Here is a 566,671-nt window from a genome sequence, read left to right as displayed (position 1 = left end):
CAAACCCTAGCCCCAGCGCCCTGCAGTTTCTCGCCAGGCCAGAAGGCCGGTGGGGCGGGGCCTGGGGCGAGGGGCGGGGCCCCAGTTCTGCCCGCCCCTTCGCCCGCCGCTGCGCCCCGCCCGCCGCGGCCCTAGCCGGCCGGCCCGCCCCTTCCCCCGGCCCGGGCACGCTACAGTAATCCAGAATGTGTATTTCTGCAGATGATTAAATCAATACAATCCTGACAGGACTTGTTGGAACATGCTTCTTTATTTTGCGCAATTCCTTCCCCGCGTCGCCGGCATTTATCACCTGCTCGGCTGTCAGCGCCGAGATTGTGCGGGGCGAGGGCGGGGCGGGGTGGGGTGGGGGAGGGAAGCTCCGGGGGGTGGGGGCTGGGACCCGAGGCGGGCGGAGCGGACCCGCCGCCACCCTGCACCCACGCCAACGAATAAACTTAGGGGTCGGGCTGTGCCCCCAACCCACGCACTGCCCGCGCCAGTCTCCCTCTGTCCGGGTGGGTGAGGGCGGAGGACAGGGAGACGGGATGGGGCCGGGAGGCAGGGGAGGCCGCAGAGGCAGGAAGCCAAGGGCCGCTCCCGTACACCCCTTTACACGCCGAGCCCCCACTCGAGGTCACAGCCCCGGCGAACGAGACTCCCGCGAATCCTCTCACCCTCCTCTGACCTTGGTCCCTGCAGCTGGGGACCCTTGGAGGTGGGATGGGGGAGAGGAGAATGGGGCTCCACTGCCCTGGGGATCGGTGGACCTCGGCCCGCTGGCCAGGGAGAGAAGGATGGAGGTTTGAGGCAGGAAGAGGAGGAGAAGGGTAAAGAAGAGCAGGGGGAAGCGGAGGACAACTTGGAGGAAGCAGGGGAGGAGGGAGGAGAGCAGAAAAGGGAAGAGGAAGGCTGGAGGGCGAGGAAGAGGAGGAGGGGAGGCAGGCAAGGAGGAGGACGAGGAGGAAGGCTCGGAAGCGGTGGCGGCCGGTGACAGGTGCCTCGCGGTGGCGGCCCTCGGCAGACGTGATTGCCGCGGTGGCTGCGCGCCGGAGCGTGACTTTACAACTAATCCTGTTTGTAAGTTATTATTTATCTTCAGGAAAGTTTGTCAAACTTGGGCTTTGATTTTTCGCCCTGATTTCCCTCTTGTGGCGCGCTCTCGCACGCGCTCCCATATAATTTATGACTGCCTCTGGTCCTGATGACAGATTATTAAAAGTAGAATTAGTTTTTCGCGCAGAATTTTTCCACTGGGAATTGGGAAGGCAGCGCTCTCCGCGGAAGGTCTCCGGCGAGGTCTCCATTACTAATAGAAGTTTTTTGATGGGGTGAGGAGACTAATGATTTGAATTTACTGTGGCAGCAGTCACGTGGGCGGGAAGGCATCAGCCGAAGAGACAAGAGGTTAACTTTCTCCCTGTGGAGAGGTTTATTGGATTGTTTAGCAGCAGAAGGATAATGTTTTTGTCATAGACTGCTGGTGCCGCGCTGCAGTGCGGTGGCCGCCAGCGCCGGGAGAGGGGAGAGGGGAGAGAGGGGGAGGGGGGAGCCGAGGAGACCGCGAGAGGCAGACAGACCGACGGACGCAGGCCGGGCGAGCCAGGGAGCTGCAGGGGCACCCGCACGGAGACACAGCGAGGCGGGGGAGGGCGACAGAGGCAGAAGGACTCCAGAGAGACCGAGACGCAGAGTGACAGACAGAAAGACAACAGCCCCAAGAAACACTGCAGAGAGAAAGAGGGGAGGGCTAGGGGAGCGACAACCAGAGGGCAGAACCACAGCGCGACAGGAAGGAGTGCAGGGGCGGGAGGGCCGCTCCCAGCTGCCAGGGACTAGAGAGAAGGCCCAGGAGGAAGACGGGGGCCCGGGGACGTCCAGGGCCGCCGTCGAACCCCGGGGTGAGGGGCGATGGTGACCCCAGGGCCGGGCCGCTTCCACCCGGGCTATCTGCCTGGGTTTCCGGGAGGCGCAGGCCGCGCCGGCGTCACCAGTCCCGCCGGGGTGGGCCAGTCGGGACCCGCGGGAGGGGGCTAGGGGGGGTGGGGAGTCGCGCGGCGACGGCGGCGGCGGCGCGTTCACCTGGCCGTGCGCTCGGAACTTGTACTCCCAGCATGCCTCGACAACATGGGAACCGGAGGGGAGTCGCTGCGCAGCTGAGAGCCTCGGCTTAATCTTATGCACCATTAAGCACTCAGCAGCAAGCCCGTCCTGTTCATATACATCATCCACGCTTAATAAACATAATGATGACATAAGATGTAATTCTAGATGAATTTTCATTTTATAGGGAAATGGAGAATTCCTGTAGAAGGGAAAAAAAGTAAATTATCTGGGAAGTGCAAAATAAATGATGTTGCTCCCAGAGATGAATAGAGGTGTTAGAGGGAGAGAGGGAGAGGAGGAAGGAGGGAGGGCGGGAGCGAGGGGAGAGAGAGAAGGAGAGACACAGAGACAAGGAGAGATAGAGTCACACAGAGAGACAGAGACGGGGCAGAGAACGCCACGCGGGTGTGGGGGTGGGGCGGGCTGCGGCGACGTGGGGGAGGAACCCGGAGGGCTGGAGGCGGCAGGCGTCTGGGTGGGAGCCGCGGGGGGCCGGGGCCAGCGTTTGGCGGAGGGGCCGAGGGCTGGGGGCGGCAGCGGCCCGGGCCGAGGCGAGGGTGACGGTGACGGACGGGGCCGGGCCGGGCGGCTCATTCATCAAGGGAAGGATCAGGGGCCCGCGGAGTCACTTACGGGCGGAAATTGAATTCTGATGAAAGCGCGGAGAGGCGAGGGCGGGGGAGCGAGGACCAGGCTGGGGCAGAGTTCCCAGACTTGCTAAGGGGGAGGGAGAAGGGCCCGCAGAGACTTTCCAGATTGAAGTCCACGCCTCCTTCCTGTCTGGAACCCACCCGACCCCCACCCGCATGCCCAGTCACCTCGCAGGGCTGTCCTGCCCGGCTTGGGAAAGTGGTGAGGCCTGAGGATGAGGCCAAATCTAGTGGAAGCCCTCTCCCTGTGGATTTTGACTGCCAGGTGCCCTGGTCTGACCAGGGAATGGCTGTGGGAACGGGGGATGAGGTCAGAGAAATAAAGGGGGCCCTTCAGTGAGAGAATTAGAGGGAAAGGGGGTAAGAATAGTTAATGGAGATTTGGTGGTGGAACTTCAATGAGTCAGGGAGGGGAAGGGCAGCTACATGGAGGGGGTGCAAAAGGGTCAGGGTAGTTAATGGAGGAAGCCAGGGAGAGGGTCTTGGGGGCTAAAGGGATATGGTGGAGGGTCGGGTGAAGGGCTTGGGGAATCCCTGGTGGGAGGGACAGTGTAGCTAATATGGAAGGCTGGCCGGGGAGAGGAGAAGTGGGGCTGTCAGCATATTAACTGCAGAGACTTCCCCTATTAAGAGGGAAGCACCTGGTGAATGAAAACAGCAGCCTGGATAACACTGACAGGGGTCCCGGGATGGATATGGGGAACCCCCCAGGACAGCATGGGGCACAGTCAGTTCCATCCAGCGTCTCCCCCTGTGAATGGGGACCTCTCAGCTGGCAGGAAGACCCCAAGCTTCTCCTGCTAAGGGAATGAGGTGGACAGTTTCTGCTGCCCCAGGCAGAGAAAGAAGATAAAGACAGGAGCCATGGAGAACTGGGGCTGGGGTTTAATTCTGCTGGGTTGGGCGAGGGAGAGGGGCTCCAAACAGGAGCCTCCCCCAACCCCCGCCCCCCGGGCACATGTGTCCAAATCCACCCTAACTCTCCACATGCTCTGCAGTCCGCCACTAGCTGGTCCACAAAGCCTTTGCGAACTGCTCCTTCCCCTCACTCAGGGGTACTCAAAGCCTGGTGCCCAAAGAGAATGGAGCCCAGCAGGTCTGGTCTGCAGCAGGTAAAGAGAAGGGACAAGAAATTCCTGTTGCAGAGGCAGAGAAATCATGCTCCAGGAGTCACTGTGCTGCCGGTAGTCATGGTGAGGTCCAGCATGAAAGCCTTAGAGAAAATGGCATTAAATCTGGCTTGATGGGCTTTAAGACCCCAACCCGCAGAAAATGGGATGGGGTAAGGCTAATGGTGGCATCTGAGGTAGAAGAAAGAGCATGGACAAAAGAGGGAGAGAACCAGCTCATGTTCCTATTTGCTTGGGTGGGGCTCAGGAGGGATATGGAGGGGCTGGGGGAGGCATCATTGAGAACCAAGGACAGAAAAGCAGGTTGAGGGGGAAGGGAACTTCCTATTGTGAAGGGCTTGTTCTGTCTGATAGCAGAAGGAATACAGGCTTTATTGTTTGAGGAGTGGGGAACCATAGATGGTTTCTGAACTATGGGAGAAGAAGTTACAGTTGTGGTTTGGGCTGATTACACTGATAGAAGAATGCAGGAGGAAAAAGGATAAGTGGGGGGTCACGACAAGGATGACACTTTGCCGGTGTGCCTGGATGTCCCACCTCCTGGAGGACATCAAAGAGGTGTGACAGAAGAAGCCCTCTCCAAGGAGGCCTCCCACTCTTCATCACTTCGACTCCTGGGTTCCTTTACCTCAGGATTTCAGCTCTGAATGATTCTCTCCTCCAGACCTTCAGCAAACAACTGGAACCTCTGCTAGCCACCCCATGTTTCCTGCAGTGACGTGTTAAGAGGGTAGTGGGCTTCAGACCTGTGGATATGTGGGTGAGGGCATTATTGTAGCGATGTGACTTATTGGTTCTGTCCTTTCCAGCTGAGTGGTCAACTGGAAGAAGGTGGGGAGTAGAAGGTGGTGAGACTGGTGAAGGTGGTGGGAGTGGCAGAGGTGGCGGGATTGGTGGAGGTGGCGGGAGTGGCAGAGGTGGTGGAGGTGGCGGGGGTGGTTGGAGTGGGGAAGGTGGTGGGAATAGTGGAGGTGGTGGGGGTGGTGGGAGTGGGGAAGGTGGTGGGAATCGTGGAGGTGGTGGGGGTGGTGGGAGTGGGGAAGGTGGTGGGAATCGTGGAGGTGGTGGGGGTGGTGGGAGTGGGGAAGGTGGTGGGAATCGTGGAGGTGGTGGGGGTGGTGGGAGTGGGGAAGGTGGTGGGAATCGTGGAGGTGGTGGGGGTGGTGGGAGTGGGGAAGGTGGTGGGAATCGTGGAGGTGGTGGGGGTGGTGGGAGTGGGGAAGGTGGTGGGAATCGTGGAGGTGGTGGGGGTGGTGGGAGTGGGGAAGGTGGTGGGAATCGTGGAGGTGGTGGTGGGGGTGGTGGAGGTGGTGGGACTAGCGGAGGTGGTGGGAGTGGTGGAGGTTGCGGGATTGGTCAAGGTGGTGGGAGTGGTGGAGGTGGTGGGAATGGTGGAGGTGGTGGGAGTGGGGAAGGTGGTGGGAGTGGTGGAGGTGGTGGGAGTGGTGGAGGTGGTGGGAGTGGGGAAGGTGGTGGGAATAGTGGAGGTGGTGGGAGTGGTGGAGGTGGTGGGAATAGTGGAGGTGGTGGGAGTGGGGAAGGTGGTGGGAATAGTGGAGGTGGTGGGAGTGGGGAAGGTGGTGGGAATAGTGGAGGTGGCGGGAGTGGGGAAGATGGTGGGAGTGGGGGTGGTGGTGGGGGTGGTGGAGGTGGTGGGACTAGTGGAGGTGGTGGGAGTGGTGCAGGTTGCGGGATTGGTCGAGGTGGTGGGAATGGTGGAGGTGGTGGGACTGGTGGAGGTGGTGGGAGTGGGGAAGGTGGTGGGAGTGGTGAAGGTGGTGGGAGTGGTGGAGGTGGTGGGAGTGGTGGAGGTGGTGGGAATGGTGGAGGTGGTGGGAATGGTGGAGGTGGTGGGACTGGTGGAGGTGGTGGGAGTGGGGAAGGTGGTGGGAGTGGTGGAGGTGGTGGGAGTGGTGGAGGTGGTGGGAGTGGTGAAGGTGGTGGGAATAGTGGAGGTGGTGGGAGTGGTGGAGGTTGCGGGATTGGTCGAGGTGGTGGGAGTGGTGAAGGTTATGGGCGTGGTCAGTGTGGTGGGATTGGTCAAGGTAGTAGGAGTGGTGAAGGTGGTGAGCACCGAATGCTCATTACTTTTCCAATTAATCCAAATAAGAGCAGTCTGCAGTTATGTTCTGGGCTCCTTGCCAAAGCGACCCTCACATCGTGGCCATTTGGCACTAGGAGAGGGTGCAACTTTGAGGGTGTGGAGCCTTGAAGGGGTCTCCTGCCTGCCCATTTGGGAGTACGTTTGTTCAAACTCATACAGGGCGTTGGAGTGTCAGCTGGCTGGTCAGCCACCTGGCTGGTCCTCACAGGGTCAGAGGGCACACTCAGGGAAGGAGTAGAAGGAAATGATTCCTCCAACCCTGCAGTGCCAGTGCCATCAGCTGTAGGTATATTAAGAGGGGTGCCATGCGCCCCTCAGGAAGGAATGGGTCTTTGCAATAGAGCTAAGTACTCTACGCCAGGCAACCTGAGAAGGTACACAAACACCCGCAATCTCCCCTTCTCCTCTCTGTCTTTACCCATATCGTCTATGTGACTATCCACCTTAGACATGTACAACACGCCCAACACATACAGCCAGACATGTAGACAATTCCACATGTATGCATAGGCAGGGCCTCCTAAGCAAATCCACAATAGCCATTTGTGTTTGCCATTACAATGTGTCTGTATGAATCATTGCTTGAATGATCACAGAGTACGATTATATATCACAATATCACGAGTACACAACTTCACAAGTACACGCAGGAACATGAATATAAATGTATATAGGGATTCATTTACACATACATGAACATATACCTCATGCCCTGTTCATGTACCCCAGGGGTTCTTTTTAAAAAGAGAGGAACATAATGGGGCAAGTGGGGGTGGGGAATATGGTGGGGGGAGCATTTGAAATTGCAAGAACGACAGAAAAGTAATGAGCTGAAAAACCCAGGCCCAGCTCCTGCCTGCCCCCCACCCCTCAGTAGGCCCTCCGTGAAGGGCCCAGTGCCACGGTCCCCTCACCTCCCTTAGAGCCCGAGTTTTAATTTGGGCGGCGTAATTTTTGTGCGAACGGTTGGGCGCCTTTCGTTGGGAAATTGGGAGGAATGCAAACAAGATTTCACTTCATTAAACAGGGGCAAACAGTAGAGAAATTGCACTTACTTATGGAAATGACTTTTAAACATGCACAGCATTTACTGGCACTGCCCGCGCTGAAATTCTTCGAGGATTATACATGTGAATAATTCACCGCGGGCCAATTAGAACCCACTCTGTCCCTAACCCCCCCCAGCCCCCATCCCACCCCATCTTGATGATGGCCCAGCCTCCTGCCTCTTCCAGCTCCCCGTCTTTCCCTCTCATTCCTAGTCCTGCATGATGGGAAGTAGGCTGTCACACACACGTTTAAGAGACACCTCAAACATGGTGACACACAGGTATGATAACACCTCAAACATGTTCAAATACACACAGACACACAACGTGCAAACTCACAGGGTGAAACACTGTGATGCCTCGACATGGCCACACGCAGATACATTTTGATGACTCAAACATGTCAATACACACAACAAACATGTCAATACAACTCAACAATGGTTAGAAATAGGCTTTGGAACACCTCGAACATGGCAATACACATTGTGACAACTTAAACATGAGGCACCTGATAAACACTGTCATATAAATACATCTGTGTTTATGTGTACTCATACAGGGTCATGATCAAAACACAATGATTCACAGACACACATTGTAACAACATAAACATCTGATAACTCAAACACAATGCATATACATTGTGCCAACTCAAACAGAGAGAGACACACTAGGTTGTTAAAACACAAATGTATTGACATGCGAAGATAACTCATGACAACTCAAACTTTGAGTCATATACAGACATGTTGTGATCATTCAAACCCGGTAATACCATCATAATTTGGGGGCAATTCGGAAAAGAGAACACAATTACACACATTGCGTCAACTCAAAACTGATTACACACCTTGATATCCCTGAGAACTAAAACCTGGCAACATATATAAGCAAGGGGAATACAAGGATATGCTCACGGTGACCGTTTAAACATAATGACCAACTCACATTCTGCCTCCTGAAACATGCTGGCTCATGAGAATACACGGCAACTCAAACACGGCAACACATATCAGGGCTATTCAAACATGGTAAGATAGATTTAGGCATGCATTTCCTCAACTCAGACATCAGGATAATTCCAGTGTCACCCACGTTTTGAAAAATATGGTACACACAGAGCACATTATGAAAATCCCAACATGGGCTGGGTGTGGTGGCTCATGCCTGTAATCTCAGCATTTTGGGAGGCCAAGGTGGGCCAATCACCTGAGGTCAGGAGTTCAAGACCAGCCTGGCCAACATGGCGAAACCCTGTCTCTACTAAAAATACAAAAATTAGCCAGGCGTGGTGGTGCATGCCTGTAATCCCAGCTACTTTGGGAGGCTGAGTCAGGAGAATTGCTTGAACCTGGAAGGCGGAGGTTGCAGTGAGCCAAGATTGTGCCATGGCACTCTAGCCTGGGCAACAAGAGTGAAACTCCGTCTCAAAAAAAAAAAAAAGTCCCAACAGGATGATATTCACTTGTGACATATTAAATATTCACGTATTTGCATGCTATATGAAGGCAAACATAGGGATACAATTTCTGTGACAACTCAGACATGTTGACACACAGGTGAGGGTGAGACACATTCACAGGTTATGACACATGAAGACAATCTAGAAACAAAAGACTCAGCATTGACACAAAAATAAACTGAAACAGCAAATGCAAACATACTCTAACCCTTGGACTTGCAAATGATCCAACAATACACAAATGACAAGCAGAAACTCTGAGACATAATGACGCTCATAACTGATACATAGTAACACTTATACACAAGTGCACTGGCCACTGCCACCACCCTCACTGACAGACACACCTTGACCCCTAAACTCCCCAACACCAGCCAAACCCCTAGTCACTTAATCTAATTAAGAGTACAGAAGATGTCGTAGTAAAAACAAGGCACTAGACACCAAGCATGAGAGTAGGGCTGAAAAAGGAGTAGAGAGAAATAGGGTGTCATCTGTAAACCCAAGATAGAACTCACATGGAGAAGGAATGTTTTAAGAATAATGATGGCGGCAAGGTGCGGTGGCTCACGCCTGTAATCCCAGCACTTTGGGAGGCCAAGGCGGGTGGATCACCTGAGGTCAGGAGTTCGAGACCAGCCTGGCCAACATGGGGAAACCCCATCTCTACTAAAAATACAAAACTTAGCTGGGCATGATAGTGCGTGCCTGTAATCCCAGCTACTCCGGAAGCTGAGGCAGAATTGCTTGAACCTGGGAGGTGGAGGTTGCAGTGAGCCGGGATCATGCCATTGCACTCTAGCTTGGGCAACAGAGTGAGACTCTGTCTCAAAAAAAAAAAAAAAAAAAAATGATGGCAGTTGGTGATACCTAGAGTGCTTGCCTTGTAGTCTTACACTCCTTGAGGATTCATGGCGACAGCTCAGGGAAGGGACAGACTTCTCTACACCCACAACACAGGGAAGAGGAAGCCACCAGGACTCTGCTCCATCAACTCACACAGGGCCCTGGGCCAGTCTGTGACAGCCTTAGGGGCAGGTGGGCACTGTGGAGGAGGTGAGAGTTTGGGCAGTAGGTCCACACCTGGAACTTTGATGTAACTTCCTGAGAGGTCCCTTAGTGACTCTGACCACATCCAGGGTTTGGGGAACAGTGTCATGTCCTGGGTGGTCTCTCCCTATCAATTGGTCCCAAAAATTTCATTACCTGGTGGTCTTCACACTACGGAAATCCTTTCAAGGTGTCATGATATTTGCCCTACCCCAGAATAGATTGGGGGCAGCGCCCAATATACCTCACACAGATGTTGACCAGTAAACGGGCTCCTGTTCCAGCTAGAATCCTCTTGGACCCACTGAGTTTGCTTCAGGAGTCAGTGAGGGTGTCAGCGTCAGGGAATGCACCTTGTGTATCCACATGTCAGTGTTAGTGTATGTTTAGCCATGAACATCAGCATGCATTGGCATAAGTATACCGCTTAGAATCAATGTCCCTTGGGCCCAAGTGTGTCCAGGTGACATTTTGAATATTCATGTGTTGGAGTGGGCACCTCAATGTTTGTATCTGTGGGTCTTATATGAGTCTCTGGAAGTAATTGGGCACAAGTTTGATGGTCTCACTGTGTATGTTTCTGCTGTTTTAATGGTGTGTGTGTGGCTGTCATCTCAGATGTAAATGCATGTGTCCCCATGTGTGTTTTATTGCTATGTTAGAATATTACAATATATGCCTGGGAGTGAGTCGGCAGGTTGTTGTTGTCATGTGGTGGGTGGTGCAATTCCCTCTGCCGGGACTTCAAGACCATTAAGAACAGCAAGAACGAAACAATCAGATTACTGCCCAGTGCCACAACAGGTCACCCACCATGGGGGCTGGGGATTGCTGACCTCTCAGAGGACCAAGTTCTATTAGGAGTCTTGCTTCCAGGAGCAGTCAGCTCTTTTTGGCCACTCCCATTTCACAGAAGGAGGCATTGAGGACAAATGGCCAGCAAGGTCATGCTGAGTCCGGGGAGGGGAAAGGGGGTAAAAGCCTCTGGAGGCAGACAGAGGAACAGAGAGAAGGTGAAGGCACCAGACCTTGTCCGCCCCTTCCCACCCATGACAGAGAGCACCTGGGGCCACAGCTGCTCTGCTGCCTTCCCCCACCCTGCCTGCCTCTCCCTCCACCAACTCCCAGCCCACCCCCAGCCTCCTCCCCTCCCTCAGTCCCAGTCCTAGCCTCCCTCCTCCATTCCCTCCCCACTTTCTCCCTCGCTCTCTCTCTCTCTCTCCAACGGGCACATGTCAGAGAACATTATGTGCACCGCGAATTTGCATAATTCAAGAAGCATCAAATTAAATTTGCATAATTCCTTTGATTACACTTGTTATTAAATGTAAGTGACATTGATTTACAAAATGGCCCAATATAAGGTTAATAGCAAATGTCACCTTCCAACAGGGTGAGTGTGTGTGTGAGTGTGTGCGGCAGGGGCAGGGGATTGCGGGAGGATGGACCTGAGTTCTCGCATTTCTTTTCCGCCAGGCTCAGCGCCTCCCTGCCTACCCTTCTTGTCCTTCTCAGTGGCTCCAGGCCCTCGGTCTCTCCTCCCCAGGTTCTGAGTCCTAACATAAGGGGAACAACTGAGGGTACAGTCCCTTCTTTCTTCCCCTTTCTTCCAGGGCTGGATCCAGTGAGCTCAGGTTGCAGAGTCAAAGTGAAAGGTTCTGAGTTGTGGGGTTACAGCGATTAGGGATCATAAGCTATGAAGTATGCGGGTGCTTCGGAATTTGCCCGGAAGAAAAATATCTTTGGGTAAGTCACTGAATGGATATGGTGTTCTCACTCAGCTTCTGATGTGAGTGAGAACAGGAGACTCGGCAGGGGCTGGGCAGCAGAACATGTGTGGACTGAGTTCACCAGGCTCCAGGCACAGGCAGTGAGGACCTACTGAGGGTAGTGTGAACACACCCACTGAGCAACAAAGAGACCCAAGTGCAAGGCCACGAGGACTCAGGAGCCCAGCAGGGAGGCTCCTAGTGAGCTAAGACTGGGAGTAGGGGTCAGGGGATCCACAGCTTGGTGTCTGAGTCACCATGCCTTTGAAGCCCAGAGAAGGAGAGGGATGGAAATGACATCCACCTGCCCCACAGAGAGACAACAGGCTCCGCAAGATGTCAGCAAGGGCGCTCAGGACCCAGAGGAGGAAATAGAGCTACCGTGACAACTGTGAAGTGCAAGGACACAGAAGTACACATAGCAGGACAAAGACCCACTCCCACTGCCAACACACAACACCTGCACATGCACACTCACCCCTGCAGACACACATACCCCAGCATGGGTCCATGTATGTGTGTACACATGGTTGTGGGCGTTACGGCCACGTGAACACGGAGGGACATAAGGACCCAAGTATACTTGTGGACCATATTACACATTCAGACACATGGATGGCTGGTCACTAAAGCATGTGAAAGTGGAAACTCACAGACACAGAAACACACATAGACCACCTTTGAGTCCACGACAGAGAACTTGGACCAGAATGCTCTCTGCCTTAAGAAGGGACTCCCCTCCCCAGGGGGTCTTCCCATTGCCTCCCAGACCCTGGAGGAGTTGGAGTAGAGAGGATTGTGGGAGAAGTGTTTGGAGGGGGCTGATTCTGTCTCTGGGCCACCACCTTTGTGGGAGCAACTGAAGAATCTCAGTGTCCCTGCAGAGCCTCCTCTGGAGCTTCCCTCCCCCTACACCCCTTGCTGAAGGATCCCTTCCCTCATCCTTAATCTGCCACTGTGTGTGTGTGTGTGTGTGTGTGTGTGTGTGTGTGTGTGTGTGTGTGTGTGTGTGTTGGGGCGGGGGCAGTGCCTCGCCATTCATCCTATCCCTGGCTGAGAATATCGACAAGGCGGTAACTAATCATTAAACCCACTGGCCCCTTTAAACAAGGAAGGAGAATTATGAGCAGGACTGTGGGGCACAGGGACCCCCTCATAGGCCCTCTGAGTGGGAGGTGGGATCAGGACTGAGCTCTGAACACACTTGAGCGCCAAACTCAACAATCATTGCCTCAAGCAGAGGAGAACTGGGGAGCTCAAACCTGGGAGTAGGATGTGGAACAGCATCTGTACTCAAACCCACAGATACACGCTGAATCCAGGTGCAACATTCACACACGGACACACATATACAAGGACCTACAGATGCATATACCTTGTGGACACCCACAAATAAATGCATAATGCACAGGACAGACACAGGTTACATTCTCCTCCCATGAAGCCTCCACCTTCCACTAGCACACACACAGATTCACAGATTCTTTTTTTTTTTTTTTTTTTTGAGACAGGGTTTTGAGACAGGGTCTTGCTATGTTGCCCAGGCTGGAAAGCAGTGGTACAGTCTTGGCTCACTGCAACCTTCACCTGCTAGGCTCAAGCGATCCTCCTACCTCAGCCTCCCGAGTAGCTGGGACTACAGGCACCCGCCACCACGCCCAGCTAATGTTTATATTTTTTGTAGAGATGGAATTTCGCCATGTTGCCCAGGCTGGTCTTGAACTTCTGGCCTCAAGTGATCCAGTCTCGGCCTCCCAAAGTGCTGGGATTACAGGCGTGAGCCAGTGCGCCCAGCCAGATTCATATATTCTTGCAGTGTAATAATCATAATGGTCAAGATTGACAGTCCTAGGGTGACACGAATCTGCGTTCAAATCCTAATTCTACCATTTCCCAGCTGAGAGGCCTTTAGATACTTACTAAATCATTCAGAACTCCTATTTCCTTATCTGTTAAGTGGGGATAATAATAGTGCCTACCCTGGGGAGCTGTTGGGAGTATTAAATGAGATAATAAATGCAAAGTGCCTGGCATATAGTAAGTGGCAGGTGCTTAACATTTATCATCTCGGTCAGGCGCAGTAGCTCACGCCTGTAATCCCAGCACTTTGGGAGGCCAAGGCAGATCACTTGAGTTCAGGGGTTCGAGACCAGCCTGGCCAACATGGCAAAACCCTGTCTCTACTAAAAATACAGAAATTAGCCGGGCATAGGTGGCGCATGCCTGTAATCCCAGCTACCCGGGAGGCTGAGGCAGGAGAATCACTTGAACCCAGGAGGTGGAGGTTGCAGTGAGCTGAGATTGCACCACTGCACTCCAGCCTGGGCAACAGAGTGAGACTCCATCTCAAAACAACAACAATAACAACAACATTTATCATCTCATAAGTGATCTTAGCTGCTCCTGGTGATGTTGCTATTTCCAATCCTGAGTATTTACTGAGTACCTTCTACGTCCCAGGCACTAGTGCAGGCCCTGGGGACACAGTGATAACCCAGACTGACAGTCACGGGGGCTCCAGGGGACTAAAGGACTGAGGAGAAGGCCTCATGCCCCTCACCCACCCCCACTGCAGGGCAGGTGCAACAGACCTGGGAGGTCTGCGGAGGGCTGGGCTGGGCTGGGCATTGTTTTGTCATCTGCCTGGGCCATTGCTGCTTTCCACTCTCCACCCTCAAAGAAGATTCGCCTGGCACTAAAAACTACTCCCCCTTTCTCTGAGCTGTCTCTTCCACCCCCATGTTATTCATTTCCTGACTTGCAAACTCTGAGTTCTGACATGCATACCACCCCCATCCCACCACCGTGTTTTTGTTTTGGTTTTTACTCTTGATTGTCACAGATTTCCCAGGTCCACGAAGGAGGACAGAGTGGAGAGCGCGTGCACACACAGAAAGCACATATTCCTGTCCTTGGGTTCTTTGCCCAGAGTAGCCTCCCCTCACATCCCCCTGCCCTAACCAGGTGGGGCCACTGCTGCCGGTCTCCTAATTAGCAAATCCACAGGCTCCTCTTGGTATTTCTTCTCTTCGACCTCTGCGGCATTTGGCAGCAGCTCCACCCCTCCTCCTTGAAACTGTCTCCTTTCTTGATTTCCATGACATTGCACCTCCCTGCTTCCCCTCCTCCATCTCTGAAGTTCCTGATCTGGCCTTCCACAGCCCTCTGCTTTCTCCCAACCCCTAAATTTAACTCTGCCTAACCATTCTTCCCTCAAACCTCTTCCCTCCCCTCTCTGCCCTTTCACAAGCACTGTCAAACCCAACTTGACCCATCATCTCTCTGGAAATAAATACCCAGTTGAGATTTCTAACCCCCAACTCTATCTCCCAAATGACAAGCCTAAATTTCCACCTGCCTGTTTCAGCTGGTACATCAATTTCCCCATGTGCAAGACTGAACACGTTCATTTCTTTGGCAAACATTTCTCCAGCACATATTATGTCCAGACACTGTGCCAGGCACTGAGGATACCAAGTGAAGGATGCAGTCCCTGCCCTCAGAGAGCTTAGAGTCTATGAGGCTCCCCTCCCCTCACCTTCCTCCTCATTCCTTCCTCCTTTCATCTTTCCAATTATAGAGCCTCTGAATCATCTACTTGTTTTGCCCCCAAAGCCCATGTCCTTGACACGTGTTATGGTTTCCTCACTTCCTCCTCATCCAATCAACTGTCAGGTCCTGGAATATCTTTGTCCTCATTGCCACTGGCCCAAATCAGGTCCTCTCATTTCTTACCTACTGAGTGGTTTCCTCGACACCTATCTCTAGGGTGTGGCTTGCTCCATGACCCCTACTAAATCTACCTGTCCAAACACAGCTCTGATGATGGGTTGAATTGTGTACTCCCGCTCCCAATTTGTTGAAGACCTAACCTCTGGTACCTGTGAACATCACTTTTCTGGAAACAGGGGCTTTGAAGATGTAATTCTGATGCAGGCTAAGATGAGGTCCTACTGACATAGGGTGGGCTCTTAATCCAATATGACTGGTGTCCTTATAAGGACACTGGTGTCATGCAAAGGCACAGACACACAGACACAGAGAGAAGACAGCCATGTGAGGACAGAGGCAGAGATGGGAGTGATGCTGCCACAAGTGTAGGAATGTCTGGGGCTACTAGAAGCCGGAAGAGACAAGGAAGGGTCCTCCCCTAAAGACTGAGGGAGCATGGTCCTCTGATAATTTGATTTTTTTCTTTTCCTTTAAGATGGAGCCTCACTCTGTCACCCAGGCTGGAGTGCAATGGCATGAACTCAGCTCACTGCAGCCTCCATTTCCCAGGTTCAAGCGATTCTCCTGTCTCAGCCTCCTGAGTAGCTGGGATTACAGGCATGTGCCACCATGTCTGGCTAATTTTTTGTATTTTTAGTAGAGATGGGTTTCACCATATTTCCCAGCCTGGTCTCAAATTCCTGGCCTCACCTGATCCACCCGCCTCAGACTTGCAAAGTGCTGGGATTACAGGTGTGGGCCACTGCACCTGGCCCATACCTTGATTTTTGACGTTGAACCTCCAGAACTGTAAGAGGATAATTTTCTGTTGTTTTAAGGCACTTGGTTTGTGGCTGTTTGTTACGGTGGCCCCAGGAAACTAATACAATGACACAGCCAAACTTGGAAATCTTCAGTGGCTCCCAGTGTGTATTAATATTGGGATAACAGTTATCTCTTCAAAGCATTATTCTCATATATGATTTAATTCCATTTTTACCATAATCCTAAGAAGTAGCCATTTTTATTATTTCATCCTATCTTTTTTTTTTTTTTTTTTTTTTTTGAGATGGAGTCTTGCTCCGTCTCCCAGGCTGGAGTGCAGTGGTATGATTTTGGCTCACTGCAACCTCCGCTTCCTGGGTGCAAGCTATTCTCCTGCCTCAGCCACCCGAGTAGCTGAGACTACAGGAGCCTGCCACCCCACCCAGCTAATTTTTGTATTTTTAGTAGCGACGGCTTTTCGCCATGTTGGCCAGGCTGGTCTCGATCTCTTCACCTCGTGATCCTCCTGCCTCGGCCTCCCAAAGCGCTGGGATTGCAGGCGTGAGCCACCTCGCCCAGCCAGCTATTTCATCCTATCTTACAAATGAGGAAACTAGATACAGAGAGCCTAAATAAGTTGCCAGGATCATACACTTTGGGCTGAGGTCCCAAACTCTGTACCTTTAACCTGTAGGCAATTTTGTCTCCAGTCAAGGCTGGCCACAAACTTATCATTCTGGCTCTGTTGCCAGTTCCTTTTCTGCCCATAGTCTAAGCTTTGGCCAAACTGGTCTATTTGCTGTTTTTTCAAGGAGCAGGCCAAATGTCACCTCCCTAATGATCATCTAATGAGAAGGGACCCTCTTCTGTGATCCCTTTCCCACTACATGTCACCCTTGCCAGACCCATCTCTAACTGCCCCACACAGCTTAGTGTAGCACCAGGCATGCGTCTTCTAGAAAGGTGTTTCACACTGACTCACTGCTCTTTTGCTTGAGGAAGCTGATGTTCCATGTGTCAAGGGCGTGGGCTTTGGACAGACCCACTTTGGATCCAGGCTCTAGGGCTAACTAGTTGGTGGCCAGAGTCTCAGTTTACTGGCCTGTAATATGGGGATGATAACAATTCCTACCTCACAGACTTGTGAAGAAAAGAACTGACATGTTGTAGTAGATGTCCAGTATTGTTGGCCAAACTCCCCTGGGAATGGTGATCTCTCCTTTTGGAAGCCATTATGTGGTCTCAGAGAGTCTCCTAATCCTACCCCACCCCTAGCTACCTGAACACCTGACCTGTGGGGACCAATCTGGGTCCTTCTCTGGGATCCCTCATAAAGGAACTGAGGGGAGAGTTGAACCTTCTCTGGTGATGGCAGCTGCAGGTAAAACCCCAGAGAGAGCATCCTGGTGTCCATCTGGGTCCTGCTCTGAATGTTCCAGAAGCTCAATGCCTTCTCCGCTCTTCCCACTCCTTGATTATTTGTACGTACACTTGATTACCTGAGATGTTCCCATTTCTTCCAGTAGAAACCCCTCTTTGCCTAAACTAATTCAAATTGGGTTGCCATGGCTTGCAACCAAATGAGTCCTGACAGATACAATGTATAAGGAAGGGGCTAGCACATAGTAGGGGCCCAATAATTGTTCGTTCCCTCCCCTAGGGAAGAAACAATGGGATCTCTAGTCCCAGAGAGAGTGTCCTTTGGGGCTGTCCCAGAGAGGAGCAGGACCTCTGCTCAGTTCTCACCTCCAGAAGATGAGTGGACAGCCTGGTGAGAGCCTGAGGCTCAAAAGGCTGAAGGCCTTCAATCACCGTGAAATTACAAACTTTTCATCTGGCGGGGTGCGGTGACTCATGCCTGTAATCTCAGCACTTTGGGAGGCTGAAGTGGGCAGATCACTTGAGGTCAGGAGTTCGAGCCTGGCCAACATGGCAAAACAACATCTCTACTAAAAATACAAAAATTAGGTGGGCATGGCGGCACATGCCTGTAGTCCCAGCTGCTGGGGAGGCTGAGGCACAAGAATGGCTTGAGCCCTTGAGACGGAGGTTGCAGTGAGCTGAAATCACACCACTGCACTCCAGCCTGGTGACAGAGCAAGACTCCATCTCAAATAAGGTTAATAATAATAAAATAAAATAAACATTTTATCCGTAGCTTTTGATCACTAGCAAAAATAATTTATGAGCAATAGCAAACAAGCTGACCTAAATTTTAAAGACAGAGAAAAACGTATAAAACTAAAAATGGGGTTTGGCATGAATAGGTAAAGACAGAAGATTTTAAAAATTGTCAGGAGGTGATCACCTTGGGTAGAAATGGAATCATGATAGATGATTTAAAACCTGGGATCACTAGGCAGATGTCTCCCAGTTGGGTCACAGGCAGGGAGGCTGTGTGAACCTCTGCGTCATCCTAGCCGCCCCTCCGCAGTGCTCTGCTCCAAGGAAAGCCTGGCACTGACTGGAGAGTGAAGCCGCCTTTGTGTGGTGACAGATCCACCATGGTCTTACGTTAGAAAGCAGCCTTTGCTTGAAGGCAGGTATTAAAAGTAATTGCCTCTGAAAAAGGGAGTTGGTGAGGTTGCGACGATGGGGTAATTTTCACATTTTACGCTGCATACTTCTCTGTATTGTTGTAATCTTTTACTTTGAGCATATATTACGGTGTAATTTTAAAAGATTTAGAAAAAGCAGAAAGTGATCTTACTGTGGGTGCACGCATGAGTGCTGTTGGGGTGCACGCGTGGCTCCGTGTCGTCCTGCCAAAGTCCTTCGTGGGGACCTTGGTGAGCTGAGCTCACCCTCCTTCTGCTCCTTTCCCAGCCGCAGCTCAGCGGGCCCATCTTCCTGGATACAAACGACCCGGTGTTTAGCTGCGAGGACTGCCTGCTGCAGCAGAGGCCCCCGGACCAAGGGGGGCGGGGAGGCTCCGTCTGCTTCCCATATGGGGACATTGTCTGTCCCTGCCTGAGGGCCACCTCCCTCCTGCCTCACATTGTCCCCTTGCTGTCTCCTGCTGGCCCAAGCCTTGGCCTGCATCTTCCCTTTTCATTAGCCTCCTAGTGGTAGCCCCGGGCAGGACACAGGGGGGTGGCTGCTCACTCTTCTCCAGCCCTGAGCCCCTGGCCAGCTCACCCTGGACTCTTCCCAGCCTGGAGTCTCAGCCTCACGTGTACACACAGGATGCACATGGAGGAAGCCCCACTCTGGGCAGGGCCTCTGGTCACACGGGTGCCTCTGCTGGGCCTGGCTCAGGCCCCAGGGGAAAAGTGGGGAGAAGGCCACAGTCGTCTCCCATTCTCCTTGCAAAACCCCCCTACTTTATTAATCTGGGCCTGGTGGGAATGAGGCTGGGGTTCCCCACAGTCATTCAGGGCTGGAGGCTGCCACTCTGGAGGCGAATCCAGAGAGCATGGGGATAGGAGGAGGCCACCCCCAGTTCTGGCAATGCTCTGACCCTGCAGGGGAGGGTCTTTGGGGTTTGTCTTGAGAGATAAATTTCTACAAAGCCTCTTTTCAGATATTCAAGGACAGACCACCTAATAGGGTACAGTGTCTAGGAGAAATCAAAAGACACTCAAATGACTCAGCTCAGCTCTCGTCTCCCCCACTTCCCCCACCTAGAACATCACTTCAGCAGCCAGAGCTTCTCTTATCAGACGGTGCACTTCCCACTTCCTCAGGGCTCTCTCCTCTACCCGATGCTCAAGGCCCAGGCCAAGCCTCCCCTATTCCAGAAGCTTCCCTCTAGTCCACCCTGTCCTCCTGAACTGCTCCAGCACTTCTTGCTGAAACAGGGCCCAAGAATCTGCATTTCTAACAGGTTCCCACATGATGCTGATGCGACAGGTCCAGGACCATGCTTTGAGAACTACGGGTTTGGACCATTTCCTGGGGGTGGGGAATCTTCTGGGGGCAGGGGCAGGTGGAAGAGGTGAAGGAGGGCTGGGGAGCCCTGATAACAAAGGCAGAGAAAACCTAATCCACATACCCAGCTACACATACACTCAGCATATCTGATGCTTAGTGAAAAGAACATGGTAGTTAAAGTCAAGAGGCCTGGCTTATCTACCACTCACTGGCTCCCCAGCTGCCGGGTTTTATACAGATCATTGATCTCTTTTAGCCTCAGCTTCCTCATCTATAAGTGGGGATAATATTAATCCTGACCCAAAGGCTACTGAAAAGATCTAACAGGATAATACTTTAAGAGTGTTATGTAAACTCCAGGAGCTTGACAGGTATTTGTTTACAAGGTGTGGGATTTATTTGTATTTCTCAAACATACAGTGTTTAGAATCTGTCACACAGTGTTTTTAAGTGTTTTGTAAATATTTAATGAATTTAACCCTCACAAGAATCCTACGAAGGAGGAGCTATTTTTATTCTTCCCATTTGATAGACGGGAACACTGCGGTTAAGTAACTTGCTGGAAATCGCACAGCTGGCAAATGGCACAGCTTGGTGTTGACCTCAGTTGCCACAGACTGTGCACCTAGCCACCACTCTGTGCTGCCCAGCTACATGTCGGCTTATATGTTCATCAGTATGTGCGTGTTTGCAAATGTGTGCACGTTATCTAAGTTTCTAAGAGGTTCCTGTGTGTATAAGTGCTTACAAAAATGTGTGCAAAGTATGTATAATCTAATGGCAATAGCAATAGAAATCAGTTATTGAACACTTACTCTATGCCAGGTGCTGTGCTAACCATGACTACCATTGACTCCTCACAGCCCTACATGGTAGATTATATTATTATTTTCATTTTCCTGTTGAAAGATGCTGAGCAAGGTTAACTAAATATCCAAGGCCACACCTCCAGAGATGAGTGGAGCAGCGAGGTTTAACTGGATGCTAGCAGAGCCTTATGCTTAACTCCTAGGCTGCACTGAATGTGTCTGTCTGTTCAGCGGGGGATATTGTATGTAGGGGTACGTTTGCATGTATCTCTCTGTCTCTCTGTCCATTTGTCCATCCATCCATTCATCCAACCATCCATTTACCCAACCTTACATATCTGTCATTGGCAGCTGGGGCCGTTGCCCTAGGTCAAGTTCTTACTGAAGAAGAAGTAAGAGAGGGAGCTGCAGCCCCTTTCAGCTGGCTCAAACTTCTGGGATGTGTTCCCTTGAGTCCAGAGTGCCTGTAAGGGACACAGCCTTGCCCAGGTGTGCAGGGGGAGACATCTCACACAAAAGAGTGGATGCATTCTTTTTCTCACTCTTACCACACTAGACCAGTGGGCAGGGACAAGGTGGGCACAGAGGGACCTTGCCACTCCTCAGAAGGCAAATTGGGGCTGACCCTACATCTATCCGTGTTGGGCACTTACCCAGTAGGCCAGAATCTGTACACTGGAATCCAGTGATTTCCTAAGACCAGGCGGGGTGGCTCACGCCTGTAATCCCAGCACTTTGGGAGGCCAAGGTGGGCGGATCACGAGGTCAGGAGATGGAGACCATCCTGGCTAACACGGTGAAACCCTGTCTCTACTCAAAATACAAAATAATTAGCCGGGCGTAGTGGTGGGCACCTGTAGTCCCAGCTACTCAAGAGGCTGAGGCAGGAGGATGGCTTGAACCCGGGAGGTGGAGCTTGCAGTGAGCTGGATCACGCCACTGCACTCCAGCCTGGGTGACAGAGCGAGACTCCGTCTCATTAAAAAAATAAAAAGGTGATTTCCTTTATGTTTCTCCTTAGATTTTTTTTTTTATTACTCTGTCACCTAGACTGGAGTGCAATGGTGCGATCTTGGCTCTCTGCAACCTCCACCTCCTGGGTTCAAGCAATTCTCTTGCCTCAGCCTCCTGAGTAGCCGGGATTACAGGTGCACACCACCACCCCCAGCTAATTTTTGTATTTTTAGTAGAGACGGGATTTCACCATGTTGGCCAGGCTGGCCTCGAACACCTGACCTCAAGTGATTCACCCACCTCAGCCTCCCAAAGTGCTGGGATTATAGGTATGAGCCACTGCACCCGGCTTCTTAGCATTTATTAACTGTGGGTTTTTTTGGTCGGGGGTTGCTAAATCTGGTTTCAAACAGAGAGAAAGCTGAATAACTGAGCTGAGTTAATGTTTCAAGGGAGGTAAGACTAGTAGGCAAAAGAATGAAAAGATTTGGGAGATAAGAGGGCACAGACCAGTGTGACTAATAAGTTTCTTTTTGGAGTGGGGGCCAAGTTACCTGGATATGATGGGGTAAATATTATTTTCTATCTCGAAGAAAAATGTGTGATGTTTATACTGTCTCAGAACAAATAGGCCTGTGACTGATGGATAGTTTACCATTTATGTAGCTGGTTTCATGTACTTTTGACAGCTCAATCAGGATTCCAACAGTTATAAAAAATGATTTTCTTCTAGGAAGTTACAGGAGGGGAGCACGTGCCCTCGCCCCCGCCCCGTGCCCACCGGGCACTGTGCATCTGAGTGAGGAAAATACATGGATGTACAGAGCAGTACGGGGAGAGGGAAGAGGTCGCCCGGTGTCCCCAGAGTTTCCCAGGTTGGACATAGGGTGCCTCATTTCCCCAGGGCTGCCTGGGGACTATTTGGCTGGACTGAGGCCTGGAGGCCATTTGGGAAGGTCATTGAGTCCTTACTGTTCCTGGGACTGGCCATGAGGAAGAAACTCCCATCAGGAACCCAGGAGCCCAAGAGAGTCGGACCCGGATGGAGACTGGCCTTGAGACCACATGGCTGCTTTGGGCCTGAGTGCGCTCCTCCATCTGGGATCCAGCCTGTGTCTAAGCCACTATCCCCGCTAAGGACAAGGTGAAGGGCTGTGGCCATCCTGGCCCTCAGGTGGAGGCAGGAAAAATGACAGCAGCCAGAGCAGGAGGGTGGAAGGTAGGAGGTAGTATTTTGCCACTGTGCCCGTGCCCAGGGGCATTTTGGGTGTGGGTTTGCCTGCTTTAAAGATGTTTCAGTGCAGAAAAACTCAGATTTGTACCAAAGATCAGTTAGCAGCTGATGGGGTGGTAAAGTGGAAAGACAGAAAGTTCTCAGCTGGGTTTGGAGATTTTGCCCATTCTGGGGCAGGTGACTGGCCTGAGAGGCACCCAGAGCTGCCACAGACCTGCTATCAGAGATGTCTTCAAGCCTCTGGCTTATGACTTTGAGAGGATCAGTGAGACCTTCAAGGTCACTTTCAAGAAAGACACCTCAAGGTGTAACTGGCTTTGTCGCATGGACATAGGAGCCCTCCTTAAGGGCAAGGCTGTAAGGCTGTTCACATACTTTTTTTTTTTTTTTTTTTTTAGCATTACTCACAACCTAAGCAAGTTCTGGAGTCAGGCTACCTGGGTTCAAATCCACTCTCCTCCACTTACTGGCTCTGCGATCTTAAGAAAGTCATTTAACCTCTCTGGGCCCCAATTTCTTCATTTGCAAAATGGGTATATATTGAAACAATTTCATAGTATTGCTGTCAAGATTGAATAAAATAACATACTATATTTAGCACAGTGTTTGGCACATTGCAAACACTCACTAAATGATAATTATTTCTCCTCCTCCCTCTTTTTCATAATTATCATTCTGTTACTCAGCCTACATGATAGGCATAACAACATGTATTTATTTTAAAATGTATACCAAAGTAGTTATGTATATTAAATGTATACTAAAGTAGTTATTGAGTATACAGCATTAGATGATAAGTACAATATTAACTAGCATTTATTAGGCACCTACTCTATGCTAAAACTACATTAAAATATTCAAATACATTATATCATTCATGAAGGTCCTTGCCTTCATGAAGCTAACAGTTTAGTGTTTTTTTTTTTTAGAGATGGGGTCTCACTCTGTTGCCCAGGCTGGAGTGCAGTGGTGTGATCATAGCTCACTACAGCCTCAAACTCCTGGGCTCGAGCAATCCTCCCGCCTCAGCCTCAGCTTCCCAAGTATCTTTGACTGCAGATGTGCACTGTCTCACCTGGCTAATTTATTTCAATTTTAATTTTTAGAGATGAGGTCTTGAACTCCTGGGTTCAAGTGATCCTCCTGCCTTAACCTCCCAAATAGCTGGGATTATAATCGTGAGCCACTGTGGCCAGCCATAAATTTAACAGTTTAAAAGGAGCTTTCTGGGCGGGTGCAGTGGCTCACACCTGTAATCCCAGCACTTTGGGAAGCCAAGGTAGGAGGATCACCTGAGGTCAGGAGTTTGAGACAAGCCTGGTCAACATGGTGAAACCCTGCCTCTATTGAAAATTTAAAAAAAAATTAGCTGGGTGTGGTGGTGAGTGCCTGTAATCCCAACTACTCAGGAGGCTGAGGCAGGAGGATCACTTGAACCCTGGAGGTGGAGGTTGCAGTGAGCCAAGATTGCGCCACTGCACTCCAGCCTGGGTGACAGAGCGAGACTCCATCTCAAAAAAAAAAAAAAAAAAGAGCTTTACATATATTATCCAATGTTGTCCTCACAGGAATCCCATGAGGAAGATATTGTTGTCCCCATTCTACAGAGAGAGAAATTGAGACAGGGAGGTCAGATAAGACATGTGGGACTTAGATTCAAACACCCAGCTCTATGGCTCGAAGCCCATGCTCCTTCTGCTGTGCCATGCTGCTGCCTCACCTCCACATTGCTAAATATGCACAAATTAATTGTCATGTCTATAGAAGTTGGGTCTGTAGAAGGGTGTGTGGTCCTGTGTGTCTGGACACATTTCTATGACTGAATGTCTTATGTTAGTAGGTGTGGGTGATTTGTGTAATTATATTTCTGAATCTTATGCCCGAGGGAGACTGTTTATGTGACTTTGTAGAATTGTGTGGGTAAGTGCAAATGTGATTTGATTATGGGTTGGTGTAGCTGTGTGTGTGGGTGTGCTGTGTGTCTGTTCAGATGGCTGTGTGGCTATGGATGGCTCAGGTTAGTGGAGGGTGGCACTGGCCCATGGGACTCTTTTGACTTCCCTTTTAAAGGAGGGGAGAGAGGTGCTGGGAGGTGGGAGGGTGTGGTCTGCTACAGGGGCCCTTGCTGGAGGGGGCATTGGCCGGGCCTGGGCCTGGCCCTTGGCGACTGGCTACACTACCTAGCGCTGGGTTTCAGGCAGAGAGATGTAGAAGCTCATTTCCCCTTAAACACGGTAGATTAAGGGCCCGCAGCGGGCACGGGCGGGAGGGCGCCGTGTCGCTCATGTTACAAATCAATTCATTACCGGCACTCGCAGTTGCCTCCGATCTTCAAGGATCGGGGGGTTTGATGAAGAGGATTCATTTCAAGAAATAAACCTTTTAAATTAACCACGAGATGAGGGAAATTTCTTTATTTAAAAAATGCTCAGGCCCTGCCGGCTTTGTTTTCTCTCTTATTAGCATTGTTATTAATAACCCCACCCTCTCTCTCTAAGGGATAGTCCACCCTGCCCTGGGAGACAGAGTGAGCCGCTAGGGTGGGGGACAGGCTTCCTGCCTGGTCACCTTGGCAGGGTTCTGTCTACTTCACCAAGGTCTCTGAGGTCCAACAGTGGGACCCCAACCAGGCTCTGTGCCCCAGATAGACTCTCAGGCAGGTGGCCAGGAACCTGCCATGTGACCTTTGGTAAGTCACTTGACCCCTCTTTCCTCAACAGCTAAGTGACCATAGAATCATCACTTTCTACAGCTGGACCTTAAAGTTAGGAGTTTAGCTCTTGTTTGTTATCAGTGAGCAAACAGGTTCAGAGAAGGGTGGTGGCTGACCCAAGGTCACACAGACGCTTCTTAGCAGAGATGCATTCGATACCAGCCTAATTCCTGGTATAGTTTCTACCTGGAAACAAGCATCTGGACTCCTGATGTGTAAATTACAAAGCACCTTGAAATAATTTGTCTCACTGGAAGTGTACCAATAACTTGTCAGGCGTATATTACCATCCCTGTTTTACAGATGAGGAAATTGAGGTGCCTTTATGTCAGGAAGCATGTTCTATCCTATTGGGTCATCTGACGAGAGTTTAATAAAACAACTATTTACAAAGGTATGGGCAAGGATTAGGAAAAGTATAAGTGATGATACAGTATCTCGGGGCTAGTAATGGTGGGAAGCCATGGCCAAACCAGGGCTAAAATGGACAAACATGAATGGAGAAGTTACCAGAACCAGCAGAGAGCTCTGTATGGAGAGTTCTAGAGAGCTGTGGCCTTCATTGGGGAAATCCAGCTAATCTGCAACCACCTGGAAGGGAAGGAGCTAAAGAAGCTCCCTTCCTGTGAACTCCTTTTGGTCAATCCCAAGGGAGCTAGCTGATGCGGACCATGCAGGCCAGCATCCCAGGGCCACAGGAGGGTGGAAAAGGGTGGGGACAGATCTGGAAAGGCAGACCACCAGCCAGGGGCAATGTGTCCTGCCAGTCAATGGCAGAGAAAGGATGTGCCCTCAGGACCCCTGATTCTAAGGGTCTCCTAAATCCAACCCATAGTCTTTTATGCCACCCTGCTCTGCCCAGTGATATCTGGTCAAATGAAATGCTAGGTCTGGAGGTGTAACTTAGGGTGGGCAGTGGCTGTCCCTCTCTGTGGCAAACAACCATCTAGTTCCAGGAGGAACTAGAACCAAATACTGGCATCCAGCGATGACAGGTGACAACATCTCCTTCTCAGGGGGTATGTCTACATCAGAGCAGAGACTTTGGGAAACCCAAGGCTTTCACCCAGTGGACCATAGGATCCCTTCTACGGACACACTCTGCAGACAAAATCTGCCCTAAAAGAGTCTGTAGCTCACAGAGCAAGTATAGGGATCAGGTAGCGCGGATGCCACCCCTCCACCCGCCGCCAGACACACACACACACAGGGAGGCTGCCTTAGTCCATCCAAGCTGCTATCACAAAATCGCTGAGACTGGGTTATTTACTTATTTATTTATTTATTTAATTTATTATTATTGCTCTTTTTTGAGACAGAGTGTCTCTCTGTCACCCAGGCTGGAGTGCAGTAGTGCAATCTCAGCTCACTGCAACCTCCGCGATTCTCCTGCCTCAGCCTCCTGAGTAGCTGAGATTACAGGCGCCCGCCGCCAAGCCCAGCTAATTTTTTTATTTTTAGTAGAGACGGGGTTTCACCATGTTGGCCAGGCTGGTCTCGAACTCCTGGCCTCCAGTGACCCACCCACCTTGGCCTCCCAAAGTGCTGGGATTACAGGCATGAGCCATCACGCCTGGACCCAAGACTGGGTAATTTATAAACAACAGAGATATATTGCTCTTCGTTCTGGAGGCTGGGGAGTTCAAGATCAAGGCGCCGGCAGAGTGAAAGTCTGGTAAAGGCCTGCTCTCTCCCGCTCTCTCCCGCTCTCTCTCTCCCGCTCTCTCCCGCTCTCTCTCGCTCTTTCCTTCCTGTGCTTCTTGCTGCGTCCTCACTTGGCGGAAGAGGAAAAGAGACAAACAGCTCCCTCATGTCCTTTCATAAGTGCATGAGTTCATGAGGGGAGAGCCTTAGTGATCTAATCACTTCCCAAATGCCTCGCTTCTTTTTTTATTTTTATTACTATTATTTTTTGAGATGGAGTCTCGCTCTGTCACCAGGCTGGAGTATAGTGGTGGGATCTCAGCTCACTGCAACCTCCAACTCCCAGGTTCAAGCGATTCTCCTGCCTCAGCCTCTTGAGTAGCTAGGACTACAGGCACGCGCCACCACGCCCTGCTAATTTTTGTATTTTTAGTAGAGATGGGGTTTCACCATGTTGGCCAGGGTGGTCTCGATCTCTTGGCCTCGTGATCCACCTGCCTCAGCCTCCCAAAGTGCTGGGATTACAGGCGTGAGCCACCGTGCCCGGCCAGGCCCCACTTCTTAATACCAGCACGTTGGGTATTAGGTTCTAACGTAGGAATTCAGGGGGACACCAACATTCAGGCCATAACAGAGGGAGAAGAGTGGGGCCCAGGGAGAAGAGTGGGGCCCAGAGAGAACACTGCCTACCACCTTCTGTGGGGTCACTGCTTGATGTGGGATGGGTTGGGGACCCCAAGGAAACCCAGATTAGGGTCTCCTTTACTTGCCACCCCCCAAAAAGGAAAGCTAGACTGAGAGATTCAGGTCATGGGAAAATGGAGAGACAATGGGGCCTGGAAAGGTGGAGAGCTCAGAGCCCTGGAGTGCCCAGAGTCTGCAACTCCAGGGAACTGGGGGGTCTGCAACCTGGGAGGACAGGATGGGAGCTGCCAGGGGGCAGCATATAACCAGGCGATTTAAACTCTGCCTTCCAGCTTCCATCCCAACTGGTATTGGCAGAATCATTTCTAGGGTAGGGATCTGTATTCCTCCTTAGAACAGGGCTCCCCCAGGCCAAGGCCACATTTGTCATCCTCAGACTAGGGGTCTCTGGGAGTGGGGCCTTAGCTCATCCTCTTTGTGGCCTTCTAAACTCAGCCCAGAGTTCTGGTCTCAAGTCCGGGTTTCAGTTCAGATGTGGCCTCCCCACCTCCCCACCTAAGAAGATACAAACCCCAAAGTCTCCCTCTGCCTTCCTAGTCCCCTCCTAGCCCCTCTCCCCTGCAGGCTGGGGCAAGGAAGGAGGGGAGAAGAAAAAGTCCTTCCCAGCCTAGGCACTGACCTGCCCAGGTGTGTGGGGGGGACCAGCTCACCACCTCATTAATGTGGAATTGTTTTTAGGTTAATAATCTTGCGTTAATTTTCCCTTAAAATATTGTCTTTGACCGTTAAATGCTCACACTGTTATAAAAAGAATGTAATAAATGATCTTGAAGCAAATTCTCCTGCCAAATGTCATAATTTATTTGCATAATTAGCTCTTAATTTTAATTCAATATGCAAATCCACGCTTCCTTTCCATTGCAGCCGCCTGTTTCCCAGCCGGGCAGCCATGAATTTACTGTGACGCTCCCTCCACGGCTGTCAGAGGCGGGGGTCGGGAGGCAGGCACCTTCTGGGGCTGGTGCCTGGGGGAGGGTCTCAGACACATAGATTCAGATGCACAGGTCTGTGGGCCCCACTACATGGGCCCGGCAGATGGGCCTGTGTGGACACCAGCATACTACATACTGGTGCAGAGACCCAGAGATGAAGGTAGGTGAACCCAAACTGACAGGCCAACACATCAAGCAATTCATGGGCACTCACTGAGACACATATAGGCAGAAACACTGCCACACATGAACACAGATCCCCATGAAGTCACATGACTTCATGGACACAGACATACAGATATACCTACAAACAAATGCAGACAGAGGCCCAGCCAATGAGCAGAGAGGCATGGGCAGCCCAGACATGCATTCCGGCAGACACAAACACTCACAGCAGAGAGATGCCTGGGCCCAGTTACAGGTGTGTGGGGCCACAGAGCTGCCGAAGCCACACATCTATATGGACACACACACAAAAAGACACGCTATCTCAGGTAGAAACTTGACAACACTACAGAAAAGCCTCGGCATGCCACGTGGACACCCACACGCATTTTAGGGCTTGGCCTTCAAGCTTCCATAGCAACATGTCTGTGGCATCGCAGGGCTCATGGAAAGAACACAGAACATAGAGTCAGGGTATCCGGTTCTGGAACTAGCTCCACCTTTCACTTGCTGTGGACTTTGAGCAAGCCACTTCATTTTTTGTTCAATAATAGCTTTATTTATTTATTTATTTATTTATTTTTGAGACAGAGTCTCACTCTGTCGCCCAGGCTGGAGTGCAGTGGTGTGATCTCAGCTCATTGCAAGCTCTGCCTCCCGGGTTCACACCATTCTCCTGCCTCAGCCTCCCAAGCAGCTGGGACCACAGGTGCCCGCCACCATGCCTGGCTAATTTTTTGTATTTTTAGTAGACACGGGGTTTCACCGTGCTAGCCAGGATGGTCTCAGTCTCCTGACCTCATGATCTGCCCACCTTGGCCTCCCAAAGTGCTGGGATTACAGGCGAATAGCTTTATTAAGATCTAACCCACATACCATACAATTCACCTATTTAACATGTACAAGTCGGTGGTTTTTAGTATATTCACAGGGTCATGCAACCATCACCACAATAAATTTTAGAACATTTTAATCACTCCCAGAAACCCCATTGCCATCACCAGTCACTCCCCTTTTCCCCCAACACCCTCTGCCCCAGCCCTAAGCAACCACTAAATGATTTTCTGTCCCTATTTATTTGCATTACATATAAAGGGAATCATACAATATGTGTTTTTTTGGTGACTGGCTTCTCTCACTTAACATGTTTTCAATAGTGATCTGTGTTGTAGCATGAATCAGTATTTCATTCCTTTTTATGGCAATGGACTAATATTCCATTATATGGATATACAACATTTTATGTATGCATTTGTCAGCTGATGGACATTTCAGTGGTTTTCACTTTTTGGCAATCATGAATAACACTGCTATGAACATCCCTCTACAAGTTTTGGTGTGGACCTATGTTTTTATTTCTCTTGAGTCTATTCATGAGAGTAGAAGTTCATCTTCTTAGAGTTTGGTTTTCCCATCAAAAAAATAAAAGGACTCATTCTAATCAAACCCTCACAGGCTTCTCCACGGCCTTTGTTTACGATTAACATGGCATTCTCAAGTTGAGATCATGGCCCTTCTCACTCAGCCACACACAGACACGGGTGTACTTGCACACACACACACACACACGCACACGCAGAAGGACACACCACATAGTCACACACTCAGTTGCCAACACAGCCACCTGACCCATAGCCCCATTGCCCCAAAGGCACAGATGTACCCAAGGTGACCTAAACACTCACAGACACCCGATGCAGGGGTGCCTAGAGAAAAAGAAGGAAATGGAGTTGGAGAGATTGTGATAGCTACATGGAAGGCAGGGGCGGAGTCTGGAGTTTGGGAGGAAGGGGTCAGCCAACAAAATGGGGAGAAAAAGCTGAGTGAGAGGGCGAGGTGTTAGGAGACAGGGCCGCTCTGGGACGGGGGCTGTGCAGTTGGATCAAGGTCTGGTTCAAACACTAGGACACTTGGGTCCTGCTTCCCCATCTGCTTCTACCCTACCCTCGCCCTGACCAGGGTACCCTTTGTCTCCCTGCTCCCTCTCCCTGAAGGAAACGTGACCCCGCCCCACCTTCACCTCCCTCCCCCACAAGCTAAGGAGACAAAAGGGATCCTTTTCCAGGATAATTAAGCCTCAAAGACGCAGCTCCTCCCAGGAAACTGATCGGGTTTGCCCTGGGAGAGCCCTTGAGTGTGGGAGGGGAGGGAAAGGGAGGTGGGGGCACACAGAGGGTTGACCAGAACACAGGAAAGTGAGCTCCGAGACCACCAGGCGGACAGTATTCCTGTGGCCATATATTGTCTGTCACAAAAGTTGGAACTTTATTTCCCTTTCTTAGGAGAGGGTTCATGTGATTAGTGACAGATTCGAATCCACTGTCTCCCACAATCACAGAAGTCCTGGGGTGGACAAGCGGAAGATGCATGTGTGCCTTTGTGGATATGTGTTGATCTTGTTGCTACGTCGCTGTGTAAGTGTGAATGTGTGTCTGTCCCCCACCCTCTCGGGCCCCCACCCCCACCCACGCCCCCCTGCAGAAGACTCACAGTGCGGCCTCAGCGGAGTTTCTAACCTGGAGTGATCGCTTTCCTGATTTGCCACTTTAGTACTCTTGTTAATGAATTTTTAATCTTCTTAATGACATTAAACACGGAAAGTAATTAAGGAAAACAAGTTTGAAACTGCTGACTTCAACCCTTTATTCACAACTATTTAATGTAGAATTAATTTGATTTTGCCCATTATTCAAATGAACACGCTACCTTCTCCCCGGCCCCAGGCCTGTCCCCTTGCCCCCGTCCCCCAAATGCCCAAAGACCCCCTGTTGTGATCACCCAGTTGTTATTGACCCAAGTGGTTGCTGGTTTCTGTGCACCGTGTCTGTGCTGAGGGCTGGAGGTGATGACTAAGCCAAACTCCTGGATGGTGAGGAAGGCAGAGTGGCCTCTGTAAGAGGTCAGGAGGATTGAAGGGACTCAGGAGGGAGCCAGGAAAACAGAGCTCCTTCCCCACCCTGAGTCCGTCTCAGATTTCCACCTCTGGATACTCCATCAATAGCTCCTGCGTGCTCCGTGTCCAGTGCACTCAAGTGCTTGGATGTTGGAAGCCTTGGGTATTAAGATGTTTGGACATTTGATGTTAGAATATATAAATCTATAGAATTCAAAATAATCAGGTGTTTGGAGGCTCAGTGCTGGGGTGGGTACCCAAATGGTCAGGTTCCATGATGTCCATTTTGCAGAATTTTAGACCAAAAGAAAGAAACTTCCACCTCTAAACCCTGGGCCTCAGGCCACTGTCGGGATGAAGCTAAAACGGGAGGTCATAGCTGCTTGAAGCTGAGTTTGAAATCGATCCAGGTCCTGGAAGCAGAAACCAGGTCCCAGGACAGAGCCAGTACCTCCCTGAGCCAGAGGGTTTGGCTGCCACCTTCCAGAAGGGGTCCTGAAGCTGCCTCGGGACCCTGGACAAAAGTGAAGTCAGGGTCCAAAGGGGCCCCGGGGCTGTTGATGCCTGGGCCTTCTTCACGCCTGAAGGCAGTGAGCAGGCAGCTCTTCTCCAGGGCAAAGTACTCACAGCTGGGTGGCGGAGCTAGAAGAACAGGTGCAGGAGGTACCCTCAGCCTCTGGATTCGTGCCCCAAGAGGCCTCTCCACTTTAGCCTTGGGTCCTGGACCCCGTTTTGTGTGGGAGTACGCATGTACCTGTGTGGTGGCCAGGACAGCAGGCAGCAGAGGGAAATGGGAACAGCTCCGCACTCAGCCTCAGGTGGATCTGACTTAAATCCTGACTTTGAGCAAGTCCCTGACCTCTCCTTTCTTCCTCACTGAAGTCGGGTGGCCGATTCTCACTCCAAGGAGTTGTTGCAATGAGTAAATTAGATGCCACAGGTGCAATCCTAGCACAGCACCTGGCATGCTGCAGGCCTGCCCATCAATCCCTGCTCCATCACTCCCAAGCCCCACCCGCGGGGAGAAAAGGAGACCCCAGGAATGTGCCAGAGAAGGAAAACAGAGGGCTTCTGGGGCTGGGGACCAAAAGAGGGTCTCGGAAAGATGGTGGACTTGCCCAGAGTGGGGAAGGGAGAGCTGATTGGAGCATTGGAGAGCTGCCTCCCCCATCCTTGAATGGCCTCAGAAATGTTCCTTTCAGTCATTCCCCTGAATTATATCCCCAGGAGGGGTTTTCTCCCTCCCTCCCTCCCCCTTACCCCTTCCTCCTGCCTCTTCTCTCTAAACAAGCCTCCCCCAAGTCACTTCACTCATCTCAGCTCCTGGAAGAAAAGCAGCCCCAGCCCTTGGCCCCCCCGCCCTCATACTGCGCTGAGCCATGACCCGCCTGAGCTGATGCGAGAGTCTCCCTCGCCCCTTCCTCCCATTCCAGGGACTTTATGGGCTGAGACGCTGCTGGCTCGCTCACTTCTCCCTCTCTCCCGCTCCTCTTTCCATCATTCTCTGTGTCTCTTCCTCCCTCTTTCTTTCTTTCCCTGCCATGGCTGGCCTTGCTCCTTCCTGCCTGTCTTTCTCCATCTCTGTGTCTGTCTTCGCCTCTTGGTCTTTCTCACTTTCTTGAAAGACCATGGACTCTAGAACATTTCTAGCTGCAACTACCCAGGACACACTCTCAGGAAAGGAAAAACAGCTGCATCCAGCAGGGGACAATGGGAGGAACCCATCCTTGTGGGAGCGGCACACCTTGAGATGGCCCTGGGGTAGGGGGAGCCCTTAAACTGGCCTGCAGTTCAGTCCAAGGGAGGCCAGAACTGGTGTGACAGGGATCTCATGTCTCCCAAATACTTTGCCACCTCCCCTCCTTGTTGACATCCTGGAAGGGCCAGGAGGATTCTGAAGAAGAGGACTTGACCAGGTTAGCACACTCCCATCACACTTACCTTCACACACCTGCCCCCACTCTCCCAACAAAGACCCATGTTTCTCACACACAACACTCACAAACAGACTACGTGGTGCCTTGTTTACACACAGACACAAATATGCACCGGCACAGACACACATGGATGCAGATGCACACTCACAGATACACACAGCTACCCCCAACACATAGATCGTACACACACACACGCACAGATGCGCACGCACACACATATATACACGCAGAGATCCCACAGGCGCCCAAAAGCACAGGGCAATGATTAATGTCCCCTCAGAAAAAGAAATTATATCGAATAAATTAAACTACTGTGGCAGCAAATTGAAAAATAAGGATGTAAATGAGGTTTGAATACTTAATATCGAAGACAAGGGGGGAATGAGAAGGGATCGCTGGGCCCCCTGAGAGGGGAAAGGATGGTCTCTCCTGCCCCCTAATTCAACTCTGGCTCCTGTCCAGAGACCTTAGAGCTGGGGCAGGGCTAGTGCTGGGGCTCAGTCAGCACCAGGACCCTCCCTGCAGGGCCATTGCAGACAAAATTCCAGAACCTCTGGAAAGACTCAAGGAGGGAGGATGAGGAAGAGGAGGTGAGACCACCTGGCATCACCTCAAAACCTAACCCTGACACTCCCAGCACACAAAGGGACACTTGCTTTCAGGCCCAACACATAGTCCTTCCAAGGCCCATCTTGAGAGAAGACCCTCTTGACTCATCTCTCCCCAGGCCCCTACCCACCCCACGACACTCAAAGGCACCTGAACACCTATGCCTCGCTCAGCCCTCCACGATCAATCTCAAAGCTGCACACACTCCCAGAACTCACCTGCCTCCTCACACCTCCAATGTATCCTAACCCAGACCCACCCTGCACACACCACAGACATTCGGCCCACTTGCCCACCAACACCCCAATGCCACCCTGGCACAGTCCCACCCACACCAAGTATCCCCAAACCCCAGGGACACACACACACACACACACACACACACACACACAGAGTGGGGTGGGTAGCCCATCCCTGAGTCCCAATCCCCTCAGAACTGTGAGACGGATGGGTGGGAGGGTTGGGGAGGCTTCTCTTTAAGCTTTAATAAGCAGGACTCCCTGCACACACAAACAAGCACGAACACACACACACGCACACACACACACAGACGGACTGGCTGTCTGTGGAGCACTTCCGCTCAGCCTCCATCTCTGTTTCTCTCTGCCTCCACCTCTGTTGCCGGCTCAGTTTCCCTCACTCTGCCTGTCAACTGCTTTCTCACTGTCGCCTTTGTCTCGGACACCCCAATATATCCCCGCCTCCCCCAGCTCCCCATCGGTCGCCGGCCCCCGGCTGCTACCCACACCCTCGCGCCCCCCCACCCGCAGCCCCCCACCCCCTTCCCCTCCTCCGCGTTGCTCGCTGTCGTCTCTGTTCATATATATTTAGTATTTATTTACAAGGCTGGGTTTTTTTCCCTGGGCGGGAAGCCAGCCGTGCACAGAAATCCTTAAGATGCTATAAAGCTGGTGAGGTATAAAATGGAAAGTGGTTAGTGCGCTGTTTGGAGATATCTCACCGGCGGCCGCCCCGCCGCCCCGCCGCCCGCTGTAAATCTCCCGGAGTTTAGCGTGCTTGTTGGTATCTGGCCGCCAGGGAGGGGCTGGGCGGGGGCGGGGGCGGGGGCCCCCCCAGAGCCGAGGGCGCCCCCAGCGCAGGGACCCCTCAGCAGAGGCCCGGGGAGCGCCGCCCCCTCCTCAAAGGGACAGGGGCTAAAGGGGCTGGGAAGTCCCTTTCTGGGGAAACAAAGGCTCCTGCCCGGCCTCTTCTGAACTTTGCCAAGGAGACCGAAAAAAGAGGAGTAAAGACCTTGAGCCTGGAGGTACCTCATCAGCACACGGGCTGGGCAAGAGGTCACTGAAGGACAGGACAGAGCTTAGGCAAGACCCTGCCGAGATTTTGCCTAGGTTAGGAACCAAGGTTCTGCCACTGATAAGCGGGGTGAGCTCACACAAGTTACTTCACCTCCCCGAGCCTCGGTTTCCTCTTCCTCAATGGGATCATGATCGTTCCTACTCATAAGAGTGAAGGGAAGAGTAAATGAGTGCATCCGGTAAAGGATTTAGCACAGTGCCTGGTATGTAGTAGGTGCTCAATAAATGCTAACTAGTGTTCTTTGTGCCCATGCACTCAGTTAGCACTTGGTTCCTCCAGATGTTTGCTCAGCTGCTTCAGTCAGCTAGCCACGGCTTCCATCCACCCATCCATTCAGTGACTTTCAGCTGTGTGGTTCTGGGCTGTGTAACAGAGAATTCTGCAGGAGGCAACAGGGTACCCCAAGTCTGGACGGGGTAGTCAATCTAGACCAAAAGGGTGAAAAAGCCACTTCTGGATTAAGTAGCATTGCAGGGCAGCTGGGAGGAAAGGGCCAGCCCAGTCCATCCACCTGCCCATCAGTGACCATGACAGTCCTTTGAGTTCCCCTGGTCTGAGAGTCACAGGAGAAGCAGGCCCAATCTGCAAGGATCAGCAAGACGGGGAACCCCCAGAGGGCAGCTCTCATCTCCCGCTCATCCCTCCCTAGCAGCAGAGCCCAGAGCTGGCTCTCAGGAGCTGTCAGTAAGTGCCCTTTGATTGATGAGTTGGGAAGGCTGAACTCTGCCACACTCCCCTCTCACTCTGGAGGGATGACACACCTGTCATACAGCCTGCACACTTACGTCCCAGCTCACCTGGACACATGTCAGGAGAGCCGGGAGTAATGACAGGGAACTCTTAGGTGGTCACCGTCCAGAACAGGAAGCTCAGAAGAGCCAAGTCTGTGTCACATAGCCATGTCCTAGTGAGTTTAGCTGTATTCGTTCATTCACTCACTCCTTTATTCACTTGTTCAACAGGTGTTTACTGAGGTTCCTGGGCTAGGGGCTGAGGGGGACACAAATGAATATTATTGGTCCTGGCTCTCAAGAAGTTTATAGTCCAGGACAGATGTAGGTCAGGTATACAAGCAATATCAGTATTAGGAAAGCCATGTCAGCAGCCAGGAAAGCTGTGGAGAGGGCCTATAAGGTTCCCAGAAAAGAGAAACCACTGCTGAGGGGGGAGAATAATCATAGCAATAATAATTATAGTAGCCAGCAGACACCTTGCACACATTTATAGGTAATGTTCAGAAGATGGCTTTGCTTGAATCAGGACTTGCAGAGGATTAAAATATTGATGGGCAGAGAGGAGTTGGGGTGTTGGAAGGTGATGCCATTCCAGAAGGAGATTGTCACAGGCAGAGGAAGGACATGAGTGAATGCTCGTAAGTGGGAAGTCGCTGTGTGGGGAATGTTCAGGGGAACCACTCTGAGTCCAATTTGGCTGGCAAATGTAAGCATGGAGGAGAGTAATGGGAAGGTTTGGAGAGAGGGGTGGGCAGGAGCCAGATAACAAAGGGCCCTGAATATCAGAGTAAGGAGTCTGCACTTTCTATAGCAGGCAACGGGGAGCCTTTGAGGGTGTTTGAGCAAGGGAGTGACATGATCAGAGCTGTGCTTTAGGAGAGTTATTCTGGCAGCAGTGTGTAGAACAATTAGAGACAGTAAAACTGAAAGGCAGAGGAGGATGCCTGACCTGGTACCTGATGCGGTACGCACTCAAAAGCAGTTTGTTGGTTGAAATGAAGTGACCTAGAAGAGCCATAATAAGGACCTTCATGGGGGTGGTGGTGACGGTGAGGCAAAGGTGGGTGCAAAAGGCATCAGGAAGTATCTCTGAAATTTGTTAATTGATGGAAGGTAGGGATGAGGACCAGGAAGGAGACAGAGGCTCCAAGAGTTCTGTGAGGGTCAATAGTGAGTGATAGGGCTATTAACAAAATAGGGGAGTCACAAGTTGTTGCTGGTTTTAGGAGAGACTTATGAGCTCGCTTTCCCACAGTTAGCCTTGTACTGCCTGAATTGTGGGCTTAGAGCTCAAGAAAAGCTTGGAAGTAGAGGTAGATGTTTCCATCACCTGCTGAAGGGGCTGGAGTATGAGATCTCCTGAGAGTCTGCAGGGAGGGGACAGCAGAGAGCTGAAGCTGAAGCTGAAGCTTTGCACTCTATCCATACCTGGGGGTGTGTGTGGGAAGCAAAAGAGACAGAGAAGGAGTGTTAGAGCTGAGAGAGGGGTGGGCGGGAGCGAAGGGCGAGGCAGCCAAGGGAGGAGTGAGCTTTAGGGGGTGACGGTATTCCCAAGGGTTCCCACAGGATGGGGCCTGAGAATCAGATGTAGGGTCTGTTGGTCAGGAGGCTGGACAGGAGGCCAGGGCAACCTTGTGCAGGGAACTATGGGTGGAGTTCCTGAGAGCAGGAGACACCCCAGGGCATAACATTCATAGACACTCCATTGCCTGCCCACTGCTCAGACCAGGCCCCAGACTTGCCGTTTCCCCAGAGGCCCTTCTGTCCCTCTCTTAGATGGAGTGGCTGCCAAGCTGGCCTGGACAGGAAAGTGGAGATCAATGAGATGAACTGCTCTCTGTCTTGGGATCACCAAGACCCTGAGATCTCAGCACATCTGGGGGCTTGTCGAGTTCATCCTATTTATTTGGCTGCAGACCATGCAACCACACCCTTCTCTGATGCAGTCTACACCCGTGTCCAGTCGTCCCCTGGACATGCTTGGCCATCCTTTTCCCTAGTGTCCTTGGTCATACTCCAAGCACTTGGGCTGGTGGTGCCGAGGCCCACAGGATCCCAGGACCCTGGGATAGAGGATGTGGCTGGGAAGCAGGGGAGCAGAGGAGACAGGTCCCAGAACCTTGCTTCCCATTTAGGAGGAGCTAGGCACGGGAGGTGGTGTGGGCCCCCACCCTCCCGGAGGGGACCCGCAGTCCTAAATGCCCCCGCGCCTTCTCCATATTGTGGGAAAAGCTGCCGCATCCATCACTGTCAGGCACCGAGTTTGAATAAATTTGAATGCACTGAGCCGTGGGCTGCAGTTTCTATAATATCACTTTCCAGTTTGAATATTTCACTTACTTTTTTTTTTTTAATTTCTTTTTATCCAACAGTTTCTCCTCCTTTTCATCTACCCCTGCTGCAGCCAAGTTCAGGATATAGAGAGAGGACAGTGCCTTGAGGGTGTCTGAGATGGGAAGAGGCCAGGACTTCACCAGCTTTGGCATCTCTGTCCTCCCACCCACTGGGACCCCTACCCAGCACATGTGCTCCCTGGACCCAGAGCCTGATCTCCCCCAGCTTGTGTAGATGGGGAAACAGCAGCCAGAGAATGAGCCGCCCTCACACTCCACCCCTTCTTCCCTACAGGGGCCTGAGCCCCTCACCTACTGACCCTCCATCACATGGGCGCATACACACATCATCTGATATATTGATTTTTCCCTAGATGTTAACAGTAGATTGCAATTTCCCACTACGAAGTTTGCTCCTAAGTCTCTCCAGCCACTGTCCTGCCTTCCCTTGTAAATAATGACCCCAATTCTAGACCCTTTCCACCACCTCCCTGCAGCTCTCAATCCATCGATGTGGTACCACCAATATAGCCATGTCTTCTGGATGAGGGCTGCTGGGAGGGAGGAAGGACTAGGGTCCTGGTGGCGCACCCTAGAGAACCACCCCCAGGTCCTGACCATGAACCCCATGATTTGTTAGACCTTGCTGGTGCCATCTCCACTCCCTTCCCAGAGCTCAGGGACTAGGGAGAGCCAAGGAGCAAGTCAGGAATGAGACTAACCAGGAACAAACAAGTCGGGATTTCATTTGAAGAGGAGTCCAGGTGGGGATGGGGAGGTAAGGAAGTTCCAAAGGGTCTTCTGGGAACCCTTTGAGTCTGTGAATATCTTTCCTTAGGGAGGTCTGGCCACACTGACCCTTGGACTATCCATAAGGCATGCCTACTACACTGACAATCTCTAGAGGGCAGTGACCCTTCATGAGGCTCCTGGTGACACTGACCATCAGTGAGGACACTCTGCTACATGGGGTACACTGACCAGCCAGCTGACATTGAATACTCCAACTATCTAAAAAGGACCCATGACATTGACCCTATGGGGATCCTTGACCTCTTTGATCTCCTCCAAGGAGACACCAACCGTCTAGGCTATCTCCTATGGAGACACTGTTCATAGAACATGTCCCCTTCCTCCTGCCAGAAACAGCACTCGCTTCGAATACTGACAGTCTCCCACAATGCCTGTATCTACCACATGGAAAAGATGTATGGTAGAAGGTGGGAGGTGGGGGATGAGAGGAAGCGGAGAGCCTTAGTGATCAGGGACCTTCTGGAGGTGATGATGCAGGTCCCTGCTCTGTGCCTGATCCTCTGTGCTCACAGTTAGGCTATGGAAGGGCAAGAGACAATTAGGCTATGGAAGGGCAAGAGACAGGGAGGAAATGGCCAGCCTTTGAGAAACTCATAGTTCAGCTAGAGAGTTGAAATTATCATTAAGAGTAATATTTATGCCAGGCGCAGTGGCTCATGCCTGTAATTCCAGCACTTTGGGAAGCTGAGGCGGGTGGATCACCTGAGATCAAGAGTTCAAGACAAGACTGGTCAACATGGCGAAACCCTGTCTCTACTAAAAATACAAAAATTAGCCTGGCATGGTGGCAGGTGCCTGTAATCCCAGCTACTCAGGAGGCTGAGGCAGGAGAATCACTTGAATCTGGATAGTGGAGGTTGCAGTGAGCTGAGATCACACCACTGCGCTACAGCCTGGGCAACACAGTGAGACTCCATTAAAAAACAGTAATATTTATTTCCACTTTACATTTTGCCATATTCAAAGGAGCTTGAGGGGATTAGGAAATGCACACACGCATGTACACACATATACACACATCACTCAAACAGTGAAAGAAGAAGAGAGAGGACATTTGGAAACCATTTAAAGGCAGGAGGGAGATAAATGGACTAGAGATCTGGTGGGAGAGAGTGTGTCCAGTTAGTGTGGCCCCTGCAGGCTGCGCCCGTGCTGTTACTGGCCCACCTCTCAGAGAGCTCATGCACCGTGGGTTCAGGTAGCTAGGGAAGGCTTTCTGGAGGAGGTGGAACCAGTCTGGGGACTTAACAGATGGCAGAAGTCCTAAACAGGAAAAAACCAACAGGAGCAGCATTCCAGCGGCAGGACCAGAGTGAGCCAAGTCAGAGAAATGAATGGAAGCTGAACGCATAGCCAGTGCCAGGTCAGGGAGGGGCTGGCAATGGGATTGGTGAGTTTGGGGTAGGGTAAGCAGGTGGGAGAGATACAATATATTCAGGGGACAGTGAAGAGATGAGAGAGAAACTGAAGGCCACTGATGGACAGGCTAGGGGTGGTTGATGTGCTGAGAGCACTTAGGAGGTACCTCAGACTAGCTTGGCCCCACCCCAATATTTCCTAATTCTAATTCAGGCCCTTCAGCACCCCTTTCTTGCAGCACCCCCACCCTCTATGAGCTCTAATTCAGCATCCCAGTAAAGACAGAACTCACCAGGGGAGAGAAGCCATACAAAACAGGGGCCCCTGGAAGAGGGGCACCCCTATGAGGGTGGGGGCTGAGCTCTCCTCCCCCCAGGGTGCCCCAGCGGGGCCTGCAGCGGGAGGGAATGTGGTGTGAAGGCAGAGGCTCTCCTGCCGCACCATGACAGATGATTGACTCGAAACAATATCTAAGGCGATCAGGATAAAGTGCTGGCCATTTCAAGGCTCAGCAGAATTCAGATTCTAATTAGACTTCTCACCACATTCCAAATAAAAATGGTTCCCCTGGTATCCTCTTTGCCTATCAGGTGTCTCTCCCTGATCGCTGGAACAAAACGCATAAAGAAAGTGATTAAAGCCATAACAAAGGCATAAAATTGGAATTATCGCTGCCACCACATCTGGGAGCACAGAGTGTCACCACACCGCCCCCTCCTCCCCAAACCCACACACACGCAGAAGTGCTGCCCCATCACAGCTCCTGGCTGGGCACCCTGTAATGGGAGCCATCATATGGGTTTGGAGATGGAGGCCCAGGGGCTCCAGGGTGGGTGGTTGGGATGGAACTGGGGGATCTAAGGAGTCAGGGGTTGAGATCAGGAGGTGAGTGATGTGGGTAAAAACAAGGGGCTCCAGGCCTGAGGAACAAGGGGGTGAGTGGTCCAAGGAGTGAGGGGTAGGACAGGATAATGGTCACCATCTCTAGTGTCTAGAGATTTACTAGTGGGGAGGGGCCTTGGGGCTTTTGCCTTGATGACCTCGCCACTCTCAGGACATGCGCATGTAAACACACATACACACGCACACACACGCGCGCGCGCACACACACACACACACACACACAAAGGCCCATGGCATGCTATAAACATTCCCAAGCATTCCACATGGGTGCCTATCTCTGTTGCCAATGCCGACAGACCAAAAGTCCCCCAACTGACCTACTGCCCTTCTGAGTAGGCTGGAAAAGGGAATTGAAAACCAGCCCTGACCACTGGACCCAGGGTTGGTTTTCAGTCCCCTTTTCCAGCCTACTTCCAATAGGGGGCACCTACTTCCAGAGTCTACTAAGTCCCCAACATGTGCGTGCACAGCCAGCAGGCAATCCAGAGACCTCAGTCCCCTACAACACACATTCACACGCACACACACACACAGACACACCAGACACCCACCATGCCTATAACAATACCCTCACACAGTGCACACACTCTGAAAACATATCACAAAGGCCCCCCATCTCAGTGGGGTGCCCTGGCCAGAGGGGTGTCTCTGGCTTCTTCAGCTCTCCCTCCTCCCTACTGCAGCCCCGTCTGCCCCCTCACAGCCAGCCTGGTACCTGGTACTGGGCAGTCTTGTTCCCTGCGTGGGGTGGGTAGATGGGCGGGAGGTCCAGAGGAGGGTGAAGGAGTGGGAGCGGGGCTCTGAGCAGGGACGATATAAAATTAAAAGGTAAAAAGCAGGAACGCAAATGGAGGGTGCTTTCAGCTTTCACATTATTAATGACTCTTCAAAAAATCGGCGAGTTTTCCAATCTTCTCTGAGAAGCGCTTGAAGGAGCTCACAGATGAAACTGACCTTCAAAATGTTCTTTGGTCTTTAGTTAAGAAATTCGCTCGCCATTATGGCATCATTAGGGAAACAAGGATAAAATTACTCCATGGTTAATGACCTATAGTATCTCCCCACCAAAATTTGTTTCAGATCTAATAAAACTGTGCTTAACACACTCGGATGAGTTATGAGGACTGTTCTGCAGGGTATTAAAATGTGGAAAATAGATTTTCCGAAGCTGGGGGGACTGGACTTTTTGAATCAGATAGCAGAATGGAATTTTCTGGGCAATAAATTCTTCCATGTCTCAATTTCATCTCGAGCTCTCTCTCTCCTGCCTGCCTCTGCCCCTCTCTCTCCCTCATACTCTCCCCCCACTCTCTCTGTCTCTCTCTCTCTCTCTCTCTCTGTCTCTCATCTTTTCCTAAAATACTGAAGCAACACAGAAACCTTTTGAATTTGAAGTCTACATAAACTTTGAGAAAATCATAGTGGCAAAGGCCATCTGTATGTGACAGTGGGAGGCTGCGTGTGTGCACACATTTTCATGGGTCCTGCCTGTCGCATAAGAGTGGAGGCAAGGAGGCAGCTTTCCTCACCACCTCACCCAAGTGCTTCTATTCACACTCAAGAATGGAGTGCCACCTTCCAGCTCTCTACTGCTGGCCAGGCTGGCCGATCTCACCCTCTACCCCCAAATCACAGGGCATACCCTTGTTAATGAACCTTCCTAATACAGCCCTTCCCCCACCCAGGCCTCGGCACACACCAACACCAGGAGTCAGCCTGTATGAAGGTACACCTGTCCTTGTCCACCTGAAACTTCATGGTAATGAGAGGGGGTTGGCTGCACTGGCCTCGTGAAGGGTCAGAGCTGCCCTGTTTTGCACATATGCATGCCCCTGAGCACATGTTAGCACTATTGATGGGGCACACCCAGGTGCCCTGGCCAGCGAGGCTGGAGGCTAAGACCTGATCCCCGGGCCCAAGCAGTGGCTGAAGGTTTTCAGGGGCTGGATACTGCCGCGGAGAGAGGTGGCTGGCGAGGTAATGGCATTTTGCTCTCTTTAAACTTTAATCTTTCCTATTAATTCCCTGCAACTGGAGAATGTGTGAGAGTTAATGTTCCGTGAACGTGTTTCGCACTCGGCAGTCTCTTCGAGCTAATTACCTTCAGGTGCTAAATGGAGGGAAATTGCAATCCATTTGGATGTGAAAAAATTTCGCCTTCCCGTCCCCTGTGAGACATCCTTTTTCCTGAGTGCTGCAGAAAGAATGCTCTCTGGGTGGGAGTTTTTTTCCTAATGTTTTTTTTCTTCGGCCCTCTCCCCCGCCCCCTTTCTCCAAGAGTCTAGGTTTTGCAGGACAGTGGTGGTCGGAGACTGGAGGAGGCTGGGCCTAAGCTCAAGGTCCTCATCTAGGGTGGAGGCCAGGTGGGAAGGGACTTCATGCAGGGGAGACACCCCGGCTGAGAATCTTGCCCCCACCCCTTGGAGGCCCTGGAGTGGAAGTGTATTTACACGCTTAATAACACGCTTATTACCAATGTTTCTCAGCTGCTAGGTTTTGAATACAGATATAATAGAATTTTACAAGCCATATAAAAGCTGTCCTTCTCTTGGACACTTAACTGAGGTGGCTGGTAGGGCAGAGGACAGGGAATGGAGAGTGGAAAAGAGGGGGGCACTTGAGGAGGGAAGGAATGAAAATGGGCCAGAGAACCAGAGAAGAAAAAGAAAGGGATGGGAAGAAGGGCCTATGAATGGTGCTGTATGAAAATGAGAGTGGGAAGGGATGGGTCAGAACTTCTGTCTCTATACCACAGGATACCTGGAGCACCAAGGAGGAAGGCACTAAGGTCAGGGAGTCTGCTCTTAAAGCCATTAGGTCTCAAGAGAGCATGCCTACCTTAGTGAAGCACCTATCCCTCCAGCCCCATCCTTGACCTCTGATCTCAGACCTCAAGCTGAACAAAGCCTTACAAAAAGAGACATCTAATTTTACCACCTTCCTCTCTCCTGGGTCCAACCCACTAGCCCTTGCAAAACCCTGTTCCTTAACCTTTGTTGAGTTAGGGAGCTGCCCAAACAACATTTTGCTTCTCGTGAACTGGGGAGGCGGAACTTGCAGTGAGCCGAGATCGTGCCACTGCACTCCAGCCTGGACGACAGAGTGAGACTCTGTCTCAAAAAAAAAAAAAAAAAAATATATATATATATATATACATACACACACACACACACACACACATATATAAAACAAAAAAAATTCCATAGACTTATTATCACCTAGCTTCAACAATGATCAACACATAGCTGATCTTAATTTATCAATATCCCCCTGCACTGTCCCCCAAGATTATTTGGAAGCAAATCACAACAAACCACAGATTTCAAATCAGTTCATCCATAAATATTTCAATATATATTTCCACAAGTTAAGGACTCTTAACATAACCACAAAACTATCATCTCACCTCATAAAAATTAGCTATAATTTGTTGTTCTCATCAAATATTCATTTGGTGTTCAAATTTCCCTGAATCAGGTTCTGATCAAGATCCACAAATTTTATGTGGTTGATGTGGCTCTTAGTTTCCTTTTATTCCATAGTTTACACTTTCTTTTTTTTTCTTCTTGCAATTTACTAAAGAAACTGTAGGCCATTTGTCCTATGGAATTTTGTTCATTTTGTGTTTTGCCAGTTGCATCCCTGTGGTATCTTTTAACATGTTTCTCTCTCCCTTTGAATTGGTAGCTTCTAGAGTTATTTGGCTTCAGGGTTGATTTTTGTTTGTTTGTTTGTTTTTGTTTTTTGAGACGGAGTCTCGCTCTGTTGCCCAGGCTGGAGTGCAGTGGCGCTATCTCAGCTCACTGCAACCTCTGCCTCCTGGGTTCACGCCATTCTCCTGCCTCAGCCTCCCGAGTAGCTGGGACTATAGGCACCCGCCCCCATGCCTGGCTAATTTTTTGTATTTTTAGTAAAGACGGGGTTTCACCATGTTAGCCAGGATAGTCTCAATCTCCCGACCTTGTGATCCACCCGCCTCGGCCTCCCAAAGTGCTGGAATTACAGACATGAGCCACCGCACCCGGCGATTTTTTTTTTTTTTTTTGGCAAGAATATTTTATAGGTAGTGTGAACTTCCTATTGCATCATGTCAGAACCACATAATTTCTTGCTATCTTTTTTTTCATAACATAAGACTAATCAGTGGGTTCAGTTGCTGTCAACCTGATCTATCCATTATAAAATTCCTTTCAGCTTTTTTTCCCTCCACTAGCTTTCCATTTCATGGTTTTGCAGCCATTTACTATCATTGACTAAATCTATTATTTCATTAGAGGTTGTTGGATTCGTTTTTAAGTTGTTTATGTTCCCCAAATTTTTATTTAGGAAAATTTTAAACCTACAGAATTATTCATTGTTTCAATGAACACCTATATACTCTGCCACAGGTGTGCTACTTTGTAACTATTTCCCACGTTTGCTCTATTTCTCCCTTTCTCTTTCTGAAACATTTGTGTTAGTTGCTGACGTGAGGAGGTTTCACCCCTAAATTCTTCAGCATTTGTCTTTTAAGAACAAAGACATTCTTCTATACTGCACAGTGCAATGATCACTTTCAGGAAATGTAACAGTTATCTGATACAGAGACCATATTCAAAACCCTTCAATTATCGCAATAATGTCCTTTATAGCAACCCTCCACCCCATTCCAAGACCTTGCATTGCATTGATTTATTTTGTCTCTTGAATCTCCTTTGTTCTGAAATAGTTCTTCAGCTTTTTTTTTTTTTTTTTTTTGTCTTTCATGAACTTGGTAGTTTTGGAAAATCCAGGCAGAATGTCCTGCAGGTTAGCTTTGTCTGATGTTTCCTCATGATTAAGTTCAGGCTAAATATTCTGGGCTGGGATACACATCAGTGACATGTCCTTCTCAGCACATCACATCAGGACACATGACATCAGTTTCTCCCATTATTGGCGGTGATAAGTTTGATCATTTTTAAGGTGGTATCCAGATGTATCCATTTTAAAGGCACTTTTTCCCCTTTATAATTAATACACAATCTGTGGGGGAAACTTTGACACTGTGAATATCCTGTTCTCTGAGCAGCCTTCATCCAGTGACTTTAGCATCCACTGATAACATTGCCTGGATCAATTACGACTACGGTGGTTACAAAATGGTGTATTTTCTAACTCTGTAATTACTTCTACCATTATTAGTTGGCAGTTTTCTGTAGCGGTCTTTATTTTTAGCAAGAGAGACTATTCCTATATAGAATGTCTTGATAAGAATGGGGAGGCCATGCTGGTTAGGACTAGGCAGGGCTGTGGTCCCTGGGGATACCATGCCCATCCAAGCAGTGCCACCAAACAGCAGCCTAAGTATACCTGTGACCCCAGGGACACCTCCTCACAGGGCCAGGTAGCCCTATGGTCTATAAGGGACTCCACCCCATATAAACAGATACAGAAATGGTTTCCTGGAAAACTACCTGCAGGATCAGATATATCCATGGTCTCTGAGGAATACCACCCACAGGAACAGGTAAACCCATGGCACATGGAGAATACAGAAAGAATGCAGGATCAGATGCACTGAAAGTCCACAAGGAACACCACCCTACAGGATCAAGTACGGCCAGTGTCTTCCCAGAGCCCTGTCCTCTGGATGCAGCTCCAGAATACAAAATACTTATTCTGAATTCTTGCCCTGATTCCCTAGATGGTTCTCGCAACACAATTTTGATCCTAGAGTAGTTTACCAGTTGCCTGGTCCAACATTGTTAATGGGACCATTTGGTGTAGCTCCTTCCTCTCGTCTAGTAGAAGTCCCAGATACCTACTAGGCAAGGAAAGCCAAGGTCAGAGCTTTCCAGCTACTCATCTGGGATCAGATAAGACAGTCCTACCCAATGAATGACAGGCAGGTTCAGTATCTGCTCTACCTGTTCTATCAGCTGAGCTACCACCATTATTAGAGCCCTTGGGCCACCAGGAACCAGAGCTTCTGAATTTGCAGGTGTATGAACTGCTAGGAGAAGACCCTTTCTACTGAAGGTATTTCTTCCTTAACTAAGCCGTGTTAATAAAGCAATAAATGACAGAAAGTAACCAGAGCTAGCTTAAGCATAAAGGGTTATATGCTGAGAATATCCAAGCGTATCTCACACATTTGGGCTTGAAAAAGACAGAAGCCATGGCAGCTCTCCATCTCTAGAAGCCAAAGCCCATTGGCCGTCTCCTTCATGATGCTTTTATTTTATTTATTTTATTTTACTTTTTTGAGACAGAGTCTCGCTCTGTCACGTAGGCTGGATGCAGTGGTGCAATCTCGGCTCATTGCAACCTCTGCCTCCTGCCTCCTGGGTTGAAAGGATTCTCCTGCCTCAGCCTCCCAAGTAGCTGGGATTACAGGCATGTGCCACCACACCCGGCTAATTTTTGTATTTTTAGTAGAGACGGGGTTTCACCATGTTGGCCAGATTGGTCTTGAACTCCTGACCGCAAGTGATCCCACCGCCTTGGCCTCCCAAAGTGCTGGGATTACAGGTGTGAGCCACTGCAACCAGCCCATGATGCTATTAATGTGACTCTGTTGCAAGCATCCCAGTCTCCTGTTCCATCAGTTCAAATTCCCAACTCCCAAGAGCAGAAACCTGATTAGCTCACTTTGTGTGAGGCCTTGCTTCAGTCAGCTGTGACCAAATGTAGCTCCAGGAAATCCACCCCTGTGGGTAGAGAGAGTAGCTCCCAAAGATGCCGGACAGATACCCCAAGAGGTGCATGTCACAGAAATAAACTCACAAACTTTCCAAAGGATGGGAAGATAAAAACTCTTGAGAAGAACAACTCCATCATAAAGGGCAAGACCTTGGCCCCAGAGCATGTCGGCTGGAGTTGAAGGATGGGACCAAGAAGGCCATATGCCAAGTCCCATGGATCAATCACAGTGTAATAGGTCTGGAGGTACAATAATATCCAAGGGGAGGTGTGTCCAGAAGGTACAATTCTGAGTATCTGTAGATGTCTGGTTAGGTTGAGGCTGGAACACCACATTCTGATCCAACTTCAGAAGTGAAGACTTTTATGGATGGTAAGCCTCACCCAGGTTCCTACCACCTTGTTTTCCGGCCACTTGATCTACTTAAAGGAAATATACCAAACTCTCCATTTTGATTCCAAATCCCAGAGTCCCTTAGGTCCCTCCCTCTCACTGAAGTGAGTTTGAGAGAAACACCCAGGACACATCCATGCTGTTGGATATTTTTGAGGCCCATGGAGGATTCAGTTCTTTCCCAACCCAGTTTGTCACCCTTGCCCACTACTGGGGAACTCTAGTTAGTGTTTTTTTTCTTCTGATCCCTACACTTTGCTAAGTTCAAATACTAAAAGTTTACAATAAACACGTGCCTAAATTGTACAACAATTATAAGCTGTACATGATAAGTATAGCATGTTTATTTCCAGCAATGCCTTGTCTTGGTGTTCACAACATGGGCTGAGCACACCTTATCTAGGCAGGCACAAGTCAATCCAGATGCAGCAGAGCAGGAAGCTGTCCCTCAGCTCCCCAGCCATAGCAGAACAGCCTGCACTGGCTGGATTCAAGCTCTGGCAGGATCTCTCCAGTATGCTGATCTGTAAATCTCCTTGTTAGATTACTCCTTTTATCAATAAGTAATGTCCTGCTTTATCCCTGTTAATGCCTTTGCTCTTAAATTCTTGTCTGACATCAACATTGCTAGCCTAGCTTCCCTTTGGTTAATATTTGCCTAGCATATCTTGTTCTATATCTTCATTTTCAACCTTTCTGTAGCTTTAGGTTTTATGCAAGTCCTTTGCGAATCGCCTTGACCTGGATTTTTTTTTTTTTAAATCTGATTTGAAAGTCTCTTTAAATGGGCAAGTTTTATATGTCTATATTTATTGTGATTCATGCATTTGGACTTACTTCTGTCATCTTATTGTATGTTTTATATTTACTATGCTTTTTCTTTTGCTTTTCTTCTTTTCCCTCTTTGTTTTTCCCTCTTCCATGCTTTATACAGTGTTGATCAAGTTTTCTTTATTCTCTCTGTTCTTAATTTTCTTGTCTACTAGTATGGAAGTTAAATACTCTATTTCTTGAGAAATAAGAGTTACCTTTAACTTTTTTTTTAGATGGAGTCTTGCTCTGCCGCCAGGCTGGAGTGCAGTGGCGTGATCTCGGCTTACTGCAACCTCTGCCTCCTGGGTTCAAGCAATTCTCCTGCCTCAGCCTCCCAAGTAGCTGGGACTACAGGCGTGTGCCACCACACCCAGCTAATTGTTTTGTATTTTTAGCAGAGACAGGGTTTCACCATGTTGCTCAGGACAGTCTCGATCTCTTGACCTCATGATCCACCTGCCTTGGCCTCCCAAAGTGCTGGGATTACAGGCATGAGCCACTGCGCCTGGCCACCTTTAACTTTTAAAAAATATGTAAATTTAACTTAATAAAGACTAAGTAATTAGTAAAAAAGACTAGTTTTTACTTAATAAAGTCAATCTATATTTCTGTTCTTTTAAATAGTAGAAGGATCTTAGAATGTAAGCCAACTCTTTTCATCTTTCATGTTATTTATTAGTATTTTAGTCCCATTGTATTTTTATACTTTCAAAATAGTCATTATTATTAGATTTACATACATATCTACCAATTGCTTTGCATACCACTGCTTCTAATAACCCAAATATTCCTTTTGTGTTGATTTCCTTCTTGCTGAAGTACATCTTTTAGAAATTCTCTTAGCAAGAATCTGTGAATAACAAACTCATTTGTATCTGAAATAGTCTTTTTTTTCAACTTTTCTATTGAATAATAATTATATGGGTATAGAACTGTAAGCTGATAGTTATTTTTCTTCAGCATTTTGAGACTATAATTGTATATCTTCTGGTTTCTATTGTTCCTAATGAGAAGCCTGCTGTCTGTTTAGTTGTCATTATCCTGATAGCTTTTAAGTCTTTTGTTTTTGATGTTCTGCAGTCTCACTACAATGTGTCTAGGTATTAACCTATTTTTACTTATTCTGCTCAGATATCCAGTTATGTTCCTTCTTACTGATAATTCATTTCTGCATTCAATGCTGGAAAATTCTTCACCATTATATCTTCATATGCTTCTTTCTCTGTTCTCTTTGTCTGGATTTTCTAATATCTCCATTGGACTTCCTTATTTTAGGTCTTTTAATTTCATGTTTTTTAACTTCTCCTTCATATTTGCCATGACTTTAACTCTCTGCATTTTATTTTGGGCACTTTCCAATATGTCTTCCAATTCATTAATTCTCTCTCCAGCAGTGTTGTCAACTTTTTAACCCTTTCGTTGAGTTGTTTTGATTTAATTATTGCTTTATTTCTAGAAATTATATTTGGCTCTTTTCAACTCTGCTTCCCCCTCTCCCCATTATATTTTATTCTTGCCTTTTGGATTTTATTTTTTCCCTCATTTTTGGAGCATTTTAAACATATTTATTTTAAGGTCTTTTTTATGTTTTTTAAAATCTATACAATTATTTGAATTTTCCAATGTATTGTTTTTGCTGACTCTCTTTTCTTTTCTTCCTTCCTTCCTTTCTCTCTTTCTCTCTCTTTGTCCTTCCTTCCTTCCATCTGTCCTTCCTTCCTTCCATCCGTCCATCCTTCCTTCCTTCCTTTCTTCTGTCCTTCCTTCCTTTCTTGCTTTTTTTTTTGTTTGTTTGTTTCCTTGAAACAGGGTCTCACTCTGTTGCCCAGGCTGGAGTGCAGTGGGGCAATCATGGTTCACTATAGCCTTAACCTCCCCTGGCTCAAGTGATCCTGCCACCTCAGCCTCCCGAGTAGCTAGGACCACAGGCATGTGCCACTACGCCTGGCTAATTTTTAAATGATTTGTAGAGAGAGGGACTCACCATGTTGCCCAGGCTGGTCTTGAACTCCTGGGCTCAAGCAATCCTCCCACCTCAGCCTCACAAAGCACTGGGATTACAGGTGTGAGCCACTGTGCCTAGCCAACTCTCTTTCTTATAGTGGCTTATTTCTTCTTGTTTGTAGTGTTTATGAACTCATCTCCAGCAGGACTTGATTTCTGTGGGACACTTGCATGCCCTTAGCTATGGAGGAGCCATTATAATGAGCAGTTTGCCTCTGCTGAGACCTCAAGGGTTCACAACTAAATAAACTGGTGATCAATAAATAAACTGGTCACCATTTCTGGACCAGTTTATTTATTATTTTCTTGAATTAAGGTTCCCACAGCTTGTATGTAGTGCATACTTGCACTCTATACCCATGTTTGTCACAGGCTTGGGGTTGTAATTTCTCAAAGAAGACTCTTTTTTCACCCTTAGACCCAGAAAGATGACAAGCTACTCTACTGAATCCACATTTGTGGGTTAAGTTTGCTGATTCCTGTTACACGGATAGGCAATACCCATGGCTCCTAAGTTAATGAAGGGAGCTCAGTTCCAGCTCCCTAACATACAGAGGCCTGGGGACTGCTCTTCTGTCTTCATCACTGTTCAAGTCTAGCTCTTATGACATGTTATTGACTCTAAGACCTTTCTGAGCTCCCCTCGAGAACATTGGCTTTGAGTCTTCTTTTTTTTTTTTTTTTTTTTGAGACAGGGTCTCACTCTGTCACCAGGCTAGAGTGCAGTGGCGAGATCTTGGCTCACTGCAACCTCCACCTCCCAGATTCAAGCGATTCTCCTGCCTCAGCCTCTCGAGTAGCTGAGACTACAGGTGCACGCCACCCTGCCCAGCTAATTTTTGTATTGTTATTAGAGACAGGGTTTCACCATGTTGGCCAGGATGGTCTCTATCTCTTGACCTCGTGATCTGCTCACCTCAGCCTCCCAAAGTGCTGGGATTACAGACGTGAGCCACTGCGCCCTGCCAGCTTTGAGTCTTCTTTTCATTTGTGGCACTTAGGGACTTTCATTTATTGCTTTAAATGTGGTTGTATACTGTTCAATTGTTATTTTTATATATTTTTACTGTATCATATATAATTGCTGTAAAGTTTATATTTCTAGAGGGTGATGTCATATCACATCAATTCAGCCTGCCACATCGCCTGAAATCTCATATTTTTGTGTATCGATCCAGTCCATCTCTCCCACTACATTATAATTCTTTTAAGGTTTTAAGGACGAAGTATTTTCTATTCTTTTTTTTTTTTTTTTTTGAGATGGAGTCTCGCTCTGTTGCCCAGGCTGGAGTGCAGTGGCACGATATCGGCTCACTGCAAGCTCCGCCTACTGGGTTCACGCCATTCTCCTGCCTCAGCCTCCCGAGTAGCTGGGACTACAGGCGCCTGCCACCATGCCCGGCTGATTTTTTGTATTTTTAGTAGAGATGGGGTTTCACCGTGTTAGCCAGGATGGTCTCGATCTCCTGACCTCGTGATCCGCCTGCCTTGGCCTCCCAGAGTGCTGGGATTACAGGCGTGAGCCACCGCACCCGGCCTCTATTCGTTTTTGAGACAGAGTCTTGCTCTATTGCCCAGGCTGGAGTACAGTGGAGTGATCTCAACTCACTGCAACCTCTGCCTTCTGAGTTCAAGTAATTCTCATACTTCAGCCTCCTAAGTAGCTGGGAGTACAGGCACACGCCACCATGCCCTGCTAACTTTTTTTTGTATTTTTAGTAGAGACAGGGTTTCACCATGTTGGCCAGGCTGGTCTCGAACTCCTGGCCTCAAGTGATCCACCTGCCTCAGCCTCCCAATGTGCTGGGATTACAGACATGAGTCACTGTGTCCAGCCTTCTATTCACATTTTTATTCCACTCAAGTACCTAGCACAGTTGTCTGAACTGAGTAGGTCCTCAGTAAATGTTGCTATTCTTCATATTGCTGTTATTTTTTACTATTTCCAATCTCAATGTTTAGGAATGACAGAAAACCAGATTCTGTATCTGCTATGAGCATTTAAAGTACACAGTCAGGTTGCTCAGCTTTTGGCACTGCTCATCTGAATTTCATTATTCATGGACAACATCTTCCTCAATCACCTTCAAGGACAAGTTGTCATCTATTAGACCAATGTTTCTCAAAATACATGTTGCAATCCATTAGCATATCATGAAATCAACTTAATGAAATAGAATAAAATAGAAAATAAAAGACCAGAATGCATCACATATGTTAAGTATAGGTACTGCCTAATAAAACTTTTGTTTCAGGTGTGTGTGTGTATGTGTATATATGCTAGGTCACCATGCAGAATGTATTTTGGGCTGTGGGTCAGAGTAAAAATATTTGACAGTCATTAATTAGACCATAGTCCACTTTCCCCTGAGACCCCATTGAACCTACCATCCATTTCTAGCTGGCCCATCTTCAAGCAAAGATTACTTGCAAAGCCAGGAAAACTTAAGATATGTCTTTACCTTAAGTTTGCAAAATTCTTAGAGTACATCAAGCCCCAAAGCAGATGGAGGATCCCACAAAGGTCCACACTGCCCTGGATTGGAAGCCCTACAAGTAGTCAAGGATATTCACTGAGTTCTGTGATTCACAAATACTCCTTGTGCTCCAGGCTCCCATTCTTCGCCTTCTTCAGCTCCCTGGACAGGCCTTTCAGCTGATGTTCAGCAGGTCTTTGAGACCCTTAAATGCCGCTTCCTCAGGGTCTTGACCCCTAGACAGCCCTTCGACTGTGGCTCTCAAGGCTGCCATATAATAATCCACCTGGGAGGACACTGGGCAATTGCTCCCAGGAATGTAGCTCCCAGAGAAGTCACCACCTGCAGAAGTCCCCTGTACGGTCTGGAAGGTGGAAGTGTCAGCTGTAAAAGTGTCATTCGGAGCATCAGCATTGTTATCAAGAAGGACCCCAGCACTTGTTCCCCCTCTGTACCATCTTCAATGTCTGCAAATCACACAGGGACTCAACGCCTTTCATATACAATAAACTCTGTTATTAAGGATTTGAGCCTCATTTAACTCCCATATTCGGTATATCCCAAGGTTATCCCAAAATAAAAGGAAGCCTATTATCTCCCTTTTAAAAAAAAATCAATTATACAGATATTTGTTGAGCAACTACTATGTGTCAGATACTTTCACATACATGAACTAATTCAATCATAAGAGCAACTCTATGAAGTTAGTATGATTAGCCCATTTTACAAATAAGGAGTGAGAGGGTCAAAGGGGTTAGTCGAGTAACATGCTAGAAGCCACCTAGCTGGTTAGTGGTGGCCAGGATGGGATTTGAACTTGTTTGGTAGACTCTTGGCTTGAGCACTTAACTATGATCCCATACAGCCCTTCAATAAAGAGGCCTCCTTTCAATAAAGAGGCCTCCCTGCCAGTAAGGACATAGACCTCAGGGCCACCTCATGCAGAGCCAGTGCTATCTCTGCATGACTGGCCTAAAAAGTGAAATAAAGGCCAGACACCGTGGCTCACACCTGTAATCCCAGCACTTTGGGAGGCCGAGGTAGGCGGATCACTTGAGGTCAGGAGTTCAAGACCAGCCTGGCCAACATGGTTGGCCTGTCTCTACTAAAAATACAAAAATTAGCCAGGTGTGGTGGCAGGCACCTGTAATCCCAGCTACTCAGGAGGCTGAGTCAGGAGAATCGCTTGAACCCAGGAGGTGGAGGTTGCAGTGAGCAGAGATCACACCATTGCACCCCAGCCTCAGTGACAGAGCTAAACTCCATCTCAAAAAAAAAGAAAAGAAATTTGATTCCCAATGAAGTAGTCTTGCAGGGTGGGACCTAATGGGAGATGTTTGGGTCATGGGTACCACCGTCATGAATGAATTTAATGCTGTTATAGCAGGACTGGGTTTGTCATAAAAAGCTGAGTTCAGCCCCCTGTTCTCTCTCAACCTCTCTTTGCCCTTCTCCCATGAGGTGAGTAGCAAGAAGGTCCTTGCAAGATGCTAACCCCTCAGTCTTGGACTTCCTAGACTCCAGAATTGCAAGCCAATAAATTTCTGTTTATTATGGATTACCCAGTCTGTGGTATTCTGCTATAGCAGCAGAAAATGAACTAAGACAAAGCTTGGTCCATATAATGTGCTATGGTCTAAACGTGTGTGTCCCCAGTGCAATGGTATTAAGAATGGGGCCTTTAGAAGATGATTACCTCATGAATAGGATTGGTTTCCTTACAAAAGAGGTTGAGGGGAGCTGCCCTGTCCCTTCTGCCATGTGAGAATACCTCAAGAAGTCACCATCTTTGAAGCAAAAAGCAAGTTCTCACCAAACACCAAATCTGCTGGCACCTTGATCTTGGACTCCTCAGCCTCCAGAACTGCGAGTAATGAATTCCCATTGTTTTTAAATTACCCAGGCTAAGGTATTTTGTTGTAGCAGTCCAGAAGAACTAAGATGGGATGTAAATAGGTATGAGAAAAGCGTTCTGTGGTCACATAATCTGGGAAACAGAAGCCTAAACAGATGTAAACAGGATTTTAACTTTTATAAACCGCAGGACTTCTTAGAGCAATGCCTGGGTCCCTGGTTGGTGACAATGCAAAGCAGCCTAGCCAGGATGCACACAGTGGAAGAAAAAAACCTTCCTTACCTTAAACTGCTGAGAATGGGGGTTGTGACAGCCACATAACTCAGTCTACTCCGACGTATGTATCATTTATATGGAGTATTTTCGCTGTTGGAAAATCTATAGAAATAGGAAGCCATAAGGTTTCTAGGACCCCGTGAAGAACACATCCATTAGGAGAACTGAAGAGGTGGGTGGCTGGGTGAGCTGCACTTGTTCATTCATGACAGTCAGGGGATATGAGTCATTCTGCTCTACACATGACCAGGGAGACAGAACTATATATAGCAGACAAAATATGATGGGTAGTAACTTAGACTTTCAAATGAGAAGAGGTTTAATCATTGATTAATTAATACATTAAATAAACATTTATTGAGCACCTACTACATGATAAACCCTATTAGGTACTGGGAACACACTGGTGAACAAGGGTTCATACATAGGTTTTCAGGGCTCACAGTCCAGAGTGGGGAGGCATACAAGTAATGAGTTAATTTCAGTCTAGAGTTTTAAGAGCTAAAAGGCACCCAACACAGAGAAAAGGCACTCAACACAAGTGAGGGATTGGGGGAGCTTCCTAGAAGAGGTGACATCTGAGCTGTGATCCAGAGGATAGTTAAAAGTAGCCCGGGGCCATGCGCGGTGGTTCACGCCTGTAATCTCGGCACTTTGGGAGGCCAAGGCGGGTGGATCACCTGAGGTCAGGAGTTTGAGACCAGCCTGGTCAACATGGCGAAACCCCGTCTCTACTAAAAATACAAAAATTAGCCGGGTGTGGTGGTGCATGCCTGTAGTCCCAGCTACTCGGGAGGCTGAGGCAGGAGAATCGCTTCAACCCGGGAGGCGGAGGTTGCAGTGAGCCAAGACCATGCCGCTGCACTCCAGCGTGGGCGACAGAGCAAGACTTTGTCTCAAAAAAAAAAAAAAAAAAAAGTAGCCTGGTTAAGAAAAGGTAAGAAGGAAGGGTATTTTGAGCAAAAGGAACAACTTTCTGTAGCTGAAGAATCTGTTCCAGACCACAGAAGGGATCCAGCAGGAGACTGAGAGCTCCAGGGAGCGCAGGGTTATCTGCAGGGCACAAGGCAGAGGCCAGAGCAGACACAAATATCAGCTGGGGCCTGAAGTCAAGCTCTCCCAGAAAACTCACTTGGAACTCTGGACAGGAGGTGTGCTTCGGGTGACAGGATATAACAGGGCAGCGAGAAATGGCTTCAGGGTGAGAGCAGGGCCTCTTCTTCTAAGGATAAAGAGTGAACCAGGAGGCTAAGCCTGCTGATACCTTGTCTCTGCTTCCTCACCAGGAGACACAGGCTCGGGGGCTTGGCAGCTCTGAGGTGGAGGGGTGCGCAGCTGCCCGGAGGACAGATACACGGAGGTGGGGGTGGCATACAGCTAAGAAGGAGGTCTGGGGAAAAAGAACAGGAGCTCCCCAAGCCCAGCCATGGTGCCAGCCCGAATCTGCCATGCTTGATTCGCTCAGGGTTGAGGTGAGAGATTGAAATGGAAGGCTGGCCCATAAGCCTTGGCAATCAAGCTGGTTGGTGATTCAGCTGTTAGTATGTTGGGGTTATGAGTCCAGGCACTGAAAGTGTAGCTTTGTCGTTCTCCTTTAATTTTGTAATTAAGATTAAAAAATTCCAACCAGATTCAGTTGAAATAAAAGAAGCTAGGACTGAACTAAAGGGAGGCCACTGGTGATTGTAACCAGATGTCTGGAATCGATATAGAAGACAAGGACCGACATGTCCCAGCAGAGTGTAAGCTTCCCCAAACACCCCAAACCCCTCTAGGAATATCCTCTCACCTCAGGAAACTGCTAAGAATGAGCCAGTTGGTTTTCGAGGAACACTTTTCTGACGGTAGGAAAATGTTTTCCAACATCCAAGCCCTTACCTATCCTCTGCATACTTGCTTGTGTTGGTTGTTCATTGACAAAATAAATATTGTAAACAATATAGTGTAGCACACAAAAGCATAGATTTTGGAATCAGCCAGAAGAAACTTGCCTCTACCATCTAGTAGCTATGAGACCTTGGGAAAGTTATGGAACTTCATTAAGCTTCAGTTTCCTTATCTATAAAATAGGATGATCCTACTCTCTTCAGGTAATGATTAATTTAGATATATATAGAAGCCAGCCTGGGCAACATGGCAAAACCTAGTCTCTACAAAAAAATACAAAAAAAAAAAAATTAGCCAGGCTGGTAGTATGTACCTGTATTCCCAGCTACCCAGGAGGCTAAGGTGGGAGGATCACTTGAGTCTGGGAGGTCAAAGGTACAGTGAGCTGTGATAACAACACTGCATTCCAGCCTGGGCAACAGAATGAGACCTAGTCTCAAAAAAAAAAAAAAAAGCCAGATTTGTGGCTCACATCACATCTGTAATCTCAGCACTTTGGGAGGGCAAGGCAGGTGGATTGCTTGAGCCCAGGACTTCAAAACCAGCCTGGGCAACAGAGTGAGACTCCATCTCAAAAGCAAACAAACAAACAAACAAACAAAAACAAAACAAAAACAGCCTGGGCAATATGGTGAGACCCCATCTCTACAAAAAATACAAAAATTAGCTGAGCATGGTGGTGCATGCCTATAGTCCTAGCTACTCAGGAGGCTGAGGTAGGAGGATTGTTTGAGCCCAGGAGGTCAAGGCTGCAGTGAGCCAAGATTGCACCACCGCACTCCAGCCTAGGTGAGAAAGTGAGACCCCATCTCTCTTTTTTTTTTATTTAAAGATACATATAGAAGCATTTAGTATGGTGCCTGGCACAGACAAAGCACTCAATAAGTTTTAGTTATTATTATTGATATTATTAAAATAGAACTTTTAAAACAACCTGCACATACCTGGCTCACTGGCTTAAGTGACACCATCAGTCCTCTGTTACACATACTGACTTAACACTTGTGGCTTATCAAACGTTCATGGGCTGGGCCGCCGTGCGCTTGTGCTCCCCCATTTGGTTGAATTGCATGGGTACTGAGAGTCATTTTTTTTTTTTGAGACGGAGTCTCGCTCTGTCGCCCAGGCTGGAGTGCAGTGGCACGATCTCCGCTCACTGCAAGCTCCGCCTCCCAGGTTCATGCCATTCTCCTGCCTCAGCCTCCCGAGTAGCTGGGGCTACAGGCGCCCGCCACCGCGACCGGCTGATTTTTTGTATTTTTAGTAGAGACCGGGTTTCACCGTGGTAGCCAGGATGGTCTCGATTTCCTGATCTCGTGATCCGCCCGCCTCGGCCTCCCAAAGTGCTGGGATTACAGGCTTGAGCCACCGTGCCCGACCAGAGTGATTTGTTTTTAACGCAGCCTGTTTATGCCAGCTGCACATACTATTCTTATCTAATTTAACTAAATGTTACATAAACCAATAAAATACAAGTGCAAAACTAATGTTGCTGTTTGGAAAAATTCCATAACACCAACTTGCTTAAAGTTTTTGTTATCAAATTATGTATTGGTGAGACAACTGGAAAAGATGAGGAACAATCATAAAAAAAAACCTAGGAATTTCACTCATATTGGTTCTCAAATACTTTCCAATTCCCAATCAATGTTAAAGAAATCAAAGCTGAAAATGGCAGTCAGCACATTCTGGGTGTAGCTCATTAAAGAAAGATGAGGCTGGGTGTGATGACTCATGCCGGTAATCCCAGCACTTTGGGAGGCCGAGGCAGGTGGATCACCTGAGGTCAGGAGTTCGAGACCAGCCTGGCCAACATGGTGAAACCTCGTCTCTACTAAAAATACAAAAGTTAGCCAGCTATGGTGGCGGGCACCTGTCATCCCAGCTACTTGGGAGGCTGAGGCAGGAGAATCCATTGAACCCGGGAGGCGGAGGTTACAGTGAGCCCAGATCGCGCCACTGCACTCCAGCCTGGGCGACAAAGTCAGACTCTGTCAAAAAAAAAAAAAAGAGAGAGAGAGACGAAAGAAAGAAAGAAAGGGAGGAAGGAAGGAAGGGAGGAAGGGAGGGAGGGAGAAAGAGAGGGAAGGAGAGAGGGAGAAAGAGACAGAGAGAGAGAGAGAAAGAAAGAGAGAAAAGAAAGATGATGGTGAAATGTCAATCAGTGCATCCATACACAAAGAAAGGTCTTGGTCCTACATGAACAAAGTGGACAGCAAATATTCCTTTATTTGTTTTAAGTTAAAATTAAAAAAAAATTATGGTATGTAAAGGCAAACTGTGAAGTGGCCCCAGCCCTCCAGAAACGTAGGGTTTAGAGAGGGAAACTGATAAGAAAGTTATTGATCTTACTGGATTATAATGGAGGTTAATGGGACAGAGGGGAGGGGATGCCTAACTAGAGCAATGGCTGTAGAGGATTCCTGGATGGGCTGGTCTCTAAACCGGCTCTGCTCTCCCTCACATCTATCCCACAGCTCCTTTCAAATCTTCCTGCAGCATAAAAACTGAAGACTTGCCTTCTAGCTTTGTCCAATGGCCCCCTTAATTTCAGAACCCCCCACCCGCCTCTTTTTTTTAAAGACAGCGTCTCTTTCTTTCACCCAGGCTGGGGTGCAATGGCACAAACACGGCTCACTGCAGCCTCTACCTCCTGGGCTCAAGTGATCCTTTTGCCTCGGCCTCCCTTATAGCTGGGACCACAGGCATACACCACCACGCCTGGCTAATTTTGTTATATTTATTTATTTGTCTGTTTGTTTATTTATTTATTTTTGTAGAGATGTGGGTCTCACTTTTTTGCCCAGGCTGGTCTTGAACTCCTGGTCTCAAGCAATCCTCCTGCCTTGGCCTCCCAGAATGCTGAGATTACAGGTGTAATCTCATGCCTGTAATCTTACGCCCACATCCCAGTATTGACATAATCTCCAAGAGTGTTAGAGGGGAAATAGCTGTTTTCCCTGGCATTAAAGGGGAGCCTCAAGGATCACAGAATGCTTTTGGGAATTTCCATACGTGCATTTACTTCAACCTTTTTTGATTCTTTTTTTGTTTGTTTTGTTTTTTTGAGATAGAATCTTGCTCTGTCTCCCAAGCTGGAGTGCAGTGGTGCGATCTCGGCTCACTGCAACCTCTGCCTCCTGGATTCAAGCCATTCTCCTACCTCAGCCTCCCAAGTAGCTGGGATTACAGGCATGCATCACCATGCCCAGCTCATTTCTGTATTTTGGTAGAGACAGAGTTTCACCATGTTGGCCAGACTGGTCTCGAACTCCTTGCCTCAAGTGATCCACATGCTTCAGCCTCCCAAAGTGTTTGGATTACAGGTGTGAGCCACCATGCCCGGCCTTTTTGATTCTTGATATACTATTTCAGCTGTGCTCCATCTCTCAGGGTGAGGTCTATGAAGAACTTGTGCAAAACAAGTTGTACTAATTTTCTTTTATTGTTTCTTAAAATTAATCTTTCTATTTTGAGGCAATTTTAGATTCATGTGCAGTTGCAGGAAATAAAACAATACCCTTTGCACAGTTTCACCTGCCTAATGGTAACATCTTACAAAACTGGAGCACAGTATCACAAGCAGGACATTGACATCAATAACAGCCAAAGTACAGAACATTTCGATCACCACTGGGATCATTTCTGTTGCCATTTTGTAGCCACACCTTCTTCTGCCTAGCCCTCACTCCCTTCGTAGCCACTGGCAACCACTAATCTGTTCTCCATTTTTATAATTTTGTCATTTCAAGAATATCACATAAATGAAGCCATACAATACGTAACCTTTTTTATTTTTTATTTTTTGATAAAAAAATAAAATCTCACTCTGTCACCCAGGCTGGAGTGCAGCGACGCCATCTCGGCTCACTGCAACCTTAACCTGGGTTCAAGCAATTCTGGTGCCTCAGTCTCCCAAGCAGCTGGGACTACAGGTGCACACCACTACACCCGGATAGTTTTTTGTATTTTTAGTAGAGATGGGGTTTTGTCATGTTGCCCAGACTGGTCTCAAACTCCTGACCTCAAGTGATCCGCCTGCCTCGGCCTCCCAAAGTGCTGAGATAAAAGGTGTGAGCCACCGCGCCCGGCCAGTGTGTAACCTTCTGAGACTGGATTTTTCACTCAGCATAATTTTCTGGAGAATCTAGGTCTAGGTCACTGCATGTACTATTACTTCATTCTTCTTTATTACTAGGTAGTATTCCTTGGCATGGATGTACCACCATGCACCATTCACCCACTGAGGGATATCAGGATTATTTCCGGTTTGGGGTTATGATTAATAAAGCTGCTATGAACAGTTGTGTACAGGTTTTGTGAGGACATCATTATAAACACCTAGGAGTACACTTGCTGGATCCTATGATAAGTGTATGTTTAATTTTTTTAAGAAACTGCCAAACTATTTTCCAAAGTGACTATACCATTTGACATCCCCACCAGCAATGTGTCAGTGACCATCCCTGCATTCTTGCCAGCATTTGGGATTGTCACCTACATTTTTTTTTCTGTTTTTAAGAGATGGGGTCTTGCTATATTGTCCAGGCTGGAGTGCAGTGGCTATTCATAGGTACAATCCCACTACCAACAGGCGTGTATGATATCTCACTGGGTTTTTTAAAAAAATTATCCTAATGAGCTAATTTTTCTGAACATCTTTTCGTGTGATTATTTGCCATATGTATATATCCTCTTCAGAGAAATGTCTCTTCATGTCTTTTGCCCATCTTCTAATTGGTTTATTGGTTTTTGTTTTGTTTTTACTGTTGAGTTTTAAATGGTCTTTTTAAATTTATTTATTTATTTATTTTTTTCGAGAGAGAGTCTCACTCTGTTGCCCAGGCTGGAGTGCAGTGGGCGTGATCATGGCTCACTTCAACCTCCACCTCCCGGGCTCAAGCAATCCTCCCACCTCAGCCTCCCAAGTAGCTGGAACTACAGGTACGCACCACTAGGCTTGGCTAATTTTTAAAATTTTTTGTAGAAATGAGGTCTCACTATATTGCCCAGGCTGGTCTCAGGCAATTCACCCACCTCAGCCTCCCAATGTGTTGGGATTACAGGTGTGAGCCACTGTGCCTGGTCTAAATATTCTTTATATATTCTAGATATTAGTTCTTTGTTGGACATGTGGTTTGCTAATATTTCATCTCAATCTCTAGTTTGTCTTTTCATCCTCTTAACAGAGTCTTTCATAGAGCTAAAATATTAAAATTGATAAAGTCCAATATATCAATTTTTCCTTATATGGATCATGCTTTTATTTTTAAAAATTTTATTTTAAAAATTTTATTTTAAAAAATTTAATATCTTCATGACTTTTTTTTTTTTTTTTTTTTTAGAGACAGGGTCTCACAGTGTTGACAAGGCTGGTCTCAAACTCCTGACCTCAAGCAATCCTCCCACCTCGGTTTCCCTAAGCACTAGGATTACACGTATGAACCACCATGCCCAGTTTCTGGCTCATACTTGTGGTATCAAGTCTAAGAATTCTTTGCCTAGTCCTAGATTCTGATGATTTTTGCCTATGTTCTTTACTAAATGTTTTATAATTTTATATTTTACATTTGTGCACTTGAGTCTGTGATTCAATTTTTTTGTTGTTGTTTGGTTTTTGTTTGTTTGTTTGTTTGTTTTGAGACAGAGTTTTGCTCTGTCACCAGGCTGGAGTACAGTGGTGCGGTCTCGGCTCACTGCAACCTCCGACTCCCTGGTTCAAGCAATTCTCCTGCCTCAGCCTCCTGAGTAGCTGGGGTTACAGGCATGTGCCACCATGCTCAGCTAATTTTTGTATTTTTAGTAGAGACGTGGTTTCACCATGTTGGCCAGGATGGTCTTGATCTCCTGACCTCATGATCTGCCCACCTTGCCCTCACACAGTGTCGGGATTACAGGCGTGAGCCACCATGTCCAGCCTGTGATTCATTTCAAGTTAAACTGTGAATAAGGTGTGAGACCTTAGGTTGAGGTTTTTTTCCTTTTTTTGGTGGGGGTGGGGGCAGGGGGTAGCTACAGATATCCACTTGCTCCAGAGCCATTTGTTGAAAAGACCATCTTTCTTCCATTGAGTTATTTTTGTACTTTTGCCAAAAATCAGCTGGGCATATTTGTGTGGCTGTATTTCTGGATTCTCTATTCTGTTTCATTAATCTATGTGTATATACCTCTACCAATCTCTTGGTTACTATAGCTTTATCCTTCTTTTTCAAAATTGTTTTTAGCTATTTTAGCTCCTTTGCCTTTAACAGATAAATTTTAGGATAATCTTATCTATATTTGCAAAACATCTTGCTGTGATTTTCACAGGAATTTTGTTAGACCTGTATATCAACTTGGGAAGAATCAACATCTTTATTGTATTGAGTCTTCCAATTTTTTTTTTTTTTTTTTTTTTTTTTTTGAGACAGCGTCTCACTCTGTCACCCAGGCTGGAGTGCAGTGGCATGATCATGGCTCACTGCAGCCTGGAACTCTTGGGCTGTGGAGAGATGATCTTTCCACTTCAGCCTCCTGAGTAGCTATGACTGCAGGTGTGCATCACCATGCCTGACTAATTTTTTTGTATTTTTTGTAGAGATGGAGTTTCGCCATGTTGCCCAAGCTGGTCTCCAACTCCAGGACTAAAGCGATCTGCCTGCCTCAGATTCCCAAAGTGCTGAGATTACAGGGGTGAGCCACCACACTTGGCTAAGTCCTCCAATCTGTAAATATGGTATGTCTCTTCATTTATTTATTGGATCTTCTTTTATTTATTTCATCAGCATTTTGCAGTTTTCAGTACACAAGTTCTGCATGTTTTGTTGTATTTACATCTGAGTATTTTATTTTACTTTTGAGTGACTGTAAATAGTGTTTCATTTTTAATTTCAGTGTCCATCTGTTCATTGCTAGTATGTAGAAATACAATCGATGTTTTTGCATATTTATCTTGTATTCTTCAACCTTGCTGAACTCACTTTTTAGTTCTAGAACTTTTTTTGTAGATTCCTTTGGATTTTCTCAGCAGAAAAGAATGTCTTCTTTTCTGATCTGTATGCTTTTTTTTTTTTAACAGAATCTTGCCAGGCTGGAGTCCAGTGACATGTTCTCAGCCCACTGCAACATCCACCTCCCAAGTTCAAGCGATTCTCGTGCCTGTCTCCCGAGTAGCTAGGACTAGAGACATTTGCCATCACGCCTGGCTAATTTTTGTATTTTTGGTAGAGACAGTGTTTTGCCATGTTGGCCAGGTTGGTCTTGAATTCCTGGCCTCAAGTAATCTACTCGCCTCGGCCTCCCCAAGTACTGAAATTACAGGTGTGAGCCACTGTGCCTGGCCTGATCTGTATGCTTTTTATTTCCTTTTCTTGTATTATGGCACCGGTTTAGATATTCCAATTTGATTTTGTCAAATGCTTTTTCTGCATCAACTGATATGATTATGTGATTCTTCTTCTTTAGTCTGTTAATAGGGTAAAGTACATTAGTTGATTTTTGAATATTGGATCAGCCTTTCATCCTTGGAATAAACTCCAACTACTCATGGTATCTAATTTTTATTATATATTGCTGGGTTCTATTTGCTAGTATTTTCTTGAGTGTTTCTACATTTATTTTCATGAAGAATATTGGTCTGTAATTTTCTTTTTTTTCTTTTTTTCATACCATCTTTGATGATGGGTAATATTAGTTTCATAAAATTAATTGGAAAGTGTTCCCTCTTCTTCTATTTTCTGGAAGAGATTACATAATGTTGTTCCTTCTTCTTTAAACATTTGTTAGAACTCTCCAGTAAAACCATATAGGCCTGAAGATTTCCTTTTTGGGGAGTTTTTAAATTATGAATTCAATTTCCTTAATAGAGGGCTATTCAAATTATCTATTTCCTGTTGGGGGAGTTGGGGTAGTTTGTATTTTTAAAGAAATTTGTCCAGTTCATCTAAATTGTCAATATTTATATGTGTAGTTTTTCATAGTATTCCATTATCCATTTGATGTCTGCAGGGTCTGTAGTGATATCTCTTGTTTTATTCTCGATATGGGTAATTTGTGTCTTCATTCTTTATTTTTTGTCAGTCTTGCTAGAGGATTATTAGTTTTATTGATCTTCCAAAGAACTAGCTCTTTGTTTCACTGATTTTCTCTATCATTTTCACATTTCTAGTTTTGTTGGCTTTTGCTCTTTTCTTTATTGTTTCCTTCCTCCACTTGCTTTGGATTTCCTTTGCTCTTCTTTTTCTAGATTCATGAAGTAGAAGCTTAGATGGTTGATTTGAAATTTTCTTCTTTTCTAATGCATAAATTTGGTGCTATAAATTTTCCTGTCACCACTGCTTTAGCTATGACTCACAAATTTTAAGATGTTGTATTATCATTTTTGTTCAGTTTGGTGTATCTTTGTGACTACCTCTTTGACCCATGGATTATTTACAAGTGTGTTGTTTTGTTTCCAAGTGTTTGAAGATTTTCTTGCAATCTTTCTATTATCAATTCAATTTTTTAAAAATTCCATTTGTGGTCAAAGAACACACTCTATATGATTTCAATTCTTTTAAATTTGCTGAGTTTGTTTAATGGCTCAGCATATGCTCTATCTTGGCATATGTCCTATGGGCACTTGGAAAAAATGTGTATTTTGCTGTTGTTGAATGGAGTGCTTTATAAATGTCAATGAGACCCTAATAGTTGATGGTATTGTTGAGTTATTTTGGTTTTCTATCTATTTAGTTCTATCAATTGTTGAGGGTGTGTTGAAGTCCTCAACTATGTATTTGTCTGTTTCTTCCTTCAGTTCTATCAGGTTTTGCTTCACATATTTTGCAACTCTGTTGCTTGGTGCATAGACATTTAGGATTGTTATGTCTTCTTGATGGATTGACACTGTTATAATTACATCACGTCCCTCTCCATCTGAGATAATTTTCTTTGCTCTAAGGTAGACCTTATCTGATATTAATGTAGCCATTCCTATTTTGATTCACATTTGTATGATATATCTTTTTCCACCCTTTTTCTTTCAGTCTGCTTATATAGTTATACTTGAAGTGAGTTTCTTATAGGCAGCATATAGTTGGATCATAAATACCAATCAATTCTGCCAAGCTATGTTTTTTAGTTTATGTACATAGGCCATTTATATTTAATGTAATTATCAATGTTAGGGCCTAAGTCTGCCACTTTATTTTTTGTTTGCTGTTATTTCTGTTTTTTATTTGTTTTCTTTTTCCTGCCTTTCTGGGGTAACTTGAACATATTTTAGAATTCTACTTTTATTTTTCTGTATTGTTTTTGAGTGTATCACTTCATATAGCTTTTGTAACATATATATATATATATATGTAGCTTATCACAGTCTATTGGTCATTATAATTTTACCAGTTCAAGTGAACTGTAGAAACTTTATCTCCCTTTACATCCCTTTATCCTCATCTATTTATAATTGACTTACATATTGCCCCTACATACATCAGATAGTGTTATAATTTTTGCTTCAATAGTCAAACACAATTTAGAAAATTTAAGAGGAGAAGGAAAGTTTATTGTATTTATCCAGTTTTAGCTTGCTGTGTTCTTTCTTCCTTCCTGACGTTCCAATATTTTTTCTAATCATTTCCTTTCTATTTAGAAAACTTCCTTTAGCCATTATTTAGGGTGAATCTGCTGGTAATGCATTCTCTTAGTTTTCCTTCATCTGAGAATGTCTTCATTTTCCCCTTATTTCCCTTTTTTTCTTTCTAATAAATGAACCTACATGGATTCGTCATTATCACCCAAAGTCCATCATTTACATTAGGGTTCAGTCTTAGTATTGTGCATTCTATGGGCTTGAAGAAATATATAATGACATGTATCTACCATTATAGTATCATATAGAGTATTTTCACTGCCCTCAAAATCCTCTGTGGTCTGCCTATTTATCCCTCCCTCCCCCAAACCCTTGGCAACCAGTGATCTTTTTACTCTCTCCACAGACTTTCCTTTTCCAGAATGTCATATAGTTGAAATTTCATAGTATGTAGCCTTTTCAAACTGACTTCTTTCACTTAGTAATATGCATTTAAGTTTTCTTCATATCTTTTCATAGCTTGATCAATTATTTCTTTTTAGTGCTGAATAATATTTCATTGTCTAGATGTACCACAGGTTATCCATTCACCTACTGAAGTACATCTTGTTTACTTCCAAGTTTTGTCAACTATGAATAAAACTGCCATAAACATTTGATATAGGTTTTTGTGTATTTCAACTCCTTTGGGTACACAGCAAGGAATGTGATTGCTGGATTGTATGGTATTGGTGTGTTCAATTTTGTAAGAAACTGCCAAACTATCTTTCAAAGTGGCTCTATCCCCTTCATTTCTGAAAGATATTTTTGCTGAATATTTTAGGCTGACAGTTCTTTTATTTCAGAAAAATGTGTCACCACTGTGTTCTTCTGGCCTCTATGGTTTCTGATGAGAAATCCACTATCGTTAAAATTGTCTTTTTCCTGTAGGTAAGGTGTCATTTCATTTTAGCTGCTTTCAAGATATTTTTCTGCACCTTCATTGTCAGAAGTTGGACAAGATGGTCTTAGGACAGATTTGCATTTGTCTTGTTTGGGGTTCACAAAACTTCTTGAATCTATTGATTCATACCTTTTGCCAAATTTGGGGAAATTTTGCCATTCTTTCTTTGAGTCCTTTTTCAGCCCTGCTCTCTTTCTCATTTCTTCTGAAACTCCAATGACACAACTGTTAGATCTTTTATCATAGTCCTGCAGTCTATTTTCAGTGTATTTTCTCTCTGTTGTCCAGATATGGTAATTTATATTGTTCCATTTTCCTGTTTTCTGGTTCTTTCTTCTTTCCTTTTCATTCTGCTTTTGAGTCCATCCATCAAAGTTTTTACTTCTGTTATTATATTTTTCAATTTAATTTTTCTAGTTTATCCTTTATATATTCTGTTTATTTGATGAGACTCTTTTTTCATTTGTTTGAAAGGTGTTCATAATTGTTTTATAAGCATTTTTGTGGTGATTGTTTTAAAATGTTTGTCAGATAATTCTAACATCTTTGGCATCTATTGATTGTCTTTTTCCATTCATTTTGAGATCTTCCTGGTTCTTGGTATGATGAGTGATTTTTAATTGAAACTTGGATGTTTTGGGTATGTTATGAGACTCTTGATCTTATTTAAACTTTCTTTTTTAGCTGAGTTCCTCTGACATCGCTCTAGCAGGTGAGGGGGCTGATCACAGTAGGGTAGAAGTTCAGATTTCCCATTTGGCCTCTCTTCTTGTTGCTGCTGGTCAGAGGTAGGAGTTCCAGCTCCCAACCAATGTCTCCACTGATACCTCCCTAGCTGCGAGGGATAGCAGTGCCTTGTTACTGCTACCCATATGGCCTCCATCGACACCAAGGGTGTGTGTGTAAATTCCTGACTCTACTAGGCCTCCTCGGTGATGTAGAGGAAGGGGTGCCTCATCACTGCTGGGTGGGGTAGAGTATAGGCTTCTCACATGGTCTCCACTGACTTTTGTTCCCACAAGCAGAGATGAACATCCAGGCTCTCTACTTGGCCTTCCCTGAATACCCTGCAGGGAGCTGGCATGCCTTACTACAGCCTGGTGAGGGCAGAAGTTAAGGCTCACCACTTAATCACTCAGCCTTTGCTGGCCTGAATGGGGATGGGGCTACAGGTTTTTCTGTGGTGTTTGACTGGAGTAGAGTGGTTATTGTCTAAAAATACTCTCTCTGGGCTACCCACTTTCTAGCCCTTTGACTACAGAGAGAAGGCTTTTTGTTGAGGCTTTTATTTTGCAGGGGTGGGGTGGGGTCTGTACTCAGCATTTCCAGGTTGCTGGCTTATTTTGCTCCAAGTCTGGGATACATGAGGTGAGGCAAAAACAAAATCCAGGAAACTCACCACCATGTTGTTCCTTAGATTCCAGGGTCTCTGGCTGGTCTGCCTTCTTCTCTACATGTTTCAGAGTCTTCTTGTGTTTGCTTTATACATATTGTCCAGGGTTTTTAGTGGTACTTAGTGGAAAGACTAGAGAAAGTATGTCTACTCCATCTTCCCAGGATGGAAACCTCTTTTTGATCATTTTCATGCCAATCATTCTGCTGATCCTTCAGGACATAGCAGGCACTGTGTAGGCTCTGCAGGGTGAGCAGAAATAAACAGGTCATGGCTCCTGTAAGCCAGGACCTCACTACTCAGTGGGACAGACAGCTGTGTCTCATATAGCTTTACACTCGATCACAATTAAGAGCATGGCTTCAATCAGACAGGACTGAGTCCCAATTCCAGCTCTGACACTTTCAAGCTCTGTGACCCTGAATAAGTTAGTTAATCCCTCTGAACTTCAGTCTCCTAACTTACAAAATATGGGAGAGATTAGTCCAATTTCTTTATGTTTTTCTTTTTCTTTTTTTTTTTTTTAGACGGATTCTCACTCTGTCGCCAGGCTAGAGTGCAGAAGCACGATCTCGGCTCTCTGAAACCTCCGCCTCCCGGGTTCAAGTGATTCTCCTGCCTCAGCCTCCTGAGTAGCTGGGACTACAGGCATGCACCACCACACCTGGCTAATTTGTGTATTTTTAGTAGAGATGGGGTTTCACCATGTTGGCCAGGATGGTCTCGATCTCTTGACCTCGTGATCTGCCTGCCTCAGCTGCCCAAAGTGCTGGGATTACAGGCATGAGCCACCGTGCATGGCCCGATTAGTCCAATTTCATAGATTGTTGGTGGATTAAATTAAATGAAATAGTGCATTTAAATCACTTTGCATGGTGTCAGCACATGGCAAGTGCTTAGTAAATATTAGTTGTTGCTCTTAAAAGGCAGGCTGGGCCAACTGTAATAATTTTTTTTCAGCCTTGTCCATTGCAGACAGAGGTGTCCCCGTGACTTACTTTGTGCTTACTGCTTCTCTTTTCTCTTTAATCAATTGTGGGAACCTTTTCCACCTGTCTCTTTAGAGGGGTTAAGATGAATGGGTACACAGGATGAGGGGCAAAAGAATGTTCACTTTCTGTTTTTATTCATTCATTCCTTTATTTATTCATGCATTACTGCATCAAATCGTTATAGAACACTAACCCTGTGCTTGGCACCATAAGGAGAACTGAAAATCTAGCTGAATAGGCAGCAAAGTAATGATAATTCTGACAGACTCTAAGTGCCAAGAAGGATACAATCAAAATACTCTGAGCTCAGAAAGAGGAGAAATCACATTTGAGTAGAAGAATCAAGGAAGGATTCTTGGAGAAAGGGGCATCTGAGTTGCACTTCAATAGATAGACATGGAGAATGGGCATGAGATGAGCAAAAACTTAGAGACAGAAAAGCAAAAGTTGTCTCCTTAGAAAACAAATAGTGACGTTTGGCTACATGTGTATTTGTAAGGGATAGAATGAGAAGAGGCTGGAAAGTATGCTGGGGCTACTATTTAGAGCTTTGGATATAAGGTGTATAAGTCAGGATTAGAGTTGACTACAAGCAGTCAAATTACAATAGCTTAGACACATAAGGGTTTATGTTTCTCTGGTATAATAAGTTCAGACTTTGACAATCTGGGATTCGTGTGGCAGTTCTACTGTCACCAGGAACCCAGACTCTGTAGATCCTCAGCAAGTGCTTCCATCTTTAAGGCTGGCCCATAGTCCAAGATGGAGCTGGAGCTCCAGCGCACCAGGCAGGCAGGAAAAAGAAAGGAAAGACAGGCAATCTATCCAACTATCTACCTTCTTTATGGAACTTTTAAAGAATCCTCCAGGAAGTGGTACCTAACAACTTATATTTATATTTTATTGGCTGGAACTTAACCACATGGGCACTTATCTGCAAGGGATGCTGAGAAATAAAGTTCTTAAAAATCTGGGCATATTGCTTTAGATAAGATATGAGTTCTATTACCAAAGATGAAAAGGAGAATGGATACTGAATTGGCAACTGGAAAGTTCTGCAAAATCAGAGTAAAGAGTTTAGACTTAATTCAGTAGGAAGTGGGAGCCCTGTGGTGGATTGTTTAGCAGAAGACAGGTACAATGCAAATTGTTGACTTGAAAGATTAGTCTTGGAGTGTGGAAAACAGATTGCAGTAGAAAGATCAGAGGCAGAGAGATCAGTTAGAAGGCAATGTTACTGGTCAAGGGGGGAAGTGATGAAGATATGCAATAGAAAGTGAAAGGGACAGAGGGGAGACATATTTCAGGAGTGTATTATTAGATTGGCAGCTGATTGGATGTGAGTGTTAAAGTAAACCGTAGATTGATTTTTCAATGGAAAACTTCAGACAGTTGACCGATGGACATGGAATTGAATGGTAGGGCCATTTCTGGAAAGAGGGAAATCAGTAGAAGAGCTTATTTGAGGCAAGGCGATGAGCTTGGTTTGGAACAAAAGGCTTAGGCAAAACATTTATGTCAATGGTTCTCAAAATGTGGTCCCCAGACAAACAGCATCAACATCACCTGGGGATTTGTTAAAAATGAAAATTCATAGATTAGATGCGAGTCCTACTGAATCAGAAACTGTGGGGTTAGGGACCAGCAATCAGTGTGTTTTAACAAATACAGATTGTATATCCATACATTAAAGCAATAAACAATAGGATATTAAATAGAGATGTTTAAAACATTTCATTTACAACAGCATCAAAAATATTGAATATTGGCCAGGCACAGTGGCTCAGGCCTGTAATCCCAGCACTTTGGGAGGCCGAGGCGGGTGGGTCACTTGAGCCCAGGAGTTCGAGACCAGCCTGGCCAACATGGTGAAACCCTGTTTCTACTGAAAATACAAAAATTAGCTGGGTGTGGTGGCAGGCACCTGTAATCCCAACTACTCAGGAGGCTGAGACAAGAGAATCGCTTGAGCCTAGGAGGCAGAGGTTGCAGTGAGCCAAGAATGGGCCACTGCACTCCAGCCTGGGTGACAGTACAAGACTCTGTCTCAAAAAAAGAAAAAATTAAATATTTAGGGATTAATTTAATCAATAATGTACAAGCCCTGTATCCTGAAAACCATAAAACATTGCTGAGAGAAAGTAAAAGAAGACCCAAATAAATGGAGAAATATGTTCATGCATTGGAAGACTCAATATTGTTAAGGTGCTGATAATCGCTAAATTGATCTACAGATTCAATGCAATCTCAAAATCCCAGCAGGCTTTTTTTTTTATTTGTAGAACTTGACAAATGGATTCTAAAGTGTATATGGAAATGCAAAAACAACTTTGAAAAATAAAGTTGGAAGGCTTACATTACCTAATTTTAAGATTATAGAGATACTGCAGTGCAGTATGATATTGGTATAGAGACAGAAAAACAGATCAGTGGAACAGAATAGAGTCCAGAAATAAAATCACACATAGATGATCAATTGATTCTTGAAAAAGTACCAAGGCAATTCAATGAAGAAAGGATAGTCTTTTCAACAAATGATGCTGGAACAACTGAATACACATGTGCAAACACAAACACACAAAAATAAACCTCAACCCTTACCTCACACTGTATACTAAAATTAACTAGAAAAGTATCATAGACCTAATATAAGAGCTAAAACCATTAAACTTCTATAAGAAAACATAGGAGAAAATCTTAGTGATGGGTTTGGCAAAGATTTCTTAAATGTGACCCCAGGCTGGGTGCAGTGGCTCACATCTGTAATCCCAGCACTTTGGGAAGCTGAGGCAGGTCGATCACTTGAGGCCAGGAGTTTGAGACCAGCCTGGCCAACATGGGGAAACCCTGCCTCTACTAAAAATACCAAAAAAAAAAAAAAAAAAAAAAAAAAAGCCAGATGTGGTGGCGCACACCTGTAGTTCCAGCTGCCTAGGAGGCTGAGGCAGGAGAATCGCTTGAACCTGGGAGGCAGTGACTGCAGTGAGCCAAGATCACACCAATGCACTCCAGCCTGGGTGACAGAGTGAGACTGTGTCTCAAAAAAAAAAAAAAAAGAAAGAAAAGTGACCCCAAAAAGCACACACTTAAAAAAAAAACAATAAATTGGATTTAAATTTTAAAATGTTTGCTCTTCAAAAGATATTGTTTTAAAAAATGAAAAGGTGGCTGAGCACAGTGGCTCACACTTATAATCCCAGCACTTTGGGAGGCCGAAGTGGGTGGATCACTTGAGGTCAGGGGTTCGAAACCAGCCTGGCCAAGAAGGTGAAAACTCATCTCTACTAAAAATATAAAAATTAGCTGGGGGTGGTGGCACATGCCTATAGTCCCAACTACTCAGGAGGCTGAAGCAAGAGAATCACTTGAACCCAGGAGGCGGAGGTTGCTGTGAGCTGAGATTATGCCACTGCACTCCAGCCTGGGCAACAGAGGGAACTCAGTCAAAAAAAAAAAAAAAAAAGAAAGAAAGAAAGAAAAGGTAAGCCACATACAGGGAGAAATTATTTGCAAAACATATATCCAATGAAGCACTTGTGTTCTAGAATACATAAGGAACACATTAAAAAAGTACAAAGACAACAATCCAACTTTTTAAATAAGCGAAAGATATGAATAGATACTTAACCTAAGAAGACAATGAATGGCAAATAAGCACCTGAAAAGCTACTCAATATTATTGCTCATTAGGAAAATGCAAAGTAAAAGATATACCACTACATCCCCACTGGATTGGCTAAAGTTTAAGACTGACCATACTAGATGTTGACAAGAATGTGGAGCAATTGAAATTTCATACATTGCTGGTGAGTGTGTAAATGGTACAACCAGTTTGGAAAACAGTCTGGCAGATCCTCATAGAGTTAAACATATACTGACTATATGACCTAGCCATTCCCCTCCCAAGAGAAATAAAACCACAAAGATTTTGACATGAATATTCTTAGCAGCTTTATTTGTAATAGCCCCAAACTGGAAACAACTCAAGTGTCCATCAACAGGTGAACAGGAATACAAATTGCTGTATATTCATACAATAGATAACTACTTAGTAATAAAAAGGAATGAACTATTGATACATGCAACAATGTGGATTAATCTCAAAATAACTATACTGAATAGAATAAGCCAGAAACAATAAATAGTATACATAGGATTCCATTTACATAAAATCCTAGAAAATATAAATTAACGTATAGTGACAGAAACAGGTTAATGGTTGCCTGGAGATGGGTTTGGATGTTGAGGGGAGGAAAGAAGGGATTACAAATGAGAACAAGGAGATTCCGAGGGGATGGTGGTAGTGTTCACTATTTGGATTGTGGTGTTGTTTTCATGGATGAATTCATATGTCAAAACTTATCAAATTGCTTATTTTAAAGATATGCAGTTCATTATATATCAATGATATGTTAATAATGCTGTAAAAAATACTCCCTGACCCTGCCCCAGGTCTACTGAATCACTCTGTGATTAGGGCCTAGCAATCTGTGTTTTGACAAACACTCCAGGTGATTCTGATACACAGTAAAGTCTGAGAACCGCTAACTCCCAGCAGGTGGTTGAAATAAGGCTCTGGACTAGAGTACAAACTTGAGAGTTACCTGGTTGGAGGTCAAAGGTTGAAGTTGTAGGAAGAGGGGATTTAGAGAGTAAAGAACAGAAAGCAAGAGGTGGAGACTTAGAGAAAACCCACCCTCAGGAGATTGGAGGAGAAGGAGGAACAGGTGACAGAAACAAGGAAGTAGCAGGCTGGGGTTAGGGGAAGGAATGTAACAGATGCCAAAGAAGGGACTTCAGGATACAGAGTGATCAATAGTGATGACACCAATGGGATACCTTCTATTTGCATAACTGCTTTCTAGTTTCCAAATAGTTTTCATGTTCATCAGTGCATTAACCATGTCAAGATGAGCAGACAAACATGGAAAATGTTGTGCCTGGTAGGCCCCACAGTCAATAAGAAAGAGCCAGGATTAGGAGTCAGAGAGATCTGGGTGGAATCTGGCTCCTTTACTTACTCATGTGTACATTTTGTCAAGTTTCTTGAACTGAGTCTCTCTTTCTCTATGTTCAAAATGGAGATAAATTCTACCCACTAACAGGGTAGAATCTTTATGGTAGTTAAAATACCTGCACCAGATACTGGCAAAGTTGTTAGTGTCTTTACGCTCTCCACCTCCACCTCAACCTCATGATTCCTCATCTTACACATAAAGAAACAGAGGCCCAGTGGGGGTAAGTGATGTACCCAAGGTCAGAGGACTGGTAGGCACTCCAAGTTTGAAAGCACATTCTTGACTTGGAATCCATGAACCAACTGGGCAGGTCCATGGTGGGTCTTGCGGGTTCTGTGAAACTCCTAAAGCCACATGCAGACTGGGTAAGAAGGTGATGTTTTCTGAGCAAGTGTCCATTATCTACAATGGCATCTCCAAGAGGGCCAGGATCTAAAAAGATTATGAACTTCTGCTCAGAGGTCAGCTGTGTTTATTTTTCCCTAAGTTTCTTGATTCACACCTTCCCATATTCTCAGCCACCCATCTTCCTATCATACGTCTCCTTCCAGAACATAGTTTCACTCCCTCTCTGCTGACTGACCAGTCTGCAAACCAGGGAACTTGCTTCATGGTCTCAACATAAATCATTCATTCACTCCCCAAGCAACTGCTGATCACCAGTTCTACACTGGCACGGGGGAAAGGCAGATGAAGATCCTCCTTTGAAGGAGCTTACAGACCAGTAGAGGAGATAGGGCAGGAACAGAGATAAAAGGCAGCCTGTGGCCAGAAACGTGAGAGAAGGAGCACAAGTAAAGGTCATTTGGGAAGACCGCATTTGGACTGCTTGCAACATGGACCCCTGGGAATCTCTCTATCCACAGGTCTGTCCATTCAGATATGGGCAACCTTCAGCTTCAGCTTCATTCTTCAAACCGTCACAACCTGCCTACCACCAACTACTTTGATGAAGTGCTCATCTCAAAGTCAGCTACCAGGAAACTCTTGCCCTCTTTGGCAGACTCTGCCACCTTTCTCTTTCTTGCTTTCTGTAGCGTTGAGCCGTGCTGGCTGGCACCTCCTCAGGTCTCCTCCTTCCCTTGGCTTTCATGCCAACAGCAGCTCCAGGTCTCCTCTTCTCTAGGGACTCTTCTATTTCACTCACATGCCCCCTTAATGACTGTGTTGTCACAGCTCCATCCGCAGCCCACACCCCCTCCTTCCCACACACTCACCCTGGTGACCTCATCCAGGCCCAGGGCTCCCTTGACCACACTGGCACTTCTTTTTTCCATTCAGACCTCAGAGGTCAGCTCGGAATATCTGCATCTCCTGCTGGAAGTTCCTCAAGAATCTCAATCTCAACTCATCTACAATGAACTCACCAAATCTCCCTGCCCCAAATCTATTTGTGTATTCCCAGAGGCAGCCACCCAAACCGGAAACCCGGGGGTCATTGTGAATGCCATCTTTTCATCACCCCTTTCATCTAAGCAATAGCTAAGTCTTGTGAGTTTTCCCTCTTGAGAGCTTTTCAACTGGCCTCATGTGCTGCTTCTGCCTTAGCTGTGGCCTTCATTTTCTCTGCAGTACCCAGCAGTAGGCTTCAAACTCTGCCTTCCAGTGGTCTCCTCTAGCCCCAGTCCAGTCTGTTACAGTGAATAACAGTAACGAATCTTCACTAAGGGCATTTTCACATGCCAGCCTGACCTATACAATCTCACTTCATTCTTGCAACAACCCTAAGAGGCAGGCACTATTATTATTCCCATTTCATAGATGAGGCGATCAAGGCACAGAGAGGTTAAGTAAGTTGTTAGCAACACAGCTAGTAAGTAAGTGGCAGTGCCAGGATTATTCCACAATGCAAATCTTAATTATGTCATATATTGTCCTAAAATCCTTTATGGGCTCCCCATCCCCTTAATACAACGACTCAAATTCTTTAGCCCAGCAGACCTATCCACCTCTCCTGTGCCATCTTTACCTCTGGGTTTTAGTACATACTGGTCTTCCTGCCAGAAACTCCCTTTTCTCTCTGTCTCCCCTCCTGACTTTTTGTGGCCTGTGTAACCCCTACTCATTCTTCTAACCTCAGCCCAGGCATTGTCTCACACTGAAACCTTCTTTGATGCTCTGCTCTCTCCAGTTTGGGTCGGTGCCTGTGGTGAACACTACAACGTGCCACTCAGATCCCCTTCAATGTGGGACTTATCACCAGTTGCTCGGAGTGCTAGCACACAGGCCTCAGCTGTCACCTCCCATAGGAGAATGGCTTCAGCGGAAGAAAGCTCCCTGGCCCAAGGTTACACCAACTTCCTGGGCCCACCCTTATCCCTGACCCATCAGTGTCAGAGTATAAAAGCCGAGCCCTCTGGCCACAACTTGGGAAAAAGCTGAAGGGCCATTCCAGCTCCAGAGTAACCCAGAGGGCAGGTCTTGGCCCAACCTGACTCCCTCCTCTCCCTTCCACAGGTTCTTATCTCCAGAGTTCCCTGCACATTAATCTCCATCTCAGAATCTGCTTCCTTGTGAAGCCCCCAGTGCTCACGTCCCCCCAGCTAGGCTCTGAGCTCCCTGCAGACTCTGATAAAGGGCTGGGGTGCTACCGGAGAAAGGCGCAGTCCCCCATGAGCCCTAGCCCCAGGGGTAGCTCTTTAAACATGGGGCAATACATGACAAAACTTCTGCCTTCATCCATTCACCTGCTCACAGCTTCTTAATCAGATAATTCATCTCCAGGTGGCCTTGGACTTCCTGGCCCCAGATGAGTCATTAATTTGGTGACTCTTGCTGTCCTCCAGTACTCCCAAGCCACACCCCCAGTAACCCCCAAACTAGACCGTGAGGCCAGAGCCTTGAATCTGTGAGGTTTCAACACCCTGTCACACACTGGGACCACTCTGAAAACAAGTTACTCACACTAACACCACTTTCAGCTGTGATAATACGAACAAGCAAAGCATGAGCACTCTCGGACCTCACATCCTTGAATTCCAAATTCCAAATCCCAAACCCTGATCCTCACATCAAAGAAATAGCACTGTGTCTTAGAAAAGGCATGACTTTAGAAGCAAATGAATCTGAGTTCAATTCCTGGATCTTCCCCTTATTGGCGGAGACCTTGGGTAAGAAACTTTAGATACCTGGCTCGGCATGGTGGCTCACACCTGTAATCCTAGCACTTTGGAAGGCTGAGGCGGGCGGATCACCTGAGGTGAGGAGTTCGGGACCAGCCTGACCAACGTGGTGAAACCCCATCTACTAAAAATACAAAAATTAGCCAGGCATAGTGGCGCACATCTGTTGTCCCAGCTATTTGGGAGGCAGAGGTTGCAGTGAGCCAAGATCGGGCCACTGCATTCCAGCCTGGGCAACAGAGCAAGACTCTGCCTCAAAAACAAAAAAGAAAAGAAAGAAAGAAAGAAACTTTAACTACCTGAAGCCTTCATCTCCTCATCTGTGGAAGAGATGCCATGGCAATCCCTTCTCATGAGGATTTGGTTTGTTTTTCATTAAGATACCATCTGTAAGACCCTCAGCACACAGAGGCCACTTGGTACCTGTTAGCTCTTTTCCTCTAAACTTGAGAATCCTGAGTCCACAGAGCCAAAATAATAATAAAATGGTAACTCTTGCTTGTATAGTACTGACTTTATGCCAGGGATTGTTCTAAGCAGTCTATTCTAACTCGGTCCTCAACAATCCTGCAAGGTACATACTAGTATTAACCTCATTTTGCACTTGAGGAAATGGGACACAGAGAAGTTACGTAGAATGTAGCCTTGAGAGCCACATTCAAGGAGCTGTCTAGGGGTCAAGACCCTGAGGAAGCGTCATTTACGGGTCTCAAAGGTCTGCTAAACATCAGCTGAAAGCCTGTCCAGGGAGCTGAAGAAGGGGAAGAATGGGAGCCTGGAGCAAGAGGAATATTTGTGAATCACAGAACTCAGTAGTTTGCCCGAGGTCACACAGCTAGAAAGAGGTCGAATTAGAACTTGGGCAGTCTGGCTCCAGAGTCTGTTATCTAGGTGTGGGAGGGCCTCATCTGTGAAATGGGATCACCTCCTCTGTAAATGGGAATAATAATAGTGCCTGCCTCTTAGGGTTGTTGTAAGAACGAAGTGAGATTGTATAGGTCAGGCTGGCATGTGATAAGTCCTCAGTGAAGATCCACTACTGTAATTTACTATACCCTGCACATAGTAGGTTATAAGGAAACTTGTTGATGTTGAGGAGGAGGAGGATGAAGGGCAGGGCAGGGGAGGAAGGAAGATGCCACTGTCTAGGCAGGTAATGAAGAAGGTTGAGGGAACAGGTTGGGGCCATGACCCAAAGGACACTCCAGGGCTTGCTTGGACACACTGGGGCCCAGGGGAGTGTGGAACTCAGAATATGAAAGAGTCTTGGGGGTGAGCTGTCCACGAGCCCGGAGGAGCCTCGAACTCTGACCAGGGCAGGGTGGAAAGCACAAGACATGGCCATGAACTTGTTGGTACTGATGTCAACCTTGGTTGCCGGCAGGTCAGTATGCATGCATAAAAGGGCGTGTTTGGTGCCTGTGGGTCTGAGTTGGAGCCTCTTGTAGGGGCATCAAGGAAGACTTCTTGGAACAGGTGACTTCTAAACGTGGCTTTAAAAGCTGTATTAATATAATGTGAATGGTGGTGAAGCAGGAAACTGCTGGCTGTCAGGGAAGGTGGCCAGTCTTGAAGGTCTTGTGGGGGGTGGGAGTAGTGGAATTGGAAGGGGTGAGTTGGGCCCATATGGTGCAGAGCTTGGAATGCCACACTGAACCATCTTTGCCAGTGGGGCACTTGCTTGGAATAATGCTTCAGAAAGAATAGCTAGGCAACAGGAGATGGGGGGGCAAAGATGAGGAGGGAAGCCATAACAGCCAGGAGGAATATATCCTGGGGTCACCCTTTGCCTGCATGCTTGTGAAGTCATCTCCTACATTCCCCTGGTCCCCTGACAGATTGATTATCCTGGGTGAAAGGAGAAGGGGACCATCAAAGAGTCATCGGTCCCTCGGGGTTTCGTGTTCTCGGAAAGCACGTAACTCTCATCATCTTGCTGCAGTGTAAGTGGGACCTGGAGATGGACAGTGCAGGGAGAATGCTGATGGCATGGAGAGAGGGCGGAGTTAGAGGAGGAAAGCAAGCCCAAATACATGGCGTACAGTGCCTATCCTATGAATATTTCTTGATCATTTGACTAAGAGAAAGACAGAAACACCCAAAGAGAGATACATACAAAGGGAAGAAGAAAAAGAGAAGATTCCTCCAGAAGAGGAATGTGTCTTATTTCTCATTTGTCTCCCATGGCACCAGCCAGTGCCTTGTACAGAGTAAAAGCTTGATATTTATTTGTTGAATTGAGAGACTCAGAGATTCATAAAGTGGCCAACAACTGAGATGAACACAAAAACGGGGAGAGCCAAGTTTTTTTGTGGGGGGTTGGTGGTCCTCCCTGCCCTTGCGGCCATCTGTTTGCCATCATTTCCATGCCCCATAACAAAAATGCAAGTCCCGGCCGGCGCAGTGGCTCATGCTTATAATCCCAGCACTTTGGGAGGCCAAAGCGGGTGGATCACCTGAGGTCAGGAGTTCCAGACCATCCTGGCCAATATGGTGAAATCCTGTCTCTACTAAAAATACAAAAATTAGCTGGGTGCAGTGGCAGGTGCCTGTAGTCCCAGCTACTCGGGAGGCTGAAGCAGGAGAATCACTTGAACCCAGGAGACAGAGGTTGCAGTAAGCCAAGATCGCGCCACTGCACTCCAGCCTGGCAACAGAATGAGGCTCCATCGCAAAAAAAAAGCAAGTCCAAAGGCTGGACTCAAGCCTGAAAAGTGAACAGGTCTCAAAAATGACTTACTTCAGAGGTATAACCCCAGGTCCTTGGAATCCTGGCAGGAAGGAAGAGGGGGTGGTCAGGAAAAGAACCCTAGGCCAGGACTAAGTTGATGGATTTGGGGGAAAGACTGCTTGAGCTCGCCGGGCATGGGGTAGGGGGTGGAAGGAGGTACTCTGCCTTCCCATGGTTCCCAGCCTCTCCCCTCATCATCCCAAACCCAGGCCCTGCTCAGAGGCAGCCTGTGACACACAAGTAAATGCCTTACTATGGGAGGCAGAGCTGAGCCATGCGTATGGGGACTCTTAGAGACAGAAGCAGGTAGATGGGGGAGGAGGAGGCAGAGAGGGAGGGTAGGGGAGAGGGAAAAGGAAAATAGAGGGGAAGAGGGAGAGAAGGGGGCAGAGAGAGGGGAGAGGGAGGAAGGGACAGAGACAGAGACAGAATGTTTTTCCCAAACTAGAAAATCACATAGTCAATACAAACAAGTATGTAACAGGTGCTAAACATAAACATCAGGGGCTCAGAGTCTGATGATCTTTCCAACTGTCAGCTCCTCAGTTTACCTGTTTATCTCTCTGATTAATGTGGCCCCATGGCATCACCAGCACCTAGATTCCTTTCACATCTCTTCTCTGTCATCCTTGGCATGTCAGCTTTTGAACTCAGGCTGAACCTCAGGGTGTCAAAAAGGCTGGAGCAACCCAACACATTACATCTTCACATAGCAAAGCGAGAATCCAGAAGGAGGAAAGGGGCACATCCCTTCCATCTATCCTTTTTTAAGACTGCAGTAAAATTTCCCAAAAGCTTCGTAATAGACTACCTCCCACATATCGATGGTCAGAATTGTATCATAGGCCAGGCATGCTGGCTCACATCTGTAATCCCAGCACTTTGGGAGGCCGAGGCAGGTGGATCACCTGAGGTCGGGAGTTCAAGACCAGCCTGACCAACATGGAGAAACCGTGTTTCTACTAAAAATACAAAATTAGCTGGGTGTGGTGGTGCATGCCTGTAATCCCAGCTACTCAGGAGGCTGAGGCAGGAGAATCACTTGAACCCGGGAGGCAGAGGTTGCGGTAAGCCAAGATCACACCATTGCACTACAGCCTGAGCAACGAGAGCAAAACTTTGTATAAAAAAAAAAAAGTTGTATCATATGTCCATTCCCAAATCATCCATCCAAGATGAATGGAGTTACCATGATTTTCCTAGAACAATTAAGAGTCACCTGTTGGACAAGTGAAGTGTTTAACTTTCTCCAAAGCATTGGACTTCAAACCCACGAAAGTGGGTTCCTTAACAAAGAACGATGGAATGTGGGGCCTGGCTGTGGGGTAGGCCATCAGCAGAGCTGGCTCCATTCTGTGTCCTGAGCTACGCATCCATCTTCTCTGTGCAACCAGCTGTCCATCTGTCTGTCTATTGATTTGTCTGCCTGTCTGTTGGTCTATCTCTCAGTCACTCCTCAGGACTGTCTGCCTGCCTGCCTATTCATGTCAGTCTGTGTGTCTATCTGTACATCTATTTATCTATGTCTCTATTTGTCTTTTGGTCTATCTAGAAATAAATATATCCACCAGTTGGTGTCTTTCGTCAGTATGCCTATCTGTCGCTATCTATCCATCTTGAGTTTCCGTCTACTACTGCCCTTCTCTCCCTTACCTGTCCCATGTTTAACAAGTGGACAGGTCTTTTGTTTCCTTCCCCCTCCCCATGCCCGCCACACAGAATGGTCTGAAATAACTCATGAAACTCATTACCTTAGACAGAGCACAGACCACAGGGCCCCTCATAGCAACAGCGATGGCAGCAAGTTGGCCAGAGTTACTATGTCTCACCTTCCCAGGCCCCACCCAGAGGCTGAGCTGCCACGGTCTCTACCAGTGATCAGGCCCTCCTATACCTGAGATCCCTGAGGGTTTCTATTCATTCATTCATGCTTGGATAAATATTGATTGAGTACTATGTGCCGAGCCCTTTGTTAAGTGATGGGGATACGGAAGTGAATAGGACAAGCATGATCCCCCCCATGCGTGTGCACACACAAGTCCTCAAATATACATTTGCAGACATACACTGCCGCGTCAGGTACTGCCAGCCTCTGCAAACAATTGTTGATCCTAGTATGTGGATGGCACTTAAGCCAGCGTCGTTCAAAAGCACATCTTACACACACAAAAACACACACATACACACAGTGTTTAGTGCCCTGAGGCCCCCATAGGAGGGCACAGGATTCCTTATTTCTGTTCCCACATCTACTCTTTTTTTTGGGGGAGGGGGAGGGAGTCTCACTCTGTCACCCAGGCTGGAGTGCAGTGGCACGATCTCTGCTCACTGCAACCTCTGCCTCCCAGGTTCAAGTGATCCTCCTGCCTCAGCCTCCCGAGTAGCTGGAACTACAAGCACATGCCACCATGCCCAGCTAATTGTTGTATTTTTAGTAGAGACGGGGTTTCACCATGTCGGCCAGGCTGGTCTCAAACTCTTGACCTTGTGATCCACCCACCTCGGCCTCCCAAAGTGCTGGGACTACAGGCGTGAGCCACTGCACCTGACCTTTTTTTTTTTTTTTTTTCTGAGACAGAGTTTCGCTCTTGTCACCCAGGCTGGAGGGCAGTGGCACGATCTTGGCTCACTGCAACCTCCACCTCCTGGGTTCAAGCAATTCTCCTGCCTCAGCCTCCTGAGTAGTTGGAATTACAGGCCCCCGCCACCACGCCCAGCTAATTTTTGTATTTTTAGTAGAGACGGGGTTTCACCATGTTGGCAAGGCTGGTCTCACACTCCTGGTCTCAGGTGATCCGCCCTCCTTGGCCTCCCAAAGTGCTGGGATTACAGGTGTGAGCCACTGCACCCAGCCCCACGTCTTCTCGACTCCCTGCATGACCTTGAGTAATCATTTCTTGACCATACAGTGTTCCCTTGTACAAAATGGGGCACACCTGGCCCAGGGATCAACCTCCTGACTCATTCCCCCGGACTACTCAATTCACATTCCTTTACAGCATAGAAGTTGCTTCCAAACTGTCTCTCACCGTGAACATGTCTCTCTCCTTCCTCCTATCTCTGACCACCTGCCTCCTTCATGTCTCCAGAGGTTCTCCTCTGACAGTGCTCCTGGTTCTCTTTCCCTTTGGAGTATCTGGGAATGGGTCTCTGTCTTTGTATGGTGTTTCAGTGTGAATATTGAGTGGCATAAGGGTAGAGTGCTTGAGTTCGTGTCTGAGTATACGTTTGAGCTGCTGTGTATTTGTATGTGTGTCTGCTGCGGGTCTCTGTGTGTTTTTATCCAAGTGTGCACACACACGCGCGCTCAGCTCCCCTAATATGCTGAACGGGCCATTACGCCTCTTGCATGCGGGGCTGGGGGTGGATGGGTCGGGGGGCAGAGGGAGGCAGCAGGATTCTGTAAGAACATTAAATCCCAAATAAAGTAGAAAATATTTTTTAAAATTACCGACTTCCCGTTTTCTCCGAAATGGAGTGAAACGAGGCTGGTCCCGAGGCGGGGGCTCCGTAGGGCCAGCCACTGGAAAGGGGCAGCGCTTTATTTTTTATTTTTGTAATAAGAGGAACTGAATTAGAAAAAACGGGGAAGGAAGAGCAGAGTCGGATTGTTAAAGGATTCAATGAGCTGTGGCCAATGTATTCGAAAGGTGCTTAAGGCAGCAGAGCCGCTCACCAAACACACACACGCACACACACGCTGTCACACACAGTCACACACAGCCACACACAGCCACACCAAGGCACCACACATGCCATCACACTCACAACACTGAGACAAAGGCACATTCAGTCACACTCATGTTGGGACACACACAGGGCACAAAGACACACCAACCCCATCCCCACACACCCCCCACAGAGCCAGCACACACTCCATCTCAGTCTCCAGGGCAACTCAGATGTACCCCAAGAGACACAAAGGAATCCAGTGCAAATAGTTACACACAATGATAAGGACACAGACATTCACAAGCACACAAAGACACTCACCACTTCCGGATCCACACCAATACATCCACATAATTCAATACAACTGCCAAACACACATCTACACACCTGTCCACTCACGATGGACTCACAGCAGACAGAGCTCACACTAACAGCCTTGTCCTCTCACCCAGACACCCACTGTGACTGACCCACAAAGAGCCCCAGGCCCCCAGACACATCCACATCATCACACACAGTCACCCAACACACCCGCATTCAATTATTAACAACGACATTGCATACTTAGAGACTTACAGTCAGACATTTCCACCGACTGAAGACTCACACTCATCCTGTGAAACAGACACCCTTATCTCGACTTAGAGACAAGCAACACAGCACAGGGCGGATAAAGGCCCTACCCGAAGTCGAACATGAACAGCAGGCCAAGCCAGGGCCCAGTCTCTTGCTTTACCATTTAAATTCCCACACACAGAGAGCTGAATACACACGTACACACACACACACACACACACACACATACTGCCTTGCTCACACATTCTTAGGCACTCGGCCTCACATGCATTAATTTACGCACGTCCAGTCCACACCCTGGACAGTAATACACACACACACACAGCCATCCCTTTCTACGTTCGTTCTGCTTTTCTGTTTCCCCAGCTGCTGCCCTATCCTGCCTGTCCAAGACAGACTGAGCTAAGGTGACGTTTTAGTGGGAGAGGGAGGTGGCATGGCCCAGGCTCTTCCTCTCAGTTACACCTACGCGTGCCTCTCGCCCCACCAAAAAAACCCACTTCTAGCAGCTGACCCGGCCCGCTCCTCCAGGGCCTGGGAAAGGTGAGCTCTTGCTTCCCTCGCCCCACTCCTCCCACACATTCTAACCAAGGGGACATTAAAAAGTGCTGACAGGGCCAGGAGAGGCCACCTGCCTGCCCGCCAGCCGGGACACTTTCATCTCGGCCGCCTCCCGCCGCAGCCGCCCGCCCTGGCCTTCCCTCCCCCAAGTCCCTCTTTATTAATCTGGCCCCGTCTGGCCAGCCCTGGCCCCCCAGGTTGCCCCCATCTCCCCTCTAGCTCTGCGGGGGAGGTTCCTGATCTCCAACATCCCATGCAGAGAGGCTCCACTGCCTGCATTAATCATCCCAGGGGCCATGAAGAGCGCCCCCAACAGTCTGGGGGGAGCTCATTCAGCTCCGGATTTACAGCAGGAGATGGGGTCTCCGGTGCCACCCACAGACGCTTCACACCCACCAAGTGTCACCCGGTCAGGGCACACATGCTGACAGTCGTACATTCACACTGCACAGTAACACACACAACCACACATCACCTCAGCCACGTGATGCTGTCATATCAAGTCACACACAAAACCCACTATGACAGTCACACGTAATGACACCTACAACAGACTTACACCAACAACCATACAAGAACACAGCTACCCATGTGGTCAGTCACTTAGAGCACATGATTAACACATTCACACACGACACAATTCACCAACGTTGCACACACAGACACACAATCACTCATGATGTTCGTTGCCCATAATGATAATTTGACAGTATCTGCTTCATAGCGGCACTTAATAACTTAATATTTATTGAATGATACAGTGGCAATACATTCACAGACTAAGATTCACACATATGTACCTTACAGCTGAAATAGATACAGCACAAAAAGTGGAAACAAGCCCTGCTAAGAATGTCCCAAGCAGAACACGACTAGTCAGAGAAGCAGACCAAAAGAAGGAGACGGAATGAAAGGAACCCACCTCCGTCAGGGTTGGGGACAGGGCATTCAGTTACCCTTTGCAACTGGAGACATCTTTTTGAAACACAAATCTAATCCTAGAATAAAGCCCCAGCACTACTTAACAGCCTGCGCAGCCCATCTGGTATGTGGCCCCTGCCTGCCCATCTGGCCATGGCTCCTGGAGCTCCAGCCACACCAGCCTTCTCTCACCCCTTCACCCCATCTCACTCCCTGCTGCCACAGGGGCTTTGCATGTGCTGCTGCTGGATCTGTTGGAACACTCTTCTCTCTTCTCCTAGTTTACCTTTAGCTTTCAGCTGTGGGTTACTTTCTAACTAAGTTAAATCCCCCATTAATGAGCCCTCTTTATCATACCATTGATCTCTCCTTTGTGGCACTTCTCACACATGAAGTTTTTCAGTCCCTACCACTAGACTGAAAGCCCTATGAGGGCAGACAGTGTCTGTTTTTGCTTCCCATTGACTCCTAGGACTTGTACCTAATAGTCTTAAGGGCAGACTGTGTACTGGGCACATAGTAGGTGCTCAGTAAATATCTGCTGTGTGAATGAATGAAAAACACAAATTACATTTTTAAAAAACACTAGAGGGAGAGCTTGGCTGGATGTTAATAAGTCCTAGAATGCTAGAATTGGGAATTGGGGGAATCCTGAGTTTTTGCTCCTGCTGTGTGACCTTGGGAGAGTCCCTTCACTTCTCTGGGCCTTTCTCATCTGTAAGTGAAGAAATTGGGCTTTCAGAATGTGCTCCATGGAGCTCTAAGGGTTCTCAGGGGTGTCTAGGGCTGCTATGGGTAAAGGTTAGAGCAAGGGTAAATTTCAGCCAACGTATTTCTGCTTTTCTCTCTCTCTCTCTCTCTCTCTCTCTCTGTGTGTATGTGTGTGTGTGTGTGTGTGTGTGTGTGTGTGTGTGTGTGTGTACATTCAGAATTGAAGGTTCTAAGGTTAAAAATATCCTTGGAAACTCCTGGACTAGGTGAGCTCTAGTTCCCTTACAGAATATTACAATGCAATAGAGGCAAAAATGGTTCCCAGTCAGATAGCAGAGCACGAGCTGCTTTTTATCTGCAAAGTTATCTAAGTGGACTCCATATCTGCAGACTCAACCGAGGAAAGGAGCAATAAGAATTGAATGAGCCCAATTGGAGGAGGATTCCTAGAGGAGAGGAGTTTTCAACATCCCATGCAGATTCCTAACTCCGGTGACAGACTCAAAGAGACCAGGGAGCTGGTGGGGGAGGGAGTCGGGGCGCCACTTCTCAGAAGGGACTGTGATCAAAGCAACAGCCAAGAAAAGCCTAGTTGGGCCTGAATAGCAGTGGCAGATGATGACTGGGGGAAGTGGGAGATGCAGGGTGGCCCACACACTGTTTGAAAGCCCATATGCACTGAGGATGGCAAATAGGAAAAACTCTAAAGTCAGGTCACCTTACGGGAGCAGAGCTTTCTCCTAGGGAAGGGAATGCTGAGGGCAGAGGAGGCAGGGAATCCCCTGGAGCCAGATGAGTGAGGACACAGGCTATTTTTCTCCATGTTCCTTGAGGCCAGGGCAGAGGAAATAGCCTCAAATTGGGGGTCAAGTGTGTGTGTTGCGGGGAGGTGGAAGTCAGAGAATAGAGCCTGGAGAAATCCACTACTTTGGACCTGAGGTTGGCTGAGGTTGGGGGTGGTTCCCTGTGAACCCTAGTTCAGGGAAACGCTCTTCTCCTGCTCCCTTCCCCTCTGCAGGCCTCAGTGTTTCCGCACCCCACCACCGCCCCGTTCTCATGTACACACCCTCTTCAACTTGCCTCCTGAACCACGGCTCGGTCCACTCTCCTTGAACTCCCAAATTCCTCCCGCCCCTGAGTCATCTTCACCCTCAGCAGCTCCACTGTTCCTGGCTTCCACCCTGCTACTCTGCCAGCTCCTAGGCCTGTTCCCTGCAGCCGGCAGCGCTGGCAATGCCCTCTCCTAGTTCTCCAACCTCTCGCTGACTCTCCCAGCAGCTCTCTCCTCACTCCCTCGCTATGCAGAAGGGGCCCAGCCAGGCTTAGGATGCAGGTTTCCAGTGCTTTACCCCTCCGCTTTTTCCTATGACAAATTCGTCTGCAAGCAAGACTTCAAATTCAACTAGCAACCCCATAGGAATGACCCTCCAAGGGGCCCTATTTTATATGTGTATTGAGTGTCAATAGATGTGGAAAAATGACTCCCAAATTGGTACTTCAGTCCTAACTTCCAACTGGCATCACTAGCCCCTCACTAGACAGCTCCCAGACTCCCCAGCATCACCTGAAATTCACTGTGATCACCTTGAGTCCCCGACCAGCCCATCTCTCCCAGAATTCCTTCCCAGGTCATGCACCTGCTAGGGCCAGCCCAGCCCACTCACCACTCCTTCATCTTCACACGGAGTTTTCCTTCAAATGTGCCTCAGTGTGGTCTTTTATCTGCATGCTCCAACCCCAAACCCCAGACCAGCCCAGGTGTCTTTACCGCCTTAGGGGTTGTTCCCAATCCCCAAATGGGCCCCCTTTTTATCCCTCTCTAACCCAACCTCTTCCCTGGCTGCATGAGTGATCTCCCCAAATACATCATGTCCCTCATCCAGAACCCCATGGCTCTCCATTGCCCCTGCTTACTGTCCAGATCCCTCAGCCTGCCTCACCCCCACCCTCCCCTCCAGGAAGCCTTGCCCCCTCCTAAGTCTGATTCTTTCCAGCCCCTCACAGACCTCCAAGCTCATTTCCATACCTTTTCCAGCTGCTCCAATAGCTGGAGCTGCAACTCTTCTGAGGAGTTAAATCCCAAGCACCCTTTCCAGCTGAACTTCTCCACACTCTCAACTGGGTATGAATGGCCACTTTTAACACTCCTGGCTCCTGCCACCAAAAGTCAGTAATTCCCTGCTGCCCCACCCCATTACTCCCTCTCCCTACCCCCACAAAAAAAGTCAGTAGTTCCTCCAGGACACTGTTACAGCAAAAATGTCCCTTGTTGAGAACCACTGGTTGGATGCTACTCTCTTGCCTTTCCCCATGGGACCTTCTCTAAATGACTAATATGCCTCAGGACTTTCTTTCACCTGCCTGTAAGTCCTTAGCTTCTGGCTGGAGGCTGTAAGGAGTGATGATGATGAGGAGGAGAAGGAGGAGGAGGAGGAGGATGCTGGCAATGGCAGCACCCTCTTAAGCAGCACTTTCTATGTACTAGACACTGTTTTTTTTTTCAAATCTTCTACATATATTCATTCATTATCATTACAACCCTATGAGATAGTGTTACTATTATTCCTGTTTTTCAGATGAGAAAATTGAGGGAGAAATTAAGTAACTTGCCCAAGGTCACCTACCTAGTAAGTAGCTGATGAAAAGGCATAGCAGAAAGTCAGACTTTGGAGCCACTTCTCAGAAGGGACTGTTATCAAAGCAACAGAAAAAAAGCCTTTCGAAAACCAACTGTCACCAACTGGCTGTGTGACCTTGGCCAAGTTACTTCCCTTCTCTGAACCTCAATTTCCTAATTTGTAAAATGATAAAACAGTACCTAGTTCGCGGTGGTTTAGAAAGGACTCGTGAATATAGAACACTCCTTGGCATGAAGCAAGCACTCCCTTTCTGTACCTCCTCCTGTCCTTCCCTCCACTCATAGCCTACCTCAGATACTTAAAAATCATGACAATGACAATGCCTCACATTTGAACTCAGGCTCTTGAGTCCAGGGTCCAGGCTCTTGACCCCACACACTGCATGGCTGCCCATACTCGTCTATCGGGCCCTCCTGGGCCAGGCTCTGGCAGTTGTCCCTCCCTTCCCCAGGGAGGCCCCTCACTGTCCTCATCGTGTCCTGGCCCCTAGGCCCCTCAGCCTGGCACTGAGCCTATCATTTGTAATCAGGTCAGACCATGGCTTGCTTACTCCATCCTGCCCCAAGATGCAGCATCAGCTTCACCCAAGGCAAATCCCAGCCCAGCTGCACTGCACCTCCGCCCTACCAGGCAGTACATCACACGCCTAGATTGCTCCTTTGACTCCCAAACAAATTCTTCACAACAGCATTTCCACCCCTCCCTCTGTGTCCGTCCAGCCCAGCCTCACCCTGGCCACCCTTACCTGAAGAAGCCAACCTCAACCTTTACTCTTACTTTTAGGAGATCAAAACCTGGGTCCAGGTTGAACCCCATGACTTCCCCTCCTTCTCCCCATTTCTCTGAGGCTTCAACCTCCTGCAGGCCCTGTCCCCCCTTCCCTCTGGAACTCAGCTCCTTCAAGTGTCTGCTCTCTCTGGTAGCTTCCATCTCCCCCTCTCCAGTGGCCCCTTCTCCTATGTCCTCTGTCTACAGATTTGCTCCTCTTCCCCTGGCTAAAAAAGCGTTGCTGCAGTTTCCTTTTCAAAACCCCAACCTGTCTCCAGTCCTCTGTGTACTTCTCAACGGATAACCTATAGCAGTTTATACTTGCTATGCCCCCATTTCCTCTCCACCAACTCACCCTCTAACCCCTACCATTCTGCTGACCTCTTCATCCCCAAATCTAATGACCTTCACTAGGGCCTCACTCCTGTCTCCTGCACTCAAACCCCTCTTCAGAGGTGACCCTGGTTCCCACCCCTCCTGTGTCGTTCTTCCTCCCTCCCTCTCACTGAACTCCACCCTCAGTTCCACTCCTATTTACCTGGGAAATGACTCTCAGGCATGTTCACACCTACCCACCCCCCGCCCAAACCCTCTTTTCTCTCCTTTTCTCCTTGGGTGTTCTCATCTGCCTAATCCTCACTACCTCTATGAAGCTGAGCCCAACCCTGTTTCTTTCCCCTGGGTTCCAGCCTCATACCTCCTGTTGTTGCCAGATACTTTCTGTTGCAGCCAGACCCCTCTGCCCTACGAGCTCACTGTGCTCCAACAATGGTCAGAGCTGTCCTCTTCATCTCTTCACTGCCCTCCAAACCTCAGGAAATTCAGGCCTCTGTAGCTTTGCTCCCCTGAAGACCAACATGTCACAGTGTTCCATCCATATATACATATTTTGGAGACAGAGTCTTGCTCTGTTGCCCAGGCTGGAGTGCAGTGGCGCAATCTTGGCTCACTGCAACCTCCACCTCCTGGGTTCAAGCAATTCTCGTGCCCCAGCCTCCCAAGTAGCTGGGATTACAGGCATGCATCACCACACCTAGCTAATTTTTGTATTTTCAGTAGAGACAGGGTTTCACCATGCTGGCCAGGCTGGTCTCAAACTCCTGGCCACAAGTGATCTGCCTGCCTTGGCTTCCCAAAGTGCTGGGATTACAGGTGTGAGCCACCACACCCGGCCCCAATATATTTTTTCTTCATTTTCATAAATTCATAATCAGGGGGAAAAACACAAAAGATAAATTTTCCCCATTTAAAGATGCAGCTCTAGCTTCCCTCCTTCAAGGGGCCTTCTTTTATAGGCTCCTACCCACCTCTGAGCTCCCAGGTGTTCACCATCAAAGCTCACCACCCACCGCTTGACTCTGCTGTGTCTCTCCCTTCTCTAGGCAATGCACAAGTCCTGTCTCCACACCAGGTACTGGGATCCTCAGAGGCTTACGAAGCTCGGCCTTCACTTAAGGTGTCTACTCTCCAAGACCAAGCTGGGGAAGACAGCATCAGATGGTTTGTAAGTTCTCTTCCAGCTCCAATATTCAAGGATTTGGAATTTGAGGGTTCCTTCTATAACGTTCCTCTGGGAAAGTCTTCAGAGTGTCTTCAGTTAGCAGATATCCACATGTTTGTGAGCTGCTGACAAGAGTGCCCCCCTTTTGGGGAGTTGAGGCCCAAGAGAAACCAAGAGGATCATAAGATACTGTGTGTGGATGTAGGGGTGAGGGAAGTGTCCTGGAGACGAACTCCCTTGAAAATCTCCAATATGCTAACCTACACACACACACACACACACACACACACACACACACACACACACACACACAGTTCACCTAAACCCCCTGGAGGCAGAAACGTTCCCCTAGAAGCTCTTAAGGAGCATCCTCTTCCCCTCTTTCTCCAAAAAAGGGAATAGTCAGTATCCTGGGGCTCAGTGCCTCACCACAAACCACAAAGCATGGCTGCCCCCATGGGGCTTCACTGAGCATGGCAGCCTCCATTACCCGTCCTCCTGCCCCCATCAGGACAGAACCAACCTCCATCTCCAGCTCTCCAAGAAAAGGCCAACGGACTCCGCCGTTCCTCCAGTTCTTTCCCCTCTCCCACTCCTCCCAGTAGGCTGAGTCCACTCCCTGCAGCAATCCATCACCCTCAACACGCCCGTCCACCCACACCCCCACCTCCCCGCTCCTGAGCGGCACCCACACACATGGACGGTCCTCGGTTCATCTCGCCCTAGGTCTCCAACGCCCATCTGGAGCTTCCAGGGTGCGCCCGGATCCCAGCCCCGGCCGCCTCCTCCCGCCACCCGGGCCAGAGCTGCCTGAAGAGCAAGCCGGTGTCCTCGGCAGCCCCGCCCCGGGCTCTGAGGACTAGATCTCATCCCTAAACGAGGTCAGAGGACCACGGACCTCAGACTCACCTGGGAAACTGGTCACAAATACAAATTCCTGGGCCCCATCCAGAACTGCCGAATTATTCTGGCGGTGGAACCCGAAACCCGCCCTGCCTGCAGCCCCTCCGGCGAGCCCGAAACGGTACAGACCCAGGGCCCCGTCCGACGCCCGACCCCTCGCCCCAGTGCCCCCGAACGTGGCCGCCACTCTGCTTTGAACAGCGAAGGAACTCGAGACAGAGCCGAGCTGGGCTGCGGCCAGCCCACGGCCAGTCGGCGGAAGGTCGGGGGCCCCAGGCTCTTGCGCGGCCCCACAGACCCTTGCGTCAGAAGAGTGGCCCCCCGCGCCATGGGCTCTGCGGCCAGGAGGCCACGTGCGACGTCGCTCAGGCCGGAACACGTGGCTCCAGCAGAAGCCACATCTGGATTCTACACGTGCTGGGCTGCGGGCGAGGTTCTTCCACACCACAGGCGTCTTCTTGCCACCCAGGAGACCTGGGCCGGCAGCTTCCCTGCAGTGCGGGGCCCACGGGCTCCCCGCAGTGGGGAGTGCGAGAAACGCAACTGCGACCTCGCCGCGCACTCCGCTTCCGCCATTGGCTCAGGATCCCTGCGTGGAGCGAGGGCGCCACGCTGCGACTGCAGCAGGGACGGCACGTCCCAGGGGAGAGCGCGGGAAATATGGTGCGTGAGGTCCCAATTTCCAGGTTCCCTCCCACCTCAATGACTCGTTTTATAGCCGCCCCCTCAGGCTGACCTCTACCCTAGACCCCGTCTAACTAATCGCTAATCCCCTGACCTCAGGAAGGCCAGGGATGAGAGTCACAGGCCAATGCCTCTGGGCAGCCATAGGAAGTGAGGAAATGCAGACCCCAAATTTTCCCCTAAATCCTAGAAATATGCTCCAGATAAAAGTCTTTGCCTGGGTTCAGATTCTAGACTCCTGTCCTTCATTCCAGAAATTTCAGCACCATAGAATCACTGGCAAGTCTCGGACAGTATTCAGGCCCACTGCCATGGTGGCTTCCTATCAAAAATATTCTCATTTGTCACTGACCTTAGCAGGGGAAAAGACCTCAGAATTGGACCCAGTGCTCAGAGGTGGCCTGACCATCTCAGAAAGCAGTGGGGTAACACCTCCCTTGATCTGGCTGCTCCGTTTGGTTAATGCAATTCATGGCTGTGTTAGGATTTTAGCAGTCACATCACACAGTTGACTCATATTGAGCTTGCAGTCAACTAAACCCCCCAGGTCTTTTCTTCATGAACTGCTGTCAAGCTGGGCCAACCCCTACAACCGGTACTTATGTCATTGATTTTGTTTTAACCTAAGTGCAGGACTCTACATTTATCCCTGTTAAGTTTAATCTTGTTGGTTCCAGCCCAGTGTTCCAGCCTGTTGAAATCGTTTTGAATCCTGACTCTTTCATGCAAAGTATTAACTGCCCCTCCTAGCTCTATCACCTGCAAACTTGATGAGCCTGCTGCTTCGGTCAGTTGTCAATAAAAATGTCAGAGAGGACACAGGCCCAGACTGAGCCCTAAGGCATACTGCTGGAGACTTCCCTCTAGTCTAGGCTGACATGGATCCATTAATCAACCCTCACTGGGTCTGACTGTTCACCAAGCTTCCTAGCCATTTGGTTCAGATGCTTCTGCCACAACTAGATAACATGAGAGGCTTTGTCAGAAATTTGTCAGAGGCTTTGCTGGAAATTTCTCTTGCCCAGGCTGTGGCCCCCACATCAAGCTTAGGCCTTCTTTCTACCCTCCACACCCCACCATCATTTGTTTACTCATAACTTTAGGGGATTATATTTCCAATGGTGCCCCCTCCTGCATGACTTAATATTTCTGAGCTTCAGGATCACCTTGGGTGTGCCTTTGCTATTTCATATCCCATCATCCTATGCCTCCTCTGAGACCTCATTCTCTTAAATTCTCTGTCCTGCCACCTTCTCTGCCTATAAATGTGCAGTGGCCTCCCTTGCCTAAAAAGCTCTCTACTAGCTGCCCCCTTAAACTGTGGTTGGCTTCTGCCTCTGTCCTTCTTTTGAAAATCCAAACACTTCCAAACTCACCTTTCATGTCTCCTAAGCCTTTAGCAATCTGGGCTGCCAATCTCTCAGCTGAGCAACCATATTGCCCAAGCAGTGGACAGTGATGGTGGAGATAGAAGCAGAAGATTCACAACCACATCACAAAGATCAGATATGGTGGCTGCATAAAGCAGAGAGCCCAGGACCCCTCACAGACCAAAGTCAGGCTGCGGTCAAACTAGGCAGGTGACCAGAATGTTCAAAAGGACTGAGACATGAGGTCAGAGCCTAGGCAAAGTGCCTGGTCACAGACAAGAGCAGTGAACACTGAGAAGCCTGAGCCTGGGGACTTCTTACACAGTTGCTATAGGGGTTGGAATCAGTCCTGGAGCCAGGTCAGCTGGGAAGACAGCCTGGCTGGAGGGGGGAATGATGTGAACAGAGAGAGGTAGGGCCTACACTTTTCCTGAGCCCTTATTCTAGGCTGCCCAGCATCAGTTGTTAGCAACTCCAGAGTGCCTCAAGTTCAGGGCCATACCCTCAAATATCTATGTGGGCCAGACAGGTCACGTGAGTGAGATCTAGGGTACAACAGTGAAGAGTGGAGATTGACAAACTGAAAGGAACACAGCCAAGGGGGCAGTTGCTCTTCAGCTCCAGCCAACTGCTGTCACATGGGAAAGGCGATTTCATTACTGCCAGATCTGATTTTCCAAAGAGAGAAATCTTTTTAGGTCAAGTTTCTGATCTTTAATGTTGTCAATTTTTTAAAACTTTCAAAAACTTGTATTGGCCAAACAAAACCATGTCTGTGGCCGACTGGACTAGCGGTGGCCATCTTTTAACGGCTGCTAGTTACGTGGTACTTGTAGAGGCTAAGTGACTTGGGTGTGTGGTAATATTACATTTAGAACCCACTCTCTGAGTTTCTTAATGTCAATGAGAGTGACTTTGGGTTATATAGAAACAATTTATATTCATAAATTACTTTGGTTAAAAAATATATTCAAGGCCAGGCACAGTGGCTTATGCCTGTAATCCCAGAACTTTGGGAGGCTGAGGCAGGACTGCTTGAGCCCAGGTGTTCGAGATCCGCCTGGGCAATGAAGTGAGGCCCCTGTCTCTACAAAAAATAAAAAATTAGCCAGGTGTGGTGGCATGTGCCTGTGATCCCAGCTACATGGGAGGCTGAGGCAGGAGGATCACTTGAGTCCAGGAGGTTGAGGCTGCAGTGAGCCATGCTTGCCCCACTGCACTCCAGCCTGCGTCGAAAAGCAATGCCCTGTCTCAGAAAAGAGCAAACTATTCACCTCTTCAAAGTTACATATCCAAAATCCTCTCTTTTCTAAGCTTTTAAGTTCTGCTAACAAATCTTATTATTTTGCTTATAAAACAAAAAAGTTTAATGTTTGATCCAACTTACATTTAACTAAACTCCTTTAAACACTTAAATGGCATTTATATGATTAATGTATTTGATTTCCTTAAGTACTTAATTTATCTGACCAAGACAAAACCTGATCAAGTACTTATATTTCCAATAAATTAAGTTTATAAATACAGGAAATCTTAAGTTGTTCTAAATGTTCTAAAACTACAGAAAGACTTAGCAATGATTGTACCACTGTACTCCAGCCTGGGCAACAGAGTGAGACTCCGTCTCAAAAAAAAAAAAAAGAAACTTAGCAAAATTTCAACTTAAAATTCGAGTATAAATACACACTTTTTAGTTGGCATTACAAAGCAAACCTGTTACTCTCACAAATGCTCTTCCATATGTCAAGGACTTAAAATACAAACTGCATAGATCCTTACAGCAAATAGTAATGATGTGGGGGTTTGATGTTTTTAAACACACCTGTTCTTCATCCTAAGTCCTCCATCATTAAAAGATGCACACCTACCAAGGAAACACCTGATGCCACTGCATGTATTTTGGAGGTTATCTTCTCAGATGACTGAGATTGCAGAACAACCAGATATGTTGGTTGGGCCACTGACTAGACTGTGAAAGGACCCAGAAAGTGCTATTTGTGGCCTCATAAAGCCCTATCACATGGCCTCCATTACATAAAAAGGCAGTCAGTCAGCTCACATCCCTGAGTTTGACGCTATTCAGGGCCTAACTGCACTTTCTCACAGAAGTCTAGAATCCCATCTAGGCTGTCAGATACCTTGTCTCAGTGGCAAATTTCCTTGGCTGTCAAAACACAAAATGTCTTCTCATCTTGATGATTTCTGCTTTTTATTTCTAGGTGAACCACTGCTCTTAAGAGTGTTTGTTTTTTCAAGAGATGGGGTGTCACTATGCTGCCTAGGCTGATCTCAAACTCCTGGCCTCAAGCTTCCTCCTGACTCAAGCCTCCCAAAGTGTTGGGATTACAAGTGTGCACGACTGTGCCTAGCAACTCTTAAGTTTTTCAGATGAAACCTGGTTGAATGCAGGATTGCTGTAACAACTTTGACTTCTGGTCACAATTCCTAAGGTTCTCCTGACAGAATGCTGGCCTCCTCACCCTTAGTTCAGGGTCTTGTCCTCCGCTCCTCATTGCCTATCATCGTTTAGCTTTCCCCTCTAGAACACCCATCTTCTTTCTTGAGACTCTCACCTCTTAGCATCACCCTTTCTGCACCACACCCCCATGCCAACGATTCCCAGAGGTCCCTACTCCATCTCCAGTACTGTGGAGTCCTGCTCCCTTCTCCATGATTCTTCCCCATTCACACTCATGCTCCCTCTTACAGAACTGATCTCTCCTCAGAAAAGGGAAATCTGATGTTACTTGTTCACACTAAGACATGCACAGTTGAGTCCTCCTGTTTATGCTGGGTAAACGATGCTTCCTAAGAAGAAATGGAGGAAAAGAAACTAACATTTACTGAGCACTTACTAGGCACTAAGTTCTGAATTAACTTAGTTAGTTAATGAGTTGTCTCATTCATTCTCAATAGCCACATAAGAGGACCTATTAAGAAATCCAGGGCCAGGTGTGGTAGCTCGCACCTGTAATCCCAGCACTTTGGGAGGCCAAGGCAGGCAGATCACCTGAGGTCGGGAGTTCGAGACCAGCCTGACCAACATGGAGAAACCCCATCTCTACTAAAAATACAAAATTAGCCAGGCATGGTGGCGCACGCCTGAGTCCCAGCTACTCGGGAGGCTGAGGCAGAATTGCTTGAACCTGGAGGAGGTGGAGGTTGCAGTGAGCCAAGATCACGCCACTGCACTCCAGCCTGGGCAACAAGAGCGAAAACTCCATCTCAAAAAAACAAACAAACAAAATCTCCCGAAACCCCCACTCCCAATATCTCAACAACCAGCATTTATATAGTGCTCAGTTTACATAGTATTTCCACACACATTGGCAGGTCATCATATTATTAACCAATTTTTTTAAATGAGGGGACCGAAGCATAGCGAGATGAACACCCCCAAAGGCACCCAGCCTGTGCAAAGTCCACTGACATTCTCACTTAGGTTCACTGGCCAGAAGCTTGTGTTCTCTCCACTCAGCCACACTGTGTCCTCCACAGACATCCTCCTGCCCCATTTCCTTTACTCTTCTGGGAATCAGATGGCAACCCAGAACCAAGGTCTCTGTTCCTGTTCCTCAAGACCCTGCCCTATTAAACCCTTTCTGTCCCCAGCCCAGCACTTCATGGACTTTCAGTCCCTTCCACAACTTTATCTTTTCCATCTTGCTTTTCCTGCCCCAGTCATCTCTTCTGTGATTTCACTTCAAGCACCATTATCTTGAGAGTCAGAGTAGGATCAGAAAAGCCTTGCTGCTGTAGTCTCTCCAGACACTAAGGAAACACTTTTCAGAGACACTTGGTCTTCATAATAAAACATTTTCCTGAGTGCTTGAGCCAGGTGTTTTAAAAACATTATCACGAGCCCTTATAACAATGCTACAAGTTATGTGCTATTTCCTACCCCTCACAGAGGAAGAGGTTGAGACCCAGAGACACTGACTTACCTAAGGTTAGAATTAGCTAGTGGCAAATGGTGATTCAAACCCAGGAGTCACCTCCAAAGCCTCTGTTCTTGTCAGTGCATCACACAAACCCTTGTGAGAACAATGACCATGCAGACTGTAGGTGGGGTTTTGTTCAAATATGATCAAAAATTCACAATTCAAAAACTTGGAGGCAACGTTCTTAAATCCATGGTCCTACCTCTAGACTAGCAAGGCAGACTCTGACAATCTCTACCCATCAGTAACCTCTGACTCTTACTAGCATGACAGCCTCTGTGACAATCTCGTCTCCTGCATCCTTGTGCACATCCCAGGGTCTCCTTCTTGCCTTCTGACTGTGCTGCTGGCTCATACAAACCTTCAATGCCTCTTTAGGAACTGTCCTTTTATCTCCTTGGGGAGCAGCAGCTCCAATGTCTTATTTTCACCCAGTATGTTTCAGGTATTTTTAGTATTGTTAAAAATATTTTTGGAAGGTCATTCCCCACTGATGGCATAGGTGATAGTATCCTTGTAAGCATCAGAGGTTACTGACAGGGGTAGGAACTGGTAACACAAGCATGAGTTGACACTTATACCTCTGCTCTGCTCAGGAGCTGACAACTAGATATGCCCTGAGACTAGAAACAGGAACTTAGACAGAAAGCTAGATGGGGAAGAGAGGTAAAGACTGAGAGACACAGAAAGACTGAGCCCTTGCTATGGACCGGTCATTCTGCTAAGCCTTACCCTGACAATGTAAATGATGTCTTCCCCATACATATAAACAAGTCAAGTTTCGGGCAGTTTGTCCATTTGCCCAAAGTCATGCAGAATGGCAGATCCAGGTATGCAGACTCCACTCTCAACCACTACACTATATTGCACTATATATATTCAAGAGGTAATAAAAACCTGGCCCAAGCTTAGCTTAGATGATGGGTTAAGGAGCACAGCTTTCCTGATAGTTCTGACCTCAATGACCAAGTGAATAGGTTTTAAGTAAACGGAATAAAACAGCAAAATTAGCTAGAGCCAAAGAGAAGGTTTCCAAGGCCCAGAGCCAGTTATCTAGAAGGAAAGACGTGACTGCAAGGTGACTACAGAATGGCCTGTAGCCCAGAGGGATGGGTTGGCACAAGCTAAAGAGGTATCTTCTTCACCCACAAAGCTAGGGACCAGGGTCTGAGGCAAGAGGATCTGAGTATTTATAGAGAACTGCAGGGAGACTTGGCTTATAGTGAGGAGGAGAGGTGGCTGGGCGTGGGGATAGACCCAAGAGATTAATGGGATCATGATGTGGAAAGGGCTGAGAATTCCAGCCAGCCATAATACATCTCAGGCTGAAGTCTGAGTAGCTTGATTCAACATTTCTTCCAAGTAGGGTCTGGCAGGGTGGCTCCAGAGGCCAGAACACAAATGAGAACGGTGGAGGGCTACAAATAAGCAAGTCCAATCTACGTCCACTCCAGGACAAATCTGAGCCAGCAACCAAGACTTTCAGATTTCTGTGACTAACCAAAGGGTTTTCTTCTTGGGATCTACTGTCTCACCCATTCCCTGGAGTAAGGTACGACAAAACCCTTAGGCATTGGGAAGCAGTGTTTGTTTTGGACTGCTGGACTGGAAGAAAGAGAAGCTAAGGGGGAAATCCCCCAACCTCTGGTTAATTATTCATCTTCCACATATCAGCTTGGACTTATCACTTTCTGCAGGAAGCCTACCATAAAAAACTGGACATAGTGCAATGCTTCTCCTCTATACACCATAATTCTAACTGCCTGCCTGTCTCCCCTACTGATCTGAGAGCACCACATGGGGACGAACTAATACAGTGCCTGGAACAGAAGTGTTCAACAAATGGTAGCTATTAACATCCCACTCATATTTTTCTGAATTTTGATTGCCCTTCTCCCCTAGAACAATCTTAACATACTCATAATTTTTTTTTTTTTTTTTTGAGAGGGAGTCTCACTGTAGTCACCCAGGCTGGAGTGCAATGACGTGATCTCAGCTCACTGCAACCTCCGCCTCCCAGGTTCAAGTGATTCTCCTGTCTCAGCCTCCCGAGTAGCTGGGATTACAGGTACCCACCACCACATCTGGCTAATTTTTGTATTTTTAGTAGAGACAGGGTTTCACCATGTTGGCCAGGATAGTCTCAAACTCCTGACCTCAGGTGATCCACCCACCTCAGCCTCCCAAAGTGCTGGGATTACAGGCGTGAGGTAATCCTCCCAGGTGTCTGGTCCATATTTGTAATTTTTAAAAAATTATTTTCAAAAAAAATTATTAAGAGAAGGGGTCTCACTATGCTGCCCAAGGTTGGTTCGAACTCCTGGGCTCAAGTGATCCTCCTGCCTCAGCCTCCCGAAGTGCTGGGATTACAGGTGTGAGCCACCACACCTGGCCAACACTTATATAATTTAAATACATGGAAAGGCATGGACTAAAATTGAATCAAGAGGGGCCTGATTTGACTGCTATTACATTTCATGGTGTGAGGAGACAACAGCTTCTCCAGGTATAATAAGGACTCATTCGGCTCCACGGCCTCTCACACAGTGCAAGGGGAGCTCAGACCTGAAACCTTCTCACCCAAGGCCCTGGGCTGGTAGTACAGCAGTAAAGTCTGGCTGCCCAGGCAGAAGAGGCATAAGACACTTCCTGTTTCTCTTCCTCTAGGGTGAGTTTAGGTACTAGACTCTTCTGTCTACCCTCAACTCAATATGGTTTATCTAAGGTGTTTCTCGTTTTTCCCTATGCTTTTCTTGAGAGAGAAAGAACCACTGGAAATCTGTTTAGAGATCACTGAAACCAAGTTTCTGAATAAATCACATAATAAATATAACCACCACCACCACAGCCATTTATTAAGTGCTTGCCAGGCACTGTGCTAAAGCTTTACAAACATTGTTTCAGTTATTCCAACAACCCTGAGGTAGATATTTTCAACATGCCTCCCTCCACCCATGTTATTATAGTTGAGGAAACTGAGGCTCAGAGAGGTTAAGTAAATCAACCAAGGTCAAACCCAGCTGGTAAGTAGTGAAGCTAGAAATTCAAACCAACTATATGTGACTCCAAAATCCATGCCTTTAAACACTATCCTAGATTGTTTACCATTGAAAGTTAAAGGACATATGCTCCTTCCCAAAATATGAGAATAGATTTTCAGTGGGAAAGCAGGGGGGAGCCCATATGTAAATTCTTTCATCAGCTATGGGACTCAAACTCTTGGAGGAGTGGAGAGATAGTCTGGGTATAAGCTGACCACTAGGTCCTCTCATCTCTCCAGCTGCCAGGGCCTTTCTCATTAAGATCTCTACTCCTGACATCTGACTACGCAATATACTGTTTCCCTTTCAGCAACCACTGGGATGCAGAGGTCAGGCACATTTGGTGACACAGAGCCAAAGACACCTCAGAGAAATTAGGAGACACTCAAAAAAGTCCACCACCCCTGAACTACTGATCCCTAAGGCACACAGATGCATTTAGATGGAAACCCTCCATGAAGGGGACATGTTCCACGTCATGTTTGATGCCCATCACCACCCTGCAAAGGGGATATTGGTATCTCCTTCTGACAGCTCAGTTCTTCCACACCAGCTTCCCGGGCCTGACATCATTCTCACAAAGTCTCCTCAGCAATCCCTGCACCTCTCCCCTCAACTGGCCCTTGTAGGTGCCCACCCCTAACCCACCTCTGGAGGCCTCACTGACCACACGCCCCCAGGCCTCAAGACTTCCCGTTTCTGAGGTTGTGCCCAACAGAAATGCCCTCAAAGTGCTCAGCAAGGCTCCATTCATCCATGACCTATGAGGATTAAACCAAGATGGCTGAAGACAAGCAGAAGGGGCTACCACAGTGAGACAAGCTGAACCAGGATGTACAGAACTGACAATGGAAGGGCAAGAACACACAGCAGACACAAAACAAGAGGACTAGCCATGGGCAAAATAAACAGAGCTGTCAAAAATCAGAAAAGGGAGACGGCCCTAAGATGATCAGGGATGACCAGAGAGAGGGATCCTAAAGACAAGTCTATTCACACTTGCAGCCATGGAGTTTCTGAGGGAAGGACAACTGTTTAGGAAAAAGGGTCTTGGTAAGGAGGCCGCTGGAGAGACTAGGCAGGAGACAGCTGAATAAGGGAAACTGCAGGCAGCTCTGGAGAGGGAGGCTGGAACATCCCTTTAGAGCCAACAGTTTGAGAAGACATCAGAGAAGTATGCAGGCAGTGGAAGACAAGCAGCTGAAGGTCTCAAAGGGGAGTAAGACACCAGCTGAAAGGCCAGACTCTGGAGCCCTGAGCTACTTCTAGGTATACCTCATCATCTACCCCATCTGGGTGAAACTGGTCCCTGAGGGTCATTCCCTGCAGCCCCTGCTAAATTCTGTACCAGATTTTGAAGGGTGGAAGACCCAGAGGTAGGGAACCTACTGAGAGGCGAGACGCAGCCCCATTTTTGGGAAGTTCCCATTCTGAAAGAGAGAACCACCAACCCGCATTCCTTCATCCTTGGATCCTCTAAGGCACTCACTGCATTCAAGTCACAAAACTGAGGAAGAAATACTAGTATAAATTAATACTGTCCTTGAAGTTTGAAAGGACAGCAGAATATGAGAAGTAACACAGAGACATGGGAAGAGCCAAGGTGGGCTGCTCCACACCTGAAGACTCATCCTATTACTGAACCTCAGCACTGTTTACACATCTGGCCTCAGAGGCCTCAGAGCCCCTCCACACAGCCACAGCTGCACTGATGTGGGGTTGTGGGGACATCAACGTTGCTAGGAAGCGTAGAGTAGCGAGGCCCTCTCGGGGGAGCCCAGAGGCTTACAAGGAGCCTGGGTAGAGCTTTGCTCTCTACTGGTTTCCTCCTCTCTCAACAGTCCCTAATCTTGTCCACACAGGGTGCACGATATACAAGTGTGGCCTTATAACCTCTGGTTGCTTCATGTAATTTCTTCCCCAACTAAGCAGAAGCTCCTGGGATTTGATAAGGACCAGATTTTCCTCACGCCCTACAGTGCTGGAATGTAACAAGTACTTGTCACAGGTGGGCTATGAGGGGTGTTGACTATTACAAAAACATTTTCCACAAATGGCAAACACATGTCAAAACTTTTCCACTGTTATTCTTTGCCTTATAGCTTGTACCTGACACTCATCTATTTCTATCTTTGTTGGCTCATGCCCAAAGATGTCTGTTCCTATATCCATCTCAGGCTGGCAACTGGGTCCCTAATCTTTGTTAAGAAATACAAGCTCTGCCCACTTGTGGCAATACTGAAAGAGGATGTAGCCCAGGAGTCTCTGGGGGCAGAGGGAGGGAGTGTCTCCCCATACTGGGCTGGCCCACTGATAAGGATCCTTCCCCTCTCTGTCTCCTAACAGATTCAGATTAATGATCGCTCATTCCTAATTGTCAAATTTCTTTTCCTTCATCCTGTGTCTAATCACCAGTGACAGAAACCATTACGCAAATGAGAGCAGACGACTTCCCCCAACTGTTCACGTTGGTAAAAACCTTGTAATTTAGAGCTCTGATTTGTAGGGGAAGCTGGTCTCCCCCAGGCATCCTGGGCATCTGCTCAACTGATGCCCAGAACAGCCCCTCCTCCAACCCCAGAACTCCAACCCCCAACAAATATTTGACTTTACAAAACACTAGTTTTCTCTGTACCTGCTGGTGTGAATAGATGAGCCTGCAGCGTAGCTGACCTCTATACAGGCCCAAACCCCCACCTTCACTTGCTGTATGTGTGTGTCCCACACTGCCAGCTAGGATGGAGGTAAACAACTACAGCAGAAATGTTTCCTCTGTGGCAAGCAGAATTTGAGCCTAAACATCCCTCAAAAGGTAATCGAAGGGGAAAAACCTCATCTTTTCCTTGGGGGGAAGCAGCAGCTGAATATGAACCAAGACCCTTAGTGCCATCTAGAACTACAGCTTCAGTTCTATAGATGCAAAAGCATGCCGGGAGGAGTTATGGGTCCTATTCAAGGACACATAAGTAATGCAATTAGACACAGAACTCAGTTCCCCCCACAGCTTCTTCTAGCACTAATTCATAATATGGCTTCCCAGGCAGTTTTTCCAAGACTTTGTTAGCAGGAGCCCAGAAGAACTTTCACCCTGAGCTGTATATTCTGCACCATCTTGGGCTGGGTCTGCCTTCAGATACTGCCCAGTGGGGTGATATCTTGAGGACAGAACCTGTGGTACAAGGAGGGAGGTAAGGAAGGAAAATCAACATAGTTTGGTGGAAAGGAAGGAGCAAGGGGTTTGCAGCCTAACAGTGCTAAGTTACAACTGATTGTCACTAATCACCTAATCTCTCTGAGCCCATTTATTCATCTGTAAGTGAGAATACCTACCTTGCAGGATAGTGAGGAACAAAGAGAAAAGCACTAGGCACATATTAGGTGTCTAAAAATCAGGAATCACTCTTGTGTTACCCAAGGATCAAGGCCAATCCTGTGAAGGTTCCAAGATTAGCCTTCTCCCTCCCACCCCTCAGCCACCTTAGTGAGACCTGTGTCAGCAAATAACTCAGCAAGGACCAGCTGAGTGCATGCCTCCTTGACACATCACCCACATCTTTGAGCGCTGAGCGAGGAATACAGCAGACCTGCTGAGGAGAACGAAAATAATCTACTATCTTTCCAAGTGTGACTGTGGCCAAGTTTTTCCTCCGCTCCTGTGCTCCTCTTTCCCAAAAGAAGTGGAGAGATAGAGATCACTGCAATCACATTTCCCAGCATTGACTATATTTGAAAGAGCTACACTTGAGAAGGTACCATATCTTCACATCCACACTGCATCAGAGAACCCCAGAATGGGGTACTAAAAATAAACACCCCTCCCCAAAAAACGCACTCAGGCATGCACACACATCCACACGCATCCTCTCAGTTCATCAGTGCACTATAACTGAGCTTCAGGGGTGAGAGCCAGAGCTCAGATGCTGGAAGTAAACCTTTGGCAAAAAAAAAAAAAAAGAAAAGAAAACCAGAGACCTTCCAACTCCTCTTCCCTTCCAGAGAGAAGGTGATGAAGACAGGAGCAGAGGTGAGGAGACACAGGGCCACCACACTGCCCAATCCCAGGGACCCCACTCCCACTGAATAGATGTGAATGATGGCCCTTCAAGTTGTGCAATCACAGCTGCCCACCTGTAAGCTGCAGCCCTGAGAGGGGTTCCCAGGAGTAGCTCCTAACAGAAAAGGAAATTCGACTTCCATGCTCCACCAGTTGCCCTGACTATTGAGGGTGTTGTGGCACATTACAACGGGGTCTGGCAGAGGAGCTGGCTTTAAGACGCAAGCCTATGTGTTTGCCCGTGCCCTGAGGTGGATCACAGGTAGTGAATGAGCTGCCTGGGCTTGACCCCATTTCATCTATTCAGCCAGGAAGCTCAGCAGGAATAAAGGATATGGCCTGGGCAGGGAGCATCATAGGGCCTGGAGGCTCTAGCCAGTTAGCCTCGGGCAGGCTGCAGTGAGACCTGGCCAACATATGATGGCTAAAATCCAAGTGTAAAAGCTTAGGATAGGTCAGGCAGTACTTCCCGGGGGCTCACACTGTACTGTCCCACTGGAAAAGGTAAGCAGTGGAGAACCTTGGTAAGTAGGGAGGCTGGCCAGTGTGGACACACACACACACACACACGGACACACACACACACACGCACGCACACACACACACACACCCAGAGGCTTGCACCCCTAGTGTGGATACGCACACACAGACACACACAAACAAACACACAGAGGCTTGCACCCCTAGAACCTAGAGAAGCCACAGCTAGGAGAACTCCCTTGGTACCCAGCATAGGGGCAAGAGCTGGTGCTGAAAGAGAGAAACTATATGTGTCTCTAATTTAGAACTTATGCACAATCATTGGTTCTTATGTCCCAAGGTCCTTTTATGTATGGCTTGAGCTTGTAGGCCCAGTTGGAACCCTATCTAATCCTCTCTCACAGGAAGGCTATATAGGCTCTCAAAGGCAAGCCTCCCCTCTCTTTCACCCCATTAGAGTCCCGGTAGCCATTCCCATACCGCCTAGAGCTTGACTACGCAAAAACTGTCAGGAGGCAGACTGACCTAATGGTCAGACTAGCTCTGGCCCTGCAGCCCAGATGCAGTGGGGAGTCCAAGAGCATCTCATCTCTCTCTCAGGCTGAGGCACTGAGGTTGCAGGAGATAGGGCTGAGAGCCGGAAGTGACAGCCTGACCCAGAAGGAACAGGGAACAGATACATACATGCGTGTGCATGCACACACACGCACACATTCCGAAGTTGACAGACTAACATACACACAGACATGATGACAACCAAAAGCTGGGACTCCACACACTGAATGCAGGACTTTAGGCGGGGGGCAGAGAGAGAAGGTGCTGGGGCACAAGAGGCAAGGGTATGAAGTCCCTCCAAATAGGAGTGGAGTGCCAACTGCCCTGCCTCGCTCCAAACACCTGACTCCTGGGCCATGGCAAGAGTCCAGTCCATTAAGTGCAGCGTGCAATACTAGCGCTTGGAGTCTCCTGTCCTCATCAATGAAGCGGTGTGGACGGGATAGCAGTCACCTGGCAGGAGGCCTTGACCCCTGGCAGGCTAGTTGTATCGGCCCTTGATCATTGTGTTCAACAAGGGCCCCACCTGTAAAGAAACATGAGGAGCCAATCAGAACTGGCTGTTCCCTGGCCCTGGAATTGGACAGGGTGTGTCTGGAGACATCAGATGTCCAGCCAAGGACAGAGACAATGTTTTCATACAATCTTGTGAATCCTCTAATCACCTATCTTCCTGAAGGTCAACCCAGTATTCTGGGACATAGTCTTTCCCTCAGGGGTCCATCTTGTACTATTATTCTTCTCTCGCACAACACCGTCTCTTACCGTAATCTGCCCCAAACGGACAGACATGGTCAGAGAAGCTAATAATCCCCGAACACCCAAGAGTGTCTATATGTTTCTCCAGAATGTTAACTGCCTCCATATCCTCAAAAAATGATCATCTGCAACTGGGGCTGATGCTATCTCCCAACACCACAGGTGTCTGTGGATGCTGAGGTTACCTCCAAGAGGCAAGCAAGAACCCTACAAATACAAACCTCCCCCATTTACCCAATGGGCCACTGGCACACCTGCATGGGAAGCAGGTCTCTCAACATTACCTACAGCAGCCCTGGCACAGCTGGGAAAGTGCAAGGAGATGTGTTAGTGCTCGCTTCCTGTTCCAGAAGAATCCCCTCAGGGGGTCCCCAGATGGTACATAATACCCATGGGGAACATTACTACTAGCATGGAACTAATTATAATTGATCTGCCAGTCAAGCCCAGCTATCACCAGAAAACAAGAATTTTTCTGAACATACCCATAACCTCTATGGAGAGAGAGGACACCAGACACTGAAACACAGAAGCTGTAAAGAATGTCGCTCTGATCCTGACTTTCCTTGGTCAACCCACCCACTGAGCCACCTTGGGGCAGTCACCTACCTCTTGTGGGTTCCCCAAGGCCTCTCCAAGCATCTTCTCAATGTTTCTCATTATGGCCACTTTCTGATGAGCTTTGAGAGGATATTCAATTCTCTTAGGGGTGGGAGCCCCCTACAAAGGAAGCAGTAGCTCAGGAAATGCCTTTAGCAGCAGGCGTCAGTGTCACTCTACTGTTCTTAGTACCATCCTCCCTTCTAAGAAACCCAATTCTTGCCGGGCACGGTGACTCAGGCCTATAATCCCAGCACTTTGGGAGGCCGAGGCGGGTGGATCACTTGAGGTCAGGAGTTTGAGACCAGCCTGGCCAACATGGTGAAACCCCATCTCTACTAAAGATACAAAAATTAGCCAGGCATGGTGGTGTGTGCCTATAATCCCAACTACTCGGGAGGCTGAGGCAGGAGAATCACTTGAACCCGGGAGGCAGAAGTTGCAGTGAGCCGAGATCACGCCACTGCACTCCAGCCTGGGGAATAGAGCAAGACTCTGTCTCAAAAAATATATTTAAAAAAAAGAAACCCAATTCAATCCTGTCCCTTTCATCTCCCCAGACACCTGACAATCACTTCCAGGGATAGTCAACCATCCCATCCAAAATCATTTATTATACCTACCTCACCCAAGAGCCAGTTCCATCTGGAAAAAACAAAAAAAGCAAACCATATTCACCTTATACCAGAAGTTCACAGTGATGGTAATCCCCCCATTTAGTAATGACTCTATGTGATGCCACCTGCAAGAAAACAAACAGGCTCCTGTTTACTACTGATACTTTTGGCGGGGGCGGAGGGGCGAAGTGCGGGGGGGTGGCAGGGTTGGGCTGAAAAACTAGGTGGAGTCCAGTTACGGAAAATAGTGAAGACAATATCTTTACACTCATCCTGTGAAAAAAACACACACTTGGGGGTTAGAGGTACTGGTGTTCAGTCTCGAAATACCAAAGAGCCAAGAACAGTTTTTCTAGGCTCAAGCCTCCGGAATCTCTTTGGACTTGAAGAACCGTCATCCTGTCCTAGAGACAGGGCTATCATTCCCGCCACTATCCCCCACAGGTTCAGTACGCTCATGTCTGGATATGCCAACCTTCCTATAGACCACATAAAACCAATCATGCCATAACTCAGAAGCGACACAGACAAGGCTTTCCAGGGAATGGAAAAGAAAGCTCCCAAAAAGCCCCCAGCCCTAGCCCCCTTCTCACCAGTACATTGGGATGTAAAGAACATCACCAGGGCCAACCACTGTTTCGTAACCAACCACATTTTGGAAATTAGGGAACCTCTCGTAGTCGGGATTGTCAAAGTCCACCTAAGAGGTTCAAGAGAAAGAAAAAAAATATCAATCACCAAATCTTCACCAGTAAAACTACTATATGCCAGTTTGGCAGTAAAAACAAACAAACAAACAAAAAAAAAACGATGCCTTAAAAAAAGTATTTGGAATTTATATCCAGCAGAAGATATAATGCACATTAAACCCTGAGAGAGAACAATATAAGACAGTCCACATTTGAATGTTAAGTGATAAAGAATCCTAGGCTTCAGTGCTCCTGAGGTCAGACGACCTACTCCACAGCTGAGGATATGAGGAATTAGGAATTATCCTCCACCTAAACCTTCAGAAACTTTTCCCAAAAACATATTCTAACCAGCAAAGACTCCCACATGAAGTAGCTAGACAGCTTTCTGAAGAAAGGAAAGGATATCTTTGGCTGGCCACAGTTAACCACATACCTCATTTAGATCTAGGAAATACATTAAACAACATAGCTCAGTTTTATTCACCCTTCTTATCAAAAAGAAATAGCATCCATGACAAAAGCAAACAATGATTAAATCCAATGGAGACATACACATTTTGTTCCATAAACTTATAAGCCAATCAAACAGAGTAACCAGAGTCCATCAGCATCAATGACAGTGTCTGTCCTGAGAATTAGCTCTGTGGGGCTAGTTATACTTACAAACATCTGGTGGCCACTCCAGGGAGCCTGGAATATGTGAGCTACAATGAAATTACCCTCTTGGTGTGTTAAGGCAAGAACAGCCTGTAATCCGAACCTGGCATATCACTACGGGGAAGGGGAAAGACATTCCAGCCTAGGCATTACTAGAATCTAGAGTTCTATACCCTTCTCAGACCACACAAGCTCACCTGGCTCTGTCTGTCACATGGGTGATGAACAGGGTATGGGTAGAGGCACTCGAACTGATCCGGAGGGAATAAGATGCATCGTTTGTAACCTTTTATCTGAGCAAAAAAGTTCTGCTGCTCATCATAGTGAGCAGGTGTCACATTTCCTGTAAGAAGAAAGGCATTTTCTTATGCAGAGCAGTGGTTCTATTGCATAAGCTGGAATACAGGACCCAGTGCTAAAGAGAAACCCAGCCTGCCCTCCCAGCTAAAAGTTCCAAATCAAAATTTAGGCAGAATCAGGGAAATTCCAATTACAACTCTCAGAAAATTAGGTGTTAAGCTTGTATGGTAATAACTCTAGCAAACATCACTGGTTAAGGGTCCACTATCAGCTAAGTCAACTTCCCTAAATGAAGGCTGCTGCCCTTACTGGAAGCAAGAGCACATCAAAATGATCCTCAAAAATCAGGTAGGGTAATCAACTGTGTACACCGTGTACTCTTCTTGACTACGGCAGGAATTCAAGGAAAGCAAAACAGAAATGACTGGTATCAACAACATATACATGAGGAGTTAACCAGTCATTCTAAGTTGTATGATTATGTAGCTCTGTATTTATTTTGGGTAGCTCTGTGGAACTCAAAGATTCTCAACCTTTCCTCCCACTTCAATACACCTAACGAATGCAATACTTGTTTTTTTAAGAGATGGGGTTTCACCACGTTGCCCAGGCTGGTCTCCAACTTCTGGGCTCAAGTGACCTGTCCACCTCAGCCTCCCAAAGTGTTAGCATTACAGGCGTGAGCCACCACATCTAGCCAAGACAACACTTCTTAAAGCAACATTGGGGCTCACTGGTGCAAGTGATTTTCATTGGAGGAAAGAATATCAGATGACTGAAGAGAGTGCTGTGTAATTTAAATATGGCACATTATTTTAAATGCCACCTTGAATTAGTTGTGCCCTAGTGTATGTTCCATCTACTCCTTTCTAACTAGGACCACGTGTGTTGTTTGGCCTTTGCACAGTCCATGAGTTGAACACACACTTTTGCAGGGCATGGAATTTAGACAATCTTCCCCAGCTCTGTCTGGGTATGCCAAGACAGATGCTTTCTTAAGTGATGAGAGTCCACATGCATCCTCAAAGCAGACTTGCTCTCTCATCTCTACCTGAGGGATCCACTTCCATGCACCCTACCACAGGAAACGCAGGCAACAGAAAGACATAAGAGTCAAGTAAACTGCCGGGCGCAGCGGCTCACGCCTGTAATGCCAGCACTTTGGGAGGCCAAGGCGGGGGATCATGAGGTCAGGAGATTGAGACCATCCTGGCTAACACGGTGAAACTCCGTCTCTATTATAACTATAAAACAATTAGCCGGGCGTGGTGGCGGGCGCCTACAGTCCCAGCTACTTGGGAGGCTGAGGCAGAAGAATGGTGTGAACCGGAAGGCAGAGCTTGCAGTGAGCTGAGATCACGCCATTGCACTCCAGTCTGGGCGACAGAGCGAGACTCTGTCTCAAAAAAAAGAGTCAAGTAAACCAGAACTGGCTCTTTCTTGGCAGGTCAACCAAGAGTTGGTTTCAAAGGGGCAGGTAAGACTAGCCACAGTGGCTCACGTCTGTAATCCCAACACTTTAGGGGGCCAAGGTGAGAGGATCACTTAGGGGGCCAAGGTGAGAGGGGGCCAGGAGTTCGAGACCAGTCCGGGCAACATAGGGAGACCCCCATCTCTACAGAAAAATACTTTAAAAATTAGCCAAGCATGGTGGCTTACGCCTGTAGTCCTAGCTACTTGGAAGGGTGAGGTGGGAGGATCGTTTGAGACTGGGAGGTCAAGGCTGCAGTGAGCCCTGATCATGCCACTGCACACCAGCATGGGTGACAGAGTGAGACACTGTCTCAATAAAAAACAAAAACAAAAACAAAAAAAGAGGCAGGTGGTATCAATTCACAAGCCACATGGCCGGAAATCTTTATTAGTACCAGCAGCAAAGGATCCAAATCTGAAGAACAGACAATCAAACAAGAAGAAACCAAGGAGCTAAGTGGTGAATGACAATAAATAACTTCTCTGTTTCCTTGTTCAACCCAGGTTATTCACCATTTACTAAGTACCTACCATGGGCCTGGCATTGAGCTACTGCGAGAAATAAAAATAAGAATGAGACAATGACCCTGCCTCATAAAAAGCTCTCATTCTCCTGAGTGGAGTTTAAGGGCCTCTCCTTTCATTCAAAAGAAAAAAAAAAAAAAAAAAAAAAACACATTCACATATTTATTAGTGTATGCATAAATTTCTCTAGCAGAAAACACAAGCAACTAATAATATGCAGTACCTCCAGGGAGGAAATTGGGAGGCTAAGAGACAGGGGTAGTTATCACTATGTACCTATTTACACCTTTTGAATTCGAACTCCATGAATGTATTATCTATTTAAAAGATAAAGTTGAATTTGCCAGGCGCGGTGGCTCACGCCTGTAATCCCAGCACTTTGGGAGGCCGGGGCAGGTGGATCATGAGGTCAGGATATCGAGACCATCCTGGCTAACACGGTGAAACCCCATCTCTACTAAAAGTACAAAAAAAATTAGCCAGGTGTGGTGGCGGGCGCCCGTAGTCCCAGCTACTTGGGAGGCTGAGGTGGGAGAATGGCGTGAACCTGGGAGGCGGAGCTTGTAGTGAGCCGAGATCGCGCCACTGCACTCCAGCCTGGGCGACAGAGCGAGACTCTGTCTCAAAAATAAATAAATAAATAAAAACAATAAAGTTGAATTTACACTAAAAAAATAAGTTTCTCCTCTTTCACAGGGACAAAAATTGTCTGAATATAGACAGATCTAGTAGAGAAAAGTGGTACAGTCATGTGCCACATGATGACATTTTAGTCGACAACAGATTGCATCTACGATAGTGCTCCCATAAGATTATGATGGAGCAGCCCTATACAGGTATACCGTTTTTTATCTTTTTTTTTTTTGGCAATAAAAAAATTCCCAAACTACCATTTTTTAACCTTTATATACTTTTTTCTTTTGTCACCTTTTTCCTGCAGTATCTGATACCGTACTTTTACTATACCTTTTCTATATTTAGGTATGTTTAGATACACAAATACTTACCATTGTGTTAGAATTGACTATAATATTCAGCACAGTAATATGCTAACACCATGTAGTACATGGTTTAGTCAGAGGCTACACCATATAGCCTAGGCATATAGAAGGCTACACAATCTAGGTTTGTGTAACTATACTCTATGGTGTTTGCACAATGATGAAGTCACCTAACAACACATTTCTCAGAACGTATCCCTGACATTAAGCATCACATGTCTGTATTTCAGAGAGGTCCCTAATATCTCAGTATACACACTCACATAACAGCTGAGGAAGGGAAAAGGGAACTTTTTAGAATACACGAAACTAGCTTAAAGACTCGACATAAGCCGGGTATGGTGGCACACGCCTGTAGTGTCAGCTACTTGGGAGCTAAAGCAGGAGAATCACTTGAACACGGGAGGCGGAGGTTGCAGTGAGCCGAGACCACACAACTGCACTCCAGCCTAGGCAACAGAGTGAGACTCTGTCTCAAAAAAACAAAACAACAACAACAAAAAAAAACAGACTCGACATACATTATTTCATTTAATCTTCACAACTTCACAACTATTTACAAGACATTATCATGTTTCATTTCTTTTCATTTTTCCTTTTTTAAGCAATAGGATCTCACTCTGTTGCCCAGGCTGCAGTGCAGTGGTGCAATCATAGTTCACTGTAGCCTCAAACTTCTGGCTTCAAGCAATCCTCCTGCCTTGGCCTCCCAAAGTGCTGGGATTACAAATATGAGCTACCATGCCTGGCCCTATTATGTTTCTTTTTCTTTCTTTTGAGACAGAGTCTTGCTCTGTCGCCAGGCTGGAGTGCAGTGGCGTGATCTTGGCTCACTGCAACCTCCACCGCCTGGGTTCAAGCAATTCCCCTCTCTCAGCCTCCCGAGTAGCTGGGACTACAGGCACGCACCACCATGCCCAGCTGATTTGTTTTCTTTGTATTTTAGTAGAGACGGGGTTTCATGATGTTGGCCGGGATGGTCTCCATCTCCTGACCTCATCATCCACCCACCTTGGCCTCCCAAACTGCTGGGATTACAGGCGTGAGCCACGGCATCCAGCCCCTATTATGTTTCTTTTAGAGCTGAGTAGGCTGAGGCTTAAGAAAGTGAAGTGGCTTGTTCAAAGTCATGGAGCTAATAAGCGGTGAAGACAGGATTAGAAATCAGGTTCATATGACTCCAAGCCATGCTGCTTTTGAAAGATTTCTTACCTTCCATGCCAATGAGCAGCAGGTTAGAGGTAAGCTGCCCCCAGCCACGCTTTCCCTGTTGCTTATTAATCCAGTTCCAGTTAAAACCTAAGAAGTCCATGACAATCTTCCTGCCCACAGTGTCATTGAGCGTTTGCTGCAGATACAACCTATGTTCCCCAAGAAGAAAATCCTATTAGTGCATGCACACACAGCCCCTGGCATGGCCTCTCCACATCTGAAAATCCAAGCCCAAATCCATACCAGCATCTCCCACAGAGAACAGATGTAGTCAGGCAAATTTTAGCCAACATGGATTCTCATACAACTGAATTCTTACTTATCCTTCATTGAGTTATGTTCAACACCAAATTTTTTAATTTACTGGTTTTTCTTTGTTTTGTTTAAAGAAACAAGGTCTCAATATGTTGTCCAGGTTGGTCTTAAACTCTTGGGCTCAAGCAATCCTCCTGCTTCTGCCTCCCAAAGTGCTGGGATTACAGGTGTGAGACACTGCATCTGGCCCCCAAACTTTTTCTTTAAAGAAGTGATGCTTAACCTTTTTTGGGTCACAGAATGACTCCTTTAAGAATCCAAAGAGTAGGAGGGTGAGATGAAAAATAAAATTAAAAAAAAAAAAAAGAACCTGGAGAAGAAGTCCCAGCTACTCAGGAGGCTGAGGCAGGAGAATCACTTGAACCTGGGAGGCAGAGGTTGCAGTGAGCTGAGATCGTGCCATTGCACTCCAGCCTGGGTGACAAGAGCAAGACACCATCTCAAAAAATATAAATACATAAATAAATAAATAAAAGAATCCACGGAGGTTCCCCATAAAAATGCACATACACCCAGAACTTTCACACAATTTCAGACTCCTAGAAGCCTATCCACAGACCCTAGAATGATGAATCAGTCTCACTCCAGAGACTCGCAGAGCCTGAGACATCTCCGTTGGCCCTTGATGACCACTGTGGTAAATTGTATTACTGTTCACCAAGAGCTGGTTCCCTCAGTGTGCGAGTTTTCTTTCACATCCCCTTGAAGCCAGGCTTGCTTATTTACGCTGCTCTGGCCAAGGAAATGTCCACAGAAGCGACTTGTGTTGTTTCCAACTGTAATTTAAGAACAAGTTACCACTACCACATCTCTTTCCTTCTGCCACAGCAACTCCAAAGTTCTAGATAGTAGCTGCTGGGGCAATCTGGGTGCCAGAGCAAGTAAGATGATGTAAAGAACAATATGACATTACCCATGATCAACATGTAGTAAGTGAGAAATAAGCCTCTGTTGTTTCTAGCCCGAGCTCTGGCTTGAAGCCTAGTTTATCTTAACTGATTCAGCCACCTATCCTGTTGCAGCCTTCTACAGCTAAAGTAAGGAAGATAGCTTATTAGGTAAAGGCCTCAGGCTCCTAACATACCTGAGGAAGGTCATAAGTTACTTAAGAGATATGAAAACCCAGACACACTTGAACAAGCCCACAAGAGACATTTAATAAGTGTGCAAACCTAAAAAAAAGACAGAAGCATCTCTGTCCTGGTCCTGAGATCATTATTTCAAAAGGCTCAAAGAGGCCAGGTGCGGTGTCTCACGCCTGTAATCCCAGCACTTGGAGAGGCCAAGGGAGGTGGATTGCCTAAGCTCAGGAGTTCGAGACCAGCCTGGGCAACATGGCAAAACCTTATGTATTTAAATAAATAAATTGGTTATTAAAAATACACAAAATTAGCTGGGCATGGTGGTGGCAGCACATGCCTGTGGTCCCTGCTACTTGACAGGCTGACGTGGGAGGATCGCTTGAGCCTGGGAGGTGAAGGTTGCAGTAAGCTGAGATCATGCCACTGCACTCCAGCCTGGGTGACAGAGCAAGACCCTGTCTCAAAAAAAAAAAAAAAAAAGAAAGGTTCAAAGGCATCTCATCTCACTGCCTAGAATCACAATGTTTAAGGCAATGTTAATCAGAAATCTTTTTTTTTTTTTTTTTTGAGACGGAGTCTCACTGTCACCCAGGCTGGAGTGCAGTGGCGCAATCTTGGCTCACTGCAACCTCTGCCTCCTGAGTTCAAGCAATTCTCCTGCCTCAGTCTCCCAAGTAGCTGAGACTACAGGCACGTGCCACCATGCCCAGCTAATTTTTGTATTTTTAGTAGAGACGGGGTTTCACCACGTTAGCCACGCTGGTCTCGAACTCCTGACCTCAGGTGATCTGCCTCCCGAAGTGCTGAGATTACAGGTGTGAGCTACCATGCCCAGCCTTAATAGGAAATCTTGATGAGTTGGAAACACTACCTTTGTAGGAACATGAAATCCTCAAGACTCAATGCAACGCTCCCCAAAGATAATAATTATATATTCACCCAAAAAATATGCAAGTAACTTTGAAAGAGTCAGTGATACTGCCCATATATGAATCTAAACAATATTATGATTACACCAGAATGGTTAATGCTCAAAATAGCTCAGAGGATCCTAATACATTTCACCCCATAGTCGCCACAACCTGTCCAATCAGGTTGAAGTGAAGCTGACTGGTGAAGCTGCTCGGTGCTAAAGTCAGCTGATAGGGTAAAACTTCCAAACAATTAAAGATTTTCCTTGAAAACTCTTTAATCACCCATAAAGTACAGATTACACTCATTCTTATGCAAAATGCTCTCACTATGGGACACAAGAAACTTCAAGCGACTGAAGAACCACAAGATTCACATATCTTATGCTTATTCTTGGGTATATGTTCATTCAATGGAATTACACACTCCAACAGCATCATTTAAATCAATCTTTCTCTCAATGTTGGGTGTGTGTATATGGAAGTGTGCACACACACACTGTGTTAAATTTTAGAAAATTAATGCATGAGATAACTGAACCAATATATTAAGACATCATGGACAGATCGACCACAGTTCATATCTTGGAAACTCTTCTGGTCAAAAATCCCATCATTATGACAACTGCTAAGTGTTAAGAAGAAGAAAAAAAGATATTTCAAATCCATTCACTTAGCCACAGACTGCTGATAAGGAGTCAGGAACAGGAGTGAGTGAAGCAAGAGACTAGAGAGAAACCCAGGGTTGGACACCAAATGCGAGAGGGTAATTCACCGTGAAGTACTGAGCGAAAGCAATTCCCCAGAGGCAGTGTTATAGTGTGGGACTGAATACTGTCTCGGACCTACATAAGAGGCTGTCCTCATAAGCAGGAATAAAAGCAGAGAGGAAGAATCACTGTCTTGTGTGTCTTGTGTTGCTGTTGTGATAGGAAAAACAAATTTAATCTGATCTTCCCTAAGCTAGAGAATCCTAACCTTCTTTACTGCAGAATCACAACAAACTATACAACTTTTCAGGTTGAACTATCCTCAGTCATCACAATACTTAAGGACAATGGCTACAAACAGGCATTTTCAGAGCTAAATCCAGTGACAAACATTTTTGTTTGGCCCCCTGCAACTTTTTTTCTTTAAATCTGATTTAGTTGCTCCATTTAAAGTCAAAAGATTTTAAATAAAAATCCTGATTTTGAACTTCTCTTGAAAATCGGAATATCTCCCAACCCTAGAACTGCACTCCAAAACTGAAGCAAGCAGAGTCAAGTAATGACCTCTCACCATGGTTTTTTGTTTTAGTTTTTAATTTTGCAGAGACTAGCTCTCACCACGTTTCCCAGGCTGGTCTTGAACTCCTGGACTCAAGCAATCCTCCCACCTCGGCCTCCCAAAGTGCTGGGATTACAGGCATGAGCCACCCCCGCCGGCCTTGGCTTCTCACTTTGAACAAGGCTTATGCCTTCAGCCTCATCACTGATTTCACACAGACGATATTACTCCTTCCATTCACCTGCCTGACCCTTCTAGGCAACTAACTCTTTATGAGGAAGAAGATGGGAACCCAGAGATTCATAGCTCAAGTTTAATCATTCCCTCATCCCTCAAGCTACAGAACTAGCTGGCTGTAGCACCAAGAACCACTAAGAACTCAAACCCCTTAAAGGCTGGAAGACCAGACTACTCCTTCAACTGGAATCCAGAGATGGGAGAGGCCAATCTCTAATTGACCCAATTCTGCCACACCTTCAAACAAGTATAGGAAAGAAAAATGAGTGTCCTAAATCCAACAGAAAATTAAGCTTTCGGAATTTACCTCTCTTCCCCTCCTCGCTGCTGTATATCCTGCAGTTTCTCAACGAACTCATGAAATTTCATTTCTTCCCTGTTGGACCTCGGCTTAAAGTTCTGGAAATTGGCCATCTTCTTCTCATCATAGTACAAGAACTTGTGGGTGCTGGCACTGTACACAGAGAAGTCTCCATTGCCAATATTCTCTTGCAGGTATTCAAGGTCCCATTTCAGGGCAGGATACACAAGATTTGTGTCGGTCAGCACCACAGGCTCCTAAATGAAAACAACAGGTGAAAAACACCAAATGAAGTAATGCCAAGGAGCCGGTGGGTTGGCCTCCATGATCCCAACTACTTCTCAACTTCAGAATAATTTCTCCTGTTAATCAGCACGAACCCCTAAGTTCCGTATCTCCTCGCCTTTCTCTCCATCTTCCCATAGGCCCTAGTCTAGAGCCCTGCCAGTCTCCCATCTCTTTCACCATTCACCTCTGACCTCTCAACCGGGTACCTTCCTCCTCTCCCTTTAGACGCGGCCCCGCCCCCCACCTCATTCTCAATAAGCTCCTCTGCCCGGGGGTCGCTCTGACTCAGACGCGGAATGGGCCTAGTCGGGAAGCTATAACTGCGCAACTGGGATTCATCCCAGGCGGGGCCGAGGGCTCCAGCCTCCTCCCGGGGCTCTCCAGAGCCAGAGGCCACAGCCTCCGCCGCTGTCGCCGCCATCTCCGCCGCCAGGGACGGCCCCCACCGGAACCGGAAGCTCCGCCTATTCCGGACCCCAAAAAAAAAAAAACAAAAAAACCACACACCCAACGGAAACCATAGAGATGAGCTGCGAGAGAGAGCGGTCCAGAGACATAAAGAACGCGGAGCCGAGGCCTGAGGGTGCGCCTCCTAATGGTAGTATGCAGCTCTACATCCTAGGCTCCACTGCTGAAGAAATGGGGCTAGACACTAGTCCCACGGAATAGGGACGACCTGGTAGAGCAAAACACAAAAAAAGTTGCCCCATGTGCCCGAGTCTACACAAGAGTCAAAGAAGGAAGCAAGTTCAGTTAGGCATTAAACTTTACACTCATGAATGGGGAGAAAAGCAAACTCTTGACCCACCTAAAGAAGTCAGAAGGAAAAGCAGTGATCACATTGGTAGATGTAGAGCAAAGGCTGACTGAAGGCTTAGGCAAAAGATATACAGCAAGTTGAATTCTTTCAAAATCAAAGACAGTTTTCTTTTGTTTAGCATCATTTGATTTTTCTGCCTATATCACCATGTCTCCTACTTGAATATATGTTTGCCGTGAATCGAATGTTATTAGAGGCCAACCATGGACATCTCACATTTTCAAACAATCTATACTGATTATAAAAGGCCATATTAATACCTCTATTGCTTACTTGGACAGTTCTTATGGCTGGCTGTGAGAGGCCCAATTCTAAGATGTATCCCAAGATTTGTACCCTACGGTGTACACATCCTGTATACATTTCTCCCCTTAAAAGAAAACACGACTGTGAATATGATAGAGCATCACTCCTGTAATTAGGTTAGCTTATATGACAAGGATGTAATTAAAGTCCCTAATCAATTAACTTTAAGGCAGTCAAAAAGAGGTGATTTATCCTGGTGGGCTTCATCTTATCACTCTAGCCCTTTAAATCAGGGCTAGAGGTCAGAGACAGAATCTAAGAGATTTGAAGCCACAGCACAGCTGTCCTGTTCACCTTGAAGGAGCAAACTGCCATATGGCAGGAAATGGCAGGTGGACTCTAGGAGCTGAGAAAGGCTCCTGGGTGACAGCCAACAAGAAAGTGGGCACCTTAATCCTACAAATGCAAGTAACTGAATTCTGGCAACAACCACTGAACTTGGGAAAGGACACACACGGAGCCTCAGATGAGATCGCTAACCCAGCCAACACCTTGATTTCAGCCTGATAAGACCCTGAGCTGAGGACTCAGCCAACCAGTACCTGGACTCATGGAATATGTGAGAAAATAAATTGGTGTTTTGGGCTGCTAAATTTACAGTAATTTGTTATGCAGTAATAGAAATGAATGCACTGGCTTAACTATGTAATTATGCTACATAGTAACCATGCTACACCAAACCGATAATAGGGCTACCTCTGTGGAAGTGTTTGAGGCTGCAGGGGGCAATCAAGGCTTTCATTTTATCTGCAGTGTTTGAATTTTTTTTTTTTTTTTGAGCTAGGGTCTCACTCTGTCACCCAGGCTGGAGTGCAGTGATGCAATCTTGGTTCACTGCAACCTCCACCTCCCCAGCTCAAGCAATCCTCCTACCATAGCCTCCCAAGTAGCTGGGACTAAAGGCACACACCACCATGCCGGACTAATTTTTTTTCCTTCTGTAGAGAAAGGGTTTTGCCATGTTGCTCAGGCTGAATGTTTGAATTTTTACAAGAATGTATTAATTCATAACCTTGGGAATTAAAAATAAATTAGGCCAGGCATGGTGGCACATGCCTGTAATCCCAGGACTTTTCAAGGCTGAGGCAGGAGGATTACTTGAGCCTGGGTGTTCCAGATCAGCCTGGGCAACATAGCAAGACCTCATCTCTACAAAAAATTTTAAAAATTAGCTCGGTGCGTTGATGCATGCCTGTAGTCCCAGCTACTAGGGAGGCTGAGGTAGGAGGATTGTTTGAGCCTGGGAGGTGCAGGCTGCAATGAGCCATGATCATGCCACTGCACTCCAGCCTGGATGACAGAGCAAGATCCTGTCTTACTAAAAATAAATAAATTAATTAAGATCAAGAAGATTAAAAGAACTAAAATCAGTAATGAAACAGGGATATTACTGCTGACTTTACCCCCCAAAAAAAGCATATAAGGACATACTGTAAACAATTGTATGTCAAAAAATTACAGAACCTAGATGAAATGGACAGATTCCTAGAAAGGCACAAGCTATAATAGCTGATTCAAGAAGAAATGGAAAATCTGAATAGACCTGTAACAAGAGATTGAATTAGGAATCAAAAACATCCCATAAAGAAAAGCCCAGAAACTGGGCATGGTGGCTTACATCTGTAATCCCTACACTTTGGGAGGCAGAGGCAAGCGAATCACTTGAGCCCAGAAGGTCGCGACCAGACTGGGCAACATGGAGAAACCCCATCTCTACCAAATCCCCCCAGCCAAAAAAAAAAAAAAAAAAAAATTAGCAGGCATGGTGGCACGCCTGTAGTTCCAGCTATTCGGGAAGCTGAAGTGGGAGGATCACTTGAGCCCGGAATGTGGAGGTTGCAGTCAACTGAGATTGCACCACTGCACTCCAGCCTTTTGAGACAGAGCTAGGCCTTGTCTCAAAAGAAAAGAAAAGGCTGGGCACAGTGGCTCATGCCTGTAATCTCAGAACTTTGGGAGGCCGAGGTCGGGGGGACCACCTGAGGTCAGGAGTTCGAGACTAGCCTGGCCAACATGGTAAAACCCCCATCGCTATCAAAAATACAAAAATTAGCCAGGCATGGTGGTGCACGCCTGTAGTCCCAGCTACTTGGGAGGCTGAGGCAGGAGAATCGCTTGAATCCCGGAGGCGGAGGTTGCAGTGAGCTGAGATCGTGCCACTGACTCCAGCCTGGGCAACAGAGCAAGATTCCATCTCAGGAAAAAAAAAAAAGAAAAAGAAAAAGAAAAGCTCAAGACCAGATAGATTTACTGATGAATCCTACCAAACATTTTTTAAAAAATTAACACTGGTCTGGGTGCAGTGGCTCATGTCTGGAATCCCAGCACTTTGGGAGGCCACGGCGGGTGAATCACGAGGTCAGGAGACCGAGACCATCCTGGCTAAAACGGTAAAACCCTGTCGCTACTAAAAATACAAAAAAATTAGCCGGGCATGGTGGCGGGTACCTGTAGTCCCAGCTACTCAGGAGGCTGAGGCAGGAGAATGGCGTGAACCTGGGAGGCGGAGCTTGCAGTGAGCCGAGATTGCACCACTGCACTCCAACCTGGGCAACAGAGCGATACTCCGTCTCAAAAAAAAAAAAAAAGAAAGAAAGAAAACTATAGACCAATATTTCTTATGAATATAGATGCAAAAATCCTAACAGAATACTAGCAAACTCAGTGTAACACCATATAAAAGAATTATATACTATGACCAAGTGGGATTTATTCCAGGAATGCAAGGTCAGTTCAACATCTCAGAATGATCAATATAACACACCATGTAGTAATCAATATTTTATTGATTAATATTTATAATCAACATAATACACTATATTAGTAAAAGAAAAAACCCTACATGATCATCTCAATAGACACAGAAAAAGCTTTTGACAAACCCCAACACCCCTTCCTGATAAACACAGGGTTCCAAATGATACTGTAAAAAAGCAAAAAAACCTACAGAGTCAGAGAAAATATTTATGAATTGTGTATCTGATCAGGGAATTGTATCTAGAATACATAAAGAATCCTTACAACTCAACAATAAAAAGACAAACCAATTTAAAAATGAACAAAGGGTTTGAACAGATATTCCTCCAAAGAAGGTATACCATGGCCAATAAGCACATGGAAAGATGCTCAGCATTATTAGTCATCAGGGTACTGCAAATGAAAACTGCAATGAAGTACCATTCACAGGCACTTGCATGGTGATACTAAAAAGAGACAATAACAAGTGTTGATAAAGATGTGGAGAAACTGAAACCCTCTCACACACTGCTAATGGGGATGTAACATGTCACAGCTGCTTTGAAAAACAATTTGGCAGTTCTTCAAAAGTTAAACCACAGAGTTACCCTATGACCCAGCAATTCTACTCCTAGGCATATAACCAAAAGAATAGAAAGCATACATCCAGACAAAAACTTATACAAGAATGTTCACAGCAGCATTATTCACAATAGCCAAACAAGCAGAAACAACTCAAATGTCCATTAACTGATAAATGTATAAATAAAATATTGTACTGTACATTCATATAATGGAATATTATACAGCCCAAAAAGGAATGAAGTACTGATATGTGCTACAACACAGACAAACTTTGAAAACATTATTCTAAGTGAAAGAAAATGGACACAAAAGGCCACATATTGCATGATCCATTTATATAAACTGTCTGAATAGGCAAATCCATAGAAACAGAAAGTAAATTAGTGGTTGCCAGTGGGTAGAGGTAGGGGCAACGTGCTAATGTGTATGGGTTTTTTCGGAAGCAATAAAAATGTTTTAGATAGTGATGATGATTGCACAACTTTGTAAATGTACTAAAAATAACTACTGTACACTTTAAAAGGTTTTTTTGTTTTTGTTTTTGTTTGTTTGTTTTTTGTTTTTGAGACAGTCTCACCCTGTCACCCAGGCTGGAGTGCAGTGGCGTGATCTCGGCTCATTGCAACCTCCATCTCCTGTGTTCAAGTGATTCTCTTGCCTCAGCCTCCTGAGTAGCTGGGATTACAAGTGTACACCACCATGCCCAGCTATTTTTGTATTTTTAGTAGAGATGGGTTTTTGCTGTGTTGGCCAGGCTGGTCTTGAACTCCTAACCTCAAGTAATCTTCCCACCTCAGCCTCCCAAAGTGCTGGGATTACAGGCGTGAGCCACCGCACCCGGCCTAAAAGGGTGAATTTATGGTATGTGAATAATATCTTAATAAAAATAAATAAATTAGATCAACTCTGTTTCTTGACCTAAATTGGATCAGGGTTTGCTATTGGTTGAATGCAGATGTTGTGCAATTATTCTGAACATCAACTAGTGATGTCATTTACAAGACAGCAAGTTGCTGTGTAGTCCTTCCCAAAATTTATATATTAAATAGTATATATCCATATTTGTTTACTTTTTATAACTTAAAAAAAAAGAGACGAAGTCTCACTATGTCACCCAGGCTGGTCTCAAACTCCTGGTCTCCAGCCATTCTCCAACCTAGGCCTCCCAAAGTGTTGGGATTACAGGTGTGAGCCACAGCTCCCAGCTTATATGCATTTTTATTGCTCTGATATATACTTGAGAATGTTTATAATAATAGGTTCTGCTCCAAAACAGTGGTCACCTGAAAAGTCACTGGAAATACGTGCATATTTATAATGTGTAAGTTATTCAAATCCCAAGTGAAAACATTCATATGCAAACATAATAATGTCTCCAATTCTTCTGTTGAGTTAGTTTGTTCATTATGGGCCGGTTTGTAATTTGTTTTATCCAAGTCCTACCAACTCTGAGGCTTTAAGCTGTCTCTGGAGAGCTGCCTCTGGTGATAAGTTTAATTTTACATTTGTTGGGTTGAGGTGACTGAGACATGCAGATGGAAACACGGACTGAAACTAAGGAGCCAATTCAGGGCCGAATTGTGTGTTGCACTGGCGTCTAAGTGAAGATCAACCCATTTGGAGAACAGAACAACAAGCAAGACCAACAGGTGAATTTGAAGAATGATCATGTTTGGGGATGGAAGGAAGTGCCCGTGAAGGAGAGGAAAGCAAGCAGCCAGAGAAGAGAGTAAGACAGGCTCATTTCACTAGTACAGCTCCTGGGGGAGGTGGTTAAGCTGTCTACCTGAGTTGCTCAGGTTCCGAGTTCCCATCATCCCTGGATGGGTCTAAGTCAGCTCAGGGAGAAAAAGGACACAACATTCTGAAATGTCAGAGACCTGCCTGGTTTTCCCTTCTTCCCGCTTATCCTTCCCAGCCTCTATCCAACCCTTGGCTTCCCAACTGCGTATTTAAACCCCGCCCCTGTTGAACCCTTCGGCTTTTCTTCACTCCCGGCTTCCTCCGTCACGTTTGGCCCGGCTCAGCCGCCGTGACAGGCCTTTGCGCATGTGCAGAAGGGAAACGTGAAGAAGGTGAAGATGGCGGTGGCCAGGGCCGGGGTCTTGGGAGTCCAGTGGCTGCAAAGGGCATCCCGGAACGTGATGCCGCTGGGCGCACGGACAGGTCCGCGAGAACGGGCGAGACCTCAGTGTGGGAAGGGGGTACCTGAAATTTGGTGTATCGGGAGGGGGGATCGTAGATGCCGCGGCGGCAGCCTCCGGGTAGGGAGTGGAGGTGGCGTTGATATATCCAGAAAATGGGGTGGAGGATCGCACTGATCCTGCGAAGTCCCGGGCTCGGACCTCTGCAGCCCCTGCGACTTGAAGCCTTCGGAGCGGCTGGAGAGCGGGCTCGCTTCTGACCTGTTCTCTTCTGCGTTCTAGCCTCCCACATGACCAAGGACATGTTCCCGGGGCCCTATCCTAGGACCCCAGAAGAACGGGCCGCCGCCGCCAAGAAGTATAATATGCGTGTGGAAGACTACGAACCTTACCCGGATGATGGCATGGGGTGAGACAGAGAGGGTATGCTCGCACCCAAGTAGTGATGGGAGAAGGCCGGCTGGGTTGGGTGGCTTGACTGTGACCCTTTTTCCCGAACCTTCTCGTGACCCCTCAGAGTCAATGGAGTGGGTGCTTTTCTCTGTGGAGGGAGGTGGGAGGGGGGTGGGTGAGCAGCTGCAGCTGAGAGGACTTCAATTTTCTCCTTGGCTCAGGCTGTTTCCTCAAATGAGGAAGCCGAGGTTTTAATGGCTCCCTCGAGGACCCCCGAATAGCAGGAGCCTTCCTTGGCTCTATCCAGAGCGTCGAGTTTCATTTAGATTGAGCATCTGCTGCGCTCAGGTGCTGTCATCCAGGCATGTGACCAGGCTGGAGCTGGACTCCTGTCATGAGAATCTTATTTGTAAACGGAGTACTCTATATTTGTGTGTATGTCTCTTTAAAAAAAATGTTTTTCTGTTAGTGCTGTGGAAATCGTAGCAACTATTAAGCAGATTAAACAGCCAGCCCCCTTACGTACTCCAGTTGATGTTATCCTATCCCTTCCACACTCTTCCGTATCCATACCCACATAACATCCCAATGGTTAATTATCTGAAGTGATTATCATCGCCTTTATTTCCTGTCCTAATGTCACTCTTTCAATCTTGGTTTCAGCAACTTCTATTCTTCTTGTTATACACTCATTTTCTGTAGCATATGTCTAGTTGTCATCATTTCCTGTTTTTTCTTATGTTGTGGACAAGAGCAGCCTTGTTCGAAGCCAGTGTCAGATGAACCTGGATTTGTTGGGGAAAACCCAGCTTAGCAAGAGGTCCCATGAGGTGTTTGAGACGCAGAGATGAATGCCAACTGGGTGGTCAAGAACACAGTTATTACGAGAAGAGTGCTTTTCTAATCTGTACCCTTTTTGTTTTTATTCCAATTAGCTGGGTGACTTTGGATTCAGACTCTAAACTTTAATTTTTCATTTTCTATCTAATGAGGGAATCAGAGTACAGTCATATGTCACTTAACAACAGGGATACATTCTGAGAAATGGGTTGTTAGGTTATCTCCTCATTGTATGAACATTAGGAGTGTACTTACAGAAACCTAGATGGTATGGCCTGCTACACACCTCGGCTTTATGGTATGGCCTGTTGCTCTGAGGCCACAAACCTGTACAGCATATTGCTATACTTAATACTGTGGGAAATTGTAACACAATGGTATTTGTGTATCTAAACATAGAAAAGGTACATAAAAGTATGCTATAAAAGATAAAAAATGGGCCAGGCACAGTGGCTCACGCCTGTAATCCCAGCACTTTGGGAGGCCAAGGCAGGCAGATCACGAGGTCAGGAGATCAAGACCAGCCTGGCTAACGTGGCGAAACCCTGTCTCTGCTAAAAATACAAAAATTAGCTGGGCGTGATGGCAGGTGCCTGTAATCCCAGCTACTTGGGAGGCTGAGGCGGGAGAATTGCTTGAACCCGGGAGGTGGAGGTTGCAGTAAGCTGAGATTGTGCCATTGCCCTCCAGTCTGGGCAACAAGAGCAAGATTCCGTCTCAAAAAAGAGAAAAAGATAAAAAATGGTACATATGTATAGGGCAGCTTTATTATAAACTTATGGGACCCCCTTCGTGTATGTTGTCCGTCATTGACTGAAATGGTATGTGGCACATGACTGTAATTGATTGCTAAATTCCCTTTCATCTCTAATATCACACGATTGTGTGACTTTTTTTCTTTTTATTGAAAGAAGTTTGGGGAAGCTGGGTTTTTTTGTTTTGTTTTGTTTTTTTCAGACAGTTTCACTCTTGTTGCCTAGGCTGGAGTGCAATGGTGCGATCTGGGCACACTGCAACCTCCACTTCTTGGGTTCAAGTGATTCTCCTGCCTCAGCCTCCTGAGTAGCTGATATTACAGGCACCTGCCACCACACCCAGCTAATTTTTGTATTTTTAGTAAAGGTGGGGTTTCACCATGTTGACCAGTCTGGTCTTGAATTCCTGACCTTAGGTGATCTGCCCACCTCAGCCTCTCAAAGTGCTGGGATTATAGGCATGAGCCACCACACCTGGCCCAGGGAAGGCTTATGTACATTAAAATATTTCAGAGTTTGCCATGAACTTTTAAATACAGTGTGGACTTCTATGGTTAATTCTGTGCTTAGTGACTAGAACTTGAGCTCTTGCCTTGAGGTTTAGTTCCTTTGTCCTTAGGTGAGGCAGTTATCTCTGTCACTTTGTTTCTCATCTATAAGATGAGGAGACTCTGAATTGTCTGAGGCTGCTCACAGCCCTTTCCAGAAGTTCTTGCTGTCTTTCAGGTATGGCGACTACCCGAAGCTCCCTGACCGCTCACAGCATGAGAGAGATCCATGGTATAGCTGGGACCAGCCGGGCCTGAGGTTGAACTGGGGTGAACCGGTAAGAGAACCATATCTCATTTGACCTTCCTTCTCTCTTTGTCTTCTTGGCGATTCTTTAGCTCAGATGGCACTTCTTTGACCAAGTAACACTAAGCTTTCCTGCTCAAGGAAGCAAGGTCCAGTGATGTGAGATCTGAGATTGCATGTGGCACACTGAATGGGACGTCTGGGAATCATGAAACTCTGTACTGTGAAAGTTGTGCACTTCCATGATGGAGCTGTCCCTATTCAGCAGAACCTAGACAGAGGCCAGCATCTAATCCTGTAGGGCAGTGTGCCTCAGACCTGGTTCTCAGCATATTGTCCCAGGGCAGTAGAATGCTTCTGTCTAGCCTTGTATCAGGCTCTAATCACTGGGGACTTGCCTGCATTTTGCAGGAAGAGTAGTATGTGACAGCTATTTGTCTTTCTGCCTCAGATGCACTGGCACCTAGACATGTACAACAGGAACCGTGTGGATACATCCCCCACACCTGTTTCTTGGCATGTCATGTGTATGCAGCTCTTCGGTTTCCTGGCTTTCATGATATTCATGTGCTGGGTGGGGGACGTGTACCCTGTCTACCAGCCTGTGGTGAGTATCCGAGAAGTGCTCCCTTAGGCACGCTTGCTTAGCCCCATTTCCTGAGGGAGTGAAGTCTCTGGGGTAGGAATCCAGTCAATACCAAGCTTGGCTTCCTGGAGTCTTAGGAGATAGGAAGATAGGAGGGCCTTGACCCATTGGCCTGCCACAAGTACCACAGCACTTCTCCACCCCTACTTCTTGGACCAGTCTGGGTGAGTAGATACACTTGAAGACTAGATGAGCAATGAGTGTGTGGAAACCAGCTAGTCACCAGAGTTGCCATTTGGGGATTATATTTATTAACAATATTTCATTAAGTGATCTTTCACAGTAGAGTTAAGGAATCTTGAGTGAAAATCTTATCCTTTGTTGGACTTGTGAAGGGCACGTCCTGTAGTATATTGGAAGCAATTAAGAGTCTACTACAGGCATAGACTTACATTTTGGAGAATGTAAAGGACATAGAAAATGAATTCTCTAGCTTTAAGGAAGTTTAGTTAAGAAAATTTAGATAAGTTACATGAGCAACATTTGAACAGATATATGGGAATTCTGTACAATCTATGTGTATATATGTGTATAGTGAATGTATGTGCTTAGTGGTATGAGTTACTGTCAAGGAGAAGGGCTACCTAGATGCTAACACACACACACACACACACACACACACACACACACACACACACACACGTATGTGCTTAGTGGTATGAGTTACTGTCAAGGAGAAGGGCTACCTAGATGCTAACACACACACACACACACACACACACACACACACACACACACACACACGCTTTGGGTGGTGGGAAGTTGGAGAAAACATTTGGGGCAAGAGAAAACAATGAAGGCGGCCAGGTATGGTGGTTTGCGCCTGTAATCCCGGCACATTGGGAGGCTGAGGTGGGCAGATTGCTTGAGCTCAGGAGTTCAAGACCAGCCTGGGCAACATAGTGAAACCCCGTCTCTACAAAGTATACAAAAAAATTAGCCAGGCATGGTGGTGCGTGCCTGTAATCCCAGCTACTTGGGAGGCTGGGGCACAGGAATCCTTTGAACTTGGGAGGCAGAGGTTGCAGTGAGCTGAAATCACACTACTGCCCCCCAGCCTGGGCAACAGAGCAAGACTCTGTCTCGAAAAAAAAAAAAGAAAACAATGAAGGAAAAGGAGGGTGAGTTAGCTGGAGTAGAATAGAGGTATAGAATCGTTCCTAAATAACCGGCTGCATTGGTTTCCTGGAGACTTGCTAAAAACCCAGATTCCCAGGCCCCACTTCTTGGTGCTCCTAATTCAGTAGCATCACAGTAGGGTTCCAGAAGCGGTATTTTTAACAAGCTCCCAGGTAATTCTGATGTGCACCTAGATTTGGAAATCACTGTGTTAAAAAATATTGTGAGGTAAGTTGGTCAGTTAGGTTGGGCAGCTTTTATTTCATTGCTAAGGGATTTGGACTTGATGGTGTAATAAAGCATTAATTGAACAAATATTTATGGAGCCTGTACTATGTACCAGATGCAGACTGTGCTAGCGGTTGGGGATACAGTGATGACTTGGTCTGCCTCTAGGTGGCAGGGAGCCATTTTGGGTTTTCGAACAGAAAAGTGACATAATGAATGCTGAGTTCTTAGGAAGATTAATCCAGGAGTAGTCTCCAGGATGTACTGGAAGGAGAGAAGCTGAAAGCAGGGAGGCTGCTGTGTTTGCAGTTGGCTGCCCAGTGCTACCTCTGCAGAGACAATCAATGTCCTGAAGGTAGCTGGTATGTCTGTGTGCACTGACACGAGCCTTCCTACCAAGCCCCAGGGGCTCCATGCTGGAGAATGCACGTAGGGCTAGGGTGAGCACTAACTTCACTTCAGGAGAGCAAGGAACAGTGTGGCTCTTCCATTTTTCAGTTCTGTAAGCACATCACCCTTTTCTCCTCCCCTTGAGCTGTGTTCTCTGACAGCTGTTTGTTGGTAAAGCCAGCAGCCCCTAAAGCACGTCCCAGCCTTGTCTCCTCTGTGCTTTCCCCCACCACTGCTGCTGCACGCCTCATTTGCTGGGCCACTTTAGTGGTGGAACCATTAGAGGCTGAGTGACTTAAAGGAGATTGAGTCTGTCTCGACCCCGAGAGAGAGTGGGATGGATGGATGCATCGTCTCATTTAGAAAGTGTTGCCTCTGACTCTAACACACTCTTCTCTCTTTCTTTACCTCCCTCCCTGTCTTCCTCCCTTCCCCTCCTTTCCCTAACCCCCTTCCCTCCCCCTTTCTCCTTCTCTCTCACAGTGTAGGCACCACTTCTCTTACAATTTAGGCTTTCTCTCTGCCTTGGGCTGAGTGAGGAAGAGGAGTGCTGTTCCTGCCTTCCTAGCCCAGCTGGGTCTGACCAGAGGCTACTGTGTACCCATTTACCATGCGTGATTGTTAACTCAGAGTGGGGTGTAGCCAGGTATTGACTGAATGTATGTTCTTGCTGACCTGTGTTTTTTTCTGTAGGGACCAAAGCAGTATCCTTACAATAATCTGTACCTGGAACGAGGCGGTGATCCCTCCAAAGAACCAGAGCGGGTGGTTCACTATGAGATCTGAGGAGGCTTCGTGGGCTTTTGGGTCCTCTAACTAGGACTCCCTCATTCCTAGAAATTTAACCTTAATGAAATCCCTAATAAAACTCAGTGCTGTGTTATTTGTGCCTCATTTCCCCAGGAATAGTCACTGCCTTGAGGAACCTCATCCTTTTCCCTTTTTTTCTGCTTGATGTCTGCTGTCTTCCCTGTTTTCTTTTTCTGAAATTTAAAGGATAAGAGGGTGGGGTGGATGGGGACTTAGGCACAAAATGTTAATTTGTTAATTTCACTTGGGTTGTAAAGGTACTTAAGGGTTTTAGCTGTGTGGAGGTGTTAAGGGTCCCTCCTTTTCCCATTTACAGGGTCAAGGAAGAAATGTTCCTAACTTTCCAAGTTGGAACAAGATTTATTTCACATAAAAAACCTTTCTAGTCTGGGTCTGGTAGCTCACGCCTATTATCCCAACACTTTGGGAGGCTGAGGTGGAAGGATTGCTTGAAGCTCAGGACTTTGAGACTAGCCTGGGCAACATGACGAGACCCCATCTCTGCAAAAAAAAATTTCAGAAAATTCACTGGGCACAGCAGTGCGCGCCTGTGGTCCCAGCTGTGCAGCAGGCTGAGCTGGGAGGATCATTTGAGCCCAGGAGCGTGCAGTGAGCCATGTTTGCAACACTGCTCCAGCCTGGGCAACACAGCAAGACCCTGTCTCGAAAAAAACCTTGGCATGGCGTGGTGGCTCAGCCTGTAACCCAGCACTTTGGGAGGCCGAGGCGGGTGAATCACTTGAGGCCAGGAGTTGAAGACTAGCCTGACTAACACAGCAAAACCCCGTCTCTATTAAGAATACAAAATATTAGCCAAGCTTGGTGGTGTATGCTTGTAATCCCAGCTACTCCAGAGGCTGAGGCAGGAGACTCCCTTGAACCCAGGAGGTCAAGGTTGCGGTGAGATGGTGGCACTGCACTCCAGCCTGGGCGACAGAGCCAGACCGTCTCAAAACAAAAAAAAACAAAAAAAACTCCTTAATAATAGTGGTTACTTGGAAAAAAATGTGCTCTAACGTGTTTCAAGTATATTACAGGACTGATAAGTGTTTTTGTCCTGTCTGCCTAAGGCTGCGACTGCCTCTGATCTTATTTCCGTTATAAGAATATTCCTTATTCCAAAGCAGCTTCTGAATCATAGCTTCTTAATAAGTTGACATTACCTGTATTTATGAATTGGAGGACAGTCAGTGAGTTACTACTGAACATGTTCATAGCTTTGATTACTTTTGATGACTCATCCACACTCCTATAACAGTCTTAGAGAAAAACTATGTTTTTGAGAGTCTATCATTCATCTGTTTTTTGTTTTATTTAGAGATAGGATCTTCCTCTGTTCCCCAGGTGGAAGTGCAGTAGCACAATCATAGCTCTCTGTAGCCTCAAACCCCTGGGCTCAAGGGATCCTCCTTACTCAACCTCCCTAGTAGCTAGGATTACTGGGATGTACGAACCTAAGTTTCTTATTTTTTGTTGAGGTGGGATCTTGCTATGTTGCCCAGGCTGGCTCAAACTCCTGGCCTCAAGCAATCCTGCCTCAGCTTCCTAAAGCACTGGGAATACAGGCAGGAGCCACTGTACCCAGCCCTCATGTCTATTTTTAAGTGAACCAACCCATATTCCTTTGGGGACATATTCTTAAGTTACAGTATATTGCCGGAAAACCTGTCCCATAGAAAAGCATACATTTTATGTGACCAAAAGAAGCAAGTTCATTCAAATTAGATGTGGAGTCTTAGTTGTGCAGGCAGTGAGAGACCTTTTGTGAGGTCAGGGAGTGGATACTTGTGGAATGCTATTCTTTGAAGGTCCCCACTGGCTTTTTATCTGTCTTCATTCTCTATAGCATTTGATAATCATTTCCTTAACAAACACCTGTGTGTCTAATATGTATCAAACACTGATAAGCCCTGGAGATATAAAACTGAGCAAGACAAAGTAATCACCTTCAAATATTACATAGGAGACCAGCAGTTATAATACAAAGTGAAAATAATTCTTTATCATTATTACTATTGAGACAGGGTCTCACGCTGTTGCCCAGGCTGCAGTGTAGTGGTGTGATCACAGCTCACTGCAGCCTCTACCTCCCAGGCCCAAGCGGTCCTCTCACTGTAGCCTCCCAAGCAGCTGGGACCACAGGGATGCACCAACACACCTGGCTAATTTTTGTATTTTTTGTAGAGACAGGGTTTCACCATGTTGCCCAGGCTGGTCTTAAACTTGTGGGCTCAAGCAATCCACCTGCCTTGGTCTCCCAAAGTGTTGGGATTATGGGTGTGGGCCACTATGCCAGGCCAAAAAGAATTTTTTTTTTTTTTTTTTGAGACATGGTCTCACTCTGTCACCCAGGCTGGAGTGCAGTGGCATGATCTCAGCTCACTGCAACCTCTGCCTCCCAGGTTCAAGTGATTCTCATGCCTCAGCCTCCCGAGTAGCTGGGATTACAGGCACATGCCACCACGCCCAGCCAATTTTTTCGGTATTTTTTGGTAGAGATGTAGTTTCACCATATTGGTCAGGCTGGTCTTGAACTCCTGACCTCGAGTGATCTGCCCGCCTCAGCCTCCCAAAGTGCTAGGATTACAGGCATGAGCCACTGCTCCCAGCAAGAATTCTTAAGAGGTGTGAGTTGAGAAAGTGCACTTTTAATTTGGCTTAATCATGTCCTACCCGAAACTGTGACTTAAGCTTCTGGTTCAAATTTCTTTAGGAGTATTCCATCAGTAACTCTTCTGCCTCCTTCTCTCAGGTTTAGTTTTTAACCCTGTTTACTTTTCCTCAGGCTTCATTCCCTGTTGTGCCAGCTAAGAAGTTCAGGAAATACTTGAGTACTTAGTAGGTAGGAAGCGTGGGCTAGGCACAGATAATGCACTGAATTACCTTCTGTCTAACTTCAAAATTGCCAGATCCACATGGAAGGGAACTGGAGTCGTGTCACAATGAGTTGGGCTCCATCATGATAACTGGCCCCCCATCTTTGGAGGTGTATCAGGCAGGAATACAGAGAATTCATGCGTTAAGCATAAGTTTCTAAGATTTAAAGCTGCCTACAGAATTTTTTTTTTTTTTTTGAGATGGAGTCTCTGTCACCCAGGCTGGAGTGCAGTGGCGTGATCTCAGCTCACTGCAACCTCCACCTCCCGGGTTCAAGCTATTCTCATGCCTCAGCCTCGTGAGTAGCTGGGACTACAGGCCTGCACCACCATGCCCGGCTAATTTTTATATTTTTGGTAGCGACGGAGTTTCACCATGTTGGCCAGGCTGGTCTCGAACTCCTGACCTTTGGTGATATGCCCACCTTGGCCTCCCAAAGTGCTGGGATTACAGGTGTGAGCCACTGCACCCGACCTGTCTACAGAACATTTTTATTTGGAAGTGGCACAATTTCTTCAACATAAAAAATACATTATCGGCTGGAATATCACCTGTGTTCTTGCAGCTCCAGAGGATAACACCCCTCCTATGTTCCTCAAATATTTCAGGAAGCCCCTGGCCCTGTAGTCTCACCCTCCATACACTTATAGCCCTTAATTCAACCAAGTTTTGGGCACCAGTTTCTGCTGGGCTGCAGTGCAACACTCACTGCCATTTACAGCCTCGATTGCTTTTTACGTTTTCAACTAAATGGATTCCACTGAGGGCTCCTGGGGCCAGGGCCGGGTCTTCTCCCGCTTCAATACATAGATAATGAGTTAGTATTTTCCCTTTTCAGAGACTGGCCCTAGAGCCTGGCTCAAACTGAATAGACCAGAACTTACTGGTCCAGATCTGACCCGCTGCGCAATCACAGGGTAGGTGAGGGAGGCCCGGTTAAAAGCTATAATCCTGTTTGGAAACGTTCTCCGTGGGTCTGTCAGTGTCTCGGGCTCGGCGCCCGCGGAGCGTGTTTCCGACGGTGCCCTGCCGGGGTCCGCGCCGCTTTGGTCCTCCGCAGCCGCCGTCCACAGCGCCCGGCTCCGCGCGAGAGCCCTGCCAGAGGAGCGGCTCCGGCCGCCGCGCCTGACCCTTGTCCGGGGTCTTCCGCACAGGTTGGTTCGCCCCGCCGGTCTGGGGTCCCTGGTAGCAGAGATTGCGCTGGGGACCCGGAGCACTGCTCCTTTCTCGGCAGAGCGCGGAGGGGAGCCCGCTTGCTGCGGAGCCCCCGGCCCGCGCCTGCCCTGCCCGCGGGTCCGGGCCTCGGGGGCCTCCACTACGTCTACCCTTGAATTGGATCCGGCTCTACTGTCCCTGCCGCACGGGAACCCCCAGCCGGATGAGGGTCTCCCTGTTCACTGCTGCCTTGCGCCTTCCCATCCGCCTTGGTCCTGACCTGGCCCAGCCGAGGCCGTCCGGTGTCGCTGCGTTTGGGCTGGGCGGGAAGGTCTGTCATTGCTGACCCTGGCGCGCCGCGCTTCGGCGACAGCGGGAAAGAGGCTGTGCTGACCGTCCTCCCTAGGGACTGGACTGCCAAGGGTAGCTGGTGCCCTCCTGCACGGCAGGTCTGTCGAGCATTTCATTGGTCATCTCCCCCTCACGCCCCCATGGCCAATCTGACCCCAGCGGGGGCCCTTTTTTTGTGAATAGATGCCTCTTAACAATGTGAATTAAGAGCCCATTTTCCCAGTTCCTAGACTGTCAGCGATTAAAACACTTTCTAGGGTTTACTTGCGACTAGTACAGTGGTTAGAAATACGGGCTCTTGATGCTGATGGGGGTTCACATCCCGGCCTAGCCAGTTGTCATCTCTAGAAAATGGGGATAATCATAGTACTTACCTGATAAGACCACTGAGAGAATTAACTGAGATATGCACATCAAATGCACAGCTGCTTATCGCAGCTCCTATTTTTGTTGTTAGGGAATCTTTTCCCAGAAACATTAAAATGGCTGTGACCAGCAGGTGGCACTGGTGACTGTATAGTAGAGTGTTGAGCTGGTCACAGAATACGTGATAGTAGCCACAAGTGTTTAAAGGTGCTTTGGAAATCTTGGCTTAATGGGCAGGCTTAAACTTTCTTCACGCTAGAAAGTACCTTAGAGATTAAGTAATACTATCTCCTGTTTTTGTAGGTGAGACTGATCTGACTATAGCTTACTCAAGCAGGTCACAGTAGGTCCCAAGCTTTCTCCTCAAGTTCAGTGTAATTTTTAAAAATCATTTCTACCTGTTTGCTAGCCTGTTGGGATGGGACCTTGAATATACATTGGAATTAGATCAGAAACCACAGAGTTAAAATGGATGTCCACATTCGAGCTTTTACCATATGCCAGACATTCGTTTGGAAACTAGTTACAACATGGTGAACAAAAGCCGACACAGTGTCAGCTCTCATGGAGCTTGCATATTAGTGGAAGAGACTGACAATGTCAATATAAATAAATATGTAATTATAAATTACTAGGAAGAAAAAAACTGAGGCTTTTTGTGATTGGGTAGTTCACTTATTTGGGGAAGTAAGCTGAGCCCAGAAAGATATAAGGAGCCAGTCATGTCGAAAGTGAAGGGAAGAGCATTCAAAGTATAGGGAACAGCATTTGTAAAGGCTCTAAGGAAGGAAAATGTCAGGAAATTAAAGGCTAGTGTGGCTGAAGCACAATGAATGAGAAAAGTATTAAAAGATGAAGTTGAAGTGGTAGGCTGGAGCCTTTGGGCAGGGCTCAAAGAAGTTTGAATTTTATTCTGTGTGTGATAGAAATCATTGAAAGATTTTAAGCATGGAATGCCAAAATCATTTTTTATTTTAGAAGTTCACTCCTGCTGCTGTGTAAAGAACGAATTGGGTAATGGCTTGAGTAGAAAGGGGATAGCTAGTTGGGAGGTTGTTGGAGTACTCCAGGTGAGAGATGATACAATCAAAAAGGCTGTTGGCAGCGAAAATAGAGAAAAGTAGACAGATTGAGATATATTTTGGAGGTTAAATCAAGGAGACTAAATGATGGATTAGAAGAGAATGAGGGAGAAGGAGGGATCAAGAGGGATTTTCAGGCTTCTGGGTTGAGCAATTGGGTGGATAGTGGAACCATTTACCAAGATGAAAAAAACTGGAGGAAGAACAGAAGAGATTGTGACTTTGCTCCTTTCTGAAAAAAACAAATAAAAAAAGACCATAAAAGATGGTAGAATAGAGAACTCCATTTTAGACAGACTAAAATGGGAGTTCCCTCCCCCATTAAGTATCTACTATATCCAAGTGAAATATTTGATTGGAAATTGCGTATAAGCAGCTGATCACTTGAGGTCAGGAGTTCGAGACCAGCCTGGCCAACACGGTAAAACTACGTCTCTACTAAAAATACAAAAATTAGCCAGGCATGGTGGCACATGCCTGTTATCCCAGCCACTCGGGAGGCTGAGGCAGGAGAATCACTTGAACCCAGGAGGCAGGGGTTGCAGTGAGCTGAGATCGTGTCACTGCACTCCAGCCTGGGTGACAGAGCAAGACTTGGTCTAAAAAACGAAAAGAAATTGCATATAAGAACTTGGAGCTTAGAGGAGAGATTTGTGATGGTGATATAAATTTGGGGATCATCAGCATATGGGTGCTATTTAAAGCCAAGGAAATGGACAAACATCACTGAGAGATTGTCTGGTTTGATGGTTATCACCACTGGACCTGTGGTAGCCATTGTGGTTGAGTATCATTTGAGGTTTAAAGCATTACATTTCAGTAATTGGGTGAATGAACTATCTTTAGATCTGCAGATGGTCATGTATTTGTCACTCTGTGTTGCCCTGAAATGCCCTATCTTGTGATGGAGAAAGACAAACAAGAACTCTTGTCCGCAGATGCTCCCTGGATCTGGCTGTTAAGTTTGCTGGTTTCTATTTTCAGTGGGCTGAGGGCCATGTCAGTTTTCTGCCACCTACAGGATAGACCATGAAGCTGAAGGAACTTGAGCGGCCAGCTGTCCAGGCATGGAGCCCAGCCAGCCAATACCCTTTGTATCTGGCCACAGGTATGGTGACACTGTGAATTAGGATCCACTGGGAGTACATAAGTTGAGGGGAAACTTAGTATCTAGAATTATTTATTGAACATCAGAGAAAGCTCTCAGATCATAGAAAGATAGGGTGGCTCACAGCATAAGCAAGGAGATATTAGGTGTTTTGGGTACCTGAGGGCTGCCTAGGACTATGGCTCAAGGTTAGGTACGTCTTTTTTTTTTTTTTTTTTTTTTTTTGAGACAGAGTCTCACTCTGTCGCTCAGGCTGGAGTGCAGTGGCGCGATCTTGGCTCACTGCAAGCTCCGCCTCCTGGGTTCATGCCATTCTCCTGCCTCAGCCTCCTGAGTAGCTGGGACTACAGGTACCCACCACCACATCTGGCTAATTTTTTTTGTAGTTTTAGTAGAGACAGGGTTTCACCATGTTAGCCAGGATGGTCTCGATCTCCTGACCTTGTGATCTGCCCACCTCGGCGTCCCAAAATGTTGGGATTACAGGCGTGAGCCACCGCGCCCAGCCAACGTTTTCTTGCTTTTGTGGAGTTACCTTTGAGAAAGGGTATACCCAGCCCTCTTCTGTTCCTTCTCTTCTTCACTCCTTAACCTTCTTATACCTGAAATCCATGCATATATTGTTGCTCATATGCTGCCTTTTCTTGTGCCTAGGAACATCTGCCCAACAGCTAGATTCCTCCTTCAGCACAAATGGCACATTGGAAATATTTGAGGTTGATTTCAGGGACCCTTCTCTGGACTTGAAACACAGAGGAGTCCTTTCTGCCTTGAGCAGGTATTGTCTGATCTATTGATGGGTATACAGGGTAGATACTGACGTGGAATCCTGGGAGCAGTGTGTGTTTCTTAGGGCTCATGAGGAGCCAAGTGAGGGAAGAAGGAGCTTTGCCAAGTTGGAGAAAAGTTAATTCTGGGCTTATTTTGCAAAAGGATTTAAAAAACAACCACCCCCCCCCTTTCCAGTCAGCAGCAATAGCAGTGTCAGGCTGAATGCATGTGATAGAGATGCCTCAGACAAGCCTGGACCCACGTGTACCTGGTCTGTCTTTGAACCCAGAGATATTGGCTCCTTCCTCCCTTGGCTCTTGTGAAGATAAACACCTTACACAATATCACCCTCTCTGCCAACAAGGAAGAGAACGAATGATCCTCTCCTTATTGCTTTTAGACACTGATTGGTTCTCATGGATTTCATGGCTCTTGCAGGCTTCCAGCGCTAGATACTATCATTCATTGAGCACATGTATACATGCCAGACACTGTGCTAGGGGCTCTGTACATTTTATTTATTCCTCATAATAAACCTAAGTGATAAGTACCATATTTCCATTTTACATAGGAGGGAACTGAAACTCTGAGAAGCTAGGATTTAAGTCAAGGCCTATCTGTGTCCAAAGCCTACCTTCTTTCCATCATTCTGCCCTTCTTCTAAAGGTCTTGTAAAGTTGAGGCTTACAATCTGAAGCAATGGTCTCCAAATGTTTATATCATCAGAAAAAATGTGAATATTCATTATACTCAAGTTATATATTCAATATAAATGTATACATGTACTACTATACCGTTTTTGTTTTTGTTTGGAACAGGGTCTTACTCTGTCGCCCAGGCTGGATTGCAGTGGCACGATCACGGCTCACTGCAACCTCCACCTCCTGGGCTCAAGCAATCCTCCCGCCTCAGCCCCCTGAGTAGCTGGGACTGCAGGCATATGCCACCACACCGAGCTAATTTTTTATATTTTTAGAAGAGATGGGGTTTTGCCATGTTGCCCAGGCTGGTCTTGAACTCCTGAGCTCAAGCGATCAGCCCCCTTGGCCTCCCAAAGTGCTGGGACTATAGGTGTGAGCCACTGAGCCAGCTGGCTCTACTATTTTTTTTTTTTTTTTTTTTGAGATGGAGTCTCACTCTCTCGCCCAGTCTGGAGTGCAGTGGGGTGATCTCAGATCACTGCAACCTCTGTTTCCCAGGTTCAAGGGATTCTCCTGCCTCAGCCGCCCGAGTAGCTGGGACTACAGGTGCGCGCCACCACACCTGGCTAATTTTTTTGTTATACTACTAATAAAGTGTAATTTCTGTTAATTTTTTTTATATTAGAGGTTACTGGTCTAGAAGGCAACATTCCTTCTGATGATTGATGAACTCCTTGTGCATTTCTTGGTCCCTCTAAGAGATTAGTTAAAATATTGAGGTGGAAGTACCCTCTTTCTTTTCATAGTTTAACTTCATAATGAAAAGTTAGTTGTCGTTTTCCCTTTCTTGAGCTCCTGCATCACTTTATGAGAGCATCTCTTATTTTGCAGGTTTTTTTTTTTTTACATCTCTTTGTATTTCCAGTACCTGTATCCTTTGAAGAGCAGGCACTTGAGGATTTACTGATGATGATTAGATACTCTTAGCCCCTAACCAAACATTTCAGAAGGGTCCCCTCAAAGGGGTGAGCTAATTCAAGATGTTTATATGCTAGAGCTTAAAAAAGGGGTTCAACCTGAGAAAGCTAATAGGAAAAGAAAAAAGGGTGAGGGGGCACTAGTTCTAATCCTCAGCAAGCAAAGCAACAGCTTCAGCGTAGTAGTGGCTCCTTAGGGCTAAGGGTTCTTAAGAAAGAGGCAGTATAATCTTATAAACTGAATTTTGAGATCCATGTGGGCAGAGATTTTAATGGCTTTTTGTTTTGTTTTGTTTTCTGGAGACAGAATCTCACTCTGTCACCCAGGCTGGAGTGTGGTGGCTCGATCTTGGCTCACTGCAACCTCCACCTCCTGCATTCAAGCAGTTCTCCTGCCTCAGCCTCCCGAGTAGCTGGGATTACAGGGGTGCGCCACCATGCCCAGCTAATTTTTGTATTATTAGTCAAGATGGGGTTTCACCATGTTGGCCAGGCTGGTCTCGAACTCCTGACCTCAGGTGATCCAACCACCTCGGCCTCCCAAAGTGCTGGGATTATAGGCGTGAGCTACTGTACCCGGCCGAGATTTTAATGTTTTACTCATTGCTGTATCTCCAGGCACTTAGAGCAGTGCCTGGCATTATATTTAATAAATATTTGTATTTAATAAATATTTGTTATATGAATGAGTGATATTAGAAACTTTTAGGTTACCAGCCAGGTGCGGTGGCTCATGCTTGTAATCCCAGCACTTTGGGAGGCTGAGACGGGTGGATCGCTTGAGGCCAGGAGTTCAAGACCAGCCTGGCCAACATAGTGAAACCCCGTCTCTACTAAAAATGCAAAAATTAGCTGGGCGTGGTGGCACACACCTGTAATCCCAGCTACTCGGGAGGCTGAGGCACCAGAATCGCTTGCACGTGGGAGGCGGAGGTTGCAGTGAGCCAACAAGATGGTACCACTGCACTCCAGCCTGGGTGACAGAGCAAGACCCTGCCTAAAAAAAAGAAAAAGAAGAAGAAACTTCTGGGTTACCAAACAGCATTCAAATCCAGCACTTCAGTTACAGTTAGTCTTAGTGTCTTAAGGGTTTTTCAAGCTGTTAGTTTGAATTTGGGAGTCATGAACTTTACCTCATACTCCTGCTCCACTCTGTAGGGATTTGGGGCCAGTAATCAGAATAAATAGCACAGTTAACCCTACTGATAAGTATTTTATCTCTGCTTTCTTTTCCCACCTCTGTAACTGTGTTGGAAGATTAAATCACATTCCCAAAGACCTCAATCCCAAAGGGATTACCTTTGACACAGCCCTGTTGGGGCCTTTCTGAAGAAATCATCTTAGACACCCAGGGTCTAAGACACCCACTTCATTCTGTTCCAGTCTAGGTTAGGTCACATGCTCAACAGTCAGTATCATAAACTATTGACCTAGATGATTAGGGAAGATAGAGGGACACTCGTCCTTTGCTTTCTGTCTTCCTCTCTCTTTTTTTCTGTGTCTTCTGCATGCTGTGGCATAAGGCACAGTTGTGTGGGGCAGTAGCATTGGCCATAATACTAATAGAGCTGTGTGACTTGGGCAAATCAAGTCAGTTATCTTAGGTTCCCTCACTTATGTATAAAGAAGAGATTGTACCAGATAACTTCTAAGAAACTAGCTGAGATCTGAATTCAGGTTTCATGTTCAGTCTCTTATTCCCTTTTATTTTCTAGTAGTCTTCCTCATTTTTCCATTTTTAAACCTCTTCCTATATCTCTTTTTTATCAACTAAACATGCACCTTTCAAAATCTTCCCCATTCTCTGCCTGCTCTTTTCTCCAAACCCATGCCTCAACCAAATTTGGATCCTGAAGATCCCCTTATCCTCAATCTTTGATGCATCAGAGAAATATTATCTACCTAGAAATATTTGACTGAAAGAAAAATGTTCTGAAACACCAGTATGGGTATAGATAAGGGACAGCCTCAAGCTATAAATAGACTGAAGAGAGTGCATGGATAAATGCCTCTGGATGCAGTCAGAATCAATATGGATTAACATGTGCAGTGAAGCAAACAGTGTTGGGTTTGTTAGATGAATTTCACTCAAAAAGAAAGGTTTCTGGGAGAATATCACACTGTTTATATCATCGACTGAGGACATAGCTGCTGTGGGTAAATGAGGTGAGAGATCAATGTGTGGTCTGCTGTACCTTACCCTCTCTATACACTGAGTTTCTAGCTCTCTGGAGTGGCCCCCATAACCTCTGGAAGAACCATCCTCAAGTAACATGGAGAAAGTAGAGGATCTGTCTTCTGTCATTCTACCTTTATCTCAATTCTAGTTACTTGGGGAGCACTGTGTCCTCTCTTTGGGGGCCTTCTGTAAGGGACAACATCAAGCAGAAAAAAATCATTTGTGTACTTCTCTCAGTTTTCCTGTTCTCAAGACTTGCCTTCTTTCTAGAGGCATTAAGATAATAGAGCATGGGTTAGTTGTTGGATAGACCTGAGTTTATATCCCAGCTCTGCTACTTGCTGTCCTCTTGGACACTTTAACTTCTCTGAACCTTTTTTTCCCACTGTAAATTGAGGATTCATAGTAGATGCGTAGGCATTCAGAAAAGTAGCTTTCCTCTCAAACAACCAATGCTCCATTCATTCTCCAGCTTGGAGTACTGCCTTAATCACTCTGTTTGACTTCTAGGGAGGCTTGAGTTTCCCAAGTTATTTTGGCTTGAATGTGGACAAACTCTTTTCACTTTAGTTCACTAACATGAAGCTAGGATTTTTTTTGAAAAGAATCTTACTAAGAAAATGAAATAATCCAAACCAAAGGAATGAATAAATCATGGAAACAATTTATACAGCAGATATTTCTTTCTTTTTTAAAAAAATAGACATAGGGTCTCACTTTATTGACCAGGCTGGCTTCCATCTCCTGGGCACAAGTGATCCTCCTGCCCCAGCCTCCTGAGTAGCTGGGATTATAGGTGTGAGCCACTGTGCCCAGCTAGACCACCCTTTTTGTTTTTCAACTTCTTATTTTTTAAAAATCCAAACTTACAGGAAAGTTGCAGAATAGTACGCACCCACCCATCTCTTGTTCCCGTTTTCATTTGCAGAGTAGAGATGGGAACACTCCCTGAGCACCCTGAACCATCAAGTCTCCTTCCTCACTTAACTCCACCTAGGTGTTAAGCCCATTCGCCCAGGTTTGCTCTCTATCACAACCTATTCAGGCGCCAGCTTTACCCTTGCTAGTGATGTGGTTAACCACAGAAATGTGCTTTCTATATGCATACAGAAAGAAAATCATTTTGTCACACCCTGTATGTGGCAAACTGAAGTAACTGCCACTCTGAAGTAACTGCCCTCTTTTCCAGCCCTTTGGTGACTCCCCCTTGAGGTCTCAGGTACCTTTTACTGTGCTCTGTATGTCATGTGTTCCGACCATGCTGAGGTCGCTGCACCCTCTGCATCTTCATGTGGGTTTTTCACTGCACATACCCTCCGCTGGTTCCTGTGTGACCTACTGTGGGCTTCTCTAGCTACTCAGTTGACATGCCCTCTACCCCTGCTGAGCTCCAGTCCCTGGATGACATGGCAGCCTCTTCAGCCTGTATGGAAAAACATCCTTCTGCTGTATTAAGATCATTGCAACCTTAGAAAACAGCCTTTCTGGCAGTAGCCTCTTAGCTAGCATTGTGTTGGCTCTGCTGTTTTGCTTCAGATGCTGACCTGGTCTGAGCTGGTTCTCCATACTTTGCTTCTGACCAGTTGGCTCTGCTCCAGTGACTGGCCTAACAAGTTCCTGCCTATCACCTACTCAGTTGCTTTGCTGACTGTTCGCAGGGAATATTTCTTTGCAGTTGGAGATCTTGTAACCTCATTTGGCGTGATATCTGGCTTCTCCAAAGGGCTGTGGAAATGTCCTTGGCTAGCAGCTATGAAGTGAGAGACAGACCACCTATGAGGCTTCAGGGATTTCACATGTCTTCCGTAGGGGCTTTGCAGAGGACCCAAACTTGTCTAGAAGGGATCCAGGGATCCAAAGGGATCTTTTTCTCTGGGGCAAGACATTGGCATTATCTTGTTAGAAGCATCCTCAGAAATCCAGAAAAGTATTTCCTGAGTGGGAGTGTATCCTTTCATGCCTCTGTCTCCAGGTCTGGCCCTTTGCAGCCACATGGCCACTCCAGTGGGCCAGCCACATGGGAGAGGCATGGGGTGGGGAGGCCATTGGGTCTTTTCTCATTTCCAGTTTGAGAGTGAATTGTTGGTCTAGGGAGCCTGCTTCTAATAGTTACAGAAGAGTTTGAATCTTTCTCTCAATAGGAGACAGTATTTTATGATGTTAAGAGCTCAGGCTCTGGAATAAGATGGGCCTGACTTTGAACCTTGACCCTGCTACTTCCTAGCATTTATCCTAAAATGGGGATAAAATTACTACCTCTGTGTATAGAAATTTTATAACTTCTTTGTGCCTCAGTTTTCTCAATTGAAAATGGAAATAATAGTAATACTTCATGAGGTTGTTAAATGTTCAGACAGCTAATACACCTAGAGCACTTAAAACAGTGTCTGATACATAGCAAGTATTCAGTCAGTGTAAGTGGTTGCTATTATTACCTGACTATTTGAGTTGTGAGGATTATGTGAAGTAATCTATTTGAAGTATATATCACCAGCCTATATAACCCCAATGTTAACTTAAAAATGTACATATATATGTATATATATACACCTCCACACAACTCAGAGGCAGTGGCTTCCTGGCTTCTGGTGTAACGTAGATGAAACATTTTTTCAGAGAAAGGGCAGGACTGGGCGGAGGATACATCCCTTCTGTCTGGGAAATGAAGGAGACAGGCAAGTTCCAGCTAGGGGTGGGGCTGCCTGCATAATGGCAGAAGCTGACAGAGATGCCCATCCTGTGCTTACTGACATGAACCTAAGTTTGTACTGATGCCAGTTCCTCCTCTTTATAGGTTTCACAAGCTGGTCTGGGGGAGCTTTGGCAGTGGGCTTCTGGAAAGCTCCGGGGTTATTGTTGGCGGCGGGGACAATGGCATGCTTATTCTATACAATGTGACCCACATCCTGTCTTCGGGGAAGGAGCCTGTGATTGCTCAGAAACAGAAGCACACGGGGGCTGTCAGAGCCCTCGACTTGAATCCTTTCCAGGTACTACATTTCAGTTAGTCAAACATGGCCAAGCCAGGGAGCAACAGATCTGAGTGGAAGCATTCATTTGTGGCCTCCAGTCTGTAACTCTGACCCCTTTCCAGGCTGTTTCAGGGGAGGCTTTTGATAGCCCCAAATTTGGGCTTCTTTCCTCCTTTCTTGCTCTGTTTCTTCCTAGGGTGGTATGTCTCCAAACACTTTTTATTCATACAGGGCAACCTCCTGGCTTCAGGGGCCAGCGATTCTGAAATCTTCATTTGGGATCTGAATAACTTGAATGTGCCAATGACCCTGGGATCCAAGTCACAGGTGAGCAGCACCCCCACTACCCAACCCTGGAGTGTGCAGCTGATTCTCCTAAGTAAAAGTCTTGAGTTCTGGAGCCAATCAGAGCTCAAGAGATATCAAACTTTACCACTGGAGGGCAATAAAGCTCCACAGACTAACATGCTACCAGCCAGATAAGAGTTAGGATGGCTGGTGGGTGGAGGGTGTATATGGGGTAGTTGGTTTGTGCTCATTACTCGTTCTAAGAGTTTCTGGGAGGCAGATGAAAGTTGGGGAGAGCAAAAGACACCACAAGAAGGGATGGGAGTGCTGTTTATCACAGTAGAGCTTTCGCAGGGTTGGGTAGGGCATTGGGCCCAGCAAAGAGGGAGGAAGAGTAGGACCCCAGACATACCATTGTCCTTTTTATGGAGGGGGGGGTCAGCTTTGTTCTCCCTGTATGTGGCTCTGCCATGCAGTTGGGGGTCTGGTCTTCTGTCTTGGAGAGGCTGTCTGTCAATCTGTAACTGGGCCCATCTTTTTGCTTCCTGGCCTTTTCTCTTTCTTCTGTGCTTACAGTATCATGAGGTAAGTTAAGTTTCAATTTGATAGCATCTTGTGGTTTTTCTCTCGGCCTCACTCTCTCTTGGGGTCTTGGGTATCTGTTTTCCTCCCTCCCTCATCTTCCTCCTTCTCTCCCTCTTTTTTTGTCCTAGACAAGAGGGCTGTTTTTTAAAATCTTGACTCTATCCTCTTAGTAAAACCTTGGGTAGGAGTAAAACTTAGATGTGCCTGCCATCCCCTCTGCTTCTACACTGATACCCTAAAGGATCCTCCCTGGAAAATTCAACTCCCAGCTTCGCAACACTGTCTTAGTTTGGGTAGCCCCATGTCTATTCTTGGACTTGCTGTGGGTGGCTGGGAGCAGTGGAACAGCAGATGTCACTTTGTCCAGGGGGTGACAAGTTGTCATCTTTCTGTCCCCATCCTGCCTTAGCAGCCTCCAGAGGACATCAAGGCACTGTCTTGGAACCGGCAAGCCCAACACATTCTGTCTTCTGCTCACCCCAGTGGCAAGGCAGTTGTGTGGGATCTCAGGAAGAATGAACCTATCATCAAAGTCAGTGATCACAGCAACAGGGTGAGTATTGGAGGCCAGAACACAGGCTTGGGCTCTGGCTTCTCTCTCCTGCCTAGCAGTTAGAGCTGCTCTGCCCCAGGCCAGAGTCCTGCTTTCAGCTGTCGGACATGTGGAGTCAGCCGCTTAGCACATTTCCTATTGAGAGTGAAAACTTAGGGAAGCTAAACAGAGCTGATCTGGAAGCTTCTGCCATTCCTTACTTATTCCTGGCCATCACTCTCTGATGCCTGTGGTGTTCCCAGTCACAAAAGAGACAGAAAACTTGCTCTCAGAGTGGTCCCATTTCAACTGGGCAAAAGAGTCAGGTTACAGCACCCATTGGGATCTGCTTTGTTCACAGATGCACTGCTCAGGCCTGGCCTGGCATCCTGACATAGCCACCCAGTTAGTGCTGTGCTCAGAGGATGATCGACTTCCCGTGATTCAGCTGTGGGACTTGCGCTTTGCCTCCTCGCCCTTGAAGGTGCTGGAGAGCCACAGCAGGTAGCATCTCAGACGTCATCCATATCCTTGGGGGGATGGTGGATATAACTGGGCTGGGTAGGAGGCAATGTATCCCTCACTTTAGCTACTAAACATCCTCCCTGGCTTTAAAGCCATTCCGGTCAACATATAGTCACCCAATACCTACTCCAGCCTTAACCAAGAGGAGGCCCTTAGACCCTGAGGTTATGGAGAGGAGGCTGAGATTCCATCTAAATTCCAGAGATGGGAATGGAATGGGGTAATGAGAAATACTGGAACCAGTGTTTAGCCTCCAGGCTCTGATATGAGGATAATGTTCATTTCTTTAGGTGATGAGCTTGCCTCCTCCAGGATTTCTTCATAAAAACAACTTGACTCCTGTCTATCCTGTGGAGGCCTCTATCCAGCCTCCACAATCTCTTCTTTCTAACCAAAGGGCCATGGTGCCTTTGTATCTCCTTGGGTACCTTTATTTTTTTAGACCAGTTCTTGCTCTGTCACCCAGGCTGGAGTGCAGTAGCGTGATCAAGGCTCACTGTGACCTCGATCTCCTGGGCTCAAGTGATCCTCCCCGCTCGGCCTTGCACAGTGTTGGGATTACAAGCATGAGCCACTGTGCCTGGCCTCCTTGGGGACTTTAGATGGTTAGGTCTTTACTACCTCCTGGGCTAAAAGCACCCATAGTGATGAGTGTTTGTGTGATTCATACTGATTCATAATCTCTACTGTCTAATCAGTGAAAAGAAGCAGGTCATCCTGCAGTGATCTAAGAGAGGCAGAGTGGTACATTGCATAGTGCACAGGCTCTGAGGTTTGGTTTGGGTTCTGACTCTGCAACTGTTGGAAAGTTACTTAATTTTTCAAAACCTCATTTTATTCATTTGTAAGATAATATCAGACCATGCATTTTATAGGGCATGGATGGTCTGATATGCCCTATAAAATGTATAAAAGACATATAAGGCACCCTACTCATAGTAGGCATTCAACAAATGCTAGTTCCTCTTCCCTTCTCTTTTTAGGGGGATCTTGTCAGTGTCATGGAGCCAGGCTGATGCTGAGCTGCTGCTCACTAGTGCTAAGGACAGCCAGATCTTGTGCCGGAACCTGGGGAGCAGTGAGGTAGGCTGGCCCTTCTGTGGGCATGCTGGGATGGGAGAGAGAGGGTAGAAGAATCTCAGCTGCAGCCATGTGTTTTGGGTTTCATGGACTGTCCCTAATGGTGTGTTCCCTCATATTAGGTGGTATATAAGCTACCAACACAGAGCAGCTGGTGCTTTGATGTGCAGTGGTGCCCTCGGGACCCTTCAGTGTTCTCTGCTGCCTCCTTCAACGGCTGGATCAGTTTGTACTCTGTGATGGGTAGGAGCTGGGAAGTCCAGCATATGAGACAGGCTGACAAGGTTTGAAGGGCTTGGTAGAGAATGCTGGAGGGAAGGGGCTGTCTCTGTTTGTGGGAGAGAGACATATGGCTTGAGAAGCGGAGATATTGGAGATTGGGAGACCAGGGCCCGGGGTTTGGGAGGGCTGCACCTTTGCCCTAGTGCCCATCTTCCTGAAAGGATGTTAGTTTCTGCCACAATGTGAAGAAGGCCTTCACCTTGACTCTTGTTATTGGATGGGCCCTGTAGTATTTCAGGGACCGTGGGACCCCTTTGCTGGGACAGTTATTTCAAGAGTATGACTCTTATCTTTCTCTCTTCTATAGATCCATTTTGTGCCACACTCCATTGTAGACTTTGAATGTAGTAGTCTTTCCAAGAGCCTACTTGCATGGGAGTCCCACCCTCGCTACCACTCACTTCCCCATCCCCTGGAATATGGGAGTCTGACCTTTCTAGGTCAAATTGGGTGTCTCAAGGATTCCTCCCAAAATGGAGTTTGTAGGTGGAGTTCCTGACTAAACTGCCACTTTAGGATGGCGATGCAGGTGTCTTTTCCCCCCAGATCTCCTCTTCCTTCAGCAAAGGCCAGCCTCTCCCACCACTGCAGGTGCCAGAGCAAGTGGCACAAGCACCACTGATACCTCCCCTGAAAAAACCCCCCAAATGGATTAGAAGACCAACAGGTGTTTCATTTGCTGTAAGTGTAGTGGATGTATAGGTGTGTGTGTGTTTGTGTGTGTGTGTGTGTGTGTGTGTGTTTGTGAAGCCTACCATGTGCCCAGCATGGAGCTAAGTTTTGTAGCAGACGTATTCCCACTGCCTCTGTCTCAGAATGGATCCCACTTTACCTCTCAAGGAGAGAGTTACTATAGCTTCCTTCTCTTCACTTCACCCATTCTATATCTTCTGCCAGTCCTGTCTAAAAGGAGCTGACTGCCTTAGAACTCTTGGTTGTGGAGAAATAGCCTGAGATTCCATCTTTTCTCTAACCCTTACGTGTCTGGACTGGTAGTAAGGAACTACAAAGAAGGCAAAAAAAAAACCATTTTATTCTGTCATTTCTCTGTTCAAAACGTTTGAGCCTCCCATTGCTTTATAGACAAGGCTAAATTTGCACAGGGCTCCACTTACCTTTCCATTTCTGTCTCATTCTCATATGTTCTCTATGTTCCAGTTACATATGACTTCTTTCTGTTTTGTAAATAACTCCTCAACTCTTCCTGTCTCTGCTTGTACCCTAACCTTCAGCTTCTCTCCTGGGCCCATTGAATGCTACCACAGCCTTTCAAGGCCCCTCTCTTAAATACTATCTCCTCCTTGATGCCTGTCTTTAACCCAAGTCAAAATTAACCTCTCTCTATAATCCCACAGACTTATACTTTGGTAACGATACATTCTAACTATACTAAAGTTATTTATATACATATATGCATATTACCCTACTAAGTAATAGACTCCTTAAGGATAGGGACTATGTCTTGCTGATTTTTATATCCCCAAAGCGGTGCTTCACAAACTATTAATGTGCATCCACATCACTTGGGGATCTTATTAAAATTCAGAAACTGGTTCATTGAGTTGGAAGTAAGGCCCAAGATTCTGATTTTTCAGCAGGCTCCCAGTTGATGTCCTTGCAGCTGGTCGGAGGACTAGCACTTTGAATGACAAGGCCCTGAAGCACTTGGTACAATGCTTTAAATATTAGGTTTGAATTGAAAACAGATGTATAAAAGCGGAAGTTCTTGTTTTCAAAGCCAACGGTTTTACTGGGGAGGCAAGACTAACACATTCAATAGGCTGTGAGCTTAAAAAGAAAAAGAAGTAGGGAGGTAAAGAATTCTGAGGTCAAGAGGCCTGAATTCTTATCATAGCTCTGTCATTTATTAGCTGGGTAACCTTGAACAATTCATTTAACCTCTCAGGACTTAACCGTTCTTATCGGTAAAACAGGGATAGTGATGCCTGCCCAGAAAATTAACATGAACCACAAATAAGAATATATGTACACACTTTGTAAAACTATCAAGTACTATATAAATCAAAAGTTAAAATGGTTTTGTTTAGCACTAATCTGTGGTGTAGATTTTGTGCTGCAGAAGTCACGGTAAATAAGAATTCTGACTGGGAGAGTTCATTAGGAGGTGGATATTGGGAAAAGAAATGGTGAATAGTTAGGGAGTAAAGCAATAGTTATCAACGCCAAATAATCTGTACAACAAACCCCCATGACACAAGTTTACCATATAACAAACATGGACATTTACTGCATTGGATTGAATTTTTTTAACCTAAAGTAAAAATTAAAAAAAAAAAAAAGTTGTCGGCCAGGCGCTGGTGGCTTACTCCTGTAATCCCAGCACTTTGGGAGGCCGAGGCAGGTGGATCACCTGAGGTCGGGGAGTTCGAGACCAGCCTGACCAACATGGAGAAACCCCTGTCTCTACTAAAAATACAAAATTAGCCGGGCGTGGTGGTGCATACCTGTAATCCCAGCTACTTGGGAGGCTGAGGCAGGAGAATCGAGTGAACCTGGGAGGCGGAGGTTACGGTGAGCCGAGATTGCGCCATTATACTCCAGCCTGGGCAACAAGAACAAAACTCCATCTCAAAAAAAAAAAAAAAAGTTGTCAGCCTTGGATACACATTGGAATAACCTGAATAATTCAAAAAATACTGATGCCTAGTCCCATCCCCAGAGTTTCTGATTGTATTGTCTGGGGTGTGGCCTGGCAAGTCTGGATTGTTCTCCATGTGGTTTTAATATGCAGCCAATGTTGAGAACTGCTGGAGTAAAAAGGGTTTTTCTAAGGTCCTGTTTTGTGCCAGATGCTTTATATAAGGCATCTAATTTGGTGAGACGGATACTCCAGGTGGGGGTGTTGTGGGTAAAGGCACAGAAGCAGGAACACACCAGGCATTTTAGGGATGTGGAGCAATTATAATAAACAAGCAGGGAGAGAGATGCTGGGAAAGATAGGTTTGGCCCTGATTTTGCAGAGGTTTGTGCACTGCAGGAAGGGGAGCTTAAGCTCTTTCCTGTGGCCTTGTGAAACCACACAGGCTCCTGAATAGCAGCAGGTTGGTACAAGCAATAGAGGGATAGTCTAAGGCTTAATTAGAGGAGGGAAAAGAACAGAAGGCTAGCAAACTATTTTAGTAATCTGGGGGTACTGGCACTGGGAATGGGATGGAGGGGACCTGCATGAAAGACAGTGAACAAGAATAGGTAGGACTTTGTCGTTGCTTGGCTATAGGGGGTATGAAGACTTTGCTAATGCTGAGGTATTTAGCCCAGGTGACTGGGAGAATGGTGGTACCAGGACAGGTTAGCAGAAGGTGAGTCTTGTGTGGTGAAGTTTGAAGTGGGTGGTCCTAAGAGTGCAGAAGTGGTTTTGGTAGGGAGACGAATTCAATACTAAATTCCTGATCCTATTCCACCCCCCAGGAACTCTCTTATTTTATTTATTTCCTAGCCTAGGGTCAGCCATTAGATAGCCTTCTCTGTGAATCTGACTTAGTGTTACTTTTTGACTTGAAGGTATAACCTTTACCCTTCTTGCTTTTCCTCACCAGTTTGGAGGGAAGCTGGTTACTTTTGGCCTCCCCAGCACCCCTGCCCATCTGGTGCCACAGCCTTGCCCCCGCCTAGTCTTCATCAGTCAAGTCACCACAGAATCTGAATTCCTGATGCGATCAGCTGAGCTGCAGGAGGCCTTGGGATCAGGAAATCTACTGAATTACTGTCAGAACAAGAGCCAGCAAGCTTTACTGCAAAGTGAAAAGATGCTGTGGCAGTTCCTGAAGGTGGGAAGCCTGAAGGCTAGCTGCTCAGAAGTGTCTCCCCAAAGCCTGGAACTCCAACCTCTGTCAACTGCAGGAGAAGCACAAGCACACTGGGACCCAGATCACAGAGGCCTTAACTCCCATTAGTTTTTCCCCCACACTATACCCACCATCTAGACACAAAACGTTCACCCTTTACCAGAGGCTCAAAGGCCATTTGGGAAGAGGCTAGGAAAGATGGGGAATACACGAGATGTTTTCTTTTGTTGCTACTATGGTTGATGTCCTAGGTATTTTACCAGGGCCAAGGCAAAGACCTTCACGGTATCATGCCAAAGGGCAGATAAGGTAATGGGAAGGAAGAAAAAAGGGAGGAAAGAGAAAAAGAGGAGAAAGGAAAAACATTAGTTAGAAGGACATATTGTCATAAGAAGGCTTTGAGTTGGTTTCAAGTAACCCAAGGCAAGTCCTTGGAGTGGGTCCTAGGGTTCAGGTGCCACTGTACACTGGAGGCATGGGTTCAGTTCCAGTTCTCATTTAATTTCAAGTTTCCTGTGACACCAGGAGGAGTACTATACCTATCAAAGGAAATGAGCAAGTGAGAGATCTGAAGGAAGAAAGGCAAGTAGCTGACTGGTCAGTCAGTGGGATGATTGTGCAAGTTTTTGGAATTGTTTAGAAGAAAGCAAAAAGGATTGGGCCTGTACCAGGGCATCTGAGAGGGACTTGAAATTTGAGCTTTAGGCATAGTAGAGCTTTATGAAGGTGGACATCAGGAAGTTAGAGAAAGAGGATTTGAGAAAGATCTTGACTATACAGTGAAGCCAGAGAATGATGTGGGAAGAAAAGAATAAGAAATGATGCTTTTGTCATAAGCAGGATACAAGTTCCAGGAATGGTGAGATGGTAAAGAGAGGGAGTGGTCAGGAGTTCAGCCTTTACTCCGCTAAACAAAGGAGACAGTGGTACCTATAGGACAGAGGGACCTATAGGACAGGGCATTCTGGGTTTTTTTGTTTTTGTTTTTTTGAGACAGAGTTTCACTCTTGTCGCTCAGGCTGGAGTACAATGGCATGATCTTGGCTTACTGCAACTTCTGCCTCCCGGGTTCAAGCAATTCTCCTGCCTCAGCCTCCTAAATAGCTGGGATTACAGGCACCTGCCACCACGCCTGTATTTTTTTTTAGAGACAGGGTTTTTTTTTTTTTGTATTTTTTGTATTTTTTTTGTAGTAGAGACAGGGTTTCACCATGTTGGCCAGGCTAGTCTCGAACTCCTGAACTCAGGTGATCCACCCACCTCAGCCTCCCAAAGTGCTGGCATTATAGGCGTGAGCCACCGCGCCTGGCCAGGCATTCTGGTTTAAAAGCTACCCAAGAGCTGTCCATCATGATGGTTCCTGGTTGGGTGTGGTGAACATTTCCAAGGGAAGGGCATGGAAGGAGAAGGGTGCCCAGAGAGACTATGAGAAAGGTATGGTTAGAAATCATGTTTCAGTGTGGAATAAATTAAGGGCCTGGGACAGCTAACCAAGATTACGGGGGCTTCAGAAAGGTTTGCTCCTTGGTATTTGGGACATTGAGTGGGAAGCTGACTTTGTTTACTGTACCTGTGCAACTTCTACCAGAGGTCTTCTCAAAGAAACATTTAGACTCACAAGGCTGGGTGCGGTGGCTCACGCCTGTAATCCCAGCAATTTGGGAGGCTGAGGTGGGTGGATCACCTGGGGTCAGGAGTTCGAGACCAGCCTGGCCAACATGGTGAAACCCTGTCTCTACTAAAAATACAAAAAATTAGCCGGGCGTGGTTGAGGGCGCCTGTAATTCCAGCTACTTAGGAGGCTGAGACAGGAGAATCACTTGAACCCTGAGGGTGGAGGTTGCAGTGAGCCGACATGGCGCCACTGTACTCCAGCCTGGTTGAGACAGCAAGAGTCTGTCTAAAAAAAAAAAAGAAAAGAAACATTTAGACTCACAAGACTACTGTAGGCTACACTTGGCAGCAGTCTCCTCGGAAGGATATGGGATAGGGACCACAGCAGGGTAGCATCAGGCAGGTGTCTTCTGTGGGAGCCCTTTCAGCAGTCATGCAGTAATTCAGAGTTCTCTTCTTCAGCCCGCCAGAGACAGCTCAGGTGCAAGGAGATGAGACTATACATCAGGCAGGTATGTAAGTTGCCCTGACTTAGAAGCTTCTTGCCCACAAGAGCCAATATCTCTTGTACCAATTCTAAAAGCATAGCTTCCGGAGTCCCTGCAAGGAATCTGTCCAGTTACAAGAGCCACTGCAAACAGGGAAATGCATAGCATGTTGTTCACATTAATTATTTCTAGGTTACATAGTTCCAGTCCAGATGCAAGTTACCAATCACAAGCATATTGCCTAGGAACAGCTGACATTTTACTCTCACCAGACTACCAGGGTAACAGAGCTAGGAAGTCAATGAAAGGTCAAATTCTCATGTGCAAAGGGCAGGGGGCTATGTTAACACTGCTGATAGCCCATCAGTAAGTCAGATCCAGGGAGGAAAAAGAGATGGCATTGGACTGCTGAGGGCACTTCTAGTAGTACAAAGAACTATATTGGGTATACTGGCACAGATACCCAGCTTGTTGTAGGAAGAGCGTCATTTATGTTCATTTAATGGAATCTTTTCTGTGTTCTGTGGTTTCTTAGGTGACCTTAGAGCAAGACTCCAGAATGAAATTCCTAAAGCTTTTAGGATACAGTAAAGATGAGCTTCAGAAGAAGGTAAGCTGCTTTTCACATCAGAAACATGTACTTGTTGAAGAGAAGAAGAGAATGTTGCCAGAGTAAACCACCTCAGAATACCTCTTCCTGGCCTTATTATTGCATATGTGAGCATTTTACATCCTGGAGTTTGTTTTTTTCTCAGAAAAAAATAGATCAGGGATCTTAGAGAGTACAGTTGGTGGGGTATGGAGATAGGAAAAGAGGATAATGCTTATTTGATCTTACGCTTGAAAGAGCGGTTTTCAGAGGTCTCTCCCTGCAGGTGGCCACATGGTTGAAGAGTGACGTGGGGCTAGGTGAGAGTCCTCAGCCCAAGGGAAATGACCTCAACAGTGACAGACAACAGGCCTTCTGCAGCCAGGTGTGGTAGGAGTCCAGTCAGCCTGACCTATGGTAACACAGGAAACCTGCCTTTTGGGCATCTTTCCCTTCCTGGCCCTTTTCTTTGCTGTCTGTAAGTGTTTAGCGTCTGTAGAAGTCTTCAGACTCCTCACTCTCTTAGAACCAGAGTGAGACACAGAGTCCCTAAGCTTTTGGGCTGGGAGTGGAGAGCTGTGTCTTAACCATGAACTATGGCCCTCCCCAAACCTTACCTGGCTATTTTTTTAGTTTTACCCATTAACGGCCAAATAGTAGAGCTCTCAGGGCTACTAAGCCAGCTCTCTGTCTGTCTTGGGTTCATCCCTAAGTAGTCACCTCTGTCCTTCCTCATACAGGCCTCCAAACACACCACAAAGGAAGCCTCTGCTTCCTCAGCCTTCTTTGATGAGCTGGTCCCTCAGAACATGACTCCTTGGGAGATCCCCATCACAAAAGGTACCCTGACCCTGAGGGAGAGGGAGAGTCTCTGCTTAGGACTAGGTGGGCACGGAGGTTTTGGACTTGAGACATTCCCTTCTTGTCCCCTGCCTCGTGCCTTCCTCCCACCGTCTCAAATGCTGAGTGAGTCGCTTACCAGTTAGAGCTCTCTCTGGTTGTAGATTTTCATGGATACGTCCTTCCTATGGAAGGCCTTCTACCAACAGATTTTCTTCTATCCTTCTTGCTGAAAGGACTGTGGCCCTGCCCACTGTGATCAAGCACACCTCACACTGTGCTACTGCCACATCAGTTCCCTCCCTTGTCTTGGGCCCTGTCTTTAGACCTGGGCACCAAAATACATTTTATTGCCAAGGAGTGAAACTTGAGGATTTAGTTTGGAGCCAAGCACACTGAGTGATATAGAGATATAGAGGGTGTGCTGTGGGCCCTGCAGGGGGCAGGAAGTTGGGGTTTGAGAGCAACTAATGCACAGGGGATGCTTCTGCCTGCAGATATTGATGGACTCCTAAGCCAGGCTCTCCTGCTTGGGGAACTGGGTCCGGCCGTGGAGCTGTGTCTGAAGGAGGAGCGCTTTGCTGATGCCATTATCCTGGCCCAGGCTGGGGGTACAGATCTGCTGAAGCAAACACAGGAGCGCTACTTGGCCAAGAAGAAAACCAAAATCTCCTCGGTAACTGCCCATCATGCAGGAGAAGAAGGGAGGGGATTACTTGGACCTTGTGAGGTGGATACCCACACCTTGGGACCCATGTTTGAGTATCTGCCTGCCTCTCTCTTTCTACTCTAACCACCCCCACCTCATCCCTTGCCCCTACTCAGTGCTCTAACAGGAGGCCTGTGCAGGAATCCTGCTGCCTATGCTGGATGGATGGCTGATGGTCTCTTTCCCTCTCTGCCCATTACAGCTTCTAGCCTGTGTTGTGCAAAAGAATTGGAAGGATGTGGTGTGTACCTGTAGCCTGAAGAACTGGAGAGAGGCACTGGCTTTGCTACTGACATACTCAGGCACAGAGAAATTTCCCGAGCTCTGTGGTAAGTGTGGTCCCAGGCTTCAGGATGAAATGGTGTGACTCCAGCATGGAGTCAAAGGATGCATGCAGGAGGGAGGTGGAGGAGCAGACTGAGCTGTGGGAGGCGAGGCAATGTTGTCAGGGCTAGAATCTGGCTCAGCCAGGAGGCAGGGACCACAGTGCATGCCCCTATTTTCAGAGGGGATCCTTTGTTGTCCTGTTTTACCTTGTCTTGTCACACCATGATGTGAGAACTTTCCCCTTCTCTGTACAGCAAGGTGAGTCTCAGTGTTGTCTTAAACTGCAGCTACTTGTCCCAGGCTCATGGTCCTCTCCCTGTTTCCAAACAGGAGAAGGAGAGGCACACAGGGCAGCTGTGCCATTAATGAAATTACCCTCTCTCTGCAGACATGCTGGGAACTCGCATGGAACAGGAGGGCAGCAGGGCACTAACCTCCGAAGCCAGACTCTGTTATGTGTGCTCAGGGAGTGTGGAGCGGCTGGTGGAGTGCTGGGCAAAATGCCACCAGGCTTTGTCCCCCATGGCTCTGCAGGTACCCCTTCTCTGCAGGGTACTGGCCACTCCACACCAGGCCCTTAGGAGGCTAGTGGTGGAGATGTGCAGAGCTAGCAGAGGCGAATCTTCTGGGACAGGCTGGAACCACGGTGTTAGGGAGGAGCGAAAGGTCCTGAATGTCTGGGATCTTCTCCTCTTCCCTCAGAGAAGACTAAGCAGCAGCTGCTTCAGTGTTAGTCTTCATAATTTTTTTCCTATTTCAGGTTTGGTTTTACAGATGTATTCAGTACTTGAGTAATTGTGGCTTGGCCCTTCTATTAGCTACTGTGGAAAGTTCTGTGGATCTAAACTTCCAGGTGTTCTGTGGGTGACCACAGAAAGTGGGGGTCACAGACTCATGGAGAGACAAAAGTCGCACATGAAACAATTAGTCTGACAGAGTCTGTGGTTGGTGATGTATAAGCAGAAAGGGTAAAAAAGCAAAAGGAAGAGGTAGAGATGTACAAAAATCTAAGACCCAGATGGGTCCAGTTAAATCCAATCCTAACAGCTTGGGAGGTGAGGCCAGGTGGCCCTTCTCTGTCACAGTTCTTACGTGTCATCATCTGCTGCCTTCACCTAGGTATGGTCAGGTGCCCTCATCTGTACCCATAGTGGGAGATCCCTGAATGAGCTGCGTGGACTTAGAGAGCAGGATATGCCTCATTGAAGGCTTACCACCCTCATCCTTGCCCTTACAGGACCTGATGGAGAAGGTGATGGTTCTTAACAGGAGCTTGGAGCAACTGCGGGGTCCTCATGGGGTGAGCCCAGGCCCTGCCACAACCTACAGGGTCACTCAGTATGCCAACCTCCTGGCAGCCCAGGGCAGCCTGGCCACTGCCATGAGCTTTCTACCCAGGGACTGTGCTCAGGTAAGTGGGGCCATGTGGAGAGAGCAAACCATTTCATTCAGTCATCTAACATTGATTGAGCACTTCCATATTCCAGGCACTATGCTAATGCTGAAGCTCCTAGGATAGATAAGATGGAATCCCTTAAGCACCTCACAATCTACTGGGGGAAGATCAGATGTTGATGACTTATAGTGCCATAACAGAAGCTTATACTGAGCACTGTGGGAGTCCAGGGAAGGGACTGATTTTTGCCTGGAGAAGTCAAGGAAGGCTTCTCAATGGTTAAAACAGCTGAGCTGGACCTTCAAAGAGAAGTAGCTTACCAGCAGATATAGAGCATTCTAAGCAGAAAGAATAGCAAGGAGGGAGGCATGCAAGTGTTTGGCAGGGATTCAGGAACCTTGAGTCATCTCTAAGGGGGCTAGAGTATAGAGCGGGGGTGTCCAAGGGTCAGAATACAGTCGTGGGTGCTTAGTTTCTGTTTCTGGTTGGGCCAGTAAAGCCCCTTCCTCATCCCGGTTTTCCACTTATCACTAGAGACAAACCAAAAACCATGGCTTCAGGCTGCTAAAAACCTAAAACAAAACAAAACAGAACAGAACAACAACAACAACAAAATAACACAGGTTGGACAAGCTTGGTGTAGAGGGTCAGCTGAAATTTGACTGCTACCTGGGGCCTTGATTGTTTTAATTTCTTGACACAGCTCTTCCTCATTAAAACTTATAGCCACCAGTTCAGCAGCTAAGAGATCGGCTTTTTCATGCTCAAGGTTCTGCTGTCTTGGGCCAACAGTCTCCCCCTTTCCCCTTCCCCCGGATTGTTGTGGGAGCTACCCTCCACTCTAAAGAGACATCATCTTACAGATTGGGATCCCAGCCTTCTCACCAGGTAAGACCTCGTTTGTTCATTCATTTGTTCATTCAATAATACGTGCCAAGCATGGTTCTGGGCACTTGGAATATATTGTGAACAAAACTGATGAAAATTCCCAACTTCCATAGAACATAGATTCAGTTCTTTTTATAATAAATAACTGTTTATTGAACTACTAGGCTCTTAGGACATAAAGGTGCAAAAATTGTGATACTTGCCCTCAAGTAGCTCATAGTGTAGTCGAAAGATAGATATGTAAAAAATAGCTACAGTAGGCCTGGCGTGGTGGCTCACGCCTGTAATCCCAGCACTTTGGGAGGCCAAAGCGGGCAGATCATGAGGTTTGGAGTTCGAGACCATCCTAGCCAACATGGTGAAACCCCATCTCTACTGAAAATACAAAATAATGATCTGGGCATGGTGGCACGTGCCTGTAGTCCCAGCTACTCGGGAGGCTGAGGCAGGAGTATCACTTGAACCTGGGAGGTGGAGGTTGAAGTGAGCCCAGATCATACCACTGCACTCCAGCCTGGCAACGGAGCGAGACTCCGTCTCAAAAAAAAAAAAAAAAAAATAGCTACAGTAAAATTCATAAATACCATGATTGGGGTATGGCAAGGGGCTATAAGATCACACAGATGAAAGTAGTTTACTCTGTATGGTGAGGTTGTGGGGGCAGTCCAGGGAGTGTTTCAGAACAAGTCGGATGTTTGATCAGAGTTTCAAAGATTAAAAGGTTTTAGGCAAAGGGATGAGCAAGTGAAGACTGTTTCAGGCACAGAGAATAGCATGTACAAAGGCACTGAAGCAAGAGTAAGCCGAAGCCTTTTGAGAATTACTATTATTTAATTGGGGCTGCAACACAGGTGTTTGTGGCTGTGAAGTTAGATGAAGCTGGAACAACAGGTAGGAGTTAGATCACTAAGGACCTAGCATTCTGTGCTAAAGAACTTAAACTTGACAGGGAGGAGCTATTGAACAGTTTTAGGAAGAGTGACATAATTAGCTGTATGTTAGGAAGGGCCAGGCTGGAGGGAGTTAGGCTATAGTAAGGGATGATGAAGACATGAAATAACTAAAGCTAGCCAGTGAGGTTGGATTTGAAATACTTAGTACTTAGTAGATAGAACTGACAGAATTGCTGATAGTTTGGAGAGGTGTGTGTGTGGTTGGGGGTACTGAGGGAGAGGAAAGAGGTTCTGGCCAAAGTGCCCGGGGGGATTGGATACTGTTAAGATGTGAGGCCAGAAGCTTGCTAGAGCTGCCGGAGAACAGAATCCAGGGAGATTTGGATACAGTTACCAGGCAGAAGCTCTGATGGCTCATCTTGTCCCACCTTCAATCCCCACCCTAATTCCTTTTCTTTTTTTCCCTCCCTTTCCTCCCTCCCTTTCTTCCCTCCCTTGTCTCCCCTTTTCCCCTTCCCCTCCTCTCCTCTCTCTCTCCCTCTCCCCGTCTCTTTTCATTTAAAAATAACCATAGATTCACAGGAGGTGGCAAAGAAATGTACTGGGATGTCTCCTGCATCCCAACAACACCCCGCCCCGTGTCGGCATCTCACACAACCACAGTACGCTATCAAAACCAAGAAATTGCCATTAGTACAATCCATGGATTCAGATTTCAGATTCAGTCTCCACCAGTTTTACATATTGTTAGGTGTGTGTTTATGTGTGTTTATGCAGTTTTGTCACATTGTGGTGTGTAACCACCACCAAAATCAAGATACTCAATTTTACCATCACCACAAGACTCTCTTGTGTTACCTCTTTTATAGCTGCACTTATTCTGCCTCCCTCATCCTTGGCTTCACCAATATGTTCTCCAGCTCTATCATTGTTATTTAACGATTGTTACTTAAATAGAATCATGGCAATATGTATCCTTTTGAGATTGGCTTTTCTCCCTTAGCATAACTTCTTTGAGGTTCATTCAAGTTGTTCTGTGTACCAGTAGTTCACTCATTCTTATTGCAGAGTAGTATTCCATGGTGTGAATGTACCATGGTTTTAATTTTTTTTTTTTTTGAGATGGAGTCTTGCTTTGTTGCCCAGGCTGGAGTGCAGTGGCGCGATCTTGGCTCACTGCAAGCTCTGCCTCCCAGGTTCACGCCATTCTCCTGCCTCAGCCTCCCGAGTAGCTTGTACTACAGGCGCCCGCCACCACGCCCGGATAATTTTTTGTATTTTTAGTGGAGATGGGGTTTCACCATGTTAGCCAGGATGGTCTTGATCTCCCGACCTCGTGATCCGCCCGCCTCGGCCTCCCAAAGCGCTGGGATTATAGGCATGAGCCACCGCGCCCGGCCCCAGTTTTAATTTTTTTAGCCATTCAAACTTTGAAGGACATTCGGATAGTTTCCAATTTGGGGTATTATGAGTAAAGCTGCTATGAGTATTCAAATACAAGTTCCTAACTGACATCTTTACTAGGTTCAGTCTTTCAGTCCATGAATGTGGCATGTTTCTCCATCAGCGTTTTATAATTTTTGTCACACCAATCCTGTACATATTTTGTCCAATTCATACTTAAGTATTTAATTTTTTATATCACCTGTCAGCTCATGCCTACTAAGTATTTAATTTTTTTCTTCAGCAGTTTAAAATCAAATTTCTTGGTTTCCACTTGTTCATTGTGAGTATATAGAAATGCAGTTGATTTTTATGTGTTGATCTGGTTATATCCTGTGACTTTCCTGAATAGTTATAGAAGTTTTTTGTGGATTCCATGGGGTTTTCTAATAGACAGTCATGCTGTCTACAAATCTGCAAATAGATAGTTTTCTTTCTTTTCAATCTATATGCATTTAATTTCTTTCTTATGCCTTATTGTAGTGACTAGGACTTCCAGTCTCTGTTAAATAAGAATAGTGAACATAAGCCAGGCGCTGTGGCTCATACCTGTAATCCCAGCACTTTGGGAAACTGAGGTGGGTGGATCACCTAAGGTCAGGAGTTGAGACCAGCCTGGCCAACATGGTGAGACCCCATCTCTACTAAAAATATAAAATTAACCGGGCATGGTGGCGCATGCCTGTAATCCCAGCTACTCAGGAGGCAAGGCTGGAGAGTCGCTTGAACCCGGGAGGTGGAGGTTGCAGTGAGCTGAGATTGTGCCATTGCACTCCAGCCTGGGCACCAAGAGCGAAACTCTGTCTCAAAAAAAATAAATAAATAGTGAACATGAATGTTCTTGCCTTGTTTCCAGTCTTAGAGGAAAAACATTCAATATTTCAGCATTAAGCATGATGTTAGCTTTAGGTTTTTCACAGATGCTCTTTATGAGACCAAGGACATTTCCCTCTATTCCTTGTGTCTTAATCCATTTTGTGCCACTATAACAGAATACCACAGACTGGGAAATTTATAAAGAACAGAAATTTATTTCTTATGGTTCTGGAGTCCAAGATCAAGGCACCAGCAGGTATGGTTCCAGCAGGTACGGTTCCACCCTCTAGTTGCAAGATGGTGCCTTGCTGCTGTGTTCTCACATGGCAGATAGCAGATGTGCAAGAGAAAGCAAACCCACTCCTGCAAGTCATTTTTGTAGTGGCATTAATCCATTAATGAGGGCAGAGCCCTCATGACCTAAACACTTACAAAAAGTCCCACTTTCCCAACACTGTTGCATTGAGGATTCAGTTTTCAACACATGACTTTGGGGAGCATATTCAGACCATAACACCTTGTGTACTAGATCATGAATCGGTGTTGAATTTTGTCAAATGTTTTTTCTGCATCATTTCTGTCATCATGTTATTTTCATTCTTTAGTTTGTTGGTATAGGGGATTAAATTGATTGGTTTTTAAATATCTTGGATCAGCTTTGTATGACCTGGAATCAATCCCACTTTCTTGTGGAATATTATTTTTTATATACATTATTTGATTTGCTAAAATTTTGTTGAGGATTTTTGTGTCTAAGTTCATGAGAAATATTGATGTGTAGTTTTATTTTCTGCTATCTTTTTCTGTTGCTGGCATCAGGGTAATACTGGCCTCATGAAATTAGTTAGGAAGTGTTCCTTCTATTTTCTGGAAGAGATTACATAAACTTTGCATTAATTCTTTGACTGGTGAAATTCTCCAGTGAAACCATCTAGGCCTGGAGATTTCTTTTTTGGGAGCTTTTAAATTACAAACTCAATTTCTTTAATGGTTATAGGACTATCCAGATCTTCTTTCATTGTGACTGAGTTTTGGTAGTTTATGGTTCTTGAGGAATGGGTCCATTTCTGATAAGTTGTCAGATTTATGAATGTAAAGTTTTCTGTAGTATTCGTTTATATTTTTAATGGCTTCAGGGTCTGTTGTAATAGTCCCTGTTTCATCTCTGATGATGATTTATATCTTCTTGCTTTTTATCTTTATCAGTTTTTAGATGTTTATCAATTTTATTGATTTTTTTCCTCAAAGAACTAGTTTTTGTTTCATTAATTTTCCCTATTATTTTTCTGTTTTCTATTATTTACCTTTCTCTTTCCTTTCCAAGAGCTGATGTTTTTTTCTCTTCATAGGTCCCAACTCCATCTCCAAGGCCAAGGGTTTTCACCCCTCAGTCATCACCAGCGATGCCCTTGGCACCTTCCCATCCTAGCCCTTATCAGGGTCCCAGGACACAGAATATAAGTGACTACAGGGCACCTGGGCCCCAGGCCATCCAGCCTTTGCCTTTGAGCCCTGGGGTAAGGCCTGGTGAGTGAGTCACTGAAGATCTATCTGGGCAGAGCACAGAGGTCTCAGGAAAGCAATTGGCATGGCCAGCATGGATTTGGGAAGCTGTATGTCTGTCTAGTGAGAGGAGCTTGGAAGTTGAAGTCTGAATTCCTAATGCTATCACTGGCTTCGTACCTTTGGCAATATACCAAAGTGTTGTGTTGCTTATTTCAATGCTATGGGATTGTTTTGAAGGTCAAATAAGGAATATAGTTAAAAGTATTTTGTAAATTATAGATTTCCATATACATGTATTAATCATTTATTATTTTTTTATTGCAATCCTGTTTCTCCCTGATATGCTCTGAGTTGCTCCTGAAATGAAGTTTAGTGACAAATGACCTATTTCTGTTCTGCTTCAGCTTCATCTCAGCCACAGCTATTAGGAGGGCAAAGGGTGCAAGTTCCTAACCCGGTGGGATTCCCTGGGACATGGCCTCTTCCTGGTTCCCCTCTACCCATGGCATGCCCAGGCATCATGCGACCTGGCTCTACCTCCCTGCCTGAGACTCCTAGACTGTTCCCTCTGCTTCCTCTGAGACCACTAGGTCCCGGCCGCATGGTCTCCCACACCCCAGCCCCTCCTGCAAGCTTCCCTGTGCCATACCTTCCAGGGGACCCAGGTGCCCCATGCTCTAGTGTCCTCCCAACCACTGGCATCTTGACTCCTCACCCAGGTCAGTCTTCCTTCCATGGATCCCTCTTCTGGGTTATTGCCTCCCCTGCTCCTCTCACTACTTTGGGAGTCTTTCCTCAAGTCAGAGGGCTAGGGCCCTGTTGGGTGGAGGGTGGCTGGGAGTGTAGATGGTCTGCAGAGGGAGGTATGGTGAACTCCAACTCAAAGAATGCTTCCAGCCTTCAGATAAAAAACTTCCAGTGTTTTTCACTATGCGCCGAAAAACCTCTATCTTTTTATTCTATAGGACCTCAAGATTCCTGGAAAGAAGCCCCAGCCCCCAGGGGAAACCTCCAGAGGAACAAGGTCAATGCATCTTTCCCTACCCACTCCCTCGCACATTCACCAATGACCACGTTCTAATTCCTTGGAGGATTCAGTCAGTCCTTCCCCTTCTCAGACTGTCCCCGCCCTCCTCCCACTTACTCTTCTTTCCTCAGAACCCTCTTCTTTCTCTTTCCCTCTTACACACATACACCAGTCTCCTCACTTCCCAGTTTCCCACACTCACTCTTCTGTCTCCTTGTTCACTGTCATTCCTGCCACTCCCCAAAACCAGAGCCATGGAGTCTCTCAGGTTAGACTCATGTCTTTCCTTCTGTCTCTTTAGCTGCCAGAGACATTTATGCCCCCAGCACCAATTACTGCTCCAGTTATGAGCCTCACCCCTGAGCTACAAGGGATTCTTCCCTCACAGCCCCCTGTCTCCAGTGTGAGTCATGCTCCCCCAGGAGTTCCAGGAGAACTCAGCCTGCAGGTGACAAGGACAATGTATTCCCCTCCCTTGGGAAACCTTCCAGCCCTCCTTGGGTGCAGGTCATGGTAGATGGGCCTCATTCCTCAAGGCATGTGCTGAGGGAGACTGGGGGCAGGTACCAGGTGTCCTTACTGCAGAGAAAGGGAGGCTGCTCATCTCCCCAACTCTGCTGTAATGGGAACAGTGTGACTGTGAGTCACTGGGGACTAGTCCTTAGGGAAGCCATGAGAAGGACAGCTTGCCCCTCTGGCCTTTCTCCCTGCTTCTTTATCAGCAGCTTCAGCACCTGCCACCTGAGAAGATGGAAAGGAAGGAGCTGCCCCCAGAGCATCAGTCCTTGAAGAGCAGCTTTGAGGCGCTTCTCCAACGCTGCTCCCTGTCTGCAACTGACTTAGTAAGTCTGAACCTTCTTCACAGTGCCCTCCTCGCACCCCTCGCTGGCTCCAGGACCCCTCAGCTGTGGACCAGTTCCTTGTGTGACTCTCTTCTCACTGCCCCTGGACATGCTGTCTCTATCTTGTACTTAATTGACGTCCATGTGGAGCTGGGGAGAGACTTTTGAGTCTGGTCTGAAGTCCAGCTCCTTGGTGGTAGGACCCAGCAGCATTGAGACCTAAAGGCAGCAGGGGTACTGGAAGGAGGGTGGAGCCAGGAGTGAGGAAGTCTGCCATTCCCCTGCTGGCTGTGTCGGCTTGAGCAAGTCACTTACCCTTCTTGGGCCTTCATTCCCTCCTCTGTGAAATGAAGCCATTCTAGCTCTAATATGCTGTGATTTTTTTTTTTTTTTTTTTTTGAGATGGAGTCTCGCTTTGTCGCCCAGGCTGGAGTGCAGTGGCGCGATCTCGGCTCACTGCAAGCTCTGCCTCCCGGGTTCAAGCCATTCTCCCGCCTCAGCCTCCCGAGTAGCTGGGACTACAGGTGCCCACCTCCATACCCGGCTAATTTTTTGTATTTTTAATGGAGACGGGGTTTCACCGTGTCAGCCAGGATGGTCTCCATCTCCTGACCTCATGATCCACCCGCCTTGGCCTCCCAAGGTGCTGGGATTACAGGCGTGAGCCACCATGCCCGGCCTAATATGCTGTGATTCTTTATGGCCCTGTGTGGTGTTAGACTTAGGGGCTGGGGTTGGAATCCATTTCTTTCCCTGCAGAAGACAAAAAGGAAGCTGGAAGAGGCAGCCCAGCGTCTGGAGTATCTATATGAGAAGCTCTGTGAGGGGACAGTAAGTACAGCTAGCTGTGCTCCCACTGCCTCCTACACTTCCACCATCACCATGGCCAAAGGAAGCCCAGTGTCTTTTCTTCCCATAGGTGTCACTGACCTGGGTTCCCCACAAAATACGTGCATCTTGCCTGGACTGGGCCCCAGAACTTAAGTCTTCCCTTATCCCTTCCATGCTGCCAGGGTAGGAGCTGGGTTGGGCTCACTAACCTAAGGGTCATTCCCTCCACAGCTCTCACCTCATGTCGTGGCTGGGCTCCATGAGGTTGCCCGATGTGTGGATGCAGGAAGCTTTGAGCAGGGCCTTGCAGTGCATGCCCAGGTGGCGGGCTGTAGCAGCTTCAGCGAGGTGTCCAGCTTCATGCCTATCCTGAAGGCTGTCCTCATCATCGCTCATAAGCTGCTGGTCTAAACCAGGCAGCCTCTCTTGCTAGGAGGCCACTTCTGCTGTTACATAACTCCTCCCTGCAGAAGAGGGGACTTCTGCAACAGATTCTGTTTCTTTTTCCCGACTCTTTTCCTTGCTGCCAGGTATGTGATGCTGTAGGCTTGGCTCCAAACCAGCTGAGTGCCTGCTTTTTACTCCTTTATGTCTGGCCTTCTAGGATCTGTCCAAGACACTCTCAGGCCTGGAGGCAGGGCATAGAATCAGTTCTTCACTCTCCCTAATACTACACTCTGTAAGGACCTGGGGCAGGATATCTTCTCCCCCAGGGATCTTCTATTTAAGTGGCTTCTGAGAGGGTGAACAGGATTGTTACTTTTAAGCCTACCTCTGCTGTGACCCATCATGTGGGTCTTTTGTTTCTCCCTTCTGTGGTTTATGAGCCTGCCCTTACCTTTTCCCTGCCTCTGACTTGGTATTTCCAGGTCCGTATTTCTCTGTAGCCCAGGGTCTGGGGTAGAGCTGACTGCTGTTCACCCTTTGAACAACTCATGGACGTGAGGGATGGGTGCTGAGCAGAACCAAGAGAGGAAACTTTGGCGCTGTTAAAATGGAATTTCTCATCTGCCGGCATTATTAAGGGTGGGCTAGGTTGGATGGAAGGTGAAAGGGATGAACTGCCTTTTGCTGGAAGCTGTCTTAGGCTGTGAGACAGGAGCAGGGGAACCACAGCCTATGGGGAACTGCCCTTGACTCCACCTATGTTGGAGCCTTAGCCCAAGGCCATTCCTTCTGTGATGATAAAGCCCAGTTCTGGAATTGGAGCCATATTAAGGAATGATTCTCTTCCAGCGCTGCTCCTCAAGGGTTGGGGGTCCTTCTCCCTCGCAGCCACCACATGTCTCAGGGCTACCTTCTCCGATTGGATTTGCATTTGTGGCACTGTCTTTGATGCAGTGATGTACTTAATGGTGCAATAAAGCTGCTTCGATTTGGTTTCCTCTGTCATCTCCCAGTCATTGCCTCCTCTGGGTTCTATTTTGCCATTACCTTTCTAGTCCTCTTTATTCTTGCTTCCTGCACCCTAGTAAGGCAGGGGAGAGGCTTAGGGAGAGATAAATCAAGAAAGTTAAAGGAAGGTGTCCATTCCCACTGAATTAGGTTCTCTCCTTGCAGCATTTGTGGTCACTCTGCTGGGTGTGTTGAGGGTGGGGGGATTGTCTCCCTTCATCCGTGCCTGGTGTTCAGTTCCAGGGTTTTCCCTACCCCACTTCAGGGCTGAGCTCAGCTATACAAAGGGACTGGGTGTGAAGCCAGGGGATGCTAGCCCTAATCCTGTTGTAGATCCCATCATGTCTGCGGGCTAGATGTGTGTGTGTTTGGGAGGGAGGGATTGTTAGGCAGTATTTGTTTGTAAAGCCACTTGCTCTTCAGATAATACTTGCACTAACTTCTATTGATGAAGCAGTGTGAGCCCTAGCAAAGTCCTTTCCCAAAGTGTCTTTGAAGCCAAGAGCCCATTGAAGGGAAGAAAGGCCGGGAGAGGGGATTAGTTTGTTCAGCAGCTGTGAATTTCAGTGGGAGGTTGATGAACTCCGAAGTCTTTGTTTAAATTAAAGTGGGGGAGAAAAAAGCCGCTGCTGGAGCGAGAGCCCCACTTGGGGCCCTGAACTAACACAAGGAGAAGTCTGAGCTGCAGGGAGCTGTGTACTGACTGCGAAGACTTTTCCCAAACACTTTCGGAAAAGGTGTTGTGAGAAGACAAGGGGGCGGAGTGGCGGATTAGCATGTGAAATGAAGTTTTCATTGACTCCAGTGGGGGTAGAAGGCTATTTTAATGGCATTTTGTTCTCCTATTTTCTCTTCTTGAGCTCTTTAGAGATATTGTTTTGCTAAGACAGGCTTTCTTCCCCCTTCTTTCCAGTCTGAGGATTGCCTCTATGGGAGCCAACATAAATATTTCTCCTCCAGGAATGCGGGTTAATTAAAAGGAAATGAATGAGTGGAAGCATCCAATCCAGACCTACAATAGGCGAGTGCCCTGGCCTGCCCTCCCCTCCCACCACCGCCAGCACCACCAGCGCCGAAGACGACCCCGTCTCTGTCTTTGCCCTAACCTGCTGCTAAGGCCAGTTGAGGCTGCGATTCTTTTCAAAAAGAAAAAGCTCTGCCTGTGTTTAGGCTCACAGGCCAGGGACAGGAAGGAGACAGTGTTTTGCCCACCCCAACCAATGTCCTTGTCACTTCTCAGGGCCTCCCTCTGTTTCTGTCTTCTGGCTGAGACAGATGGGCTCCTGAAGAGCACACAAGAGGTGGAAGGGGCCTGTGCTCTGCACTCTCCCCACAGTAACTTACTAGTTGGGGGAAGAAGCCAGTCATCTTTCTCAGCATCAGTTTAAATCTGTAACACAAAAGGTTTGACTGGCTGACCTCAAAGATGTCTTCCCAAGCACCAGTTCTGGAGTTGTCTACTTTGTAAAGGGACCACGGCCCTGGCAATTGAGTGTAAGATGAGAACTTAAACTCCGTGATGCAGCAATGGTGGTTGTTCACCACTATCTCTACTCTGGTGTTTGTTGAATGAACAAATGAACAAGTGGATATTGCAAAAGGAAGGGAAAAGCAATACAGATCCAAGGCATCTCAGTCATGTTTTCTTGGTAGAACTGGAATGAATCTGGTATCCATTTGGGGGTATAAAACAATAACCTATGAAATAATGTTCTGGCGGCATGACGTATTTAGAGTGCTGACCTGGAGTTACCAAATATGAAGCACAATAGTTCTGCTTTTATGCTAAGAGACCTGGAGAATGTAGCTTTACTTTACAACATTGTGCTTTTAAATTTTCTAGCTGCCTTGCCAAACTTTCTTCGTGTACATTATAAAGTAATTCTGCAAAGTGGGACAGGTAGGTTAGTATATGCTGCTTCTTGATTAAGGAGAAAAGGTGAGTTGGGAGATTCAGGAGGTTCAGATAAAAGCAGAGGGAAGGCGTGAAGGGCCTTTTGCTGAGAAAGCTGGAAATGAAGCACTAAGAACACCTGAAAGGAAGTGTATCCCCGGTCAGGAAGGGGAAACTCTCTCCTCAGTAAGTGTTGGTAAGACCAGAAGGTGTGTGGGTGAGGCCAAGGGTTTGGGATCTGACCTGGCCATTGCCTTAGTTTGGAATACGGGAACCCTTGACTCTTACAGGTGAACCCCTAGAGTCTTGGCTTTTGTTGCCTGGAGCCAGCCACACTGCTTTTCCTACTCTGGGAGAGGAAGGTTGAGGTCGTCTAGCATCTGACCAGTTCTGCTCTAGAAGAGCTGCCCAGCCCCAGACCTGGGACTGTCCTAGGGCAAGGAAGCTGGCTGGGAAGCCCCTTGGGCTACAGAGGGTCTGTCAGGGATTGGTTCTTCCCTCCCCAAGGTCTTGCTCTGTTTCATAAACAAGTCCCTGCTGTACTCTCTGAGAATAAAACCAGAAGACTCAAGTACCACAAGCAGCAAGCTCATGGCTCTTGAGTGAATGTATTAGAAGATTTAAATAGATGATTTACTAATCCTTGGCAGCTTAGCCTCAATCCAGATAACTGCTTGGGCCACCAGGGAAGTGAGGCTTTAGGGAGGATGGTATCCTGCCAAGATGGGAGGGAGGAGAGAGCCTACAGGTTGTATCTGTTACCACAGCCCACCCGAATATCCTCAAGAATAAGTGCAGTACCTAGAAAAAGAGCACATATCACAATGACTGCAATAAATTAAGGTTCAAGGTGCTGAACTTCCTACTAAGCAACAGTTTCATTGCAGGAAGTTTACTCATTGAAGGAAGATATCCAGTGCTCTGAATCCTGCCTGTTTGAGAACCAGGTTAGTGAGAAGGAAGGGTCTCAGTTTCTCCTTCTTAGGACCTGCCTCTAGAGGTGCAGACCAGGATCTGAAGAGGAAAGTGGCTTTATTTACCTCAGTCTTGGCTCAGAGGAACAAAGATCCTTTGGAGAAGAAGAGGTAAAGTTGGTTGCTAGGAGGAAGTAGGTCAGGAGAAGGGAGAAGTTACCTTTAAAGGGTAGGAAATGACTGTAATCTGCCCTTAACGTATTTCCTAGACCTTCGGGGTATGTATCTGGAGTCCCTCGGGTTATTGTCTAGGAAAGTCATTGCCCCACTAGTAAAGTCCATTCATGATATGATACCATAGGGATGAGTAGCACCCTTGGTGTTCAAGTTAGCACTCCAGAGCTCCCTCTTCCATCTTCAACCTCTGCCTCTAGGAACCAACCCCAAAGACATGCTTTTCCGGGGCCAGTTTCCTCAGTTTTTCTGGGAAAGGAAAGGGAGAAGAGGAGAGAAAGCATTCAAGATTCCTGGGGAATCTGGCTCAGCAGGTAGCAGGGGAGGAGCTGTGCAGAAGAGAGGTGCAGCAGTGGGTGAGCCCTGGTAGCAGACAGTGGGCAAAAGGGCAAAGCTTTGACTTTACCTGGGTCCTGCGTGTCTGAGAAGGGTTCTTCCAGCGCCTAAGGCTTGATAGGCTAGGTCAGACATTAGGGCTGCTAGGAGAGGGGAGGAGGAACACCTGTTCTCCTAATCCAAGGAAGATCAGTAACTCAAAGCCTGAGTTCTCAGACCTAGGTGTGGCTGCGAGGATTCAGACAGAGCTCTAGGAGAGCACAGAGGAATTGGGGAAACAGGCTGGAAAGTGGCAAGCTTTGGAGAAATTGCAGTCTCTCCCTCTCAGGATCCCTAGGTCTGGGAGAGCGGGTTCCCCATTCCCTAGGTTCCACAATTACCGGGGTCTCTAAAGGAAGCCAAGAACCAGTGGGAAAAGGAGGGGGCAGAGGAAACCCTTAGGGTTTTCTCCCGGGTTTGTGCGCAGCGCCCCCCCGCGGCCGCTCTGCGCGGCTACAGAAGTACTTGGTGACCCTCCGGCGGCACTGCTCGCAGCGGACTGCGCAGCACCAGTGGAACTTGCAGTTGCAGCTGGACACGGTCTCGGCCCGGCGCTCCTCCACCGCCAGCCCGCAGTCCCCGCAGAGCCGGCGGCAGCTGCGGCGTTCCCAGCGACCCAGGGCCCGCCCGCGCCTTAGGCACTCTCGGCCTTCGGTGCCCAGCAGCCCTAGCGTTTTGTTCTCCAGGCAGTAGTCCGGGGAGTCCTCCAGGTGCACCAGCTCCCGGGTAGAGATGGAGCGAAAGGTGTCGGCGATGGCGCCGCGGCCGGCCGCGCTGTTGCCAGCACCCTGCAGCAGGTCCACCTTGAGTGCTGCGTGGTACTTCTCCTTCAGGTGCGCGCCCACCTCGCGGAACTCGGGCAGCTGCAGCCAACAGGTCTGCGTGGTGCAGCTGCCAGACACGCCGTGGCACTTGCACGTGCGTTTCATGGTGCCCTTCACCGCCTGGGGAGAGAGCTAGGAGTGAGAGGCCCCGGATTAAGCGCGTGGCGAGTTTAACTGCCCCTGTGGGAGTTGCGAGAAGTCTAGTTAGTCTACTGGGCCAGCCCACTTGGTACCTCATTTTGCCAATCTTTTAAATGAACTGAAGAGTTGTCCGCACCTGGAGCTGGTAGTGGATATAGCCAGCAGCTGCCTATTTCCAAGGGCTGCGGGACTCACCTTGCGGCCAGCCTCGTTGTTGTGCAGGTTCATGGCTGCCCGTGCATCCTGTCCTGTTTCCAGGGCATCGACAAACTGCTTGGAAATCGCCTCTCCGAAGCCCACATTGTCACTGCAGCCTCCCCACAGCCAGCCTTGTCCCCCTGGAAAAGTGCAGAGGGAGGACAGGTCATTGAGCAAGCGGGCGCAGAGCCTCCTGGGCTGCTGTTTCTAATTGGGTTGGGGGTGGGGGGGTCCAGGATAGGAGAGGATTAAGGTTGGGCGAGTGCCCTGTATCCAGATCAGTTGCCGTCTAGATTTGTTTTTGCCACTTTTACACGCCCACTTCCAGGTTCAGCCAATCCCCTGCTCAGGGCTCAACGACGTAAGTAGTTGCCGAGTGGATTCTTTGCAAGGTGCCAGTACACTCCTCTGCCAACAGTGCCTCTTCGCATGGGCAGAGGGTGCACGTGCCCTGCTGGTGATTGAGGTCCAGAAGGGACAAAATGGTGCCAAAAAGATGAGGAAAGCTCGAGCATTGAGGGGGAAAGAGGGGTACAATTGAAATATGGAACAACGATGTTGGAAATTGGTCAGGAGGGCTCAGGAGATTGGAGACAGCACTGGAGGTAAAGAGTGGAAAGTAGACGGGGATAGGCAACACGGAAGGAAGTTCCCCTTGTGTTTGAGAGAAGCAACAGAGGAATCCCCAGAGTGTTGTTTCTTTATTTTTATATTTAAATTAAGGAAACTACTCAATGGGAAAAGAAGGTTCTAAGCTACATTTAGCCTGGCTTGTCATTGTAGGGCTTGGGATCAAACTCGTTCACCCATCTTCCGCATGATTTTCTTCATATTTAGAAGAATACAGCTCTTCTTCACCCCCACCAGGCTTTTCATTCTTTATGTGCGTTGGCTGGCCTATGGTACCCATCCCTACATTACTACTCACCCAGTTGCCCGTTGCGGGAGTCATCACAGCCACAGTTATCAAAATCTCCAAGGCTGCAGTTTCTAGTCAGGGTGTACATGACTCCAGCAGAACTGATGGCATGCACAAATGCTGTCTCCCGATTGGCTAGCAGGAACCAAAAATCCAGAGTTAGAGGGAGGGGTTTCAGCTTAAAGAAATACCAGACATGCTACCTTTCTTTAATAACCATCATTATATCCTCTTTCCCTAGCTCCATCCTATTTCCCCATCTTTATTATTATTTTTTAACTTTTATTTTTTTGCAGAGAGTCGGTCTCACTATGTTGCCTAGGCTTGTCTCAAACTCTGGGCTCAGTCTTCCTACCTCGTCCTCCCAAAGAGCTTGGGATTACAGGCTTGAGCCACTGTGCCTGGCCTTCCCATCTTTATAGTGTATCTTACCCTCTTGCATGGTCTGCCCCATCCCTGGCCTTAGCCCTGCTCTTCTCACCTCCTGTCTTTTCAGGTCACACATTTTATGACCAAGTGGCTAGGGTACTGTTGACACACATGACTGGAAAGAGCCTGAGGAAGAAATGGGGAGGGAGATGAATCTGAAGGCTAGGTTGTAAAGAACCCATCCCCACTTCCTCCTGGAACACTTAGGGTCTAAGAGTCATGTGCAGTTAGTCTTGAAAAGAACCTCTGATTGGTAGCTCTTTCATTTACTGGCATGGCCACTCTTTATCTTCTCCATGGGAATCTGGTCTCCAAGTCACTCTCCACTTGCCCAGTATCTCTCTGCTGAGGAAGGGGCTAAGAGGTCTGAGGAATTATGACCCCTGCCTACCTCCTGATATTACTTACATTGTGAGGAGACCTTTAGCCAGCTGGGAGGCCAAGGATGGTATGGGATTGGGAGTAAGGCAAGATCCATTTGTTGAGCAATGAGAGTGTTGAGAAAGAAAGAAAAAACTCTACAGGTGGGAAAAAGGAAGTAGAAAAGGAAAAGAGAAGATCCTGGAGAGGGAGATGACCTAAGAGAAGAGAGCAGGTGAGGAATAAGGGTGTCGAGGAGGCAAGGGGCTATCCCTGGGGCTCTAACCTGTGACCAGAGGGTCCAGGGAGCTGTGGCTGAGGTTTTTCTTACCACTGCGAAGCCCACCATGGCTGGACAGCTGCAGGGCTCTCTCAGGGCAGTTCCAGCGGTCCCAGGCAAACTGATACTTGCATTCTTCAATACCACTCTGGGCACCAGCTGCCACACTGCTGGAGTAAATCAGGTAAGCCTGTAGGGACATAGGGGTAAAAATTCAGACTGAACTTAGGAGGCATTTACCCTAAACTGACCAAACAGCCCTCTTCCTGCTCACTCTCCCATCCCTCCAAAATAATGGAGTAAGCCTTTAAATATGCTGTCTCATTTGACATCACAAATAACTTGTGAAATAGGCACTATATTATAGATTAGGAAACTGAGGCCCAGGGAGTGAGCTAAAGTAATTTCCCCAAAGTCCCAGAGCTAGCAAATGGCAGAACTAGAAATGAAACTCAGTTTTATCAGACTCTAGTCCCTATTATCCTTTATTCACCTTTCTTCACTATACTATCCTGTCTCTCCAAAATGAGCCCAAATCACCTAATTCATGAAATTTAAGGAGTTCTCATCACATGACCATCTTAGAAAACAACATTTTGGAACTGAAAATGCCCATGAATGTAAAGATCATGTAGTACAATTCCAGCATTTTAAACATGGGAAACTGCATCCCACCACGGGGCACTGAGAAGGATGTGTGACTTTGCAGCCTGACACCTATAAAAGGCTGTTGACTTTTATGGCTCTGGAAATTCTAGCCATAAATTCAGTGCTCCTGCGTTCTTATCTTGGCGCTGACAGTGGTTTGCTATGTGGTTTTAGATGTGTCCCTAACACCCTCTGGGTCTCAATCTTTCTATCTGTAATGTATACAGCATAATAAAATATGTGGATATAATGAAAAATCTGCATTTATCATCTTTAGTCAACAGGCTAAGATTAGTGAAATCCATATCAATTAATGGAATTTGTTCTTACCTTTGGACCAGTCATCAGGAAATTGTTCACCGACCTATAAGGGAAAAAAAAAACAAAAACAGAATATAATGCAGAGACACCAACTTGTTTCTGCTTCCAAGAGTGGTAAGAATTACTTCAGCACATGTCATTAATAGGAAGAAAGGGAAACTAGTTTTACCCAGGAAACACTGTGCATAACAAACCTACTAAAGATGATTTACAGCCAGGTGGGGTGGCTCATGCCTGTATTCCCAGCACTTTGGGAGGCTGAAGCAGGTGGATCACTTGAGGTCGGGAGTTTGAGACCAGCATGGCCAAACATAGTGAAACCCCGTCTCTGCTAAAAATACAAAAATTAGCGGGGCATGGTGGCAGGCGCCTGTAGTCCCAGCTACTCAGGAGGCTGAGGCATGAGAATCACTTGAACCTGGGAGGTGGAGGTTGCAGTGAGCCGAGATTGCGCCACTGCACTCCAGCCTGGGCGGCAGAGCAAAATTCTGTTTCAAAACAAAAAAAAAAAAACACACACACACATAAAACTTAGTAGAAAAAACATGAATAAAAGTAGTATCATTTCCTTGCATTGTTAAAGCCAGGTAAAATTTCCAGTACCATATACCTGATAGTGATGGTTGCTGATTATTCTGCCATGAAGTGGGGGAGAGAACTAGCATTAACTCCTGACTATGTTCCTTATGCTCTACTCTCGGTATTTTACATGTTGATCTTGTTAAATCCTTACTGTCTCAGGCATTATTATCTCTATTTTGCAGACAGGAAATCTGAGACTCCAGAAAAGTTAAACGTGTGTTCAGGCTCACCCAGCTAATAAGTGAGTGAAGCAGGATTTGAATCCACATTCATCTGACTCCGTGGGACGTTAGAAGGATACTTCTCTAATTAGGAAGAGGTAAACAAACAGTGGAATATCTCTCTAGGGATTGAGTCATAATAAAACTCTAAAAATAAGTAATGCGATTTGGAAAAATGGTTTGGCTGCCCCTTTTAAAACTAAAAATGGGCTGGGCACAGTGGCTCACGCCCATAATCCCAGCACTTTGGGAGGCTGAGGCAGGTGGATCACCTGAATCCAGGAGTTCAAGACCAGCCTAGGCATCATCATGGCAAAACCCCGTCTCTACTAAAAAAAAAAAAAAAAAATAGCTAGGCATGGTGGTATGCGCCTGTAATGCCAGCTACTCAGGTGGCTGAGGCACAAGAATCGCTTGAACCTGGGAGGCAGAGGCTGCAATGAGCTGAGATTGCACCACTGCACTCCAGCCTGAGCAACAGAGTGATATTCTGTCCCAAAAAAAAAACAAAAAAAAACTAAAAATGAACTTGTCATATGACTTAGCAATTGCACTCTTGGGCATTTATCCCAGAGAAATAAAGACTTACTTTCACTCAGAAATTTGTACCTGGATGCTCATAGCCACTTTATTAATAATAGTCAAAAATTGGAAACTACCCAATGTCCTTCAAAGGGTAGTTTAAAAAACTGTGGCCGGGTGCGGTGGCTCACGCCTGTAATCCTAGCACTTTGGGAGGCCAAGGCAGGCAGATCATGAGGTCAGGAGATCGAGACCATCCTGGCTAACATGGTGAAACCCTGTCTCTACTAAAAATACAAAAAATTAGCCAGGCGTGGTGGTGGGCACTTGTAGTTCCAGCTACTCAGGAGGCTAAGGCAGGAGAATGGCGTGAACCTGGGAATGGAGCTTGCAGTGAGCCAAGATCGCGCCACTGCACTCCAGCCTGGGTAACAGACCGAGACTCCAACTCAAAAATAAAATAAAATAAATAAATAAATGAATAAAAAATAAAAAACTGTGGTACATTCATACCATGGAATATTACTCAGCAATAAAAAGGAATGATACGTTGATACATGCAACAACTTGGATGAACCTCAAGGAAGTTACGGAGTGATTAAAGTCAGTCTCAGAAGGATACATACTGCATGATTCTATTTACATAACAATAGTGAAATAATAAAAATTATATAATTATAGAGCTGGAGGACAGATCAGTGGTTGCCAAGGATTTGGGATGGGGGATGGATGTGGCTGTAAAGAGTAACATGAGAAAGTCTTGGGGGAATGGCCAAATGTCTTTACTGTGGTTATACAAGGCTACACATGACAAAATTGCATAAAGCCACATACATGAGTACATGTACACACAAGTGCATGTAAAAATGGTGAAGTCTGAATAAGCTTCATGGATATCGTACTAACGTTGTAAGATGTTCACACTGGGGGAGGTTGGGGCAAGTGTACATGGGACTTCCCTGTACGTTTCTTCCCTGTACATGTCTTGCAACTCCATAATTATCTAAAAATAAAAAGTTAAATATATATGTACATATACACATGATCTGCAGGGCTAAAGACTTGGAGAATGACTTCAGTATAGGCATTTGAAAATCAGAATCTATTATCTATTATCTTTGTTTTTCCATTATAATGTGAGAAAGTAATACGGGAATCATTATGTATTGTTCCATGCTGGTGTACCCCTGCAATTCTGAAGGCCAATAAGATGCTGAACATCACCAGAAAGGGGATTGGAAATGAAATAGACCAAGAAAGTTTCTTGTCAGGCCAAAAGAGCTTGGCTGACTTTCTTCATAAAAAACACATACAACACCAAAAATGTGAGTAGTTTTTGAAAACCAGTATTAACAAACTAAGAGGCTGCCATATGAGATGAAAAAGATTCTAAACGAGTTGTAATAGAATTTTAGAAAATCAAAAATACTATGAAGTCTATCAAAACTAAGGCCTATTTTTTTTTTTAGACGGAGTCTCACTCTGTCACCCAAGCTAGAGTGGTGCCATCTCGGCTTACTGCAACCTCTGCCTCCCAGGTTCACACCATTCTCCTGCCTCAGCCTCCCGAGTAGCTGGGACTACAGGCACCTGCCACCATGCCCAGCTAATTTTTTTTTGATTTTTTTTTTTTTGTATTTTTAGTAGAGATGGGGTTTCACTGTGTTTGCCAGGATGGTCTCGATCTCCTGACCTCGTGATCTGCCCTCCTCGGCCTCCCAAAGTGCTGGGATTACAGGCGTGAGCCACCGCGCCCAGCCACCAAGGCCTACTTTTTAAAGCTTGGTAGGCAACCTTAATTCAACTGAAAAGAAGCACTGCTTGATCAGGTGTAGTAGCACCAGCAAAACACAAAAATACAATTCAGAATGACTTAAATGAATTCACAATTTCCAAAGCCATTATAGGTTTGGACATGAATTTCTGATCCTTAAAGACATGTCAGAGGAGTCAGCCAGGCCCCTTTGCTTTGGGGAAAGGGGCCTGAGCTTGTTCCCACTCAGAAAGGCACTTTTTATGTTAGGAATAACATTCAAAGATTTTGGACATTACCAAGCCTGACAGAGCTAGTTCCCATTTTCCATAAGACAGAAATTATCAGGAAAGAAAACAAAACAACAAAGCAAATTGAGTGACAAAGAAAATGCTTTGCCATAGCTGGGGTGAAGAGTCTTCCTGTGAAAGGAGTCTAAGCCGGAACTACAGGGAGTAATAGACAGAGATTCTAGAGAATTCTTTCCTGGAAGATCCTACAATATGCAAAGATTTGTATGATATCCAGGTCAAGCCCAACTGATCAATGAATGAGACTTAATTGAGCACCTGTCATGGAACAACACTATAGGCCTTATTTGGACAACATTCCTATAAAGTGACTTGTGTTTTTGTTTTTTTTGTTGTTTGTTTTGTTTTGTTTTTGGAGACAGAGTCTCACTGTATCTTGCTCAGGCTTGAGTACAGTGGTGTGATGTCGGCTCACTGCAGACTCCACCTCCCGGGACTTGTGTTTTTCTGTTTGTTTGTTTTTTGAGACGGAGTCTTGCTCTGTCTTGCCCAGATTGGAGTGCAGTGGCATGATCTCGGCTCACTGCAGCCTCCGCCTCCCGAGTTCAAGCAATTCTCCTGTCTCAGCCTCCTGAGTAGCTGGGATTACAGGCGTGTGCCACCACACCCAGCTAATTTTGTAATTTTTGTAGAGATGGGGTTTCACCATGTTGGCCAGGCTGGTCTCGAACTCCCAATCTCAGGTGATCCGCCCACCTTGACATCCCAAAGTGCTGGGATTACAGGCGTGAGCCACCACGCCCAGCCAACTTGTGTTGTTAACCTCCGAGTTATTTGCAGACATATTTGAACCTTATGGCTAGCTTGTTCATATCCAAAATATCCTATATTAAGAAAAGACTCAGCTGGGTGCAGTGGCTCACGCCTGTAATCCCAGCACTTTGGGAGGCCAAGGCAGGCAGATCTTGAGGTCAGGAGTTTGAGACCAGCCTGACCAAAATGGTGAAACCCCGTCTCTACTAAAAATACAAAAATTAGCTGGGCGTGGTGATGCACCCCTGTAATCCCAGCTACTCAGGAGGCTGAGGCAGGAGAATCACTTGAACCCTGGAGGTGGAGTTTACAGTGAGCCAAGATCGTGCCACTGCACTCCAGCCTGGGCGACAGAGCGAGACTCTGTCTCAAAAAAAAAAGAAGACTGTCCTGTAGTGAGTACCAAAGGAGGAGGATCTTGTTCTTGGTCAATGAAACAATGACATGATTTCCTTTTGGGGGTAAAATATAGATTGCAGAAAACATAGTGAGTATTGTGAGAAGATGCAAAGAGAACCAAAAAGGAAGGAATTTAAGTGTTTGTATGGGTGCCACCTCTATGTGGCAGTTATGTGATTGAAGGAAAGATGCTAACAAACACTGAAGATGTAAATTTAAGATATAAATTTTGTTTAACAAATGGAGGCTGCTATATAGACAGAACATGGTAAAACAGTATACTCCCAGATGGAGGTACAAGCTTCCCATTTCCCATGAGGTTGTACAGTTGCTGACAATATTACCCAGATTCAGGACCATTCAAAGGGTTCATGACTTCCTGAACCCTCCCAGCTCTTCTCAGACATTTGCTTGAACTCTAGACTTGCATATCCAACTGTATTCTTGGCATCTCTCCTTCAGTGTTTAATACGCATCTCAAACTTAACGTGTCCAAAACTGAACTCCTGATCCTCGCTGCCATCACCCAAGCCTACCCCTTCTGTAGTCTTCTCCATCTAAGTAAAGGACTGTTCCTCCTAGTTGCTCAGACAAAAATCATGAAGAGTCACCTTTTTTTTTGTTTTTTAAGACAGAATCTTGCTCTGTTGCACAGGCTAGAGTGCAGTGGCGCCATCTTGGCTCATTACAACCTCCACCTCCTGGGTTCAAGCAATTCTTGTGCCTCAGCCTCCCAAGAAGCTGCGATTACAGGCATGCACTACCATGTCCAGCTAATGTTTGTATTTTTAGTAGAGATGGGGTTTGGCCACGTTGGCCAGGCTGGTCTCAAACTCCTGACCTCAAGCAATCCGCCTGCCTCAGCCTCCCAAAGTGCAAGATTACAGGCATGAGCCACCATGTCCAACCCATAATAGAATATTTTTTGACCATATAAAGGAATGAAGTACTGGATACAAGCTACAACATGGATGACCCTTGAAAATATCATCCTGAGTGAAAGAAGCCAGACACAAAAGGCCATAAATGATATGATTCTATCTATATCAAATGTCCAGCATAGGCAATCTCATGGAAACTGACTAGATTCACAGTTTCCAGGGACTGAGGGGAGGAGGAACGGGGAGTGAATGCTAATAAATAAAGGGTTTCTTTTTGAAGTGATTAAAATGTTCTAAAATGGATTGTGGTGAAGGTTGCACAAATCCATGAATTGGCTAAAAAAAATCATTGATTTGTTAAAGGGTGCCTTTTATAGTATGTAGATTATATTTCAATAAAGCTATTATTTAAAAATCTCACTTATTCTTGAATAAGTACCAGTGCAGAAGCCACAACCAGCACACCTTGAAGCCTCACAGCAACTTTTCTCTGTTTCATATGAAGGTTTCCCTTTCCTCTTTTATACTTAAGTATGGGCTGCCTTAATTATCTCTGTATACCCTCCAGTTCCTAATCTAGTACTTTGAACATAGTAAGTGCCTATAAAAGTGAATTGAATACAAGGATTTTGAAATAAAAAAGATAGACCATCAGATGCAGCAGAAAATGTAAGGAGAAAAAGAACTGCAAAAAGATTTTGAGAAATATAGGAAGCCTGTGGCAAGCCAGTGCTCCCACTAATTTTTTAGTGTAGTGAGCAGATGACTGTGCCACATTAGGAGATGATCAACTACAAGAGTAACAGAGTGAACACTGAGCATATGTACACAGAGGTTAGTGCTATAATCAAACCTTTAGCAAAGTTAATCTGACACACTTAGTGCTGTGCATAATTGTTATTGTGCTTCATAGTAATTAGGCATAAGTGGTAAGCGATTTACATAAATAACTGTGGTTAGTTGTGCTTTTACACTGCCAAGTCAAAATTTTACAATTGTTTCTTCTTCTTGTGTTAGCTGTCCAGTATACGTGTGTGTGTGTATACACTGATATAAAGTTTAATCATATCATGTAATAATAACTAGCATTTATTCAAGTATGTGAGGAACTCTTCTAAGTGCTTTACCTGTATCATCTTTTTAAATTTCCGTAGCAACTCCATGGGGTGGGTACTATACTTTTCACTGAGTGTTTATTCTGTGCACACGAAGTACTTTTATTTATTTATTTAGAGAGAGGGACTTGCTCTGTTGTCCAGACTCAAGAAATCTTCCGGCCAGGTGTGGTGGCTCATGCCTGTAATCCCAGCACTTTGGGAGGCTGAGGCGGGCGGATCATGAGGTCAGGAGATCGAGACCACGGTGAAACCCCGTCGCTACTAAAAATACAAAAAATTAGCTGGGTGTGGTGGCGGGTGCCTGTAGTCCCAGCTACTTGGGAGGCTGAGGCAGGAGAATGGCGTGAACCCAGGAGGCGGAGCTTGCAGTGAGCCAAGATCGCGCCACTGCCCTCCAGCCTGGGCGACAGAGCAAGACTCCATCTCAAAAAAAAAAAAGAAAAAGAAATCTTCCCACCTCAGCCTCCCGAGTAGCTGGGACTACAGGCACATGCCACCATGCTGGCTAATTTTTGTATTTTTAGTAGAGATGGGGTTTCATAATGTTGGCCAGGCTGGTCTTGAACTCCTGACCTCAAGTGATCTGCCCATGTCAGCCTCCCAAAGTGCTGGGACGACAGGGATGAGCCACCGCGCCCGGCATATTTTTATTTTGTATTTTTTGTAGAGACAGGGTCTCGTTGTGTTGCCAGGACTGACCATGTACTTTGAAGTGTTTTACATATTTTAAGTTCATATAATGATCACAATTATATGAGGTAGAAACTATTATATCTTTCATTTTACAGAAACAGAGACTGAAACATAGAGTGGCCACCCAGCCTCACACAGCTAGGTAAGTGGTGAAGCCAGGGCTGGAGCCTAGGCAGTCCTACTCTAGAGCATGCACTCTACCTGCTGTGCTTTTCTGCAGCCCGTTTTTCCCTTGCTCTTATTCCCACTGGCTAATCCAGGACTCCTAATTCCTGAAAAATTCTTGGTAAATATTTCTGAGCGGCCTAAGCCATGTTTTGCACACACTCATGAATACACTCAGTTAATTATCACATTGTCTCTGCTACTTTTTTATCCTTTCATTACACCAGCCTACTGCTTCTATGTCCACAAAACAACCACATCTGCCAGGGCACAGGCCCTGCTTTATCTGGGTAGCACGACATCCCCTGGGCACATTTTCTAGGCACTGTTGCTGCTCACACTGGGTTCTATGTATAAAAGAGTAGGGAGAAACAAATGCTAAAGGACACTGTAGGCAGAGGTGGGGAGGGGATACAGTGTGTGGCTTCATGACAGGGATATGTTTTGAGAAATGTGTCGTTAGGTGATTTTGTCACTGTGCAAACATCATAGAATGTACTTATACAAACCTAGATGGATAGCCTCCTATACACCCATGCTATATGGTAGAGCCTATTGCTCCTAGGCTACCAGCCTATACAGCATGTTATTGTACTGACTACTGTGGGCAATTATAACATGATGGTAAGCATTTGTGTATCTAAACAAAACATAGGCCTGGCATGGTGGCTCACGCCTGTAATCCCAGCACTTTGGGAGGCTGAGGCAGGCAGATCACCTGAGGTTGGGAGTTTGAGACCATCCTGGCTAACACGGTGAAACCCCATCTCTACTAAAAATACAAAAATTAGCTGGGCGTGGTGGTGTGGACTTGTAGTCCCAGCTACTTGGGAGGCTGAGGCAGGAGAATCCGCTTGAACCTGGGAGGCGGAGGTTGCAGTCAGCCGAGATTGCGCCACTGCGCTCCAGCCTAGGCGACAGAGTGAGACTCTGTCTCAAAAAATAAAATAAAACAAAATAAAATAGAAAATAAGAAACATTCTGAATATGAATCTGCAGAATTTGATATTTTCCTCTTACCACCCAGGACTTTCATCTTAGTGCCCTGTGATTTTGTTTTGTTCTGCCTCTCATCACTTTCCCCACAAATCTTTACGTAGTATTTCTGGCTTCTCCCCAACCTTTAATCCCATCTCTTAATGTCCATAAAATGTCTCTGAGTCATCAGCTGGGCATGGTGGCTCATGCCTGTTATCTCAGCATTTTAGGAGGCCAAAGTGGGCCGATTGCTTGAGCCCAGGAGTTTGAAACCAGCCTGGGCAACAGAGTGAGACTCTGTCTCTACGAAAAATAAAAATAAAAATCATAATAAAGATGGATAAATGGGATGGAGCTCAGAAAAGAGGATATAATGATGATATTTTAAAAAGGCAATGAGACCCTGTCTCTACAAAAAATACAAAACTTAGCCAGGTATGGTGGCATACACTATAGTCCCAGCTACTCAGGAGGCTGAAGTGGGAAGATCATTTGAGCTAGGGAGGTCGAGGCTGCAGTGAGCCAAGATTGTACACTCCAGCCTGGCTGACAGAGTGAGATCCTGCCTTAAAAAAATTGTCTCTGAGTCATGAGGCTCAGTTTGGTCTACTTTAGGAGAGAGACATCTGATTACCGAAATTGGAGTGCTGGCCCAGGGGAAAGGAGAAGTGGTAGTGAATGAATGTGAACTATAGATCTCCATCTGAAGATTTAGCACAGAAGGCATATAGGACAAAGGGCTAAAGGCTAAGGGGAGGGTATGGAGTAGGGAAACTGCCAGGGGCTATAGCTGGAAGGTTCTCCAGTGATGCAGCTTTCTCATAGAATGAGTTCTGACAGCAGCTTTTCAGTCCATAGAACTCCCAAGATGCCTTGGGCTGGGGAGAGCCCAAAGATAGCTCTTCTGAGTGAGTTTCCTTGTGACTGTCTCTGTTCCACAGCATCCACACATCTGACCTGTAGAACACATGTGCACGAGCAGACACAAAGGTATGTTCACACGTGTGCCCACACACACAGTTACACAGAAAGTAGGTCTTACTAATAACTGTGAAATAATATCCCGTTGGTCCCCAAATTTTCTTCACTACCTTATCTGATAATACCTGAGGGGATTGAACTTGGAACTATTCACTGTACAATTTGAGAGAGTTAAGTTTAAAATGCAAATATTTTTCAAGGGTGAAAAGCATGACTAATTCTTACCTATTCCAAAGTATTGAAATCAGGCTTTCCTATTTAACTAGGGGAAGGGATTAGGAGGTAGAAGTTACAAGGTATCTGAAGTCTTAAAGGGAAGAGAAGTATTCAGACTTTCAAAATCAGATTTCCTCCTACTTAAAAATATGTCAAGAGGGAACAAAGCTGGTATCAGTGGAGGGATCTATTTAAGTATGGCAATAGAACACAAGCCAGATTGCAGAGAGTGAGGAGTTATGACATGAAAGTAGCTAGTGCTAACTGGTTGGGGGAGGATGGCATTGAAAGAAAAAAGAGAAAGGAGAAATGATTGCAGTAGAGATTGGGGCCAGAGGAAGGTATTTTTCAAGATGAGTATAGAAAGAAAAATTCAGGAATGTGTAGCTTTTGGTCATATTCCCATAACTATTTCACCAAATTAAAGTCCATTTCTTTCTTCAAAGGGAGTTCAGCCCTGTAAATCATTCTAAAAATGTTTTTTATAAATGTGAATTTTTTATATAATGATGCAGTGCCCTAAAATATGAAAAGAGAAAACAAGTCTTGTAAGCCAATTGACAAAAAAAATTTTTTAAAGTTAAACAGATGTGACAATCTTAGCAGTAGTCCTTATATTAAAATGTATATTAAAATCCCACATTATCGCAAATCCGGCCCTTGCCAAACAATTGTTAGCAAAGGCCATGTAATAGCCCACAGGACAACTCTGTACCATGGATCTTTGCTAAAGAAGCTCAGGCAGATTCCTTCACAAGCAAAGCACAAATGTTCGGGGGATCATCTTTTTCCCTGCAACTGATACGTCATTTGTATTCCAGGATATTTTATAGAGTGATAGGCTATCTTCCCTGTCCTCATTTCTTTCCTTCTTTATGTATTGTAGCAAGTGCTGCTGAGAAACGCTAAGCTACAGAAAAGCACTTCAGCACTTAGCATCTAAATGAGGACTGTGGCAGGGATAAGCTATACTCATGCTCCTTTCCTTGGTCTCTAAGTGAGAGCTGCTAAGGAACAGCTCAAGCCACCATTCCCAGAAAGCCTGGGATCACGGGAACTTTTTCCACAGTCGTTATGGAGGCAGATAATTCCATTTTGTTTTCTGATCTTGTTGCCTTGGTCCCTGCAGTATAGACTTTAGAAAACATTTATGTTCTCAGTTGCATCGATGGAAACAATACCAGTTTATATCAGTATCAAGAAGGTGGGTGTACATGGTAACTCCAAGAATTATCCTGTAAAATAACTAGGTGAACAGCTTAAGGTTGGAAAATTGACAGGCTTTGGCACTTTAGTGCCATTTTTACTGCTTAATGGAATTAATCCAAATAGATGGTAAAATGTTCTCTCCTCAATCTGATCCAACCATCAATTTCTACTGCCTTTGCTAATTAACCACAGCTCCAATAGAAATAAACACAAACATGTATTTGAATGACTTATTCCCTTTTGCTAATCTGTATTCTTGATCTTCTCCTAAGGGCAATGGGAGAAATGTACAATGTTCCCCAAACTTCATTCTAATTACTGGCCTGAATCTCTCAGACACAGGACAGATAATCCTTTTGCTATCCCTCTTCTTCCTGTTTTGAACCATGGTAGTACTTGGAAGATTCAGACTAAGAGAATATGCAGTTAAAAATGCTACAGAAAGTATAGGTGAAACATGATTGGTCAGAGATTGATAACGGTTGAAGCTGAGTTATTGGGGTTTGTTATATATGCTGTTCTCAACATTTGTAAAAACATGTTTTTCCCATAGTATGAAAATTTTAAAACAAAACCAATTATTCTGAAAAGCAATAATCTATGGAATCTGGGCTCCACCAGATGCCTTGGATTAAGGTGAGGAAATACCAGACAGGATAACGTGGACAATCTATTGATTCACTACTTAGCGTCCTGGATAATGGAACCTTCAAAGTGTGATACGATAAACCTAAAGAACCTGACTACAGAAAAAGGACTGAGATTTAGAGCAGCAAATGGTAATTGCAGTTTTGAATGAAGGGGAAATTCCTCCTAATGTAGGGTGGTGTAAATTTGGCCTGGAGAGTATAAGAATTTCATCTATGGAGCTGCATAGAAAGACTGACCTATTAGCCCTCTTATAGGGTCTTATTGGGACTACTGGAATATAGCCCCATAATGTGCTGGTACCATAGGATGCTGAAGTTGCGAAAACAACCTATTTTTAAAAAGCGAGTTTGGACTGGTCAGATGATGGTGAATTTAAATGATCCCCTTATGATCTGATTTTCTCTTGGCTTGGAGAAAACTCTAACCTAAGAAGCATACAGAGAAATGAAATGATCAATAACAGGGGCTTACAATAAAGATTGAGAAAAACAAACCATAAAAGTTTGGCTCATAATGAGACTGAAGCATCTGTCCAAAGTGGATGGTAGTTTCCGTTGAGAGGTCCTGGGAGTGCAGGTGTATTTCAAGTGGGAGGCAATGGGGAATGTTATTTATGTGACCCAAGCTCAGTGTTTCCCTCAGCTGTTAACCTAGCCTGATCTTTTACTGAGTAAGAAAAAAAAAATCCACTTTCTGAAAAATAAAGATTTATCCTAAGAAAAATTATATTGACCTCATTCTCTAAGCCATATGAATTCTCCCCCACTTTTCTGATGGAAATAGACAAGCATCGTTGGAGCCCAGAAAAAAAGGAATTTTATTAATAGTCCCAAGAGATAATAGTATCACCCAATATAGAGCAGCATTAAACCAATTTTCCCAGCTGGGAAAAAGAAAAAAAAAAGGAATATCTTTCCATGGAAGGAGAGGGTTTAGATTAAAACTCCTTTTCTTCTGGTCCTTTTTTAATGCCTCATTTGTCACTATGTAATAGCACACAAAGGAGATCCTTCTTTGTGTCATGTTGTCATCCACCAAAAACTAAAACTAAAACAAAGATGCATCTTAGAGCATCCTTCTTGTCACTCACACAAACTGGTTTCATAACAAGAGCTGTAATGAAGTGTCTTTTCCCAGGATACTCACAGCCTTTGTTGTTATTAATAATTATAATAATAATAGTTATTGTCTTTCATGACAAGAGAAATAGAGATTCTGGAAAGAAACACATGGGGCTCAAGTTGTGGAGGCCTTCATTGATAAACCTGGGAATTAAACTTCTCTGGTTATGTCTCAGAGCCCTCAGGCCTTCCTACAGTGCAGCTGCTGATCTAGCCCACCTCAGAGCTACTCCACAAATCCCAGCTTTTTTTTTAATGGATCAGGCACTTTTTTTTATGAACCAAGGATGCTATTAAGTCACTCTTTTATACTGGTATTTTTTTTTCCAGATTCCAAAGCAGTTCCTCACACCTTACTTTTTATTTCTTTAACTTCAGGGATTCCCAGCGTCTTTGAGGATAAGAATCCTCCCCTATCGTGACAGTTTTAGTGGATCTTCACTTGATCATATATGGTTTTTTTTAATCTGTTAGTGGGAAAAATTCAACATGGCAAAAACTTATGACAGAACCCCAGTATGAATTCAGTAATTTTTAAGTGAGTTTGTATTTTATTGTTCATAAAATACACCTAAAAGTAGTAGAACATAGTGTGGAGATCAATAATTTCAGCTTTATGCAATGCTTGGTGAGAATATGGATTCAAAGACCTTCCTCCAATAACTGATTCCTTTGCCAATCAGGAGTCCCACATGTCATCATCAGATGAGATTTCAAGAGCCATAGAAAGGTTACTCTATGAGATGCATGTAGAGGACCAAAAGATGATGTTTTTCAAAAGCTGCCATAAAATCCAATGATTTTAGGTAAATTCTTGCCCTACTGCAGAAGAGAAATGGACCCTGTTTAAATTCCTGCTGCAGACCTTTGGAAAGAAGTAGAGGCGGTGACTTCTGTTGAAGAATGAGAGCAGAGCTATAGTTTACTTCTGTATCCCAGGGCATCCTTCTGATTTGGTGACTGAGTTAGGTGGGGAGAGAGTGAGAAATGAACAGAACTGGGTAAGACCCACTGTCATTATGACATATCATTTGGAGTAAAATGGGGCCAACCAGTTAAGGTAAAACACTTTCTAGGCCTGCTCATTCCAGATGAGTAAGTGCATTGGAAGGAAAATCAAATTGGTTCATCTCTGGCCACCATTATAATCATCATCATCTGCTTGGCTTATCATGCATTCTCATTCTCTATCTTTGGAGCCATAAGGATTAAGACAAACAAATTCAAAGAAAATAATTTTCTCAAGTTACTAAAAGACAGTTCTCCTTGGAAGTGTCCCAACTATAAAAAACTGTGGCAAATACTTTTCAAAGAAATCATCTTGTACTGATTTACCTAGTAAAACTGCATATTATAGGTGAATGTCATCATTATTCTCTCCTTTTCAAGCCCAGGAATTTCTGCTGATGGACTCTTTTAGATAGTAATTTCAGGCAGGCCTACAATTGAACAGCCAAGCAGAAATTGTGGTTCTCTATTTGTTAAATGCTTTTGAGGTCCTTACATAAAAGGTTGATAATGAAGTATTAAGAGAAACATTTCAAAGGCTGTGGTTGGTCAAATTTCTCTGCATGGCATAAAGGGGAAGATGACCTTATGCAAAACCGTGATAGTTTCATTAGAAGCATAATCAACGTTTAATGTTAAATTTAAAAATCACTTTTCAAATGCCACCACAAACAGATTCTTGGTGAAGTACAAATGTTTAATTTAAATTGGGGCTTATAGGAAAAAGCAATTAAAATCTAATTGTATTATAAAGGAGATTTGTACATTTTCTCCTCAAAGTCAGGCAAGGCGAGAAGGGCTCTTAAACCCTGTTTTCTTAAATTAGAACTTTCTTTCACATCTCTTTTTCCTTTTTTCTTTTTGAATCCAGACACTTGAATTTGGACAGACAAGCAACCCAGCCACCTTTCAGTGTGGCTGTGTCAGTATCGGAATGAAATGAACATGACCCCCTCCAGCAGGGAAGGGAACACACAGTAAAGGTATTTTTTATAGAACAATTCTTCACACCGCCCTGGTGACTAGGGAAGGGAATCTCGTGTTTCTCTTTTGCTGATACTGAATCAGCTGAAGAATACCATGAACATCAGTAGAAATGCTCTGAAATAGTCTCCTCTCCCTTTTGTCTTTTTGTTCTCATGAGGGGGAGAGAAGAGAGACCTTTTTTTTAACATTGAAATATTTAATTAAAATGCCAATTAAAAATGGACTAATTGGTGGTTCTGCTTATAATCAGAAATGTTGCAAATTATTGTATTAACTTGCAAATAGTTTTATGAAGTTGGCATACTTCCTATCAACACTCCTATAAAGACGGCTACACTCATTTATGATAAAAATGTATTTTCAATTCTCAAAGGAAGCTTATCTCAGCAAAGAAATTTCTTTTCCTGCTTCCTCAACAGTTTATGTAGCAATTGGATTTATATCTTTGTTAAATAGATGGTCAAAATGAGAGCTGATGAAGAGAGAGACTGAGCTCATATCTGAACTGGAGAGAAACTCCGAACACCCTAGCAACCTGCATTCTGTATGTTATTGTGTACTGGTGTATTTGCTAATGAACAGTTGCATGTATAGATAGTTTATGTGGTTTCCAAGAGCTAAATGAGAATGGTGATGATATTCTTTAGCATTTGTGTTTATAATTTACAAAGCACTTTCATATACGTTATCTGATTTTCTGAACAATTTAGAAATATTTGTAAATTGAACAAATTAAATAAATTTCTCGAGACGTTTAGATTTCTAAAATATCTGGTTTCAAACATGTTTGTTAACCCAATGCCTGCTTAGTGGTTCAAATAAAATTTTTTATGTCTAGGAAATGATAATTTGAGCAATTACTTAGAATATCCTGAAAAAAAAAATAAAGTCAGAAAGTACAAAGTAAGATCCCATTGAATTTTGTCTCCAGACTTTACCTCAAGATCAGATTCAACACACGGTAGAACTTGCTTTGAACTACCTTCCTCCTCTCTACAATGCTGACATCAGGATTTCGTGAAAAGGGCTGCTGTCCATTTACCCCCAAATCACTTTGGGGGAATATTTGTGGAATAGCAATTTATAAAAATAGGAACCCCCGCTCCCATCATTTAGTCCTTTATTGGTAGGGGTCCTAAAGATTCACTAAAATCAGCCATAAATTTAGGAAGAGCCCTACCCCATAGAACAGTTTTTCCTAGGAGAGCTATCAAGGCTTCCTACATTTCTGGAAATGAAATGAGCTTTACCCAACACATTACATACACTTACCTATTCCCAGCTCCAGGTAAGAGTCCAGGTTACTTACCAGCTGTGGCTGAGTTGGAGGACACAGGTGAAAAGACAGATGTACACAGAAGGCTTTGAAAGAAACATAATCCTCTGGAGTAACAGCTAGAGAAAATTCCAAAAAACTGGGAGATGGGTAAGCAAGACGGAGAAATATTCTCCTCAGTGCCAGTGGGATGGAATTCTCAAAGCCCAACTTCCTTGGTGTGTAAGCGATCCCAAACAGAGTTAAGGGGAGGTGAAATGGAGCTGCCAAACGTCCAAAGAAGAGATTATCTACTTAATTAAAGTTTTTTTTCCCCTCTAAGTCCTTCAGCCAATCAGAACTCAAGTGCCAGAGAAAGATTGAGTCGATCAAAAGAACACTCCAGGATCCTCCCAGACAAATGCAGAAGAAGGGGACCAGGAGAAAGAGGACAAAGAAAGAAGCGGGGGGAAGAGACATAGCAAATCCCCTCCACATAATCACTGCATGGAGTCTCTTTCCTCCCTCTTGCCTATCCCCTCCCATCACACCACAACCTTTTCCCACCTATGCACACTTACACACACACACACACACACAACACACACACACACACAGCCTGGTCCCCAAAAGGGATCCAGAAAGGACTGTGCTTTCCTGGTTGTCCTCTGTAGCACTTTGAGACTGAATTTGCATTCAGGATAGCATTTTTTTGTTTGTTTTGTTTTTTCAGAAAAAAATACACCAGGTGCAGGTGAACCTCCACCCTCTGATTTGAGAATGTGGGGATGCAGTCCTACCATCTAGTGTATTCTCTGTCTAAGTTAGAAAGGCTAGAAACTTCAGGAAGCCCGATGGTTTTTTCTTCCTTTCAACTTTTTCATCACACAATTACTTACCAAATGCCTATTTTATTCTCAACACCACCCTAGGCATTGTGGAAATTTTTAAAAACCAAAACATGATTTCTGCCCTAACAACATTTACAGCCTAGTAAGGTGACAATAAAATAACGCAGTTTAATAAAGTATTAGAAAGCTACAAACTGCCTATAATAGTGTAGGCTTATTTAGGGGAGGTTTTCTGAAGAAGGTAGAATTTGAGTTTCGAAGAAGGAAAGAGATTTCAATAGGCACACAAAGGTGATCTCAAAATCCCTACTTTCTTAAACTCAGGTGGCGGAGCCAGGAGGGCACCCAGGCCCTCGCTCACACTTCTCTGGGACTCTGCTCCTTCTGTTCCCTAGGGAGGAGGGTGGCCTCAGCCACAGCACTGGGGATCCTCAAAGGGCTCCAGACTGATGTCTATGTAGCCATATAGCCCCATCTTTTAAAAAAAATTTCAGTTAACTTTTGTGGATACATAGTAGGTATATATATTTATGGAGTACATGTACATGAGATATTTTGATACAGGCATACAATGAATGCATGATAATCACATCAGGGTAAATGAGTATCCATCACCTCAAGCATTAATCCTTTGTGTTACAAACAGTCTAATTATACTCTTAGTTACCATGTACAATGAAATTATTATTGACGATAGTCACCCTGTTGTGCTGTTGAATACTAGGTCTTCTTCATTCTTTCTAACTATTTTCACACCTTCTACTTTAGCATCCGCATCACCTTTCTTAAGGTCTCCCTGAGACAATGGTCTTTGTTCTTTTCTTTTAACCTTGTTCCTCTTGCTCCAAAACCCTCTCTGGCTAGACTGAACCAGAAAATAAAGAATTAATACACAAATTCACTTTCTCCATTACCTAGGCCAGACGATTTAGGGGGTCTTCACCTCAGTATCTTAACTGTGTAATTTTGTTGTCCACATGGAATCTTCTAGACCAAGTCTTTATTTGGGGCTCCAAACCTTATTGTGAGATGAGCTTGGTCAGTTGTGGCTCCTACACAAACAACTTTAGGTCCTCCTCTCTCTTCATTCAGAAAGGGAGCAGTAGAGTCTATTTCAGGCCAAGAGTCAGGTTCTAGGAAGATAAGGAGCAATGACTCCTGGATTTCAGCCTTGACTTCTTCCCTGACCACAGTTTTTGCCATTTACTTGACTAGAGAACTCCTAAGGGATGCAAAAATTCATTGGGAGGTAGAGCAGATTTGGGCAGTTTTTGTGTAAAAAGGGAGAGCTAATTTAAAATGAGTTCATTGAGGCACTGTCCTATCCCCTTAGAATTTCTTCCACAAAGGAGAAAGTTAAGACTTTTATTGTTTGTTTATCTATCTGTCTGTCTGTCTGTCTGTCTGTCTGTCTGTCTGTCTATCTATCTATCTATCTATCTATCTATCTATCTATCTATCTATCTATCTATTTATTTTTAGAGACAGGGTCTCGCTATTCTGTCCAGGCTGGTCTCATACTCCTGGCTTGGCGAGATCATCCAGCCTTGGTCTCCCAATGTGCTGGGATTACAGGCGTGAGCCACCACGCCTGGCCTACTTTTATTGTTTTGCACAAAATTAATACATTCTTATAATAAAAACTTAAACATGACAGAGATAAATAGTGCAAATCCCCTTTGATGACCTGCCTTCTCCCCTCTAGGATAACAGCAGTTAAGTTTTAGATGGTCTTTCAAGAGGTTTTATATGCATATGTAAATATGTATATAAACATTTTCCACAAAAATGAGATTATATAAATTATATTTTGCAAATTGCTTTTCTCATTTAGTAATATGCAACTTTCTTTTTTAAATTTTTTTAATTTTAAATTTTTTTTATTATACTTTAAGTTCTAGGGTACATGTGCACAACATGCAGGTTTGTTACATATGTATACATGTGCCATGTTGGTGTGCTGTACCCGTTAACTCGTCATTTACATTAAGTATATCTCCCAATGCTATCCCTCCCCCCTCCCCCAACCCCACAACAGGCCCTGGTGTGTGATGTTCCCCACGCTGTGTCCAAGTGTTCTCATTGTTCAATTCCCACCTATGTGTGAGAACACATGGTGTTTGGTTTTCTGTCCTTGCGATAGTTTGCTCAGAATGATGGTTTCTAGCTTTATCCATGTCCCTATAGAGGACATGAACTAATCCTTTTTTATGACTGCATAGTATTCCATGGTGTATATGTGCCACATTTTCTTAATCCAGTCTATCATTGATGGACATTTGGGTTGGTTCCAAGTCTTTGCTGTTGTGAATAGTCTTTATAGCAGAATAATCTTTTGAGTATATGCCCAGTAATGGGATGGCTGGGTCAAATGGTATTTCTAGTTCTAGATCCTTGAGGAATCACCACACTGTCTTCCACAATGGTCGAACTAGTTTACAGTCCCACCAACAGTGTAAAAGCGTTCCTATTTCTCCACACCCTCTCCAATGCCTGTTGTTTCCTGACTTTTTAATGATCGCCATTCTAACTGGTGTGAGATGGTACCTCATTGTGGTTTTGATTTGCATTTCTCTGATGGCCAGTGATGATGAGCGTTTTTTCATGTGTCTGTTGGCTGCATAAATGTCTTCTTTAGAGAAGTGCCTGTTCATATCCTTTACCCACTTTTTGATGGGGTTGTTTGATTTTTTCTTGTAAATTTGTTTAAGTTCTTTGTAGATTCTGGATATTAGCCCTTTGTCAGATGGGTAGACTGTAAAATCTTTCTCTCATTCTGTAGGTTGCCTGTTCACTCTGATGGTAGTTTCTTTTGCTGTGCAGAAGCTCTTTAGTTTAATTAGATCCCATTTGTCAATTTTGGCTTTTGTTGCCATTGCTTTTGGTGTTTTAGTCATGAAGTCCTTGCCCATGCCTATGGCCTGAATGGTATTGCCTAGGTTTTCTTCTAGGGTTTTTATGGTTTTAGGTCTAACATTTAAGTCTTTAACCCATCTTGAATTAACTTTTTTTATAAGGTGTAAGGAAGGGATCCAGTTTCAGCTTTCTACATATGGCTAGCCAGTTTTCCTAGCACCATTTTTAAATAGGGAATCCTTTCCCCATTTCTTGTTTTTGTCAGGTTTGTCAAAGATCAGATGGTTGTAGATATGTGGCATTATTTCTGAGGCCTCTGTTCTGTTCCATTGGTCTATATCTCTGTTTTGGTACCAGTACCATGCTGTTTTGGTTACTGTAGCCTTGTAGTATAGTTTGAAGTCAGGTAGCGTGATGCTCCAGCTTTGTTCTTTTGGCTTAGGATTGTCTTGGCAATGCGGGCTCTTTTTTGGTTCCATATGAACTTTAAAGTAGTTTTTTCCAATTCTGTGAAGAAAGTCATTGGTAGTTTGATGGGGATGGCATTGAATCTATAAATTACCTTGGGCAGTATGGCCATTTTCACGATATTGATTTTTCCTATCCAAGAGCATGGAATGTTCTTCCATTTGTTTGTGTCCTCTTTTGTTTTGTTGAGCAGTGGTTTGTAGTTCTCCTTGAAGAGGTCCTTCACTTCCCTTGTAAGTTGGGTTCCTAGGTATTTTATTCTCTTTGAAGCAATTGTGAGTGGGAGTTCACTCATGATTTGGCTCTCTGTTTGTCTGTTATTGGCGTATAGGAATGCTTGTGATTTTCGCACATTGATTTTGTATCCTGAGACTTTGCTGAAGTTGCTTACCAGCTTAAGGAGATTTTGGGCTGAGACGATGGGGTTTTCTAAATATACAATCATGTCATCTGCAAACAGGGACAATTTGACTTCCTCTTTTCCTAATTGAATACCCTTTATTTCTTTCTCTTGCCTGATTGCCCTGGCCAGAACTTCCAACACTATGTTGACTAGGAGTGGTGAGAGAGGGCATCCCTGTCTTATGCCAGTTTTCAAAGGGAATGCTTCCAGTTTTTGCCCATTCGGTATGATATTGGCTGTGGATGTGTCATAAATAGCTCTTATTATTTTGAGATACGTCCCATCAATACCTAGTTTATTGAGAGTTTTTAGCATGAAGGGCTGTTGAATTTTGTTGAAGGCCTTTTCTGCATCTATTGAGATAATCATGTGATTTTTGTATTTGGTTCTGTTTATATGATGGATTACATTTATTGATTTGCATATGTTGAACCAGCCTTGCATCCCAGGGATGAAGCCAACTTGATCGTGGTGGATAAGCTTTTTGATGTGGTGCTGGATTCGGTTTGCCAGTATTTTATTGAGGATTTTTGCGTCGGTGTTCACCAGGGATATTGGTCTAAAATTCTCTTTTTTTGTTGTGTCTCTGCCAGGCTTTGGTATCAGGATGATGTTGGCCTCATAAAATGAATTAGGGAGGATTCCCTCTTTTTCTATTGATTGGAATAGTTTCAGAAGGAATGGTACCAACTCTTCTTTGTACCTCTGGTAGAATTTGGCTGTGAATCCGTCTGGTCCTGGACTGTTTTTTGGTTGGTAGGCTATTAATTGTCTCAATTTCAGAACCTGTTATTGGTCTATTCAGGGATTCAATTTCTTCCTGGTTTAGTCTTGGGAGGGTGTATGTGTCCAGGAATTTATCCATTTCTTCTAGATTTTCTAGTTTATTTGTGTAGAGATATTTATAATATTCTCTGATGGTAGTTTGTATTTCTGTGGGATCGGTAGTGATATCCCGTTTATCATTTTTTATTGCGTCTATTTGATTCTTCTCTCTTTTCTTCTTTATTAGTCTTGCTAGCGGTCTATCAATTTTGTTGATCTTTTCAAAAAACCAGCTCCTGGATTCATTGATTTTTTTGAAGGGTTTTTTGTGTCTCTATTTCCTTCAGTTCTGCTCTGATCTTAGTTATTTCTTGCCTTCTGCCAGCTTTTGAATGTGTTTGCTCTTGCTTCTCTAGTTCTTTTAATTGTGATGTTAGGGTGTCAATTTTAGATCTTTCCTGCTTTCTCTTGTGGGCATTTAGTGCTACAAATTTCCCTCTGCACACTGCTTTGAATGTGTCCCAGAGATTCTGGTATGTTGTGTCTTTGTTCTCGTTGGTTTCAAAGAACACCTTTATTTCTGCCTTCATTTTGTTATGTACCCAGTAGTCATTCAGAAGCAGGTTGTTCAGTTTCCATGTAGTTGAGCGGTTTTGAGTGAGTTTCTTAATCCTGAGTTCTAGTTTGATTGCACTGTGGTCTGAGAGACAGTTTGTTATAATTTCTGTTCTTTTACATTTGCTGAGGAGTGCTTTACTTCCAACTATGTGGTCAATTTTGGAATAAGTGTGATGTGGTGCTGAGAAGAATGTATAATGTCTATTCTGTTGATTTGGGGTGGAGAGGTCTGCTCGGTGCGGAGCTGAGTTCAATTCCTTGATATCCTTGTTAACTTTCTGTCTCGTTGATCTGTCTAATGTTGACAGTGGGGTGTTAAAATCTCCCATTATTATTGTGTGGGAGTCTAAGTCTCTTTGTAGGTCTCTAAGGACTTGCTTTATGAATCTGGGTGCTCTGTATTGGGTGCAATATATATAAATATATTTAGGATAGTTAGCTCTTCTTGTTGAATTGATCCCTTTACCATTATGTAATGGCCTTCTTTGTCTCTTTTGATCTTTGTTGGTTTAAAGTCTGTTTTATCAGAGACTAGGATTGCAACCCCTGCTTTTTTTTTGTTTTCCATTTGCTTGGTAGATCTTCCTCCATCCCTTCATTTTGAGCCTATGTGTGTCTCTACACGTGAGATGGGTCTCCTGAATATAGCACACTGATGGGTCTTGACTCTTTATTCAATTTGCCAGTCTGTGTCTTTTAATTGGAGCATTTAGCCCATTTATGTTTAAGGTTAATATTGTTATGTGTGAATTTGATCCTGTCATTATGAAGTTAGCTGGCTATTTTGCTCGTTAGTTGATGCAGTTTCTTCCTAGCACTGATGGTCTTTACAATTTGGCATGTTTTTGTAGTGGCTGGTACTGGTTGTTCCTTTCCATGTTTAGTGCTTCCTTCAGGAGCTTTTGTAAGGCAGGCCTGGTGGGGACAAAATCTCTCAGCATTTGCTTGTCTGTAAAGGATTTTATTTCTCCTTCACTTATGAAGCTTAGTTTGGCTGGATATGAAATTTCTGGGTTGAAAATTCTTTTCTTTAAGAATGTTGAATATTGGCCCCCACTCTCTTCTGGCTTGTAGAGTTTCTGCCGAGAGATCCGCTGTTAGACTGATGGGCTTCCCTTTGTGGGTAACCCGACCTTTCTCTCTGGCTGCCCTTAACATTTTTTCCTTCATTTCAACTTTGGTGAATCTGACAATTATGTGTCTTGGAGTTGCTCTTTTCAAGGAGTATCTTTGTGGCATTCTCTGTATTTCCTGAATTTGAATGTTGGCCTTCCTCGCTAGGTAGGGGAAGTTCTCCTGGATAATATCCTAAAGAATGTTTTCCAACTTGGTTCCATTCTCCCTGTCACTTTCAGGTACACCAATCAGACATAGATTTGGTCTTTTCACATAGTCGCATATTTCTTGGAGGCTTTGTTCATTTCTTTTTACTCTTTTTTCTCTAAACTTCTCCTCTCACTTCATTTCATTCATTTGATCTTCAATCACTGGTACCCTTTCTTCCACTTGATCAAATCAGCTACTGAAGCTTGTGCATGCATCACGTAGTTCTTGTGCCATGGTTTTCAGCTCCATCAGGTCATTTAAGGACTTCTCTACACTGTTTATTCTAGTTAGCCATTTGTCTGATCTTTTTTCAAGGTTTTTAGCTACTCTGCGATGGGTTCAAACATCCTCCTTTAGCTTGGAGAAGTTTGTTATTACAGATCATCTGAAGCCTTCTTCTCTCAACTCGTCAAAGTCATTCTCCGTCCAGCTTTGTTCCGCTGCTGGCGAGGAGCTGCGTTCCTTTGGAGAAGAGGCGCTCTGATTTTTAGAATTTTCAGCTTTTCTGCTCTGGTTTCTCCCCATCTTTGTGGTTTTATCTACCTTTGGTCTTTGATGATGGTAACGTACAGACAGGGTTTTGGTGCGGATGTCCTTTCTGTTTGTTAGTTTTCCTTCTAACAGTCAGGACCCTCAGCTGCAGGTCGTTGAGTTTGCTGGAGGTCCACTCCCGACCGTTTTCCTGGGTATCACCAGCGGAGGCTGCAGAACAGCAAGTATTGCAGAATGGCAGATGTTGCTGCCTGATCCTTCCTCTGGAAGCTTCGTCTCAGAGGGGCACCCGGCTGTATGAGGTGTCAGTTGGCCCCTACTGGGAGGTGTCTCCCAGTTAAGCTACTCGGGGGTCAGGGACCCACTTGAGGAGGCAGTCTGTCCGTTCTCAGATCTCAAACTCCATGCTGGGAGAACCACTACTCCCTTCAAAGCTGTCAGACAGGGACGTTTAAGTCTGCAGAAGTTTCTGCTACCTTTTATTCAGCTATGCCCTGCCCCCAGAGCTGGAGTCTACAGAGGCAGGCAGGCCTCCTTGAGCTGCGGTGGGCTCCACCCCGTTCGAGCTTCCCGGTGGCTTTGTTTACCTACTCAACCCTCAGCAATGGTGGATGCCCTGCCCCCAGCCTTGCTGCCGCCTTGCAGTTCCATCTCAGACCGCTGTGCTAGCAGTGAGCGAGGCCCTGTGGGCGTGGGACCCTCTGCACCAGGCGCGGGATATAATCTGGTGTGCCATTTGCTAAGGACGTTGGAAAAGCGCAGTATTAGGGTGGGAGTGTCCCGATTTTCAAGGTACTGTATGTCACAGCTTCCCTTTGCTAGGAAAGAGAATTCCCCGACCCCTTGAGCTTCCCCAGTGAGGCAATGCCCCGCCCTGCTCCGTGGGCTGCACCCACTCTCTGACAAGCCCCAGTGATATGAACCTGGTACCTCAGTTGGAAATGCAGATATCACCCATCTTCTGTGTCACTCACGCTGGGAGCTGCAGACTGGAGCTATTCCTATTCGGCCATCTTGGAACCTCTATACAACTTTCTATGTTAGGGTCTAAAGATCTCTCGGCCAGGCACGGTGGCTCATGCCTGTAATCCCAGCACTTTGGGAGGCTGAGGCAGGTGATCGCAAGGTCAGGAGTTCAAGACCAGCCTGACCAACATGGTGAAACCCGTCTCTACTAAAAATACAAAAATTAGCTGGACGTGGTGGCATGTGCCTGTAGTCCCAGCTATTCAGGAGGCTGAGGCAGGAGAATCACTTGAACCTGGGAGACGGAGGTTGCAGTGAGCCGAGATCGCACCACTGCACTCCAGCCTGGGCAACAGATCAAGACTCAGTCTCAAAAAATATATATATGTATCTCTTACTCTCAATTTTTTAAAGAGCAGGATAGTATAAATTGTCAGGTATACAAGTAATCTTATTTTGCTCAATATTTGGGTTGTTTTCAGTCTAATAAAGGAATTGGCAGTTTTTCTTTCTTTTTTTTATTCTTCGGGTATTTAAAAGGCAACTTTTTCAACACCTGTGAAAAGAAGGGAACAAAAAAAGTCAACTTTTTAATTTATTTTAATTTGGATTTAAGTATTGCTATTTTAATCACCTTGATACTGGAGGATAGAGTCTTTATCTCAATGGTTGAGGTACAATGAATTATAAATAAATTTATCAGTTCCATCAGGTTTTGTTTTCAACTTTATAACCCTCTCATTATTTTCAAATCCTAAGTCTGGAATTTTCTCTTGGTGCCCTCAAATCAGAGGCCTCATGTAAAAATGAACTACATTTGCATTTTTCCTCTTAAACAGACTATATTACATTATTTGATTTACTATTATTAATAATTAAAAATCAGATATTCTTAGATCTCTTGGGTTTTTTTTTTTTTTTTTTTTTTTTTTTTTGAGAGAGAGACTTACTCTGTTGCCCAGGCTGGAGTGCAGTGGCGCCATCTCAGCTCACTGCAGCCTCCCGGGTTCAAGCAATTCTCCCTGCCTCAGCCTCCTGAGTAGCTGGGATTACAGGCACCCACCACCATGCCCAGCTAATTTTTGTAGTTTTAGTAGAGACGGGGTTTCACCATGTTGGCCAGGTTGGTTTTGAACTCTTGACCTCAGGTGTTCCACCTGCCTCAGCCTCCTAAAGTGCTGGGATTACAGGCATGAGCCACCATGACCGGCCTCTCCTGGGATTTTATTTTATTTTATTTTTTTGAGATGGAGTCTAGCTCTGTCACCCAGACTGGAGTGCAGTGGCGTGATCTCAGCTCACTGCAATCTCTGCCTCTCTCCTGGAATTTTATACCAGAAACTAATATATTGAAGCATTTTACAACCAAATTTCTTTTTTTTTCTTTTTTTTTTTTGAGACGGAGTCTCCCTGTTGCCACCTGGGCTGGACTGCAATGGCATCTCAGCTCACTGCAACCTCTGCCTCTTGGGTTCCAGCGATTCTCCTGCCTCAGCCTCCCAAGTAGCTGAGATTACAGGCACCTGCCACCAGGCCTGGCTAATTTTTGTATATTTAGTAGAGACGGGGTTTCACCATGTTTGCCATGCTGGTCTCGAACTCCTGACCTTAGGTGATCCACCTGCCTCAGCCTCCCAAAGCGCTGGGATTACAGGCGTGAGCTGCTGCACCCGGCCTGACAACCAAATTTCTTAATATTCTTCTATCCTAGTTCATCTTCCAAAGGTGTTTGCTTAGTGTTATTCTTTTAGACATAAAAATGTGAAAATTAAGCTAGAGGGCAGAAAAGCAATATACTGAGTATCCTTAGAGATAGTACTGTTTTAAGTTATTATTATTAATGCCCTGACACTTTATTCTCTATTTAAAACTTTGATAGTGGCACATTTGCTTTGTTGTACTTTTCCCTAAGAAAATATGGTGCATGAATGTGTCTATTTAATTGGCAAAAATGTAATAGCCTATGATGTGTCAGGCCCTGTGTAAGACTCTGAATCAGTGATAGAGGAGGCTACCACCACATTGATAGTTCCCTGGAAGAACAGACTAGTAAACATTCAAAATTGCCAAGGGAGAGATATGCATGGCGTGCCTTGGGAGCTTGTAGGCGGTGTACCCAAAGGAACAGGGGAGAGGCAGAGAGACCTCCTAGAAGATGAAGAGACTTGGTTAAGTCTAAAACAAAATGAAATAAGAGTTCATCAGTAGTGAAAAAAAGGAAGGGGGTTTCATATAGAGGGAATAACAAAAGGTATTACAAATGTGTGAAGCAACAGGGTACATTGGAGAACTATTAGCCCATTGTGGCTGCAGTATGTGGAACAGGGAGGGAGAAGAAAGGCAGGTCGGGCACAGTGACTCACGCCTGTAATCCCAGCACTTTAGGAGGCCAACGCAGGCGGATCACCTGAGGTCAGGAGTTCGAGACCAGCCTGACCAACATGGTGAAACCCCGTCTCTACTAAAAATACAAAAATTATCCAGGCATGGTGGCGGGCACCTGTAATCCCAGCTGCTCAGGAGGCTGAGGCAGGAGAATCACTTGAACCTGGGAGGCGGAGGTTGCAGTGAGCCGAGATCATGCTATTGCACTCCAGCCTGGGGGACAGAGCGAGACTCCCCTTCTCAAAAAAAAAAAAAAAAAAAAAGGGAAGAAGAAGAAGAAGAAAGGCCAGAGAAATTAGGTAGTATGCAGGGGAAGAAGCGCCCATTCTAAGGAGTTTGGGTTTTATCATCATGAAGGCAATTGGAAACCATCAAAGGGTTTAAGCAGACATGTAATATAAAATGTATACATTAGAAGACTTATTTTTTGGCAGTGATGAAAAATGGCTTAGATGAGGATGAGATTGGAGGCAGAGACAATTTAGGGCCAGTTGCAGAAATCTGGGTGAAAAAAGACAAAGACTGAATATGGCAGTGAATAGAAGAGTATTGAATTAGCTATTTAGTATAATGAAGGACACTGTGATTGAATATTTGGTGCTTCATACTCACTAAGTATGCAAGATTCATTTGCTAATATTGAATCTATTGTTCTCTAGAGTATTTTTTAAATGTGTTATTAAAGTTGATTTGAGGACAATTAACATTTAGGTAAACGTGTCATTTTAAATTTAACTTGGCATTAAAAAAACCTTTTTCTATAAACAAAATAGACTAATGGAAATATATCTTTAATATGTACGTTGAAAGTAAATATTTTTGGGCCGGGCACGGTGGCTCACGCCTATAATCCCAGCACTTTGGGAGGATGAGGCGGGTGGATTACCAACACGGTGAAACCTTGTCTCTAGTAAAAATACAAAAATTAGCTGGGCATGGTGGCAGGTGCCTGTAATCCCAGCTACTCAGGAGGCTGAGGCAGGAGAATTGCGTGAACCCCGGCGGCAGAGGTTGCAGTGACCCAAGATTGAGCCACTGCACTCCAGCCTGGGTGACAGAGTGAGTCTCAAAAAACAAAACAAAACAAAAAAGGTAAATATTTTTAATATATAAAGAGCTATAACAAACCATTAGAATGAAAAATGTCCAATTTTAAAATGGCAAATTCATATGGATAGGCTCTTCAAAAGTCAGAAATAAAAAACACCTGAGAAGCAGATGAAACTATTTACCTTGGCCGGGAGTGGTGGCTCACTCCTGTAATCTCAACCCTTTGGGAGGCCGAGGTGGGAGGATCACGTGAGATCGGGAGTTCGAGGCCAGCCTGGCCAACATGGAGAAACCCCGTCTCTACTAAAAATACAAAAAATTAGCTGGGCATGGTGGCAGCTGCCTGTAATCCCAGCTACTTGGGAGACTGAGGCAGGAGAATCACTTGAACCCCAGAGGGTGGAAGTTGCAGTGAGACAAAATTGTGCCACTGCACTCCAGCCTAGGTGACAGAGTGAGACATTGTCTCAAAAAAAAAAAAATTTACCTTTACTGATTATAAAAGGAAGATTAAAATAACAAGACATCACCTAACTCATCAAATTGGCAAAGATTTAAAAAAATAAGATCCAATATTGTGTTGTCAAATGGCTATTTTATATACTGCTAATAGGAGTGTGAATTAATCCAATGCTTTTGAGATGAATTTGATAACATGAATTTAAAACTTTAATCATATTAATACACTTTGACCCAAAAATTCCACCTTTAGGAATTTATTTTAAGGAAGTAATCATATGATGTTTATAAAGATTATACACAAGGGTGTTCATTGAATTATTACAACTAATAGCAGAGTGCTTTTGGAGTGTCTGCCCAGCTCATGGGCAGTTTATAGGCTATCTAACCTCCAGTGGGGGGCCTCTGGCAGTAATTTTGTACCACATGACCTCAGCCCTGACCATAAATGATGTAACTAAGTGGGTAACTAAGTGGGTACTCTCCCCAGCTGAGCCAATCAGGTTTCCTTCCCTGGAAATTTGGATGAGAGAGAGAATGACAGAGAGGAAAATAGTGTCTCTGTCAAGTTGGGCTTCTCCTGTTTCCTGAATATTCCATGTATTTTTTTTCAAAAGAAGAATAGTGAGAGCAGAAAGGAGAAACACGAGATAGCAAAATGAGCTCTAAAATAGATGACAAGGAGAAAAAGATTTAGAGAATCTAGAAGCCCTAGAGTAGTAGATAGAAGCCGAGTGTGTCTTTGCACAACCAAAAAGGACTGCATCAACTTCAATAAGTGACACCTGGCTGAGGCAGTTTAATGTTGAATAATATAACTTGTGGCAATGATCCTCTTTCATGGTAACTGACCTCTACTCAGAATTATCTTTTGTGTAAGGAAAGTCTAGGCAGGGGCCAGGCGCAGTGGCTCACGTCTGTAATCCCAGCACTTTGGGAGGCCGAGGTGGGTGGATCACCTGAGGTCAGGAGTTCGAGACCAGCCTGGCCAACAAGGTGAAACCCCATCTCGACTAAAAAAATACAAAAATTAGCCAGACGTGGTGGCTCACTCCTGTAACTCCTGTAATCCCAGCTACTTGGGAGGCTGAGGCATGAGAATTGCTTAAGCCCGAAAGGCAGAGTTTGCAGTGAGCCAAGATTGTGCCACTGCACTCCAGCCTGGGTGATGGAGTGAGACTCTACCTCAAAAATAAATAAATAAATAAAAATAAAGTCTAGGCAGGAAGTAATCGGTGACTGAGGGATTCTGGTTAACCCATTCCTTTTTACTTTGCTAGTCCATTTCCACTGGCTTTTCAAGGATGCCAAGATTGGAAGAAATACAATCTTGAGAAAAAACAACTTGATATAGAAAACTAATGTGGAAGATGTATTCGTTTCCTAGGGCTGCCGCTGTATTACAAAGCACTGCAAAATGGGAAGCTTAAAACAACCAAAATGTATTCTCTCACAGTTTAGAGAGCAGAAGTTTAAAATTAAGGTGTCAGCAGGATTGGTTCCTCTTTGGGGGCTCAGAGAAAGAATCTGTTCCAAGCCTTACTCTTTGCTTCTGGTGTTGCTGGCGATCCTTGGCATTTCTTGGCTTGTGGACACATCACTCTATTCTCAGCCTCTGTCATCACACGGTGTTCCCTCCTTCTTTCTCTCCTCCTCCTCCTCCTTCTTCTTCTTTCTTCTCCTTCTTCTTCTCTTCCTTCTTCTTCTTCTTCATTTTTAAAATTTTTATTTATTTATTTTTAGAGACAGAGTCTCGCTTGTCCCCTAGGCTGGAGTGCAGTGGTGCAGTCATGGCTCACTGCAGCCCTGAACTCCTGGGAACAAGTGATCCTCCTGCCACAGCCTCCTGAGTAGCTAGGACTACAGGTGCACGCCACCACACCTGGCTAATTCTTATATGTTTTTAGAGACAAGGTCTCACTATGTTGCCCAGGTTGGTCTCAAACTCCTGGCCTCAAGCGATCCTCCCATCTTGGCCTCCCAAAGTATTGGGATTACAGGTGTGAGCCACTGCCCCGGCCTCTTTTCTTCTTAGAAGGACACCATTTGTGTTGGATTAAGAGCCCACACTACTCCAGCATGACCTCATGTTAAATTGACTAATTACATCTGCCACAACAACTCTATTTCCAAATAAAGTCACATGCTGAGGTACTGGAGCTTAGGGCTGCAATATATCTTTTAGGAGGACACAACTCAATCCATAACATATAGGACATATACCTTTAAATATTTCACTCTAAAAACTCCAACGGGCCGGTCATAGTGGCTTACACCTGTAATCCCAGCACTGGGAGGCCAAGGCGGGTGGAAAACTTGAGCTCAGGAGTTTGAGACCAGCCTAATCAATATGGCAAAACTCTCTGTCTACCAAAAATACAAAAGTTAGTCTGGCATGGTGACTCGCGCATGTAGTCCCAACTACTTGGGAGGCTGAGGTGGGAGGTTCACTGGAGCCTGGGAAGTCAAGGCTGCAGTGAGCCAAGATTATACCACTGTACTGCAGCCTGGGAGACAGGGTGAGACCCTATCTCAAAACAACAACAATAACAACAACCAAAATACACCCCCAAACCCTGCAGCAAACCTTTTACTCACATTCAGATGTTGTATAATCTCAGATTTTATCACTTTGGAACTTTTTATCTGGGTGGTCAAATCCCATTCAACAGATGAAAGAAAGTTCTGTGATGCCAGAGCCTGCATTCTGGGTATTGAGCCCTTTCTTATTGAGCCATTTGAGTTATTTTGAGGAGAACTCATCAATTATTTACTGGAGGGGCAGGTGCTTGGCTGATGAAGGGAGAGCGAAATTGATGGGCCAGCTGTTCTATGTACAGACTTTTAATCAGTAACTCCCACATCTCATTTGCTCCCTCTGTTGTATGTGGGGCTCCAGCTAAAAGCTCCTCCTGGATCCTGGGGACTACCCAGTGTCCTTGGCTGCCACCCCCTCCACAAAAACCCTAGGCAGTAGCTGCTTCTTCTTGGCTTCATTACCCTTTCCTTATCTCTAACTTCAAAAAGTTGGTTGAAATCTTCATTTGCTGATGGGCCCCTTCATTTTTTTCACCACTCTAAGTTTTATTTATTTCTATGTTATTTGTCATCATTATAATAGGGTGGGGTTCCTGTAGTGAGAGGGAAAAACTGTATGTGTTCACTTGGCCACCTAAAACTTGTGAATATATATACTTAAAGTGTTAATAGATATTACCAAATTGCCTTTCCTTTTCAATATTTATATTTCTCTATTCTTTTTCTTCTTTTGTTGCATTGACTAAACTTGAATGTAATATTGGTGACGGTAATGGGCCTCCTGATCTTATCCTATTTTGGTGGAAATGCTTCTAATATTTCATCGTTAAATACGATGTTTTGGAGGCCATTATCCTTATTGAAATGACTCAGAAGCAGAAAGCAGAAAACAGTATGTTTTCACTTATTCATGAGAGCTAACAATGAGTGCACATAGACACACAGAGTGGAATAATAGACACTGAAGACTCCAGAAGGTGGGAGGGTGATGAGCCTGGTCCTGAAATTGTACTTTCCAATTGTTGCTGGCACAATTTATTTTTTAATATTCACTTTGTATTCAGAAACATTACTCACTTTAATTCTAACACTTTGTGGGATATTCTTTTGCATTTTTTTATATTGACATATGTGATCTGAAAATAGTGACTGTTTCTTCCTTTTATTTCTTGTTCAATTTTACTGTGTCAACTAAGACCTCTAGTTCAATAGAATAGAAATGATAGTGGCAACTTTTGTCTTGTTAATGAAATGGAATAATTTCAGTGTTTCACCATGAAAGAAGATATATGACATGAAATTGTGATAGCCAGTCTCTATATGGCTCCAAATGATCTTTGCCTAATGATATTCACATCCCATATCTGAAGAGGGCTGACCTGTGTAATAGGATATTGCAGAAATGGTCACGTGTGACTTCTGAGGCTAGACTATAAAAGATATTGTTTCCATCTTGCTCTCTCGGTCTGCCTGCTCTGGGGGAAAGCCAGCTGCTGTGTTGGAAGGACACTCAAGCAGCTCTATGGAAGGGTCACTGCAGCAAGGAGGCCTCCTGCTGGCAACCAACATCAATTTGCCAGCTCTGTGAGTCAGCCACCTAGAAAGAGGATCCTCCAGCCCCAGTCAAACCTTCAGATGACTGCAGTACTGGCCAATGTTCTGGACTGCAACATCATGGGAAATACTAAACTGGAAGCACTCAGCTAAGCTGCCCGAATTTCTCACCCATATAAACTGTGTGAGATCATAAATGTGTTTCAGTGTGTTAAGCTATCAAATTTCGGGGTCATTTGTTATGCTTCAATGGATAACTAATACAAAGAGCTTTGTAGAGGCTTTATCAGATTGAGGAAGTTCACATCTATGTCTAGTTTCATTAAAGATTTTTAAAATAATGAATTCACTTTGGGAGGTCAAGGTGGGAGGATCACTTGAAGCCAGAAATTTGAGACCAGCCTGGGCAATGAAGTAAGACCCTCTCTTTAGAAAAAACTAAAATTGGTCAGGTGCGGTGGCTTACGCCTGTAATCCCAGCACTTTGGGAGGCCGAGGTGGGCAGATCATGAGGTCAGGAGATCGAGACCATCCTGGGCAACATGGTGAAACCCCGTCTCTACTAAAAAATACAAAAATTAGCTGGGCATGATGGCGCATGCCTGTAGTCCCAGCTACTCGGGAGGGTGAGGCAAGACAATCGCTTGAACCCGGGAGGCGGAGGTTGCAGTGAGCTGAGAATGTGCCACTACACTCCAGCCTGGTGACTGAGTGAGACACTTCATCTCAAAAAAAAAAAAAAAAGAAAAAATTAAAATTAATTAATTAATTATTTTTTAAAAAATGAATTGATGGTGGATTTTTTCATATACATTGTATCCATGTAGTGAATAAACATATTATCTTTCATTAATATGCAAATATTTTGAATTATGTTGGTGGATTTTCCAATGCTAAACCAAGCTTGCATTCCTAAGATAAACCCAACTTGGTCATAAAGTATTGTCAGTTTTGAACATTATTAAATTTAGTTTTCTAACACTTTATTAGGATTTTGCATCTATATTACTGAGTGACTATGACCTATAATTTTCCTTATTCATAAAGTTTTTGTCAAGTTTTATAAGAATTCTGCCAGTTTCACAAAATTAATTGGGAGTGATTTATCCTTTTCTGTACTCTGAATTGATTTGCACAAGTTGGAATCATTTGGCCCTTGAATGTATGTGAGAACTCACTGGTGAAACCACCTGGACTTGATTTTTAGCTATTGCTTTAATGCCTTGTTATAGGATTATTAAGGGTTTTTCTTTCTTCTTGAGTCAGTCTTGGTAAATTGTATTTTTTCCTGGAAGATGGTTCATTTGATGAAAGTTTTCATATACATTGGCTTATAGTTGTTTATAATATACCCCATCTCTGCTAAAAAAATGCAAAATTAGGTGGGTGTGGTGGTGCATGCCTGTAATCCCAGATACTTGGGAGGCTGAGGCAGGAGAATTGCTTGAACCCGGGAGGTGGAGGTTGCAGTGAGCCGAGATCGCGCCATTGCACTCCAGCCTGGGCAACAAGAGTGAAACTCCATCTCAAAAAAAAAAAAAAAAAAAAAAAGGAATTCATAGTAGTAACTCAAATAAATGTATTGAGCAATTCCTACAACCCTAAAAAGGGGTTTACATGAATGAAGTCATTTAATCTCACGACTCTATGAGGGATGCAATATCATTGCCCTCATTTATGAGTGAAGCAACCAAGGTTTAGAGAAGCAAGGTAAGGTGCCCAGATTTACACAGTAGGTAAGTGGCAGAAGTAGGATTTGAACCTAGGTGTGCCTGACTCCAGTGCTTATTCTAACAATAGTGCTATACTGTTTAACAAAACTGAGGTATCATCATAACTTTGGCTAGTGCAGTCTATAGGATCCTCAGTTCTGTTTACTTTTTCCCCATCTCAACTTTAAGATTTACCCCTAAAGCCCACTTTTTTTTTTTTTGAGACAGAGTTTCACTCTGTTGCCCAGGCTGGGGTGCAGTGGTGCGACCTTGGCTCACTGCAGCCTTGACCTCCAGGGTGCAAGCAACCCTCCCACCTCAGCCTCCCAAGTAGCTGGGATTACAGGCATGCACCACCACACCCCACTAATTTTTGTAGTTTTTAGGTAGAGACCATGGCAGGGGGATCTCCCTGTGTTGCCCAGGCTGGTCTCAAACTCCTGGGCTCTAGTGATCTCCCTCCTGGCCTCCTAAAGTGGTTGGATTACAGGCATGAGCCACTGCAGCCAGCCCAAAGCCCACTTTTTTAGTCTTAATAACTTCTCACTAAAGTACGCTTTTGGCCAGGTGCGGTGGCTCACGCCTATAATCCCAGCAGTTTGAGAGGCTGAGGTGGGTGGATCGATTGAAGCCAGGAGTTCGAGACCAACCTGACCAACCTGGTAAAACCCCATCTCTACTAAAAATACAAAAATTAGCCCGGTGTGGTGGCATGCACCTGTAATCCCAGCTATTTGGGAGGCTGAGACACGAGAATCACTTGAACCTGGGAGGTGGAGGTTGCAGTAAGCCGAGATCGTGCCACTGCACTCCAGCCTGGGTGAAGAGTGAGACTCCGTCTCAAGAAAAAAGAAGAGTGCTTTTAATGGTTATTCATTCAACCTTCTTCTGGAAGGTTGAAATTCACTGGAATTTCAGACCCTGTACCTATACCCCGCTTTGCGTGGAGTGGTGAAACCACAGGTGGGCCAGCAATGTTGGGTAGCTTTTCTAGGAGCTACAACCTTTAAGATGTTTCAAAACTTCTTCTCATTTGAACCTGCAGGTTCTTGAGAAGGTCCAAGCATTTTCACAAAAGGCCATTATGAAAACACATGTAGAATCTACAGATAAATAGTTTTTTTTGTTTTTTATTTTTGAAATGGAGTCTCACTCTGCCGCCCAGGCTGGAGTGCAGTGGTGCGATCTCAGCTCACTGCAACCTGTGCCTCCTGGGTTCAAGCGATTCTCCTGCCTCAGCCTCCCAAAGTGCTGGGATTACAGGTGTGAGCCACTGTGCCTGGCCAGATAAAGAAATTTAATAAGAGGTAGGTGATGTAGGACTGCTCTTTTTAAGTAGGTACTTATACGTTGAGTTTTTCTTATGTAGGCTATTTCAAGCAGTAATATTTGGGTTGAATACTGGGCTTCACAGATGAAACTTGAGACCGAGAACTTTTGACAAGGACCAGAGAGAACAGCAATGTGAGATATGATGAGAAGTAGAATTATTGTTGAGAAGGCCTGGTACATTTATTATTGACCATGGTAAGCTAATTTAATTATTCCATTGAGCACCAGACAAATGAGAAGAGACAGGACAGAAATTGCTTTGGGAAGGATTAGGTTGGATATTAGGAGAACCATTCTGACAACTAAATATTATTGGACACTGGACTTCATTTTTATTGTCAGAAAAATGGTGGAATCTTTTCTGAAAACATTTAAGTAGAGAACTGGCTGCTCTCTTTCCAGACTGCTTGAAGGTCACCCATTCATTCATTCAACAAACATGTGAGTGTCTGTGGTGTGCTAGACACTGCTGTATGCACTGAGGATACAGCTGTGAAGAAGAAAGAAACTAATTATTGTTGTCTTGAAGGTGGTGGTTGGGAGAGGGAAATAATGAACAAATGGCAAAATAACTTCAGATAATATATGCTATGAAATTATAATGAATAGGGACTGACTACAGGCCTACCTCAGATGTGGTCACAGAAGTCATTTCTGAAGAAGTGATACATGAGGGGAGGCCTGAAAGATAGGAAGGCGCATTAGGCATAGTTCCGAGGAAGAACATTCCAAGTGAAAGAACAGTAAACACAAAGGTCTAGAGGCAGGAGCAAGTTAGGCAGGTTTTTGGAGCCAAAAGATCTGTATGGCTGAATATGGTAAGCAAAGAGGGGAGGGTAGCTGGAGATAAGGTCAGAGAGGTAGAATAAGCTAGATCAGGAAGTGTCTACTAGATGTTTGTTTGTTTGTTTGTTTGTTTATTGAGATAGAGTCTTGCTCTGACACCGAGGCTGGAGTGCAGTGGCATGATCTCGGCTTACTGCAACCTCTGCCTCCTGGGTTCAAGTGATGCTCCTGCCTTGGCCTCCCAAGTAGCTGGAATTACAGGTGCCCGCCACCACGCTCAGCGAATTTTTTTTTTTTTTTTTTTTTGAGACAGAGTCTCGCTGTGTAGCCCAGGCTGGAGTGCAGCGGCGTGATCTCGGCTCACTGCAACTTCCGCCTCCCAGGTTCAAGCGATTCTCCTGCCTCAGCCTCCTGAGTAGCTGGGATTACAGGCATGCACCACTACACCGGCTAATTTTTTTTTGTATTTTAGTAGAGATGGGGTTTCACCATGTTGGCCAGGATGGTCTCGATCTCCTGACCTCATGATCTGCCCACCTCAGCCTCCCAAAGTGCTGGGATTACAGGCATGACCCGCTATACCTGGCCTGTATTTTTTTTTAGTAGAGACGGGGTTTCGCCATGTTGGCCAGGCTGGTCTCGAACTCCTGACCTCAGATGATCTGCCTGCCTCGGCCTCCCAAAGTGCTGGGATTACAGACATGAGCCACCGCTCCTGGCCTCTACCATATATTTGGATTGTATTCTAAGAGCAATTGGAAGCCATAGGAGGGTTTTAAGCAGAAGAGCATCACATCATGATATGCTTTATATTTTAGAAAAAAATATCCTGGATGCTGCGTGAAGAGTGGATTAGAGGAGTGATAGAAAAGAAACAGAGAGGCTGGGCACGGTGTCTCACACCTGTAATCCCAGCACTTTGGGAGGCCAAGGCCGGTGGATCACTTGAGGTCAGGAGTTCAAGACCAGCCTGGCCGACATGGTGAAACCCTGTCTGTAATATAAATACAAAAATTAGCCAGGTGTGGTGGTGCGTGCCTGTAATCCCAGCTGCTCGGGAGGCTGAGGCAGGAGAATCACCTGAACCCAGCAGGCAGAGGTTGCAGTGAGCCAAGGCCTCACTACTGCACTCCAGCCGCGGTGACAGAGTGAGACTCCATTTCAAAAAAAAAGAAAAGCAGAGAGAACCATTTAGGAAGCTAGTGTGGTAGTCCAGGGGAAAGATTTCATTGCGTTTTCTAAAATTTTATTTCATTTTATTTTATTTTTTGAGATGGAGTCTCACTCTCATCCAGGCTGGAGTGCAATGGCACAATCTCGGCTCACTGTAACCTCCTCCTCCTGGGTTCAAGTGATTCTCCTACACCAGCCTCCAGAACAGCTGGGATTACAGGCATGCGCCACCATGCCCAGCTAATTTTTGTATTTTTAGTAGAGACAGGGTTTCACTATATTGGCCAGGCTGGTCTCGAACTCCTGACATCAGCTTATCTCCCCACCTTGGCCTCCCAAAGAGCAGGGATTATAGTGAGACCCCCCATCTCTATTTTAAAAATTTAAAAATAATGAAAATAAATAAAACTGCTGTGAACATTTAGTACAAGTGTTTAATGGATCTATGTCTTCATTTATTTGGGATAAATACTTAGAAATGGAATGGCTGGGTTTATAGTAGGTGTATGCTTAACATTTTAAGAAGCTGCCAAACTTTTCCAAAATGGGTTTTTTTGTTGTTGTTGTTTGTTTGGTTTTTCTTTTAGATGGAGTCTCGCTCTGTCGCCTAGGCTGGAGTGCAGTGGTGTGATCTCAGCTTACTGCAACCTCCACCTCCTGGCTCAAGTGATGCTCTTGCCTCAGCCTCCTGAGTAGCTGGGACTACAGGCGTGTACCACCACACCCAAGTAATTTTTTGTATTTTTAATAGAGACGGGCTTTCACCTTGTTGGCCAGGTTGGTCTCGAACTCCTGATCTCAGATTCACCTGCCTCAATCTCCCGAAGTGTTGGAGTTACAGGCGTGAGCCACCGTGTCCACGCAAGCCCAGGAGTTTGAAACAGCCTGGGCAACATAGTAAGACGCTTTCTGTAAAAAAAAGAAAGGAAGAAAGTTCTGGTTGCTTCCCATTCTTGCCAAAACACTCATCTGGATTATGGCTCTTGTAAGTGTGTAGTAGTATCACTGAGGTTTTAATTTGCATTTCTCTACTGGCTAATGAGGTTGAACATCTTTTTCTGTGCTTATTTGCTATCCATATATCTTTCTTTTTTTTTTTTTTTGAGACGGAGTGTTGCTCTGTCGCCCAGGCTGGAGTGCAGTGGCGTGATCTCGGCTCACTGCAAGCTCCGCCTCCCGGGTTCACGCCATTCTCCTGCCTCAGCCTCCTGAGTAGCTGAGACTACAGGCACCTGCCACCATGCCCAGCTAATTTTTTTTTTTTTTTTCCAGTAGAGATGGGGTTTCACCGTGTTAGCCAGAATGGTCTTCGTCTCCTGACCTCGAGATCCTCCCGCCTCAGCCTCCCAAAGTGCTGGGATTACAGGCTTGAGCCACCGTGCCTGGCTGCTATCCATATATCTTCTTGGGTGAGTTTTCTATTCAAATAGTTTCCCCATTTTAAAAATTGGGTTGTTTGTTTTATTATTACTGAATTTTGAGAGCTCTCTCTATATTCTGGATACAAGTCCTTTATCAGATACAAGACCCCTTTAGGGGTCTGTCAGCTGTCCTGTTGCTTCCTTTGATTTTTCCCATGCAGATGCTGAAATGGTACACTACTTGTGGATATTGAGTTATTTCTGTATTCTCCCAGTCTGTTGCTTGTCTTTTTTCTTTTCTTAACAAACTTCAAAGAGCAAAAGCTCATAATTTTGAGGAATTTTAAGTTATTGGGTTTTTTTTCTTATATGAAATCTTGGGTTGAGCAAAAACTTATTAGATACTATTATGCAGGTTACAAAAGTATTCTCCTGGCTGGGTACAGTGACTTATGCCTGTAATCCCAGCACTTTGGGAGGCTGAGGTGGGTGGATCACTTGAGGTCAGGAGTTCGAGACCAGTCTGACCAATATGGTGAAACCCCATCTCTACTAAAAATACAAAAATTAGCTGGGCATGGTGGTGTGTGCCTGTAATCTCAGCTTCTCAGGAGGCTGAGACAGGAGAATTGCTTGAACCTGGGAGGCAGAGGTTGCAGTGAGCCGAGATCGCAACACTGTACTCCAGCCTGGGCGACAAAGCAAGAGATGAGAAAGGATGTTTTTGGCTGGGCATGGTGGCTTAGGCCTGGAATCCCAGCACTCCTGAGGTGGGAGGATCACTTGATCGCTTGAGCCCAGGAGTTTCAGACCAGCCTGGGAAACATAGTAAGACCTCATCTCTACAAAAAAATTAAAAAAAAAAAATTTCAGAAAGGAAGGATATTTTCTTTTCCTGAATTATAGCACACTCCAGAAAAGCTATGCTGAAAGCACAGCAAATGTAAAAGTAAGGAGCTGAGGTACCAGAAGATCTCATTACATTCTATGAATAGTTATTGAGCACCTGTTACGTGCTTAGGAACTGTTAGGCTCTGGAGAGACAACAGTCAACAGTACACAATTCTTATCCTCAAGGTGATTCCATGGAGTAAACAGGCAATTGGCTGTACAGTGAGAGCACAGAGGAAGGGAGGGGTGCAGTTAGGGGGTGAAGATGGAGATTGCGGCGGTGAGGCAGGTAAAGAGATCTGGGGATGAAGCTGGGAAGACTGGCATGGTGGGGTGCCAATCGCTATTTTCTTCTTCGTTCTCTTTATTAGTTTCTCCTGATTGCTACTGTGAGAGAGTATTTATAGCTGCTGACTCTTCCTGCTTTACATACACTTTGACACATTATTATATCCCTGAGTGTTCTGACAGCTGTGATCATGACTTTCCAATGGTCGATTATGTATCTGACATAGGGGAGCCCAATAAAACCCAGCTAGGAATTAAAGATATTTTTGTATTCTTTTTCTTAAAGAGTGTTCCTTAAATTGTATAAGCTTCAGGACCCATAAAATCTCAATCAGCCCCAAGATATAGAGGATGATCCTGATGCATATTATTCTCTGCATCTTGCACGTTTATTTTTGCAACTAGCTACAGGATACTTTTCTAGAAAATGGGGGTTTGAGTTTTAATCAGTGAAAAAACTTCAGACCATTGAATAAATTTTTAAACTTTTTTTAGTGTAGGTGAAAATAAAAAGCTAAAATTAGGCCAGATGTGGTGGCTCACACCTATAATCCCAGCACTTTGGGAGGCCAAGGCGGGTGGATCATTTGAGGCCAGCAGTTCAAGACCAGCCTGACCAACATGGTAAAATCCCGTATTTACTAAAAATACAAAAATTAGCCGGGCATGGTGGCGGGTGCCTGTAATCCCAGCTACTCAGGAGGCTGAGGCAGGAGAATTGCTTGAACCCAGGAGATGGAGGTTGCAGTGAACCAAGGCTGAGCCACTGCACTCCAGCCTGGGTGACAGAGTGAAACTGTCTTATAAAAATAAAAAGTTGGCCGGGTGCGCTGGCTCACACCTGTAATCCCAGCACTCTGGGAGGCCGAAGTGGGCGGATCACCTGAGGTCAGGAGTTCCAGACCAGCCTGGCCAACATGGTGAAACTCTGTCTCTACTAAAAATAAAACATTAGCTGGGTGTGGTAGCATGCGCCTGTAGTCCCAGCTACTCGGGAGGCTGAGGCAGGAGAATCACTTGATTCTGGGCGACAGAGCGAGATTCTGTCTAAAAGAAAAAAAAGAAAAAAGTTAAAATTCTTAAACTGTTATGCATGAAAGATAGTCGGGACCTCTCCCAGCAATGAGATTAAAGATCTTTCATTGTCCATACGTTGGCTGTTCTTATTTTATCTTCAATATTTGCCACTTTCCCTTTAATCTATTTCTTTTTGGGTTATTTTCTATTTATTTATTTACTTTTTTTGAGACAGGTCTTGCTCTATCTCCCAGGCTGAAGTGCAGCGGCACAACCATAGCTCACTGAAGCTTTGATCTCCTTGGGCTCAGGTGATCCTCTCACCCCAGCCCCCCAAGTGGCTCAGACTACAGGCACATGCCATCATGCTCAGTTAATATACATATATATATATATATATATATATATATATATATATATTTTTTTTTTTTTTTTTTTTTTTTTTTTTTGAGAGAGATGTGGTCTCCCTATGTTGCCCAGGCTGGTCTCGAACTCCTGTGCTCAAGTGATTCTCCCGCCTCAGCCTCCCAAAATGCTGGGATTACAGGTGTAAGCCACCATACCCAGCTCTTTTTTGTTTTTTAAATGTTCCCTGTTTTTTGCCTTCTATTTCTCTCTTTTTTTTTTTGAGACAGAGTTTCACTCTTGTCACCCAGGCTGGAGTACAATCTCGGCTCACTGCAACCTCCGCCTCCTGGGTTCAAGTGATTCTCCCGCTTCAGCTTCCCAAGTAGCTGGGATTACAGGCACGTGCCACCATGCCCAGCAAATTTTTGTATTTTTAGTAAGGACAGGATTTCACCATGTTGGCCAGGCTGGTCTCAAACTCTTGACCTCAGGTGATCCACCCGCCTAGGCCTCCCAAAGTGCTGGGATTACAGGTGTGAGCCACAGCGCCCGGCCTTCACCTCCTATTTTTCTTAAGGCATTATTTGTTGTGCCTATTCACTGTGGTGTTTCTGATAGTTTGTCTTTATTTTTGAAATTATTTTCTTTCTAATTATTTCCTGAGTTCTGTCACTTTATTTCTGCGTTTGTCTGTTTCTGGTTTTTACTATTCTTTTATGTCTTATATCATTTAAAAAGGGTTTTCCAGTTGGTTTCAAAGCAAGAAATTGTAGAGTTTTACTCTGTTTCTAATATGCTTTCATTGCCTGTAGAAACTATTCTGCCTCTTATTCTCCTTTTCCTCATAATAACTTTTATTAGATTTAATCTTGATACTTTTCTGTTGCTTATTTCTATGAGGTTGGCTTCCTGAAATTTTAGGAAATAGGAGTGTAGTGTTTAAAAATATGATGGCTTGCTTTCTGTGACTCTGATATTGTTGCTTTCCTCCCCCGCCTAATCTGAACACCTCTTTTATTGGCCTTTTTTTATCCCAGTCCTGCTTAATTTTGACTCTACATCTGGACGTTTTTCTTCAGTGTGTGGCCATGTCCTGAAATGGGGCCCTGGTTGGTCAGTTTCATGGGTTTCTAGGGGCTGGATTGCTCTAGCCAGACTCATGGGCCCCACACGCACTCACCCACTAATAGGATTAGGCCAAACTCCTCCAGTTCTACCTCTTGTTTTCAGATTGACCCACCTCACTTTCCCGTTGGCTCTTTTGGAGTTCTCCAGTTGGGGGTCTGTCAGCTGTCCTGTTGCTTCCTTTGCTTTTCCCATGCAGATGCTGAAATGGTCCAGAGCTTGTGGGTATTGAGTTTCACCTGCTTGCATATGGGATTCCTAGGGATACCTTGTCACCTAGTTTTGCAAAATGTGGTCCAGGGATTTTGGGTTTGTTATCTAGTTGCTCTCCCAGTTTTGATATGGGAATTTGGAGAGATTAAACAACTGTGCCTTCATCATTGCCATCTATCTAATATCTGTATTTGATTTGGTGGGGAGAAGAGAAAAAATAATATATTCTAGTTGTTTAAAAAAAAATCAGAGGCATGTAAAATAAAAATGGAATGCTGTTCTTTTCCCAGTTCCATTCTCCAGAGGTATTTACTGTTAAGAGTTGAGTATATTTCGGCCGGGAGCAGTGGCTCACGCCTATAATCCCAGCACTTTAGGAGGCTGAGGCAGGCGGATCACCTGAGGTCAGGAGTTCAAGACCAATCTGGCTAACATGGCAAAACCCCGTCTCTACTAAAAATACAAAAATTAGCCAGGCATGGTGGTGCGCACATGTAGTCCCAGCTACTTGGGAGGCTGAGGCAAGACAATCGCTTGAACTCGGGAGGTGAAGGTTGCAGTGAGCCAAGATGGTGCCACTGTACTCCAGCCTGGTGACAGAGTGAGACTCCGTCTCAAAAAAAAAAAAAAAAAAAAAAAAAAAGAGTTGAGTATATTTCCTTCCAAATACTTTTCTATTCTTTTGCTGTTTATGTACTTTTCTATCACTTTGCTGTCTGCATTTTCTTGCAATTTTCTTTTTCCATGTATATATTTTCCAACATACAACAATATATTGGGCACCATCTTTAAGGACTAATATAGTCTGATAGTGTTATTATTTATTACAATTACCAAGTGGATAATTATCTCAGGAAGGAAACAAACTGGTTCTAGTTGCTTTGAAAATAAACATTTATGGCTGGGCGCGGTGGCTCAACGCCTATAATCCCAGCACTTTGTGGGGCAGAGCCAGGCAGATCACCTGAGGTTGGGAGTTCGAGATCAGCCTGACCAACATGGAGAAACCCTGTCTCTACTAAAAACTACAAAATTAAGGGGGCGTGGTGGTGCATGCCTGTAATCCCCGCTACTCGGGAGGCTGAGGCAGGATAATTGCTTAAACTCGGGAGGCGGAGGTTGCGGTGATCCGAGATCATGCCATTGCGCTCCAGCCTGCACAGCAGGAGCAAAACTCCATCTCAAAATAAATAAATAAATAAATAAATAAATAAATAAATAAATAAATAAAACATTTATTTATTAATTTTTTTAAAAAAATCTTAGAGATGGAGTCTCACTATGTTGGTCAGATTGGTCTTAAACTCCTGGCCTCAAGTGATCTTCCCACCTTGGCCTCCCAATGTTCTGGGATTACAAGCATGAGCCACCATGCCTGGCTGGAAAATAAACATCTAAATAGTGTAAAGAGCCATCACAAAATAATTGATGGTATTTGTCTATAGATGGAAAGGTCATGGCACTCAGGACCACTAAGCGAAGACCTCCTCAATGAACTCTAGGCTGCTTTGCTTTAAGAAAATTCTGGCTGGCTGGGCACAGTGGCTCATGCCTGTAATCCCAGCACTTTGGGAGGCCAAGGTGGGTGGATCACTTGAGGTCAGGAGTTCGAGACCAGCCTGGCCAACATGATGAAACCCGTCTCTACTAAAAATACAAAAAAATTAGCTGGGCATCGTGGTGGGCGCCTGTAATCCCAGCTACTCAGGAGGCTGAAGCAGGAGAATCGCTTGAACCCAGGAGGCAGAGTTTGCGGTGACCAGAAATGGAGCCACTGCACTCCAGCCTGGGCGACAGAATGAGACTCTGTCTCAAAAAAAAAAAAAAAAAAAAAAAAGAAGTTGTATTCACAGAGTCCTGAGAGGACTAGGACTGGTTTCCCCTTAAAATATTTTTTCGCTTCTAAATCTTAGATAAACAACACACTGATGATCTTCTGAAAAAGCTTTTTAAAAAGACAGATGACTGCGCTCCTCTCAAAATTTATGAATCAGAGTTTCTTGGGATAAAATCTGGGAATCTGTATCTTTAAAAATGTTCTCCTGGTGATTCTGCCAGTCAGCCAGATTTGGGAACTACTGGATAAATTCCTTGGACTAGGAGATAACTTTCCTAATTGCAATGGATCAGATTTGGGGTGCTAGGGAAGCCCTATCTGGCAGAAGTAGCCCACCAGCTTTCTTCCTAACATCTCCTTTCCCTACTTCCCTGGCGCCCTCCCCTACACCTTCTAATTCTTGCTGTCACCCTCTTTCCTACCCTAAACTGGCCCTAAAATGACACTTAGAACAGCAGCGCCACATTGTGGAGAGAAACAATATAGTGCTCCAAAAGGCACAGAACACTGTCCTCGCAGATCACCGAGCCTGCAGTTACCGATTTGTCCTGCAGGGGGCATAACTTCCTTACTTTTTAAGTGAGGACAGGTTCTCGCCCCATAAAACCTGGTAAAACCTGGGTGATCTCAGAAAACATCCCTGGAGAAGGCACGGGATGGAGCATCTGTGCCAGATTAGAAATCAAAAACCTCCACTTCGTGAAACTAGAATAAACCGACTAAGTGCATGGACATGAGCAAGCCTTCTGCTGAGGTTAGAAGCCAAGCTCTATGACAGTCTTGGTCAGGGTAAAACTATGGCGGTCTCCAAGTCACTGTGTGACTTGATAAACACACGTCTATCTGGGGTACAAGGCACTGTCAGATATCTCTTGGAAAGTGTTCTGTTTTATATGGTACCCATGAGTCTGGCATTAATCAATAGATCTGATCTCTTTAATAAGGATATTTATACCCAATGACACATCGGTTTATGTTGGTGGAGCAGGGTTGGATCGCTGTAGTAGTGTTCTGAGTATGCACCTTTGGATTTGTTCCCACCTGGTGAAGTCTCTCTCTCTGTCTCTCTCTCTCTCACACACACACACAAGCATTCACACACAGGCTCTTCTGATATTTGTAACTAGACACATCTTTTTCAATGGCATGTTTGATGATCCAGCCAAATTAATATGGCTAGAAAAAAAAAGATATATTTACACAAATTTACCAATCTATCTGGTTGCCTGGTTGCTTTCCCTTCATATTAATAGCTGCCCTCAGGCTCCAGATGAAACAAGAATGTACACCTTGGTAGATTTGTGTAAGATTTCCTGGCAGATGATTGTGTGGCTTTCTTTTCTTTTCTTTTTTTTTTTTGAGACAGAATTTCACTCTTGTCACCCAGGCTGGAGTTCAATGATGCGATCTTGGCTCACGGCAACCCCGACTCCCGGGTTCAAGTTCAAGTGATTCTCCTGTCTCAGCCCCCCAAGTAGCTGAGATTACAGGTGCCTGCCACCACACTCGGCTAATTTTTGTATTTTTTAGTAGAGACGGGGGTTTCACCATGTTGGCCAGGCTGGTCTTGAACTCCTGGCCTCAGATAATCCACCCCCTTCAGCCTCCCAAAGTGTTGGGATTACAGGCGTGAGCCACTGCGCCTGGCCTATTTCTCTACTTTGACTCTTCTAGCTGCTTGGTTTTCTGAACTCCTGAGTTACACTGGCAGCCAGAGCCCTGTGGTTTACTGTTAATGTTTTTCTTGTTGTCTTGTTTTTTCTGATATGTTTGCTATCTCCCTAACTAGACTGTGAGCTCTTTGACTGCAAGCTCTAAGCCCAGATCACACCTATCCCTTGAACACTCACCACACACATTGTTGGGTGTGTGTTATGTCCTCAATACAAATGTTTAGGTTGTTAGTTTGAATAATGAGGAAAGGTGTTTTAAAAGACTGAGAAGCGGGCTGGGTGCGGTGGCTCACACCTATAATCCCAGCACTTTGGGAAGCCAAGGCAGGAGGACTGCTTGAGTCTAGGAGTTCAGACCAGCCTGGGCAACATAGGGAGACCCCTGTCTCTTTAAAATAATAATTAATAAACAAAAGAGTGAGAAGTAAAGGAGAACCAGGAGAGAGAAAGGAATAAAACATAACGTTTCTAAAAGATTGACTTAAATGACCAATGAAAGGAAGTAACTGATAAAAGACAAAAGAGAGTGACATGAAAGGAGGATATTAGGGTTCTAGCTTTTTCACAAAATGGAAATGCTATTGTGGGCAATGATAATTTCTGAGGAGATGTTCATGGTCAAAGAAATAAGATTTCCCCCTTGGGAGACTGAGGTAGGTGGATCACCTGAGGTCAGGAGTTCAAGACCAGCCTGGTCAACATGGTGAAACCCCGTCTCTACTAAAAATAAAAAATAAAAAAAATTATCCGGGTGTGGTGGCTCACATCTGTAGTCCCAGCTACTCAGGAGGCTGAGGCAGGAGATTCATTTGAGCCCAGGAGGTGAGCTGAGATTGCGCCACTGCACTCCAACCTGGGCGACAGAGCCAGACTATGTCTCAAAAATAAATACACAGGCCGGGCATGGTGGCTCACTCCTGTAATCCCAGCACTTTGGGAGGCCGGGTGGGGGGGGGGGGGGCGGGTGCGGATCACAAGGTCGGAAGTTCAAGACCAGCCTGGCCAATATGGTGAAACCCCGTCTCTACTAAAAATACAAAATCAGCTGGGCGTGGTGGCGGGCACCTATAGTCCCAGCTACTCGGGAGGCTGAGGCAGGAGAATTACTTGAACCCAGGAGGCAGAGGTCAGTGAGCCGAGATTACGCCACTGCACTCCAGCATGGGCGACAGGGTGAGACTCCATCTCAAAAAAATAAAATAAAATAAAATATAAATAAATACATAAAATAAAATACGATTTCCTTACCAATTTAAGGAAAATGAGTGGAATGTGAGGTACTCTGTGAAAGAAAGTTGTAATTTTGGAATAAGTTCAAAAGAATGAATGAGTACACAGATTTAGTATATAGGCCAAGCTTAAAACTCTCCCTGAATGTGACAATCAAATATTGCATAACCAAACTCTTTTAAATCTTCTTTTATTGCTCTGTAGAGTTGAACCAGTTTATGTATCCACTAAAATCTCAAGGAATTGTTCTTTAGCTTTAGATTCTCAGGTACAATGAATAGAAGAGGACTTCCTGCTATTATTTATTAATTTTATTTTACTTTATTTTATTTTTTGAGACACAGTCTCATTCTGTCACCCAGGCTGGAGTGCAATGGTGCAGTCTCTGCTCACTGCAGCCCCCATGTCTTGGGCTCAAGTGATCCTTCCATCTCAGCCTCCCGAGTAGCTGGGACTACAGACACTCACAACTACGCCCTACTAATTTTGTTTATTTTTTGTAGAGATAATGTCTCACTATGTTGCCCAGGCTGATCTCAAACTCCTGGACTCAAGCTATTCCCCTACCTCAGCCTCCCAAAGTACTGGGATTACAGATGTGAGCCACCATGCCTGGCTATTTCTTATTTTTAATTTGCTTTTTAATTGCACATATATTCGATAGAATACATCTAGAGTGTTTTAAAACAAAAGTCACAATCTTAGCTCACTCAAGTCTGTTTCATATTTAAACAATTGTTTTTCTATCTCTGAAGTGATTGTTTTGGTAGAAGCATTTCATATTGTTTGAGGGAGCAATAATCCATTGATTATAGCAGTATACATATGAAATGGCTGGGATTTAGAAGCAATATTGTCATGGTTGTAAAGAAAAATAAGTCTAAAAACTGTAAAATCTTGGAACAGAGTATACTGGTTAATTGAGCTTCTGATTAAGTATGGGTTAATGAGAGACACTTTTTGTTTGAAATCTCTCTAAATTGCCTCAGTCCATTTTCGTGCTTTAATAAGTAGTCTCATGAACATAACTGAATATTCTCTTAACTGATTCAGCACCCTGTAATGCCTCAGGACCATTACTCTGAACATCATATATAACTCTATAAAGTACTACAGCCACAGAAGGTATAGGAGTTTAGGATGACTCATTAGACATGTCTTTACTTTAAAAAATAAATCCCTGTAATCTGTGCATTTCATTGTATGTAAATTTATGTTAATTTAGTAAATGCCTGTTACATATCATAGAATAATAAACTGCTCAATCATTTAATCCATAGAGACTTTTGAGATTATGAAATTCAATGTCATTATTTAACAGATGAGAAAACTAAGAATAAGAAAATAACAAGAAGGATTAATACAACTAGGGCTACCATCAATGTCTCCTGATTGCAAATCAGGTGGCCTTTTACACCATGCTGCAACTTTCAAATGATTTGGAGTTCCTGTCATTTCTCTCCCTTCCCCCATACAAGTGGAGTTCATTTTCAAAATTAATTATTTGAGATTTTTGGATAAATGAACATAAGCTCCACTAAAATATCAGCTCCGCTGAAGCAAGGATTTGTCTGTTTTGTTCACTGATGTAGTCTCAGCATCTAGAATAGTGCCTGCCCCTTAGAAAGCCCTCAATAAATGTACGTTGAATGAAAGAATGAAATAAAGATTGAATATCTATTACACACAAGATAACTTGATTTTGAGCTCATAGGTTGAATATAGCTCTATATTAATCTGTTTAACAGTCATTAGGATTCACAGTATACAGATTACAAGCTAAAATCATTATAGTCAAAACTTTGAGTATACAATGAGCAAATGAAGAAGAAATATTAAATAATTGTTGTGGTAAAACATTTTGAGCTTTTGTTTTTGGTTCTCTTCTGTTTTGTGTACCTCAGTTTCAAACACCAAGTGTTGGAAGTTAGAAGCCCAGATATTGTTAAACTTTAAGAATATTATTTGGATAGTCAAATGAGTCATCAAAATAGAAAATGTCAAAACTCAGCTTTGCAAAGCTGTTTTAAAATATAAATTCTAGGCTGGGCGTGGTGGTTTACGCCTGTAATCCCAGCACTTTTGGAGGCCGAGGCGGGCAGATCAAGAGGTTAGGAGTTTGAGACCAGACTGACCAACATGGTGAAACACCGTCTCTACTAAAAATACAAAAATTAGCCAGGTGTGGTGGCGCTCGCCTGTAATCCCAGCTACTCAGTAGGCTGAGGCAGGAGAATTGCTTGAACCCAGGAGGCAGAGGTTGCAGTGAGCCGAGATCACACCACTGCACTCCAGCCTGGCAACAGAGCGAGACTGTCTTAAAAAAAAAAAAAAAAAAAAAATCTGAATAATTGTCAAACACATCTCTTTAAATAAGGCAAACAAGGCTTTAAACTTTAAAACTAGGGAGAACAAAATATTCTTGGACACTACGCCCTATGCTTCTTATCACATATGTGCTTTGACTCAGAATTGACGAGTCTGCCAAAGCATCTGCTAAGTCCTTCCGTATGAAGAAATACCTCAAAAACAAACCCAAGGATGAATGAAATGCAAAAGCCCTTTACCTAAGAACCACTTTAGGGTCAGTCGTGGTGGCTCATGCCTGTAATCCCAGCACTTTGGGAGGCTGAGGCGGGCAGATCACTTGAGGTCAGGAGTTCGAGACCAGCCTGGCCAACATAGTGAAACCCCGTCTCTACTAAAAATACAAAAAAAAAAAAAAAATTAGCCGGGCATGGTGATGGGTGCCTAAAATCTCAGCTACCGGGGAGGCTGAGACAGGAGAATCGCTTGAACCCGGGAGGTAGAGGTTGCAGTGAGCCGAGATCGCGCCACTACACTCCAGTCTAGGCAATAGAGCCAGACTCTGTCTCAAATAAAAAAAAAAAAAAAGAAGAAGAAAAAAGAACCAGTTTAAAATTTAACAGTGTACGAATGTAAGGTTGTATGGCCACACAGGAGTATTTGGACTCAGAGTCATGGTTTCAATAACAGCAAATCAGAAGATGGTATTTATCTTACAATGCACAAAAATAAATAAATAAATAAAATTTTTAAAATTGCGTCTTGGGAGGCCAAGGCAGGAGAATCACTTGAGCCCAGGAGTTTGTGACCAGCCTGGGCAACATAGCAAGACCCTGTCTTTATTTAAAATTTTTTAAAAAGTGGTATTTATCTATGAAAATGGACCCATCTGTTATTCCCTTTATATTCCAGAAAATGTTTTAGGTCTCCAGAATTCCTTGAATTTCTTTTTTCTTTTTCTTTTTTTTTAAAGTGTATAGTTTTATTTATTGTTTATCTTTTTATTTATTTTTATTTTTTATTTTTTGAGATAGAGTCTCACTCTTGTTGCCCAGGCAGGAGTGCAGCGGCCCAGTCTTGGCTTGCTGCAACCTCCACCTCCTGGGCTCAAACGATCCTCCAACCTTAGCCTCCCAAGTAGCTGGGACTATAGGCATGTGCCACCACATCCAGCTAATTTTCTGTATTTTTCGTAGAGACAGGGTTTTGCAATTTGTTGAGGCTAGCCTTGAACTGCTGAGCTCAAGCAATCCTCCCACCTCAGCCTCCCAAAGTGCTGGGATTATGGGTGTGAGCCACCACAACTGGCATATTTATTTTTTAAATATAATTTCAATTTTTATTTTTCAACTTATATTTTAGATTCAGGGAGTACATGTGCGGATTTGTTACCTGAGTACATTTTGTGGTGCTGAGGTTTGGGGCACAAATGATCCCATCACCCAGGTACTGAACATCATACCTAACAGTTACTTTTTCAACCTTTGCTTCTCTCCCTCCCCACTTAGTAGTCCACAGTTTCTATGATTGCCATTTTTATGTCCATATGTACCCACTTATAAGTGAGAATATGGGTATTTGCTGTTCTGTTCCTGTGTTAATTATCTTAAGATAATGCCCCCCTGCCAACTGCATCCATGTTGCTGCAAAGGACATAATTTCGTTCTTTTCTATGGCTGTGTAGTAGTCCATGGCGTATATGTACCACATTTTATTTATCCAATCAACCATTGATAGGCACCTAGATTGATTCCATGTCTTTGCTATTGTGCTGTGTCTTTTTGGTGGAGTGATTTGTTTTCTTTTGGATATATACTCAGTAATGGATTGCTGGGTTGATTGGTAGTTCTGTTTTCAGTTCTTTGAGAAATCTCCAAATTGCTTTCCACAGTGGCTGAACTAATTTACATTCCCACCAACAGTGTATAAACATTCTCTTTTCCCTGAAACCTCGCCAGCATCTGTTATTTTTTGACTCTTTAATAATAGCCATTATAGTTGGCATGAGATGGTATCTCATTGTGGTGTCCATTCGCATTTCTCTGACAATTAGTGATTTGGAGCATTTTTTCATGTTTGTTAGTCAATTGTATGTCTGTTCATGTCTTTTCCCATTTTTTAATTGGGTTATTTGGGTTTCACTTATTTAATCGTTTAAGTAAGTTCCTTATATATTCTGGATATTATACCTTTGTTGGGTATGTAGTTTGTGAATATTTTCTCCCATTCTGTAGATCATCTGTTAGTCTGTTGATAGGTTCTTTTGCTATGCAGAAAAGAAGCTCTTTAGTTTAATTAGGTCCCACTTGACCTAATTAAATCCTAATTAATCAATCTTGAGTTAATTTTTGTTTATGGAGACAGATAGGAGTCCAATTTCATTCTTCTGCATATGGCTAGCCAGCTATCCCAGCACCATTTATTGAATAGGGAGTCATTTCCCTATTGCTTATTTTTGTCATCTTTGTTGAAGATCAGATCACTGTAGATGTGTGGCTTTATTTCTGGGTTCTCTAATCAGTTCTGTTGGTCTATGTGTCTGTTTCTGTACCACTACCATGCTGTTTTGGTTACTGTAGTGTTATAGTAAAGTTTGAAGTCAGGTAATATGATGTTCCAGCTTTGTTCTTTTTGCATGGGATTGCTTTGGCTATTTGAGGTCTTTCTTGGTTCCATGTGAATTTTAGAATAGTTTTTTCTAATTCTGTCAAAAAATAACATTGGTAGTTTGATAGGAATAGTGTCAAATAAATAGATTGCTTTGGACAGTATGGGCATTTTAACAATATTGATTCTTCTAGTCCATGAGCATAGAATGTCTTTCCATTTGTTTATATCACTTTTGATTTCTTTTAGCAGTGTTGTGTAGTTCTTCTTCTTTTGTAGATCTTCTTGAAAGATCTTGGAAATCTTTCACCTCCTTGGTTAGATGTATTCTTGGGGTTTTGTATGTGTGTGTGTGGCTATTGTAAATGGGATTGCATTCTTGATTTGGCTCTCAGCTTGAACATTATTGGTGTATAGAAATGCTGTTGATTTTTGTACATTGATTTTGTATCCTCAAACTTTTCTGAAGTCTCAACTTTTATTTTAGAATCAGGAGGTACATGTGGTGGTTTGTTACCTGTGTATATTTTGTGACACTGAGGTTTGGGGTATGAATGATCTTGCCACCCTGATAGTGAGCATAGTACCCGATAGGTAGTTTTCAGCCATTGCCCCCCTCTTTCCCTCCCTCCTCTAGTAGTCCCCAGTGTCTATTGTTCTCGTCTTTATGTTCATATGTACCCGATGTTTGGCTCCCACTTCTAAATGAGAACATGTGGTATCTGGTTTTCTGTTCCTGCATTAATTTGCTTAGAATAATGGCCTCCAGCTGCATCCATGTTACTGCAGAAAACATTATTTCATTCTTTTTTTTTTTTTTTTTTTTCTGAGACAGGGTGTCACCCTGTCACCCAGGCTGGAGTGCAATGGTGCAATGTTGGCTCACTGCAACCTCCGCCTCCCAGGTTCAAGCAGTACTCCTGCCTCAGCCTCCCGAGTAGCTGGGATTACAGGCATGCGCCACCATGCTCGACTAATTTTTGTATTTTTAGTAGAGATGGAGTTTCACCATGTTGGCCAGGCTAGTCTCGAACTCCTGACCTCAGGTGATCCGCCTACCTCAGCCTCCCAAAGTGCTGAGATTACAGGCATGAGCCACTGCGTCCGGCTGTGTATCATAATTCTTGTCCCTTATCTTTTATATCCCTAGTTATAGGGATATTGGAAGAAATAAAAAAAAAAACATTGGTGTGAAATGCTTTAAACCTTAAAATCAGTGATAAAAATACAAGGTGACACTTCATTTCCTAGGAGTTAGTAAGTTAAACATTAACCTAAAGTGTCATTTACCGCTGGAGGTTTGTTTGTACATTTAGCCCATTGTTAACTAGATTATCTTTGGGAAATGCAATGAAAGTACAGATTCTGTCCCTGCTCTCAACATTTTTAAAATTAAATGATCAGGAAAAGTTGGCATGAAAAGTGCCTTTCCAAGGCTTTGGTGCAGAAAACCAGACCCTCACAACATCTCTGACCTTTGTGGTCTCAAATTGACCTTGAATCCTAAAAGTTCTGCAGTCAGGAGCCTGCACATGCCATGTACGTTGCCTGCCTAGCCAGTTCTCAGATCCTTTGCTTCCCAAAGGCCTTAACTTCCTAGTCTAAGTAGTTGGGAAGGAGTCTCCTACCTGCATTCTCCATGTCCAAAGCATTTTCACCACCTAGTGATCCCTCCTACTACATACCTTCTGGTTCAGAAGAGGTTAAAGTTGATTTGAAAAGAAATCTGAGCTCAAGAGTACAGAAAGCCAAATTTCTACCCAGAAAACAATATTTCCAGGGTACATGTAAGATTTTTGTTTTGTTTTAACGTGGAGTTTTGCTCTGTTGCCCAGGCTGGAGTGTAGTGGCACAACCTTGGCTCACTGCAACCTCCGCTTCCTAGGTTTCAAGCGATTCTCCTGCCTCAGTCTCCAGAGTAGCTGGGATTACAAGCACCCACCACCACGCTCAGCTATTTTTTTTTTATTTTTAGTAGAGACAGGGTTTCACCATGTTGGCCAGACTGGTCTCGAACTCCTGACCTCAGGTGATCCACCCCCCTCGGCCTCCCAAAGTTCTGAGGTTACAGTCATGAGCCGCTGCGCCTGGCCTAGACTCTTATTAATAGGTGTGTTAGTTCAGAAATAAGGAAAGATTAAGAAATAAAGAGATGATAGGAAAGCTGTCCTTTCAACACACTTTGGGAAGTACAAACATGTTTGTGTGTGTGTGTTTCTTACAAAGCGCTGTTCTCAGTGGACATTTGTGATAATGAGGATTAAGGGACTTAGAGGCAAATTCAAATATACCCAAGACTGGAGCTCCAAAAAGATGAGTCTTCATTTACCTTAATCTTTTTTTTGTTTGTTTATTTTGACACAGAGTCTCACCTCTGCTGCCCAGGCTGGAATGCAATGGCATGATCTCAGCTCACTGCAACCTCTGCCTCCCAATTCTCCTGCCCCAGCCTCCCAAGTAGCTGGGATTACAGGCACCCGCCATCATGCCTGGCTAATTTTTGTAGAGACAGGGTTGTACCATGTTGGCCAGGCCGGCCTTGAACTCCCGACCTCAGGTGATCCACCCGCCTCGGCCTCCCAAAGTGCTGGGATTACAGGTGTGATCCACCGTGCCTGGACTCATTTCCCTTAGTCTTTACCCATCTTTTCTCTAGTTACTTTTTTCTGGACACCATGAACTCATTTCTGTTAACATTTCCATCTATCATTGTAATCTAGAAGAGGGCGCTTAAGTCTGTCTCTAAAATTCATTCATTCAGCAAGTACTTACTAAATTCCTTTTCTTTTCTAACACTGTGACAAACCACTTTAATACAAATATAAATTAGACATTATCCTTGGCTTCAAAGAACTTATGATTTTGTGGCAATTCAGGAAAAAAGGAAAAAGAAATTTCCAGCCATAAAAAAGAATGAAATCAAGCTGAGCATGGTGGCTCATGCCTGTAATCCCAGCACTTTGAGAGACCTAGGTGTGTGGATTGCTTGAGTCCAGGAGTTCGAGACCAGCCTGGGCAACATGGCAAAACCCCATCTCTACTAAAAATACAAAAAAAATTAGCCGGGCATGGTGGCTTATGCCTGCGGTTCCAGCTACTCAGGAGACTAAGGTGAGAGAATCACGTGAGCCCAGGAGATCAAGGCTGCAGTGAGCTGGGATCACATTATTGCACTCCAACCTGGGCAACCGAAGTGAGACCCTGTTTCAAAAAAAAAAAAAAAAGAGGGCCGGGTGTGGGGGCTCACGCCTGTAATCCCAGCACTTTGGGAGGCCGAGGCAGGTGGATCACCTGAGGTCAGGAGTTTCAGCCTAGCCTGGCTAACATGGCGAAACTCCTTTTCTACTAAAATTACAAAAATTAGCCAGGCACTAGTGGTGCACGCCTGTAATCCCAGCTACTCGGGAGGCTGAGGCATGAGAATCACTTGAGCCTGGGAGGCAGAGGTTGCGGTGAGCTGGGATCGTGCCACTGCACTTCAGCCTGGATGACAGGGTGATACCCTGTCTCAGAAAAAAAAAAAAAAAAAGAATGAAATAATGTTTTCTGCAGTAACATGGATGCAGCTGGAGGCCATTATTCTAAGCAAATTAATGCAGGAACAGAAAACCAGATACCACATGTTCTCATTTAGAAGTGGGAGCCAAACATCGGGTACATATGAACATAAAGACGAGAACAATAGACACTGGGGACTACTAGAGGAGGGAGGGAAAGAGGGGGGCAATGGCTGAAAACTACCTATCGGGTACTATGCTCACTATCAGGGTGGCAAGATCATTCATACCCCAAACCTCAGTGTCACAAAATATACACAGGTAACAAACCACCACATGTACCTCCTGATTCTAAAATAAAAGTTGAGACTTCAGAAAAGTTTGAGGATACAAAATCAATGTACAAAAATCAACAGCATTTCTATACACCAATAATGTTCAAGCTGAGAGCCAAATCAAGAATGCAATCCCATTTACAATAGCCACACACACACATACAAAACCCCAAGAATACATCTAACCAAGGAGGTGAAAGATTTCCAAGATCTTTCAAGAAGATCTACAAAAGAAGAAGAACTACACAACACTGCTAAAAGAAATCAAAAGTGATATAAACAAATGGAAAGACATTCTATGCTCATGGACTAGAAGAATCAATATTGTTAAAATGCCCATACTGTCCAAAGCAATCTATTTATTTGACACTATTCCTATCAAACTACCAATGTTATTTTTTGACAGAATTAGAAAAAACTATTCTAAAATTCACATGGTAGCACGTGCCTATAATCCCAGCTACTTGGGAGGCTGAGGCAGGAGAATAGCTTGAAAAAAGCTTAAACCCGGGAGGCAGAGGTTGCAATGAGCCAAGATCATGCCACTGCACTCCAGCCTGGGCAACAGAGCGAGACTCAGTCTCACAAAAAAAAAAAAAAAAAAAAATTAGCCATGTGTGGTGGTGCACGCCTGTCATCCCAGCTACTAGGGAGGCTGAGGCAAGTAGCTGAACCTGGGAGTCAGAGGTTGCAGTGAGCCAAGATTGCACCACTGCACTCCAGCCTGGGCAACAGAGTGAGACTCTGTAAAAATAAAAAATAAAAATAAAAATAAAAATAAAAAAAAAACTAAACTCATCCCCCAAACCTCTTCTTCATTCTCCATGTCCCAAACTCAGTGAGTGATATCACCATAAACCCGGTTGCTGAGAAATACAATGTAACCAACAGTTTTGTTTTGTTTGAGACAGGGTCTGGTGTGATCATGACTCATTGCAGCCTCCACCTCCCAGGCTGAAGCCATCCTCCCACCTTAGCCTCCCTAGTAGCTTGGACTACAGACATGCACCACCACGCTTAACCAATTTTATTTTATTTTTCTGTAGAGGTGGGGTCTCACTATGTTGCCCAGGCTGCTCTCAAACTCCTGGGCTCAAGCGATCCTCCCTCCCTGGCCTCCCAAAATGCTGGGATTACAGGCGTGAGCCACCAAGCCCAGCCAACACATAGCTTTTTTTGTTTTGTTTTGTTTTTTGAGATGGAGTCTCACTCTGTCACCCAAGCTATAGTGCAGTAGCATAATTTTGGCTCACTGCAACCTCCACCTCCCAGGTTTAAGAAATTCTCCTCCCTCAGCCTCCCTACTAGCTGGGATTACAGGCGTCCACCACCACAGCCTGGCTAATTTGTTTGCTTTTTAGTAGATATGGGGTTTTACCATGTTGACCACGCTGGTCTTGAACTCCTGACCTCAAGTGATCTGCCCACCTCAGCCTCCCAATGTGCTGGGATTACAGGCATGAGCCACCATGCCCGGCCTTAACACATAGTTTTTATTTTATTTTTTGAGACAGAGTTTCGCTCTTGTTGCCCCAGGCTGGAGTGCAATGGCACGATCTCGGCTCACTGCAACCTCTGCCCCCCAGGTTCAAGTGATTCTCCTGCCTCAGGCTCCAGAGTAGCTGGGATTACAGGCACCCACCACTATGCCTGGCTAATTTATATATATATATATTTTTTTTTTCTTTCTTTCTTTCTTTTCTTTTCTTTCTTTTTTTTTTTTTTTTTTTTTTTTTGAGACGGAGTTTTGCTCTGTCGCCCAGGCTAGAGTGCAGTGGCGCAATCTCGGTTCACAGCAAGCTCCACCTCCCGGGTTCACACCATTCTCCTGCCTCAGCCTCACCCTCCCGAGTAGCTGGGACTACAGGCATCTGCCACCACGCCCGGCTAATTTTTTTTTGTATTTTTAGTAGAGACAGGGTTTCACCGTGTTTGCCAGGATGGTCTCGATCTCCTGAGGCCTCCCAAAGTGCTGGGATTACAGGCATGAGCCACCGCGCCCAGCCTTAACACATCGTTTTTAAACACCACTATGTGCCACACACCCTGCTACAGCATGTACCTAAGTAAGATGTTCAAGATAAATCCCTGTCCTAGGGTTGTTTATAATCTTGTGGGGAAGGCAGCTAAACAAATACTTGCACAAATAACTACTTAGTCATAATTGAAAGCGCTACCAAGGAAAAGGTAAGGAATCATCTTTGACGCTTTCTCCTCCTGCATTGAATCACCAGGTGCTGTTAATTCTAACTCCGAAGTCTCCAGATTGTCCTCTTCTCTCCACTTCACTGCTATCAGTATCTCAACTTAGACTACCGAAATACCTTCCTAACTGGCTCCCCTGTGTCTATCCTTGCCCCCACAGTCTATTTACCATGCTAGATCCATAGTGATCTTTTAAAAATGCAATTCTGCGTGTCACCTTCCTGCTTAAAACACTTCATTGGTTTTCTATTGCCCTTGGGATAAAGTCTACACTTCTTACCATGGCTTGAGAGGCCCTCTATGTCCTGGTCCCTCCTTGCTTATATCTTTACCTTACCGCTAGCCACCCTTCTCCTAGTTCTATTTCTGTGAGGCCCTACTTTTAGGGCCTCACTGTATACTTTTCCCTCTGCCTAGAGCACTCTGCTGCCTCCTCTCTCTTCTCCCACTGACTTTTCACTTAGCTAATTCCTCTTTTCTTCAAGTCTCCAAAAAGATTACCAGGTCAGCTTCCCGTATTATACCCTCTCCTAGCCCCTGTGGTTTCTGCTTTTGTAACATTCATCATATTTGTACTGTGGTGCTCTATGAGGACCGGTACCATGATTGTCTAGTTCACTGCCATCTCCCTAGCAGTACCTGGCCCAAGGCAGGCATTCAATAGATATTTCTTTTCTTTTCTTTCCTTTTCTTTTGAGACAGAATCTCCCTCTGTCACCCAGGCTGGAGTGCAGTGATGTATTCACAGCTCACTGAAACCTCGAACTCCTGGGCTTAAGTTATGCTCCCGCCTCCCAAGTAGCTGGGGCTACAGGCATGCAGCACCACACATGACTAACTTTTTTAGTTTTTGTTTTTTAGAGACAGGGTCTCGCTATGTTGCCCTGGCTGGTCTTGAACACCTGGCCTCAAGCAATCCTCCTGCCTCAGCTTCACAAAGTGCTGAGATTACAGGCATGAGTCACCATGTCCTGCCTCAATAGATCTATCTTTCTTTCCTTCCTCCTTCCTTCTTTCCTTCCTTCCTTTCTTTCTTCCTTCCTTTCTTTCTTCTTTCTTTCTTTCTCTTTCTTTCTTTCTTTCTTTTTCTTTCTTTTCTTCTTTCCCTCCCTCCCTCCCTCCCTCCCTCCCTCCCTCCCTTCCTTCCTTCCTTCCTTGCTGATTAAGATGAGGTCTGGCCACGTTACCCAGGCTGGTCTCGAACTCCAAGGGTCAAACGTTCTTCCCACCTCAGCCTCCCAAAGTGCTAGGATTATGGGTGTGAGCCACTGTGCCCAGCCTTCAGCCTTCTCAATAGATTTTTTTTTTTAAGCTACTGTATTGCTCTGTCACCCCAGGCTGGAGTGCAGTGGCATGATCTCGGCTCACTGCAAAGGGGTTCAAGCAATTCTCCTGCCTCAGCCTCCTGAGTAACTGGAATTACAGGCACACACCACCATGCTCATCTAATTTTTGTATTTTTAGTAGAGACAGGGTTTCACCACGTTGGCCAGGCTGGTCTTGAACTCCTGACCTCAGATGATCCACCCACCTTGGTCTCCCAAAGTGCTGAGATTACAGGTGTGAGCCACCGCGCCTGGCCAGGAGATGTTTAAAGGACTCTATCTTAAAAGCCTGCTGTCTTTCAGGCAATAGATGTGGTTTGTTTTGTTTTGTTTTGTTTTCAGAGATGGGGTCTCCCACTTTGTTGCCCAGGCTGGACTTGAACTCCTGGACTCAAGATATCTTCTCCCCTCAGCCTCCCGAGTATCTGGAAATATGAGCTCGTGCCTCCAGCCCAGCTCCATGTGTGTACTTAAACACTTACTGGAAGCTATACCACTGTGGGGTTTTGGGGGTGTTTTACTTCCCAACCTGTGTAGGGGAATTGCTTTTTTCCAGCAGGTATTTGGAACCTCAAAGTCGCCTTCAATCACGCTATATAAGCACTAACTCTACACATAATTTTTCTTTTTTCTTTTTAAATTGTGCACGTGTGAGTGTGGAGATGGGAGTTCCACCATGTTGCCAAGGCTGGTCTCGAATTCCTGAGCTCAAGCTATCTGCCCACCTCTGCCTCCCAAAATGCTGGGATTGCAGGCATGAGCCATTGTGCCTGGACTTTTCTTTACTTCTTTCCTTTCCTTCCTTCTTTCCTTCCTTCCTTCCTTCCTTCCTTCCTTCCTTCCTTCCTTCCTTCTTTCTTTCTTTCTTTCTTTCTTTTTCTTTCTTTTTCTTTCTTTCTCTCTCTCTCTTTATCTCTCTCTCTCTTTCTTTTTTTCCTTTTCTTTCCTTTCTTTCATTTTTTTGAGAGTTGCCCAGGCTGGAGTGCAGTGGCATGATCTTGGCTCACTGCAACCTCTGCCACCTGGGCTCAAACCATCCTATCACCTCAGCCTCCCAAGTAGCTGGGACTACAGGCATGTGCCACCACATCCAGCTAATTTTTGTATTTTTTTGTAGAGACGGGGTTTCGCCATGTTGCCCAGGCTGGTCTTGAACTCATGGGCTCAAGTGATCTGCCCACCTCAGCCTCCCAAAGTGCCAGGATTATAGGTGTGAGTCACGGCACCCATCCTACCTATAATTTTTAAACAAAAGGCAGAAACTAGCCAGGCAAAGATAGTAGAGACAAGATAGTAACAGATTTCACCCTACAATTTTTTTTTTATCCTAGCTCAGCTGGTCATTTGCCATATGAACTAGAGAAATCCCTTTCTTAGTTTTTCCACATTAAGTGGATATCATAGTATGAGCTTATTTTACCAAAGAGAAAAAATAATAATAATTAAAACGTAGTGCCGGCTGTGGTGGCTCAAGCCTGTAATCCCAGCACTTTGGGAGGCCAAGGCAGGCAGATCACCTGAGGTTAAGAGTTCGAGACCAGCTTGACCAACATGGAGAAACCCCGTCTCTACTAAAAAATATACAAAATTAGCTGAGCATGGTGGTACATGCCTATAATCCCAGCTACTCGGGAGGCTGAGGCAGGAGAATTACTTGAACCCGGGAGGTGTAGGTTGCAGTAAGCCGAGATTGCGCCATTGCACTCCAGCCTGGGCAACAAGAGTGAAACTCCATCTCAAAACAAAAAACAAAAACGTAGTATAAGAACCCTTATTGTTTTTCAGATTTAAAAGAAGTGTTTTCTAATGTTGAATTAACATTAATTCAGATTATTCCCATATTCTCCATTATGAAAGTAAATCAATATTGTTCTTTCTCTTCCTCTGCATTTTCACTCCTTCCCCTTCTTGCTTTCCTCTTGCTTCTCCTGCCCTCCTCTTTCCTCCCTCTTCTGCCCTTCCCTTCTTCCCTTCATAAACAACTTTAATCCAAAAGCCTAATGGTAAGCAAGGTAGATGTCTTCATGACAGGAGTGGTTGTGGGGACGAGTGGTGCTTAAAATCAGGTGCTGGAGTCTAAGCAGAGGAGAAGCGACCAGGCAGGGGTGGGTAAAGAGAGCAGCCATGTGGAGGGGAAGCTGGTGTGCATGGCTGGATCCCAAGTGCTGTGAGGAGACATCCATTTGCTGAAGAATAGGATAGTCAATAGTCGGAAAGTATCTCCCCACCAAATAATTAGTAAGTACCCGTCCTCCGCCACCTTAATCAATTGAACCAAATTACTATCCCCAGTAATGGGACAAATATAAATCACGTGCCACCGGATGGGATGCAGTGAGAACACAGCATCGGTGCCTTGGTGACAGTTCTGACAAAGATGCGTAAGCTGAGTCTCATCATGAGGATACATTAGTCAAGCCCACATTGAGGGATGTTCTAAAAAACAAGTGGCCATTAAGCTAGAAATGTCAAGATTGTGAAAGTCAGGAAAAGACTGTTCTAAATTGAAGGCAACTAAGGAGACATGATGACTGTATGCAATGCATGATTCCAGATTGGATTCTTCTGCTAAAAAGGACATTCTTGGGACGACTGAACGAGGCCTGAGTTTATGGTTGTAATGTGGTTATATAGGAGAATGCTTGTTGGAAACACACGCTAAAGAATGCAAAGGTGTGAGTTTCTATCTTTTTGAGAGAAAATAATAATAAAAAGAAAGAAAGAATACAAACATGATGGGCTAAACTGGCAACTAGCTTTCAAATGGTTCAGAAAAAGATAAGGTTCTTTGAACTGTACTTGCAACTTCTCTAAAGTTTGAGATTGTCTATATTAAAAAGATAACATCTACAGTTGATATTAAAAATTAACAAATAGAGGCCAGGTGTGGTGGCTCACATCTGTAATTCCAGCCCTTTGGGAGGCCGAGGTGGATGGATCACCTGACGTCAGCAGTTCAAGACCAGCTTAGCCAACATGCTGAAACCCCATCTGTACTAAAAATACAAAAATTAGCTGGGTGTGGTGGCACAGGCCTGTAATCTCAGCCACTTGGGAGGCTGAGGCAGGAGAGTCGCTTGAACCTGGGAGGCAGAGGTTGCAGTGAGACGAAATTGCGCCACTGCACTCCATTCAGCCTGGGTGACAGAGCAAGACTCCGTCTCACACACACACACACACATACACACAAAAGACTAGGAACTTGGAACCCCAAAATATCTTGCCCAAATGTCCCCAGATCCACTTCCAGAGCCTGCGTGGACCTCTTCCCTGGGTCTGTCCTCCCAAGGATGTATTGTACCCCCTGTGCACACCTCACTAGACCCAAGGGGGTGGCTGCTTGATTGTTGTGGAATGAGACTTAAACATGGGACCTGCAGAGTTCACATGAATGAGCATCAGAACTCTCCTGGTGTGGACAGAGCTGGGGCAGAGAGTGAAGGGGTCTGGAGGCTGGTGCTGGGGCCAGCTCGTCCCACACCACCACATTCTGGTGTGGGACTCTCAGGAACTTGAGAATTCTAAACCCAAATCTAGCCTTCTAGGTTATGAAGGCATATGTGTCAAGGGAAAGGGAAAGAATATATCTTTCTCTTATTTTATTTAACTGTTTCTTAGCTCGATTTGAAAATTTTTAATATTTAAACACATCTTTGTTCTTTTGTGCTCCTGCAAATGGTGGTTTGAAAATCCTCATGGCGACCTTTGTTTTCTACCTTATCATCATGAAAAGAAACATTAGGAAAGTGTAATTTAAAAAGCCCACTTGACCTGTCTGTGCCTTTCGTTACAATTTTTTTTTTTTTTTTTTTTTTGAGATGGAGCCTCGCTGTGTCGCCCAGGCTAGAGTGCGGTGGCACAATCTTGCCTCACTGCGACCTCCACCTCCCAGGTTCAAGCAATCCTCCTGCCTCTGCTCCCGAGTAGCTGGGATTATAGGTGCCCACCACCACACCCAGCTAATTTTTTGTATTTTCAGTAGAGCCGGGGTTTCACCATGTTTGTCCGGCTGGTCTCGAACTCCTGACCTCAAGTGATCCACCCACCTCAGCCTCCCAAAGTGCTGGGATTACAGGAGTGAGCCTCTGTGCCCTGCCTTTACAATATTTGTTATACTTCTCATAAGCATTTCATAAGTCAAGTTGGCATAGGAATAATTCGGCCATGGAAACAACCAGTATGTGCCAAGCAGTCACTTTAGAGAAGGTCAGTGACTGGAGATGGCACCACCTGGTTAAATGAGACATCACTCTCTTTCGCACTTAAGGATGGGCATGTCATTATCTCAACTCTATCCAGATTGATCAGAACTGCTGCGTGATCTACCAAGTGATTCACTTTGGTCTACAAAAACGAAGGTATCATGTTCAATTTACTGATGCTTCATGTTTTCATGTCTTTTTTTTTTTTTTTTTTTTGAGACAGGCTCTCCTTGAGTCACCCAGGCTGGAGTGCAGTGATGTGATCTCGGCTCACTGCAACCTTTGCCTCCTGAGTTCAAGCGATTCCCCTGCCTCAGCCTCCTGAATAGCTGGGATTACAGGTGCGTGCCACCACAGCCCAGCTAATTTTTGTATTTTTAGTAGAGATGGGGTTTCACCATGTTGCCCAGGCTGGTCTTGAACTCCTGACCTCAGGTGATCAGCCCGCCTCTGCCTCCCAAAGGGCTGGGATTACAGGTATGAGCCACCACGCTCGGCAGATGCTTGATATTTTCAAAATTTGGCCAAAATTTGTATTTTTGTGAAAAGTCTGAATTGAAACTAATCTGATTCTGTCTCTCCTTTCCTCCCTTCTTTCTTTTTCTCCTATCTTCCCTCCTTCCATCTTCCATTTATTTGCTCCACAAAAAGAAAGCTATTGGGAATTTCTTCTGTCTTGGAACGTAAACAGACTTTTTAGGAAGAAAGCAAATTAGTTTATAGACCCAGAGTCCAGGACTTTTGCTTTTTTCTTTCTTGCTTTTGTTTTTAAAAAATGTTTTATGGGCTGGGTGCGGTGGCTCACACCTATAATCCCAGCAGTTTGGGAGGCCGAGGCAGGAGGATCATGAGATCAAGAGATTGAGACCATCCTGGCCAATGTGGTGAAACCTCATCTCTACTAAAAATAAAAAAATAGCTGGGCGTGGTGGCGTGTGCCTGTAGTCCCAGGTACTCGAGAGGCTGAGACAGGAGAATCGCTTGAACCTGGGAGGCAGAGGTTGCAGTGAGCCGAGATCACGCCACTGCACTCCATCCTGGGCAACAAAAGCAAGACTCTATCTCAAAAAAAAAAAAAAAGTTTTATGTATTTAGAGATGGGTTCTCTCTATGTTGCCCAGGCTGGTCTTGAATTCCTGTGCTCAAGTGATCCTCCTGCCTCAGTCCTTCAAAGTGCTGGTATTATAGGTGTGACCTACCATGCCTGGCCAGGACTTTTGCTTTCTTCCCATTTCTTTTTTTGTTTTGTTTTGGTTTGTTTTGCTTTTTTGAGATGGAGTTTACTCATCGCCTAGGCTGGGGTGCAATGGCACGATCTCACTGTAACCTCTGCCTCCTGGGTTCAAGTGATTCTCATACCTCAGCCTCCCGAGTAGCTGGGGTTACAGGCACGTGCCACCACGCCCCAAAAAAGAATTTTTTTTGTATTTTTAGTAGAGACAGGGTTTCACCATGTTGTCCAGGCTGGTCTTGAACTCCTGACCTCAGGTCTTTTCTTCCCTGCCTTTTCTTCCCATTTCTAAGAGGGTCCCACCATGTGCTCTTAAGCAAGTTCTGTAGCTTCTTCATGACTCTTTTTTTCTCAATCGTTTACCACACAGAGCTGACACTTCTCTTACTATCCAAAGGAAATGGCTATCTGCATAAACTGAATAACGAAGGAAAAGTACAAAATGTCATGTGAATATGTTTTATTCATGAGAAACAGTATGAAAGCTGTGTACAGTGAAGAAAGAACTATTGGTCACAGAGGGTATTTTTTTCCAGCCACACCCACATACTGACAACAATCTCAGCCAGTTGTGCCCTATCTGATTACAAAGAGGTAACACAAAAAATTCTGGCTGCGCAGAGTCCTACTTCATATAAAAGGGACAATTTTGGAGGCAAAACTCATGGGTAGCAGAGCTCAAGGACAGTCACAAAGACAAGGGTCACTTCCAGTTCTAAGATTCCAGGATTTTAGTTTTTTGAGTTTGGGAGACAGGATGCTCAGCTGAGCAGGAGAAGCATCCTGCCTTCATCAGTTAGTGTTAAAATTGTGGCACAGCTCAGTCTGCCTGAGGTTTATTTTGATACCTTATCTTCATCTGGGTTTAAATCAGTTGTGGTCACATAGATTGCAAATATAGGATTTTTAGGCCGGACGCAGTGGCTCATGTCTGTAATCCCAACACTTTGAGAGGTTGAGGCGGGCGGATCACTTGAGGTCAGGAGTTTGAGACCAGCCTGGCCAACATAGTGAAACCCTGTCTCTACTAAAAATACAAACAAACCTGGCATGGTGGCAGGTGCCTGTAATCCCAGCTACTCAGGAGGCTGAGGCATGAGAGTCACTTGAACCCAGGAGGCGGAGGTTGCAGTAAGCCGAGGTTGCACCACTGCACTCCAGCCTGGGCGACAGAGCGAGATGGTCTGAAAAAAAACAAGTATAGGATTTTTAAAAGTGCATTAGCTTTGTTTGGATGAATACAAAAGGTTGGAAAGTATGCCTTTTACTGACGTCACAAAAAGCTTGACCAATATATTTTCCTTTTATTGAATTATTCATTTAATTACCAGGCTGGGGAGAAAGAAATAGAGATTTCTTTATTATTATTATTATTATTATACTTTAAGTTCTAGGGTACATGTGCATAACATGCAGGTTTGTTACATATGTATACATGTGCCATGTTGGTGTGCTGCACCCATTAACTCGTCATTTACATTAGGTATTTCTCCTAATGCTATCCCTCCCCCCTCCCCCCACCCCACAACAGGCCCGGGTGTGTGATGTTCCCTTTCCTGTGTCCATGTGTTCTCATTGTTCAATTCCCACCTATGAGTGAGAACATGTGGTGTTTGGTTTTTTGTCCTTGCAATAGTTTGCTGAGAATAACGGTTTCCAGCTTCATCCATGTCCCTACAAAGGACATGAACTCATGATTTTTTATGGCTGCATAATATTCCATGGTGTATATGTGCCACATTTTCTTAGTCCAATCTATCATTGTTGGACATTTGGGTTGGTTCCAAGTCTTTGCTATTGTGAATAGTGCTGCAATAAACATACGTGTGCGTGTGTCTTTATAGCAGCATGATTTATAATCCTTTGGGTATATACCCAGTAATGGGATGGCTGAGTCGAATGGCATTTCTAGTTCTAGATCCCTGAGGAATTGCCACACTGACTTCCACAATGGTTGAACTAGTTTACAGTCCCACCAACAGTGTAGAAGTGTTCCTATTTCTCCACATCCTCTCCAGCACCTGTTGTTTCCTGACTTTTTAATGATCACCATTCTAACTGGTGTGAGATGGTATCTCATTGTGGTTTTGATTTGCATTTCTCTGATGGCCAGTGATGATGAGCATTTTGTCATGTGTCTTTCGGCTGTGTAAATGTCTTCTTTTGAGAAGTGTCTGTTCATATCCTTCGCCCACTTGTTGATGGGGTTTTTTGTTTTTTTCTTGTAAATTTGTTTGAGTTCATTGTAGATTCTGGATATTAGCCCTTTGTCACATGAGTAGATTGCAAAAATTTTCTCCCATTCTGTAGGTTGCCTGTTCACTCTGATGGTAGTTTCTTTTGGTGTGCAGAAGCTCTTGAGTTTAATTAGATCCCATTTGTCAATTTTGGCTTTTGTTGCCATTGCTTTTGGTGTTTTAGACATGAAGTCCTTGCCCATGCCTTTTTCCTAAATAGTATTGCCTAGGTTTTCTTCTAGGGTTTTTATGGTTTTAGGTCTAACATTTAAGTCTTTAATCCATCTTCAATTAATTTTTGTATAAGATGTAAGGAAAGGATCCAGTTTCAGCTTTCTACATATGGCTAGCCAGTTTTCCCAGCACCATTTATTAAATAGGGAATCCTTTCCCCATTTCTTGTTTTTGTCAGGTTTGTCAAAGATCACATGGTTATAGATATGTGGCATTATTGCTGAGGGCTCTGTTCTGTTCCATTGATCTGTATCTCTGTTTTGGTACCAGTACCATGCTGTTTTGGTACCAGTACCATGCTGTTTTGGTTACTGTAGCCTTGTAGTATAGTTTGAAGTCAGGTAGCATGATGCCTCCAGCTTTGTGCTTTTGGCTTAGGATTGACTTGGTAATCCGGCCCCTTTTTTGGTTCCATATGAACTTTAAAGTAGTTTTTTCCAATTCTGTGAAGAAAGTCATGGTAGCTTGATGGGGATGGCATTGAATCTATAAGTTACCTTGGGCAGTATGGCCATTTTCACAATATTGATTCTTCCTACTCATGAGCATGGAATTTTCTTCCATTTGTTTGTATCCTCTTTTATGTCATTGAGCAGTGGTTTGTAGTTCTCCTTGAAGAGGTCCTTCACTTCCCTTGTAAGTTGGGTTCCTAGGTATTTTATTCTCTTTGAAGCAGTTGTGAATGGGAGTTCACTCATGATTTGGCTCTCTGTTTGTCTGTTATTGGCGTATAGGAATGCTTGTGATTTTCGCACATTGATTTTGTATCCTGAGACTTTGCTGAAGTTGCCTATCAGCTTAAGGAGATTTTGGGCTGAGACAATGGGGTTTTCTAGATATACAATCATGTCATCTGCAAACAGGGACAATTTGACTTCCTCTTTTCCTAATTGAATACCCTTTATTTCCTTCTCCTGCCTGATTGCCCTGGCCAGAACTTCCAACACTATGTTGACTAGGAGTGGTGAGAGAGGGCATCCCTGTCTTGTGCCAGATTTCAAAAGGAATGCTTCCAGTTTTTCTCCATTCAGTATGATATTGGCTGTGGGTTTGTCATAGATAGCTCTTATTATTTTGAGATACGTCCCATCAATACCTAATTTATTGAGAGTTTTTAGCATGAAGCGTTGTTGAATTTTGTCAAAGGTCTTCTGCATCTATTGAGATAATCATGTAGTTTTTGTCGTTGGTTCTGTTTATATGATGGATTATATTTATTGATTTGCGTATCTTGAACCAGCCTTGCATCCCAGGGATGAAGCCCACTTGATCATGGTGGATAAGCTTTTTGATGTGCTGCTGGATTTGGTTTGCCAGTATTTTGTTGAGGATTTTTGCATCGATGTTCATCAGGGATATTGGTCTAAAATTCTCTTTTTTTGTTGTGTCTCTGCCAGGCTTTGGTATCAGGATGATGCTGGCCTCATAAAATGAGTTAGGGAGGATTCCCTCTTTTTCTATTGATTGGAATAGTTTCAGAAGGAATGGTACCAGCTCCTCCTTGTATCTCTGGTAGAATTTGGCTGTGAATCCATCTGGTCCTGGACTCTTTTTGGTTGGTAAGTTATTAATTATTGCCTCAATTTCAGAGCCTGTTATTGGTCTATTCAGAGATTCAACTTCTTCCTGGTTTAGTCTTGGGAGGGTGTATGTGTCGAGGAATTTATCCATTTCTTCTAGATTTTCTAGTTTATTTGCATAGAGGTGTTTATAGTATTCTCTGATGGTAGTTTGTATTTCTGTGGGATCGGTGGTGATATCCCCTCTATCATTTTTTTATTGCGTCTATTTGATTCTTCTCTCTTTTCTTCTTTATTAGTCTTGCTAGTGGTCTATCAATTTTGTTGATCTTTTCAAAAAACCAGCTCCTGGACTCATTGATTTTTTGAAGGGTTTTTTGTGTCTCTATTTCCTTCAGTTCTGCTCTGATCTTAGTTATTTGTTGCCTTCTGCCAGCTTTTGAATGTGTTTGCTCTTGCTTCTCTAGTTCTTTTAATTGTGATGTTAGGGTGTCAATTTTAGATCTTTCCTGCTTTCTCTTGTGGGCATTTAGTGCTATAAATTTCCCTCTACACACTGCTTTGAATGTGTCCCAGAGATTCTGGTATGTTGTGTCTTTGTTCTCATTGGTTTCAAATAACATCTTTATTTCTGCCTTCATTTTGTTATATACCCAGTAGTCATTCAGGAGCAGGTTGTTCAGTTTCCATGTACTTGAGCGGTTTTGAGTGAGTTTCTTAATCCTGAGTTCTAGTTTGATTGCACTGTGGTCTGAGAGACAGTTTGTTATAATTTCTGTTCTTTTACATTTGCTGAGGAGTGCTTTACTTCCAACTATGTGGTCAGTTTTGGAATAGGTGTGGTGTGGTGCTGAAAAGAATGTATATTCTGTTGATTTGGGGTGGAGAGTTCTGTAGATGTCTATTAGGTATGCTTGGTGCAGAGCTGAGTTCAATTCCTGGATATCCTTGTTAACTTTCTGTCTCGTTGATCTGTCTAATGTTGACAGTGGGGTGTTAAAGTCTCCCATTATTATTGTGTGGGAGTCTAAGTCTCTTTGTAGGTCTCTAAGGACTTGCTTTATGAATCTGGGTGCTCCTGTGTTGGGTGCATATATGTTTAGGATAGTTAGCTCTTCTTGTTGAATTGATCCCTTTACCATTATGTAATGGCCTTCTTTGTCTCTTTTGATCTTTGTTGGTTTAAAGTCTGCTTTGTCAGAGACTGGGATTGCAACCCCTGCCTTTTTTTGTTTTCCATTTGCTTGGTAGATCTTCCTCCATCCCTTTATTTTGAGCCTATGTGTGTCTCTGCACGTGAGATGGGTTTCCTGAATACAGCACACTGATGAGTCTTGACTCTTTATTCAATTTGCCAGTCTGTGTCTTTTAATTGGGGCATTTAGCCCATTTACATTTAAGGTTAATATTATTATGTGTGAATTTGATCCTGTCATTATGATGTTAGCTGGTTATTTTGCTCGTTAGTTGATGCAGTTTCTTCCTAGCCTCAATGGTCTTTACCATTTGACATGTTTTTGCAGTGGCTGGTACCGGTTGTTCCTTTCCATGTTTAGTGCTTCATTCAGGAGCTCTTTTAGGGCAGGCCTGGTGGTGACAAAATCTCTCAGCATTTGCTTGTCTGTAAAGGATTTTATTTCTCCTTCACTTATGAAGCTTAGTTTGGCTGGATATGAAATTCTGGGTTGAAAATTCTTTTCTTTAAGAATGTTGAATATTGGCCCCCACTCTCTTCTGGCTTGTAGAGTTTCTGCCAAGAGATCAGCTGTTAGTCTGATGGGCTTCCCTTTGTGGGTAACCCAACCTTTCTCTCTGGCTGCCCTTAACATTTTTTCCTTCATTTCAACTTTGGTGAATCTGACAATTATGTGTCTTGGAGTTGCTCTTCTCAAGGAGTATCTTTGTGGTGTTCTCTGTATTTCCTTAATTTGAATGTTGGCCTGCCTTGCTAGATTGGGGAAGTTCTCCTGGATAATATCCTGCAGAGTGTTTTCCAACTTGGTTCCATTCTCCCCGTCACTTTCAGGTACACCAATCAGATGTAGATTTGGTCTTTTCACATAGTCCCATATTTCTTGGAGGCTTTGTTCATTTCTTGTTATTCTTTTTTCTCTAAACTTCTCTTCTCACTTCATTTCATTCATTTGATCTTCCAACACTGATACCCTTTCTTCCAGTTGATTGAATCGGCTACTGAGGCTTGTGCATTCGTCACATAGTTCTTGTGCCGTGGTTTTCAGCTCCATCAGGTCCTTTAGGGACTTCTCTGCATTGGTTATTCTAGTTAGCCATTCATCTAATTTTTTTTCAAGGTTTTTAACTTCTTTGCCATGGGTTCGAACTTCCTCCTTTAGCTCGGACTAGTTTGATCATCTGAAGCCTTCTTCTCTCAACTCGTCAAAGTCATTCTCCATCCAGCTTTGTTCCACTGCTGGTGAGGAGCTGCATTCCTTTGGAGAAGGAGAGGCACTCTGATTTTTAGAGTTTCCAGTTTTTCTGCTCTGTTTTTTCCCCATCTTTGTGATTTTATCTACCTTTGGTCTTTGATGATGGTGACGTACAGATGGGGTTTTGGTGTGGATGTCCTATCTGTTTGTTAGTTTTCCTTCTAACAGTCAGGACCCTCAGCTGCAGGTCTGTTGGAGTTTGCTGGAGGTCCACTCCAGACCCTGTTTGCCTGGGTATCAGCAGCGGAGGCTGCAGAACAGCAGATATTGGTGAACAGCAAATGTTGCTGCCTGATCATTCCTGTGGAAGTTTTGTCTCAGAGGAGTGCCTGGCCGTGTGAGGTGTCAGTCTGCCCCTACTGGGGGTTGCCTCCCAGTTAAGCTACTTGTGGGTCAGGGACCCACTTGAGGAGGCAGTCTGTCCATTCTCAGATCTCAAGCTGCGTGCTGGGAGAACCACTACTCTCTTCAAAGCTGTCAGATAGGGACATTTAAGTCTGCAGAGGTTTCAGCTGCCTTTGTTTGGCTATGCCCTGCCCCCAGAGGTGGAGTCTACAGAGGCAGGCAGGCCTCCTTGAGCTGGGGTGGGCTCCACCCAGTTCGAGCTTCCCGGGTGCTTTGTTTACCTACTCAAGCCTCGGCAATGGTGGGCGCCCTGCCCCCAGCCTCGCTGCCACCTTGCAGTTTGATCTCAGACTGCTGTGCCACCAATGAGCGAGGCTCCATGGGCGTAGGATCCTCCAAGCCAGGTGCGGGATATAATCTCCTTGTGTGCCATCTGCAAAGACCATTGGAAAAGTGCAGTATTAGGGTGGGTGTGACCCGATTTTCCAGGTGCCATCTGTCACCCCTTTCTTTGACTAGGAAAGGGAATTCCCTGACCCCTTGCGCTTCCTGGGTGAGGCGATGCCTTGCCCTGCTTCAGCTCATGCTCGGTGCACTGCACCCACTGTCCTGCACCCACTGTCCAACACTCAGCAGTGAGATGAATCCGGTACCTCAGTTGGAAATGCAGAAATCACCCGTCTTCTGCATCGCTCATGCTGGGAGCTGTGGACTGGAGCTGTTCCTATTTGGCCATCTTGGCTCCACCCTCTTTTTTTTTTTTTTTTTTTTTCAGATGGAGTTTTGCTCTTGTTGCCCAGGCTGCAGTGCAATGGTGCCATCTTGGCTCACTGCAACCTCTGCCTCCCAGGTTCAAGTGATTCTCCAGCCTCAGCCTCCTGAGTAACTGGGATTACAGGCACCTGCCACCATGCCTGGCTAATTTTTGTATTTTTAGTAGAGACGGGGTTTCACCATGTTGGTCAGGCTGGTCTCAAACTCCTGACCTAAGATGATCCACCCACCTTGGCCTCCCAAAGTACTGGGATTACAGCTGTGAGCCACCGCACCCAGCCAGAAATAGATTTCTGAAGCCAAAGATAATTGAAGGCAAGCGCTTGAGTGTTACACCAAGAACAGGACTATGAGGGGTCTGGTGTCTATTTCTTCCCAAACAGAGGGTGGAGTGGGATGAAGTCACAGAGCTCTGACAGAGAAGTTTCTGTCTCACAAAATGAAAAGGAAGAGCTACTGGCGGGAACAGAGGCAGATGCCATTTAGTCTTCTATAAGCTGTCACTCTGCCCCTGCCCCTGGCCTGCACCAGCCTGTCACTACTGAGTCTCAGAGCCTACACCTGGCTACCTGGCTGGGGAGACTCACTATCCTCCTTATCCCACCCGACATCTTTATAAAGTCCCTCATTGAATAAAGTGTCCATGAATTGGTTCGCTTTCTTCATAGAATTCCAGTAACTGAGGAAGGTATCATCCTCATCTTGAAGTTTGTAAACACATTCATAGATAGTGTATAGTGGTCCTCAACCTGAGAGTAAAATGAGTAAATTCCTGTGCATTTCCTCCTGATCCTTGTGGTAATTAAATCCTTGCAAAAAGAGCTTTTCTGTGAAATGTTTAAGGAAAATTTTTTAAATTGCAGTTGTGGCCGGGTGCAGTGGCTCACATCTGTAATCCCAGCACTTTGGGAGGCTGAGGTGGGCTAATCACTTGAGGCTGGGAGTTCAAGACCAGCCTGGCCAACATGGTGAAACCCCGTCTCTACTAAAAATACAAAAATTAGCCAGGTGTGGTGGCGGGCACCTGCAATCCCAGCTACTCACGAAGCTGAAGCAGGAGAATTGCTTCAATCCGAAAGGCAGAGGTTGCAGTAAGCTGAGATCACTCCACTCCACTCCAGCCTGGGCGACAGAGCGAGACTCTGTCTCAAAAATAAATAAATAAATAATTGCAGTTATTATTGCAGAGTATTCATTAAGAGAATCTTTTTTCCCCTAGAATCCTTCATCTGAATCCCAAGGCTAGATGAAAATGGAATTTCTCTCCTGAAGGAAATCAAATGATTGTTACTAGGATACGCAAATGCTTGTCTCTTTTTTCCTTAATGAGAGATCACTATTTGCTATTGCACCTCTTTGTGAGGGCTTCTCAGGTACACCTGTTAGATTTTTAGTCCAAACCCAGCTTCCACAGATGAGATATTGTTTAGGTCACTGGTGTGACCAGGTGGCAACAAAGAATCTAAGGGATGTCCTTGGTGTCTGGTCTCTTTGCCGACTTTAAATCTGGGAAGGTTGCAGGCTAGCTTTAAACACAAGGGATTGGCCGGGCATGGTGGCTCACGCCTGTAATCCTGGCACTTTGGGAGGCCAAGGTGGGTGAATCACTTGAGGTTAGGAGTTTGAGACTAGCCTGGCCAATGTGGCAAAACCCTGTCTCCACTAAAAATACAAAAAAATTAGCCAGGCATGGTGGTGCATGTCTATAATCTCAGATACTCTGGAGGCTGAGGCAGGAGAATCACTTGAACCTGGGTGGCAGAGATTGCAGTGAGCCGAGATCACGCCACTGCACTCCAGTCTGGGCAACAGAGCGAGACTCCGTCACAAAAAAAAAAAGAAAGAAAATATTTTCACCTAACTTTACATAGTTTTCTGATATAGATAATGTCATTAAGTAGATATGTATAAAAGTCTATGAAAAAAACCCTGTTTCCTTCAGGCCTGGAGCAGAATCCAACTCCATTTCCGTATGGGGTGGGAGCTCAGTTTAGAAAATTGTCTGACATGTAGCAGGCATTCAATACAAAGTATTAATTAAATTGCTGTGTCAACTGCTAACTCCCTGGATCAGCTTCTGTGCTCTCAACCGTACTCCCAAAGTCTAAGTAAAGCCTATGACACTTTTCCTGTAACTCTGATAAGTAACTTGAGCTCATTTACTAAAATCTTTTTTAAAATTAAGACATTGTTTATGTTAAAAAGCTCAAAACAGGTCAGGTACAGTGGCTCACACCTGTAATCCCAGCACTTCGGGAGGCCAGGGCATGAGGATTGCTTGAGCCCAGGAGTTCAAGACCAGTCTGGGCAACACAGGGATATCCCATCTCTACAGAAAAAAATTTTTTTTAATTAGCCTGGCAAACTGGCATGCAGCCCAGCTTTTTGGGAAGCTGAGCCAGGAGGATGGAGAGGATCGCTTGAACCCAGGAGGTCGAGACTGCAGTGAGCCATGGTCACACACTCTAGCCCAGGCAACAGAGTAAGCAGAGTAAGACCCTGCCTCAAAAAATAAAGCTCAAATCAGATAGCATTTTATTAACCTCTGCTGTTAGAAAGGAGAAGACTCATTATAGAAGGAGTGTATGAACTACCAGCTTCCAAGTCCTCAATTGCTTCCTACCTCTTTCCTCTATATACCAGATAAATATGCAATATTTTACCTTCTGCTGATGATAGAGTGCTAATTAATTAATGTTGGCAAGATCTTTTAAAATGGGAATGTAGAGTCTGTTAAAGAAGCAGGAAACAGAAATACTAGAGCAAGCCCTCAAGATTGACTAAATTGTGTGTGTGTGTGTGTATTTGTATTTGTATTTGTGTGTGTGTGATGGAGTCTCACTCTGTGGCCCAGGCTGGAATGCAGTGGCGCGATCTGGGCTCACTGCAAACCTCTGCCTCCTGGGTTCAAGCGATTCTCCTGCCTTAGCCTCCCCCGTAGCTTGGACTACAGGTGCATGCCATCACGTCCAGCTAATTTTTGTATTTTTATTAGAGACGGGGTTTCTCTATGTTGGCCAGGCTGATCTTGAACTCCTGACCTTAAGTAATATGCCCGCCTTGGCTTCCCAAAGTGCTGGGATTACAAGCATGAGCCAACACGCCCGGCCTATTGACTAGATTTTATAATGTTACATAACATGTTTTCTTGTGCCAGATGAATAGCATAGATGACTTTTAAAAGAGTTGTTTTCTTAAAGTCTTTCTGTTACGTTGGCAATAGTAAATAGCAGCCCAAATTAGCAATTGCTTAAAATGTTTGAAGGGTCAAGCATCTGGGAGAATGGGAACCAATGATGTAGCCCTCCCTTGTTTGTTTTCATCTTTCATTCTACAAGTAATTACTGAATGAATACACACTGTGTGTCATCAGTATTCTAAGCTGTATGGGAGATATTGTTTCTATTTTTATTTTTTGAGATGGAGTCTCACTCTGTTGCCCAGGCTGGAGTGCAGTGGCATGACCTAGGCTCACTGCAACTTCTGCCTCATGAGTTCAAGTGATTCTCCCGCCTCAGCTTCCTGAGTAGCTGGGATTACAGGCGCACACCACAACGCCCAGCCAATTTTTGTGTTTTTAGTAGAGACGGGGTTTCACCATGTTGGCTAGGTTGGTCGCAAACTCCTGACTCAGGTGATCCGTCTGCCTCGGCCTCCCAAGTGCTGGGATTACAGGTATGAGCCAGTGCACCTGGCTTATTGTTTTGTTTTAATTTAATTTAATTTAATTTTTAGAGACAGAGTCTTGGTCTATTGCCCAGGCTGGAGTGCAGCACTGTGGTCATAGCTTACTGCATCCTTGAGCCCTTGGGCTCAGGCGATCCTCCTGCCTCAACCTCCTGAATAGCTAGGACTACAGCCGCACACCACCACATCTGGCTAATTTTTAAATTTTTTGTCGAGATGGGTATCTCATTATGTTTCCCAGGCTGGTCTCTGACCCCTGGCCTCAAGTGATCCTCCCACCTCAGTCTCCCAAAGTGCTGGGATTATAGGTGTGAGCCACCATGCCTGGCCTTTATGGGAGATATACAGGCATATAAGAGGGCAACATCTTCCATTAAGGTTATAATTTAGTAGAGGAAGTAAGATATGCATGTATAAATATCCAGGATATTATGTAAGACACGATATAAGAAAAGTGCAAAGTACTTTCCTGGAGTGATTGGGACAGTATGTAGGGAGCCAGCCTTTGAGCTGGCACGAATAGGGCAAAAGCAGAGGGAAGGATCATCCAGGCAGAGGTAACTATATGGGGGAAAACATGGTCAAACTTCCTCCTCTGTGAAGTCTTCTCTGACCCTCTCCCCTTTTTCCTTAGCTGTTCCAAATGGAGATAGATTCCTTCTGCCTTCTTGCTTTCTGTAGTTGGTAAGCACCTTCATTGGAACAGTTATTAATATATCATAACGGTTGTTTGCCTGTCACTCCAAGAAATTATAAACTCCTTTAGGGCAAGAACTGTGTACTTTCATCTTTGTTTTCCTAGCACTTAGCAGGGCTTCTGACGTGTATAGCTACTCAATAAATACTTGAGGGAGTAGGGGAATCAATTATAGAATGTTCAAGGGGGAGCAAGTACTACAATATGGCTGGAATCAAAGATTCATGCAGAAAAGGAATTAAAGCTACAAAAGTAGGTTGGAAAGTAGGTCTGATAATATCAAGTGCTGGTAAAGAAGTGGAGGAGTAGAAACTCATACACTGCTGATGAGACTGTTAAGTTGGCACAACCATTTTGGAGAACTATTTATCAGTATCTAATAAAGTCTAATGCTCATATCCTGTGGCCCAGAAATTTCAATTCTGGGGAGTTTCTTGCACATGTATACAAAGGAGACAGATACAAAATATTTATAGCAAAAAGCTAGAAATAAATTCAATGTCCATGAACAGAACAGATGAATAACTAGAGATACATATATCAATGTGGGTAAATATATAAGTATAATATTGAGTGAAGGAAAAAAAAACCCAAGACTGCAGGAGAATCCCTCTTTTTCTTTTTTTTTTTTTTTTTGAGACGGAGTCTGGCTCTGTTACCCAGGCTGGAGTGCAGTGGTGCGATCTCGGCTCACTGAAACCTCCGCCTCCCAGGTTCAAGCAATTCTCTTGCCTCAGCTTCCTGAGTAGCTAGGACTACAGGCGCCCGCCACCACGCCTGGCTAATTTTTGTATTTTTAGTAGAGACAGGTTTTCACCATGTTAGCCAGGCTGGACTGGAACTCCTGACCTCAGGTGATCTAACTGCCTTGGCTTCCCAAAGTGCTGGGATTACAGGTGTGAGCCACCACACCCAGCCCCTCTTATCTTTGTATAAAGGTTAAAATACTGGCAAACAGTACTATGTATTATTTAGGAATTATATATATATATTATATATTTATGTATTTATAAAGATACAAATATAAAGGCCAGGCCCGTTGGCTCACGCCTGTAATCTCAACACTTTGAGAGGCTGAGGCGGGCGGATCACTTGAGGTCAAGAATTTGAGACCAGCCTGGCCAAACATGGTGAAACCCCATCTCTACCAAAAAATACAAAAATTAGCCAGGTGTGGTGGCACGCACCTGTAGTCTCAGCTACTTGGGAGGCTGAGGCATGACAATTACTTGAACTTGGGAGGCAGAGGTTGTAGTGAGCTGAGATAGTGCCACTGCACTTCAGACTGGGCCACAGAGTGAGACAGTGTCTCAAAAAAATAAATAAATAAAAAGATATATATGTGTATGTAAAGAAATGCCTGGCCGGGCGTGGTGGCTCACGCCTGTAATCCCAGCACTTTGGGAGGCTGAGGCAGGGGGATCACCTGAGGTCAGGAGTTTGAGACCAGTCTGGCCAACATGGTGAAACCCTGTCTCTACTAAAAATACAAAAATTAGCCAGATGTGGTGGCGGGCACCTGTAATCCCAGCTACTCGGGAAGCTGAGGCAGGAGAATTGCTTGAACCCAGGAGGCAGAGGTTGCAGTGAGTAGAGATCGTGCCACTGCACTCCAGCCTGGGTGACAGAGCAAGATCCCATATCAAAAAAAAAAAAAAAAAAGAAAAAAGAAATACCTAGGCAAGATGAATACCAAATTTAGGACAGTAGGGAAGGAGATGTAATCAGAGAAGTTTACATAAGGGCCTTGATTCTGTTAAACTGGGTGGAGGGTATATGGGTCTTTCCTATTATATACATAGTATGCAAAAATAATATTATTAACATAGAAGGTTCCAGGCTTGCACTTTCCCCTGACTCCCTCACCCAAATTAGTCTGGTAGTGAAGAGGCAGAAAGAGGGCAAGAGGCCCTTGGTCTGAATCTCTCAATCTATCAAACTGGAGAGAAGGCAATTCTTTAACAAGTGTCATAAATAAACTAGAAATAAAAAAATTAAATGAATGAAAAAGTATAAAAACTAAAGAAAAATTTAAAAATATAAAAAGAAAGTAGATTCTATATATTCACAATTCACCTAGTACTCACATTAGACAAGTTAGAAGGACAAATTTAATTAAATTTGTTTGAAATCTAGGAAGAAGGGCTAAATGTAAGGGGCTTGGGCTTGGAGGTTTTGAGTTAGAATTATATTTGCTTTAAAATATCTTTGGGCCGGGCGCAGTGGCTCATGCCTGTAATCCCAGCACTTTGGAAGGCCGAGGCAAAAAGATCACCTGAGGTCAGGAGTTCGAGACCAGCCTGGCAAACATGGCAAAACCCCATCTTTACTAAAAATACAAAAATTAGCCAGGCCTGGTGGCATGCGCCTATAATCCCAGCTACTCGGGAGGCTGAGGCAGAAGAATTGCTTGAACTCAGGAGATGGAGGTTGCAGTGAGCTAAGATCACGCCACTGCACTCTAGCCTGGGCGACAGAGCAAGACTCCGTTTCAAAAATAAATAAATAAATAAATAAATAAAATAAAATGTCCTTGTAATTGAATGTATCAGTAGGCAAAATAAAAATCCATGGAGTTGAAGATACTCTTTCCCAGTTGTTGATATGGCAGGAAGGAATCAGGATTGTCCTCGGCCCGACTGGCCTCCTCCAGTCTGCCAAATAAATTTCTCCAACTGTTGTTTTTGTTTGTTTGTTTGTTTGTTTGTTTGAGACAAAGTCTTGCTCTGTTGCCCAGACTGGAGTGCAGTGGCATGATCTTGGCTCACTACAACTTCTGCCTCCCAGGTTCAAGCAATTCTCCTGTCTCAGCCTCCCGAGTAGCTGGGATTACAGGTGCATGCCACCACACCTGGTTAATTTTTTGTATTTTTGGTAGAGATGGGATTTCATCATGTTGGCCAGGCTGGTCTCGAACTCTTGACCTTGTGATCTGCCCACCTCGGCCTCCCAAAGTGCCGGGATTACAGGCATGAGCCGCCGCACCTGGCTTTTTTTTTTTTTTTTTTTTTTTTTGGGACAGGGTCTCACTCTGTCAACCAGGCTGCAGTGCAGTGGCGCGATCTCGGCTCACTGCAATCTCCACCTTCTGGGTTCAAGCGATTCTCCCACCTCAGCCTCCCGAGTAGCTGGGATTACAGGCACGTGCCACAATGCCCGGCTAAACTTTTTTTGTATTTTTAGCAGAGACACGGTTTCACCATTTTGGCCAGGCTGGTCTCGAACTCCTGGCCTCAAGTGATCCACCCACCTTGGCCTCCCAAAGTGCTGGGATTACAGGCATGAGCCACTGCACCCGGCCTCTCCAACTGTTTTAAAACATTTTTAGACCAGGCACTCTGGCTCACACTTATAATCCCAGCACTTTGGGAGACCAATGCAAGAGGATCGCTTGAAGCCAGCAGTTTGAGACCAGCCTGGGCAACAAAGTGAAACCCGACTCTACAAAAAATTTAAAAAATTATTATTTTAAAAAGAGGCTGGTTCCATTGTAGTAGGTTATCAGAACTTATTAACATTAGTGTCATTAAAGTGGTATACAAACCCTCACCGCTAAATTTGACTGGCTTTAAAAAAAAATTTATAAAGATGTATAATGTTCAACAGATTCATCAATGCAACAAAGTATTTACACTACATATAAAAAGACTGTTTAAAAGGCTGGGCGCGGTGGCTCACGCCTGTAATCCCAGCACTTTGAGAGGCCGAGGCGGGCGGATCACGAGGACAGGAGATGGAGACCATCCTGGCTAACACGGTGAAACCCCATCTCTACTAAAAATACAACAAAAAATTAGCCGGGCATGGTGGTGGGCGCCTGTAGTCCCAGCCACTCGGGAGGCTGAGGCAGGAGAATGGTGTGAACCCGGGGGGCAGAGCTTGCAGTGGGCCGAGATCGCACCACTGCACTCCAGCCTGGGCGACAGAGTGAGACTCCATCTCAAAAAAATAAAAATAAAAATAAAAAAATAAAAAGACCATTTAAAGATGGGTGTGTGTGGTGGCTCATGCCTGTAATTCCAGCACTTTGGCAGGCCAAGGTGGGTGGATTGCTTGAGTCCAGAAGTTCAAGACCAACCTGGGCAACATGGCAAAATCCCATCTCTACTTAAAAAAGAAAAAATTCACCAGGTGTGGTGGCATGCGCCTGTAGTCCCAGCTACTCAGGGGGTTGAGGTGGGAAGATCACTTGAGCCCGGGAGGTGGAGGCTGCAGTGAGCCCTGATGGTGCCACTGCACTCCAGCCTGGATAACAGAGTGAGACCCTGTCTCAGAAACAAACAAACAAACAAAAGTTATATATTTTTTCCTTCTTCTTTAAAAAAAAAAAAATTTTTTTTTTTGAGACAGAGTCCTGCTCTATTGTCCAGGCTGGAATGCAATGGCACAATCTCGGCTCACTGCAACCTCCATCTCTCGGGGTCAAGCAATTCTCCTGCCTCAGCCTCCCAGGTAGCTGGGATTACAGGTGCCTGCCAACACGTCCAGCTAATTTTTTGTATTTTCTTTTAGTAGAAACGGGGTTTCACCATGTTGGCCAGGCTGGCCTTGAACTCCTGACCTCATGATCCGCCTGCCTCGGCCTCTCAAAGCACTGGGATTACAGGGGTGAGCCACGGCGCCCGGCCAGAAATATATGTATTTTAAAGAAAACTGAAAATAGAAACAAACAAACAAAAAATAATAGAAATATATATATTTACAGTTGCAGTTCCCTCAAATCTTTGCTCAAATTTTGCTTCTTCAATGATACTTACTTTGATCCTTCTATTATTATTATTATTATTATTTTTGAGACTCAGTTTCACTCTGTCACCCAGGCTGGAGTGCTGTGGCATGATCTCGGCTCACTGCAACCTCCACCTCCCAGGTTCCAGTGCTTCTCCTGCCTCAGCCTCCCGAGCAGCTGGGATTACAGGCACCTGCCACCATACCCAGCTAATTTTTGTATTACTAGTAGATACGGGTTTCGCCATGTTGGCCAGGCTGGTCTCGAACTGACCACAAATGATCTGCCTGCCTCAGCCTCCCAAAGTGCTGGGATTATAGACATGAGCCACTGCGCCCAGCCTGATCATTCTGTTAAATACTGCAGCCTACCACCTGCCCATTACTCCTGATTCAGCATTTCCTGCTGTACCATTTCTCTCTCTCTTTCTGTTTTTTTATAATAGAGATGGAGTCTTGCTATGTTACTCAGGCTGGTCCCTAACTCCTGGCCTCAAGCAGTCCTTCAACATCAGCCTCCCAAAGTACTGAAATTACAGGCATGAGCCACAGCACTTGGCCCTACTTTTTTTCATAGTGCTTTTAAACCTTATCTGCTGGGCGCAGTGGTTCACGCCTGTAATCCCAGCACTTTGGGAGGCTGAGACAGGTGGATCACCTGAGGTCAGGAGTTTGAAACCAGCTTGGCCAACATGATGAGACCCTGTCTCAACTAAAAATACAAAAATTAGCTGGGTGTGGTGACGGCACCTGTAATCCCAGCTACTCAGGAGGCTAAGGCAGGAGAATTGCTTGAACCCAGAAGGCAGAGGTTGCAGTGAGCTGAGGTCGCGCCACTGCTCTCCAGCCTGGGTAACTGAGCGAGACTCCGTCTCAGAAATAAATAAATAAATAAACCTTATCTATCTAATACTTACTATATAATCTACATATTGGGCCGTGCGCAGTGGCTCACGCCTTAATTCCAGCACTTTAGGAGGCTGAGGCAGGTGGATCACTTGAGGCCAGGAGTTCAAGGCCAGCCTGAGCAACATGGCAAAACCCCATCTCTATTAAAACTACAAAAATTAGCTGGGTGTGGTGGTGCATGCCTGCAGTCCCAGCTACTCAGGAGGCTGAGGCACAAGAATCACTTGAATCCCTTGAACCCGGGAGGCAGAGGTTGCAGTGAACCAAGATTGTACCACTGTACTCCACCCTGGGCGACAGAGAAAGACTGTTTCAAAAAAAATTTTTTTTTAATCTACATACTTAGATTTAATTTTTATAATCTGTTCCTCTGTTGTGCGTACACACACTAGAATGTAAACCCCACAAGTGTAAGGATATTCTATTCTGTTCCCTAATGTATCCAAATATTTGAATAGTACCTACCCTGATGAGGCACCCAGTAAATATGTGCAGGATAAATAGGTTCTGAGAGAGAGATTCAGGATAAAGAAGACATTTTGAACACATGCATTTGCTCCCTCCCCAAACTATAGTAAAATAACAGTAAAGGGTTTTTGAGAGGTATAATCCCACAAGGACAAAAGAATGGGGAAGAGACCACAATAAAATTTTGGAAGGTGGAAAACAGATTATGAGTAATAGCTGTCTTAGTAGAACCTGGAAAGCTGAAGCTTCAGCAGGCAGCGGGGGTAGCCAAAAGCAAAGTAGTTTACACCAAAGAACCCACAAAGGTTCAAGATTTGGTGGCCCCAGCTACCTTTGGAAGGGGAGGAGAAAGGGGAAGGTATGGCTAAGAATAGAATAATTGTTGAAGAAATTGTTAGTTCTCCTGACTCCAGGTAAAACACTGGAGGTCGATTCATCAGAAAGAGTGAAATCAAGGATCTCTTGACTGGGGAATACCAGAATCAGTTAAAGGCTGAGTTATAGCATCAGTCTGGGTCCATTCAGGAGACAGAAACTACACGGTATTATAGAAAAAAAGAGCAAAGGCTAAAGACTAATATTTGTATACCGAATGTTGGACTTCTTAGTCTTCCAAGAACTTCTCCTCTTTCAGCTTCTAGAATGCTGGTAACCAGGCCTGAACTCTCAGGCTGGAGATTGGAGGAAGCTTCTCTGCAGATTCTGACAACCTAAAAGAAAAAAAGCTATGATATAGGCAGGATGCAGTGGCTCACGCCTACAATCCTAGGGCACTTGGGGAGGCCAAAGCAGGCAGATCACTTGAGGCCAGGAGTTCAAGACAAGCCTGGGCAACATGGTGAAACCCTACCTCTATTAAAAATACAAAAACTAGGCTGGGCGCAGTGGCTCACACCTGTAATCCCAGCACTTTGGGAGGCCAAGGTGGGCGGATCACGAGGTCAAGAGATGGAGACCATCCTGGCCAACATGGTGAAACCCTGTCTCTAAAAATACAAAAATTAGCTGGGCGTGGTGGTGTGCACTTGTAGTCCCAGCTATTCGAGAGGCTGAGGTAGGAGAATCGCTTGAACCTGGGAGCAGAGGTTGCAGTGAGCCGAGATTGCACCACTGCACTCCAGCCTGGCAACAGTGCGAGACTCCATCTCAAAACAAACAAACAAACAAACAAAACTAGCCAGCATGGTGACACAGACCTGTAACCCCAGCTACTTGGGAGGCTGAGGCACAAGAATCTCTTGAACCCGGGAGGTGGAGGTTGCAGTGAGCTGTGATCACGCCACTACACTCCAGCCTGGGGCCTGGGCAACAGAGCGAGATCCTGTCTCAAAACAAAAACAAAACAAATAAACAAAAAAACTGTGATACTAGTATTGGGAATTACTCTAAGAAACCATCCAGTCAGAAAGACAGAGATGTGCTCATACTGAATGTGGCCTACCACATGTGCAGAGCCTCCAGCTGGCTTTTTGGTGCCGCATTGTTATACATAAACAGATAGCCAAGGATCATTCATTATCTGCAGAAACAAATCTGCCAAAACAGAAAACAGGACAGAAAAAACTTGGAGGGCAAGAGACTTTGTAGGGAAAGAAAAATATTCCCCAACTAATCACTAATATTCTTAAAGGAATAAGAAAATATTGCAGGCTGGGTGTTTTGGCTCACACCTATAATCTCAGCACCTTGGGAGGCTGAGGCTAGATAGAGGATTGCTTGAAGCTAGGAATTCAAGATCAGCCTGGGCAATAAAGCAAGACCCTGCCTCTAAAAAACAAAACAAAACAAAACACAAAACCCAGAAAATATTGCATCCATGGAAGCAGACAAGATACAGTAAAAAGGAAACATTCTAGCAGAATCTTTGAAAATTAAAGTATGATAACAGGTCTTAAAAACTCAATAGGGCTGGGTGTGGTGGCTCACGCCTGTAATCCCAGCACTTTGGGAGGCCGAGGCAGGTGGATCATCTGAGGTCAGGAGTTCAAGACCAGCCTGGCCAACATGGTGAAACCCGTCTCTACTAAAAATACAAAACTTAGCCGGGCGAGGTGGCGGGCATCTATAATCCCAGCTACTCGGGAGGCTAACACAGGAGAATCACTTGAACCTGGGAGGCGGAGGTTGCAGTGAGCCGAGATCGTGCCACTGCACTCCAGCCTGGGCGACAAGAGCGAAACTCCATCTCAAAAAAAAACCAAAAAACAAAACAAAAAAAACCCAACTCAATAGAAGGTTTGTAAGATGAAGTTCAGGGAATCTAGAAAGCCAAGCGAAAGTAAAAGGCATGGAAAATAATATAGGAACTTTTAAAAATAGAGAATCAATTCTGAAGACTCAAGAAAGAACAAAGAAAATGGAAGAGGAAGATGAAATCATCAATGAATCAAAAAACATCCTCAGAAATGAAGGAAAAGCATTTCTAGATTGAAATGGACTAGGAAACGTCTTTGATAATGGATGGAAATGGATCCATACCAAAGCACATCATCATGAAATTTTGGGAAACCAAGAACAAAGAGAATATCTTTAAAATATGCCTTTTTCACAAGACTAATAAAGAATGAGTTTCTCAGCTGGGCGCGGGGACCCACACCTCTAATCCCAGCAATTTGGGAGGCCAGGGCAGACAGATCACTTCAGGCCAGGAGCTTGAGACCAGCCTGGCCAACACTGTGAAACCCCGTCTCTACTAAAAATGCAAAAATTAGCCCAGCGTAGTAGTGCATGCCTATAGTTCCAGCTACAGGTTGAGGCACGAGAATCACTTGAACCTGGGAGGCAGAGGTTACAGTGAGCCGAGATCACGCCAGCACAGCACACTCCGGCCTGGGCAACATAGTGAGACTCTGTCCCAAAAAAAAAAAAAAAAAAAATAGAATGGGTTTATCCAAAGCAAGGGAGTAAATCAAGAAAGAGGAACACAAAGGATCCAGGAACAGGGGATCTAACACAGGAGAGAACAAGGCTGAAGAGAATTCCCAGGACAAAAATTATGTATGCAACAGGTTGAGAGAGTAACCAGTCCAGATTGGAGCATGTGAGGGGGCTCCAGGAGAGATTTCTTCAAGAAAATGAAATTGAAAAAATATCTGATGTGACCAAGTGTATTGAGAAGAGATGTAGACAACTGGGGCGGAGGTTGAGTTAAATTAATATATTAAGTACATAGAAAAATACAACTATTAGGTCCAAAAAGCACAAAAAGTTATGCAAGAGAGAAACATTACTCAGCTTACTTGGGTACATTACTTCGCTTATTTGTGAACAATATTTGCATAGTCACAGCAATATAAACACTGACTTTTTTTTTTTTTTTTTCCTGGAGACAGAGTCTTGCTCTGACTCCCAGGCCAGAGTGCAGTGGCGTGATCTCAGCTCACTGCAACCTCCGCTCCCCGGGTTCAAGCAATTCTCTGCCTCAGCCTCCCTAGTAGCTGGGATTACAGGCACCGCCACCACGCCCGGCTAATTTTTGTATTTTTAGTACAAAAATTTAGTAATTTTGTATTTTTAGCTCAAGCGAGGCTGGTCTTGAGCTCCTGACCACCGTGATCCACCTGCCTCAGCCTCCCAAAGTGCTGGGATTACAGGTGTGAGCCACCACACCCGGCCAACACTATTTAATTAACCAAATTTTTTACAACACAAGTGTATTGAGAGGACAGAGAAAGTGAAGCATGCAGATACTATGTGAATGAGTGAGGATGTGGTAGGGATGGCACTGGTGATGGTGAAAAAGATAAAATTCTCATCTTCTCTGGTGAGAAGTTCATAAATAATGTAAACATGTTTAAGTTAATACGTAGTCATATAAGCCTTTAGAGATAAGTCATTTAGAGATACAGAGGTAAATGCCAGAAGGTTCCATTAAGAGAAGTTGAAAGTGGTTACCTTTGAGGAGCTGAAAATGGTGAGGAGAGGAGGCCAGGGCACTGCTATTTCAAAACAAGCCGTATGGCAGGGGTTGGGGAGTGGGGGGGATGGGGAAAAGCCTTATAAGGCCATTTAACTCTTTAAATCATGTACAAGTATAACTTAGATATAAAATAAGAACAAAATACAAAGAGACTATAGGAGACTTTTCCAAGTGAACAGAGCCCATGGGAGGCCCCCACCCCCAATCTATTTCTCTGACATTGTCTTATGTGATATCCCACCAATCTTCCCCCAGCCCCGCACTCAAACAAGGGTGCTGACAAGAGCAGAAGGGAGACATTGGTTGAGTCTGGATCTGCCCTGTCAGGCTCTTGTTAGAAGCCCGAGTCAGCAGCCCATTAACACTAGATTACTTCTCTCTAGGCAAGTTAAAGATTTTTCTACTGAAATTACAAATACCAAAACCAGACTGACTCAATCCTAATGTGTTTCTTCTTCCTTACATTCCACTGAACATCTTGATTCCAAAACCCATGATTCTAAACACACCTTCTGCTCCTTTCTTGAGGTTTTCCTCCGTTCATTGCTAGAATGGCCTTGGGGTCCATCTGCCTTTGGTAGCACTCACACTTGCCAAGTTTTTTAACACTTGGGTAACAAACTATGTTGTTACCCTTTCACCTCACTCTCTTGCCTTCACTGAGGATAAAAGGCAGAGGTACTATTAGCTGTGCTTTTTTTTTTTTTGGTGAAGAATATTACCTTTACCTAACAAATTCTACAATATTTTTCCTTTTCCTTCACTGGCTATTCTACTGGCTCTGATTCTAAGGCTGGTCCATGACATAAATAAGGAACTGTTTGGGGAACAAAGATGGAATGACCTTGGTAAACCAGGCGTGCTCATCCACTCACTGCATAGTACTCAAGGGAGAAGAATGTCTCATTTCAGATTAGTTCAAAACAAAACGTTTCACTTTGTCCTTGTCTCTGACCTAGACAACCCTCTTATCTGTGATAAAGAAGGCATGCTTATGCTATTTTCCACTAAATAAAGCTAGAAGAGATATTTAATATCTTGGAAGACTGAATTGGGATTCATAAAGCTCTCAATAGGTTCCAAAGTTAGAATTAACAAATAAATGAAATTTACCAGGGAAATATATATATATATATATATATATATATATATAATATATATATTTATTGAGATGGAGTCTTGCTCTGTCGCCCAGGCTGGAGTGCAGTGGCGCAATCTCAGCTCACTGCAACCTCCGCCTCCTGGGTTCAAGCCATTCTCCTATCTCAGCCTCCCGAGTAGCTGGGACTACAGGCGCATGCCACCCTGCCCGGCTAATTTTTTGTATTTTTAGTAGAGACAGGGTTTCACTGTGTTAGCCAGGATGGTCTCGATCTCCTGACCTCATGATCTACCTGCCTTGGCCTCCCAAAGGGCTGCAATCACAGGCGTGATGAACTGCACCTGGCCAACCAGGGATACATTTAAAGTCCCATGCTTATGTTCAAAATATTAATTTCACCAACATAGGATAAGGAAGACTTAGCTTAACAGTTCAAGTGAAAAAGGCTATGAGTCTTGGCTGACTACAAACTTAACAAGTTGTTTTTTTATTTTTATTTTTATTTTTATTAGTTTTTTAGGCTTAAGGAGTTGAGAGCAGGAAGTGGCTAGGGAGTGACTACCAAAATGTAAATACTTCTCTTTTTACTTCTGACAACACAGGCAAGACTGAGTGCATCTATCAGTTCACAAATAAATATTTACTGAGGATCTGCTATGTGTCTAGTATGAGGAAGGGGCTGTGGCAGTAGAACAAAAGGAAAAACCCAAGGATCTTTGAACAGGTTGGACAGACAACATATACATAAAAATAATAGCAGTGATGATCACTTACATTTCAATAGTGCTTTATTATGTCTTTCATTTATACGACCTCTTTTTACTTCATAGCTGCCCTATGAGGTAGTAAGTCAAATACAGTTATCATTTTATTTATTTATTTTTTAATTTCTGAGACAGAGTCTCACTCCGTCGCCCAGGCTGGAGTGCAGTGGCGCAATCTTGGCTCACTGCAACCTCTGCCTCCTGGGTTCAAGTGATTCTCCTGCCTCAGCCTCCCAAGTAACTGGGATTACAGGTGCGTGCCACCCTACCTGCCTAATTTCCATATTTTTAGTAGAGATGGGGTCTCACTGTGTTGGCCAGGCTGGTTGCGAACTCCTGGCATCAAATGATCTGCCTGCCTCAGCCTCCCAAAGTGCTGGGATTACAGGCATGAGCCACCAAGCCCGGCCAGTTATCATTTTAAAGATGAGAAAACTGAGGCTGAGAGAAGTTAAAGCAGTGATTCTCAAACGTTTAGCTCTCAACCCCTTTATATCCTTAAAATTATTTAGGTACCTCACACTACATACAAAAATGAAATCAAAAGGGATCGAAGACCTAAATGTAAGAGCTGTAATTATAAAACTCTTAAAAGAAAACTAAGTGTAAATCTTTGTGACCTTGAAACAATGGCTTCTTTAATGTGACACCAAAAGCACAAGAAACAAAATAAAAAATGGATAACTGGACTGCATCAAAATTAAAAAGTTTAATGCTTCAAAAGATACTAGCAGCGAGGTGTGGTGGCTCACGCCTGTAATCCCAGCACTTTGGGAGGCTGAGGTGGGAAGATCGCTTGAGTCCAGGAGTTTGAGACCAGCCTGGGCAACATAGTGTGATCTCATATCTACAAAAAAAAATTTTAAAAATTAGCCAGGCTTGGTGGCACACACCTGTGATCCCAGCTACTTGGGAGGCTGAGGCGGGAGGATTGCTGGGGCCTGGGAAGTTGAGGCTTCAGTGATTTGTGTTCAGGCCACTCCATTCAAGCCTGAGCAACAGAAAGAGATGTCTCCAAAAAAAAAAAAAAACAGATAAAATAACAATAAAAACCTATTACTATTATAACAGTTTTTTAAAGGAAAATAACTATTTTCCAAAGCAAACAAATATTTAGTGAGATGAGAGTCATTCTACATTTTTACTAATCTCATTAATGTCTGACTTAATAGAAGACAGCTGGATTCTCATATCTATTGCCATATGTTGTTTGGTTGAAATAGATGAAGAAAATCTAATCTCATTCAAATATGTAGTTGGAAAAGGGAGGAGGATTTTTTTTTTTCTTTTTGAGATAGAGTCTCACTCTGTCACCCAGGCTGGAGTGCAGTGGGCCAATCTCGGCTTCCTGCAACCTCTGCCTCCCAGGCTCAAGCGATCTTCCTGCTTCAGCCTCACAAGTAGCTAGGAATACATGCACATGCCACCACGCCCAACTAATTTTTGTATTTTGGTAAAGATGAAGTTTCACCATGTTGTCCAGGCTGGTCTTGAATTCCTGGACTCAAGTGATCCATCCACTTTGGCCTCCCAAAGTGCTGGGATTATACATGTGAGCCACCACAGGGAGAAGGATTTCAATAGATAATTGTGGATATTCTTCTTTGATACTACACTAAAACTCAACAAGTGTAGTGTCACGCACGTCCTTGTGAAGAGACCACCAAACAGGCTTTGTGTGAGCAACAGGGCTGTTTATTTCACCTGGGTGCAGGCGGGCTGAGTCCAAAAAGAGAGTCAGCAAAGGGTGGTAGGATTATCATTAGTTCTTATAGGTTTGGGATAGGTGTACAAAGTACATTCTCAAGGGCGGGGGAAGAATATATGGTATCAGTTAGCGTGGGGCAGGAACAAATCACAATGGTGGAATGTCATCAGTTAAGGCTACTTTCACTTCTTTTGTGGATCTTCAGTTGCTTCAGGTCATCTGGATGTACACGTGCAGGTCACAGGGGATTTGATGGCTTAGCTTGGACTCAGAGGCCTGACACTCCTATCTTCTTATATTAGTATGAAAAACAAAACAAAATAGTGGTGAAGTGTTGAGGCAGCGAAAATTTTTGGGGGTGGTATGGAGAGATAATGGGCGATGTTTCTCGGGGCTGCTTTGAGTGGGATTGGGGTGGCATGGGAACCTAGAGTAGGAGAGATTAAACTGAAGAAAGATTTGGGTATAAGGGGTGATATTGTGGGCTTGTTAGAAGGAGTATTTGTCGTATAGAATGATTGTTGATGGCCTGGATGCAGTTTTGTATGAATTGAGAAACTAAACAGAAGGAAGACACAAGGTCCGAATAAGAGAAAGAGAAAAATAGGTATTAAAGGACTAAGAATTGGAAGGACCCAGGACATCCAATTAGGGAGTGCCCAAGGGGGTTCAGCATAATTATTTGCTTGGTTGGCGAATTTTTGGGGTCTATCCTTGAGTTTTTTTATGTTGTCATACACCAGGCCAGATTGATTTAGGTAAAAACAACACTCTTCGTTTAAAAATATACAGGGTCCTCTTTTTTTAGCAGTGAGTAAGTCGAGGCCTTGGCGATTTTGGAGGAAAGAGAAATGCAAAGCCAGCAGTTGTTTGTTAAAGAAGGATTAGAGGGCCGGGCATAGTGGCTCACGCCTGTAATCCCAGCACTTTGGGAGGCTGAGGTGGGCGGATCGTGAGGTCAGGAGATGGAGACCATCCTGGCTAACATGGTGAAACCCCATCTCTACTAAAAATACAAAAAATTAGCCAGGCATGGTGGCAGGCACCTCTAGTCCCAGCTACTTGGGAGGCTGAGGCAGGAGAATGGTGTGAACCCAGGAGGCGGAGCTTGCAGTGAGCCAAGATCACACCACTGCACTCCAGCCTGGGGGACAGAGCAAGACTCCATCTCAAAAAAAAAAGAAGGATTATAAACGGGGCTAGGAGAGAGTGAGATTGATAGTGTGGTGGAGATAGCTGGGGAGAGGTAGAGGGTGGCATAAGATCGGGAACCAGAATAAGAATGAGTATAAAAGTAAAGAATAGGACTTCATCAGGGTGAAAGTATCGGAGGGTACCTTGCCACTGAAGATCTATCCACTTCAAGAGAGCCTTAAGGGTGGTGTTTTGAGGTAAAACCAGGAGCCACTAAATACCAAGAGGCTGAGAAGCTGCTTGGGTGATTTGACTAATAAAGGCCGGTCTGTTTTCACACTGTATAGAGGTGGCAAGGCTAAATGGAGGAATTATGTCTGACAGAAGGGAAGAAATGACCGTGGTGGCCTTCTCACACCCTGTGGGAAAGGCCTGTACCCATCCAGTGAAAGTGTCTACCCATACCAAGAGGTATTTTAGTTTCCTGACTCGGCACATGTCAGTAAAGTCAATTTGCCAGTCCTGGGCAGGGGCAAATTCCCCAGCTTGATGTGTAGGGAAGGGAAGGGGCCTGAACAATCCCTGAGGGATAGTAGAATAGTAGATGAACACTGAGAAGTGATTTTCTTCAGGACAGATTTTCACGATGGAAATGAAATGAGAGGTTATAAGAGATGGGCTAGCGGCTTGTAACCTACACGGAAGAGGTTATGAAATGACGACAGAATAGAATGGGCCTGTGAGGCTGGAAGGAGATATTTTCCTTGATCCAAGAACCATTTGCCTTGTGTGGGAAAAGATTGATACGTGGAAGTTTCAATGAGGGAGTAGGTGGGAGTGACCGATAAGAAGGAGAAAAACTGGCCCTGAGGGACAGAAGTTGGAATGCTAGCTGCTTCTTTAGCTACCTTATCAGCATAAGCGTTGCCCTGAGTGATGGGATCTGATGCCTTTTGATGGCCCTTGCAGTGAATGACTCCAGCTTCCTTTGGAAGTAAAGCAGCCTTGAGAAGAGTTTTTATTAAAGAGGCACTAATGATGAAGGACCCTTGCATAGTGAGGAAACCTCTTTCAACCCATATAACAGCATGGTGGTGGAGGATATGAAAGGCATATTTAGAGTCAGTATAAATATTGACACGTAGTCCCTTTGCAAGAGTGAGGGCCCGAGTTAAGGCAATGAGTTTGGCTTGCTGAGAGGTAGTGGAGCGGGGCAGAGCGGTAGCCTCAAGGATAGATGTGGAAGATAGTATAGCATAGCCTGCCTTTGCCGGTGAATGGCGATTAGGCCTGGTGGAACTGCCATCAATAAACCAAGTGTGATCAGGGTGAGGAACAGGAAAGAAGGAAATATGGGGAAATGGAGTGAATGCCAGGTGGATCAGAGAGATAGTCATGGAGGTCAGGTGTGGTATCAGGAATAATGTGGGAGGCCGGATTGAAGTCCAGGCCAGGAACAATGGTAATTGTGGGAGACTCAGCAAAGAGTGAGTATAGGCTGGGTGTGGTGGCTCATGCCTGTAATCCCAGCACTTTGGGAGGCCGAGATGGGCAGATCACTTTAGGTCAGGAGTTCAAGACCAGCTTGGTTAACATGGTGAAACCCCATCTCTACTAAAAATACAAAAAATTAGCCGGGTGTGGGGCACACACCTGTAATCCCAGCTACTCCAGAGGCTGAGGCAGGAGAATCGCTGGAACCTGGGAAGCGGAGGTTGCAGTGAGCCAAGATTGTGCCACTGCATGCCAGCCTGGGAGACGGAGTGAGACTCTGTCTCAAAAAAGAGTTGAGTATAGCTGAAGGAGCCAGGGAGTGGAAAGTATATGCGTCAGGTATGAGGAAGAAAATAGATTTTGGAAGTTATGAGAACTGTAGAGAGTGAGTTGAGCATAATGTGATTTTGAGGGCCTCTAAAAGTATCAAAGCAGCAGCAGCCACCACACACAGACATGAGGGCTAGGCTAAAACAGTAAGGTCAAGTTGTTTGGACAGAAAGGCTACAGGGCATGCTTCTGGCTCTTGTGTAAGAATTCCGACCACACAGCCCTGCACTTTGGCTGTGTGTAATGAAAAAGTTGGGATGAGTTAGGGAGAGCTAGTGTGGGAGCAGCTTTTAGGGCTGTTTTTTAAGGAATGGAAAGGGGAGTGGGGAAAGGATTTAGGATTTATGGGGTCAGCTAGGTTTATTTAGAACAGAATAATGGGTTGTGGGAGGGAGGTATTGAGGATAGGAGGGTATATGGGTTTGGCACTATGGGGTGCATAGGCAAGACAATTTTGTTGATAAGGCACAGATCCTGAACTAACCTGTAAGACTTGTCTGGTTTTTGGACAGGTAAAATGGGGGAATTGTAAGGAGAGTTTATAGGCTTTAGAAGGCCATGCTATAGCAGGCGAGTGATAACAGGCTTTAATCCTTTTAAAGTGTGCTGTGGGATCCTTTTAAAGTGTGCTGTGGGATGGGATATTGGCATTGAGTGGGGTAAGGGTGATTAGGTTTTAATGGGATGGTAAGGGGTGCATGATCGGTTGCCAAGGAGGGAATAGAGGTGTCCCATACTTGTGGATTAAGGTGGGGAGATACAAGGGGAGGATGCGAAGGAGGCTTTGAACTGGGGAAAAGGGCGGCAATGAGGTGTGGCTGTAGTCCAGGAACAGTCAGGGAAGCAGATAATTTGGTTAAAATGTCTTGACCTAATAAGGGAGCTGGGCAGGTAGGGATAACTAAAAAAGAGTGTATAAAAGAATGTTGTCCAAGTTGGCACCAGAGTTGGGGAGTTTTGACAGGTTTAGCAGCCTGGCCATCAATACCCACAACAGTTATGGAGGCAAGGGAAACAGGCCCTTGAAAAGAAGGTATTGTGGAGTGGGTAGCCTCTGTATTAAGAAGGGGACAGACTTCCCCTTCACTGTAAGAGTTACCCAAAGCATCTGTGATGGTCCAAGAGGCTTCTGAGGCGATTGGGCAGCATCAGTTTTCAGCCGCTAAGCCGAGAACATCTGGGAAGGAGTCAGAGAGTCTTGGGCCAGAGTTCCAGCAGCTCTGGGAGTGGCTCCTGGGTAAGTTGGACAGTCTGATTTCCAGTAGGGTCTGGCACAGATGGGACATGGCTCAGGAGGAATCCCAGGCTGCAGGCATTCCTTGGCCCAGTGACCAGATTTCCAGCACTTGAAGAAAGATCCTGGGGGAGGCGGTCCTGGAGGAACACCTGGCCGCTGCGATTCAGGTGTTTTGAAGTTCTTGTGTGCTGGAGATGTGGCTGGGGTTTCTCTCACAGTGGAGGCAAGTAATTGCAACTCAGAAATATGTTGCCTCTACTCTATTACTGTACACCTTGAAGGTGAGGTTAATTAAGTCCTGTTGTGGGGTTTGAGGGCTGGAATCTAATTTTTGGAGCTTTTTCTAATGTCCGGAGCGGGTTGGGTAATAAAATGCATATTGAGAATAAGACGGCCTTCTGGCCCCTCTGGGTCTAGGGCGGTAAAGCATCTAAGGGTTGTTGCCAAATGGGCCATGAACTGGGCTGGGTTTTTATATTTGATGAAAAACAGCCTAAACGCTAACTGATTGGGAGAGGTCAGATGAAGAAAAAGGAGCATTAACCTTGACTACGCCTTCAGCTCCAGCCACCTCTTTTTTTTTTTTTTTTGCCTTGAAATGTTTTTAATAGAATTGGTCTAGCAGTCATTCAGGATTTCAGGGTCCCTGTCTGGACACTGCCAACCCACAGCTGGAGGGGCATTTAAGGCACATCATTTTGTGATTAGAATTACACAAAGTTTGATTAATATTACAGCTGCAAAATTAACATACACAATTTTCACTCATAATTTAAAATACTTTGTTTTGATGAAATGCTTTGCTTTCACAATAGAAGATCAGTAGTACACAGTATATTGAACTCTGTAACAAAATTATTTTTTGAGAAATACAGAAGTGAGAAATAGTGATTTCCTCAATTTGTTTATAGTCTTATCACAAAGTAGGCCAAAGTTCAGTATTAAATAAATAGATATCCTAATAAAAGTTTGTACAAGTCTTCCTAAGGAATTACATTCGTAAGACTGTTTACCTTCTGTTTGACAGCAGTGACAGGAACGTGGGGATTCCCACTCATGACGAGTCCCTAGCACTTGGCTCCTAGCACCCACAGCCTAGGCGCACTGCATCACCTGGTGGGGTGCAGCCTGGGCTTCTGCGAGTGAGGTTTCCTCACCTGGAACTCTGGTTCCATGTTTGTGCTTAGCCTGTGCGATTCTGGTAAACACAGAAAACCTGCCTGTCCACCCCCAGTGCTGAAGACTGACTGGTCAAGGAGGTGTTAGTGAGAGTGTTGTGTTCACCATGTGGAGATCAGGCGGTGATTACCGCATCTTCTTTGCTGACTTTAGTAACTGGGTGTCCAGAGAGGAGTGACCGGGAGTGGCCGAGCGGTTGCCTGGACTCAGCTTCTGATTCTGCAGCCGGGAGTCAGATGCAGGCCCAAGGGTCAAGGGGAGTTGTTCAGCGCCTGGAATCACCATGCACTGCGCTGTGGGCCGCACGACACTCCTGCTGTGTTCTCCCAGGCACCAACAGGCACTTGGAAGGCAACTTTGCTCCTCTGGCCACCCGGAGACCTCTTGGCGGTGCAGATGGGACAAACTGGGGGCCTGTCAGAACACCCACTCATTCCAGGAAGGCCAGGCACCAGCCTGCTCTGATGAAGTCAGGATAGTCAGCCATCTCTTTAACAGGAAATTGTTGGGCAGATCGGGGAGAGCTAGTCGAGGAACGAAACTGTAAGCTGGACCAGGTGTGAGGAGGGGAGGTGATAAAAGGATTATAGGGTGGGGGAGCAGAGGCTAAGTGAGAATTGGGACCTGGCTCAGCCTGGCGAGGAGCAGCCTGGGGAGAAGGGGGGAGGTCAGATGAGTCCATAGAAAAGAAGGATTCAGAGGACTCGGAACTTGGGGTGGAGACCGAAGGAACAGAAAGGAGAGAAAGAAGAAAGATTTGGGATGAGTCACATTGGGAGCAGAGACTAGGGAGGGACCAATGTGTAAAAGAATGCCTGGACGTCAGGCACCTCAGACCATTTGCCCATTTTATGACAAGAATTATCTAGAACTTGTAGGATGGAGAACTCGAAAGTGCCGTTTTCTGGCTATTTGGAATCATTGTCGAGTTTGTATTGGGGCCAAGCGGTGTTGCAGAAGAAAATAAGACACTTAGGTTTTAGGTCAGGTGTGAGTTGAAGAGGTTTTAAGTTTTTGAGAACACAGGCTAAGGGAGAAGAAGGAGGAATGGAGGGTGGAAGGTTGCCCATAGTGAAGGAGGTAAACCCGAGAAAAGAGAGGGTAGAGGCACGGAGAAGGCGGGTGGGGCAGCGGGGGGCATTGAGCAGCCCTGGGCTGCAATGTGGGTGAGCAGCCAAAGCAGGTGTCCCCGCAATTGACTTGTCACCAAGGGAATGTGGGTGAATGACCAAGGCAGGCATCCCCGTGGTGATCAGACACCAATGGAGTGTGGGTGAATAATCAGGCAGGCGTCCCCACAGTGATTAAACACCAAGGGAAGACTGTCTTCCCGAGTCCGTGACTGACGCTGGAGTTTTGGGTCCACAGATAAAATGTGTCTCCTTATCTCTACTAGAGAGGAAAAAGAACGGGAATTGGAAGGACAGGGAGATTGAAGGGTAGTGAGAGAGGAAGATTGAAGGGTAGCAAGAAAGGCTGGAGAAGAGTGAAAAGACCACTTACCCGATTTGAAATTGGCAAGATGTTCCTTGGGCTGGTTGGTCTGAGGACCTGAGATCATAGGTGGATCTCCTCACGGAGTGAGGGCGACAACAGGGCACTGGTCTCCCAAAGGAGTCCTCCTGTCCTGGGTCTTCAGCACCAAATGTCACATGCATCCGTGTGAAGAAACCACCAAACAGGCTTTGTGTGAGCAACAAGGCTGTATATTTCACCTGGGTGCAGGCGGGCTGAGTCTAAAAAGGAGTCAACAAAGGGTGGTGGGATTATCATTAGTTCTTATAGGTTTGGGATAGGCGTACAAAGTACATTCTCAAGGGCAGGGAGAATATCACAAAGTACCTTCTTAAGGGCGGGGGAGAATATATCGTATCAGTTAGGGTGGGGCAGGAACAAATCTCAATGGTGGAATGTCATCAGTTAAGGCTATTTTCACTTCTTTTGTGGATCTTCAGTTGCTTCAGGCCATCTGTATGTATACATGCAGGTCACAGGGGATATGATGGCTTAGTTTGGGCTCAGAGGCCTGACACGTAGTATCTTAAAGGTTAATTGCACTGGGAATTTGAAACCATAGCAATGAATTTTTTGTATTTCATTACATTATACTTCATTGGTCTAACTTGCATTTCTTTTTTTTTTGTTTTGTTTTTGAAACATGGTCTTACTCCATCACCCAGGCTGGAGGGCAGTGGCACAATCATAGCTTCCTGTAACCTCAAACTCCTAAGCTCAAGCCATCCTCCCACCGTAGCCTCCCAAGTAGCTAAGACTTCACGCGCATGCCACCATGCCTGGCTAATTCTCTTACTCTTATTATTTTTAGAGATAGGATCTTGCTATGTTGGCCAGGCTGGTCTCAAATGCCTGGCCTCAAGTGATCCTCCAGCCTCTGCCTCCCAAAATGCTGGGATTAGAGGCATGAGCCACCACACCTGGCCTCATTTGCATTTTCAATGCACCTTTTATCCATGCATGATTTTGTAACATTATGTTTTGGTCATTTGAAAAGTATTGGTTCACTGAGTTATGCAAATCTTCTAAAATGTTGGCACATTTTATTCTATAATATTTAAAAATTGACATTTTTGAACATCACCACTGATAGCATCAGAAGAGTTTTTAATTATTAGGAAGCTGTCAAGCTTAGTACCACATGCAAGATCACTACAATTCTGAGTTTTGCTTGAAAGCTATTTTTTCTTTTCTTTTTTCTTTTTTTTTTTTTTTTGACAAGATCTTGCTCTGTTGCCTGGGCTGGAGTGCAGTGGTACAATCATGGCTCACTGCAGCCTTGGCCTCCCAGGCTCAAGTGCTCCTTCCACCTCAGCTGGTGCATGCCACCATGCCTGGCTAATTTTTTTTTTCTTTTTGGAGAGACTGCCCAGGCTGGTCTCAAACTCCTGAGCTCAAGTGCTCCTCCCGCCTCAGCCTCCCTAAGTGCTGGGATTATAGGCATGAGCCACTGCCAAAAGCTCAAATTTTATCATTGGAACAAATATTGCAAGTTGTTACTTTGAAGTAACAATTTTACTTTATTAATGTTCTTGAAGCTGCAAAATACCAAAGTCTGAACAACCAGTTTGTCAGTCATTCTTTCAAACAAAAAGGATATTACATGAATAAAGGGGTTAATTCAGCTCACAACTATAATGATCACACTAATGTTTTCCCTCAAGACAACCACTGTTCTTTGACATATAGCAGAAGTACTTTATAAGTACTTCCTACTTCCCATTTCATGCCACAGAATTTTTAAAAGGTGCTCTTAAGGATCAAAATTTAATAAATTAATAATTTTTATTTTATCAAGAACATCTTGGCTGGGCATGGTGGCTCACACCTGTAATCCCAGCACTTTGGAAGGCCAAGGTAGGTGGATCACCTGAGGCCAGGAGTTCGAGACCAGCCTGGCCAACATGGTGAAACTACTAAAAATACAAAAATTAGCCAGGCGTGGTGGCAGGCACCTGTAATCCTAGTTACTTGGGAAGTTGAGGCAGGAGAATCGCTTGAACCCAGGAGGCAGAGGTTGCAGTGAGCCGAGATCATTGCATTCCAGCCTGGGGGACTGAATTCCCCTCCAAGTGCAGGGCAGTGAGGAATGTAATGCCCACTGGTACAGTTTGGTGCTACTACCGTGATTCCTATCAAGGTGCAAAGAATTTCCCACCATCAGAAGAAATGTCAATGTGATGGTGAAAAAAGGCAAATAAGGCTTAATATCACCATGAACATCATTTTGGTCTTATGGATACCCTGAAAATTATTTGGGGTACGCTCAGGGGTCCATGGACTACACATCGAAAACCTCTGCATAAATGCCTTTCCCCAAAGCCATACATCTATTAAGTAGTAGAACCAGTACTTGAAACTGGGTCACACTGACTCCTAGCCTAATGGTTTCTCTATTGTACCATAGTATGCAAAATGAATGATATAGATATGAAGTATAATAAGAACTAACATTAAGGGCCGGGCATGGTGGCTTACCCCTATAATCCCAGCACTTCAGGAGGCCAAGGTGGGCAGATCACGAGGTCAGGAGATCAAGACCATCCTGGCCAATATGGTGAAACCCTATCTCTACTAAAAATAAAAAATTAGCCAGGTGTGGTGGGCACACATGTAGTCCCAGCTACTCGGAAGGCTGAGGCAGGAGAATTGCTTGAACCCGGGAGGCGGAGGTTGCAGTTAGCCAAGATCACGCCACTGCACTCCAGCCTGGCGACAGAGCGAGACTCTGTCTCAAAAAACAAAACAAAACAAAACAAAACAGCTCACATTAAAACCAAATAATTAAATTTCTACCAGCGGCCTACTTAGAAATGCAATTAGTATTTATCAGCCAGGTATGATCACTTTAAGCTCACCTAGTCCAGATCATAAAGACAGCTTAAACAGATTTGATCAAAACCATGAAGAAATGGGAACTAGCTTGACAATCAAAAGAGATGAGATTGACATCCATTCCATAGACTGAAAATAACATAACTCCTATTACCTTATGTTTGGTTGAAGAGCTTTGATGTGCTTTATATCATAGTCTTAAAACTAGGTGGAACCTAAGAGGTATCTAATCCATTATCTCATCCCATTCAGGAACATGTTTACAGAATCTTGGACGAGTTGAACAAATATGGTGAGAGAAGCAGCTTATTCCTCCCAAGACACTGTAGAACAGCTCAAGTTATTTGAGCTGCCTTCCTGTCCATAGCCATGCTTGCTCTCATTCCCACATAGTTTTATTCCTTTATTCAACCCTCTGGACAATAAGGAATAGGTTTATTTCCTCATTTGTGTCATATTCTAAGTCAGCTACCAAGGTCCCTCATAAACCTTCCCCCCCCTTTTTTTTTTTTTGAGACAGTCTCGCTCTGTTACCCAGGCGGGACTACAGTGGTGTGATTGTGGCTCACCAAAGCCGCAACCTCTCAGGCTCAAGCAATCCTCCCACCTCAGCCTCCCAAGTAGCTGGGACCACAGACGTGTACCACCACATCCCACTAATTATTTTTTATTTTTTGTAGAGACAGGGTCTCCGTATGTTGTCCAGGCTGGTCTTGAACTCCTGGGCTCAAGCAATTCTCCTATGTTGGCCTCTCAAAGTGTTGGGATTATAGGCATGAGTCACCATGCCCAGAGCCCTTTTTCAGTCTTAAAGTTTTCAGTTTCTCAACTTTCCTTTTTGTCTGGACCCATTCTAGGGTCTTTTATTTGTTGGTGGTTTTGTTTTAGAGGCCCAGGTGTGGCCTTTACCCATACTCCGGGCCTTGCTCCCAGTCTCGCCTCCTCCGTGCTGTGGTCCTGGGTCATCCTTCCCTTCTCTACTGATTGAGCCCTTCTTATATTCCAGGCAGTATGCTCTGGTCTGCCATTTAATCCCCAGGACAACGCTGTGAAGTGGGTACCATCAACAGTCCCCCTCTTGTTAAAATTAAGGCATTCAGCTGGGCATGGTGCCTCATGCCTGTAATCCCAGCACTTTGGGAGGCCGAGGTGGGCAGATCACCTGAGGTCAGGAGTTCGAGACCAGCCTGGCCAACATGGTGAAACCCCGTCTCTACTAAAAATACAAAAATTAGCTGGGCGTGGTGCTGCACACCTGTAATCCCAGCTACTCCAGGGGCTGAGGCAGGAGAATCACTTGAACCTGGGAGGTGGAGGTTGCAGTGAGCCGAGAGCATGCCATTGCACTCCAGCCTGGATGACAGAGTGAGACTCAGTCTCTAAAAAAAAATAAATAAAATAAAAAATAAAAATTTAAGGAATTCTAGTTTGAGTGTAGCAGGACGAGCCGCAGACAAAACCCCTTAGACACCGAGTTAAAGAAGGAAGGGCTTTATTTGGCCGGGAGCATCGGCAAGACTCACGTCTCAAAAACCGAGCTCCCTGAGTAAGCAATTCCTGTCCCTCTTAAGGGCTGACAACTCTAAGGGGGTCCGCGTGAAAGGGTCTTGATCGATTGAGCAAGCAAGGGGTATGTGACTGGGGGCTGCATGCACTGGTAATTAGAACAGAACAGAACAGGACAGGGATTTTCACAGTGCTTTTCCACACAATGACTGTAATTTAGAGATAACATAACTGATTAGGTCAGGGGTCGATCTTTAACTACCAGGCCCAGGGTGTGGCGCCGGGCTGTCTGCCTGTGGATTTCATTTCTGTCTTTAAGTTTTTACTTCTTCTTTCTTTGGAGGCAGAAATTGGGCATAAGACAATATGAGGGGTGGTCTCCTCCCTTATGAGGATTTTGGATAATTGTACAGAGCTGTGTATACATTACCTCAACAAACATATAGAACAGTTCCCTCATCCTAAAAGTTTCCTCATGCCTTTTTTTTTTTTGAGACGGTGTCTCACTCTGTCACCCAGGCTGTAGTACAGTGGTGCAATCTCAGCTCACTGCAACCTCCGCCTCTTGGGTTCAAGGGATTCTCCTGCCTCAGCCTCCTGAGTAAGTGGGACTACAGACATGTGCTACCACACCTGGCTAATTTTTGTATTTTTACAAAATACAAAAATTGTTCTATTTTGTATAACAATTATTGGCTAGGCTGGTCTCAAACTCCTGACCTCAGGTGATCAGCCTGCCTTGGCCTCCCAAAGTGCTGGGATTACAGGCATGAGCCACCCAGCCTTCTCATGCCTTTTTGCAGTCACATATGTAATTTTTAAAAATGGTACAATTATATATACATATACACACACATATATATACATATATACACACATATATACGCATATATACACACATATATACACATATATACATATATACACACATATATACACATATATACACACATATATACACACATATATACACATATATATACATATATACACATATATACACATATATACACATATATATACATATATACACATATATACATATATACACACATATATACATATATACACACATATATACATATATACACATATATATACATATATATACACACATATATATATACTTTTTTTTATTTTGAGATGGAGTCTCGCATTGTCACTTGGGCTGGAGTGCAGTGGCACAATCTCTGCTCACTGCAACATCTGCCTCCCAGGTTCAAGTGATTCTCCTGCCTCAGCCTCCCAAGTAGCTGGGATTACAGGCACCTGCCTCCATGCCGGGCTAATTTTGTATTTTTGGTAGAGACAGGGTTTCACTACATTGGCCAGGGTGGTCTCAAACTCCTGACCTCGTGATCCACCTGCCTCAGCCTCCCAAAGTGCTAGGATTACAGACGTGAGCCACCGTGCCCAGCATATATACTATTTTTTAACCTGAGTGTTTCTAAGATGCACTGGGGGAAAAAAGATGCATTGAACATCTCTTTATGGCAATTATATAGTTTTGCAACATAATTTTAATGGCTGTATTCTATCAAATGAATGCTTTATAATTTATTTAACCAATGTCTTACTGTTTTGTACATACATAAACAATGTCCTGCTTCCTCTTCCTGGAATTATTTTCTTATTTCTATTACAGTATCGTAGTTTGCTTTTTTTTAATTTTTCATATCTTTCTGATACTTCTTTGTCTGTTTTGCTAGCTCTGTGTCCTCTTTTTTTTTTTTTTTTTTTTTGAGACAGAGTCTCACTCTGTTGCCCAGGCTGGAGTGTAGTGGCACAATCTCAGCTCACTGCAACCTCTGCCTCCTATGTTCAAGCCATTCTCCTACCTCAGCCTCTCGAGAAGCTGGAATTAACAGGCGCCCGCCACCATGCCTGGATAATTTTTAATAGAAACAGGGTTTCACCATGTTGGCTAGGCTGGTCTTGAACTCCTGACCTCAGATGATCCACCCACCTCAGCGTCCAAAGTGCTGGGATCACAGGCATGAGCCACCACACCTGGCCTCTGTGTCCTCTTTCTACCTTCCCAAGATTCTGTACTTGAATCTTCTTTTTTTTTTTTTACTTTTGAGACAGGGTCTTGCTCTTGCTATGTTGCCCAGGTTGGAGTGCAGTGGCACTATCTCAGCTCACTGCAGCCTAGACCTCCCCAGGCTCAGGTGATCCCCCCACCTCAGCCTCCCAAGTAGCTGGAATTACAGGTATGTGTCACCACACCCGGCTAATTTTTGCAGTTTTTGTAGAGTCGGGGTCTCACCATGTTGCCCAGGCTGGTCTCAAACTCCTGGGCTCAAGCAATCCTCCTACCTTGGTCTCCCAAAATGCTGGGATTACAGGCATGAGCCACCGTGCCCTGCCCAAATCTTCTTATTCTATAATTTCTCTTTAGGTCATCAATTTCTCTCCCGATCCACTATAAACCCTTTGGATCTCATCTCTACTTTTCTTCTCGACACCAGATCCTAATTCCCAACTGTCTACTGGGTATTACATCCACAGGGATGTACTTCTTGCAATTCAAATGCCACATGTCAAAAACTGAACTCCTATTCCCTTTGCAAAATCCCTCTGCTTCTCTCTTTCTCTCTCCTTTTTGCTACCTATTTCAGGTAGGGGAAGTGGTGTCCTTCCAGCCACTCAGGCTAGAAACCTCAAAGTCCTCTTCTGATTGCTGTCCTCACTCATCTCACACATCCAGTCAATAAAGTGCTATTGATTCTCCTCCCAAATGCCTCTCAGCTTGTGCCCTTCCTTTCCATTCCCACCGTGACTATCCCAGCTTTTGAGGTCCCATGACTCTTCACCAGAGTGGTAACAATAGCTTCCCAACATCTCCCAGCCCCCATCCCCCCGCTACTCTGCTCTGTTGCCATGAGAGTTAACTTTGCGAAACAGAGAGATTATTTTCCTCTCCTGCTTGAAAATATCTGATGACTTCTTATCACTTACAGAAGCAAGTCTAAACTTTCCACTGTCTCCTCCCACTCTCCCACCACACACCACCTTCCTGCGCCGGTTGCGTCAGCCTCGAACGTTCCTGAACGCTTTGCTGTTCCTGTGCTTTTACTCACGTTCTCCCCAGTGACTGCCCAATCTTTAGTGTGTTTTGCTGACTCCTGGCGCTCTGGCTTTTCCATAAGAGGCGTTTTTGCACGATTGCAGACAGGAATAAAAATGAGCTCTGCCTACTGGGCCGTCCTGGTTAGCAAGGTCTACACCACCTCAAAGGCAGCTATGGACTAAGAGCCCACAAAGAATCTCGGGTTATGAGGGAGGGGCTGGCCGTGGAGACGGCTAAAGCGCCTCATTTGTCTTCCCAGCAGGGAAGCGATGGGACCTCGGCGGGCAGGGAACGCGATCTCCACCCGTCTGGAAAACTCTCTGAGTTCTGGAGCACTGTTCGCGGCCGGACTGAGTGGCATGTCCGCATTTTCCCCATTCCAGGGTAGGGCAGACTGAGGTAGGAGAGCAGAGCCCCGAGGCCGACTCCCCGGGAAAAAAAAAAAAAGGAAAAAAGGCTCCCGCCGACCTGTGATTCACAGGAGCAAGAGGCTGGAAGGACCGCGCCTCCTGATTGGAGCAGACAGAATCAGACAAGCTTGGGGGCCGCTGATTGGCTCCGGCGTGGTCAGGCGCTGGTGGGCTGTTGTAGGTGTAAATAGCTCTTGAAGGCCCGGGTCTGTGACCGGCAGTAACCCCGGCGAGAGTGGGTGGAGAGGGAGGCGCTTCCTCTCCATTCATGTCAGCTGCCAGCCAGGCCCGGGCAGGCCGGCCCTTTAGCGGAGGGGACTGGGCAGGACGAGGCGATGGGTGTCTTCGGAGATCTTAAGCTGGGCTGAAAGTTAAACACTCACCCGCAGGGCTGAGCCAGAGCTGGCACCTTCCACACCGAGCCCCTTCCTATCTGTGACTGTTGAAAAGTTTAATGTGATGTTCTGGGTGAGGACCGAGGCGTTGGAGGTCGCTAGGAGGGTAGTTTTACGGAGTCGCGTTAATGGCTGTAGTGGGTGTACCTTAGTGACCACAGGGAGGTGGCAGCCTGTCCTCTCCTCCTCCTGGTCACCGTATTCTATTTGCGGAAAAGGTAAGAATGGAGGCTTGGATAGTCTTTCTACTAGAGATGCAACTTCTCCCACCCTCTACTCCAGGGGAAAGAGAAGTCTGTGGGGAACTGGCTTTGTAAAAAGTAGGAAAGAGGAAAGGGACAAATGGGTACACGTTAAGAAGAGGGTGACTCTCATACATTGCTGGAGAAAATTTAAAGTGGTGCAGCCACTGGGGAAACAGTTTGATGGTGCCACAAAAGGTTAAATATCAAATTAGCATCTGGCCCAGCAACTCCACTCCTAGATATAAACCCTAATAAATTATAAACGGGTACTCATATTTGCACTCAAATGTTCATGGCAGTGCTATTCACAATAACCAAAAGGTGGAAGCAACTCCAGTGTTCATCAATTGATAAATCAGTAAACCAACTGTGGTGTATTCATACAATGGAATATGAATAGGTAATAAACAGGAATGAAGTACTGATATATGCTCCAATGGGGATGAACATTGAAAGATTATGCCAAGAGAAGGAAGCCAGACACAGAAGGTCATATATTGTACGATTCCATGTATAGGAAATATCCTGAAGTGGTAAATCCACAGAGACAGAAAGCAGACTGATGGTCACCAGGGGCCGAGTGTGGGTGGGAAGATGGGGAATCACTGTTGAATGGGTTCAAGTTTTCTTTTGGGGTGAAAATGTTTTAGAACAAAAGGTAGTGTTTGCACAATGTTATGAATGCACTAAGTGCCACAGAACTGGTCAATTTAAAATGGTTAGTTCGGCCTGGCACGGTGGCTCACACCTGTAATCCCAGCACTTTGAGAGGGTGGGGCGGGCGGATCACCTGAGGTCAGGAGTTTGAGACTAGCCTGGCCAACGTGGTGAAACCCCATCTCTCCTAAAAAAAAAAAAAAAAAGAAAGAAAGAAAGAAAAAAAAAGATGGGCATGGTGGCAGGTGCCTGTAATCCCAGCTACTCAGGAGGCTGAAGCAGGAGAATCGTTTGAACCCGGGAGGCGAAGGTTGCAGTGATCCGAGATCATCCCATTGCACTCCAGCCTGGGCGACAAGAGCAAAACTCTGTCTCAAAATAAATAAATAAAATAAAATGGTTAGTTTAGCCGGGCACGGTGGCTCACACCTGTCATCCCAGCACTTTGGGAGGCCAAGGGAGGAGGATCACTTGAGCCCAGGAGTTTGAGACCAGCCTGGGCAATATAGTGAGACCCCTATCTCAATAAATAAAGTGGTTAGTTTTATATTGTGTGAATTGTCTCTCAATTAAAATGTATCTCTCTCTCTCTCTCTCTCTCTCTCTCTCTCGCAAACAAACTGACAGACTAAAAGGTGAGTCCTTCCTGCTGTCCATAATTCTCTAAGAAAGAAATAAGAAACAGCAATTCTGAGTCCTCTGCTGCCTTTCACTTCCACTTTCCTCTCTGTTTTTTGAAGTCTGGCATGGTCCTGGTTACTGACTGCTCCCCATGGAAAATGGCCAGGAGGGAGAGGGCCCCTTCCGCCCCTCTGAGAAGGTCCTCGCCTGGGCCCAGAACCACTGTGAGTCAGCCCGGCATACACACACTGAGCCTTTGTGAGCGCTCTGTGGCCAGGGTGTAGCTGGCTGGGCGGGACCGCGTGGGGGAAGGGCAGGTCCGGGTCCTGAAAGTGGGAAGGCTTCTGCCTCCAGCAACCCCAGTATGGAATCTCAACTCCTTGGAGCCTGCAATTAGGGCCTGTGGCATTTGTTCCAAAGTCAGTGTACAAGAATCAGCGCTTTGCCTGCAGCACGGAAAGTTAACTACAGGTCACAAAATATGACTCCTACTCCCTGTGACATTTCACACAGTTTGTAGCAGTGACAGAATTTAGAGCAAGACATGAGCTCATTCTGTCATTTCCAGTGCTGACTGTTTAGGGGCAGGGAGACATTTCTGAAAGAGGAAGATGCTTTTGAGGAGCTCACAATCTTATAGGAGGGTGAAGTGTAGTTTAGGAAAAGTAGACAGGAAATGTTGGGTACGTATCTATGGTTTGAGAGGAAAGCTTAAAACCCAGGTGTGACTGAATGTTAAGACGGGTCAGGAGGTGGAGTGAGCTGGGTTCTTCCGGAACAGTGGATGCATCTGCTGTTTGTGCAAAACTTAAGCTCCCTGCCACTGCCACCCAGGGAGGAGGGTCACATCACCAGGCTTTGCCTCTGAGTATAACTGAATATTGCCAGGCATACAGTTGGACATATGACAGATTACGACATATCTAGTTTGTCATCTGCTCCACACCCAGTAGAGCCAGTAGTTAAGACCATAGGTCTGGAACCAGATCATAGCAACATTACACATTTTCTCACAGCTTTTTCTCCAAGTGAACTCAGTTACCTCATCAGTAAAATCCAGGTAACAATAACACCTGCTTCGGATGTGGTGCGATAACACACTGCCAAGCATTCAGTACAGTGCCCAGCTCTAGTAAATATTGTTATTGTTATTATGATTGTATCCACAAGTCTGATGGACTCAGAACTTTAATTTCCCACTCAAAAGGAAGTTAGGTCTGTGTTTATGCAGTTGCCTAAACCCCTTTAACTAAATGTAGAACATGGTATCTCGATTTTTCCAAGTAACTTGGTACAGCCAAATTGTCATATTATACTCCAGTTTATAGCAGCTTGCCTTTTCTCATGTGGCTAGTCTTTGTCCCTTTGAAGTTTGAGACTAGAGACTACATCACTGCATAATTAAGAGAACATGGACTGGGTGTGGTGTCTCATGCCTGTAATCCCAGCACTTTGGGAGGCCGAAGTGGGCAGATCACTTGACGTTAGGAGCTCGAGACCACCCTGGCCAACATGGTGAAACCCCATCTCTACTAAAAATACAAAAATTAGCCAGGCATAGTGGCAGATGCCTATAATCTCAGCTACTTGGGAGGCTGAGGCAGGAGACTCGCTTGAACCCGGGAGGCAGAGGTTGCAGTGAGCAGAGAACGTGCCACTGCACTCCAGCCTGGACAACAGAGTGAGACTCTATCTCAAAAAAAAAAAAAAAGAGAGAGAGAGAGAATATGGAGCACTTCCTTTAATCAAAAAATTTATTTTCATCAGTACTTAATATATTTGGGTTTGTGTCTCAGCTACAACTAGTGGTAAAACATTAAGAGGGTTTTTTAAAATATAATTTTTTATCAAGATATAATTTATATACCATAAAATTACTCTTTTAGTGTATGATGCAGACATTTTTAGTATATTCACAGAGACATGCAACCCTTACCAAAATCTACCTAAAGAACATTTTCATCACTCCCCACAGAACCCATGCACATTGGCAACCCTTCCCCCAGTCTCTAGCAACCACAGATCAACTTTCTGTCTCTAGATGTCCCATTCTGGACATTTCATAATAAATGAAATCATACGATATATAGTTTTTTGTGTCTGACTTCTTTGCCTTCTTTGACTTTGAATAACATTTTCAAGGTCCATCCCTATTGTATCATGTATCAGTACTTCATTCTTTTTTATGGCTAAATAATACTCCATTATATGAATATCCCACATTGTGTTTATTCATCTGTTGATGGGAGTTTGTGTTGTTTCCACTTTTTGGCTATTATATAATGCAGCTATGAACATTCATGTGCACGTTTTTGTGTGGACATATGTTTTCAATTCTCTTGCCTATATACCTAGAAGTAGAATTGCTGGGTCATATGGTAACTGTGTTTTTAACCTTTTGAGGAACTGCTATACTGTTTTCCAACGCAAATGCACAATTTTAGATTCCCATCAGCAATGCATGAGGGTCCAAATTTCACCACAGCCTCACCAACACTTATTAACTTTTTAAAAATTACAGGGCTAGGGTGTGGTGGCTCACACCTGTAATCCCAGCACTTTGGGAGGCCAAGGCAGGAGAATTGCTTGAGCCAGGAAAGACCAGCCTGGGCAACATAGTGAGACCCTATCTCTTAAAAAAAAAAAAAAATTATAGGCATCCTAGTAGGTATGAAGTAGTATCTCATTGTGTTTTTTAAAAAAAAATGTTTTAAATGTTCAGCTCCTATCTGTACCAGATCATTGTGGTCCTAAAGTAGTTTCTTGATGACTAATAATGTTGAGCATTTTTCATGTGCTTCTGGTCATTTGTGTATATTTTTTTGAAAAATGTCCATTCATATATCAACTACTTGGGAGGCTGAGGCAGGAGGATCACTTGAGCCTGGGAAATCAGGGCTGCAGTGAGCTATAATTATGCCACTGCACTCCAGCCTGGGTGAGACCCTGTCTCAAGAAAAAAAAAAAGTTTTTAATTTTGATAAAGTTCAATTTATTTTTTTTTATTTTTTTATTTTTTTAGACAGAGTTTCACTCTTGTTGCCCAGGCTGTAGTGCAATGGTGTGATCTCAGTTCACTGCAACCTCTGCCTCCCGGGTTCAAGCAATTCTCCTGCCTCAGCCTCCTGAGCAGCTGGGATTACAGGCATGTACCACCATGCCCTGCTAATTTTGTATTTTTAGTAGAGACGGATTTCTCCACATTGGTCAGGCTGGTCTCGAACTCCTGACCTTAAGTGATCCACCTGCCTTTGCCTCCCAAAGTGCTGGGATTACAGTGTGAGCCACCATGCCCGGCCTATTTTTAAAAGTTTTGTTGTTTGTGCCTTTGCCATCGTATCTAAGAAATTATTGTCTAATCCAAGGTGGTGAAGATTTACACCTATGTTTTCTCCTAAGAGTTTTATAGTTTTTGTTGATCCATTTTGAGTTAATACTTATACATGGTGTGAGGTAGTGGACCAACATTCTTTTGCATGTGGATATCCAATTGTCCCAGCAACATTTGTTGAAAAAACTATTCTTTCTTCATAGAATTGTCTAAGCATCTTTGTCAAAAATCAATTGGCCATAGATGTATGGGTTTATTTCTATACTTTCATGTCATTGATCTATATGTCTGTCTTTATGCCAGTACCACACTGTCTGCGTTACTGACCCTTTGAAGTAATTTTGAAATCAGGAAATGTAAGTCCTTCAACTTTGTGCTTTTTTGCATCATTTGTTTTTGGCTATTCTGGGTCCCTTGAATTAGAATGGATTTTAGCATCAGCTTGTCAATTTCTCTAAAAAAAAAAAAGGAGCTGGAATTTAATAAGGATTGCCTTGAATCTGTAGATCAATTTGGGGAGTATGACCTCCTTAACAATATTGTCTTTTAATCCATGAACATGGGATTTCTTTTTATTTATTTAGCAGGCCTTCTTTAATTTCTTTCAACAGCATTTTGTAGTTTTCAATGTAACAAACTTATGTACTTTTTTTGTTAAACGTATTCCTATTTGTTTTATTCTTTCTGGTGTTGTTATAAGTGGAATTCTTTAATTTCATTTTCAAATTATTGATTGCCAGTTTAGAAATACACTTGATTTTTTGCATATTGATATTATTATATCCTGCAACCTTGCTGAGCTCATTTATTAGCTTTAATATGTGTATGTGTGTGTATTCTCTAGGATTTTCTGTATACAAAGTCATGTCATCTGCAAATAGAGATAGTTCTTCCTTTCCAATCTAGATGCCTCTTCCTTTTCTATCCTGGCAGACATCTTTAGGAACTATCTTGGTTCTTCTAGGGAAACGTGAAAAAACTGGTGGCCATTTGGGCATTGGGAATTTCATTTCTATGCTGTTCTCCATTATTACCTTAATCTATTTTTTGTCCTTTTGCCCCACGGTTAATCTTGATTCCTAAACAGAACCTTAACTTCCTTATACCTTCCCATATGAAACATATCAAAATCAGGGTTCATTACTTTGTCCCCCTAAGAGCTCTTACTCTACAAATCACCCTTTCAGGTAAGCTCATCACATGTTCCTTCTCTGTCTTGAATTCAGTTGACCATGTTGATCAACTCTTTTCCACCTCTCTGATATATCTTTTTTCTTCTTCCTCTTTGGAACTTTTGCAGCTAATAATAAGAAAACAGCCCCAGATGAAATAACAGATATGCAAAATACAGATTCCTGGAGGAAGCATGGAGGTGTGTTTAATCAGAGGGAGCTCAGCCAATTGTGAAATAAGAGGAAATAAGAAAGTAGCAAAGGCCACATGTGGTGGTGTGCACCTGTAGTCCCAGTTACTTGGGAGGTTGAGGCAGGAGGATCGCTTGATCCCAGTAGTTCAATGCTGCAGTGAGCCATGATTGCACCACTGCACTCCAGCCTGGGTGACAGAACAGGACACTGTCTGAAACAAAAGACAAAAACGAAACAGAAAGCAGCAAAGAGAACAGTGAGGATAAATTGTATAAATTGAGGCTGGGTGCAGTGGCTCACATCTATAATCCCAGCAGTTTGGGAGGCCGAGGTGGGTGAATCACCTGAGGTCAGGAGTTCGAGACCAGCCTGGCCAACTTGGCAAAACCCCGTCTCTACTAAAAATACAAAAATTAGCTGGGTGTGGTGGCGGGCACCTGTAATCTCAGCTACTCGGGAGGCTGAGGCACAAGACTCGCTTGAACACAGGAGGCAGAGGTTGCAGTGGGGTGAGATCGCACCACTGCACTCCAGGCTGGGTGACAGAGGGGGACTCCGTCTCAAAAATTAAAATAAATAAATACATAAATATATTGGATCCTAGTTAATGGGAGACAAAGTAGAGACTTGGAAGAAACTGTGCAGTTACAGAATGGCTGAAAAAATATTCTGGCTTGAATATGTTAAGAAAAAGAGGGATAGGGACTCATGGCAGAAAACCGGATATTGATGAAAATGTCACCATTAAGGTCTAGCAAGGCCTCCATGTACATAGACTTTTGAGTTTGGATACTCTGAATTACTCTGAGGGACTCGTGCTTCTTGTCCAAGGTGAGGGCAACCTTAGATTAGAAAGCAAGGTGAGCTGGAGAACTGGCTCTGGGGAGCTCTTAGAAACCCAGGTATTGCTCAAGATGGCTCCTGATGGAATATGGAGCTTCTTCAAACTGTAAAAGAGTCTGCCCTTCTTTTTTCCATAAAAGGATTATCAGATAAAATATAGTAAAAGCTAGGCTGGGTGTGGTGGCTCATGCCTGTAATCCGAGCACTTTGGGAGGATCGCTTGAGCCCAGGAGTTTGAGACCACCCTGACCAACATAGTGAGACCGGCCTCTTCAAAAATAAAACTAAAAAAAATTAGCCAGGCGTGATGATGCATGCCTGTAGTCTCAGCTACTCGGAGGCTGAGGCAGAAGGATCACTTATGCCCAGGAGTTTGAGGCTACAGTGAGCTGCAATCACACCACTGCACTCCAGCCTGGGCAACAGAGGAAGACCCGGTTTCAAGAAAAATAATTTTAAAAGTATTAAAAGCTAAAAGGAAAAACCAAAAACCAAAACCGTTTCCACTTTGTGCACCTGTGAGCATGAAGCCCTCTGCTCCAGGAACATACAAGCCGTTCCTTGGATTGGTTTTCCTTTCTTCCTTCTGCTGTGCATATCAGCATTCTCAAGAAGCCATTTTATTCCCTAGAGGTGACTACTTTTCAGAAACAGGAAAAAGCTGGACTGCCCAGCCTGGGTTGCAAGGTAAAGAACTGCTTTTGGCTGGGCGCAGTGGCTCACACCTGTAATCCCAGCACTTTGGGAGGCCGAGGCAGGTGGATCATCTGAGGTCAGGAGTTCGAGACCAGCCTGACCAACATGGTGAAACCCCATCTCTACTAAAAATACATAATTAGCCGGACATGGTGACATGTGCCTGTAATCCCAGCTACTTGGGAGGCTGAGTCAGGAGAATGCTTGAATCCAAGAGGCAGAATTTGCAGTGAGCCCAGATCACACCATTGCACTCCAGCCTGGGCAAGAGCAAAAAACTGCTTTCCCAGGGAGCGCTTCTCCTGCTGGTCTTTTCCTCTCCCAGTGTCTTTATCTTAGGTCTATGTGACCGACCACGTGACACACCCGAGAACCCTGGCACTTCCCCAGGGCCAAGTTGCCAGCTGGTGTTAATGTGTTTGATTTAATGGCAGCAGACTCCTGGCTTCCTGCGTCCCAGAGTTTAACCTAAAGTTACCTTTAGGACAGCAGGGCAGGTTAATGGGGTATGAGTCAACCATTGTAACTTCTACTTCTTTTATACTCTTAAAGGTACAGACATAGATATGAGCCAGAGACAAATCCCAAGACTTTGAATCACAGCCAAAAGAAACTCCCAGACCCAGTGCAATCAGATTCACTTCACTTTTATTATGAACAAACACAATCTCAGATTAGTACAATTAGCTTCAGAGTTGATATTAATAGAAATTATTCCAAAATTATTCTTGTCACAAGTAACTACTATATCCCACATAAAAAGGGAAAAAATCCCACCCAATCACAGAAAAGGCATCCTCTGTATGTTTCCGTGGCAATGCGTTGTTTATGTATTCTCAAATTTTGTCTGGCTAGTTATCCACCGCTTCTCCAATGGATTCATTCAGTTTCTTGGAGAACCATATAGACTAATGACAGCATCTGGGACACACGGACGTATCAAGTTCATGGTGGACATTCCTATTATAAAAAATACTCAGGTCTTGAGAATTCCTGTGCTGAAGGATCCCAAAATGCTTTCTAAAAAGCATTAGTCATGCCTCAAAACTGCCCTTTGAGGTAGGTCAGTATTATTATCCCCATTTTAACAGAAGGAAAACTGAGGCACCTTATAGTTAAGTGACTTGCCCAGGGTCACACAGCAAGTCAGTGGCACAGTGGTTGGAGAGGCCCTGGCCTTAACCACCAGCATAACATGGCCACCTCGCTTTTTTAACCTTTCATGATGACCTATTTGAGCTACACTTACAGAGAATACACCCAAGATACTAGCAAACCAAGGAGAAAATTTTCCATTTTAAATGCTACAACCATCTTTTAACCCAAAAAAAAAAAAAAAACTTATAAATCAAATACATTCAAATTATTTCCACCCTCCATCAAATGTGGGCACTTAAGAAAAGCAGCCCTAACAAAAGTTTCCAGAATGAAGCCCAGAAGGGAATCCTGCAAATCGTGATACTGATAATCCTCCACTCAGGCCCCTTTTTCTACCAGCCACTTCAGTAGGGTCTCAGGTGCAAAGGGATTCTGCAGAGGGAGTGAGGGCAGGCTCATATGCAACACTGTGATTAGAAAAGATGTAAGGCACCTGAGCTAAGTTGTCAGCACACCCCCCAAAGCAAGGACTGTTAGAAATCCGGACTCTTGATCAGATCTGAGTTTATCATTAATGTGTCACTTGAATTGAGCTTTAGAATCTTGAAAATCGTGTTCCTTACTCAGCAGACACACTCCCACCCACACCCACAGCCACACATACATTGGGGCCCTCAGCCTGAGGTGCCATCCAGCCTTATGTAGGGTCATGGTACAGATCAGATCCATGGCACACGATTACAATAGGAAGAAGTGAAAGTTGTTTTTATTGTTTATATATTATCAAGCAGGCATCTGATGACCTGTGGAATTAGAAATACCAGCAGACATTTCCAAGGGGTAGGTGCACAGGTCAACAGAACTAAACTACAGTGATCTTCCCTTAGATCCTTTTCTACTGAGGTGAATAGCTCAAAAGACAAGGATGCCTTTAGTCCAGGCTAACCCCTGTAGCCTCTACGCAATTAACACAGAAGAAAGGCCTTCCTCCCTTCCAGCACTGGGGCTCAACAGTGGACTGAGTGTTTGGTAGTGTACATTTCCAATCTTAATAGAGCAAAGCCAGACTTCTGCTTTGATGACTGAGCTACAGGGACAGGAGTGGTCCAAGGTTCTCAAATTCTGTTTTTGTTTTTTTCCAGACTTCTATACTATTGTCTGCCCTAGGCTGTAGGGAATGCTGGTTAGTTTGCTGAACAGACACTGTGTTCAGCAGGGTTTGTGGTATCTCAAATCCCAGGTCTCAGCCAAAGCTTTGCAGTTCACCCTGACTCCAGGGAACAGGGCCTCCTTTCGAGGTGAGGCACTTGGGTTCTTGCCCTTGCTTCTTCCCAGTGAGAACTGTTTCCTCCTACTTCTACAAGCATTGCACTGCCAGCTGAGAGCACTGACTCAGGCGGGGCACCCTCACCAAGTAAGCAGGGGGCATTCAGCATGCCCTCTGGTTCTGACCCAGAGAGAGGGGACTGAAAATAAACCCTCTTTTGCTCTGTGGCTGGCCCACTGGCTCAACATGAGCGCTTGGCTTGGCTGTGCCTCATGAGAGAGGGAGGGAGAGAGAGGCTTTCTGGGCCAGAGATGTTTCTGGGAGGGTTTGCCAGCCTTGTCTTGAGCCATCAGTGTGGCAGGGGAGCACAGGGGTGTAGGTGGAGACACTGCGGAGGCCACGTGAAAGTGGCAGCTAGCTCTACTTTCAAAAGAGAAGCAGTGGTTCAGTGACCCTGAGCATTCTGTGTGCAGGAGGGAGCTGCCTGGACAGCAAGTCATCACTGCCTCTGAATACACACAAAGGAGGCTGCCTGTCCAGGGAAAGAAGAAAACGTTCAGGGAAGAGAAAGATCTGGTCAAAGAAAAGGGACAGACAGGGTAGAGCCAGGAATCAAGAATCAGGGTAGTGAAGAGATTCCTAACCCTGCCCCCCAGGCAGTTGTATACTTTAGGCTAGATGTTAACAGAGACCCCCTTCTCCTCAAAAAAAAATGAGTGAAGGGGCACAACACTGTGGAGAGAAGCCTTCTAGTTTTTACTCATTTCAAGGAGAAACTGGAACTAATTAATGAATGGACCTAATATCTAGTTTATTTTATTAAGACTCCCAATAACTCACTCAGTAACCTTCTCAAGCCCCTGGCAACGTGTTCTCAGATCCCTTCCTATGTGAAGTTCGCTCTTAGAAGCTGCCTATAGATCCTGTCCCTCAGCCTCTCCATCTCATGTCCAGCAGTGGAGAGGAAATTGGCATCCCAACTAATTCCTCCTCTCCTTCAGAGTTTTTTCCAAACATCCCTCTTTGGAAGGGAAATACTCTAATAGTTTAACGTTCTAAGCAATGTATATATGTATATATATTTTATTTTTGACCCGACTTCACCTCCTTAAATCCTTCCCTTTTTTTGGATGTTTGGAAATGCCACAGCCATCTTATTACTATGAGGGGAAGAACCAATATCCTGAAGATGGCAGAGCAGAAAGAGGAAAGAACTGTAATGAGCAGCTCATGGAATACTCAAAATTCTATGAGCTGCTGTTTTTACCAATTCTGGAAACACCCAACTTCAAGACTTCTTGATATATGAACTAAGAAATCTCCTTGTTATTAAAGAAAAAAAGAAAAGAAAACCCTTCCCCAGCAGAGACCACTTTTACTACAAACTTAAAATGTCTTTTCTTTATCCTCGGCCTCAACTATATGTTGCGGCATTGAATTAGCATTGCCAAACACCGCAGCCACTTTTTACCCCGAGCCAGGAGAGAAAGGAAGCATGCTATGTGGTGGGGCTTGAAGTCCTCATTAGGTAGGCAGCTGTATGTCTGATCATGGCGAGAGGTTCCTCTTGCTTCGCTTCCCTCATCCTTACATTCATACATGCTAACTCTCTCCCCCGACAATTTACCTGCTTTAGAAGCTTTGTGTCAAATGAAGTTGCTTTTCCATTCCATCTAGCAAAAGCCTGGGCTGAAGATAATCAACAGGGGACTACCCAGAAGATTCTGTTTTATCTCTAGCTCAAGCCACCTACTTCAAAGCTCACAACAGCTCAAGGAAAGAGAGTTATCTGGAGCAAAGACCATTCGTTTTAGGCTACAGAAAGGTTGTCTAGGCTTTGGAAGCTGGACACTGAGCAAAGACTGACCAGCTGCTTGCCTGGGAGGCAATAAGGGAAAGGAGGGCGATAGCAATAAAGTGAAAAGGAGGACAATGGGCCTAGAAGAGAGAGAGGATAAGAGAAGAAATAATATCAGCTTAGCATCATAAAGGCAGAGTTGTTGGCTTTCAATACTTTTGAATTTTAAAAGAATACTGTACTGGAATGGGTTAACATCATCATCTTTAGCATCCTGGTAGCATTATTCAGTAGTTAATAAACAGACATTAAAACCTCTGCCTGGCTGGTTTTTGAAAAAGGAACCTGAGGGACCCCAAACTCAGCCACTCTTGTAGTTTCCATCTCCGGTTCTTTTAATCCTGGCCAAGATGGCGGCCTTGGAGACTTTCTTCCGGTCATAGGCCAGACCGAGGGCGGCCATGCAATCAATGAAGAATGTGGTGAAGTTGATGTGCCAGCGGTACTCACTGGCAGAGTAGTCATAGGGAAAGGAGTGGTGGTAGTTGTGGAAGCCCTCACCTGAAACAAAAGCGAGAAGTTATGGAGTGACGGTGCATTGAGGTTTTCTTGATTTGTGCACACCAGTTAGCTAGCAGGGTACCTCACACCTGGGAGAAACTCGCTATTGTTGAATGGATGAATTCAGTCTCTTTTAATATGAACCAAACAGATCCCCTCAGAGGCATCTTTACTTTTATTATTTTACTTTTTTTGTAGAGACGGGGTCTTGCCATGTTGCAAGCAACCCTCCCACGTTGACCACCCAAAGTGCTAGGATTACAGTCATGAGTCACTGCGCCCAGCCAGTCAAAGGCATCTTAAGGAGTGATTGGAGACCCTGGTCACCCGTGGCTGTCTGGGAGCCTTGTGGGAGGAGAACTGACAGTTTCTCAGAGGATAAAATGACTAGAGAGAAGCTCCTACTTTTGGGAATGGGTATCAGGTTGGAAAATTCCAAATTCACTCTTGGCCCTGCCCTCAAGGCTCTGTGTGCATGTGCATGTGCACGTCCTTGCAGAATGAAGCACTCTGGCTATGACTCTTAAAAAAATGAGTAAAGAAGCACACCTTTCCCCACCACACTGGAACCACCTCTAGGGGTGGGAGGTTCCAAAAGAGTGGGCCCTGCAGCCAAAGATCAGAAGAAAGGCCAGCCCAGGGGCTGGAATGTCCTCAGCCACTGCAGTTCCCAGGGGCTGCTCCAACTTTTTTGAGCTTTGACCCTGGTGTGGGGGAGGTGCTGATAAAACAGAAGCTCTCTGAGGAAGAAAAATACCCTGTAACCTCTGAGATTTTGAGGACTCTTGGGATGAACATTTCACTTTGCTGGAGGGAGGAAAACAAACAAATTCTGGATTCACAGCAATTTCTCTAACGTGTAAAGCTTTGGAAACTCGACAGATAGAGAGTTTGCCAACGCTTGGCAGGACTCTTCTTTCTGAACCACAGCCAAAAATAATACTGACCCTAATCAGGCATGGATAAAGAATAGCTACTAAGAGCTAATATTTGGCTCTTTGTAGATAACAGTACCCTCAGACAGACCAGTCATGACATTAATCAGAAGCAAGGCAAGGAAGTCCTGCAAAGTAAATGACATCATCTAGGGCATTTCAAGGTATGTCCTCTCTCTGTGACACCTGATGATCTGCAGTGTGAACTGGGGAGGAGGGGGGTAGAATGCCAGGAATAAAGGTACTGAGGATTATTAATGTCCATTAATGGTTTTGCAGCTGGGCTGTGTGTAAGCACTAGCCAGGCCTTTGGTTACCAGATTTAAAATGGAATCAGATGCACACAGAGACAAGGGAGGAAAAAAAAAGAAGAGGGTCAACGGGTAGAAAGAAGACAGGACTTTGCAACTGGGGCAGCAAGAGACAGCCCAAGAAAGGCTCAAGGGAGAAGGTTAATTTGGCAGAGAAGATGAGCATGTGACAGTGGGGGAGGTAATTCAAGAAACAAAAAGATTAGGGTGGCAGGAAACAGAGCTGGAGGAGAACAAAGGGTGAGGTGATAAGGGAGGAAAGCAGCAGGCAAGGAGGAGTGAATGATAACAACAACAGGTCAGATATTGGCAGCCACTTTGAACTCATGGCCACCCAGAGGCTGGAGGTGGGGAAGGTCATTATAGATCCATTTGCGATACAGGAAACATCTCATGCCAGAAACTCCATTCCTATGATAATCTCAGATTTATACAGTGTATATGATTTATTTTAATCATGGGTTAAAGTAAGAATAGGCACAATGGTAAGAAGGTGCCTGAAAAGAGATATGTGAAAGTTAAAAAGAGAGAAAAAAAATGCTTTTATTTTTATTATATATTTTTGAGATGGAGTCTCTGTCACCCAGGCTGGAGTGCAGTGGCACAATCTCGGCTCATTGCAACCTCTGCCTCCCGGGTTCAAGCGATTCTTCTGCCTCAGCCTCCTGAGTAGCTGGGACTACAGGCACGTGCCACCATGCCTGGCTAAGTTTTTTGTACTTTTTTTTTTTTTTTTTTTTAAGTAGAGACAGAGGTTCACCATATTGGCCTGGCTGATCTCTAACTCCTGACCTCAAGTGAACCACCCACTTTGGCTTCCCAAAGTGCTGGGATTACAGGTGTGAGCCACCACGCCTAGACAAATAAATCTTTTTTTTTTTTTTTTTTTGAGACGGAGTCTCGCTCTGTCGCCCAGGCCGGACTGCGGACTGCAGTGGCGGAATCTCGGCTCACTGCAAGCTCCGCTTCCCGGGTTCACGCCATTCTCCTGCCTCAGCCTCCCAAGTAGCTGGGACTACAGGCGCCCGCCACTGCGCCTGGCTAATTTTTTTGTATTTTTAGTAGAGACGGGGTTTCACCTTGTTAGCCAGGATGGTCTCGATCTCCTGACCTCATGATCCACCCGCCTCGGCCTCCCAAAGTGCTGGGATTACAGGCAATAAATCCTTTTAATAAACATAGTAGGCCAGGCGCAGTGGCTCACGGCTATTATAATTCCAGCACTTTGGGAGGCCAAGGCAGGAAGATCACTTGAGCTCAGGAGTTCGAGACCAGCCTGTGCAACATGGCAAAACCATGTCTCTACAAAAAAATAGAAAAATTAGCCAAGCATGGTGGCATGCACCTGTAATCCCAGTTACTTGGGAGGCTGAACCCCGAGGATCGCTTGAGCCCAGGAGGTCATAGCTGCAGTGAGCTGTGATCACACCACTGCACTGAAACCTGGGCAACAGAGTGAGACTGTCTCAACAACAATTTAAAAGATAATAAAGATGGTTAAGGTTGAGAATATAAAGGAAGATTTTTAAAGAGAAAAAGAAAATGAGTGTTAGGCAATGACCTGCCTAAATGTGTGGAGTAGTGTGGTTGTCTAGATATTATTGAATGACCAATAGCACCAATTACTGGAAAGAAGAGGTCGCCAGATCTATTTAAGGAAAATTCATTCAGGGCCTTGGTGAAAGTCTATATTCAGTTGGAAAGAGGGACAGAGAAAAAAATGTAGATACTTTGGGAGGCTGAGGCAGGAGGATCACTTCAGCCCAGGGTTCAAGACCAGCCTGGGCACCATGGTGAGACCCTGTCTCATTAGAAAAGAAAGGAAAAGAAAAGAAAAGAAAGAAAATGAAAGGAAAGAAAAGAGAAAAGATAAGATCAACATTAGAGAATTGAGCAGGAACTTGTGATCACACTGCTTTATTGGGAGATTCCTGAAGGCATGTTGGGGGAAGGGATGTTCCTAGCCCAGAATAGAAGTAGAAGAGAGAAAAATAGAGGACAAGAGGAGACAAGAGGGTAGGTGGTAGTAAAGGGCCACCAGCAGTTATTTTGATGCCCTTCATAATGGCATCACCAAACAGTAAGGCACGGCACACTCTTAAAGCAAGGCATATCTGAGTAGAGTGGAAAGATAAAAAATACTTTGTGTGCATACTTGAAGTTCATAAAACACCAGGCTTACTGGCCACTCAGATGATCCCATTGTTCTATTTATGCATTCCTTGCCTCAAGCAAGACTGCAGTCCAGCCCAGAGTTGATGAAAGAAAGGAAAACTCTAAGGTGCTCATCATGTATGGCATTTGGTTTTCTTTTTTGTTTGTTTGTTTTGCTTTTTAATAGAAACAGGGTTTCACCGTGTTGGCCAGACTGGTCTCAAACTCCTGACCTCAGGTGACCTGCCCGCCTCAGCCTCCCAAAGTGCTGGGATTACAGGCATGAGCCGCCGGGCCCGGAGCATACATGGCATTTGGAAATTGTTTTAGAACCTGGAATCAAAATCAGTGTTTTTTTGTGTTTTGTTTCTTATCCTTTCATTTTTACATAAAACATGTTGCCTGACTCTCAAAAGCGTTTTCCAGTATACTGCCCCCTAATTTTATAGTGGAAAAACTGAGATACAAAGTAGCCATAAAAAACAGATTTATCTAGTTTTTCTGGCTCCTAGCCTAATCCCCTAATCAGCAGACCACTGGATGTAGTCTTACTTGGACAGCTGACTTACCCACAGCTCCAAGTGAAACCAGGATATTCTCCCGGGGGCTAATGTTCTTGTCATAAGGACGATATCCGAAGAGGTGGGCAGCACTGTTCACCAGCCAGGTGGCATTAAGCACCACAGCATATCGCAAGAAAGTGGCAACGAACACACTGTTTTGAAAAGTTTCACCCCAGAAATACCAGGGCACAAGCGTGGGCAGGATGAAGCACATCATCAGCAAGCCAGGTTTGTAGTACCTACATTGACAGACCAGACACCAGGTCAATGGAGGGGGACTCCACACCTACATGGATCTTCCACACTAATTGGGAGGGGATGGGCTGTCTTTCTTCCATGTTGAATTGCTTGTCTGACTCTAAGTTCATTGTTTTATTTATTTTTGTTTGTTTTTTTTGACAGGGTCTCACTCTGTTGCCAAGGCTGGAGTGCAGTGGCGTGACCTTAGTTCACCACAGCCTTGAACTCCTGGGCCAAGAGATCCTCCCACCCCAGCCTCCTGAGTAGCTGGGACCACAGGCATGAACCATCGTGCCCATTTAGTTTTTAATTTTTTGTAGAGATGAGGTCTCACTATGTTGCCCAGGCTGGTCTCGAATGCCTGAACTTTCCAGCAATCCTCCCGCCTCAGCCTCCCAAAGTGCTGGGATTACGGGCATGAGCCACCATGCCCGGCCATCGCTGACTTTTTACTAGAGCATAATACCACATTGGTAAGATAGGTGAGGTCCAAACTACAAACTAATGAACAGACGTCTCTCCATCCTTGGCTGGTTTTCCCATCTGCCTTTGGGCTCCTTTCTCTTTCTAATCAGCACTCTTTTTCAGTCTGTGTTTAGTGTCATGCCTCCATTTTCTGCTAGCTACTCCCTAATTCTTTGGTCTTCTTTTCCCTCAGAGACCCATTGAGTGTCCTTGATCACCTGCAGCTCTCTGTCCCTCAGGAAGCCCTTTCTCAGTCTTCATTCTCAATGTAGACCAGGCCATTGACATTCCAAGGGCACTGATTCCCTACATTCCTTCAGCAGTCAAGTCTTTGACTTTTACATCACTGACATTCCCTGCACCCAACTCTTTTCTCCATTTCTGCCACTGCTTCGCTAGCAGGGGTCCTCATTACCTAACTTATGTCCCTACCTCTCACTTTGGCTCAGTGGTTTCTTACACTTGTTCTAAAAGCAGCCTTCCTAAAGCACGTCCGTAACTATGCCACATTGCAGTTCAAAAGATGTAATGGCTTCCTATTGCTTATTGAATTAAGTCCTAAGTCTGCTTTTAGGACTCGACAAGAATGGCATTAGTCTCTCCAGTCTTACTTCTTCCCATACCCTATACTTCAAGCAAAAGGACTCTATTGCTGGAACATGCTTCGTGTTTTAGCTCATTCTGTTTCTTCTGTTTGCACTGTCTCTCCCCACACATAGTTGTAAAAATTTCTATCCGTTGGTGGATTCCAACACTATTTATTTCATATCACTTCCTTGGTGTTGCCCATTGAGCAATCTCCCTCCCCTTTGTACCTCTCATAGTACAGAAAATATTCTGCCTTATGCCATGGTTATCTGGATACTTGGCTTATCTCTCCACCCCGATAGGCTACAAACTTTTTGAAGGTAAGAACTAAGCTACCGGCCTGGGCAATATAGTGAGTGAGACCTTGTCCCCACAAAAAATTAGCCAGGCATGGCGGTGTGTGCCTGTAGTCCCAGATACTCAGGAGGTTGAGGTAGAAGGATTGCTTGAGCCTGGGAAGTCAAGGCTGCAGTGAGCCATGATTGTGCCACTGCACTCCAGCCTGGGCAAGAGAGAAAGACTGTTGAAACACAAACACAAAAACAAACAAACAAACCTAGGCAACTAGGCTATAATCATCTTTGAATCTATGACTGTCCTAGGACAATAAACATCTCTTGAATGTAATGGGTTTAATTAAGATAGTCAGAGAGAAAGAAATGGAGCAATAGTCTATGGCTACGGGCCCGTGGGATGTTAAAAATTGGGATTTTAAATTAAGATTGTGAACATGCAAACCCAGCAAATTTCTCAGCTTATATTTTGAAAGTCTCAGGAGAAAAAATGGGGTCCCTAATGACCAGGTGCCAGGGCCATATCCCCACCTCCATCAGGGCTTCACTCACCTCCTCTGGAACATCACCAGTTTCTCAGCTTCTAGGTCAGACAAGTCTAGCGTACTCCCCTTCTCTTTGACAGCTGGGTGTTTGCGCACAAGCAGCCAACCCACGTGAGAGAAGAAAAAGCCACGTCGGGAATTATGAGGATCAGCATGTGTTTCTGAAAACTTGTGGTGGGCACGGTGGTCACGAGCCCATTCATAGACATCATTCTGGGGAGAGAGAGAAGAGGAATGTAAGGCTTGAGGATAGACACCCTATTAGGAGAATCCCAATGGACAGGTATCAAGAGCCCAAGGCGCTCAGCCCAACCTCACAAAATACCCAGGAATCTGGGCTCCAAAGGAGTCATGGAGTTGCCTCCCTTCTTCTCCCAACTTGCCACTGAAGCTTAAGTAGAAAAAAGCAACTTAAAGTCCCAGGACCATAGCAATAGAACTGCTGTTTCTTGAAAGTTATATGGTGGGTGGAACGGAGGTAAATCATACAGAGCTCAGAGAGTTTCAAGAAGTGAGAACATTGCAATTCTTTAAGCAAGGAATGTTGGAAAAGATCCTCATGGGGTACCTAATCCCTAGGCATGGGGAACATGAGGCAGGCAGCCTTGTGTCCTAGGGTCTCAATCAGTAGATAAGCTGCAGCTGCAGGGTGCACCATTCTGGTGCCTTGCAAAAGAGCTCATACAACCCAATAACAAGGCCAGGCATGCAACTCGTGATCATGACTGCATTTTCAAACGACCTCTGGGCTTCTTCATGACTTTTTCCATCCCTTAAAGAATGTACCAATATCTCTCTTCCTTCCTTTTGCTCCACAGGACAACTTTGGAAGCCTTCAAGGTATAAGCTGCTATGGCAGAGATGATCATGCAAATGTGGCAAGTTCTTGGGATATTGCCACCACTAAGTTGGTTTCCTTTCTTCCTCTTGCTCCAAGCTAAGCCAAACGCCACATGCTATCATTTGCCCATTGCTACAGCTTAATGACTATGATGCATTCCCTTTCCCCATTTCCCTTCATTCTGTCTTTGCTATAAACTTTTTTTTTTTTTTTTTTGAGATGGAGTCTTGCTGTTGCCCAGGCTGGAGTGCAGTGGCGCGATCTCAGCTCACTGCAAGCTCTGCCTCCCAGGTTCACACCATTCTCCTGCCTCAGCCTCCCACGTAGCTGGGACTACAGGTGCCCGCCACCACGCCTGGCTAATTTTTTGTATTTTTAGTAGAGACAGAGTTTCACTGTGTTAGCCAGGATGATCTTGATCTCCTGACCTTGTGATCTGCCCACCTCGGCCTCCCAAAGTTCTGAGATTACAGGCGTGAGCCACCGTGCCCAGGTTTGTTTTTTGCCTTAACAAACCTCAATGTTTTACTTAGCCACCATGGCAGCCCAAGAAAGGGCCACAATGTTGGGCTGGTCTATCTAATCTCTCTGTAACTTGGTTTCCTCATCTGTAAAATGGGGATAATAGTACCTATTTCCTAAGATTTTTGTGAGGACTTTATATCAAATGCTTAGAATAGTGCCAGGCTCATAGTCAGTGCAATAAAAGTGTTTGCTCTCATTATCTCAAAATAAGAGTTCACGAGTCTGGGAACATCAACTTCAATCCCACTGTGGTGGAGTCCTAAGTTATTCACTTTTGAAATTTTTTTTTTAAAGTTGGGGTCTTGTCACCCAGGCTGGAGTGCAGTGGTGATATCATGGCTCACTGCAGCTTCAAACTCCTGGGCTCCAGTGATCCTCCCAGCTCTGCCTCCCTAAGATATTTACCTTAAATAGTGAATTTATTGTCCAGTGTCTGCCCAGGAATCTAAGGTCAGTCTCTGGCTTATGTGCCAAAGCCCCTTATGATGAAGAGCCACAACGGCCAGATTGTGTGACAACACAGGGACCTTAGGATCAAAAATATTCCTACACATCAGGAGTATTTTCCAATTATCTTCCAGTTCCCTTTTCCAAGACTCAGAAGTCTCTTCATGCTTTATGGACTTAAGGACTGAACTGGAACTTGAGGTGACTACAGGAGAGAGGAAAGTGAAATGGCTGTCAGGTGTGGCTCCTCTCTGGTGCTGATCCCTCCTTTCTGTCCCCGGATCATTAATAGTGTGGAGGACAAACAGCTGAGCAGAGACAACTTCTTACCTGGAATGCCATTGTGTTGGCAATGATCAGAAAGAGCCGTAGGGGCAGCCGAGCTTTGTAAGAGCGGTGGCTCCACAGACGATGAGCTCCTGCTGTTATGCCCAGGGCACTGACAAAATAGTAGAATACCCCTGCCAGGAGAAGACAGTGGGGGAGTCACCAATCAGTGTGAGTTCCATCTGGGAAAGGATGCCAGAGACACTCTCTGGATGCTAGAAACTGTCTTCGTCAGGCTTTGGGTGAGAACTGGCTTTACCATGAACTCTAGGGATAACCACATCCCTTAGATTTTACCACTTGAAAAATATCACCCCCCAACCTCTCAACCCAGGAAAAAAAGATAAGCTAAAGAATCCCAGGAACTAAGGAGTCAGAAAGGCAGGAGAGAGAATAGTGCTCTTACCACTCATTCTTCATCTTAAAGGCATTCTCCCAGGGCCTAGCTATCTCCTTTCACCTCTATCTAGGCCTTCTCTAAGGTTTTAAGGGCCACAAACTACTCCTGCAGAGCTCAGAACCCATAAGCCAGGGTGTTATTAAAATAACAGCAGAGGGCCAGGTGTAGTATGAACCACTTTGTCATCCCAGCATTTTGGGAGGCCAAGGCAGGAAGATCCCCTTGAGCCCAGGAGTTCAAGACCAGCTGGGATAACATAGGGAGACCTTGCCTCTACAGATAATTTTAAAAATTAGCTTGGCATGGTGGCACCTGCCTGTGGTCTCAGCTACTCAAGAGGTTGAGGTGGGAGGATCTCTTGAGCTCAGGAGGTCGAGGCTGCGGTGAGCCAAGATCGCGCCACTGCACTCAAGCCTTATCAACACAGCAAGACCTTATCTCAAAAAATAAAATAACAGCCAGTACAATCTGGGCACTGACCAATTTGAGAAGCCCTTAGTTGTAGGGGACTCTTAGGGCATTCAGACTATGGCCATTTATCAACTGGTACAAAAAAGCATTTAAATATTCAAGCAGTCAGTGTGGCCAAATCAGGGAAAAATTAGCCCTGTGCATAAATCCAATTTGTACAGTGTCTTAAGCTTTACCAAAGATTTCACGTTCCAGCTATACCATCCACCTCCCCCAAGATACATGCACAACTCCTCTGTCTCGCCTTTGCCACATCCCTGTCAGCCCATACTCTCACCGGGCAACGCTCTCTAGACAATGGTGGGATATTCTTCAAGCTGTCAGTGAAGCACCCCACCATTGTCTTCCCTCACCTTCCTGGAGGCCTGCAGGCTCAGGAGGTGCCAGATATAATCTCTAACTGGGAAGTGGGCTGCTGGGCGTCCCCATATCTTCCTCTGTTCAGTAGCTCTAGCAGGCAGAAGCTGTGGCCTTGATAGAAACTCTTAACAATGTTTCATTCCTAGGGAAACAGCTAGAAACAATAGATCCTCAGTGGCCACAGAACTTAGTTGCAGTTGGAGACACCACACATTGTAACAAATTGTCCTGTGTTCTTTTGCAGCCATTGATAGCTGTTTCCTAAACAACCTCCTTTTCCCCCCAACCCTACCTCCTTTCTTCTCTTCTATTCCTCCTATAAGATCTCCAGGAGAGCCACAGAGCCAGTCAGCCCCAACAAGAGCTCTCTCCACATTCCCTCAGAGTGGGGACTGAGGCCCCAGGTGATCTGCCCTCAAGCCAAGTGGTGACTGACATCTCCCCAGATACAGTATCTACCTGCATCTTACTCGGGAAACCATCAGTTGAGCCAGAGCTCTCTCTAATGAGCAAGGGAGCTTCTAGGGTTGTTATTTGCTGCAAGACCCTAGGGCAGTGTTGACTCAGAACGTATATAAGATCCTATATTAACAGGGAAATTGGGGAAAGAACTCAGGCACTCTGGTGCCTTTTCTAGAAACACCTCTAAGCCTATCAAATAGAAGGGCTTAAATCAGTTGGAGATTTATTCCTTCTCTCCTCCCCAGGGGAGGAAAATGTCCAGATTGATGGTTAAGCAACATCTCATTGCTCTGGCCTTAAGAAAGAGACTTGAATGGTTTTGCCTCTGGCTCTCAGTGTTGCCAGAGGCATTCTCCTAAGGGCTTCTTTGGGAGACTCCAAAATGAAAGAGATTTAAGGCTCTCAAAAGTGCTCAGTCATAAGAAATGCTGGAATCACGACCAGTTGCTAATTTAACATTGTCCATAGGGATTAAAACAAGAAAGGTGAAGCTCCTAAATTCTGAAGGTGGGAAGAGAAGATGTCCAAGTTGAGACCTCTGACCCTCCTCCCCTCACCCTCCTTGTTTCTCAAGACAGAGGAGTTCTGATATCCCCACATCGACATGGTCATTCTTTCAGCTAAGCCATCCACCAAAGGGCCCAGTAAAATAAGTTACCATCTAGTCTCTGTGAGCCACATTTATCTGCCCAAGGGCACAGCACACACCCATGGGCAGGTCACCAAAAAAATGTAGCAGGCACAGCCTTCACTTTGGGATGGAATTCTGCTCCTTGCAGTAGCAACTGAGGATAACCAAGCAGAGGCAATCGGGTCAAACTCTGGGCTTCAGGAAACCTACAGGGGGTGCTGAGGCTGGAAGGAGCTTGCAGGAGAGAAAACTACTTGTGAAGACTATCCTCTTGGGGAGAAAGGGTGGAGAGAGGCATCCACAGACTGCCTGGGGAATGCTATCCCTGCTCCTCATCCCTCAGCTGCAACTGAAGTTCTGCTGGATCCTCAGAGGGGCTAGACAACAGATGTCGCCCTCCCCTCACAAATACAAGAGCTCTTCCTGGTATGCAGATGAACTGATCTGCACCTGGCCTGTTCTGTCTCTGCGGCTGTGACACATATGTAACCCAAGGAATGCTACCTTCCCCATCCTAAAAAAGTACTGTTGCCCACAGGTGGTACCTAGAAAAACTGAGATCCTGACAAAGGGGCTCTTCTCAGTTGCATTTCACTGTAGCACCTGGAGGATTTCTGGAAACAAAAGCTCAATGAACCAGATCTCACCATCTTCAGAAGACCTAAGAGGTCCTGAGGGAAACAGCTAAAACTTGGCCTACCAGCCCTTCTGCATAACTACCCTTCAAGAGCGAGCTGTCAGAAAGTTTCCCACACCAGAAGTCCTGGCTCACCACCCCTTAGAGAGTAGCAGTGCAGGGCCCCTGGATCTGCAGAGCTCCCTGCTTTCCCTTCCCAACTTAGGCTCATAGTGACAGAGGTGAAAAAGCCTGCAAAGCGCATGTGTGTATCCAGGGGGCAGGGCCATGCCATCAGGCCACACCAACAGGTCCCTGAAAGAGCTGAGCTAAGGGCAGGTCGGGGACAAACTGGGAACTGTCTCCCTCATTACAGCAGCCTCAAGACCGGGCTCTCTTTTCTGGCCTGGCCTCGATGTCCCTGGCAAGGAGGGATGGGTAGGACTGGTGTTGGAAGGTGCAGAATTCTTGGCACTTCATGGCATCAGTAGGGGGGCCTGAAGCAGGCTGGACGGGGGATGGAACATGAAACATATCTTCAGCCTGATTTCATTCTAAGAGCATTTTGTTGACTGGTATGTGCAGCACCCTGGAATGTAGAGTAACAGAGCAACACACACCTGTGTGACTTGGGTTGCACGGGAGCTTCATCTTCCTCTGTAACGAAGAAGCCTGGTCTGGCCAAGGGGTCAGGTCAAAATAGTTTTGTGGATAACAACCTCTCTTTTCCTCTCTTTCCAATGAGCTCTCTCCTCCCTTTCCAATAAACTCTCTCCCTGAGTAGTTTCCCTTGTGCTAGCCTATGATTGCTCAACACAAACCCTAGAAAGCCAATGGTTTAGTACCATGTTCCCATGCCTCCCAGGTAGAGGGGTTTGATTCTTTTGTGGCTGGCAGGGGTGGGACAGGCAGCCAAGCAAATGACTCAAACAGAAAAGCTCTTTCAGGGAAAGCTGACTCTCCAGCACAGCACACTTCAAAGCCCACAAGCACAAGGTTCCAAAGCTCTCAACCCCCAGCATTGACAGTCCTGCATCTCAGTACCCCCAGGTTCTTCCCAGCCCACTAGGCCTGAAGCAACCAAAGAGAAATGCCTGAGAAAAACCCCAACCGGGAGGCTGGGAGGGGCTGGTGTCCTCTGTAAGATCCTACCTTATTAAAAGAGCAGTGAGTACCTGGAGGACTAGGTCAGGAGGACAGGGAGGCTGCTTACCCCAAAGCCAGGTGTAGAACTTGCAGGTAGGAATCAAAGTGATCCCATACAGGGCTCCCAAGTGTAGCAGAGACATAAGGATGATGTTTCTCCAGACATATTCAACCTTGGGGCTTGGGCCTTCCTTATCCTTGTAGGTGGGGTCATATATATCATCTTTTATATCAGGGCGAATGTCGTCTTCCAAGTAGAGGGGCATCGTCTCCAACTTATCTCCTCCATTCTGCAGGACCCTGGAGGGAGGCGCTGTAATGGTGGTGGTGGTGGTATAGGAGCTAGAGATCTGGAAGGGGGAGGAAGAGGAGAGTCAGGAGAAGAGACACGTGGAGGCAGCTGGGGCCACTCCGCTCTCTAATCACGCTGGGGGAAGGGTGGACAGTACGGACCCTTCCGCAGCGCCGTAGTTCACTGAGGGTAGGGTGTATCCGAGACGCAACGGAGAAAAGTTCCCTGAAACTGTACAGATACATTAGGGGCGGAGGGCGAGGGGGACGAGGGGCGCGAAACCTATCGGGAGGCGGCAGTAGGAAGGAGAAGTAAAGCACTCACATCCCCACGAAGACAAAGGAAAACCCGCATAATTCATAAAAGCACCAGCACGACCGGATTTTTCTTTAAAGCTTAAGAAACTAAAGTTGGAGACTCAAGTCCCCAAATTACAATCCACATTCCCAACTCACGGAAGGCAGCACAACTCGAAAAAGATGACCAAGTCCTCCGCGGAGCTCTCCCCTCTCTTCTGCCACCAACCCGTCCCCTGGAAGCCCAGCCCGCGCCTGCGACCCGGCGGTACGGGGCCAGGCTGGGAAACTCACATCGTCCTGCAGCAAGTGGGCCGGCATCTTGGCTCTCGGATGCCGGGATCACTTTCCAGGGGGCTGAGGCTCCGGAGCGGAGTTCGGGGTCGCCGGAGGACTGCGGTTTCGAAGCCCGCCGGTACGCGCTGAGCCGCGGCGCCTTGCACGCTAGCTGGTTGTCGGCGCTAGCCGCGGTGCGTGGAGGTCCCCGAGCCGGGAATTTAAAGGCTAGAGCTGGCAACGGGTGACCGTGTCCGGTATTTCCTCAGCCCCCTTTTATCCGCTGCCAAGCAGGGGCAAAGTGCGAGGAGTTGACTGGCGCGGGCGGTCCCGCGTGGAGGTAAGGGCGGGAGGGGGAGGAGACAGAGGCCGAGGCTCGCGGCGACCGCAGCAGGGCGCCGGGGATGCTGCCGACACCGACACCACACCACCCGGCCTCTGCCCCTGCCCCTGCCTCTGGGGAAATGCTAATGAGGCTTCTGTAAACTCCGGCTCGTCATTGGCCGAAGGGAATTTGGTGCCACCTCGTCCTGCCGTTGCCATTGGCTCGGCGCAATCTGCTGTTCCCTCTGCCGCCAGCTCCTCGCTCCCCCTCCCCTCTGTTTCTCCTTCTCAGCTTCTCTTCCACCCGCCGCTGGGCCTCTGCCCGGCATCCCGCGTCGGGAGCTTTCTCTCTGGAAGGGGCTGGGGACCCGGTTTGGGGCTGGGGCGCGGAGCCTAGCCCAGGACCGGCCCTCGGGCACACGGAGAACGGGTGGGTGGGCACTGGGGAAGTTTCTCAGGAAACAGTGGTGAACCCTCGGGGGGCGCCCACCACTAACATCTCCGTCCCGTCTTCCGTCCCCCCAGGCGCGTGGCAGGGAGACGTGGCAGCCACCCCAGGATCTGGAGCTTGGGGGACGCGGGAAGCCCCGCCTCCCTCCCGGGCGAGCGCGGGGGACTCGGTACGCCTGCGAACAATGGCTCTGCCCCGCCCACCAGCCACGCGCTGCTCACCCGGGACCGCACCGGACTCCGGCCGCACACACAGGCTGGCTGGTGTGTGTGTGCCTGCGCGCACGCATCCTGTTCAGGACCCGGGCGGGCAGTCCCATCCCCAAGCCCGCGCCTCCAGGATGCGTGCGGGATGTTTTGGAGATTCTTCAGACTGGCAGGTTGTAATTTTGGAATCTTCTTTGTGGAAACCGTCAGGAAACACTGACATGTGTTTTCACCCAGCAGCAGGCGAAAGGGCTTGGATGTGGAATAAGAATAGCTGGCAGGTATTGAATTATTACTGCAAGCCAATTCACAAGAATCGTTTTCTGTAAGCCTCTCTGTGACCCTGGGAGGTGGGTACCCCATTATTCCATTTTAAAAGTGAGGAAAGAGATATGGAGAGATGGAATAACTTGCCCATGGTCACAGCAACCAGTAAGTGATGGAGCTGGCAGTTGAGCCCAGAAACACCATATGAGAGCCCAAGCTCTTAATCCCTGCTCAGGACCATATTGCCCTCGGTCCCTGAGATGCTCTGACCCTACTGATCTGTCCCTGTGCCCCCATCTTTTCCGTGTCTGTAGGAGCCTTACCATGAGAGCTCAGAACCAGGCAGGCTATGCATTCACCCGGTGTCCTTCCATGCCCATGTCTTTCCCAAATACTGCCCTAGGATCCTTCCCCTGGGAAGAGGAGAAAATACGGAGTGCTGCGCCAATGATTCACTTCCCAGGAAGACAAGCACCTGGGATTTCCTGGGAGGTAGACTAAGCAGCTCCTTTGTTGGCCACTGGTCTCAGGGTCAGGCCAACTCTCTGGCCAGTGACCAGGAGACTGCATTCCAGTCCTGGCTCCCTGTCCGGTGTGAAAGTTCTGAACAAGACTGGATGATTTCAGATGTGGACAGCTCATCCAGTCATGCCTCAGAAGTACTTGGCATGTGGCACAGAAATCTGTACGTGGTCTGACCCCCTTCAGGTTCTCTCTGCAATGTCTAATTTGCTTAATTCTTTTGTTTTTTGTTTTTTTGAGAGGAAGTCTCGCTCTCTCCCCCAGGCTGGAGTGCAGTGGTGTGATCTCGCTTCACTGCAACCTCTGCCTCCCGGGTTCAAGAAATTCTCCTGCCTCACCCTCCCAAGTAGCTGGGATTACAGGCATGCGCCACCACACTTAGCTAATTTTTTGTATTTTTAGTAGAGACGGGGTTTCACCATGTTGGCCAGGCTGGTTTTGAACTCCTGACCTCAGGTGATCCACATGCCTTGGCCTCCCAAAGTGCTGGGATTACAGGCATGAGCCACCACGCCTGGCCCGGAGAATATTTTCATTCTATTTCTCTTTCGAGCAGAGATCACCTCTACTCCTGAGGCCCTGGTCACACTGTGGTTCTCAAGTGACAGTGGTCAAACCAACACACTGATTTGGATTCTAAGATTTATTTTTTTTGGTCTGGGGGCCCTACCTCAGCAAAAGGAACAATAGTTACAACAATTATGACAGCAAAAAGTTTGAGACCAGCTTGGCCAACAAAGTGAAATCCCATCTCTACTAAAAATACAAAAATCAGCTGGGCATGGTGGGAAGTGCCTGTAGTCCCAGCTACTTGGGAGGCTGAAGCAGGAGAATTGCTTGAACCCGGGAGGCGAAAGTTGCAGTGAGCTGAGATCACACCACTGCCCTCCAGCCAGGGTGAAAGAGCAAGACTCTTTCTCAAAAAAAAAAAAAAAATTGTGATTTTTTATTATTTTGTTTACAGCCAAGCTCCTTAATTTTGGTATTCAAAGTGCTTCATGATTTTACTCTGAACGCCCTATTCCAGCCTTAATTCTCACTTCTCACTTAGTATAACTTGTATCTTCATCAAACTGCACATTTGTCAACAGAATATAAAATAAAACTCCGAAAAACCCCTGCACTCTTGCTGATTTCTAAACATGCTTCATTTTCCCAAGTTTTTCTTCCCCTGAACTCTGCCTGTCAAAATATTACCCGGGATCCAGCAATTCCACTCCTAGATATAAACCCAACAGAAATGAAAACATATGCCCACACAAATGTATACATGAATATTCACTGGAGTATTATTCATAATGGTCAAAAAGTGGAAACAACCTAAATGTCTGTCAACTGACTAATGAACAGATAAGATGAGCACTTTGGGAAGTGGAGGTGGGGGGATCATGGCAACATAGTGAGACCTTGTCTCAACAATAAAAATACAGCCTGAGCAACATAGCAAGACCTCCTCTATACCAAAAATCATTTTTTAAAACTTAGCTGGGCCTGGTGGCACAAGCCTGTAGTCCCAGCTACTCAGGATGCTGAGGCCAGCGGATTGCTTGAGCCCAGGAGGGGAGGCTGCAGTGAGCTATTATTACGCCACTGTACTCCAGCCTGGGCAACAGAGTGATACCCTGTTTCAAGAAAAAAAATATCAGCCAGGCATGGTGACACGTGTTTGTAGTCCCAGCTACTTGGGAGGCTGAGGCAGGAGGATCACTTGAGCCCAGGAAGTCAAGGCTGCTCAGCTGTCACCATGCCACTGCCCTCCAGCCTGGGTAACAAAGTGAGACCCTATCTCAAAACAACAACAACAAAAAAGAAAGAAAATGAATACATAAAATGAAAATTAAAAAAAAAAATTAGCCAGGTATGGCTGTGTGTGCCTGTAGTCCTAGCTACTCTGGAGGCTGAGGTAGTAGGATCACTTGAGCCCAGGAGTTTGAGGTTACAGTGAGCTATGATTGTGCCACTGCACTCCAGCCTGGGTGACAGAGTGAGAACCTGTCTCTAATAATATGATATGGGATACCCACACAGTGGAATACCATTTGAGAATAAAAAAGAATGAAGTACTGCTAAGTACTGTAACATAATGAGCCTTAAAAATAGAATGCTAAGTGAAAGCAGCCAGTCACAAAGTCTCACATGTTGTTTGCTTCCATTTATATGAAATGTCCAGAATTGGCAAATTTATAGAGACAGAAAGTAGATTGGTGGTTGCCCAGGGCTTGGAAGGAGGATGGAGGATGTTGGGGGGTGATGGCTAAGGAATGCAGGGTTTATTTTTGGAGTAATAAAACTGTTCTAAAATGGATTGTGATGGATGCACAACCTGTGAATATACTAAAAGCCATTAAATTGTATGATTTAAATGGATGAATTCTATGGTATATAAATTATATCTCAATAAGAAAAGTATAAAAAAAAAAAAAAACTAAAGACTGGGCATGGTGGCTCACGCTTGTAATGCTAGCACTTTTGGGAGGCCGAGGCGGGTAGATCGCCTGCGGTCAGGAGTTCCAGATCAGCCTGGGCAACATGGTGAAACCCCGTCTCTACTAAAAATACAAAAAATTAGCCCAGGGTGGTGGCGGGCACCTATAATCCTAGCTGCTTGGGAGGCTGAGGCAGGCTGAGGCAGGACAATCGCTTGAACCTGGGGGGTGGGGGTGGAGTCTTGCTCTGTTGCCCAAGCTGGAGTGCAGTGGCACGATCTCAGCTCACTGCAACCTCCACCTCTGGGGTTCAAGCAATTCTCCTACCTCAAGCTCCCAAGGAGCTGGGATTACAGGCGTGCACCACCACACCCGGCTAATTTTTGTATTTTTAGTAGAGATGAGATTTTGCCATGTTGGCCAGGCTGGTCTCAAACTCCTGACCTCAAGTGATCCACCTGCCTTGTCCTCCGAAAGTGCTGTGATTACAGGCGTCAGCCACTGTATCTTTATAACTCTAGATGATTGAGCTATAGGCTCCAGAGGAAAGGTACACTCCAGACCAGCTCCAGAGAACGAGAGAAGACTTCCCGGAGGAGACGGTGCTAAATCCGAAGGGACCATTAAGGGTGAGTGTGGAGAAGGGCAGTTGGCAAGTTCAGAGACCTAGAGGAGGAAAAGACTGACCTGATATACTATGAACGAGGACCCTTGAATATGGCTCCTCCTGGGCCCCAGGCTGGATAGATGGTGTAGCACGTCTTTCCCCGGTAGAGAAGAGGCCAGTGCACTAGCCCCACACCTCCCTCTGTTGGCAGACATCTGTCTCTCCACACTATCCACAGAGCCATGATCTTCCTCTCACTCCAGCCCTTTCTGTGTGTGCTCACACACGGGAATGTCTGCACACACAGGTATGCATACTGGCGGACGGGCCTCCACCAACTTATTGTTACCTATCCCTGGGGCCCTGGGGTACGTCCTCAGATCAGATAGTGCGTGTGACTGGAAGCAGTTTATGTCTCAGGGCAGAATGTGTGAGATGGGTACTGACAGTCCCAGCAGATGAGGCCTGGGGACAAATGTCTTAGGACCAGGACCAGGGCCAGAGATTTCTGCAGTGGTCTGACCTTACAAAGATGCCTTTTCCCAGGCCACAGACTACTCCCTCCCTCCTCTGGAGGCCCATAGGGGATCTTTCCCCAGCCTGGAAGGCTACCCCATTCTGAGCAAGCCATCTAGGATGAACACATGGAGAGGAAAAGCAAACACAGGCCTAGGGCCTCCAACAACAAATAAACAAGCTGAAGGGAAAGTCTCTCTTGCCCTGACTCAGCTTCTGAGCCAAAGTAAAGAGAGAAGAGCAGCTTGCCCCCGCGTTTTTTCTTTCTTTCTTTCTTTTTTTTCTTTTTGAGACGGAGTCTTGCTCTGTTGTCAGGTTGGAGTGCAGTGGTACAGTCTTGGCTCACTGCAACTTCTGCCTCCCAGAATCAAGCAATTCTCCTGCCTCAGCCTCCCAAGTAGCTGGGATTACAGGTGCATGCCACCCCTCCTGGCTAACTTTTGTATTTTTAGTAGAGATGGGGTTTCACCATACTGGCCAGGCCAGTCTCGAACTCCTGACCTCGTGATCTACCCGCCTCAGCCCCCCAAAGTGTTGGGATTACAGGCATGAGCCACCGTGCCCGGCTCCTGTGTTGCCTTCCTGGTCGTAGAGAGGTAAATCCCCATTTGCTTCCTGCAGTTGCTAAGAGTGCTCCCAGGAAGGTCACACTCTCTTCCAGAGTTCTGAACCCATGCCTCTCTCCCTGCTGTAGGTGAAAGGAACAGGCAGGCCCTGGCCATTCCTGGCCCTTCACCCCTTTTGCTTCTCTCCTCCCAACTGCCCCTCCCAAGCTGCTGCTTCCCCTACAAGGGAACTGTTTCCTGAGTCCTTCTAGCCTCGTGCCCCAGCCAGCCATCTCTCTCCTGGCCTTCCCTTTGCCTGACAGTAACCTCTCCCACAGCTGATGTCACCCTGGCTTTGCACTGACACAGCAGCTGAGCTGGGCACAGCAGGGCTGCGAGGTCCAGAGGGCAGCTGGCTATGTCTGAGGCCAAGCTTCCCTCAGTGCTCGCCCAGGGCTTTTCCTCAGCCAAGAGCCTGCTTCTCTCCCATTCTGTGCCTCTAAGCCAACGTAGCCACATGGGGATAGAGTGTTGACTGAGCCTCCCCTGTGCCCAGCGGAAAGTCAATTCTCTGCTGTGTGGGGGAGAATGGAGCCAAAGTTCTGCTCCCACCCCTGGGGAGCTCACAGATTTCTAAGAGAAACAGGACAAAGCACAATAGCAAACTGGGCAGGCTAGCATCTGATGAAGGCAGAGTGTAAACATACTATATTAAACAGGGTCGGAGTTCAGGGAAGAGAGAGGGGCGCCCTTCCTAAGAGGTGCCCCTAGAATCGGGTAGGGGAAGAGAATGGGCTGGTGACAGAGTCATTTAGTGTTTTTTTAAAATTTATTTTTATTTATTTAAGCATCTATTTATGTGCACTGTGCTAGGTGCTTTGATAATCTACTAATATTTACCCACATATTTACCTGTATTTTGCAAGGCTCAGAAAAGTTGTACCAGCCTGGGAGCACTGAGGTGGGGGATGTGATGGGGATTTGTCTGTACCTAACATCTGCTAGGTGCGTACTAGGTACTTCATATGTTTTGTCTAGTAACTCATTCTTTCCAGCCACAGAACAAACATGCTGAGCAGAAAGTCAGAAGGACACTTGCTGGGCGCTGCTTCTCCCCTGCCCTGCCACCACTCACCACTTCCCCCGTGATCACATTCCCTGCTGCATAAACCCTAGTACCTAGGAGGCCTGGCCTCTGGGCAAGTTACATTCTGGAAGGCTCCCCAGGTCGGCTAAAAGCTTGATCTTTCTACTCCAGCCCCCAACTCCACCTTTCTTCCCCATCTCTCCCTACCCAAGAGAGAAAGGGAAAATCCCATGCTAGCCCTCAGCTTTACCTTCAGCATCTAAGGTGTAAATTAATGTAATCAAGGTGAATTTCCATGCTGTTATTCTGCTCCTCCCACACCCGGGGTTGGCTGGATTCCCTTTTAAAGGCCAGAGTTATTCCCTTCTCATGTCCTAAGGGACTCTGGATTTGCAATGTCATCTGGCCCAGATACGTTCTTGCAGAATATTTGGTGTCCCCATGTCCTCCTTTCAGGCAGCAGCCCAGAAAGCCAACTACCTTTATCCCATCCTTCCTAAGCCTGCAGTTGAGGACCAGCCAGGGAGATGGAGGAGCGAAGCCTGGAGCCCCAGGCACTGCAGGCCCCTCAGCCCTACCTCAGTTCCTGCAGCCTCAACAGCACTGAGAACCCCAAAGGGGGCTGTGGACCCTGTTGTTCCCAAGAACACGCCAAGAACCCATCATTCTTTCCCTCTAACATTCACTTTACCAAACCTCTGCTTTCCCCAGCCAAGTGTCAATGTCTTTTTTCTGATCCCCAAGAGCTGCTTGGCTCTCTGAGCCACCTGGCAAAGCTATGGCTGCCTATCGCATAGTTCAGGGAGGTCTATGAGGCTCAGCTGAGTCTGGGACCTCACCACCAACTCTGGCACCAGAGGATAGATGGTCACTTGAGAAACAGGGACCCCAGGAAAGGGATGGGGCCTGGTGCTGGCCAGCTAGCTTCCAGCCAGGGCAGGCTGACACCTGGGATCCGGGCTGAAGCCACCATTCAGGTAATACCATTACCTCCTTCATGTTTTAGGGCTTCTAAGCAAGAAGCAGCCAAAGGCAGAGGAATGGAAATGTAGGGCTTGCTTGGGAGGGTGAGTGTGCCTGAACGCTTCCAGGAGCAGGCACAGAGTCTCATCCAGGGCATGGGAGGAGCCATGATGGAGGGTGGGGTCATGGGGAGAAGGAAATGAAATTGGGAAGTGAAATCAGCACATGAGGTGAGAGATGAAGGTTCAGTTGTCTCCCTGAGAGGTGGAGAGCAGATGTGGCACTTGATAGAAACCCCGGAGGGCTGAGGCTGTCATTTCTCCAAAGGAAGGCATGGAGGCAGTGCGAATGGGCCTCAGAGACCGCAGACTACAGGTAGGGCGGCTGACCAAGATGTTCACCTGGGTCATACTGCCCCAGGCCTGCTCCCACCTAGAGCAGCCTCACCAGTAGCTAAGTGTGGCAGGGATGTGAAGGCAAGCCCATTCTTGGGGGACACAGAACTCCCGATGGCCTGTTGTGGCTCCCAGAAGGTTTCACTGAACCTCTCTTTGACTATGCCACAGCTGCCCTCCCAATCTTCCTACCCTATCTCCTTCACTCAGGCAGGACTTTCCTCACTCTCTGACAGCGCTGTCAGCCTCACTCAGCTCCCTGTTTTCTCTCATAGATGTTTCCCCCATGAAAAACCACACATAGTTGCCCAGCCTTAGTGTCTGCTTCTCAGAGGAGCCAGTTTAATAGGGGCCATTACTAGACCTCTAGAATGATAAAGCCCTATGGGTTTAGGACCTGTTAGCCGGCCCAGATCTGAACCTGCAGAGTTATCCAGAGGGAAAAAAAAAAAAGGTAAGGTATAGGAAGAAGCTGTGGAGAAAAGTGGTCTCTAGATTGAGGCCCCTCTGAAGGCTCAGCCCCTCCAAACTGGATTATCTGCTCTTCTACATCCAGAAAAGAGCAGGCTCTCCATATTGACATATATGGGGCCAGGGTCCTGCTGCCACCCAGTGGCCCTGGTAGGTAAAGCACCTTTGTGGCCTCCCACTGGGTCCTTTGATTCCGCTGGTGAAGGTAGGAGTGAAGAATTTGTTCTGCTGGTTGGGGTTCTCTCCCTCTCTCATTTACAGCATAAATTACAAAAATCCTGACTTCCAAACTTAATTCCCAAACTTTCCTCCTTTAAAATTAAAACCATAGTCGGCTGAGCACTGTGGCCCACCCCTGTAATCCTAGCACTTTGGGAGGCCGAGGTGGGTGGATCACCTGAGGTCAGGAGTTCGAGACAAGCCTGGCCAACATGGCGAAACCTCGTCTCTACTAAAAATACAAAAATTAGCCAGGCATGGTGGCGAGCGCCTATAATCCCAGCTACTCGGGAGGCTGAGGCAGGAGAATCGCTTGAACCCGGGAGGCGGAGGTTGCAGTGGGCCGAGATTGTGCCACTTCACCCCAGCCTGGGCAAAAGAGCAAAACTCTGTCTAAAAAAAAAAAAAGCACCATAGTCACACACATCTGTGAATGTACTACAACCATTGAATTGTCTGTTTTAAGTGGGTGAATTTTATGGCACGTGACTCTATCTCAATAAAGCTGTTTTAAAATCAGCACCATAAGAAGAAGTGGGTGAGGCTTTTAGTACGTGAAGATGAGGATGGTTGTTTCCGTTTCTTAGGATATCCCCAAACCGATATGAAAGAAGGTCACACAGTAGGTACTCAACAGATCTTTAATAAATTACTAGTGTTGTTAAATGGAGCCAGTTTTTTTTTCTTTTTTTTTTTTGTAATTCCTTTTTTTTTTTTTTGAGCCACTTTTTTCATTGCCTCACCACTTACCCTTGAAGCTGTACACCTTCATTCCCCCAAATCTGTAGGCATCAAAAGCCTTCTTACTTTCCAAGGTCACCTGAGATCTTCTAGTCTAAACATCCAAAAGCTTTTCATTGATCAGAACCCTCCTTGAACTTTTTTATTTTTTTGAGATGGAGTTTTACTCTTGTTGCCCAGGCTGGAGTACAATGGCACAATCTCAGCTCACCACAACCTCCGCCTCCTGGGTTCAAGCTATTCTTCTGCCTCAGCCTCCTGACTAGCTGGGATTACAGGCGTGCGCCACCACACCTGGCTGATTTTGTATTTTTAGTAGAGACGGGATTACTCCATGTTGGTCAGGCTGGTCTCGAACTCCCAAAGGTGATCCGGCCCACCTCGGGCTCCCAAAGTGCTGGGATTACAGGTGTGAGCCACCGCGCCTGGGCCCAAAAAGGATCTCTTTAAAGACATGGGGCCAGGTGCGGTGGCTCATGCCTGTAATCCAAGCACTTTGGGAGACTGAGGCGGGAGGATCACTTGAGGCCAGGAGTTTGAGACCAGCCTGGGCAACATGTCGCTACAAAAAATACAAAAATTAGCCAGGTGTGGTGGTATGCCCTGTAGTCGTAGCTATCTGGGAGGCTGAGACAGGAGGATTGCTTAAGCCTGGGATGTTGAGGTTGCAGTGAGCTGCAATTGCACCTCTACACTCCAGCCTGGGCAACAGAGTGGGACTCTGTCTCAAAAAACAAACAAAAAACAAATTTTACTATTTTTCCCACACAGATGACTAGCGGGATATTGATGAAGCTTAAGGTCTCATGCCCAGGATGCTTTCTTATAGGTACGTGATTCCCAATGTCTTCCATTAAGAATCATTGTCATAGTGAGCCATGGTTATTTATGGACTGTGTCCTATGGTTTACACTTACTGAGGTGGAAACGGTTAAGAATCAGTATGTAGTATACAGAAGGTGGTTTGAAGCTTGCCTCTCCCTGTAGAACTTGGAATGTGAATTACCCCAAGATTCTTTTTTTTTTTTTTTTTTTTTTGAGACGGAGTCTCGCTCTGTCACCCAGGCTGGAGTGAGTGGCACAATCTTGGCTCACTGCAAGCTCCGCCTCCCGGGTTCACGCCATTCTCCTGCCTCAGCCTTCTGAGTTGCTGGGACTACAGGCGCCTGCCACCATGCCCGGCTAATTTTTTGCATTTTTAGTAGAGGCAGGGTTTCACCATGTTAGCCAGGATGGTCTCGATCTCCTGACCTTGTGATCTGCCTGCTTCGGCCTCCCAAAGTGCTGGGATTACAGGCGTGAGCCACCGCGCCCGGCCAACCAAGATTCTTTTGTCTGGAATATGGAAGGCAACTTTCCCCAGGGGTTCCTTCAGGAGAACTTACAAGGTCATGGGCCACAAGTTTCCTTCCCATAGACTTTGCTATTTCTGGCTCTTCATTGGAGTGCAGTAGATCTGGGGGTCACTGAAGAAGCTTGTTGGGATGGGCATACTGTGAAAAGGGAGCTCACTGGTGGCAGAAATGGGGTAATCTTCACCCCAGTGTCTACACTTGGACGGCATATTACCAAAAACCACATCCCAGTGAAGCCATGGGACCAATTCGCCAAGTGGGTTAAAAAGCTTCCTGATGAAGCTGAGCGTGGTGGCTCACGCCTGTAATCCCAGGACTCTGGGAGGCCGAGGCCGGCGGATCACAAGGTCAGGAGATCAAGACCATCCTGGCTAACAGGGTGAAACCCCGTCTCTACTAAAAATACAAAAAAATTATCTGGGCATGGTGGCGGGCGCCTGTAGTCCCAGCTGAGGCAGGAGAATGGCGTGAACCCAGGAGGTGGAGGTTGCAGTGAGCCGAGATCACGCCACTGCACTCCAGCCTGGGGCGAGAGAGCGAGACTCCATCTCAAAAAAAAAAAAAAAAAAAAAAAAGCTTCCAGATGAAGAGGTGCTTCTGGCTTTGATGGGCTATAAGGCTTGTCATGTGGTTATAAAATTCATCTAATAGGTGCTGTCACTCAAAGATTACCTTTGGAATTCTCTCCAGGCCAAATGGTATCACTCCATTCTACTGGTGTCAGCTGCTTGAAATAGTGTAGACACAGAGAATTCTGGGACCCGTGTCGCTCAGAAACAATGTCAAAGTCCTGGCTGAAGGTATCTACATTACCCACGAATTGCTGTATATGAGTGGAATGTACAAGCATGGATGCAACAGCAAGAGAACTAAATTTGTTTTGTGCTTCAAAGTACACAGTTTATAAAGACTTCTATATTCTATTATCTAAATCCTAAAACAGTCCTTAAAGTCAGCAGGGCAGGCATTGCTATCAACACTTTGGAGATTTGCAGATAGGTAAACTGAGTCTCAAAAGCGACTTGTTCAGAACCATATACTAGTAAGTTGCTGAGCCCTGCTAAACCCAGGGACTTTATTCACATTTTTTTGTTTGTTTGAGACAGAGTCTTGCTCTGTTGCCCAGGCTGGAGTGCAGTGGCGTGATCTTGGCTCACTGCAACCTCCACTTCCCAGGTACAAGTGATTCTCCTGCCTCAGCCTCCCGAGTAGCTGGAATTATAGGCACATGCCACCATGCCCGGCTAATTTTTGTATTTTTAGTAGAGACAGTGTTTCACCATGTTGGCCAGGCTGGTCTCGAACTCCTGACTTCAGGTGATCTGCCCGCCTCAGTCTCCCAAAGTGTTGGGATTACAGGCATTAGCCACCACGCCCGGCTGACACTGCTTTGTCGATGGCATCGACAAGAGGAAAAGTCAAGTGCCAGTAGGAGCTTGGGGACATGGAGAAAGGTACTGGACACAAGATAATCAGGAGATGCCACTTGATTACCACAGTTGCAATTTCTTGAGCAAGTTTAAACATCATAAGGATGCAGAGAACTTTTTGAGAACATTTCTCAAGCCGTGTTGCATAAGCTGTGCTCCTGGGGCCAATACGGGTTGATCCACACACATGGGGAATGCTTAACCCTAAGCAGGAGAAAGCAATCGGATTTTGCCCAGGTAGGTGACCAAAGGTGAATAAAGCAGTCCACTGGTGGCCTTGAACAATCAGAGATGTGAGACTTGTCACATGATGACCCTCCTTTAGCACAGTCAAACCCCTGCTGATCACAAGCCTCCTCCAGAATCCAAAATTACCCAATGGGAACCATATACCATCTCCTGTTGCTTTTCCTGCTTCTCTGGACCATACTGTTAGCTTCCTGCTCATCAACCCTATCCTAAGGTCCAGTTATGCAAGGCAGGGGTCTTTTTGCAATTATTTAAAAGGCTTGTAGGTGAGAGGTAGTGGCTCCCTTTTCCTTTGTCATCAGCTTATCTAACATAAGGTGGTTGATTCTGGTACAGTTCTTCCTCCTTTTTCTTTTTTTTTTCTGGAGAGTTTCCAAATTTATTGCTTATCAATGGACTCATCTTGGAAATTGAGCTGTAAAACACCAGGATAGAGGATAGTCTTGGTTGCCAAATCTGTTCCCCCACCAGGGCAGTGTTGTATACTTCCAAAACTTTCTAGGTCTCCTCCAAATGACTCAAGGGATGGGAATTTCACCACCTCTCATGGGAGGTTGTTTTATAGCCTCTTACATCTTACCCATGATGAAAGTTCTGATGAAACATTTTTTTCCCCTTTGGTTCATTCATTACCCTTAGATAATCCCCTAAAGAGCACCTTCACAATCCCTCTCCTTCTTTGGGGCTTATGCCTTCAACTATCTGCACATGGCTGTCAGGACCCCATCCCACACACATGCATCTGCACATGGCTGTCAGGACCCCATCCCACACACATGCACCTGCACTCCTTAGCTCTTCAGCCAGGCCTACCCACATACAGTTCTTTTCATCTTTCCTCATACATCAAAACCTCAAGTGAATTGGAAGCGGGATTATGGCTCTCTTCTCAAGATTTTCTCACGTCAGCTGCATCCCTTCTCCTCAACCACATGCCAGGTTTGTGTATGCCAATAGCCATTCACCAATGGAAATGAGGTTTTTCTGGAATGCTGTGTTCTATAGTTAAAAAAAAAAAAGATTCCTCCTACCCATAGCTTATATCTAGGTTGGATCAATATTTATACAAACTATAATAAGGAGGAAAAATCTAAAAGAAGTCTGGGACTACCTTAAATCTCCAACCCCCCAAGAAACATTTAAACTACAAATAAAAATCTCAAAATAATATATTTCCCTTAAACATAGGCTATGAATTAATAAAATAAATTCAATCACCTTTTGGTAAAGGAAGCATGAAAAGATTGACTACTCATTTCTTTATGGATGAAAAATTAGCATGGATGAGTGCCCCAAATGAAAAAGAACCCTTCCTTTTCTTCTTATTTTGTCATTTCCTTCCCACTGACTTGGTCAGAAGCCACCTCCTTTTGTTCTTCAACCACTCTGAATAGCTGGTAGTTTCCATGGTCTCTGAAGGGATTCACGCACACCACAGTTCTCGGCGGCAATAGGGACCACCAGAGGTCCTCACCCTCGTTATGCAACCTCAGGCCTTCCCCCTCCTCTGTTTTCTCCCAACTGCACTAAGGGCCAGTCTTCTACAACCCTAGGGGCATCACAGACATCTTCAGAGCCCCAAGACCCCACCTATCATTCCTATGCTTAGAAGGAACCTCTTCTTTTCCAAACCTTCCCATCCAAACCTGATGGGGCTCTTCCTTCCCAAACCTCGCCCATCCATCAAGATCTAGCTTCTGTTTCATTTCCTCCAGAGGAAGCTTCCTTTTCCCCTAAACTTCATAATGTTTAGTGTCTATACCATTAAAATAGGCTACCTCACATTATTCATGCCTCCATTTGCTGCTGCTGCTTTTTTTTTTTTTTTTTTTTGAAACAAGCTCTTTCTCTGTCACCAAGGCTGGAGTGCAATGGCATGAACACGGCTCACTGCAGCCCTGACCTCCCGGGCTCAAGCAATCCTCCTGCCTCAGCCTCCTGTGTATTTGGGATCACAGACATGCATTACCATGCCCAGCTAATTTTTTGATTTTTTTGTAGAGACAGGGTCTCACTTTGTTGCCCAGGCTGGTCTTGAACTCCTAGTCTCAAGCTCGGCCTCCCAAAGTGCTGATGTTAGCCACTGTGCCTGGCCCATTTGCTCCATTTTTTAAAGTTTTATTTTATTTTTAATTGATAAATAATAATTCTATATACTTATGAGGTACAATGTGACATTTTGATACATGTATACATTGTGGAGTGATCAAATCAGGTGAATTAGCATATTCATTACTTCAAATATTTATCATTTCTTTGTAGTAAGAACTTTTTAAATCCTCTCTGTTAGCTATTTTGAAGTACACAGTACCTCATTATCAACTGTAGTCACCACACTGTGCAACAGAACAACAGAACATATTTCTCTTGCCTGATTGAAAGCTTTTATCCATCGACCACTCTCTTCCCCTCTCACACACCCCTCACCCCCAGCCTCTGGTAACCACCATTCTACTCTCTACTTCTACGAGTTCAATTTTTTTAGTTTCCACATATAAGTGAGAGCATAGGGCATCTGTCTCATTATGCCTGGCTTATTTCACTTAACATAATGTTCTCTAGGTTTATCTATGTTGTCGTAAATGACAGAATTTTCTGTGTTTTTTTTTTCAAGGCTGAATATATTATATTGTGCATATATACCACATCTTTTAAATCCTTTCGTCAGTTGATGGATACTTAGATTGTTTCCATATCTTGGCTATTATTAATAATCCTGCAATGAACATGGGAGAGGAGACATCTATTCAACACACTGATTTCAATTCCTTTGAGATTCTTGGAACATATGGTAATTCTATTTTTAGTTTTTTGAGGAACCTCCATACTGTTTTCCAAGATGTCCGTACTAATTTACAATACAGCCAAGCATACAAGGGGCCCCTTTTCTCCACAGCCTTGCCAACACTTGTTATCTTTCTTTCTTTCTTTTTTCTTGAGACAGGGTCTTGCTCTGTTGCTCAGGCTGGAGTGCAGTGGTGTGATTTCAGCTGACTGCAGCCTCAACGCCTCAGCCTCCCCAGCTCAAGTGGTTCTCCCACCCCAGCCACCTGAGTAGCAGCTGGGACTACATGCACGCACCCCATGCCTGGCTAATTTTTGTTGTTTTGTTGTTGTTTTGTAGAGGCGGTGTTTCACCATGTTGCCCGGGCTGGTCTTGAACTCCTGAGCTCAAGTGATCCTCCTGCCCTGGCCTCCCAAAGTGCTGGAATTACAGGTGTGGGCAACCACACCCAGCCAAGATCTCTTTATAGGGACACTCAAGACTGATTATTTTGACAAGGCTGATGTTTTGCTGAATGTGAAGGTGGGCTTCAGGCCAGTGAGTAGCCCTGGGTGGGGAGCCAGGAGTTAGGAGAGGAAAGTCTCTGCTCTAGCCTCAAGGAGGAGAAACTGCAGGGTGACCACCACAACCTGTGGGATCAGCCCCATTCTGGGGCATCATGCATGCCTATAGGGGAGCTGGAGCAGGTGATCAGAAGCTGGAGCAGGGCATAGGCAGGGATGTGCTTGGGGGCCCATGACACAGTTTTAATTCAGAGACCTGCAGTTATAAAGAAAGCAGATTAATCCTGATATCATGGATAGTTCCACTTTGTGCTCAAGTTTACGATTCTAGGCCCAGGACTAAGCAGAGCCATGGGAAAAGGTTCCCAGCTCAGCTGGGTCCAGATATCCACTCCCCTTTAGTCCCACATCATACTGTCCTTGTCCTTTGTTCTCCGATCCAGCCTCCCAACCAGGTCTTAGCCTTTTTCCCATACTGAGCCCCACACCCTTAAGGAACCCCCTCTCTTGGTGTATCTCACCTGTAAGCCATGGAAAGGCAAGCTTCAGAACAAGGAATATAGACAACCTAGGACTCTGTGGTCCTCTCCCCTGCCCCCTCAGTGCCCTGAAGTATGTGAGACTGGGGTTCCTCCTGCCACTGTCCTTTCCCCACGGCTGAGAGGGTGAAGTGAGGGAAGGGAGCTGCCCATCTCTGCTCCACCAGGGGACAGCTGAAGGTGAGACAGGACAGGAGCCTCAGACCCATTGACTGAACCTGGGAGGTGGGCAGAGCCTGGGAGGGGGACAGCGCTCTTCAGCTTTCCTCCCAGCCTTGGTCCCCACCCCAATCCATGTCGGCCCTTTTAGGAGCTTTTAGTGGAAATGAGCTCAGACCCGCAGCACAGGCCCCCGGCTCCCCTCCTGTCTCAGCTCCTCCCATTGCTCTTTGATCGTCTCTTCTGTCCGACCTCTGGGCCATCTCTCCACCAGGCACATCTGCGAGCAGCCCCCTTCATCCCCAGCATCGCCTTTTCCTCCCGTTTCTCCTTCCACTCCCAGCTCCACATCCTCCTCCTATTCTCCCCTCTCCCCTCTTCAAACCCCCACCTTCCAGTTCCCTCACCTCCCCTTTCGGCTGGTCCCCTGGGGCTTGCAGCAAGAGGGAGAGAGAGCTCCTGACAGGATTGATGGTCCTTCCCCACCCTGTCCTCTCATCCGCTCCCTCCCCAGCAGGCACAGACATCCCCCTACAAAAGGCAGGAGCCCAGGCTGTGTGGAAACAGCTGCTCTCAGACGCCTTTCCATTTGCTCTCTGCTGGCTAGGCTGGGCTGTGCCTCTGCTCCCTCTTCCTCTAGCTGAGAGTGGGCACCTGGGGTACCGGGCCCCCCCACCTCATTCCCCATGAATGCTGTGGGAAGTCCTGAGGGGCAGGAGCTGCAAAAGCTGGGGAGTGGAGCCTGGGACAACCCCGCCTACAGTGGTCCCCCTTCCCCACACGGGACGCTGAGAGTCTGCACCATCTCCAGCACGGGGCCTCTCCAGCCCCAACCCAAGAAGCCTGAAGATGAACCCCAGGAGACGGCATACAGGACCCAGGTGTCCAGCTGCTGCCTCCATATCTGTCAAGGCATCAGAGGTACCAGATAGGGGGACAGTTCTCCTGGGATATTAGAATCAGGAGGAGTCACCAAAAGCTTTTGGGCAGGGGGTGGGGGTGGAATGTGATCTGAAGAAGAGGTGACCTTTCGGTGTCACTTTGGGGTGTATGAATTGCCCATGGTAGTGCTGCATGACCCAGAACACAGAGGCCAGCTGAGCGGTCTACCGGTTGTGGGAGCCTGGCATGGTCATCACCTGGGGATCCAGAGAGGTATGTGGGAGCTGGTTTGAGGGAGGACATGGATGTGATGATGCCCTAGACTACCCCACCTGGAACAGGTGCCTCCTTTCCATGCCTTCATTCTCTACAAGCCAGGGCCTTCACCCCTGTCGACCTCAGGGAGCTGATGGGAAGAGCAAGCATGGGTGTGGGTACAGTAGCCAGATTCAGCCAAGGATGAAGGTGATGGGCAAGGAAGGGCAGGGGTGGAAAGGGGCTAAAGTCCAGAGACAGATGGGTGGGGATGACTGGGAGGAACACTGCCACTGAGCATCCCAGGCATCTCTCCCATGCCCCTTAGGACTTTGGGGAACAACCCTGACTGAGAACACAGCTGAGAACCGGGAACTTTATATCAAGACCACCCTGAGGGAGCTGTTGGTATATATTGTGTTCCTGGTGGACATCTGTCTACGTGAGTAGCATCTGTGTTTGTGTACATCTGTCTGTGAGAAACATCTATGTGTGCACTATATGTATAAACATTCCTGTGGGCAACATCTGTGGAGCGAGCATCTATCTGTGTAAGCAGGCTATATCCGGGAACTTTAGATAACAATATTCCAATCCCATCTATTTACCTTTGCAGCTTAAGATATTTTGTTTAAAAGGAATTTGTCAGTAGAGGAAGGCAGTTTGGTCAAGAATTACAAGGGGAAACCAGTTTTTGGCAGCCATTGTTTTCTATTGGCTGAAAAGGTGAAAGGTGAAAATATTTTACCCTTCTGTAGAGAGTGGGCTGGCACGGTGGCTCACGCCTGTAATCCCAGCACTTTGGGAGGCCGAAGTGGGCACATCACCTGAGGTCAGGAGTTTTGAGACCAGCTTGGCCAACATGGCGAAACCCTGTCTCTACTAAAAATACAAAAATTAGCTGGGTGGCAGGTGCCTGTAATCCCAGCTACTCAGGAGGCTGAGGCAGGAGAATCGCTTAAACCCAGGAGCAGAGGTTGCAGTGAGCCAAGATCGTGCCACTACACTCCAGCCTGGGGGACAGAGCAAGACTCTGTCTCTCTGTCTCCAAAAAAAAAAAAGAGTGGAAAACCACTCCCTTCTGTTTGGAAAGATAGTTTGGTGGGCTTCACGTAGTTATTATACTATATCCGATGCATGTTTCTTTAGAGGCAGAGAAAAAGATGGAAGAAAAAAGAGAGGAAGTAAAAGATCCAGGCGACCTTAGATCTCAGATCCCTGTTAAGAGAGGGAGGGAAACACATGGTATGGTGATGGTCCCATGTGAGAGACCACCATGTCACATGCCATTGGAGGAAGCTTATTGAGGCTCTAGCTATAGACACAAACTGAGAAATTTTGATCTCTAAGTTGAGAGAAGCAAGTGAAAAGATAGGAGGGCGACTGTGGGAAGATAGAGTCAAAGAACCGTAAATAATAATAAAATTGGACCAAACAGATGCTATTAGACTTGTAGGTAATGACAGCAACTTTGTATTTGGTTTATTACTTCTTTCAAAAGTTGCACAAGTGATGTTTGCCTAGTTTAATATAGTTGTGTGTGGGGTTGTGTTTTGATTAAAGCTGTAGGTTGAATCGTACAACTAAGATGCCCTCATTAGTAGGTGTTCTAGGCTCCGCAATACTCTGTTCTTGTCAGGGTGCATAAATCTTTTGAAAGTGGAGTCAAAGAGTCTCATAACATTAATGTTGATGAAATGTTGTCTTATTTTTTGAGCCACCCACATTTGTGCAAGCCCTCTAGGAAAGCTGGCAGAAAGCACTTTGTTCTGGCTGTGCTCTATCGGAACTCATTCCATGCTGGACAGAGGGGACAGTCCTCTGTGTTTGTCACTGGCCACTCTGCAGGGAGTGAAAGGACACAGTGCATGTGAGGAACAACGGCCGGCCCAATGTACATATTGTGGGGCCCTTTCAATTCCTTTCAGCAAATGGCTGTCAGAAATTCATTTGTTGACGTATCGATTATTTTTGTCCTAACCATCTGCTAGCAAGGAGAAGTCATCTCCTTTTTCAGATCCCGTGACAGCAGCTGAAACCCACAGGCAGAGCCTTTCTCTATAAATGACTTAAACGTCTCTCTTTCCAGATTAGCCTCTGGAACAGGACTGTTTCTAGCTCCCCAGAGTTACAGTGAACCATTTCTAACTCCATTGTATGGAGCTGGAAAGGGTGGAAGCTTGGGTTCTGGAAGTCCAGGAGTCCAATCCACTCATGTTCTCTGCTTTCTAAGATCTCAGTGCACTGATGCATTGCCAGATGGTCTGTGACTTGCCAAAATCTGAGTCACAGGCTTCGTTCAGTAATTACAGAGTCCTTGAGCAGACAGGGGTTTAGAGCTCATCTAATTTTAGGATGCAGAATACGTGGAATCCTTTCTCTGTGATCCTTCCCATGGTGCTCTGTCAGGTGGCCAACCAGCCCAACCTGGGGAGTGTCAGCGGGGCTGTCACTGTTTCATGAGGCAACCCATTCTACTATTGGGCAGCTCTGTTTCCTTCCTCTTATGGAGCCACCTCCTCTGAGCCAGACGTTGGACTGAGAAACACATAGATAACAGACACTTGGGCCTTTCCCCTCAGAGGCTCACTTCCTTTTCAGAACTTTCTTCTATTAAGCCAACTACTGAGGTGTTCCTGTTACTCTCTGAAGTGACAACCTTTCAACTGTTTGAATGAATATAGCTTGCCCTTGGTCATCTGTTCTCTAGGTTAAATAACTTCTATTTTATCATGGTACTTTTCTTAAACTAGTCATTCATAATACTATGGTTTTCAGAGATGGTATTATGTAGGGATTGAAGGCATGGGCTCCAAATTTGCACAGGTTTGGGTCAAACACTGTGCACTGCCATTCACCATCTGAGGGCCCTCAAGCAATTTGCTTAACTTCTTTGAATTTCAGTTTCCTCATCGTACTTACCCAATCCAATAGGATTATGTGAGATAATAGCCATGAAATCATCAACTCAGTGCCTGGCATATATTAAAAGCAATTTCAGAATGCTCTCCATACTGGTTGCCTGCCTGCAGACTTCATCTATGTGATGCCTGGCACTGGACAAAATATGCCACGGACAATCTGACCAGCACAGAGTACTGTGATGCCATTATTTCTGTTGTACCCAGATTTGGGGGATCTGTGAGGAAATGCAGAGGAAGTGATATCGGAGCTAAAACCTGAGAGATATGGAGGATTTATCCCCTTGAAAGGGAGGTGAATAGAAAGAAAGTCTCTGGGAAGAGGGGAGAGCATGTGCCAAGGCCCAAAAGGGACAGAGGGCACAGTTTGGTTAAAGTGCATCAACGTGGCTGGAGCAGAGAGTTTGAGAAGCAAAGTGGTAAAAGACGACAAGTCTGGCCTTATAAGAAGGGGCCGATCATGAGGGGCCTTATAAGGCATGAGAAAGAATTTGGACTTTATTCTGAGGGGGACAGGGAGAGCTATTGAAAAGTTTTAAGCATAGGAGTGACATGACAAATTTTAAGTTCTCCTGAGGAGAGGGCAGAAGTATAAACCTTGGGTCACAGAGGTATCTCTGGGAAAGTTGAGTAGGGGAGATGATAGTCCTGTGCTAAGGATATTAATGGGATTTTTAAAAACAAAAACCTTACCAGGGCCACTGAGTCAATCTGGTGGCAGTATAGCATGCTGGTTAAGCAGTGAGGCTCTGAAGTCGACTATGTGGGTTCAAGGTCTGGCGCTTCCCCAATTATCAGCTGTGTGATCCTGAGCAAGTTTGCTAACCTCTCTTATCCTTGGACAATGATCATACCCACCTGAGAAGATTCTTAAGCAGGTTAAATAAAATAGCTCACTAATATGCTTAGCACAGTGTCTGTCTGGCACATGGTAAATAGTGCCTATTGTCTTCAAGTCACAGCAGGCACTGTAAAACTATAAATGTGGCATCATAACCCAGCCAGCAGTGGAGGGTGAGGAAGGAAGAATTAATCTGATACCTTTAAACCTCGGAAAACCTCCAAGTCCTGTGGAATTGCACTCTTAATAAAGACCCTGAAATCCTTAGACTACCTGAAAATGTGCCATTTAACTGCCTTGGGCCTTGAGAATTAAAGTCCGCACCCACAAAGTGCCGGCCCCACAAGAACTTTTTATGAAAGAGAATTAGGAGGCCTTCACATTCTGATGATTCCTACGACATCTAGTAAGATAATACTAATACTAGTTTCCTAGCCCCTGCCTCTACCTGCCTCTTCCTTTCAGACATATTTTCAGGCGACATGGAGCCTTGGAATGGCCTCAGGAGGGCCACTTCGGTGCTCTCCAAGGTCCTGGCCTCACCCCGCTGATGTCTCAGCTCTCCATTAGGCTCCCTGAGCTCTGGCCAACTGCATCTAGACCATAGGTTCTCAGTGGGGACGATGTAGCCCCCAAGAGTGTAAAAATAGTTTCTCCAAGGGCAAAAAGAATGCTTTAGGTATTACAATGGCTTTTGGGCCACTGAAGAGTCACGGTACATAAGCAAATGTAGAGTCTGTCTGCAGTATCGGAATTGGGAGTGATTAGGAAGAAAATGTCTAAAGAGACTTTTGGGGAGACGGATAATGCAAAAAAGGTTAAGAAACACTGAACCAGATCCACTTAATTTGGCTAGTCAGTATGCTGACTGAGCTCTCCTGCCTAAGGATTGGGAATACACGTTATAAGCCTGAAAGCTGGCACCAAGCGGGGTGGCTGTTGTGTTGCTCTATCAGGATGCTGTTTTCTAAGAACTGGAGTGACGTGCAGTTGGACATGCAGCTGTGCCAGTGTGCTTTTCCATGTCAGTTCCCATGACCGGGTTCAAATGCTCCAGGACCTGTGTTTATTATTAGGTAAACACAGTGGCATGATGAAAACATAAAAACATTGGAGTCAGACACACTGGATTCAAATACTAGCTCCTCTACTTCCTGGCTTTGTGACCTTGAACAATTGTTCTACCAATAAGGATAATAACATTTATCTTCTGGAGATAACATGCATAAAGAACCAAACACAATCACTGGTAGTAGTTATCTTTGTATTATCTAGTCGAAAATCAAAACCCTCACCTGGTCCTCTAGACTGTTCATTAAAAAAATACCTTTCAAGAGAGAAGCCAATCTGAAAAGGTTACATACTGTGTAATTCCAACTATATGCCATGGTGGAAAAGACAGAACTATGGAGATACTAAAAGTTGTCAGTGGCTTCCAGGGGTTGGGGAAAGAGAAGGACGAATAGGTAAAGCACAGAGGATTTTTAGGGCAGTGAAACTACTCTGTATGGTGAATACCTGTCATTTTACGTAAAACCCACACAATGTACAATACCAAGAGTAAAACCTAAGGTACACTGTGGACTTCAGGTAATAGTCATGTGTCAATGTAGGTCCATTGTATAACAAAGGTACCACCCTGGTGTTGGATGTTGATAGCAGGGGAGGCTGTACTTATGTGAGGACAGGGGATCTATGGGAAATCTCTGCACCTTTCATTCAATTTTGCTGTGAACCTAAAATTACTCTAAAAAAATAAAGTGGGCTGGGCACGGTGGCTCATGCCTGTAATCCCAGCACTTTGGGAGACTGAACTGGACAGACTGCCTGAGGCCAGGAGTTCGAGACCAGCCTGGCCAACATGGTGAAACCCCATCTCTATTAAAAATACAAAAATTAGCCAGGCGTGATGGCGGGCACCTGTAATCCCAGCTACTCAGGAGGCTGAGACAGGAGAATCACTTGAACCTGGGAGGCGGAGGTTGCAGTGAGCTGAGATCATGCCACTGCCCTCCAGACTGGGTGACAGAGAAAGACTCTGTCTCAAAAAATAAATAAATAAATAAATAAAGTTTATCTTAAAAAGTGTATTAAAAACAACTTTTCAGTGCTGCTTGTGGAAACTTGGAAAAAATAACTTTCATGATTGCAGTTAATAATAATGTATTATATCTTTCAAAATAGCTAAAAGAGATGATTTTAAATATTCTCAACACAAAGAAACATTTGAGATGATGGATATGTTAATTAGCCTGATTTGATCATTCCATGATGTATACATCTGAAGAAACATTACATTGCACCCCATAAAGATACAGAGTGAGCCGGGCGCCGTGGCTCATGCCTGTAATCCCAGAACTTCGGCAGACCGAGGCGGGTGGACCACCTGAGATCAGGAGTTCGAGACCAGCCTGGCCAACATGGCAAAACCCCTACTCTACTAAAAATACAAAAATTAGTCGCGTGTGGTGGCACGCTCCTGTAGTCCCAGCTACTCAGGAAGCTGAGGCAAGAGAATCGCTTGAACCTGGGAGGTGGAGGTTGCAGTGAGCCGAGATCGTGCCACTGTACTCCAGCCTGGGCGACAGAGCGAGACTCCATCTCAAAAATAAAATAAAATAAAAGCCGTGATTATTTGTCAATTAAAAGTAAATCAATAAATAACATAAAATTACCTTTCAAAATTTTAGTTGGCTCCACATATAGGGATAGTATTATTTGAGTAGCATCCTTTAAGTGACATCAGACCTTTAAGTGAAAGTACTTTCCCTGGAAGCCCTCAGTTTATCACAACCGCCACCACCACCATCATCATTATTAACAGCACAAACAACAAACCTTTATTGAATAATTTTTCAATGCACCTAGCACTATATTATGTACTTTATCTCACTGACTACTTCCAATGACTCTATGAAATTGGTTCTGCCTATCACTCCCATTTTACAAATCAGAAAGATTTAGAAAAGTCAAACAGCTTGCTCAAGGCCACTCATGCAAGCAAGTGAAGAAAGAGGAATCCAACTCAGCAATTGGTTGCCTGATTTGAATCCCGAGGCTTTTAACCACTGGAGTCTACTATGGCCTCTCTATCTGGAAATGTATTGCTCATAAATTTACTAATACCCATCAACATCTTAGCAAGGACCACTCCGTGCCCTACCCTAATAGAAGCAGAGTATTGAGAAATTCTACTAGCTAACTACTATTCTTTCTTTTTATTGGTGTATTTAAAAGATGATATAAAAACATTAAAGAATATTTTAAAATATAGTTGGCTACCACTACATTAAAGAATTTTTCATTTTTCTTATTACCGGTGTTTATGCATACATTCTTACCTAGTTGTATTATATTGTATACTTTCATCATTTATAACATTTCATCATATTTCTAAGTAGTTTTTTTTTTTTGAGACAGAGTCTGGTTCTTTCACCCAGGCTGGAGTGCAGTGTCCTGCCTCAGCCTCCCGTGTACCTGGGATTACAGGCGCCCACGACCATGCCCGGCTAATTTTTGTATTTTTAGTAGAGACGGGGTTTCACCGTGTTGCCCAGGCTGGTCTGGAACTCCTGACCTCAAGTGATCGGCCCACCTCGGCCTCCCAAAATGTTGGGATTACAGGCGTGAGCCACCGTAGTTTTTGTTTTTGTTGTTGTTGTTGTTGTTTTGAGACCGGGCCTTGCTCTGTTGCTCAGGCTGTTATGCGGTGGTGTAACCTCAGCTCACTCCAGCCTCAAACTCTCAGGTGAGCCTCCCACCTCAGCCCTAAAAGTAACTGGGTCTACAGGCATGCACCACCACACCTGGTTAATTTTTGTATTTTTCATAGAGACGGGGCTTCCCCGTGTTGCCCAGTCTGGTCTCGAACTCCTGGGCTCAAGCCTTCCAAAGTGCTAGGATTACAGGCGTGAGCCACTGTGCCTGGCCTCTCAGTAGTTTTCATATTTCCTTCCTTCCTTCCTTCCTTCCTTCCTTCCTTCCTTGCTTCCTTCCCTCCCTCCCTCCCTCCCTGCCTGCCTGCCTGCCTGCCTGCCTTCTTGCTTGCTTGCTTTCCTTCTTTCTTTCTTTCCTTCCTTCCTCCCTCCCTCCCTCCCTCCCTCCCTCCCTCCCTCCCTCCCTCCCTCCCTCCCTTCTTTCTTTCTTTCTTTCTTTCTTTCTTTCTTTCTTTCTTTCTTTCTTTCTTTCTTTCTTTCTTTCTTTCTTTCTTTCTTTCTTTCTTTCTTTTCTCACTCTGTTGCCCAGGCTGGAGTGCAGTGGCACGATTTCAGCTCACTACAGCTCAACCTCCTAGGCTCAAGCAATCCTCCCACTTCAACCTCTCAAGTAGCTGGGACTACAGGGACACACCACCACACCCTGCTAATGTTAAATTTTTTGTAGAGATGGGGTGTTGCTATATTTTCTTTTCTTTTCTTTTCTTTTTTTTTTGAGACAGAGTCTCGCTCTGTCACCCAGGCTGGTGTGCAGTGGCGCGATCTCGGCTCACTACAACTTCTGCCTCCTGGATTCAAGCAATTCTCCTGCCTCAGCCTCCCAAGTAGCTGGGATTACAGGCATGTGCCACCACGCCTGGTTAATTTTTTTGTATTTTTAGTAGAGATGAGGTTTCACCATATTGGCCAGGCTGGTCTCAAACTCCTGACATTGTGATCCACCCACCTCGACCTCCCAAAGTGCTGGGATTACAGGCGTGAGCCACTGTGCCTGTGTCGGGTGTTGCTATATTTTCTAGGCTGATCTTCAACTCCTGAGCTCAAGTCATCCCTCTGCCTCAGTTTCCCAAAGTGCTGGAATTACAGGCGTGAGCCACCATGCCCAGCCAGTTTTTATATTTTTATTTTAAGGACTACAGTCACACTGCAATTAACTAAAACATTTCTCTGGTTGTTTCAGTATTTGCCTATCATGGTAAATGTATCTATAGCTGCAGCTTTTTTTTCCCACTTCTTTAAATTATTTCCTTGGGAATTGATAAGGAGAGAGATTACCACGAGGGCAAAAGATAGAAATATCTCCTTAGTATTTGCTATGTGTTGTCATTTTGCCTCTGTAAGGGATTATACAAACTTATTATGCCACTAGTGCTATAAGATCACATCAATTTTGTCACAACCTCATCAAAATTGGATGTTCTCATTCATAATTTTTATTATTAAATAGGTATAAGATGGTACAACTCACATTAATTTACTTGCCTTTTATTACCAATGAGGTTGGACACTTTTCTCATGCTTTAATTTATAATGTGTATCTATTTTTGTGTAAATTGCATGAGAGATGTTTTCAGGGGGACAAAGGAGGAAAGGGAAAGTGGGGAACTTGGACCATTAGACCCTAGGTGAGGAATCAACCACCAGCGACCTCATTTCCAAGATCTGGGCTCTTGGGAGTGGAAAGAATAGCCAACAAAGTTAGCCATCACCTGCACAGCAATTTGGCAGGGGACAAGCCCTAGTAGACTATCATGGTCAACCATACTGACCATGTTTCTTCTCCCTTATGCTTTATTCTAGGAACTGGTGGACCTATAATCCAAGACTATTTGGAATCTCATCTGGCTAAAATAGAGTTATCTTTTTCATGCAGGCAATATGGGTGACCCATCAATTGTCTGATAATAATAATGTAAATTGTGCAATCCTTTAAACCTTACACAGAGATTTCACATGTATCATCTCATTTGATCCTGACGACAATCCTGTAATGGCTCAATATTTTTCTTTCTTTCCACAGGTTAGGGAAATGTTATTACTGTCATTATGAATAGTTTAGGAATGATTAATCACTCAGAGCTCTTTCTGAGGGATGGAGTCAGTCCTGTCCCAGCTATTCCTCAGCAGAGAAAGTGCTGGAGAATTATCTTCCTGGCTCTCCCTTCCCACTGGGCCCACACCATCATCATGATATTTATGAAAGGGCTTCCAGCCCTTTGTCTTCTTGGAGGGATTGCTGTAGCCTTTTGTTGATGGAGGAAACATTGAAGGTCTTTGTGTAGAAATAATGGCTGTTTGTTTTAGGAGACATTATTGTTATCTCAAAGGTGCACCTGGGACTAGCCCTGTATAGGAGAGGCTCTAAGCCAGGAAATGGCTGGGTCTGGTCACCATGGAGCTGGGGAGGAGGGCAGAGACCCTCAACCTTTAATGCCTAATGGCTACATGCCAATTAATATCAATTGGATGCTCTTAATCCATCACTAGTTGTAAAGAAATGCATGCCTCTCTTTACTCTGCTTTCTTTTAGTGGATTTCAAGGTTCTATCCATAGATTGGTGGAATTGCACTAATAGGAGAGGTTGAAGTGAGCTTGTCAAGAAAGCTTGACAGTATTTCTAGAATCAACAAAGAAAGGAGCAGAAATATATTGGAGGTTCAGAAAGCGTCTGTGGCTGAGTTCCTGTGTGGCTGTAATGATGTCAGAAGATACTTTGTCATATAGAACCACGATTTTAGTGAAGGCACAGTTGTATAATGGAAAGAGCGTGTGACCTGGAATAAGGTGGTCTGATCCAAATGATGGTGCTACCAGTTATTAGCCACGCATCTTTGGCAAATAGGTCAAGATACTTAAATCATTCTAAACCTTGATTCCTCAAGTGAGAATAACATCTGCTTTTGTGAGGTTGGTGGAAAACAAATTAGGTATTTAGTAGTACAGTGCTTGGAGTATAATAGGCTTTCAATAAATATTAGTTGCCATTCCCTGTCAAGATATAAATTAGGAAAATATTGAAAAACATCTCAGCCAGCCTTAGTGGCTCACGCCTGTAATCCCAAAACTTTGGGAGGCTGAGGCAGGTGGATCACCTGAGGTGGGGAATTCAAGACCAGCCTGGGCAACATGGTGAAACCCCATCTCTACTAAAAATACAAGAATCAGATGGGCACAGCGGTGTGTGCCTGTAATCCCAGCTACTCGGGAAGCTGAGGCAGGAGAATCACTTGAACCCCAGAGGTGGAGGTTGCAGTGAGCCGAGATCACGCCACTGTACTCAGCCTGGGCGACAGAGTGAGATTCCATCTAAAAAAAAAAAAAAGATAGAGAGAGAGAAAAAAAGAAAAGAAAAACAGGCTGGGTGCGGTGGCTCACGCCTGTAATCCCAGCACTTTGGGAGGCCAAGGTGGGTGGATCACGAGGTTAGTAGATCGAGACCATCCTGGCTAACACGGTGAAACCCCATCTCTACTAAAAATACAAAAAAATTAGCTGGGTGTGGTGGCAGATGCCTGTAGTCCCAGCTACTCGGGAGGCTGAGGCAGGAGAATGGTATGAACCTAGGAGGTGGAGCATGCAGTGAGCCGAGATCACGCCACTGCACTCCAACCTGGGTGACAGAGCAAGATTCTGCCTAAAAAAAAAAAAAAAAGAAAAGAAAAACATCTCAATACTCTGGATTGTTGTAGATGAGGCCAGGCTGGAGTACTGCTGATGTAAGTGGCTAGCAAAAGAGCATATAACTCGTATTACAAGGCGTGAGTTTGAGCACAAGCTCTGCCTCTTGCCCTGAGCAAATCATGTACACTCTGAACTTCATGATTCATAGGAAGTTTTGTTCATGGGTAAGATGGAATCAGCAGATATGTCTGATAGGCAACTGGGAGACATTACATAGGAAAACTCTTTGAAAACTATGAAATAAGGTACACAGGTAGGGGATTATAAGGATATTGACAATTATGTTATTGGGTGGTGGCAGCAGGATTGCTGAGATTTTAAGTTCAGACAGAACCTCCAGACTGGGCAGAGGTTCTACTCACAAAAATAAGGAATGAGGGCAATCTTTTCTTCTCTCTTTTTTTTTTTTGTTTGAGACAGAGTCTTGCTCTATCGCCCAGGCTGGAGTGCAGTGGTGCAATCTTGGCTCACTGCGACCTCCGCCTCCCAGGTTCAAGTTAGTCTCCTGCCTCAGCCTCCGGAGTAGCTGGGATTACAGGTACGCACCACCACACCCAGCTAATTTTTGGTTTTTTTTAGTAGAGATGGGATTTCGCCATGTTGGCCAGGCCGGTCTCGAACTGATCTCAGGTGATCTGCCCACCTCAGCCTCCCAAAGTGCTGGGATTACAGGTGTGAGGCACCATGCCCGGCCACAGCAATCTTTTTCAAAGGTGTCCTCTGAGGACCCCTAGGGCTTCCTGAGACCTTTTCAGGTTGTGAGGTTCTCTCTTACCCCGAAACATATTTGCTTAAGGTCATATTTTCTTCATATACTTCAACCAAAATAACATATTGCAACAGATTATGCAGAAGCAGATACGAGAATACAGCTGTCTTCTATTAAGCCAGACATTAGGAGACTTGCAAACATGGAAAACAATTCCATTAAAATTTTTCTTTGTTTGTTTGTTTTGAGATAGGGTCTCACCCTGTCACTGAGGCTGAGTACAGTGCTGTGATCAGGGCTCACTGTACCCTTGACCTCTTGGGCTCAAGCAATCCTCCCACCTCAGCCTCCCAAGTAGCTGGGACTACAGGCATGTAGCACCACACTCGCTTAATTTTTGTTTTTTTGTAAAGACAGGGTCTCGTTATGTTGCCCAGGCTGGTCTTGAACTCCTGAATGTAAGTGATCCTCCTGCCTTGGCCTCCCAAAGTGCTGGGATTATAGGCATGAGCCACTGTGCTCGGCCAAATTTTTGGGGGGTTTGTTTGAAAAAATATAGTATTTTTTAAAAAATAAAAAGTGTTATTTGTGTTTACATGTATAGGGATTGTTATCATTATTTTCAAATGAATGAGTTAATACATATTTACATTTTTCCTGAGTTTTAATTTATTTTATTTTATTTTTATTTTTTTGAGATGGAATCTCAGCTCTGTCACCCAGGCTGCAGTGCAGTGGGGCGATCTTGGCTCACTGCAGCCACTGCCTCCCAGGCTCAAGGGATCCTCCCACCTCAGCCTCCCAGGTAGCTGGGACTACAGGCAGGTGCCACCACACCCAGCTAATTTTTTGTATTTTTGGTAGAGATGGGGTTTTACCATGTTACCCAGGCTGGACTCGAACTCCTGAGCTCAAGCTATGCACCTGCCTTGACTTCCCAAAGTGCTGAGATTACAGGCATGAATCACTGTGTCTGGCCAGTTTTAACTTTTAATAAGGTAATGATTGATAGATATAACCCAAATAAATGAAAACTGTTTGTAGTCCTCAAAATATTGAAGTTGCAAAGGGGTTCTGAGAACAAAATGTGTGTAAACCACTGGCTCAGAGACTGAGTCTAAGCTGGTCAAATTAGATTATTTCATAGCATGGAGGAAAAGAACAGATGAGACAAAGAGAGCTTATTAGCAAAATGCTGAAACTAAGTTTGAGATCCTGGATAGTCACACATTCATTCATTCAAACATTTATGAAGTCTTACTATGTGCCAGGCCCTAGGCCAAGTGCTGAGGGTTTTGAAATACCTGAGACAAGGCTGGGCAAGATGGCTCACACCTGTGGCTCAGAATTTTGGGAGGCCGAGGCAGGCAGATCACCTGAGGTCAGGAGTTCGAGACCAGCTTGACCAACATGGAGAAACCCCATCTCTACTAAAAATACAAAATTAGCCAGGCGTGGTGGCGCATGCCGGTAATCCTAGCTACTCCGGAGGCTGAGGCAGGAGAATTGCTTGAACCTGGGAGGCAGAGTTTGCAATGAGCTGAGATCGTGCCATTGCACACCAGCCTGGGCAACAAAAGCAAGACTCCGTCTCAAAAAAAACAAAAGAAATACCCGAGACACATCTTCTGCCTTCAAGGAGTAAGGAAGGCTGACATGTAAACAAACAGTGACATAGAATGTGATGAGCGCTACAGTGGAGGGTGCACTGGGACCATGGTAAGAAGTGGGAGACAAAGTGGTCAGGGAGAGCTGGGAAATCTTGAAGGTCCCAGAGACAGGTACCATTCGTGTCTGGGGAAGCCCAAAGTCATCGCCATTTGCTTGCCTGCTTATTTTAACAGTGTTAAAACTGTTTTTAACTGTTTTTAAGTCATTGCCAGGGAGGCCTAAAGTCATTGCCATTTGCTTGCTTGCCTGTTAGTTTTAATAGTGCTGGCTGTCAGCCTGGAGGAGGCAGGGGATGGAGGAGGTAGCGCCAGCCAACTAAGGCCTCAGGCTATGAATATGCAAGAGTTTTGCCATAGTCAGAGTCTCAAGGGGCAAGTAAGAGGAAAAAGGCGTAAACCAGCATTTCTTCTCATTCTATTACAACATAATTCTACCCCCTTTCCCCTACAAAGAAAATCAGACTGGTAATATATTTATTAAATTTTTACCTAATACATAGTCCTTGTTTTTTAAAAGTCAAATAACATAGAGAATGTGAAAATCCCTCTTCATTCTCAGCAAACTAACACAGGAACAGAAAACCAAACATCGCATGCTCTCACTCATAAGTGGAAGTTGAACAACGAGAATACATGGACACAGGGAGGGGAACAACACACACCCAGGCCTGTCACGGGGTAGGGGGCAAGGGGAGGGAGAGGATTAGGACAAATATCTAATGCGTGCAGGTCTTAAAACCTAGATGATGAGTCGATAGGTGCAGCAAACCACCATGGCACATGTATACCTATGTGACAAACCTGGGCTTAAAACCTAGATGACGGGTTGATAGGTGCAGCAAACCACCGTGGCACATGTATACCTATGTAACAAACCTGCACGTTCTGCACATGTACCCCAGAACTTAAAGTAAAATAAAATAAAACAAAATAAAAAATCCCTCTCAGTAATCACTGTTCCTAGTTTGGTATATAATCATTTCAACTGTTTTCTCTTCCCTTCCCTTCCCTTCCCTTCCCTTCCCTTCCCTTCCCTTCCCTTCCCTTCCCTTCCCTTCCCTTCCCTTCCCTTCCCTTCCCTTCCCTTCCCTTCCCTTCCCTTCCTTCCTTCCTTCCTTCCTTCCTTCCTTCCTTCCTTCCTTCCTTCCTTCTTTCTTTCTTTCTTTCTTTTCTGCCTTAGCCTCTGGAGTAGCTGAGACTACAGGCTCACACCAACACGCCTGGCTAATTTTTGTATTTTTAGTAGAGATGGGGTTTCACCATGTTGGCCAGGCTGGTCTTGAACTCCTGACCTTGGGTGATCCCCACCCACCTCAGCCTCCCAAAGTGCTGGGATTACAGGCTAGCCAGCGCACCCGGCCCATTTCAATTGTTTTCTAGACATATATAAATATACATGAATTTTAGATAAAGAAGCTTCTGTTGGTTTACACTAGAAGGATGTGTAAAGTCAACAGCAATGCCGTCTGTGAGGTGGAACGTCCGCTGATTGTGATAAATGTAGTATAGGAGGCTCCCCTAAAGTGCTGATGGCTAATGGCAATAAAGTCAGTGAAGGAGGATCTCTGGATGCACTTTGTGAAAGATAAATCACACTGCAGAGAAGCCCAGGATCAGAAACAGTGCTTCTTGCTGGATACTTCTCGGTCCTGGACTGGCTGTCCCCGTGCCTGCTTCCTTCTCTCTCTTCTCTCTCCCCAGGCACTGGTCTGTTTTGCTTTCTTCTCGCCTACCTCTGCCCACAGCTTTTGACTCCTCTTCTTTTCTCCCTGGTCCTTTGTCTCACAGGCTTTTCCATGTCTTCCTGTTCTGGGTACAAGCCTATGGCTTCTTGAGATTTTTTTTTAAAGGGCTCTCCCTGCTGGGAACTCCAGGGAATCATATTTTCCACTTTTGGTTCTTGAACCCCAGGAAAAGTTTGATAAAGGTGTTTCAGGAATTTCATACCCTTCCAAGTGGTGATAACATAGTTTCTGTTTAAATTATTTGCAGGCAAGTCATGGTGGTTCACGCCTGTAATCCCAGCAGTCTGTGGGAGGATTGCTTGTGTCCAGGAGTTTAAGACCAGCCTGGGCAACCTAGCAAAGCCCCATCTCTATTACTAAAATGAAAAAATTACCTACAAATAAATTGTTTATAAATCAAGCAACTATTAATTACTTAAATATGATTTCCCTTTATATGGAACCATTTGAGAGCCTCCTGTTGTGTACTGAGAGAGAAAGCCCTTGGTAAAGAAGGTGATGTATCTCTCTGGGGTGACCAAATCTGTCTGCGTAAAGTCTTCTTGGATGGCCTTTATTTTGCAACACTTCATGAAACAATGATGAATTATTGATTGGTTATTGAACCAATGCCAGTAATCAATTCTCTCTGGAGTTAAAGGGTCTATTGAGGGTAGATAGATATAACTCAAATAAATGAAAACTGTTTGCACTCCTCAAAATGTTGAGGGTAGACCCAGTAACTCCAGAGAGAATCGATTATTGGCATTGGATGAACATATGGTTCGGTCATGGTGTTGATTATCCTGTAATCCTCACAGAATCTTATTGATCCAGGTAGCTTATACTGCACAATTACAGGTAAAAGCCAGGACTTCTGTATAGTAAAATCACTAATTACCAACTCTATTAACTTAGTTACCGCTCCCTTATCATTTGTTAAGACAGTGCATGAAACTGGCAATCCAATTGGGGTGACCCCTTGTGTATGTAATCACTAGGTTTTTCCTGCCTGGTTTCCTGTCTTTTCTGGGTCCATATGTTCAAAGACTCCAGCTTGGGCACCTTTTAACAAGGGCTACTCTTCTCAGGCTTCCTTGGTTTCTAGCACTAAATACATTTTTTTGGTTCAGCTAGATTTAGGCAGCAAAAAGTCTCCGGGTCTCAGCACTAGTATACTCTTTGTAGCTTTAGTTTTTCCAAAATGACCAGTCTCTGGGAGATCTTGAGCAAAATAGCTCAAAGAAGGACAGTAAGAGCAAGTGCAACTCTTCCTCTGTAACCTTCTACAGGAGCGTGTGGAATCACCGCTGCCTCATCAGCCAGAAAAATCCCTGTACAAAGACAGGACTTTTACGTTTTACTACAGTTGGTGTCTTCAGCTCTTTTGAAACAGTGTGCCCTCCTTCGCAGAGACCATAGCTGCAGAAATGTTACCTTATCTCTTATGACATTAACTGAAGTTCATGCTATGTCTCGAGGTTTCTGGGCCACACAGAAGCAATGCTATCTAGGGGGCCGTATTTTTCCAGGATGACTCTAGAGAAGAAGACTCTTCATCTTCCTCAGGACTGTTGACTTCCTGGTTTGATTGCTGTCTTCGTAAACTCTTTATGCAATTCTGAAACCACATGAGAATTTACAAGCCATCAGCTAAAGCCATACTGAATCCATAAGAATCAATTGCTTTGCTCTCCCTGGATTCTGCATTCAGAATGGAATAGAACAGGGAAGTTCCAGCAGCCTCCTTGTTTGATTGCCTTATGCCCTGTCCTCTACTCCTATCTCCAGTCTTCTAGGTATCTGATTTCAGTATTCCATCCGCTGAGAGACTCTATTATATTGATTCAGCATGGACAAGTATCTATAGGTCTATTCTTCCAGCTGGGCTAAGATCTCAGAGCTACTAGAAACTTCAGGGGGATCACTAACAGGATCTTGGATTCATTTCCATTTTTCCAGAATAATCATCATCAGTCTGTTTGTTTTTCCTTCAACAGCAACTCATAAAAGCTTTTGGCTCTGAATCTAATTTCCCAAGAAGAAACTGGCCATGTGTCATAGGTTCTCTAGAACCAGAATCTTCTGAACCTAAGCCCTAAAAAGCTTAATAATGCTCATAGACTTCGTTACTGAAGCAGATGTGAGTGAATCTAGTTCTCTCAGTTGTAGTCTCTGTAGACACACTGATATGAAATGCACGGTTTCAACAACCTTCAGTGTATACCCTGAGGATCTAACCCTTCCCTCATTTCCAGGTTCCTACTTTCCTCTGCCTACTCTCTGTCTTAAGACACATGAACTATTTGGAATCCAACTTGGAATGACCCAATAACATTCACCAGAATATGTGGTGGGATAGCAGCAAAGATAATGGAAGGAGGAATTGCCCAAGAGGAGTGACTGTCAGGGGAGGGAATGGGGGTGGAAGACATCCCCAGATTTCTAGAGAAGCATCCTTAATGCTTCTCTTCAGAGCTATCCAGGTTAGGAAGGAACAGTTGACTTTTGAGTGTCAAAAAAAGTGTATATATAATAGTTCCTTTATGTGTTCGACTAGTATAGACATGTAAAGGAACTATGTACACTTACTGGCAGACGCACCCCAGACCTCTGATATTCTTTGTCAACAAGTTGAGGGAAGGGATCCCATTCCTTCCCAGGGAGAGTGTTGTTGGAAAGGACAACTGTGTTCCATCACATATCACATATTAGGGGCAGGGAAGAAGCTCAGTAGCATACGATGGCCTATATGGCAATCACCTGGGAAAGGAGATGTACAAAGTTTCCGACTGAAGTCAGCACTGGTGACTTCTTACTGCTCTGAGCTGGGCAGGTCTTCCAGCAGTTCAAAAGAAAGCACAAGAATATTCAGTCTCTACTGTAAACATAGGAGTGGATAAAATTTGGTTATTACCCAAGCTCATGACGTTAATGATTAATAATAATTATTAGTCATACTTCTTCAATAACAATACATTTATGCCCCACCTATGTCTAAAAGGGATCAGAGCTCATGTTAAAAAGTGCAGATACAGTAAAATATAGCCTGTTAGAACTACAATTAAGAACGACCTAGCAAAACAAGTGGGAAAAGGTTAGAAGAGGAAAAAAACGTGTACCAGAACACTCTAGATTAAACAAGAGTACTGCAAATGATAACAAAGCCTGAGGTTCCTAGTGGCCAAAGCGAAGAAGAAAACTCAAATAGGTTTCATAGTTCTCATTGCTGAGCAAGAAAAAAGCACACCAGTTAATAGGGAGGTGCTAACTCTGGGAATAATTGGCCTTGTTGGTTTTTATATAAGGAGCATGGAATATCATAAAGGATAAAAGCAATGTTAAAAATTGGAGCTTCTGGCCAGGCACGGTGGCTCATGCCTGTAATCCTAGCACTTTGGGAGGCCAAGGAGGGCAGATTACCTGAGCTCAGGAGTTCGAGACCAGCCTGGGCAACGTGAAACCTGGGCAACATGAAATGTGAAACCCTGTCTCTACTAAAAATATAAAAAATTAGTTGGGAGGAATGGCCCATGCCTGTAGTCCCAGCTCCTTGGGAGGCTGAGGCAGGAGAATTGCTTGAACCTGAGAGGTGGAGGCTGCAGTGAGCCGAGATTGCGCCACTGCACTCCAGCCTGGGCGACAGAGTGAGACTGTCTCCAAAAAAATAAAAAATAAAAATTGGAGCTACTTTTCATTTGACTCTTTTTTATATCTGCCTTCCTTAAAATTCATATTAAATACTCATTTTATAAGGGCAATTTTAGGAGAAGTGTGTGTGTGTGCGTGTGTGCCTGCACACACATGTATAAATGTGTGTGTATATAATATACATTTTTCATGGTATTTTAGAGATGTTGCTTTACCCAGAAATAAAACTTGAAGAGCCTGAGGACTTAATGATAGGCATGTTTTTAGAATATCATCATCAGTTGACTTGCTCAGCAAGCCCCTTTTAATATTGGATAAGAATGTATTTTAATTAATGTAGGTTTTGGCATCCATTGCCCTCTTTTTGCTTTTTGTTTGTTTGTTTGTTTGTTTGTTGTTTGAGACAGAGTCTTGTTCTGTCACCCAGACTGGAGTGTGGTGGCGCATACACAGCTCATGGTGGTGCAGCCTCAGCCTCCTGGGCTCAAGCACCCTCCTGCCTCAGCCTCCCCGAGTAGCTGGGGCTACAGATGTGTGCCACCACATCCAGCTAATTTTTTCTCTTTTTGTAGAAATGGGGTCTCACCCTGTTGCCCAGGGTGGTCTTGAACTCCTGTACTCAAGCAATCCTCCCGCCTTGGCCTCCCAAATTTCTGAGATTACAGGTGTGAGCCACTGCGCTGGGCTTGCTGCCCTCTTTTCTAGCTCTCTTTTCCTCAGAAATGGTGCAACCTTTTTGGAAATGCTATGGTTGCCATATAAGTAAGGACTATGTTACAATGAAGGACAACCCAACGAAAACTGGCTTCAACCATAATGGGATTTATTGTCTGGGTAATGGGATTTATTGCAGGGTTCAGGGCTGATCAAGCTAGTGCCTTAATGACATTGTCAAGGATCTGTCTGTTTCTGTTACTCAGTTTTGCCAGGGGCACAATCAGTTTCATCCTAAGGCTGACTCTTCTGGGGCTTTCTCATTCACATCTAGTAGAAAAGAGAAGATCACCAAAGGTTCCAGAAATCTCTTTTTATGACTCCTTGACCTGAAATGGGTTACAAGGTCATCCCTGAACCTGTAAATTGTGCTAAGGGAGGAGTCTCTGCAGATTTGCTCTGGCCTGAACTGCTTGTCCAAGTCCTATAGCCAGGGTTGGATTTAGCTTCTGCCAACATATGTGAGATGATCCAGAGAGGTGTGATACCTCATATAAAATCATGGTATTAGCCAAGAGAGGAGGGAACAGATCTTAATGAAGCAATAGCAAAGTCAGTACAGCATCCAGCACCTGGAAACTTCAGCCTATAACTTGGAAACATACAGACAAAAAATTTTTTTAATGATTTTATAATTTTTATATTGTTTTACTATTATTATAGTATAAGAATATCCATGAGAATGAAAAGAAAGAAAATCCAGCTATTAAACCACTGGTTTTTAAAAAGTCAGTTTTTCCTTCAAGTTTTTACACTTAGTGTTTTCAAAATAATTTTCATTTTATGGATACAATCATTGTATGGATACAGTTTTGCATTGTTTTTGTTACTATTTCGATGACTGTATCATATTCCATTAAGTGACTCAGTGATCTCATAATTTACTTAATAATTGTCTCTGTAAGATTTTTAGGTTGTTTGCATTTTTTTTTGATGTTATAAATAACCCAGGTATCATTTTTGTGCATGTGACTTTTTCCTTCCTTGGGACTTATCTGTGTCAGCATATGGTTCCTGATACAGATTTAGATACTGTTATTCATTTTACACCAGAATGGAGCTTCTTTCAAGACGGTGATCTTTTGAGTTTAACAAGTGCTTTTGCAATTCACCTTCAGACTCAGTTATTAAACTCTTAAAACAGAGTTTGCTTATAAGGACATCTTATAGACTTGCACAATCCTAACTATTTGGAAGGAATTTTGAAAGGAGAGTCAGAATCCTTAATCAGAAGGATTTAGGGTGTTAGGGTGATAGCATGGTATATTAGTGTAGTGTAGAATAGTGGTTAAATCACGGCTTTTGGAGTAAGGCAGATTTGAGTTTGAATCCAAGTTATAATACTTGCTTGCTATATTATCTTTTGAAAAGTTATTTAACACCATTCTGGGGCCTGGCGCAGTGGCTCATGCCTGTAATCCCAGCACTTTGGGAGGCCAAGGTGGGTGGATCACCTGAGGTCAGGAGTTCGAGACTAGCCTGGTCAACATGGTGAAGCCCCATCTCTATTAAAAATACAAAAATTAGCCAGGTGTAGTGGTGCATGCCTGTAATCCTAGCTACCTGGGAGGCTGAAGCAGGAGAATTGCTTGAACCTAGGAGGCAGAGGTTGCAGTGAGCCGAGATGGTGTCATTGCACTCCAGCCAGGGCAACAAGAGAGAGACTCCATCTCGAGAAAAAAAAAAAAGCAACATTCTAAATCTGAGTTATCTGTATAAAATGGAGATGGTAATTCCTATTTTATTGGTATTTTTCAGGATCCTGGGAGAAAATGTATATAAAGCCTGGTGAATAATGTATCAATAATGGTGGTTGTTGTTATTATTGAGCAATTGTGAATTTGATCTGAGAACAAGATTAAGAAGCATGATATAGTGTGTACAGAAGAATTTAATTTCTGTCCAAGAAAAAAAAAATCAGATACTCTCTACATTTGACATGAAACCATCACCTAGTCTCTGAAACCCCTTCGCACATTCTCATGTAGTTATCATCCAGTCTCCAAAGATTTCCTGGAATGAGCCCATTTCTGCCTTAAAATGGTAGTGACGTACTGGCATTTGACATACTGAGTCAAATCCTGACTCATTCCCCACTCTGGTCTAGTGTCACCTTATGAAATACAAAGGGCAATTCCACTCTTTTACTGTATCTTACAGAAAGGAGCTGGGAAGGCCAGCCCTAGAACCCCCTCCATGTGAGCCTCAGATGATCTTCAGCTGACAATCCTTTGCTGACACGCCCAGTGGTGAAAAGGATGTTTGTGAAGTGGCCCATTTCATAATTGAAAGTACTAGTGGTGAAGAAGGACTGCCTTTTATGTAGCTAAAGTTTCTCCCCTATAACTTTTTATTTTTATTTTTTGAGGCAGTGTCTCACTCTGTTGCCCAGGCTGGAATGCAATGTCACGATCACTGCTTACTGCAACCTCAACCTCCAGGGCTCAAGCGATCCTCCCACCTTAGCCTCCCAAGTAGCTGGGATCACAGGTGCCCACCACCAAGCCTGGCTAATTTTAAAAATATTTTGTAGAGACAAGGTCTCCCAGTTTTGCCCATGCTGCTCTATGAATTCCCGGGCTCAAGTGATCCTCAAGCCTTGGCCTCCTAAAGTGTTGGGATGACCCACTGGACTTGGCCACCCTCTGTAACATGTATCTCTTGGGATAATTCTGGGAGTGATACACAATCGGTCTACTATGGAGGCAGACAGATTTGCATTTTAATCCTGGCTCCATTAGTTGTTTTCCTTGGGCAACTTACTTAAACTCTCCAAAACTGGAAAGCATGGATAATATTGGCACCCACCGCATAAGGCTGTAGTAGGATTAAATGAAATAAGCATGTCAAGCACTTAACACAGGACACGTAATAGGTGTTTTGAGGCAATAGGTGTCTAGTCTTGTCCTTTCTTTCTCCTGATTTGGAGAAGGGTGATGATGAAATGGATATGTTGAGCCTCTGTCAGATTCGGAAATCTTTGAACCAGGCGTTCCAGTTAAACAGGCTGGTTCTTGACTGTAGAGTCAAACTACGATACTTATTACCTGAAGAGAATAGAAACTAGTGGGGATGTAGGGGGAGGGAAACACCAGGAAAGATCATCAAGTTTTTTGTTTTTGTTTTTTCTTTCTTTCTTTCTCTCTCTTTCTTTTTTTTTTTTTTTTTTGACAGGGTCTCACTCTCTCGCCCAGGCTGGAGGGCAGTGGCACGATCATGACTCACTGCAGCCTTGATCTCCTAAGGCTCGGGTGATCTTCCTGCCTCAGTCCCCCGAGTAGCTGGGACTACAGGTGTGTGCCAACACACCCAATTTTTGTATTTTCAGCAGAGAAAGAGTTTCGCCATGTTGCCCGGGCTGGTGTCAAACTCCTGTCTCAAGTAGTCCACTCGCTTTGGCCTCTCAAAGTGCTGGGATTACAGGTGTGAGCCATTGCGCCCGACCCATTAAGTTGTTTTCAGTTTTCTTCTGCAATAATGCACCCGAGGGATGTGATCCCCTTACATAACTACCAGTGGTTCACATGGACAGTGAACTCAGTGATTTTCCCCTGGAGTGGGAAGCAGGTGTCCTAAGTGTTCTGTGTAGTTTGTAAGTCATCTTGAGATCCCTGGGAAGTTCTGAGAGCCCTCTGGAAGCTTTTTTCTCTTTCTACTCTCTATTTTGGAATCACCAAAATAGATACTGGGAAACCCACTGCCTTCTTGACATTTCTATTGAAGACAAGTAGGACTGATTGCTTGTCTGATTGCAACAGGTCAAGGCAGCAGTTCTCAAAGTGTGGTCCCATGACCACGAGTATCACTTTGGAACTTATTAGAAATGCAAATTGTTGAGCCCCACCTAAACCTATAGCAATCCATGTTTTTTAGGGGTTGGTTTGTTTTTGTTTTTGTTTTTTGAGATGATCTTGGCTCACTGCAGCCTTGACCTCTCATCTCTCACCGAGTAGCTGGGACCCCAGGTGCACACCACCATGCCCGGCTAATTTATGTATTTTTTTTGTAGAAACAGGATCTTGCCACGTTGCCCAGGCTGATATCGAACTCCTGGACTCAAGTGATCCACCTGCATCAGCCTCTCAAAGTGCTGGGATTATACGAGTGAGCCCTGTACTTGGCCAGCAATTTGTGTTTTAAAAAGCCTTCCAGGTGATTCTGATGCATGCTAAAGTTTGCTTATCATCGGTGGGTTAAGAAAAGGGGAGAAAGACACATGAGCCAAATCATCACCCCATGTACAACCCTGGGCTTCCTCTGCCCTGCTTTTAGATTCAGATTCCTGCAGCCTCCATGCCTGATGCCCATCTGATGCTCTCGACGGATGACTTATTAGAGAGACTGAGTTCTGCCAGCACCATTTCTACCTTCACGCTGTGTAGGGAGGGGTTCCTGGTAAACTGTGCTTGCTTGCTAGGTCAATCAAGGACTGGCTTTATTTCTCTTACCCAAGACTTGAATGAATGTATTGTTCTCTTTGGACTAAGGAATATTCCAGCCTCTTTCCAACATTTACTAAATATAAGTTGTCCTTGACTATTTTGATGACATTGCTGTGATGGGTCAAACATGGATTAATGATGCTTTACTCAGTTTGAAATTGATTCACTTGGCCGGGTGTGGTGGTGCAAGCCTGTAATCCCAGCACTTTGGGAGGCCAAGGCAAGTGGATAATTTGAGGTCAGGAGTTCGAGACCAGCCTGGTCAACATGGTGAAACCCCTGTCTCTACTGAAAATACAAAAAATTAGCCAGGTATGGTGCCGGGCGCCCGTAATCCCAGCTACTCAGGAGCCTGAGGCAGGAGAATAGCTTGAACCCGGGAGGCAGAGGTTGCAGTGAGCTGAGATCACGCCACTGCACTCCAGCCTGGGTGACAGTGCGAGACTCCATCTCAAAAAAAAAAAAAAAGACAAGAAGAGAAAATGATTCACTTATTTCATTTCTACCCTTTATTATAGTATTATAGTTATTTTTCATTTTTCCACTGTTGGTTCAACCAACAAACACTTATTGGGAAGCTACTCAACTACTTATTGAGTTGCCTAAAAGGTATTATATTCCCAGTTTTACAGATGAGAAAGCTGAGACTCAGAGCCCAAGTCTATACTGTAAGTGGCAGAGCTGGGATTTGAACCTAGATCTGTCTGGCTGCAGTGCTCATGCTCATTCTGCTACATCAAGTTCATTCTGGGACACGTCTTCCTCAATAGAACTTTTTAAGGATAGAAACCATGACACTGCTGGTCATGGTGGCTCACGCCTATGATTCCAACACTTTGGGAGGCTAACAGCGGAGGTCAGCTTGAGTTCAGGAGTTCAGGACCAGCCTGGGCAACATAGTGAGACCTTGTCTCTACACAAAATTTAAAAAGGGGTGGCATGCACTTGTGGTCCCAGCTACTCAGGAGGCTGAGATGGGAGGATCACTTGACCCCAGGAGGTTTGAGGCTGCAGTGAGCTATGATAGTGCCACCCCACTCCAGCCTGGGCAACACAGCAAGACCCTGTCTCAAAAAAAGGAAAAGAAAAGATAAAGATAAAAGAAACCGTGACACCTAGCAAGGTATTTTATACATTGTAGAATTTGAATAATGTTTGTTTAATGAATATAAAATGTGTTTTTAGAATAATTCAGGTTGATAGGCTGATAATATGGGCTACTAACTATGAACATCGGAGGTATTAGAAATACTCGGTTTGGGTTTCATAAAATGGTGGGAAAGTACCCCTCATCTCATGGGATGGAGTACAAAATTCACAGATGTAAGAATTAATGAGGGAGAAAGAGTGTTTGTATGGGGAGAGAGTGTTGAATAGGTACTAAACCAAATTTAGATTCTAATTTAGAAAATTTTTAAGGTTGCTTCTTGCTCTTTTCTGTACCTATGCACTTCAATTTAAAAAGTTACAAATAGCGAATACTGAATTTCTGCCTGTCAATAGGCATTTTACCAGGTCAAGCCATTTTTCTCAGAAGACGTGTAATATTTACTGCCTTGTATAATAATCAGAGATATTATGCATCCATAAATAGTTGACGGGCAATGTTATTTCTCCGAGCAATGTTAATTCTCCGAATTGGAAAAGAGGAAAAGCTGTAGCAATGAGTACCACCTAGTGGCTACTCAGAAGATGTGACAATTTAGCCAACCTGCTTCATTAGGAAAGGTTCAGCTTGCTATCAGTTGTAACTGTGATGGGCTTTCCGCACACAGAAGTTTGATTTCCAGCGGGACCCCATTTTCACATCCAGAAAAATTGAGTCCAAATAACTAATGACAAGTAATCACAGATTTGAGTTAGAAGTAAAGCCATATCTTGGACTTAACAGTGTGGAATGGGGAAATGTGAATAATAATGTTTCCTTCTTTGCCATTTTTTCCCCCTGAAAAAGTATAATGTTAGTGCCCAATCCGTGATCATTCGCCTTCCAGATGAGGAAGTGGGAGAAGATATGGCCCAAGATCTGAAAATGAAAATTCTTAAAGGGAATTGCTCATAAGAGGCTGACAAATTCTACTTTTAAAATGTTTGATGTGGGCCGGGCGCGGTGGCTCATGCCTGTAATCCCAGCACTTTGGGAGGCCGAGGCGGGCGGATCACCTGAGGTTGGGGGTTCGAGACCAATATGGAGAAACCCCGTCTCTACTAAAAATATAAAATTAGCCGGGCGTCGTGCTGCATGCCTGTAATCCCAGCTACTCGGGAGGCTGAGGCAGGAGAATTGCTTGAACCCAGGAGGTGGAGGTTGCAGTGAGCCGAGATCGTGCCATTGCACTGCAGCCTGGACAACAAGAGTGAAACTCCGTCTCAAAAAAAAAAACAAAAAAACAGTTTGATGTAATTATGGACTTAAAGAAAATTTGCAAGAAAAAGACAAAGAATTCTTGATACACTGCATATATTTCACTCAGTTTTCCCATATATGAACATGTTACCATGCTTGCTTCTCCTTTCTCATTCTCTCTTTCCCCATCCTCCACACACATGTGCGTGTGCACACACACAAACACACACGCACACACAAGTTTGAGAGTAAATTATAGACATAATGCCCTTTTGTTCCTAAATACTTCAATACGTATTTTCTAAAAAACAAGGATATTCTCTTATCAAAGTCAGAAATTTATCAGCAATCCAGTACTATCATCTAATGAACAGACCATATTACAATTTCACCAATTATACCACTGACAGCCTTTATAGCAAAAGGAAAAAAATTATGGTCCAGGATTAGCTTTCAATTTTTTTCTTTTTTTGCTTCAGAACATTTATATCAAGTCAAATTTCTTTAGTCTCATTTAACCTGGAACAATTTTTTTTTTTTTTGGGGGACAGAGTCTCACTTTGTCACCCAGTGGTATGATCTTGGCTCATTGCAACCTCTGCCTCCTGGGCTTAAGTGATCCTCCTGCCTCAGCCTCCCAAGCAGCTGGGATTACAGGCATGCAACACCATGCCCGGGTAATTTTTGTAATTTTTTTTTTTTGTAGAGATGAGGTTTGGCTATATTGCCCAGGCTAGTCTCGAACTCCTGAGCTCAAGTGATCCGCCCACCTCCACCACCCACAGTGCTAGGATTACAGGTGTGAGTTACTGCACCTGGCCAAACCTGGAACAATTCTTTAGTTTTTCTTTGCCTTTTATTTCCTGGCCAAAAAAACCTGAGCAACAAAATAAATAATAAATTATAACCCATAGGGAAGAAAAGCTGCCAAGAATCCATAGGTTCTAATTGATATGTGTGTGTGTGTGTGTGTGTGTGTATGCGTGTGTGTGTGTGTGTATGCATGAATACATGAATTAGGAATAAGGGAAAGCTCTTCTGAAGAGAATGTCAACTAATAAATGGAGAAGGAATTGTGGAATTTTAAAAAATCACCATTTGAGGCCGGTGCAGTGGCTCATGCCTATAATCCCAGCACTTTGGGAGGCCAAAGTGGGCGGATCACATGAGGTCAGGAGTTGAAGACCAGCCTGACCAACATGGAGAAACGCCATCTCTACTAAAAATACAAAATTTGCTGAGTGTGGTGGCATATGCCTGTAATCCCAGCTACTTGGGAGGCTGAGGCAGGAGAATCACTTGAATCCAGGAGGCGGAGTGTTGCGGGAAGTCAGGGACCCCGAATGGAGGGACCTGCTGAAGCCGTGACAGAAGAACATAAATTGTGAAGATTTCATGGACATTTATCACTTCCCCAATCAATACCCTTATAATTTCCTATGCCTGTCTTTACTTTAATCTCTTAATCCCGTCATCTTTGTAAACTGAGGATGTATGTTGCCTCAGGACCCTGTGATGATTGCGTTAACTGCACAAATTGTTCATAAAGCATGTGTGTTTGAACAATATGAAATCTAGGCACCTTGAGAACAGGATAAGAATGATTTTCAGGGAACAAGGGAGATAACCTTAAAGTCTGGCTGCCTGTGGGCCGGGCAGGACAGACCCATATTTCTCTTATTACTGAAAACGGGTAAGATAAATATCACTGAATTCTTTCCCCAGTAAGGAATATTAATAATTAACAGCCCTGGGAAAAGAATGCATTCCCGGGGGGGGGGCCTCTAAAATGGCTGCTCTGGGGGTGTCTGCCTTATGCAGCTGCAGATAACAGATGAAACACGCCCTGGCCACCTGCAGTGCCCCCAGGCTTCCTAGGATTAGGAAATTCCAGGCTGGCAAATTCTAGTCAGACTGGTTCTCTGCTCTTGAACCCTGTTAAGATGTTTATCAATGACAATGCATGCACAGCAGGACATGGAAGTTCATTAGTGATTCTAGTTTCGCCCTGACCTTGTGATCTCGCCTTGACCTTCTGCCTTGTGATCTTTTGTCACCCTTGAAGCATGTGATCTCTGTGACCCACACCCTATTCGTACACTCCCTCCCCTTTGAAAATTGCTAATAAAAACTTGCTGGTTTTACGGCTCAGGGGGCATCATGGAACCTGCCGACATGTGACGTCTCCGCCGGACACCCAACTTTAAAATTTCTCTCTTTTGTACTCTTTCCCTTTATTTCTCAGACCAGCAGACACTTAGGGAAATAGAAAAGAACCTACGTTGAATTATCGGGGGCAGGTTCCCCCGATAGCGGAGTTTTTGGTGAGCCAAGATCGTGCCATTGCACTCCATCCTGGGCAACAACAGTGAAAAAAAAAATCACCATTTGACAATGTTAGTAATAATCAGGCAAAAAATACACAGTTTGAAAGGGGTCTCCCCACAAAAACACGTATTAATTACAAAAAGAAAAACAGTAATTTTACGTTGAAGAAACTGGCAGACACCACCTTAACAAAAGATCAAAGTTAATCTCACTAGTAATGAGATGAACAGGCAATGTGTAGTTCCTGATATCATGCACTGAGAAAGACACAGTATCACTTCTATGATATCCCTCCCAAAAATGCATAACCGAATTTAAAAATAAGAAAACATTAGACTAACTTAAATTGAAGGACAATCTGTTAAATAAATGACTTATACTTTTAGAATCCTGCTTTGTAAACAAAACTTAGTGCTCCCTACAGCCCTACTGGCACATGGGACTGGATGGATGTGTTAGGGTGCATGAGGGAGATCAAGTTCTTCAGGGTAAAGTCCAGGTCTTTTTTTTTTAATTTAACTTGCACACAATGTGTGCACAGGGAGAATCACAGGGTGATTGCTCCTAGGTCTTTTTTGATCTGGGAACACTGAGTCGCTCTCTCAGGAGATGACTGTGCCCATCTGATCGTACTAGTCATGCCAGGGACAGAGGTGCTGTGCCTACCTGCCACTCCCATGGCTACAGCCACTGACACCAGGGGCCATGAGACCACATCTCTATTGTAAGGTGTTTGGCCAAGGCCTTGAACTCTAGAGGGAGTACTCTAGACTTTGGGGGCACTTTCCAAAAGGCATCACTACCTTTTGGAAGCAGACAAAAGGAATCACTACACAGTGCAGAAGGCAGGAATATCTTTGCTCTGGGGAGTAAGAACTGGGAAGTTAAGCTGGTTCAGGAAAAGAAAAGTGTATTTTTATAATAACAATGTAAGACAACTACTGAGTGGAGTTCAGTCTTTCTGAGGTGGGTTGGAAGAAGAGGAGGAGACATTGTAGCTACAACCCTTTCCTAATGCATTTCCTGGCTTCCTCATGCCACCATTAGGCTCCTAACCAAGTCTAGAGGATGGGTCCAGATGGGGGATGGGCTTCCATCTTGGAAGCATCTCTGACTCCAGGGCAATAGGCTTTCCTGTCTCCTCTGGGGGAACAGTGAGAAGGACATAGCCTCTTGGGTTGTTTTCTAGTGACCTATGGAATGACAAGCTCCAGTGCTTATTACTACACCAAAGTGATGTCTGAGCTCTTCTTACATACTCCATCAGACACTGGAGTCTCCTTTCAGGCCATCAGCAGCATGGCGGACTTCTGGGATGTGAGTATAAGATCTTTTCTACCCCTCCCCTCTCTTTCTCAATGGCCTGAGGCCACAGGTCAGACAACGGATCAGACCTTATGCTGGGAAATCAAATCAGTCAGGGATCAGACTGAGTCAAAGGGCCAGGCTGAATTAATGGGTTAGTCTAGAGTTCAGGTGGAGGTGGGTAAGGGATTAATACAGCAATCAGGGAATTAAACCAGGAGTTAGATTAGTATCGGGAGTCAGAGGTAAGGCTGAACTTCAAAACGAATTTTAAATAAAGAGTAGGGCCACTTCAGGTCAGACTCTGGTCAAGGTTCATTGGTCAATGGAGGAGTTTTAAAAAGCAGGCCGGGCACGGTGGCTCACACTTGTAATCCCAGCACTTTAGGAGGCTGAGGCAGACAAATCACCTGAGGTCAGTTGTTCAAGACCAGCCTGGACAACATGGTGAAACCCTGTCTCTACTAAAAATACAAAAATTAGCTGGGCATAGTGATGCATGCCTGAAATCCCAGCTCCTCGGGAGGCTGAGGCAGGAGAATCGCTTGAACCTGGGAGGCAGAGGTTGCAGAGGTTGCGGTGAGCCGAGATTGTGTCACTGCACTCCAGCCTGGGTGACAAAGCGAGACTCTGTCCCTTAAAATAATAATAATAATAATAATAACAATAATTTTTTAAAAAGCAGACTGGAGACAAGCTGGGGAGTCAGAGGATGAGGGCAAAGGTCATTCTAAAGGTAGGGGGTCAGGAGGAGGCTGGGTAAGGTTCAAGCCAGCTTGTGGTTCAGTTTGCCCAGGGCCCACTACTGGACAGTTTGTATTGGACCAAATGGTACAACAACCAGAGCCTGGGCCATGGCTCCCACTCCTTCATCTACTATGAGAACATGCTGCTGGGGGTTCCGAGGCTGCGGCAGCTAAAGGTCCGCAATGACTCCTGTGTGGTGCATGAAGACTTCCGGGAGGACATTCTGAGCTGCTATGATGTCTACTCTCCAGACAAAGAAGAACAACTCCCCTTTGGGCCCTTCAATGGCACAGCGTGAGTGAGCCTGTCCTACCAATATCACAGGGCTTGCCCCTCTAAACCTGACACCATCCCAAGGTCTGGGAACCACTTCCACTGAGGCTTAAAGAGCCTCAGAGCTCTTTAAGGGACTTCTGGGGGCATCTCCCTGAATCCCAGCTGTGACTGTTTGGGGACCTTGGTCTGTGTCACTCAGGAACAGAGGAGGTAGGTTAGCAAACACAGCAATAGCCTCCAGACTTGTTCCCACAGACAGGTTGCAATCACACTTGTCCTACCTTGCACGTAGTCCTTCCAGGGAAAGCTTCCTTTCTTGCCTAGAAGTTGGTTAGGGGTATACAAAATGGGTGAAATTGAAGAACCCAACCCTTGAGATTGATACGTGGAGCAGCAAGGGGTCAAGGATGGATGACAAATTAGGGAGGAAGGGGGAAAGGGTGGACAGGACAGAAGAGGGAGGAAATAAGCACCCAGGGTAGAAAGTTTAGTGGATAGAATGGAGAAACATGGGGTGAAGGAGCCTGATGTGCAATCACAGAGCTGGAGGATCTTTTCCTCCTGGTCCAGGTGCTTCCCTTAGGGGGACTATTCAAGGTGGGCCAAAAGTGGGGCTTGGCTTTGTCATCCAAATCTTTGAGTGACATAGTGAAAAATCAGATTTACATTTGAGTTTCAGTTCTGTCATTTATAGCTGGATTATCTCGGTAACCTCTTTCATAGTTTCCTCTTCTGCAAAATGTGGATAATATTCACTCTCCCTTCTCAAATGGTTGTTAGTATCAAACAGAATAATAAATGATACATTATATATGTATATATCACATATCTCATACACACACACACACACACACACACACACACACACACACACACAATATGTAAACCTGTAAAGCCCAGACAATGATAAAGCATTGCCATTGCCTTGGGAGATGAACTTTTGGGCTGGCTCAGCTGGCATTTTCTGTGGCAGGTGGACATACCACTCGCAGGATGAGTTGGGGGGCTTCTCCCACTGGGGCAGGCTCACAAGCTACAGCGGAGGTGGCTACTACCTGGACCTTCCAGGATCCCGACAGGGTAGTGCAGAGGCTCTCCGGGCCCTTCAGGAGGGGCTGTGGCTGGACAGGGGCACTCGAGTGGTGTTCATCGACTTCTCAGTCTACAATGCCAATATCAATCTTTTCTGTGTCCTGAGGTGAGCCCCCTTTCCCTACTTTATCACCCTGTCCATGGCTCCTGGTTCCCGTCTCTTGTGCATGAGACCCTTCCCTAAACTCCTACCCTGTGGTGGGGGTGGAGAGGAGAGGAAGTGGGAGGAGCCGTCCCAGCGAAGGCTCCACTGGAGGTCATCTCCCCCTCCCCCTATAGGCTGGTGGTGGAGTTTCCAGCTACAGGAGGTGCCATCCCATCCTGGCAAATCCGCACAGTCAAGCTGATCCGCTATGTCAGCAACTGGGACTTCTTTATCGTTGGCTGTGAGGTCATCTTCTGCGTCTTCATCTTCTACTATGTGGTGGAAGAGATCCTGGAGCTCCACATTCACCGGCTTCGCTACCTCAGCAGCATCTGGAACATACTGGACCTGGTGGTCATCTTGGTGAGGGACAGATATCTAGGACTTGGGACATTCTGGGGTGAGGAGGGAGTTCCACCCTAATAGGGGCTCCAGGTTCTTCCTTTTGGAGCCCTAAGCCCTCCTTCTGACTTTTGGTCAAATCATCATTTAACAGCTCCCTAAGTGAGAGGGACATGTTCCCCTCTCTCAGCCCTTGGGAAACCCTGTCTCTCACATCTCCTCTCCTCCTCACCTGTCATCTGAGCCCTGTGTTTTTTTTTTTTAGTGTACTATATTCTGCTCCTCTCTTGTCTTTTGTCTTTATGACCTGTTCTGTGGAAACCCATGCCTTTTGTCTTCTATTCAAATATTCTGCCCCTTCATCTTCATCTCCCTCCTATTAACAAGACACATTCAATTCCTGACCAAAGCTTGGAAGTGGTGGGAGCGGAAGGAAATGACTGGTTCCAGTTCCCTACAGCCCTTTACAATCTATACATTAATATTTACCATTGTCCCCAATGCCTTCTCTTGGGCTTTGGAACACTTAAGATGCTCCCCAGTCATCCTACCAAGTTCCATTTGAAACTGAGATAGTGAACAAGTCAGCAAGGATGGCTTTTTTCCCACCTGTCTTACCTACCCTGACTCTCCCTTGGGGCCTCATCTTGGAACTTCCCTTGAGATCCCCTTGCCTTCTCTGACACCCCCATGACCCCTGTGTGACAGCTCTCCATTGTGGCTGTGGGCTTCCACATATTCCGAACCCTCGAGGTGAATCGGCTCATGGGGAAGCTCCTGCAGCAGCCAAACACGTATGCAGACTTTGAGTTCCTCGCCTTCTGGCAGACACAGTACAACAACATGAATGCTGTCAACCTCTTCTTCGCCTGGATCAAGGTACCTGGGATTCCCACACCCAGCTTTGCTTCAAGGCGCACTCATTCTCCCTTCTTTTCTTTTCTTTTTTTTCTTTTTTTTTTTTTTGAGATGGAGTCTCGCTCTTGCCCAGGCTGGAGTGAAGTGGGGGCGATCTTGGCTCACTGCAACCTCCACCTCCTGAGTTCAAGTGATTCTCCTGCCTCAGCCTCCTGAGTAGCTGGGACTACAGGCACCCACCACCACGCCTGGCTAATTTTTGTATTTTTTGTGGAGACGGGGTTTCACCATGTTGGCCAGGGTGGTCTCGAACTCCCAACCTCAGGTGATCTGCCTACCTCAGCCTCTCAAAGGGCTAGGATTACATGCATGAGCCACCGCCCCTGACTTTTTTTTTTTTTTTTTTTTTTTGAGACGAAGTCTCACTCTGTTGTCTGGCTGGAGTACAATGGCACGATCTCAGCTCACTGCAACCTCTGCCTCCCGGGTTGAAGCAATTCTCCTGCCTCAGCCTCCTGAGTAGCTGGGATTACAGGCATGCACCACCACACCCAGCTAACTTTTTGTATTTTTAGTAGAGACGAGGTTTCACCATGTTGGCCAGGCTGGTCTCGAACTCCTGACCTTGAGCCATCCACCTGCCTCAGCCTCCCAAAGTGCTGGGATTGCAGGAGTGAACTGCCGTGCCTGGCTTTTTTTTTTTTTTTTTTTTTTAATGGTCCCAGTATGTCCCTCAATCAGTTGCCCAGACTGGAGTGCAGTGGTGCAATCTCAGCTCACTGCAACTTCTGCCTCCCAGATTCAAGTGATTCTCTGCCTCAGCCTCCCAAGTAGCTGGAATTACAGGTGCGTGCCACCATGCCCAGCTAATTTTTGTATCATTCTCCCTTCTTCAATATGTGTCTCATTTTCTTTGTCTGGCTTGGCAACTCCTGTGGCCTCCATAGGCCCTTGGCATGGACTTTTCAATGCTTTTCCCTTTTCCTTCTTCATCCCTTGGTTCAACATGGTCCTTCCAGATATTCAAGTACATCAGCTTCAACAAAACCATGACCCAGCTCTCCTCCACGCTGGCCCGCTGTGCCAAGGACATCCTGGGCTTCGCCGTCATGTTCTTCATTGTTTTCTTCGCCTATGCCCAACTCGGCTACCTGCTTTTCGGGACCCAAGTGGAAAACTTTAGCACTTTCATCAAGTGCATGTGTGTGTCCTGTCCCCTTCACTCCTCCCTGGCCCCTCACCCTCCAGCTCCACGGGTGTATGTATCCTTGGGGAAGATGGGTACGTGCGTGTCTGCATGTCTGTGTTCAAAGCATCTGTGTGAGGGTCTCCAGAAGCCCTGGTGTGTGTGCTTAAATAATCTAAGCACCCTGCCCTGTGTCTATCAGATTGGGGTGAACGTGTGGTGAGGGGTCTCTCTGTGATTAGGAAAGTGGGATGGGGGGTGTTTGTTAGGCTCTGGGTAAAGCCCAGACCTGGTCTCTCAGTTTCACTCAGTTCCGGATAATCCTCGGGGACTTTGACTACAATGCTATCGACAATGCCAACCGCATCCTGGGCCCTGCCTACTTTGTCACCTATGTCTTCTTCGTCTTCTTCGTGCTCCTGGTGAGGGTCTCTCTGAGGGGTGGGGACATAGAGAGCCTGCAGGGTGGAGTTTTGGTCCTAGTATGTCCCTCACTCAGGATTGATAAGTTTCTCAAATCAAGGATGGAGAGTGAGTGGGGGGGCCGATGTCTGGATCTTCTGAGAGATGGTTAATGTAGTACAGCCAGCATGGTCAGTTTGCAGGTTTGCAGAGTATAAGGGAACCTGCAGACTCCCTCAGTAAAATCAAACCCTCATTCTCCAAGGATGGAAATGGGGAGAAAAGTGCCTTATGAGGAGCAGTAGCTGCACCTGGAAGCGTCTACGACCGTCCTCCAAGACTCCCCTTCCTCTGGGGATCTCATGCTGATTTCTACTGCCACTACTTGGTAGTTCTCTCTCCCTGCCAACCATGAAAAATCTGGGTTATTATTTATTTATTTTAGACAGGGTCTCACTCTGTCACCCAGGCTGGAGTGCAGTGGTGCAATCTCAGCTCACTGCAACCTCCACCTCCCGAGCTCAAACTATCCTCCCACTTTAGCTTCCTGAGTAGATAGGACCACTGGTATGGTCAGGAGCCACCACACCCCGCTAATTTTTGTATCTTTTGTAGAGACAGTGTTTTGCTATGTTGCCCAGGCTGGTCTCTAACTCCTGGACTCAAGCAATCTGCCTGCCTTGGCCTCCCAAAGTGCTGGATTACAGGTGTAGGCCAGTGTGCCCAGCTCTTGGATTTTATTTTTACTAACAAGGCCAGCAATTTTCTTTATTTGATCAATGGATGGGGATACAGATATGGATTGGGGGGTAGATGAAAAAGAGATCACAATTGTACTCTCACCCTGAAAAGCCTCTAGTTCCAATGATTGATGGGCCCTTATACAAAGGAGGTCTGTGGCATATGTTATTGTATCTCTGTGGTCAGAAAGGTTACTACAGCAACTGAGAGTGAGGACACCAGGTTGGTCAAGAAGCATGATCCATCTCTAACAGAACTGTGCTGAAAGGCTGGGCTCTGGGGACCCTGAGAGGCAGGGATTGATGGGCTGCCGAACTGGGGTTGAGAGCACTGACCCCTTTGGAACACGTGTCTTGGACATTAATGGGGTCAGTGGGCTCAATCCTTTCAGTGGGTCTGGGGGTGAGGACCCAGGTCCCCACTTCATTTTCCAGAACATGTTCCTGGCCATCATCAATGACACATATTCAGAGGTCAAGGAGGAGCTGGCTGGACAGAAGGATGAGCTGCAACTTTCTGACCTCCTGAAACAGGTGATTGCTCAATCTCCTTGAGCTACACATTTCCATCAGTGCCCCAGTCTAAGGCTCTGTGTCCTGGTCTGTTCCTGACTGATTGAGGTGCCTGTGCCCTTGTGTGCCTTTAAATTTATCCTTGGAAGCCTGGCATACTATGGGTGGGGCTGGGGGCCAGGGATGAGTGAGCAGCCTGTGAGAACTTGTGCCTATTTCCTTTCCCTTTCAGGGCTACAACAAGACCCTACTAAGACTGCGTCTGAGGAAGGAGAGGGTTTCGGATGTGCAGAAGGTCCTGCAGGGTGGGGAGCAGGAGATCCAGTTTGAGGATTTCACCAACACCTTAAGGGAGTGAGCAACCAGAGACCCAGCCTTCTCTAATAACAGTCTCTTAAGTCCTCAACCCTCAACCATACTTCATTTGCTTATAAGCCTTTGGTTTTAGTTTAGGGGCCTCTGATCTTGACTTGCAGGCTTCAGATCTTTGCCCGTAGGTCTCCGCTCCTGACCTTCAGAACTGTGCCCTTGGTTTAAAAATCTCTGACCGTGGTTTATAACATCCTGGATCTTGTTGAACAACTCTTAGGAAACAATGTAATAATTCCCTAATCATTGAATACACACCCCACTCCCACAAAACTCTGATTTTTGTTCTATGCTTCCCCACAAACACTCATCTATTCCTTTAGCCATTCACTCCCTGATTCCCAGTCAAACATATTAATACACATTGAACAAATACATTGTGAGCACCAGCTGCAGATCAGGCACTGAGTAATAGACAACATAATTTTTTTTTTTTTTTTGAGACAAAGTCCTGCTCTGTTGCCCAGGCTGGAGTGCAGTTGCACAATCTCGGCTCACTGCAACCTCAGCTTCCCCGGGGTCAAGCAATTCTCATGCCTCAGCCTCCTGAGTAGCTGGGACTACAGTCATGTGCCACCACGCCCGGCTAATTTTTGTATTTTTGGTAGAGATGGGATTTTGCCATGTTGGCCAGGCTGGTCTCAAACTCCTGGCCTCAAGTGATCCACCCACCTCAGCCTCCCAAAGTGCTGGGATTAGGAGACAACGTAATTAAATGGGACAAAGTCTTTGTTTTCTAAGAGCTCATAGACTTGCAAATAAACTGAATCACAGAATAAGTTCAACAGAAGTGACTAGGAGTAGAGGGTGATCAATTCTATCTCTGAGCTTAAGGGAAGGCTTCCTGGAAGAGGTAATGTCTAAATAGGATATTGGAGGATGAATAGCTCACAAGTGGACAAGCAGAGGAAGGCTCTTCCAAGAAGAGATGAAAGCACATACAAAAGCATAGAGGTCTGAAACCAAGCAACATACACAGGAGGAATAAGTAGTTGAGCATTGCTAAGTATTAAATAAAGGGGCGGGGACAGGTGGTGGTCATAGCAGGAGATGAGACCAGAGAAACAGGCAAGGACCACACTGAGAAAGGCCACACTACCACTCTGCCAAAAGAATAGGGTGCCAGAAGGGATTTCAAGAAGGCACATTTTTAGATCTGCATATTAGAAAGGTTAATTACTCTAGTTGTATTATGGAGGATGGATTTCAGGGGTAGGGAGTAAAGGGGAAGCTGGGGGATAGCAGGTTATTTAGAGGCAAACAGATTTTGCAATAATCCCTGTAGGAGGTCATGAGGCCCTGAACCTGGTGAGCAGGAGTCAGGAGAGGAAGAAGAAACTGAACTGAACTGAGTGTTTTCCTGGGGGTAAGATTGCTAGACTTTGGAGAACCTTCTTTACCAGAAGCAAAACTTTTGCCAGAGTCAAGCAAAAGAGTGAGGAAGTCCATAACTGAGAGGTCACAGCCACAGCTGGGCAGAAATCATTTCATCATCCTCTTCTCAGACTGGGACACGCAGAGCATGAAATCACTGAGCTCACGGCCACCTTCACCAAGTTTGACAGAGATGGGAATCGTATTCTGGATGAGAAGGAACAGGAAAAAATGCGACAGGACCTGGAGGAAGAGAGGGTGAGCTGGGCTGATGGGTGGAGAGGCAGTGTAAGGAAATAGCTCACCCTCTCCTTCCCCCAACATACCTAGAACACAAACCCACCTGAAAACTCTCCCATAGATAGTAAAGAACTCTCTAGAATAGTAGTTCCCAAACTGCTGCACATTAGAATACCCTGGGGGGCCTTTAAAAATCTTCATACTCAGGACACACACTCTAGACCAATTAAACCAGAATCTCTGGGTGTGGGGCCTAGACATCAGTACTTTTTATAACTCCTTAGGTGATTCCAATACATAGCCAAGGTTGAGAATCATGCTCTAAAACACAGGCTTAGGGAAAAATGACCAACTGCCCAAGAATCACTGATAATTCCCTCAGAGGACTTGCCTTCTCTTGGGAATTTTCAGACTTGGATTCTTGGCTGTCCCTACTGTGCCTGCTCCATCCCTATCCAGTGTGGACCAAAAAAAGTCAAAGGCAGGGTGACAGCAGCCTAGAAAGTGCCAAGAACACTGGTAGTGTCCCTCCTCTGCTAAAATGAGTTGGCCTCTAGTAAATACCTCATCCATCAAGCCTTCTAGGATCTTGTGTTTTCTTTGAGAGGTGACTCCTCCAGAGGTTGGTCCAGCACCACCACCCTGACCCTATTGTCTCCAGAGTCTGGGAGGGAAGGGGAATAGCAAGAACTAGGACCTGAGCCTTGGTCCTGAGATCCCAGTAGAGTAGGTGATAGAACAGGAGCTGATGGCTTCCCAGAGTTATCTCCTCCCCTCTAACCTCTGACTTCCTGAGCAGGTGGCCCTCAACACTGAGATTGAGAAACTAGGCCGATCTATTGTGAGCAGCCCACAAGGCAAATCGGGTCCAGAGGCTGCCAGAGCAGGAGGCTGGGTTTCAGGAGAAGAATTCTACATGTACGTGCAGCCAAGAAAGGCTGGTTCAGGGCTGGCAACACTTCTATTACGATACCCTGTCTTGTACTTTTCCCACAACTTTCCAATTCTCTGTCCTACCCCAGGGAGAACCTCCGCTCCCCTTTAATTCTGCCTACAAGGCTGGGTCTTCCCTTCCTTGTTCCATTCAGGACACATGCCCTTCTGTGAACCCTGGCTCTTTAGACATCCAGCCCCCAGACACAGATTTCTGCTCCATTCGTCTCTCTCAAATCCCACACAGGCTCACAAGGAGAGTTCTGCAGCTGGAGACTGTCCTGGAAGGAGTAGTGTCCCAGATTGATGCTGTAGGCTCAAAGCTGAAAATGCTGGAGAGGAAGGGGTGGCTGGCTCCCTCCCCAGGCGTGGTGAGTGGCCCTTCACCTGGTCCTCCTAGTTCCTCACAGCTGAACTCTGCCATCTTTTCCACTCAGTGGGTGGGGCAAGAACATTTTTGAAAGACCTATGTTTTCAGGCTCCTGGGGAAACATGTTCATAGCGGTTAGTGTATCAGCAGAGATGGGTCATGGAGATAAGGCCTGGAAGTTGCTTGCCCTGGCCTAAGGGCTGCCTTGGCCACATGAGATGGTCTGTGTCAGTCTGTTTGGGCTGATATAATAAATTATCATAGACTGGGTGGCTTATAAGCAACACAAATTTGTTCCTCACAGTTTGGGAGGCTGGGAAGTCTAAGATCAAGGTGCCAGTAGATTCAGTATCTGTTGAGGGCCCACTTCCTGATTCATAGAGAGCTGTCTTCTTGCTGTGCCCTTTCATGGTGGAAGGGGTAAGGGAAGTCTCCTTTATTTTATTTTTTTATTTTATTTATTATTATTATTATTTGAGATGGAATTTTACTCTTGTTGGCCAGGCTGGAGTGCAATGGCACGATCTCGGCTCACTGCAACCTCCGCCTCCTGAGTTCAAGTGATTCTCCTGCCTCAGCCTCCCAAGTAGCTGGGATTACAGGCATGTGCCACCATACCCAGCTAATTTTGTATTTTTAGTACAGATGGGGTTTCTCCATATTGGTCAGGCTGGTCTCGAACTCCTGACCTCAGGTGATCCACCCACCTCGTCCTCCCAAAGTGCTGGAATTACAGGCGTGAGCCCACTCATAAGGGCTACATACTCACTATCTAATCCCCTGCCAAAGGCCCCACCTCCTAATACTATCACATTGGGGGTTACAATTTTAACGGATGAATTTGGGAGGGACGCAAACAGTCTATAGCAGTCTGAGTTCTCTGGAATCAGATAGAGAGAAAAGAAAAGTGGTACACAAACTATTTCTTCAAATGATTTGTCCCTTTCTTCTTCCAACAGAAGGAACAAGCTATTTGGAAGCACCCGCAGCCAGCCCCAGCTGTGACCCCAGACCCCTGGGGAGTCCAGGGTGGGCAGGAGAGTGGTGAGGAAGGGGGCCTAAAGCATCAGACAGCAGGCTTCCCTCCCTCTGCCTCCGCACAGGCCCCCTCGCCACATCCCCTGCACTTCTAGGACAACAGGTCCCATCATGGCTGCTGCTGAGCCCCACCCTGCATCTGGCCTTTTGAGCCAATGTTTCTGTGTGTGGTGGGCATCATGCTTAGGCTTGTGAATCAGTGTTTCTGTGTGTTGCCACATAGCTCTGTGAAATAACGTCTTCCACTGGGCCTTTTACTCCCTGTGTACTTAGCTCTGTGTGTTAATTAAAAAAAAAAAAGTTAACAAACAGGATAAAGAGAGGGAGGGTAATGGCTCTTCCTAAGCACCTGGATAGCCATGGTCTGTGAAAAAGGTAGAAACCAAGAGAGTAGGCGGTATCTAGATGTCTTCCTACTTCCCAGTGAATCCTATTCTTATCCTTTGTGCATCCCAAGATTTGTTGCTAGCACCCATGGGTTTCTCGTTTTCCCCCACAGAGGTTCCCTATAAAAGAGAAGAGGAAGCCTTAGAGGAGAGGAGACTCTCCCGTGGTGAGATTCCAACGTTGCAGAGGAGTTAAGTGTGAGGCACTCCCGGAGCAAAGTCTATGAAGGATCTTCTGCAAGAGGCTGCCTCCTGGTCCACTGAACCTGGAAACTGAGTGGGCTTTAACCAGGAGATAAAAATGGAGCCTGAAGGGAATCAGGCAAGGAAATGAACTCAGGATTCAGAGATCTTTGAATTAATATGTGGTGGGTTCTGACATTATTCTTCCATAAGACCATGTGGGTTTCCATGGTGGCTATCAATAAAACTCCTTAGGAAAACTTGGACTTTGCATTTGCTTCTGGTATTATAGAGGGAAGAAAGGCTGAAATTGTGGGTCATCCATGTGCCTGGGCTGGAATAGGTTCATGCTCTCTAGGAGGTATAGAGTAGGTGCAGTGATGTGAAGGAGCTGGGCTATAAGAACTTCTAGGCCTAGCACAGTGACTCACGCTTGTAATCCCAGCACTTTGGGAGGCTATGTTGGGTGGATCACTTGAGGCCAGAAGTTCCAGACAAGCCTGGGCAAAATGCTGAAATCCTGTCTTTAATAAAAATACAAACAAATTAGCCAGGTGTGGTGGCGCGTGCCTGTTATCCCAGCTACTTGGGAGGCTGAGGCATGAGAATCGTTTGAACTCGGGAGGTGGAGGTTGCAGTGAGCTGAGCCGAGATCACGTTACTGTACTCCAGCCTGGGTGACAGAGCGAGACTCTGTTTCAAAAAAAAGAACTTCTGGCTCGCAGGAATGGCTTGAAATAGTGGCTACTATGGTTGCACCATAGGAAAAGTGGGGACAGGTGACAAGTGAGACTCAGTCCTCAGGGTGGAGACAGTCAGGGTAGGAGGGCTGGGGATAAGGGGTAGCTGGCGTGTGTGTGTATGTACTGGCATCGGGGTGGGGTGAGAGGGTGCAGAGGGAGGATAACCAGGGATAAGAAAAGAAACTACCAAGATTTTGGGTGTCCAGGAGCCTGCCTGAGGCCTGCTGAATATCTCCTATCCCTTCTTCTGTGGCCTTTATCCCTCCTCATTTTGCACCTTCAATTGCTCCCCAGTCACTTCTTCTCATCCATCTCTTTCACTCACTCCTGTTCTCCCATCCCATTAAGTACTCTGTACACCTAGGAGGCTTGTGAAACAGCTTAAATGCAATTAAGATAACCAGAGTGTATCCTCAGCCCTAAAAAAGTTACAGTCTAAGCTTTCTTCAAGGAAGGCTGTATCAACTGAAGAGAAGTAGATGCCTGCCTGCAGTTTAAGAAATAGGGGCCAGTGAGTTGGTGTTAACTCAGGACATTGGGAGGGACAGTATTTAGGACCAGGGATCAATGCCTGAAGGTTTCCCAAAGTGTGGACGAGACAACCTGTAAAACTTTGGATTCCCTGAGCAATCTTTTGATGACTAACTCCAGTGCGGAGTGTCAGGAGAGCGGGCAATCCGTCTTCAGTGGTTTTGGTCAGCAGGCCACAAACAGGGTTGACTATTCCCAGACGGGTCGTGAGTGGTACAAGATGAGTGATCCCTCCAGGGTGTGACTGTAGGGATGAGCTCGCCCTCAGTCCCAGACGTCGCGACTGTTGGCAGTGGATCAATTCACAACAGCCTGGCGTAGCTTCAATTTCGGCTCCGGAATCGCCCTTTGCTGTGTCATAGACCTGAGGCTGGACTGGACCGCTAGGCGCAGGACTGCAGGGCCGGCCGGGTGGGCGGGGCACACCCAGTGCGCATGCGCAGCACCCCGGCCCGGAAACAGCGCGGGGTCCGCTATGGCGGCGGCAGCCGAGGGCGTACTGGCGACCCGGAGTGATGAGCCCGCCCGAGGTACCCGGAATGGATGGGGAGGAAGCGTCCGGTGGGGGGCCTGGGGCTCCGTCTCGGGTGGGCGAGGTTGAGTGTGTGGTGGCTCACCTGGCAGGAACGGGCTGGTGAGAGGAGTGCACTTGTCGCTGCGCGCGAGTGTTTGTCCTGTCAGGGTGACTGGGATGGTGCCAGGATGAGCGGGGGTGCCGGGTATGGGCGAGGGGCGGTGCGAGGGAGGCGAGTTGATGTGTCAGATGGGCAGGGACGCAGTGAAGGACTTGAAATTATGGCAGATGGAGAATGGAGCCGACTTGATGGAATGAAGGCAAGTGGAGGGATGTCGGAACAGGCTGCTTTGGCTGGATTAGCACCGGGTGTAGGCGGGACACTTAGTCATTCTCCCTTGGCCCAGACGATGCCGCCGTGGAGACAGCTGAGGAAGCAAAGGAGCCTGCTGAAGCTGACATCACTGAGCTCTGCCGGGACATGTTCTCCAAAATGGCCACTTACCTGACTGGGGAACTGACGGGTGAGGCGGGGTCTGGGTTGATTCGGGTGCGGTTTGGCCCAGGAGGCCTGGGAGATGGTTAGCAGCATCAGTCTGCAGCTCCCTTCCTACCCTGCATGCCCTGAGACAGGCCTGTTGGAAGTTGGGGGAGGCCATGAATGGGAGAGAAAGAAAATACAACTCTGCAGGCCTCTGTAACATAGACTAATGAGAAAACAATAACAAAAAAGAGTTCATATCCAGCAACAGTAATCAAGAAGTGCTTCCTTGGGGAAAGTGTATTTTGAGCAGGGTTGTGAAGGGAATTATTGGTGGAAAAGGGGGAGATGATACAACTAGCGAATGAGGTGGTATGTGCAAGCAGTGTGTTTGGCTAAAGCAGAAGATGTGTTTACCGGGATAAAGAGAAATGAAATTGAGGAACGGGGAGTGACCTGCAGATTTAGGGACCTATTAGTTTGGTCTGAGGATTTGATAACCCATCCTTTGGGACATGACTAGTGTTTGATCGTTTCCAAGTGGACACATGACCTATGTGTGGAGGAGGATCAGAAAGTGAAGTATGGGCAGGGCGCGGTGGCTCATGCCTTTAATCCCAGAGGCCGAGGCTGGTGGATCACTTGAGGTCAGGAGTTTGAGACCAGCCTGGGCAAAATGGCGAAATCCTGTCTCCACTAAAAATACAAAAATTAGCCGGCCGTGGTGGCGGGCGCCTGTAATCCCAGCTACTGGGGAGACTGGGGCAGGAGAATCGCTTGAACCCAGGAGGTGGAGGTTGCAGGTTGCAGTGGACTGAGATCACACCACTTGCACTCCAGCCTGGGCGACAGAGTGTGACTCCATCTCAAAAAAAATGAGAAAGAAAAAAGAAAAAGAAAGAAAGTGAAGTCTGGTCCAGTACAGCATCTCAAAAACATTTATTAAATTGTTTCACTTCCCCAGGAAATTACTGTAAGCTAAATTTGTGAATCAGAATCTATGAGAAAAGGCTTGATACAGAATAGTAGGGGTTGTGAATCTGTAATTTTTTTTTTTCTTTTTCTGTTTTTAAGAGACAGGGTCTCACTATGTTGCCTGGGCTGGTCTTGAACTCCTGAGCTCAAGTGATCCTCTTTCCATCTATTTTGGTTGATGGCACCACCCAGGCTTAAAACCCCAGATACATCTTAGTCTGCTTCCATCCCTCAATATCTACTTGAACAAGTCCTATAAATTCCACTTCTGTAATGTTCTTGCACCCATGCTCTCCTTTCCATTCCTTTTACCACCACTCTGCCTGAGATCTTCATTACTTTTCTTTTATTATTATTATTATTTAAAAAAATATGGCCAGGCACGGTGGCTCATGCCTGTAATCCCAGCACTTCGGGAGGCCTAGGCAGGTGGATCACCTGAGGTCAGGAGTTCCAGACCAGCCTGCTCAACATGGCAAAACCCTGCTTCTACTAAAAATACAAAAATTAGCCAGGTGTGGTGGCACACGCCTATAATCCCAGCTACTCAGGAGGCTGACACGGGAGAATCGCTTGACCTGAGAGGTGGAGGTTATAGTGAGCTGTGATCGTGCCATTGCACTCCAGCCTGGGTGATGGAGGGAGACTCTGTCCTAAATAAATAAATAATAGAGATGAGGTCTGCTCCGTTGCCCAAGCTGGCCTCAAGTGATCCTAACACCTCAGCTTCCCAAAATGCTGGGATTACAGGTGTGAGCCACTGCACCCAGCTGTGACTCTGTAAGTTATCAGCCTGATTATTTGTTTGTTTATTTTTGAGCAAGAGAAACCAAGTAACAAAATGTAGGTGTTTGGCTTCTCTTTAACAATTCCAAAGATTTGGCGCTACTAGCCCCTGCATTCTTTCAAGGCTATAATTGACTAGAGCTGAGCAGCTGCCTCTTAAAAGGACTAGTGCTATCTAATTTGTCCTTACCACTTTCTGTTTTCTCCCTTTACTGGGAACTAGTGTCAAGTGCCATTGATCACTGTTCTCTACTGTTATTTTTATTAGTAGCAGTACAGAAATGGTTTTCTATACCAATGGCTCTATCAAAACTGGTAAAGTAAATGATGGGCTAAGAGGATTGCATATTGCAAGAAGTAAGGGGAAGCACATTTCTTCATGGAAGTGAATAATTTTCTTATGCATTTAATGTGCAAGCACTTGGCTTACTTTACTCATTTACGTTATCTTGCTGGCTTCTAGGTGTTTGAATATGTCACCCTTGTTTTATTTTATTTTATTTAGACGGAGTTTTCGCTTTTGTTGCCCAGGCTGGAATGCAGTGGTGCAATCTCGGCTCACTGCAACCTCCGTCTCCCAGGTTCAAGCAATTTTCCTGCCCCAGCCTCCAAAGTAGCTGGGATTACAAGCACACGCCACCACGCCTGGCTAATTTTTATTTTTATTTTTAGTAGAGATGAGGTTTTGCCATGTCAGCCAGGCTGGACTTGAACTCCTGACCTCAAGTGATCTGCCCACCTTGGCCTCCCAAAGTGCTGGGATTACAGGCATGAGGCGCAATGCCTAGCTGTGACCTTTGTTTTAGAGAGACTAATTTGATAGCAGTATAAATATGAGAGTGTAGATATGGGGGAGAGAGAACAGAGAGAGATGAGCAATAATTCAGATGAAAAGTAATAGAGGACCAGGCACCGTGGCTCATGCCTGTAATCCTAGCACTTTGGGAGGCAGGAGAATTGCTTGAGGCCAGTAGTTTAAGACCAGCCTGGGCAACATAGCACGACTCCATCCTTGTAGTCTTGTCTTTTCCCCTACCATCCAGAGGTTACATGCTCCAAGTAATCTAATAATAATAAAAGAAAAGAAAAGTAATGAAGATCTGAGGCAGAGTGGTGGTAAAAGGAATGGAAAGGAGAACATGGGTGCAACAGCATTACAGAAGTGGACTTTATAGGACTTGTTTAAGTAGATATTGAGGGATGGAAGCAGACCAAGATGTATCTGAGGTTTTAAGCCTGGGTGGTGCCATCAGCCAAAATAGCTGGAAAGAGGAACCATGTTTAGTGTGAAAATGTTTTCAGTTTTGGGTTGGCTGCTTGTTGATGTAACTAGGGAACTCAGGTGACTTGTACATTGGATTCCAGAGCTCAGAGATTGATCAGAGCACAAGAAACAGATTTCGGAGTCACTTTCGTAGTGGTGTGATTGGACGCTGTGCAGGATGAGATTGCCAAGGAAGAGCTTAGAAGTAGGTAAGAGAGCCTAGGCTAAAATGTCAGGGAATGCCTGTATGGTGCACTTAATTTGTTTTTAGTAACACTTAAAGTACCTAGGTTTCCAAATGATTTATTATATAATTAATTTTAAGCAAATTGTTATTTTCCTGTGATTGTTATTCTTACTCGCACAAATGCTTTATTGAATTTAAGAGTAAATTGATATTTCCTCTTAAACTATGCTAGTTTCTAGCATAAGCCTGGGAATGCCCATAGGTATGTGCTACCCATGTAAACATCAGTTATGTGTTACAGCTGAGAAACAGTTGAGAACTGATAGTTAAGGGGGTCTGATAAGAAAGCATCTGGCATAGACATCTAAGAAGAGCAGTTAGAGATTAGAAAATCATCGGTGTAGTACAATGCCATAGCAGCCAAAGGAAATGAGCATTTCCCAAAGAGAAGGAGATCAGTAGTGTCCAAGACAATGGAGAGGTTTAGGAGGATAAGAACTGAGCAAATGCCATGGATTTGGTGGTTAGCAGAGCAGGATGACTTTGGAGCATGTAATCTCTGGATGGTAGGGCCAAAAACCAGACTACAAGGGTATATGCAAGTAAATGGTAAGGAAGAGGATGTAGTGAGTGTCAGCTACTTTTTCAAATTGTTTAGCAGTGAAGCTCCTTTGCTTTACTGAGCAAATGATATAGATGTAGCAGAATAGAGAGAGTGCTTTTGAGCTGGAAGAAATCTGAATATATTGATACATAGAGAGGAAGGTGCCAGGAGAGAGGGAGAATTTGGAAATGCAAGTGAAAGGAGATGATTGAAGAGAGGCCCTGAAGAAGTAGAAGTGTTTGGGTTCAAGGCCACAAGAGGAGGGGGTTGTCTTGGCAAGAATAGGAACACTTCTGCCTCTTGGGAAGATATTAAGATCCAGAGAAGTTTAGAAGTGAGGCAGAGAGAAAAACAAAAAACAAAAGAAGTAAGGCAGAGAGGTTGAAGCAGCTTATGTTAATGGACTTGGCCTTTAGGAAAATTGGAGTAGAGACCATTTGCTTTGAATGGGGATAGGGAAAGAACTGAGGATATGAGAAGCAGACAGATGGTTTGGAAATGTCACTGCATAAAATGCAATATAGAATTATACATGGTAATAAACGAGTTACTAAGAAGTAGTGAGGTCCTAGCTGATAGTGTGTGTGTGTGTGTGTGTGTGTGTGTGTGTGTATGTGTATATATATATATTTTTTTTTTTTGAGATGGAGTCTCACTCTGTCACCCAGGCTGGAATGCAGTGGCACAATCTCGGCTCACTGCAACCTCCGCCTCCTGGATTCAAGCAATTCTCTGCCTCAGCCTCCCGAGTAGCTGAGATTACAGGTGCCTGCCACCACGCCCGCTAATTGTTTTGTATTTTTAGTAGAGATGGGGTTTCACTATCTTGGCCAGGTTGGTCTTGAACTCCTGACCTCGTGATCACCCGCCTCGGCTTCCCAAAGTGCTGGGATTACACGCATGAGCCACCGCGCCCAGCCTGATAGTATATATATTATATGTATATAAGTTAAATGTTTTCATGCTGTAGAAGTACCAAGACTATTTTACCTCCCTTTTCTTAGGACATGAGTTTATCATTTCCCTTTGTAACCATGATCCTGAACCTTCTGGATCTTGTTTGGTTTAAATAGTTTTCTGATTGTTGCCTGAATTTCTACCTAGACTTTCAGAGTACATAGGCTGAGTTATAAATGTCATAGATCAAAAGTGGCCCACTCCTTTGACACTTCCTTGGTCCTGCCTTGAACTACCACTTAGCTTATACTCCCACATTCTAATGATTTAAGACAAATCTTAAAGACATTACATCTTCTGTTTAATTTTCAAGCCACCAGTGAAGACTATAAGCTCCTGGAAAATATGAATAAACTCACCAGCTTGAAGTATCTTGAAATGAAAGATATTGCTATAAACATTAGTAGGAACTTAAAGGACTTAAACCAGAAATGTAAGTAATAATATTTGTAATTAAACATGTTTGTATTTAATGTTCTTTTGTGCTTGGGGCCATGGAGAAGAGGAGGGAACATGACATCCTTGTCTTGTGGGAGCTTGTTTTCTAAAAATGAATTCCAAATTTAAGATGAATTTCTTCCATTCTGAGGATTAGCATGTTTTGTTTGTATGGGTATTTTTGCTTCTAAATCTTGATTTTATCAGTTTATTCCTGGAATGGGAGGGGGCAAAGGAAGGGTGGCCAGATTCTAATGAATTGATTTACAAATCCATAAAGGATTACTCTATAAGCAGAAAACCAAAAACTCTATAATGGAAAACACTAATTTAGAGTAGTCGAATATATTTTTTCCATTGACTTATTATTTTTGTGTTTCTTTTCTCTAGGGTGCTCTTTCTTGGTATGGGAGTACCCAAGAAACAGAATCAGTAATGGAAAGATTGCTCAAGGAGCAAGAAATTAAAAAGAATGGAAAATTAGTAGATGAGAGACACTAAGTCTGGGCCACAGTCGTGCCTGATCAACTAGCTACTGTCTTCTAAAGCATCTGCCCTGCTAGTGCTCAGAATCATGTCACGCCACCTAATCTGTCTTAGCATAGCTGGAGAGACACTAGCATTATTACTTTTCCACTCTTTTCCTATATTCTTTGTTAATAAAGCCATATAAACATGAAGTTTTTCTTTGTTTTTAAAGATGCTGGACTGCAGCCTTATCTGGATCAGATCAATGTCATTGAAGAGCAGGTAGCAGCTCTTGAGCAGGCAGCTTACAAGTTGGATGCATATTCAAAAAAACTGGGTAACCGTTTTTACTTCTGTTTTGATGTAATAAAGACTGCTTCTTGCCAGCATATTCTTAGTAAACATAATAGTTAACATTTATGGTGTGCCTACAGTGATCTATTAATCTTCACAAAACCTTAGTAATTTATTATTATATTAATAAAAATAACATTTCCTGATTACTTAATGATATATCAGGCACTGTTCTTAGTGCTTTACATGTATTATGTTTGGTTTTTGTTTTTGGTTTGTTTTTTTTGAGACAAGTTTCACTCTTGTTGCCCAAGCTGGAGTGCAATGGTGCGATCTCGGCTCACCGCAACCTCCGCCTCCTGGGTCTGGGTTCAAGCGATTCTCCTGCCTCAGCCCCCCGAGTAGCTGGGATTACAGGCGCGCCACCACGCCTGGCTAATTTTGTATTTTTAGTAGAGACAGGGTCTCTCATGTTGGTCAGGCTGGTCTCGATCTCCCAACCTCAAGTGATCTGCCCACCTCGGCCTGGCCTGTATTATGTTTTTTATCTTCCCAATAATCTGTGAGGTAAGTACATGATTTTTTTTTGTACTTTTAGTAGAGACGAGGTTTCACCATGTTGGCCAGGCTGGTCTTGAACTCCTGACCTCGTGATCCGCCCGCCTCAGCCTCCCAAAGTGCTGGGATTATAGGTGTGAGCCACCACATCTGGTTCAAGTACATGATTTTTATCCTCATTTTGTAGGCAAGGAAACTGGTTTAAGGGGATAAGTAAGTTGCTTAAGGACACTAAGCCAGTACAGGGAAGAGCCATATTTCTAAGCAGGTCTGTTTGCTTACAAAGCTCAAGTTCTTATTTGTAGTTGAGAAAGCAGAAGCACCTTTAATAATGTAGATAAATATGTCTTAAATGAATAGTCAGTTGAGGATTTTCTTGAAAGATCACTTTTCCTTTGAGGAAGAAACTAGTATTTTTAGTACTAGTGGTTTGCTAACTGGCTCTGGCTCTTACATACATGGTTAAAAGTAAAGAATTTAGTGGGTTTTTTGTTGTTGTTGTTTTGTTTTTTTTTTCTATAAGAGATGAGGTCTTGCTGTGTCACCCAGGCTAGGGTGCAATGACGTGATCATAGCTCGCTGTAGCCTTGAACTCCTGGGCTCTAGTGATCCTCCTTCCTCAGCCTCCTGAGTACCTGGGACTACAGGTGTGCACCATCACATCCAGCTACTTTAAAAAAATTGTTTTTGAAACAAGGCCTTGCTGTGTTGCCCAGGCTGGTCTCGAACTCATGGCCTTAAGCAATCCTCCCACCTCAGCCTCTCAAGTAGCTGGAATCACAGGCCTTTTTTTTTTTTTATTGATCATTCTTGGGTGTTTCTCACAGAGGGGGATTTGGCAGGGTCATAGGACACTAGTGGAGGGAAGGTCAGCAGACAAACAAGTGAACAAAGGTCTCTGGTTTTCCTAGGCAGAGTGTTTGTGTCCCTGGGTACTTGAGATTAGGGAGTGGTAATGACTCTTAACGAGCATGCTGCCTTCAAGCATCTGTTTAACAAAGCACATCTTGCACCGCCCTTAATCCATTTAACCCTGAGTGGACACAGCACATGTTTCAGAGAGCACAGGGTTGGGGGTAAGGTCATAGATCAACAGGATCCCAAGGCAGAAGAATTTTTCTTAGTACAGAACAAAATGAAAAGTCTCCCATGTCTACTTCTTTCTACACAGACACGGCAACCATCCGATTTCTCAATCTTTTCCCCACCTTGCCCCCTTTTCTATTCCAGAAAACCGCCATCGTCATCATGGCCCATTCTCAATGAGCTGTTGGGTACACCTCCCAGACGGGGTGGTGGCCGGGCAGAGGGGCTCCTCACTTCCCAGTAGGGGCGGCCGGGCAGAGGCGCCCCTCAGCTCCTGGACCGGGTGGCTGGCCAGGCGGGGGGCTGACCCCCCCACCTCCCTCCCGGACGGGGCGGCTGGCCGGGTAGGGGGCTGACCCCCCCACCTCCCTCCCAGACGGGGTGGCTGGCCGGGAGGGGGCGCTGACCGCCCCCCCACCTCCCTCCCGGACGGAGCGGCTGGCCCGGCGGGGGGCTGAGCCCCCCACCTCCCTCCCGGACGGGGCGGCTGGCCGGGCGGGGGGCTGATTCCCTCACCTCCCTCCCGGACAGGGCGGCTGGCCGGGCAGAGGGGCTCCTCACTTCCCAGTAGGGGCGGCCGGGCAGAGGCGCCCCTCACCTCCCGGACGGGGCGGCTGGCCAGGCGGGGGGCTGACCCCCCCACCTCCCTCCCGGACGGGGCGGCTGGCCGGGCGGGGGGCTGACTCCCCCACCTCCCTCCCGGACGGGGCGGCTGGCCGGGCAGAGGGGCTCCTCACTTCCCAGTAGGGGCGGCCAGGCAGAGGCGCCCCTCACCTCCCGGACGGGGCGGCTGGCCGGGCGGGGGGCTGAGCCCCCCACCTCCCTCCCGGACGGGGCGGCTGGCCGGGCGGGGGGGCTGAGCCCCCCACCTCCCTCCTGGACGGGGTGGCTGGCTGGGCAGGGGGGCTGACCCCCTCCCACCTCCCTCCCGGACGGAGCGGCTGGCCGGGCGGGGGGCTGACCCCCCCACCTCCCTCCCGGACGGGACAGCTGGCCAGGCGGGGGGCTGACCCCCCCACCTCCCTCCCGGACGGGACGGCTGGCCGGGCGGGGGGCTGACCCCCCCACCTCCCTCCCGGACGGGGTGGCTGGCTGGGCAGAGGGGCTCCTCACTTCCCAGTAGGGGCGGCCGGGCAGAGGCGCCCCTCACCTCCCGGACGGGGCGGCTGGCCGGGCGGGGGGCTGACCCCCACCTCCCTCCCGGCCGGGGTGGCTGCCGGGCGGAGACGCTCCTCACTTCCCAGACGGGGTGGCAGCCAGGCGGAGGGGCTCCTCACTTCTCAGACGGGGCGGTTACCAGGCGGAGGGTCTCCTCACTTCTCAGACGGGGCGGCCGGGCAGAGACGCTCCTCACCTCCCAGATGGGGCGGCGGGGCACAGGCGCTCCCCACATCTCAGACGGTGGGCTGCCGGGCAGAGACGCTCCTCACTTCCTAGATGGGATGGCGGCCGGGAGGAGGCGCTCCTCACTTCCCAGGTGGGATGGCGGCCGGGCAGAGACGCTCCTCACTTTCCAGACTGGGCAGCCAGGCAGAGGGGCTCCTCACATCCCAGACGATGGGCAGCCAGGCAGAGACACTCCTCACTTCCCAGACGGGGTGGCGGCCAGGCAGAGGCTGCAATCTCCGCACTTTGGGGGGGCCAAGGCAGGCGGCTGGGAGGTGGAGGCCATAGCGAGCCGAGATCACGCCACTGCACTCCAGCCTGGGCACCATTGAGCACTGAGTGAATGAGACTCCGTCTGCAATCCCGGCACCTCGGGAGGCCGAGGCTGGCGGATCACTCGCGGCTAGGAGCTGGAGACCAGTCCGGCCAACACAGCGAAACCCCGTCCCCACCAAAAAAACACGAAAACCAGTCAGGCGTGGCGGCGCGCGCCTGCAATCGCAGGCACTCGGCAGGCTGAGGCAGGAGAATCAGGCAGGGAGGCTGCAGCGAGCCGAGATGGCAGCAGTACAGTCCAGCTTTGGCCCGGCTTGAGAGGGAGACCGTGGAAAGGAGAGGGAGAGGGAGACGGGAGAGGGAGAGGGAGAGGGAGACGGGAGAGGGAGAGGGAGACGGGAGAGGGAGAGGGAGACGGGAGAGGGAGAGGGAGACGGGAGAGGGAGAGGGAGACGGGAGAGGGAGAGGGAGACGGGAGAGGGAGACGGGAGAGGGAGACGGGAGAGGGAGACGGGAGAGGGAGACGGGAGAGAGAGAGGGAGACGGGAGAGGGAGATGGAGAGGGAGACGGGCCTGAGTTTGTTTTTGTCCTTATAACATTTACAGATTATTTTATTTTCATCATTTAACAAGGGCTGACTACTTCAAGAAAGTAGTTTGTAGTAGGCTGGGATTTGATATGGGTGGCGATTAACAATCAGTTTTATTTTCTACAGTTACATTTAGCCAGTGATTACCGTGAACCTTACCGCGTAGAAGGCAGGGGTAACCTTACCATGTAGAAAGTATCTTGGTTCACAGTAACCATTTGTGACAGAGTCCCTTTTTCTGTTAAAATTGTGAAACCAGGTGCTTTCATGGTTTTAATAGAAAAACGGAATGTCAGAGTAAGAGGCTTATTTGATGGCCTTTTAAATATCTGTATCTTTCAAAATTGCTTTCCTGGAGTAAGGTGTAAGGATAAGAACATACAGGAGGAAACATACATTTATACTTCCTGAGGGTTCCAGTCTGGTTCCAGAGGGCACCTGGGACAGTGCTGAGAGAGGCAGTTTTTTAGTAAGGCTCCCGATAGGTCAAGTGACAGATGTGCCCCATCCTGGTGGAGCTGTCTAAGTAGGTGCTGTTGACAGGGTGAGGACTTCGTGAACCTGTGTTAGGCTCTCAGTTCTGAGTGTCTGTGCTTGAATTCTTATTCCAAGTTTTACAGATCAGTGATCCGTATATTTGGACAGATGATGAGATTGAAGCTAATAGATTTTTAGTAATATTATACATATTTTTTAAACTTGACTGGAAATGCTAACTAAAAACTGTCTTTGTAAGAGCCAGTTTTAAAAGATGTAACTCTCCCTCATCCCTCACAGAAGCCAAGTACAAGAAGCTGGAGAAGCGATGAGAAACTTATTTCTATGGGACAGAGTCTTTTTTTTTTAATGTGGAAGAATGTCTTATAAAACCTGAATCCTGAGGCTGATGAATTGTGAAAATTCCTCAAAAGGAAATTATGCTGGTCATCACAGGAACATCTCAACGTTCGAGTAAACTGGAGGACTGTGGCTATTCCTGAACCTTCTTTGAGACAGAATCCCTCAGAATCTCACACTTATAACTTCCTACCTTTTACTTGAATGCTTTGCCATATTCAGGACAGAGACTCTCACAAAGTTCAGAAAACAGCTGGACTTACCAGTAAAATCAAATGAGAGGACCTATTTTCTCTGGTAGTGGTTGATTACTACATTATTTTCTTAAGTGGCTGGTTTTTTAGTTACTATGTAAATGGTCGTTTTTCTGTTAATGATGCTAATGTGTTGTAAACAAGATTCTAAATTTAAAAAGGAAAACAAAACAAACTTGTTCTTTGCAGCTTATCACCTTGTGAATGTCGGTAACTTACTTTTCCATAATATTGCAAATAACATAAAATCTTAAAATAATTCCAAGCTGAGTCTTCTAGATTGAGCAGAAATGGTGAAAGGAGTATTGATAACTTGGCGTATGTGATGGGCCCCTCTTGTTTATTTTCTATGTGAGTCACATTGACATGCGATCAGTTTGGGAAATGTGATGAAAACAAAGACTAGATGGGTATGTGTGTTTATGTGTTGGGTAGGGAGGTGACGATTGCCACTCATAAAATAAAGGATTTTATAAAATACCTTCCTACTGTGTATGTAGGATTTGGGGGGATCTTAGGGACCTAATCGACTTCTTTGCACACTAAAAACATCAGACAATGGGACATACTGACTGACCAGTCTAGGTTGAAAGATAGGCAGCCTTACCCAGAACACAACATTAGCAGCTGGGAAGGTGTCTGAGGTCCCCAATTACATATCCCAAAGAGTTTCTTACTTCTGTTTCTGTCATTTCCCCTCTGTTCCAGACAGTCATCATTTATCCTCTGTTCTTCCTGGACTGTTGCTGTGGTCTCTTCTCATCTTAACTGTCCCTTCCAACCACCCTCCACACTGCTGCCAGAGCAATCTTAAAAATGTAAACTGGCCCTATTACTCCTGCTTAGAACCCTGTAGTGACTTATCATGGCCTCTGAAAAATCTAGACTTTCATTATGCATACAAGTCCCTTGTGTTTTTTTGTTTGTTTATAGACAGGGTCTCTATTGTCACCCAGGCTGGAGTGTGGTGGTGTGATAATAGCTCACCTTGACCTCCTAGGCTCAACTGATCTTCCCACCTCAGCCTCCTGAATAGCTGGGACTACCAGCACGCTCCACCATGCCTTGCTAATTATTTTTTATACAGATGGAGTCTCACTATGTTGTCCAGGCTGGTCTTGAACTGGCCTCAAGTGATTCTCTTACCACAGCCTGCCAGAGTGCTGAGATTGTAGGCATGAACCACCGTGCCTAACATAAGGCCCCTATTTAAACATTTTTCTTAAATAAAAAACAAAAGAATTAAACTGTAACTCTACTATCTTAACATAGAATCAGTCTTACCCCTTCTTCCAACCCTTTTCCTTTTCCGTGCATGTATTGATCTATTTTTTTTTTTTTTTTGAGATGAAGTCTTGCTCTGTCGCCTGGGCTGGAGTGCAGTGGTGCGATCTTAGCTCACTGCAACCTCTGTTTCCTGGGTTCAAGCGATTCTCCTGCCTCAGCCTCCCGAGTAGTTGAGATTTACAGGTGCCCACCACCATGCCAGGCTAATTTTTGTATTTTTAGTAGAGACGGGGTTTCACCATGTTGGCCAGGCTGGTCTCGAACTCCTGACCCCAAATGATCCACCCACCTCGGCCTCCCAAAGTGCTGGGATTACAGGTGTGAGCCACCGCACCCAGCCATGTTGATCTATTTTTAAAAAGTTTTTATTTCCTGTTACACTGTGTTCAGCTATCTTCAGCCACCTTAAATTCCCATGGATGAGTTTTCATAAACTTTTTGAAAATAGATTTAGATTTACGGGAAAGTTGCAAAGATAATACAGAATTTAATGGATGAGTTTTTTTATTGATGTGTAATAGATGTATGTATTTTCAGAGTACAAGTGATAATTTAATACATGTATATAATGTGTAAATATTAAATCAAGAGTTATTGGGATGTCCTTCACCTTAATATTTATCTTGTCTTTATGCTAGGAACATTATTTGAATTATTCTCTTTTACCTATTTTGAAATGTACAATAGATTAACATTAGCTATAGTTACTCTACTGATCTATCATAGGTCTTATTTCTTCTGTATTTGTGTCCACTAATCAAACTCTTCATCCTCACGTCCCCACCACCTTTCCTGGCCTCTGGTAACCACCAATCTACCTCCATCTCCATGAGATCCACTTTTTTAGCTCCCACATGTGAGTGAGAACATGTAATATTTGTCTTTTCTGTGCTTGGCTTAGTTCAGTTAACACAATCACCTCCAGTTTCATCCATGTTGCTGAGAATGACAGAATTTCATTCCTTTTATGGCTGAACAATATTCCATTGTGTATATATACCACATTTTCTTTACCCATTCATCCATTGATGGACACTTAGGTTGATTCCATATTTTAGCTATTGTGAATAGTGCTGCAATAAACATGAGAGTGCATATATCTCTTTGATATATTGATTTCCTTTCTTTTGGATACATACCCAGTAGTGGAATTTGCTGGATCATATTGTAGTTCTATTTTTAGTTTTTGGAGGAAACTATACAATTTTCCATAGTGGCTGTACTAATTTACATTCCCACCAACTGTGTACAAGAGTTCCTCTTTCTCTGCATCCTTGCCAGCATCTGTTAATTCCTGTCGTCTTGATAGGAAATTTTAAGTGGGATGAGGTGATATCTTGTTGTGGCTTTGATTTGCATTTCTCTGATGATTGGTGATGTTGAGCATTTTTTCTTATAGCTGTTGGCCATTTGTATGTCTTGAGAAATGTCTATTTTGATCTTTTGCTCCCCCCGCTTTGTTTTTTTAAGAGATGAGTTCTCATTATGTTGCCCATGCTGGAATCAAACTGGGCTCAAACAGTCCTCCTGGGACTGGGCATAGTGGCTGAGGCCTGTAATCCCAGCACTTTGGGAGGCTGAGTAGGTGGACCATCTGAGGTCAGGAGTTCAAGGCCAGCCTGGCCAACATAGTGAAACCCTATCTCTACTAAAACTACAAAAAATTAGCCAGGCATGGTGGTGAGCACCTGTAATCCCAGCTACTTGGGAGGCTGAGGCAGGAGAATCACCTGGACCCCAGAGGTGGAAGTTGCAGTGAGCTGAGACTGTGCCACTGCACTCCAACCTGGGTGACAGAGTGAGACTCCATCTCCCCACCCCCTCCCCCTCCCCCAAAAAAACCCTCCTGCTTCAGCCTCCTGAGTAGCTGGGACTACAGGCAAGCACCACCACATATGGCTTTGCCCATTTTTAGACAGGATTTTTTGTGGGTTTTTTTCGCTATTGAGTTGTTTGAGCTCCTTGTTATATTTATTCTGGTTATTAATCTCTTGTCAGATGGATAGTTTGCAAATATTTTCTTCCATTCTGTGGGTTGCCTCTTCACTTTGTTGATTGTTTCCTTTGCTGTGCAGAGCTTTTTAGTTTGATATAATCCTATTAGTCTATTTTTGCTTTTGTTGCCTGTGCTTTTGAAGTCTTATACAAAAAATTTTTGCCCAGATCAATATCTTGGAACATTTCTCCAGTATTTTCTTCTGGTAGCTTCATAGTTTCATGTGTTAGGTTTAAGTCTTTATCCATTTTGATGCGATTTTTGTATATGGTGAGAGATAGAGTTGAGTTTCATTCTTCAGTATAGGGCTATCCAGTTCTCCAAGAATCATTTATTGAAGAGACTGTCCTTTCCTCATTGAATGTTCTTGGCACCTTTGTACTTTTGGTATTGACATAAAATGAGTTGGCTGTAAATGCATGGATTTATATATGTTCCATTGGTCTATGTGTCTATTTTTATGTCAGTACCATACTGATTGGGTTACCATAGCTTTGTAGTAGATTTTGAGGTTGGGCAGTATGATGCCTTCAGCTTTGTGCTTTTTGCTCAGGATTGCTTTGGCTCTTTGGGGTCTTTTGTGGTTCCATATAGATTTTAGGATTGTTTTTTCTATTTCTATTTCTGTAGAGCAGCAGTCCCTAATCTTTTTGGCACCAGGGACCGCTTTTATGGAAGACAATTTTTCCGTGGACGCGGGGGGATTTTTTTTTTTAATGGTATGAACCATATTTATTGAAAACATTATTTCTGGCCTTTCTCAAATTGAAGACTGCAAAAAATAAAAGCAGTGCTTTATTGAGTTGTCATTAACCTTGAGAGCAGTGGCGCTGCCTCTCCACGCTCTGGGGACGGTGGAAACCGTGGCTGGTGCGTGCCACATCTATCACACCTCGGTCTACAAAACAGTCCTGACGTCAAATAAAACTATTGTGGCCGGGCGCGGTGGCTCACGTCTGTAATCCCAGCACTTTGGGATGCCGAGGCGGGCGGATCACGAGGTCAAGGAAATCGAGACCATCCTGGCTAACACGGTGAAAACTCGTCTCTACTAAAAATACAAAAACAAAATTAGCCAGGCATGGTGGCGGGTGCCTGTAGTCCCAGCTACTCTGGAGGCTGAGGCAGGAGAATGGCGTGAACCCGGGAGGCGGAGCTTGCAGTGAGCGTAGATCGCGCCACTGCACTGCAGCCTGGGCGACAGAGCGAGACTCAGTCTCAAACAAAAACAAAAACAAAACAAAACAAAACAAAAAAAACAAACGCTCGTACATGACATTTACATTAGAAAAAGAGAGCTGAAAGTAGGGATGGGGGGATGGTTTGGGGATGAAACTGTTCCACCTCAGATCATCAGGCATCAGATTCTTGTAAGGTACGCAGCGCCGTAGAACCCTCGCATGTGCAGTTCACAATAGGGTTCCAGCCTCTGTAAGAATCTGATGCCACCACTAATCTGATAGGAAGTGAGCTCAGGCGGTTATTCTCACTTGCCCACCGCTCGCCTCCTGCTGTGCGTCCTGGTTTCTGATGGGTACTGGTCCATAGCCCGGGGGTTGGGGATCCTTGCTCTATCTAGAGAATGCCATTTGTATTTTGATGGGGATTGGACTGAATCTGTAAATTGCTTTAGGTAGTGTTGTCTTTTTTCTTTCTTTCTTTTTTTTTTTTTTGAGACGGAGTCTCGCTCTGTTGCCCAGGCTAGAGGCTGGAGTGCAGTGGCTGGATCTCCGCTCACTGCAAGCTCTGCCTCGCGGGTTCATGCCATTCTGCTGCCTCAGCCTTCCGAGTACCTGGGACTACAGGCGCCCGCTACCACGCCTGGCTAATTTTTTTGTATTTTTAGGAGAGACGGGGTTTCACCGTGTTAGCCAGGAAGGTCTCGATCTCCTGACCTCGTGATCTGCCCGCCTAATTCTTCTAATCCATAAGCGTGGAATATCTTTCCTTTTTGTGTGTGTGTCCTCTTTCATCAGTATTGTATAGTTTTCCTTGTATAGATCTTTCATTTCTTTAGTTAAATTGATTCCTACGTAGTTTATATTCTTTGTAGCTGTTGTAAATGAGATTGCTTTTTTGATTTCTTTTTCAGATTGTTTACTGTTGGTGCATATAAATGCTACTGATTTTTGTATGTTGATTTGGTATCCTGAAACTTTTACTGAATTCGTTTATTATTTCTAACAGTCTTTTTCGTGGAGTCTTTTGATTTTTCAATACGATGAGTTTTTATGTCTTACTTTTGTATCCTCTTCTGGGAATTATTACCTGCTCATGTTTGGCAAACTTCTACTCTTCTTCAAGATTCAGTCTTGAGTGCTACTCCTGGGCAGTGCTGTATTATCCAAAGAGTAGGAAAAAATGCATGCTTATGTGCCAGCAAAGCAGAGCCACCAGTTATGAGGCAAGAAACAAACAAAAAAGAAGGCTTGTAGGCTGTGGGAAAAGCCAGAACTTTGTAGTTTTGTTTGGTTATTGAGACAGGGCTTGCTGTGTCACCCAGGCTGGAGTGCAGTGGCAAGGTAATAGCTCGCTGAAGCCTCCATCTCCTGGGCTCAAGTGATCTCCCCACCTCAGCCTCTGGAGTACCTGGGAGTACAGGCATACGGCCACCATGCCCAGCTAACTTTTTTTTTTTTCTTTTTAAATTTGTAGTAGAGACGAGGTCTGGCTATGTTGCCCAGGTTGGCCTTGAACTCCTGTTCTCAAGTGAACCTCCCGCCTCAGCCTCCCAAAGTGCTGGGATTACAGGCATGAGCCACTGTGCCTGGCCTGTAGTTCTTCTTTAATCTTATGTTTTATTAATTTTGAATTATTTAGATGCCCTTGATGAGTCTTCCTTTCCCCGCAGTCGTCAGGAACTCTCTCTTGTTTCCATTTCCTTACACACTTGTTTCCTACCACTTGGCCTGAACCCTTCAAAAAAGTCAATATTACAAAAACTAAAACCAAATAGGTAGGAGGGCTTTTGTAGATTAAAATAGAGACAGAACCAAATGCAAGTGTGAAACTTGATTGCATCTGAATCAAAACAAGCCCCAAATATAAAATCAGTTTGTAGGGAAATATGGAGAACTTTAAATATGGATGTATATTAGGTAATATTATTGAATAATTAATGTTAATTTTCTTAGCTGTGTTAATAGTATTACGGTTATGTAGGAGGATATCCTAATCTTAGGAGATAAATGGAGATGTATTCCTGTTGTCCGCACTTTATTTTATTTTATTTTTTGACACGGAGTCTCGCTCTGTCGCCCAGGCTGGAGTGAAGTGGCGCGATCTCGGCTCACTGCAACTTCCTCCTCCTGGGTTCAAGCGATTCCCCTGCCTCAGCCTCCCGAGTAACTGGGACTGCAGGTGCGTGCCACCACGCCCGGCTAATTTTTTGTATTTTTAGTAGAGAGGGGGTTTCACCGTGTTAGCCAGGATGGTCTGGATCTCCCAAAGTGCTGGGATTACAGGCGTGAGCCACTGCGCCCGGCCTGTACTTTACTTTCAAATGATTGAGTGAGAATGGAAGGGCTTGGGCACTTTGAGAGAAAGAGAACACAAGCAAATTTGCCAACATGCTGAGACTTACTGAATCAAGGTAATAGCCATTATTCTTTTAACTTTTTTTTTTTTAATTTGAGACGGAGTTTCGCTCTTGTTGTCCAGGCTGGAGTGCAATGGCGCGATCTTGACTCACTGCAACCCCCGCCTCCCTGGTTGAAGCAATTCTCCACCATGCCCGGCTAATTTTTGTATTTTTAGAAGAGACGGGGTTTCACCATGTTGCCCAGGCTGGTCTTGAACGCCCGACCTCAAGTGATCCGCCCGCCTCAGCCTTCCAAAGTGCTGGGATTATAGGCGTGAGCGTCCACGCCCGGCCTCTTAACTTTTTGATAGGTTAAAAACTTACAAAAAACGTGGATAGAGGGGGTCTGTCTTGCCCACTAGACCGATATGGTTAGGTTAGGTTAGGTTAGGTTAGGTTAGGTTAGAACCCGACATTGTGCTCTGTACTTCCTAGCCATTCATTCGCTTCAAGTGCTCTGAAATTTAATTTAAAAAATCATAGTTGGAATCCTTTCGGTCACTTTCTCTTTCTCCCTTCGTTCCTCCCTTTCCCTCTTGATTCTTCCTTGAGGCGCAAACACCTGAGAGAGGCTTCTGTCCCTCGGCGGTCTCCGTAAGTAAGTGAACCGTTATTGGCTGGAGGGCGCTGACGTCTGATTGTTGCGCGGTCGCATTTTTCCGGGGAGCGCGGATTCGCATTCCCAATTTTAGGTGGCAGTCGCAACCCATACTATTCGGACAGATGGCACAGAAACCGCTGCGCCTGTGAGTGACCGTGAATGGAAGCCTCTCTCCCTGTGTCTCTTTCGTGTGTGTAGGTGACGACACGGGCGGGAGTCTTTCCCATGACGGGAAGGGAGAAGGAAAAGGCGGAGAGACACGGGGCTGCTGGGGAGCTTAGGTGATGTCTTTGCCTGGCCGGGGCTGACCTCTTTTCCTGGCCCTTTTCGCTTCTGAGGGGGTTTCTCTTGGCGACGCTCGTTCGGAGAGGCGGAAGCTCCCAGAGTTAGGCCTCCTCCATCTTAGGGGGCAGTCCTGGCCTCTGACACATCCTTTCCCCTTCGTTTCTCCTGACCCCATTTATTTACTCGCCAAATAGCCATTGGGCCCACTGATGGGCCCTGGGCAGTGGTGGACAGAGTAGATAGGGACCCTTCCCTGGGGCATTTTTTTTTTTTTTTTTTTTTTGCGAGGAGGAGGGGTGGGGGTGGTGGTGAAGAGAGGGCTTCATGCAGCAAGTATTTATTGAAGAACTGCAGTGTGCCGGACGCTGTGCTAGGTGTTGCAACAGATGGAGTTCCTGCTTTAATGGAGCGTAGAGTCTAGAGGAACAGGTACTAAAGAATCCAGATAATGGGCCGGGCGCGGTGGCTGAGGCAGGAGAATCGCTTGAACCCGGGAGGCGGAGGTTGCTGTGAGCCGAGATCGCGCCACTGCACTCCAGCCTGGGCGACAGAACGAGACTCTCAAAACAAAACAAAACAAAACAAAACAAACAAAAAACAATACAAATAATGGCCGGGCGCGGTGGCTCACGCCTGTAATCCTAGCACTTTGGGAGGCTGAGGCGGGCGGATCACTTGCGGTCAGGAGTTCGAGACCAGCCTGGCCAACGTGGTGACACCCCGTCTCTACTAATACAAAAAAAAAAAATTAGCCAGGCGTGGTGGCGCGTGCCTGTAATCCCAGCTACTTGGGAGGCTGAGGCAGGAGAATCGCTTGAACCCGGAGGCGGAGGTTGCACAGTGAGCCGACACTGCACCTCTGCACTCCAGCCTAGGTAACAGAGTGAGACTCCGTCTAAAAAAAAAGGAATTCAGATAAATGTAAAGTTACCATAGTGATAGGGCCAGGCGCAGTGGCTCACGCCTATAATCCCAGCGACTCCGGAGGCCAAGGCAAGAGAATCACTTGAGTCCAGGAATTCAAGACCAGCCTGGGCAATATAGCAAGGCCCCGTTTCTACAAAAAATACAGAAAAAAAAAAAAATTAGCCGGGCGTGGTGGTCCCAGCTAATTGGGAGGCTGAAGCAGGTGGACCACCTGAGCCTGGGGAGGTCGATGCTGCAGTGAGCTGTGATCGTGCTGCTGATCTCCAGGCTGGGTGACAGATTGAAACCCTGTCTCAAAAAAAAAAAAAAAAAAATTGCAATAGTGGTAACTTTTGGGAAGAAAATATTCGTGAATCTGGGAGAGTGCATAAGAGGGGTATTTGGCTTAATGATAGGAGTCAAGAAGGCTTCCCGAGAATGTTAGGATTGAGCCTTGGGAAATAAGAGTAATCCATTGCTTAACAGCAGGGTTATGTTCTGAGAAATGAGTTGGTAGGCGATTTCGTCATTGTGCGAACATCTTTGAGTGTACTTCCAGAGACCTAGATGGTATGGCTTCCTGTACACCTAGGCTAAATGGTATAGCTGTACGTCAAGTTACTGTACTGAATACTGTAGGCAATTGTAACACAATGGTAAGCATTTTTGTATTTAAATATAGAAAGGGTACAGTGAAAACACCTGGCCGGGTGTGGTGGCTTATGCCTGTAATCCCAACACTTTGGGAGGCCGAGGTGGGTGGATCACCTGAGGTCAGAAGTTCAAGACCAGCCTGGCCAACATGGTGAAACCCTGTGTCTACTAAACATACAAAAATTAGCCGGGTGTGGTAGCGGGCGCCTGTAATCCCAGCTACTCAAGAGGTTGAGGCAGGAGAATGGCTTGAGCCTGGGAGGCAGAGGTTGCAGTGAGCCGAGATCGCACCACTGCACTCCAGCCTGGGCGACAGAGCGAGACTGTCTCAAAAAAAAAAAAAAAGAAAAAGAAAAAAAGAAAATACTGTATACAGGAAAAAAAAAAAGGGCACAACCTGTGTAGGACACTTATCATGAATGGAGTTTGCAGAACTGAAAGTTTCTCTGAGTGAGTTAGTAAGAGGTGAGTGAATGTATTACTTTACAGTATTGTAGACTTTATGAATACTGTACACTTCACCTATATTAAATTTATTAAAATATTATTTTCAACAGTAAACCTTAGTTTACTGTAACTTTTACTTTATAAACTTTAAGTTTTTTTACACTTTTTGACTCTTGTTATAACACAGCTAAGACATAAAACACATTGTACAGCTGTACAAAAATATTTTCTTTATATCCTTATTCTACAAGCTTTTTTCTATTACTTTTTTTTTCTTTTTACCTTTTAAACTTTTTTTTTTTTTGGAGACAGGGTCTCACTGTCGCCCAGGCTGGAGTGCAATTGTGCAATCACGGCTCACTGCAACCTCAACCTCCTGGGCTCAAGTGATTCTCCCACTTCAGCCTCCTGAGTAGCTGGGACTACAGGCGGAAGCTACCACACCTGGCTAATTTCTGTATTTTTTGTAGAGAGGGGGTTTTGCTATGTTACCCAGGCTGGTCTTGAACTCCTGGGCTCAAGTTACCCTCCTGCCTCAGCCTCCCAAAGTGCTGGGATTACAGACGTGAGCCACTGTGCCTGGCTTTAAACTTGTTTTGTTGCAAACTAAGACACACACACGAGTCTAGGCCTACACAGGGTCAGGATCATCAGTATCACTGCTGTTCACCTCCATATCTTGTCCCACTGGAAGGGCTTCAGTAGTAATAACATGCATGAAGCTGTCATCTCCTATGATAACAGTGCCCTCTGGAATACTTCCTGAAGGACCTGCCTGAGGCTTTTTTACAGTCAACTTTTTTTTTTTTTTTTTGAATACGTAGGAGTGTACTCTAAACAGTAAAGAGCATACCATACTGAATATATTTTTTTTTTTTTGAGATGGAGTCTTGCTCTGTTGCCCAGGCTGGAGTGCAGTGCCGCGATCTCAGCTCACTGCAAGCTCTGCCTCGTGGGTTCATGCTATTCTCCCGCCTCAGCCTCCTGAGTAGCTGGGACTACAGGCGCCCGCCACCACGCCCGGCTAATTTTTTGTATTTTTAGTAGAGATGAGGTTTCACTGTGTTAACCAGGATGGTCTCGAGCTCCTGACCTTGTGATCCGCTCGCCTTGGCCTCCCAAAGTGCTGGGATTACAGGCGTAAGCCACCGCACCTGGCCATAGCATGCTAAATATTATACATAAACCAGTAACATAGTTGTTTATTATCATTATCAAATATTGTATACTGTACATAACTGTATGTGCTACACTTTTTATAACCACCAGCCCAGTAGGTTTATACCAGCATTACCACAAACAAATGAGTAATATATTGCACTATGATGTTACAAATGGCTAGACATCACTAGGCGATAGGAATTTTTTAGTTCCATTATAATCTTATGGGACCACCATTACATATGTGGTCCCTTGTTGACCGAAACATTGTTATGTGGCACGTAACTGTATTCTTGTCTTTAACCTAAAAAGGTTATTGAAATGCTTAAGAACGCTTTGGCATGATCAAATTTTCATTTTGGAAAGCAGTTCTGTCTGCAATGTGGAGAACAAATCAGAGCCAAAGTAGAGAACAGCTGGGATTAGGTAGAGTGATGACAGAGGAATAGTTTAGGGATTCAGGGTTTATTAAGGAAGTAAAATCAACAAGGCTTGTGATGGTTTAATTGTGAGTGAAAAGGAGCTGGCCTTGTTGGGTCATAGATTTCTATCTTTATTCAGTGGGATAGAGAACAGTGGAAAAGGGCCCAGATGAGGAGATGAGGCACCTGGTGATGTATAAACTGGACAGTGGATCTCCCAGAGACAATGGTAATTCCGTGTGACAACTGCTGTGATGGAAGAAATGCAGGCTCCTATGGGAACACTAGAAATTGGTAACTGATAGGTACTAGAAGGCTTCCTAGAGGAGGTGGTGCTCAAAATATAAATAAAAGTCATATTAGTTTATGACAAAGCTTTCTCTGAAATGCTGTAATGTGGTTTTCTGAGTTTTTGAGAAGGTAATGACTTCTGAGCCAGCCAGGAAGGCTTCAGAAATGTGCTAAACCTTGAAGGATGGGAAAAACTTGGATTTAGGATGGGTAGGGTGGAACTACCCTAGGGAATGACAGAGGCAGAGAGTAATCAAATTGCCAGTTCAGTTAAGAAAACTTGGAGAAAGTACTAGAAAGGTGACAGGTCAGGGCCTGTGGAAAGCTGTGGTTCTATAGGCAGTGGGGAACCTCTTAATGTTTTGAGGAAAGAACATTAAACTGACTACTTTCTGTAGGATGGACAGGAGGAAGAGAAGGCATTAGAGGAAACATAAATGTATTCTCTACTTTGAATCTAACACTAGATGCATTGTATTTTTGTCTGATTCTTCCTCTGCCATAGGAAGGGGGTGAGGTGGGGTGGAGTGGAGTGGAGGTTGCAGTGAGCCAAGGTCGTGCCACTGCACTTTAGCCTGGGTGACAGAGTGAGACCCTGTCTCAGAAAAAGAAAAAAAAAAAGTTTGGCGAGGTGTACAATAAAAGCACGCCAGAAAGAGACACTCACAAAACAATAAAATTTTAATATTTCAAGATGAGTTAAAAGACATTAAGGAAATGATATAAGCCGTGGAAAAACCACATAAATCAGAATTAGAAAATCTCAGAAATGAGATGATAGTAAAAGTCACTTCACAACGTAGGGCCAGTTTACCTTACCAATGTCAGCTCTTGCCATTTTCTACTTCCTGCCCCATAACACTTCACACATACCTCTGTTGTAGCCCTTTTCTTATAAATTTATAATGATTAGAGTGTCTTCCTTTCCCTGATTATAAACTCTTTGAGGCTTAAACTGAGTCTTCCTCCACCTTGTACTGCTAACATGTTTTTAGCATAGTATACTTGGCATATTGTACTTAGCGTATGGTAGGTGTCCAGTACCTGTTTATCAAATGAATGACTGAAGCCCTGTACTAAGATAGGAGGAGTCGTACTAAGATAGGAGGAGTCAAAATAAGAAGGATAGAATGAATGTGAAAGATGTTTGGAAAAAGGGATTGATGGGACTTGGTGACTGGATGGGGGATTTTTGACTTTTGTTGACCATGTCAGCCATAGACATGTCCACAAAACTTAGGAATGAGGAGAAGAAGCTGGCTCAATTGTGGAGTAAATGATAAGCTAAATTTTAGATACGGCGAGTGGGAGGTGTTGGTGAGACCCTCAGTGGATCTGCCCAGTGGTTTACGTGCACTGAACCTTGCAAGGTAACTGCAGAGAGACTAGATCATGTATCTATCTAATCCAAAAGACCAGTATATACCAAACCCGGCAGGCCCATTTGTTTCCTGAATTGCTATAATGTTTATCTCTTTGTTTGCAGCTTGGCTTGTGGAGATGTTGAAGGAAAGTTTGATATTTTATTCAATAGAGTTCAAGCAATTCAGAAGAAAAGTGGAAACTTTGATGTAAGATGTTTGTTTTTACTGAATTTAATTTTACCTTTGTAGTCACACATAAAAATAAAGTTTGCACTCCTTTAAGTCTTGATTGAACACATACCATTTTTGTTAAATTGAGTTCCCTTCATGAGCATAGGAACTTAGTAGCTGCTGAGTGGCTGGGGGAGGGAGACCTATTTACTGTTTACTATTGATCTTTATATTTTTTGAATTTGAATATTGTTACTTTATCACTGTACAAAAAACTGAAAACAGACTAGCAACACTTCCCTAAGTGATTCTGACCTCTGGGTTTGGGAAGCACAGATCTATTTCATGAATGTGATGAGGATTAAGTCAGGTAACATACATACCAACCCATCACAAGCTTAAAAGCTCTATATGAATGTTGTGTATGGTTGCCAACTAGACTGTAAACTCCTAAGAGTACAGAAGAGAGTATTCCAGGTATGAGGATAATTTGTTCATTGGGTTAAAGGTTGGGTAAAGACAACAGGCAGGAAATGTGTTTTTTATACCTTGTATTTCTCAGATTCTAATATTTTAAGTTTTTTTGTTTCACACGGGGATTCTTTAAAGATCTATTTCTATGTGACTGTATATTCCAGGGAAGGATATGTGGAGAGAGCCATGAATGGCAGAGTGGGACTGGGAATTTGAGGAGCACTTGAATTCTAACTTACTTTAAAAGTTTAGTTCCTTGACTCTCTCTTACCCATCTCTAACTTGAATTTGACAGCCAAAGAGCCAAAACTTAATAATTCATAGAATCAGTAACTGTTAACAGTTGCTGCTAAAGAATTGTATATTGAAATCTGCAAATTGATTAAGAATTAAAAACTGATTTGAAACTATTAAATAACTAGTTGAATATTACTATCAATTATGTACTGTTTGATATTTTAAAATCTCATATATCTGTTTAAAAAACTCATTTTAGCTGCTGTTGTGTGTAGGAAATTTCTTTGGCTCCACCCAAGATGCTGAATGGGAGGAGTATAAGACTGGCATCAAGAAAGGTATAGAAATTATTTTTATTTAACATATGATTTCTAATAAAATTTCAAGGGCCAGAGTTCTTGCAGAGTTGTTTTTCATTATTTAAGAATTTAAGAGTTATTTTCAGTATTTAAGAATTTAAGTTGCTTTTCATTATTAAGACTATCCGGCGCAGTGGCTCACACCTGTAATCCCCGCACTTTGGGAGGCCGAGGCATGTGGATCACCTGAGGTCAGGGGTTCAAGACCAGCCTGGCCAACATGGTGAAACCGTGTGTCTACTAAAAATATAAAAATTAGCAGGGCATGGTGGCGCATGCCTGTAATCCCAGCTCCTCGGGAGACTGAGGCAGGAGAATTGCTTGAACCTGGGAGGCGGAGATTGCAGTGAGCCGAGATTGCACCACTGCACTTCACCCTGGGCGACAGAGCAAGGCTCTGTCTCAAAAAAAAAAAAATAAAATAAATAAAATAGCCAAGCTACAAGGTTGGGTGTAGTATATCCTTAGTGGATAGCTGTTCCACATTTAGGATTGCTAAATATGGGGAATGTGAATGCATGGACTATTTACTTTTAATATAAGTATTTTTTCTATAGAGAGGCATATCTTAAGTTCTAAAGCAGATCTGGTAACTATATGGTGTCATGTCTGTTTCCCTCACTAGCTCCTATTCAGACATATGTGCTTGGTGCTAATAACCAGGAAACAGTAAAATATTTCCAGGATGCTGATGGATGTGAATTAGCTGAAAACATTACTTATCTGGGTAAGCTGATACTTGTTGTATTTTTTTTTTGTTTTTTGTTTTTTGTTTTTGAGACGGAGTCTTGCTCTGTCACCCAGGCTGGAGTGCAGTGGCGCAATCTTGGCTCACTGTAACCTCCACCTCCCGGGTTCAAGTGATTCTCCTGCCTCAGCCTCCTGAGTAGCTTGGATTACAGGCGTGTGTGACCATACCCGGCTAATTTTTTTTATATTTTTAGTAGAGACAGGGTTTCACCGTGTTAGTCAGGATCATCTCGATCTCCTTACCTCGTGATCCGCCCACCTCGGCCTCCCAGAGTGCTGGGATTACAGGCGTGAGCCACCGCGCCTGGCCGATATTTGTTGTATTTGTAATGAACATAATATAGTGTTCTCAGGAATTAGTCTCCCAGGAAATTTTTGGCTAGATTTTTCAGTGATTGCAGCCTGAGATAATGGGGTTTGGAGGGTTTTTTCCCAGAGTCTGTATATGTGCTGCTGTGCCCTTAGGACAATGCCTTTAGGACAGTGGCATTTTTTCTTTATTATTTCTACCACTTAGCCCCAATATCGTTGCGTTCCCACAACCCGGTACACACTTGTTTAGCCAACTGGAGGGATAAACTCCTTGTCTATAGTATATGGGATACTTAAGGTATAAATTATGTTCACACAAAGGAAATTTCATGTATGTGGCTTTACCATACAATCTTGCTAGGTATATACAGCTTACTTGTTAATGAGCCTCCCAACTATTTATAGCTCTAGGTTTCACTCTAAGGTTTTGGCAACTCAGGTTTTTAGTGCTGTTCTTTGGGGGCTTTTTACTCTTTTTTTACTCTCCTTTTTCTGGTTCTAGGTACACTCTTCAGTTCCAGCTTAAAGTTGTTTCCTCCACAGCCCTCTGTATTGCTTTTAGTGGCTCTTTCAATGTCTGGCTGTTTTCAAAAGCACTGTCAAATTTTGCTTTTGTTTTCCCCCCACCTGCTGGCAGTCTGCTGCCTCTTAGATCATTCAACTCTTTTTTTTTTTTTTTTTTAAGACAGTGTCTTGCTCTGTTGCTCAGGCTGGAGTGCAGTGGCATGATCTCGGCTTACTGCAACATCCGACTCCCTGGTTCAAGTGATTCTCCTGCCTCAGCCTTCCGAGTAGCTGGGATTACAGGCACGCACTACCATACCCAGCTAATTTTTGTATTTTTAGTAGAGACGGGATTTCACCATGTTGGCCAGGATGGTCTCGATCTCCTGACCTGGTGACCCGCCTGCCTCAGCCTCCCAAAGTGCTGGGATTACAGGTGTGAGCCACTGTGCTCGGCTTTTTTTTTTTTTTTTAGTTGAATTTACTATTCTTCACATTTCCTCCTTGTTGGTCTTATTTCTCTAGAAAACTTCTTCATTTCCTTTGCTGTAAATGTCCTCTCTCTCCTTCCCCATCATAGTTCATCTTGGCCTTTAGTCTTTATTTGGCTATGGCCCTCCCGTTACCAGTCTTATTTTGCACTAATCCTGTGGGACTTCTTTAAGCAAAAATTGAAGGAAGGACTTTATTTGTTTTGTTGTTTTAATATGGAACTCTTCATGAATTTGCATGTCATCCTTGTGCAGGTGCCGTGCTAATATTCTCTTTATCTTTCCAGTTTTAGTATATGTGCTGCTGAAGTGAGCACTGTTTAGTTTTAACTACACATATCAGATACGCATTTTGAAATTCTGTTGTAGATTTTAACATGAGCCTGACTTATGCAGTTCTTGGTATAGTTTGTAGATTTGGATTAAGGGCATTACTGTAGATATTTGGCAGCCATTTTACTATATGAATTTAGTGCCAGGAAAGGAAAGAGCAGCTAAGGTACTTGGGTTATTTCTGTGAAATAGATTTTTTGGATCCAGTAGGAGGATCAAGCAGTGAACTTGGTAGTGAACATGTGATAGTGAGCTTGAAATACTGGTAGGACATCCAACATATAGTTGGAAGTGAGAGTTATTATTATTATTTTTTGAGATGGACTTTCGCTCTTGTTGCCCAGACTGAATTGCAATGGCATAGTCTTGGCTCACTGCAACCTCTGCCTCCCGGATTCAAGCGATTCTTCTGCCTCAGCCTCCTGAGTAGCTGGGGTTACGGGTGTGTGCCACCATGCCCGGCTAATTTTGTATTTTTTAGTAGAGACAGGGTTTCACCATGTTGGTCAGGCTGGTCTCGAAATCCTGACCTGAGGTGATCCAGCTGCCTCAGCCTCCCAAAGTTCTGGGATTACAGGCATTAGCCACTGTGCTGGTCCGAGAGTTCTTTCTAGAGTATCAGTGTTGAAGAGTATAGGCTTTGGAGAGTTGGTCCCATAATGATGAAAAATAGAGCTGAGAAGAGGATCAAATTATTAAGGAAGAAATACAATCAGAAGGGAAGCAGGTTGATGATAGTACCTTGGTGGGTGGGGATGGTATATCTTCATCTAGGGGGTAGGAACAAAGACATAAAAGTGCTTAGAGGACTGTTTGAGAGGTAAAGATATTGTCAACTTCATGGAATCTACTGAAGATAACATAGTTTCAGGAGAACATTGGCAAATATAGGGTGACCTTTAAGAGAGTGATGGGAGAGGGAAACTGATTGCAGGGGGTTAAGGAACTAATAAAGTAGGCTGGGCGTGGTGGCTCACACCTGTAATCCTAGCACCTTGGGAGGTCGAGGTGGGCAGTTCACGAGGTCAAGAGGTTGAGACCATCCTGGCCAACATGATGAAACCCCATCTCTACTAAAAATAGAAAAATTAACTGGGCATGGTGGCGGTCACCTGTAGTCCCAGCTACTTGGGAGGCTGAGGCAGGAGAATCACTTGAACCCGGGAGGCGGAGGTGGAGGTTGCAATGAGCCAAGATTGCGCCACTGCACTCCAGCCTGGCAACAGAGCGAGACTCCATCTCAAAAAAAAAAAAAAAAAAAAAAAAAGGTAAAGCACTTAGCATGGATGACTCTTCAGAAATTCAAAACTGAAGAGGAGGAAGTTTCTTAGTATGTGTGTTCATTTTGGATGGCGATGATTGAGCATATTTTTTTCTGAACAAAAAGCGCCAGCTGAGTAGACTCAGTAGATGAAAGGGAAGTGAAAATTGATGGAGCAAGGTCTTGAAGGCAACAGGAGGGAATGGAAACAAGGCCACAAGCCAGGAATAACCATAGAAGAGAGTGGCGTCTTAAATTTTTCCTAAACACTTGTTCTTTCCAAATGTTTTCCTTCACTTGGAAGTTGCTGCCTGCCTCCAAGTAGCTGGGACTACAGGCACACGCTGCCATGCCTGGCTAATTTTTTGTATTTTAGTAGGGATGGGGTTTCACTATGTGCATCTTTTCTAGACTGTAGCTTCCTTAGAACTGTATTTTTCTTCGCATTGCCTTTTCCTGTGTCCAGATGTCTGCATTTAAGTCCATGTAGAATCTTCTCTAGAACGCAGAAAGCCTTTTCCCTAATCTTCTCTTCCCAACTTTTTCCAGTAATATTTGTAAGGCACCTGGCATAAACATACTGGCCCGTGGGCTCCAGCAGCCTCCACGTAGGGCTGTTCATATTTACTGAGCAGGAATACTGTTGTAGCCATTCACCATTGATGCCTAGCAGCCAGAAGGGAGCTGCTGGAGAGTTTACACTTCAGACATGTAAAATGGCAGGGACATAGGAGAGTCATGGGAGATTCATCCCCCTATTGATGGCTTTTCATTCTGCAATTCTGACTAAAATTTGTTCATTTTTCTTTGAACCCAGGTCGTAAAGGTATCTTCACTGGAAGCTCGGGGCTGCAGATTGTGTACCTCAGTGGGACAGAATCCTTAAATGAGCCAGTACCAGGTTATAGTTTTAGTCCCAAGGATGTGTCTTCTCTGAGAATGATGCTGTGTACAACCTCCCAGTTTAAGGGTGTTGATATCTTGCTCACATCCCCATGGCCCAAGTGTGTGGGGAACTTTGGGAATTCTTCTGTGAGTAGTGTTTGTTTAGTTGGAATTTCTAAAAGCAAATTGCACTGGCTTGAGTTGGGACTTTTTTCTTTTCCTGTTTATATTGAGTATTTTAGCTCTTGGGTACCTTTTATTAGAAGTCTTCTGTGAAAATTTTCAGGATTCTAAAAGTTCTGTCAACTGATCAAAGCAAAAGTTAATTTCATGAAAGTGTGATTCATAGATGAGACTGCTGAAATCTTAATTATAAAGGAATGGTTTTTTATATTCTCTGCTTCAAGTGCCCTTTCCTAAGCCTCTTAATGTTTTGAGGCTTCACTGATTTTTTTGTTTTTTGTTTTTTGTTTTTTTTTGAGATGGAGTCTCACTCTGTCGCCCAGGTTGGAGTGCAGTGGTGCGATCTTGGCTCACTGCAACCTCCTCCTCCCGGGTTCAAATGATTCTCCTGCCTCAGCCTCCTGAGTAGCTAAGATTATAGGCATGCGCCACCACGCCTGGCTAATTTTTTTTTTTTTTTTTTGAGATGGAGTTTTGCTGTGTCACCCAGGCTGGAGGGCAGTGGCGCCATCTCTGCTCACCACAACCTCTGCCTCCTGGGTTCAAGCAATTCACCTGCCTCAGCCTCCCAAGTAGCTGGGACTATAGGCGCACACTGCCATGCCTGGCTAATTTTTTGTATTTTATTAGAGATGGGGTTTCAGCATGTTGCCCAGGCTAGTCATGAACTCCTGAGCTCAGACAATCTGCCTGCCTCGGCCTCCCAAAGTGCTGGGATTACAGGCGGATTTTTTTGTATTTTTAGTAGAGATGGGATTTCACCATGTTGGCCAGGCTGGTCTCAAACTCCTGACCTCAAGTAATTTGCCCACCTCAGCCTCCCAAAATGCTGGGATTACAGGCATGAGCCACCGTGCCCAGCCTAATTTTTGTATTTTTAGTAGAGACAGGGTTGCCCAGGCTGGTCTTGAACTCCTGCGCTCTAGTGATCCACCCGCCTTGGCCTCCCAAAGTGCTGGGATTACAGGCGTGAGCCACCATACCTGGCCAGATTTTAATATTTTATGAGTAATCTTGAAAAGGATGGTACACCAGGAGTGACAACTATCATGGGGAGTGAAACGCTACACTGGTGGAAGTAAGCCTAAGGAAGATTTTGAAAAGGTTATGTGTGAGGGCAGAAAACACTGGGTGAGCTTCATTGAAGGGAAATGTAAGAATGCATTTGGGAACAAATCTCCATGGTTGGATTCAGGATTATCAGTGATGATCCAGAAGTGGAGCCTGTATACCACCCCTTGCCAGTTTCAGCACCATGTGTCCATGACCAAAAAGGCCAACAGGATACCAGGCATTATCAAGGAGGATGCTCTCTTCCTTTTTGACAAACCCATGATTACTCTTTACGTAGAATACAAGGCATAGAGCTGGTTGGAGCACAAGGATATAGCAAAGCTAGGGAAGATCGAGAGAAGGGCTGCTAAAGTGATGAAGGAAGAGAGAAAGACACATATGATGCTCTGTAAGGAAGGATGAGAAAATGAGGCCCCTTTGTTTTGCGGGGAGCTAAAAATTGATTTTGATCAAGGCTTATAAATAACCATACAGTATATTTATGGAGGAGAAAAGTATAGTTCACCAGTCCCTAAGATGCTAGGACTGACCTCAAAGCTAATTCCCTGCCCTTCAGCAGAAACCTGAAGGAAACAAGCATAAGACAAAAGGAAATTCCTGCTTTACGTAGTGGAAAACAAACTTTGTTAGCTTATTTCCAAGTAATACCTTCTCTTAGAATAGAGTTCATAAATAATGCTGTGGGTGAGAGATCACTTAATTGGTTGTTAACAGAATCTGGGGATGTTCTGGGAGCAAGAATAACTTTGAGCAAACTTCATATTACTTAAGAAGGGTGTGGTTATGCCCTTCCTCAAACTGCCACTTCCTTGACTGAAGCAAAATAAAGGATTATATGCTGGTGATGAAGTCCTTGAATACTCTATACCAGATATTCTGTGGATCCTAGGAGCCCTGAAGCCTAGCTTTTCGCTTTGATTTTCTGAATTGACTATGACTGTCTGGACCCGTGAACTACAGATGCACTACGTAACAAACTAGAGGCTGGGCGCAGTGGCTCACGCGTGCACTTTGGGAGGCTGAGGCGGGCGGATCACGAGATCAGGAGTTTGAGACCAGCCTGGCCAACATGGTGAAACCCCGTCTCTACTAAAAATACAAAAATTAGCCAGGTGTGGTGGCACGTGCCTGTAATCCCAGCTACTAGGGAGGCTGAGGCAGGAGAATCACTTCTTGAACCCAGGATGCAGAGGTTGCAGTGAGCCGAGATTGTGCCACTGTACTCTAGCAGCCTGGGTGACAAAGCAAGACTCCATCTCAAAAAAAAAAAACAAACCAAAACTAGAAGCCCAGTCTGTGGGCTCCAGAGGGAGAGCTTACTTTCCAAAAAAGGTTTTAATAATTTGTGTTTTGGGTATTGATATGGAGGAGTTACCTTTTAATCTCTGGCTTCCAACAGTTGTTCCTATTTCTACATTCATAGTAGTTCAGCTCCCTTATTTGTTAAGATTTTTTCTCTGATTGCCATACTTATGAAATTCAATGTGCAGTTCCTTCTGTCCACATCTGTATTCATGTATAAATTTCAAAGACATTTCAAAATGTCTTATTATTTATTTGCATTTCTTGATAACTTTTGGTCTGTATGGATGACTAAGTTTTTGTTTACTAGGGAGAAGTGGATACCAAAAAATGTGGTTCTGCTTTGGTTTCCAGTCTTGCCACGGGCTTGAAACCAAGATACCATTTTGCTGCTTTGGAAAAGACCTATTATGAGAGGCTTCCATATCGGTGAGTAGCATTTCATTCTTCTTGGCTTTTTGAAGAATTTGCCATGGATCTTCTGTATAAACTTCTCTTGTTCGTTTTTAACCATATAACATCTTGGTTCCATTTGGTTACTCAGACACTGAAGTAAGTGACTCTCAAGTCATTCATCTTCTCTGAGTTTGTTCCCTAATTTGAAATCACTTTGGAAATCCTTCAGTTTCAGAATCAAGAACTTGTATCAGTTTTTTCCTTTTCAGGGCCAGGCATGATGGTGTGTGTCTGTGGTTCCAGCTACTTGGAAGGCTGAGGCAGGAGGCTCGCTCGAGCCCAGGAGTTCAAGACTATAGTGTGCAATGACTACGCCTGTGAATAGCCACTGCACTCTAGCCTGGGCAACATAGGGAGCCCCATTTCTTTAAAAAATTTTTTACCACAAATAAATATGAGATAATGTATATGTTAATTAGCTTGATTTAGCCATCCCACAGTATATACACATTTCAAAACAGCATGTTGTATACAATAAAAAATACAAATTTTAGTTATCAATTAAAAATAAATGAGAGGGAAAATTTAAAAAATTTTTTTTTGTCTTTTTTTTTTTTTTGAGACGGAGTCTCGCTCTGTCACCTGGCTGGAGTGCAGTGGCATGATCTCGGCTCACTGCAACCTCCGCCTCCTGGGTTCAAGTGATTCTCCTGCCTCAGCCTCCTGAGTAGCTAGGATTACAGGTGCGTGCCACCACGTCCGGCTAAGTTTTTTTGTATTTTTAATAGAGACGGGGTTTCACCATGTCAGTCAGGCTGGTCTTGAACTCTTGATCTCATGATCTGCCCACCTCAGCCTCCCAAAGTGCTGGGATTACAGGCGTGAGCCACCATGCCCAGCCAAGAAAATATTTTTTTTTATTTTTTTTCTTTTGCACTCAGAGGTGGAGTTTTTATTTTTTTAATTTTTGGGGGTACATAGTAGCATAGTAGGTATATAGAGGTCAAGTTCTTTTTTTTGAGACAGAGTCTTGCTCTGTCGCCCAGGCTGGAGTGCAATGGCATGATCTCGGCTCACTGCAACCTCCGTCTCCCAGGTTCATGCCATTCTCCTGCCTCAGCCTCCTGAGTAGCTGGGACTACAGGCGACCGCCACCACACCTGGCTAATTCTTTGTATTTTTAGTAGAGACAGGGTTTCACCGTGTTAGCCAGGATGGTCTCGATCTCCTGATATAGAGGTCAAGTTCTTAAAGAATATACTGCCAAGAAAACCAGTGTTTTACAAGTGAGAGAGTTAAGTAAAAGCTCAGAATTATCTTCACTGATAAAGGGCATGGATTATCCCTAAAATAACTTCTTTCCCTTCTTTTTTACAAAAGTAATATTTACGTGTTGCTAGTTAAAAAAATTTAAGTGAGCAAGAAGAGAATACCCCCCTTACCATAATCCCACAGCCTAATGCAGAATCATAGGTAATACAGGTTTTTCTGTTAAATCTCCATATACTCATTCTAGAAGAATGTCTTGTTCTCTAAAAATATACTGCGAAAACAGAAGTTTTGGGAACAAGCCACTCAAAACTTACACAGTTCTTAAGAATCGGAATACAGTTTTTCATAGAACATATAAAAATGGCCAATAGGGCTGGGTGTGGTGGCTCACGCCTGTAATCCCAGCACTTTGGGAGGCCGAGGCAGGCAGATCATGAGGTCAGGAGATCGAGACCATCCTGGCCAACACGGTGAAACCCTGTCTCTACTAAAAATACAAAAAATTAGCTGGGCATGGTGGCGGGCGCCTGTAGTCCCAGCTACTTGGAAGGCTAAGGCAGGAGAATGGCATGAACCCGGGAGGTGGAGCTTGCAGTGAGCAGAGATCGCGCCACTGCACTCCAGCCTGGGCAACAGAGTGAGACTCCGTCTCAAAAAAAAAAAAAAAAAAAAAAAAGGCCAATAGACATATAAAAAGATGCTCTTATCATTAGCCATTATGGTAATGTAAATCAAAAGCACAATGATACACCACTTCATACCCACTAGGATGGCAGTAGTCAAAAAGGCAAATACATAATAACAAGTGTTGACAAGGATGTGGAGGAATTGGAATCCTCACACATTGCTGGTGAGAGTGTAAAATGGTGCAGCCGCTTTGGAAAACTGTTTAGCAGTTCTTGAAAGGTTAAATGTAAGAGTCAGCAGCATGGTAACGGCAATTTTATTCCTGTCCCAAGATAAGGGAAAACATATGTCCACACAAAAACTTGTACACAGATGATCATAATAGCATTATTCATAATAGCTCAAAATGCAAACAACCCAAATGTCCATCACCTGGTGAATGGGTAAATTAAAAGTGGTAAATATATGATGAAATGTTATTTGGCAAGGAAAAGCAATGAAGTACTGACATGTGCTACAACATGGTTGAACCGTGAAAACTTTATGTTAAGTGAATGAAGCCAGACACAAAGGACTACATTTTTTTTTTTTTTAATTTTTTTTTTTTGAGACAAGATCTCATTCTGTCTTCCAGGCTGGAGTGCTGAGGTACTATCAAGGCTCACTGCAGCCTCAACCTCGTGGGCTCAAGTGATTCTCCTACCTTAGCCTCCTGAGTAGCTGGGACTGTAGGTATGCACCACCATGCCCAGTTAATTAAAAAATTTTTTTTGTAGAGACAGAGTCTCACTGTGTTGCCCAGGGTGTTCTCAAACTCCTGGGCTCAAGCAGTCCTCCTGTCTCAGCCTCCCAAAGTGCCTGGCCTATTTTAGCTTTTTATTACACAAAAGAAGAGGCAATAGTAAAGTGAAACCTCATGTGTCCATCACTTAGCTTGAACTATTGTCAACATTTTGCCAATTTTACAACTCTTTTAAAGCCAAAAGTTGGAGTTTTGATGGTTTCTGAAGACATAATCTCATCTCTTCCTAAAACAGCCTTGTGAGGTAGGGATTGTTGCCCTATTAGACGGATAGATAGTAACTTATCTGAAATCATTTGACTGGCGATGATGAACTGAGGACCTCTGCTCTTTTTATGGCCCCATAGAGTCCACATATTTTGTCATTGCAAATCAAAAGTAAAATTGTTTGCAATTTTTTGTCTCTCAAATATGTTGTAGAAACCATATCATTCTACAGGAAAATGCACAGCATGCCACCCGGTTTATAGCTCTGGCAAATGTTGGAAATCCAGAAAAGAAAAAGGTAAAGATTTACCTATTTGGTGGAAGGTTGATATTCATGGTCTGCCTGATAAATGTATCTCTTGTCCAGTTTAGCATTCAGATCTTCTCTTCTCCCTGACTGCAAGGTCTCAGCAGTTTCGGAGACTCCTTTGTAAAGGTATGGTAATGAAAGGTCAAGTCTCTTTGGGTCTTTTTGTAGGAGAGTTTAAAGAAGGGTTTGGGAAAATAGGCCCAGAGGAATAAAGGCAAAATATCAAATGAACAGTGTTCCTTTACTTCCACATCTATGTGGTTGTCTCTATGGGTATTTGTGAATTTGCCCTCAGATGCTTGCTTACTTCTTTAGCAACTTCATTTAGCTGAAATAAGAAAACCCCAAAGAGCTGGGCATGGTGGCCCACGCCTGTAATCCCAGCACTTTGAGAGGCTGAGGTGGGCGGATCACTTGAGGCCAGGAGTTTGAGACCAGCCTGGCCAACATGGTGAAACCCCATCTCTATAAAAAATAAAAAAAATTAGCCAGGTGTGGTGGGGGGCACCTGTAATCCCAGCTACTCAGGAAGCTGAGGCAGGAGAATTGCTTGAATGTGGGAGGTGGAGACTGCAGTGAGCTGAGATCGGGCCACTGCACTCCAGCCTGGGTGACAAAGTGAGACTCTGTCTCGGGAAACAAAAAAAAAGAAACCCAGAGGACTTACCTAAGCTCTCCTTAGGGCTAAGATTTCCTGAGGGAAATCTTAGTGATACCTGGAATCTATCTTTGTATTGGAAAACAGTGCAGTTGATGAAAAGAATATACCAGAAAAATAGGTTGTTTTTCTCACTTCTCTGAGAGTATTTCTGATTTCCCAGGGCCAAAACTAACCTATTGTGGATTGAGACAGCTAAAATAAGAACAGTTAGTGAAGTGGGAAAATAGGCAGATAAAGAGTCTGAAGATTATTCCACTATCACATGCCATAGACAATGCATACAAAAGATAAGCAAATCGATATTTTGTTTTTTTCATAATATTTCAAGCTTTTTTTGGGGGAGGGGGCGGATCTGAAGTGATTTTGCCTTTATTTCCTTCACTTTAAGCCAATCATGAAATTTCATAGTGATTTCTAGGGTTGGGGCAGAAGGAAGACAGTGTTAAGAATCATCAGGGCTGTGGCCCAGTTGGCCTGCGGAGGTGCAGGCAGGGTGGCCCCTCAGGGGCAGCTGGAGGAGCATGGACTGCCCCGCTGGCAGGGAGCTGATGTTCCCAGAGTATAAGAGCTGGAATGTGATGTCCTCCACAGCTTCCAGCTTGCGCAGCTCTATCAGGCTGTTCCCTGCGGTGGCCAGTGAGTTGGCGATCAGCTCTGCTGCCTTGGAATCGCCCTCAGCAGAGATGATGGCTGCCTTTTTCTGCTGCTCAGCCTTTTCTGCCACAAATCTGGTGCTCTCTGCTTCCCGCTGAGCCACCTGTTTGGCTTCCACTGCTTCTGTGAACTCCTTCCCGAAGGTCAGATGTGTCAAGGACACGTCATCCAGGATGAGCCCAAAGGTGGCTGCTTGCTCTGTAAGGTCGTTGCTCATCTGCCTGGAGACCAGCTCTCTTTAGGTGATTAGTTCTCCAGCATCAAAGTGAGCCACCACTGACTTGAGGATCTCAGTAGTGATGGACAGCAGCACACGCTTATCATAATCCTCTTCAATGCTGGTCAAGATGCGAGGAAGCTGGCTAGCGACAGGCCCCCATGTGCACCGTGATGTTGACATTCTGTAAATCTTTGCTATCAGTGATGACTGGCACATTACATGGTCAAGAACAGCAGTCAAAGATAATAGGTTTGTGTACCCATGGAATGAGAAAGTGAGTCCCTTCCCGTACCACAGTGTTCTGTACTCCATGGAATCGGTCAAAGATGACAGCTCTTTGCTCAGCATCCACATTATATAGGGCAGAGTTCACCACGTCTCCTGCAACAGCTAAGGCCAGGCCAAACTTGCCAACGGACTCAAAACACTTTGGCAGCCATGTTTTCTTCTGCTGGACCCTTTCATACCTGCTTCCACTCTGACCTCCACATAAATTCCCCAGCCTATTTTCAGCTTTTTTGCCCAATTCTTAGCAAATGTAGATTTGTAATTTTTCTTTTAATTGCCCTTTCAAACTGAATAACACTTAGTATTTTCAGTCTGTTTTATTCTCAGGGACATGTTAGCCTCAGCCATAAGCAACTTATACTTTCGTCAAAAGGTGTGCACATTATAAAATTTGGCAAGCATTGTTAAATTCATCTAAAAACTTTGTTCCAATTTATACCCCTACCCCAGCAGTGTTTTTTTTTTTCCCCCTCCATATTTCTCACTGGATCAAGTCAAAGTTTTTGTTTGTTTGTTTAAGATGGAGTCTCTGTCTATTGCCCAGGCTGGAGTGTAGTGGCACGATCTCGGCTTACTGCAACCTCCACCTCCCATGTTCAAGCGATTCTCCTGCCTCAGCCTCCTGAGTAGCTGGAACTATAGGTGTGTGCCACCATGCCTGGCTAATCTTTTGTATTTTTAGTAGAGATGGGATTTCTCCATGTTGGTCGGGCTGGTCTCTATCTCCTGACCTCAGGTGATTCGCCCGCCTCAGCCTCCCAAAGTGCTGGGATTGCAGGCATGAGCCGCCACCCCCAGCCCACGTCAAAGTTTTATTAAAGTTTTTGCCAATGTGATAAATGATATATAATTGTTACTTAGTTGCATTTCCCTAATCAGTAGTAAGTTTAAACATCTATTTATATCTTATCTAAAGTTTTCGATATCTGTGGCATTAGTGCAAGATTCCAAATATTTATATGAATATTTATTGCTTTACTGCTAGTCTCCTAAGAAAATTTTATTAGCATATATAGCAGAATTTGTATAATATCAGAGAGAGAAACACTAAGTTCGTTTGTAATTTTCATTAGGAAAAATAAATGGCAGTGCCACAATTCTGTGGACAGAGTACACAAAGATAAGGGACTCAGAGACAGAAGCAGTTTGTCTTCAAGGGTTATACAGCAAGTCCCTCTGGGCCTTGTAGTGACAGTTGTCACTATTCCATTATCCGAGTGAGAACTCCTGGTTTGTGAGGGTGGGGGCTTTGATTTCTTGTTCATTTCTTTGTCAACCCTTGGTGAGCCCCTGCAGAGGCCACTGAATTGGCATTTGATTTACTGTTTACTCTCTGAGCTATGGATGGGCTGGTTGCTGTTCTTTTAATTTTACTGAGTTTCACATGTTTTCTGTGAAATCTTCACAGTAAAATAGGTTGATTACAGTTGGGTAAATAGTATTTCCCCTAATGTCATTATGTTCTTTTTCTCTAAAGTATCTTTACGCGTTCAGTATTGTTCCCATGAAGCTAATGGATGCAGCAGAACTGGTAAAACAGCCTCCGGATGTCACTGAAAACCCTTACAGAAAATCTGGGCAGGAAGCATCCATAGGAAAGCAAATTCTTGCCCCTGTGGTATGTTCTGATTGAGGGTTGGCATTTTTATATGTGTTCTTTTCCTAGTTATAGTTTAGTACATAAGACAAGTTTAATCGTTAGAATCTAAATCTTTTTTTTCCCCTTGGGAAATCATGATGATGTTTAGAAAATCTTAGTAGATTTCAGCTAAGCTTAGTGTTTTTTATTGTAGTTTGGGGTTAACAGTTTGATACATTAGGTCTTTCTTTGTCCAAACTGGATTCAGACGTTTGGGGTTACAGTTTTATTTGTAAAGTCTTTGTCTAAAGTGATTATCTGTTCTTAGCTCTTTAGGCAAGGCTCTAGCAGCTTCATAGCAATGTAATTTGTGATTTTATGATGATTGCTAGTAGGAAAATAAGATTCACTCTGAAGAAATTTTCTTAATAGCAGAGTTTTCTCAAATTAATTTTTTCCCCACTAAAGCAAGGAATGTCAAGTTCCCTTACTAGCATGCACGGTCTGCTTTCTCAGACTTTTCTTTCTTTCCAAGCAGCCTTCTCATCTCTTAAGGCTGAATTAGGCTTGTTTGACCTGTGAAATTGTATGACTACACTATGTCCCTGTTGAGAGAAAAAAGAAAAGAGAATTTAGGTGGGTTCATGTTCTGCTTTAGGCAAGAATTACTTTATAACTTGCATTTTAACTCGTTTTTCCAAAGAGATGAATTTGGCAGTAGTTTGGATAAGTGTTGATGTATGACTGAGACTTCAGGCATCAGAACTGGGAAGATATTTTGCTTCCCTAGAGTGTGCAGAAAGGACTGAGAAGAAAGATAGGTATGGCATGGCAGGAATGTTCCCTTGTATGTGAGTGGTCGGCTACTTATCTAAAGGTTAGTTGAATAACATTTAATCTTCTGCTTTTGGCCATTCCAGGAAGAATCAGCCTGTCAGTTTTTCTTTGATTTAAATGAAAAGCAGGGAAGGAAGCGTTCATCCACAGGTAGAGATAGCAAATCTTCTCCTCATCCAAAGCAGCCTCGCAAACCTCGTAAGTACCTTTATTCCAGAGGTTTCTTCTATGAACAGTAACTGTTATTTTGGCTTTTCTTTGGAAAGCAGCATTGCTAAGAGAGCCTCTTCTGGCAGGGGAGAATTGTGCAATGAGTCATTAGGACCAACAGTAAAAATAAAATATAAACATGGCCTTGGCCAGGTGTGGTGACTGCACCATCTTATATTCCCACTGGCAATGTATGAAGGTTTCTGCTTTTCCACATCCCTGTCAACATTTGTTATAGCAATAGCCAGTTTTACAAGATAGCTCCCTCTTTTCCTGTCTCATAAATAGGTATGGTTCTCTAGGGGTGATGCTTTTATATACTTCTTGGACTCTGTATTTTTAGCCCATCTACTTGAGAGTGATGAGTTCCTTTTGCTAATTACCATTTAAAGCAATTTTCTTTGTCCTAAAAAGGCAGTCTTCTGTTGCTTATATACCCATATTGGGATAAAAGCGTTGATATTCTTGGCCAGGTGTGGGGGCTCATGCCTGTAATCCTGTACTTTGGGAGGCTGAGCCAGGCGGATCACAAGTTCAGAATTTTGAGACCAGTCTGGCCAACATAGTGAAACCCCTTCTCTACTAAAAATACAAAAATTAGCCAGGTGTGGTGGCACGGTCCTGTAGTCCCAGCCACTCAGGAGGCTGAGGTGGAAGAATTGCTTGAACCCAGGAGGCAGAGGTTGCAGTGAGCCGAGATGATGCCATTGCACTCCAGCCTGGGTGACAGAGTGAGACTCCATCTCAAAAAAAAAAAAAAAGTTGATATTCTTTTTATAGCTTCAGATTCAGAAACTAGAGCTTTATGAATTTTTATCTAGAATTATGTAATGCTGGAAACTGATTCACACTAACTGTAATCCCAGCACTTTGGGTGGCCGAAGCGGGTGGATCACTTAAGGCCAGGAGTTGGAGACCAGCCTGGCCAACATGGTGAAACCCTGTCTCTACTAAAAATACAAAAAATTAGCAAGGCATGGTGGCACCCACCTGTAGTCCCAGCTCCTCAGGAGGCTGAGGCATGAGAATCGCTTGAACCCAGGAGGCGGAGATTGCAGTGAGCCAAGATTGCACCACTGCACTCCAACCTGGGTGACAGAGCAAGGCCCTGTCTCAAAAAAATAAAATAACGGGCCAGGCGCGGTGGCTCACGCCTATAATCCCAGCACTTTGGGAGGCCGAGGTGGGCGGATCATGAGGTCAGGAGATCGAGACCATCCTGGCTAACACGGTGAAACCCCGTCTGTACTAAAAATAGAAAAAATTAACCAGGCGTGGTGGCAGACGCCCGTAGTCCCAGCTACTTAGGAGGCTGAGGCAGGAGAATGGCATGAACCTGGGAGGCGGAGCTTGCAGTGAGCCGAGATCGCGCCACTGTACTCCACCCTAGGCGACAGAGCGAGACTCCGTCTCAAAAAAAATAAAATAAGAATGGCCTGACTTCGAGGCTGTTCTGAGGCGCTTCCTGTACTATGGAAAAAGCACCTTTCCTTTGTGTCTGTAAAACATAATGAGGTGAAGAGCCTCCAAAACCAATATGGGTTCATAAAATAATAGAATGATCAAACTCGAAGGAAGGACTTTAAGAGTGTTTCATTGAGATTCTCTTTCTTCATCTTTTTGTTTCACACAAGAAGCTGACCTTGGGAGGGTAAATTTTCCAGGGTCATGGCTAATGGCATAGCTGGGGCTTTAATTGGGGCTCCTGACACCCAGTTCAGTGTTCTTTTGTTGTAGCCTATTGCCAGTTATGTGCTACTTTAGTCAGTGTGTGATTTTGCACTTGTGGGTTACCTACCTGTGGATTGGTTACAAATTCTAATGGAAGTTTAATTTCATTGAAAATGTTCATAGGGGGTCGTAGTGAGGAGCACAGGCTCAGCCCATTGTGGCAGTGTTGTATACCAGTCTTTTCAGGATATAAAAATCAGACAAAGCTGAGTTCTGTGGGGTGATTATATGCTGTAGTGCTTGGACCATAGTAACACCTGGCTTTCTTTTACATGAAGCTCAGCCTCCAGGACCCTGCTGGTTTTGCCTTGCTAGCCCTGAAGTGGAAAAACATTTGGTGGTCAACATCGGCACACATGTGAGTTACTTCCTTGGACTTTATAGAGAAGGAGATGCCTATTTGTTTTTTATTAACTTTATTGAGGCATAATCTACATATAACATTTACCCATGTTTAAGTGTATGATTCGGTGATTTTCGTAAGGTTACTGAGTTATGCCACCATCACGTGGTATAGTTTTAGAACATTTTTATCATTGCAGTAAGATCTCTTATGCCCATTTACAGTTAATCCCTGTTCCCAACTTTAGCCTCAGGCAGCAACTAGTCTACTTACTATCTCCATAGTTTGCCATTTTTGGACATTTCTTATAAATGGAATCATACAACATGTGGTCTTTTGTGTCTAGCTTCTTTTACTTAGCATAATATTCTTGAGGTTCATCCATGTTGCAGCATGTATCAGTATTTCATTCCTTTTTATTGCCAAATCATATTCCAGTGTATAGATGTACCACATTTCGTCTATATCTGTTCATCAGCTGATGGACGTTTGGGTTGTTTCTACTTTATGGCTATTAGAAATAATGCTCCCATAAAATATCTGCATGCAAGTCTTTGTGTGGATATAGACCTAGGAATGGTCTATATTTTGGATAGACCTAGGAATGGATTTGCTAGGTTATATAGTAAATTTATGTTTAACTTTTAAGAAACTGCTAAACTGTTTTCCAAAATGACTGCACCATCTTATATTCCCACCAGCAGTGTATGAAGGTTTCTGCTTTTCCACATCCCTGTCAACATTTGTTATAGCAATAGCCAGTTTTACAAGATAGCTCTCTTTTCCTCTCTCATAAATAGGTATGGTTCTCTAGGGGTGATGCTTTTATATACTTCTTGGACTCTCTGTATTTTTTAGCCCGTCTAATTGAGAGTGATGAGTTCCTTTTGCTAATTACCATTTAAAGTGATTTTCTTTGTCCTAAAAAGGCAGTCTTCTGTTGCTTATATACCTGTATTGGGTTAAAAATGTTGATATTCTTTTTATAGCTTCAGATTCAGAAACTAGAGCCTTATGAAATTTTTTTTTTTTTTTTTTTGAGATGGAGTCTCGCTCTGTTGCCCAGGTTGGAGTGCAATGGCGTGATCTCAGTTCACTGCAACCTCTGCCTCCCGGGTTCAAGTGATTCTCCTGCCTAAGCTTCCCAAGTAGCTGGGATTACAGGCACCTGCCATCACATCTGGCTAATTTTTATATTTTTAGTAGAGACAGGGTTTCACCCTGCTGGCCAGGCTGGTCTCAAACTCCCGACCTCAGGTGATCTGCCCGCCTCAGCCTCCCAAAGTGCTGGGATTACAGGCGTGAGCCACCACCCCCGGCCTATGAATTTTTATCTGGAATTATGTAATGCTGGAAGCTGATTCACACTAACTGATCACATCAAAGATAAAATTTCAGTTTTGCTTAGTAGTGGAGGGTGTAGCTTACTAATGACAGGAATACCCATATTCACACTCCTGGTGTGAGTATCTAGGAACCCAAGATGATGATGATATGGTTGTTTGGTAAGCATTGAATCAGACTATGAGAACGGGATGGTCTTGAGTATGATTTTATTCAGGTGGTGGAAAGCTTGAATGTGTGTGTCTCATGGGAAAGTCATTCTATTTCACATTTCCCCAGATACTTTTGCTTGGGTAGGGCTGGATTAGACATTAAATAATACCAGTGTTTGACTCTGATTTCCCTGGGTTTTCTGTAGACCATTGTTCTTTTTCATTCATTTAGAATGAAGAAAACTTAATTTTTAACACTATAGTCACCAGTGACTAGAATTGGATGTTCCCCAAGATTCCTGAGGAAAATATTTATAAGTCATTTTTGTTTTGTGACAGTTTTGGGAGGTGGGGCCTAATAAGAGGTGATTTGGTCATAAGGACTCTGCCTTCATGAATGGATTAATGTTATCACAGTAGTGGGTTATCATGAGAGTGGCTTTGTTAAAGTGAGTTCAGGTCCCCTTTTGCTTCTTTACTCTCACCCTCACTTGCCCTTCTGCCATGGGATGATGCAGCACGAAGGCCATTGCCAGGTGCCAGTGCTATGCACTTCGACTTCCCAGTCTACAGAACCACAAGCCAAATAGATTTCTATTCAAATAAATTATAGTCTGTGGTATTCTATTATAGCAACACAAGATGGACTAAGACAATTCCTTAAGTGTGTAGTGCTTCTGAAGACAGGTGCCTTCATCCATTTCTCATTGATTTGTTCTACTTTTGGTTTCTGGGGTTGATCCTTTCAACTTATCCTAACAATCTGAGGACCGTTTTTTGTGTCTTCCTTCCTGTAGACTGACTAGAGTCTCAATTTCATCTTACACTTTAAGGAGTTACACTTCTGCCTGTGTTGTTTCCACCTGAAGAGTCTCAGTCTTTTACATTTTAAAAAATGTCTTGGCCGGGTGCAGTGGCTCACGCCTGCTCACGGCTGTAATCCCAGCACTTTGGGAAGCTGAGGCAGGTGGATCACGAGGTCAGGAGTTCAAGACCAGCCTGGCCAAGAAGGTGAAACCCTGTCTCTACTGAAAATACAAAAATTAGCTGGGCGTGGTGGCGGGCGCCTGCAATCCCAGCTACTCAGGAGGCTGAGGCAGAGAATTGCTTGAACCTGGGAGGTGGAGGTTGCAGGCCAAGATCGCGCCACTGCACTCCAGCCTGGGGGACAGAGCAAGACTCTGTCACAAAAAAAAAAAAAAAAAAAAAAAAAAAAGGCTTAATTAGTGGCACACTCCTGTCTCTAGGGGGAGCACTAATGAAGTCAAGGCCGGTGACACAACTGAGCCATAGAACCTGTGGATGAAGTCTTCAGTGGAATAAGAGCAAACTTGAGAAGCTCTAGCTTTTATAGCAGTGCCCTTTTTGGATGATCTCTTTTGCATCTTTTTTCGTCTTTGGATTAGTTTATGCTATTTTTCTCTCCCACACAATTTGTATAGTAAGTTAGGCTTTGAATTGCCTTCTGTTTGGGAAGCTTCAATAGGTTCAAGATCACACGCAGGAGATAAGAGATTTGGAATGTGTGACATAGCTCAGTGCTGCTCTAGGCCTCAGTGAGAAGTGACTTTTCTTTTCCATTCATCTTTCTATTGTCCAGGTTACTCTAACTCAGGGTGTGGGCCTGGGCAACAATCAAGGAAACCTGTTTTCTTCTCATCTAGGCCTGAAACTAGAGGGGAAAAAGGTCTTGTTTGTGGCCCAACCCAACATCCCAAGTAGGCCACATGAGTATTTCAGCCTAGAGTCTACACTGTCCTTAGGTAGAAACCTCTTACAAACCTGTAATGACCTTTGGGTGTCTGTGGAAGAGTTTGGGATCTCCTCCCTGCAATTATTCTTTTTGATTGCCTTTTTTTGTTTTTTAAATTTTTTCCCTGGCTTTCTCTTTGTCGTGCCTTCCTCAAAGGTAGTACATAGAATTGTGCTGATGGTCCATAGCCACAGATTAGTAAAAAGGGGGAAGGGCTGCTGAGAGTGTAAAATAATTATTGCAAAATCAATGCATTTTACTTACGGGGAGAACCATTTATCCAGGTCCTATTTACACATGGTTAGAGATAATTCTAGTATAGAACAGATTAGAAGGTGAGAGTTTGAAAGAGAGAGGAGATTAGGCAAGCGTGAAACTATTCACAAAAATTGCAAGTACAGGATTAGAGATGGTGCAGAGGAGCTCTTTAGTTTAGACATCATTACCTAAAGAATGCACATCATAATAGAGAAGCTGATGTTTATGGCAGTGACCTTCTGACAAAAATAGCTAGACGACTCAGGCTTCTAGAGTAACCTTTTAAACAAATACAATATAAAGTGGTTATTATACAAATAAAAAAAAGTTTTTAGTGCCTGTGAGGTTTTCATCAACTTTAGTCATCTGGAAAATTAACTTTGTCAATATGCTCAGTCCTCTCTGCCAAACAAATCAAGGACAATCATGCTTTAGTATCTTTCCAATACATATCCTGTCATTCTGTTGGACTTTCTTATTATAGATGAGAAGTGATTCCTTCCTTCAGCCTTAACTTTGAGCCCACCACACTAAGAGCATAGTTGGAATAATTTTTTATTTTTTTTCCTGAGACAGTCTTGTTCTGTCGCCCAGGCTGGAGTGCAGTGGCACGATCTCGGCTCACTGTAACCTCCGCCTTCCAGGTTCAAGCAATTCACCTGCTTCAGTCTCCCAAGTAGCTGGGATTATAGGCACGTGCCACCATGCCCAGCTAATTTTTGTATTTTTAGTAGAGACGGGGTTTCACCTTGTTGGCCAGGCTGGTCTTGAACTCCTGACCTCGCGATCCATTTGCCTTGGCCTCCCAAAGTGCTGGGATTACAGTCATGAGCCAACGCACCCGGTCTGGATAATTGTTTTCTAACGTATCTATATTTGCCTGTACTGGTACTCATTGGGCCCTTCTGTGCTCACTCATGGCATCTTCCCATCAGAGAATATCTGAGTGGTAGACCATTCTTGCATGTTTTGGTTTTTACAGAAATATTTTTAGTTGCCATTAAAGGCTGACATCCATTGTTGGAAATCATTCTTTTCTGCCTCTTTGGATGCATCTGAGTTTGAGGTTTTACTTTCCTTCTACCCCATTAGGTTGTATGTTTGCTTTTGTTTTGTAGAATTTAGTCAGCAGCTTAAGGCTTAGGAACATTAGATGCTAATCATGCCATCTTAGCTTTTTTTGTGAGCCCAAGGAGTATATTCGGGGGTGGGGGTGGGAATGAAAGTTACTGGGGAGGCAGAAAGGGGTCATTTTTTTTTTTTTTTTTTTTTTGGAGACGGAGTCTCGCTCTGTCACCCAGGCTGGAGTGTAGTGGCGCGATCTCGGCTCACTGCAACCTCTGCCTCCCGGGTTCAAGCAATTCTCCTGTCTCAGCCTCCCGAGTAGCTGGGACTACAGGCACATGCCATCACAGGCCTGGCTAATTTTTGTATTTTTAGTAGAAATGAGGTTTCACCATATTGGTCAGCCTAGTCTGGAACTTCTGACCTCAGGCGGTCCACCTGCCTCGGCCTCTCAAAGTTTTGGGATTACAAGCGTGAGCCACTATCCCAGCCGAAAGTGGTCATTTTGAAATCAGAAGTTGTATCTTTTTGTGGTTGAGGGTGATAAAAACTGAAAAACTGTTTTCAAGTTTGGAGCATGGGAGGGAAAACCCAGCGATTTGTTCTGGTCTCCCTCAGCTCAGTGTGTTTGAAGCCAAAAGCCTGCTTGTGTGCCTCTCCCAATTCATTTGCTCCTAGTTCATTTGCTACTTGCATAGAAATTTTCATGCCGAATCTCACTCTTCAGCGGATACCTGAGAACATTGTTGCTACAATCTCTAAAATCAGATTTTTTCAAGAAAGAATTTTTATTAATAACCTCAAGTACTTTTCGCCTACACCCTCAGGCTCACTTTTTGTATAGGTTTTTCTCCCTGGAGAATCCTACATGCTGTATTGATGTCTCAATTCTGTGTGCTGCTTCTTCAGTGCTACCTTGCCCTGGCCAAAGGAGGCTTATCTGATGACCATGTCCTCATCCTGCCTATTGGACACTACCAGTCAGTGGTGGAGCTTTCAGCAGAGGTGGTAGAAGAGGTGGAGAAGTATAAGGCCACTCTGAGACGGTTCTTTAAGAGTCGAGGGAAATGGTGTGTTGTATTTGAGAGAAATTATAAGAGCCATCACCTCCAGCTACAGGTAGGTGGTCTGTTCATAGAAACTTGGAAGGGCGCTATGGGGACTTTGATATTGGTAAATAAGTATTTAAATAGGCTGGGCGAGGTGGCTCACGCCTGTAATCCTAGCACTTTGGGAGGCCGAAGCGGTTGGATTGCCTGAGCTCAGGAGTTCAAGACCAGCCTGGGCAACACGGTGAAACCCTGTCTCTACTAAAAGTACAAAAAAATTAGCTGGGCGTGGTGGTGCATGCCTGTAATCCCAGCTACTCGGGAGGCTGAGACAGGAGAATAGCTTGAACCTGGGAGGCAGAGGTTGCAGTGAGCCGAGATTGTGCCACTGCACTCCAGCCTGGGCAACAGAGCGAGACTCCATCTTTAAAAAAAAAATTATATAAAGTTTAGCTTTAATATGTAAAATATTTAATATTTTTATATTAATATTTAAATAACATTCATTTAAAAAGTTTTTAAAGAGTATCTGGTGGTAACCCCAGAGACTTCACAGGGAAGTGTGTGGTCAGTACATGTAAACAGCATAGATAGTAAGTTCCTTGTTTAGAAAAGGAATGGGTAGTTGAGGAAGTTCCAAGGAAGATGTGGGGCTTGCTGGATAAGAATTTGGAAGAAAGTGAGTATTTTGTGTGGAGGCCCAGCATGAGGGAAAGCTTAGTGGTAGGAAATAGTCTCAAAGCCTGCATGGGGCTAGCAGCTCAGAAAATCAGATTGTAAATCATTTGTAGTTGTGGTGGTTTTCTTTTTGGCACATTTGTTAAGTTTTCAAATGGGCCTAACTCTGCCACATATATAATATCGGAGATGGCAAAGGCTTGTGACGGAGATATCTCTCTTAAGCCTTTCCTGCATCAGAGAATGGCTCCCACATGTGTCAGGCTATCTCATAAGTTTAAGTCCTTACAGACAGGCTGACACAGGCTTGTCTGGCCTGAGGATATTCTGTGCTGAGGGGTGTTTCTCCACCCCTGTGATGGATTTGCTACTTCTCAGAGACTGTGCAGGCACAACTTCTCTGGGACCTGCACAAGGAATTTCTCCTGTCTCCCCAACCCCCAGGTCATTCCTGTCCCAATCAGCTGCTCTACTACTGATGACATTAAAGATGCCTTCATTACCCAGGCACAGGAGCAGCAGATAGAGCTGTTGGAAATCCCAGAGCACTCTGACATCAAGCAGGTGAAACAGGGGATGGTGATATTCAGGGAAGAGTAAATATCTGTTTTTTTTGTTGTTGTTTGTTGTTTGTTTGTTTGTTTGAGACAGAGTCTTGCTCTGTTGCCTAGGTTGGAGTGCAGTGGCATGATCTTGGCTCACTGCAACCTCCGCCTTCCGGGTTCAAGTGATTCTCCTGCCTCAGCCTCCCCAGTAGCTGGGACTACAGGCATGCGCCACCATACCTGGCTACTTTTTGTATTTTTAGTCGAGACGGGGTTTCACCATATTGGCCAGGCTGGTCTCGAACTCCTGACCTTGTGATCTGCCTGCCTTGGCCTCCCGAAGGTATTACAGGCATGAGCCACCCACGCCTGGCAAGATCTGGTTTTTGACATGTTGAGCCTAAGGTTTTTGACATGTTGAGCTATCAAGGCATTCCAAAAATGTTATTAAATAGGCAATGGGTTGGGCATGGTAGCTCACACCTGTAATCCAACACTTTGGGAGGCTGAGGCGGGAGGAGCACTTGAAGCCAGGAGTTTGATACCAGCCTGGGCAACAAAGTGAGACACCTTGTCTCTACAAAAAATAAAAAAATAAGCTTGGCATGGTGGCATGTGCCTGTAGTCTTAGCTACTCAGGAGGCTGAGAGTCAGGAGGATCACTTAAGCCTAGGAGTTTGAGGATGCAGTGAGGTATGATTGCACCACTGTACTTCAGCCTGGGCAACATCGCAAGACCCTGTCTCTAAAAAAAAAAAAAAAAAAAAGAGGCAGTGGACAATTTGGAACTAGAGCACTGGGTATTGACTAGACTGGAGATGAACAGGGCATTACTCCAAAGTTTAGTGCTTTCCTGGGAAGAGCAAGAAATTAGAATTTCCTAAGGTAGGAACTTAGAAGGATAGACGCCACTGGGAGGATATTGTTAGTATCTTCCAGTTAGACTTTTTAAGCCCTAGTTCCACTAAGTGGCTTGGGATCTATAGCAACATACATATCTTTTTTTCTTGTGCATTTAGACTGAATTATTTGCCTAGAGATGAACTCAGATTATAGATTTTTAAAGCATTATTGGACATCCTCATACAACTCTGTTTACTTTAGATTGCACAGCCAGGAGCAGCATATTTTTATGTTGAACTTGACACAGGAGAAAAGCTTTTCCACAGAATTAAAAAGAATTTTCCTTTGCAGTTTGGAAGGTATGTTTTTCTTCTTTTCAATGTATTTTCACTAGACCTGCTATGAACAGAGTGGTGGGCTACATGGGACAATTGATAAAAAGCTAAATTGTAAACAGTCCTTGCCCCAGAGGACCCATGGTCTTAGGGCAGATGTTTACATATATGACAGTAATGTAATGTAGAATGTGAAGAGTACCATGACAGAGTTTTGGAGAACAATGTGCTGTAGAAATTCAGAAAAGGGACAGCTCATTTCTAGTTGGTGAAAGCCTTCATGAAAGTGGCAAAGTTGAACCTGAGAGGCATATTTAGAGGGCAAAGATTGAGGTGAGGGCATTCTAGCCAGAAGTGCTAGGGAACTTTAATTGAGCACATACTCTGTGCCAAGAACTGTACCAAGAACTTTACACATACATGACTCATTTAATCTTCATAACTCTGTAAGGTAGGTACTGTCATCCCGATTTACCAGTGTGGAAAATGAGGCTCTAGAGCAGTGCCCGGTAGACTTTTCACAACGATGGAAATGCTCAAATATCTGCACTGTCCAATACAGTTGTGACTAGCCACTTGTGGCCACTGAGTGCTGAAATGTGGCTAATGTGACTGAGGAACTAAATTTTTGATTTTATTTAATTAATTAGAATTTAAATTTAAATAGCCATACCTGGCTAATGGTTACCCCACTGGATAGCAGGCTGTAGAGAGCTTAGGTAGCTTGTCCTAGTCACACAGTGGTAGGTTCAAACCCAGGCCTGTTGGACCTCAAAACTTGAGGTCTTAACCTCAGTGTTCTACAGTATGGTAAAGGCCTAGAGGAGGCTTCAGTTCTGTTCCTCGTATCAGGCAAAACATGACTGCAAAACCATAGAGGGAGTAACATAACTTAAGCAAAGATTGAAGATGGGAAGTTGCTGGCAAGAAGATACAGTTTGAAGGGGAGTGGAAAATGTGTAGAACAGAGTATCTGATGCTGGTGTCTGTGATTTGCAGCTGTTTTTTCTCCCCTAGTTAAAAATGGGCTTTGAGTGAGCCTTGAACCTGTCTTGGACTAATTCAGAAAGCCTCCAAGAGATTGCCCCCTTAGATAAGTCCAGTAAATGTAGTTGTCTACATTTTTCAAAAAGATAAATGGGAACAAGTGTGCTACGAGATTCAGACATCTGACGTGATGTTTTCGTTGTTGCCTCAGCAACAGATGCGGTTATGAACATTGACAACATAAGCACACGATTGCAGATACACATAGGCGTATAAAGCACACAAAAAGAAGATTCTCTGAATGGTTTTGTGCTTATGATGTATTTTCAATATTGAGTAATTATCAAGATACTAATTTATAGTTATATAGCATTTTATAGTTAACAAAATATTTGAAATGGCATATTTTTTTCAGCTGTACAAGAAAGGTAGTTCTATTTTCCTTTTATATTTGAAATAGGCTCAAAGTTTGCCCAGGGAGCTTAGGTTCTTTGACTTATAGAGAATTCATGATTTGTTTCTAACTCTTCTATTTACTGTAACTTCAAAGTGGAAAATGAACCATATAAATGTGTAATAGAATTATTTCTAATATATCAAAATAAGTAAAAATAAAAATATAAAGCAATGGCGATTAGAAGGCAGCTTGTGTGTGAGTGTGTCTGTATGTAGTTATTCTTTAGTCCTAAGAGCCAAGATAGTTGTTTTGTTGACATTGGGCTTGTGCTGCTGTTACGTGGGCCTGAGTCCCCTAGAAGGAGAGGCAGAGGAATTTTAAATCAGAGTGGGTATGACTAGGCTCCTGACTCTGCAAACTCATGTCTAGTTGAGGTGACAAAACTACAGTTTAAGGCAGGTTGTAATCACAGCTAATATGGCACTTTGACTGTGTTATCTCTGTACCTCACAAAAACCCTGTATGGTGGGTGTTCTTATTTGCATTTCATAGGTGAGGAAATCAAGACTCAGAGATGAAATCATCTGTCTAGATCATAGATAGCAAGTGGCAAAGCTGGAAATGGGATCCAGTCTCTGATCTTTCTCACACCAGGGCCTGCCCTTTTTCTATGTGGTGTTGCTTCTCTAAGTACCAATAATATAGTTCCAAGTTTTTTAAGAGAGGGAGAAGCAAGTGGGGTTTGAAGGATCAGGAAATATATAGTACCTGAGCTGGTCATTTAAAACGGGTATGATTTTGATCAATAGTATGGCAGAGATGGCACTCAGGGCAGGAGAGCAAAGTCAGAGAAATTTGCATACCTCCTTTGGGTGATGTTGAGGAGAGCTCAGGCTGATAGTTTCCATTTTGACTTCTTTGTGCTATTTCTGCAGGGAGGTCCTGGCCAGTGAAGCCATCCTTAATGTTCCTGATAAGTCTGACTGGAGGCAGTGTCAGATCAGCAAGGAAGACGAGGAGACCCTGGCTCGCCGCTTCCGGAAAGACTTTGAGCCCTATGACTTTACTCTGGATGACTAAAACAAAGGGAAGAACTTTTTATGAACTCCACAGGAAGTAGTAAAGCTTTTTTTTTTTTTTAATTAAAAGAATTTTTTTTGAGACAAAGTCTCGCTCTGTCACCCAAGCAGGATTGCAGTGGCATAACTGTGGCTCACTGTAGCCTCAACCTCCTGGGCTCTAGAGTTCCTCCCACCTCAGCCTCATGAGTAGCTGGGACCACAGGCGCATGCTACCATGCCTGGCAAACTTTTTTGATTTTTTATAGAGACAGGAGGGTCTCCCTGTGTTGCCCAGGCTGGTCTGTAATGCCTAGGCTCAAGGGATCCTCTGCCTTGGCTTCTTAACCTGCTGGGATTACAAGCATGAGACACCATTCCTGGCCTAGAAGCCTATTTTTAAAGAAACTACAATCTCCCATGGGGACTGTTTCCCTGCCTCTTTTGTGCAGTCCCATGGAACTTGCCTACAGCAAGAGGCCTAAGATTGAATCTTTTTGGGGAAAAGTCATTCTAGGATGAAAATCCTATGTTAAGGCCGGGCGCAGTGGCTCACGCCTGTAATCCCAGTACTTTGGGAAGCCGAGGCAGGTGGATCACCTGAGGTGAGGAGTTTGAGACCAGCCTGGCCAACATGGTGAAACCCCGTCTTTACTAAAGCTACAAAAATTAGCTGGGCGTGGTGCCAGGCACTTGTAATCCCAGCTACTCAGGAGGCTGAGGCAGGAGAATTGCTTGAGCCTGGGAGGTGGAGGTTGCAGTGAGCCAAGATCGCTCCATTGCACTCCAGCCTGGGTGACAGTGAAACTCCATCTCAAAAATAAAAGAATAAAAGTATGTCTGTCATCCAGCTCCTATGTCTGTTATCCAGCTCCAAGTACAGCTTGTGTATATCAACATTTTCAAAAACCTTTAAACTACCAAATGAAATCCAGATGTTTTTCCATGGTTGAGAAGTGTCTTGTGTTCATGTTGCCTGTGACCGTTGAAATGAAGTAGTATGTGTAATAGCAGGGGCTAGAGCTTTAGGCCCAGCTGTTACTCCAAAATCACACAGGGCAGTTTCTCCCTGAACAACCCAAAGTGGAAAAGGGATCCAAGGCTTTTGCTATTTTTCTCTTAAGCATTCATCTTATTCATAGATAAGAGCCCATTTAGTCCTTCGGATATTTAACTCCTATGTGCCAGGCATTTTTCTAAGCTCCAGGACCATAGTCATGTCCCAATATGGTCCCTGTTGTCCCAGAGATTACAGTTTAATGGGGAATAGAAGGGACAGATTTAAGAAAAAAAAGATAATTCTCCTTTGGATATTGTTTTAGGTGCTTGATATATCTAATATGTGTCTGTTGTGCTGCTGGGCAGTTCTAAACTCATCAGTACCTGGGTTGGTTACAGGGCTTTGGGGATCATCAGGGTATAGGCCATAGGTGAAATTAAGATAGGGTAAATACAGTCCTGAGCTGAAGATGATTACCTGAGAAATATCAGTATTTAAGGAGTGCTTGAAAATAGTGATCTAACATTTACATAGAGAAGGAGCAAAGAGAATGCTACATATTAGGCGCAAAAAGAAAAATATTTTTACCTTTATATTGGGCACTTATGGTCCAGACACTGTTTCATTTAATCTTCACAAAATCTCTGTGAGGTAGGTATTACCTCTATTTTACTCATGAAAAAAAAACTGAGACTCGGAAAATTGAAGATTGTGGAGCCTGGGGTCAACAGGCTTAGGCTTTTTAAAAAACAGGCCAGGTGGCTCATGCCTGTGATTGCAGCACTTTGGGAGGCTGAGGCAGGCAGATGACCTGAGATCAGGAGTTTGAGACCAGCCTAGCCAACACGGTGAAACCCCGTCTCTACTAAAAATGCAAAAAATTAGCTGGGCGTGGTTGCATGCGCCTGTAATGCCAGCTACTCGGGAGGCTGAGGCAGTAGAATTGCTTGAACCCTGGAGGTGGAGGTTGCAGTGAGCTGAGATCACACCATTGCACTCCAGCCTGGGTGACAAGAGTGAAACTCCATCTCAAACAATAACAACAACAACAACAAAAAACAACTCAAATTACTCATGGCCCTGGGAATGGGGGCATTTAAAAAGTTAACCAAGGGAACCAACCTGGTTTCCACAAAGATGGCCACTTCTGGGTCAGCCCAATCATCAGTATCCCTGGGTCCTCAGCATCCCTTCCTACCTCTTTTGACTGGGAATTACGAGATTACAGCCCCACCTACGGAAATTGAGCACATTAGCACTGGCCATGCTGTACATACAGCAAATGAGAGGGCTTCATACTGTTACAACAATCTGTACCACAATTCTCTGTGCGGTCTGCCCAGCTCTAAATGACATGTCCTCAGAGGCATCATCATCTCCAAGTCCATGGAAACCATGCACTTACAGAAACCAGAACCTCCCATACCACATGTTACTAATGACCTACAACATCGACTTCGTCTGTATCATGCAGTGCTCAACATTCTGGTTGCAGCATCACATTTATCAATAATTTGATTCCATGCTGATTCCTTTACTTGGAGTATTGAGATCCCCCAGGTACAGTGAAGGTATGACCCTCTTAAATGGAAGACCAGGAGTTGTTTCCCCTATGCTATGGCAATCCGCCACCCGGAAGCACTTGCTGCACCAACAGCATTCCCAAAGCTTGCCTCTGCAGCCCTGTAGCACCCATTAGAAACACTTCTCACAATGAACTACTGTGCTGGCAAACCCATAACTGGACTGCCGGACAGCAAGCTCTGTGAGGCATCTAGGAAAAAAGCTCGCGAAATCCCGAGAAACACTCTTCACTCCGGAATAGCGTCACATTCTTGAGTCATTTGGGATGACAGGGGATATCCTGGAGCAGGTGTATTGGGAAGTCAGTGAACAAGAAGGCTAATTCATTAGTGGGCCTGCTAGCGTAGTATTTTAACGATTTCGCAGCCTTTAAATCATTGGTGGTCTTTAGCGTGCCGGATCAGCTGGTGGTGGAGTTGGAGGATAGATGGCAGGGATCTGAAGAAAGGTGAAGTGTAGATAGGAGTAGAGACAATATGAAGTTTAGAAAAGACTAATTGCTGGACGCGGTGGCTCATGTCTATAATCCCAGCACTCTGGGATGCCAAGGTGGGAGGACTACTTGAGACCAGGAGTTCGGGACCAGCCTGGGCAACGTAGCAAGACCATGTCTCTACAAAAAATAAAAAATTAGCCAAGCGAGGTGGTGCGCGCCTGCAATCCCAGCTACTCGGGAGGTGAGAAGATCGCTTAATTCCGGGAGGTCGAGGCTGCAGTGAGCCGTGATCGTGCCATTGCACTCCAGCCTGGGCAACGGAGCGAGACCCCATCTTAATTAAAAAGAAAAAAATACAGGAGAGACTGGGCTGCTTTGAAAAGTGGATTTGACGGGAATGTGGGGTTTGGAGAGATCTTATGTTTTCCAAGACTAGAAAAACATTGTGGTTCCGTTCAGCCCTCCCGGAAAATACGTAGGGGACTTAAAGAGCGGACCGAGTACCTGTTTGTTTCCCCATCCCTTAGCCGGCAGGGCTCTGGCAGCGCCCTGGGAGAACTTAGGGAAGGGCCTTCTCGCAGCGGTTACCGGAAGTGACGCATTCATTCTCGCGAGAACAAAGACGCGCGAGCATCGGCGGCCCGGAACCGGCCTTGGAACAACTGTGGAACCTGAGGCCGCTTGCCCTCCCGCCCCATGGAGCGGCCCCCGGGGCTGCGGCCGGGCGCGGGCGGGCCCTGGGAGATGCGGGAGCGGCTGGGCACCGGCGGCTTCGGGAACGTCTGTCTGTACCAGCATCGGGTGAGGCGGGGCGTGAGAGGGAGCGGCGGTGGGTTGGAGCGGCGGTGGGTTTGAGCGTCTGTGGAACACAGGGCTGACAGTGTGGGATAGATGGTTGGTGGGACCTTGGGCAGTATTTGGGGGCCAGTGGGCTTGTGTGTGTGTATTAGAGAGAAAGATACTATGCCTGTGTGTCCAAAGTTGTATTTGAGGTACTGGGCATAGATAGAGCTGTTGCGGGGAACTTGGGTATGACTGTCAGGCTGTGACCAGGTGTTTAGTGAGTGTGACAGTGCGTGTGTGTCTCTGTGAATGTGGAGTGTCAGGGTGTGTGAGGCAGATGCACGTCACAGTGTGTATGTAGGAGCACGAATGTGTGAGAAGAGGGCTGAAGGGGACTGCCTTTGGGAATGTGTGCGTCCGTGTGTGTGTGTGTGTGTGTGTGTGTGTGTGTGCGCGCGCGCGCGCGCGCTTGGAGGCCATATGATATCAGTGGGGACTGGAGTAGACAAGGAAGGCTTCATGATGGGTCCAGAGTTAAGCCTTTGGAAGCATGGATGGGCTTTGGAATTGGGGATGTATTCCAGGTCGGGACAGTATGAGGGTGAGTTGGTGCAGAGCATGGCTTCAAACGAAAGGCTATATTAGTAGATGGAGATGGGGGGCGCTCTAGTAGGTGGAGGACAGTTAACATCAGACTCAAGAATTTTACTTTGATTTAATAGAGAATGTTTAACCATTGTAGTAGCAGTTAAAAAATCATATTTGGGTCTTGTTTGTTTGTTTTTGTTTTTGAGACGGAGTCTCACTCTGTCGCCCAGGCTGGAATGCAGGGCGCGATCTCGGCTCACTGCAGCCTCCTCCTCCCGAGTTCAAGCGATTCTCCTGCCACAGCCTCCTGAGTAGCTGGGATTACAGGCGCCCGCCACCGTGCCTGGCTAATTTTTTTGTATTTTTAGTAGAGACGGGGTTTCACCATGTTGGCCAGGCTGGTCTCGAACTCCTGACCTCAGGCGATCCACCTGTCTCAGGCTCCCAAAGTGCAGAGATTATAGGCGTGAGCCACGGCACCAGGCCTGGGACATGTATTTTTTGATATACCGATAAAAGCTGTGAACCCTTTCCCCAGAAAAATGCACAGATGCACATTCACACAACCATGCATTGCCATTTGAGAGGTTCGTGCCTTCCTAAAGGACATTTTAGGTAAATAGACCCTGGACTAATAATTCCTGTAATATAGGCTTTGTTTTGTTGCCTGTAAAGTAAGTATAGTATAATAATTACATGCATCATGGATTTGAGAGTTAAATAAAATAGTAATGTGTGTAAAGCTAAATACGGTACCTGACCCATGAAAGCCCTCAACTGTTAGCACCTGCTGCTACTTTGTTGTTGTTGCTGCTATGATCATAATGCTCCTCATTAATTGGCCTTAAGGAAATGTCAAGATAAAAAGTGTTGTTCTAGGAAAATGGTTTTGTAAAGGATAAATTTGAGTGGAACAACATATGGGACAAGATGAACAGGTAAGATCTTACTAAAATGCCTGGGCTTGGCTTGTGAATAGAGAAGTTAATTCAAGAGGAAAAGTAATAATTTGTTATCTAAAGGAACATGGGTGTAGTGAGAAAGCTCGTAATTTGGGGTGGGAGAAAGGGGAGATAGGAGTCTACCTTGGGAAAATAGGCATATTTAGGGTAATTAGAATGACAACTGAAACTGTTAGAACTGAGGAAGTTTTGTGAACCAGGTTTCTAGATAGGGCATAGGAGAAAATCTTGGAGAAAGAGAATGGAAGGTGAAGGACTAAGGCATTAAGTCCTGTGATAGCAGGATAAGTAGTAAATTTAATAATTCTCACCATCAGAGGGAACATAACACACTAAAAAAAAAAAAAAGTGGGAGCCAAGTGCTTCCAGTGGCATGTTGCCTGTGTTACCTAAGCCTGCCTATCCGCCTGGTCATAAGGAAAAAGGATGCATGCTGGCAGCTTTTGTGACTTCTTTTCTTGGTCCCTGGGTGGGGATGGATGAATTAATCACTTTTTGTTTTATTATGGTAAAGTATACATAACACAACATTTATCACTTTATTTTTAAGTGTACAGTTAGGTGGCATTAAGTACATTGACGTTGTTGTACAGCCATAACCCTATCTCCAGAATATTCCGACTTTTTTGTTGTTGTTGTACATCTATAAACTTCCCATAGAATATTCTTTGTGAAAAGGTAGAATTTCACAGAGTTGATGAAATATAAATTAAGGAGTTGAAGGATCTTACAAAGTGGGATTTTTGAAATAGATAACTTATTGCTCCATTAACATGAGCATTCAGGGCTCAGTGTTGTTCATGGTTGTGCCTGATTCTCATTTCCATGGTGGTAAAGGCCTGCATGGGACATAGATATAACTGGTCACCTGCTCATAACAAAAGGAAGATTGAAGGGAGTGAGAACTGTGGGTAGGCTAGCATGCAGTCTATCCTAGTTTCCTTCTTCTCTATGCACCAGGTATCATCTTATCTCTAGCTTCTTTTTTCCTCTCACCCTCCAATTCACACTACCCTATCCAAGCTATGTCTTGCTTCCCCACCTATAATATATTTTTTCTGTCCTGGCCCCTGGGCTCTTCTCTCTGTATTCATACACAGCCTTTATTACAACTCTGGTTTGTGTCAGAGATTACATATGTTGGAAATTCTTTTGAACTCTCCTTGTGATATCAGAAACATAGTGTAGCCTGTTTAGCCCTGACTGCTATTTCTGAGCTGCATTATTAATGTTGCCAGAATATGATGGGGTCTGGCTATTTCCTGTAATATGCATCAGAATGGGTTTAATTTCAGTCAGAATTGGCTAAATTACTAGTCACAGGCAAGAGATGTTAGGTTCATTATGTAGCTATGGAAGCAGAAGTACACTCATTGGTAGGATTTTTTTTCTTCATGTCATTTGAAATGCATACATTAGGATTGGAGTTTTTTGCTTTAGGCTTGGTTATATTAAAACTTTCTCTTGCTGTTTGGAGTCCAGGAAGCCCTGAATTACCTTCTTCATTTTAGTTATGCTAGAAGCTGGGGCACATATTAGTTGTCTTGATTAAGCTCTGAAAGGGGTTTGCTGAGGAGACAGGATCTTTTTTTTTCTAACATTATATATGAGAGAGAGTTCTGAAAAGACCTGTTATAAAATCAGTTTCAGGCACTTTTCCCTTGTATGCTGTTGTGTGTTTGAAGGTCAGTTTTAAAGCATTGGTGTAATAGTCTCATGGTTTATCTTTTTAAAAAGCATTGCCTCAAGAGAGCTGTGGATAAATATATTTAATTAGTAAAGCTAAAAAGTTTTGTTGTCTTAAGTTATTTCTTTGGTAGCAAATAAATCTTCACAAGAACCTAATTTTTTTTTTCTGTTGATTTTCTATTTTGGCAGGAACTTGATCTCAAAATAGCAATTAAGTCTTGTCGCCTAGAGCTAAGTACCAAAAACAGAGAACGATGGTGCCATGAAATCCAGATTATGAAGAAGTAAGTGTATTCCTTGACTTACATTTCCCTGGTTCTACAGCCCAACCAGATGTCATCATGGGGAAAGAGGCCAGGAATCCACTCTTCTCAGGATCTTTTTGGGAACATATATTTTTTTCTCTCATTAAATATATTCTATTTCAAATAATAATATCACATTAAGATTAAGAAGGTTTAGTTAAAATCAGCTAGGACACTTACACACTGTTGGTGGGAATGTAAAATTGTGCAACTGTTACGGAAAACAGTACGGTGATTCCTAAAAAATTAAAAATAGAATTACCATATGATCCAGCAATTCCATTTCTGGGTATATACAAAAATGAATTGAAAGCAGGGACTTAAAGAGTAATTTGTACACTCATATTCATAACATTATTATTCACAATAGCTGAAAGGTAAAAGCAACCCAGTATCTACCAGCAGAGACATGTATAAACAAAATGTGGTATATTCATGAAACGGAATATCATGCAGCCTTAAAAAGGAATGAAACTCTGACACATGCCACAGCATGGATGAATCTTGTGGACATTATGCTAAATGAAATAAGCCAGTCACAAAAAGACAAATACTGTGTCATTCCACTTATGTGTGGTACCTAGAGTAGTCAAACTCACAGTGAAAGAAAGTAGAATGGTGTTTGCCAGAGGGTGAAGGGACCAGCAAATAGAGAATAATTTTTAATAGGTGCGGAGTTTCAGCTTTGCAGAATTAAACAGTTTTGTGCAGTATAGTGATAGTAGCAAAACATTGTGAAAGTATTTGATGCCAGGCTGGGCATGTTGGCTCACACTGTAATTCCAACACTTTGAGAGGCTGAGGTGGGTGGATTGCTTGAGCTCAGGAGTTCGAGACCAGCCTGGGCAACATGGCAAAACCCCATCTCTACAAAAAATATAAAAACTAGCTATGTGTGGTGGTGCATGCCCGTAGTCCCAGTTACTTGGGAGGCTGAGGTGGGAAGATTGCTTGAGCCCAGGAGGTCAAGGCTACAGTGAGCTGAGATCATACCACTGTACTCCAGCCTGGGTGACAAGAGCAAGACCCTGTCTGAAAAAAAAGGAAAGCATCTTGATGCCACTAAACTGTACACTTAAAAATGGTTAAGGTGGTAAATTTTATGCTATGTGTGTTTTACCACAATCAAAAAACTATTTCATTTCAGTTAACAAAAGTCAGCTAGGGCCGGGCGTGGTGGCTCACACCTATAATCCCAGCACTTTGGGAGGCCAAGGCGGATGGATTACCTGAGGTCAGGAGTTTGAGACCAGCCCGGTCAACATGGCAAAACCCCATCTCTACTAAAAATACAAAAATTAGCCAGGTGTGGTGGCGGGTGCCTGTAATCCCAGCTACTTGGGAGGCCGAGGGAGGAGAATTGCTTGAACCCGGGAGGCGGAGGTTGCGGTAAGCTGAGATCATACCACTGCACTCCAGCCTGGGCGACTCCGTCTCTAAATAAATAAATAAATAATAAAAAATAAATTACCCCAACATTTAGTGGCTTAAAATAGCAAACATTTAGTATCTTATAGTTTCTGTGACTTAGGAATTTGGGAGTGGCTTAGCTGGGTGATTCTAGCTTAGAGTCTTTCCTGAGACATCTCAGGATATTGGTCGGAGCTGCAGTAATCCAAAGGCTTGACTGGGGCTGGAGTATCTGCTTCCATGCTCACTTATATGAATGTTGGCCAAAAGCATCAGTTCTTCGCCATGTGGGCCTCTTCATGGGGAAGCTTGAATGTTTTCATGACATGGAAGCTAGCTTTCCCCAGAAAGATCTTTTCCTCAGAAAGAGTGAGTGATCTGAGAGAGAGAGAGAGAGAGAGAGAGTGAACGAGCGAGCAAGATGAAAACCGACGTATCTTTTATGATCTTTACTTGGAAGTGAGACTCCATCCTTTTCCACCACATTCTGTTTGTTACAGTGAGTCACTAAGTACAGCCTACATTCAAGGGGAGGAGAGTTAAGCTCTTAAAAAGAGAAGTAGACATATTTTAAAACTTCCACAGGTAGTGTGCTAAGTACTTTACAGATCATTCTTCCAGTTATCACAGCAATCTTATATTTAGGTATTATTTTGCAAATGAGGAAGTTGAAGCTTATAGAATCACATAGCTGGTGGTTGGTAAAGTGTGGATTTGAAATAAATACTTTCTGACTCTAATATCTGTGCTTAATTCCATTTTGATTCTCAAACTTGGTTATGTGGCAGAATCACCAGGAAAGCTTAATAGTATAAATTATCAGGTCCTACATGTACATGGAAATTCTGTTTGCTTCTTTTTCTTTTTTTCTTTTTTTTTTTAAAAGAGATGTGGTCTTGCTATGTTACCCAGGCTTGACTTGAACTCCTGGGCTCAAGCAGTCCTCCCACCTCAGCCTCTGGAGTAGCTGGGACTATAGGCATGCGCCACCACACCCGGCTAATTTTTAATTTTTTGTAGAGATGAGGTCTCACTGTGTTACCCATGCTGATCTCGAACTCCTGGCCTCAAGCAATCCTCCCACCTCAGCCTCCCAAATTGTTGGGATTACAGTTACAACTACACCCAGCCTAGAACGCCAGATTTGACTTACTCACTGTGTGATCTTGTTACTTAGCCAATTTGTGCTTCAATTTTCTCCTGTGTGGTGAAAGTATTAATAAATCTACCTATAATAGGATTATTGTGACAAGTAACTGAGTTAATATATTTAAAATGTTTACTGCTTGGCACTTAGAAATGTAATAGTAGTAATAGTGATGGTATTTTTATGTGTGTTTTCTTTTAAAAAATTACTAATTTTTAATTATACAAATCAGAAATTAGAATATTATAAATAATACTGATCTTTCCCCCTCTGTTCATCCACCCACAATTAAGTAGCATTTCAAATCCAGTCCCTTTTTATTGGAAATAATTTTTTTTATTGTAATGTTTTTCTTTCTTATTAGGTTGAACCATGCCAATGTTGTAAAGGCCTGTGATGTTCCTGAAGAATTGAATATTTTGATTCATGATGTGCCTCTTCTAGCAATGGAATACTGTTCTGGAGGAGATCTCCGAAAGGTAGTGTGGATGTTTTGAGATGAGAGAGAGTAAATCACAAACTTTAGCAATGTTTGAATCATGTTAAATATAATAAACTAGAATAAGAATCGGAAAAACTATGGTCTGCTTCCTGTTTTGTAAATAAAGTTTTATTGGAACACAGCCACATTCATTTCTTTACACATTGTCTATGGCTGCTTTCTTATGGCTGCAGAAGTGAGTAGTTTTAACAGAGACTATGTGACTTGCAAAACCTAAAGTATTTACCATATGGTTCCTTACAGAAAATGTTGACTCCTGATTTAGAAAATGCATTTTTGTTGTTGCTGTTTGATGGGACTATAGCAATGGTGTTAGATGAAAATTTCAGTGGTTAAGGTGCTTATAAAAAGTTGTTTTCTGTATTGCAATCTTTTTTTTCTACCTAATTTTAAATGTGCCCATATGACCATTTTTATATATATCCATGAGATTTGTCAGCCTTTTCCAGTTTCAAATGCTTTTTGCCTCTTTTTACTTTTATGAGCCTTATCATGAAATTTACATGCCCTCAGTATGGATTTGGTAATTTTATTCCCTTGTATTTTATTATGACTTATTTTCTCATTTGAATATTCTTTTAGAGTATAGTAATTAATGTGTGGTCACTATTGCAGCCCAGCAATTTGCAGAACAGATTTTTAGATTTCTTTCTTTTTTTAGCTGCTCAACAAACCAGAAAATTGTTGTGGACTTAAAGAAAGCCAGATACTTTCTTTACTAAGTGATATAGGTACGTATCAGTATTAAAATACCATTGTAATGTAATGTCCCTTTGGCCCATAAAAGATCTTTTTGGGAATTCAGGAGAATTGTTGATACACTATACAAAGTCTATAGAATTTCAACATCTATAAGAAGTTATAAAAATCTATTACTATTGATGCTAAATTAAAACTAGGATATTTTGGCTAGGTGCGGTGGCTCACGCCTGTAATCCCAGCACTTTGGGAGGCCAAGGTAGGCGGATCACAAGGTCAGGAGTTCAAGACCAGCCTGGCCAACATAGTGAAACCCCATCTCTACTAAAAATACAAAAATTAGCTGGGCACAATGCCGCATGCCTGTAGTCCCAGCTACTCGGGAGGCTGAGGCAGGAGAATCGCTTGAACCCAGGAGATAGAGGTTGCAGTGAGCCGAGATTGCACCACTGCACTCCAGCTTGGACAACAGAGTGAGACTTTGTCACACACACACAAAAAGAAACTAGGATATTTTATTATTTATTTGTGGCTAAGAGTCCTTTTTTTGTCTAATAGATGTTCCAATAGCTGACAAAAAAATCATGTGAAATGACCTTACTCAATTTCTCTCCCCCCCTACCATTGACATAGTAATTTTGTTTACAGTGGAATTACATCTCCTTGAGGGATGGGTCCTCAAGTCAACTCTTTTTTGTTTGTTTGTTTTGAGACGGAGTCTAGCTCTGTTGCCCAGGCTGGAGTGCAGTGGTGCGATCTCAGCTTACTGTAACCTCTGCCTCCCAGGTTCAAGCGATTCTCCTGCCTCAGCCTCCCGAGTAGCTGGGATTACAGGTGCCCGCCATCACACCTGGCTAATTTTTGTATTTTTAACAGAGACGGGGTTTCACTGTGTTGGCCAGGCTGGTCTCAAACTCCTGACCTCGTGATCTGCCCGCCTCGGCCTCCCAAAGTGCTGGGATTACAAGCGTGAGCCACCGCACCCAGCCAAGTCAACTCTTCAGGGTGAAAAATCTCTGCTTAATCAGAATGACTCCAGAAAAATTCCTAAAATAACCAGTACCTAACCTTTTGGAGGAACCTCAAAAACCAAAAATTTGTTTCCCCATAGATTTTGGTTTTGCCTCTTTTCCAAGGTCATGAGGGCTAAAGTCCAATTGAAATGAGTGATTTAGGTGGGAGAAAGAGGCTTATAAGAGTTTCAGGGATTTTCCCAATTGCTTGTTGCATTTCTATTTGGTGTTAATTCTAATGAGTTAAATGAACATATAGTATAATTTTGTAGTATTTGTTTAATGTTACTTTTTTTTCTGTGAAGAAAACCTGGACACTGTAGTATTAGTTGTGTAGTTACGATGATCCATATAAACTTGAGCATCAGAGTAGATTTGTACAAAATGTGAGGTGAATTTTTCTTTTAACTCAATGATTTCTGTTACTTTAAAGTATATTTTAAACTTTATTTAGGGTCTGGGATTCGATATTTGCATGAAAACAAAATTATACATCGAGATCTAAAACCTGAAAACATAGTTCTTCAGGATGTTGGTGGAAAGGTAGGTGAAACCTGAAGTAATGTTTCATGCCTATTGAATATAGTCTCTCTGATATAGTTAGTCCTTGAGCTTTGGTGTCTTTGCTGTATGCCCATAACAGTCTTACTTTTTCCATTTCAGACCTCACCACACTGAACTGTAGTTTTGTGTTTAGTTTTTTTGTCCCTTCTGCTAAACAGTGGTTCCATCAGAGAAGGAACAGCACCTGCTTTTTTTTTCTTTTTCTTTTTTTTCATTTTTCATACTTAACCCAGCTCCTAGACTTCACCTGTCTTGTTCAAGTCTGTTTTTCCATCATAGTATCTAGCAAAGATACAGGCTGTGAATACATAATATGTTAACACTTATTATTTTATTCTTATGAAGCACATCCAAAACACATACATGCACATCCTGGGTCCACTTTAAGAAAAAAAAGAAAGTATATATATTTTTAAAACTTATTTTCCTTCCCCCAATTTAAATGAGTCATCTGGAGAAGAACCAGAAATTGTGAATTGACTCTTAAAATGTTCATTTCATTGGTAACTTAAGCAGTTTTCTTGTTTCCAGCATCCAAATTTCATTCCAATAAAGACTTAAAGGCCAAGAGTCTGAACCTTGTGTTGAGTTGTGTGTGCCGTCTCTTTAGTTAGTGAAAATAGTTGTTGGCCTCTTGGAGGTGTTGGAACCTTGGTGATGCCTCTTCTCTTAGGAACCTTTCACGTATGCTTGGCACCAAATATCTCTGCTTTTTTTTTTTTTAATCCAAAGACTTCAGGACATTCCTGAAGTTAGATCTAAGTATTTACTCACATTTAATCTACTATAAGGAGGTATGATGCTTCTTCAAGTTTGGAAGTCACCCTTGCCTTTACTTTCCAGTTTAATGGATTGAGCTTATTTTGAATATAGTAAAATAAAAATTAATAGCCCACCTGTATTCAATTTTTACCATGTACCAAGCACTGTGTTACCTTCTTTACTTTCGTTATTTCATTGGATCCTAATAACAATTCTGTGAAGCAGGGACTGTTAGTCATCCAATTAGATTACTGAGAGAGGTTAAATAACTTGGTAGATCACATGCCTAGTTAAGTGGTGGCACTCAGACTTGAAATATTTTTGTGTTATTACAGAGCCCAAGGTCCTCACCACTACCCTGTCTACAGCCTCGTAAGGATATTGTTGTCTTTCCTTTTTAAATTTCTCTACCATTTAATACTTAATCTGTCTTATTATTTTGCAGATAATACATAAAATAATTGATCTGGGATATGCCAAAGATGTTGATCAAGGAAGTCTGTGTACATCTTTTGTGGGAACACTGCAGTATCTGGTGAGACCTGTTTTGTTTCTTTGAATTTAAGTGTGTATAGGATTCTCTTATTTCTGAAGATCATGAATATAGTAGGTCAAAAATAAAGTAGCTTTTCCCATACAGTGTTGGTGTTTAAAGCATTTTCTCTTTTGAAGGCCCCAGAGCTCTTTGAGAATAAGCCTTACACAGCCACTGTTGATTATTGGAGCTTTGGGACCATGGTATTTGAATGTATTGCTGGATATAGGCCTTTTTTGCATCATCTGCAGCCATTTACCTGGTAAGAAATGGATGAGAACTTGGGCATGCTTAATGGGAATGGAAATTTTTTCATTTGTCTTTTTTTTTCTTTCTTTAATTGTTTAATTGCCTTTGAAATATACAATTAAATATAATTAAATGGCAAGAAATCTTAATTTGTGAGAATCACTTTGTCAACTGAGGTAGCTTTTGATTTTATAGGCATGAGAAGATTAAGAAGAAGGATCCAAAGTGTATATTTGCATGTGAAGAGATGTCAGGAGAAGTTCGGTTTAGTAGCCATTTACCTCAACCAAATAGCCTTTGTAGGTAAGTATATTTTAGTTAAGGAAGTTTGCCTCAGTTTCTCCAGAGTTGTAAAGGAGCAGGAGAGTAGTTGTCTGTTTCAAGTTGCATTATCCAGTAGAACTTTCTGTGATGATGTAGAAACCTTCTATATTTCTGTTGGCCACATGAGGTTATTGACTACTTGACATGTAGCTAGTTTGGCTAGAGAACGAATTTTGAATAAATAGTAAATATAAATAGCCACTTGGGACTAGTGGCTACCATTTTGGACAGCACAGGTCTGGTGGAAACAAGAACTGCCATTTAACTGTTTGACATATGTCCTAAGAAGGCTCTTAGGATAATGAAGTAAATGGGTTATTTGCAGAATGGATTTGGACTCATCCGTCAGAGTTGTCAGTAACTAACATATGTGGAGTTTTGAGTAGTTTTTGATGGAAAAAAGTTTGTCCCCTGTCATTTCATGAATTTGAAAGTAATTTATGAAATGGTACAGACAAGTGATGTGGGAAAGAAAATGGACAACCTGCAAAATTACCTTTCTAACAGTATAAAGGGAAATTGGAACATAATGATTTGATTTTCACCCTATTTTGTATGTTTTCTAGTTTAGTAGTAGAACCCATGGAAAACTGGCTACAGTTGATGTTGAATTGGGACCCTCAGCAGAGAGGAGGACCTGTTGACCTTACTTTGAAGCAGCCAAGATGTTTTGTATTAATGGATCACATTTTGAATTTGAAGGTTAGTCTTAATGGGTCTACTGCATAAGACCAGCATTGAAAGTAACAAGTTTATTTGGAAAATTAGCATAAATACAGTTTAATAATCTTTTCCTGTTGCTTATTTATTTATTTATTTTGAGACAGGGTCTCACTCTGTCACCTAGGCTGGAGTGCAGTGGCATGTTTTTGGCTCACTGCAACCTGCGCCTCCCAGGTTCAAGCGATTCTCTTGCCTCAGCCTCCCGAGTAGTTGGGACTAAAGGTGTGCACCACCATGCCCAGCTAATTTTTGTATTTTTAGTAGAGGTAGGGTTTCGCTATGTTGTCCAGGCTGGTCTCGCACTCCTGACCTCAGGTGATCTGCCCGCCTCCACCTCCCAAAGTGGGATTACAGGCGTGAGCCATTGCGTCCAGCCCTGATGCTTATTTGAAAAAGAAAATTATATTCTTAGAGCTGATTTTTTAAAAAGTTTATTTAGCAAGCTGTCTCAGTTTGCTTCTCTGTGGTCTTTGTTAATTACTCCTTTGAAGCAACTTTTTTATTTACCTTTTCCCATGTTGTTGCCATTATCCTCGATTCATTTATGTCTAGTCATACTGGATTTGATTTGGTAAGGAAGGTTCCTATCTGCCTTTCATGGCTCTGCACTTACTCCTTAACCTATAGTTCATTCAATATGTACTACCTATCTCATCTTCTGAAAATGCTTTTTTATTCTTCTGCCCAAGAAACTAACATAGTTCTTTTTTTTTTTTTTTTTAACAAGTCAAGTGTAAACTGATCTGCTTGGTTTTTTGGGGGGGCTTTCCCTAACCAAGTTTTGCCTTGTACCTGCTTCTCTTAACCTTTACCTCATACAAGACCAGCTTGTCACTGCTCCTTATGCCTCAAACCCGTTATCTACCTTTGTGCTTTGACAGATGCTATCCTTCTGCCTGGATATCCATTTCTGTGTATCTTCTCACCTACACTGGCATATCTTTAAGAGCTTTTCTTTAAATGGTCTCTGCCACAAAATTTGTCATTTAAAGGCTATATTCTCTTTCTCGTCTTCCATTCATGCATCTTCATATAGACTGTTGTCTTCTTCAATGTTGGGATTGTTTTACTTCTTTTATTAACAATCACCCACCCTACCCTTCCTAACCATGGCATTCTGTACAGAGCAGGGCATGTATCAGGTTCTTAGTAAATTATTTATTGATATGAATGAGAGCTATAGATAGTTCTATTATGCAGTGTACCCAGAAACAACTCTCATCAATAGTCTTTACATTTGTATTGATTGTTTGTAGTATACAGGTTTCTAAAATTGAAATGAGAAATTATAATCATGTAATGTTGGAGTACATGGCGAGATAGCTCACTTTAGTCTGCAACCCCTGAGCTCAAGTGATTCTCCTGCTTCAGCCTCCAGAGTAAATGGGACTACAGGTGTGCGCCACCTCTCCTGCCTAATTTTTAAATTTTTGGTAGAAATGGGGTCTCACTGTGTTGAGCAGGTTGGTTTTGAACTCCTGGCCTCAAGTAATCCTCCTACCTCGACTTCCCAAAGTGCTGAGATTACAGATGTGGGCTACTGTGCCCGACCTTGGCATACTTTATTAAATAGAAACTTGAGGCCATGTGGATGTCATTCTTGGCTAACACTGAAAAGATACCTGGCTTCTTCTTGATTTGGTTTCCTTCTAATGTGCCAAAGAATAAATTATCCCTCAGTGTGTTAGGAAAGCAGGGCTTTAGTTCTGTGTTGCCTCTGAAACATTTCAGCTGTGAATGAACCACATCTCGCATTTGTTTCATACTTGTCATAGGAATCATAGCATAGTTTCTGCTCTGAAGGGCATCTGTGAGCCTCTTGTTATAGGGCACGGGGAAAGAGTCCACATTATGGAGTTTATAGTTTACAGACTTTAATTCAGTTTGCAGCACCACTATTTACCTATCTGTGAACCTGAGCAAATGTCTCTCTATCTCAAGGACAGTAATATCTTCCTCAAAGCATCAATATTATTATGAGGTTATGCAGAATAAGGTATGTATAAGGTACTAGTTATAGTAGTTCAAGAAGCTTCAAGGATGCTTGTTAGACATGATAATAGGACTGAATTTTGAAGAATGAGAGTTTTTAGGGAAAGGGTGAGGGCGGGAGAGATTTATAGGCAGCAGAGCATCATGAGCAAAAGTACAGAAGCATGAACTGCAAAACAGCTTGGTGTTACTGTAGGACATTTTCCCAAAATGTTTATATATATTGTACAAGAAAGGAATGATGTCTGTTTGATTTTCACTTAAAAAAGGAAGCAACAAAACAGTTACTGAAATATTTCCCTTTTGAAAAAATAGCTTAGCAAGTCTGATTGTATGCATATTTTCCAACTGTTTATTATGAACATCTTTAGATATGTAGAAGAGTTGAAAGAAGTGTACTGAACCTACCACTAAAAATAATGATGAAACAGTAGCATTTAATTATTATTTTTTTTTGCCTCCTCTTTCACGCCCCTAAATGTAACTATATTCTGAGTCTCTTCTTGGTTCTCTCTTTTTCCATTACATTTCCTTTCTTTTATTAGGCAGCCTCTTCAACTGTATAGCTTTACTTATAAACTACATATGGCTAACTCCTAAAGTTATTTATCTCTGTAGCTGTGACTCTTCTGCCAAGGACTTATAACTGCTGTATAACTGTATAACTACCTGGCTGTTCCACTGGCACTTACAACTTAATTTATTAAAAACTGAACATATTTGTTCTATCCATTAAATCTACTTCTTTTTTTTTTTTTTTTTTTTTTGATATGGAGCCTCACTCTGTCTCACGATCTCAACTCACTGCAACCTACACCTCCTGGGTTCAAGTGATTCTCGTGCCTCAGCCTCCCGAGTAGCTGGGATTACAGGTGCCTGCCACCGTGTCCAGCTAATTTTTATATTTTTGGTAGAAATGGGGTTTCACCATGTTGGCCAGGCTGGTCTTGACACCCTGACCTCAGGTGATCTGCTCACCTCGGCCTTCCAAAGTGCTGGGATTACAGGCATGAGCCACTGCACCTGGCCCATTAAATCTACCTCTATAGATTTCCTACACTTCTTATTTGCACTGTCACCTTTCCAGTTACCCAGGTGGGAAACTTTGGATGTGTTGACTCTTCCTTTCTCTTCAATCGATATATCCAATTATTTTATCAAATTTATCTTTTGAATATCTTAACAATTTTGAGCTTGCCAGGTTCTCAATTTAGAAAGGCTTGCATAGTTTTCTTTCACTTATTGAATAAAGTCCAGACCCTTTCATTGGTACTCAAAACCTATCTTGGTTTCATATCAACTTACACTCCTGGACTTATCTCTTACTAATGCCCTGAGAGGCCATCATTTTAGGTACATTTGAACTGGATTAATTGTATTCTCTGATTATGCCCATCCCTTTCTACTTTTCTGCTTCTGCTCACCTTGTTTTCTGCCTAAAGGAACTCTTTTCAGTCTTTTCCCATTTCAGTCTTTCATTTCAAAGTTTAGCTCAAGTAGTGCCTCCTTTATGAAGTGCCTGCTTCCTACTGCCAAGTGTATGATACTTTACACTGATTATAACACCTATCACATTTTGCCTGGTACCTTAGTTCTCTTAGTATATCTTAATATCTTCTGTTTGACTATAACTGTATGGAAGGCAAGGATCATAAGGTACTCAGTTTGTATACCCACTACTACCACCACAACACACTTAATAGTATGTACCAATAGTATGTACCTACCAATAGTAGGTACTCATTAAATATTATAGTGAGCAAAAAGATAAATTTAGGTTGTATTTCCTCTTCTTTCTTTTGCTTCCTTCTGGCCTGGAGCTTTGGTAGTGAGATGCCATGATGACATACTCTAATATCCTGTGTAAAAGTAGATGTCCATTATAGGATTTTCTATTGCTATAAGTGGCAGCTGTCATAGTGTGAAATCTGCCTAAATTGGGAAGGCATGGAAAGTCTCAGGTAGTATAATTGTATTGCAAATCCGTATCAGTTTTGAAGATTTCCCTACTCCCCTTTTAAACATAAAGATTTATATTAAAGAAAAGTCTCTTAATAAGAGAAATACTGGCAATTGTGTTATGACATTTGGAATTCACATGAAAAGGATCAGCTTCAGGTTATAAAAACAGTTTGGTATTTCTTTTTTAAAATTTTGTTGATACAGGTGTGGTGGCTCATGCCTGTAATCCCAGCACTTTGGGAGGTGGAGGCAGGCAGATCACTTGAGGTCTGGAGTTCGAGACCAGCCTGGCCAACATGGTGAAACCCCATCTCTACTAAGAATACAAAAATTAGCCAGGGATGGTGGTGCATGCCTGTAGTCCCAGCTACACGGGAGGCTGAGGCAGAAGAGTTGCTTGAACCTGGGAGGTGGAGGCTGCATTGAACCAAGATCGCACCACTGCACTCCAGCCTGGGTGACAGAGAGAGACTCTGTCTCAAAAACAAACAAACAAAATTGTTAATACGCTTTTAATTTTTTTTTTTTTTTTTGAGATAAGAGTCTTGTTCTATCACCCAGGCTAGAGTACCATGGTGCAATCTCCACTCACTGCAACTTTCACCTCCCAGACTCAAGTGATTCTCTCGTGCCTCAGCCTCCCGCGTAGTTGGAATTACAGGTGTGCGCCATCATGGCCAACTAATTTTTTGTGTGTTTTTAGTAGAGACAGGGTTTTGCCATGTTGGCCAGGATGTTCTCAAACTCCTGTCCTCAAGTGATCTACCTGTCTTGGCCTCCCAAAGGGCTGGGATTACAGGTGTGAGCCACCGCGCCCAGCCTAATTTTTTAAATTGACAAATAATTATACAAATTAATGGGGTAAATAGTGATGTTTCAATACATGCACTGTGTAGTGATCAGATTAGGGTAATTAGCATATCCATCAGCTAAAACATAATTTCTCTGTGTTGGGAATATTCAGTATCCCTTTCTTTTTTCTTTTTTTTTCTTTTTCTTCTTTCTTTTTTTTTTTTTTTGAGACAAAGTCTCACTCTGTCGCCTGGAGTGCAGTGGCGCGATCTTGGCTCACTGCAGCCTTGATCTCCCAGGTTCAGGCGATTCTCCTGCCTCAGCCTTCTGAGTAGCTGGGATTATAGGCGTTGTGCCACCAAGCCCAGCTAATTTTTGTGTTTTTAGTAGAGACAAGGTTTCACCATGTTGGCCAGGCTGGTCTTGAACTCCTGACCTTAAGTGATCTACTTGTCTTGTAATCCCAAAGTGCTGGGATTACAGGCGTGAGCCACCACGCCCAGCCTCAGTTTAGTATTTCTGTAGCACCACTTATTTGGGCATCTGTGTTAGGATTTGTAAGTGGAAATAATAGTGGGCCTTCAAACTAAAAAGTGTACAGTAGAAAAAATAATCAACAAAACGAAAAAGCAACCCAACCCATGGATTGGGAAAAGATATTTGCATACCATACATCCAATAAGAAATTAATATCCTAAATTTATAAGAAACTCATGCAACTCAATACCAAAAATGTAAATAACCCAATTTAAAAATGTGCAAAGGACCTGAATTAGACACTTCTCAAAAGAAGAAATTCAGATGGTCAACAAACATATGAAAAGGTGCTCAACAACTCTTAGCATCAGGGCGATGCAAATCAAAACCACACTAAGATATCACCCCCCACCTGTTGGGATGGCTATTATCCAAAAGAAAAAAGATAAGCGTTAGTGAGGATGTGGGAGAAAAGAAATCCCTTGTACACTGTTGGTGGGAATGTAAATTATTACAGCTATTGTGGGAAACAGTACAAAGGTTCCTCAAAATTAAAAATAGAACTACTGGCCGGGCATGGTGGCTCATGCCTGTAATCCCAGCACTTTGGGAGGTTGAGACAGGTGGATCACATGAGGCCAGGAGTTCGAGACCAGACTGGGCAACATGCAGAAACCCCATCTCAACTAAAATTACAAAAATTAGCTGGGCATGGTGGTGCACATCTGTAATCCCAGCTACTCCGTAGGCTGAGGCAGGATAATTGCTTGAATTCAGGAGGTGGAAGTTGTAGTGAGCTGAGAGATCATGCCACTGCACATCAGCCTGCGTGACACAGCAAGACTCTGTCTCAAAAGAAAAAAAAAAAAAATAGAACTGTAAGATTCAACAATGTCATTTCTTGGTATATATCCAAAGGATTTTAAAGCAGGCTTGTGAAGAGATATTTGCACTCCCATGTTCATTGCAGCATTATTCACAATAGTCAAGATCTGGAAATAGCCTAAATGTCCTTTGACAGATGAATGGATAGGGAAAAAGTGGTATATATACACAGTGGAATAGTATTCAACCTTAAGAAAAAGAAGGAAATTCTGCCATTTAGGACAATGTGGATGAACCTGGAGGACATGTTAAGTAAAATAAGCAAGTCACAGAAAGAGAAATACTGCGTGATCTCACTTACATGTGGAATCTATAATAGTTAAATTTAATAGAAGCAGACCATAGCATCATAGTTGCCAGGGGCTGCAGGGATGCGGGTGCGGGGGTGTATGTAGAGATGTTTATCAAAAGGTCCAAAAATTACGGCAGCAAAAGAAAAAAAAGGTACAAAAATGACAACTATGAAGAGGTGACAGATATATTAATTAGCTGAAATGTGATAATTTCACAACGTATATCAAAACATCAAGTTGTATAACTCAAATATATAACATTTTTATATGTCAAATTAAATTGTCACAAAATAAAATATGTAAAAGATAAAGCAATAAATCAGGAGAGGGGGTTATGATAGATGAAACAAGATAGGCTCTATGTAAATGATGGTTGAAACTAGGTGAGGCATTCACAGGGTTGGGAGGGGGCTTATTGTACTGTTGTCTATAGTTTTGTGTCTTTGAAAACATCAATTCAGATTTGTGTTTTAAAGGGAAAAAAATAATAGTGGACTTGGATTAATGCCTTACCTTTGTAGTAAGGATTTTCAGCAGAGAGAATTTTAATCATTTGCATATACTAGTCAATGTAAGGCATGGAGAATGTAGGCATTAATTTCGTATGGCTTTTCTAAGGATACTGGAAGGAAGAGAATTTAAAATCATGTTCTTTTCAAAAGACTGAAGTCCAACTCTGTGGCTGTCCGCGCTGACAGGTGGGGACAGAGCCCCACCTGACTCAGCCTCACACTCACTTGGCATGTATCAGGCTACTTTTACTGGGGCTTTAGGTGAGAGTGATAAAACGGTTCTTACTTGATTTGGGGCCCTTAAGCAGGTTGCTGCTCTGGGATTAGGTTGTCTTATAAAAAGGTAACTCACCACGCATAACAATGCTTTTTCCTGTTTAAAGAGAGACCTAGTTCTTCTATCAGATGATTTCTTAAGGCAGCATGAAGTAGCCAGACACAAAAAGAGTTAAGATCCAAGCTCTACCAGTTATTAGCTGTGTGATCCCTAACAAGTTATTTAACTTAGAACTCTGGTTTCTTTCTCTGTTTAAAATGGAGATTAAAAGATCTAATTATTGGGGATGTTATGTGAAAGTGGTTTATGCCTGTGGTTGTCTTCTGTTAGGCACTTCATGAATTGGAATGTTTCCTTTTCGGTCTATGATAATGTTTTTTTCAAAATAAATAACTTAGGCCGGGCGCGGTGGCTCACGCCTGTAATCCCAGCACTTTGGGAGGCCGAGGCGGGCGGATCACGAGGTCAGGAGATCGAGACCATCCCGGCTAAAACGGTGAAACCCCGTCTCTACTAAAAATACAAAAAATTAGCCGGGCGTAGTGGCGGGCGCCTGTAGTCCCAGCTACTTGGGAGGCTGAGGCAGGAGAATGGCGTGAACCCGGGAGGCGGAGCTTGCAGTGAGCCGAGATCCCGCCACTGCACTCCAGCCTGGGCGACAGAGCGAGACTCCGTCTCAAAAAAAAAAAAAATAAATAAATAAATAAATAAATAAATAACTTGTTCTTTCAAATTGGGATTTTTCTTAATTTTGAAAATTTCTTAACTTTGAAATTTTATTGTTGGAACTAACATCTATTGTAGAAAAGGAAATTGTTCAGTTTTCAGAATGTCATTTTATAATTATAAAAGGAGATCTCACTTTGGAGAATGAGTGAGCCTTGTTTAATGTAGAAATAATGCCTTTTGCCCATATTCACCTTTTAGTATCTGGCAGCGAATCTTTTATGTAACAAATAATCAATAACTTTACCTTTTTTTCTTATTTATACAGATAGTACACATCCTAAATATGACTTCTGCAAAGATAATTTCTTTTCTGTTACCACCTGATGAAAGTCTTCATTCACTACAGTCTCGTATTGAGCGTGAAACTGGAATAAATACTGGTTCTCAAGAACTTCTTTCAGAGACAGGAATTTCTCTGGATCCTCGGAAACCAGCCTCTCAATGTGTTCTAGATGGAGTTGTAAGAAAATTAATTATAATATCCCTAGAGTATGTGAAATCTAGAGGGATTGCGTGCCCTGCAATTTTTATGCATACTTGGAATTCCTTGGGAGGCCGCACATTTTGTTTTGGTTTTGTCCTTCTCCCAACTCTTATCATTGCTTTGCAAGGTGAACAGGATAGAAATGAAACATTTGTTGTTTTGAACTTTGCAAGACTTTTTCTTTGGTGCCAGTTTTCTGCTCCTGTTCCCAGACCAAACTGAGGGTCAGGCTGCTTACTCTCGCGGCCCAATAACGAGATGCAGATGAATTGGGAGAGATGGGAGTTTTTATTTCTGTAACCAGTTACAGGTAGAAGGCCTGGAAATTACCGCCAGACCAACTCAAAATTACAAAGTTTTTCCGTAGTTTATTTATCTTCTAAGCTATATGTCTATGTGTAAGTTTGCATTCATCTAAAGACATAAGTGATTAACTTCTTTTAATCTGTAGCTGAGGTCTGAGTCTTGAAGACATTCCTCTGGAGCCTCAGTAAATTTACTTACTCTAAATGGGTCCAGGTGCTGGGGTGATTACCCTTATCTTGTCTCCTATTAAATCACAGAGGTTTAAGGAGTTCCTTCAGACCCCCAATAAACTTGTTTGTGGAGGCCTGGGGTTTCTTCAGACCCCCAATAAAACTTATTTAATTCTGAACGGGTCCTGTTAAGAATTCCTTTGTTATTTTGCTTTTAGGCCTGGGAAAGGCCTGGGCAGAACTCTTGGTAGGCTTTGGCTACATTTCAGCCTTTGTGTAAGGGCACTGGCTCTTCCAGTTTTTTTTTTTTTTAGACAGTCTTGCTCTGTTGCCCAGGCTGAAGTGCAATGGCACAATCTCAGCTCACTGCAACCTCCGCCTCCTGGGTTCAAGTGATTCTCCCTGCCACAGCCTCCCAAGTAGCTGGGATTATAGGTGCCCACCACCATGCCTAGCTAATTTTTTGTATCTTTAGTAGAGACGGGGTTTTGCCACTCCTGACCGACCTCAGGCGATCTGCCTACCTCGGCCTCCTGAAGTGTTGGGATTACAGGCGTGAGCCACTGCACCCGGCCACTCTTTCAGCTTTTAATATTTAACTTCACCACTCAGTCGTGCTGAAACAGTTGTTATTTAGGCCTGCATTAGTGAGACCTGGCCTGCCACACTCCCAGTTAATATTCCTTCTTGGCTTGGTGCAGTGGCCCATGCCTGTAATCCCGGGACTTTGGGAACCCAAGGTGGGTGGATTGCTGAGTTCAAGAGTTCGAGACCTGCCTGAGCAACATGTTGAAGCCCTGTCTCTACAAAAACTACAAAAATTAGCGGGGTTTGGTGGTGCACCCCTGTAGTCCTAGCTACTTGGGAGATTGAGGTGGGAGAATCACTTGAGCCCAGGGAGGTTGAGGCTGCAATGAGCCATGATCACGCCGCTGCACTCCAGCATGGGTGACAGAGCAAGACCCTGTCTCAAAAAAAAAAATTTCTTTTTGTATTTGAAGCCCAGTACTCTGAAACTACTGTGAGAACAGCAGTCTCATAGGTCCTGCCAAAGGATAAATGGGTGGTAAAATATGACTGTGGTCATGACTTTTTCCCCCATTTTTCTTTTTATGACTTTATTGAGGCATATTATCATGTTAGTTCCCATTTAAGGTGTACAATATAGTGATTTTTTATTTCTTTTTTATTAACTTGTCACTGACTTGATGCTCAATTACAGTGATTTTTTTTTAAAGTAAATTTACCAAATTTTGCAGCTGTCACCATAAATCAGCTTAAAAACATTTCCATTAACAGTCCATTAACTGTTAATCTCCATTCTGTCCACCCCAGGAAACCAGGAATCTATTTTTTATCTCCACAAGTTTGCCTTTTCTGAACATTCCATATAAATGGAATTATGTAATATATAGTCTTGTGTCTGACTTTTTTTACTTGCCTTGTATTTTTGAAGCCCGTGCATGTTGTAGCATGTATCAGTACTTCATTCGTTTTGATTACCGATTAGTTTTTTCACTGTATATATCTTTTTGCATTTGTTCTTTGGGTTTTGGTGATTGTTCACTTTAGCCCATACAAAAGTTTGGGTCTTTTTTCCTCAACAAAAGTTTGGACTCTGTTATCTGTAAGAGATATGGTAATACACATTGATTTTGTTCATTTGCATTTCAAAGTAGGAAATCTGGTGCATAAGTATTTAGAAAACCTAGGATTTTCAAAGATCCTTGAACAGGATTTTAACTGTTTGTTTCTTTTTCAGAGAGGCTGTGATAGCTATATGGTTTATTTGTTTGATAAAAGTAAAACTGTATATGAAGGGCCATTTGCTTCCAGAAGTTTATCTGATTGTGTAAATTATATTGGTAAGTCCAGTCCATTTAGTGGCTGAGCTTTAAACATGAATTAATATAACTTTGACTCTCAGTATGATTAGTAGAAATGGACTTTTGGTGTTGTGTTCTGTATCTCATACTTGAAGTTTCTATATGGAGTTATATGAGAACTCTGAAAAATGGATTTATATAGTTTGGAAGGTGAAAAGGTAGATATTAAATCTCCATGAGATCATTCAAGAGAAGATTTACTTTCTTGAGGATAGGGCTCTCACAGGAGAATGAAACTTCACTATTAGTTGAACCTGCTTTTTAATTGTCTCTTCATAGTCTAAGCATGTTCAAGTATTTATTTCATTTTTCCTGTGAATACTGCTTGATGTTCAAATGTTTTAATTTATCCTGTGAAAATTATTCTTTTCTTTTGAACAAGTTAAGTGTTTGATCACTGTATATCTGTCCAAATAAAGTAAAGCACAAAATTGTAAAATCAAGAACAAAATTGAGCAGAGGGGCTAAAATGTATGTAATCTTACTTTTTTAAAAGTCTTTTTATTAGTTTTCTTTTGAATTTTTCTTTTAAATTGAGGCAGTTTACATAGAGTGAAATTCACAGATCATATAGTTTGATAACTTTTGACAAATTTAGATACTTGTGTAATCCACACCACAGTCATCATGTAGAACATTTCTTTCACCTTAGAAAGTTCCCTCATGTCTCTTTTCAGTCAACTCCCCTTGCCCCAGACTTTATTACTATTTTACTAATGGACTTTTTTTTTTTAAGAATGGTTTTAGATTTGCCAAAAAATTGGGCAGATAGTACAGAGTTCTCATATAACTCCCCTCACTCACGCATGTAGTTTTTCCTATTGTTAACATTTTACCTGGGAGGCGGAGGTTGCAGTGAGCCAATGTCACACCACTGCACTTCAGCCTGGGCAACAGAGTGAGACCTTTCTCAAAAAAATAAATAAAAAACATAAAATATTTAAAAATATTAAAAAGTAAAAAAAAATCTATTTTACATTAGTATGATGTATTTGTTACATTTAATGAACCCATTTATTATTAATTGAAGCCCATACTTTATTCACATTTCCTTCATTTTTACCTAATATCCTTTTTCTGTTCTAAGATCTCATCTTAGAACACATTACATTTGGTTGTCATGTCTCTTTAGCTCCTCTTTGCTGTGACATTTTGTCAGACTTCAAATAGTCCTTGTTTTTGATGACCTTGACAATGACCTGAGGAATACTAGTCAAGTATTTTGTAAGATGTCCCTCTGCTGAAATTTGTCTTTTTGTTTTTGTTTTTGTTTTGTTTTTGAGATGGAGTTTCACTCTTGTCGCCCAGGCTGGAGTGCAATGGCACAATCTTGGCTCACTGCAACCCCCACCTCCCGGGTACAAGCGATTCTCCTGTCTCAGTCTCCCGAGTAGCTGGGATTATAGGTGCACACCACCACGCCCAGCTAATTTTTGCATTTTTAGTAGAGACAGGGTTTCACCGTGTTGGCCAGGCTGCTCTTGAACTCCTGACCTCAAGGGATCTGCCCGCCTTGGCTTCCCAAAGTGCTGGGATTACAGGCGTGAGCCATCACACCTGGCTCTTGTGTGTATTCTTAAACCTGGATTGTTGGTCCAGAATATGAAATTTATTATTCAGAGGTAGGAAAGACTCAGAGGAGATGGGACTTGATTTAGAACTTGAAAGAAATAATTTGGATTAGCAGAGAGAAAAAGAGTATTCCAGGTTGCAGAAAAGCAAGCAAAAAAGACAGATACAGGAATAATCTCAAGCTCTGTGAGTGTAGCGATTGTGTCATTTTTATTTCCCCCCTTGTATGTGGAGCGGGGCTTAAGTATTGCAGGTGCTCTGTAAATGTATATTGAACTGAATTAAATGGAAACAAGTGGTTCTTTTAGCATCAGTTTCTAGCATCTATGGGAATCCTGTTTGTGTGGACAGGAAATCACAAAGAATGATAAATCAACTCTAAAATCCTCAAAAGTAACTAACCTCCCTTGCCCTTTTTCTCATCTTCTTGTATATAGTACAGGACAGCAAAATACAGCTTCCAATTATACAGCTGCGTAAAGTGTGGGCTGAAGCAGTGCACTATGTGTCTGGACTAAAAGAAGACTATAGCAGGCTCTTTCAGGGACAAAGGGCAGCAATGTAAGTGGATTCTGTTGTTTATAAGCACAATGCAATGTGCATCATATACTCAAGAATTAATCTTGCCGGTTTTCACTAATCAATATTGCATGTAATAGTAACATACTGGGCCAATTTGAAGTGTAATGTTCTGATAAACTTGTAGAATTCTTACTAATGGACTGAGACCATTCTATTGTAATGGCTTGAGGGTAATAATTCCCATACGGTCCTAGTATAAAAAGATTGTTTATCACAAAATATTATAGGCAGGAAGTCTTTAGAGATCAGATTCTAGAGCTCAGTTATTTCTCATAGATTGATAATAGAAACTTAGGCTTTGGCCTTGTGGCAGTTTATGTTTTTACATTATTGTTCAATGTTTCTGAATGCTGATAATATCTTTTTTCTTTTTCTTTTTTTTCTTGCTGTGGTTTAGGTTAAGTCTTCTTAGATATAATGCTAACTTAACAAAAATGAAGAACACTTTGATCTCAGCATCACAACAACTGAAAGCTAAATTGGAGTTTTTTCACAAAAGCATTCAGCTTGACTTGGAGAGATACAGCGAGCAGATGACGTATGGGATATGTAAGTGTCTGTGTAATGTATTTGAAAGGAGCATCTGGTTTCTTGAAGCCATCTGTTATTTTGCCTTCTTAACTCAGCCAGTTGTTTTACTTACCTTCACATTAGAACAAGAGACAGGACAACTTAAATTAACATAAACCATGTTTGTTTTGAATGTTACCTCTTTTTTTAAATTTGCTTAGTTGAGCAATTTAGCTTCACAATTGGGCTAAAATTATTTAGCTCTAAAAAAATACAGGTGCGATTTAATAATCTTGAATTTCAAACCTGATTTTAAAATAAATACAAAATCTGGACTTCTTAGCCAGTGCTGTGGACTGAATGTATCCCCCCCAAAATACATATGTTGAAATTCTGACCCTGAAGGTGAAGGTGTTGGTAGGTGGAGCCTTTGGGAAGTGATTAGGTCATGAGAGTAGAGCCTTCCTGTTTGGGATTAATGCTCTTACAAAAGAGACCTGAATGAGATCCCTCATCCCTTCTGCATGTGAGGACAGAGCAAGAAGATGGTCATCTAGGAACCAGAAAGCAGGCCCTCAAATCTGCCTTGTTCTTGGACTTCCCAGCCTCCAGAACTATAAGAAATAAATTTCTGTTGTTTTTATGGCACTTAGTCTATGGTATTTTGTTATAGTAGTCCAAATGGACTAAGACAACCAGGGGAGTCTTAAACTGCTTACTTTTCTGTAAATAATGACACAAATATTCTAAGGCTATGTTTTTTTCAAACCATCTACTGTGGAGTCCTACTATTTTTTAGTGTACACAGTCTCCAAATTTTCCATATTTGACTCCAAGCTTATCTCCTTCAGATGTACTAAGGAAGTGTAAAAAAACAGAGTTAAAATATGAGTAAATTGAAGGAGTCATACTACCAGCATTTCTGTTTTCTTTTATAAAACAAATCCTTTTTAGGAAACAAATACTTGTTTCCTAAAAACATATACTTGTCCTGAGCAAACTCTGTGTATCTCAGAGTAAACAATCAATAGTGTCCAGTTGGGTGAATGAATTTACTCTCCAGAACTGGTTTTATTAATATTATTGATATTTTATTTCTATTTATATATTATTGATATTTTATTTCTATTTGTATATTATTGACATTCTGGTGAGTGATAAAACATTATAATTATTTCATTAAAATATCTTAGACTTGTCAAAGGCTTATTATACAATTGTTAAAGAAAAATGAGGTAGATCTATATGTGCTTTTATTAAAAGATCACCTAAGTCTTTAGTTGACAGTTTTAAATTGTGGGAAAAAATAAAGAGTATACAGATGTTTTCACTTGTGAGGGAGCAGGCTATGTGTCTATGTAACAGATAATCATAGTAAGGTCCCTTGAGGTGGATGGTAGAGGGGTAGAAGAGAGAGTCTTTTCTGTTTATATCCTTTTATAGTATTTAATTTTTAAAAATCATATTCAAGTATTAAATTTCTTTTCTGGCCAGGTGGTGACTCACGCCTGTAATCCCAACACTTTGGGAGGCCAAAGCAGGTGGATCCCTTGAGCTCAGGAATTCAAGACTAACCTGGGCAACATGGGGTAGAACGCCATCTCTACAAAAAATGTAAAAATTAGCCGGGCATGGTGGTGCACACCTCAGCTATTCAGGAGGCTAAGGTGGGAGGATCGCTTGAGCCCTGGAGATAGAGGTTGCGGTGAGCTGAGATCATGCCACTGCACTCCAGCCTGGGTGACAGAGTGAGACTCTACCTCAAAAAAAAATTTTTTTTGTTGTTTTTTCCTTTATCCACCCATCTGCACACTGGTATAAATATATATATTTTTAAGAAAAAAGTCATCTGTATTCATTTCCTAAGGGTTCCATAACAAAATCCCATAAACTGAGTGGCTTAAGCAATGGAAACTTACTGTCTCACAGCCCTGGAGGCTAAAAGTCCAAAATTGAGGTGTTGGCAGGGCCATGTTTTCTCTGAAATCTGTAGAGAAGAATCTTTCCTTGTTTCTCTCTAGCTTCTTATGGTCTGCTAGCCATCATTGGCATTCCTTGGCTTACAGCTGCAGCACCTCAATCTGTCTCCATTGTCACAGAGCATTCTCCCCTGTGTATCTGTATCCTGTGTCTCTTCTAAGTACACTGGTCGTACTGGACTAAGGGCCCAGACCATTCCAGTATGAGTATTAATTTATCTGATTACTTCTGTAATGACCTTATTTCCAAATAGGTCACATTCTGAGGTATTAGGGGTTAGGAATTCCACATATCTTTTGGGGGACCACAATTCAACTCATAACACATCTTTGATGTTGATATGGCAAGGAGGCAGGCAGCCAGTAATTAAAGATATGGCTATTTCTGAGATAACCAATTTAGACTTTTCTTTTAGCTTCAGAAAAAATGCTAAAAGCATGGAAAGAAATGGAAGAAAAGGCCATCCACTATGCTGAGGTAAAATCATTGACGTCATTCTGTATACTTATTAATTCTTGATGTCTCCATTAGAAACTATCTTTGGTTTTGATATATAAAGAGCATTTTTCATGTCATTCCTGAAATTCAGACAAAATTCTAGTAGATGCTTTGTATATAAAGAGGGATGTATCATAGTGATTAAAAACAAGGGCTTTGGGAAAATTACCTAGTGCCTCACTGAGCTTCAGTTTCCTTTATTTATTTATTTTTTGAAACAGGGTCTCACTCTGTTGCCCAGGTTGGAGTGTAGTGGCATGATCAAAGCTCACTGCAGCCTCGACTTCCCAGGCTCAAGCAGTCCTCCCATCTTAGCCTCCTGTGTAGCTGGGACAAGAGGTGCACCACCATGCCTGGCTAACTTTTACATTTTTTGTAGAGACGGGGTCTCACTATGTTGTCCAGGCTTGTATCAAACTCCTGGGCTTAAGCAATCCTCCCACCTCAGCCTCCCATAGAGCTGGGATTATAGGCATGAGCCACCACATCCAGCTAGTTTCCATATTATAGGGACAATTTCTTTTCTAGTAGGGTTATGAAGATTAAATGGGAGTCAGTAATGGTAGTTGTCACTATTATTTTTGTGACTGGTTTAGATAGGATGGCTGCACATCCTGGTTTACCTGGGACTGTCCCAGTTTATACTTAATGTCTTGCCATAATTATCAGTAGTAGTCCCTTTCACTCTCAAAATTATGCCGGTTTGGACAATAAATTATATGGTGTCCCTAGGTATAGCTCATTCTCTAGGTGGCAGATTTTTTCCCCTTATCCTGTACATTTGTCCACGGTCCTAAGTTATTACACTCCTTAATGTCAGTACTTACCCTGAGGATGTGGGTGGGGATACCCATGGTGTCCTGGGGTGGGAAATCCAAGTTCTTTATCTTTTTGTGTCCCTATTCAAGGTAGTGGGGACCAGGGGGCAGTCAAAATCATAGAGCCAAGATACAAGTAATACCAATGGTTTTGGTGGTCCTTTTTCTTTCTTGTTAGTTGATACCTGTTGTAGCTTTTTGCTTCTCCGGAGGTAAAAGCAAATACTAGTAGTTTACTGTTGTCAGGAGAGAAAAGAGAGAAGACTAAGACTAAGTATGTTCTTATGTGAAAGATTAAGTGTCAGAATCTGAAGAATAGAAAGGCTTTAACAAAATCAGTGTTTCGTATTATATTATTTAGTTCTCTAATGAAGCAGCAAGTCATTCTGTATCCTTAAGATCTGAATTTTGTTTCCTATGATGTAGTGGTAAGCCTTTCATTTCCTTTGTATTTTCATCATATTTTAGGTTGGTGTCATTGGATACCTGGAGGATCAGATTATGTCTTTGCATGCTGAAATCATGGAGCTACAGAAGAGCCCCTATGGAAGACGTCAGGGAGACTTGATGGAATCTCTGTAAGGATGCACTTGTGTTGTTGGTCTTGACATCTGTAATATTTTGTATTCTTTCTGCTTACATCTGGCAAATTAAACCTCTAGTGGTTCTTTTCTATAGTTTTCCTTTCCCCAAATATATTGGCATTATATTTAAAATGGAAGCTTTTTCTCAGTCACAGGAAACTTCGGAAATAATTCTTTGGGTTGGCCTTTTTTGGTTTTTAATAAAAGCATTTATTTCATAGGAGTGTTAAGAATTTTCCAAGTATAACTAAGTTACAAACTATTTCCCTACTCATTATACCTCTGGTCCAAGGTATTGACTCTTAAATGCCCTAAAACTTGAAATTTTTTCTGAATTAAAGTTCTGGATTAAAAACTTCAGATATTTTCTCGAATTATAGGTCATAATTTTTGTCTTTTTAAGTGTCTGTGGTGCAGAGATGTCCCCATGATAGATCAGAATAGATATGAACTATATTAAACTTTGCATTTTAAGAACTTGTATAGTTCTTATTACTCAATACAATGCTCTGTGAAATACTTGTTGGCAATATGAACTTGCTTTAAAATGGGTTCATTATTCAAATAAAATATTGTTTCAAGTTGTAGATTATTGAAGTCATTAAATTACCTTCACTTATCAGAGCGTGTTTTCTCTTTTATAGGGAACAGCGTGCCATTGATCTATATAAGCAGTTAAAACACAGACCTTCAGGTAAGACACTTCTACCACAGTGCTTGAAGGCATTTTAGGTAACTATCACTAGCCTAACAAATGTGGGGGATCTAATATTTTTAAGTTAAAAATTTTCTTAAAGCTGCAGAATAAATTCCAGTTTTGGTATTGCCATTGAGACATGGTATAATAAGCTTTAAGATTGTGAGAATTTAGGAGATGATAAAGAGAAAGTAACAGAGAACGTGAGGTAGAAAAATTTTAGAAGGGGACGTGAAAAGAAAGAATGGAAGACAGAAAAAAGGAACTCAGAGAGGAAAAAGCAGCAAGAAAATGTTTAGAAAGATGGAAAAAATAAGTGTTGCTTAAGATTAGAGAGGTTGGGCCAGTTGTGGTGGCTCATGCCTGTAATCCCAGCACTTTGGGAGGCCAAGGTGGGTGGATCACCTGAGGTCAGGAGTTCAAAACCAGCTTGGCCAACATGGTGAAACCCCATCTCTACTAAAAATAGAAAAGTTAGCTGGGCATGTTGGCATGTGCCTGTAATCCCAGCTACTTGGGAGGATGAGGCAGGAGAATCGCTTGAACCTGGGAAGAGGAGGTTGCAGTGAGCCAAGATCACACCACTGCACTCCAGCCTGGGTGACAGAGCGAGATTCTGTCTCAAAACAAAACAAAAAAATATTATAGAGGTTGGAAAGAATTTGAGGCAGTGGGTTCAGGTATGGAATGGTTAGAGGGAAGGCCTGTGCTGTTCTAGGCCAAAGCAGATTGCTTTGAAAATAATGCCTTCATCTGCACTGGTCACTGATGACTTGTTTTGTTGGCAAAATAATTCCAGTTGAACATCTGCTAAATACTGAGCAAGGTCTGCTGGAAAGAGTACTGGATGGGGAATCAGAGGCTTGAATTCTAGATTGAGTAATTTACTGACCGTTACCTCAGGCAAATCTGCGTTTCCCATTTCCTTCTTCTGCAAAATGGGGTTGAAACCTAGCTTTCCTACTCAGTGAGTATATTGTGACAGTGTATTTAAGAGGATGTTTGTGAAAATGCTTTGAAAACTATAAACTATTATGTACTTGCAAGATATTATCATTTAGTTAAAAATTTGTTTTGAAGGGTAACAGAAGAAATAAAGTCTGTGCCCTAATGTGCATTATACTTAAATGCATGTTAAAAAAAGATATACTTTTACACTTTAAAATTTGTAGACACATAGCAACACATGCAAATTAATATACATGTGAAATTGTATTTCATATACTATTTTCACATTTAAAAAATAACATTATCTCCTCTTATACTGCTTTTATTTTACTGAAATGTATTCAGTTTAGTCTGACCAGCAGTTCTCAAAATGTGGCATATGGACCTGTGAGAATCCTTGAAACTTTGTCAGAGAGTCTGTGAGGTTAGAACCATTTTCATAATAAGATGTTATTTGCATTTTTCACCATGTTGACATTTTCATTGATGGTGCAACATAAAATGGCTTTCACCTTAGTATGAATCAAGGCACTAGCGCCAAACTATGCTAGTAGCCGTTATATTTTTTACCACCATGCAGTCACAGTTTTTAAAAAATGACAGTTTCACTTACAAATGTCCTTGATAAAGCAGTAAAAATATTATTTTATTTAAATCTCAACGCTTGAGTATGGGTTTTTAATATTTTGTGTGATGAAATGGGAAGTACTCATAAAGTGTTTCTTCTATACAGTGAAGTATGATGGTTGTCTTAAGGAAAACCACTTCAGTAATTGTTTACGTTGCTAGTTGTCTGGCCTCTTTCAGGGAAGATACCATTTTTACTTGGAAGAGCAACTGTCAGGCAAACTATGATTATTCAGATTTGCATACGTGAGATAATTTCTAAGAAATTAAATGAAAATAAAAAGTATAGCACACTTATTACTTTAAGGGAAAAAAGCAGTATTTGTTGTCAATGATAAAATTCCATGTTTCAAGCAAAAAGAATTTTAGAAAACTTGTATTTACCAGCTGGAATGACAGCTTCTCAGTACTTAAAAACTTTTCTGATGAGATTAGTGGTGATATCAGAAAGGTTTGCAAAAATGTAAAACAGTGCAAGTGTTCTCACTCAAATTTTTTTGTTTTAGAAAATATCGTTTTTTGGTTTTTGTTTTTAGAGGTGGGCTCTTGCTATGTTGACCAGGCTGGCCTTGGACTCCCTGGGTTCAAGTGATCCTTCCACTTCAGGCTTCCAAGTATCTCAAGTAGCAGTAACCAGTGAAAGGAGGTGGCTCTCGTAGATATGAGTATACTGTGTAGACACATGTATGTATAGCACTTAGCATGTCTGAGGAAATGCAGTATGACTGGAGTGTAGAGTTTCAGGAGAGAGAAAACCTAAATATAGGAGAGAGAGAAAACGTAAATATAGGTTTTTTTGTTTGTTTTTAATAAAAACATGTTAATGGGCAATAGGTTTGTTATTTTTAAATGAATTAAGACACGAGTATTTTTAAATTTCTGTTTAATTCCTGAAAAACCCTTTGGGGTTCTCAAGAATTTTCTAGTGTAAAGGGGTCCTGAGACCAAAAAGTTTGAGAACTGCTTATCTAGACTATTCTCAGAAGCTTGGCTGCTCAGGAAAGAAGAGAGGTGGGTGAGTAGCTAAAAGTTGATGTAGAGTCAAGGGAGGTCACTTCTCAGAAGGAAGACTTAAACATGAGGTGCCACATGATGATGTTTTGGTTAACAACAAATTGTGTATACTATGGTAGTCCCATAAGATTATACTACTGTATTTTTACTATGTATTTTCTATGTTTACATGCACAAATACTTACCATTGTGTTACAGTTGCCTACAGTATTCAGTACAGTCACTTGCTGAACAGGTATGTAGCCTATTGTCAAAAGGCTATACCATACAGCTTAAGTGTATAGCAGGCTGTACCATCAGGGTTTGTATAAGTATTCACACAGTGACGAAAGTGCCCAATGATGCACTTCTCAGAACATATGCTCAGGGCCAAAAAAGCCTGTGGAGAGGGAGGTCCCTGAACAAGTTGAGAGATTGGCTCCAAAGAACAGTAGGAGGGATTAGCCTTGATACTATTGATATTGGAAAGAGAATGAGTGTGGATACAGATACTTTTTTGGGAGTAGAGGTTGGAAGATCAGGGTCTTACTGCCTTATGGCCTCTTATCCTGCAGTGGTAAGTGAGGTTAACTGAAATGGAAGAGGTGACGACCTCATAGATTTGAATAGAGTGCTAAAGACTTCTAAAAGCCACTGTGTGCAGTGGAAGATGTTGTTGACCCAAAACATTCATTAAGAATCCAGGCCAGGTGGCTCATACCTGTGATACTAGCGCTTTGGGAGGCTGAGACAGGAGGATCGTTTGAGGCCAACAGTTTGAGACCAGTCTGGGCAACATAGTGAGACCCTGTCTCTACAAAAAAATAAATCAATAAAATTTTTAAAAAGCTGGGTGTGGTAGTGTATGCCTGTAGTCCCAGCTACTCAGGAGGCTGAAGTAGCAGGATCGCTTGAGGCCCAGGAGGTCGAGGCTGCAGTGAGCCAAGATTACACTACTGCACTTCAGCCTGGGTTGACAGAGCAAGACTTTCTTAAAAAAAAAAAAAAAAAAAACCCAGAGCAGAAATGAAAAACCTGTGAATTAGCAGTGACAAATAGTGAACAGTAATATTAATTTTTTGTTGATAATTTAGTAGCTTGGATACAGGAACTGATAGAGCAGATGGTTGGATTAATCCAAGGTTAGGATTTTGCTGATGGAATAAGAGGATAAAAAGGTTGAAGATGTTAACAAATAGTGATTTAAGTGATAGAAGTTGTAGCTAGAGTAAAATATTAAAATCTAAGATTTCAAATAGAGCAAGTCCAATTCTTTTTCTTTAATCAATATTTCTGGGCCAGGCGTCGTGGCACATGCCTGTAATCCCAGCCACTTTGGAGGCTGAGGCAGGAGAATTGCTTGAACCAGGGAGGCAGAGGTTGCAGTGAACCAAGACTGTGCCACTGCACTCTAGCCTGGGTGACAGAGCTAGACTCCATTTCAAAAAAAAAATTCTGACTCCCAGTTTTCTGGCTAATGAATCAGATACCACAGATACACAGTGATAGCATTTGTTTAGGTTATATTTTTTAAAACTTTGAGGCAGCCCTGTCAACATACCATGAAGCTCAGAAATAAACTGCTACCCAGGTAGCTTCTTTGAGTGTCACCTTGAGTGACAAACTGTAACAAGATTGTGTCTGTCATTGGGGCCTATTATATAATCACACTTGATTTGTGGCCTCTATTGTCTTTTCTAGCTTAGAGTTGACTTGAATCTCTTGTTCATCTGAAATGGTTAAAACCAGCTTTCTTCATTATCCTGGAGAAGGCTAAAGTTCTGAGGGCTTTCACTGTCTTAAGGAGCTAGTTATATGAGAAAGCTCTTGGCTTGGTCCATGGTATTTAGGAAGGAATGCTGTTTGGAGAAGAACCTTTTTGGAGCCTTGCATTTGATTGTTGGTGAGGAGGAGACAACAGAGATGTGTGGGGAATAAAGTTGGGCTATGGGGGAAGTATTTGGAGTGATAGATAACAAAGGACACAACGTTTTTTAAACCTCCTTTGATGCTCATCATTTCCTTTTTGGTAAAATGGGGGTAACAAAAGTAGTCTTCTCACATGACTGCTGTGAGGATTAAATGGGAAAATTATAAGCAGAGAGTAGCAAATATTATTATTATTGCATTTAGGCTTAATTATTGTCCAAAGAATATACCAGCATGATGCATAAGCAACTTTCAACTCCTTTAGCCATTTTCTGAAATATAACAATTAATGATTTTTTTTTAAAATCGAGGTCACATTTTAAACTGTAGAACCCATTGTGACCAACAGCCATCCCATTTGAGGGTATCTGGCTGCTGCCAGTTGGCTTTAAGATGTCATACTGCCCTCAAATGGAACTTTCAGGATGTCTACAGGTCCCTTTACTAGTTGGTTTCAATGAGCTTTTTTCAAAGTTTTTCTGGGTTGTAAACAGACGGATAAACATGAAATTCCAAGCAACCTAGTTCAAGGGCCTCCTTCCTTTAGGTAATGAAAGTTTGATGAATTGTCCTACTGTTTCTAAATATGTGGTTAATCATCCAAGAAAAATTGTTCCCTTGGCCAGAGGCTGCATTTGTGTCTAGGGCTTGGGTTAGTATGGGTTAAAGATAGCCAAGACTATTGTTCTCAAGCACAGGCAACTAAGGTCTCTTACTGATAAATTTATATATACATTATACACCTGCAAACTTTATTTTTTATATATAACTAGATTTTATTTATAGGTAATCTTTATATCTTTTATCTTAACCCAATTTTTAATTTAAATGGAGATGTTTATTAATTAAAATTAGTTTCAGAGTTTCAGGGATTTTTGAGGAATTTTTTGTTTGGAGGCTGATATGTTACAGAAGAAAGGTTATATCCACTGACTGATGTCTTTTATAGATCACTCCTACAGTGACAGCACAGAGATGGTGAAAATCATTGTGCACACTGTGCAGAGTCAGGACCGTGTGCTCAAGGAGCTGTTTGGTCATTTGAGGTAGGAAAATTGCTTCATTTCCTACTGAAAAACCAGGATACGTTTATCTTGTTCCTCTCAAAGTACAAAAGCCCTCTTTGGTAAAGTATACTTACCCAGGAAGAATTCTGAAGGTACCTTGGGTAGCTTGGCCATAGCTATCTGCATTTATGTGTCCTTTTGTATGCATTACTTTGGAGATAAGTCATTAAATCTGATGCTGATTGTGGTTCATTTCCTCAGCTGGGTTTTGGGAATATGGTGTACAGTCTTGGGGCATGTGAAAGTGTCTGACACTGATTTAATCTCTCCAGCAAGTTGTTGGGCTGTAAGCAGAAGATTATTGATCTACTCCCTAAGGTGGAAGTGGCCCTCAGTAATATCAAAGAAGCTGACAATACTGTCATGTTCATGCAGGGAAAAAGGCAGAAAGAAATATGGCATCTCCTTAAAATTGCCTGTGTAAGTAATTATTAATGAATTATTTAATGTGACATTGAGTTGCTATTATTCCTTGCAAAGGGGATTTTTATCAGCATGAGGTGGGCCCTCTTGAAGACATGTATATTTTGCATTGGGATGACATCCATGTTCCTTGCTTGGTGTCCAGACTAGCAATTGAGATGCAGGACTTATTATCATCTCTCCTTTCCAATTTCTCTGTTGTTATACTCCTCTTAGCCCTTGACTACTGTGGTATTCCAACCTAACTTGGGGATAGATGTACCTGCCTAGATAATGAAATTGACCATCTATTCAACTGGGTTTTTTTTTTCTTTCTTCAACTAAAATGGTATAAGATGAGTGGATATATTTGGTTTTAGTCAATGAAGAAAGGGTCCAAGGACAGGTTACTAATGGTGTGTAAAGGTGGGAATAGTTTTGTACTGAAATACTCTGGTTGTGCATATAAGTAGTAACGGAAATGTAAGTCTTAGGAATATGATAAGAAATTGTGTGAATCAACAGAGATGCTTGCCTGTAATCTTTTGATGTTTTTTTCTTTTCCTTCAGACACAGAGTTCTGCCCGGTCCCTTGTAGGATCCAGTCTAGAAGGTGCAGTAACCCCTCAGACATCAGCATGGCTGCCCCCGACTTCAGCAGAACATGATCATTCTCTGTCATGTGTGGTAACTCCTCAAGATGGGTGGGTTTACTTTGTAACAATAGATAGCTGTGTTTTCATAGCAGTGGTATAGGAATGAGGCAGTAGTTGTTAAGGTAGTCTTCTGTGCCTTCAGACCAGGGTTGAGTCCTGACTATCCCTTTGTAATAATCTTAGGCAACTTACTTGACTTTTTTGATGTTCATATTTCCTCACCTGTAAAACAGGAATGTCTCATAGAACTGCTGTGGAAATTTGATTAGACAATGTATATAAAGTGCTTGGGAAATAAATGTTCAGCAAATGTTGCGTATTATTAGCTCAAATGTTGCTTATTATTAGCTAAGTCCAAGTTCTAAGTCCTTTCTTTTATTGGCTTATTACTTTCTTTTACTCAAACCTTACTCCTTCATTAACAGTTTATGAGAAATTATGCTATCATTTTGCATTTATCATTTTGGGGATCCTTGATTACCCTTCTAATAAATTTTTGAGATCTATTTTATAACTTTGTATTTCTAAGATTAGACTTTTTTCAGTGTTTTAAATCAGTTTTGCAAGAACTCAGATTCCAAGCCCTATATTTTATTAATTCCTACTCTTTTGCTAAAAGCTGAATGACTATCCATTTCTGTTATTTTCTCAGCTTAAGATGTGCCGTATCCAAAGCCAGTGGCTCTTTGCTAGCTTGTGTATTGTCGCTTTTCTCACAACTCATGGAGACCTCTACAGCACCAGCATTTCCTGGAAGCTCTGCCCATAATTAGTTTTGCAGAAGTGCAGCCATGTTACATCACTGCTCAGGAGGTCATGCAGTTGCACATTCTGTACTCTACTTTTATGAGAGAAAAGCACATGGCAGGAAGGCAAGCTGATATCAGGTATTTTATTTTTTTAAAGAAAGCAAGTTCCAGGGTATATATCTTGGGGTCATTATACATGTGGCCCAATGCAGTACACCTACAACTGTAGCACAGGCTATAATTAAATATATAGACTTTACAAAATACTCCAGTAATCAGAGTTGAAGGAAGTAAAATTTAATACTTTACTTACTTTTTTGCCTTTATTAAAGGCATTTAAGTTTTTTAGCGGATGTTAATGTTTACAAATGTCACCACAATACAGGTAATTTCCAATTTGAAGTGTAGTTGCTTGCAAAAGTATATCTGACAGACATTTTCAATGTATTTTCTAGAAGGAACACATTATATTTTGTTTTGAGACGGAGTCTCATTCTGTCGCCCAGGCTGGAGTGCAGTGGCACAGTCTTGGCTCATTGCAACCTCCGCCTCCCAGATTCAAGCAGTTCTCCTGCTTCAGCTTCCCGAGTAGCTGGGATTTCAGGTGCGTGCCACCATACCTGGCTAATTTTTGTATTTTAGTAAAGACGGAGTTTCACCATGTTGGCCAGGCTGGTCTCGAACTCCTGACCTCAAGTAATCCACCTGCCTCGGCCTCCAAAAGTGCTGGAATTACAGGCATGAGCCACCATGTCCAGCCAGAATACATTGTATAAGAAAATTGATTTCAATTATAATGTACCTGTGGTACTTAACTACCAAGGATTGGGAACTGTTTGACCATAATTTTTCCATCTGTTGGATAAGAGCTGAATCAGAATGTCATTCTAAGCTAATAGTGGCTATCATCCATGACCTAAAACGGACTCTTGTTAGGGGACTGAAGATTGGCAAAGGGAGAAGCTAGAGGCCATATAGAAGAGGAAAGCATGAAGGTAGAAACCACAATCAGGACTGCCTTCAAATATGAACTTCCAGGGATACTTCTTGGTTCTGGGTAGCTCCCCCACCACACTGTTTTCTTTTGCTGTCCTCAGGAATCAGCTTGCTTGTTTCGTTTCATTGCTATCATCTGTAGTTTCTAATGAGTTTTTCACTTTCTGTGATCTCTACAGAACAGATTTTACTTTTCTCTCTTCTCCCCTACATTTGTGTCTGTGAAGTATGCATGCTGGTGTTTTTACTACTTTTAAGGAAAGAGAAGTATTTAGAAACAAAAACGTATTTCATCTGTCTTTGCCACAAGGATTTTTTCCTCCCTAGTTACATTTTCACGGGAAAAACAAGTTGTACATAAGTGCATCTTACATTTCAGAGGAAAGTCAGACTGGAGTTATAGTGGACTTCTTATCATTAGTTAGGTAGAGGTAGAGGCAGCAGCCTGGTCTTAACAGGACTCTGCCTCTGTAGGGAGGGATGAGGAAACTAAAGACTACAGGAGTCAACTGCACTGGGGTACTGGGTTACAGGAAGGCTAGTGATCTTGCTAACCTAGAAGACTAGAAAGTAGAGGAAATTCATATGCCCTTTTCCTGAGTTTGAAAAGGCTTTGTTCTTTCATCTCACAGGGAGACTTCAGCACAAATGATAGAAGAAAATTTGAACTGCCTTGGCCATTTAAGCACTATTATTCATGAGGCAAATGAGGAACAGGGCAATAGTATGATGGTAAGTTTTGTGTGGATATGGGTGCCTGCTTTGGCTATGTTGGGTGCAAAAGGTTTAACTTTCCATGCTAGCCTTATCTGGCATTTGGGATGCATATGGGAAATAGAAGAACTCAAGAGGAAAGAGCATTTGGGGAATATCCTCAACCTTAAATCCTTATCTGCCGTTACTCAGGGATATACTAGGATTATGTCATCAATTATCTTCAATAATAGCATTTTTGGTCAAATTAAATGAGTGGTAAGCTTCTTCACAATGTGACCATTGAAATTGAATGGTTTGTTCTGTACCTTTTTGCTTCAGCAATCAATTTTCTCCATTAAGATGGGACTTGTACTTTAATTCAGATATGGTACCTCCCGAATAGAAAATAAATTATGTTAATATAGTTGTAATAATAAGTGTGTGTTAAGATTTGGTTACTATAAACTACTGATTTGTTAAAACTTGAGGAAATTACCATAAAATGTCTACTGAATCAATTTTTCCTGCATTTAGTCTTAATGTCAATTCTGTACATTTCCTCTTTCATTAAGAAAAATAGCAGTGGCCAGGCATGGTGGCTCACGCCTGTAATCCTAGCACTTTGGGAGGCCAAGGCAGGTGGATTGCTTGAGCCCAGGAGTTTGAGACTAGCCTGGCCAACATGGGAAACCCTGTCTTTATAAAAAATATAAAAATTGGCCAGGTGTGGTGGCACACACCTGTGGTCCCAGCTACTTGGGAGGCTGAGGCAGGAAGATCGCTTGAGTTCAAGAGTTTCAGGCTGCAGTGAGCCGTAATCCTGCCATTGCACTCCAGCCTGTGACAGAGTGAGACTTTGTCTCGGGGAAAAAAAAAAAAAAAAAGGATAATGGTGGCCAGCCATATGACATGTACCTGTAGTCCGAGTTACTAGGGAGGCTGAGGCAGAAGGATTGCATGAGCCCAGGAGTTCAAGGCTGCAGTGCATTATGATTGGACTTGTGAATAGCCACTGTACTCCAGCTTGGCAACATAGCAAGATCCTGCTCTCTTAAGAAAAAAAAAAAAAAGAAAAGAAAAGGAAAGAATAATTGTTTACTTCAAATATTTATGAAAAAAACTCTGAAATTTTTTTAAATCAGGAAATAAGGTAAATGAAATGATTTTTCAACTTTTGATTATGAAATGTCCAAACAGAAAACTTGCAAAAATGAACACCCATATACTTATAACTTATAGTCAACATCTAATTGTAACTTTTTCATGCCTGGTTTTAGAATCTTGATTGGAGTTGGTTAACAGAATGAGTTGTCACTTGTTCACTGTCCCCAAACCTATGGAAGTTGTTGCTATACATGTTGGAAATGTGTTTTTCCCCCATGAAACCATTCTTCAGACATCAGTCAATGGAAGAAATGGCTATGAACAGAAACTACATTTCTACTATGATCAGAAGAACATGATTTTACAAGTATAACAGTTTTGAGTAATTCAAGCCTCTAAACAGACAGGAATTTAGAAAAAGTCAATGTACTTGTTTGAATATTTGTTTTAATACCACAGCTATTTAGAAGCATCATCACGACACATTTGCCTTCAGTCTTGGTAAAACATTACTTATTTAACTGATTAAAAATACCTTCTATGTATTAGTGTCAACTTTTAACTTTTGGGCGTAAGACCAAATGTAGTTTTGTATACAGAGAAGAAAACCTCAAGTAATAGGCATTTTAAGTAAAAGTCTACCTGTGTTTTTTTCTAAAAAGGCTGCTCACAAGTTCTATTTCTTGAAGAATAAATTCTACCTCCTTGTGTTGCACTGAACAGGTTCTCTTCCTGGCATCATAAGGAGTTGGTGTAATCATTTTAAATTCCACTGAAAATTTAACAGTATCCCCTTCTCATCGAAGGGATTGTGTATCTGTGCTTCTAATATTAGTTGGCTTTCATAAATCATGTTGTTGTGTGTATATGTATTTAAGATGTACATTTAATAATATCAAAGAGAAGATGCCTGTTAATTTATAATGTATTTGAAAATTACATGTTTTTTCATTTGTAAAAATGAGTCATTTGTTTAAACAATCTTTCATGTCTTGTCATACAAATTTATAAAGGTCTGCACTCCTTTATCTGTAATTGTAATTCCAAAATCCAAAAAGCTCTGAAAACAAGGTTTCCATAAGCTTGGTGACAAAATTCATTTGCTTGCAATCTAATCTGAACTGACCTTGAATCTTTTTATCCCATTTAGTGTGAATATTCCTTTATTTTGCTGCTTGATGATGAGAGGGAGGGCTGCTGCCACAGACTGTGGTGAGGGCTGGTTAATGTAGTATGGTATATGCACAAAACTACTTTTCTAAAATCTAAAATTTCATAATTCTGAAACAACTTGCCCCAAGGGTTTCAGAGAAAGGACTGTGGACCTCTATCATCTGCTAAGTAATTTAGAAGATATTATTTGTCTTAAAAAATGTGAAATGCTTTTATATTCTAATAGTTTTTCACTTTGTGTATTAAATGGTTTTTAAATTACTTTCTTGATCTCTATTCATTATAAAAATCAGATTATAATAAAACAGTTGAATATGGCTTAGGAAAATATGAAGGTTCCATGAAGTGGAATTAAGAGCATAGAATAACTGTACTTTCCTTAGGAATAATAGGACTTATGGTAAAGGTAGTATTGGGCAACTTCTTTAAGAGTGTTTTCCTCTGAGATGTCCTATCACCACTATCTACATCTAAAAAACATGCTCGATTCTTGCCCTATAAACTGATGTCACAGCCCCACCATCCCCATTTTTGCTAGTGGTATCATTTTCCTAGTCAACCAAATTTTTTAGTCATCACATATCACTGTTCGTCATCTATTATAATAGGCAGTCTCTCTCTTGTTTCCCTGGTTTTAGAAGATTTTAGTAATAAACATTTATTGGGTACCTGTTACTTGGAGGGTATTAAGCTAGATGGCAAGATCTGAAACAACATAGGCAGTATAGTAAAAGTGCTTATCTGGGAGTCTGAACATTACAAGCCATCCAAGCATTGCAATTATTGTTAAGGATTATTTTCAATGGTCATGCATTTTCTAATATTTTAATAATTGGTTAAAGATTTGTTATAGCGTGGGGGCCGCTGCTGGTGTGTGGCTGGGGTTATGTCAGGGCAGCCTGATCTATATAATTTGGGCAGATGGTGTGAGTCAGAACAGACTATTATAGTGGGATCCCCAAACTTGCTTTTGATGCATGAGTTGGACCACTATTTTTTGGTGGGTAACAACTTTTCAGAGGGGAATGGCAGTTGTGAATTGTATACATTTCATTCTTTAAGCAATATTATGAAAAACTTCAGAGAATGTCTACAGAAAACAGGGTATGGAGCAAGTTATTTTCCATTCTTTTTGCTTTTTGGAAGTTAAAATAGCTAAGCTCTGCAAATATCATTTATTTGGAACAGATAAGGTCCCAGACATTCCTAGATAATAAAAATCAAATGAATGATACAGGTAAGTGTATTTATTGAAGGGTGTGGGTAGAGTGGTCTGGGAAGTCTTGCTTTAATGAAGACGGATTGATTCTATTTACCTCTTCTTACTTCCACTACTAAGTAACCCTGGGCCTGCAGTTTCCTAACCACTTGACTTCCTTGCCAACAGTCTGTCTCCACTTTCAGCCGTTTTATAGATTCATTGGCCCTAAAGCACTGCTTTCCCATACTTCCCTACCCAAGAGGGCAGGGGTCCCCAAGCCCTGGGCCGCGGACCGGAACCAGACAGTGGCCTGTTAGGAACCAAGCCGGATAGCAGGAGGTGAGCGGCGGGCGAGTGAGCATTATCGCCTTGAGCTCTGCCTGCTGTCAGATTAGCGAGTGGCATCAGATTCTCATAGGCACGCGAACCCTATTGTGAACTGCACATGTGAGGTTTGCCGGCTCCCTGTGAGAATCTAATGCCTGATGATCTGAAGTGGAACAGTTTCATCCCCAACCCACACACACCCCCACCCCGTCCGCTGGGTTAGAGGACTTTACAACCCTAGTCCACCTTGTCCAGTTATAGTTCCACCTCTAGCCTTTCAAGGCTTAAACCATTAATGTCCTTAATTTCTCTTGTATTCATCTATCTCCCAACTATACCTTTTTCCTTCCCTTTTTTATTTTTGGCAATATGTGCCCATGGTTTTTTAATTTAAAACGAACAGAATATGTAGTGACGCCTACCATAGCACTCCTTCCCATCACACAAGCCTTCAAGGAAACTGAAGTACTTACTTTGGTCTCCCTGGAGGATTCCCTCCGCCTCCCGCCCCATGTGCTTAGCAATTCTGTTCCTGTAGTCTGGATGGCCTTCATAAAGCCCTCACTGGACCAGCATTCTGGCACATAATAGGAACACTTAAAAAACGAGAGAATGATGCCGTTATATCTAATATCTTCCTCTTCTGAACTTTCACAGCACTTTATTTGCAACAAGTTTAGTTGCTCCTGAAGGGCAGGATCTCTGCCGGAAGCAAGTGCGTGCCACACAGTGGGGCTCCGCATACACTGCAAAAGGACAAATAAACCGAACAGCTACCGTTTGAGAGTGAGCGAGTGGGTTCTCTGCACAAGAACAAACCAACCAGTCCCTTGTCCGAAAGGGCGTCTCCTTTTCTCTGCTTCGCTGCTCACTCCAGACTGCGGGCTGTCCTCTTCCGAAGCAGTTAACCAGCAGTGTACAGAAAGCGACTTGCCTCCAAAGGAGCCTGCGCGGCCCGCGGCTAGGAGAATTTTGTCCCATGCGCTCCCCGTCTCACTAGCCGCGGGCCGGGGCTACGCCGTGTGCGTCCCCGCGCAGCCGCAGTGCTGGGCGAGTGGGCGGGGCCGGCTGTTGGCGGCGGTTGGCTCGGCGCGGGAGTCGGCTGCACGTGCGGGCGGGGGCGATGCGTCACTGATCGGTGAGGCGCGGCCGAGGGGTCGGCTTTCCTCGCGAGCCTGCGGCTGGGCTTCTTCTCAGTTAGTGCCTTCCACCCGGGAGCGACCCTTGGGAGAGGGAGTTTCAGGAAGCTCACCGAGCAGGGGCGGCCCACTGGCCTCCGGGGGCGGAGGAGTTGGCAAGGGGTCAGCGGGCTCAGCCAGAAGGGAAGAATGAGGGGACAGGGGTACTGGACTCCCCGGCTCAGCCTGCGAGAGAGCGCCAAGTTTCCGGAGGGAGAGGGTAGAAACTGGAGGGGGTGGACCTGTCACTCACGGGACTGAGGGTCCTTTTCTCCCGCTCCCAGGAGGAACGAGAATGAATATGACTCAAGCCCGGGTTCTGGTGGCTGCAGTGGTGGGGTTGGTGGCTGTCCTGCTCTACGCCTCCATCCACAAGATTGAGGAGGGCCATCTGGCTGTGTACTACAGGTGAGCGGCATGTGCAGTCAGTTAGGGCTCTAGAGCAGATTAAAAGGGTACTCCAGAGTGGAGTCTGGGAAGTTGTTCCCTCTGCAACGTTCGGGGGCGCATGTCCCATCTCTAGGGAGAGCACGGGGGTCGAAGCGGGCTTTTGCGGAGCACCCTCCAGATGTTGGACAGTTTTAGTGCTATGTTCGTTTTGTTGCAGAGATTAAGTCTCCCTACGGTTATTCCTATACACAGCAAACTCAATTATTTGTAGAAAAATGAAGAAGGAAGAAAGGAAGTAGTCACTCTACCTCTAACTGAAGAGATGGATAAATTATAGTTCGTTCAACTGTACAGGCTTTAGTTTGCCGCTGTAGATGCTGTATGTTTATGGTTGTTTCTTAGACTTTTTCATTTAAAAGCTTCCAGTGTCTGGTTACGTCTTGTAACACCATGATGACTGTGATGGTGCTTATGTCCCTGGACCTCCAGGGACATAAGCACAACACTGATGGGCCATGCTCCTCCCTCCTTACTGTTGCTGTTCAAGTTGGGGACAGGAGTGGTGTGGGAGCTGTTGCTCTCTTGTTGAGCTCGCTTAGCTTTTCCTTCAGCCTAATTACCACAAGTTCCTTTTGATACAGACTAGTAAGAGAGGCCAGTTTGTGGAGAAATTGGGATAATGGTGTATTCAAAAAGAGCGTCAACTTTTTGCTTGTTTCCACTATCCCTCAAAACTGATATTTCTACTTTCAAATCCATCCTGAATCCTAGAAAAAGAGCAATTTTAATGGTATATCTTAGCAGATGGAGCTCTACATAAGAAATTACAGATTAGTCCAGATTTCCTTCCAGTTTAAAAGCATTGTCTTTCTGACAGTAAAACCAGAGAAAGGACATTTCAAGGAATGACTCAAAGAATTAGTAATGAACCTCAAACAGTTCATCTTTCCTTGTTATTATGACCTTGCAAATGTGTTTATATTTTCAAGACCGGTAGCTAAGTTCTATGAATTTACAAGGTGCAAAATAGGACTTTGTTTTCTTTGCTCCCCAAATGCCTCCTTTTTATAATTTCCAGGGCTTGCTTTCATAGTTTTCACATTCCAGGATTTGGTTAACAAGCCCTTATGCTATTTATTTGTATAGTCTTGTCACCCTTCATCTTTTCATGCTAATTTTTTGTTTTTATATAGAAATTTTATGTTCCCAGTATTTTAATTACCTTGTAGATAGATCGAAAGAATTATAAGCCTCAGAAATTTTCTCTTTACTTCAAAGTTTGCATTGTCTTTTTTTCAACCTGGTGATTAAATGTATTATATATTTTGATTTGGCTCTTGTTATGTACTATTAATGTACCTCTACTGAAAGCCATTAGAATTTTTTAAACAAATATTTCTCAGAAGGTTAAAGACCGAGGAGAATCCTTTGAACCTTAGAGCAGTGCTGGAGACCCAGAGGTACGGTTGGTTGAGCTTATGAAACAAGGTGTAACATTGGCAGTTTAATTTGATCTTTTTCCCTTTTTAGGTGTGGAGGTATTTTAAGCAGTTGTTCATTATGAGCAATTCATATTAGTGAGGCTTTAGTAGGTCAGCAGCATGAGCAAGAGTGAGTATTTATTATAGCATTTTAGATTTGGAAAGATAATTTTTCTTTTTATAATTTTGTCAAATTGAAACATCTTTTTGCAGGGGAGGAGCTTTACTAACTAGCCCCAGTGGACCAGGCTATCATATCATGTTGCCTTTCATTACTACGTTCAGATCTGTGCAGGTGAGTGATTCCTAGGGGAAGCCTCCATACCAGATAGACAGGCATGACAGGAGTTACCACACTTGTGGGTGGAGATAGATTTCCTTATTGCTTAAGCAGATGGTGGTATTTACTTAAATGCAGAAGTTAACGTTCAGAGTACAGTTGTTACAACACAAGTTATGATGTTAAACCACCTCACTTACTTGAAATGAATTAAAGGTATGAACCAGGAAGCTTGGAAGGACTGACTTCTACCATCTATATCGTGGTATATAGCAAATTTTCTGTTGCTGCTGTCACAATAAAAGTAAGAATTAGAAACACAACTAGACATACAAACCAGTGATTATGTGGTTTAGAACAGTGTTTAGTTTCCATAGAGGCAGGCTCCTGGGCTACTGTTAACATGGAGGATCAAAATTTTTATACACAGCCTTTCTGCCTCATGTTTTTTTGCCTGGTATATTAAGCACAATTTTATGTGGAACCTTAGTGAATGTTATATTTTGATGGCATCCCGGGATATTTGAAATAAGTGTCTAATCCTCGAAAAGTGTCTTGGCCATGGGAGACAATAAAATAAGTATCTTTCAATGTAACAAGATGACAAAACCAGGATTAGGCTGTGACCACTTTCGCAAGCCCAGTGTGATCATAAATCTTTGGATTCAGAAGTTTGTCTGCCATCTGCTGCTAATTTTTCAGGACTCAGGAAAATTCTGTGTTATTTAATCTTGTAATCTTATGTCTAGGCTTCCTGCTAAGTGAGAGTTTAATTATAAATTCTTAAATCCCCTAGGTTTTCTTCCTGTCCCCTTTTAGATGGCTTAGGGAAAGAATTGTGTCTACTGAAGTGAAATGTATTCTTCCCCTAATCAGACTGATTTCCATATGTTGTTCCATATTTATTTTACCCATTCTTTCCTTAGTTCATGCCATCACTTCTTTATCTGCCATCTCACTCTCCATTCCTTTTCTCCTGTCTAAATCTTGCCAGGCTTTTAAAGGCTCATCCCAGATTCTTCCTCTTCTGATCTATAGCTCTTAAAGTCTATATTGTAAATTTTGGCCCTTTGTCTTATTTTCTTTAATATTGTTGTCTTGCATTGTTTGCTAAGTTTTTTTATGTGTTTTCTTTCCAGAAAGGCTCCAGTTTTCTTAAAGGCAGGAGTTGTAACACATTTATATTTCTGGCTTTCTATTTATGGTGGAAGTTGTTAAATTGAGCTGATTTCTCAGGAAGCAATGTGGTGTAATGAACATGGGGACCCAGCGTTACCGCCAGTTGGTGGCATGACTTTGGAAAAATTGCTTAACTGTCATAGACTTCAGTTAGTCTTCTGTGAAAGGAGGAATTTTAATTACATAACCTCATCAACAGCCGAAACAATCTATAATAATGTTAGCAATGGCAGCATTAGACCCTTAAAAATCAAGACTCTAAGGCCCGGCGCAGTGGCTCATGCCTGTAATCCGAGCACTTTGGGAGGCTGAAGCAGGTGGATCACTTGAGCCTAGGAGTTTGAGACCAGCCTGGGCAACATGGGGAAACTCCGTCTCTTAAAAAAAAAAAAAAAAAAAAATCAAGGCTCTAACAAATAGATCTTGTTCAAAACCAGGTAGATCTGTCTCTGCCTTCATGCTTAGTATGTTAAGTCATACTGATGCAAAAATATAAATAAAGGAGATATAGATAATAGTAAACAGATTTTGGAGTTTAATTGTGTATATATATAACAAATATAGTGTGTGTATATATTTAATAATAAACTATCATAAGAGATGTAAATGAAATTAGTACAGAGACTTCAGTGTAAACTAAAATACTTCGCATCTACAAAAAAGTTTTACATGGGCTAGAGCCAGCCAGTGTGACTAAATAGGAATGTTCTTTATGTGTAAAACGGTAACATTCTAGGAAATAATTATATTAATAAAACCATATTTAAAAAGTGTTCTTGGCCGGGCGTGGCGGCTCACGCCTGTAATCCCAGCACTTTGGGAGGCCGAGGCAGGCAGATCACTTGAGGTCAGGAGTTCAAGACCAGCCTGGCCAACCTGGTCAAACGCTGTGTCTACAAAAATACAAAAATTAGCTGGGCGTGGTTGTGCGTGCCTGTAATCCCAGCTATTTGGGAGGCTGAGGCAGGAGAATCGCTTGAACCTGGGAGACCGAGGTTGCAGTGAGCCGAGATCGTACCCTTGCACTCCAGCCTGGGCAACAGAGGAAGACTCCGTCTCAAAAAAAAAAAAAAAAAAAGAGTGTTCTTAAGAGAGTAAGACATAAATTTATTTTTAGGAATTTTTGGAACATATTAGAAGACATAGTCCAGATAAACAAATGGTTTAACAAACTTGGCAATTGAAAGGAATGTATATAAATGTGAAATTCCATATATGATGTAAAAAGAAAAAGCAATGGAGAAATTATATGAAAACCTTCAGCCTTCATAAAGTAACCATAGATTCACTTTTTAAATAAATTTTCTGTCATACTGGGAAAGTAATTTTTAAGAGGACATAAAAGAAATATAAAAGTACATAAAGATAGGGTGTTAAATGGAAGATTTAACATTTGAACCCTTTCCTAGTTCTTCTGAGTTTGAAAATTGGCTAGAGAATATCCTTTTGGTTTAAATAGGAACGTGTATTTAAAGTTGGTGTGGAATATGGAAACTGAATTAATGTTATAAAGGAAATAAATATAATTTGTCTCTTCATCAATCCCCTTAACCTAGAACTGCCACCAATGTTTACTGTCATTCTAATGTCTCAACCTAAGAGTTATTTTTTATTCTTTCCCCTCCTGGAATTTTATATCAACCAAGTATCAGATACCTCCTCTATTATGTCTGGATTGACAGCTTTCATGGCCTTTACTGAATTAATCTAAATAAATTAATTATTTAGCCTCCCAGCTGGTTTTCTTACCTCCCTATAAGATGGAGAATGAGAACTACATCACATGTGAGAAAAGGAATTAAGTAAACATATTTTTGAATGGTTCGTTTTGTGACTGTATATAAGGTGAACTAGAGAGATCCCAAACTCCCCAGCCAGCATTCAGGGCCCTCTGTCTAGTATTACCATGGTCTCTTGTCAGAATTTCATCTTTCATCCAAATTGTCCCTTCTGCTCCAGGCAAGCCTATCTACTTTCGTTCGCCTATACACATGTTGTCTTCAACTGTGTGTATTTCAGTAGGATATTTATTGAGCTTAAGATGTTCCTCTGCCTCATCTGTTCTTATTTCTCCCACTCTAGACCTGGCTTATAAATCCTTCACCTCAGAGAGCTTTTCAAACTACTATTTTTTTCACTTTCTGTAATTTACCACTTAACAGTTCAGTTTATAATTTGTGTTTTTGGTTTTGTTTTGTTTTGTTTTGTACCTGTTGATGGATTGATTGCATTGTAACATTTTGTCTCCTGTGCTGGATTGTGAACTCTTTGGAAACAGGGACTGTGATTCCTTTTTCCTTTGCTTTGTGCTTGATAAGATGCAGTATGTCTAGAATGTACTCATTAGGTGCTGACCTATTTGAGGCCTTAGAGTACAGCAGGAAGTCATTCATTCTGGATCTGAACAAAGGTGTGACAAGGGCAAAGCAATTAAGTACCAGATTGTTGGTTCACCAGGAGGAAGCAGTACTGGTGGTAGCACTTCTATTAAAAAGGAAACTGAATAGGACATGTGAGAGATCACTAGGTATTAAACTAAAATGTTGACCACAGCTTTAGAGAAGAAAGGTTGCTGTTGGATTCAAGGGCAGCTTTGAGTCTTAGAGTACTTGTATGCATAAAATCTCTTTTATCTTCAACATAAATAGTAATATTAGCAGTGGAATCAAAGTTCAGAGTGCAAGTTGTAGCCAGAGTATCTATGTGAGCAAGCTGTGTTGTTTACAACCCCTGGCCAGCTCCAGGCAGGTAAGGGACTCTGGAAGAGTTTTCTACTTATTAGCAGACTGAACATTGAACCTTTCCCAGTGAATCTTAATTCAAACATTCGCTGTAGGCCAGGCACAGTGGCTCACGCCTGTAATCCCAGCACTTTGGGAGGCCAAGGTGGGTGGATCACTTGAGGCCAGGAGTTCAAGACCAGCCTGGCCAACATGGTGAAACCTCATCTTTACTAAAAATACAAAAATTAGCTGAGCGTAGTGGTGCATACCTGTAATCCCAGCTACTTGGGAGGCTGGGGCACAAGAACCGCCTGAACCCAGGAGGCAGAGGTTGCAGTGAGCCAAGATTGCACCACTGCATTCCAGCCTGGGTGACAAAGCAAGACTCTGTCTCCAAAAAAAAAAAAAAATTGCTGTAAAATATTTTCTGTCTCAAGTCTTTCATTTCTACTAGAATACAAAAAGAAATGACTGTTCTGAGAGCTAATCTTTGGGAACTGAAATTGTGATGGATCTCTGCTGTACTTACTGTCAGCAGCTTTCCAGAGATTTGCCTCTGGTACCAGTAGTTTTTTGACAATGTGTGTCTTGAGTGTTGATGAGATATCTTTTCCTCCCTAGACAACACTACAAACTGATGAAGTTAAAAATGTGCCTTGTGGAACAAGGTAAGCTTTCTCTTTGCCTACGAGCCTCCCTTTAGCTCAGACAGAGTTTCTGTTCCTACAGCTATGATCACTTAGACATATCTCAAATAGGCATGATAGTTAACCCAAGGGGACTTCTGATCTGAGCATTGTTTGAGCAAAGGCCTATCTCCAAATAGGAGCTTTTCCATCTTAAGAACCATTATTGTTCTTATGGTATTATTGGAAAAAACTGGAGTTTTAGAGCAAGTAGACCTAACTGTGTATTAGCACTGCTGCATCTGCTTTATTGACTATTTTTTAAAGACTTTATTTTTTACAGCAGTTTTAGGTTCATAGTGAAATTGACCAAAAAGTACAGACAGTTTTTATATACCTCTTTCCCCAACACATTCCTTTATTGACACTTTAAAGCTTAGTTTCCTCCTTTATAAAGGCAGTAAAATCTACCTTGCAGAGTTGTTGTAAGGATTAGAATTACTGTATATGAAGTGCCTAACCAGAACTTGGCCCAGAATAGGTGCTTAATAAAACATAGTTTAAAATTAATCATCCCACCGTCTTCTCATCTGTAGTGTTAAATGCCATCTAATTTAGAGTTTCTGATTCAATAGGTCTGGGGTGAGGCCCGAGAATTTGCATTTCTAACAAAAGTTCCTGGGTGATGCTGATACTGCTGGTCTGAAGACCTCACTTTGAGAATTGCTGTCCTAAAGAGGTTTAGGGAAAGAAAGGCAAGCAGGGCCCAAATTATTTCTAGGGTATAATCACTGCATTGAATTGTATCAAAAGAAGAATGTGAAGTTCAAGGTATTTTTTAAATTACTTATTTTAAATGACTATTACAAGTGTAAAAAAGACATTGACATCTATAGAGGGACAGAAATGCTATGAAAAAGGAAGCGAACTCTTTCTGTGTTTTAAGTGAATATTAGTATGTTTCATTATCAGCTTCTCCCCAGGTCTATCTATAACTGTGTTTTATGGATTGCCTTTAGTAGTTCACACTTTTTTTCTTTGTTTTTAGTGGTGGGGTCATGATCTATATTGACCGAATAGAAGTGGTTAATATGTTGGCTCCTTATGCAGGTATGTTACCCATCTACCTGTGGTTTTTATAGTTATAGCCAGAGGATTTATAGCTGAGAGATTCTTTGAGGAATAGAAGGGTACTTTGAAAGTTTTATGACTTCATTGATCACTGATTAATAAATTTCTGGGGAATAGAGGCAAAAATAGGTCAGAAGTTCTGGACAGAGTTGACTTTCTGCAACTGTATGAGTTACTCTTCTCTGAGCTTAGTGTTTCTAAGAGCAAAATGGTCATTGGTTATTTCTAGAATAGGAAAGTAGTATTTTATCCAGTCAGGATGAGAGATAATTTCCTTGGGTGTTAGAAATCTGTAACTGATCAATTCCTTGGCCCACACTGATTTGCCATCAAAGAGAAGTATTTTCTAGTTGAGATTTGCTATAATTTGCAAAGCAGTCTGAAAGCCTTCAACGTGGGGAAAGCATTTTCTTGATAAAAGATGAAAACCTACAGGTATGGGGTGGGTAGGTACTGTTGTAATCAAAAACTTAATTAGAAGCCCTGAAGAAAGATATACCGTCTTATATGCATGCTTGTTAATAAAACTGGCATGTCTAGTATGTACAGAATATTGTGTTTGGCAAGAATAATTTGAAAAGATGAAATTACAGCCTTTGCCTTCAGGGGTTTTAATTTTACTTGAGAAGACATAATACAGAGCTAAAAAAGGATATATTGGGATGTAAGGTCATAATAAATTTCACATAACCGGTACAGGCACAAATAGTGAAAAGATTTCAGAGTAGAGAGCAGGCGTATTACTGTCAAGGGCATTTGGATTATATTTTTCAGAGAGTAAGCATTTTCCTTGTCTTTTTTTCCTCTCCTTTCCTTGATTACAAATCACTGGAATGGATTATGATTGAAAAAGGGAAGGGACTGATGATTCTTTAACCAGAGATTAAATAGGAAACTATTTAGATATAATTCATTTGGGAAATGATCAAGCAAATGATTTAGTCATTAAGTATTTATTAATGGCCTGTCCATTAATTTTTTTTCTTTTTTGAGATGGAGTCTTGTTCTGTCACCCAGGCTGGAGTGCAGTGGCATGATCTCAGCTCAGTGCAACCTCTGCCTTTTGGGTTCATGCAATTCTCCTGCCTCAGCCTCCCTAGTAGCTGGGACTACAGGTGTATGCCTCCACACCAGGCTAATTTTTGTATTTTTAGTAGAGACAGTGTTTCACCATGTTGGCCAGGCTGGTCTTGAACTCCTGACTCAAATGATCCACCCACCTCAGCCTCCCAAAGTGCTGGGATTACAGGCATGAGCCACCGCGCCCAGTCGGATTTGAAATCCAGTTGCATCTAATATCCCACATGGGAAGGCCAGTGGAGCAAATTCTTGGATCTGAAGACAGAAGTAGAAAGCAGCATGTTTTTGTAGATAAAGAACAGGTTCTGACGTGGTCTAGTATGTACCTTTTGGGCATTTCTAAAATTCTCTGTTTCTTAGTTTCCTAATATGCAAATTTAGGAGAATTCAGTGCTAATTTATGTAAATTACCTGATATAAAGCCCAGCTCAGTTAATGTTTTAACAACTTTAAAAAATTGCCTTTTTAAAAACGGTCTTTTGCAACTGCTTTCTTCTTTTATTTCTACTGTTCCTCAGTTTGCCTAGTCTCTCTTTACCTCTTAGCTAAACTTTTGCAGTAATTGCCTTATGCTTTCCCTGCCTCTGATCTTTATGCTTCTCAGTTCATCTTCACACTGCTGGCCAAAGCGTAAATCTGACTGTCATGCCCTTGCTTGAAACCTTTGATAGTTCCTTATTACCTCCAAAATAATGGATACTTTAGTGTGGACTTTAAAGTTAGCCCCTGTTTGATGGGCTAACCAGCAGGTGTTTGGCATTAGTATTACAAATGCAAGGGTATTTGGAAAATTGAGCACAAGCAACACATCAAGATTTGTTAGTTGTGGTTTTTGGTTTCACTATTTTGTTGGCACTTTTCCTCATGTGTAATATATCACCCTGACTTTTACCCTGGCTGAATTTGAAGGTACCTGTGTCATTGTTGGGTAAAACAAACATGGGTTGTACCTCTCCTTCAGTGTTTGATATCGTGAGGAACTATACTGCAGATTATGACAAGACCTTAATCTTCAATAAAATCCACCATGAGCTGAACCAGTTCTGCAGTGCCCACACACTTCAGGAAGTTTACATTGAATTGTTTGGTAAGTGTCTTAATTCTTATGTATGTAAATAGCCAATTGGAAATCTTTGTTCAGCTTACTTATTGAGGTTATATTGGTAAACCTTAGTGCTATTTAAGCATTTCTTCTGAATTTATCATAGAGCAATTGTCTTTAAAATATTTTTTATCTTAAGTTTAAAATTTTTTATATAACTTGTTAGAGATTGGAAAAACTACTCAGACTGTATTCTGTTTTTACTGTAATAACTTAGTGAAAATTAGCTTTGTTGATGTTTTAATAGATAATTTGAAAAATTTAGAAACCTGTGTCTTGAGGCTCCCATTTTTGATGATTTGGTAGGAGACTGACAGGACTCAGCACATAGTTGTGTTCACAGCTAAGATTTATTACAGCCAAAGGGTACAAAGCAAAATCAGCGAGAGGCAAAGGCACACCAGCAAAATGCAGAGGAAAGCAGGTGCAGGCTTCCAAGAGTCAAACATGTGCCTAATTCCCACAGCAACAAGCTGTGACAACACATGTGAAATGTTGTCTACTAGGGAAGCTCATTGGAGACTCATTGCCCAGGGTTTTCACTGGGGGCTGATTATGTAGGCACCCTCTGCCTACCACATAAAAATTCCAGACTCCTGGAAGGAATGCAGGTGTTTGGCATAAGCCACATTGTATAAACAGTTCACAGCAAGTCAATTGTATTAGCTCTGGGGATAGTGGGACCCTTCTACAAATCCAAGTTCCTAGGTGCCAACCAAGGACGAGTTTACAAAAGGCCTTTCTAAGGATTGCAGTATCAGCCCTGCTTTCTTAACTCACTTCTGTACAACTTACTTTTCATTTATGATAGTGGAAGTTCTGACCAGGGAATGAGTTGTTGCTGTTGGTAGCTCACTTTTCCCTCCTGAAATTTTTAGTGAATTTCTAAGATGAAGGAATAAGCAAGAGTAATCAATTTAAAATCTACCAATTGAGTCCTCTTTGGTGATTGTCAACCACTGAAGTGGCATGTGAGGAAACTGATGGGTCCTGCTTTGTCTCACCACCAGTCATTTAAATAGCGAAAGTACCATTGAGGTGAATAGAAAGTGCATAGTTACAAGCCCAAGTGTTCATGCTGTGTATATTTCAAATACTTTTCTATGAGCTTCTCTCTCTGTCTCTCTCTCTCTCTCTCTTTAAATCCAAAATAACAGTGAGGCTGAGATCCATGGAAATGAAGTTTAGTTATTTGGGAATTTGAGTAAAGATTTACTGAACATAGAAATTTGTTTTTCTTTGAGAATGAGGATACATATTGAGTAAGAGCCCTGAATTAAGATACTAGAGATCCAGATTCTCCATTTATTAGATCAACATATTTTACCCAGTAGTTGTTTATCCAGTAAATAAGTCTAATAAGTTACCCAGTAAAAAAGCTTATCCATAGTTAAGTAATACATTTAGTGGGTAAACTTATTGGATAAACAGACTATCTGCTTGTCATCTTCGTTCCTTAATTTCTTTATTAGATAATTCCTTGCAATTTTTTTCCCACACAAAAGGGAAGAAAAGGCAGTTTAAGCTCTGTAAAAGAATAGTACTGTGGAAACTTTAGGTCTAATAATGATTAGTTTTGTTTCATTATGAATACAATGTAAAAAAAATTGACTATCATGAGATCTGTTGTTCTTGGCTTAAAAAACAGATCAAATAGATGAAAACCTGAAGCAAGCTCTGCAGAAAGACTTAAACCTCATGGCCCCAGGTCTCACTATACAGGTAAGTTCTTTTCCTAGGGAAGTTCTCTGGGGATTTTGAGAGCTTTGAGTTTGTTCCTCCTTTCATTGGATTGTTTTATTCAGCAATTATTTGAGATGCTATGGTGATTTATAGAATACCTTTCTCAATTTGACTTTAGATCTCTGCCAAAATAAAATACTCTTGTAGCTTACTATGGGTGACATTTGTGAACTCCTAGAGGGAACTGATAAGCTGAGGCTCTTACAAGGAAGTAAAATTCATATTTCTGCCATGTATGAAGCATTAAGATACAGTAATGGTTATAAATCAGTGTAAGCATAATCCCTGCCCTCAGTAAGATTATGAAAAGGGAGTTCAAGTGTAAAATTTGAACAATCCTGGACAAAATAGTTATCACAAAGTATTAATTGACAGATGAATCTATTGAATGATTATTGCTGTAAGAGTAAGAGAACATTGGAAGACAGTGTGTCTAGGAGAGGGCTGTGATTGAGTTGAGATTTTAAGTAGGTTTGGAAAAATTAATTGGATTTAAATGGGGGAAGAATGAGAAAGGTATTTCAAGTGGGAGGGACAGCCCTAGTAAAAACAAGGTAGCAGGTGAATTTAGTGGTAGTGGTGATGGTGACGTTGGGAAATAGAATGGTGAGAGGTTTTACCCCTGCTTTTTTTTGGGTCACTGTGTTTTCCAGATTGTGGGTTGTAAAATCAACTTTAGTGAGTCATGAACAGCATTTTAAATAAAATGGAATAGAATAGGAAAAGAAATGGTATGTAATAAGTTTAAATATTCTGTGACACTTGTGTTTCACAGTGTGGCGGGGTAGGTGTTTATATTGGACGTCAGTGCAAAATGTGTTTCTTACTGTGTCCACTGTCAGTAACATTCGAAAGCCACTGCTCTGGATCCAGATGACCTAAGAAGTTATATTGAGGCTTCTCTAGTGTCCTTTCTCAGGAGCTCTAGGAGACCAGTTGATTGTTGATTGTTGTGATGAACATTACTGCAACTAAAGCTTATCACATGTCTCTCAATTCTTTACACTCAGCACCACTGCTACTGAGAGTGTGCGCTCACTGTGATTGTATGTGTTCGTGCTTCTCAAAAACAAGACTGAAAGATAGGTGGGGTTTTCCTCATGGCCTCATTCATGCAATGTCATTATCTCAGGCGCTTGAGGGTGAGCCACCAGAGTTAAGGGGTCGTTTGAAATGTCCAGAGGTAACTTTGTAAAATCCTCTGAGTTGTTCAAGTCAGTTGTAGCTGGAGTAGCTTTTTAGTTTTAAAGATAGTGAATGTGAAGGTCAGCTCTTAGATTCTGCCCAGGGTGTTACTCAGAGATCTAGCTCATTCAACTGTTGTTTAGAATTCCTTGCCTTATATTACTTAGCCATTTTTCTGTTCCCAGTTTTTTGCTATTAAACAATAGTGTAATGAACATTCATGACACATGTTCTTGTATGTACAAATTATCTTTCAAACTGACTGTACAAATGTACATTCTTAACAGCAATATGTGCAAATAATTGTGACCCATGAACTCACCAACATTGGAAGCAATCAGACATACTGATTGTTACCATATGGATGGGTGGGCAATTATATCTCCCTTTGATTTGCATTCCTTTGGTTGTTAATGAGGTTGAACATCTTTTGATACATTTATTGGTCATTTATACTGTCTTCTGCTGATTGCCTATTCATATCTTTTGCCCATTTTTCTGTTGGATTGTTTTCTTTCTTACTGATTTGTTCTGTATAAATTTGGAATTTTTATACACACACGTTATTTATGTTGTAGAAAAAAGTTAGATACTAGGAAAATGATGAAGAATAAAATGAAATTCACCAGTAATCTTATTATGCAGGGATAACATCATTTGTTATATCTTTCTCGACTATTCTTAATGTATATGAACAAATGTTTGTAGATATAAATGCATACATGCTCAACTAAAGCAGAATCATACCATACTTGCTTTTTTCACTAACATTGTCTATGAACATCTTTCCAAAACAAAAATATAGGTTTGGTAAATCATTACTTTTAATGGTTATATTTAGTGAATCTCTATGGTTTCAAATTTTTTACTACTGTATGCATGTTGGAATGACCAAGCTTATATATTCTGTACATCTTTTTAAATCCCTCTCTTACAATAAATTCTTGAAGTGGGATTGATGATCAAAGTGTATGCCCTGTTTGGGGGCTTATTGATACATACTACCGAATCACCTTTTAGAAAAATTTTAGCAGCTCCCCCCCTCATTAGCAGTGTTGGTAAGCTGTAGTTCTTACACATTTGATTGCATGATTGTACCCAAATAATTAGCAGATGCAAGCTTTCCCTTTCTCTCTTAATCCTTTTGGAGAAAATTAGTCTGTTATTTTGTGTTAATTATTGAAGTTGAATACCCTAGGTTATTAGCTGTTTTTATTTCATTTATAAATTGTTGGTTTTGCTCATTTTTGTAGTTAATGGTTTTTCTAACTGATTTTAATAAGCTATTTTTGGCTGGGCATAGCGGCTCACATCTGTAATCCCACCACTTTAGGAGGCTGAGGTGGAAAGCTCCCTTGAGCCCAGGAGTTTGAGGTCAGCTTGGACAACATAGTGAGACCCCTTCTCCACAAAAAATTTTTTTAAAAAATTAGGTAGGTGTGGTGGCATGTGCCTGTAGTCCCAGCTACTTGGGAGGCTGAGGTGGGAGGATGACTTGAACACAGCAGGTTGAGGCTGCAGTGAACTGTGTTCATGCTGTACTCTTGTCTGGGCAACAGAGCAAAACCCTGTCTATAAATAAATAAATAAATAGCATTTGTATATAGAGAACTTGTTTTTGAACCTTACCCTTTGAGAGGGGTAGAATTCGTTTTTAAAAATAAACTTTTTCATATGTTAGTTATTGTAGCTCTTTTTTATATTTATAGGAAACATTTTCTTCAAATTTTTTCTTTGTCATTTAACTTTGTTTTTTCCTTGCTGATAACTTTGAAGTGTTCATGTTTTACATAGTAATTTCAGTGATTTTGTCTTTATGGTGTGTTGCTGAGCTGGCATGTTTTAAGAGCTTTTCACCACCTTAAAAGTATAGCAATTAAAATTAGAAATTATAAAAATTGTATCTGCTTTTACAGTTGTATTCTTAGATTTAAATCTTTTAATTCATCTGCAACCCATTTTGATCTCAGTTGCAAGGTAGGCCTTCAGCTCCATCCCCTCAACCCCAAATTGGGTAACAGCGGTAATTACTGAATAGTTTATTTTTCCATCTTCCCCCTTCTTTGAAATAGTTTTTATGTTACATACTGCATTCCATTATATACTAGAGTCTTTTTCTGAACTTAGTTCTGTTCCATTGATCTTCCCATTCCTACTCTTTCATTAGTTATTGAGTCCTTGGTCTTTTCTCATCAAATCGAATTTTCTCCTGTGTTTTTCATCTTGTCAGTTAATGGTAACTCTTTCCCCTCAAGCCAATCTAGAAGTGTAGGAGGCATCTTTGACAATCGCCTCACCCTCAGCATCTAATCAGTCCCTATGTCCTGCAGATTCCACCACCAAAATCCATGTATTAATAAAACTGACCACACCTCCATCTTCACTGTCATCTCAAGCCAAGCTACCAACTCTAACCTTGACATGTGCAGTAGCAGTAGCCGCCTGTCTTCTTTCCCCACTTTCACTTTTACCTTTGTCTACTTCATTTTCTGCACAACAGCCAGAAGGATCTTTTGAATTTACTTATATTTATTTGCTGTTTTTATAAAAAGTTATTGATTGAAAAAATGTAGTTTTGTTATACGTTCTTAAAGTGGTAGAGATCTCCATTGTTTTAGGGTTTAAAAAAATTTTAAAATAATTTTTATATTTTGCAATAACTTAAGCATACCCTGAGAAGAGAAGAGCTCCTTTGCTTTGGTTGCTTTTGTCTTGTTATAAAATTTTTTTTACAATAGTTGGAATGCATTTTAAGAATTTCAAGGCTGTTTTTGAGCTTTGTTATTTTTAACACATTACCATATGGTTGTGATAATTCAACTTTTTATTTTAAAATCTGGCAAGAGACATCATCTTTTAAAAAATAATGGCCTTTGCTGTTTCTGCCAGCTTAATCTTCCAGATGAGTTTTCATTATCGATATTTTCAAGCTATATCAGGCACCTAAGTGGTCATATACATGTTGTTTTGTTTTGTTTTGTTTTGAGACAGGGTCTCCCTCTGTTGCCCAGGCTGGAGTGCAGTGGCATGATCATAGGTCACTGCAGCCTTGAACTCCTGGGCTCAAGTGATTCTCCTGCCTTAGCCTCCCAAGTAGCTAGGAGTACAGGTACACACCCCCACATCTGGCTAATTTTTTTATTTTTTGTAGAGATGGGCCTTTGCCGTGTTGCCCAGGCTGGTCTCAAACTCCTGGCCTCATGCAATCCTCCAATATAAGTTAAAAATAGAAACATAGTTTATGGCTTTACTTTATCATATCAGCCTTTTTGGTTTTTAGAATTTCTGATTTAGGGGAGAAACTCATATCCTAAGTTAAATTAATACCAATGGATTTAATGAATTTTAATGCTGTTCAATATGTAGTCTTTTTTTTTTTTAATCATTGAGGAATGTGATTGATTCTTGGTAGATTTATCTTATATCTACAACTTGAATTCACTGCCTTCTAGTAATTTTTGGGTTACTATTTTTACAGTCACTATTATATTTTTTTCCTTTCCATATATTTATATACCATTTTTCTTCTTGAAAAACTACTCTGGCAAATTAGAATGATGAAAATGGTCATCTTTGATTTTTTTTTTCCTATGTTATTTAAGGGAGTGACTATATTATAGACTGGCTTTTGATATATAATATATGCTTAAAACCCAGGGGTCAGTTTCAATACATATATTCCTTTCATTAGCCATTTTTTTCCTCCATTCACTCTATGTATGTGAGTGGGATGGGGGCATTATTTTATTATTTGAGGTTAAGAGCAGAGGTTTAATAGGCAAAAGAAACAGAAAGGAGAATAGCTCTCTCTCCTGTGAGGGAGAGGGGTGCCTGAGTGGGACTTCCCACTTTTACTTTTAAAATCTCTTTTGATGCAACTTACTCATGGTATCTGTACAGTAAGTGTTTATGTTTTCACATATTTGAAAATCTGTGAGATTTCCCAAGATTGGCAAGCACAATGTAGTATGTTCTTCAGCCTCATTCAGCAAAATAGGAGTCTTCAAAAGACAGTCCTGGCCGAGTGTGGTGGCTCACGCCTGTAATCCCAGCACTTTGGGAGGCCGAGGTGGTTGGATCACCTGAGTTCAGGAGTTCGAGACCAGCTTGACCAACACAGTGAAACCCTGTCTCTACTAAAAAACAATACAAAAATTAGTCGGGCTTGGTGGCGCATGCCTGTAATCCCAGCAACTAAGGAGGCTGAGGCAGAAGAATCGCTTGAACCTGGGAGGCGGAGGTTGCAGTGAACTGAGATTGCACCACCGCACTCCAGCCTGGGTAACAAGAGCAAAACTCCATCTCAAAAAAAAAAAAAAAAGTCCTACTTTACGCTTCTTTTAATAAGGCTAAAAAGATATGTGGCCAGTCTCTTAATTAAATGCAGTATGACAGTGCTTCCTTGAATCATATTAATCCATATTGGAAGTAATCTTATGTCTGCTAGTCACATGGTGAAATCTGACATCTCACAAAATCTGGTCCTGAATTTTTATTTGTCTTCTGCATGTCTCCACTGAGTTGTGAGGCCTCACATGTGTCACTGCCAGTGTGTTGTGAGTTTTTTCCACACAGCCTTCAGCTGCTTATTCCATTCCACTGTAATCCTTATATTTAGTTATGATTGTCCTCAAAATTACCTACAAATTTGACTCATCTATTTCATATAGGAAATGCTATATCGCTTAAAAGTTTTAAAAGCCTTTAAAGAAGACTAAGTGCTTAAAGGCTTTGTTATTCTTAAAAGGTTAGCCAGTTTTCAGAAGGAAAACTTCTTCAGACCAGCAAAGTGTTTTTTGTGTGTGTTTGCAGTATAGGTGGGGCGGCGGGGTATCGTATGTTTAGTAAAATCAAAAGCTTTTGAGAGATCAAGTCCTTGATGTAGAAAAGTCAGCCTTCAAAAAACAGTACTGTCCAGGTAGATAATCTTAATTGTGTCAAAGAACACTATGATTAGGGAAACAAAGTGTCTGGTAAACAGCCTCTACAAAGACAGACTTTGTTCTAAGTGAGAGTTAAGGAAGAAAGAATATAAGCTTTTAATTGATATTTGTTTTCCTTCAGCCAGTGGGCTGTTTACTTACAGCAAATACCAAGTGATTGCAGGGGTTGGAAGTGATAGATTAATTTACTCACTACTCACTGTATTAAATTGTATACACCAACCTGGGTTTTTTTGTTTGTTTTTGTATTTGACTAATTGTTTCTGACTTTACAATTTCAGTCTTGGAACTTTGCCTTCCCGGCTTCTTTGGTTTACAGGGTTGAAAAAGAAAGCAAAAGTATCTAACGACCTTTGTAAAACATCTTTTAAGTGAGAACCTTTTTCATAAGGCAGTTGTTTCCTCAGTGGGTAGATGGTTTTTCCTGTAATCTGGCATTGTGTAAGGAAATAAGAAGCAGCTTGTCTTTGATTCTTGGTGTGATGGCATGAAAAGTAAATGTTCTGGTGGGATCCCCAAACGTGTTAGTAGGCCGCTATATTATAGCTGTTGTTTATTAGATTAGTATCATTTGAGGGGCTTTTCTGTAGAAGATTTAATTTGAAGATTTATCTTTCAAATATACTTTGGCTTTTTCACTTTTATTTTTTAGGCTGTGCGTGTTACAAAACCCAAAATCCCAGAAGCCATAAGAAGAAATTTTGAGTTAATGTGAGTAATATGCATGGGATCCCAATATTTCTGTTTAGGGCTGTCTGCATATTAATATTCCAGTCTAGAGGAAACATGTGAGACAATACACTCTGGGGTGGAGTATGTGTCTTATCTTCTTTACTCTTACTCTAGTAATATTGCCTATTCTTGTGTCTTAATTCCCACTAGACTCTTACTAGTGTTCTCTTTATGTATGGACATTTCAGGAGCAGTTTCAGTGGCTAAAGATGCAGTTTGCTGTAAAACTATTGCTGGAAGCTTAAGGAGCTATAATTTTATATGAATAGTACCTTGAATTAAATATTTAATAGAGGAAAGAGTCCTGAAGCCGTTAGGGTTGAAGAGAGTGCTCATATTTTGTTTCTGTGTTGTAATGGTAGGAATAGATACCTTGTTGGTATAAAGTTTGGTTTTCCATTGTATGTGATTGTATATCTAAAATTAGACCTGGTTCTTTATAATGTGCCTCTAGGGAAGCCTTGCTTCTGTTGACTCCTGGTAGTCTTCTCTTTTATGTATCCAGGGCTGACTGGGAATGAGAAGACATGAAATTAGTTTCTGACAGGATCCCTTTTAGGGGAATACTTACTGTGTTTGAAATGGCAATATTGTTTTCGTATGACTGGTACTGAAAAGAAGAAATAAAAGTCTTTAGGAAATTTGGCTGATGTGTTAAAAGGGAAAGTATAAGACGCTGGAAAAATAAATTTGCACAAGTCAAGGATACCACAGATGTATAAATACTGGAAGTCCAAGGAGCAGTAATACTACTTTATGAGGTTGTTTACTTCTGAGTCCTTTTTGTTACCATGCAGATTTTTATTGTTTTTTTCTTCTTTTATATTTTCCTTTTCCCTCATACCTTCTCTGAGCTCATACAGAGTTTTATTTCTCTTTTTCTTAATTTTTTTTTTTTTGAGACAAGGTCTTGCTCTGTTGCCCAGACTGCAGTGCAGTGGCACAATCACGGCTCACTGCAGTCTCAACCTCCCAGGCTCAAGTGATTAAGCGATCCTCCCACCTCAGCCTCCTGAGTAGTTGGGACTACCAGTGCATGCCACCACACCTAGCTAAATTTTGTATTTTTCATAGAGACGGAGTTTTGCCCTGTTGCCCAGCCTGGTCTCAAACTCCTGGGCTCAAGCAGTCCTCCTGCCTTGGCCTCCCAAAGTACTGGGATTACAGGCTTGAGTCACCACACCCAGCCTGTTTTCTCTTTTTCATTGTAGACAAAGAACTCTTCTTTTAAAAGTATAAAATGTAGACTGCCAGGCTGGGTAGATTATGGATGTGATCCACTTATTGAAAAAATATTTATAGGCGGGCTGTGGTGGCTTATGCCTATAATCATAGCACTTCAGGAGGCTGAGGCCGGCGGATCACCTGAGTTCAAGAGTTTGAGACCAGCCTGGCCAACATGGTGAAACCCTGTCTCCAGTAAAAATAGAAAAATTAGCTGGACATGGTGGCAGGCACCTATAATCCCAGCTACTGGGGAGGCTGAGGTAGGAGAGTCGCTTCAACCGGGGAGGTAGAGGTTGCAGTGAGCCGAGACCACGCCATTGCACTCCAACCTGGGCAAAAGAACGAAACTCTGTCTCAAAAAGAAAATTTTATTAAACTGTCAGCATGTCTTAGGCTTTAAATATGATTGCTTAGGCTGGGTGCGGTGGCTCATGCCTGTAATCCCAGCACTTTTGGGAGGCCAAGGTGGGCGGATCACGAGGTCAGGAGATCGAGACCATCCTAGCTAACACAATGAAACCCCGTCTCTACTAAAAATACAAAAAATTAGCCAGGCATGGTGGTGGGCGCCTGTAGTCCCAGCTACTCGGGAGGCTGAGGCAGGAGAATGGCGTGAACTCAGGAGGCGAAGCTTGCAGTGAGTCGAGATAGTGCCACTGCACTCCAGCCTGGGTGACAGAGTGAGACTCCATCTCAAAAAAAAAAAAAAAAAAAGATTGCTTCTGGTGACGGAAAAATGAATATTGTGTGTTTTCTGCTCTCAAATAAATCATAGTATTCAGACTGTCATTTGATGTCTTTATCAATGTTATCAGAGGAAAGGGGAAACTTTGAGGGGAAGTGTTTTGGGGAAACTATTGGAGTTACTTTTCAGATGATTCTGGATCTTTCTTAATTTTATGGACTATTGGAATTCCAGAATTAAAAGCTACCTTGGGATGATCCAGTATAACCTTGCACCTGATAGTAGTGTTTTCTTATACCATTTCTGCCACGTGGTTACCCAGTAGCTACTTGTACATGCTTAGTAATATGCCAGCCATTTCCATTACAGGTTTAGTACCCCTTATCCGAAATGCTTGGGACCAGAAGTATTTTAAATTTTGGATTTGTAAAGATTCTGGAATATTTGCATAGACATAATGAGATATCTCAGGGATGGGACCCAGGTCTAAATATAAAATTTATTTATGTTCTTCCTTGTTGGTATAGTGGTTAGTTTTTTTTTTTTAAGGTATTTTATTTATGTCCCATATACACCTATAGCCTGAAGGTAACTTTATAAAATATTTTAAATAATTTTGTGCATGAAACAAAGTTTACCTTAAGTGCTTATGTGTGGAATTTTCCACTTGTGTCATAATGTGGGCTCTCAAAAAGTTTCAGATTTTGGAGCATTTTGGATTTCAAATTTTCAGATCAGAAATGCTCAACCTGTATTAGACACTGGAAGCCTTAGAAAATTCTCCTTACTGTAAGCCCCAGTTTACTACCTAATAACTACCACCTAGTTATATCTTCTGTGCAACAAATATGGTCACTGCACATGGGTGCCCACCTGAGGAGGGCAGGGGCTGAAACCCAGCTTCATTCTGCATGTCAAACCATGCACCTGCAGGACTGTAGAAACGGCTGGTGCCGTTTTCTAATTGGCACAGAGCTGCTGTATGGACTAGCTGGAGGTCTAACAGCAAAGGAAGTATTGATATATTCCCTTCCAAATCACAGGCTTTACACAATACAACTAGGAGAAGAAAGCCAAACTAAAATTCAAATGTACTAAATTTTTTTCCTATCTCTGGGTGACTTTGGGCAAATCATTGAATCTTTCAACCTCAGATTTATTATAAGTAAAATAAAGTAACACCTCTCTTAACCTACCTTAATGGGTCCAAAAGCTCATGTTGACAAAACGGTTCTCTGACTCACTGTAGGGTCAGAATTACTGGCTGTGACTGCACATAGGAGAATCATTTCTAATTTTTATAACATTTTGCTTCACAGGGAGGCTGAGAAGACAAAACTCCTTATAGCTGCACAGAAACAAAAGGTTGTGGAAAAAGAAGCTGAGACAGAGAGGAAAAAGGCAGTTATAGGTACTTGGATTTCTCTGAAATGATTGTCTCTAAGTACATTTGTTTGTCCTGTTCTTTGTCAGTCTCATTTTGGGTATCATGGGACTCAGTAAGATTGCATCATAGGTAGTGGGGAATTCTGGAATCTCCACTGTACATTCAGATGTTCTAAAGCCTTTAAAAGTAGGTGAGACCAGTACTTAATGATGTGCTGTGGCTGTCCATCATGTTGTTAGATGCTACTGTTGTCTCTTTCAAGAACAGGGAGAATGGATAGGGTTTATAGGCAGCTTGAGTCTGTGGATAGCATTTTCATTTGTACAGATTAAGAATAGGGAAGTTTTTTGACCAAAGTTTCAGATTGTAGTATGCATCCTTGTTGTTGACATGCACTTAGTTTTACCTGGATAGGTAGTGCCGTTTATGAAAGCATGGCAGGATTGTTTACAGTTCATTTCAGATTACAGTGGCTTCCCTTATACTCCAGGTCACTGTGTATTAGATTGCCCTCTTTGGCCCTCGGTTGATGCTGAAAGTTTAATACATCTTTAATTAAATAATTCAATTATAGAGGAATGTACAGAGAACAATATAATGAAAGCTTAAGATTTTGCCTTATTCCCTTCAGATCTTTTTTTTTTTTTTTAAGAAAAAAATTAAATATCTGTTTGAAGCCTCCTTTGTATGTTCACTGGTCCTACTCTTTGACTTTTCTTCTCAGATTAACTTCTATTCTGAAGTTGATGTATATCCTTTCTGTCCATATTTTTATACTTTTACTGTAAGTGTGTAAGAGTTTATAAAATTGTTTTACCTGTTTGAAACTACAAAAATGTTACCAAACTCTTATTTTACAACTTGCCTTATTTTCACTAACATTGAGTTTTATTCATATTGATACATGTAGATCTAGGGATTTTTTCTTTTTTTGGCATTTTATCCTTATTCTCTGTGAGATGGTAGATCGTTTATGTTTAGCTGCTACATTTTTCGTTCTATGAGCGGGCCTAGTTTTATTGTAATGAATTACCAATGAGGAGTTAGGTAGTTTCTAGTTTTTCCTTATTACAAACACTGCCACAATAACATTCTTATCCAGTGCCTCCTGGATACAGTGTACATGTGCAGGTTTCCATAGAGTAGCATTACTCAGTGTATGGTGTGGGCCAGTGCCCTATCACCAGCTTTTTGTTTCTGAGCCTCAATGAGATGAGTATAGAAATTGAGAATGAGTGTTTAGAAGTTTTTATAGCATTTTAATACAGCAGTTTTATGTCTGTTGAATCAAAAATAAAAAATCAGAGCTTATATATTTATGTTTTTGTTTTTTAATTTCTTTTTTCTAGTACTGTAATTTGTTTTTGTTATAGTTTACAATTTATTGGTTCCTCATAAATTGAAATACACACACAAAAAGGTAAGGTATTTTTCCACAGGTGGTTTGAGAAGCACTGCTCTAGAATAGCTATCTCAAAGTAGAATTGATGGGTCATAGGGTAGCATGTCTTCACATTCAACATATTGACAAATTGCTCTCTCAAGTACTTCTTTGATTTTACCATCTCTTCAACAATATTTGATATCCAGTTTCTATGCTGCCATATTTGAATTCCCATTTCCACACATCCTTCTTGGTCCTTGGAGTTATCAGACTTAAAACTTTATGTCTGTTTAATGGAAGACATGGTATCACATAATTTCAATTTGAATTTCCCTGATTGTTAGTAAAGTTGAATATTGCTTATTGGTCATTCAAGTTTCCTTTTTTGTTGTTGTTATATGAATTGCCTGTTAATGTCCTTAGCCCATTATTTGATTGCTTTTTTGAGTTGATTTGTAAGAGTCCTTTCTGTCTCCTGGATACTGATCCTTTTTCAGATTTATGCATTTCCAACATCTTTCAATTTGTGGCTTGTCTTTGAACTTTACAATGTCTTCGATATACATATATGTGTAGTTTTTGTGTAGACAAATTCATTAGTCTTTTCCTTTATGTTTTGTGCTTTTCCTATCTTAAGAATTCTTTCCCTAGTCCAAAGTAAGACTTTTATTCTAAAAGTTTTAAAGTTTTGCTTTTCATATTTAAGTCTTTAGCCCATCTAGAATTTATTTTGGTGTTGAGTATGACATAGGGATTCAGTTTAATTTTTTCAAGTGGCAAGCCAATTGTCTCAGACTGTTTATTGAATAGTTTATTATTTCCTCTACTTATTTCTAATGCCATATCCATCATATAATAAGATACTATACATAATTTATTCTGATGCCATAATCTATTATTTTCCAATTTTTTGGTCTCTCCTTCCTCAATATTAATTTGTTTTAATTATTGTAGCTTTTATGTTAAGTCTTGCGATGTGGAGAGTGAGTTGTGTAACTATTTCTCTTACCTGTTAACTATTCCTAACTATATTTAAAATTATCCTGGACTATTCTAGGCCCTTTATTCATCCACATGAATTTTAGAACCAGCTCCTTAAGTTTTGTGAAATATTGTGTTGGGATTTTGATTGGAATTGCATTGAATGTATGCATCAATTTGGAGAAAATTATGATATTGAGTCTTATAAATCTGTTTCTCCATTTAGGAGAGTTGTCTTTTAAAAAGTGTCATAATTTTCTTCTAAAGTTCTTGCACATTTATTAAAGATTTGTTCTTATATACCTTTATTTTTTTATTGACTTTTTTAAAGGCACATTTTCTAATGGGTTTTGTATAAGTATGCTGTTGATTTTTTTATTTAGCAATATTGCTGAAGATGCTCTTATTTCTAATAGTCGCTTAGATTTCCCATGAACAATCATATGGTCTTCAGACAATAGGTCCTTATCTTCACATAAGGACAATTTTATTTTTCTTCTAAGTCACATACTTTTTATTTCTTCCTGTCTTACTGCTTTAGGCTATGACTTCTAAGTACAGTGTAGAAAAGAAAGTGACAAGTATTCTTGTCCTTAACTTTAAATAGTCCCAGTGACATTTGCTGTACTTAACACTGGTTAATAAAGTTTCAATCTGTACTTTGCTTGCTGAGAGCTTTCATTTTGAATGGCTGTTAAAACTTTCAGAATTTTTTTGAGACAGGGTCTCGCTTTGCCACCCAGGCTGGAGTACAGTGGTGTAATCACAGTTCACTGCAGCCTCAGCCTCCTAGGCTTAAGTTATTTTCCCACCTCAGCCTCTCGAGTAGCTGAGACTACAAGTGCACGCCACCACACCCAGGTAATTTTTGTATTTTCTGTAGAGACAGGGTTTCACCATGTTGCCCAGGCTGGTCTTGAATTCCTGAGTTCAAGTGATCCACCTGCCTCAGTCTTCCAAAGTGCTAGGATTACAGGTGTGAGCCACTGTGCCCAGTCTGAAAATTTTTTCTACATATATTGAGATGTTTTTAAAGCTGTTAATATGGTAAATTATATTAACAGATTTATCTTTGTGTTTCTGGGACAAACAATCCACTTGGTCATTATATAGGTCATTATATACATTTTTATATAGTTTGCTGATAATTTCTTTAGAATTTTTACCTTTATTTTCATAAATGAGATCAGCTTATAATTTTCTTATACTTTTAGTGTTAGGTTTTTTTGTATCATGGTTATACTATCCCCAAGATGAGTTGAAGAGCATGGCTTCCTTTTCTGTGTTCTATTGTATATCACATCATTATGTATCAGATCTGTATAATTTCATCTTTGTAGGTCTGGTGGAACTCGTAAAAGCCATCTTAGTCTTGTGAGGTTTCTGCTTTTTTTCATTTGCTTTTTGTGGTAACAGTTAATCTATTGATTTAATTCCTGTATTGAGTATAGGTATATTCAGATACATGTTTTCTTTTTAAGCCAGTTTTGGTAATTATATTTTCATAGAAAATTGTTCATTTCATCTGATATTTCAAATTTTGGGGCATAAATTTGTTCGTAGAATTCTCTCATGATTTTTAAAACCTCTACCAAATCTGTGTGCCCCTTTTCATTGCTAATACTGTTTTCTTGTGCCTTTTCTTTTGCTGTATCAATTTTGCCAGAGGTCTGTTTTATTTTATTTATCTTTTCAGAGAATTGGCTTTTGTTTTGGTTTTGTTGATTGTTACTTTGTTTAAATTATATTATTTACACTTTTTAAAAAATATTTCCTTCCATCTTTTTTTTTTTTTTAGTTCATTTGTTCTTTTTTAACTTCTTGAGTTGGATAGTTAAGTTTAAGTCTTTTCTAGTGGAAACATGGAAGATTATAAATTTTCTTCTAAGGATTGCTTTAGCTATGTTTCACAGGTTTTGAAATGTACTTTGTATATTGGTGTTCAGTTTTAATTCTAAACCTTTTCCTTCTAATTTCTTCTTTGGCTCATGAATTATTAAAAGTATATGCTTCAATTTCTGGTTTAGTGGGTTTTGAGGGGCTACCTTTTTATTGTTGATTTCCAGTGTTACTACATTGTAGTCAGAAAATAAGACCTGTTATATGGATTCTTAAATATTTATTGAAAATTGCTTTGTGGCCTACCTGTACACGGTCCTTTTTTGTAAATGTCTGTGTGCTTGAAAAGATTGAATCTGTGTTCTCTGGTTGTTGGATGCAGGTTTCTTTATATACTCATTTGGTCAGGCTTATGAATTGTGTTGTTCACATCTTCTGTATTCTTCTAATTTTTGCCTTCTTGACCTATCAATTACTGAGAAGGATGTGTTAAAATTTCCCACTATGACCATGGGTTTGTTGACTTGTAATTTTTTTCTTTATATATTTTGGGACTATATCATTAAGAACATTCAGGTTCAGGATTGTTATATCTCCCTGGAGAATTGCTTCTGTTTTGTAATAATCTTTATCCCTAGATATGTTTTTAACTTAAGAGCTATTTTGCCTGATAATATAGCTATACCAGATTTTTCTTGGTTAGTTATTTTCTTGGTGTACCTTTTCCCATTCTTTTACTTTCAACTTTTCTATGTCATTATGTTTTAGGTGTGTCTCTTGTAAACAGCATATAGCTGGATTTTGTAATCTTATCCAATGTGAGAATCTGTCTTTTAACTGGTGAGTTTAGTCTTTTTATATTTATTGTGGTTACTGCTATATTTGGATGTGTTTGTATCATTTGATTATGTGCTATTTACCATGCATTTTTCTCTGCTTCTTTTTCCCTTTTCTGATTGGTATTGAATTGATTGAATTTTCTTTTCTTTTCTTCCTTTTACTTGATTGGAAGTTTTACATTCCATTGCTGGAATGTATAACTAGTTGTTAATCATTCTATCCTCTTCTTGAACAGTACCTTAGAATGCTTTAACTCTTATCACTGTCCTCCAGTCTTACATTTTATTATTGCGTAGTATTTTAGTTTCATGTTGTCTTTATCCTCCCATCAATTATGATCATTATGATTAATCCTTACAGTAAACACTTATTTTGATTGACATGTGTTGAGTAATGTTTTTTCCTCTCCATTGTTTCTGGTGATTTTTTTTTTCTAGTAATTTTTTTTTCAGTGAAGACTAAGGAGTGAAAGTTATCTTCGGTCCTCCTTGGTCTGAAAATGCTTTTATTTTATCCTTGAATGGTAATTTAGCCTACAATTCTAAACCAAGCTAATTTTTCCTTATCAATATGGCAGTATTATTTCAATTTTGTTTGGCTGCTTGCACCTATTTACAAGTATGTTGTTAGTCCAGTTGTTCCTTTTGAGTAATCAGCCTTTCTTCTCTTTTTGCTTTTAACATGTTTCTGTCTGTATTTGGGTGTTCTTCAGTTTCACTGTGATGTGGCTAGGTAGAGAAGAGGTTACTTCTTAACTGGGCTGGTTGGTAGAGTGTTTTAGTTCCCCTTTCATTAGAGTTGCAGCCCTCTAGAGGTCTCAGTTTTATGCAAGGGTCTTAGTCCTAATATCACAAGGCCTCATCTCCTGGTCTTGCATGGGTAAAAACCCAGGTCCCACTCCCTTCTTGTCTAATAACCACCCCAGGGACACCACCATACAGGCTCTCGGCTCCCCCTTGGCTTAAGTTACTTGAGGATCTCTCATTCTTTCTTACAACTCAGCCATGCATTAAAAAACAAATTTGCTATATTTCATCTAGCATTTTAAGAGGTTGTTAGCTAAAGGGTTTTCTCTCTGGCCTTTTGGCCTTTTGCACCATTTTTCTAGAAGTCTGGTCGTGCTTTTTATTGATTTATTCCCACATGACAGAGCTTTGTTGAATGAGATTACCACAACAGTCCCCCTATGTTGAGGTAACATCCTTTGGGTTCTAGCTGCAGGCTTCAGATCCCTCACCTTTTATTCATGTTTTATCTTGAGTTTCTGCTTACAGTTCAATTTCTAGCCCCATTGAACATAGTAGTTTAGTTTTTGGATGGTGTAATATAGATTGATTTTACATTGGTGGAGAAAGAGGGAATTATCTCCTGGAGCAGTTCGTAAAGCATACTGTTTTATGGAAAGAAAAAAATCACTTGGAAGTTTTCTTTCCATTATGTACTTTTTCTAGGGGTCAGAGATAAGATGTCCTAAAATACCCATCTTCTTTGACTGAAAAGGAGAATTGAGAATGTTCTTTAAGAATAGCAGTGATTGAATGTAAAGTGTAATTCAAGTCTTTCTTCCTTGTCCTGGGTCATTTGGGTAGGCCAGAGGTTTATTAAGGGTGTTGAGTTTCCTCTGCATGTACTTGCTTGCCACACCAACATGTTCACTCCCAATGCTTGTTTTCACCTTCTCAAATGAATCACCCTGCTTTCTGCTTTATTTCCCTACAGCAGTTGGAATACTCCTCTTCTGATACCATTTTCATCCTGTCATTTCCCTAATGGTAACTTAACAGTAGATCCTGAGTATAGTAAAACTAAGCTCCTTAGCCTGTCACTCAAGACAGAGGTCTCCTAGCCCTCTTTCTCTTCTTATTTTATGTTGTCTTCGCTTGTTGGCTGGTTCCATATCACCTCTCCATTGTGACTTGTTCATTTGTGCCTTCTTGTCTTTCTTTTTTTTGTTTTTGTTTTTGTTTTTGAGGCAGGGCCTCACTCTGTCACGCTGGCTGGAGTGCAGTGGCATGATCATGGCTCACTGTAGCCTTGACCTCCCAGGCTCAAGAGATCCTCTTGCCTCAGCCTCCTGTGTAGCTGGGACTATAGGCACGCACCATCATGCTTGGCTAATTTTATAAATTTTTTCTAGAGATGGAGGTCTCACTGTGTTGCTTAAGCTGGTCTTGAACTCTTGGGCTTAAGAGATCCTCCTGCCTCAGCCTCCCAAAGTGCTGGGGTTACAGGCGTGAATCACCATGACTGGCCCTTCTTGTCTTTCTCTGTGCTTCCTGGCATGTCTTCTTAGGTCATATCCATTATTTCCTTTAAGATTACTTCCAGAAGGTCTTCCTTGGTTTAACTTATGTCACTCATTCTTTCTTTCTCCTGCCACATTAATTGTCCTGTGTTGCCATGCATTTATGTTGCTCTGTTTTTGTTCTGTGGTACTTTCATAAAGTATCTTTTTTTCCCATTAGCTTGTGGACCGTTGCTACAGAGTTGCATGAAGGACTGGCACTTTAACCTTTTTTTACTCCTTCTTCCCACAAAACTAGCACTGTCAAAATAGAACAGTAAATTAGGAAATAAATTCCCTTTTTTCCTTTGAGTAGTTTACAGTCTGACTAGATAAAACTTAGTGAAACAATTAGCACATAAAACTTTCTGTAATTAAATGTTAGACTGTGTGCTGCTGGTTCGAAGTGCCTCAGGTACTGTAGAAATGGTTTTGAATGTGTCTTCTTATGTTGTATGATTATAGAAGCAGAGAAGATTGCACAAGTGGCAAAAATTCGGTTTCAGCAGAAAGTGATGGAAAAAGAAACTGAAAAGCGCATTTCTGAAATCGAAGGTACATTGTGGGGAGAGGATGAAGCTCTGCCTGTCCCGAACTGCCTCCTCTCTGCTCCAGGGTTCAGGCCTTTGATTGTGGTGGGTGAGAAGGCCATAGACAGAATAATCTGGTCTGGAGGAAATAGCTGGCCTGATAGTCTAAATAAATTTTTTTAAATTGCTATCACATTTCCAGCTTTTGGGTTTGTTTGTGACTGTGGGTAGCTCAGCTTTCCTTTTCTTCCTTAAATTGGGGCTTATTAGCTACCACTTTATTTTCAGGCAGACAAGGTATGAAAATTACCCATAATCAATAGTAAAGAATATACAAGATAATAAACCCCATCTCTGGCCGGGCGCCGTGGCTCACGCCTGTAATCCCAGCACTTTGGGAGGCCGAGGCGGGCGGATCACAAGGTCAGGAGATCGAGACCATCCCGGCTAAAACGGTGAAACCCCGTCTCTACTAAAAATACAAAAAATTAGCCGGGCGTGGTGGCGGGCGCCTGTAGTCCCAGCTACTTGGGAGGCTGAGGCAGGAGAATGGCGTGAACCTGGGAGGCGGAGCTTGCAGTGAGCCGAGATCCCGCCACTGCACTCCAGCCTGGGCGACAGAGCGAGACTCCGTCTCAAAAAATAAAAAAAAAATTAAAAATAAATAAACCCCATCACGACCAGTTTCTTTTCCACCTGTCCAAAAAAAAAACAAAATTAATTGGGGGGAAAAACAGTTTTCATGGAGGGCCTCACACTACTTGATTTCACATAGTGAGATGTTGATGTTCTTAGCTCGGTCTTGAAGTCACTTGTTATATATTGCTGCTTCCTGTCTGTCTCTGTTGACTGATTCTGGATGAAATTTGGGGGGGGGCTGGAGACAATGCAGTAAATAGAGCTTTTATGTCTGGACTTATTTTACTTGAAGCTTAGTACCTGGGTGGAATGTAAGGCTCTGGGTGATAGGAGGTGGGAGAGTGGGTGGAGGAGAGAAGGAACAACTTAGAGTAGAAAACAAGTAGGCTCAGATGAGCTGAGAGTTATTTGACAGTGAAAAGAGTATTCCTCGTAGAGAAGTTGCTGTTTGGGGACTGGGACTTGAAAACTGCTAATAGGTTTTTAAAACTTTCAATGTGAAATAAGCAGTCACAATATTAAGCAGTGGGGAAAGGGACTCTTAACTAGCTGAGGGAATGGATTGACACCTTTCCTTTGTTTATTTGCTAGATGCTGCATTCCTGGCCCGAGAGAAAGCGAAAGCAGATGCTGAATATTATGCTGCACACAAATATGCCACCTCAAACAAGGTGACTGGCTCCCTGGCCACTTTCCTAATGATGCATTTCGGGGTTTTGCTTTCTCTTTTCAGGAGCTCTGATATGATAGAAGTGATTTTATCCATTGTCAAGAAAGTGTAGTGACCAAGACATCCTCCAGAATTAGTCAGTTAGCAAGAAATATTTCACATTGATTGGGTAGGGACACAGGCCAAATGCCGTAATTCCATTCATTTGTACTGCTATATAAGGCTGAATAATTAATTAAGTTGAAGGTCTTCTGAAATAAGAGTGACAGAAGAGTAAAGTCTATTTAGAATTGCTTTCCAAATAAGGTAGTTTTTTTGGTAGATACTTAGCTTGATTAGAGCAGTATTTCTCATCAAAGGCATTCCTGGCATTTGGGGTTGAGATACTTTTTCATTGTTGAAGACCATCTCATGCATTGTAGGATATTTTGTATCCCTGGCCCTTGTCTACTGAATGTCAGTAGTGGTCACCAGTTGTTTTAACTGCCACACACACATGCATGTATTTCCATATGCCCCTTGTTGAGTACTCCTTGTTTATTGGATTTAAAAAACTATTCCAGTCATGAGGAATTTCATGTGGGATAACTTGAGAAGGCAGGTTGGGTGATATATAGGTGATAATTTGGTGTAAGGACTGGGGTAAGCTGGCTAGACGGTACAGGGCTAGTGAGCAGGGGCTATTTAAGAGGCAGCTAGAACTCCGATAGTATTCTGAGAAGGGAAGGGTATGTCCAAGATTTATAAGGTTATCGTGGAGCAGATTGGAACAGATAAAGGGTTGAGAAAGAGATTACTAAAGTGGATGATGCAGTTTGAAGGATTAGAGTCAAGTTTTAAGATATAGACAGGGCTTTTAATTTAGAAAGGAACAACATAATCCGTATTTAGAAGAAATGATAAGATGATAGAATGAGAGTTGTCAGTACTTTGAAAACCAATATAAATTTTAAAATGAACATAACATTGAAAGACACAGTTCTATAGACACAGAATGGAATTTGGCCAAAAGAAAGGCATGACAGGAAACTCCAGTTGAGGAAACTAGGAGTCCAAATCTAATGGGAGAAGCTCGTCAGGCACAAGTTTCAAGACCTTGCCATTGAGGTCTACCTTATTCAGAAAGGGGCAGTAGTTTTATGCCATTTTGAAAAATGTGACTCAGATACTAACCTATATTAAAAAGGCTTGAGGAAGAAATGTGGTTGTGCACTATGACCAGATTTGATTGGAGTGTTTCGACAGAGGATATGAATCACCTGGAGAAGATAGAGATCCAAAGAGTGAAAGATGTCAAAGTGTAGAAAATAAATGCTGTAGGACTGTGAAGGACAAGATGGACTTTTGCCTGGGGGACAGGCCAGGACTCAAGATAAGGAGAGGATCACAGAGCAGGGTCTGAGGGGCTTTGAAAGGCATATGTTACAGGGAACAGTGGAAATGGGTTTTAATCAAATCCAGATAGATTCTGGTTAGATACATCTTGGCATCCTGATTTAGACAAAACAAAACAGTGTGACAGAGGGAGATCTGGTGGTCGACGAGTTTTAATCAAACCCAGATAGGTTCTGGTTAGATACATCTTGGCATCCTGATTTAAACAAAACACTGTCACATAGATCTGGTGGTCGACAAACATCTGTCTGTCACAAGCAGCTTAAACATCCAGCTTCTGGGGAAAGGCAGAAGGCCAGATCAGGTGACAACTTGAGATTTTATTCTAGTTCTAGAATTTGTTCAAGAAAAGCAGAATCACAGCTAATGATAAGATAATGAGCACCAGCCCTTCCTTTGAAGTTCTGCTCTCATCCACTGACCTGTGTATCTCTCTCAAGAGAATCAACAGAGAACCAGGCATGATGGCTCATTCCTGTAGCCTCCCTGGAGGCTAAGATGAGAGTATCTCTTGAGCCCAGAAGTTTGAGGCTGCAGCAGCGAGCTATAATTGAACCACTGTATTCCAGCCTGGGCAACAGAGTGAGATCTCATCTCCAGAAAAAAAAAAGGCTGGGTGCAGTGGCTCACATCTTTGATTCCGACACTTTGGGAGGCCAAGGTAGGAGGATTGCTTGAGGCCAGGAGTTTGAGACCAGCCTGGCAACATAGACCCCATCTCTACAAAAATAAAAATAATTTTTTTAGAAAAGAGAATCAACAGAAACTCCAGACCAATTCCAGGTTGAATTCAACTAGATGAAATGAAAGTCACTTTAGAAATATTAGTTATTATCATTAGTTATCACAAATTGTTTTCCAACTCCCCCATCCTTTTATTAAAAAGTGAACAGCTTCTCTTGCATTAAGTCAGGAGCTTAATGAAGGAATTTTAAGTCAGGAACGCAGCTGTTAATGTGATAGCCACTCTCCAAAGTGAGAGAGGGTCATTGGCAGTTATTCAGACTTGACTCATGATACTCAGGAGAGCAATAGGTGAAATGTATATAGGGAGAGAGAAGACTGTTGCACCAGAGTATTCTGATGCCTTTGCTCTTGTTTGCTCCCACACAGCACAAGTTGACCCCGGAATATCTGGAGCTCAAAAAGTACCAGGCCATTGCTTCTAACAGTAAGATCTATTTTGGCAGCAACATCCCTAACATGTTCGTGGACTCCTCATGTGCTTTGAAATATTCAGATATTAGGACTGGAAGAGAAAGCTCACTCCCCTCTAAGGAGGCTCTTGAACCCTCTGGAGAGAACGTCATCCAAAACAAAGAGAGCACAGGTTGATGCAAGAGGTGGAAATGTTCTCCATATCAAGATGTGGCCCAAGGGGTTAAGTGGGAACAATCATTATACGGACTCTTCAGATTTACAGAGAACTTACACTTCATCTGTTCCACCTCTCCTGCGATAGTCCTGGGTGCTCCACTGATTGGAGGATAGAGCCAGCTGTCTGACACACAAATGGTCTTTTCAGCCACAGTCTTATCAAGTATCCTATATGTATTCCTTTCTAAACTGCTACTCATGAATGAGGAAAGTCTGATGCTAAGATACTGCCTGCACTGGAATGTTAAACACTAAATATATAACAAGCTGTGTTTTCCTAAGCTGAGATCTGTTGAATAATGTTTACATTCGTCCCCCGGGGAAATGTATGCTCAGCCACCATTCAAGAGATGACTGAGAAGGAGATGGTAAGTTCAAGAAGACTGATTGCACCTGGGACCCAGGCCCTTTCTTTGGGATCCAGTCCCAGCCTTCATCCATGTGATTAAGATCCAGGCCGCTGAAGTTCCCCAGGAAATGATCTTCCACTTGAGCAACCTTTTACTTGATACGATTTGCACCTTTCTGTTTTCCTGCAGTCAGGGTGGTGGCCTGCAGGGACCTGAGCTTTGCTACCCAACCAGATTCCTCATAGAGATTCCTAATCACTAGTTTCTTGTATTCATAAACTCAGAGATACAGAGGGCTTGGTTTGAAGTTGGGGTGAGATGAAACCTTTGCTCTGAGCCAAAGCTCTGGGGCCTTGCATTCCCTGCATTGGGTTGATGACTGTCAGCATCACTGCCGCAGGCCATGCTTGACTAAGGTACCTGGTTTTAGCCACAGCCACCTCCTTGTATGTTACCTTTCAGCTCTGGCCAAGAGTGGGACAGGGTTTTAACCACAAATAGGAGCAGCATGCAATTCCTAGTGACTTGCTGCACAGTATTGTATCATAATTACAGGAAGTTTTTATTTTTAAAACTGGATCTGGGGTATATTCATTTGCCCCATCACCTCTGTCTAAAGGCCCAAGTCCTAGGGCTGCCATGGTCACAAGCACACTGATGCTCCTTAAGATTGTTTATCTGGAGCCCACATAGTGTGGAACAAAAAGTCACCTAGAAAGCATCCTTGGTCATCATTGTCTCCTTCCCACCTGGCCCAGAGATGCTTAAATCCAAGTTGTTTCTCCAGCTGTCACCTCCCCCAGGAGATCAGGATTCCACTGACGTCCTGGGCAGCCAGTGAATTTAATTTTCCATGAGAAACAACAGAGTTAACCTGTGGCATTAGGAGACCTACTTCATGTGGACCCTTTTTTTCCTTCAGTTTAACTTTTCTGGAGCAGTGTGCTGCGTAGTTCGGCCTGAGTTTGTGCAGCTTGTTAAGACAACTCTTGTGTACGCTATGTTGAAGCTCAACAAAAAAGTCATGGGACCACTTCTAGAAATCTTTCAGCTGTCAGGCCTGTCAGTCTCATGACAGTTTGTTGGTTGTGCCAAACACTTTATTTGGGAAAGGAAAGCCCAGATTTGAATGGGTCTTTCCCCTGGGCCTTATCCTATAGAGGCATTTGTAATATGGAGAAAATAATTTTTCATTTTTGCTCATTTAATTCTATAAATTCTCTTTATAAATGAATTTTGTGTTCTTTAGTTCTCCTTAAAAGAACTTTTGAATTATAAAAATAAAATCTTTACCTGTCGAATTGTTGCTGCAGATGATTGTTGTGGAAAATCTGGATCATTGACCTCTGTGCTTTCATTCCTAGAGATGTTTTATAGTTACATGAGCAAAAGCTGTTGCCCCAAAGTGATGGCCCTGGAGGCGGGGCTGAGGAACAGGGAAATGCCGCTGTGAAGTCTTAAAGCACTTCTGCTTAAACTCCCATGTGTGAGGAGTGTGCCTCCCTGTGCCCTCTCAGCTCTGAGGCTGGCCGTCTTTCGGGGTGTTCCTTTTGGCAAATATACACTGTAATCTTGAGTCTAAATTTATATGTTGAAATGCTACCTTTTTTAAAATAAGAAACTAAATAAAATTATTTTACTATCAGTGATTTGTGTTTTTTTTTCCCACGTCTTCATTTTTCTGTCATCTTAACATGCTCCTAAGGCTGTCTTGCACATTTCAACTAGGGAGCCAGTTTATTTGCGGGTTTAACTTAACTGTAGAGGCTTTTGTTATACTCTTGCCAGAATACTGCCTACCTGGTATAAGAATGTTTAAAACAAGGTGTCCACTCTTTGCTGACTCCTGGAATTTAACAAGGGGTGTTCTTCTAATCCTTTGTGGGACAGGGCCTGTGGCAGAGGGGCAAGGAGGGAGGATGGAGCATCAGGCCACTGGGATCCGTCCCTGAGAGCAAAAGTACTTCTGCACTGAGGAGGGGAGGAGACAGACCAAGCCAGAGAAGGACAATTTGTGTAAATTATAACTGGTAATGTAATGGCACAATATAACCAACTTGACTATTAAGATGTTAGCGGCCCAAGAGCCAGAGTTGGACCTGCTCTTCCCAAACGTTCTGTATTTCCTCCTGGGATCAATTTCCTGGTGATCTTGGGCCAGCAGGGAGTGGTAATGGGAGTTGTGGGGAAAGCAGCTCTTTCCTCCTGTTCTTATGGGATCAACCCCATAGTATCCTAGGTCAGTTGCTGTGGACCTGAGAATAATTTGAACTGACCATCCTATAGGTTATTGGTAGGTATTAAAATGAAGTGATTTCTGCCTCTTCTGTGGCAAAAGAATTTGTGAATTAGAAGCCGTGGCTTCTAATCGCTTTAGGATTAAGTCTCAAATGTGTACACACGAAGTTCGTGATCTGGCCCCTGCTGTCCTCTCCAGCCACCCTTCTCTAAGGTCCCTGAATGCACCTTCTGTCTGTCCCTTCTCATACGTTGTTCCATCTGCCTGGTTCACTTTCCTTCCCTCGTAGTGCTGACTTTCCTCAGCCAACTCCTGAGTCTTCATCACTTCTTCAGATGTAAAAGCTTCAGTTCACTTTGAACTGCTTGGCCTGGGTTAGCATCCTGTATTTCCCCCCCGTCACACATCATGCACACTTCATGTCTCATTATGTGCTCAATGTCTGTTTTCACAAATGCTAATCTCTCTGAGGGCGGGGGCGGGGGCTGTGGCTGTGCTGTTCCCTGGGGATTGTTTCTGTTGCTAATGCCTAAGATGGCATCTGGCCCATATGAGATGGCTTTGTTGCATGAAAGAACAAAAAGTTGAATATGACATGCAGGTAAATCAGGCAAGTGAGTCATGGAAAAAACTTAGAAGTGAGCCTACAGTGTCCATGTCAGGACTTTATGTGTAACCATGGGAAGTTACCTAACATCTCTGAACCTGATTACTCATCCTTGCAGGGTGACTCTTCAGTGGATTCAGGAGGATATGTTGTTGCATCTAGTGTAGAGATTCGCACGTGGTAATTGCTGGGATGCATTAGTTCACCTTGTCTACAGGAGTCAGTTGTCTACAGGAGTCAATATATGTGTCTGTCTCTGAGTAGCTATAAGTTCCCATAGTGGAGAGAGTGAGCACAGTGCCTGCTACCTGCAATTGCATAATAGAACACGTAGATTAATGTCTTCACCAGCTATGAGCTAAGCTAGCTGGATGTTAAACCCCAACCACAGCCCTCCAGGAGCATCCCAACAAGCTGGGCCAGCTTCTCATCTTTCTCCTGGTCTCTGCCCTGGTATGAGCACTTAAAATGAATTTACTGGGCCGGGTGCAGTGGTTCATGCCTGTAATCCCAGCACTTTGGGAGGCTGAGGCGGTCAGATCATGAGGTCAGGAGCTCAAGACCAGCCTGATCAACATGGTGAAACCTCATCTCTACTAAAAATACAAAAATTAGCTGGGTGTGGTGGCACGTGCCTATAATCCCCAGCTACTCAGGAGGCTGAGGCAGGAGAATCACTTGAACCTGGGAGGTGGAGGTTGTAGTGAGCTGAGATCGAGCCACTGCACTCCAGGCTGGGCGACAGAGCAAGACTCTGTCTCAAAACAAACAAACAAAAAAAAACAAAAAATTTACTGTTAATTCATTGCTCACTCCTAGTGTCTATTTTGACATAGACTGTAATGCAGAATGACGTTTTACTTGTTTCCCTTACCATATTTCTTCTGAATTAGTACCTGTCTTTCCAATTTTTCTTATTTCTTTCAATCAATTTTTCTACTTTTTTTTTTTTTAATTTTAAAAAATGTCTTCTTCCAGTGGGGCTCGGTGGCTCACACCTGTAATCCCAGCATTTTGGAAGGCTAAGGCGGGCAGATCAACTGAGGTCAGGAGTTTGAGACCAGCCTGGCTAACATGGTGAAACTCTGTTTCTACTAAAAATACACACAAAAAATAGTCTCCTTTCTTTCTTCCTATAAATATTTATTGAGTATCTACTGTAGGCTAGTTGCTGAGGCAACAAAAAGCCATATAGCCTTGTGTGTGTGTGTAGGATGGGGCAATACAGCAAGTAAGTAGGCAAGTGTGATAGTGTGGTAAGTAAGCAGGGTGTTCACTGGGTGCTGTGGGGCACCAGTAAAGATCAGCCCAGCCTTTTGGTTTCTAGGAAGCAATGTCTGATCTGAGCCAAATTTTTAAGGATGGACAGGAGGCAGACAGCCAGCTGAAGAGAGCAGTGGTGATGGTGGAGTGTGTTCCAGGCAGTGGGAGAAGCACTTGCTATTGCATTTCAAAATGCAGTGCCAGGAGGCATGAGAGGCTGTCCACTGCAAACCTTATGAGGCTCTACTATTACTTCATTTCATAGCTGAGATCTAGAGAGATTACATTACTCAAGATCCCATGAATATGAGTGGCAAAGTAAGGATTTGAACCTGTCATATTCCAGATCCAAGTTTACCACAGCCCTTTATATTTGCCTTTGAAGCCATTAGGTTTAGGGTGATGAAAGCTCTAAATTGAGGGGAGATTTTAGAGGATGTTTATAGAGATTTGTAAGCCCTGCAGTCGAGGTCAGGAAAAGGGATAATGAGATGGTTCATGTGTGAAGTGGTGACTTATGGGTGACTTCTCTGCCCTCTGCAGGACTTGGCAGAGGTGCTCTTAGTAAGCTGAGCGGTATGACAGCTGATTCCAGAAAGATCAGCCCTTTGGAGCCTGGGGGAGCAGCTCCCCTTATTTGGGTTACAAAGCAAGTGGAGGTGAACAGTGCAGGGCTGATGGCACAACACCCAGATCCTGTTTGCAGATGTTAATCACTCATTCTCCTGGTTGCTGGGAGTGTTCATGGTGACAGCTTTTAGCAGAGTCGCTCTGCAGAAATTTTCCTCGGCTAAAGACCCCTGCCCCGGGCCAAGATCACATCCCCTTCCTGGGGACAGCACATTCCATAAGTGGTTGATGCAGGGGTAGAAAGGCAATTTGTTCAAAACAAAATTGCATTGGTTTTCTCCATATGCAAGTCTGTCAGGGTGTGCATCCTAATAGGCACAATAACTGTAACTGGATTTCAGACACCTAAGGCAGGTTCTGACAAACTGGGTGTGTCTGATGCCTCTGGCGCCCTATCGCAATTCCACTCCACCCCACCTCTAACTCCAGCTGTGGCCATGGTAGACAGTTCCATGAGGCATCAATTCACTTTCCTCTGACTGCATCTCACCTCACACATGAGCTGCACTTACTGCTTTTCACCCTAGGGATCCTCCAACGCTATGGAGGCTGCAGTCAGTCCAAACATATGCTCAACTCGAGCACAAGAATTAATAGCCTCTGGGACAACCCCCAACTGGTAGGAGACAGGACCACAAATGGTTAGAGAGGAGGTGACCCAAAAAAACCTTTTCAATGGAGACAGCAACCCTCCTGACACAAGAGAAACTGTGAAAATCACATTAAATACAATTCGACAGATGTTTGTTGAGTACCTGATATGTGCCAGGAAACCTAAAATGTATAAAGTAATGGGCCAGTAATGAACAACAGTGAGTCAGACAGACATAGTCTCTGCTCTCTTAGAATCAACAGTCTTGGGCTGGGCGTGGTGGCTCACGCCTGTAATCCCAGCACTTTCGGAGGCAGAGGCAGGCGGATCACAAGGTCAGGAGTTCGAGACCAGCCTGGCCAATATGGTGAAACCCCATCTCTACTAAAAATACAAAAATTAGCCGGGTGTGGTGGCATGTGCCTGTAGTCCCAGCTACTTGGTAGGCTGAGGCAGGAGAATCACTTGAAGCCAGGAGGCAGAGGTTGCAGTGAGCTGAGATCACGCCACTGCACTCCAGCCTGGGGGACAGAGTGAGACTCCATCTCAAAAAAAAAAAGAACAGTCTGGTGGGAAAGTAGACCGTAACCAAAGCACTTGAGAGACTTATCAAAGTGGGAGGAATGCAGTGCTAGGAGGGTCTCAAAAAAGAGGGAGAAGATAAAGAATGAAAAAGAGCATCCGCCAGTTAAAGATCGGGGAATAACAACTCAATAAAAAGACAACCCAATTTTAAAATGGGCAAAGGATCTCAACAGACATTTCTTCAGACAAGGTATACAAATGGCCAATAAAAACATGAAAAAGGGCCGGGCGCAGTGGCTCAAGCCTGTAATCCCAGCACTTTGGGAGGCCGAGGCTGGCGGATCACGAGGTCAGAAGATCGAGGCCATCCTGGCTAACACGGTGAAACCCCGTCTCTACTAAAAATACAAAAAATTAGCCCGGCGTGGTGGCGGGCACCTGTAGTCCCAGCTACTTGGGAGGCTGAGGCAGGAGAATGGCGTGAACCCAGGAGGCGGAGCTTGCAGTGAGCCGAGATCGCGCCACCGCACTCCAGCCTGGGCGACAGAGCAAGACTCCGTCTCAAAAAAAAAAAAAAAAATGAGAAAGATGGTCGACATCTTTAGTCATTAGAGGAATGCAACAAGATAGCCACTTCACACCCACTAGGATGGCTATAATAAGAAAGGCAGTAACTAGTGTGGGCAAGGAAGTGAAGCAATTGGAATCTGCATAATTTGCTGGTAGGAATGTAAAATGAGGGCACTGCCTTAGAAAACATTTTACAGTTTCTCAAAATGTTAAACAGAGTTAACATACGATCCAGCAATCTCACTTCTGGGTATCTACCCAAAAGAATGGGAACATGTCCACACGAAGACTTGCGCTCTATAGCAGCATTATGCATAGTAGCCAGAAGGTGGACACAACCCCAGAGTGTCCATCACCTGATGAATGGATAAATCAGATGTGGTCTATCCATGCAATGGAATATTCTATAAAAAAGGAATGAAGTACTGATGCATGCTACAACACGAATAAGCCTTGAAAACATTAGGCTAAGAGGAAGAAGCCAGGTTCTAGTTACATTAAATGTTCATCATAGACACATCCCTATGGACGAAAAGACTGGTGGTTGCCTGAGGCTGGGAGGAGAGGGAATTGAGTAGCTGCTAATGGGCACGGCGTTTCTTCTTGGGGTAATGAAGAGATTTTAAAATTTGATTTTGGTGGTAGTTGCATAATTCTGCATATACTAAAAACTATTGAGGCTGGGCACGGTGGCTCACGCCTGTTATCCCAGCACTTTGGGAGGCCGAGGTGGGCAGATCATTTGAGGTCAGGAGTTTGAGACTAGCCCAGCCAACATGGTGAAATCCTGTCTCTACTAAAAATACAAAAAAAAGTAGCTGGGCCTGGTGGCCTCCGCCTGTAATCCCAGCTACTGGAGGAGGCTGAGGCAGGAGAATCACTTGAACCCAGGAGACGGAGGTTGCAGTGAGCCAAGATCGTGCCACTGCACTCCAGCCTGGGTGAGAGAGCAAGACTCCATCTCAAAAAATAAAAATTTAAAAAATAAAAAATAAAAACTACTGAACTGTATACTTTAAATTATAAATTACATGGCATATGAATTATATCTCAAGCTGTTTTTTTTTAAAGGATTGAGTAATAGTGTGAAGACCTCAGTTCAAGAACCTTCCAGAAATGGTAAAAAAATATTCAATATAGGTGCAACATTATTAGTGAGAATGAGAGCACCAAAACAGGAGGCTGAAGAGGTGGGTGTGAGAAGAGGGGAAGGGCAAGGTAGAGCATGGTGGGCCTTCTAAGTCTTATTACCCATTGGTGGCTTTTCCCAAAGGTTGGAAACAAACCTTTCAAAGAAAGCTTTTTGCGACAAGATGGCGGCAGCTGCCCAGGGCAGGAGAAGTGGTGGTGGCGGAGGCAGTAGTGGGGCCAGCGGTGGTCTCAGCTGCGCGACAGGCAGTAGCCTCAGTGGCTTGTTGGCTAAGTGGAAGACGGATGAGAAGCATGGAAAAACTGACAAGTGGGATGGATCCGCTATGAAAAACTCTGGATGATTCTGCCAGAAAGGTACTTCTGGAAAAATACCCGTAGGGGGAGAATTTTGGTCTCATTGACATTTGCCTCACTATCTGATTGCACTCCTGTTTCCTTACCATAGTAGCTTTGATTTGGGATTCTGTGCACCCCTTTGCCGAGTCCAAGCCCGTTTTGGCCATGTACATCCTATCCTATTTTGTGATGATGGGGATTCTGACCATTTATTTATTTTTTTATGTTTTGAGTCAGAGTCTCGCTGTACCACCCAGGCTGGAGTACAGTGCCACAATCTTGGCTCACTGCAACCTGTGTCTCCTGGGTTCAAGTGATTCTTGTGCCTCAGTCTCCCAAGTAGCTGGGATTATAGGCACATGTCACCAAGCCTGGCTGATTTTTGTGTTTTTAGTAGAGACGGGGTTTTGCCATGTTGGCCAGGCTGGTCTCGAACTCCTGGCCTCAAGTGATCTGCCCGCCTTGGCCTCCCAAAGTGCTGGGATTACAGGCGTGAGCCAGGTGCCCAGTCATGACCATTTATATAGCTCACATAAGAAGAGCGTCTTTCTTGTGGCCCACAGGAAGGATCCTGCAGGAGTGGATCCTGATATTTGGCAGCTGGCCTTCATCAATGGGAGAAGAAGGCAGCTGCGGGAAGCCAAGTTCACCAAGTTCATTGCTAAGTTTTTTGACCACGGTGGGACACTGGTCAGGGATGCATAAGAGCCTAAAATATCCAGGCTCCATGACAGTCTCACCACAGAAAGAAAATAAAATAGCCAGTTCTCACAGCAGCCCTCTTTCTGCTGGATCATGCTGAAAATATAGAAAATTTTAAATGCGTAAAGTAAGAAATGTTTAAAATGTCCCTGTTTTGTCCTGAAATTTTATTCTGGATAAATAGGATCTTCTAGCAAGATATGAGAAGGTGTAGCCCTGATGTCTGGCTGTAACCTCCTTGGTCTGCTGATTACATTGTTTTGATTTGCTTTTCTGGAAAAGCACTTTTGCTAAAAGCGGTACAGATTTTTTCTTTTGAACCTAGCAGTACTTTATATAGTATAGCTTTGTGCCACGCAGTGCTTGAAGACTCAATTTAAAAATATTATTAGGCCAGGCGTGGTGGCTCATGCCTGTAATCCCAGCACTTTGGGAGGCCGAGGTGGGCAGATCATGAGGTCAGGAGTTCGAGACCAGCCTGGCCAACATGGTGAAACCCCGTCTCTACTAAAAATACAAAAATTAGCCGGGTGTGGTGGCAGGTGCCTGTAATCCAAGCTACTTGGGAGGCTGAGGCAGGAGAATCGCTTGAACCCGGGAGGCAGAGGTTTCACAGCCGAGATCACACCACTGCACTCCAGCCTGGGTGACAGAGCGAGACTCCATCTCAAAAAAATAAAAAAAGAAAAAATATATATATGTATATATATGTGTGTGTGTGTGTATGTGTGTGTATATATATATACGCACATATATATAATTAACCTGTTGCTGACTCTTTTTAATTCCTATTTCAACATGTGTTTCCCTGAAGAATTCAGGATACAACTTCTTGTGTATGACAGGTTTCCTTCACACATTGTTTTTGTGAGTGTGTACATAGCTGATGGGGAGAATTTTAAAAATACATCGCTTTAGAAAATTGGTTTAAAACAGACCTTCTGTCTGTTACATTTTGTGCTCTTAATCAATTGAAGAAGCCAATGGCATTTTTAGTTTTATATTGTGTTTTCCACTAGTATATCCCTGTTGATTCATTGCTACTTTTTATTAACTGACATTTTCTAAAATGTTTTTCAATAAAAGGAAAGAAGATGTGGGGGAGAAAAAAAAACCTTTCAAGAGTTTTAAGCAGAAGACGGACATGATTCTGTCATTGTCAAAGTACCCTTTACCCAACGTGTTTACCAGTTCCCTCTATTTATTCACCTGCTTTCCACATCCAAATCAACATTGAAGTTCTAACTTTTCACAGTATTTCAAAGTCAATAATTTACTTCCCTGAAATGTCTGCAAGTGTATACTCGCAGAAACAGCAAAAACACCAGTGGATGCTGGTTTCACAGACGGTACCAAAAGGAAGACAAATATATGTGAGGTCCCCCAGCTGATTCTCTCTACTTTGGTTTTTCTCCATGCACAAGCCCAACCTCAGCCCTGGCCCCATCCTCATGGGCCCTAAAACCCTTTACATAAAAATCCTCCTGGTCCTTGTACTAGTGGATACGTGAATGCAGGCTAATCAGCAAGTTTGCTTAATGGAAGTAAATAGTCTGCTGTGGGAAATACAGAGGGATGGCTCTGAAATAAGAGAAAAATATCAGAGTTGAAACCATTTAAGAATTTTAGTGCTGCAGAGATTTTCCATGTTTGCTACAATAAGTAGTAGGAAAACCATAGTGGATTTTCTTTTTAGATTTTTTAAAAGATGTATTACAGTAACAATTTAATTCCCTATGAAATAAGGTATAGACCATGAGACATTAATAGGAAGATTTATTTCAAAGAATAAATCTCAGGATCTTGGAGAATTTGCTATTATTAAAAATCAAAGAATAAATCAATAACAGCATTATTTTAAATGCAAATAAAAATGAGTTAACATTTTTCAACTACCAAGTTAGTAGAGGTTTTCTTTGTCTTTATTGTGGCAAAATGTAAACAACAAAAAATTTACCATTTCAACCATGTTTAAATTGTACAAGTTAGTGGCAATAAATACCATCACTTTTATCAATTTTCAGAATTTTTTCAACATCCCAAACAGAAACTCTTGCGACTATTAAACAATAGCTCCCTGCCTTCCTCCTCCTCCCAGCCCCTAGTAACCTACCTCTATTCTACTTTCTGTCTCTGTGAATTTGCCTATTGAAGATACCTCATATAAGCAGAATCATACAATATTTGTCCTTTTTTGTCTGGCATATTTCACTTAGAATAGTGTTTTCAAGGTTCATCCATGGATAGCATGTATTAGAATATCATCCCTCCTTAAGGGTGAATAATATTCCATCGTACATGTAACTACATTGTATTTATCCATTCATCTGTGGATGGACACGTGGACTTTTTTTTCGAATACCTCAATTCACTGTCAAGAACACAGGAGACTTCTAACTGATGAGAGAAATGAGAAAAATGATGTTTGAGGAGGATGACTTTGACAGCTGTGTTTTTCCAAATCAGATCTCAGAATATATGACCTGTTTTTTATAATTTGTGAAGTTAATTATTTGAACAGTTTCAGAAAGCTATGAAAAATAAAATGAAGTTTTATATGTAATGAATCATCAATGCTGAAAAAGAAAAAGTACATATAATGGGGATGCTTAGAAATTCAGAGAAAAGTTGCAGATTTTCTGAATAAGAGGTAGGGAAGGATGAACCCTTCTTAATCTCAAGCTTCAGCAAAGTCAACAAACTCAAAACCTCTTTCCATTTTTTTTCCAAGTCCAAGAACCCAGAGCAGCCTTTGTCCAGCAGGGACAGACTGGTTCCAGATGAATGTCCTGTGCTGCTGCTTCTGTCCTAGAGAATATGTTTTTGCAATGAATTTAGGGAGATAATATCTTTCCCCCAAGCAGCATTTCCAAAGGTACGAATATCAGCCAGGGTAGCCAGCTGGGCTGCTCCTCTGCAAGCTTTTGCTTTCTGACTGGTGACCCAGATGGTTGCTAACACCAGGGGTGAAATGGGGTTGCTGGCACCCACTGCTCGGCTCTTGCGATGTGCGTCACTTGCCTGATTTTCTTTTTGGTGTGGAAGAAAAGTCCCAGCCCAACTCCCCTTCCCACGATTGGGAATAGGCTGCAACGAAACCCCAAGGATGCCCTTGCATCTCTCTCCAAGATAAGGGGCTTTGATTCCAAGGCTGGTCATCTCTAGGCCAGGTTCTGCGTCTCAGACCACTGCAGGCCAGCAGTCTTACCTCAGCCTTTCTTAGTTCTTCACATCACGGAGCTACTTTTGGTTGTTTATTACTGTCATACAAGACAGATATCCTCTGGCTTTAGGACTGGAGCACTGCAGAGCAGGTAGTGAGGGTGTTGACCTAACTTGAGTTATTGGCTGAATTCTAGTGAATGAGAAAATCCTGGGGACAGAACATATTTTAATTGGAAAGCTTCCAATGCCCCCATCATATAACACCAAAAAGCAAGCCGTAGAAATGTAAAAATGTAATAAATTGGATCACCTGAGGTCAGGAGTTCGAGACCAGCCTGGCCAGCACGGCAAGACCCAGGCTCTACTAAAAATACAAAAATTAGCCTGGTGTGGTGGCACGTGCCTATAGTCCCAGCTACTCAGGAGGCTGAGGCAGGAGAATTGCTTGAACCTGGGAGGTGGAGGTTGTAGTGAGTCGAGATTGCACCACTGTACTCCAGCCTGGGTGACAGAGCAAGACTCTGCTTAAAAAAAAAAAAAAGTAATAAATGCCCTTGGATATTATTACTATTATTTTACACTAAGTGATCCATGGGAGGCTTTGTGATCCTCCTTCTAGAGAGTGATCTCCACTCCTCTCCGCAACACCCAGCTCTAATGCAGCCCAGCTTGGCTACCCTGGCTGATATTCGTACCTTTGGAAATGCTGGTTTGGGTGAAAGACGTCGTCTCCATAAATTCATTGCAAAAACATATTCTCTAGGACAGAAGAAGCAGTACAGGACATTTATCTGATGGTAAGCCTTAGCGCTAATTTCTTAGATAAACATTCCATGAGCCATATTTTTTGACAGGGTGCCCTTTAGAGTCTGGGAGCATTGCCATGAACAAAAGAGGAGGAAAAAACCCTGCCCTTGTATAACTTAAACAATTCTAATAAGGAGAGTGAGACAAAACCAAAACAAGTCAACACATGTTAAGTATTCCTTATCAAAATGTTTGGGACCGGAAGTGTTTCAGATTTCAGATTTTTTCAGATTTTGGAATATATATATATATATATATTCCAAAATATATATATAGTGTGTGTGTATGTATGTGTGTGTGTGTGTGTGTATATATATATGTATATATAGTGTGTGTGTGTATATATATGTATATATAGTGTGTGTGTGTGTGTGTATGTATATATATATGTATATATAGTGTGTGTGTGTGTGTGTGTGTCGGAGTCTCACTGTCACCCAGGCTGGAGTGCAGTGATGTAATCTTGGCTCACTGCAACCTCCGCCTCCTGGGTTGAAGAGATTCTCCTGCCTCAGCCTCCCGAGTAGCTGGGATTACAGAGGTGCACCACCACATCCGGCTAATTTTTGTATTTTTAGTAGAGACGGGGTTTCGCCATGTTGCCCAGGCTGGTGTTGAACTCCTGACCTCAGGTGATCCACCTGCCTCAGCCTCCCAAAGTGCTGGGTTTACAGGTGTGAGCCACCGCACCCGGCCATGATTTTGGAATATTTGCATATACATAATGAGATATCTTGGAGATGGGCCCCAGGTCTAAACATGAAATTAATCTATGTTTCATATGCATCTTAATGGGCCTGAAGGTAAACTTTATATACTGTTTTTAATAATTTTGTGCATAAAACAAAGTTTTGATTGCGTTTTGACTGCAACCCATTACATGAGGTAAAGTGTGGAAATTTCCACTTGTGGTGTCATGTAGGCATGCAAAAAGTTTTGAATTTCGGAGCTTTTCAGATTTCAGATTTTTGGACTAGGGATACTCAACCTGTAATACTGTAATATACATATATATGTTATATATATATATCATCATAGTATTATAAATGCTGTAGAAAAAATAATGCAGAGAAGGGGAACGGAGGTAATTTCTTTAAAAATAGATTTTACTTTTTAGAACAGTTTTAGGTTCACAGCCAAACTGAGTGGAAAATACAGAGAGTCCTCATATACCTCCTGCCCCAACACATGTACAATGTCCCCCACGACTGACCTCTCACACCAGAGGGTCCATTTGTTACAATTGATGAACTTGCATTGACGTGTCATCGTCATTCAGAGACAATAGTTTACTTAGGTTCTCTTATAATGTTGTACATTCTGTGGGTTTGGACAAATGTGTATGACCAGGTACCCACCATTATAGTGTCAAACAGAATAGTTTCCTGCCTTGAAAATCGCCTATGCTGTGCCTGTTTATCCCTCCCTCCCGCCAAGCCCTGGCAAACACCGATCTTTTTTGCTGTCTCCATACTCTGGCCTTTTCCAAACTGTCATATAGTTGGAAGCATACCATCTATGACCCTTTCAGATTGGCTTCTTTCACCTAATAATATGCATTTAAGTTTCCTCCACGTCTTTTCTTGATTTGATAGCACATTTCTTTTTAGCACTGAATAATATTCCATTATCTAGATGTACCATAGTTTAGTTATTCACGTACTTACCGAAGAACGTCTTAGTTGCTTCAGTTGTAAAAATGCTGCTACAAACATCCACGTGCAGGTTCTTGTGCAGACGTAAGTTTACAGCTCTTTTGGGTAAATACCAAGGAGTGTGATTGCAGATCACATGGTGAGAGTATGCTTACTTTGTAAGAAACACCAAACTGGGCAAGGTGTGGTCAATTATACCTGTAATCCCAACACTTTGGGAGGCCAAGGTGGGAGGATGGCTTGAGGCCATAGGTTCAAGAAAAGCCTGGGCAATATAGTAAAACCCCATCACTACAAAAAAATCTAAAAATTAGCCAGGTGTGGTCCTAGCTACTTGGGAGGCTGAGGCAGGAGGATCACTTGCGCCCAGGAGTTAGAAGCTGCAGTGAGCTATGATCAAGTCACTGCACTTCAACACAGGCAACAGAGCAAGACCTTGTCTTAAAAACAAACAAACAAAAAAACTGCCAAACTGTCTTCCAAAATGGCAGTTTCATTTTTTGTATTCCTTCCTAGCAATGAAGGAAAGTTCCTGTTGCCCCACATCCTCATCACCATTTGGAGTTGTCCATGTTTTGGATTTTGGCCATTCTGATAGATGTGTAGTGGTATCTCATTGCTGTTTTAATTTGCAATTTCCTAATGACATATGATGTAGAGCATATTTTCATATGCTCATTTGCCATCTGTCTTATTCTGTTTTCTGCTGCAGTAATAGAATACCACAGACTGGGTAATTTAGAAAGAAATGAAGCGTTTTTTTGGCTCATGGCTCTGGAGGCTGGGAAATCCAAGATTGAGGGGCCACATCTGATGAGGGCCTCTTGCTGTATCATAACACACAGCCAGAAAGCACGCACGAGAGACACAGCAAAAGAAGACCGAACTTCACCCTTTTATCAGGAGCACAGTCCTGTGATAACTAACCCAAGCCCACAATAACACTAATTCTTTCAGGAGGGCAATGCCTTCATGACCTAATCACAAGTCTTAAAGGTCCTGTCTCAGCACTGTTACCATGGCAATGAAATTTCAGCCTGATTTTTGGAGGGGACATTCAAGCTATAGTACCATCTATAGATCTTTTGTTGGTGACATGTCTCTTCAGATCTTTTGCCCATTTTTATGTTTTATTTTTGAAACAGAGACTCGCTCTGTCACCTGGGCTGGAGGGCATGTTTCCATAACATTATATAACCTCCTGTAACTAATTTCAAGTGGTTGCTTTGAATTTAATTGCATGAATGTAAAATAAGTTTCAAAACCAACCCCTAGTTGTTGGATACTTTAGTACCACATTTTCCTCCTTGAACACCACCACCATAAATATATGTTGGTTTTTTTCTTTTTTTTTTTTAGAGATGAGATCTCACCATGTTACCCAGGCTGGTCTTGAACTCCTGGGCTCAAGCTATCCTCCCACCTTGGCCTCTCAAAGTGCTGGGTTTACAGGCGTGAGCCACTGTGCCTGGCCAATATATGGATATCATCCTTGAAATAGTTTGTACCTGCATAGTGAGCTCTCCCTGAACCCCTTATCCTGGCTGCTTCCTCCTCACCTTTAGTTTTAACTTAAATACTACCTCCCCATAAATGCCTTCTCTTACTTATTTTATTAAGTTCTCCCTTGGTCATCCAACACAGTATACTCTTTATCACTTTATAGAATTATGCTCAATTTGTATTGCAAATGTAATTTGTTTGGCTGTTTATTTCCTGTCATTTTCACCAGACTTTCCATGAGGAATCCTGGGCTGTGCACACTGTCTGACATAGCATAGATGCTTAGTAAATATTTGCTGAGTGATTGCATATATAAATGAAGGAAAGAATGAATGCAAGTCAATGCCTCAGGTTGAATTCCTAAAGTGGAACTGATGGAGCAAAGGCTAAGCCACATGTAAAATTATTACTTAATTTCTCCCCAAACCTTCAACAGATTTCACACTAGCACTTACACAGGTGCTTGCATCTCTTTCCAGTTGGCCAAAGAGTACAGCTCTGTTTACACCCTGTACTTTGGATCCTGGCCCACCATGGTCTTCCATGGATATAAAGCAGTGAAGGAAGCTCTGATTGATCAGGGTGATAAATCCCTTGGCAGAGGACATATTCCAATTATTGATGATGCCCAGAAAAGATATGGTATGTTTCAAATCAAAATACAGGTTAATTTTCTTTGGCACCTGAATATTTAGCAAAAAATGTTGATTAACTAATTCAACGGTGTCTGTTCTGCACTAAGCAACTGACTAGATGCTACCACACTGCAATGCAATTTTGATACTAACTACCCAGAGTTAGCATAGACTCCATAGATCAAGGACACAGTCCCCAACAAGACTACCCTCACCTCAGATGCCAGCTGCAAATTCAAGGGTCCCCAGGTCACCCATATTTCTTATCAACTGACTAAAAAAAAATTCAGAGTTTCCCATGACCCTTTCAGATATGATAATTTGCTAGAACAACTCACAGAACTCAGGAAGTTGCTATACTTACAGTTTTATTCTATAAAGGATACAAATAGAGAATCCCATAAGGTGAGGTCTGGGAGGCTCTCAAACATAATGTGTTACCCCCCTGGCACACCAATGTGTTCAGTAGCCAGGAAGCTCACCTGAGCCTCAGTGTCCAGAGTTTTTAGTAGGGTCTCATTACATGGGCATGATTGATCGAATCATTGGCCGTGTCATTGAACTCATGAACTCAGTCTCCAGCCTCCTCTCCTCCATGGAGGTTGAGAGTTCAGGCTGATATCACTTGGCTCAAAGCCCCAACCCTCTAAACATATGGCTGGTCTTTCTGGCATGGCTGGCCCCCATCTTAAAACTATCCTAGAGCCCACCTGAATCATCTCATTGGCACATACTCAGGTGTGATCCCAGGGATCCGCTATGTTCCAAAGACACTTTTTTTTTTTTGAGATGGAGTCTCGCTCACTGCAACCTCCACCTCCCAGGTTCAAGTGATTCTCCTGCCTCAGCCTCCCAAGTAGCTGGGATTACAGGCATCTGCCACCATGCCCAGCAAATTTTGTATTTTTAGTAGAGACAGGGTTTCACCATGTTGGCCAGGCTGGTCTCAAACTCCGGGCCTGAAGTGATCCACCTGCCTTGGCCTCTCACAGTGCTTGGATTACAGGTGTGAGCCACTGCGCCCGGGCTACCAATGGCACTTCTAACACTCAGGAAATTCCAATGGTTTAGAAGCTCCCACAAACTATGAACAAAACATATATAATTGTTTGTTTGTTTGTTTGTTTGTTTAATTATATGACAACAGATGCTCTGGTAGCTCCACTGAGATGAACATCAGAAACAGACCCCAAGTGTCCTGCAGGTTCATGCTGTGAATCTAATTGAGATAAAAACAATCTGAGAACCTTTGAAATAAAGAGTTGTTACCCAGAGGTCTCAGGGTTGAGGGAGCTGGAGCAGTCATGCTTGGGGTGTAGTTTCCCATGACACACAGGATGCAGTGGCACTGTGGCCACTGCTGTGGCCACAACAGCAGACAATGACTAGACATAAAAATCACTGTGCTTTCAATGACAGCCTGGGCACCAGGGGGATGGAGAGGAGGAAGGGTCAAATCAGGGGTGTCACGCACAGGGAGCTACAATGGTACCAGCCATGTTTTAGTTCTTCAGTTGGATAATAGGCTCACAAATAATTCCTTTTGTTATTATGCTTCAAAATTTAGATGTGTTACATATATTCCTTTATATGTATCAAGTAACACGCAATACAAAAAATTTAGGACAGTCTGAAAGTCTCCTCTAAACCACTTAAAATTATAAAATTGCAAGTCCTGGAAAAGTAGAAACTAAATCCTTTCAAAGCATATTTATGAATCATTAGTTAAATACAATGCAGTGTATTTAGTGCTACAAGAGAAGTGAGTTTTGGTCTCTCTCACCTAAGATCAAGGTACATTTGTTTACTAAAGAAGCACCCAATTCTTACCACTGAGTTTATGAAAAAAGAAAAATAAAAAAAGAAGTAACCAAGCTCTCCTTCTACAACCTCCCTTTTTGAAAAACAAGTTGATTATATTGGGTATGCATGACCTTTTACATTAATTTTAAAACTGGAGATGGAGGCCACTGGGCTAGATTGCTCTGAAAAGGGGGAAAATTGTTGGTCTAAAACTCGCAGTTTGGGTAACTCTGAAAAAATTGGTTTCCAAACTTTCCTTAAAATTCTTGTTACCACTCCTTACTAGCCTGTAATGGGAACAGATAATTCAGCTCTTCCTTCCACTAACCTTTCTATTTTAGAAAATAACAGAGAAAAGAGCCATTCATTGATATTTTAGTTTTCCTTCTCTATTAGTTCCCTAGGGCTGCCATAACAAAGTACCAAAAATTTGGTGGCTGAGAACAACAGAACTTAATTGTCTCACAGCTTGGGAGGCTGGAAGTCTGAGATCAAGGTGTCGGCAGGGTTGGTTCCTTCTGAGACCTGTGAGGGAGAATCTGTTCCGTACCTCTGCCTTAGCTGCTGGTGGCTTTCTGGCAATTTTTGGAGTTCCTTGGCTTGTAGGTGCATCACCCTGAGCTCTGCCTTCATGTTAATGTGACATTCTCCCCGTGTGCATGTCTGTCTCTGTGCCCAAATGTCCCCTTTTTATAAGGACGGTCATATTGGCTTAGGGCCCACCTGTGACCTCATTTCAACCTGACCTCTGTAAAGATCCTGTTTCCAAATAAGTTCACATTCACAGATATTGGGGGTTAGGGCGCCAACATTTTTTTGGGGGGGAAACAATTCAATAAGTAATACCTTAGTAAATGGAATAACTGCTAAAATACTAAATAGCTTTCTGAGATCTTTAATTTTTTTTTGTTATTTATTTATTTATTTATTTATTTATTTATTTATTTATTTAAGAGACAGGGTCTTGCTATATTGACCAGGCTGGTTTCACAGTCCTGGGCTCAAGCAATCCTCCTGCCTCAGCCTCCCGAGTAGCTGGGACTAAAGGCAAGTGCCACCACACCTGGCTAATTTTTGTAATTTTTGTAGAAATGGGGTCTTACTATGTTGCCCAGGCTGCTCTTGAACTCCAGAGCTCAAGCAATCCTGCTGCCTTGGCCTCCCAAAGTGCAGGAATTACAGGCATGAGCCACCATGCCTGCCCTGCTTTCTGACATCTTTAAATAGCTATAACATAGTGCTGCATATTCCTGGAATATATGTCTAACTAATCAAGTTGTTGAAACCTTTCCTGGTAACTATTGACTCAATATTTTGCCTCATTTCTTTTTTTTTTTTAAGTTGAGATTGGGTCTCACTATGTTGCCTAGGCTGGTCTTGAAGTCCTGGGCTCAAACAAGCTTCCTACCTTGGCCTCCCAAAGAGCTGGGATTACAGGTGTGAGCCACTATGCCCGACCTCTCATTTCTTAATCTTTACATTTTTATCTCATTGACAGATGGCAACAGATCAAACTCTTACTTTATTTTATTCATCTGAGCCACATACCAATATTAGAAGCTATTGTTCATTCACTGAAATGCAAAGTTTAAAATAACTTAGTGTTCTTAGAGGCATGGACAAACAGCCCCTCATGCCTTACCTGAGGGAGCACAGATACTATAACATTTTTGGAAAGGAATCTAATAGTATCTATTGACGTATAAATTGTAGAGATCTATGGGAGAATCTGGCTTACATAAATAGGAACAACCCACTATGCAATTATGCAACCCATCCACGCACTTCACACTGACACACTAGGGTGTGGAGGGCATTGCTTCCTTGAAAAGCACCAGAATTACAGGGACGCAGGTGTGAGAGAGAGAAGTAAATATACTTAAAAATAGATATATTTACATAAATACATAATATGTTACAGCATATATTTACAATTTATAATATATAAATATTATAATTATATATTATATGTATTATATATTAATAACTATAATAATATAAATATATGATATACAAATATATGTTACATAAATTTTATTTGATTTTTGAGACAGGGTCACCATGGCTGGAGTGTAGTGGCACCATCATGCCTCAGGTGATCCTCCCACCTCAGACTCTCGAGTAGCTGGGACTACAGGCACCACGCCCAGCAAATTTTTGTATTTTTAGTAGAGACGGGGTTTCACCATATTGCCCAGGCTGGTCTCGAACCCCAGGACTCAAATGGTCTGCCTGCCTTGGCCTCCCAAAGTGCTGGGATTACAGGCGTGAGCCACTGCGCCAAGCTAAATAAATGTATTTTAAATGTGTACATATAAATTCACAAGTTTCTCCATAAAGAGTGAGGAGACATGGGAGAGCCTTCCAAGTATCTCTTGTTATGTGACAAACCTCCCCAAACTCTGTGATGTAAAGCAACCAGCATTTTTCATCCTTATAAGTTCTGTGGGTCAGGAATCTGAACGGGGTACAGTGAAAATGGCTTTTCCCTGATCCACTAAGCCTGGGGCCTCGGCAGACATCCAATTTTTTCCACCCTGGACAGCTGCGTGGATTCAAATGGCTGAGGGCTGGAATCCCGCTGAGGCTTCTTCACTTACAAGTCTGGCTTCTGAGCGGGGATGACCCCAAAGCTGAGGTCAGCTGGGAGCATCAACCGGAGCATCTTTATGGCCTGCCCACCTCATGGCTTGGTGCCTGGAACCCGGGAGGGAGCCTCCTGGGGGACATCTAGAGAGCGAGGCAGAGGCTGCGAAGCTTCTGCCTACCAAACCTCAGAATGTATGGCCACAGTCTATTCATTGCAAGCAACTCCCAACAGCCAACCCAAATTCACAGTGAGAGGAGTAAGGCCTCTCCTCTTGATGGGTAGGTGGTGTCTACACCGCAGGAGAGCAGGAGGGACGGGATATCGCTGCCAGGCAGATGAAGGGGCCCTCTGAGCAGCCTGGGAAAGACCAGCCCCAGCGGTGGGAAGGACAGCGGGAGACGGGGAGACTCAGAAGCCAAGGAAGAAGAGTTGTCAGTTGGGTTCATGGACCATAGATGTGGATTTGGCCAAGGAGGTGGTGTTCACATCCTTAGCAGGAGCCATGTCAGTAGAAAGAGGGCAGAGCTGGGCTGCAGTGGGATGAAGAATGAATGGGAAGACTTCTGCTCCCATGCACAAGGTATGGCGGAATGACCTTTTCATTGAAACTACTATTACATTTGGATAAAATATTCTTTCCATGGGCAGAAAACTTTGTTTTGTTTTGTCCTTTGGGATGGGGTCTTGCTCTGCTGCCCCCTGCTGCAGTGGTGCATTCATGGTTCACTGAGGCCCTGACCTCCTGGCCTCAAGCCACGCTCCCAACTCAGCCTCCTGGGTAGCTGGGACTATAAGCATGTGCCACCACACCTGGCTAATTTTTTATTTTTATTTCTAGAGATAGTGTCTCACTATATTGCTGAGGCTGGTCTCAAACTCCTGGCATCAGGCTATCCTCCCACCTCAACCTCACAGAGTGTTGGGATTACAGGCATGAGCCACTGCACCCAGCTCAGGCACAAAACCTTTAATATTTATGAGTGTTACAATAAATATAATTTGAGGACTTCCAGTTTTAGCTTGGAGAAGTAAAAAGCTAGAAAAGCATTGCTCTACCCGTATAAGAAAAAAAAAAAAAAAAACACCTCAACAGTAAATTAACTTTTCTTGAATTCATCAGAGAACTGAGGGTTCAGGGAAAGGTGTTACCCGAAAGCTAGGAAAGACAGGCGACACAGGGCTGGAACACGTGCTGGCCTGGGACAAATAGCACTCTCGCACAGTATAAGGTGATTCAACTAGAAATGTTTCATGAATTGCTAATGGCCAAGTGAGGGCTGGCAAGAATATGTGAAGTCCTAGGCAGGCGAGCAAACCTAAGGAAACAGAAGAGGCTTATCTCCTCTCGCAGCCCTTTCCTCTGGGCCCACTACCAGACTCCCACAGGGACGATCAGGGACAACCTTGAGAGGCTTGCCATGGTGCTTGCTGGGGAAGAAGAGTGGCCACTGCTGGAACTCCCCTGATTCCAGGCGGAGTCGTCTCTCCTACTTGCCCTATGGGGCAAAAAGGCTTAATAAGCTGGACAAAGGGCATCAAAGCTGCAGTCTGGGCTGGGCGTGGTGGCTCATGCCTATAATCCCAGCAGTTTGGGAGGCCGAGGTGGGAGAATAGCTTGAGTCCACGAGTTTGAGACCTGCCTGGGCAACATAATGAGCCCTTGTCTCTACAAAAAAAAAAAAAAATTAGCTGGACGTGGTGGCGAGCGCCTGTAGTCCCAGCTGCTTCGATCCTTTGAGCCCAGGAGAAAGGATCTGCTGAGGCTGCAGCGAGTCTTGATGGCGCCACTGCACTCCAGCCTGGGAGACAGAGCAAGACAATGCCTCACAACAAACAAAAAGAAACAAAAAGCAAAGCACCCTTCACATAGCTCATGATTATAGTCAGTCCCTGGAAAACACACTGTCCCCCTCTCCCTCCATCATATTTGCCTGGCATATACTCCAACCCCGGAAGAATTCAACCACCTGTCTTCTCTGTGTTTGTGCTCAGAAAATGAGCACTTCCAGGGAAATTCTCACAAGAATTAGACCAGCTTCCCTTTACATTTATACCTGCAGACCTCGACTAGTGTCTTGATCGGCTCGGTTAGTTCCTTGATTTTGCTCACTTTTCTACTCTCGGAGACTCCTTATTTCTCCTACTAACCCCCAATTATGCACTTACACTCTCAGAGCCATTGAATCATAACGGATTTAAAAGAAAAATAGGCCGGGTGCGGTGGCGCACACCTGTAATCCCAGCACTTTGGCAGGAAGAGGAGGATGGATCACCTGATATCAGGATTTCGAGACCAGCCTGGCCGACATGGTGAAACCCCGTCTCTACTAAAAATACAAAAATTAGCTGGGTGTGGTGGTGCACGCCTGTAATCCCAGCTACTCGGGAGGCTGAGGCAGGAAAATCGCTTGAACCTGGGAGGCAAAGATTGCAGTGAGCCGAGATCGTGCCACTGCACTCCAACCTGGGCAACAGAGCAAGACTCTGTCTCAAAAAAAAAAAAAAAATAGAGGCATCACCAAGGAACTCTCTCTCCTCTTCAACATTTTATCTATAGGTCTCGCTGCCTCTACACCCATATTCTCCTTTTTTCCTCTGGTTGCAACTGAAAAAGTGTACCTTCTCCTGATTGGGAGAATCTCCACCTGTGCCCTAGGTCCTGCAGCATCTCACCTGCCTGAGAATCTGACCTCTTGGGTAATGCCTTCTCCCTCAGGAATGATCCATTTTTCTCTGTGCTGACTTGAGAACCATTTCTCTCCTGTCTGTCATGGGCCCTATTTATTCAACAGTTTTAGGGTGCTGCAGGCTGGACTTCCCACAGTTCTTTAACAGCTGCCTTTTGGTAGAATCAGCCAAAGGGAGGCAATGGCAAGAGAGTGGGGAGTGGAGGAGAGAGGAGGCCAGGGCTAGCATCTCCCCCTAGGCTGTATGTCCCCTGCAGCTCCAGCTCCTTCAGGACAGACCTGCTTTGGTTCTGGCTCTTGTCAGGTAACCAAGAGCTCCAAGGATGCCAACTCCTCCTTTTGTGCCTCCACTGGGAGGTGGTAGCCACTTTCTGCTGCTAATAATCACCAGGTTGGCTTGCTGCCCTGGTGTGGCCTCTCAGTGTTTCCATCTCCTTTATGCCAATTCCCTGGATTGAGTTTCCTCTGTTTTAAATATTTAGGCCAAGCACAGTGACTCGCTCCTATAATTTCAGAACTTTGAGACGCTGAGATGGGAGGATTGCTTGACTCCAGGAGTTCAAGACCAGCCTGGGTGACATAGCAAGACCTTTTCTCTACAAAACGTTTTAAAAATTAGCTGGGTGTGGTGCCGCACACCTGTATCCCAGCTACTCGGGAGGCTAAGGTGGGAGGATTGCTTGAGCCCAGGAGCTCAAGCCTGCAGTAAGCTAGGGTTATGCCACTGCACTCCAGCCTGAGCGACAGAGTGAGATTATATCTCTTTAAAAAAGGAGGTAGGGCTAGGCACAGTGGCTCACATCTAGAATACCAGCACTTTGGCAGGCTGAGATGGGAGGATCACATGAGGCCAGGAGTTCGAGACCAGCTTGCCCGAGATAGTGAGCCCCCATCTCTAAAAAAAAAAAAAGAGAGAGAGAGAGAGAGAGAGAGAAAAAGTACTCCTGCAATCGCGTCTAACAATTTTCAGGCCAGGAGTGGCGGCTCACGCCTATAATCTCAGCACTTTGGAATTTGGGATCATTTGATCTCAGGAGTTTGAGAAAATAACAATTCTCATTATTATTATTATTATTATTATTATTATTATTATTATTATTATTATGACAGCTAACATTTATGAGTACCTTTTATGTGCCGGATACTCTACTAAGGATTTTGCATGCTTTATCATATTTAGTCAGCACGGCGGTCCCATGAGGAAGATACTATTTTTTGTTTTCATTCTTCATATGAAGTTATTGAGGCAATCGAAGTTAAATAGGCCAGGCTCAGTGGCTCACACCTGTAATCCCAGCACTTTGGGAGCCTGATTGGGTGGATGGCTTGAGCCCAGGAGTTCGAGAGCAGGCTGGTCAACATGGTAAGACCCTGTCTCTACTAAGAACTACAATAAATAAATAAATAAATAAATAAATAAATAAATAAATAACTAGCTGGGCGTGGTGGTATGTGCCTGTAGTCTCAGCTACTCGAGAGGCTGAGATGGGAGAATCACCTGAGCCCGGGAGGTTGAGGCTGCAGTGCGCTGAGATCACACTGTAGCACTCCACCCTGGGTGACAGAGTGAGACCCTGTCTCAAAAACAAACAAACAAACAAACAAAAATTAATTAACTTGCCCCAAGAAGAAAGTGCTGGAGATAAGATTTGAATGTAGTCTGATTAGTTTGAGAGCCCATACCACTAAGCATATTGCCTCAATATACTAACACATTTATTTTTATTTTTATGTACTGTCTCCCAGATATTGTCCATATACATGCATATTTTACACAGTTGTATTTATAGTATATAGACATTTTTTCTTTTCTTTCTTTTTTTTTAAATTAGAGACAGGGTCTCACTATGTTGCTCAGACTGGTCTTAAACTCCTGGGCTCAAGGAATTTGCCCACCTCAGCCTCACAAATTGCGGAAATTACAGGTGTAAGCCACCATGCCCAGCCCAGAAATTTTTGCATACTGATTTCTTCTAAAATGTTATTAATATTTCTGATATTTCTACATAGGTTTTGTAATTATCATTTTCATAGTTGGTTGTTTTCCTAATATTGGTTTATTATAATTATGCAAACTATTACCCAATTATTAGAACTTAGATTGTACACAGATTTCTTAAATTAGTATTGATGGTGTGAAAGGAAAATAAATCTTGGGACCCCAAACTCACTAAGCCAAAGGGAAAAGTCAAGCTGGGAACTGCCTCCCATTTTGGTTCCTAAATAAGATGGCTACAAAGATGAACAGCTACATACCTCCTTCACACTCTGCCCACAAGGAAATTCCTTATGGGTCCCAAGGTCTTTACCCTAAAGCGTTTCTGTTAAAGTTCACCATGGCAATGCAAATTGATAGCTTATCTTCACAGATGGGAGACACAGGACAGAACTCAAATCATCCCTGTGCCCACCTGAGACAAATGCATATCTGATTGTCTCCTCTGACCTGCTGTCTACATTATCTTATGTAAAAATACAGTTCCACTGAGCCAGACGAATGCATGAATGACTATTTTCCGCTGTCCTCCCTTACATGAAAATTGTGTATTTCTGAATATCCCACCTGATGTGGTTTGGCTCTGTGTCCCCACCCAAATCTTATGTCAAATTGTAACACATGTTAGGGGAGGGGCCTGGTGGGAGGTGATTGGATCATGGGGGCGAATTTCCCCCTTGCTGTTCTTGTGATAGTGAGTGAGTTCTCACAAGACCTGATGGTTTAAAAGTATGGCACTTCCCCTTTTGCTCTCTCTCTCTCTCTCTCCTACCACTATGTAAGATGTGCCTTGATTCCCCTTCGCCTTCTACCATGATTGTAAGTTTCCTGAGGCCTCCCCTGCTGTCTGGAACTGTGAGTCAATTAAACCTCTTTTCTTTATAAATTACCCAGTCTCAGGTAGTTGTTTATAGCAGTGTGAAACAGACTAATACAGTGCTCTTTCCCTTTTAAATACTGAAGCCCTCAAAATCATCTTTGGAGAAAGGCATAGACCTGTCTCCTGCGCACACGTCCTTGGGCAAATAAACCTGCTAAAATGATTTGAGACTTGCCTCAGTCATTTTCCTTGATTGATAATAGCATTGTAGTGTACATCTTGTATCTTTTGTTGAATTATTTCTTTTTGGTTTTTTTTGAGATGGAGTCTCGCTCTGTCACCTAGGCTGGAGTGCAGTGGCGCAATCTCGGCTCACTGCAAGCTCCGCCTCCCAGGTTCACGCCATTCTCCTGCCTCAGCCTCCCGAATAGCTGGGACCACAGGTGCCCGCTACCACACCTGGCTAATTTGTTTGTATTTTTAGTAGAGATGGGGTTTCACCATGTTAGCCAGGATGGTCTCGATCTCCTGACCTCATGATCTGCCCGCCTCGGCCTCCCAAAGTGCTGGGATTACAGGCGTGAGCCACCATGCCTGGCCTGAATTATTTATTTGTATAAATTCTTAAGACAGCAATTAATGGATCAAAGATAATTTTAATGGTTTTTGCTGTAAATGTTGCTTTAATTTCCAAAATCATTTCCAAAATATATAGCGATATGCAAAGTGACCAAATGAATGCATCAAATTTGCCACAAGCTTGATTTCTCTGGGTACTATAATTTTAAGTGCTTGCCAATTTTGTAGATGTGGGATGAATTTCTTTTTTTTTTTTTTAGATGGAGTCTCACTCTGTTGCCCAGGCTGAAGTGCAGTGGTGCAGTTTCAGCTCACTGCAACCTCCGCCTCCCAGGTTCAAGTGATTCTCCTGCCTCAGCCTCCCGAGTAGCTGGGACTACAGGTGCGCACCATCACGCCTGGCTAATTTTTTTCTTATTTTTAGTAGAGACGGGGTTAGTGATGAATATTTTAAAAATTATGTATTGAACATCTTCCATGTGGAAGGTAAGAGACTATCATGTGTCACAGGAAATATCCTGTGACACATGATATCCTTTAACCTGTATCCAATCCTGTAACCTCATTCTAAGTTATAGGACACCAAAATCTAGAATAAGGAATTGCGCAAGTAAACAAATGATGAAAACAAGAGAGAAAATATAAATTGCATTAAAGCATTACAAAGTAAAGTTAAAGGAGAGATTACCTCCAGTACAGAAGTACAGGAAAGACTTCAAAGAGAAGGTTTTTGAGACGGCTCTTAAAGTGATAGTTAGAAACTCAAAGAAGCAAAAAGAGCAGGAGCACAACTGTAAGCACAAGGGAAAGAATGAGCAAAATGAGGACGCAAAACAGCGTGGATTTTAGTGAACAGCTATGCTTGGCCCATCACGCACAGAGTGGGAGTTGAGGGACATGCAGTAATGGCGGAAAGGCTGAGATTTTAAAGACATCAGTGTTGTCCTTGTAATTTGGTTTTCAGTAATCTGGCAACTCTGTGGAGTTAGAGGGCCGATAGAGGAAACTAGTCTGAGACAAGTGTAACTTTTTAGATTTCTGAAAATGTTAGAACCTGAAGTATAGTGGTGCAGTATGGATTGGCAGGAAGGGAAAGATGAGAATGACATTTTGGAGATGGAGTCAATCAATAAGGCTTAGCAAAAGCAGATACGTAAAGTGAAGGGCAAGAAGGATGAGAAGATGCCCCTAAGATTTGGATTTGGGAGCTCTAGACATTGATGGTGCATTAAGAGAAATAGGAGGCCCCAGCGCAGTGGCTCACACCTATAATCCCAGCACTTTGGGAGGCTGAGGCAGGAGAACTGTTTGAGCCCAGGATTTTGAGACCAGCATGGGCAACATAGTGAGACCTCATCTCTGCAAAAAAAAAAAAAAAAAAGTCTGGTGGCGTGTGCCTGTAGTCCCAGTTACTTGGGAGGCTGAGGTAGGAGGATCACTTGAGCCCAGGAGGTCAAGGCTGCAGTGAGCCATGGTGGCACCACTGAACTCCAGCCTGAGTGACAAGAGTGAGACCCTATCTCCCAAAAAAAGTACAACATTTAAAAAATTTATTTACAATTTTAAAAGAAAGAAAAAAGAGAAATAGGAAATTTAGGATATATTGTTCAAAGGAAGAAGTAAGCATTGGTATGAAACATCCTGGGTTCCGTTGCTCCACTGTTTCTTCTTATTCAGATGAGGCTAACATTAGCTATAGTAAATTCTGAGGACAATAGAAACATAAACCCCATATTGATTTGCTTTGAAGTTGTTTATCCTCTAATAGAGAAAAATCACATATAGAACTGAACTAAAGCAGAAGTTAGAAAGAGATTAAAGGTTAAAAAAAAAAAAGAGAAAGAAAAAGAAAGAAAGAAAGAGACAAACCAACCAACCAACCAACCAGCCAGCCAGCCAACCCAGGAAGTGGGTTTGTGAGATCATATACCATTTTTGACTTTTTTTTGTTTTGTTTTGTTTTGTTTTGTTTTAACAAAACCAGACAGAGGACCCTTCCTTTCTTGGGAATTTTCTCTACCTGCCAACCATCCCCCTTGTCCAGTTCCACCTTTTCTGCCTCCTTTGACCAGAACTTGGATTTTATTTTCTTTATAACAAACATTTCAACCCAAACCACAGATCCGCTGTTAAATTCCCAGCTCTTAATCCCTGGTAAGGGGCACTGGAAACTTGAGGGAAAGCTGAGCTCTATGATACAAAGTACTTTTTTGCTCATTGCTTCTCTCCTAGGGCTGTTTTTCAGTAATGGAGAGAAGTGGAAACAAACATAACGCTTCTCCCTTATGATCCTGAGCAACTTTGGGATGGGAAGAAAAACATTGAGGAGAGGGTGCAGGAGGGAGCCCAGGGCCTGGTGGAGGAGCTCAGAAAAGCAGAGGGAGAATTCCCTTGACCGTGCCCTTGGGGGCACGGGGACTTCTTACACACACTGCCCCGTCCACACTCCTCCCTGGGAAGTGACTCTATGATTACCCAAGATCTGCTCTCTCCATCACGGAGGGAGCAAGGAGTAAAGGGATGGGAGGAAGATGATCTCCAAAGCTATTTGTAACCCTAACCCTGGAATCCTTTTGTCTGGATTCATTTCCCAACTTCGGCACTTACCAGATGTGTAAATTTGGACAAACTAACTTTTCTGTTTTGTCCTTTTAAAAGTTTTTAAATTTTTATTTTTTGCTTTTTTGGACAAATTTTCCTTCCTTCCTTCCTTCCTTCCTTCCTTCCTTCCTTCCTTCCTTCCTTCCTTCCTCCCTCCCTCCCTCCCTCCCTCCCCTCTTTCCTCCCCACCTCCCCTCCCCTTCCCTTCCTTTCTTTGACGGAATTTCACTCTTGTTGCCCAGGCTGGAGTGCAATGGCGCAATCTCAGCTCACCGCAACCTCCGCCTCCCGGGTTCAAGCAATTCTCCTGCCTCAGCCTCCCGATTAGCTGGGATTACTGGCATGCACCACCATGCCTGGCTAATTTTGTATTTTTAGTAGAGATGGGGTTTCTCCATGTTGGTCAGGCTGGTCTCGAACTCCTGACCTCAGATGATCCACTCACCTCGGCCTCCCAAAGTGCTGGGATTACAGGCGTGAGCCACTGCCAACCAGCCTGACAAATTCTCCTTTTTTTTTTTTTTTTTTTGAGGCAGAATCTTGCTCTGTCACCAGGCTGGTGTGCAGTGTTGCCATCTCAGCTCACCACAACCTCCACCTCCCAGGTTCAAGCGATTCTCCTGCCTCTCAAGTAGCTGGGATTACAGGCATGTGCCAACACACCCAGCTAATTTTTGTATTTTTAGTAGAGATGGGGTTTCACCATGTTAGCCAGTCTGGTCTTGAACTCCTGACCTCAGGCAATCTGCCCGCCTCGGCCTTCCAAAGTACTGGGATTACAGGCGTAAGCCACCGCGCCTGGCCCAAATTAACTTTTCTAAGATGCATTCTTGTCATCTAAAAATGAGGGGCTAAAAACCAAACCTCAGAATGAAGATGAAATAATACAGTATTTAAAACATTTACACAGTATCCAACATATCATCAATGCTCCGTAATATTACTTGTTGCTATGATTACTATTATCGCATCCATATATGTTATTAGCAGTATAGTATAATACTACACAGCAATTGGTATCCTATGCTATAATATAGTACTGCTACTATATTTATTATTACATCCTAGGTTGGAGAAGTTTAGACGAAAATGAACTCTATATAAATCTGACAGGAGGGAAGCCCAGGTCTTCAAATCCTGATGCAAGATGATTAAATTCTAAATGTGGGGGCTGCTATTTTCTCACATCGGCTCAGCCTTTTGACTCCACGTTCATCCTTGCCTCTGCTCCCTGCAATTTACCTGCTCCTTCCTCTTCAAGGAGTGTTTCCAGTACAAGAATGAGACATTCCTCTCCCTGATGGGTTTGTTGAATGAAAATGTTAAGGCCAACTCTGGGCATAGTACTTATGAGTTAGCCATGCTCCACAAGGAGCTGCTAAAAAAAAAAAAAAAGAAAAGTAAAGTAAACTCTTTTTTTTTTTTTTTTTTTTTGGTGAGATGGGGTCTTGCTGTGTTGTCCAGGCTGGAATGCAGGTGTATGAACTTGGCTCACTGCAACCTCCGCCTCCCAGGTTCAAGCAATTCTCCTTCTTCAGCCTCCTGAGTAGCTGGGATTACAGGCACCACCTGCCTTGGCCTCCCAGAGTGCTGGGATTTTAGGCGTGAGCCACTGTGCCAGGCCATAGCCACTTTAGCCACAATGCCTTCCCAGAGAGCATGTCATAGATCAATACATTATAAAAAGTTGATTATGTTTTCACATAGAAACAATTTTGTTGTTTGAAATTGGCCCTGGATAAAGAATTCTAAAGCAAATGTATTATACATTAATCGTGGGTGTTGTTAAATGTGTTGAACAACAACTATAGCACAGTCACCGGTCCTTAGAATACAATTGAGCATTAAATGTCAGCTGGACAGAAGAAAAACATGTCAATGTATAAACACATATAACAACTCAGAATCTGAAAATTATACTTTGAGCTCTGTAAAATTAGCATTATTTATATAAAGTTCCCCCAAATATACATAAATGAAAGAAAACTACCACTCAACTATATCATATATATGCAAATTATAGCAAACATTTAATTCATAATAACCTGTTTACCCTTAAGCTCCCGGAGGGCTGGTTCCTTTAGAAACTCTGTCTAAGGCAGAAATGTTGCCATGATTTTGCAGTTACTTCTCACAGATTTCCTTGGAATCAGTTAAGGCATTTAAAATCATTCTACTTACTGAGGAGGTATGTGAAAATGTCCTATTCATTCTGATGGACTCTCAGAAGGCTAGATGTGTATCTGGGAAGGAGGAAAATAAAACGTAATAGCCAGGTTGTTTATTTAATCCTTCAAAATTTTTATTTAGCATCCATTGTGTATCAGACTTGCTTGGTAAAGGGAATAAAATGATGAGTCAGATAATACCCTACAAATTATCTCCCGATACTGGCAATGAAAAAAAAATTTTGTAAATGGTAATAATGGCCAGGTGCAGTGGTGCATGCTTGTAATCCTAGCACTTTGGGAGGCTGAGGTGGGCAGATTGCTTGAGCCCAGGAAGTTCGAGACCACCCTGGGCAACATGGCGAAACCCCATCTCTACAAAAAATACAAAAAAAATTATCTGGGCATGGTGGAGCATGCCTGTAGTCCCAGCTACGCAGGAGGCTAAGGTGGGAGGATTTCTTGAACCCAGGAGGTTGTGGCTGCAGTGAGCCATGACAGCACCACTGCACTCCAGCCTGGGCAACAGAGCAAGACTCTGTCTCAAAAAATAAATAGTAATAATAATAATAATACCTTGCAGTTGTCTTTCATAGCACTTGTCACTGTTTAATGATATATTATTTAATTTACTTCTATATTCTCCACTACACTATATACTCCCAGAGGGCTAGGACAGTGTCAATTTCCCACAGTGTCTATTAACAACTAGTACATGCATGGAATATTACAGGTGCACAATAAAAGAAATTTAAATAAATTTACTTATTCATTAAGAATGATACAGTTCATCAGAATGTTAAGCTAATAAAAGAGAAGATTAATAATAATACAGTCCTTGCCTTCATGGAGCTTATAGTCTAATGCAAAGATCACTAAAACAAGCGATAACAATGAAATGCTAAGAGAGGGAGTACAAGCTGCTATGGGAGGAAGTGGCAGGAACTAATGTGAGCCAGGGAGGGACTTCTAACTCAAGGCCCACTGGGTACATCCCTCCATGGGCAGTGATTGAGCTAAGAGCTGAAGAGTGAGTAGGGATCAGTGGTATGAAGATGGTAGAGAAAAATATACCAAGGAGGGGAACCAGATGTGCAAAGGCCCCAAGGCAAAGAAAGCTGGGAATTAGAGGGGGAGAAAGAAAGCCGGCGTGACCAAGGCCACGGCAGCGGGAGGTCAGTAGCCAGACCTCTGCCAAAGACCTGGGAGGCCATAGCAATGTTTCCTCTTTATCCCAATAGCAATGGAAATTATTTCCAGGGTCTAAGCCTGTAGAGAATGATCATATTTGTGATGTGGAGGACAGATTGTAGCCATCAACCGTGGATTCAGAGAGAGCAGCTAGGAGTCGTTTTAGAGCAGGTTTCCTAGTTGCAGAGCCTAAAACAGGCATTTGTATGAGTGATTTATCAAGGCAATGCAATCAGGAGAAACTTGTATGTATGTGGATGAAAGAAACAGGACAGGAAGAGGGAAAAGTTAGACATAGATGTGGTTTCATGTCAAGTCTAGCTTCCACCTGATGCTTCATTTTCTCTTGGCTGCTTCGTAGAACATCATGCAAAGGGCCATTCATTGTGGTTTTGCTTTTATAGATCAGAATTATGTCTAATGATGCTGATAAGCAGAGAGGCCTTTAAGAACTCAAAGCCTTTCGTTTCAGTTTAAAAATGGAGAGGAGCTTCTGAACCCCAAATTTTATATATGAGATGCTTGCCCAAGAGTGAGCCCTAATGGAATGGAGGACACATGGGTTCCATGCTGGCTTCTCATCCCCGGCCTGCCAGTACTTGACTGTGTGACCTCAAGCAAGTTATTTCATCTTGCATACTTCTATTTTCCCACTTTGAAAATGGACCAAACTCCCCAAAGGGGACTCTTACCTCTGATATAATTTTGAATTGAAATTAAAAAATGAAATTGTAGTCACTGGATTATCTCAAGCACATTCTCAGAGATCCGGCTGTAGGAAGCCAGTGTTTGTATTGCTCAACAAAATGGTGTTTGCCATTTCCACAAAACATGCAGGAGAGTGGGTGAAGCTGACAAGGAAGATGGCCCCACTAGAGTGAGGATTAAACACTTCCCCTCAACAGCTGCATTGCCAGGTAATGTGGAATAAGTCAGAATCCCCGCTACCCAGGTCCTCTCCTCGCCTCTGCAGGAGAACAAACCAATTAAGCCAGGAGGCTGAGGACACACCTGACCCAGTCTTCATTTTTCCTGCAACAAAGTCCCTGGTATTTGCAGCAAAATAGACAACAGGAATTCCATCAGGAGCAGAGCAATGGGTTGCTTAACAACATGTCTTTGACCTTAGGAGCCTTTTATTTTATTTTGAGGCGGGGTCTCACTTGCCCAGGCTGGAGTGCAGTGGCGTGATCATGGTTTACCGCAGCCTTGACCTCCCTGGGCTCAAGTGATCTTCCCACCTCAGTCTCCCTGGTAGCTGGGACTACAGATGTGTGCCACCATGCCCAGCTAATTTTTTGTGTGTTTTTTGTAGATATGGGGGTCTCCCTATGTTGCCCAGGCTGGTCTCGAACTCCTGGGCTCAAGTGGTCCGTCCGCCTCGGCCTCCTGGGATCCTTTTCTAGGCCACTTTCTGTCACACATTGCGAGCACTTCCAGAGCATTTCCAAGTCACATTCATGATTCATGTCTCTGCAGACAAAGTTCATGAAGAAATTGATCATGTGATTGGATGCAATCAAAGCTGCTCCGTGAAGGACAAGACGAAGCTGGGCCAGCCTGCATGAGATACAATGATAAATCACTCTCCTTCCTTCTACTCTGCCCAGTGCTGTGGCCCAGGGCCTATTCAGACAGTGCACCATCCCTAAGGTGAGATGAGCCTGGGAAATCTGACTGAGATAGAAGGGGTGCTGGGGTCCGTTGCTGGGGCCTCTGAGAAGTTTCTCAGTTCTGTTGCTGCAAGAGAGGCAGTTAGAGTCACAGAAAGAACATAAGGCCAGAGCAACGTGCCTGGGTTTGAAATCTGTCGCAGTCATGCAGTGCACTTTCAGGCCATTCTGTCACCTCTGGGGCCGTGTCTCTGTCTTCCTAGAATGGAGGAGGCTGACTTGGGGCTTCCAAGGCCCCTTCCCACTCTCATCTCAAATGTATGAAGGGAGGCCTGATTTCCATTCATAAGAATCTCATAGGAACGGAAATCTGATTTTTCATGGTGCATTAAAAAAGGGGGCAAGAGATGGAAATGGTACCTGCAGCTCTAGGGTAATCAAGGCAACTCTCACCTCCTTTAATCTTAATACTCTCCTCTCAGGATCACTTGTACTCCGACATTTGGGATATTGCTGCCTCTGACAGTTAACATTTGTAAAGCACATAGAATTTACCAAAATGTTTACATGCACACTGGGGATGTAGTCAGTCTTACATAGTGATTAAGGGTTTGGGCTTTACATTTAAACAGTTCCAAAGCATAGAGGAGGAAGAAAAGATGCCAAACCTGACCAAAATACTGCAAACAGAAACAGCCGCCAGTCTCACTTACAAATATCAATGCAAAAGTCTATTGATGCATAGGTCTGGCATCATATTAAAAATGCTATACCACTGGCTGGGCACGGTGGCTCACGCCTGTAATCCCAGCACTTTGGGAAGCCGAGGCAGGTGGATCACCTAAGGTCAGGTATTCGAGACCGGCCTGGCCAACATGGTGAAACCCCTCCTCTACTAAAAATACAAAAATTAGCAGGACATGGTGGCACATGCCTATAATCTCAGCTAGTTGGAAGGCTGAGGCAGGAGAATCGCTTGAACCCGGGAGGCGGCAGTTGCTGTGAGCCAAGATCCTGGGCGACAGAGCAAGACTCCGTTTCAAAAAAAAAAGAAAAAACTACACCACTAACACAGGAATCAGGAACATAGCAGTGGTGCAATACCAGGAAATCCATCTTAAGAAAACTGACCATATAAATACAATTTTGTATAAATACAATTTATACAAAATTACATAAATACAGATTATGCAAAATTGTACAAATACAATTTTGACATTACATGATAATCTCATTTGTACAGAAAATGCTTTTAAGAATATTTGACATCCATTCTTGATTTTTCTAACCCTTAGTAAAATAGAAATAGATGAATTTCTCTTAAGTCAATGAAAACACATCTCCCAAATTGTGCTTTTTGGTGAAAGACTGGAAACATTCTCATTAATATTGAGAATAAGATGAGGCTGGCTTACACCTGTAATCCCAGCACTTCGGGAGGCGGTGGCAGGCGGATCACCTAAGGTCAGGAGTTTTAGACAGCCTGGCCAACATGGCGAAACCCTGTCTCCACTAAAAATCCCAAAAAAAAAAAAAAAAAAAAAAAATTTAGCCGGGCTTGGTGGCCCGCGCCTATAGTCCCAGCTACTCAGGAGACTGAGGTAGGAGGATCGCTTGAGCCCAGGAGGTGAAGGTTGCAGTGAGCCAAGATGGCACCACTTGCACTCCAGCCTGGGCGACAGAGTGAAACCCCGTGTCGTAAAAAAATAAAATAAAATAAATAAATAAATAAATAAATAAATAAATAAATAAATAACAAGGCTATTTACCATTACAGTATAGTTCAACTGGAATCAGAAAAAAGTAACAAGAAATAAAACATTTAAAAGATGGAAGCAAAAACTTTAGTTGCTATCATCGTGCCTGAAAAACCCAAGAAAATTGACTCCTATAGTCAGTAGGAACAAATCCCCAAATCAACAGATATCGTGCAAGGGCGGGTGACCTCATCGCCCCGACGGCAGCCGGGCCGGGGCTGGGGGTTGGCGGGGGGTGCGGGGCGGCCCCGGTGCAGGCAAAAGTTCAGGGGCCGAGGCGCGGCCGTGCAGCTGTCGTCCGAACCCGGCCGGGTCCGGGGCGCCCGCCGCAGGCGGTGAAACGCAAGATTCAGGCCCTGCCGCAGCAGGCGGACAAGGCGAAGACTGCGCGCAGGGCCTGCAGCGGCAGCTGGACTGGGGGCGCGAGCGGGGGGCGCGAGCGAGCGGCGCGAGAAAGCTGAAGGCGATGTGGCTGTCCTCGACTGACGCATCCAGCTCTTTTTTTTTTTTTTTTTCTTTTTTTATTATTATTATTATACTTTAAGTTTTAGGGTACATGTGCATCCAGCTCTTTAAGGAGGAGTTGGACGGGGCTCGGGAACGACTGGTCACGGCCCTGCAGAAGCTAGAGGAGGGGGGAAAAGGCTGCAGATGAGCGTGAGAGAGAATGAAGGTGATAGAAAACCGGGCTATGAGGGATGAGGAGAAGATGGATTCGGGAGATGCAGCTCAAAGAGGCCAAGCACACTGCGGCCGGAGGCTGACCGCAAATAAGAGGAGGTAGCTCGGAAACTGGCCATCACAGAGGGCGAACTGGCCAGAGCAGAGGAGCGTGCAGAGGTGTCTGAACTAAAATGTGGTGACCTGGCAGAAGAACTCAAGAATGTCACTAACAATCTGAAACCGCCGGAGGCTGCATTGGAAAGTATTCTGACAAGGAGGACAAATACGAAGAAAAAATTAAACTTCTGTCTGACAACTGAAGGAGGCTGAGATCCGTGCTGAATTTGTAGAGATAATGGTTGCAAAACTGGAAAAGACAACTGATGACCTGGAAGAGAAATTTGCCCAGGCCAAAGAAGAGAGCGCGGGCTTATATCAGACACTGGATCAGGCACTAAATGAACTTGACTGTATATAACCAAAACGGAAGAGCCTTGTTCCAGCAGAAACTCCGGAGCTCCGAGTGTCTTTCTCTTCTCTTGTAAGAAGTTTCTTTTGTTATTGCCATCTTTGTTTTGCTGGAAATGTCAAGCAAATTATGAATACATGACCACATATTTTGTATCAGAAGCTTTGAGCACCAGTTAAATCTCATTTCTTCCTTTTTTTAAAAATGGCACCAGCTTTTTCAGCTCTATTTTTTCCTTTGCGTTGCATTTATTCCTAAGGTAGGCAGGGTATTTCCTAGTAAACGCAGTCTCTTAGGACAGAGGGCGGACAGTCACAGTGGCTCACACCTGTATACCCAGCACTTTAGGGGACTGAAGTGGGTGGATCACTTGAGGTCAGGAGTTCGAGACCAGCCTGGCCAACATGGTGAAACCTCGTCTTTACTAAAAATACAATAATTAGCCGAGCGTGGTGGCACACGCCTGTAATCCCAGCTACTCGGGAGGCTGAAGCAGGAGAATTGCTTGAACCCGGGAGGCGGAGGTTGCAGTGAGCGGAGATTGCACCATTGCACTGCAGCCTGGGCGACAAGAGAACAGGCAACCCCACACTTTGGAGAACACAGACTCCAATATCTAGTAATGGATCTATTTAAAACGCTGAAGAACATAACCATTTGGGTCAACCATTGGTCAGACGACAGGAGAGACCAGGGACCATCACATGGGTGGGGATTTTCCATCCAGAGGCAAAAAAAACAAAAACAAAACAAAACAAAAATGGTGGGTGGGGGTTTGCTGTTGTGGGAAGTCATAAACCACAGATAGATTAACCTAAGCATCCTGGCTCTTCTCCACACTCCACCATGCAGAACAAACATCCTCTCAAGCAGTCAGCATGAGAATGCTTCATAATTACCCACATATTTTCTGGATAGATGCTTGATGTGATGTTCTTCTGCATATTTCTTTCATTCTAAAGTTGTTCTCTGGCCAGGCACAGTGGCTCACGCCTGTAATCCCAACACTTTGGGAGGCCAAGGCAGGTGGATCACCTGAAGTCAGGAATTTGAGACCAGCCTGGCAAAACGGCAAAACCCCGCCTCCACTAAAAATACAAATGCTGGGCATGGTGACACATGCCTGTAGTCCCAGCTACTAGGGAGGCTAAGGTGGGAGAATTGCTTGAATCTGGGAGGTGGAGGTTGCAGTGAGCTGAGATGGCACCACTGTACTCCAGCCTGGGTGACAGAGTGAGACACTCCATCACAAGAAAAAACAAAATCAAAAGTTGTTCTCTGAGGAGCAAGTGTCTCATTCCAATAATGACCCATCCACTCAGCAGGAATATGGTGGAGTTCAGTCCAATTCAAGTCAGCCATATTCAAAAGACTACAAGGCATTAATAAATTGAGCAAAAGAGCTTTGTTCTATTAGCAGAAAGGGCCTCTCTGGCAGCAGAGATTAAAAACTGGCCCAACTTCATTTCCATACTTCAGGAATAGCAAATTGAAGTTTCACTTATGTAGAACTTGAATTCCTTCTTTAGGACCAAGTTGATAAAAGACCAAGAAACTCCTGATTAAACTGGATAATGGAGGATTTTGAAGACGGGGCTGCACATTTTGGCTTCTTTTTACTTTGTTTTCTCAGTTAACATCTCAGAGCTGAAACATTTCACATTCCCCAGCAGCGTGTGGGGGCCAACTCAAGTTTTCAATTCTGACTAAAAATCACCCTGCTTCTGGCTTATCTGAATCCCCTATCCACCCCACCCCACCACCCTACTCCTATTTATTCAGCATCACACTATCCAGGAAATACACTAGCAAATTGTGCTATTGAATAAAATCCATACTTTTCTTAAGATTCTTACAACTGTATCATATGTAATAGTATCACTTTTTCTACATTTTGGTCAAATAAATTTTTACATAAACTAAAAAAAAAAGTGCAAGGGAAACAAAGTTAAAATTTGAGTAAAAGTAATTCAAGGTGATTTTCAAACATAAAAATATACTAACAAAATAAAATATGTTAAAATAAAAGTTGTAAAAGAACATGTTTTTATTTGTCATAATTTGTTGGTAGGATGTTAAAAAAAAAACCCATATTCTTGCCAATATTGTAAATTGATATAACCTCTAGGGAAGGCAATGTGGCAATATTTATCAAAATTCAAAACACATACAACGTGAAGAGTAGTTTCACTACTAGTGTTACTGACCATGGATTCTTGGGCTCTCAATGCAATAGAAATTGACATGAAGTTGAAAGAGCTTTCCCAAACAAGGCCTCATTGGAACTTATGCCCAGACATAAGGAAAGCAGCATGAGTGAGAGAATTCCCTGACTGACTTCCAGAAAAGAGCCGTAGGGCTTTTTTATTAGGCAAAGCGCAGGAATTGACATCAGTGATAGGGTATGGAGGCTGGGCTGGGCAAGGCATGTGAGGGGCAGGAGACACAGGTCAGCGTGATCTGGTTGCTATGTTTATCTTGAGTAAGGGCCACCTGGTGGTCTGGTCGGAGGCAACAAGGCTGTAAATCAGTCGTTCAGCATTCCTTTCTGAGGACAACCTTGGTTATTTCCTAAGGCCACTTCCTGGAATTCTTTAAGGAAAAACACAGGGGATTGGCCGGGCGTGGTGGCTCACGCCTGTAATCCCAGCACTTTGGGAGGCAGGCGGATCACCTGAGGCCAGGAGTTAGAGACCAGCCTGACCAACATGGAGAAACCGCGTCTCTACTAAAAATAAAACATTAGCTGGGTGTGATGGCACACGCCTGTAGTCCCAGCTGCTGGGGAAGCTGAGGCAGGAGAATCGCTTGAACCTGGGAGGCAGAGGTTGTGGTGAGCCAAGATCGCACCATTGCACTCCAGCCTGGGCAACAAGAGCGAAACTCTGTCTCAAAAAACAAAACAAAACCCAGAAAACGTGATGGCATCAGTGAGGTAGTGGAGTAGGTTTTGTGATCAGTGGGGATGCATGAAAGAATGCTCTAGTGTGGCGGGCTGAAGCCAAAAGAAGCCAAGCCCTGTTCCTACTCTCTCACTAGTTTAGCAGTTTATCCTTCATGTATGTTTTCCCCAAAGAATATTTATTACAGCAATATTTTTGACATTTGCTTTTTTTTTTCTTTTTTTTTTTTTGAGACGGAGTTTCGCTCTTTCACCCAGGCTGGAGTGCAATGGTGCGATCTCAGCTCACTGCAACCTCCGCCTCCTGGGTTCAAGCAATTCTCGTGCCTCAGCCTCCTGGGTAGCTGGGATTATAGGCGTGTGCCACCACGCCCAGCTAATTTTTGTATTTTTAGTAGAGATGGGATTTCACCATTGTTGGCCAGGCTGGTCTTGAACTCCTGACCTCAGGTGATCTACCCACCTCAGCCTCCCAAAGTACTGAGATTACAGACATAAGCCACCACGTCCGGCCTAACATTTTTGATGTTTGAAGACTGGACTATCCTTGAATGTCTATTTAAAAAGGACTGCAAACATTCTGATATTTCTATAACATGAAATACTAAGCAAGCTACAGAACACTATAGGATGCTACCATTTATGTGAAAACAATGGCGGCTGTATATGTGTGTGTGTGTGTGTGTGTGTGTTTAATCCATAAGATATCTCCCATGGGATATAAACTGGTAACTGTGACTACATCAAGAAGGAAACCAGGTGTCAAGTATACTGTATAGGAAAGGGATGTCAAGTATACTGTATAGGAAAGGGAGAAAGACTTATTTTCTTGTTTTTGGGTTTTTTTTTTTTTGAGACTGAATTTCTCTCTTGTTGCCCAGGCTGGATTGCAGTGGCAGGATCTTGTTGCCCGGGCTGGAGTGCAGTGGCAGGATCTCGGCTCACTGCAACTTCCGCTTCCCAGGTTCAAGCAATTCTCTGCCTCAGCCTCCTGAGTAGCTGGGATTACAGGTGCCTGCCACCACGACCAGCTAATTCTTGTATTTTTAGTAGAGATGGGGTTTCACCATATTGGCCAGGCTGGTCTCGAACTCCTGACCTCAGGTGATTCACTGGCCTTGGCCTTCCAAAATGCTGGGATTACAGGCGTGAGCCACAGCACCCAGCTAGAAGACTTATTTTCACTTTTTACCCTTGTGTACATATTTTGGTATTGTATACGATGTGCAGATATTACCAACTCTAATAATTGTACAGATAATGTTTAAGGAAATACAAAATGAAGTTGAAATGGAAAAAGGAACTTTTCACTTAAACAGGAGTGCTTTATAATCAGATAGAACTTGGTTTGAATTCTAACTATGCCATGTGACAAAAGCATAATTTCAAGCAAGGTATTTTCTCCTTTCTGAGCCTTGGTTTTTCTCATTTATATAATGTGAAGAACAACAAAAGCAGCTACTGGATATAGTTTATGTGAGAATGAAATGAGATTTATAAACAACTAGGCAGTGTGATATGGTTTGGCTTCATGTCGCCACCCAAATCTCACCTTGAATTGTAATCCCCATAATCCCCACTTGTCAAGGGTGAGACCAGGTGGAGGTAATTGGATCATGGGGGTGGTTTCTCCCATGCTGTTCTCGTGATAGTGAGTGAGTCTCACGAGAGCTGATGGTTTTATAAGCACCTGGCATTTCCTGCTTGCACTTGCTCCCCTGCTGCCCTGTGGAGGAGGTGTTTGCTTCTCTTTTGCCTTCTGCTATGATTGTAAGTTTTCTGAGGCCTCCCCAGCAATACAGAACTGTGAGTCAATTTAACCTCTTTCCTTTATAAATTACCCAGTCTTGGGTATTTCTTCATAGCACTGTGAGAACAGACTAATACAGAGTGTCAGGCAAATGTAAAGCATCCAATATTATTTGGTCATTTAAGCCTCACAAAGATTGTATGAGGCAAGGAGGAAAGCTGGCTGCTGTTGTCATAATTATCATGGTTGTTACCCTACCCCAATTTACAAGCGAGGAAAGTAGAGTTTGATTCAATAGCATCAAGGTTCCAGATCTCATTTTCTTTCATTCACACCTGAATCCAGAAAGAAAAAAAACAGTAAAAAAAAAGTCAGTTCTTATGATTTAAGGCAGCAATTCCAGTAAAGCTGCTTTCTAGACAGTATGGTTGCAAACTCCAGTTTTTCACATTGACCATAATAATACTTTTCCTGCAGAGAACCATCTGATTACTAGATAAAAGCTATTGTATGACAGTGTGTGTAAAATAGCCATAAATTGAGACCATCACTCACAGGCAAGCTTAAGAATGCTCAGTCCTGTTAAATCCACTATAATTAAGAGTGTTGGCTGGGCGCAATGGCTCGTGCCTGCCAACACTTAGGGAGGCTGAGGTGGGCAGATCGCTTGAGCTCAGGAGTTCAAGACCAGCCTGGGCAACATGATGAAACCCTGTCTCTACAAAACATACAAAGATTAGCTGGGTGTGGTGGCACTTGCCTGTACTTGGGGGGCTAAGGTGGGAGGATCACTTGAGCCTGGGAGGTCGAGGCCACAGTGAGCCAGACTGCACTCCAGCCTGGGAGACAGAGTGAGATCTTGTCTCAAAAAAAAAAAAAAGTGTTAAGCCAGGTGTGGTGGCTCGCACCTGTAATTCCAACACTTTGAGAGGCCAAGGTGGGAGGATAGCTTAAGCCCAGGAGTTCAAGACTAGTTCTGGCAACATAGCAAGACCCTGTCTCTACAGAAAATAAAATAATTGGCCAGGCATGGTGGCACACACCTGTATTCCTAGCTACTCAGGAGGCTGAGATATGAGGATCACTTGAGCCTGGAAGATTGAGGCTGCAATGAGCTGTGATCACGCCACTGCACTCCAGTCTGGGTGACAGAGCATAACCTGTCTTTTTTTTTTTTTAAAAGTATTTTTGACTTGTTTATGAACCAAAAATAAACAATAAGCATAATAAAGTGCTCCTGTGCTCTCCATTTCTTGGCTCCAAGACTACTGTGTTGCCATTATTGTCTCTGGTCTTGTTCAGTTACAAGCAGTTTCCCAAAATGTCTTGGGTCAAACTTAGGACACTTTCTGGATAAAAATGGCTGCTTCAACAAAACAGATTACTTTTTGCCGTTTTCCCTTGGTAAATACAAATAAACCCATGCAGACCAACACCTGCACATTTTGGACAATTTTTTAGCTTCACTTAGTTTTTGGCGTAATTAAGTAATCCACTGAGAATAGCAAAGGCAATCAAACTATGATAAACTCCCAAATCTAGATGGAGCCATTTAAGTCTGTACACTAATAGAATCAGGCAGTCATCCAAAGACTGATTTGTCATTTTGTAATTGAATATAATGAGTTTTTAAAGAAACCAAAGCAAGTCAATCCAATTTAGATGTCACACATTACCAAATGACAAAGGGACCTGCTTTTGCAAACTTTCTTTTTTGATCTCCCCTTTGTAATACTGACTTCTCCAAAACAAAATGTACAGGTTTCTTTCTTTGTTTTAAATGTTAACTGTTGTTAATTTTCTGTTTCTTGGAGCCAGAGGCCATCAAAGACCCTTGGCCACTGCATCTTCCTTCTTCCCCTCTGAAATTCAGAGCCTCACACGTCCCCGCCTTTATACAAGAGCTGCTTGGCTCCAGTCACGATTTCCCAGAAGGTGGCAAAGATGATTTAAGATTGGCCAACACACATTTTTTTTCTCCCCTGTTATCTTATGCATTCATTTGATTAATATTTTCAAAAATAACATTTAATATGTTTTGTTTCTTTGAGACAGGGTCTTGCTCTGTTGCCCAGGCTGGAGTGCAGTGGTGCAATCACAGCTCACTGTAACCTTAAACTCCTGGGCTCAAGGGATCCTCCCACCTTAGCCTCCTGAGTAGCTAGGACTACCGATGTGGGCCACCATGCCCAGCTAATTTTTTTTTTTTTTTTTTTTTTTGTAGACATGGGCTCTTGCTATGTTGCCCAGGCTAGTCTCGAGCTCCTGGCCTCAAGCAATCTTCTCACCTAGGCCTCCCAAAGCACTAGGATTACAGATGTCAGCCACTGCACCCAGCCAATATGTTTTGTTTCTAATTACAATGATAATAAATATTCAATATAAAAAATGGAACATGCAGAAAAGCAACAGGAGAAAGAAGTTACCTGCAATTTTGCCTTACAGATAATCACTTAATATTTTACTGTATATACATCAAAAGATTTCTATGTATGTTACAGTAAGTAGGTAGACACGAGCAGGGCAAGAGAGCCGCCCTCCCACACCTGGAATGTCAGGCGACCATCAGGTGATGGTTAGGCAGTTGTTAACTCTCTCTCCAAAATAATAATTGGTGGCAGCCAGCGCCAGGGAAAGGTAGTCTCCCAAGAGAAAACACCTGAAGCTGGTGAAGAGCTCAGGAATTGGGTGAGTGGGCTCAAGCATGCGCACTAAGAAGCAAAATGGCTGAGTTTAACTGGCACATGACCACCTTCTGGGAACACTCGACTGGTGAGAGATCAGAACCTCAAGTGAGTATGCGCACAACTTCAGCAAACACACTGCACATGTGGCCCCTCGCAAGCGCTAGCAGGCGACTGTGCACATGCGGACAGCCCACCCCAGGGGAAGAATATGGGGAGAAAGGAGGCAATTCCCAGAAGCATGCCAATGTATAAAACCCCAAGCCGAAAGTCAAGCCACACACTTGAATCTCTCAAGTCGCCCGCTTGGCCCTCTTTGTCCCTGCTCTAAAAACTTTTTAATAAACTTTCACTCCTGCTCTAAACTTGCCTCGGTCTCCTTACGTTCCTCCTCTGTTGAATTCTTTCTTCTGAAGAGGTAAGGATTGAGGGTGCTGCATACCTGTATGAATTTGTCACTGCTAACAGGTATATATAATCTATATTTTTACTTTTACTTATCTAATTATTTTTTAGAGACAGGGTCTCACTCTGTCACCCAGAGTGCCATGGTATGATCGTGGCTCACTGAAGTTCTGAATTCCTGGGCTCAAGTGATCCCCACACCTTAGCCTCCCGAGTAGCTGGAACTACAGGTGTGTGCCACCACACCTGGCAAAATCTTTTTTTTTTTTTTTTTTTTTTTTTTTTTTTTGTAGAGACAGGGTCTTGCTATGTTGCCTGCGCTGGTTTTGAACTCCTGAGCTCAAGCGAACTTCCCACGTTGGCCTCCCAATGTAATAGGAATACAAGTGTGAGCCACCATGCCCGGCTCTTGTAGTGTATATTTTAAAAATAAAATTTGGTACATTCTGTACAATCTATTTGATATTCTGCTTTCACTTAGTATATTGTGATAAAAAACAGTCTATGCTATTAATCCATATAGACATTTTTAGGTTGTGTGTTAGAGGCACAATGATTTACAGTCTATTATAGATAGATGTATAGGTTTCATCTAATTCATCAATATTGTAAATAATTATGCAAATGATAGCCTCATAGGTAAATCTCTATTTCTTACAGATAAATTGTCAAAAGGAGAATCACTGAATTGAAGAGTGAAAATTTCTTTAGAGTGTTTTGATGTGTATTGAAAAATACTCCTCTAGAAAAACTATACTGATTTATGTCCTCCAGCAGTTTATGAGAGTCCCTTTCTGATTAGTGTTTCCAATGGCTTTTAGGGGCATATTGTATTTTAACATGAAGAGAACTAATGGAAGTGTTCCTTCCTTCCAGGAAAGCGAGCCTGTGTTGGAGAGAGCCTGGCCCACATAGAGCTGTTCCTATTTTTATTTTTTTAAAATAAATTATTTGCTCTTTGTTGTTGAGACAGGGTCTCCCTCTGTCACTCAGGCTGGAGCGCAGTGGCACAGTCATGGCCCACTGCAGCCTCCACCTCCCTGACTCAATTGATCCTCCCACTTCAGCCTCCCAAGTAGCTGGAACTATAGACATGTGCCACCATGCCCCAGCTAATTTTCTTAATTTTTTTTTTTTTTTGTAGAGATGCGGTTTCACTATGTTTCCAAAGCTGATATTGAACTTTTGGGTTCAATCCCACCTCAGCTTCCCAAAGTGCTAGGATTACAGGCATGAGCCATCCCACCCGTCTCCTTTAAATCTTGAATTATTGAATAGCAGTAAGAGCCTAAGCCTTAGGTCAATGTGGAAGCAACATGTAACCTCCAACTCTCCTCCAGGCCCTGGTCTACACAGAGCTGTCTGGAGATCTGCCCTTGCTCCTGAACCCTTGATTTTCTTAGAATTCCAATCCCCTAAATCCAGTCATTTGACTCACTAGGAAACTGAGGCCAGCATGCCAGTAGGGAGTGCCTCCACCCCTGGAGAAGATGATTCTTTAGAAAATTTCCAAAATGTACCTAGTACCAATAAATGACCTGCCTGGTTCCCTGATCTTTCCTTTGCCACGTAGAGGCTTCTGGATAATTTTGGTCCTCAGTTCACTATTGGGAATCTTCTGTAGCATCCACTCCAAATTAAGAAGATTCACACAATGAACCTAAAATTCATATGAAAATGCAAGGGACTAAGAGTAGTAAAAACAATCTTGAAAGAAGAACAAAATATAAAACTACAGTCATTAAAACTGTGTGTTCCCTGCTAGTCTAGTGACCAGGGAAAAAAACCCAAACAACTGTGTGATATTGGCATAAGGACAGACATATAGACTGAGTGTCCACAAAGGAACCCCCACATTTATGATGAAGCGATTTTCAACAAGGGTATCAAGACAACTTTATGGAGAACAGTCCTTTCCACAAAGGTGCTGCGATAATGGTGTATCCACATGGCAGAAGGATAAAGTTAGACCTCTTCCTTAAACCAAGTACAAAAATTAACTCCAAATGAATCATAGACTTAAATGTAAGCATTAAAACTATAACTCTCAGAAGATGTATTAGTCTATTCTCATGCTGTGAATAAAGACATACCTGAGACTGGGTAATTTATAAAGGAAAGAGGTTTAAGTGACTCACAGTACCACATGTGAGTCAATTAAAGGCCTGGGGAGGCCTCACAATCATGGTAGAAGGAAAAGGAGAAGCAAAAGCATGTCTTACATGGCAGCAGACAAGAGAACGTGTGCAGGCAAACTCCCCTTTAGAAAACCGTCAGATGCCACGAGACTTATCCATTATCACGAGAACAGCACAGGAAAAACTCGCCCTCATGATTCAATTACCTCCCACTGGATCCCTCCCACAACATGTAGGAATTATGGGAGCTACAATTCAAGATGAGATTTGAGTGGGAACACAGCCAAACCATATCAGAAGAAAACATAGGAGTAAATCTTCATGACCTTGAGTTAGGCAATAGTTTCTTAAAATGACATCAAAAGTAGAAATGACAAAAGAAAAAAACATAAACTGGAGTTTATTAAAATTAAAAAACTAAGTGAAAAGACAACCCATAGGATGGGGGGAAATATTTGCAAATCATATATCTGATAAGAAACTTGTATCCAGAATGTATAAAGAACTCATAACTCAACAATAAAAAGATTAATAACCCAATTTTAAAATGGGCAAAGGATTTGAATAGACATTTCCCCAAAGTAGATATACAAGTGACCAATAAATATATGAAAAGACTCTCTAAATCATTAGTCATTAAGAAAACACAAAATCATGATGAAGTACCAGTTCATACCCACTAGGATGGTTAAAATAAAAAAGATAATAACAAGCGTTGACAAGAATGTGGAGAAATTGGAATCCTCGTACATGTCTGGTAGGAATGTGATATGGTGCAACTGCTTTTGGCAGTTCTTCAAAATGTTAAGCATAGAGTTACTATATGAACCAGCAATTTTATTCACTTCCCTGGAGAAATGAAAATATATGTCCAGGCGGGGCATGGTCGTTCATACCTGTAATCTCAGGACTTTGGAACGGCAAGGTGGGCAGATTTCTTGAGCCCAGGAGTTGGAGACCAGCCTGGGCAACATGGCAAAACCCCGTCTCTACTAAAAATACAGAAAAAATTTAGCCAGGCATGGTGGCATTCACCTTGTAGTCCCAGCTATGTAGGAGGCTGAGGTGGGATTATCCCTTGAAGCTGGGAGGTCAAATGTTGGGAATAGGCCCACCAAAATCTGGCCATAAACTGGCCCCAAAACTGGCCATAAACAAAATCTCTGCAGCACTGTGACAGGTTTATGATGGCCATAATGCCCACGCTGGAAGTTTGTGGTTTTACCAGAATGAGGGCAAGGAACACCTGGCCCGCCCAAGGTGGAAAACTCCTTAAAGTCTTTCTTAAACCACAAACAATAGCATGAGGGATCTGTGCCTTAAGGACATGCTCCTGCTGCAGATAACTAGCCAAACCCATCCCTTTATTTCAGCCCATCCCTTCATTTCCCATAAGGGATACTTTTAGTTAATCAAATATCTATAGAAACAATGCTAATGACTGGCTTGCTGTTAATAAATACGTGGGTAAATCTCTGTTCAGGGCTCTCAGCTCTGAAGGCTGTGAAACCTCTGATTTCCCACTTTACACCTCTATATTTCTGTGTGTGTCTTTAATTCCTCTAGCGCTGCTGGGTTAGGGTCTCCCCTACTGAGCTGGTCTCAGCAGTCAAAGTTCATACAAAAACTTGCACAGATTGTTCATAGTGGCATTATTTATAATAACCAAAAAATGGAAAAAACCCAAATGTCCATTAACTGAAGAATGGATAAAATGTGGTACATTGATATAGTGGAATATCATTCGCCAAGAAAAGGAATGTAGTACTGATGCATGAACCTACAACACAGATAAACCTTGAAAGCATGATTCTAGCCTGGCATGGTGGCTCATGCTGGTAATCCCAGCACTTTGGGAGGCTGAGGCAGGAGGATCATTTGAGCTCAGGAGGTTGAGGTTGCAGTGAGCTGCATTTGTGCAATTCCATGTACATAAAATATCCAGAATAAGCAATTCCTTAGAGACAATGAATTAATGGGTGCCTAGGGCTAGAAAGTGACTGCAAATGGATACAGAATTTTCCTGGGAAATGATAAAAATATTCTAAAATTAGACTGCAATAATGATTGCACAATTCTCTATATTCTAAAAACCACTGAACTGTACCTTTAAATGGGTGAATTTTATAGCATGTGAATTATATCTCAGTAAAGATTATTACTAATAACACCTATCTTCCAAGGCTAGGAGGTTGGAGATTAATGATAATATATGTACAGTATTTTCCCCGGAAATTAGGAGGGGCTCATATGCAAATTCAAGTTTTTAGACATTATTTATAATTCTTTATAAGCCATTCTGTTTAGTTCAGTTTGTGAAATTCCAGGCTTAGTCACTATTCAGTCAATTAAAATTTGTTATATTTTTCTGGCATACTATTGACATGTTGGACTTCTATTTTTCTCTGAATTTAAGATGTCATCTGTTTTAAGACACACTCCAGTTTCAGAGACATAAAAATGTGAAAGAAGGAGTGCCTTAGAATCAATGAAATATAGTTGCCCCGCTACATGTTGGCCCATAGCCATTACTAACCCTGTTAATAGAGCTACTCAAAGTCTGATATGTGGCAATCCCTCCATCCCAAGTGACCAGATCATTTAGAGCCAGGCTCCTCTTTTCCAGTTAACCTCCTGCTTGATACCCTGTTATCCTCATTGATGTCATATCAGTAAACATACATCACATTAGCTTTTTTCAAAAGCAGGGAGAACCACTTCACTCCCGACAAAGAGGATTACACAGGTACAGGCTATTTGCAAATTAGGCAACACTGGTACACAGAATAGATTCAGAGTCCATGCATGCGTGGCTGCCATTGGCTAGAGGGCAGTCTGAGTCAATATGTCACTGAACCAACGACTGCCCTGTTGGAAGGAGAGTTAGTGGGGGCACATGGAAGAGCCGAGGTTTCTGGAACTCCATGTAGTCATTTCCTGCCCTGTTCTAAAAAGTCAACAAAATATAAATGCAGAGGAGACTGTTTATTCTTTGTTACTGCTTTTCAACATGAATACCTGTTATATGCCAGCTACAGAGTAGGGACTGGGAATCCAGAAACAAATAAGATGTGGTCCCTGCCCTTAAGGACCTTATATTTTAATCAAGGAAGTCACAAGCCAAAAATTATGGCACAATGTAATGTTTGTAGAGAAATATGTGCCGAGTTCTATGGAAATACAAGGGAAGGACACTAAAATCAGACACAGGGCAAATGATGGGAAAGGTTTAGAGAAAATGATGCCTGGATTTATTCTAAAACACAAATAGGAGTCAGCTAACTTCTAATTGGAGGGAGAGGAGATGTTCAAAAACTCAGAGGCTTTTGAAGACTGCAATTTGTTAGGTATAACTAGGAGGCGGGAGGGGTGCTGGAGAGGAGCAGGGCATGTAATGCTGGGAAGGCAGGAAACATCAGGGCCTGGCAGGTCTTTGCCATGTGAGGAAGTGTGGGCTTAACTGAGCAGAAAGGAGAAGCGATAAAGGATCTAAACAGTGGAAGGAAGGGGTGAGCAATAGACAAGAGGTGGTTTGCATTGAAGAAAGATCATGGTGGCGACTGCATGATGTGTGCAGTGGAAGGGGGTCAAATCCTGGCAGGAAGATAGATGATGGGAGGCAGTTACCAAGATCTAGGCAAGGATGAGTGAGAGCAGAACCGAGGCCGTGGCAGGAGATGGGGAAAGCAAGGGTCAGCTATGAGGATCAACACAGAAAACGGAGAGGGCTTAGTGAATGAGTAATCATGGGAAGTGAGTGAGAAGGAAGAATTTAGAATGGCTCCTGTGTTTTTGACTTGGGCAACAGGTGGTGCCATTTCCCAAGAGGAGCAACTATGGGTGAAGAGACACTGCATTCAGATTCAAATGGGTTGCATTTGTGGTCCCTACAAAATTGGCAAATGGGGAAATTATTCTAGCCAAGCCAATAAGAATTTAATAAATACAATGAACATATACATAGCACTCTACAGTTTATACAGAACTTTTATTGAAATGTGAGACATGACTGAAGCAGTGTGTGGTGGGGATGTGGGGGTGGTGAGTTCTAAGGGGAATTTATTTGGAGAGGAGGAGCAAGATGTTTGCAGAGAACACTGAAAATCCAGCACTGGATGCCAAGCGCGGTGGCTCATGTCTGTAATCCCAGCACTTTGGGAGGCCAAGGGGGATGGGTCACTTGAGGCCAGGAGTTTGAGACCAGCCTAGCCAACATGGTGAAATCCCTGTCTCTACTGAAAGTACAAAATTAGCCAGGTATGATGGCACACGCCTGTAGTCCCAGCTAATCCGGAGGCTGAGGCACGAGAATCACTTGAACCTGGGAGGCGGAGGTTGCAGTGAGCCCAGATTGTGCCATTGCACTTCAACCTGAGCAACAGAGCAAGACTCTGTCTCAAAAAAACCAAAACAAAACAACACAAAAAATTAGGTGCAGAAAGTATGGGAAATCCCAGAAGGGTTACAAAGCTGTGTTTAGAAGAAAACATGGGCTAGGAACAATGGGTCACACCTGTAATCTCAGCACTTCGGAAGGCCAAGGTAGGTAGATTGCTTAAGCCTTGTAGTTGGAGACCAGCCTGGGCAACATAGTGGGGCTCCATCTCTACAAAAAGTTTAAAAACTGGCCAGGCATAGTGTTGTGCACCTATAGCCCCAGCTACTTGGGAGGCTGAGACAGGTGGATTGATTGAGCCTGGAAGGTAGAGGCTGCAGTGAGCTGTGACTGTGCCACTGCATTCCGGTCTGGGTGACAGAGTGAGAATTTGTTCCAAAAAAAAAGAAAGAAAAGAAAAAAGAAAACACAAGAATATTTATTCTGGCAAATTCGAGGCAAAGATAGTGGGAAAGGGGAATTTTGAATTCACTTCCAACTCTTGAAACCAACTGAAAGCCAAGAGCAAAAAAATAAAAAAGAAACTTCTACTTTCAATAAACAGGAGAAAAGTTATAAAACAAAACCACGGAGGATGACTGCTGAATGAAATGAATTTTGATCCAAAATATGTGAGGATTCAGAGCCAACACATCCTTGTAGAGACTCTGGGAAAGAGATCAATTTCCCTAAGATGAAGTGCCGTGCTCCCGAGAAACGCATCAAGGATCCTCTGTGGGTGGACTGACAAGGTCTAAGGTCTGACTAAGGGTGGGGCAGACATGGCCACTGTTCTGCAATATCATTATCTCTATTGTAATGGAACCTATGGTTTTTAGATGGGATAAAGACTGTATTTATCTGCTTCCCTTGTACATAGGCATGGCCATAAGTTCTAGCCTATGGAATGTAAGTGAAAGTGGCATGTGAAATTATGGAAAGTGTGCCGTTTTTTAATAGCTTTATTGAGATATAGTTCACACACCACACAATTCCACCATTTAAAGTGTACAATTCAATGGCTTTTAGTATATTCAGAGTTAAGCAACTATCACTACATTTTAAGATAATTTTTATTATCCCCAAAAGAAACTTGGCACCCCTTATCCACCATCTCCCAAATCCCCCAATGTCCCAGTCCTGGGCAACCATGAGCCTACTTTCTGTCTCTATAGATTTGCCTATGCTGAACATTTTCTATAAATAGAATCATGTACTAAGTGGTCTTTTATGTATGGCTTCTTTCACTTAGCATAATGTGTTTGAGATTCATCCATGTTGTCACATGTATATTATTTTATATCTTTTGGTTGTTAAATTATATTCTGCATTTTGAATAATGGTGCTATGAACATTTGTACGAGTCCTGTGTGGACATATGTTTCCATTTCTCTTGAGTGTATACCTAGGAGTAAAATTTCTGTGTGATATGGTTCTATGTTTAACATTTTGAGAAATTGCCAGAACCGTTTTCCAAACTGGTTGCACCATTTTATGTTCCTTCCAACAGGTGTGTGAGGATGGGAATTTTGATTTTAAAGATCCTGGCTCCTTTTCTTTTTAAAATCAAAATTCCCATCCTCACACACCCATTGGAAGGAACGGCACTTTGGGAAGCTGAGGTGGGAGAATCACTTGAGCCCAGGTATTTTAGGCCAGCCTGGGCAACGTAGTGAGACCTCCGTCTCTACAAAAAGTTTTATAAAATTGGCAGGTGCACCTGTAATGTTGGTATGCACCTGTATCTCTGGCTACTTGGGAGGCTGAGGCAGGAGGATCACTTAAGCCTAGGAGTTAAAGGATGCAGTGAGCTATGATTGTACCTTTGTGCTTCAGCCTGGGTGACAGGGCAAGACCTTGTCTCAAAAATAAAAGGAGAGAAGGTGAGCTCCTTGCTGGTGGCTGAAATGTGAACATGCTGACAAGGCTGGAACCATCTTGGATAGTTGGTGAATATATGTTGAGCCTGGCAGAGCAACAAGCTAAAAGGAGACTGCACAGCAATGGCCTTGAACTGCCTGCTTCCAAACTTCATTTACGTGTGACTAAAGAAATAAAGCTACAATTATATGGGGCTTTCTCTCACTTAAAGCTGAATTCTAATCTTAACTGATATAGGTTGTTGGGGGATAGGGAACACCCCTGGAGAATTAGAGACAATAGGGAAAGACACTCAAGAAGGCAGAACCAAGAGGGAGGTGGCTAAAGGAAGAGCCAGACTGACAACACCATTTTATATCTTCCCAAACTGTCTGTCTTAGTGAGGGGGGATGAAGGAGGAGGGACTAGAATCATCAGATTACAACACAGAGCACCTGAGTAAAGCAGGTTGTTTTGAGCCACACCAATGTCCTGAACTCTAGTATCTGAGAAAAGACATAATAGCATAGAGCCCAAGAAGCATGGTGACAGGTGTTTGAGAAAACAACCCGAAATGGCATTGGGGATGACTCCTGCTCACATTCCTCACTCCGCTCTACCCTATTTTTCTTTTTCTTCCTTTTTATTTTTTTGAGACGGAGTCTTGCTCTGTCACCCAGCCTGGAGTGCAGTGGCGCAATCTCGGCTCACTGCAACCTCCACCTCCCGGGTTCAAGCGATACTCCTGCCTCAGTCTCCTGAGTAGTGGGGACTACAGGCACACACCACCACGCCCAGCTAATTTTTTTTTAGTAGAGATGGGGTTTCACCATGTTGACCAGGATGGTTTCAATCTCCTGACCTTGTGATCCACTCACTTCAGCCTCCCAAAGTGCTGGAATTACAGGTGTGAGCCACCGCGCCTGGCCTCTACCCTATTTTTCAACACATCATGATCCAGACAGAAACTCCCCTGTTCAAAGATGAGGGATAACCAGAAAGGGAGACACGTGGAGATGCTTAGGAGAAAAGAAGATACATCACAAGAGAAATTATTCCAGACAACAGAAGAAGAGTTCAGACAAAGAATCCTACTAACTCCGAAGCTACAGATATTATGATCAACTTGGGGAAACATTTTAAAAGAGGAGTAAGAGATGAGAGAGGAGATGGTGAGACATCAAAAGGAGGCCAGGCTTAGTTGGATGAGCTCAGGAAGAAAAATAAAAGAGGAAAAACAAAATCATGACAAAGAGCCCAGCACGGCATACATTGCAGAATGATTATAACAAACTAATGAACATATCCATCACTTCACTCACTTATCATTTTTGTGTGGTGAGGACGTTTAAAATAGACTAAGCAATTTTGAAATACACAAAACATTAACTATAGTCATCATTCTGTGCAATAGATGGCTAAAATCTATTTCTCCTTTCTAACTGAAACTTTGTGCCACTTGGCCATCACCCTTTTCCCCTTCCCCCACCCTTAGCCCTGGTAACCACCATTCTATTCTCTACTTCTATGAGTTCAAATTTTTTAGATTTTATATATAAGTGAGATCATGCAGTATTTATGTTTCTGTGCTTGGCTTATTTCACTTAACAACGTGTCCTCCAGGTTCATCCATGTTGTCACAAATGACAGGATTTTCTTCTCTTTTAAGGCTATATAGTATTCCTTTGTGTATATACACCACATTTTCTTTCTTTTATCTATTGATAGACACTTGGATTGATTCCATATCTTGGCTATTGTGAATAATGCCACAATGAACATGGGAGTGCAGATGACTCTTTGACATACTGATTTCAATGGCTTTTCTCAAGGACCTCAAAGGTTCTGTGAAAACCAATAGGCCTGGCGCAGTGGCTCACATTTGTACTCTTAGCACTCTGGGAGGCCAAGGCAGGGGGATTGCTTGATCCCAGGAGTTTGAGACCAGCCTGGGCAACATAGCGAGACCCTGTCTCTATTAAAAAAAAAAAGAAAAAGACCAGCAGAACAGACAAAGACACTGGCAACCTTAATTTTTATGGCAGGCTTGATCAGTGAAAAAAACTTACTCTGAAGGCCAGACAAATGCAAAGGTCTCACAAGATGAGGATTTTTTTCATATTTGAATTATATTCTATGGAGCTCTTTTTCCTTCTCTATAGATTTTCTGTTTCATATTTAATGATGGGAAACAATAAAATTAGCTTCTCCTCTGAAAGAAAACACAGAAGGGAAGGAAGGAAGAAAGGAAGGGAAAAAAGAAGAAAAAAGAAAGCCCAGTTAAAAAAAATGATGATAATCTGTCATTTCAAAAAATAAAAGCTAAACAACAGTGAGATTTATGGACACAGAAATGTTATAATGCTGGAAATGTACAAATGATGTGACTAACATAATCTGGAGACATTAGATTGCAAAGGAGGTTTTAGGAGAAGAGAGAGCCTATTTCACGCCATTGCCCCATTTAAAGCCATCCAATGGCTTCCCATTACTCTTGGGTTAAAATCTGAACTCCTTATCAAGACCATCCTGGCTAACACGGTGAAACCCCGTCTCTACTAAAAAATACAAAAAATTAGCCAGGCGTGGTGGCAGGCTCCTGTCGTCCCAGCTACTCGGGAGGCTGAGGCAGGAGAATGGTGTGAACCTGGGAGGCGGAGCTTGCAGTGAGCTGAGATCGCGCCACTGCACTCCAGCCTGGGAGACAGAGCCAGACTCCGTCTCAAAAAAAAAAAAGAAAAAAAAAAGAAAAATCTGAATCCTTGTCAAGAGAATGAGTTATGCACTCACCTCTTCGTCTTCCTCTCACACACGGCCTCCCTGGTCTCTGAGCTCCCATACTGGCCAGCCCTCCAGTCCTGAGCCAGGCCTGCCCTGCTCTGAGCGCGTGTGCTCTCTCTTCCTTCTGCCTGGACGGCTCTGTCCCCAGAATGCTTTGATCATTCAGGTCTCAAGTCAAATATCACTTGCTCAGTTAGGCCCTCTCTGACCTGTAACCTGAACCAGCCACCCAGCTTTCCCTAGCCACACACTGTTTTATTTTCTTCATAAATACAATATGAAAAGATCTTATTCATTATGTATTTACTGGATTGTGTGTGTGTGTGTGTTTACTGGGTTTCTTCCTGCCCCTGTCACACACACACACACACATACACCCTATGAGAGCAGGGATCTTGCCTGTTTTATTATCTGGCACATACATCAGAGATTGATGTAAACTATTCGGTATATTTTTGTTTTATGAATGAATGAATGAATGAATGAATGAACAAAAAATCTATTACAGCATGGATTGAATAGACACCATCTAAAGACGAAATGTCTGCCTGAGAAAACATAAAAGCATGACACCCACCATCCTTTAATGATTTCTATGCTTTTTCTTTTCTTTTCTTTTCTTTTTTTTTTTTTTTTTTTGAGATGGAGTCTTGCTCTCTCGCCCAGGCTGGAGTGCAGTGGCACGGTCTTGGCTCACTGCAACCTCCAGCTCCCGGGTTCAAGTGATTCTCCTACCTCAGCCTCCCAAGTAGCTGGGATTACAGGCGCGCACCACCATGCCCAGCTAATTTTTTGTATTTTTAGTAGAGACGGGGTTTCACCATGATAGCCAAGCTGGTTTCGAACTCCTGACCTCAATTGATCTGCCCGCCTGGGCCTCCCAAAGTGCTAGGATTACAGGTGTGAGCCACCACGCCCGGCCGCCTTTTTTTCTTTAGAGTCATTAATTGGCAACTATTTTTTTTTTTTTTAATTTATTTTTTTATTGATAATTCTTGGGTGTTTCTCACAGAGGGGGATTTGGCAGGGTCATGGGACAATAGTGGAGGGAAGGTCAGCAGATAAACAAGTGAACAAAGGTCTCTGGTTTTCCTAGGCAGAGGACCCTGCGGCCTTCCGCAGTGTTTGTGTCCCTGATTACTTGAGATTAGGGATTGGTGATGACTCTTAACGAGCATGCTGCCTTCAAGCATCTGTTTAACAAAGCACATCTTGCACCGCCCTTAATCCATTTAACCCTGAGTGGATACAGCACATGTTTCAGAGAGCACAGGGTTGGGGGTAAGGTCACAGATCAACAGGATCCCAAGGCAGAGGAATTTTTCTTAGTGCAGAACAAAATGAAAAGTCTCCCATGTCTACTTCTTTCTACACAGACACGGCAACCATCCGATTTCTCAATCTTTTCCCCACCTTTCCCGCCTTTCTATTCCACAAAGCCGCCATTGTCATCCTGGCCCGTTCTCAATGAGCTGTTGGGCACACCTCCCAGACGGGGTGGTGGCCGGGCAGAGGGGCTCCTCACTTCCCAGTAGGGGCGGCCGGGCAGAGGCGCCCCTCACCTCCTGGGCGGGGCGGCTGGCCGGGCGGGGGGCTGACCCCCCCACCTCCCTCCTGGACGGGGCGGCTGGCCGGTCGGGGGGCTGACCCCCCACCTCCCTCCCGGACGGGGCGGCTGGCCAGGCAGAGGGGCTCCTCACTTCCCAGTAGGGGCGGCCGGGCAGAGGCGCCCCTCACCTCCCGGACGGGGCGGCTGGCCGGGCAGGGGGGCTGACCCCCCCCCACCTCCCTCCCGGACGGGGCGGCTGGCCGGGCGGGGGGCTGACCCCCCCACCTCCCTCGCGGACGGGGCGGCTGGCCGGGCAGAGGGGCTCCTCACTTCCCAGTAGGGGCGGCCGGGCAGAGGCGCCCCTCACCTCCCGGACGGGGCGGCTGGCCGGGCAGGGGGGCGGGGCGGCTGGCCGGGCAGGGGGGCTGACCCCCCCCACCTCCCTCCCGGACGGGGCGGCTGGCCGGGCGGGGGGCCGACACCCCAACCTCCCTCCCGGACGGGGCGGCTGGCCGGGCGGGGGGCCGACCCCCCCACCTCCCTCCCGGACGGGGCGGCTGGCCGGGCAGAGGGGCTCCTCACTTCCCAGTAGGGGCGGCCGGGCAGAGGCGCCCCTCACCTCCCAGACGGGGCGGCTGGCCGGGCGGAGGGCTGACCCCCCCACCTCCCTCCCGGACGGGGCGGCTGGCCGGGCAGAGGGGCTCCTCACTTCCCAGTAGGGGCGGCCGGGCAGAGGCGCCCCTCACCTCCCGGACCGGGCGGCTGGCCGGGCGGGGGGCTGACCCCCCCACCTCCCTCCCGGATGGCACGGCTGGCCGGGCAGGGGGCTGACCCCCCACCTCCCTCCCGGATGGGGCGGCTGGCCGGGCGGGGGGCTGACCCCCCCTCACCTCCCTCCCGGACGGGGTGGCTGCCGGGCGGAGATGCTCCTCACTTCCCAGATGGGGTGGCTGCTGGGCGGAGAGGCTCCTCACTTCTCAGACGGGGCAGCTGCCGGGCGGAGGGGCTCCTCACTTCTCAGACGGGGTGGTTGCCAGGCAGAGGGTCTCCTCACTTCTCAGACGGGGCGGCCGGGCAGAGACGCTCCTCACCTCCCAGACGGGGTCTCGGCCGGGCAGAGGCGCTCCTCACATCCCAGATGGGGCGGTGGGGCAGAGGCGCTCCCCACATCTCAGACGATGGGCGGCCGGGCAGAGACGCTCCTCACTTCCTAGATGTGATGGCGGCTGGGAAGAGGCGCTCCTCACTTCCTAGATGGGATGGCGGCCGGGCGGAGACGCTCCTCACTTCCCAGACTGGGCGGCCGGGCAGAGGGGCTCCTCACATCCCAGACGATGGGCGGCCAGGCAGAGACACTCCTCACTTCCCAGACGGGGTGGCGGCCGGGCAGAGGCTGCAATCTCGGCACTTTGGGAGGCCAAGGCAGGCGGCTGGGAGGTGGAGGTTGTAGTGAGCCGAGATCACGCCACTGCACTCCAGCCTGGGCACCATTGAGCACTGAGTGAACGAGACTCCGTCTGCAATCCCGGCACCTCGGGAGGCCGAGGTTGGCGGATCACTGGCGGTTAGGGGCTGGAGACCGGCCCGGCCAACACAGCGAAACCCCGTCTCCACCAAAACCAGTCAGGCGTGGCGGCGCGTGCCTGCAATCGCAGGCACTCGGCAGGCTGAGGCAGGAGAATCAGGCAGGGAGGTTGCAGTGAGCCGAGATGGCAGCAGTACAGTCCAGCTTCGGCTCCGCATGAGAGGGAGACCGTGGGGAGAGGGAGACGGAGACGGAGACAGAGACGGAGGGAGACGGAGAGGGAGAGGGAGAGGGAGAGGGAGAGGGAGAGGGAGAGGGAGAGGGAGAGGGAGAGGGAGAGGCTAATTGGCAACTATTATTTCACCGTGTGGAGACTTTCTTTTTTTTTTTTTGTAAATCTTTTTTTGGAGATAGGGTCTTGTTTTGTTGCCCAGTCTGGTCTCAAACTCTTGGCCTCGAGTGATCCTGCTACCTCGGCCTCCCAAAGTTCTAGGGATTAAAGATGTGAGCTGCTGCACCTGGACCCAGTATGAAGCCATTTTTCTAAAGATAAGCAACTCTTTCAGCTTTGTTTCAACTTATTTTTCTTGTTAAATATTCAATACCATTTTTATTTTTAAAGGCATAAACACTATGATCTCATTTTTGTAAAAAGTATTTCTCTACCCTTCTATCTGCAAATTTATTTATTCAACAAATGTTTATTGAGCATCTACTATGGGCCAGGCATTGTTCTAACCATCGGGGCAGAGCAGTGGGAAAAACAGACAGTAATCCTTGCCTTCATGCAACTTACATTTTAGTGGGGGATACAGACAAAAAGTTAAAAAGAAGCGAATAATTGCAGAGAATGCTTTCAGGTAATGGTAAGTATTACGAAGAAGAATTGAGTCAAGGGGTAGAGAATGATAAGGGGTAGCAGCTGGGACCGAGTTTAGGTGGAGGGGTCAGAGCCAGCTACTGCAAGATGTATTTGAGCGTGGACTTAAAGTGTGGGAAGAGGAAAGCTGTGAAAAACTTTAGAAGAGCATTCCTGGCAGGGAAAGGAGAAAATGTAAAGGCCTTGGGCAGAAATAAGCTTGATACGTTCAAGAGTAGAAAGAAGGACATTGTGACTGTTGTTTACTGGACCTTTATGTAACTGCAAGAATTTTTTATTCTATTTTATTTTTTGAGACAGGGTCTCATTTTATCACCCATGCTGGAATGCAGTGGCATGATCTCAGCTCACTGCAGCCTCAAACTCCTGGGCTGAAGGGAGCCTCCTACCTCAACCTCCTAAGGAGCTGGTACTACAGGTGCAAGCCACCAGACCTGCCTAACTTATTTTTATTTTTACTTTATTATTATTATCTTAGAGACAGAATCTTGCTCTGTTGTCCAGGCTGGAGTGCAGTGGTGCAATCATAGCTCACTGCAGCCTCGACCTCCTGGGCTCAAACAATCCTCCCACCTCAGCCTCCTGAATAGCTGGGACTATACATGCACACCACCACACCTGGCTAACTTTTTTATGTTTTGTAGAGGTGAGATCACACTAGGTTGCCCAGGCTGGTCTTAAACTGCTGGGCTCAAGCAATCCTCCCACCTCAGCTTCCCAAAGTACTGGGATTACAGGTGTGAGCCACTGCACCTGGCCAAGAATTTTTAATTCTAAATATGGTGGGAAGTCACTGAAATAATTTTGATGGGAAAGGGGATTATGTTTTTTAAAACACTCTGGCTACTGTGTAGAGAATACAACTGATGAGGCAAAAATGGAAGTGGAGAGAATATTCAGAAGGCTAATCTAAGCAAGAAATAGATGATAACCTGGACCATAATGACAGTAGTCAAGGTAAGATTCCAATGTATTTCCAAGCAGAGTCAGTATAAGTGGCTGATGCAGGGAGTGAGATAAAGAGAAAGATTGTGGATGAGTCCCAGGTTTTGGCCCAAGCAATTGAATCAATTCTGGTAATATTTGCCAATTTGGGAAAGCAGAGGAGAGAAGAAGCAAATTTTAAGAGTAACCTCTGTAAGACTGACGTTCACCGGTTGATAACGATGGTTATGTCTGGATGACAAAGTGTGGGGGTAGCAGTTTTTTTTTCTTTGTACTTTTCTATGTTTGCATTTTTATAAGAAAGGTATTTCATTTTTACATAAATGAAGTCATTTTACATAAATTAAGTCATTTAAAAAATGAACTTTTTAAAAGGTAGCCTGAAGAATGGTAACCAGATTAAAGGCAGTTTTCACAATGTATGAAGGCTGAAGTGAGGGCAGCATTACGATACTGTAGAAAGCTTCCCAGACTTTGGGGAA

At 44.3% G+C, this 566,671-nt stretch overlaps 10 protein-coding genes, 2 long non-coding RNA genes, 1 other non-coding gene and 5 pseudogenes across 56 annotated transcripts, besides 47 other annotated features; 11 read left to right on the top strand and 7 right to left on the bottom strand.

Moving 5' to 3' along the window:
* Nucleotides 13,993-14,622: an enhancer, noted in NCBI's record as "NANOG-H3K4me1 hESC enhancer chr10:102401951-102402580 (GRCh37/hg19 assembly coordinates)". NCBI's record gives its function as "activates a minimal SCP1, AML or CMV promoter by ChIP-STARR-seq in naive H9 embryonic stem cells {active_cell/tissue: H9 hESC(naive)}" and the evidence as "EXISTENCE:reporter gene assay evidence [ECO:0000049][PMID:30033119]".
* Nucleotides 93,631-94,268: an enhancer, noted in NCBI's record as "H3K27ac-H3K4me1 hESC enhancer chr10:102322305-102322942 (GRCh37/hg19 assembly coordinates)". NCBI's record gives its function as "activates a minimal SCP1, AML or CMV promoter by ChIP-STARR-seq in naive H9 embryonic stem cells {active_cell/tissue: H9 hESC(naive)}" and the evidence as "EXISTENCE:reporter gene assay evidence [ECO:0000049][PMID:30033119]".
* Nucleotides 94,269-94,907: an enhancer, noted in NCBI's record as "H3K27ac-H3K4me1 hESC enhancer chr10:102321666-102322304 (GRCh37/hg19 assembly coordinates)". NCBI's record gives its function as "activates a minimal SCP1, AML or CMV promoter by ChIP-STARR-seq in naive H9 embryonic stem cells {active_cell/tissue: H9 hESC(naive)}" and the evidence as "EXISTENCE:reporter gene assay evidence [ECO:0000049][PMID:30033119]".
* Nucleotides 94,271-94,320: an enhancer, noted in NCBI's record as "active region_3898". NCBI's record gives its function as "activates an Ori minimal core promoter by ATAC-STARR-seq in GM12878 lymphoblastoid cells {active_cell/tissue: GM12878}" and the evidence as "EXISTENCE:reporter gene assay evidence [ECO:0000049][PMID:35858748]".
* Nucleotides 94,431-94,510: an enhancer, noted in NCBI's record as "active region_3897". NCBI's record gives its function as "activates an Ori minimal core promoter by ATAC-STARR-seq in GM12878 lymphoblastoid cells {active_cell/tissue: GM12878}" and the evidence as "EXISTENCE:reporter gene assay evidence [ECO:0000049][PMID:35858748]".
* Nucleotides 96,818-120,873, bottom strand: HIF1AN (hypoxia inducible factor 1 subunit alpha inhibitor). Of its 2 annotated transcripts, none has more exons than XM_011539940.3 (8): nt 120,621-120,873; nt 120,155-120,405; nt 116,034-116,182; nt 111,720-111,865; nt 110,767-110,873; nt 110,235-110,298; nt 109,566-109,676; nt 96,818-108,723 (listed from the first exon to the last, which is right to left on the bottom strand). In XM_011539940.3, the coding sequence occupies exons 1-8, from the start codon at nt 120,855-120,857 to the stop codon at nt 108,679-108,681; spliced, it is 1,110 nt and encodes a 369-aa protein (XP_011538242.1). In that variant the 5' UTR covers nt 120,858-120,873; the 3' UTR covers nt 96,818-108,678. The 2 variants fall into 2 exon arrangements, with proteins under 2 accessions (XP_011538242.1, NP_060372.2); NM_017902.3 differs by having other exon boundaries at nt 120,681-120,873.
* Nucleotides 120,894-120,953: an enhancer, noted in NCBI's record as "active region_3896". NCBI's record gives its function as "activates an Ori minimal core promoter by ATAC-STARR-seq in GM12878 lymphoblastoid cells {active_cell/tissue: GM12878}" and the evidence as "EXISTENCE:reporter gene assay evidence [ECO:0000049][PMID:35858748]".
* Nucleotides 121,024-121,113: an enhancer, noted in NCBI's record as "active region_3895". NCBI's record gives its function as "activates an Ori minimal core promoter by ATAC-STARR-seq in GM12878 lymphoblastoid cells {active_cell/tissue: GM12878}" and the evidence as "EXISTENCE:reporter gene assay evidence [ECO:0000049][PMID:35858748]".
* Nucleotides 126,473-126,522: an enhancer, noted in NCBI's record as "active region_3894". NCBI's record gives its function as "activates an Ori minimal core promoter by ATAC-STARR-seq in GM12878 lymphoblastoid cells {active_cell/tissue: GM12878}" and the evidence as "EXISTENCE:reporter gene assay evidence [ECO:0000049][PMID:35858748]".
* Nucleotides 126,656-127,238: an enhancer, noted in NCBI's record as "H3K27ac hESC enhancer chr10:102289335-102289917 (GRCh37/hg19 assembly coordinates)". NCBI's record gives its function as "activates a minimal SCP1, AML or CMV promoter by ChIP-STARR-seq in primed H9 embryonic stem cells {active_cell/tissue: H9 hESC(primed)}" and the evidence as "EXISTENCE:reporter gene assay evidence [ECO:0000049][PMID:30033119]".
* NDUFB8 (NADH:ubiquinone oxidoreductase subunit B8) lies at nt 126,893-133,087 on the top strand. 3 transcript variants are annotated; one of them, NM_001284368.1, is made up of 5 exons: nt 126,893-126,958; nt 127,310-127,436; nt 129,742-129,841; nt 130,262-130,417; nt 132,887-133,087. In NM_001284368.1, the coding sequence occupies exons 2-5, from the start codon at nt 127,318-127,320 to the stop codon at nt 132,977-132,979; spliced, it is 468 nt and encodes a 155-aa protein (NP_001271297.1). In that variant the 5' UTR covers nt 126,893-126,958; nt 127,310-127,317; the 3' UTR covers nt 132,980-133,087. The 3 variants fall into 3 exon arrangements, with proteins under 3 accessions (NP_001271297.1, NP_004995.1, NP_001271296.1); NM_005004.4 differs by having other exon boundaries at nt 126,945-127,049; nt 132,887-133,076; NM_001284367.2 differs by having other exon boundaries at nt 126,945-127,049; nt 132,677-133,076.
* Nucleotides 128,081-128,250: an enhancer, noted in NCBI's record as "active region_3893". NCBI's record gives its function as "activates an Ori minimal core promoter by ATAC-STARR-seq in GM12878 lymphoblastoid cells {active_cell/tissue: GM12878}" and the evidence as "EXISTENCE:reporter gene assay evidence [ECO:0000049][PMID:35858748]".
* Nucleotides 133,088-136,954: 3,867 nt separating the features above from the next.
* SEC31B (SEC31 homolog B, COPII component) lies at nt 136,955-170,169 on the top strand. Its single transcript, NM_015490.4, has 26 exons — nt 136,955-137,034; nt 139,819-139,942; nt 140,597-140,720; nt 147,305-147,500; nt 147,714-147,809; nt 148,765-148,908; nt 149,249-149,391; nt 150,396-150,495; nt 150,615-150,776; nt 151,321-151,455; nt 154,332-154,562; nt 157,218-157,292; nt 157,558-157,656; nt 158,012-158,111; nt 158,609-158,787; nt 159,023-159,149; nt 159,536-159,681; nt 160,385-160,558; nt 161,270-161,431; nt 165,933-166,110; nt 166,494-166,808; nt 167,055-167,113; nt 167,418-167,564; nt 167,842-167,958; nt 168,718-168,789; nt 169,021-170,169. The coding sequence occupies exons 2-26, from the start codon at nt 139,864-139,866 to the stop codon at nt 169,198-169,200; spliced, it is 3,540 nt and encodes a 1,179-aa protein (NP_056305.1). The 5' UTR covers nt 136,955-137,034; nt 139,819-139,863; the 3' UTR covers nt 169,201-170,169.
* Nucleotides 150,037-150,237: a silencer, noted in NCBI's record as "peak1070 fragment used in MPRA reporter construct". NCBI's record gives its function as "represses an SCP1 promoter by STARR-seq MPRAs in K562 erythroleukemia cells {active_cell/tissue: K562}" and the evidence as "EXISTENCE:reporter gene assay evidence [ECO:0000049][PMID:32103011]".
* Nucleotides 170,239-171,731: an enhancer, noted in NCBI's record as "VISTA enhancer hs1006". NCBI's record gives its function as "enhancer in: hindbrain (rhombencephalon)[6/6] | midbrain (mesencephalon)[6/6] | forebrain[6/6]" and the evidence as "EXISTENCE:transgenic organism evidence [ECO:0001131][PMID:17130149]".
* Nucleotides 170,239-171,856: a biological region, named in NCBI's record as "VISTA enhancer hs1006".
* Nucleotides 170,304-171,079: an enhancer, noted in NCBI's record as "NANOG-H3K27ac hESC enhancer chr10:102245494-102246269 (GRCh37/hg19 assembly coordinates)". NCBI's record gives its function as "activates a minimal SCP1, AML or CMV promoter by ChIP-STARR-seq in naive and primed H9 embryonic stem cells {active_cell/tissue: H9 hESC(naive and primed)}" and the evidence as "EXISTENCE:reporter gene assay evidence [ECO:0000049][PMID:30033119]".
* Nucleotides 171,080-171,856: an enhancer, noted in NCBI's record as "NANOG-H3K27ac hESC enhancer chr10:102244717-102245493 (GRCh37/hg19 assembly coordinates)". NCBI's record gives its function as "activates a minimal SCP1, AML or CMV promoter by ChIP-STARR-seq in naive H9 embryonic stem cells {active_cell/tissue: H9 hESC(naive)}" and the evidence as "EXISTENCE:reporter gene assay evidence [ECO:0000049][PMID:30033119]".
* Nucleotides 173,072-193,807, bottom strand: WNT8B (Wnt family member 8B). The gene is made up of 6 exons (NM_003393.4): nt 193,580-193,807; nt 177,731-177,764; nt 176,804-176,942; nt 175,693-175,818; nt 174,762-174,904; nt 173,072-174,545 (listed from the first exon to the last, which is right to left on the bottom strand). Exons 1-6 carry the CDS (start codon nt 193,645-193,647, stop codon nt 174,000-174,002), a joined length of 1,056 nt encoding a protein of 351 aa, NP_003384.2. The 5' UTR covers nt 193,648-193,807; the 3' UTR covers nt 173,072-173,999.
* Nucleotides 173,877-174,532: an enhancer, noted in NCBI's record as "H3K27ac-H3K4me1 hESC enhancer chr10:102242041-102242696 (GRCh37/hg19 assembly coordinates)". NCBI's record gives its function as "activates a minimal SCP1, AML or CMV promoter by ChIP-STARR-seq in naive H9 embryonic stem cells {active_cell/tissue: H9 hESC(naive)}" and the evidence as "EXISTENCE:reporter gene assay evidence [ECO:0000049][PMID:30033119]".
* Nucleotides 201,921-202,422: an enhancer, noted in NCBI's record as "H3K4me1 hESC enhancer chr10:102214151-102214652 (GRCh37/hg19 assembly coordinates)". NCBI's record gives its function as "activates a minimal SCP1, AML or CMV promoter by ChIP-STARR-seq in naive H9 embryonic stem cells {active_cell/tissue: H9 hESC(naive)}" and the evidence as "EXISTENCE:reporter gene assay evidence [ECO:0000049][PMID:30033119]".
* On the bottom strand, nt 268,462-283,240 carry OLMALINC (oligodendrocyte maturation-associated long intergenic non-coding RNA). The gene is made up of 3 exons (NR_026762.1): nt 282,804-283,240; nt 275,368-275,600; nt 268,462-268,779 (listed from the first exon to the last, which is right to left on the bottom strand). It is a non-coding gene; the product is annotated as an oligodendrocyte maturation-associated long intergenic non-coding RNA (long non-coding RNA).
* Nucleotides 281,911-282,480: an enhancer, noted in NCBI's record as "NANOG-H3K27ac-H3K4me1 hESC enhancer chr10:102134093-102134662 (GRCh37/hg19 assembly coordinates)". NCBI's record gives its function as "activates a minimal SCP1, AML or CMV promoter by ChIP-STARR-seq in primed H9 embryonic stem cells {active_cell/tissue: H9 hESC(primed)}" and the evidence as "EXISTENCE:reporter gene assay evidence [ECO:0000049][PMID:30033119]".
* Nucleotides 282,481-283,048: an enhancer, noted in NCBI's record as "NANOG-H3K27ac-H3K4me1 hESC enhancer chr10:102133525-102134092 (GRCh37/hg19 assembly coordinates)". NCBI's record gives its function as "activates a minimal SCP1, AML or CMV promoter by ChIP-STARR-seq in primed H9 embryonic stem cells {active_cell/tissue: H9 hESC(primed)}" and the evidence as "EXISTENCE:reporter gene assay evidence [ECO:0000049][PMID:30033119]".
* Nucleotides 283,049-283,618: an enhancer, noted in NCBI's record as "OCT4-NANOG-H3K27ac-H3K4me1 hESC enhancer chr10:102132955-102133524 (GRCh37/hg19 assembly coordinates)". NCBI's record gives its function as "activates a minimal SCP1, AML or CMV promoter by ChIP-STARR-seq in naive and primed H9 embryonic stem cells {active_cell/tissue: H9 hESC(naive and primed)}" and the evidence as "EXISTENCE:reporter gene assay evidence [ECO:0000049][PMID:30033119]".
* Nucleotides 283,049-283,677: a biological region, named in NCBI's record as "OCT4-NANOG-H3K27ac-H3K4me1 hESC enhancer GRCh37_chr10:102132955-102133524".
* Nucleotides 283,118-283,247: an enhancer, noted in NCBI's record as "active region_3892". NCBI's record gives its function as "activates an Ori minimal core promoter by ATAC-STARR-seq in GM12878 lymphoblastoid cells {active_cell/tissue: GM12878}" and the evidence as "EXISTENCE:reporter gene assay evidence [ECO:0000049][PMID:35858748]".
* Nucleotides 283,348-283,677: an enhancer, noted in NCBI's record as "active region_3891". NCBI's record gives its function as "activates an Ori minimal core promoter by ATAC-STARR-seq in GM12878 lymphoblastoid cells {active_cell/tissue: GM12878}" and the evidence as "EXISTENCE:reporter gene assay evidence [ECO:0000049][PMID:35858748]".
* Nucleotides 291,990-309,583, bottom strand: SCD (stearoyl-CoA desaturase). The gene is made up of 6 exons (NM_005063.5): nt 309,285-309,583; nt 308,470-308,752; nt 304,320-304,450; nt 302,184-302,389; nt 300,052-300,284; nt 291,990-296,082 (listed from the first exon to the last, which is right to left on the bottom strand). The coding sequence occupies exons 1-6, from the start codon at nt 309,309-309,311 to the stop codon at nt 295,883-295,885; spliced, it is 1,080 nt and encodes a 359-aa protein (NP_005054.3). The 5' UTR covers nt 309,312-309,583; the 3' UTR covers nt 291,990-295,882.
* Nucleotides 301,739-302,239: an enhancer, noted in NCBI's record as "H3K4me1 hESC enhancer chr10:102114334-102114834 (GRCh37/hg19 assembly coordinates)". NCBI's record gives its function as "activates a minimal SCP1, AML or CMV promoter by ChIP-STARR-seq in naive H9 embryonic stem cells {active_cell/tissue: H9 hESC(naive)}" and the evidence as "EXISTENCE:reporter gene assay evidence [ECO:0000049][PMID:30033119]".
* Nucleotides 309,219-309,458: an enhancer, noted in NCBI's record as "active region_3890". NCBI's record gives its function as "activates an Ori minimal core promoter by ATAC-STARR-seq in GM12878 lymphoblastoid cells {active_cell/tissue: GM12878}" and the evidence as "EXISTENCE:reporter gene assay evidence [ECO:0000049][PMID:35858748]".
* Nucleotides 309,557-310,148: an enhancer, noted in NCBI's record as "H3K27ac hESC enhancer chr10:102106425-102107016 (GRCh37/hg19 assembly coordinates)". NCBI's record gives its function as "activates a minimal SCP1, AML or CMV promoter by ChIP-STARR-seq in naive H9 embryonic stem cells {active_cell/tissue: H9 hESC(naive)}" and the evidence as "EXISTENCE:reporter gene assay evidence [ECO:0000049][PMID:30033119]".
* Nucleotides 309,557-310,318: a biological region, named in NCBI's record as "H3K27ac hESC enhancer GRCh37_chr10:102106425-102107016".
* Nucleotides 309,689-309,738: a silencer, noted in NCBI's record as "silent region_2707". NCBI's record gives its function as "represses an Ori minimal core promoter by ATAC-STARR-seq in GM12878 lymphoblastoid cells {active_cell/tissue: GM12878}" and the evidence as "EXISTENCE:reporter gene assay evidence [ECO:0000049][PMID:35858748]".
* Nucleotides 309,839-309,908: an enhancer, noted in NCBI's record as "active region_3889". NCBI's record gives its function as "activates an Ori minimal core promoter by ATAC-STARR-seq in GM12878 lymphoblastoid cells {active_cell/tissue: GM12878}" and the evidence as "EXISTENCE:reporter gene assay evidence [ECO:0000049][PMID:35858748]".
* Nucleotides 309,939-310,318: a silencer, noted in NCBI's record as "silent region_2706". NCBI's record gives its function as "represses an Ori minimal core promoter by ATAC-STARR-seq in GM12878 lymphoblastoid cells {active_cell/tissue: GM12878}" and the evidence as "EXISTENCE:reporter gene assay evidence [ECO:0000049][PMID:35858748]".
* Nucleotides 314,090-314,384: an enhancer, noted in NCBI's record as "tiled region #15237; HepG2 Activating DNase unmatched - State 1:Tss". NCBI's record gives its function as "activates a minimal TATA promoter and a strong SV40 promoter by Sharpr-MPRA in HepG2 cells {active_cell/tissue: HepG2}" and the evidence as "EXISTENCE:reporter gene assay evidence [ECO:0000049][PMID:27701403]".
* Nucleotides 317,331-317,400: an enhancer, noted in NCBI's record as "active region_3888". NCBI's record gives its function as "activates an Ori minimal core promoter by ATAC-STARR-seq in GM12878 lymphoblastoid cells {active_cell/tissue: GM12878}" and the evidence as "EXISTENCE:reporter gene assay evidence [ECO:0000049][PMID:35858748]".
* On the top strand, nt 326,588-368,667 carry PKD2L1 (polycystin 2 like 1, transient receptor potential cation channel). 2 transcript variants are annotated; one of them, NM_016112.3, is made up of 16 exons: nt 326,588-326,947; nt 327,492-327,605; nt 357,098-357,225; nt 358,001-358,254; nt 359,210-359,434; nt 359,608-359,836; nt 360,524-360,694; nt 361,693-361,874; nt 362,161-362,281; nt 363,437-363,535; nt 363,747-363,868; nt 365,389-365,515; nt 366,297-366,415; nt 366,678-366,801; nt 367,760-367,844; nt 368,338-368,667. In NM_016112.3, exons 1-16 carry the CDS (start codon nt 326,713-326,715, stop codon nt 368,418-368,420), a joined length of 2,418 nt encoding a protein of 805 aa, NP_057196.2. In that variant the 5' UTR covers nt 326,588-326,712; the 3' UTR covers nt 368,421-368,667. The 2 variants fall into 2 exon arrangements, with proteins under 2 accessions (NP_057196.2, NP_001240766.1); NM_001253837.2 differs by having other exon boundaries at nt 327,470-327,605.
* Nucleotides 329,450-329,569: an enhancer, noted in NCBI's record as "active region_3887". NCBI's record gives its function as "activates an Ori minimal core promoter by ATAC-STARR-seq in GM12878 lymphoblastoid cells {active_cell/tissue: GM12878}" and the evidence as "EXISTENCE:reporter gene assay evidence [ECO:0000049][PMID:35858748]".
* Nucleotides 370,020-370,219: a silencer, noted in NCBI's record as "silent region_2705". NCBI's record gives its function as "represses an Ori minimal core promoter by ATAC-STARR-seq in GM12878 lymphoblastoid cells {active_cell/tissue: GM12878}" and the evidence as "EXISTENCE:reporter gene assay evidence [ECO:0000049][PMID:35858748]".
* On the top strand, nt 370,136-383,538 carry BLOC1S2 (biogenesis of lysosomal organelles complex 1 subunit 2). 6 transcript variants are annotated; one of them, NM_001282436.2, is made up of 6 exons: nt 370,136-370,211; nt 370,603-370,719; nt 373,803-373,910; nt 375,763-375,882; nt 376,588-376,692; nt 381,323-383,523. In NM_001282436.2, exons 3-6 carry the CDS (start codon nt 373,880-373,882, stop codon nt 381,352-381,354), a joined length of 288 nt encoding a protein of 95 aa, NP_001269365.1. In that variant the 5' UTR covers nt 370,136-370,211; nt 370,603-370,719; nt 373,803-373,879; the 3' UTR covers nt 381,355-383,523. The 6 variants fall into 6 exon arrangements, with proteins under 6 accessions (NP_001269365.1, NP_001269368.1, NP_776170.2 ...); NM_001282439.2 differs by lacking the exon at nt 373,803-373,910 and having other exon boundaries at nt 381,326-383,523; NM_173809.5 differs by lacking the exon at nt 373,803-373,910.
* Nucleotides 370,395-370,902: an enhancer, noted in NCBI's record as "H3K27ac hESC enhancer chr10:102045671-102046178 (GRCh37/hg19 assembly coordinates)". NCBI's record gives its function as "activates a minimal SCP1, AML or CMV promoter by ChIP-STARR-seq in primed H9 embryonic stem cells {active_cell/tissue: H9 hESC(primed)}" and the evidence as "EXISTENCE:reporter gene assay evidence [ECO:0000049][PMID:30033119]".
* Nucleotides 370,510-370,809: an enhancer, noted in NCBI's record as "active region_3886". NCBI's record gives its function as "activates an Ori minimal core promoter by ATAC-STARR-seq in GM12878 lymphoblastoid cells {active_cell/tissue: GM12878}" and the evidence as "EXISTENCE:reporter gene assay evidence [ECO:0000049][PMID:35858748]".
* Nucleotides 389,178-424,518, top strand: CWF19L1 (CWF19 like cell cycle control factor 1). 5 transcript variants are annotated; one of them, NM_018294.6, is made up of 14 exons: nt 389,178-389,245; nt 394,753-394,837; nt 395,772-395,850; nt 396,497-396,598; nt 400,340-400,554; nt 403,277-403,395; nt 406,484-406,568; nt 409,881-410,021; nt 410,903-411,017; nt 413,039-413,118; nt 418,585-418,794; nt 419,847-419,966; nt 421,052-421,149; nt 423,445-424,518. In NM_018294.6, exons 1-14 carry the CDS (start codon nt 389,223-389,225, stop codon nt 423,587-423,589), a joined length of 1,617 nt encoding a protein of 538 aa, NP_060764.3. In that variant the 5' UTR covers nt 389,178-389,222; the 3' UTR covers nt 423,590-424,518. The 5 variants fall into 5 exon arrangements, with proteins under 5 accessions (NP_060764.3, NP_001290334.1, NP_001290336.1 ...); NM_001303405.2 differs by having other exon boundaries at nt 389,178-389,290; NM_001303407.2 differs by lacking the exon at nt 400,340-400,554 and having other exon boundaries at nt 395,788-395,850.
* Nucleotides 391,198-391,447: an enhancer, noted in NCBI's record as "active region_3885". NCBI's record gives its function as "activates an Ori minimal core promoter by ATAC-STARR-seq in GM12878 lymphoblastoid cells {active_cell/tissue: GM12878}" and the evidence as "EXISTENCE:reporter gene assay evidence [ECO:0000049][PMID:35858748]".
* On the bottom strand, nt 398,139-398,245 carry RNU6-422P (RNA, U6 small nuclear 422, pseudogene; annotated as a pseudogene).
* Nucleotides 407,591-408,619, bottom strand: PHB1P9 (PHB1 pseudogene 9; annotated as a pseudogene).
* Nucleotides 419,514-419,660, top strand: SNORA12 (small nucleolar RNA, H/ACA box 12). The gene has a single exon (NR_002954.1). It is a non-coding gene; the product is annotated as a small nucleolar RNA, H/ACA box 12 (small nucleolar RNA).
* Nucleotides 421,739-427,156, bottom strand: CHUK-DT (CHUK divergent transcript). Of its 2 annotated transcripts, NR_186418.1 has the most exons (5): nt 427,092-427,156; nt 425,690-425,801; nt 425,156-425,570; nt 423,373-423,585; nt 421,739-422,863 (listed from the first exon to the last, which is right to left on the bottom strand). It is a non-coding gene; the product is annotated as a CHUK divergent transcript (long non-coding RNA). The 2 variants fall into 2 exon arrangements; NR_186419.1 differs by lacking the exon at nt 425,156-425,570.
* Nucleotides 425,911-426,173: a silencer, noted in NCBI's record as "fragment chr10:101990400-101990662 (GRCh37/hg19 assembly coordinates)". NCBI's record gives its function as "represses an EF-1alpha promoter that drives an FKBP-Casp9 reporter gene in an ReSE screen in HepG2 liver carcinoma cells {active_cell/tissue: HepG2}" and the evidence as "EXISTENCE:reporter gene assay evidence [ECO:0000049][PMID:32094911]".
* Nucleotides 427,083-427,132: an enhancer, noted in NCBI's record as "active region_3884". NCBI's record gives its function as "activates an Ori minimal core promoter by ATAC-STARR-seq in GM12878 lymphoblastoid cells {active_cell/tissue: GM12878}" and the evidence as "EXISTENCE:reporter gene assay evidence [ECO:0000049][PMID:35858748]".
* CHUK (component of inhibitor of nuclear factor kappa B kinase complex) lies at nt 427,220-470,497 on the top strand. 17 transcript variants are annotated; one of them, NR_199798.1, is made up of 23 exons: nt 427,220-427,388; nt 430,799-430,893; nt 433,836-433,950; nt 434,635-434,704; nt 436,140-436,228; nt 437,457-437,546; nt 437,684-437,808; nt 437,991-438,098; nt 438,686-438,821; nt 447,027-447,221; nt 449,484-449,586; nt 451,617-451,740; nt 452,159-452,310; nt 454,667-454,728; nt 456,036-456,145; nt 456,796-456,845; nt 457,648-457,815; nt 462,295-462,391; nt 462,685-462,832; nt 463,385-463,518; nt 464,123-464,357; nt 465,848-465,947; nt 467,189-468,516. NR_199798.1 is itself a non-coding variant. In XM_047424542.1 (21 exons), exons 1-20 carry the CDS (start codon nt 427,284-427,286, stop codon nt 465,914-465,916), a joined length of 2,160 nt encoding a protein of 719 aa, XP_047280498.1. In that variant the 5' UTR covers nt 427,220-427,283; the 3' UTR covers nt 465,917-465,947; nt 470,374-470,497. The 17 variants fall into 17 exon arrangements, 9 of the variants coding, with proteins under 9 accessions (XP_047280498.1, NP_001427992.1, NP_001307857.1 ...); NR_199803.1 differs by lacking the exons at nt 457,648-457,815; nt 464,123-464,357 and adding an exon at nt 464,675-464,823; NR_199796.1 differs by lacking the exon at nt 457,648-457,815.
* Nucleotides 427,243-427,482: a silencer, noted in NCBI's record as "silent region_2704". NCBI's record gives its function as "represses an Ori minimal core promoter by ATAC-STARR-seq in GM12878 lymphoblastoid cells {active_cell/tissue: GM12878}" and the evidence as "EXISTENCE:reporter gene assay evidence [ECO:0000049][PMID:35858748]".
* Nucleotides 470,420-470,569: an enhancer, noted in NCBI's record as "active region_3883". NCBI's record gives its function as "activates an Ori minimal core promoter by ATAC-STARR-seq in GM12878 lymphoblastoid cells {active_cell/tissue: GM12878}" and the evidence as "EXISTENCE:reporter gene assay evidence [ECO:0000049][PMID:35858748]".
* Nucleotides 470,740-470,889: a silencer, noted in NCBI's record as "silent region_2703". NCBI's record gives its function as "represses an Ori minimal core promoter by ATAC-STARR-seq in GM12878 lymphoblastoid cells {active_cell/tissue: GM12878}" and the evidence as "EXISTENCE:reporter gene assay evidence [ECO:0000049][PMID:35858748]".
* Nucleotides 470,787-506,722, top strand: ERLIN1 (ER lipid raft associated 1). 14 transcript variants are annotated; one of them, NR_144758.2, is made up of 13 exons: nt 470,787-470,854; nt 471,179-471,302; nt 472,979-473,060; nt 477,569-477,615; nt 478,622-478,683; nt 480,746-480,871; nt 482,535-482,608; nt 489,410-489,468; nt 492,721-492,812; nt 497,761-497,832; nt 500,582-500,671; nt 501,877-501,956; nt 504,464-506,722. NR_144758.2 is itself a non-coding variant. In NM_001347857.2 (12 exons), exons 2-12 carry the CDS (start codon nt 471,190-471,192, stop codon nt 504,683-504,685), a joined length of 1,047 nt encoding a protein of 348 aa, NP_001334786.1. In that variant the 5' UTR covers nt 470,787-470,854; nt 471,182-471,189; the 3' UTR covers nt 504,686-506,722. The 14 variants fall into 14 exon arrangements, 8 of the variants coding, with proteins under 8 accessions (NP_001334786.1, NP_001094096.1, NP_001334789.1 ...); NR_144759.2 differs by having other exon boundaries at nt 470,787-470,912; NR_144755.2 differs by lacking the exon at nt 472,979-473,060.
* Nucleotides 481,591-481,660: an enhancer, noted in NCBI's record as "active region_3882". NCBI's record gives its function as "activates an Ori minimal core promoter by ATAC-STARR-seq in GM12878 lymphoblastoid cells {active_cell/tissue: GM12878}" and the evidence as "EXISTENCE:reporter gene assay evidence [ECO:0000049][PMID:35858748]".
* Nucleotides 498,408-498,457: a silencer, noted in NCBI's record as "silent region_2702". NCBI's record gives its function as "represses an Ori minimal core promoter by ATAC-STARR-seq in GM12878 lymphoblastoid cells {active_cell/tissue: GM12878}" and the evidence as "EXISTENCE:reporter gene assay evidence [ECO:0000049][PMID:35858748]".
* Nucleotides 500,514-500,563: an enhancer, noted in NCBI's record as "active region_3881". NCBI's record gives its function as "activates an Ori minimal core promoter by ATAC-STARR-seq in GM12878 lymphoblastoid cells {active_cell/tissue: GM12878}" and the evidence as "EXISTENCE:reporter gene assay evidence [ECO:0000049][PMID:35858748]".
* Nucleotides 507,442-508,641: an enhancer, noted in NCBI's record as "P300/CBP strongly-dependent group 1 enhancer chr10:101907932-101909131 (GRCh37/hg19 assembly coordinates)". NCBI's record gives its function as "activates an origin of replication core promoter dependent on BRD2, BRD4, P300/CBP, MED14 and CDK7 cofactors, with strong dependence on P300/CBP, by STARR-seq in HCT116 cells {active_cell/tissue: HCT116}" and the evidence as "EXISTENCE:reporter gene assay evidence [ECO:0000049][PMID:35650434]".
* Nucleotides 507,473-507,562: an enhancer, noted in NCBI's record as "active region_3880". NCBI's record gives its function as "activates an Ori minimal core promoter by ATAC-STARR-seq in GM12878 lymphoblastoid cells {active_cell/tissue: GM12878}" and the evidence as "EXISTENCE:reporter gene assay evidence [ECO:0000049][PMID:35858748]".
* Nucleotides 512,811-513,204, top strand: SPCS2P2 (signal peptidase complex subunit 2 pseudogene 2; annotated as a pseudogene).
* Nucleotides 516,665-551,062, top strand: CYP2C23P (cytochrome P450 family 2 subfamily C member 23, pseudogene; annotated as a pseudogene).
* TPM4P1 (TPM4 pseudogene 1) lies at nt 541,826-542,395 on the top strand (annotated as a pseudogene).

The sequence above is a fragment of the Homo sapiens genome, chromosome 10, assembly GCF_000001405.40.
Source record: "Homo sapiens chromosome 10, GRCh38.p14 Primary Assembly".
Taxonomy (NCBI): domain Eukaryota; kingdom Metazoa; phylum Chordata; class Mammalia; order Primates; family Hominidae; genus Homo; species Homo sapiens.
The sequence above is the reverse complement of the archived record's forward strand: the minus strand, read 5'-3'. Positions and strand labels throughout refer to the sequence as shown.

Bases quoted from the DNA above. Each gene is read 5' to 3' on its own strand.
- HIF1AN (XM_011539940.3), bottom strand. From the start codon at position 120,857: ATGGCGGCGACAGCGGCGGAGGCTGTGGCCTCTGGCTCTGGAGAGCCC. The intron at 110,874-111,719 runs GTGAGCTTGTGT...TGAACCTCTTAG, and splicing joins CATGTGACAGACAGAGCCAG to GTGGACTTTGACAATCCCGA. The intron at 110,299-110,766 runs GTGAGAAGGGGG...GTTTTCTTGCAG, and splicing joins CTTTACATCCCAATGTACTG to GTGGCATCACATAGAGTCAT.
- NDUFB8 (NM_005004.4), top strand. From the start codon at position 126,965: ATGGCGGTGGCCAGGGCCGGGGTCTTGGGAGTCCAGTGGCTGCAAAGG. The intron at 129,842-130,261 runs GTAAGAGAACCA...TTTCTGCCTCAG, and splicing joins GGTTGAACTGGGGTGAACCG to ATGCACTGGCACCTAGACAT. The intron at 130,418-132,886 runs GTGAGTATCCGA...TTTTTTCTGTAG, and splicing joins ACCCTGTCTACCAGCCTGTG to GGACCAAAGCAGTATCCTTA.
- SEC31B (NM_015490.4), top strand. From the start codon at position 139,864: ATGAAGCTGAAGGAACTTGAGCGGCCAGCTGTCCAGGCATGGAGCCCA. The intron at 154,563-157,217 runs GTGGGAAGCCTG...GTGGTTTCTTAG, and splicing joins TGCTGTGGCAGTTCCTGAAG to GTGACCTTAGAGCAAGACTC. The intron at 157,293-157,557 runs GTAAGCTGCTTT...CTCTCCCTGCAG, and splicing joins AAGATGAGCTTCAGAAGAAG to GTGGCCACATGGTTGAAGAG.
- WNT8B (NM_003393.4), bottom strand. From the start codon at position 193,647: ATGTTTCTTTCAAAGCCTTCTGTGTACATCTGTCTTTTCACCTGTGTC. The intron at 177,765-193,579 runs GTAAGTAACCTG...TTTCCCTTATAG, and splicing joins CTCCAACTCAGCCACAGCTG to GTCGGTGAACAATTTCCTGA. The intron at 175,819-176,803 runs GTAAGAAAAACC...GGTTCCTGCTAG, and splicing joins CCATGGTGGGCTTCGCAGTG to CCAATCGGGAGACAGCATTT.
- SCD (NM_005063.5), bottom strand. From the start codon at position 309,311: ATGCCGGCCCACTTGCTGCAGGACGAT. The intron at 304,451-308,469 runs GTAAGCAGCCTC...TTCTCCTGGCAG, and splicing joins GTTCTACACCTGGCTTTGGG to GGGTATTCTACTATTTTGTC. The intron at 296,083-300,051 runs GTAAGTCAGCTG...CTTTTGTTTCAG, and splicing joins GGTTTCACTTGGAGCTGTGG to GTGAGGGCTTCCACAACTAC.
- PKD2L1 (NM_016112.3), top strand. From the start codon at position 326,713: ATGAATGCTGTGGGAAGTCCTGAGGGGCAGGAGCTGCAAAAGCTGGGG. The intron at 358,255-359,209 runs GTGAGTGAGCCT...TTTCTGTGGCAG, and splicing joins GGGCCCTTCAATGGCACAGC to GTGGACATACCACTCGCAGG. The intron at 366,416-366,677 runs GTACGTGCAGCC...AATCCCACACAG, and splicing joins TCAGGAGAAGAATTCTACAT to GCTCACAAGGAGAGTTCTGC.
- BLOC1S2 (NM_173809.5), top strand. From the start codon at position 370,157: ATGGCGGCGGCAGCCGAGGGCGTACTGGCGACCCGGAGTGATGAGCCC. The intron at 370,212-370,602 runs GTACCCGGAATG...CCCTTGGCCCAG, and splicing joins GAGTGATGAGCCCGCCCGAG to ACGATGCCGCCGTGGAGACA. The intron at 375,883-376,587 runs GTAAGTAATAAT...TTGTTTTTAAAG, and splicing joins AAAGGACTTAAACCAGAAAT to ATGCTGGACTGCAGCCTTAT.
- CWF19L1 (NM_018294.6), top strand. From the start codon at position 389,223: ATGGCACAGAAACCGCTGCGCCT. The intron at 395,851-396,496 runs GTATAGAAATTA...TTCCCTCACTAG, and splicing joins TAAGACTGGCATCAAGAAAG to CTCCTATTCAGACATATGTG. The intron at 411,018-413,038 runs GTAAGTACCTTT...TTTTACATGAAG, and splicing joins AAAGCAGCCTCGCAAACCTC to CTCAGCCTCCAGGACCCTGC.
- CHUK (NM_001441062.1), top strand. From the start codon at position 427,284: ATGGAGCGGCCCCCGGGGCTGCGGCCGGGCGCGGGCGGGCCCTGGGAG. The intron at 437,809-437,990 runs GTAAGAAATGGA...TTGATTTTATAG, and splicing joins CATCTGCAGCCATTTACCTG to GCATGAGAAGATTAAGAAGA. The intron at 447,222-449,483 runs GTAAGAAAATTA...TTTCTTTTTCAG, and splicing joins AATGTGTTCTAGATGGAGTT to AGAGGCTGTGATAGCTATAT.
- ERLIN1 (NM_001347857.2), top strand. From the start codon at position 471,190: ATGAATATGACTCAAGCCCGGGTTCTGGTGGCTGCAGTGGTGGGGTTG. The intron at 480,872-482,534 runs GTAAGTGTCTTA...CTTAAAAAACAG, and splicing joins AGTTTACATTGAATTGTTTG to ATCAAATAGATGAAAACCTG. The intron at 492,813-500,581 runs GTACTTGGATTT...GTATGATTATAG, and splicing joins GAGGAAAAAGGCAGTTATAG to AAGCAGAGAAGATTGCACAA.